Genomic DNA, 475,839 nt, shown 5'->3' on the forward strand with positions numbered 1-475,839 from the left:
TAGATCACTCGACGGTTGGATTAGGAGAGAACAAAAATTGGTGCATAAGATAACTCTAAGCGCACGCCGTGCTATAGCGATCGCGTGGCTTTCTCCAGAAGGCCCGGAATTCTCTGGGGTAATATCTAGGATTAGAGAATGTAGAATAATGGATGAATTGACTGCTAGAGTGCGGGGGACGATAACATAGTTTCAAAAAATTTGGGAACCGTGGGACAGTTTACTGGGCTCGAGCAGTGATTGAGGGGGCCTTTTTTCTTGAAGGACGGGCCCCATATAGAGGGGAGTTCTCCTGGATAGGGACCTGTTCTTGGTCCAATGCCACATGGCTTGCGCCCCCCTCCACCCTCCACCCTCCGTCTCCTCTTTCTTCACATCTTCTCTACTCTCTATCTTTCGGTTACTTCTCCTTTTTTCTCTCTCTTTGTTCTGGATTTCCACTTGTTTTTCGGTCTCATCTTTTTTTGGTTATTATCTTTTTTCCTTTTTTCTCAAAGCCCTTCCTCTGGTTTCTCCTCGGGAGGTGGCATTTATTTTTACTTTTTCTCCAGATACGAAGATACGGTTGGATGAACAATGTCGCATATGGGCAAGTTAGGTATTCAATTAGACTAGGCTAATGGTCTTGCTTTAATGCACGTCATTTTCTACGAAAACTCACATCGGACAGCAAGTACCTTAGGTATATGTCAGGGATAGGCATGTACTATTAATGTATAGATATGCAATATGTTCCTGTGCAATAGTAATCTTGTTATTTTATGGGCTTTTTCCGAAGTCAATGCGCATTTTTTACAAGTTATGGAGCAACATATGTAGCAAGTTTGATACTAATCTTTAACAAAGAAATTGATCATAAGCCTGTCTAGTATGATGTGTTTATACCAACCTACCATTAATCAACAGAATGATATTTTATGTTCTTGTTCTTAAACTTAAAAAAACGTGCTGTATCAACCTGCTACATTCTCACTTTAGTAAATAGCCCTGCATCCCTAACCCTAAGGGATTCCCTCTGCTAATATCAGTAATGAAATCAGTGGAGGGATCTAGAAGTTAAAACAGTAGAGAGTCGGGGGGCGGGGCCTGACTGTCATGGCGGGTAGACGTGCCTTGCTAGAGCTCCTCGTTAATCCTGGCTATTAAGGCATTTACTGACCACAAACAGCTCCAAAATAAGACAACAAAGAGATTTACTGACCCTCAGTCCTCACGGGAAACCGGTGAAGCGGCCCATGAGCGGACAACAGAACGACAGTCAAGCCCGTGAGAGCATGCGGCCTAGCACACGCCGGGCGGGAGAGGCGGCCGATCTCCCAGCCTGGAGATGCCTGGTACCCGTCTGCTGCAAGCGGGCACCCCGCAACCCCCCCCCTTGGACCGGCGGGGGTGATCCCGGTCCACCTATGGGGAACCTCCCTGGCGTGGCGGCAACAACTGGGAAGTTAGCCGGAGAACCAGGAGGCCCACCTAAAATGGCGGAGACCACGCAGACCTCAAACAGCCATGAGGTGAAACACCACTACGTGTCCAACCTGGACCGAATATTCCGTAACTTCTGGCTACAACTCGAGCAAAAACTGCTACAGAGTGCCCCAACACTCCTAGACAGCCACTCACCTCGACAGCTGCCACCCGATCCACAGCACCAGCTTGCAGCCCCTGCGGGGAACAGAGCCGTGAAATGGCGGCGGAGGGACAAGCACCTCTCACCCCCACACATGGCGGCAAAGCGGAGGAAACCACTGCAACCAAACACGGCACACAGACGGCTCCAAGCACGCAAGCGATGGGAGGCAAAGCACAGCATGAAAAAAACCATCTCACCAACTCATCCCCGCTTCCCTGGGAGACGTTCTGGAGGAAGGAGAGTCAATGCTCATAAGCCGCTCTCTGGGATGGTACACTCCTGGCAACCACAGCCACAAGCACGAAGAACACCCAGAGGCAGTGGACGGATTAAGGAACTCAGCTACTTGTCTAACGGCGGGAGGCAGAAGCATGCAGGCATCCGTGGCAGGCGACGACCTCACACACTGAAAAGAGGACTCAAGTTCCCTACTGATAGCAGCCTGCCAATAACGGGCATCGGCTAAGCAGACCTAGGCACAGGTCCATCCATGGCAAAGTCTATCTTAGCTGTGAAAGGCAAGAATTATAATCGCTCACTCCTACTCCTACTTTGTACGAACTAAGGTGGTAGCCATCTTCTGGACATCACTTAATTATTCTTAGCAGCCCACATTATTTTTATAATTTTGGTTTCCACCCATTTAATTGCTGTAATTGTTTATCCTAGGGCTTAGCTTGCATGTCTTTCCATATTAGCTAAGTACATAACCATCTAACATCATGTCAAGTATGCCTCTTATGTCCAAGCCATGATCATTGCGCTCAATCTAATATTGCTCCCCAAAACTGCGATGCCATGCTCTAACAGATCACTAAGTGCGAAGTTAGGTAGTCTGTTCCTTATGACATCTGTTTAAAATACAACTGTATATGATATATGCCTGCTGTGGCAATGTAACCAGATTGGATCGTGCAGGGCCCTTCCTCGGGTGGAACACCACTGAGGTCATACTAGCCTCTCTTACTGGCACCCTCCCCACTGCTGTAAAGCTATCCCGGCGGTGATAGTCAAGATGGTGCAACCATTAATTAATACTCTGCTAGCCTCCCAAGCGCCTACACCGACCATAGCGCCCAGTGGCTCCCATGCCAGGGAATTACCTACTGTTTAGCCTGTTACCTTATTTTGAATTATTATATTTGTATACACCAGTGTCAATCCAAACAAGATGTTTCACACAATCTAACTGTTCTCTTGTTAAGTGACATTACATGTCTCAGCCTGTTTCTTGTTTAAAAAAAAAATGTGCAGTACTATCATATGCCTCAAAAGTCTTACGCTTCTTGAAATGCCTGTGTTTATTGTCGTGGCATAGCAAGCCTGTCTGTTAAACTTTTGCACAATAAAAAATAAAGAATTGAAAAAAAAAAACAGTAGAGAGTCGTCTGTGACTGCCATCTACTGGCTGTTTTCAACATGGCAGGGAGATCTCCCTTTAATGCTGAAGCTCCAGCATGCTGCCTCTGCCCATGACACTGTGATCGGTGCTGGGTAGCTGGTAAATCCCAGCACTGATCACAATAGACAGGGGGTTATGCAGAAATACACTTTTCAGACCCTGAGTGTCTCCCTCGGACTGCGGGTGGCCTGAGCATCACAGCTGCTGAGGACAATTGCTCAGCTGAGTTGATGTAAATTGATAGAAAGCGCTGTATGAAACTCTAATTTATGCATTGCATACAGCTCATCTGTCAGTCTAGGACCACTAAATATGGGCTCAGCTTACAGGAGGAGCCCCAGGTATCGACAGAGATTTAACCCTGGCGACAACAGAACATTAGGACTTGCCCTCACGTACTAATGTTCTAATGGCTGTAAGGACCAAATGATGGAGGTCATACGGCATGTTCTTCCCTGCAGGTTCCTTGTTTAGTAGGTCTGGCTACAGACAGACCCCCTACCTGTAAGAAAAACCTAACTCTAATGACGCTGCTGCATCAATTTGGCCACAGACCTGGGGCTCAGCATCAAGATTTGGCGCATCAGTGTCAAACAAGATTCCTAGATCAAAAAATGACAGCCATGTCGGTTTCATCTCGCCCAGATTCTGACCCAGTTGTGCCTGCACAATCACTGAGAATGAGCACCAGATTACATGGAGACAGAGCTATCTGGTACTCGGCCATGTCAATTTAATTGCATCAATTGCACCAGGTTGCACTCGCAACATTCTGTAAATAACCATACTTAAGTGGCCCGAGCTACGATCTTGGTGCCTTTTCTTACCTTAAAGGACCACTATAGGCACCCAGACCACTTCAGCTTAATGAAGTGGTCTGGGTGCCAGGTCCAGCTAGGGTTAACCCTTTTTTCTATAAACATAGCAGTTTCAGAGAAACTGCTATGTTTACCTGTGGGTTAATCCAGCCTCTAGTGGCTGTCTCATTGACAGCCGCTAGAGGCGCTTCCGCGCTTCTCACTGTGAAAATCACAGTGAGAAGACGCCAGCGTCCATAGGAAAGCATTGTAAATGCTTCCCTATGACACTGGCTGAATGCGCGCGCAGTTCTTGCCGCGCATGCGCATTCAGCCGAGGAGGAGAGGAGGAGGAGAGCTCCCCGCCCGGCACTGGAGAAAGAGGTAAGTTTAACTCCTTCCTCTCCATCCAGCCCGGCGGGAGGGGGACCCTGAGGGTGGGGGCACCCTCAGGGCACTATAGTGCCAGGAAAATGAGTATGTTTTCCAGGCCCTATAGTGGTCCTTTAATTGGATGGCATCCTCCTGGATGCTCTGCGCATGTATCAGTGATGTTGCATTGATGCAAGGGCTTTGTCTATATATATACTTACTTTTTAATGGTCCAGTGCCCTTTACTGGTCTCAGAGCCGTAAGTGCGTTGTTATTGTCCTAGTTCCAGATTGTTGTTATTTGACCTTGCTAGTTTATTAAAGGGTCACTATAGTCACCTGGACAACTTTAGCTTAATGAAGCAGTTTTGGTGTATAGAACATGGCCCTGCAGCCTCACTGCTCAATCCTCTGCCATTTAGGAGTTAAATCCCTTTGTTTATGAACCCTAGTCACACCTCCCTGCATGTGACTTGCACAGCCTTCCATAAACACTTCCTGTAAAGAGAGCCCTATTTAGGCTTTCTTTATTACAAGTTCTGTTTAATAAGATTTTCTTATCCCCTGCTATGTTAATAGCTTGCTAGACCCTGCAAGAGCCTCCTGTATGTGATTAAAGTTAAATTTAGAGATTTAGATACAATTATTTAAGGTAAATTACATCTGTTTGAAAGTGAAACTAGTTTGTTTTTTCATGCAAGCTCTGTCAATCATAGTCAGGGGAGGTGTGGCTAGGGCTGCATAAACAGAAACAAAGTGATTTAACTCCTAAATGACAGTGAATTGAGCAGTGAAATTGCAGGGGAATGATCTATACACTAAAACTGCTTTATTTAGCTAAAGTAATTTAGGTGACTATAGTGTTCCTTTAATATTGCTCTATCCAATGTTTCATGTGTACCAGACTTTGCTACGTTTGACCACGACTATCTTGTTCCTGTAAAGTTTGCTAGACCACGGCTACGTTTAACCTCATTATTCTCTGTACGTGTACCAAATCTGTCTTTTTCCTGACCTCTAGTTTGCAGTGATCCTGTACCAGTGTTTATTCATTATTGCCATTGCTACTAAATTGAATTTTTCTCCTCATGGTCTGAATACAAGTTACATTAGTTCTATTACTTCCTAGTTCCTGCTTTATGTTAAGCCCGGCCAATCTAAGTGTAACGGGTCAGGGGTGACCCGTTCGGTTACCTAAGCCAAGATACTGCGTATACCTGGAATGGAACCGGTTAAAATATGTGGAGACCCATTCTTCCCCCAGTAACTGGAAGGCACACAGTTCCAGGAGGTACAACAACAACTTTATTGGCCACACTCTGCTTTATACATTTCTCCATGCAAGGAGTGGACACCACACAAGGACATTGACCCCTCCCAGGATACTTCCCCTCCCAGGGGTCCCAGCGCGGGATAGGAACTCTGGTCCCTTGTTCCCGCCACCCAAGCACAGGGTTTCCCACTTCCGGTAAAAAAATGGGGGTCTTCTCCCAGGCATAGAAAGCCTGCCACTCAGTGTCTTCCTCCCATGAGCCTCCCTACCGGGGAAGAACAGCGCGGGAAACCCCCTGCCTCTTTGTTGCCCAGGCACGGATAGCCCGCCATTGTCCCCAAAGAATGTCGACACCAATCCCCAGGGACCTCCGTAACGATACCTGCCTCGCACAGCCTCCGTTCACAGGTTCCCCATGTGAAACCAGGCAAGGGAAGCGTATCCTTTCAGGGTACGAATGTTCCCCCTGGAGACACTGAACGTCATTCCTGCAATCTTTGCAAGACTGAACCCAGGAAGTCCCTCTATTGGCTGTCAGAAACACTGCACTAGAGGTGGCCTTAGGCAGCAGTGTTAAAAATGCATTTTCTCAGAAAAGCTGTCACTGATACATTGCTCACCACTGACCATAGCCAAGAGTAATGTGCACAATTGCACTAATTCCAGCTTATGTTTACCATAAAATTGAGACACTGATACAAAGTGATTATTTTTGTAATATTTTGTGCTTTTTACAAACATCATTTTCTCAATGTTTAAGAAGTCTGTCAATCATCCTGCACTTGTGGTACATGTGGTTTTTAAATTGAGATTCTTTAATTTGCTGAGATGTTGCAAGCTGTTAACATGCAGACTACAAAGGGAACATTAAATAAATCTTGGGGGAACTTCACATGAAACTAAGGACAAAAACCACTACTGGCAATGGTGACATGTTGGATTCTGTCTGATACGTTAAGAATAAAACAAGTTCCATTCCTGCCTAAACATGATTTGAAATATTAACAGGAATGTTATGTACAGAGAAAATCCGTTTGAAATAACATTTGAAGATGAATAGTTGATAATATCAGACAGCTGTAATTTTCCCATTGGTTTGTAAAGCACATGGAGTAATAATATGGAATTGTAATTTGTTCTAAGTATCTATCACTTTGAAATGACACTACTGCTGTCATCTTTCAGCATTTGAGGATTTAACCAGGTAGACAACAGAGAAGCACAGAACGAGGATGAATTAGAAGAACTGTTACTGGCTCACTTATAGTGTTCCTTTAACTTGTTTTTCATTAAATGCTGCATTTTATTTTAAACTTATATCGAAGCTTTATCAAATGACAACATAATCTAATTCAGACAATAACATTGCAACTGAAGAGGAGAACTTGGGAAATTTCAGCTCTTCAGACGGGGAGCTGCAGGTTGACTGTTCAAAAGCAATTTGATTCCATACACTAGGAGGTACCAGGGAACTCCTGGCACCATAACCTATATAGCGATCTGTAGTGGTTATGGTGCTTAGAGTGTTCCTCTAAGTGGGTCTGTTACCTTTTCGGGCATTTAACAGTTATTATTATTATTATTATTATTATTATTATTATTATTATTATTATTAATAGTGTTTATATACTAGTATGTATACTTTACATATTTCTCAGTGATTTACAATTGCACAACGTGGACATTTCGAGGTGAAGAAGGCACTTCTCAAACAATCTGTGAAAATTTTAGATTGTTGGGTATATATATTATTAAATGCCTTACCCAGGGTCAATTACTGGTAAGGTGGTCTGACCAGGAATTGAACCTTGATAACAGCTAATGAGTATATTTACTTTGTAATTACAATTATTTATATAGTACCAACATATTCTTCTGCGCTGTCCAATAGCTAAACAATACAAACTGTTAATTCTTAAATTAATTAAAAGTTTGTTTAAATCCTTAATAACCCTCGTTGAAATGATGCAATCTGGAAACTCCTGGAGCTCATTTATCTCACTTGGTTGTTTTCTCCTGGACTTTATTTTTTTTTTTTTAATAAATGCATTATTCTCCTTCATGATCAATACTTCCAAAATAAATAGACATGCAATCTCTTTAAAATAGCAGATGTCATTTGACTTTGCGACCACCAGGCTGCGCTGTTTCTCTATAGTAACTCTTTTGCAGACCCAGGGCGTTTAAAGGTCATGAGCTAAAGAGAGTAACAGTAATTTTCTGATCATCTATCCCAATCACCAGGTAATGGCACTATGCGAGGCCGCAGAACTAGATTACTTTACAATCTAACACCTATTCCCTTCTGAGTTAGCATTTTTCTCACTCCCACATAATTTATACAGCTGTGCAAAATAACAAAGACTAAGTGTCGAGATTTCAGAATGTAGCATATTATTGTTCTAGTAGAAAATGCAGTTCCAGTGTCCGTTTTTTTACCCCAATTTTAACCTTTACTTAATATTGTTTCTCTCGGTATGTTGCCATTTGCTTTGATAATTAAAGTCCCTATGGATTTTATTGTGATTAAAGAGGCAAAGACATGTTTATTATTGTTATGTAAATACATTTTATTATAATCGGTATTACATGTATTCACTATAATATTTGTATTGTTATTTTTGCTGTTTTACTGGTGATGTTACATATTGTCTTTTAGTTTGGATAAATTGGGGGACTGGGTAGCCAAGGGTCATGGTTAAGTATACCCCAACACGCAATGTGTAACCCCACAGTTATCAAAGAACGTATTATCAAACCTTTGGATGGTTGGGCTTAACGTAGGACAGAAAAAGAATAGTCAGAGAATAACCAAATTTATAAGGACGCCCGAAATCAGGAGAGCGATTAAGGAATAGCTGGGTCAGGATAACAGAGAGCAGAAACGTCAAATATCAAGCTAAGTCAAAATACCAAGGAAAACTACACAGACAAACGGTAGCACTAGAGAGAACTTTACAAGAGCCAATATAGGGCACAGTACAAAGCACAAGGTGCCATATATATATATGGGAGCGTCTTTCGCTTTAAGGCCATGTTCCCAAAATGACACAATAAAAAAAGGGAAGTGAATGGCGCTTACACAGTAAAAACCAAAACACAGTACTGGAGTGAGAAAGGTGTTCCCCAACACCATAAAGTCAAAATGTACGAAAGGTATTAGAAGCAACAAGTGCCAAAATACACACAACACTCCCTGTGTATAAAGATATAAAATAATACTTATTCATGTACAGATATATGTGGGGGATGTCCCATGTAGTCAGTACCTACAATAATAAAAAAGGTACATAGTATAGACTGTATATACAAAGAGAGAAATATGGAGGTAATTGGATACACTCACGGATTTCAGAGCCGTGCCAGGCTCTGTATTTAGTGCCCAAGGGTGCCTCAAAAAGGCTTTGCTGCAGAATCCTGGATGATATCCCCCAGAGGTAGAAGGAACAGCAGCAGAGTGATGATAAAAAAAGTATAGATTTATTGTAAATATAAATTAAAATAGTAACTGTGCAGGTCCCATATGGTGACTCACGAAATCACAGTCATGCAGACGCGTTTCAACTCAGTCCGAGTTTTCATCAGTGCATAAAATCATCCAGTTGCTGTTCCGTTTTAAATTCTCCGCTGTTCTGATTGCCGGTCACATAGGCGGAAGTTCGGGTGGCCGGCGTCTGACATCACTTCCGGTATTTCGGCGCTCATTTTCCAGCTTGATTGTGTTTAGTGCATTTGCCCATTCGAGGCTGGAAGCTCCATCTTGTAAATGGGCATCTGGTATAGTTCTTAGCATGCTCGCATAGAAAGGAACTTGCAGTATTGGAAGTGACATAATTGTATATCCTAAATAGCGGTAATAATGCAATGCTATGCATAAAAGAAAGGACATTTATAAATACCTAGTGTACAATATCAGTATGGGATTAATTAGTACATTTGTCCAACTAGGGCAGAAGGGTTTCATATTGAGGATGGACATCTGTCATATCTTAAAGAATGTATACATATAAACAGTAATTACTAAAATACAATGAAATAAAAAGTATAATATAAAATAAAATAGGATAAAAGTAAACAATGTTAAAGCAGCAGCAGCAATATAGTAATATATACAAAAAAAGAGAATGTGTGTATATATTAAACAGCATGTGGGTATATAATACAAAATGATCCCATCTAGGTGGTATAAATATAGACCATATAGAATAAGATTGGTGGGTGAAAAAAGAGCTAGAAAAAGAGTCTCTATAAGGAACTATAAGAAATTATAAAATTTATAAAGTTATAAAAAATGAGCCAACTCGAAATCTAAATTTAGACCGTCGGGGGATAGGGTATTCAATTCAAAAATCCACCTACTTTCAATTTTGCAAAGTTCTTTAAAATTATCTTCACCCCTCCAATCTTTTTTCTTTTGGGCAATGGCAGTGAAATTAACATATGAAGGGTCACTGTTGTGGCATTGTAAAAAATGTGCAGAGACACTGTGTTTGGCATACCCCCTCTGTATGTTGCCCAAGTGTTCCAGTATGCGGGTTTTTAAAGTCCTCGTAGTCATTCCCACATACTGGAGTCCACAAGGGCACCAGAGGAGGTATATCACATTACTAGAATGGCAAGTAAGAATAGAATTAATCTTATACTCCTTTTTAGATATATTGGAGATAAATTTAGTTTGTGTATCTTTCTTAAATTTTGTTCTTTTACAGGCTGTGCACATTTTGTACATGTTCCCAAAATGTTCAGGGCCAGTGAAAATAACGTAAATCCACGTCATCGACGTTATGATGTAGACGCGTATGCGTCGTGTCATAAGAAGGAACGTGACTACAGCATCCGGCATTGGACTTGCCAATCAGCTACAGAGAGGAGTCGGCTTCAGTTACAGCACCACTTTGGCCCACTGGAACGAGGTAAGATATTGTGACACCAAGTGGCAGATGATATTTTTAATGTAGATTAGTGCAAAGGTATACATTTTGGGATGAGGAATCTAAATTGACATGGTAGAGAGGAGAACCGTGCTGATCAGTTTTTTTACCTAAATCCTAGTTCACCAAAGCACTCTAACCTTAATTCTCCTTACACTACTAAACCCCGCAAAAATAATAATATAAAACATAAATAATTCTAAGCTCCCTAACCCTAATACTTTCTGAACTTAAACCTATTACGGTAATTATTATTCATCTAATCCTAAAACCAAATTTCAAAATGTTAAAGCCTGAAAGTGGGCTGTTCATTGAGCATGGCAAAAATAGATGTTGCACCCTTTCTTTTCCTAAAGCTACTACTCTGTAGCATTTTGTAGAAATATTTGAAATTAATAGGACTCAATTCTCTTTTATTCTGGAGCTGGAACATTTAGAACAAGTCTAAAACAACCATTGCAAGCATCGCCCACTAGAATAGCCCAGAAACAAACTAAAAGATGGCTTGTGATAGCACTAGGGAACTTGAGGAAAAAATTAGAAAATTAGACAGTCTGACAGTGGGAATTAGAAGGTTGATATTACAAAGCACCGTGAAGGAAAGACAGTGGATTTATAGCTAGGAAAGAGCCAGAGGTCATAGGGATAACTCTTCTTTACATTTGGTAGAATAAGACAAGATCATGTTACTACAAAAAAATGCAGGCCAGGCTGTTAGAGAGGATGATGGCACAGAATAGAAAAAGGAAGTCTGGACCAGGTTCACAACGTTTGAGGAGAGCTAGAGAAGGGGGAGGTTAACAAGGGCTGAGGAGGGCTGGAGTAGGGTCAGGTTAACGGTCTGAGAAGAGCTGGAGCAGGGTCAAGTTTACAAGGATTAAGGAGTAGAGCTACAGCAGGGTCAGGCTAACAAGGTCTGAAAAGAGCTGGAGAAGGTTGGGGTTAACAAGGTCAGAGGATATCTGGGGCAGGGTCAGCTTAACAGGGTCTAAAAAGAGCTGGAGCAGGACCACGTTTACAAGATCAAAGGAGAGCTGGAGCAGGGTCAGGTTAACAAGATTTGAGGAGAACTGGGGCACGGTCAAGTTAACAAGGTCTAAAAAGAGCTGGAGCAGGGTCAGGTTTACAAGGTCTGAGGAGAGCTTGGTCGGGTTCATTGGTTGTATGCTCAGAGAAGCTAGGATCAGGCATGTAAACAATGGGTCACCTGAACAACTGGGCACAGACTGATGATTAGATTTTTAACATTTTATAGTATCTATGGGCCTTGTGGATGCCAAGCAGCAATTAGTATGCTAAATCACTCAGAAACTGAGAGGACCGTGAATGTATTCCCACCAAGTGAATGCCTTCCTGCCTCAAGCTCCTGAAAAGGTGAAATATAGCAGAAAGTGTGGAATGCGTGTCTTATTGCCTAGGTAGAAGTCCTTCTCAGAGAAGGTACCTGCCTTGCTTACTTAATAAAATAACACTCAAAGCACTGTAACCACTATAGCACGCTGTAGTGGTTATGGTACCAGGAGTGCCCTGATGGCCTACCAGAGTAATATGCCAAACGGTTTAGGAATAGTTCGGCAAACTACCAGGGTGCCTCTGGCCTCCCTGCCTGCTGCTGGATACACCTGCTAGGATAATCTGATTAGTTCCACTGAGTTAAGTGACATCATGTAGCGCTGCTCTTAAAGGAATATTCAGCTTCCCTGCAGGATAACCTGGTAAGTTGTCAAACCGGTATTTATGTTATACGGTTTTCTGTATAAATAAGGCTACCTGGTAATGTTCCTTTAATTCTTTCCTGGGGGCAAGTTACGTTAAACACAATGTGCCTCATGTTTAACAGTGATTATAAAAATAATATTTTTTGACTTTTTGTGTGGGATTTAATGGTAAATCAGTATGTTACAATAGTACGTTACGATAATGAAAGGCTGAATCTGTCAGTGAATGAACAATGTCTTTTGCACTGAGCGCTTTGTACTTTGTAGGCTGTGAGCAAAATGCAGAAGTATCTGGTAAACAATGTGAGTTTGTGGTTAACTACTAACCCGATGTGTGTTTAACCCTTGGTTTGTAAGAATTAGAATTCACGGTTTTATAATTTATCTTCCAATAAAACATATTACTTAAAGTATCCTAAAAATAAATTATTTAAGTTATGGGATGAGAGTTGTTGTAAAGCAGGGTAAAGAGAAGAAAATGTGGTTATCATCTACAAAATAACGGAGGAAATAAGGTTAGACAGAAGACAGGAGGTATAGACGAGAAATGAGGGCTGGTTGATGTCTTGCCACATCAACACGCTATTTATACTGAAAATGTTCCTTTACTGCCATTAGATATTGCATACAACAAGCTGGCTACTTTGAAAAAAAATCACATTGACAATGGCTTCACCTTGCTTCTCACACTGTAAAGAAGCTAGCAACTTGCTGCTACTGGTTCAACGGCTTACGGACTACTATATATAAATATATTTCCCACCAAAAACAAAACATTAAACTATGCATTTTTCATAAGTAGATAACTTTGGTTATTTCATATGGGGTATTTAGCCTGCTGCCATATCACTCTGTAACCAACTGCTGCTACAATAGGATTAACATATTTGGGATACGTTTCTTACATGATTGTAGGTTACAAGCAAGTTCATCACTCAGGGGAGGCCTGAGGGTCTACTGGCCTGAATGCAGCTTTAATTCCTTGGCTGGGTGGATGGATGTGGAGCCCTGAATATTAGTGAATCCAACTGCTCCCCTGCCAGGTTTTTTCATTGAAAAAGACTGTTCTGGACATTTGGGTTCAAATAAATTTGCCTTTTTGTTTTGCCCGAACCTTCTTTTCTTTTGCAAACTGTATCTAGGGGCTTGGAGCTGGTCCCTGGTTCGGTTGCACCCAAGTTTCTCCATATGGTTGAGTGCAGTTCCTGGTTTGGCTCTTGAAAGTTTCTTCATTGAGTCTTGTGTGAAACAAAGATCAGGGTATGCACTAACCTCATTCTTAGGATCCTCACTTAGTGCCATGCAGACAGAGGTGGCAAAGCCTCAAATCAAATATGAAAAATAAAGCATGTCCAGGCACACATGATACATTCAATGCAGACTTTTATATGGAAGCGTAAGGCAACTTTTTGACTAACAAGAGTCTCTATGAAGCAGTTATTGCTCCTCTACAAGGAGACACAACATTCCCTGCTGGTCTGGGCAGAGGTGCTTCTCGCGAGCCCCGGCATTGTGATGCATTAATGCTTTGACAGCCGGGTGCCACAAAGTCTAACCCCAACACGCATAGTCTATCTGTAGCAATAATAAGCTATAATTGGAATACCATGCCTTAGAGTGGCCGGACTTAATGTAATAAATAGAAGAAATTAAGACAAATACAAGCATAGGTCAGGATAACAGAGAGATAGAGAAATCAAGAACAAGTCAAAGTCAGGAACACGTTAAATCAATCAGACAGGAAAGGGTTACAGAGAAACTCAGGGTCAAGAACAAAGTCAAGGTCAATACCAGAAATATCACTATGTATAAAGCGTTTTGAGAACAGAAACCACGTCAGGGCACAGCAAATAGGGCCAGAGAAAATTAAATACTATATGGTGTTTAGTGACTGGTCCACGTCATGCCTGCGACCCCAAAATGTACGTCAGTGGTGGCACTGGACTGACATGGACCAATTAGAACCAAAGTGATTTAACACCCCCATTGCCCCTTTAAAAATATGCTCGGATGTCCACGGCCCACATAGTATTAATACCAAAACCGGGAAAAGACACGACTTACCCAGAACATTACAGACCCATATCGTTGCTCAACCATGATGTAAAACTACTGGCCAAGATATTAGCGGACAGACTATCTCCACACTTAACTAACCTAGTCCACGCAGATCAAGTGGGATTCATCCCCGAACGTCAGCTATTTGAAAACACTAGACGCAACACAGACTTAATATGGACACAGACAACCTCACAAACCCCAACGCTCATCCTCTCTCTCAACGCTGAAAAGGCGTTCGACAGAGTTAAGTGGACATACCTGTTCAAACTCTTACGACATCTCCGATTCCCCGAGCTGTACATCAAAATGATCCAAGCCATGTACACAGATGTCAAGGCACACATACGGATCCCGGGCGCCATGACAACCCCCATCACCCTACACAATGGCACACGTCAGGGCTGCCCACTGTCACCCATCCTGTTCGTACTCACATTAGAACCCCTACTGCAAGCAATCAGATCGAACCGATCCATAGAGGGAATCACAGTGGGCGACCAAACATATAAAGTATCGGGATACGCGGACGACGTCCTTCTCACCCTTACAAACCCAGAGAACTCAATGATGGCCTTAGACAGATAATTAACAGAATATGGAGACCTCTCAGGTTACAAGGTCAACCTGTCCAAATTTGCTGCTCTCCCAATAGCCATGACAGCAAATGACACAACGCACATAAGGAACCAACACCACATACCTATAGCACAAAATGCCATAAAATATCTAGGGATACAATTGACCGCAGACCCCAAAAAGCTATACGGGGCGAACTACACCCCCCTCCTTAGGACCCTTGGTGCCGACCTCGACAGATGGGCAGACAAACCTATATCTTGGATAGGTAGGGTCCACACGATAAAAATGAACATTCTCCCCAGACTTCGCTTCCTCTTCCAAGCCCTCCCCATTCCCATCACTAAAACGGATCTGGCCCCCTTACAGAGGACAATTGGGGATTTTATTTGGCAACACAAACGACACAGAGTGGCGCGCAACATACTGTATAGACCCAAAGACGGAGGAGGGCTAGGTTTACCCCATCTTTATAACTACTATCTAGCGGACCAATTGGCACAAGTGGCCATGTGGCACTCGACACCGGGCGACCGCAGATGGGCGGACCTAGAAACCGGCATAACGGGAGCCGAGCTACCCGAATTCTACATCTGGCTACCCAGGGAACACAGGGCCATCTTACGCACCGATTGTCCAGCCAACCTAAACTCCCTCCGGGTATGGGACGCAGTGGCCCTAAAACATAAACTAACCACGTCACCCTCTCCAATGATGCCCCTATTGAGAAACAGAGCGTTCCTACCGGGAATGAGGGCCCAAGATTTCAAAAATATAGAGGAGGCGGGACTACAGAGGGCGATACACCTATATGAAGGGAACCAAATAGTGCCATTTGAGAAGTTAACGGAAAGGACCAGGCTACGACCCTCAGACTTCTTTAGATATATCCAAATTAGAGATTTTGCACAACACAACCTAGCAAAAACGGCAGCACAAACTACACCAACAGGTTTTGAACAAATGTGCCTCAAAGAAAATCCCCCAAAGGGACTTATCACAAACTTATACGCACACCTGTGCACAAACAGCACTGACTGGGGCGACCTACACTACACCACACAATGGGAAACAGACCTCAAGGAGACCCTAGAGGGCACAGACTGGAGAGAAATATGGGACGCGAACAAAGCTATCTCAGTGTGTGTCACCCAACAAGAGCAGGCCTACAAGACCATGCTGAGATGGTATACAACCCCGGTAAAATTATACCGTATGCAAAAAAAAACAGACGACTTGTGCTGGAGAGGCTGCGGACATAAAGGGACGTACATCCATATGTGGTGGGACTGCCCGAAAGCACAGACCTTCTGGAGGGAAATTGGGAACCTACTTGATAAGGTATTCCACAGGAAAGTAAAAGTAGACCCATGGGTGTTTCTGCTCTCTAGAACACTAGACGACTGGCCGAGGAAGGAACAAAAACTCTTACACAAAATCACGCTCGCGGCCAGACTTACCATGGCACAGGCGTGGCTTAAACCAGCAATCCCCCAGGTAAACACAGTAATCCACAAAATACAAGACATACAGGTTATGGATCACATCACGGTACTAGTGAGAGGCAACATGAAAGCCTATGAAAAAATCTGGGAACTATGGATGGCTGGGGATTGGGGGATCTAAAAGGAGAACACACTAGGGCCACCCCGCAGACCCAATACCCCAAGCTGACACCAAGAGAACCTCCCACCACGGCACTCTGAACTCCACCATGAGGACCCCCCCATCCTACTACCCCCCCTCTTTCCCCCGACACACCCTAACACCGTTGCTGGAGGACAGACCATGTCTATCCATCCACAACCACGAGAGGTCATGGTCCTTACACGTCGGGCCACTCCGCAACGTTCGAAGTTTCCTAATTCAGTAATCTGACTCCAGAGTAAGATTTTAGCCAGCAGACATGACTCTCTTAGTATGTTGTTAATATGTTTTATGTTATTTTTACGAAATGTATAAATAATGACACCAAATAGCAAATGTATGCAACCTGAGTAACTACATGCAAACCGAAGACGCGGTATAGTCAGATGCAAACTGAAACATGATCCGTTTACAAACCAATGTCGACTGATGAATATACCATGTAACATATGCTTTAACACACCAGTATACAATAATGTCATACCAAAAATAATAAAAAAAAAAAAGATATGCTCGGGCAGCATTCATAACAGTTTGGGTGGTACGAATAACTGTAACATTCGGCGAGCACGGCTCCTTGAGGGTTTCCATCCATCTACACCGGGACTTGTTCACAAGAGAGGACCCAGAGGAGGTAAAGGCAAAGAGACTTGTGGACTCCCTTCCTTGCCTTATAAGTCTGTAATGGCCTGGGAACCAATGCCTGTATATATATATATAAATATATACACACACACACACATTTGCAATAGAGATGTTTGGCAAGTACCCTCCTGATTGCAGCGATGCTCAAAGAGTTCAGGCGAGTAGATTTTATTCTTTATTTTATGCATTTAAACTCCCTTTACATAGTAAAGGAACTGTTAGAATTTATGTTTAAAAATAAACATTTTATTACTATTATTGTTTCTAGTTGTTTTTAAATCTCCTTCTCCTCTGATTCTTGGATCAATATATTTCTCTTGTTCTCATTTTTACGGTCTACGGTTTTCCCATTTCTCTGGCTGCAGTGGTACAACTTCAACTCTTGAAATAGCCTTCTTTAATCTCCATTGCTCTTGCGGGTTGGAATGATCCCTGCTCTTATCTAATTATATTTTATTTCTGACTGTATTATTATACTTTCTACAAAACAAGTTAAAAAAAACTAGTAAAAAAACAAGTAAAAAAAAATTTTTGTTCACCATACTAACCCCTCTACAAACTGTACTTTGACTTCTTATGATTCTTTAATGAATCTTCATTAGACCATGAAATGCTATATATCTAGATAACTACCTAATTTGTTTAGAAAGAAAAACCACATACACACACACACACACATATATATATATATATATATATAGCTATACACACATACACACACATACACACACACACACATACACACACACACACACACACACACACACACACACACACATATTTGTTATCTGGGTCTTTTTGTGTGGTTTTCCTTCTGTATATCTTTCCCCCAGAGATTAGCGAGTTCACGTAGATATTGCTAATTAGACCCAGGCATTATGTCATTTACCGTAATGCAATAAGATAACATCTGAATGGCTTTTCTTGGCAGTGTGAATGAGATAAAGATCCATAAGCAATGTGTAAGAAATAGCATTCTAGAAATTGCAATTTTATCCAGAACTTGACTTCGAACGGTCCTTAATAACCATACCATGAAAAAATAACAATAAGGGGAATCTCAATCTTTACTACAGTCTCGGAGGCACAATACTTTACAGACAATTTGACAGTACATTTATGTATTTCACCAAGGCACAATATTATACAAAAAGATGGAACTATTTCCTGCTTAAACCAGACAAAATCTTAAATACTATAAAAAATATATAAAACCAATCCATACTTAGCCGTCAGCCAAAAGTAGAAGCATAGAGATGCCTTGTATCAATAGGAAGTACATTCAACAATGCCTTCTCGACGTGATACATCATTGATCGTGAAACTCAAAGATTATGGAAATGATGATGAAACTTCTGGCTCTTACTAGAAAAGTCACATTGCCGCAATGACATAGCTTTCATAATGTGGTCCTGAACAATTATCAGGAAGGCTGCTGAAACCAAATACACCGGGGACTGACTATCGCATTATATCTCTAATTAGTGCTCCTTGTCATCTGGCTATATATCTAAACTCTGCAAAATGACTACAGCTGGGCCAATCCATAAGAACAGACATAAGAGCTTTTTATTCTTATTCTCTGCTCCACAAAAATAAAGTGTCCACGCACATAGACTGCAACTGTAGCTGTCTACTTTCTGGACTTCAATCTGACTTTTAATCAAAAATTCACCAGCTCTTGCAATATAAACGTATGCAATAATTTTCTGAATTTTGCTCAACATGGGGATTTTTGACAATTTTACAAATGTTTCTAGATCAGTGGAGGCTCATCTTTAGGGGCACTGGGGCAGGGCCACACCAGTTTTTTATGTGGGGAAAAGTATTTGCAGTAGTTTAGAAAAATGTCGATTCTTTTTCTGGAGGGGAAGGTGGTAAGCCAAAGAAATATGGGGAAAATATAATGTCTGTTAATAATAATAATTCTGTAATAGGTTCCCCCCTCCCACCTGTTTCAGCAGGTTTTAAGCATGCCTTGTTTCCTTTAAGACGAAATTTCAGAAATTTCCATTGAGTTGCCATTTGGGCCACAGAGCCAGTTGCCCATGAGTGTAGACATACTATTGACCTCTCTATTTAGGGGGTGGTATTACAGTAAGGTGGGGTTACAACAAGAAGCCATCTTGTAACACAGAGAAAGCAAAGCAATACCTCCTGGACCCTGCCAAATATAGGTTTATAATGTTATCTCTTTCTCTCCCCCAATATCCCTGGTAACTGCCTGATGGTTGATTAAGCAAGGGAATTTACACAAATATATATTCAATGGGTATAATGCCAGGGCAAGCCCACGGGTGACAAGGTGAGGGGGATATTTCTAACTCGGAACACTGTGTTGCCTGTCACTAATAGTTTTAATAATTACTTCTGCACATACCCACCACCCTCTTTAAAGTGATTGGCCACTCTACAGTTGAGACCTGATACACTCATGCTGTTGTAGAGTTACTTACACAGCGATCCGATATTTCTGTGCAGGTTGCACACACTGAACAAGAAAGCCATTCCCGCAGCCCGAATTCCAGAGATGCGAACACTGCACGCATTCGGGCACGTTCTTAAAGGCGCTACATCATTTCTGTTTCTACATGGCCCACACCAATCCGTCGTCCCCTTTCAGTCACATTCTGGGGTCGCAGATGTGATGTGGCCCAATCAAATCACACCTAAAAATATTTACATTTCTTTGGTCCCATTTAATTAGCCCTATTGTGGTTCCTGTTCCTAGTACCTGTTTTGTGTGTGCCTTGTTACTATCTGATTTTTCTGACCTTGGCTAGTTCTTTCTGTAACCCTTACCTGGCTAGTTTGTGTCCTTCTGTAATTCCGTTTTCTTGATTTTGGCTAGTTTTATGATTATTCTGTCTCTCTATTATTCCTGACCTTGCTTCTTATTTGACTACAATTTCTCTCTTTTGTACTTTAAGCCAAGCGACTCTAAGGTCTGGCTTTATCTGGTCAAAAATTGTGATCCTGGACACTGAGTTTTAGGGTATATTCCCATGACATTATGATAGGACCAGTAAATGGGTCCAAAGAACTTTAAATATTGTTAGGTGTGATTTAATTGGTCCACATCACAGCTGCAACCCCAGAACGTACATAAATGGGGAAGCCAGATTGACATGGACCATGTACAAGCGAATATGCAAGCCCTGCTCGCAATTGGATTTCATTCTTTTTTTTTGTAAATCTATTTTTATTGAAGTTTACGGTAACAGAGGTAATAGATAACAAAGAAATTGTTCACATGGGACGCGCAGGTCCTCATCAAAAAGAGAGCACAATCACAAAACTCATGTGGTAAGTATGATCATGATGAGCTTGGTTGTAATTATGCTCCTGGGCTGTGTCGTGGCCCTGAGATTTTCCATCGATCAGCAGATCAGTTACCTTCCTATCGCCTTCCTTTTCCTCCGGTTTTGTGTCAGAGGGTATAGCATTCTGCGTCCTGTCTAATTGTGTATATTCATCTGTGGCTTGTAGCTCAAGGTTTACCACATCTAGACCGGTGGGCTGTGTCGAACCCTATGGCATATGACCCTATTCTGTCTAGTTGGCATATCTGTCCCTATGTTCCGGTGGGGAAAATCAGGTCCTTATCAATTTAGGAAATGTGTGTCGGTGTACTATCGTCAATATGTTTGTGATCAGGGAAGCTGTCCCTCACGGACGACCTTTGCCTCGGTTGCTTCTACTCTGTCAAGTGCTGTTGGTATGTGTGATGTTCTGTTGGTTGTGGTAATGTAGTGTGTGTTGTGTCTCGACCCTCACTGGTGGGTCAGTGTGTGCGCACCTGTGTTGTGCCTTACAGTTTCCATGTCGGGGTTCCTCTCATGTGTCTGGGTAAGGTTAGGGTGGAAGGAAGTGGGGGGGGAATGAGGTGGGGTGGTCCGCACTACGAGGGGCCCGCGCCCGTGTCCGCGCCTGCCTCGGGAGCACCCCCCCTGAGAGTATCGAGCAATGTATAAAAACCACGGGCTCCGGAATTCCGCATGTTTGAGTTTCCTTCCGGTTAGGGAGGCATGGAGTGCCTCCGCGCTCTGTATGTCTTCCACCCGTTGTATCCACTCCGTCTTTGTCGGGATGGCGGTTTGTTTCCAGTAAGCCGGGATGGACGCCTTGGCAGCGTTCAGTAAGTGTCGAAGGATTTATTTTTTATAGCTCGAGAGTGTTTGCTGAGAGATGTGCAATAGGGCTAATTCTGCTGACCAGTCCGGTATATCTCCCAGCACCAGAGTCACCTCTGTTTTCACCATGTCCCAGTACGGGAGTATGTCTCGGCATTCCCACCACAGGTGTATCAGCGTGCCTCTTTCCTCTTGACACCTCCGACAAGTCGGTGGTACCACCGGGAATATTCGGTGGATCACAGTAGGCGTTCTATACCAAGCTGAAATCAATTTGTAGCCGACCTCTTGGTAGTAGGAGCTCATGGAGCTCTTGTGTTGCCATATCAGGGCCTTATCCCATTGTGGCGTGGTGAATGTCTTCTTCAGGGATCCCTCCCATCGCCTCTTGAAGAATTGGATTTCATTCTTGTTTGCCTTTAAGAACGCAATCCAATGGAATTCGGGGCTTGCGAGTGGTTTACCAGTTCGGAATACAGCCCGCATGGGAATATTGGATCACTACTGTGTGACTGTAGCTCTACAACTGTGGCAAGTTTAAAATTTGAAAAGCTTCAAACTGGAGGACTGGGGCTGTGACTCTGAGGACTGATTTGATTCTGAATTAATCTGTAATGATTGTTTATTCTCTTAACCACGTCAGCTACTTTGTGGCTCCATATTACCACTGTAGATTAATTATATAAACAGTTTATCAGAATCCTGCTGCTTCAACCCTGGGTACAGTGTGTGCTAAGAGCTAATAGTGAGTCAGGAGGAGCAGAAATGGATGGAGTCTATCAGTGCCCTGATGCTTTAACCACATGAATACTGTGTGCTGAGAGCTAATGGAGTAGCCAACATGGTTTATAACAACAGCAACATTTAATAAAAAGCTCAAGTTGTTAAAGAAGGAGCATTACTGAAGATGAGGTAATAAGAGGGAGAGCTAAGAGAGGGATAGCAAGATAGAGAGTGCTCAGGCATTATACACAGACACCTTATGTGTAGGTTTCTCTGTATCTGTGTAATCCATCATCGTGATCCTGGCTGTGTGGGATAGTTATGGTATCTTCTTATTCTAGCCAGCTCTGTGTGTTATTTATTGTGTTTTTCTCAGCTCTGCCTGTTGTATAGGTATCTCTGTAGTCTACCTAGCTCTGTGCATTGTATATGTGTCTTTGTGTTGTGCTCAGCTCTGTTTATTGTATGGTTATTTTTGTATTGTGCTTGTTTCTATGTATTTTATAGATATCTTTATGCCCAACTTGTTTTATTGTATGAGCATTTCTGTATTGTGCTCAGCTCTCTGTATTGTATGAGTATCTCTGTACTGTATAAAGAGGAGTAAAATTCTGGGGGAAGAGTCTGGCATCCCACAATCTTAAAACTTCACCAGCTGCCACTGCGGTAGACTAACACCGTCAAGTTCTTTGATGCTTCAAATTTAACACCAAAACGTATTTGATAAACCACAGGAAACATATTTCAGATAATCAACCAATTGCCCTGAAAATGTACAACGTGCTCATGAGCTGAATAGATACCACAAACCTAGGTTGATTATGTATGAAAGCAATGCAACCAAACTTATTCAAACAATTCTATGTTGAAGAGTTACAGAAAGTGAAGTACAAATAAGCACACTTACATCAACATAATGTAGCAAAATCAATTATCACATTAATTTTGCATTATATATATTAACAATGCTCTTACAACAGATCATTAAGATACACTTTAGCTTATTTAGCACTAGCACTATTTAATTTGTCTCCCACGTTGGAATTAGTGTAGGACCCACCGATCAGGGCCGTTTGAAGGAATTTGGGGGCCCCAAGCAAAACGGACATGGAGGCCACCCCAAACTCCAACCCCTCCCCCACCCCCCACATGCACGCTCAAGGTCTGGGCCCCCCGGCGCCTGCACCCGGGTCCTTACCCCCCCCCCCCCGAGTCCGCCCACAGGGATGCAGTGTCTGCAGGGCCGTGCAAGGATTTTTGCCGCCTTAGGCAAAAGTAAAGTTTGCCGCCCCCCATGTGACATCACAGTGCCCCACCCATATGATCTGCCATGTTAACTAACACAGTGCTGCAGTGCCGCCGTGTTTACAATAAAAGGCCTGCAGGGACAGGCTATAGACACCAGAACCACTACATTAAGCTGCAGTGGTTCTGGGGACTATAGTGTCCCTTTAATGTGAGGTAAATTAGAGATAAGTGCCACGAATAATATACTAGATTGCCTACTTACAACCAGATGAGGATGATGATGGGCTTCAGCTGCCGTCTGGCTCCACTGGTCTGGTGTATAACAGGCTCTCTGGAGGCGGTTTGTAACTGTGGTCACAAAAATCAATGTTCTGGGAGAACGGGAAGCAGCTCAATTTTTTGAGGGCCATTTACACAGCTCAAGGTCTGGGTCCCAGGGTCCACCTTCATGTTCCACCAATGAGTTTGTTCACAGGGGTGTGTGTGTGTGTGTGGGGGGGATGTCCTGATGTGTGTAAGGAATGCATTGTGTGAATCTGTGTTTGTATGTGTAAGGGCTGCAAGGTGAGTTTGTGTATGTATGGGATGCAGTGTGTGTGTCTGTAAGGCAGTGTTTCCCAACCCAGTCCTCAAGGCACACCTACCAGTCCAGGATTTAAGGATTACCCAGTTTTGTCTAAGGTGTTTTTAGAAAAAAAAGAAAAAACACCTTAGACACAACTGGGTCACCCCTAAATCCTGGACTGGTAGGTGTGCCTTGAGGACTGGGTTGGGAAACACTGCTGTAAGGGATGCACTGAGTGTGTGGAAGGGGTGCATTGTGTGTTGCTGTGTGTAAGGGATGCATTGCTTGTGTATGTGTGTCTGTGTGTAATGCATTGTGTGTTTTTCTGTGTGCAAGAGGTGCATTGTGTGTGTGTGTGTGTGATGGATGTCACTCTCTCCCCCTACCCCCGTCAATTTCCTTCTTATCCCCCCCCCTCTCCAATTTCCTTCTTCTCCCCCTCCCTCTCATTGCCTTCTCCCCCCTCCAATTTCCTTCTTCTCCCCCTCCCTCTCATTTCCTTCCTTCTCCCCCCTCCAATTTCCTTCCTCCCCCCTCCAATTGCCTTCCTCTCCCCTCCAATTTCCTTCCTCTCCCCTCCAATTTCCTTCCTGTCCCCCCTCCCTCTCCCTCTTCCCCCTCCCTCAAAGGTCCTCCCTTCCTCTCCCCCTCCCTCAAATTTCCTTCCTCTCCCCCTCCCTCAAATTTCCTTCCTCTCCCCCTCCTTCAAATTTCCTTCCTCTCCCCCCTCAAATTTCCTCCCTTCCTCTCCCCCCTCCCTCTCCCTCTTCCCCCTCCCTCAAATGTCCTCCCTTCCTCTCCCCCCTCCCTCAAATTTCCTCCCTTCCTCTCCCCCCTCAAATTCCTACCTCTCCCTCCCCTCCCTCAAATTTCCTTCCTCTCCCCCCTTCAAATTTCCTCCCTTCCTCTCCCCCCTCCCTCTCCCTCTTCCCCCTCCCTCAAATGTCCTCCCTTCCTCTCCCCCCTCCCTCAAATTTCCTCCCTTCCTCTCCCTCCTCAAATTTCCTTCCTCTCCCCCCCTTCAAATTTCCTCCCTTCCTCTCCCCCCCCAAATTTCCTTCCTCCCCCCTTCAAATTCCCTCCCTTCCTCCCCCCCTTCAAATTTCCTCCCTCCCTCTCCCCCCCACTCCCTCAAATTTCCTCCCTCCCTCTCCCCCCCACCCACTCAAATTTCCTCCCTCCCTCTCCCCCCCACTCCCTCAAATTTCCTCCCTCCCTCTCCCCCCCACTCCCTCAAATTTCCTCCCTCCCTCTCCCCCCCACCCACTCAAATTTCCTCCCTCCCTCTCCCCCCCACTCCCTCAAATTTCCTCCCTCCCTCTCCCCCCCACCCACTCAAATTTCCTCCCTCGCCCCCCCACCCACTCAAATTTCCTCCCTCACCCCCCCACCCACTCAAATTTCCTCCCTCCCCCCCACTCAAATTTTCTCCCTCCCCCCACCCACTCAAATTTCCTCCCTCGCCCCCCCACCCACTCAAATTTTCTCCCTCGCCCCCCCACTCACTCAAATTTTCTCCCTCGCCCCCCCCACCCCCTCAAATTTTCTCCCTCCCCCCTCAAATTTTCTCCCTCGCCCCCCCACACACTCAAATTTTCTCCCTCGCCCGCCCACCCACTCAAATTTTCTCCCTCCCTCTCCCCCACCCCCACTCACTTAAATGTCCTCCCTGTCCCTGACACCCGGCGGGCGCGCGAGGGAGCACTCTCCTCTGAGTGCTTCCTCTTCAGCTCCCTCGCGCACCGTATTGATGCCGGAGCCGGAAGATGACGTCGTCTTCCGGCTCCGGCATCAGTACGGTGCGCGAGGGAGCTGAAGAGGAAGCACTCAGAGGAGAGTGCTCCCTCGCGCGCCCGCCTGGTGTCAGCAGGGCCAGCCTCTGGGGGGCCCTGTGGTGACCGGCTGCTGGGACCCCCAGGAGAAGAGGCTGGCCCAGTGGGTACATACCGGGCCCCCTGCGACCCGGTATGTACCCACTGAATGTCCGGTATGTACCCAAAGCAGTCCGGGCCCCCAGGACCGCATGCCCTGATGGCGGCCCTGCCGGCTCTGCTTGGGGCCCCGGGCCAGCTCGGGAGCCCCAAGCAGTTGCTTGGCTTGCCTGTCGGGTAGCGACGGGCCTGCCACCGATATTGGGGTACTGTGAAGTAGTGGTGAACTGAATCGCCCTATCTGTTTGGTGAGATAGGTGATTTGAAGTAGCCATATAAAATGTAGGGCTGTATTTTTATGTGTGTGCTGTTCCTTAGTCTGTATTATAATTGATGATGACTGACTTTAAGTCAGGTTTTAAGTCAATAATTTCTAACTGCAGTAAAAGATTGTAAATGCAAAATAATCTCCCGAAAGCTTGTTACTACAAATTTCTGTTTATCCAATAAAAAAGGTATTACAAGAAACTGCAATACTTTATTATTTTGCATCTACACTGTTGGACTAATACGGCAACTTAAATATCAGTGCTACTTAAAAGATTTTCACATTTTGGATTGGGATCATGTTGAAAACACGCAATATTGTCCACAATTTAGAATTTTTTCCCGAAATACAGGTGCTGGACTGAGATAAACCCATATGTTCCCAAGTGCTCTTTATTGCTCTTGATACGAAAATCATTCTCGGTTTAAAATTCCTTTGTTCACATGTGGTTTTTCCTTGAGAGATTTGCTAGAAATTTGCTCATCTTACACATGCGTAGCAGAGGCTTTACGCACATTTGTTCTCACAACTCCCACAATTTTAGTCTTAATGAACATTCCAGTCACCATAAAAACTTCAAGTAAATGTATTTGTTATGTTGCTAGAAGGCACCCGGAGGAGCCACTGGTTGGCATCAGACCACTCTAGCTGACCACTCGGGCACTTCCTGTAAGTCAGTTTCAAAAGCTGGATGCCACCTTGGGCACCGGGAAATCGGCGTTGGAGGCAACCTTTGGAGTTAAAACATTCAAGAACCGTTTAACCCCTTAAGGTTAAACGTGGGTCTCCTGGAACCATAACAGCTTCATTTACATGTGTTCCTTTAACTTGACTGTCAGATTTAGCAGTGAAGGCAAAGGAAACCGCCTCCATCCACACAGGTAAAGGAAAAAAATACCAAATCTGCCTATATTTAAGTTACACAGCGGCTAGGACATACAGGGGGAAGTGCTAGTACAATGTTAGACTGACGTGTTTTGTGCCCTTACTGGATCTTCATCATATACCACACAATTTTATACCACAGAGAGCACCTGTGCCTTGTTCCGATATGTTCTGTATCTTCTCACATATGTACTGATATCGTTTCCATCACAACAAAGATACTACAATAGTTCAACACACAAGCTTATCACCTTAAGTGCTCTGAGTTTCATAGAGAAAAAAGTGCTATAAAAATCACAAGTTACTATTATTATTGAGTGATTGTGTTTTTCTGGCATTATCACAGTTAACGTGAAAGCACCACGTATGTCTGGCATAACATTTCTGATGCCCACAAAACAAGGAGTGCAGGGAGGCATGTTAACAAACGGTTCCTTGTTTTACTGTGAAGTAGTGGTGGGATTAACACAATATGGCCATGTGGTGGAACTGAATCCCCATATTTGTTTGCGCAGATAGGTGATTTTAAGTAACCTTGTAAAATGTAATACTGTATTTTTGTGAGTACACTGTTCCTTAATCTGTATTTTGAACATACAGTTCCGTGTCTGCATTGGTGAAGGCAGATCCACAGTAGAACATAAATCAGCAACCAAATAATTTAGAGCATAGGCAACCTTCGGCACTGCAGATGTTTTGGACTACACCTCCCATGATGCTTTGCCAGCATTATGGGTGTAAGAGCATTATGGGGGATGTAGTCCACAACATCTGGAGTGCCGAAGGTTGCCTATCCCTGAAGAGACTTTGAATGTCCCTTGTCTGAAAGAAGACAGTGCTCTAGGTAGTCTACTCTCTAAAATAATATGAAAAAGATAATTTAAAATAAATTTTTGGATGGGTGGGGGTGGGGGGGAGATCATCATTATTTGCCATCATGTGATCTGCGACAATCAACTACTATTCACAAAACTACCTTTATGTTAAAGAGGCTATTATGAGACCTAATTATGGCAAATTGTATTAAATGATCCACAGTTTTTGCATAAATTACATTTCTGGCAATTTGTGAGCACTCTAGGCTAACATACATTATTGGATGGCCCTGGACTGTCTCATTCCTAAAAATATGCTTTTTTGCACCTTATTTTGATTCCCTAGTTTATCATTGTATTTTTTTGTCAATAAGAGTCTGTAATTAGATTGTAAGGATGAGTAAGTGAATGAGGTAAGGACATGAAAAGTAAATTTCACAATTTAGGCCAATATAGCTAAATTGCAAAAACAAAATCAAGAAAAACAAAAGTATGTTTTTAATTGGGCCTACAATTTAGAATTCACAAAAGATTCACACCTTTGAGGTTAACTGTATATGGTGGCAACACATCTCTTCATGATTGCTATTCTTGCGCCCATTGCTTCTCTTTTGACGTACTGGATCCCCGTTACGTCACTTTTGACCTCTCGTGTCCACCTCCGATTAATCATGTTGCCGCATCAATTCTTGGCTTAATTTGTGATGCCGGGCCCTCTATACTCACAGCCCTCTATACTCACAGCTTCTACCATGCATCATTTTAATGATGCCAAATTACCTGCTTCGATCCGGTGACACTGTACATGCACTTTCAGGGTGGGCAATGTATTTGTCCAGTCTATCCCATATGTTTAGTCCCATTAACGCATTATACTCAGTTTTGTTTTCCCTGTATCCTGCTCAGCTTTCCTCTAAACTATTCTAACTTCTGGCTTCCTTCTGGCTTTCTCTATTGTCTTATCTCTGGTTCCCCTTGACCTTGGCTTGTTTATGGGTATTCTATTGCTTTTATATGTTAAGTCCGATACCTCTAAGGACCAGTGATATATTCTCTTGTCCTTGTCGGTGTAGGGTGGGTTCATACTCTGCGTGTTGGGCTGTGACAATAACCCTTTGCAGGATTCTCTGTAACCTGACCTATTCCTGGATATAAATAACTAAGCACTTCCTATATGGGTCTTGACCTTGAAGGTTACTGTTCAGTTGATCTTCACATCCTTTCCCTTCTTTTTGCATGAACATTTTTTTTTATCATAATGGCAAATTGGCCTTTGCCAGCCTTGAACATGGATCGAAATTTGTCAACATAAAACTTACAGTTTCAATAGTTTGGGTTGGGTCACAAGTCTTGATGTATTTCCAATTTTTTTGAAGCATTTTGTTACAACATCTACAGGGTTATTCATGAAAATTGCAATGTTATGACAAATTAGCGAAACTTAAAACTGGAAACATTTTTCTAATTAGGCATCAATTCAATTTGACTTTCATTTCACAACAATTTACACGTAAATGAATAAGCCTGTCAGGTATCACTGTAAATGATAAGTTCTGTCAGGAAGCATCATTGAAAAGTGGCAAACCTTTAATTCATTCAGGTCTGTCTCATTTTTAGTGGACCCTGGCAAAGTAGATTCTACGACAGTCAAGTAACTTTGCTCTTCTTCAATCAGGAGACAATAAGTGGCTGCTGAAAAATCATGTTCGTGTGGAATATTTTTCTGAAATTGTGTAATAACAGACTAGAAGCCACCATAGATGTACATACACACTGCAGCTACTGACCTTAACAGTGTGGCTTTGTGTCCATCATGTAAAATTATGATTTTATTGCAAGATTCTAACATAGACTATATTATTAACTATTTACAACTCCTAAAATAATGTTTTAAGGTAGAGCCAGTTCAACTAATCGCTACAGAACTTGTTGGTGCTTTATGAATAATAATAATAATAATAATAATAACAACTTAATGACCCAAGATTAATCATTATATCAGCATTCAGTCACTGTCCCCTAGCCTTTACTCTTCCAGTTTTCCCAATCAATCAACTTTTTTCGACACCACAGGTGTAATCCAGAATCATGAGCAAAACTTGGTAGGACATTGCACGTTTCGATTGGTTTATGATTTGGGTACATTTTGGCTCAGAGTTTGGGAATTCGACTGATCACCCGATTGGCACAAAGTGAGACAAAATGCAGATCAAATGAAGACTGATCTCCAAGTCTACAAGGCACTAATCAATCTTACTCTCTCTCCCCCTCTCTCTCTCAACACATCCAGATCTGTTAGTTTTGTGTGTCATGTTATTGGACACCTGTGTTTAATAATGATATAAATTCTGCTTAAAAACATTTAAATAATTTTGCATATGGGTTACAGGTAGTACAATGTGAAGAAAGAAGGACAGCCCTACAGAAAAATAGTTTACAAATAGATTTACCATCAAACTTTACTGTTTGTTTTATGTTTCTCGTAGACGCATTTAGTACAGAAATGTCAAAATGCTATAGTGGGTAGCAGGGCTTAACTGCTGAGCTAGATGGACACTCAAAACTTTAGCTCCTCTGCTGGAACGTTAAATTTGACTATATTGCTGGCAATCTGTGGCTTCTTTTTGGACTACCTGTGCAGGTTTATGCTCCAACGCGGTAGCTGGTGCCATTTAGAAGCTGACTAATCCTGTGTTCGGCCAGAACACACAGAAACTGCAATTCTGGGGATTGAGGCCTTCTTTGGATTCTGAGCAAGGTGGCCGCTCACTCATACTATGGTGCACCAGTCATCTGAAACACAACTTTTTGGCCACTGCTCCACCCGACCCTTTGGACCGGCAGTGGTTATCCCAGTCCCCACAATGATACCTGCAAGCTACCAAAGTCAATGAACCAAATTAATGTTCACTGTATGTGCAAGGCGGTACACCTGTGATCCTAGCATGTCCAAAAGAAGTCCTCCACAGCGGGGGACACTTCTTAAAAGAGGTGCCATCCTATATCCTATAGCGCAGGGGTTCTCAACCCAGTCCTCAAGGACCGCCTGCCAGTCCAGGATTTAGGGATTACCTGGGTGTGTCTAAGGTGTTTTTTTCTCTTTTTCTAAACACCTTAGACACACCCAGGTAATCCCTAAAACCTGGACTGGTAGGAGGTCCTTGAGGACTGGGTTGAGAACCCCTGCTATAGCGCATTAAGGGTGAAAATGTTTTTTTTTTATTCTGTAGTAAATTAGAGATTCATCATTTGTTTTCAGTTTTAAGGTAGTGGTATTATTGCAGTGTGAGCTATTAAATAGTGTGAATAATGTACATAGGCATTATCCTTCAAATAGCAAGTGTATGCATATGGGGTGAGAGATACCAAAATATTCTAAAGACATTTCTGAGAATCCTGGTTGGAAAAGGGGAACGAACACTTCTCTGGAATTTACACCATTGAATTTACACCAAAAAATTGTGTTTCATGAGATCTGGTTTTCTTTCAAATTTATTGCAAAGATTTAGCAGACTACATTATAACCCAGGTCAATCCAGGCAAACTCTACAAATGAAGAGGAAAAATAGAGACATTGTTTCATTTTTCCTCTTCTTTGTATGTTTTCTCTGTGATGACGGCCAGGTACAAAGGCCAGAGCTTATAACACTGTGACAGGGAGCTAAGATGGAGTTTCCCCAGTTGAATTTCTACATTTAAAGCAGATCTGTCACCATCTGGGGACTGTGCATAATTTGCAAATATCCCTGGCGGTGACATCGCCGCTGGAAATCCGGTGGCCTGCGGAGGGCAAGGAAAGGAGATTTTAACTTACCTGAACCTGCCACCATCTTTTCTAAGGCAGTCCTCTCCTGCGCTTGGGGCTAGAAGTTGACATCACTGCTGTAGTCTTATACACATACCCATGCGCAAGAGTACAGCTTTGAGAACTGTGATGGATCAAGCAGGATCCTCCTTAGACAGAGACAGTTCTCCGAAGACATCCCTAGTGATAACTGACGGTGGTAGCTCCACCCAGTGCCAAGAATCATCATGCAAATTGTCAAGTGTAGTAGTCTCAGCAGTCAGAGATCCCCTTGAGAAAGGCATCTAGCCAAAACATTGGAGGGGGGGTGGGTGATTGTGGTCTCCAACCTCAGGTCAGTTTACCTCTTGGTCTCTTTGTGAGTCTGCACACATATATATGTCCATATGCACTTTAACTTGATATAAGTATTTGGTGTGTAGTTTCTGTATATGTATATAGAGAGAGATTTATACATGTTATAATCTTTATTGGACTCCATTTTGGACTATAAAATATAAAAAATAAAATGTATTTTTGCAGTGAATGGTGTGCTATGGGTTTCTTTCTTTTATTTTATAGCTCTCGTAATGTGGTAATAAGATAACCTCATTTAGTACCATATTAAAACGTTATCTTTTTTTTCTGTTAACCCACAGCATTTGAGCACTTTCTATATATTTGTTTATCAGTCTAGCTTTTGAGTGTGTTGGGATTTCAGTGAAATTCTAGCGCAGTCAATATGAGTATTTAATGAAGATTCGATTTTTATGAATAACTCATTTTTCATTGGTGGGATTGGGTGACAGTGCAGCTTGAATTTTATTTTTCACAGATTGCAAATACATATTATATATATGCGGCTAAGCATTAACAATGTTATAATGTTACAAATCCTGGGAAGAGATAGTTTTCCTTTAATGTTTGAGGGTGTAAATATATTTTTGAGGATTGGGTTCATGGTCTAGTTCGTAAAACCAGAAGAAGTACTGTGAGACCAGAGTGCTCTATCACCAATGAGGTCCACAGTCAGTAGACAGGCCAATCATGCACTTTGTGATTTTATAAAAGCAATAGATGAAATGTTTGTCTTTGTATGGTCTTGACATGATGTGCACAAGGAACATGGCTCCGCCTATTGACATCAGCAATCTGCCTGTGACAGAATAGTGTAAGAGACAGTTTCAATACTCACTCAATTCAGTATTTAAGGACACATGACATGTGTGACATGTCATGATTTCCTTTTATTCCAGATGTTTGGTCCTTAAGGGGTTAAAGAGACACTGTAACAGTTTCAGCTCATTGCACTATCCTTCCATTTTTAAAGTTAAACTAAAGTCTGTGGCAGCCCAGCCCCTCTGTGCTACTATAACTTAAGAGGAAACAATCGCCTGAGCAGCAATGGGTGGCTATGATTGGTTGAATGCATCAGCTGACCACTTTCAGCTTATGACAGTGCCCGTTGCTTGTATGAGTTTGTATGACTAGAAGGAGGTAGCCATACATCCTATATGGGGCACTGTAGTTCCTACAGTGTCGCTTTAAAGCCACTTATGCTCTAAGCTGCAGGCAACCCTTGCTACATTGAGAAAATGCTCCACCAGTCAGACACATCTCATTTTGGTCTCTTATTTTATCACATAAACTTCTACTGATCAGTACGTTACATAGTTCAGGACCTTCCTCAGTTACATATATTGGATGAAATGAATGGAGCTGACAAAAAAAAAATTGTGATCCGTTTTTTTGACAAACCCGTTAAAAGTTTTGTGAAAGAAACACACAAATGCAAATGCATACTGTCGCAGGTAATTATACACTTGTTTAGTATTTACCCACTCAGTGCAATCTAAGGGGAAAAAGTGCTCTCTCATAGTTGCAATGATTTTTGGAAACCACTGCAGTTATAAGCAACTAAATGCAGGGACACAGTCACAGGGTACCTACATCCCAAGGGTAGGCAACAATGGACAATCCAGAGATTGTGGACTACATCTTCCATGATGCTTTGACAACATTATGGCTATAAGCATTCTGGGAGTTATAAAGTATGTCTAGGCCTGACCTATACATTGACCATATTTTTTTTATGGTGTTTTATTTTATTTTAATAAACAATACTATTTAGAATGTACTTATTAATGTGTAGATATTAGTAGATATTAATGTGTTTTTTCTCACCGTGCACTTTTTAATCTTGGCCTTACCTGTGTTTGTATGTACTTTAAAATAGCTTTCCCTTTAATTACTTTTTTTGGTTTGCATGGTGGAAATTCACTCTGAACCAATTGTTACTCAAGTGCAGCAGAGCAAAACCATGTTATTACAGGTTTGCACTATTAGCAGTGGAGGGGAAAAATATAATGATGTATATATATATAATATAATGTATATATATATATATATATATATACACACACACACACACACCTTTTGATAGATTTATTTATATGAATATATATTCTGATAGTAACTGTTATGTACCACCAGCACAGCTAGCTGTTCATATACTTTTAAATGGTACAATAAATGCAATTAATTGAGCAACAGTAAGCATTGGTGCATTGATTCCGAACAGCAAGCAACAAAATATTAACAGTAAAAATGTTCCTCACTGTGAACAATATATTTTTGACCTTAGATTTACCACTTCCATGGTCAGTCAGGACATATTACAATCACAGTGTGATTGTTACTTTGGGGGAGTCCCAGAGCCCAGATTGCTTTCCTTGGAGCCAGTCACCCTCCACTGCTGGTCGGTGAGTGAGCTCCTGGTCACATGTGGTGGGGGGGTCCATCTGTCTCCCAGCTCTCCTGCAGCAGAACAGACTCCGGATTCTTGATACATTGCATATTTGCAGATGTTCCACGGCCTGTGTCTGATCCAGCCAGCAGGATTTATATAGATAATAAAATCTGTCAACCTACCCCGTTCCTAGGTGCTTGAGAGAAAAAAAACCTCCAAAGCCCTCCATGTGTCAGCCCTCTCTCCTGCACACACTCACACACTTCCAGGCACACACACACACACACACACTCTGACGTCTTTTGTGCATTTCCTGCATTACAAGGAGAGGGGAGGAGAGGTGGGGTGTTGCTAATCAGCAGCAGCAACACAAGCTATCCATCGGGAATACACACAGATCTTTGGCTAGTTTTTTTTTTTTAAATTTATCATTATTGCTTCTTGCAGCCCAAAGCTCTGCAGCAGTCGGCCCAGCCCAGGCTCATGTATATTGCATGGTATCAGCAGGCAGAGTGCTCCTCTTCCCTGGGGATGTGAGCAAGATCCATTGCTCCTGCGGATGTGAGCGCCCTGCCTGGCTGTGTGTTTTGTGCTCAGCTCACAGGGAGGGCTGGAGCCTGGGAAAGCAGCAGCACAGCCTCCCATTTGCATGGATTCTCCAAGACGGTAGGTAGAAGAAGTAGCACAGCACCGTCCTCACTGCCGGCCCCTGGATTACATGTGGATTTTAGGAGGACGTCCCCTTGTTTTCCGTTAGCCATCCAGCCACTAATCCATGCATTGAGTGGGTGTCGCAGGATTGAAGGCTGATCCAAGGTAGGAAGAGGAAACATTGTATCCCGCAGCAGCCGGAGAGGACACACTGTATCTCCCCTTGATCTGCCAGGGAGAGAGGGGGCTCCTCACTCACCATGGTTGTTTTCAATGGCTTGCTGAAGATCAGGATCTGTGAGGCTGTGAACCTGAAGCCCACAGCCTGGTCCCTCAGACATGCCGTGGGTCCCAAACCCCAGACCTTCCTGCTGGACCCTTACATAGCTGTGAATGTGGATGACTCCAGAATAGGGCAGACCTCCACCAAGCCCAAGACCAACAGCCCTGCCTGGCACGATGACTTCTCCACTGATGTCTGCAATGGGAGGAAGATAGAGCTGGCTGTTTTTCATGATGCCCCTATTGGGTACGACGATTTTGTGGCCAACTGCACCATCCAATTCGAAGATCTACTGCATAATGGGAGCCGGCATTTCGAGGACTGGGTAAGAGAGTTTCTAGTATTTTGTTATTTTCACACATGGTCATTTATCTGCCTATTGTTTTACTGCTGAAATATAAAGGAAATCCTTTGGCATGGAGTGACAGAGCCAGATATCCCTGTGCTCTTCCTTCTGCACACAGTGTGTGGGGGGTGGGGGCAGGGGGGGGTAGCACTGGCCATACCACTGATTTGGGGATTGGGTAGCAGATATAATGTTTCTGGCTCATATGTCAAACCACCATACCCTCAGATCTGAACACCAACCTAAACCCATTTAATTATTACTGGGGGTCCTAGGCTGATGCAGAACCTCTTGGATGCTAACTACCTACCAGGGCTGTGTCATCTTTCTAGCAAAGATAGAATGCAGAAACCTGATTGACAGATTGACAAAGGGCTGTGTAGCTCCAGTAGAAAGTGGTTTTTTTTTCACTGATCTATATCACTGATCAATATTGGGACCATAACTGTCATATTCTTAAATCACTGCAGCCCAGTCTGTAATCAGACCTTCTAATGTGACAGTAGGTATCCACAGCCTCCTTATCTTGTGCCTGATTTAGGAATGGTGGTAAAACTAACCAAGCAATTTAAGATGTCATCAATTAGTCTGCCATTACACAAATAGGAAATAGATCTGTCAAGCAATATAATTCTGCATGCTCCTCAGCCTTCTACATGCACATTTAAAAAAAAAAAAAAATGCCCCTCACTGTATTAGACAGGGTATTTTGATTGTCCTATTTAAATGATTCCTTGTCCAGGTTCCAAATATAAATATATACAATGTTACTCTCTATCTGTGTGTTATGATTGGCCATTTTGTATTCTGTGGATCTGACATTTTTAACACCCTCCCTGTCTGGATAGTGGGGAGAGATAGAGCCTCAATATCAAGGTTCGTACTTGTAGCAAACCAGTTCCTCTGTAGGTAAAGGCTATTCACATTCTCATATAGAGCATATCTGGAATAGGTGTGAACTGAATTTGTTTTGTAAATACAATGGCTATAATAGGGTGATCACCCTGAGATCACCTGTATATTGCATTTCCTCTTTCTGATAATATATAGGTTTGTGTCATTCTAAAGCTTATTGTTTGGGAGTAGTATGGTGAAAGGCATTAATAGTTCATTTAGTTTTACCCAGTCTGTACACCTTTTTAACCTTTGCAGTGCCAGGGGTTTCATAAATCAATGCATTTTCTTTCAAACAGGGGATTCATATTCAGATGTTGCACAGAGCTCTGGGAGCGAACATTATATAAATTACTTTGATGGAAACCCAAGCTACTTTCATGCAATTATAAGGCGTTTGTAGTGATGTTTTTAATGCAAAATAATATATGCCCTTAAGGAATCTCAGACTAAACCTTCTCATGTCAGGGTAGGGATTCTCAAAGAAAGAGACTTGAAACATTTGCTCCCACACAGGTGTATCATTCTGGGAGACACTACCATGGTTTGAACCTGGCTTCTCTTAAATAAATACAACAGCCAAGCAGTTGCTTGGAAAAAGCATTTTGTTTTTCTTTTTGTTGCCTCATATGGTTTATAACAATTTATCACAATTTTATGCATGAAGTCCCATGCTGTAATGGTGAACAGTTGTGCACATTGTAAATCTTTATTCTTGCAATTCCTAAAATAGTCTAATACAGACTTTTTATGGAGGCCCTGAATGCTGGTTTAAATGTAATTTATAAGCACCCATTGTGTTTGAGGATATATATATATATATATATATATATATATATATATATATATAGCTCAAATTGTTTATGTATCAAAACTGAAATTGTACCCAGAGAATTGGATTCACATTCACAGTGCAGAGACAACTTGTGGAGTGAATCCAACATTACAATAACACATCTGGCCACTGGTAGCCTTGTAGTATGTCAATACAACATTGTAGCTGTTCCTATGAGTTGGGGGGTGGGGGGGGAATTGACAGTATCTGTTTATAATGCAATTACTAAAATAGTTCATCATTTTTGACTTGTTTGTTTTGTAATGTAAATATATCTGACATAAAAAAATACATATAGTTTTTATTGTTACTCTGATTTTTTTTTTTTAACTATTTCAAAAAGGTATTTCTAACAAATCAGGTCCACAAAGGGTTAACCATATTGAGAGGAAATAACAGTTTTATGGAGGAAACAGAAACGTGTTTAAATATTTCCCATTTGTCAAATTTTCACAGCATTGCAGGTATTTGCTAATTATATATTGGAGTATTCTCACATATGCAGATACAATATTTAGGATTATATTTTCATAGGAATCTACTGGTCTTTATTCAGCTGTCATTAAATGAGTGCAGATGTGTACGAGTTGTCCTATAATTGGCTAAAAAAAAAAATCAAATAGATACTGTTGTGTGGTGTAAAAAATATAAAAAAAAATAGTCACCTAATGAAAAATATGATGTTGCCTAGTTATTAATAAATGGTAGAATACCACTGTGCATAGGCAATGCAAGTTTGGGCAAACGCTTTAAAGAATAATATTATGGAACTGGAAAAAGGGTACAAGTGGCTACAAAAAGAAAAGTGACATAAGATAGAAACATTGCTTTTTTTTTTTTTTTTTTTACACTCTAGACAAAATAGACAGAACTGCTGTCCAATGAGCTGTTCGTTAACAGAACTATACAAAGCACAAGCTTGTCTACAGACTTTTGAAGAATGGAGACTTCACCCACAGAGATTTTTTTTTTTTCTATCAGCAAAAACAAGATTAAGAGGATTAGTTAAGATGCACAATAGGTTACATTTGATGGACTTTTTATTTTTTTTCCAACCAGTTTTACAAATCTAACACAAGTATTACTCAGTTTTTATTAAATTATGTCATTATTTAAAACTTCCAAGTGATGGGTTCATTTAAAAAGGAAACCCTAGGCCAGGCATAGGCAACCTTTGGCACTCCAGATGTTTTGGACTACACCTCCCATGATGCTTCGTCAGCATTATGGGTGTAAGAGCATTATGGGGGATGTTGTCCACAACATCTGGAGTGCCAAAGGTTGCCTATCCCTGCCCTAGGCCTTTAGTTAGATTTAATAGCTATTCAACTTATAAATTACTTTGTTTACTGCTTTACAGCTGTGAAGATACCAGCAATAATAATGATTTAATTATAATTGGTCATTACATATATCACGTAAAGGCAGTAACAAAACCAAGGGGTTAATTCATTAAATACAGAACTGTACTGAACAGCAAATTATAGGCAAGGATAGTGGATTTGGGAACATTATTTTCTCGGTATAATTATAGCTTGGCCATTTTACCGTGCATTTTGTGATTATTTTTTTTTTTTTGTATTAACTACAGTTTTGCACGGTAGTGAAATATTGGGAATTCAAAGTAAATGTCAAATTTTAGACTAGAATACCTGAATGGGGAGGGGGGGGGGGGGGGGGGGGGGAGAATCGTCAAGTTAATTTTATTTTCAGTTGAGCTATTTTGACCTAATTTTTTTTTTTAAATGCACTTTGAACTCTTGACAATTAGAGTGAATAACTCTATTGGTGTCTAGTAAATAAACCGGTTAGTTTGACAGACAGGCAGAAACCGATACAGTGAGCCTTTGAGGGGCCTCCCTGCAAGCTCTTAACAGTAGGAGGAAATGGAGAGAAGTAATACAGCACTTGTTACAGATAAGGTGTTTATAAGGCTAATACCACTGGTCAGGAAAATAATGCATCAGCTCAAATGAGGTCTTACTGACTTCTGAATGGTAAGGTTAATACAATGCTTATAACCATTATTGCTTAGGTCCCCCACCCTAATAAAAATGAAAAACAAGGCCTTCCCCATTGTAACTAATAATGCATTACTACGGGGGTTTTAAAAGATGCTGGAGGTCCTAATGCAAAGTGTAAAGATGCCCAGCGTCGTTGCAAAGAGTTAAACTCAGGGAAACAGCAGGGGGCGCCTGTAGTAGCTGTCACTAAGGGCAGTCTTAACCCTACAATGTAAATATTGCAGTTTCTCTAAAACAGCAGTGGTTTACATTGCAGAGCTTAGGGGACAGGGACTCTGCACCCAGACCACGTCAATGAGATGAAGTGGTCTGGGAGGCTATTGCACCACTTTGCCGTCAAAAAAGCCCAAACTGTCAGCTCCAACTGTTTACAATGAAACTTTAGATATTTTTCGATTTAAGTACGATAGCCATGTTTATATAGAAAGAATACTTTTTTTTCTTCGCATACATATTTCATATATAATATACCAATGTGTGTGTGTGTATACAAATTATATACATTAGTAGAAACCCAGGTTTATATTCTGACCAGTAAATGCACATATTTATAATGAACTAATGGTAGCCTCAGGCTATTATTTTTAAACTATTTGATATCTGCTTCATTTTTTTATAATAATGAGCAAAGTGTAAGCATTATTGTCGATTACAGGCAGCCCTCCATCCCTCCTATCAGCAAATTGTGTAAAGTCGAGGAAGGATTAGAGCGGCAAGCCGATATTATTTCATGGCCAAGCTGTCCGTTTGTTAGTGAGCAAGCGTTTTGTTTACTATTGTGCGTTTCTGGAATGCTTATGATCACATGCACATACCAATGACATCACACGCAGATACTAATGACATCCCATGTACAGCCCTTACACTTTTTCACACTGCACTGAACGGCTGGTGATGATGTAATCACAATTTTTGTCAATTCACTGATGTCACTTTTCTGACCTTTGTTAGCAGATTAGTATGATATTACACGCTCGTCTTGGCTCACAGTAAATTGTTGCTGGTTGCATAAAGATAGAAATAGGAATTTTTTTATTAGATAACAATTTCATGATATTATTTTATGTACCTACATGCTCGCATAGACTCGACTTAACAGTTACTGATTATATAAAAATTCTATTATATGAAATATAGTTTAAAGTGGTTTAGCATTTTCTTTTCTCTTCATTGGTAAAGCGAAGCATTGCATGTTACTCTCGTGACGCCTTAGAACACTTTTTCCCAGAACAAAGCTGGCTGCTTAGTTAGTGTATTAATAAATCCGTGTAAATTGTTCTATTAGTAGTCCAGAAAGGGGAGGTTGATTAGATGTGTTTCAGTGAAGCTTGGTCACGTTTTTTGAGATCTCGACAAAACATGCCAGCTTTCTTCTATGTTTATTCTTTCCCGAATAATGAATATTTTTTGAGATTTTATTTGACATTTAATGTGCAGTAAATATAGTGCATGTAAGTACTGATTTCGATAGCAGCCAAAAGCTTTTTTGACAAGCAGTGAGTCAACAGTACCAAATCTTTGTGAACTCATCCTTAACTTTAGTCTGGTATCACCTCCGTTAAAAGGCCATCCCATGTTTTTACAACTTGTTTTGTTAACAAAAAAATATTTCTGCTTATATTTCACTCATTTTAACTTTTCCCTTTGTTTTCCCTACCTTATGTCTGAAGACGATCTCCTGTTTTTACTTGTCTTCAGTAAGATATTTGTTTCCATAATGTCACCCCTTTATTAAAGCCGGCTTTCAGTCTCTCTAGATCTAATACTGCAGGCCTTCTGACCGGAACCATGTCCTGGGAGTGGCGATAGGGGCCTACAGAGATGGGGCTTGCATCTTTTGTGATGGCCATCTTAAAATGGTACAAGTTGTCCCAAAAATGGTCACGTCAACCTTGTGTAAATGCATTTTAAACTGGCCAGCACGCTGACCAGCACTACTGTGGGTAGCACACATGCAAAGCACTCTATTAAAGCGCTCTATAACTGGGCTGAACACCATCAGTGCGCTGTGGGTTGCACAAGCACGTTTAATGATATAATATATATGATTACTCATTCGCCAGATGCAGGACACCACAGGTAAAACCAAGAATAGCAAAACCTAAAATCATATTATTTTACAGTGATGAAGGGATGCACATACAATGGCACTTAACATTATCAATTGTTTGTCATAAATTCCCCACTAATCCGAATAATATTATGATTGCAGAGCTAAATGCAAATAGAACATAAATTAATTGGCAATCATAAACCGTTCACACCATCACAAGTTTATAGTGTTTTTGAAAATTAGTAATGTCTTAAATGGCTGGCTCAGTTACTGTGCCCTGTGTGAGCATCCTTCGAGCTACCTTACATGACACAATGCAGCCCGTTTAGTGTGATTTGTAGCTGCAACATGATAGTATTGGCAGATGACCGTGTGAACTAGTCCACAGAGTACTGTAGTACTCCGACCTGGTTCTTGTGTAGTGTTGGGCTATCATGTTTTGTTTTTTTACTTCCTCGGATAACACAATTATATTTTTGCTGTCTGTGCATATTGAAGTACTTTAAACACTGCATTCAATTTAACCCTCTCAGTGCCTTGATATGGATGCTACTGGATAAAGTGGCAGTATATATTTTTTTTTTATATGTCTCCGGGAGGGAGTTTTGGTGGGGGAGGTGTGAAGCGGCAGCATTGAGGTTAAGGGTCATTCAGATGACTTGCCATTTTTGGGTTAAACATTGTTTTTGTTATTTAAATTTACACCGAGCAATGTAAAGGAACAGAAAGTGCTAGGATGTTATATAACCTTCAGCACTCCAGGTAGTGTGGACTACACTCTCAGCATTATGGGAGATGTAGTCCAGAACCAAATATTGCCTACCCTTGTTCTATTATATTGTAGGGAGAGTAAAAGGTATGGTAAATAAAATATTGAGACAAAGTGCTCATACCCACCACTGTTAACACTTTGGGTGCCAATTTATATTTTACATTAATATTGGTTTTTATGTCTCTCTCTCTCTCTCTCTCTCTCTCTCTCTCTCTCTCTCTCTCTCTCTCTGAACTACTAAGGTGCAAGTTGCACGAGGCCTGCTTATTTAACTGCTAAAGGAAAGGTAAACAGTCTCTACATAAGGAGAAAAATATTAAGGTATCTTAAAAAAATAAAAAAAGGAAAATTAGAACAACCTAAACTAGAGATAAACTATTGTAACATTGTCTTAATTCAATAGAACGAAAAATACCTTTTCAAAGAGCCATTCTGGAGTATGTATATTTTTGATATTGATGGTTTTTCTCGGCTGTAGAATTCACTGGGGTGTGGAGTGCAGCCTGAGAATACGCTTTCAAACAGGGTGATTTACTCAAGTGAGAATTTAAAGTAAATTTCAAATTTAAGGCCAGAGTAGCCAAACCAAAAGCAGACTTAGAGAAGAGAATTTAACCAGTTTGGCTACTTTGACCTGAACTTTTAAATTCACCCTTTGCATATGATACAGATAGAAAAAAAAAAATAGTTTTCATATGGCACAGCCTAAAGCTAACTTTTTGGGAGGTCTGTCCTGGAATATATAAATATAAGCCCAGCGTAGACCAATAGTTCCCGAGCTGTTCTGCACCAGAGCACACTTTATTAAAGCGTGGCACATCTACGATATTCCTTCTTCCCTCCATCCGCAGCCTATAAATGTCACATTTACTCGAAGTCGTGCTAGAAGGCTAGGCATACGTCGAGCTCAAGTGACTTGTTCTAATGAACTGCCAGCAAGAAATCCCAGTTTTAACACTGACACTTTCAAAGGTAGTCATTCAGTTATTACAGCCTTTAAGGCCTTGTTCTTGTTTTACATTTCCAGGTGGCGTAAGGCGCACACACAGGTTAAAACCCGCACATGGATCCAGGAACACGGGAAGCTTACAGTTCCACAACTCCCAGAATACAGTGCAACATTCACTTCTTTAAATTCTCAAGCCCACATTCCCACCTATTATTTTCACAATGATCTTTTTTGATGCCACACAGCTTTTAATATAAATGCATGGGTGCAATCTGATTGATCCAAAGCCTGACTGGTTCATGCTTTTTATTAAGCAGCATGTCTTATTGTTCCCTGTAGCATTTCTAATCTGTTGTATACGTCTATATTATATTATTTCCTGAAATTGTATGTTATAGGCCAGCCCTCGTGCCAACCAGCATTTCAAATGGACCGAGGGACACTTTAACTTTAGGAATGTGACCAGGGGGTAATTAGTAATACTTTATGGAACTAAAATATAATTTAGAACAAGGCCAATCGTCTTGGATCAACAGCAAAAACATATGTGAGAAAGGCTGAACTTGTTGGACACAAGTCTCTTTTCAGCTATGTAACTATGTAACAGTGTATCTTATTTACACAGACTGATTTCTATCCACATTTATTGTCGTTAAAGACACATTACTGGGTGTATTATTATTGTGGAGCTCTGTTATACACTCAGATACTCCAACAATACGGACCTCCTAAAAAAAGTGGGGCCTTGGGATAGAAACAAGGGACTTTGGACCAGAAGATGACTGTCCCTCCTAAATAGGAACACTTGGGAGGTATGCAGGGCTTATAAAGTCTGGAAACCAAATCGGCTAAATTCTACTTTACCACCTAGACTTTGTTGCGTATAATAAAGTATAATTGAAATTGAAGTATAATTGAAATACTTTTGATAGTTCCTGCATATTTATTCAGCTCTCTGGGGCATTGTTTGACAATTATTCTGTCTGGCAAGTAGCACGGTGAGGTTTATACTGATAGAGCGACCAGCAATCTCCCTGTAAGCCCAGTAGAGTATCCCTGCTCCGGGGAAGTGAAGAGCATATTGCATAATGTCATGTGATCCTGTCTGTTCTGCATCATAGGAGGGGGAAACCCACTGCACTGTTCCATCTGCAGATGGTATGGAAATATGAGCATTCTGCTATAACTCCCCCCGCGTATTTTTACTTTTCTTCTTTCATTTTAAGATCTCGCCTGTTTTTAAATTTTGAAAACAGTAAGCATTAATTTTTTTATTTTTTTTTATATATTACTATAAATATTAACCAATGCAATGTGATCTTCTATGTTATATTTATGACCAATAAGAGTTGCATATTAATGTGTTTTTATGGGGGGTGCTGTTTTACTGTGTGAATGGGTGCTGTATTTGTCATGTATAAGTGCTATGTGACATATAAGCCTTCGGAACATTCTCTGTTCCAAAGTTTGTCTTGCTCGGAAAAGCAGTCTTATTTATAAATCTTTATTTATTTTTTTTGCTGTATGTTTTATTTTCTTCTTTTCTTTTATTCTATTTTTCATTTGATTCCAGGGTAATATCCCTAATGTCAAACTATCATTCTGCTAGAATCCCTTGCATTAAAACTTAAATTTCCTTGATATCTGAAATAATATTGAATATTGAGAAGTACAGTCTGGTCCCGTCAGATGTACCCCATACATATATCCGATCACACTTACTGTAACCTAAATAAAGCTATGATTGTATGGCGCTGTATAAATAATAAAATAATAATCAATGAAATGTGGATACATTTTCTTTCAAGGAACACTTCGCAATAAAGTTGCTATGGTGCCATAAGGTACGTACTCTTTTTATGAATGGGGAGCTAACGATTGGCTTAGAAAGCCAGCCGACCGCTATAAGCCAGTCGGCGCCCCCCCTGCCCGGTGGCAGGCTGTGCTCCTTGGATCAGAATCCGAGAAAAAGAATGTGGTTGGTTACAGGGAGGAATATAGAGTTCACTTAGGGAGTAAACCATTTATAAACGGTTTAACCTGTAAAGAGAAAAGAAGCGCTAGTGGGCTCCAGGCACCATAACAACTTTATTTTGATTAAGTTGTTATGGTTCCCGCGTGTGTTTCTTTAATGGATTTGAACCATTTGTCTGCTTCTTAGAAACTTTACTTGATATTGCTTGTAAAAGAGTCCGGTTTGAAATACAGAGGAGTCTTTATTCATAGAAATTAAAAATAATAAAAAATGTAAGATTTGTAGCTATGATTACATATGGTATGCCAGTTTTGAAATTCATGTTTATCGACCGTAATTATGGTCCAGTTATACTGTATGTGTTTTACCTTCCTGAATTGATATTACGGTACATTGTCAGAGGTTGGACATTTTAGAGATAAAATGTATGAAAATATGATACAATACTGCAGCAAAACCACCGCTGCATAATTGCACATATCTACAGTAGAGGTTCTGTAAGGAGAGCTTCCCCACAATTACACAGACAAGGTTATTCACTAGAGCCAGAATTCAAAGTGAATTCATAATGATTTTCAAATTTAAGACCGAAGTAGCCGAACTCGAAGCATAAGACACTTGAGAATGTTTCATGTTCGACTAGTTTGACCTTGAATCCTGAAAGTCAGTCACTAAAATGTGGAATGTTGGGAATTCAAACATTTGTTGGGAATATAATGTTTTAGGCCATAGTAGTCAAACTGAGAGTAGTGGACTTGGATTTTATTTTCCATTTAGCCAATATTGGCTTAATATTTAAAATTTGCCCCACCTCGATAATTCTGGGAGTCCCCTGCTTTTACCAGACTCCGTAGGAGAGCATCGATCTATAGATCCTGTCCAGCTCCCATCATGGCCACACACACATTATTACTATGAAATAAATTCACTAAGCAGCACAAATGGCTATGAGCAGATTTGTATAAACTACTTTTGTTTGGTTTTGTCAATATTTTACTCCATTGCCTAAATGCCTCTTATGTACTTAGCTGTGCTGCAAATCTCACCTCATAAGAAATGATTCAGTCGTGTTTGTTGGGGTGGGTAAAAACTAAACTGTAACCAAAAAAAACAAAAAACATCAGTCCTATCAGTCCTTTAAGTACCATAACCACTACAGTATATCATGGCACCCTTTCCCCTTCTAAAACAGTTTGAATTCCTATCTGGGATTGGCCATCTGTGCAGTGCTGAATTTATTGGCCAATGAACTTCAGGATTAAACTCTGAAGACCTAATGGGAGCTCCTGACCCAGGAGGGTCTCCCTCACGGCTCAGAAGCGGCAGTGAGCATGGCTCAGTGTCCCCTTGGTAAGAAGTCAAAATTTTATTAAACAGTTTGAATACATACATTTGGAGGGGTGCAAAAGCACTCATGGCACCATAACCACTGCAGCACATTGTAGTGATTTTGTTCTTTAAACCTATGTATCTGATCTTTTGGCGAAAGGCTGACAAACCATAGAACAGAATTCAAAATAATGACTCTTGCTAATACCGCTCTTTGGACCAGAAGTTATGTTGCCAATGATTGTTTTAGATTGCGCAGAGGGAAGGTGCAGATTCATCTTCCCTTGCAACACTGATGTTTGATACAGTACGTCTGAATGCGATGTGTGATGCACGTCTCCTGGCACTCATAGCGTTAAGGCTTGTGATGCAGGCTGGCACCATGGTAACGCTGCAGGTATTTTCACAGAGTGCAATTACTAGTCTAATTTCCTTTCATCAATAGGAATGACGAATAACAATCTTTATTTTTTTATTTTTTTAAAAATATGTTGTTGTTTTTTTGTACATAAGAATTCAGTGGCAAATAGCAATAAATCAATGAATGAGTAATAGCATCAAGCTATTTTAACTGTTCTGTTCCCAGATGAACCTCTAGAAGTAGGAAATAAATAAATACAATGTGTTTGTATTATTTTAATGTTTACTGCGTGTTGTAGGCTGCATTTATTATTTGTACATTTTGATTTACACAAATGGTGTGCATTTGTTTGTATATGGTATAAAACACATATTTAGACTGCTTTAATGTAAATCTGGTTTTGTTAAACAAATGTGTGCTTTGAATGTCTTCCTGTTAGAGAAAGATATGTGTAGAATTCATGATATTGTTTTCTCGAGCTCTCCCGTTACCCTACGTGCAGTGCAGTAACTGACGTTTTTGCATATTGTGGTTTGAGGTGGGAACAGCTGGAGAATGGGCAGCCAGTCTACTGAATACAATACCATTTAAAGAAAACCGCTGAATAGGATAACATTTGAAGTAAAAATAAATATATATATATATTAATATTGGAAGTAAGAATTTAAAAGGTGACTCCAAGCACCATGACCACTTCAGTGATTTGAAGTGGTCATGGTGTCTGGCGTATGTACGTGCAGCATCACACTATTAAACACTGCACATAAGGAGTTTAACGCCTCTGATGTTGGAGGTGTAACTTCACCTCCAGCACTATTATTGGGGCGTCATCAGACAGTGCGGAACACTAAGCAATTCTGTCTATATTTTATGTACACATTGTTATTCATTGGCTGAGAACGCCCAGCTGGTGCTCACAGGCAATGAATGGCGGAGCCAGATGACATCATAGCCATCAGGAGAGGATCCTTGGGGGGGTGGTGTGGGAAGGAAAAACAGTTTAGCTCATTACCATTGCCAAGCTTTCAGTGTTGCATATATAAGCCGATGGTCGTTGTCATTTCAACCGACTGTTTTCTATGTTGTAATAAATGTGCAGCTTTTTACTACATTATAATATTAAACCGTGGATCACACGTTGGATCATCATTGCAATTAGGTATCTAAAAGTGACATTTCAGTTCTACAATTAAAGGGATACTAAAGAATTTTAATGTTTTATGCATATAACTCATAAAAATTCAATTGTATTTAAGAAAAACAAAATGCTTGAAAAGTTTCTGCATTACCTGCATATCACCATGATTTAGATTTGACTCTAATCAGATTAAAAAGTGGCAGAAACCTCCTAGCCAGTCCTAGGCCCTTTTATTATTTTCAGTGTTGGTACCCAGTTTAGTGAGGGAATTGTGGTTAATATAGCTCAGCATTCTGAGCAGCATGAATCCTCTGCACTCTATCGGAAAGCTTGATGTGACCATGTGATCATTTTCTCTCATATAAATCTTTGAGGCAGCCCTTCAGAGGTAATGGGGCCTTTTAATGACTGTGTATACCTTGCAAGTACAAACCAGCAAATACTTGTATGGGCAGAATGTAGCATTGCTTCCTTCTTTGCTGTATTAGAGCAGAAAGGTAAACTGTGTACAGTTAGATAGGAACAAGGAGTCACCATCAATGTACCATGCCCACTGCAAGATGCAGTAAGGGGTCCCCATCAAGGTACCATGACCGCTGTAAGATTCAATAAGGGTTACATATTAATGTACCATGACCTCTGCAAGATGCAAAAGGGGTACCCATTAATTACCATGACCTCTGCAAGATACAACAAGGGGTACGAATCAATGTACCATGCCCACTGCAAGATGCAGTAAGGGTCCCCATCAATGTACCATGCCCACTGCAAGATGCAGTAAGGGTCCCCATCAATGTACCATGACCACTGCAAGGTGCAGTAAGGGGTCCCCATCAATGTACCATGACTGCTGTAATATTCAATAAGGGGTACATATTAATGTACCATGACCTCTGCATGATACAACAAGAAGTCCCCATCAATGTACCATGACCACTGCATGGTGTAGTAATAGGAACCCATCAGTGTACCATGACTTCTGCAAGATTCAATAAGGGGTACAAATCAATGTACCATGACCTTTGCATGATACAACAAGGGGTATGAATCAATGTACCATGACCACTGCAAGGTGCAGTAATAGGAACCCATCAATGTACCATGACTACTGCAAGATTCAATAGGGGGAACTCATCAATGTAGCATGTCTTCTGCAAGATGCAATAAGAGGTACCCATCATTGAATCATGACCACTGCAAGATGCAATAAGAGGTACCCATCATTGAATCATGACCTCTGCAAGATGCAATAAGGGGAAACCATCAATGTACCATGACCGCTGCAAGGGGCAATAGAGCTGGCAGCAGTGGCCTCCATATTTCAGAAATGAAAGGTTTTTAAAAGACGTTCCAGTAATGTATTGGCACATTCTAAAATATGAAACAAAATTGTATAGAAAATGTATTAGAAGAGCTCTAAAGCTGCCTGCATATAGCAACAAGTGGCTTCCAACGTAATACTTGAAAACCTCACTCTGTTTTATAAATAAACACTATTATCACCACAATGAAAATAACCTTATAAAGATATTTAACCATTACATAACCCTTTACATTGAATCCTTGCAAGAACAGTTACAACCTTGGTCGGATCTCAGGACAAAAGAATTCAGGGTCAGTCCATGGAAATCTAGGTCTGTGTTTCCTGAACAGGACATAACGATTTAATGTTACATCTGTGTAAATGAGTGCTTGTCTGGCTTCCAGAGAGTTAAATGTACCACCCATGTCTCTTTCACCAAAATGCCTGCAAACCCAACTTCCCGCTATCACAACATGCCTGACACATGATCGTTTTTGCCCTGAAATCACCTTTTCAACAAAAGCATTTTAATAGCTTCTAAGTACTCCATTTTTCCAGTTACAATTACAAAGTGCTGCCGCCTTTATTCTGTCGGCTTTTGTAGGATAGATTTGCTAATGTTCGCAACATTGGGAAACGTCTTTTGTTTACACAGGGAAAAGCCTATATTTTCTTGCTAATTTACTAATATGTGATTAATGCTGATTGGGTTGTAATTTCAAGGCATGTTCTAGACTAGAACATGGGCAGGCCACATCTTATATGACTGTACACAGATTTAAGAGCATTATGGGAGATGTAGTTCACAACAAGGGTTGCCTAGCTCTGTTCTAGAACACTAGCGCGTGTTAATTGGAATGTTCCTGCAAGCTGTCTGGAATGACTTGTAATTTTACTTAGATAAAGACATGGGTACACTCAAAATCAGTATTGTGCAATTATTAATGAAAGGGACACTCCAGACCGGTAAAGCACTGTATCTTGCTGAGGTGTTAACTATATTTCCCTATAACTCCAGTTCATAAAAGTGGGAAGTTCAAGAGAAATTGGATAAACTTTTCACAATGTCAAGAAATCTATCATATAGAAAAAAAAATCTATTAAAATAATATACTTGTAATATTGTTCATAATATTAGATCATTTTAAAAGCTTATCCAAAAATAATAGATTGATTTTTAATTTAAAAACAAACAAACTGACAGCCAGACCATTTTCCTGATCCAGTGAGATGTGAGAGCTTTCACAGGGAAGACTTGGTCGATGCTTCTCTATGGGCAGCACTCTGTTGGGCAATCATCGCAGTTAATTGGCGCTTTAGCGGCGATTGCAATGCATGCGCCAGTTTCTTCCAGACAGGCAGGGAGACCGTCATCACTGATGTGGGCAGTGGCAAAAGAGAACTTGCTGCTGAAGAAAAAGGTGATTATTTTTAAGTTTGGGGTGTGCTTGGCTAAAAGAGCACTCCAAATGTTAAAACCAAATATTTCTGAGCCATAAAGAGCTCTTTAGTAGCCCTTTCCAGCAGGATGCCAGTTTGAAATGTCTCTCTTGTTGTTTTTTTGTCCTTGTTACTGTGCATCACTGGCTGTGTACATTGTATTCGTAATAAGCCTTTTCCCTTGCTCTGCTCCTTTTGTCACAGTTTCACCAATGTTGAAGTGTAATATCACTGCTGTGAGAGTCTATGGGAAATGGCTTCTCTGTAGTCCGGGGTAATGCTGTACATACAGTCATTTCTCATATTTCTGATTATATTGCATTTCTTTCATTCTTGCCGTTTCAATTACCTTAAAAACGTAAAAATCTTCACCATCACCTGTTTTTATTTTATGAACTCGTTAAAATGTAGAATTCACTAATCTGCTATTTTGTTCCTATTTTTAAAGCATTATCTGTATGGATTTAAAAAAATTTCACTTGCAACGTGAAGAGCTCTTTAAAAATAGATGTCCTAACATTCTGGCCTGCGTATTGTGGGAATGGCCCCCTCTTCAATACTATTCTGAATATTCTATAATATATAGCAATAATATATTAAGCAGACAAAGAAAACATGCTTTTTTTGTGAGCTCAATTTAGAATTTTTTTTTTTTTTTTTTTACTAATTTGCTGCTAGTCTAGAGTATTATCTTGAGTGCATATAACACCTCTGGGTTCTCTAGAACTGAAAGGGTTAATTGTCTGTGTCTCAGCAGAGCCCTTATCTTAATCTAATAATCTATCACATGACTTTCTGTAAAATTCCAGGAGCAGTTTGTGATACAAGACAGGTCACAGCAGGTAAATACACTGGGGTCAACAGGGTTAAAACACGTTTGTTTTATCTGTAGTGTCTTAGGAGGAGTTTAGTGCATTGCATCCAATATTTATTTATTCTAAAATCACATCAGCTTCAAAATTAAATGTGTCTCTGAACCACTTTTCTTTATTTTTTTTTCTTTACACCCATATTGGAATCGAAGAAAAGAATTGTGTAAAATGGATGAGCTGATGATAATAATAGTCCTAAGTTTGAGAATTTTTACAATTTGACTACTGTGGCCTAAACATTTTAAGTTAATTGAATTAAACCCTCCGCCTCTTCAGCTCTGCGTCCAAACTGATGTTGCATTAGTCCCATTAGGTGCCACAATTTGGTAGATGTTGAAAATCAATGTCTATTCTTGTATTTCTGCCTCTGTAACATTAGCCATCATTTCACCTTGAGATCTCTGTGTCAGACTTTCCCGTCTGATCTGAGCCGGTGTTGTCTGCCAGCGTCCACAATATCTGCAGTGTCCTAAATGTATTGATCTGAGGACGGAAATTGCAGGAGTTCTCTCCAGTGCAGACGTATTGTATTTTAGGTGTGTAAGTACTTAATAAGCGTTCTGAGTAAATAGATGGTAAAGGATCCAGTAAAGTGGTTACTAGATGTAGTTATTTGATAAGACATTCAGCTGAATTATTCCCGTCTGTTTCTCAAACCTATTGCTTGAACTGCATGCATCTGATGTTTAGTTGCCATTTTGGAACAAGTGTTTTTACCTTTAATATTCCATATGTGATAAACACTATTGCAAATCGATAAATACATAAACATACTTATACAGCAGCGGTAGGCAACCTTCAGCACCCCAGATGTTGTGGACTGCATATCCCATAAGGCTCTTACGGCCATAATGCAGGCAAAGCACCAAAGGGAGATGTAGGCCACAACATCTGGAGTTCGGAAGGTTGCCTACCCCTGGCATACTCCTTTTTTTGTTTTTTTCCTCTGCCCTGTCAAGAGGAAGTGTTAAGATATGTAGTAAGGAAGCATTCCACAATACTGCTCTTCAATGGACTCTCTAAGCAGAAACATCATTTTATCTTAATGCTGTAATAGATGTTGCACTTGCAGATGGAAACAGTGCAGTTTCTGAGAAAGGGTGTACATTTTGCAGTTCACCTGCCATTGAGATGGCCAGCAAGGTCTTTTGGACTAAAAGAGATTCCATAACTCAATCTATTTTGCATTCAGTGTCGGATGTCCGTTGTGCGTCCAGTGCATTTTACTGGTGGACCACAGTGATTCCTGCACATGCGCCATATGTCTGCAAAGCTTTGCTATGAGAGGCGTTTAGTAGACAGAAGTAATTACGTTTCATGATATCCGAAATAGAGGATCGGGCTGCAGTGAGGAGTCTGCAAGCTTTCTTGCCGGACTTTGGTACACGATCTTTACAGCTTGTTCGATTACCATGCCCCTATGACATTGTGACAATATTAGGGGGTTATACCAGCGGCTGTTTACACGATTGATGTGGCATTGTTGTAATAATATTGTTTTATTTTATGACCAAATATTACGTGTGCATTTACTACATATATTTAAAGGAACATTATAGGATAAGGAATACAAATGTTTATTCCTGACTCAAGTGTTAAAAACACTATTTAGGTGGCCGGTCCTTTTGTCCCCCTTAAATAACGTAAAATCTCTATGGGAAAGCATTGGATTGGCTGACACCGTCAATTCTGATGATCTTATCCAAGGAGACGGATCGGGGGCAGAGCCAAACTCCACACTGGCCAATCAGCATCTCTATGGGGAATGTTTAGTGCCTCCATGCAGAGTGACTACCACTGGAGGTATCCCTAGGGAACAATGTAAACCCTGCCTTTTCTCTGAAAAGGCAGTGTTTGCTTAAAAATGCCTGCAGGGACTGACTATACACAACAGGATAACTACATTAAGCTGTAGTTGTTCTGGTGACTATAGTGTCCCTTTAATGTATTTTAGCGGTCACTATCATTTAGAACTCCCCAATCTGTACTTTTTTTTACTTGTAGTAGAAGCCATGCATGCTACCAGACAGCCACTAGAGGGATTTCCGGGTTCTTAGATGACTTTTGGTCATCTAAATGGCGCCAGACGTCCTCACGTTATGCATGAGGACCTGCAGCGTCACCGAAATCCCCATAGGAAGGCATTGAATAATAATGCTTTCCTATGGGGAGATACAAATGCTAACACGGCCATTGCCTAACTTGTGCATTAGGTCTCCACCGTTGGCGGGGGAGGAGCGTGTGAGGAGCCTGCCCCAGCGCTGAGGGACATCGGCCCTGGATTCAGGTAAGTGTCTGATGTGGTTTTAACCCCATCAGCGACATCGGATGGGGGGCGGGAGGGAGGGGGGCGCTCTAGGATTCTACAGTGCCAGGAAAATGGGTTTGTTTTCTTGGCACTAAAGAATCACTTTAATTTATCTTTTTCCTACTTAGAATAGTCTGAACACACATAAGGATATATTCTAAAAAGAGTCATACCTTCCAACTGTCCAGGATATAGCATGACCTTCCTGAAATTAAGACTCCTGTGTAATCTCTCCAGGTGATTTCTCTAATGTCCTGATCTAGTGGAGGGAATTTCTACCCAGATGAGTGTTTTTTTCACTGCACCCTGTCTGGTGACCTGTGTTTATGGAGCCCTGATAAGCAGCTTATCTTTATCATGCCAAACACATGTAATTGTGTTTACTGAAGACCAGAAGTGGAATTTTACAAACCAGTTATCTGTATTTGCTGTAGTGGCATGAGTTTATTGCACTGCTGATAAAGTTGATAAAATCTCATGCATACCTTCCGCATGTAATTACAAGAGCAGCAATAAAGGCATTAGGTGTCTTTCAATTGTGAATTGCTTAGAAAAACAAATGTATTTTTTTTTGGTTTGAAAGGAAATGTATCCTTTTACTACAATATGCAAATAAAAAAAAAAAGTTCCATGACATCACTGGAATATTAAAGTATTTACCCCTATGCTGTGTCGAAGGTGTTCAACGATGAGAATGTGTTACCATGGAAACTGATAACTGTTGGTGCACTGTGATTCCCTAATCCTCTGCCAGCACTGGGGAGCAGCAGGGAAGTGATAGCGCGGCATAGAGTATAGTACGGTAAGTACAGTTTTAGGTACTGGGGTGGGTACAGATGATGAGCGAGGCACGAGATCAGTATAAACTGATAGATACATCTTGTATCCCATAAATCTTCAATACAACTCTAGGTGTGTATACATGCATATACACATGCTACCTTCAATCAGTCAGTCAATCCAGGGTGATACGTCCCTCTTTTTGGGTAGCCTGCCCTCATCCCTTTTGTGTATCTCAAGTGGTCTTAAAGGGGGACTCTGGCCACCATAACAACATCACTTAAATGAAGTTGTTATGGGGCCATGAGGCCCCTGTCCAGCGGCACTCCGTGCTTCCTGAGACTGAGATTTCAGAAGCCAGATGCCGATCATTGTTGGGACTCACTTAGGGGTTAAACTATTCGAGAACAGTTAAAACCCTTAAGGTAAGAGCCATCTGGCACCATAACAGCTTAATTTAGATGAAGTTTTTATGGTGCCTAAACTGTCCTTTTAATACTATTTGTCCCACCCAGTGTTGGGAGATATAAAGCACGTCTCTTGTCTGAGATGGTACCATTGTGATGTGATGTCATGTAAAACCATGACTGGGTTGCACAAAATAACCCACTGTTCCTTATTAACAGCATGAAAATGTACAGGAAAGGAACATTTTGCCACAGACATTTAGAATTCCTCCATTGGTATAGAGACATAGTGAGTTATTTGGAACCTATAGGTTCTATTTTTTCATTTGCTTGTGACCGGGAGTTCTATGTCATTATGGTGGAGGCGATGATGATGAATTTTATAACTGTGTTTATTTCTACGTTTAATATATGTTGCAGCTATGAACAAGGTGATCTCAGTGTCGGCAATGGGTGAACCTATGTGCTCATCTTTATTCTACCTTATATGACTCATGAGACAATAACTACTACTTATTTATTTATTTATTATTGCCATTCTATTTCCATGAATGAATTGGCAGATGATCTTATTTTAGTTCAATTTTTGCTAACATTTTTTGTTAGTCACGTGTCTTCCTAGCTTGTTTTATACAGTGTGGAGGTTCTCCTGTTAATGTGGTAATGTGTGGCTAGTAGCCAAGTACTGAGGTAGCACCAGCCATGTATTTGGATGCTTCTGGCTATGATTGTAGTCCATGTATAGCTAAAGATAGAGTGAAGATGGTTTTTAGAATGTCTGTGTATTGTATCCGGTATAATAACACAGATATCTAATAACCCTAAAATATATAGACCTACTGGATGCAGAAGGATTGTGGAATAATCGGAATTGTTGATAATGATCTTATATTAAGAGAAAAAATGTATTTCTAATCGATAATGTCAAAATCTGGCAAGTTCCCAAGTGCACACTCGGGTATTGATTTTATTATTGCCCACCTTGAAAGTATTCATTGATTGATTTTGGAAGGTTGAGTGGGTGAACTGACCCTGTTGATAAGTGAACCTGCTGTTTCAACAAGTGGTACAGAAAATAATGCAGTATTAAAAAAAAATGTATATATTTTTACTCCTCATTAGTCACATATGCCTGGCATTTGCTACCATGGCAATCACCAACTCCCCACATTGGCACACAGCAGATTAATATCCATCTAACCCTGGGTCTGCCTGAGGCCAATAGTATTTATTGATTCAAGGCTCGATGTCCGAGCTCTAAATCATAAGATTCTGAAATCGTTACGTAATCCCATCCATGCAACCATGGTAGGTTTAAGGTTAAATTAGCTGAAAAATAAGCTTTTAATATTTCTCCATTTGTGTCTTTCCATTTTTCCTCCATCAGCATGTAACGTGCGTTCGCTGCAAGACGTATTTCATATAATAAGCTCACTCCCCCTCAATGTGTTCAGTTTTAGAATTCAAAGACAAACTGTTCCATTAAGTCACAAATGCTCCAACCCATGCCTGCTTCCAGCCACAGCTATTAGTCACGCCGTTATGTGACTCTCAATTATCATTAGAACTTGCAGATCGCATGTGGTGTTCAGGGGCAGATGGTAAACTACATTGTGCCAGATGGAGTCCGCCACAAACACTCTAGGGTAGAGGAATGACATGCCTTTACAGAGAACCGGGCTTCAGGTGTCTGCTAAAAAGCCTTCGGGTGCTAAATAATATTCCTTGCTGCACTAAGTGTTAATCTCCCATATGGAGGCATTGTTTGGTGAGATCGGTACTTGGATCGTAGCCTGGGATAGTATGTGGATGATACTAGCTGCTTTTATAATTATCCTATTCGATTCTACGGGGCGGTGAAGTTATGATTTTTCTATGTACTCTCCGATAAGTCTTATTTTATTTTTTCGTAGGAAAAAAAAAATTATGCAATAATCATGATCGTGGTTTCATTGTGCAGTGTGATTGATATTTTTTCAACCAATTGTTCTTAACTTTTTCTAACAGAAACACAAATTAAGCACTTTGGGCCCTTTTGTTAATTTGTACATTTATCTTGGGGACCCATTCTTAACTGATAATTTAATAAGAGGAAATAAAAAGTATTCTAAAAAAACCTTCTTCAACCCCTTAAGGACCAAACTTCTGGAATAAAAGGGAATCATGACATGTCACACATGTCATGTGTCCTTAAGGGGTTAAATTGTTTTCATTGTGAAGCAGGTCTCTGTTGCACTAATAAAAACCATGATGTTAAGATAAAGAAAAGCACATTATTAGCAGTTATGAGGACTGGTTTGAAGCAACTGGTATTTACTAATAATAGAGATAAAGAGATATTCTCTTTGATGGTTTGTGAGGGAACCTCATACTCCTAGGTTGCGGCCTACCCTTCATTTACCCCAGCTTCTAGTTGACCATTAAGCGCTGATCCAGCAACTGTTTGTCCATTTGGTATTTACTAATATAGCATGGGGACCCAATTTCAACCAAGTGCTATTGACATTCATTAAAAAAAAAAAAATGTTTTGAGGTTTCTAATGTCATTTTTTTTAAAATACATATAATCTAATTTCCTGAAGTAAAAACAGAACTAGATTAACCATTAGGCAACCAAGGCCTAGGCTTAGACAGAGGACCAATGAGGGCCCCTATCTGGGCCTGGAGCTCAGGCTCCGAGCCAGCTCTTGTTGAGCCAGCATGGAGATCAAAAGATATACTTGCATGGTCTTGTGCTCCACCACTTTGTTGAGGGAATGATTTGGTGTAATATCAGGTACAGACCCTTTTAAGAGCACTCTCCTGATCCCCAGGTACTTCTTGATGACTAGATGCCACAGTCGATGCTCTAAGTCAGTGACTGAGTGCCGGAACCGTGAGGGCGCTCTTAAAGTGGCCTGTACGAGATATTGGTACAGAAGATGGAGCTCCCCACTGGACCACCATGGATCCAGCTCACCTTCCTCATAACCACCAGTGAATGTAAGCTGGTGGGGGCACACAGCACACACTCAAACCACTCATCCACACTCGGACTCCTCTACACACACAACTTTCAACCAGCACACACAGATACTCTCAGCCCCCTCATACAGCTACTACACACACTCTCAAAGAAATAGATCCCAGGGCTCTAGGCAGAGGCCCCAATCTGACACCCTGCTTAAGGTTCTTGGTAATCTTTATCTGACTCTGAATATAAATGTAGTACTCATGTATTTTAATGATGTGAAATTAAGTTAATAAACAAAAAACTAAACATTGCTACTCTCTTCTGCTCTTTGATGTAAGAGCTGAATACATGGGTGAATACTGAACCTGCCATGCAGATGAGACATGCCATCTTCATACAAACAACACGGTTTGATAGTACATTGTCTTATCCAAAATGGAACCAGATCTATAGATACCCTTTTATTATTGTTTTAAGGAAAGACCTGAGACTTGCAGGTCTTTGACTGGCATCACTGTAGGGATGACTGATATACCCGACATTGTGGAAGCACAAACATCTGAGTCTTCCCATAATTCCAGTTATTCAGTTTATTCCATGTTTTCTCTCTTTTTTTTTTATTTTTTTTTATATAGATATTCTGTCACAGTCACCAATTTTTACTCCTACTCAAGATTAAAGTGATACTCATCCCTTTTTATATATTTCCTTTTTTCCAGTCCTAATGTCCACTTGGACATCATACTGAAGGTCCCCTTCGTCGTCCCAATAAACCGTTAAATAAATAAGGTAAGACATACCTGAAATTCAGCTGCTTGGAACTCAAGCCTCTGACGTCACCAAAGCCGATGCGTGGTCCAATCAAAGACTTCTCATGCGCGCATTCTGAGTCTGCAAGGGGAGAGAGGCACTGGTGAGCCAGAGAGAGAGGGAGAGTGGTCCTTAATATTTAAAAAAAAAAAAAAAAAGGCACTAACAACGATATGGGGAGAAATGCTCGACACAATGAGCAAGGGGAAACGCTTCCCCTTGCAGGCTCTACCTGCAACAGGGAAGATCAATATGTCCGCTGCCAGTGTGTCCTGCGCAGATGACAGACATATTTTTTGCACTTAACTTACATTTGTCAGTCCGGAACAGAGTTTTTGGGGTTGCCAAAGTCACAGAGTTGGGGGTGTAACTAGCCCCTGGCTCAAAAAGGGCAGCGTTCTCAGGACATGTAGCGTTTCAGAATAACAGAGTGAATAATGTATGGGGAAATTTATCAAGGCAAAAATAGGAGCTATTCTGGGGAAGAGAGATAAATAAAGAACAATCACCATGGAAACCAAAATAAGTATCTGAACGTTTATCTCATGGCAACTGTTTTTCCTAGCTAAATGTCCCCCATATTACATGCCTCAAGACTGGACAAGGGTTATTTTTGTTGAGGGAATTACAGCCGATTAGTTTTCTGAGTAGTTTATAAGGTCTTTAATTTGATTTGAGAGTTATGCAACAATTAAATAGACCATCATAGCTCTTTTCAATATGCAGGTCCTACGATTCAGTGGGTCTGAAAATTTAAAAACATAAAGGAGGCTAAAAAGATACAAGCTTGATCTGAGTCATTTGATATTAAATATCAACACCTCGAAAATGGTCTTCATCATTTTAGAGCATATTCTGAATTAGGAAAACTACTTTTTTTTAACTACCAATTTAAATAATTGAGTGACCACTTTCATTCAACAAGAATAATACGATTAACAAACACTGTAATCTTCATATTTTTTTTTTTTATACGTTTAAACAAGTTGCATAGATTCCATAAAAAGAATCTAAAATGTAAGCAAATAATATAGAAGCAACAGGCGGTTGCATGCTGGGAAGTATTGAGTTCTAAGCGTACAAACTGAGGAAAACAGGATATATCTCTGTGCCGAGTTTTCACCTTATAGTTCTTATATATATCTGATATATAATATATATATATATATATATATATATATATATATATATATAATACCTTTTTATATTTTAAGAGGCAGGGTACTCAGGGATTTTGTATGAGAAAACCAATTGTTAAAATTTATTCACTTTAGTCTGAATGAAATAACGAATTATCTCTCAGGGCTGTCAATAGACCGAGCTTTGGGCAGTGTAAGAGATTCTAATAAAACGCTTGCATCACACTGTATGAGAATTTCAACTGGTGTCCTGGAAGCTGATCACCAGTGAAGGAACTCATGATGGCAAGATTGTCCCTTTGAAAATGGTGGTGGGTACGATTAATAATAATTGTCTTAAACCTTCAAATGTCATTGAAGTTAGGTTTCTTTAATATTCCTGAGAAGGAGGATAACAAAGAGTATCTACTTCTAGTACGTTGGTTAAATCACCATGGAGACTAATATAGTGATCACACGAGAGAATTGAAAAATTATCTAAATCGAGACAAAGGCAAGATCAAAATCGCAACAAGAGGATTTTTAAAAACTTGTCGGACATCCCTGGGTTTGCATACATAGCAGAATTGCTGAGGGCAGGATTATGGGAATTAGAGTCCCCATCTTGGCTTAGTCTACATATGATGGTGATAAAGTTCTAAAAAACATTGTTTCCCAATCCCGCGTGACCTCCTGTACCTCCAGTTGCCTGCCATTACTACTGCAAACCCAATAGCGCTGGACAAGAATGAGGTTTGATTGTAGGCACTGTTTAATTTACTGAAGATAATGCTGCTACTGGTCCTCTGCCTAAGCCATTTTTGTGATTGTCATTGCCGTCTCTGTGATGATGGAGCCCTCATCAGGTGACTCGAACTCCCATAGCATCAATGATCTGCTTGAATCCATTGGTACTTCAAGTCGTAATGTTGCAATTAAGGTGGAAGAAAAAACAAAACATAAAGAAAGACTGCATTCAAAGATCTGAGTAAAAGGGAAGTTTTTATCATGGCAAAAGATTGGTTTAGGAAAAGGTATCTTCCGATTCAATGAGTCACTGGATCCTACTGTGTGATCCTGTAAACGTTGCTCCGTGCCTCTCATTAAAAATCTTCCTGTTAGCCCAGTGCAATATCACACACAATGGCCAATTGTGATGATACTAACATTTGCAAAAGGGTTGATGTTCCAGGAGAGATAAGCCAAATGGCAAATTATTTAGGTAAACTAGAAAAATGGTCAGAGCTGTGGCAACTGACATTTAATGTGGATAAGTGCAAGATAATGCATCTTGGATGTAAAAACCCAAGGGCAGAGTACACAATATTTGATAGAGTCCTAACCTCAACATCTGAGGAAAGGGATTTAGGGGTGATTATTTCTGATGACTTAAAGGTAGACAGACAATGTAATAGAGCAGCAGGAAATGCTAGCAGAATGCTTGGTTGTACAGGGAGAGGTATTAGCAGTAGAAAGAGGGAAGTGCTCATGCCATTGTACAGAACACTGGTGAGACCTCACTTGGAGTACTGTACACAGTACTGGAGACCGTATCTTCAGAAGGATATTGATACCTTAGAGAGAGTTCAGAGAAGGGCTTCTAAACTGGTTCATGGATGGCAGGATAAAACTTACCAGGAAAGGTTAAAGGATCTTAACATGTATAGCTTGGAGGAAAGACGAGACGGGGGGATATGATAGAAACATTTAAATACATAAAGGGAACAACACAGTAAAGGAGGAGATCATATTTAAAAGAAGAAAAACTACCACAACAAGGGGACATAGTCTTAAATTAGAGGGGTAAAGGTTTAAAAATATCAGGAAGATTTATTTTACTGAGCGAGTAGTGGATGCATGGAATAGCCTTTGCACTGAAGTGGTAGAGGTTAACACAGTGAAGGAGTTTAGACATGCCTGGAATAGGCATAAGGCTATCCTAGATATAAAAGACTAATAAGAATATTTAGAAATTGAGCAGACTAGATGGGCCGAATGGCTCTTATCTGCCATCAAATTCTATGTTTATATAAATAGTGTGTGTATATACATATATATATTCTCCATCTTGATCTTTCAGTTTGTTTGAATTCAGCATATCACAAGCCATTGTGTCCCTTTTAAAGCAGTGGAGTGATAAAGGAGTGAATACTATGTACATATCCCAGGCATGTGAGGGGTTAAATCACCAAGCTACTTTGTAACTGATAGCGTATTATGGAGCATGGGCTTGATCTAAAGATAATTAAGTGACAGCCTTCTTTTAAGCCATCTTTATTGTTAAATCAGGCGTTGGAAGCTTATCCGACTGGTCTTAAATTCAGCTCTGATGCTCATTTCATGGTTTTCTTAACTTGTTCTTCTATCTTTCCACTGGATATTGTGTGCATTCTTCCACAATCGTCTGTCTTTTATTATCCGTTTATTATTGCCTTGTAAATTTTAACCCATATATTTTCTTCGTGTTTTTGCATCGATGAATTGCAAAAAAATCCCAGAATTGAACTCCCTTATTCTGTTAATTGAATCTGGTTTTGCCAAAAGCGCTAATCATATTGTAAACACCTTTTATCCAATGAGGTGTGTTATGTATTTGGGCCATGATATCCATTCAATTATGGAAGATTAAAGAAGACACATCTTGCAGGACAGTCATAATTACCATGTAGTAATAGACCGATTTGATACAAATGTGACACATCAAGTAAGCTACTAAAGTGCTACACCCTTGTCTCTGGCGAACATGGATTGGTATCTTTCAATACTACGGTTTTGAATGTTGCATTCTAGAATAATCCTCTAGAATTCCAAAGTTGAAAGGGTGTCGTATAGGGAAGAAAGGTAAACCCCATCTCTCCTTCTCGCCTCATCATTCAACCGTAACCCAGCTCCCAGGCTTCCCTCAGAAGTTGGCTGCCCGGCTGCAGTTCAGACCCGTGATCCAGCATTTCAGAATATACATGGATAGACATTTTGCTAAATTCTATCAAAATTACAGCTTAGGCCCTCAAAGAAAATGTATAGAAAGTGTATCTAGATGTGTGCACCCTCATTGCAGAAATATTTATAACAAAAACTGTGAAATCCTGCTCACACAACTGTGGTAATCATGTGGCAATGCCCACATATTAGGCCGTACTGAAATAACATTTATAATTAATTTCTGAATGTTTCCATATTGATGTAGCCTTAGATGTGGATGTTGTGAATTGATACATTACTGCACCGACAATTTCCAAACATCAACTAACTATAGTCCACAGAACAATATGTTTACTAATGGCTAAACCCTGGAGTTATATTATCCTATCATTGGATCAAATAATACCCAAATTTGGCACACTAAGGTCATGAAAATAATCATCAGAGTACTGACCCACTTACTCTATTGCAGAGCTCCACTTGAACTCTCACATTCACAGTCTCAAAGTCCTGCAGAGGGTGTCTGTCGCTTTAACCCCACTCTCAGAGAAGTTGTAAGATTCCACAAGGCCGTAGGCCTCATTTACACTCTGATGTCAATAGGGCCAAGTTTGGTCAAGTATCTTCATGACACCTGGGCCTCTGTATAATCCCTGGGCCTCAGGTGGCCGCCCAAGGCCGTCTTATGGATTTTCTGGCTATGCCAACTCCCACACTCAATATTTTGCTTATCTTTACTGTTTATAGCTCTATTTTCCATTTCTTTTTAGTTAGTTTTTGGTTTTATTAAGTTTAGTTTTAATTAATAAAAAAACACCACCACAAACAAACGGGGATTGTGTGTGGAAACGTATACTATTGTTAATTGTTTAATGCCTGTTCTTGGCTCATTCCTAATAAAATTATCTTTAAAACCTTTACCCTTTTATATTTTTACATTCCTTTTTTATTTTTTTTAAAATGGTGGCGCTTAATCTTCAGAGAAGGAAAAATAGCAAATAAAAAATACATATGAAAAATGTTAGCAGCATAGCAGGAGCTGTAAAAGCTAACCAGGGCAAATATCAAGTAATTTACTTTTTACATTTTAAGTGCAACATATGCAAAGAAACTACCTTGCAAAGTTTTAATGTGTCAATGTGAATTTGATCTTGTATAACTTCCGCCCCTTTTGATGACTTCACTGAGGAAAAATAAAACATTTTATTCTGAAGCTATTGTTGTTAATTTTCTCCTCTCTTTCTCATTGCCACTGGGCTACATCTCACAGGGCACTTCTTCAGGGAACCAAGAGGTTTATTTTAATTTTTTTAGAACTTTGGGTGCCAGAGTTTTTTTATTGGGCATACCTCTGGCCCTCAAAGGGTTAAGTTGGTGAAAGTTGTGTGCAGTTTCTACAGCTACATGTGATCATAGATTGCAAGCTCTGTAACACACATAGAGCCATTTAAAAACAAAATTAAATAAAAAATACTGCTAGTGGGTGACCTTTATATAGGGAGCGTGTTTATAAAGCCAGTGGACACTATTTACAGTTTATATGTCTATGCACATGTATAGTATGTGCCTTTACACAGGCAGAGTAGAATGTATATAATACTAGAGGCTCAGAATAACTGAAACTTTTCTCTATGGCTGCAACAATTCAAAATGAAAAATGTGTTTCGGCGATGTCAGTTATAGGTAGGTGTAAACATAATAACGAACAGCACTTGAACTTGTCAGAGTAGCATTTTTATGCATTTGTTATTGTATCTAAAAAAAATTGGGGTGATTTTTATTTATTTTTTTCTGAGTTTGCTCAGCACGCTGTCACATTAGTAAATCGATCAGGCTGTGTTATTTAATCATCTTATGTAAGAGAGCCAAATACTTACATTATGGTAAGCATAGTTAGTCAGACTCCCAGATGGCATGTTCTATAAATTAACACTGCATAAGCTGATACTGGCTCATTCATTGTTTTCAGCCTTTTATAAAGATATATTCCAAGGACTCTTTGCTGAAAGTTCAAATGGCAGTGCTCTCGTAGATAATTTTAGTGTACAAAGTAATGAAGAAGAACTGAAAATTCAAATATATAATAATGGATACAGCATTCTCTCTGTATGAGATCAGAACATCTACATAGATTTACTGTTAATGTTTCTCTTCTAGCAGTTGTACTTAATACGTGAGATAATATTCTATTAATATAATGCCTATCCAGGTTATTAACTAAAGCAGTGTTAAAGGGATCCTATAGTGCCAGGAAAACAAACCCGTTTTACTGGCACTATAGACTCTTGGAGTGCCCCCCTCCCTTGGGGCCCCCCTCCCGCAGTGCTGAAGAGGTTAAAACATATTCAGCCACTTACCTGAATACAGTGCCGATGTCCCTCGGCGCTGGGTCAGGCTCCGCCCAGGCTCCTCCCCCGCCATCAGCCAGCGGGGGAGACCTAAAGCACATGCATATTAGACCTCCCCATAGGAAAACATTATTCAATGCATTCATATGGGGAAAATCTGATGCTGGAGGTCCGTGAGGACGTCCAGCGTCAGATAATGGACCAAAAGACCGTTTGGAATCCTGAAGCCCTCTAGTGGCTGTCTGTTAGACAGCCACAGACGGGCAGACTTAGAGCCTCAATGTAAACAAGTGCAAAAGGGTCACAGCACCCAGACCAATGGCGTCTCTAGGATTAATTTTTAGGGGGGGGGGGGCACATGGTGGGCCAGGGACAAAAGTAGGGGGAAACATTCAACCCCGCCCTCGCCACAGTATGACCCCGCCCCTGCCGCATGTTAAGCCCCGTCCCCGACACAATGTGTTGGGTTTTTTTTTTTTTTTTATAATCCCTGGTGGAGGATTCATTATTTTCCACCAGGGATTATTAAAAAAAACAAACACATTTCCTTTGATACAGTGCCATTGTTGCCAACATTTGAAAAAAAAATTCCTAGGTCATTTTGCAGCACAGCTATCAATTACTGTCTGTGTATAATATCCCTGGACAGTCAGTGCTCTCTGTATAATACAGGGTTGTGTGTATAATACATTGGGACAGTCAGTGCTCCCTGTATAGTGCTGCTCTCTGTATAATACATGGCTGTGTGTATAATATCCCAGGACAGTCAGTGCTCCCTGTATAGTGCTGCTCTCTGTATAATACAGGTCTGTTTGTGTATAATATCCCAAGACAGAGAGCAGCACTATACAGGAACACTGACTATCCCGGGATATTATACACACACAGATCTGTATTATACAGAGAACAGCACTATAGTATTATACAGATAGCTGAGCATATACCCCATGTCCCAATCTCTAGACTACTAGTACCTGTCAAAAGCAGCTCCCAGACGCGTGTAACAGGGCTAAAGTGTGCGGCAGCTCACACAGATGATTCAGCTGTAAAGCACACTCGCTGGCAGAGCCAAACTGAGAATCCAAAGCAGCCCTGGAAAAAAATGTATGCCATTTCTACAAGTCAATATGTATATATTGTACAGTAAGCACACAAGCTCACTGACATGCGCAAATATGCTTACTGACAGACAAAACTCTCTGACTCACACACAAGCTTACTACAGACAAACTCACTTGTAAAAACACAAGGCTCACTACAAAGAAGTTCAGGGACACACACAAGCTCACTAAAGACAAGCTCACTGACACACACATGCTCACTAAATAGAAGCTCACTGACACACACAAGCAGTACCATCTTAACAGCGTTAAGGGCCCCCAGGCAAAGCAGTGCACTGGGGCCCTTCATACACAACAACTCACAGGAATACAAATTTTAATTATTGATAGACTGCTCAGTACATACACACAGTACACTGAATACATACATATACACACACACACACACACACAGACACACACACAGACTGCTGAGTCCATACACACACACACACACACACAGAGACTGCTGAGTCCATACACACACACACACACACACAGACTGCTGAGTCCATACACACACACAGACTGCTGAGTCCATACACACACACACACACACACACACAGACTGCTGAGTCCATATACACACACAGACTGCTGAGTCCACACACACACACAGACTGCTGTGTCCATACACACACACAGGCTGCTGAGTCCACACACACACACACAGACACACACACACACAGACTGCTGAGTCCATACACACACACACACACAGACTGCCGAGTCCATACACACACACAGACTGCTGAGTCCACACACACACACACAGACTGCTGAGTCCATACACACACACACACACACACACAGACTGCTGAGTCCATACACACACACAAACTGCTGAGTCCACACACACACACACAGACTGCTGAGTCCACACACACACACAAACTGCTGAGTCCACACACACACAGACTGCTGAGTCCATACACACACAAACTGCTGAGTCCACACACACACACACACACACACACAGACTGCTGAGTCCACACACACACACACACACAGGCTGCTGAGTCCATACACACAGGCTGCTGAGTCCACACACACACAAACTGCTGAGTCCACACACACACACACACACACACACAGACTGCTGAGTCCATACACACACACACACACATACAGACTGCTGAGTCCATACACACACACACACACACACACACACACAGGGACTGCTGAGTCCACACACACACACACACACACACACAGACTGCTGAGTCCATACACACACAGACTGCTGAGTCCATACACACACACACACACACACAGACTGCTGAGTCCATATACACACACAGACTGCTGAGTCCATACACACACACACCCACACCCACACACACAGACTGCTGAGTCCATACACACACACACCCACACACACAGACTGCTGAGTCCATACACACACACACACACACACACACACAGAGACTGCTGAGTCCATACACACACACACACACACACACACACAGACTGCCGAGTCCATACACACACACACACACAGACTGCCGAGTCCATACACACACACACACACAGACTGCTGAGTCCACACACACACACAGACTGCTGTGTCCATACACACACACACAGGCTGCTGAGTCCACACACACACACAGACACCCACACACACAGACTGCTGAGTCCATACACACACACACACACAGACTGCCGAGTCCATACACACACACACACACACACACACACACACACACAGACTGCTGAGTCCATACACACACACACACACACACACACACACACAATCTGCTGAGTCCATACACACACACAAACTGCTGAGTCCACACACACACACACACACACACAGACTGCTGAGTCCACACACACACACACACACACACACACACAGACTGCTGAGTCCATACACACAGGCTGCTGAGTCCACACACACACAGACTGCTGAGTCCACACACACACACACACACAGACTGCTGAGTCCATACACACACACACACACACAGACTGCTGAGTCCACACACACACACAAACTGCTGAGTCCACACACACACACACACAGACTGCTGAGTCCATACACACACACACACACACACAGACTGCTGAGTCCATACACACACACACACACACACACACACACACACACAGACTGCTGAGTCCATACACACACACACACACACACACACACACACACAGACTGCTGAGTCCATACACACACACACACACACACACACACACACACAAACTGCTGAGTCCACACACACACACACACACACAGACTGCTGAGTCCATACACACACACACACACACACACACACACAGACTGCTGAGTCCATACACACACACACACACAAACTGCTGAGTCCACACACACACACACAGACTGCTGAGTCCATACACACACACACACACACACACACAGACTGCTGAGTCCACACACACACACACACACACAGACTGCTGAGTCCACACACACACACACACACAGACTGCTGAGTCCATACACACACACAGGCTGCTGAGTCCATACACACACACACACACACACACACACACACACACACAGACTGCTGAGTCCATACACACACACACACACACAGACTGCTGAGTCCACACACACACACACACACACACAGACTGCTGAGTCCACACACACACACACACACACACAGACTGCTGAGTCCAGACACACACACTCACACACAGACTGCTGAGTCCATACACACACATACACACACACACACACACACACACACACACATCAAGCCTACCTGTTGCTGGGGGTCAGACATCTTCTGGCCTTTGCAGCAGCAGCAGCATGGGCTGCTGCTTAACGGCGGGGGCGGGGCTTATGTGCAGGAGGCGGGGCTTCGTTTGGGGGCGGGGCCTGTGCCGGGGAGCCTGTCAGTGCTCTCTCCGGCCAGACAGCCCCCAGCCTCCAGCTGAGCTGCACTGCCCTGCATTCCCTCGGGCTGTGACTGTCACAGACTGTTACAGCCCGAGGGAATATAATCTAAACACATGGCCAGCAGGTTGCTGGCATTTGGGGGGGCCCAAGGGGGGCACAGCATGATGTAGGGGGGCCATGGCCCCCTTTGCCCCCCTGCCCAACGACGCCACTGACCCAGACTGACCCAGACTACTTTAATTAGCTGAAGTGGTGCCTGGAGTGTCCCTAATTTTGATGGCAAATTTCAATTTAGTTTCAGTCATAGTCTTTTGGCTAAAAAGTAATTTTAGTTTTTGTCGTATTTTAGTCATCTGAATTGTTTTAGTCTAGTTTTAGCTGACTACAACTGTTAGTTCACAAAATTAACACTGCACCAAAGTGAGAGTTAACCAAATGTAAATTTAAGTTGGCTTAGAGAATTCTTTCAGTTTTGGCTATTGTGACCTTAAATTTAAAATTAAATTTTCACTGTAGTGAATAACAGTGTAAGTGTTTGAATCTTCATATTTGTACAGCCTGGGAAGGATTCAAAGTAATATTGAATCTTAAACTAGAAACTCTGCCAGCATGTAACCGTTTGAAATATTTAATATAGATCCTTAAATCATAACTATAGATATATTTGCCCTATACTGTTTACATATGTGCGGAGGTCATAGGGTTAATAGGATTCCTGGGGCCTCTGAACCTATTACATTACTAGTGTTTGCAGTATTATGGACATTTATCTTCTATCACTGGTGAATATTGATTCGTGCTTTCAAAGACCTTTAGATTTGTTGGCACAAGATAAAATATTGATGGCCCAACACTTGTGATTACACTTTTCCGTTATTGCCAATAATTTTAGATCTCTAAATAAGACATCATATAAGCCTGAAATGCGGCTGTCCTTGGGTGTAATCTGTAGCGCTCGTTATAGCAAGTGGTGAGTCAAATTTAAAACGCTTTGTTTCGTCATATCTGGAAAGATTAATAGAAAACTCTTCTGTGGGTTGAAATGTTACTTTTTCTGTGATTTAATGGCGTAAGAGTCCTTAAAAATCCTACCAAGTGTCTAGGGATATTGTTACTATAAACAATATTTGGAAGTAGGGATATTTCCTAAATAGATACAGTTCTGTAGAAAACACGGGACCACAAGTGTCTAAAAATAAAAATGATTCCCTTAAAGTGGAACGGTCACACATCAGGATTTGTAATATTAACTGTATTATATCATTATAATGTGTGTTTGTGAGGTCTCAAAAATACATTCAACATTAAACTGCTGCTCTATCCTGTAACCTCCATCGCCGCTGCCCCAGGTAAGTCACTGAAGGGGTTTTCACCCCTTCAGTAACCGGGGATTGGTGGGTGGGAGGGAGAGGGACCCTCCAGTGCCAGAAAAACGGATCGTTTTTCTGGCACTGGAGTTTCCCTTTAAACTCTGGGTCAGGACATGGAGATGGGTCCCTGTGTCATTTTGGTCCCCCACATCGGTAGGAAACAACACACCATATTCATTCATATCCAGACAACTCCCCTCAATATAGCATGTAGAATATAGAATGAGGTGGCAAAAAAGTGATGGCTCTAGAAGGTGTCAGATCTGCGTCATTATTTAGTCTTGGTGGTTCCTTTCAAACCGTACAGATTTTCCAACTTATTTGTAACATTTCTAAGACCACTGTGAGGCTAATTCTCAGTTTTCCATCTTTGTTACAATGTGTAAGACTTTTTTTGGATTGGCTTTTCGGTAGGCTCTGCCACTGTCACTCATCTCCGCCCCTTTCTTGCACCAGATACTACCAAGGAGCTTGTCCATGCTCTAGTAATTTCCCGCATGGATTATTGTAACCCTCTCCTGATTGGTCTTCCCAATAGCCGTACTGCACCCTTACAGTCCGTAATGAATGCTGCTGCTAGATTGATTTTCCTCTCTAGTCGTTTCTCTCACACCTCACCCCTCTGTCAGTCCTTACATTGGCTTCCTGTATGCTATAGGAGTCAATTCAAGGTACTAACTCACACCTATAAAGCACTGAACAACTCTAGCCCCTCTTATATCTCCTCACAGATCCATAGGTATGTCCCTTCTCGGTCTCTCCGTTCTGCCCGTGACCACCTCCTGTCCGTTGTCCGCACTCGTACGGCCAACTCGCGCTTGCAGGACTTCTCACGGGCGGCTCCCTTCCTATGGAATAGCCTGCCTACCGCCATCAGACTCTCCCCTAGTCTTGCATCTTTTAATAAGTGCCTTAAAACCCATCTCTTTAGGAAAGCTTATGGCCTCCAAGACTAACCCTTACCTCACATACCTGTCCCTTGCCCTCTCCTAAAGGGCAGCCCACCTTATTTGATTGTAAATTCCTGTCCTAATGTGTTTTACACCCCACCTCCTATAGAATGTAAGCTCGTTTAACCTATCGTTCCTGTAAGTTTATTTGTAATTGTCCTATTTATAGTTAAATTCCCCCTCTCATAATATTGTAAAGCGCTACGGAATCTGTTGGCGCTATATAAATGGCAATAATAAATAAATAAATAAAATCTCTTTTTATTGCATCTTACTATAATAATATATCATAGGCTCGCAACTGAACAATGGCCACCGGAGCCAACGTAGGACAATGAGACATAGCATTAAAGGGGGAGTAGTTATGGACATTGACTGGTATATTACTGTATTAAAGGAACACTTTAACACATTTGGCCTTCAAATAGGAAAGCATTGCCTCGGTGCTTTCCTAGGGGGTTTTACTTGATGCTGAATGTCCTGATGTCCTAACCCCACAATGTAATCATGACCATTTCTCTAAAACTGCAATGTTTTACATTACAGAATTAAGTCCGTTTAGTTGGTGGTTTTGTTTTATGGGGGGCCTAGCTTAATAGAGAGCAAATTCTGCAATGGTGGTACCTTAAATTTCCTCCTACCTATTTGCATGAAACCTATTTGAGTTATGTTAAGTTTATCGATCTTACACGGCCCACTCTGAATTCTGATACCATGCAATGAATTGGCCTTACCTAGCCATTTTGTCCCTTTTTATGGTTTTTATTTTTTTTTTAGTAGCAGTTTTGTAATAGAAGGCAGTAATCTGGGTTTTAGGTTCACTATATTTCTCTTTTAGAATGTTTGTTTCTTTTTTAGCCTTAATAATATAACATTGGATTGAATGGGATTTCTTAGTACAATGAGTGCAAATACTCTAAACAAATTAAACAAATATTTTCTACACAGGATAATCCATTTTTATCTGAAATCGTTTTATATCATTAAATGGATGCTTTAAGGGTAATATTGGTAATGCATTTTTCCTGCAAAATACATAACCTTCATTACTTGATTCCAGGGTTTAGTTAAACAATGTCCTCCCCCCCCCCCCCCCCACTCCCCACATTCTCCCCAATAATTCCACTTAAAAACAAAGCATAGTACTGTTTTGTATAAAAGGGCAAATTGAAGAGGGAAAAAACGACACAATTTAGACCGAAGTTAATATAAAATTGTTGTTGTTATGTGTCTTTTTAAACCACTAGCTCAAAAAGCAACCTTTTGAAGGTTTGTTTAATACTGTCAGCAGAGTTAAAAGAACACTATAGTGTCAGTAATACAAGCATGCATTCCTGACACTATAGTCCTGAAGTGGTTGCATAGGTGACCAACGACCAACCCTCCTCCGAGCTCAGTATAAAGGTGATTTTACACACCTTTCCCCCACGCTGTGCCGGTCTCGTCATGGCTGGCCCTCTTCCGTTGCTGAGATCAGCAATTCGGATGATCTTAGTCAATCCAACAATTTTCCCTAGGAAAGCATAGGAAAGCTATTGCGCGGCAAAATGCGGAAGCACCTCTAGTGGCCGTCTGAGTGACTGAACCTGGAAGTGTTACTAGGCAGGAAACACTGCCTCTTTTTCTTAACATCCCACATACTCCGTCTACGAGGCCTAACTGGCACCAAGCTTTCCAGCACTACTGAAGGGAAAAGTCTTATTTTCATGGCTTACACACATACCAATAGTACATGCATATATGTGGTTTGAGAAAGCGGTCATGTATTTATGTTCTACACACTGGAGACACAACGCTGCAGGTCAAATGTGAGCTGTTGACTATGCTCTAAGCGTAAAGTACACTTGTTAGTTAGGTGTATGCTTATAAATATTTTCTACGCACAGGATACGATGTGTAAGCTCCTGCCGAGCAGTAAGGGTTTGGATATATACTAGTAAATATATTCTAAGCACACGAGATAAATGCAAAACAATGTTGTCAGCCAGAAGAAAGTGGTGAGTCAATATTAGAGGAGTGTTTTGTTCACCCCCACCCTCCCTGTGTTACACTGTATTGTCCTTTCCATCTAGATCAATATATATCTGTTTGTACTTGATCCCTTTTAGTTTTTTTTTTTTTATAAATTCTTTATTTATGTCAAGGAAGAACATTACAGGGGGGCGGGGCCGGGCCGCCGAGCCGAGCGGTCGCAGGACAGCTCGGCTCCTGCGAACAGGGTCACAAATAGCCTAAAAATCGAGACCTTATGGCAGAATCCCTGGCAACTTACTGTGACCCTCGAGGTGATCGGGTTACCTGAGCTGGGGAGAGGCTTGCTCCCGAAGTTTTAGTCCCTCGGAGGATGGGGCCTGCTGTAACTGGCGGAACCTATGCTGGCGGTGAGTGAAGCGGACGGCCGCCGCAACACTATCCCGCCCGACGGAGCCCGACACACGGCGACGGCCGGCGGACCCGGTCCTGTTCCCCCCCCACTGGACCGGGGGGGTGATCCCGATCCAAGCCAAGCTAAGCTAAACCAAGCCAGACCAGCCAGACCAAGCAGCTCTCCGAGACATCACCGACATGTGGCCTGAGTCCCACGCGCAAGATGGCGGAGACCAAGAGCACGGAACATGCAACCTCGAACGCAGGTCTGCCGATAGCCATCACTTACCCGGGGTTATACCAGGCAACGACCCACTCAACCGGAGAAGCACCGGGCATCTGCTGCACACCAGTTGCCACACCGGTGGATACCTCTGCCGAGTGGCCTGCTCACCCTTCTTCTGAGCCGGGCGCTCACAGGGAGGAATCACCCCCCCACACAGCCTGCCATACACCCAGGGGGAAACATAGGATCCGGCGGAACCCTGGGCCCACGGACTTGATGACGGGTCCAATGGCGAAGGGCGCGAGCGCCCATACAGGCCTCAGGCCGAAGACAAGCGGCCCTCAGGCGCAGAGGAGACACTGCAGGCAATATGGCGTTGTACCACCCGCCCACAGCAACCGCCAGAGAAACCGAGGCACCGACCATGCCTATCACTTTACCTGTCTTTGCCCCGGAATACCGGCGACCACCCACCTATACTTGCATCACACCAGACCCGCCTCTCTGCTTGCCTCTAAAGCACAGACTCCAGCGACTACCAAACCTGAAACACGAGGCCGCAAACCTGCACACGGACTCAGGACTAGGGAGTCACTCCCGCTTACACCTTTTTTACAGCGAGGCACAGCTTACCAGCGACAGACACGCACAGCAAGCAGACCCGCAAGCGGGCACAGAAACCCGGCATACCAGGAACCGGCATGGGTTGAAGGGGGACTGCCTTATAGACTAACGATACCTTCTACCTTTACCCTTCACAGCAAGGACTCTATTCGGCCCACGCACTGGTTAGCCAGAAAGTGCACTGGTAATGTAGGGGATGCTACACAGAAGCTTAATTCAACTCATGTCTCCCTACATACTGCATGATATGATATAACCTAGGTAGACAGGTCGCAGTTGCTAGCTAGACTAATGTGTTCACATATACTTACAGGTCCTTAACTTACATGTAACCTCATCGTTTTAATTCTACCCAGTCCCCGGCTGCCTGGTATATACAGCCCCTACTTGGTGGCAGCACAGAGAGCATTAGACCAGATACTCGTATAAAGTGATCTTTATTAACCGAACAAGCATTTTTAGACAAGCATTTGATAATAAGCTACTGCCTTCTCATATTTGTAAAGCATAAGCCTTGATTTTTCTGACGTATAACTGTCTTGCCCTATAAGATGATTAGCCTATGGGTCTTCATACTACTATTCTAACTCACAGGACCTCATTTACTACTCAATAGCTATATGCTTTGATCCTGCATAACCCAATGTTAACTTCTCATTCTCTCTTGGGATAGGCATTGCTATTACTTGTAACTATTTTCAAACTGGAGTCTCACTACGCTACACAAAAAAAAAAAAATGTGGCATTGAAAATCTGGAAATGTATTCTAACTATGCATATTGTTATACCGACCCTTTACTGTATATCACTTAAACGTTTCCTCCGATTTCTCTTCTGTAACCCATACTATATGCCTTTAATAAAAATCAGATTGACAAAAAAAAAAAAAAAAAAAAGGAAGAACATTACAATAATTGCATATCAAAACGAGCCGATACCGGATATTGTTACATTATATATGCATGGTTCACATCGTATTTGGAATGACCTTAAACTATCCCTCTTAGTAAACCTTCACTTCACCAACGTATCCTGGAATGCGGCTATCAGCTTTTAACCAGTCCTTCCCAGTTTTTTTTTTTTTAAATTTTTAAACTTATAACATAGATGAGAGATAAGCAAAGGCAGTAATAAGACAAAAACAGAAACCAATAAGGCAGGTCAAACAGCACCATATATGTCATACTAGTATGTTCGCATGTTAAATATGTTTAGGACATGCCCTATTTTCCATCCTGTGTTTCCATGATAATCTAACAACTCGTTTGCTGTTTTATATTTTTTGTCAAACTCTTACAAAGTTCTATCCAATTGCACCAGTAAGCCCATGTCCCAATCCTTTCGTGGTACTAGTTATTTACAGTCTGCCTGGCTTTCGTGAAATAATTAAGAAGATCTCACAAGAGAGAAGGAAAGGAACAGAGAGATGAAAGTAGATATCAGAGTGTGAAAAAAGGAAAAACTAGGGGAAAGAAAAAAAAAAAAAAAAAGGGGGGGGGGGAGGAGGGTGACGTCAGGAGGGTCCGGCCATCCCATGTCGTGTGAGCTAAACTCACGTATTGGCTGCGCTGGCCTCCCAAGGGCCCCAAATTTTTTCAAACTTTTTCGTCGTACCCCTAACTCGAGCTGTGAGGTCATCCATGAGGTAATTATCTTTAATTTTCCTGATCACCATATCAATCCCTGGGGCCTCCTGTTTCAACCATCCCTGTGCCAGAGCTCTCCTAGCTGCCAGAGTCACCTTATTCAATAGGGTTAGTTGCGCTTTGGTCCAGTTATCTATAGGTCTGGCTAACAGGAACACCCATGGGTCTAGTTTAACCTCCCTCTCAAATATGTCTCGTAGCAATTGCGCAATTTGTCGCCAAAACACTTGTGCTATTGGGCATTCCCACCACATGTGGACATATGTGCCCTTGAGACCACATCCTCGCCAGCATAGGTCTGTAGTAATTTGATTCATACGGCTCAACTTTACCGGTGTGGTATACCACCTAAATAGCGTCTTATAGGACTGTTCCTGCAGGGAGACACACATAGAAGCCTGCGCGGCCGCCTCCCACATCTCCTGCCACTCCACTCCCTCTAATGTCTCTCCTAATTCCGCTTCCCATTGGGCTATGTATGTTAGTCCTCCCCATTCTGAAGTGTTGTGGCATAAATGTAAGTAGATAAGTGAAATCATTTTTCCTGGGAATCGTTCTTTTGCGCACATTCTCTCAAAGAACGTCATCTGTGCCTCTGCGGCTTGTTTAACCTGGATGTTACGGGCATAATCCCTGATCTGAAGGTACCTGAAATAGTCAAAGGGTCGCAGAGGTGTTTTATTTTGCAGATTGTCAAAAGTCACGATCGAGCCCCCCTCGTATAGCTGAAATAACCTTTGCAGTCCCGCCCTTTCCATGCCTCTAAACTCCCGGGCCGACATCCCTGGTAAGAATGCTTTGTTCCTCAATAGAGGGGTCATCGGTGAGGGGGAGGACGCCAAGCCATACTTAGGTGCAGCCGTGTCCCATATTTTCAGCGAGTTAGAGATCGCTGGACAAGTCACTGTTATGTTCGGTCTGTGCTCCTTCGGGGTCCACATATAGAACTGAGGCATATCCATCCCCATAAGGGATGCTGATCCCTTTTAGTTTTAATTCTAATTGTTGTATTGTTGTAATTCTGATTGTTGTATTTAGTTGTAAGATCTAGTGGCGATTCTAGTAGGTCATAAAAAAAAAAAAAAAAATGAAGCAGTCAAGTCGGTATGAGATCTTTTTTTATTTTATTTTTTATAATTTTAATTAAGGAATAGTGCTTTTAAAGTAATCTAATTTCAAACATATCTGACCTTCTGTTATGAGATTGTTCATAATAATATTAAAAAATGCACATTACCCAAAAAGAGTGTTTCTAATCAAAGCCTGTTTGCTGACCTCATTGTAAACTACGAAGTCCTGCGCAGTCTGATTGATATCATATGCTCTTTTGTAAACAGGTGCCAAATGGCAGTTATTACTCCAGGCCGAGGGAACCCTAAATAGGATACAGTTGTGGAATAAGCAATCTGACTATTTTGACTAGTGGCAGAGAATATTGGTTAATGGGTAAAATAACAGAAGTAAAAAATATCTAGTCAATTTAAAATTCTAGTTAACTTTTTAAAGGGGCACTCACTGTCACTTCCCAGAATATTTAATATTTACTTATCCCCGATTTTTAAGAAATGTGTGTGTGTGTGTATATATATATATAATGTGCAATATGCAGCAAATATATATTTGTAAGTTATGAATATTAAATGAAATGTTCTTCTTTATCCTGCAAGTTGGCACAATTCTTTATTCTGCAGCTTCTTTGCGTTATTTCGAAAACAGGTTTTTGTCCTGCAACGTTTTGGCGCCACCATCTTGGCTCCCTGTCAGTCATTGTTATAGGCTCTGTCCGTTGTATCTGGCAGTCAGCATATAGAACGTATACAGAGAATAGAAGAAATTAAATCATGTTTCTGTTTCTCTGACTTCACTGCAATGTGTGTCCCGGCTTAGCCTGGAGTTAACTGTCATTTAAAACATCCTTTAAAGGAACACTATAGCAATAGGAATACTAACATGTTTTCCATAGTGTCTCTGACTCACTGTTTAGATGTCATTGTCCCCACATTTTACTCACCTTTCAGTCCACACTGTGTGGCTCTCTTTACTGCCAGTCCCACCTCCTTGGCTGAGATCATCAGTCTTGATGATCTCAGCCAATCCAGTGTGTTCACACAGGGAAGCATTAGGAGGCTAGTGCCCATGTGTAGCAAATTTCCGCACTGCACCAATCAAATGCTACTCTAGGCACAACATCTGATTAAAAACTGAGTTTCACTCGATTCTCAACTCCATTTAGTAGCAGTCAGGAAGACTGCCACTAGCGTTGTGTTAGCCCTGCAATGGAAACATTGCAGTTTCTACAAAACAGCAGAGCTGTATGGTGCAGGGTTAAAATTACAGCAACACTGCACCCAGATCTCCTCATTGAGATGGTCCTTTAATATAAATTTAAAAGACCAAAACCTCCCAGGAAAAAAAAAAAATTATAGGAGGTTATCAGTGTTATATTCAATGGTGTAATTTCTAGCAGAGTGATTGATCCTGTAACGGATCGACGGGCACCCCGACTGGGTACCTTCGTTGATGGGTGCTTCCTGAAGACTCCAAGCACTGCAGCAGACACCACAACCACCGAACCGGAGAAGCATATGAACGCTCTCAAGCATTTGAATGCTGTAGACAGCTAAACAGGAAAAGCATATAATCAGCTTACACTCCTGGTAATCCGCATACAATCCAATTCCCCCAATAATAGAACGACACTTCGTTTTGAGGTCAAGCAGAACTGACTGTACTGGCATATACAGCCTCTTTTATTCACAATCCACAAACACAGAACTGCCCACAGGGTTTTGAAATGCAACCAATCAATCCGTACAATACACACAGACACTCCCACACAAAATCCTCCCCTTTCCTGTGATATGATTACTGAACACAATTGGTAATATAATTATTACAGGCAGAGAAATACAGTTTTATAAAACATATCACAGGGACCCCAAAACATGCAATAACCCCATAAAAAGTATATCCTCGGGGGAACCGGGGGATCTGGGTGAACCACATATCCAAAAATTCACCCAGATCCGTTCAGTAGTTTGGAAGATACGGTTTAATGCAGATTCCGCAAAACATATACAGGCTATATGAAAAATAATTACTGTATAATGTGTCCCCTGTTGTATAGTTTAAAACTACTGCACAATGTCTTTGTGCACCAAATAATGTCGAGATGGCACTGTCTAGAAAAGTCCAAACCGTGTCTGTGACTTAAAATGGCCGCCATCCATTGTTATCACCATGTGCTTCATCCATTGTTCTCACCATGTGCCTGTGATACATGAAATGGTGGCCACCCAGTAACTCCAGTATGTCCCCAGATGGTTCTCAAAGGGCCAGCAGCAGCATAATAAAATACAATATGCCCAAATCTGTTATTTCAAGGGCCAAACCTCCCAGGGACCAATCACATGGCAAGAGGCTGGCAAGCAGTCCTCTCCAGGCACAAGTGGCGGGGCTGGTTCCGCCACAGTTCCCTTTTATCTATATATTATAGTAGAGATGTGACTAAATAACATTAAGTCAAATAGCCGGGGGATGGTCGCATATGAAAAAGCGTGCTTCAATGGTGTATTGGTTTTGAATGCAGTGCAAAGCAACACGTGATATGCCTTACAAAATCTAATGAATAGAATGGTATAAGGTATATGTTATTACTAGTATGGGACCAAACATGATCAAATAGAAAGGTGGATCGGTGGATTATAGACGTAGCAGAAGTTTAAATATAAGACATGATCAGAAATAGTCTGTGGAATTAAAAGGTTTGTAGACAGTCAGTGATACAATTAATTCCAAATTGTCAAAATATTACTCAAAGTCAGTCAAATGTTTTGTTAGAAATATTTTCCGTCCTGTAAGGTTACGGCAGATTTTCCATGCTCGCACAATACATGACTCTGTAGTTGGGTTAATGTGTACTAGTATACCTCCAGTATACATTATTTCTGAGTGTTGGTGACTTTAGTGATAAGAGTTACTATGTACTGCCATCTGGTTATTAAAGGGATCCTATAGTGCCAGTGTGGGGATATTTATGGGCTAATAATAGTAAACAGTTGAGAATTGCCCACTATTTCAATTCTCAGATTCCAACAATCGTTATCGTGTAAGTGAAATGTATTCCATATAAATAAAATCACAATTTGTTAGAAAAATAGATACAATTTATTGTGACAATTTAAATAATAATAATATGTAACATGCATGATAATAATCAATGAATTTTCAGTATACATGAGTATGCAATACAAATGGCAATACATTCCAATGGTTTAACACAGCTTAGAATCTACAACATTAGCTGTCAAGAGAAAATTTATGACGGCTTCACAGAGAAACAAAAGTAAAATGTACACACAGCTTGCAGCATAAGGCCATAAAAACTTTAGCTGACCGTTAGAATAACCCTTTCAATGCTGGCTAGACCTCCTAGGTAATTAAGACCTATTCTCATGTAATTTTAAATAAAATAACATTTAAACCAGCTCATTAGTCATTTCCTGGAACCATCCAATAAGAGAATTCTATCAAATTCTATAAGCAGAATCTTAACTTGCCTAAACAGAAATTTTATCTTATTTTAGAGCAAATCAATACACCTGGATAAATATCACGATATGCTAATATGTGATATGTCACATTAATATATATAATTATTACTTTCCATCTGTAGAATAGAATGCTTAATTATATATTCTTTAGTAACTAAGATTTCTAAATATCGAAATCTGATTGTGATTTATCCAGTCATATATCATGCTATAGAAATGTTTTATTTAATTTAGATTAATTAAATGAAACCAGTATAATTACCAGTTGAGTAGATATTTTCATCAGATTAGTAGGTAGTCTCAGGAACTGAATGGATGTGTGATTGGTGTGTAAGAAATTCTGAGTGCCCTGGAGTGGATATCTGTCATGGATTTCTCTGCATTGCCCCCGACTGCTCACCTCTTTGCTTCTTTGCTTTCTTTGCATCCCCTTGTCTCCTCTCTTCCCCTTGTCTTAACTTTTAAAGGGAAAAATTCACTAGGTGATAGACCAATAGAAAACTGGAGGTGTGGTTACCTTCCAGATAGCAATTTAAGTATTTGGTCTATAGAGGGCAGTCTCGTCCCACTAAACATACCTATCCAGGAAAGAGTTAACTTTTCCTGGTGGCTATTTTGACGTCATTTAGCTTATCTTTATGGTTATTTATAATTTAAGTTTTCTGTCAGTTGAAAGAGTTTCTTTGGGATTTCTTCAGACTATGTCTCTGGCAATTCTGCTATAATTTCTAATATGACAGTTATAACTAAATATGACCCCTAAACTTACAATGGGACGTTATACAATATCGAAAGTAAAATTAAATTATTTAATCTTCTCTGTCACAAATGTCTGGGTTTAGAATTAATTATATTCCATTAGCATCTAGACAGTCTGTCCATCCCCTGTTCTCATTTCTTATCAACAGGTTTGTATATACTAAGCATTCCTTTAGCTCTGGCAAAGTGGTTAGTTTTACAGAAGGGATAGAAATCTTGTGTCTTTTGTTAGCTGAAGATAACAAAATGGAATCTGCTCTGTTCAGAATGATTTAGGCAATATACTAATTATGATATAGGCAATATATTAATTTCTATCAGCGCAAAATGTCTGCCGATATAAATACCCTAACACCAGTAAAACAGAGCTGTTTTCCTGGCACTATAGGGTTCATAGGTCCCCTCCTCCCCCCCCCCCCCCCCACTCCAGTGGGGCTGAAGGGGTTAAAACCTTTTAAGTCACTTACCTGAATCCAGTGCCGATGTCCCTCGGCGCTGGATCAGGTTCCGCCCACGCTCCTCCCCCGCTGACTTTAGCCGGCAGGGGAGACCTAATGCGCTCGTGCATTAGACCTCCTCTTAGGAAAGCATTATTCAATGCTTTCCTGTGAGGAAAATCTGACCCTGGTGTTCCGTGAGGACGTCCAGCGTCCGATAACAGACCAAAAGTCAGTTTGTATTCCGGAAGCGCCCCCATTGGCTGCCTGGTAGACAGCCACTTGGGGCAGACTTAGAGCTGCAATGTAAACAGTGCAGTTTTCTGGAACTGCAATGTTTTACATTGCAGCACTAAGTGCAAAAGGGTCACAGCACCCAGACCACTTCAATAAGCTAATGTGATCTGGGTGCCTACAGTGTCCCTTTAAAGGCTGGCAAATTCAGCGGGTCAGCAGAATCAGGTCTGGTTTTACATAAGGGGTGTGTGGAGTGCCCTCTCCAGGCCCATGCCTTGCAGTTGGTGCCAATTATACTGGCTAACCTGTCAATCGTGTGGCCACCTCCTCCCTCTCCTCCTGATTGAACTAACTTGATAGGTTGATATCAGAATTCCACTCCCAGCACTTCCACACCATTGAGGGGTGCAAAAATGTTTGCTTGCTGCCACTCTCCCCACTCCTATCCCATTTGCATTTTGGGCACTCACTGAGTGCCAGGCTGGAGATGTTCTGCAGGGCTTAGCTTAATAAGAAGGCAAACCGTTTACTTACAATGGGGGGGGGGGGGCACCATAATCACTGCAGCATTTTTAAGTGGTGATGGTGCCTATAGTGTTTCCTTTAAAATGCTGATGTAATTAGGCCAATCAAAACTTTCAGCTTCAGACCCAGGGTCCGGCACTGAGCAGAATTATACCAGCAGAGGTTAATGATGGCAGACACTTGTTATATTGTCTATGGGACTATGTACACACACAACCAATTTTATAAGCTCTTATAGTCTAGTGATAGTTAGCATATTCAAACACCTCTTTTATACCAACATGAGCACCAGAGCAGAAGATGTTTTAGAATTCATGGAAGAAGAAATCCATTTATTGTAAGGAACCGTTGAACTCCCCATTGTGACAAGCAAAGATGAGCACATTTTGTTAAATGGTTGTTTTATTTTAGTGCAAGACACAGAGGGTTTCAGCTTGGAGAACATTTGACTTTGAGATATGTAAATGAGTCTTTGGAAGGGAAGTGATAAGTAAACTGCAGATCTGGAAAGCAAGTAGCACATTATTGATGTAGCTTCCAAAAGTTAAAACAAAGTTGGAAAGAGAAAAGAGAGAACCTTGTGTGACCTGATACTATAGTGAAAAGAGAAATGACATGGTTGAATGACAAATGTATAATATCAAGTTTAAATAGAATAAGTTAACTGAAAACAGGTGTGTCGGGGTGTGTGTATGTGTGTGTGTGTGTGTGTGTGTGTGTGTGTACGTATGTATATATATGTCTCTCTTTGTGTGTGTGTGTGTATGTATGTATATGTGTGTGTGTGTATATCTGTGTCTGTGTATAAATATTTATATATATATATATATATATGAGATTTAAACTTAAAAGAAAAACTATAGGTCTATGGAATATTGGGACTTCTGAATATTGAAGGATTTAAGTAAAATAAATATAAATGTTAGATATATATTAAAATACAATCTTCTGTTCAAATTAGGAGCATTCTGTTTGTGATTTGTTTTTCTTGTTGCTATTGCTGAACGTGAGGGAAATGTAATATAGTTTTTAGCATTCAAGACAAAAAATTGCAGAACGTTAAAATTCTATCTGCATGAAGACCCGAGAGAATCTTAAAACCGTGTACCCGTTGCGTACCCACTGGCATAGTTTGCGGCTTATCTCCTATATACATTTTTATAAATGTGCCCCTCGTTAAAATTGAGATAAAGCAGTCGTACTCTTGTGCACGGTTCTTAGAGGTGGCAGTCTGCCATATTTTTACGTCAAGTGCAAAGTCATAAAGCTGAAGGAATATGGATAGAAAATTAAACAAATCTTTCAGTGCAAAATGAATGCAACACTGACTCAAACAAAGACTTGTAAATGAAAGGTGGGCTTTATCTCTTAATGTTTACACCTTGGTGATCACAGTTCTATTCTGTAAAAAAGCCTGATATACTCAAAGTGAAACTTTCCCATGTGTCGTAGGTAAAGCAATTTGCCTCAAGTTAGCAATTCTCTGTAGAACATACATTTATGTTATTAAAGTAAAATGATTACTTTTTGACTGGAACTCACTAGCAAGTTGTTTCAGTTACAGAGGATTTGCCACCTTGCAGTTGGTGCCAATTATATTTACCTTGAGCCAATGTAACACTGTTGAATTTCATAATGCACTGAGGAATTTTATGGAGGTAAATTAACATATTTAATATTATATAAAATGACAAAACTATGACACACACTTAACTCATAACGCATTTCAGCAAGCTAGAGTACTGTAGGGATCTGGAGTGTCCCTTTAAGTGGCCCAAGTGATATAATTATATATTAATTAATCTGTTGTAAGAGCATTGTAAAAACATATAATGCAAAAGTAACGTGATAAACACAACAAAATAAATGCTCTATCAAAACTTAACTATTAAAGTGATAGTGCCTTGATGTATATACTCACAATGCATATCATATATCTATCTACTTTATATCAAATGAAAAATCCATGTTGGTTAGTGTGGGACCCACCGATATTGGAGTACTGTGGCGTAGTGGTGGGCTTAACATAATATGGCAATATGGTGGAACTTAATCCCCATATTTGTTTCCTGAGGTGGTTTTAAATATCCTTGGTAAAATGTAAACCATTGTTTTTGTGTCCACTGTTCTTTAATCTGTATTTTGTATACAGTTTGGTCTCTGCGGCAGCACGATTGCTGAGAGACATGTTCCGGGTGTGCCTCCAACCCCCCTTTTTCCCTTAAAAAAGTACTGGCTGTCACCCCCCGATGGCGCTCCTGGTTCCAGTACAGAAATGAAAGCCATTTTAAAAGTGCTGTAAGTTTTTATGAGTAAGGGTAGCCAGTTTGTTCATCTATTACTGCTCAGGCGTGTGAGGATTTTTGAACTCTAGAATGACTTTGAGGGTCTGTATTAATTTAAGTAGAAGCAAAGCTATATTTTTTATACATTTTACATTCCATTATCTTTACTTGGTAGTCAATAGTTGCAATAAACAATGTATTCACAATGATGGAATTGCAAATGCTAGCACACCAGCAAATAATGGAATTTAAGGATTCTGGTTATCTCTAGTGTCAAATCAGCTACCATAATAAATGTTCTCCATAGAAATAATCAGAGACGACGTTCAAATTAGGATTCATTTGTAAAGTGCTGATGTGTTTGTAACAAGCAATTATGTGTTTTAATGAAGTAGCAAGAAAATTATAAATATTTTTGCAATGTTATTGTACAACAAATCAAATCTAGTAAAACACCATTTTGTGTGCACTAATTAACTAATCTGCATGTTCTCCCAACACCACTTCCTGTGATGTCACATACGGAATATTCAAATTTTACACACCGTATTCAGGCAGCCATTTAAATTTCCTTCCATAGTGCCAGGATGACAGCATTTCTACCTTCAAGATGATAAAGGGCTATTCCAACCAAATAAATGGCAAAAACCTACCCATAATCTCATGCCCAGGCCATGTTTTTCCAGGAGATTTAATCCTCTTTGTTCGGAGGTGGGGTATGTCCCAGAGTACGGACTGAGTGGAGAACTTTGAGAACTTTGGCAGTATAAGGAAGATGTGCTACTATTGGTTGCCGATACTTGCTTCAGACAAATGTCCAATATGAACAGAACTAACATTAGCCAGCCTGGAACTCTTGTTAGAGGCTGACTAATGACGCTCTAATGACAATGCTAGACTTGAAGTTACACCTCTGTTAGGAAATATCTCTACATGTGTGAAAAACTGCACATACAGACTCCAAACACAATGACCACTTCAAATCACCGAAGTGGTCACGGTGCTCGGAGTAAACCTTTAAGTCAAATAGATCTTATTTTGTTATTTTACGTCCATTAGAAATGTGAACATTCTAGAATTAGGTTTTAGAGCACCAACATTCCGGTGTGGATCATTTGGAATAAGGAGCAAAAATTGCAAGCTGGTCATACAAAATGCATTAAAGCACTCAATGTTTAACAATGTTAAACTGTAGAGAATTAGCATAGTGTGTGTCCGTAGTTGCTGGTATCCCTTCCTTTTCACGTAACATAGTGTACGGTTGAATAGTGCCACATGTTCTGCTAAAAATACATTTAATGTCCAAGGTACACAGATGAGCAACTTAGAGTAAAACAGTAACAGAGGTTGTCAACTGTAGAGTATATTGCATTGGAAACATGTCCTGGTGGTTTATGGAATTGGGGATTTATACAGTAAGATAAATAAATCAATGTATATTTTAGCTTTTTAAATGAAATTATAATAAAAATCTGTATTCATAAATATATGTATGATTTGTATGATTAACTAATCAAACCAAAAAGTAATAAAATAATATGAGAGTAGAGCACATGTGATTAAAATAATTACATACTTAGAAAAATGCTATTCCTTTTTTGTTTGGTTTTATTTTCTTATTTTTATTTTTTTTACTAGTGCTGGTTAAAAAAAAGGATCCTGTAATGAAAAATAGAAAATAAAATAGTCCATCGTGATAAGCTTATAGCGAGTTGTAGTTCCCTCGTGTAGTTTTATATAATTCCTTAAAAGATTAACAATGGCGAAAATGAGAAATAAACATGTATTCCTAATACTATAGTGACCTGCTCTCAATGTTTGGGTGGCCGTCAATCTCTGCTGAATAAATTCTAGCATTTACTTTCCTTTTCTCCCTCGCCACGTTAACGACTGTAGATAATGATTGGATCCATCCCAGACTATCAGTGTACCTTGTATTCTGGTCCCTGGAGCACAGCCTCAAGGAGGTCTGCAGACGTACTGTGGATCCTCTTATGGCTCTTCTTGCTTCATTAGCGTATTAAATGTCAGCCGCTGTTACTCAGCCCCCTTTTATGACTTGGTGCATGAGTGCCATCATGCCGTCAACAATGTCACACAACATCAGTATCGACGTTTTGCACTTTTTGGTGGCATGGTTACTTCATTAAAGAGCAACCCTATAAATAGCTAGCTAGGACTTACTTCTATTCACTGTTGTGGTTCTGTCTTGGTTTCCAATAGCGTGTTGTATATCTCCTATTGTCTCTCTGGTGTTGGTCTTGGCTACTATTGACTATTCTCCTATCTGTACTCTTGGCTGTTGTTCCTCGCTAGTCTTTATTTCTGGTCTTGTCCCTGACCATTCTCTGTCAGCTTTACCTTAAACCTGGCCACTCTAAGGTCCGGTATACCTTTCCTCATACTTATACTAGGTTACACTCAGAGTGTCAGGACTTCCTAATTCCTGACACACACTCAACCTGGCAAATCAACCAATTTGTGAAATTAATTTTTTTTGACACTTTATTTACAAGAATCCATGCTGGAGATGGCCAGTTCGAGGATAGATATATGGATTTCTCTATTTAATTCTATGCTTCAGACCTCACTCAAAATATTTGCTAAATACATGGTAGAAGTATGTATGGGAAATCAAACTTTGAACCAATTAATCATAAAGACATAAAATAGTTTATTTATTTTCAAGAGTAAGAGTTGACTTTCATGGGAACATTGACGTTTGTGCTACTGCATGTCAATTTTGTGAAACCTCTTGTATGATCTTTTGTCAGTACTCCAAAAAGTGTTACCTCTCTGGTTACTCGTAACTGAATTTTGAATGTTTTTTTTGTTATATATATATATATAATGAACATATATAATTATATATAAAAAAAAAGCTGAGCTCACCACACCATCAAATAAAAGAGAGAACCAGGACTGGCTGAATAATTTCAACCACGTTCTCTGCATAAATTGTAAATTTCAAACAGATCAGGGAGGTTCCAATTAATCTGTTATTTATCTGTGTATGCATCATCTCCCTAATGCATTTTTAGGTTTTTAAACAGACGTTACAGTTTTCCCAGTTTTTTTTCTTTCTTTAAGAGATACTTTGAGCACCGTAACCAGTACAACATATCAGTAGCAGTTATGATGTAAGGAGTCTTTGAGTGCAGGCCCTTTAGCTTCTGTCAAACTACTTTTGAGCTGTTTGACATAAAGCAGAGCTGTAGTGGTTATGGTGCTCAGAGAGTGCCTTTCTTGTTTATATTTTTTTTATTTATTTTTTTATATGAAATTAAGTCCAAGATAACAAAAAGAAGCGTCTCAGAAGTCTGCCACGTTCTCCGTTCTCTCGGATTTGCAGCCAAATGAATCATTACAAATGTAATTAATAATATCACCTCTGACAGAACCAGTTATGCAAGATTTGTTTTTTAACAGCAGCAACTTGGAACATTATAAACCATGCCAAATTTAATTTTAACCCATTCTGACTTTTCTTTTTTATTCCTGACTAAGTTTAGGCACTTAAATATCCCCCCCAAAAAATATCAAATGTACTCACTGATTCTATGTAATTAAAATAATTATAATAATCAATATTTTTCAAAAATCCTGAAAAGCCTATACTTCTCACAGACAGTCCTTGTAACTAAAAATCTTCTGGAATCTCTATATCAATTCTATGCTAGGTTTTCCATAATAGAGACTGTGTACTGTGCGTACAACCCATTGATGTCTTAATCTATTAATTCACAAAGAAAGCCCTATATTGTTCAAGGTGATTGGTCATCTCCTTTATAATTAGCTTTAAAAACATACTATATTTCTGTTTAGATTTGAATCTCTTCATTGTACTTGTGGGAGACAAGGGGGGATTGAGCCAGGCTGCTTAAGTATGTTTGAATTCTTCCAGAAACTGGTGCACTTTCTTAGCTAAGTGAAGCACCTGCAGTGTTAATGGTCAATTCTCTGCCATTTAGGAGTTAAAACAGTTGGTTTATGGAGCCCAAGCCACACCTCCACAGATGTGACTCACAGCAGCCTCCAGGAAAAAGAGGTTCAAATTTTACAGCATAGAAATTGTTATCTCCATCTCTGTTAATTGAGTTTTAATCACACCCAAGAAATGTTGTAAGCTAGTCAAGCAGACAATTAACATTCTGAGACATTCTAAATTAAACAAAAGGCAAGGAAAAACAATGTAGGCTCTTCTTCAGGATTTGTGTAGAGTATGTGTAGAGAGGCGGTGTAAGTCACAACTGTGTGTGTCCAGGGCTACATAAACAAAGTGACTTGTTAATCCTTTAACGCCTAATTAGCGAAGAATTGAGCTGCAGGGGCGTGTTCTGTACACCAAAATAGTTTATTGTGCTTCGAGTGTCCTTTTAATGTTAAATGTATATGAATGATAAGTCACACTTCGTTTCAGCTGAATGCAGGCCCGGACTGGCCATCGGGCACACCGGGCAAATGCCCGGTGGGCCGCGATGGCCGTGGGGCCGAGGCCGGCAGGGGAGATCACAGGATCTCCCCGGCCGGCTCCTGCAGGGCCAGCGCTACCCGAGCGCCGGCCCTGCTGTTTGTCTCCATGGGCCCCACCGGCCCAAAGGCACTGAGATGCGGCCGCCTGGGGAGTGTGGGAGGGAGGGAGGTAGGCGAGAGGACCGACCGGCGGAGCTCTAGCCAGCAGCTCCGCCGGATCCTCTCGCGGGATTCTGAGCGTTGCCGCGGTTACCGCGGCAACGCTCAGATCTCGCGAGAGTGAACTCTAGCCTGCAGGGGCTAGAGTTCACTCTCACCACTGGACCACCAGGGAAGGCAGCACCCTCCATTACAGCACGGCCCTCCTCATGGCAGAACGGACCCCCCCACCCTCCCAGCAGGATAAAGGTAAGAAGGGAGGGGGGGTCATATAACTTTTTTTTAAAAATTGTATTAATAAAAAAATATTTTTACATTTAAATAAAAAAAATACACTCACACACACACAGCACCCCCAGACACACACACAGCACCCCCAGACACACACACAGCACCCCCAGACACACACACAGCACCCCAGACACACACACAGCACCCAGACACACACAGCACCCTCAGACACACACAGCACCCTCAGACACACACAGCGCATCCCCAGACACACAGCGCATCCCCAGACACACAGCGCATCCCCAGACACACAGCGCATCCCCAGGCACACAGCGCATCCCCAGGCACACAGCGCATCCCCAGGCACACAGCGCATCCCCAGGCACACAGCGCATCCCCAGGCACACAGCGCATCCCCAGGCACACAGCGCATCCCCAGGCACACAGCGCATCCCCAGACACACACAGCGCATCCCCAGACACACACAGCGCATCCCCAGACACACACAGCGCATCCCCAGACACACACAGCGCATCCCCAGACACACACAGCGCATCCCCAGACACACACAGCGCATCCCCAGACACACACAGCGCATCCCCAGACACACACAGCGCATCCCCAGACACACACAGCGCATCCCCAGACACACACAGCGCATCCCCAGACACACACAGCGCATCCCCAAACACACACAGCGCACCCAAACACACACAGCGCACCCCCAGACACACATCGCAGCACACAGACACACATCGCAGCACACAAACACACATCGCAGCACACAAACACACATCACAGCACATCCTCACTCACACACCACACCCTCACTCACACACCACACCCTCAGACAGACAGCACCCTCGCTCACACACACAGCACACACACACACACACATATACCGTATATACTCGAGTATAAGCCGACCCGAATATAAGCCGAGACCCCTAATTTTACCCCAAAAAACTGGGAAAACGTATTGACTCGAGTATAAGACTAGGGTGAGAAATGCAGCAACTACTGGTAAATTTCTAAATAAAATTAGATCCTAAAAAAAATATATTAATTAAATATTTATTTACAGTGTGTGTATAATGAATGCAGTGTGTGTGTATGAATGCAGTGTGTGTGTATGAATGCAGTGTGTGTGTATGAATGCAGTGTGTGTGTATGAATGCAGTGTGTGTGTATGAATGCAGTGTGAGTGTATGAGTGCAGCGTGTATGAATGCAGTGTGTGTGTATGAATGCAGTGTGTGTGTATGAATGCAGTGTGAGTATGAATACAGTGTGAGTATGAATGCAGTGTGAGTGTATGAGTGCAGCGTGTGTGTATGAATGCAGTGTGAGTGTATGAGTGCAGCGTGTGTGTATGAGTGCAGCGTGTGTGTATGAGTGCAGCATGTGTGTATGAGTGCAGCGAGTGTATGAGTGCAGCGTGTGTATGAGTGCAGTGTGTGTATATGAATGCAGTGTATGAGTGCAGTGTGTATGAATGCAGGGTGTGTGTATGAGTGGTGTGTGTGTGTGTGTGTGTGTTGCAGAGCCTTGGTGGGGGGTGGGCAATTTTGTTTTAATTTTTTTTTTATTATTTTAATTATTTTTTTTATTATTATTTATTATTATTTTTATTTATTTAATTTAATTATTATTATTTTTGGATTATTATTTATTATTTAAGTATTATTTTTTTTTATTATTACTAATTATTTTTTTTTCGTCCCCCCTCCCTGCTTGATACCTGGCAGGGAGGGGGGCTCTCCTTCCCTGGTGGTCCAGTGGCATTGGCAGTTCAGTGGGGGGGAGAGGGGGGCTGGCAGAGCTGTACTTACCTTTCCTGCAGCTCCTGTCAGCTCTCTCCTCCTCCGCGCCGTCCGTGCAGCTCCCTCTGTCAGCTCCCAGTGTAAGTCTCGCGAGAGCCGCGGCTCTCGCGAGACTTACACTGGGAGCTGACCAAGGTGCTGAACGGACGGCGTGGAGGAGGAGAGAGCTGACAGGAGCTGCAGGAAAGGTAAGTACAGCTCTGCCAGCCCCCCTCTCCCCCGGTCTGTATTATGGCAATGCAAATTGCCATAATACAGACTATGACTCGAGTATAAGCCGAGTTGGGTTTTTTTAGCACAAAAAATGTGCTAAAAAACTCGGCTTATACTCGAGTATATACGGTATATATATATATATATATATATATATATATATATTGTATAAAATAACCCTCAGTGAGTTAACAGACAAAGAAAATTAGAAACCTAGAATGTGACGGCAGATAAAAACACCCTCACACACAGCACCCCTCTTACATACACACTACAGCACCCCTCACACTGCACCACTACACACATTACGCTCCAGACACACGCTAGATCCCTTACCCTATATGTTGACGTTTTAGCCGCGAGGCAAATAAGGCATTTGCCTTAGGCGGCATTTTCCAGGGGGCGGCAAAAAAAGCCGCCCCCAAATGCCCAAGGCAAATGTCTTGTTAGCCCTGCGGCTAACAGACATGCCGGCGGGCTGCTGGGTGGTCGGGAGGCGCTGGCGGGCGGCTGGCGAGGGAGCACTTCCTCTGAGCTGTCTGCTCAGCTCCCTTGCGCGCCGCAGAGTGAGGCTGGGAGCCGGAATATGACGTCATATTCCGGCTCCCAGCCTCACTGCGGCGCGCGAGGGAGCTGAGCAGAGTGCTCAGAGGAAGTGCTCCCTCGCCAGCGCCCCCCGACCGCCCATCAGCCACTGGACCACCAGGGAGAAAGATGACCAGAGCTCTTCAGCTGGGCTCTGCGCATCGAACTAACATGCTCACTTTGAGAGGGGGGCGTGCTTGTCATTAGTGATGACAAAACACACCCTCTCTGGCCCAGCCCCCTTCTTAGTGGGCCGCTCTGTTTAAAAAATGCCCGGGCCTAATTTTTTTCCCAGTCCGGCCCTGGCTGAATGTCAATTAAACTCCAACAGAATCAGAAGATACCATTAGACAAAATAGGAGGACTGCTTTTTGGGAAAATATGACAAAAGGCGGAGCTTTAAGCGTCTTCCTTCTTCTGAATTTTGTCATTTCTCATTGCTTTGTTTTTCTTAAAATGCAAAAACAGGGAGAATTTTCACGAAATTTCATATCTTCATAATCTAATCTTTCATATCTTTGTATGCAGCTGTATTTTCCATGTCGTGGTTTATGGATGCTTATTATTCTAATTATTAATAAATATTACTATCACAATTTTTTGTATTTTCTTGAAATAGATTGTAAGAAGAAGGTCTCTCGTGTTAAGTGGCAGGATCCCCATATTACCTGGTCATTCCCTAGTGTTGCTCTTCCTATCAGAAAGTATATTTGCAACATCACATGATTTAAAAGTTCCAGGTGTTTTCTTTTAATTCTCTTTAAATTTGGCAGCAATTTGCAAAACAAAAACCCAACAACTTTATTTCAATACATGACGTTACATAAGCAATAATAAGATAAGGCTGCAATTTTGATAAACTTTTTTTGTTCGTTTTTTTTGTTTTTAGTTTTGCGACTGTCCTAAGCTGGCCCAATAATAACTTACATTCAGCCTTACAGAAAAATAATTGACAAATGTCCGTGGAGGTACTTATAAATGAGAAGAAATATCATTTGCAGATGAGCGCATACTTTCTATGAAGACTCAGTGCCAATTAGAGAGAGTTAGCGTGCTGCTGCATGCCTTGAATGAGGATATACGAATCTGCTTATTGTAATGTCTCCTTTTTATGACATCAGTAACATCTGGATGATATGTATGGAAGGCAAGGGAGCACATACTAAGGACAGAGGTTTACAAGTTTTATCTTGCAGTTTGCTGTAGCGTTTATGAACTGAATCTTATTAGGACTGAAAAGAAAAAAACTTTTTCACGTGATATATTAAATGTATGAGGTCACTTCCGAAGGTGGCAATGGTATATTTAAACCATAAGCCACGTTCTCTGCTTGACATGACACTGAGATATTAAAATATTGTATACGAGTAGCAGAACAGGGAGGCCCGTGCCCACATCTCCATACTGTTTGTCTCCCTTCTTCTCTCCTTGTGAAAATATAGGGGGGAGATAACTTTCATCTCATTGATGTAGTACAAAGTAGCAGAATGTAGACCTCATAGAGAAAGTCATTACTGATAAATCTTTACCAAGTGACAATATAGGGATGGTGACTGATGGCATTGTGTTCTGGTCTCATTCTGTATGACCATCAGTAATGTAATGGGGCCAAATAAAATATAAAAAACTGGGACAAAACTACATCTTAATTTTGCCTTTAATTACAGCAGACCATTGACTTTTTTTTTTCTCAACTCATAGAACAAACACATATGGAAATATATAACATTACAGTCACATTTTAACATTATACATTTTTATTAAACACCTAATCCCCCCCCCCCCCAAAAAAATAATAATCTAAAACTATATATAGCAGTACATCTGTAGATGGAGTATCAGAGCTAACGGGCTTATGGTAGAGGGACTTAACTAGGCACTACTGGTTCATCCTCTTTTCATTACTTTCTCCCTATTCTTTCTCTTTTTTTTTCTTCACCTTCACCCTTTTACCTTGAATTTATCTTGTTTGGACTGTTGTATAGCTTTGTTATACTGAAAATGGCACTGTATAGTTTGTTGCTGTTGATTTTGATTAATAAAGAATTTACAATAATGGAAAATTTACAATTATTAACTCTGAGTGAATTTGACAAAAAAAAAAAACCTTGGTAGATCCATTGGGAGTCAATAGAACCACTTTTTGAATTTTTTGATCATGTTTAAAAAATCAAAAGGGACTATAACGTGTTTTAACTCTCTGTAGTATTATACACAATACATATTAAAGGATGCTGTAGTGGGGGGCGGAGCTTGCCATCGAACCTGTTCACACGCCATTTCTCACGGCTCCATGAGAAATCTTCTAATCTGCTCCATCCCAGCAAAACTAAAGCGGATACAGTTTCACAAACTACCTAGCCTGATTATACCCTGCTAGCTGCATCGATCGATGCCTTTCTTTATCGCCACAAAACAGCCTAAACGGTGGTGCAAATCTGCGGCCTACCTCACACCGCGGCTCTGGGACCACGAGGTATTCCTCGGCGGAACTACTGTGGAAAGAGACGAGGTTGCTTCACCTCTGACACCCACAAAAGACACAGGGCAACCATGGGGTGCCGATCTCAATAGCCCACGGCTGACAGCAGGGACATAGGGGATATGTTGCAGAGGTCTGCACAGCACAAACCAGCACCAGCAACAGACCCACCCGAGCCCGACCCAGCTTCCACAGTGGGTTGCAAGGAGCCGGAGACGGTGCAGGACTCCCTGCTCTCTGCTCAAAACTGAAGTGCAGGCTGTCACTGAAAGGGTAAGGGCCTCGGAAGAGGACATTACCGATATACACACTAACCTGGCCACCCTCAATGACTCAGTGCACCCACTCCAGACCCATCACAGGGCCCTATCAGTTAAATTTACGGCCATGGAAGACCACCAACGCCGCTCTCACATTAAAATACGTGGTGTGCACAATACTATAATGGCGTATTAATTACCACATTATCTTAGATGCCCACTAGCCACCATTATGCCCCACGCAGTGGCGAGGAAATTCACAATTGATGGAATCTATCGCATTCCCAGCACCGTCCATGCAAAGCCAAACATGAACAGAGATGTTATACTCCGATGCATCGCAGTGCAAGACAAGATCCACATCATGACTGCCCTGAAAGGCAAAACACCTCTCACTTTTGAAGATTCTACACTCACCTTTTTACAGGATCTCACCAAAGCCACTCTCCTGTGGCAAAAATCCTACACCCCTGTAATATCTCAATTGCGAGCAGCGGGCATGGCTTACAGATGGGAACTTAACAGCTCTCTGACAGTGACTCACTCTGGGTCGGCACACGTTCTCACTTCGATGGCAGACGCATCATCTTTCCTAACAATATTGGGACTGTCCCTACCAAATACAGCCACGACCGACACGCATCCAGGAACATCTTGGGACCCTGACAGCATCACTTCCTTTGTCCCTAGGACAAGAGGATTACAAGCATCGTTACCATGAACCGGACTGCAATTATTCTCCAGTTATAAAATATTCTAAAATGTATTTTGCCTGCAAATTGAGTGGACTAGGTATATCAAGAACAACAGTCTTTCAGAATATTTGTATGGCTCTAAATTGTGTAAAGCAATTATAGTCATGTGCAGAATGATACTTACTCAACATAAATGTCTAGGAACCATAAAACTGATCGTACTTATTTTAGGTGGTTTTCTGATATGAGCAAAAGGGAATTTCATTGGGGACAAAGAGGATACTTGTTTGCAATGTTCTTCTGCTGTACAACTATTTATCTATTGGACTCTTTCATAAACACTGAGCCTTATGTGCTGAGTTAATTTGGATAAGGCCTATCTGAAATACTCAGTGACCATTTTTCATTTCATTGTCAGTCTAGTTTTTTGTATTGGGCAATTGATAGAAGTATTCAAATAACTTGTTTTTAAAGAAGGCAGATAAACAGGTGGAAAAGACTTCAGCTAACCTCAGATGATATAAGTCTAGGTTACGATTGGTAAATGCCATGTCATGTGTTTGGTATGTTTCGTGTTTTGCATTGGCAGACCAATGGACATGTATGGTTGTTTTGTCCAAAATCAAGAGTTCTTCTTGAAACTGATGTGCAACAAGCTGGTCTTGATTTGGGTAAATATTAACCTCTGGGGTTTTTTTTTTTGGTTTTTTTTTTCCATTATCTTGAGCAAATGACTTCCCTAAAGCTAAAAGCACATCAAGCATATATCATTCTGAGCGTCGGCTAGGCTTTAGCAGAAAATTAGGATTTCCCAGGCATCCCTTCCAGGTTGTAACCTGAGCAACATCAGTTGACATGGAGCTACCCGATATCTTTTATACGATTTATGGGATGCCTTTAGTCAATATCACATATTTACAAGCATTACTTTTTGACCACAGTCTATTCTATGGAATGTTCTTTGAGCAGTGTTATTCGTGTTTTTCTTTGTAGACATTTTTAGCTAATGTCAACTGTCCTCATCTTACTGTCTTTATATTCTATACAAAAAAAAATCTAGATGTCATATGCTACTCCAACCCTGGCATTCTCTGGGCTTGGCTGCTAAATCTTGCTCCGCAGACAAAGCACTAGTAGATAAGTAAACCGTTTGCTCAGATCACATTACAGCAAGTCTTTTTTGGACAGTCTTGTGTTTTCGGGATGCATGTGACCGAGCAAGGATACAGCAAGGATTCAGAAATGAAGGAGAAAATAACTGTGTTTGAAACACATGCCAAAAAATACTGAGGGAAAAACAGGAAAAACAAGCTCTCTTTGTTTTCATTGACTGCGGCAGCTAATCATCTCTTTTTATCAATAATCATTGTGTATCCGAGCAGTTTTTCCTCTGTGTGCAGCAGTTGAAAGAACTATGTAATCAGGATATGTGCGGTCTTTCATATATTACCTTGAATATTTTACCTTTTCACTTTCAGATCTGCTTTTTCTAGTAAAAATTGCGAGAGAGCAGAGTCTAGCTACACAAGACAATTGTGGCTTTAATGTTTGATGCTGAACTTGTTCCAGAACCCCCCGCCTGTACTGAAGGGGTGCAGTCACATGTGCTTTTGGAAAGAGAAAAATAAGACTTTGATCCAAGCCTCAAAAGTCAGACTTCTGTAGTAGCAGAGGGAATTAATTAAAAGCTGGCCCTTTGTTCAATATATTTCCGTGTGCTGATGGAATACAGTTATTTCTTATGCTTCTATTAAGTCTTTCTTGTTAGAAGCCCAGCATCGAGTTTCTTGTGCATTTAGTCAATAGACCAGGTTTCCCCAAACTCTGGCCCTCCAGATGTTGCTGAACTACAACTCCCATGATTCTCAGCCTATCTATTTAATTCATAGAATCATGGGAGTTTTAGTTCAGCAAAATCTGGAGGGCCAGAGGTTGGGGGAGCCTGCAATAGACTGTGTATCCGCTTGACAAATAATACATGATAAGTGCTATAGACTGAAATCCTTGTTTAGACCGGAACACTGTCTTAGACCCCAGCATATTAATTCAATTTTTTTGTTTTTACTTTTTGGTCAGAGGTATTGGCTGCATTTATGCCAGGATTAATTTTGCATATGTGTGTTTAGTCGTTCAGTCGTGTTCTGACTCTCTGTGACCATATGGACCATAGCACACCAGGTACATCTGTAAGTCACTGCCCCTCTGAGCTTCAACAACTTCATGTACGTGGGTTCAGTGACCTCATCTATCCATCTCTGTCTCTGTCATCCCCTTCTTCGTGTGCCTTCAATCTTTCCCAGCATCAGAGTCTTCTCTAGAGAATCATGCCTTTTCATTATATGGCCAAAATATTTGAGCTTCAGCCTCATGATCATAGTGACAGTTCATAGTGACAGTTCATAGTGACAGTTCACAGATCATAGTGACATAGTGACAGTTCCAGTGACAGTTTGTATTGATTTCCTGTAGTACGGATTTATTGGATCTTCTTGCAATCCAAGGGATTCTAAGCAGTTTTCGCCAACACCAAAGTTCAAAGTCATTAATTCTACAACGCTCAGCCTTCTTTATTGTCCAGCTCTCACATCCGTATGTTACTACTGGGAATACCATATTTCTGACTATGCAGACCTTTGTTGATAGTGTAATATCTTTAGTTTTTACTAGCTTGCCATAGCTTTCCTCCCCAGAAGCAAACGTCTTTTAATTTCATGACTGCAGTCACCATCTGAAGAGATCTTGGATCCCAGGAAAAAAAAATCTGTCACTGCCTCCACTTCTTCCCCATCTATTTGCCAGGAACTAAGATTGCTGTTTCCCACAGTCTTAGTCTTTTTAACGTTAAGCAGCAAGCCAGCTTTTGCACTCTCTTCTTTTACCCTCATCAACAGGTCCTTTAGTTCTTCTTTACGTTCAGCCATCAGAGTAGTATCATCCACGTATCTGAGGTTGTTGATATTTCTTTCAGCAATATTGATTCTGGCTTTGGATTCATCCAGCCCAGCCTTACACATTATGTATTTCGCATATAAGTTGAATAAATAAGGTGACCATATACAACCTTGTTGCACTCCTTTCCCAATTTTGAACCATTCTGTTGTCCCATGTTCGGTTCTGACTGTGGCTTTTTGGTCCACATACAGATTCCTCAGGAGGCGGATGAGATGATCTGGTACTCCCATCTCTTTAAGAACTTGCCACATGTTGTTGTGATCCACACAGTCAAAGGCTTTAGAATAGTCTATGAAACAGAAGTAGATGTTTTTCTGGAACTCTCTGGCTTTCTCTATTATCCATCGTACATTGGCAATTTGATCTCTTGTGCCTCATCCTCTGTGGAACCCAGCTTGTACATCTGGTAATTCCCAGTCCATATATTGTTTGAGTTGAGCTTGTAGGATCTTAAGCATTACCTTGCTGGCATGTGAAATTAGTGCAGTTGTTCAATAATTGGAGCACTCTTTGGCATTGCCTTTTTTGGGGATTGGGATATAGACTGACTTTTTCCAGTCTTTTGGCCACTGTTGAGCTTTCCAAATTTGTTGGCATAAGGCCAGCAGAATTTTCACAGCATCATCTTGCAGAATTTTGAATAGTTCAATTGGGATTTCATCAACTCCTGCAGCCTTGTTATCTGAAAGGCATCCTAGGGCCCATCTCACTTTGCTCTCCAAAATTTCTGTATTCCTGCCATCTCTTCTTTATCTGATAATCTTCTGTAAAGTCCCTGCCATTTTTGTCGTTTATCACACCCACTTTGGCATGAAAGGTAACTTTTAGATCCCCAATGTTCTTGAATAGATCTCTTAACTTTCCCATTCTGTTATCTTCTTCTTTCTCTTTACATTGCTCATTGTAGAATGTCTCCTTGTCTCTTCTTGCTATCCTTTGGAATTCTGCATTCAGTTGGACACATTTTTCCTTCTTTCCTGTGCTATTTGTAAAGCCTCATCAGAGAGCCAGTTTGGCTTCTTAGATTTCTTTCTTTTGGGGATATTTTTTCTTGCGATTTCCTGGATAATGTTGCAAACTCCGGTCCAACAACATTGGTATTGCAACATTCTATTGTCCATGTCTAGCCCCTCAAATCTATTCTTTACTTCCACTGCATATTCACAAGGGGTATTAATAATGTTGTATCTGATTGGACGGATGGTTTTCCCTCTTTTCTTCAGTTTAGTTCGGAACTTTGCAAAAAGAAGCCCGTGGTCTGAGTTCTGTGCAAAACCTATGCAAAATCCAGAAGGGGCAATTTTGCATGGGTTTTGCACAAAAATAAAAATTCCAAAGAACTACATCTTAACACTGCGTCCTCGGTCCCTCCTCCCCATTTTCTAAAAGTCATCCTTCTTGCTGGTCACTGTACCTCTGCATTTAATGTCACAGCGTCCTTTCTGTCACTACCTCTAAAACAGCACTTTTGCTCCAATAACACAGTTGTGCATGCCATCAGGAGCACAACAAATGGTTCTTGGTGTACAATATTGGTAACTAAACATCCAGCAACATGTGTTCTGCTCATTAAATCCCTGCTGAACGTAGAAAGTTCCATTGAGTATCCTGATTGGCTGATTACTTTCTTGTCTGGGCAGTGCCAACTGCTGAAAATTTAAAGCCTGAGTCTTTATGTAGGGTAATAACTGCTTGATCCAAGGATAAATCTGACTGCCATTCTGGGGTCAAGAAGGGATTTTTTTCCTAGCTTGTTGCAAAATTGGAAGTGCTTCAAACTGGGTTTTTGCCTTCTTTTGGATCAACAGCAAAAAAACAAATGTGAGGAAAGCTGAACTTGATGGACGCAAGTCTCTTTTCAGCTATGTAACTATGTTTACTTAAACATAGTAACTTCAAACGTGAGTATCTTTATTGATTTAGTTATTTTAGCATTTTTAAAGCACTGTAACCATTAAAGGGCACTGTAGTGGTCATGGTGCAAGGAGTTCCCTGGCACACCACCTACCTACCTACCTAAATATAAGTAGTGAAGCCATACCTACTAGCATTGAGTTGTATGCAATCGGAATGGGTGGGCGGACCCTCAGGTGTGTCAGCCTGGCCTCAAGCACAATAGATTGACTGACAGCCTCCCTGGCCGGCCCCTAAAATTCAAATATCATGCAGAGATTGCTGCAGATGTACTCTCTGCAGGGTCCTAGAGCCACCCAATATGAGCGCATCTAATGTTGGTAGACAGTTAGGAGGCCTGGTCGAAGTGTTAAAGTGTATTATTGCACTGCAGGTGTTCACTGCAGGCTAATGGAAGCCCCTAAGCAGGACCTTCGGTTCTCCAGAAGGCTGAGAAAACTACTATGACTACTTACATACTATTGGTACCATAACCACTACAATGCTCTCTAGTCATTATTATCCTTGGAGTGTTCCTTTAAATGCATTGTCTTTGTGTGTAAATGTGGTTAATTATATATGTGTGCACGAGCGTGTTAAGGTGTGCATTGCTAATTATATTACCTAGCTGCGAGAATCTAGAGGAATGTGACAAACTGAACTACCGGTAGTTCTTTTCTTTCAATTGTCTTCTTTCATGTTCCCTTTTGTATTTCAGCTCAGTCGCTTATTTTTGTAATTTTTTTCCTCTATCGCAGTTGTATGTGAAGCATATACCAAATTATCTCTTAATGTACACATCATTGAATATGTTCTACTATCCACAAGCACTTTATGTTTCTTGGTTCGAGGCCCTAACCCTATCTTTGTGTCTTTCCTGTTCTTTCCATAATTAAAAGCAAGTCAAAACAGACTCATTACCACATTGGTGTGTCAGTCTGTAGTAATTGTTACCTGTAAAATTTAATTAGTTCTGTATTCACCATTAACCCAGTACACTCATCCTGAAGAGGAATTATCCATGTTGTTTACTTCCTTACACTACCTTATTATAGGCACCCAGACCTCGTCAGTGCAATGTCCCTGTCCCCTTAACCCTGCAATGTAAAACACTGCTGTTTTCGAGAAACTACAATGTTTTCACAGAAGTTTAAGACTACCTCTAGTGGCTGTCTGCCATAGGAACCATTAATTGCTGTGGTGGAGATCTTGAGGGGGGAAGCACAAGAACAGGGAGTCCATATACTATTAGGAATGCAGTTTTATACTGGAGAGGGGCTAATCTCCGTATGTGCAGCGTTCAAACCGATTTCAGGTATCATGGCCACTTCAAGTCACTGAAGTGGTCATGTTGCTTGGGGTAACCCTTTAATGTTCTATAGTAGTTGTTAATTATACTAAACCAAAAACCTGTGTACTATACAATATCTATATGTATAGTTAACTGACCTAGGATTTTGGTACCACTGCAGTGGCGATTAAAGTGTAAGCTCATCTGCCAGTTTCAAGGTCCTATGATAATTCACCTTTCATCTAAAAGGCAACCTCTCTAATGATACAGAAGAGGGTATTCTTATGATTCTTAATTAACCTTTCATAGTGGTTATGTTGAATATACTCCCTGCCAGCGAGCAACAATGGTTCCTGAGTTCCATAAGCTAACAGGAGTCAGGATTTGAACAATCCGTGTGTTGCTTGATGACAGGAATGCTTGTGCTGGCTGACAAGAGTATAATTAACAAGTACACGGACTGTTTGTGTTTCTTGTTCTGAGTTTTTGGCCTTCCCACCAAAAGTACATGAAGTCTTCATTGGACTTGCAAACCCCAGCAGCAGACTGCCAGTGCATTTGGAGACTTGTGAGACTTTCACGGTGTGTCCCGTGTAACATTCTAACAGTTTGTTTGTATTGTAACAATGTGATAACGGCCAACACTTGATTAACAGTTTCTGGAACACTTTACTGTAGTGGTGAATCCAGGGTAGATGTGATTTTGTCTATTGGAGTACATTTGTAGACCTGTTTGTGGTGCTCTTGTGATGCATGGATATCACTGTAGATTCTTGTGAGATACAATTTCCAAAGGCAGTCCAAGCATCATGGAAAGTGTATTCCAGAAACATTTAGAGAAATAAGAATTCATTACCAATTAACATTTATTATCGGTAAAATGTAATGTAACCTCAGCACCAAAAAACAAGCAGATCAACATGAAAAACATCCACAGTCACAAAGGAAAATAAAAGTATAAATGCATGTCTAATGTTATGTGCACAGTGCTAGTGTGAATGAATGTGTGTATTTTTTTAAAAAATTACAGGAAAAAAAATAATCTATAAATTTAGAACGGAAACTACCCAGATCACACCAGTCTTTATTTATACCTATTTTTGGAATCGCCAACGTTTAAATAAAATCCTTCTTTAATCCTTTTTGTTTATAGTTTTATGTTTAGAAAGATAATTGTGGGAAAGAACAGGAGAAGGTCATTCCTGGAATTCTAAAGGATGTGTATTGGCTTTAACTGTGATGGTAGAAACGTTGGCTGTTGAGACACAAGATGTGTCTCTTGATCATTCTTATTTTTTTTTATCACTTGCACACCTTGGAGGCGAATAAAAACCTAAACAAAAACCAGCACAAATTGATTATCTGTCTGTTAAGACCTAACCCAACGCCATTAACAGTGGTTAATCGATGATTTACAGTTAATGTACTTTCGGTAGTATGGAGTACTGGGTGCTGTCTTCTGTTTGATAATTAACACATTCTAAAATATGCAGCGTTTTATTTAATCTTTTTGCATTTTAATATTGGCTTTAGTGTTAAGTGGGACATTAACGAAAATTACGACATTAATGTATACAGTGAATTGTGGGGTTGTGTGTGTTTTTACACTAACTATAGTACTCGTGTGCTTTGGCGCGCACACAAGCACTCTACAAGACCCCAGACAGAGTGACACCAGTTTAGGCATTGCATTGCATATAGGACCCCCTGTGGGGAATCCACATTTTAGTGTATAAATATCTCTATGTGATGTTTAATAAAGATGCATTCTACTCCCCTACATTCAGCCTTGACTAATTTGTGTGGAAAAGCTATCTATAATCACTGCTCTACAGGAGAACGGGTCTACAGAGCTATAACCATTGCAGGGAGCTATTACCACTGTGGCCCTATCCAGGGCAGCAGTATCCAGAGACACTAAATACAGATTCGACTACAGGGCCTGAAATTCTCCAGCATCTCCTGCTAGCAGTCAGTGGTGTCACTAGGGGGGCACTCTGTGTGTGTGTGTGTGTGTGTGTGGGTCAGTCTGTTTGCAGGGGGGGGGGCAGTCTGTGTGTGTGGGGGGAGGGTCAGTCTGTCTGTGTGTGTGTGGGAAGGGTCAGTCTGTCTGTGTGTGGGAAGGGTCAGTCTGTGTGTGTGTGTGTGTGGGGGGGGGGGGGATCAGTCTTTGTGTGTGTATGGGTCAGTCTGTCTGTGGGGGTGGGACAGTCTGTGTGTGTATGGGTCAGTCTATGCGGAGGGGACAGTCTGTGTGGGGGGGCAGTCTGTGTGTATTGGTCAGTCAGCGTATGGGTGACTCTTTTTTTTTTTTTTTCTCTTACTAAAGTACACAGTACACCCTCACAGACAGTGAACCCTCCACATACAGTACACTTCCACCCACACAGAGTACACCTTTGCATACACACACAGTGCACCCCTCACACACTTCATCCCACACATCATCTCTTCAACCATATACACACTTCATCCCCACATACATTAACCACACACACACATATACATACTTCACCCCATTACACATCGAATCATACACACCCCATGACATACATACATACACACTACATTCTTGATAAACACACAATGAAACCCCAATACACATACATTCACACTGCAGTCCCTAGATGTACACGCACACATTTTACAGGCCCTCTCAGCGCACACACAAGCTCAAAAACTCCTATACGTGAGCATGTTCTCACACTACAGCCTCTAGTAACACATAGTACACCATAAACAGACTCCTCTATACACATATTTCACCACAGCCCCTTCTAAACACCACAGAAAATTATCTTGCATCTCATGAAAAGGTTTTCCAGTTTCCGTGAAAAGATGCCTTGCCTGTAATAAGGAAGGTGCAGCAGTGGAACAACAGGCACAAGATACGAATGTATCTGTTTTATATATATATATATATATATATATATATATATATACTTATATATATATTGTATTTTTCTATGTTCAGTAATTTTTTTTATCATTATGTCTTAATCTACTATTTTCCTTGGCATTAATGTTTTACTTTTATTTTTTTTATATGATATATTTTTTTAGTTTGATTTAAGCTAGGGTTTTCTTTTTCACTCAGAGTATACTTGTACACAATCATCATCTTCTACAAAAAAATTTTTTTCCACATATATTTTTTCCATATATATATATATATATATATACTCACACACACATATATACACGTTTTATAACTGCCCCCCTACTTTTGACCCTGGCCCCTCATGTGCCCCACCTAAAAATTAATCCTGGATATGCCACTGGCTAGCAGTGAGGAAGCTGACCTAATGGAGGTATGTCAACTGGAGTTAACCATATAATATATACATTGGGGAAAAATATTCTAAAACACACATTTATTTAGCTGACATCAAAGAAGCATCAATGATGGATAATAACATAATATCCTGACTTGTCTTGTATAGTGTAAAAAATGGTGCCAAAAAAATTACAAAAATAAAAAATATATGTGGAAAAAAATTGTTTTTGTAGAAGATGATGATTGTGTACAAGTATACTCTAAGCTTAAATCAAACTAAAAAAATATATCATATAAAAAAAAATAAAAGTAAAACATTAATGCCAAGGAAAATAGTAGATTAAGACATAATGATAAAAAAAATTACTGAACATAGAAAAATACAATATATATATATATAAGTAATTAAAAATGAAATATATAAAGGAAAAATTTGAATATAGAACAAAATACCTAAAAGAAATTGCAGATGAAAATTGTGAATGCAATACTAATGTAACAATAAGAATGGTGTCAAAGGAGCTTGTTGGTTGGTGGTTTAATCCACCTTTAATGTACCTCTGTTTGAGCCAACATCTAGGCACAATTTCCACCCCTCTTTTACGGGGGGATATGATACACAGCAATAAATGTCATTGTAGGCAGTCTATGTTGAAATGCCCAAAAATGTTTGGCCAACTACTTGTCTGTCCTTCTGTCACGGAACGCAGTTTTGATGGCTGATCTATACCGTCTTATTTGATATCTGATGGTGAGTTCCATCTTCCTAATGTATAAAAGTCCTCATGGACAGGTCATCATTATATTAATATTTATTTTACCAGGTGCCAGACTAAGGCAATATAAATAAATAAAAAAAAAAAAAATAGTTCACCTAACTAACATGCTCCAAACTTGATCCTCTTGTCTTTAAAAAATATAAAATTGTGCAATGTTCCTTTATACCCCATTGTTATCTAAGTTTTTGAACTATGCAAGTGGAATGCCTTTGGGGTACCACATGCCTGTCTGTTATCCTCATATGCACTGCAAAAATAAAGAATTAAAAAAAAAAAAAAAAAAAAAATAGTGAGGAGTAGTGTGTATTCATAGATTGTAGTGGCCATAACCTTTATTCCATCATTTCCGAAATGTGTTTTTTTGTAAAAAATTGCGTCAATGTTTCAGTCCCGGTTCGGGACATTCCTCAGGACAAACTCCTCAAGACAATAGTTTTTCCTTATACGGGACTGAAACGCTGACGCAATTTTGTACCAGGAAACCTTGAAAGAAATTTGGAAATGATGGAATAAAGTTTGTCATACATGCATATGTGTAAATGTGTATATACGTAGAAAATGGTCTTTAAACAAAGTTTTCAAGTTTCTTTATTGATGTCCATCAGGTAAAATCCCACTATGCTTAGTGGTAATACATTCAAGCAGGGTCGGTCAAGATTTCCTCAGGACCACTATAAGTATTTGGCTTTTATTATCATGAGCTTGACGTTTCACAGTGTAAGGTGTTGTTTGGCAAAAATATAATAAAAATGGGTTAATATTTAATAAATCACCAATCATGTTCCAGTTTGGACAAATATCGTACAAACCTCCTTTAGTGTACATATTACAGCACTTTTTAGAAAAATATATATTATGTATGTCGTAATACCTTACATGTAATGCTTGTTCTTTGAGAATTTTTGTTATTGTTGTATATGATTGTATATGCCAACAAATTCCACATCGTGGTATATATTCAGAAATGTGTACATTGGCAAGACAGAAAAGAAAAGGTTTTGAATTTCCTTCAAGCCAGCTTAGCAACCTAACTGTCTATTATCTCTAAATGTACAGTTAATACATTGCCAAACACAAATACACACATTAGTCAAGCCATATGACTTGCTTTTCCCACAGAAATCTCACTTTAACAGTGCTATCACTACTGCAGGGGGTTCTGGGTAGGCATATGCAAATGAGCTAAAAAAAACTATTTGCCTCATAATTCCAATTTATACAAGGATTCCTTGGAGTATGTGTCTGCTGTATACAACAGCGTTGAAACCCAAATCTAGAAGAGGAGCTAAGCCAGTAAACCACTCATGGACAGCTGTTTTGTTGTTAATGCAACTCATCAGCATGAGGTTGGTTACTGGCTTGCTATGGAGGTTTGGCGTTACTTGTGAAGTACATACCAAAGAAGTTGTGGTGGGGATAATGTGTGGATGAAAACCCCTTCCACCTGAAGTACGTGGATAGTTAATACATTGCTAAACACAAATACACACACCAGTCAAACCATAAGACTTGCTTTTCCCACAGAAATATCACTTTAACAGTGCTCTCATGGCTGCAAGGGATTCTGGGTATGCAAATACAATTACATAATAAAATTTAACAAATACGTTTTGACAATACCTTGAAAAATGAAGAACTTTATGATGAGTATTCTTACCCTAAATTTTAAGCAGTTTTTTTTTGGTTAAATATTTTATGTAATTTCATATCTTTCTGCAAATTGGCTTGTTTACAAACTCAGATCCCAAGCATTCTCTGTTGTGAATTGGATGTGTCCTGAGGAATGGCAATGCCAAGAGCTTTGCAGTGTTTTAATACAATGCTTGGAGTTCACACGCTGACCTTTTCTTAAAAAGCTAAACCAGCATTCCTCTTCCACAACAGCTCTGGCAATTCCAGGAATCTGTGGAATTTTACATCAGAAACACATGGTATCCATATAGCTTGAAGGAAGGTCCAACGGTTTTATTTTAATTTACATTTTTTTTTTTTGAGGTGCGGAACATGCCTGTGAAAATGGGCACTGGCTCTGTAGTTGTTCTGTCAGGTGCAACCAGCTGTTTCAATTTAACTGACTGTGTGAGCCACAGGAAGGAAAAAAAAAATCTGTTTCTAAACCCACAGTTGCACAGCCTGTGAGTCACTGAGATGAATCACACATGTTCGATGATGTTTTGATGACCCGTTTGGGTGTTTTACTCATGTGCTTCCCACAGATGTAGCCAGAGCTTTCTATGGTGTGTTCTCTCAGTACTACAATGAACGCCTAGAAACTCATGCTTGTTCAGAATTGTCCCGATACTCTGTAGCGCACTACGAATACTTTTCCAAGAACATGGGAGTTAGCCTTACTGTGTGCATGCAGAGCTCAGCAAAGTAATCTGACAAGAAGTGTACACATTGCTTAGCGGATTGTTGAGTATATAATGCATGTGGATTATCTGCACTTGTGTAGACAGGGGTCAAACAGGAGGGTGCAAAAACAGGGCAAATGAAGTAGCCTTCAGATTGTTCGCTGACTGGGGGCTGTTGGCTGACATTTCTAATACTTGTCCTCCTGATGAACTAACGATTCAAACCGGCCAAGTTCTGTCATACAATAGATTATGTGACACAATTTAGTATCTGCTGTTAATTCTTAAAGGTTTACTCCAAGCACCATGACAATTTCAGTGAATTGAAGTGGTCATGGTGCCTCGAGTCTGTGTGTACTCTCTGTACTGCGTAGAGTTTTTAACCCCTTTGAGAGTTTAAAGTGACCCTGTTATGACAGATATAGGTTTGCAGGTTTCAAACCATTGTTTGACTTGTTTTACAATTCATTGTTTCTTCTCTTAATACTATTAAAAGCTCATATTTTAATTTATTTCCATTACCCCTGTCACCTACTGAGAGCATCAATCATGTTACAGTTGGTGTTGCACTTGCTGAAAGACACACCTCTCTTGCATACCCCTATTTGGGAAGCACAGGCTTGCTTTACATAACAGGTTAAAAGTCATCAACACTTTCTTGACTTTGTGAAAATAAAACATATCTATTCTCTTTCTCTCTCTCCATTCTCACATTGCCTGCTCAAAGCTGCTGTTATAAATCTTTCTGGCTGTTCTCTCCTTTTTCTGTGCTGCTGCTAGTGCTGCTCTCACACAGAGCCTGGCCCTACTCCCTACCAGGGGCAGACTGAGCACTCGGGCAAATCGGTCATGGACCTAGGGCCCGAGGCTCTGGGGGGCCCGCCCGGTGCAGTGCAGTAATGGCTGAGCAGGGGAGTTAAACAATCTCCCCAGCCAGCCTGTACTCAGTAAGGGGCTCGCACAGCTTCCGCGGGCCCCTTCTGCTAAAAATATAATCCTCCCGTGCAAGGCACACTGAGAGACAGCAAAGGGGCCTTTCAAAGACCCCACTAGGCTGCCCCTCAGTGTGCCTGCCTCAGTGTGAATTCGGCAGAGGCTCCAGGAGCAGAGCCTCTGCCAGAAGAGGAGCACAGTAACACTGCTCAGGGCAGCTCTGTGTGGCTGGTTCTGCAGGAAGTTAGATCATGCCATGCGGAGCTGCCCTGATCAGTGTTACAGGCAGCATGAGGCACATGAAGCATCCCCCCAGGATAAGGATTTCTCCCTCCCTGGCCAAAGGTAAGACTCAGGGAGGGGGGAATATATATCCTTTTTAAATCTGTTTTTTTCTTAATTAATAATGTTTTTAGCATTTATCCCCCCACTACTGCCCCTTAACAGCTCCTATTCTTCCCCCCTTCATCAACCACAGCCTCACTACCCCTCTACACCCCATGTACCCCTGATCCATCTACAACTCCTATTACCCCCAGGTAACCACTACAACTCCTATTACCCCAGGGCACCCACAACTACTGCTTGCACCCACTACAACACCTACACCCGGCATCCACCACCAGGGGCGGACTGAGAACCCTCAGGGCCCCCGGGCAAAATAAATCAAGGGCCCCCTTACAGGCCCCACCCATACTCTGCAGCAAGCGCCACCCATGTCCCGCCTCCATGCACCGCCTCCAGCCACACCCTACACAATCTTTAGACACAAGGAACAAAAGTGCAATAATCCCTTCAAGGCCCCAGTAGAGACTACAATTGAGGGCTAATGGGCCATGGAGGGGGGTCTTTCTAGCAGAGGCTATCTCAGTGTCCTTTAGAGAGTGTGTTAGAAAGAATCCCCTCCAGGCCCCATTAGAGACTACAATGGAGTCTAATGGGGCCTGGAGGGGGGTCTCTCCAACACTCTGGTTCCTATTCACAATATAGCAACACAACATAGCTCGCTGATACCTAGGCCAAGTTGGCTCCTCTTACCTTAATTACTGTTGTTGGCTGGCAGTCTGTGGGCTTGCTGGAAGGCTGTGGGCTTACTGGCTACTGCCGGCAGGCTGTGGGCTTGCTGGCTGCGGCTAGCAGGCTGTTGGCTTGCTGGCTGTGGCTTGCTGGCTGGCAGGCTGTGGCTTGCTGGCTGCGGTTGGCAGGCTGTGGGCTTGCTGGCTGTAAGCCTAACTGGTGGCTGGCCGGCCTGTGGGCTGGCTGGCTTGCTGGCTACTGGGGCACTTGGAGATTATTTAAAGAAATAATCCATGCACAATAACCACTACTGCTCTGTGTAGTCGTTATGGTGCAAGGAGGGCCGGGCCCCCCTTTCAGAGTAAGTAGTCAAACCGTTTAAGAACAGTTTGACAACTTACCTGGGGTCTGCTGGGATATGAGGCTGTTGTAGGGTATAGGAGCAGTGGTGCAATGTGTAAGGGGTGCAGTGTGTGTGAGGGGGTGTAGTGTGTGAATGTGTAGGGTGTGTGGGGCAATGTGTGTATGAGGGGGCTGTGTATGTGTGTGGCAATGTTAGTATGGGGGGCTGTGTGTGTATGGGTGGGCAGTGTGTGTGTGTGTGTGTGTGTGGCAATGTGTGTAAATGTGTAGGGTGTGTGTGGGGGCAGTGTGTGTGTATGGGGGCAGTGTGTGAATGTGTATGGTGTGTGGGGGTAGTGTGTTTATGGGGCTAGAGTTCACTCTCACCACTGCAACCACCAGGTAACCGCGGCAACGATCTGTGCTCGCGCAAGAAGGACCCAGAGGAGCTGCAGGCTCCCCGCACGGAGCTGCAGGCTCCCTCCCCTGCCGGCTGCCCGCACGGTGCCTGCGGACAGGGGAGGGGGCAATTGCCCTCCTCTTACTCCCCCCCTACCCCTCTTCTTACCCCCCTCCCCCTCTTCTTACTCCCACCTCTTCTTACTCCTCCCTCTTCTTACTCCCCCCTCTTCTTACCCCCTCCCCCTCTTCTTACCCGCTTCTTACTCCTGCCCCCCCCTCTTCTTACCCCCTCCCCCCTCTTCTTACCCCCCTCCCCTCTTCTTACCCCCCTCCCCCCTCTTCTTACCCCCCCTCTTCCCTCCCCTTCTTACTCTTCCCTCCCCCCTCTTCTTACTCCCCCCTTCCCCTCTTCTTACCCCCTTCTTACTCCCCCTCTTCTTATCCCCTTCTTACTCCCCCTCTCTTCTTACTACCCCCCTCTCTCTCTTCTTACCCCCCTCTCTCTCTTCTTGCCCCCCTCTCTCTCTTCTTACCCCCCTCTCTCTCTTCTTACCCCCTCCCTCTCCTTACCCCCCTCTTCTTACCCCCTCCCTCTCTCTTCTTACCCCCTCCCTCTCTCTTCTTACCCCCTCTCTCTTCTTACCCCCTCCCTCTTCTTACTTCCCGCCACTTACCCCCCCTCTCTCTTTTTACCCCCCTTTCTTTTTACCCCCTCCCCTCCCTTTCTCTTTTTGCCCCCCCTCCCTTCCCTTTCTCTTTTTGCCCCCCTCCCCTCCCCTCCCTTTCTCTTTTTGCCCCCCCTCCCCTCCCTTTTCTCTTTTTGCCCCCCCTCCCCTCCCTTTTCTCTTTTTGCCCCCCTCCCCTCCCTTTTCTCTTTTTGCCCCCCCCTCCCCTCCCTTTCTCTTTTTGCCCCCCCTCCCCTCCCTTTCTCTTTTTGCCCCCCCTCCCCTCCCTTTCTCTTTTTGCCCCCCCTCTCCTCCCTTTCTCTTTTTGCCCCCCTCCCTTTCTCTTTTTGCCCCCCTCCCTTTCTCTTTTTGCCCCCCTCCCCTCCCTTTCTCTTTTTGCCCGCGGTGCCCGGCCGGAGTGATAGGAAGGTGCACACCGAGTGTGCACCTTCCTGTCAGTCCGGCCGGGTACAGGAAACAGAAACTCCTGTTCCGCGCGGAACAGGAGTTTCTGTTTCCTGTACCCGGCCGGACTGACAGGAAGGTGCACAGTGTTTGTGCACCTTCCTATCACTCCGGCCGGGCACCGCGGACCGGAGTGCAGCTCGGTCACGCTACAGGGGAGGTGAGAAGCTGCAGCCGCCTGAGGCTCTTAAGAGAGCGCTCAGGCGGCTGCAGCATTTAAAGGGACCATGTCCGAAGTGCCCGACCGGTCAGTCCGCCCCTGTCCACCACAACCCCTGTACCCAATACAGCCCCTTCCACCCTGCACATACTACAGCCAATACCCTCCTTGCCCTCTCTACAGCCCCTAATATCCCATGCCCCCAATACAGCCCCTTATACCCACTACAGCCTCTACACCCATTACAGTCCCTACCACTAGGCACCCTCTAGGTCCCCATACCCCCTGCACCCACTACAGCCATTACCCCACTTGCCTCTTCTACAGACCCTATTATTCCATACCCCCACTAAAGCACCCTGCACCCACTACAACTCCTACCCTCAGACGCCCTATAGATGCTCTATACCCCCTGCACCCACTACAGCCCCTGTACTTATTACATCCCCTTCACCCATTACAGCCCCTACCCCCTGCATCCATTACAGCCCCTACCCCCAAGCACCATCTAGATCCCTATACCCCCTGCACCTGTTACCCCTACCACCCTGCACATACTACAACCAATACCCCCCTTTCCTCCTCTACAGCCCCTATTATCCCATGCTCCCACTACAGCCCACTATACCTATTACTGCCCCTAACTCCAGGCACCCTCTTAATTCTTATACCCCTTGCACCCACTACAGCCCCTACTAACCTGCACATATTACAGCCAATACCTCCTTGCTCCCTGTAAAGCCCCTATTTTCCCATTCCTATACTACATTCCCCTATACCCTCTGCACCCACTACAGCCTCTACCCTCTGCAGCCCATATCCCCCTTACCCGTTAAAGTCATTATTAAACCCTTTCCCCCTCTACAGCCCCTCCCTAGCATCCACTACATCACCTACCGCTCTGCACCCACTACAGCTCCTACCCCCAGGGGTATATACTACATTCCCTATACAACATTCCCCTATACCCTCTGCTACATTCCTATACTACATTCCCCTATACCCTCTGCACCCACTACATCCTCTACCCTCTACAGCCCATATCCCCCTTACCCGTTAAAGTCATTATTAAAGGACCACTCTAGGCACCCAGACCACTTCAGCTTAATGAAGTGGTCTGGGTGCCAGGTCCAGCTAGCTTTTACCCTTTTTTTAATAAACATAGCAGTTTCAGAGAAACTGCTATGTTTATTCTGAGGGTTAAGCCAGCCTCCAGAGCCTCTAGTGGCTGTCTCACTGACAGCCGCTAGAGGCGCTTGCGTGCTTCTCACTGTGAAAATCACAGTGAGAGCACGCAAGCGTCCATAGGAAAGCATTATGAATGCTTTCCTATGCGACCGGCTGAATGCGAGCGCGGCTCCTGCCGCGCATGCGCATTCAGCCGATGACGTCGCGAGGAAGAAGAGGAGGAGGAGTAGAGCTCCCCGCCCGGCGCTGGAGAAAGAGGTAAGTTTAACCCCTTCCTCCCCCCAGAGCCCGGCGGGAGTGGGTCCCTGAGGGTGGGGGCACCCTCAGGGCACTCTAGTGCCAGGAAAACGAGTATGTTTTCCTGGCACTAGAGTGGTCCTTTAAACCCTTTCCCCCTCTACAGCCCCTCCCTAGCATCCACTACATCCCCTATACCCCCTTGCACCCACTACAGCCCCTATTAACCCCTGCACCCACTACAGGTCCTTCCACCAGGCACCCTCTAGATCCCCTATACTCCCTGCACCCACTACAGCCCATACCCACTCTACAGTCCCTATTAACCCCAGCCCCCTATACCCACTACAGCCTTAGTGGTGGTTATTATTATTGTATTAATTCACAATAACCCCTGCATTCAAGCACATTCACTCTCCATACAAATACACCCCTGCATTTACAGACTGTGCACACACATGACCCAGCATTCATAAACATATATCCATATGTTCACGTACTCTGACCCTGCACACATACAAATTATTGATTCAATGCATCTCTATGAGGAGATGCTGATTGGCGCAGCATGGCATTTTGCTGCTCTTGTGCAATTTCCTTCCAATGCTTTCCTATGTGAAAGTATTGGATTGTCTGAGATCTAATTTGATGATCTCAGCCAAGGAGAACACCCAGGCTGCACCTTTTTAACGGGGAGAGAGGGGGGGCTGGGACCTAAACGTCTATTTTTAAACCTATAGTGTCAGGAATACACGTTTCTGTTTTTTGACACTATAGTGTTCCTCGTAACGGTTAACACCTGATTTGTAATTTAAGACACAACATTTGGAGGCCTGCATACCCTTTTATACATATTGCCATGCTACGTAAACACACATAAAAATTACTACCCTATTTAAAAAAATAAAGGAAATTTAACTATACTCTGAAGACTTACACCAGAGCTCACAGTGAATATGCACACAGAAACATTCATTCACTTTACATGCACATACAATCAAATACACGGTACATCTACACCAACATTTATATTGGTCTACAGGGGGCCCAGGTCCTAATTTTGCCCAGGGGCCCTGACCACTGTCAGTCCATCCCTGCTCCGTACTTACCCTTGCAGGCATTGCTTTACCTTAGGCTGAATTCAAGCACCCAAAAAGGGTTTTCTTAATAACAGACTTGCAGCGCACAACCTTCTTATCCCTGTGCTGAATGACACAGGATCATTACAGCCTAAACTGACTGAGATCAAGGGAAAGGCTGTTTTTAAACCTCTGATTTTAGTGGAATCTAGATATTTTCTCGCAGTTCTGTTAGTACAATGCAAAGATTGTATTTGTCATGACAGGTATCCTTTGTCTTCATTAAGGCATCATTAGCCAGCCTTGAACCAAAGTTCTATGCATAGAATGTCATTCATTGGCTGAGAGTGCCAAGCTGCAGAAGCCAGTTGTTGTCACAGCCAATAGGAAAGGAGACCCGGTTACCCGGTTACTGTGGCACAGCGCCAGGGTACACCAGGCATCATAACCACTATAGTGGGCTGTAGTAGTTATGATGATTGGAGTAACTCCATTAAAGGACCACAATACTGCCAGGAAAACAAACTTGTTTTCCTGGCACTATAGGGCCTTTAGGTCCCCCCCACCCTCATGGCCCCCCTCCCACTAGGCTGATGGGGGCTGAAGGGATTAAACACTTACCTTTCTCCAGCGCCGGGCTCCCTCGGCACTGGGAAACTCTCCTCCCTCTCCTGACGTCAGCTCAATGCTTTCCTATGGATGTCAGCATCTTTTCACTGTGATTTTCACAGTGAGAGGTGTGGAAGCGCCTCTAGTGGCTGTCAGTGAGATAGCCACTAGAGGCTGGACTAACCCTATTGTAAACATAGCAGTTTCTCTAAAACTGCCATGTTTTCAGCTGCAGGGTTAAAACTAGATGGACCTGGCACCCAGACCACTTCATTGAGCTGAAGTGGTCTGGGTGCCTATAGTGGTCCTTTAAGTTTTAACTCTTATATCTGGCGCAAACATTGTTGGACACTGAATCAAGGGATTGTGACAAGTAGCCTGTTGACACTATAACCAATAAAATAGACTGCAGTGGTTAGGGTGCATGGACTGCCCCTTTAATGTTAAAATATATACATACCAATTTTAATGTGTAACTGTATTTGTACATGCTCTCTAGGACATTCTTCAAAGCAATAAAAATCTAATTTCCTAGTAAAATAGTTTATTAATAAAAAAAAAAACATGCCTTTTAATTAGAATGGGTATCCCCTCTGTTAAACTTGAACTATCACCTAATAAAAACTTTATTTTAACCGCCAGAGCAATAAGAAATATAAATATGGTTTGAAAATGCTTTTAAACGGAAGTTAACAGAGTAGATGAGAATTTCAGATTAAAATAAACTGTTTGCATCTCAGAATCCATTAGGGTAAAAAAATAACTATAAAACATTTTTGCACCAAAAGTTTAATTGACTTTTGTTATTTTCTGTGATTGGTGTGAGATATTGAAAAATCTTTTATAATACACACGCCGGCCGGGTTATTCTTGAAAGTGTGAAATGTCATCAATTTAAATTGGATTTCAAATAATAGAAAATCTATTTCAGACATACCTCTATTTTGCTTTTATATAATTAATTCTAAACTCGTCATTAGTAACACAAAAACCACACTAGCCCAAATATACACCCTGAGGTTAAGGTAGATGATAGTAAAACATAAAAAGAGATTACTTTCACATGTGAAAGTTATAAATTAGGGACTGTTCCTACAATTAAAAAACTAAATCTGCAAAAACTAAACAGGACAATTAGTGACACATATTGCCTTATTTAGTCAAAAGTTGTTTATACTTAGTATCAAATGTTTGACATCTTTTATATTGCATTAGTAAGGTCATATACACAGAAAAAATGCTGTATAGGGTGTCTACATTATACACATAGCTGACGCAATTAAAGAGAAAACTAATTATATTTGAGTATCAGGCTGGTCCCACCTACTTGGGAAACTACAGACCATTGTTTCATCCTCAAGTTAGTAGATAGTTGAAGTTGTTGCTGTACATCTGATGCACCTCCTGTGTGTAATAGGTAAAGGGACACTCCAGGCACCCAGACCACTTCTGCCCATTAGAGTGGTCTGGGTGCCAACTCCCATCACCCTTAATCCTGCAAGTGTAATTATTGCAGTTTTTATAAACTGGAATAATTACCTTGCAGGGTTAAGTCCTCCTCTAGTGGCTGTCTATTAGACAGCCACTAGAGGGACTTCCGTGTTCTTAAAACAAGAAAAGTGTTTTAAACGACGCTGGACGTCCTCCCGTTGTGCATGAGTACCTCCAGCGTCGCCGAAATCCCCATGGGGAGGTCTAATGCGCGCACGGCAACGTCTGACGTCAGCGGGGGAGGAGCATGGGCGGAGCCTGACCCAGCGCCGAGGGACATCGGAGCTGGATTTAGGTAAGTGACTGAAGGGGTTTTAACCCCTTCAGTAACATGGGGTGGGGGGAAAGAGGGAGGGGGCACTGCAGGGTCCTGCAGTGCCAGGAAAATGGATTTGTTTTCCTGGCACTGGAGAGTCCTTTTAACCTCCCTGGCGGTATGATTATGTCAGGAATTTTGTACCAAAAGCGGTACCATTTTTTTGCATGGAAATTTGGTGTTATGTATTGTAGGCCAGTAATTACTTTCTTAAACCTGACCAAAAGTACTCTCAGATGTGATAAAGTTCGAAACATAAAATCATGAATTATAATCTAATAAATAATATAATTTTATTCAATAATGTAATAAATAATGAAATTTGTCAAACAAAGAAAATTCAGTAAACATCCTGGGTGTGGTAAATTTTGAAACATGGGACTGCACATAGACCGACATCACAATCAGGGCAATGGAATCTGGTTTCCTTTCGGATTTTTTTTCCATTGCTATCTCGCTTTGAGCAGCAAACTACGCACATCCTTGTAGGTGCTGCCTTTTTTGCGGTTGGCGGGATGTAATCCATAAAGTGACGACCAGTCAGGCGTTCTGGGTTGACAACGTCAACAGCACGACGTCCAGATCTGTTCACGGCCACTGATGCTGTTTGGTAGTTCACAAAAATCCGCTCCGCCACCTTCCAGATAAAGTCAGAATGAACAAGAGGCATGTCACTCTTTCCTCTGTGCAGTATATAGGCATTCCAGAGGCATTGTTCCAGTAGATGCCTGAAGATTTTTTTGTAATATTTTTTTTGTTGTTTCCGCATAGCCGGATAAAATGTCTCTATCGACTCCTCCCATGGTGTTGTTGTAGTCAATCACAAGTTGTGGCTTCATGACATCTTTCCCACCTCTTGTGTGGACCATGGCAGTGGAGGTGTTATGCACTGTACTCATTAGGCATACGTCTTTTTTGTCACGCCAACGCATTGCCATCATCTTTCCTTTCTGCCAGGCAACCATTTCTCCTGTTTTCATTTTTTTCTTGGCAAACATAGATGGCAGGTCACGTCGTTTGGCCCTAACGGTTCCATATCCATCAGTCTTGTGTTTTATCAGAAACTCGTACAGCTCAGGCGATGTGTAAAAGTTGTCCGTTGTCACACAATACCCCTGATTCAGCAATGGCTCAAGCAGTGTAAGGACTGATGACGTTGCCATCCCATAGCCGCTGTACCTGGGGTTGAATTGTGTTCCTTTACCGGTGTATATGACGGAATTCCATATATAGCCAGTGGCACACTCGCAGAGCATATAGGATTTTATTCCAAACCGTGCTCTCTTGGATGCGATGTATTGAATCCAGCTGAGGCGTCCCTTGTAAGCCATCAGACTTTCATCAATGCTGATGTCTCTATCTGGCACATAGGCCTGCTGGAAATTTTTTAGGATCATTTGGTATACTTCCCAGATCTTCTTGAGTTTTGGCGCTGGATGTGTGGCTTCGTCAATTCCTCGTTGTTGGTGAAGTGCAAATTCTTCATTATGAGGGAAAATCGGTACTCGGACATGATGGTGCCAAAAAATGGGGTTGCCAGCCATTTATTGGTAGTCCAGTACCATTTCTGCTGGGGTTTCCCCACCACCCCCTGAAGAAGTATTAGCCCCAGAAACTTCCAGATGTCCTCTTTAGTCACCGGTTTCCATTTTCTGTTCCTGGAAAACTTGCTATGCAGAGTAGCTGATTGCTGCTCGTTGTAGCGATTTGTCTCCGTGACAATCTTTTCAATGACGTCATCTGTGAGAAATAATTTTAGGTATGCCAAAGGATCATTGTGCTCAACGTCTACCTTCATCCCAGGTGATCCAGTAAACGGAAATCTTGGCGGCTGTACCTCATCCATACCGCAATCAATAAGGCACCAAGTGCGCACATCACTGAGCTCGGGTGCAGAATCGTCGCTGTCGCCACTACTCTGGTCACTGTCAGAGTCGGATGACGAATCTTGCCACGAATCGCTATCGCCGTCGCTCAATTCTGCGAGGGGCTCTGTGTCGCTGCCGCTGTCACTCATCTGATCCAAACCCGCTTTGGAGATGCTAAAGTGACGCTTTGATGCCATGGTAAAAAAATTATTTTATGGGCAGAAATTACAGCAAAAAGGGCAGGCAGGGCAGTGTAGGATGATCTGAGGTGATACTGTGTCAAATCTGAGGTGATACAATGTAATCTGGCAGGATTTCACTGTATCACCTAACTTTGTGTGTGTGTCACTTTTAAACTTTTATGCATTTGAATTACCCGCCCAGTTCCGCCCCCATGAGCCTCTGCGGCTCACAGAGACGGATCCCGGAGGGCAGATGGAGGCATCCGCCGGGGCTCTCACTGGCAATCACAGCGGGGACATCGCTGGATCGCAAGGAGAAGGTAAGGAGACTCGGAGTTATCTACCCCGAGCGTGACTCGGGGTTACCGCTTCTGGCAGCGAAAATTAACCCCGAGTCACGCTCGGGAATACCGCTAGGGAGGTTAAGGGATCGAAGACTTGATTACAGTCATGATTAGAGGCTGAAATGTTTGTGACTCTATATGTCATGCAGTGGACATCAACCTGATGTTTAGGATATGGTTCTAGACACTTTTTTACTAAAAAAAAAAAAAAAAAGGTGAGAGTGGTTATATTGTAGTGAATTGAGAACCAATTTAAAATGAATTAGAGAAAACATACGGATTTGGAAAAATTCTAATACTATTACTATAGTCGCAATCTGTCCATTTTAGTATAGATTTTACAGCAGTTTGCTGCTTTGAAACCCCCAGAAAAATATGTTCTTTACTTTAAATGCATGCAGGCTTCCCAATTTTGGTAGGACTGTCCAGATTTTGGGGTCCCGTACCATCGTCTAGATCAGGGGTAGGCAACCTATGGCACGTGTGCCATGCACGGCACTCGAGGTGTCTTTGCACGGCACTCGAGGTGTCTTTGCACGGCACTCGAGGTGTCTTTGCACGGCACTCGAGGTGTCTTTGCACGGCACTCGAGGTGTCTTTGCACGGCACTCGAGGTGTCTTTGCCACGGCACTCGAGGTGTCTTTGCCACGGCACTCGAGGTGTCTTTGCCACGGCACTCGAGGTGTCTTTGCACGGCACTCGAGGTGTCTTTGCACGGCACTCGAGGTGTCTTTGCACGGCACTCGAGGTGTCTTTGCACGGCACTCAACGCTGCTAGAGCCAAACAGGCTTCTCTGGCCTATCAGGAGAGCAAGTGAAACTTCAGATATCTGCTAATTTGAAAAGGTGGTGAAAGACAATCCTCAATTTATGCATTGCAGCATGTAGAGTAAGTAATCTCTCCAATAACAATCCACATAGACGCACACAACCTCACAAGCAGGCTCTCACATGCAATACCCCAAGCAGCCTCACACATACACACCCCACCAAAAACACAATGTGACATGTCCATCAACACACTCAATTCCACACGCAGCCCCCCATACACAGCCAAAATTCATACATATAATATACAATACCACAATTTACTCATAAACATATACAATATAACAGCTCATATATGCACAAATACAACAAAAAGCAACTACAGTATAAATAACACAAGCAGATTACGGCAACATAGACACCGCAATTAAAAAAAAATAAAATAAAATAGGACCGTCACACTACGAGATATCACAATCTTATTTTAGCACAGTGCTGTTAAAAGGTTGCCTACCCCTGGTCTAGATTTCCCCCCCGATGTCCCGCATGCTCTAGCAGCACAGCGTGAGCACATCACTAGATATACTCGTGCTGTGAATGGGCCTTGGGACAGAGTGTAGTGTACCATTCCAGGATTTACAGCTCACACTTACTGAATAGGACCAATTTGGACTATATTACTTTTTGTATTAATTCCAGTGCATCTGCTTACATGATGGTGCTTATTATAATGTGCACTATCTGTATATGTTTTAAGACTTTTGGCAAATTGTGTATAATTTTATGTCTGCATCCTACCTTGAATTTATTTCTAGTAAATAAATTCCAGTAGACTAAGAGGTAAGAATTTAGCCAGTGGAAAAATTGTCTGAGGAAATCCATGGAAGGCTATTTTTATGTAAACGTATTAACATAACTAACATTCTTTAGTGGGTGTGTCAAGCACAGATTTTAAACTTTGTGTTGTAGGCCCAAACACAAAGTGTTTTCAATTCGGTAAACTAAATTAAAACCTATTGCATGACCTTGACTTGAGTCTTGTCAAGCAACATTTCAAATTTGAGTTATGTTTGTAGCTTTTAAAACACTTAATGAGTCTGGCAGGCCGGCTTGCAAGAACAGGTTTGATGTTAAGTAAGCATAACATCCTGTTGGATACTTCCCCTAGAGGTGTATAGCTGAATGCATGGATTTTAAATACACTGCCGTATTATACAGGAGAAGCTGGTTTTATCTAAGCATATATTATAATGAGGAAATCAAACTTGCCCATTAAGGGGCAAATATTGGGGGCAATCGCGTGGGGAGCTCTTGTAGTTTTTCGATTTTCTGAACTATTTGTTAGCCGTCAATGGGTTTTAATTTGTAAATGATGAGTTGTATTGAAGAAACAATTCTGATTTGGGGAAAATATCTGTTGTAGATTGTTTTTTAGTTTACTATAATTCGTTGTTTAGAATACACACCTCTAATTTAAAGGGACTACAGATGTTGTGGACTACACCTCGCATAATGCTTTTACAACCGTATTGCTGGCAAAGCATCAGGGGAGATGTAGTCCACAACATCTGGAGTGTCGAATGTTGCCAAATAAATCATAGTAACAAATACATTGCTTCAGTAAAAGGAGTCTCAGACAGGTACAAACATACCCAGTGACGTACCATAGATGCACAGAGCCCCTCTGCATTTCGCCAACCCTTAGATAGATCTTTTTACCTTAGCCCTCATTATGCTGTGCTGTGGATGTGAATCTGATAACAAGTACAATACCTTCAATCATTCATGTATGGGGCGTTGGGAGGTATAACTCAAGGATTTCCTTATTCCTCCAGCCATCCTTTACAACTAAGATGAGAACATGTTAATGCTAGCAACGTCCTTTTGGAACAATTAAACAAGACTGGGGGAAAGGGGCAACCCCCCACCCCCACCTTTTTTTTGCATGTCATAGGTATCGATTCAGTAGTATAACTAATAATATGTTCAAAAGAACTGTAATATTAGCAAGTGATTTGTTTTCAACTGTTAAAAAAAAATCCTCTTTTTTTTTAATAGATAAGTTTTTTAATAAAATTTTAAGCTTGCGCAATCAAGCAAGACAATAAATGTTTTGATGAACTCGATAAGATACAATCCTAAAAGTACATTAAAACAAGATTAAGAGCAGACAAGTACAAACATATCCTAATACCTCTATACATATATAAGAAGTTTAAAATAAAACAAAAAGAGTACAACACATCCACCAAGGAACAAACATAAGCAATAAAAGATACAAGTATTGTAGTACGTTTGAACTAAGTAAGTGTGAGACTCATCCAGCCAACTGGCTTGCACTCACTTCCAAAAATATAAAGACCAAAATAAATAAATGAATCAAAACGTGAGGTGGCAAATAAACAGAATAAAAAAAATAAAGCGTATGGTAGTTCTTTTGTAACAAGAAGGTCATAATGCAGTTCCCGCTGGTTATGTTTCATCATATTCAACTATTTGGAGGAGAATTAGACCGGTTCCCTTGTACATATTGTTATAAAAACGGAACTTCAGTCTCTTCATTTGTGCAAATATTTGGACAGAGGAAACATGCACAGCGTGCTCACCCTGAGCATTGTCATACACAGTGAATATAAAGAATATACAGATAGTACTACATTTTGGACAATTGTTTTATATATATATATTATATCATAATGCAGGGTGCTTTGAGTTCACTTTAGTGACTGATTGCAACTTTAGTTTTTGTAAGTATGTCCCATACTAGAAAATTAAGGTATGGAGATGGAACCATCAATCAATTCTCTTCTGCACCAATTGTGAAACATATACTGCATGCAAGATTACTCCGAAACGTCTACTGGTTTATGTAATACAGTAATGTTGTTTAGCCATATTTATTGTCATTGTGGATATGCTTTGTTTAGCTTATGATAAGTACATATTAAACAAGAGCGGTCCATTAAAATAGCTGGCAAATTATGAGCACAGCTTGTTGTGTGAATTCCATGTTTCTAAAATGAATGTTAATGCTTTGCGAGGGGAAATGGGATCCCTCGGGTGTTTTCAGCACCAAATACTATTTTCATCAAGCAGAGGGCTGAATGGATAAATAAAGATGTACCCCGGTATGGTGTGCAAGATCTTATGGTTAAATCTGTTCTACTGTTAAAATGAAGGGTATGGACATTTTTTTGTGATATTTGTTTAATGATGGTTTTAAGCAACAGAACTCCTAGCATTGGGACAGTCTGAGATTATTTACTTCCAAAGAAAACCAAAACCTATAAAAGATCACTAACTCATGGTTACTTGAACCCCAGATTGTTATCTAGGCCAAAACACTAATCTGGTCATATTCGTTTAAAGGGACACTATAAGCATCAAAACAACTTAATGAAGCAGTTTATGTGTTGAAATCATGCCCCTGCCACAAAGTTACTTCTGTTTATGCATTCCTTGCCACACCTCAAGTGGCTGAGAACTCACAGCCTGCATGAAAAAAAATTGATTAATTTAAGATCAGATGTTGACTTGCATTAGAAGTTTTTATCTCTTGCTCTGTAAATTGAACTTTAATCATACAGTGGAGACTCCTGCAGGGTCTTGAAGGTTATTAACAGACCAGGAGTTAAGAAATTCTAAAGTAAACATAATGTGAAATAAGGTAAGTTTAAACATTAGATCTCTCTTTACAGGAAGCGTTGCAGGGAGGTTTGACAAGGGATGCATACATGGGGCATGAGCTATACACCACAACCATTCCATTAAACTGTGAAAGTGGATCATGAGAACATCACTACTTGTGCTTAGTTTATAAAGATCTAGCTGGTGAGATAACTCTGTAGTAGTTAGTGCTCTTCCTACAGTATCAAGTAACCTGAGTCTCGTTGTGACATTCTTCCCATCTTTACAACAGTCTCACATGCAGGGCCGGACTGGAAACTAAAAGCAGCCCTGGAAAAAAATTCTATACCAGCCCAATAATGCGTCGCGCCAGCATAGTGTGCTGATATAGAGGGTGAAAAAATAACTTGAAATTGAAAACTCTTACTCCAACGAAAGAACGCATATAGGGCTTCAAAATAAACAAAAGAGTGCCTATATTTTAACCCCTTAACACCGCAGCCAAATGTACAAGTTGTGAACGAAACAAAACGTAAACAAAACCTGGCATTTGCGCTATATGTCTGTCCAACCGTAATTCACCTCTTTCATATTAAATGCACCCCCCCTTATTATATATCATTTTATTCAGGGGAAACAGGGCTTTCATTTAATATCAAATATTTAGCTATGAAACATAATTTAATATGAAAAAAATGGGAGAAAATAAGATTTTTTTTTATTTTTTTCGTTCTTCATGACATTTTAACTGTCAATGTCATAATACTGTTTGCTTTTACTGCAATAAAATACACATATTTGTATTCAGCAAAGTCTCACGTGTAAAACAGTACCCCCTATGTACAGGTTTTATGGTGTTTTGGGAAGTTACAGGGTCAAATATAGCGTGTTACATTTGAAATTGAAATTCGCCAGATTGGTTACGTTGCCTTTGAGACTGTATAGTAGCCCAGGAAATAAATTTACACCCATAATGGCATACCATTTGCAATAGTAGACGACCCAAGGTATTGCAAATAAGCGATGTCCAGTCTTTTTTAGTAGCCATTTGGTCACAAACACTGGCCAAAGTTAGCGTTTGTATTTGTTTGTGTGTGAAAAATGCAAAAAATGCCAATTTTGGCCAGTGTTTGTGACTAAGTGGCTACTAAAAAAGACTGGACATACCCCATTTGCAATACCTTTGGTTGTCTACTATTGCAAATGGTATGCCATCATAGGGGTAATTTTCATTCTTGGGCTACCATAGGGTCATAAAGGCAACGTAAGCAATCTGGCGAATTTTAATGTGAAAAAAATTAAACACAAGCCTTATATTTGACGCTGTCATTTTTGAAAACACCATAAAACCTGTACATGAGGGGTACTGTTGTACTCAGGAGACTTCGCTGAACACAAATATTTGTGTTTCAAAACAGTAAAAAGTATTGCAGCAATAATATCGTCCCTGTAAGTGCTGTTTGTGCGTGAAAAATGCAAAAAACGTCACTTTTACTGGCGATATCATGGTTGTAATACATTTTACTGTTTTGAAACACTAATATTTGTGTTCAGCGAAGTCTCCCGAGTAAAACAGTACCCCCCATGTACAGGTTTTATGGTGTCTTGGAAAGTTATAGGGTTAAATATAGTGCTAGCAAATTAAATTCCCTATACTTTCGGCATGGGTGGTCAGGCAGGTCCCGCTAATTGTAATTAATTAGGATACCTAATTATGTAAAATTATTACATAAATATATGTGTAGAATTAATATATGTATATATATACATATGTGTATATATACGTATATATATATATATATATTTTTTTTAAATATTTTTATTTATATATAGGTATATATATAGTGATATATACGTATATATTTATGTATATAGATATATATATTATTTCGTTATAAGTGTATTTTGATATAAATATATATATATTAATATCAGAATACAGTTAGAACGAAATAAAACACATCTATATATTTTTTAATATTTTATTTTTAATTATTTTTTTTATTTTATTTTTTTACGTATTTACATATTAATTTTTTTTATATTATTTATAAATATATATATAACAATAATTATATATATATTTAATCAGTATCAGTCTACGTGTAATTTGATATTAATATATATATATAATTATATATATATTAATATTAAAATACACCTAGACGGTGTATGTGTATGTGTGTATATGTGTATATATATATAATATATATATATGATCTAAGTATATAATTTATTTATTTTTACACTGTTTTAACATTTTTTTATTTGATTTTCAGCCAGCAGGGGGACCAACTGTCATTACAGTTGGTCCCCCTGCTGGCAATGCAGCAGGCAGCTATACCGGCCATGTGATTGTGAGGTCCTCGCAAGGACCTCACTCTCACATGGCCGGGAGGGCTCCTGGAGGGCGGACGTGCCGCGGGGGGCTCCCTGGGAGTCCCCCGAACCGCGATCGCCGGCGTGGGACCGCCAGCGACCGGGTAAGTTACTAAAAACCGGAGGGCGTACTATTACGTCCGGCGGCGTTTAGAGCCGCTTTTAAAAGGACGTAATAGTACGCCCTCCGGTCTTAAGGGGTTAAGTAGACGTACATTTGCATGTAATCAATGTTCCAGTACAACTACTTTGGCCTATTAAGGACATTTTAGTAATGGGACTGAAATGCTGAATGTCTGCAATTGCACAACTAAACAAAAATGAAGTTAGCTTGTTTATTTTGAAGTTCTATGGGTGCGCTCTTCACTTTAAATATGTTATGGTGCATGAGTATGCAACTAGCAACAAGACTGGGCCAATACATGCTCATTACACACACACACACACACACACATATATATATATATATATATATATATATATATATATATATATATATATATATATTAATGACATTTATGTGTGTATTATGCATATATAAATGTATATTACTATATGTGTAAATATTATAGGCATAAATATGTTACTAATACACACATCAATGTATATGTATATATATATATATATATATATGTGTGTGTGTGTGTATTACTGTCAGGATCACATCAATTTACGTCTATTACCTTTACCTCGTTTAGTGTATCTTGTCTCCAATTGTCTCCTTTTTTTCTCTTACAGCGACCCTTGTGTTTCTTTTACTTCATCCCAGTCCCTGTGTGTTTCTTTTTACCCTTCTCCAGCCTCTGTATTACTCTTTCCCTAGCCCCTTTTGTGTTGTTCTTAGCCCCAGCCAACAAACCTTCTGTGTCTCTTTCTTCCCTCTCCTCCCTGTCTCTCTTCCCCCTCTCCTCCCTGAGTCTCTCTTCCCCATCTCCTCCCTGTGTCTCTCTATTACCCCTCTGCCTCTTTGTCCCCCTTCCCTGGTGTGTCTCTATTACCCCTCTGTCTCTGTGTCCCCCCTTCTCCTGTGTCTCTCTATTACCCATCTCTTTGTCCCCCCAACCCCTATGTCTCTCTATTACCCCTCTCTTTATTTCCCCATCCCCTGTCTCTCTATTACCCCTCTGTCTCTTTGTCCCCCCCCCCTTCACTGGTGTCTCTCTATTACCCCTCTCTTTGTCCCCCCATCCCCTGTCTCTCTATTACCCTTCTGTCTCTTTGCCCCCCCCCTTCCCTGGTGTCTCTCTATTACCCCTCTCTTTGTCCCCCCCATCCCCTGTCTCTCTATTACCCCTCAGTCTCTGTGTCCCCCCTTCCCCAGTGTTTCTATTACCCCTCTATTTGTCCCCCTTCCCCTCTTTTTGTCCTCCACTTCCCCTCTATTTGTCCCCCCTTCCCCTCTATTTGTCCCCCCCTTCCCCTCTTTTTGTCCCCTTCCCCTTCCCCTATTTTTCTCTGTACCTGCTGCTGCTACAGGAGGACTGAGGGAGGGGGCGGAGCTAACTACCATGCTCCCTCCCGGTTCCCATAATTCCCAGCATCTACAGATCATAGAGTAATCCCTACTCTATGATCTGTAGATGCTGGGAATTATGGGAACCGCGAGGGAGCTTGGTAGTTAGCTCCGCCCCCTCCCTCAGTCCTCCTGTGCTGACAGCTATGCTGCTGTCAGTATCAGTGAGTGTGCTGCTGCATCGCTTAGGCGGCCGCCCGGCACACTCACTGATACTGACAGCAGCATAGCTGTCAGCACAGGAGATGGGGCTGCCGGCCGCAAGGTGAGTAATCACCTCAGAGTGTGCCGCCGGACCGGCCACCCGGCGGCACTGACATGCGGCCGGCGGCCGCGATTTTATTAGACAGCAGGGCTCCCTCTCACTCTCCAGCCCCCCAGGTGCCGCGGCCCGCCGGGAAATTTCCCGGTATCCCGGTGGGCCAGTCCAGCCCTGCTCACATGACTGTCTCTAGACAAGGGATACCCTTACATTGGCTTCCTGTATCCTCTAGAAGTCAATTCAAAGTGCTAACCCATACATATAAAGCACTGAACAATTCTAGCCCCTCTTATATCTCTTCACAGATCCATAGGTATGCCCCTCCACATTCCCTCTGCTCTGCCCGTGACCACCTCCTGACCGCTGCTCGCACCTGTACGGCCAACTCGCGCTTGCAGAACTTCCTATGGAATAGCCTGCCTACCCCTATCAGACTCTCCCCTAATCTTCAATCATTTAAGAAGTGCCTTAAAATCCATCTCTTTAGGAAAGCTTATGGCCTCCCAGAGTAACCTCTATCTCACATACCTGTCTCTTGCTCTTTTGTAAAAGGCAGCACTTTACTTTCTCCTCCAGCTCTGCTTCACTCCCACCTTATTTGATTGATATTTCCTGTCTTAATGTGTTTTATTCCCCACCTCCTATAGACTGTAAGCTCGTTTGAGCAGGGTCCTCTTCAACCTATCGATCCTGCAAGTTTTCTTGTAATTTTTCTATTTATAGTTACATCCCCCCTCTCATAATATTGTAAAGCACTACGGAATCTGTTGGCGCTATATAAATAGCAATACTACTACTACTACTACTAATAATAATAATAAAAGGTAGATCCCCAGATGTTTTAAAACTACAGCTTCCATGATGCTTTATCTATCGAAAGCATTATAAAGACATGCAAAGTATCATTAAGTTGTAGTTCTACAACATCTGGGCATCTACCTTTCGGGCACCCTTGCTCTAGATCAGTGTTCCCCAACTCAGTCCTGATGGACCACCAACCGTCCAGGATTGATGTATTTCCCTGTTTTATTCCAATGGAGATACTGACAAAACCTGGACTGTTGGTGGTCCATGAGGACTGGGTTGGGAAACACTGCTCTAGACTATAATCTGTCACAGTAAGACCTTCCTTATGGCTTCTCACCCATCTCTACAAGAGTCTCATGTGTGGCCTAGCTCCCTCTAGATCAGTGTTAGGCAACCATCGGCACTACAGATGTTGTGGACTACATCTACTCGATTAATAGGATCATCCATCTGTCTCTACTTTTGTCTCACTGTGGATCTCGACCTCTCATGATTATATGTTCTCAAAGCTGAACCTTCGGTACTTTATTAAAATGGTTATATTTGATCAATAATGAAAAATTGTCAGGTCGCCATACTAAATAAACAGTTGACGGATCTGTTTCTACACAATTAAAATGTGCAAGTGATTAACCTCTTGGACAGGGGTAGGCAACCTTCGGCACTCCAGATGTTATAGTAATTCTCCCTTGATGCCTTGCCAGCGATACGGCTGGCTGTAAGACCATTATGGGAGACGTAGTCAATAACATATCGAGTGCCGAAGGTTGCCTACCCCTGCTCTAGGGGAGACTATATGGATGATTTAATATCTAGAAGACTCCAAAGCCAGGAAAATTGTCTGGTTTTAAATAGACAACATTTCTGTGTATTTTCCTTTTTTCATGGTGGAATCAGAAAAACAAAACATTACTGTCTTTTTAAAAAGAGGAATTTTTGGTACGTACACGTGTCATTTTCCAGACCACTTGACTAAAAAATTGTATACAGTAACTGATTCAAATCAAATAGGCCACATTGAACAATCAAATATTCAGACCGCGCTCAGTCATGCACAGTAATTTCTGTTTATACGCCAAGTTTTCCTAATTAAACCCAGAGATGATGGACTCTTCTGCCATCCATGCATGCTGAAGATGCACAAAGAAGAAGATATAATAAAGCAGGTCTATAATATATTATCTGCACTCTGTTAAATTGTTCGCAAATTGTATCCATTTTATCGTGTAAAAGGGCTGCAGTTAAGTGGTTCTTGCCGAATTTGCAAGTTGTTATAATATTTCACTATACCATTGCATTAAGATCATTGATCGCATATGGAATTCGAAAATGTAGCTTTTATTTGGAATACAGAAAATGATCAAATAGCAAGAGAAAAGCAAAACAAAACAAAAAACAAATGCATTTTATAGGCTTATATAAAGGGAAGTAGAGTATTTTAAATGAAAAGCTGTAATGAAGCTGTAAAAAAAAAAATCAGCACTTCTACCCAACTGTAAATTTTACACATTTTTTAATATGCACATGTCGCAATTACAAAACAGTATAAGTCATGTGGACTCCTGTTATTTTATGATGAAATAAGGGATCTGCCAACCCACTGTTAAATAAATTATAGTACAGGTCCATGTAGACCCATATACTGTAGAGCAGACTTTCTTTCACCATGGTCCCAGCAAAAGTGCCACTGGTAGAGGGTTAACAACTCAACTGAATGGTTGTCTTAATGAAATAATTGAGGGAACTTAAAGGGACATTAGCCTGCAGCGGGGACCTTATGCACATGCACGGCAAGCGCTGTGCTCGCACCCTATGGGGTTTTTGCTGACGCTGAATGCCCTTATTCAGAGTGTGAAGACGTCCAGCGTCAGTTAGTAGACCAAAAGTTCTCTAAGAACTGGGAAGTTCCTCTAGTGGTTGTCTGATAGACAGCCAAAAGAGGTGGAGTAAACCCTGCAAGGTGATTATTGCAGTTTATCAATAACTTAAATAATTACCTGCTCAGGGTTAAGGGGACTGGGATACTGCACCCAGACCACTTTAATGAGCCAAAGTGGTCTGGGTGCATATAGTGTCTCTTTAATACTTTATGATTATTTGGTGGCTTGTGGTTTACCAACTAAAATATTCAGCAGCCAACTGCTGGTCAGCAATTTTCTGGGATTGAGGTATGAATGAATTACAAGAGAGAGGTTAAAGGGACATGACGAAGCTTTAATACAAGCGCAGTGCATGCTCATTAGGTGCCACTATCACTGTGACGTTATGGGAAGAGGAGATCTAGCCAGCATCGAGGGAGCTTCAGCACCGGAAACAGGTAAGTTAAAAAAGTGGTTTTGACCCTTTAATCAACTACTGGGGGGAGGGGACCTAGAAAACTAGGGGAAGGACACCATTGAGTTGAAAATAAAAGTTTGTATTCCTAATGGTACAGTGTTGCTTTAATAATACTGTACTCACTTTATTAATATACCAGGGAATAAATAAATAAATAAATAAAACCATACCAGAGAATGCTCAGTTTTCCTTCTTCCTAATGCTCCCAATAGTGCAAGGGCCCCTATGCTAGATCTCTTAGACATGCCTTTACCATCTTTAAAAATGTTTTTAAAAAATAGGTCAAATTGTGCTTTCCCTAAGCTTTGATAGAACTGCAAATCCTTATTTAGGGACAGCTAAACATCACTGATGTTGTAGTTCTGAAAAAGTCATAGGTACACCTGTAGGTTACCCATACTGTCAAGGAAGATAAAATAATGTACCCACCTAATCCAACAATGTTATCAAATGCTCTCAAAAACCTCATCTTCTATCCTTCACAAGACAGGGGAGAAAGGGCTACTCCAACCATCCATGACCACCAGTGATTTGAAGTGGCTATGGTGGTAAGAGTCAGAATGTGCAGTGTTTTATCTATTCCGATTGTGCCCTACTTCTGTGTCCCCTATCCCCATTGTTAAAACGGATAAAAACCTTTTTAACATTTACCTTAATTCCAGAGCTGAGGTCTCTCTGCACTGGCTCGTTCTCCTCCTCCTGTGACGTCACCCCAATGGAGGACCTAATGTGACAAATGCCATGTGTGCATTAGAACTTCCCTATAGTAAATCATTGAATGAATGCTTTCATGTGCAGGTTTTGAAGAAAGCCACTTGAGGCTATCTTAACCCTGCAATGTAAACATTGCAGTTTCTTTGATGAATTTTTTTTACAATGCCGGGTTAAGGGGACAGGGACACTGCACATGGCTCCTTCAGTGAGATGAAGTGTTCTGGTTGCCTATAGTTACTCTTTAAAATGTGACGTTTCATGCATAACATGCACACCAGTGAAAATGATGAGCTCTACCCTAGGCTACAGCATATTTATATATCTTCAATTTCTTATGGCTATGTTAACAACCCTTTGCTCAGACCTTCACTCTCCCATCTACCAAAGTTTGTCAGACAATTCTGTGTGCCATTATACAAATTTTAGTCTGAGACCAATGGACTGCTATCTTTTTACTTCTGCACAGCCATCACTAGATTAATACAATGTGGCTGGCGAAGCAGAAACGATTGAAATGTATACCCTTGTCCTTGTTTAACGCTGAACATTGTAATAGCGTCATATAGCATGAAGTAAGTGTTTTTCAATGAATGATCTTGTTTGTTCTACGTAAAACCTTGCATATATTCTAAAGCTAAATATTATATCCAACAACCTTAATAATGTGTCGGGGAAGTGATGAATATACTTTGGCTCTCTGTTCCCATGATGCTTGGAAAATAGCCATTTGTTTCAACATCTAGAATGATAAAAATTATCCATGAAAAAAAAAGATATTTATTACAATTAAAAACACACTCGCAAGACTGAAGAGATTGATAGTTCCAAATAAATCTCAAGGGAATGGTTTCTTGGACCACTATCACAAAATATATCCCTGTCCACCTCTTCAGCACATCCTTCTCTGTGCATGTAGAACAATAGACCACTTTATAACGCTGTGTCTCACTAAACCATTGTACTTTGTATTTTATGTAATCACCATCCGTTAATAGTTAATAAAACTGTTAGTTGTAATTATTAGGAATGTGTCTGTTTCACGACTATCATAATGTGCAACAAATTACATTAAAACCACCCAGGCTGTACAAATCATCCAAATAGTGTCTGGGGCATTGCCCTGTGCTTATCGTTAACTGGACAATGAGAATAAAGCGCTATTTGCAGGGTAATACTCCAGTTGAAATTCTCCGTTCCCTTCCTATACTTGCAGAGGGAACCAAGTTCTTTATTCTCATTGTCCAGTTAACGATCAGCACAGGGCAATGCCCCAGACACTATTTGGATGATTTGTACAGCCCTGGGTGGTTTTAATGTATCAGAGAAACAAGTCGAGAATTAGTTTGCATTTGTTTATGCAGCATTTAAATGCCAAGTGATTTGTATATAATCCTGTGGGTCTGCCATCATAGAAAGCAGACATCATTTGGACAGACTGACATGCTGCTGGGATGGGCTGGCTCGTTTACAGACATCACAGCCTCCAATGAGCTGAGTGATTACAATATTATAATTCTGTTTATGTTGAATGTGTGCTGTATAAATCGATTTCGGTTTATCTTTTTTTTTTATTTTTTATTCAAAAAAGAGAATCTTAAAATGCTTTAAAATAAGTGTCCCAGAAGATGCATTAAAAGAAAAAGTTGCAAAAAAACATTATATCAAACATACTGTAATAATCCAAGATGGTTTAAAAGTATAGAGAACCTTTTAAGAATGTGCTCGGAATGAATGACCAAGTGTATTATTTGCTCGTCTCCATAACATTCACCCCATATATTCTCTCCTCAATTTTCATGTTATAAGGCAGTGTTCTCTAAACTCTTGTTCTCCATATGTTGCTGAACTACAATTCGCATGGTTCTCTGGCTATCTCTTTCATTCAGAGAATCATGGGAGTTGTAGTTCAGCAACATCTGGAGGGCCGGAGTTTGGGGAACCCTGTTATAAAGGATTGTATACTCTTTACATAAATTTTTATGTATATTAATTTCCATATATTTTTGTGAAAAATTACTTAATATTATGTATATAGGTTTACTCCTTTGTTATTGCTTATGTCCATTGTAGTTAAATAAATAATATAAATAATAAATATTTCTAGATAATTAGGGTGAGACCCATAATTACATGCTTTGGTTAATTGATCACAGTGTATGATCTCTTTATACTTTTCTAGGAATAGGCATATTATTATTTATTTTTTTTGGTCCTGGTTAGTTTTCTCGTTGTGAGTCTGGCTTATTCTGCAATTTTGCTACTTTCTGGTGGTTTAAACTCGGCTGGCCTCTCAGTTTTAGGTTTGCACAAGTACAGATCCTTTTCTCTTTCCTTCTTTGGATGTATTTAGTCAAATCCAGCCACAATAAGAACTGATCACTCCTGACTATTTTATTGGATATATTTTAAGAGTAGAAATACACAGCAAACCCCAAACTATACTCCTTAAGGGAACACTCTATACACCATCATCACTACAGTGCCAGGAGTGTAGCTTCAGACTGAGTGCCGGGTAGTCATGTGACACCCGGCACTCTCCTGCTGACATACTGTGCGTGCTGTTTCAATATGGAGCCGCACGCTGCCTAAAGATAGTACAGCGCCGGGGCATCACTGGACGCCGCACTATTTTCTCGGAGGGGGCAATTGCTCCGTTGGCCCCCCCGGATCCGCCACTGCTTCCAGCCAACAATGGCCCCGCACTGCAAGGCTTCGCATACGAGAGCTAACAAAAGCTGTTAATCAGGAACTACCAACTCTCTAGCTGGTATAGTAGAAGTGAGGAGCAGAGCCTGCGGACCCAACATAAGAAGTCAAACCATTCTAAAACAGTTTGACTACTTACAATTGGGCGGTGCAAGGGCACTTTTGGCACCATAACCACTACAACATGCTGTTGTGATTAAAGAGCGTATAGCTTTCCATTTGACTTGCATGTCAACTGCATGTACTGTGCTATTTTCTAATAATTAAACTGTGACAAACCGCTTGACTAAACCTGTATTTTTCAAGTGGCTTGTATAATACTGATACACATTCAAATTAGCTGACTAATGCTGATACAAATTTAAATAGGTTTGACTAATACTGCAGTAACTTCAGTGTCAACACATGCTAATAAAAAGGGCAACCGCAGGTTTGCAATATGTAATGCTGTACATTTACATGTTGGAGAAACCAGAGGACTGTATTCACTTTTACAGAGACACATTTCTCTCTCTGTACAAAGAGCACATTATCCCTTCTTCGTAAAAAAAAAAGATTAAAAAAAAAAAAATCTTTTTAATCTTTTTTAAATTGAACAATTATATATGCTGAGATCTGCAATTAAGTATTTTGATAGTATCAATTTTGGTGATCAGTTTTCTTTATCATGTATTTGCCTTAAAAAAACCACACACACACACTACAAGTATGATAAGAGATACAATAGCTCTTTGACTTGTGTCGGAATGCTATGTCTTGAAGCAAGAAGTGAAAAAAATAGGTATGTTTTCTAAATATGACAAACAGAGTGACATGTAGAAAATGAGGAAACCTATAGTGATGTAGACAATAGTTGAATGCGTTACACGTCAACACACGCAGGCTTTATTGAATGGGAAAACTAGACAGGGTGTGATGGGGTGGGGAAGATTCAACTTGTAGTTTTCTTATCCATTTTAAACCCCCTGCTTATCACTAGAAAGAGCAGACCTAGGTTAGATACCTTTGATCTTCACAGTGCTAGATTGTGGACTAAAGGCATAGGCTGTCTCATTCCGTACAATGACACCTCCATCACATCTTGAAGGTAATCTGTATTCTATATTCGCTATGGATGGTGGTTTGCAACAAATGGCAAATAGCTTAGCCTCTGTCCATGACATTCTTGAGAATATAATTAAAGGAACGCTATCGTGCTGGCAATACAAATATGTATTCGTAACGCTGTAGTGCCCTAGTCGCCATTTAGGTGACCCGGACATGGTTTAAAGAGGGGATTCTCTTACCTTTTAGCCCTCACATTGCCGGTCTCCTCCGTGCCGCTCTGTCTCTTTGACTGAGATCATCAATGTTTCCCATAGGAAAGCATTGAGTGGCTAGTGCGCATGCACTGTAAAATGTCACACAGCTCTATTAAGGCCATCTGAGTAAAATTGACTCTGCTATTTTATGGAAGTGCATCTAGTGGCGGTCATATTGATCCTGCAGAACGGCAATGTCTTCAATTGCAGGGTTAAAGGAGGAGCACACAAGCACACTGTCCATTTTATTGAGATGAAGTGGTCAAGGTGTCTATAATATTTATTGAAAACAAGAGGAACAAACAACATAGACTGGCATTGACTTTCATGGATAATTTTAGAAGTAAAGCTACCATGGCTTATCCCATTCACAGATGAGTTCTGAATTGGTCAAATGCTGCTACTCTTACTGGACGTATACCCTCATAACGTATACCCTGTATTCAGTCTTCTTTCCAGAAGTCTGTATTTCCTATTTCTAACTTTTTACTATTAAACGACCGATAATAGCACTTGGAAAACTTCATCTCAATAAAGTGTTGTGGGTGCAGTGGCCCTTTAGTTTTAACCTTGCAGTCTAAAACAGTGGCATTTTGTAGATATGACAATGTTTCCATTGAATAACTAAACACATCTCTAGTAGCTGTCCTCCTGATAGCCACCAGAGATACTTCCTTTGCAACAAACAAGTTTGACTTGGCCATGTGCTGTTCGACATCCATGAGGACTAGGAGAAGCATTTGACTGGGCAAGTGTCATGCTCGCTGCAGAAGTGCTTCTTATCTTTGACGCTACTCTGCATTGGATTGGACAAAAATCTGCCTTGCCTTGTTGTGCTGGTGTTTCACTGCTTGGATGTATGCACATACACTACCACATACATACATACATACAGAGATATTTATTTATATTTTAACACACACATGAATATAAATACACGGACACATACACACACATATATACACACCGACACATACACACGCATAGTTACACACAAACATTGATACATGCACACACTGACACAAAAACACACAACCTGACACACACAAAGATGTGTGCGCACACACAGGCACAGAAGCACACTGACCTATATATACACACACAGATGCACACCCTGGCACACACATACACACTCACACACATACAAACACTCATACACATACACACACTCATGCACACTCATGCACACACACACTCACTCTGATACTGACACTCATACACATAAACACTCATATATACATTCAAACACTCACACGTCCACATACTCATACACTTATACACTCATACACTCATACACATATACACTCATACACATACTCCTACTCACACACAAACACTCATACACACACACTCATACTCACACTAATACACACACTCACGCGTGATTTTTTTTTTCTCCAGCCACCCTCCTGTTAGCTTACCTTATGTGCTGGGAGGGTGGCTTGGAGTCCTGCTGCTGTGGGAGTGAGGGGTCTGGAGCTCTTCATGCTCCTCTCCCCTCACACTGCGGCTGCCTCCTCCCCCTTCCACGCTGTCTACCTGCATGACGCGGGAGGAAGTGACAGGTGCCCCAGGGCACCTCGGCACACAGTTTGGGAACCGCTGCACTATACTGTTTGGAATAGGAATACATGTTGTATTCCCAACATTATAATGTTCCTTTAATTAAAGGGGACACTGAAGTCACCAAAACAAGTTTATCTTAATGAGGCAGTTTGTGTGTATAGATCATGCCTGTAAAATTTCACTGCTCAATTCTCTGCCATTTAGGAGTTAAATAACTTTTGTTTCTGTTTATGCAGCTGCAGCCACACCTCCCCTGGATGTGACTCACACAACCAGCATGAAAACAAAATGGTTTAATTATCAATCAGATGTAACATTGCATACAGGAGGTTCCTGCAGGGCCTAGCAAGCTATTTATAGAGCAGGAGATAAGAAATTCTAAATTAAACAGAATTTGCAATAAAGGAAGTATAAACATTAGATGACCCATTACAGGAAGTGTTTTGCAAGTCATATGCAGGGAGGTGTGACCAAGGCTGCATAAACAGCGAATTGAGCACTGAGGCTGCAGGGACATAATCTATACACCACAAAGTTTCCATTAAGCTAAAGTTCTTTTGGTGACTACAGGGTCCCTTTAAACATCAAATACAAGTATTAATGGGTACGATCGATACTATGTTACCATTTTTATTTAGTGGATTTGAAGCAGCAGTCTGTCTGTTAGTTGACCCCTGATATAAAATGGGAAAATATCTCACCGTAGACTTGCAATGTGTTTAGGAAATTTGACACAGCCCCCAGTGAATGCAAAATATAATTGCTTTATTCACTATGGAACATGACCTCTTATTCAGGACATATCACAGAGGAGCCTTGCACTCTATTCTCTGTAAGGTGTTTGCATGCATTTTTTCTCTTTTAATCTGTATTGCAAATGTATTACTTACATTGGAAACATTGAGTGTTTAATCAGTGTTATAAGGCTGCCCTACACACCATCCTTTGGGGAAGAGAGAACCTGCTTCATGGAATATAATGCAGTCATTTTTGTAACAATTTAAAGAACATTGAGCAGCGTACCATCATCAGAAATACTCGTAATATAGAAAATCTGCTTTACAAGTGTTATTTTTCTCCATTAAATTATATATAACATTAAGATATGCTTTATTCACCAGATTGAAGAAAAATGCCTTTGCAACTTCCATAGACAGGTTCATTTGGGAAGGTAGGAATAAAAAAAAAATGGAATTATATGGAGTCTGCCGGGTGTGGGGGGGGTCTTCTATTACAATACTCTGTATCTCAGAGTTCTCCTAATTTTAATACACTGATCCACACATAGGGGCCCCTCTGCTTCTATTATACTGTCCTACTCTCATAGGGTTCTCTTCTTCTATTACAGTGCCCTGTATCTCAGAGTTCTTCTGATTCTATTACAGTGCAGTGCCCTACAGATGGGATCTACCCCGATTCTATTATTACAGTGCCCTACAGATGGGAGCGCCCCTGATTCTATTACAGTGTCCTACAGATGGGATCTGCCCTGATTCTATTACAGAGCCCTACAGGTGGGAGCTCCCCTGATTCTATTACAGTGTCCTACAGATGGGATCTGCCCTGATTCTATTACAGAGCCCTACAGGTGGGAGCTCCCCTGATTCTATTACAGTGCCCTACAGATGGGATCTGCCCTGATTCGATTACAGTGCCCTACAGATGGGAGCTCCCCTGATTAGATTACAGTGCCCTACAGATGGGAGCTCCCCTGATTCTATTACAGTGCCCTACAGATGGGAGCTCCCCTGATTCTATTACAGTGCCCTACAGATGGGATCTGCCCTGATTCTATTACAGAGCCCTACAGATGGGATCTGCCCTGATTCTATTACAGAGCCCTACAGGTGGGAGCTCCCCTGATTCTATTACAGAGCCCTACAGGTGGGAGCTCCCCTGATTCTATTACAGTGCCCTTCAGATGGGAGCTCCCCTGATTCTATTACAGTGCCCTACAGATGGGATCTGCCCTTCTTCTATTACAGTGCCCTACAGATGGGAGCTCCACTGATTCTATTACAGTGCCCTACAGATGGGATCTGCCATGATTCTATTACACTGCCCTACAGATGGGATCTGCCATGATTCTATTACACTGCCCTACACATAGGAGCTCCCTTGTTTTTATTGCACTTCCCTACACCTGTTGTTCCTCTGTTTCTATTTCTTAATTTTACAGTAGCCCTAGATAAATAGCCTGTTATTACTCACATATAATGACATTTATGCGCAGACGAGGTATATTGTGTGTAGACAGATGCATTGTCTGTTTGTACATGTGGAGGTAGTGTGGGAGCCTGGGAGGATATCACATTAAGCTGCTAGTTTATTGGGCATGGCATCAATCATGAAGTGGGCAAGAGTTATGACTGCATCACATTCTCCCATTTAATGTTCTTATAGTAGATCAATAACTAATAAGGAAAGCATTAGGGATGTGTATTAATTCATTAATCACAAAGATGGCTGTGGGAATGGGTTACAATTTGTGCTGTAGGTAGCTGCCCATCTCTCAGGTGAGCGATAGAATTTTTTCGTATGTCGTTACATATGTTTATTTAAATGTAAAACAGAATTGAGTTACTTAAAGAGCCAGTCTATGCACCATCACCACTAAAGAGCACTGTAGTGTTTATGGTGCCAAAAGTCCCCTGGCGCCATTCAGCAGTATCTAGTCAGATCGGTCCAACCGTCTTCTCTGATATATCGAAAGTGAGAGTACTCCTTCTGCAATAGGGAGAAGACCGGAAAAGGAACATTATCTCTGCTGTCCGTATCAGTGTATTCGCTAAACACCATATTGTAGTGAATTGAAAGCCAAAGTGTAACATTTTATAAATGCTGAATTTGAAAAAAGTCTCCAAATGCGTTAGTCTCTCCTTCATTATTTCAACCCAGATTTGCAGATCAGTTTTCAGTTTTATACAATGTGGCATGTAGTGAATAAACCCTGTGAGACTAAAATTATTCATAGTCACATATGTATTTTAAGGGACACTATATACCGTAATGTAGTGGTTCTGGTGTCTATAGCCTACTCATTTCAGAGAAAAAGCAGTGTTTGCATTGGTGCCTAGTTAAACCTTTAGTGGCAGTCACTCAGAGAGCCACTAGAGGTGCTTCCTAGTCCAGTGCTGCACAGTGAACAGCACTGGCATTCAGCATCTCTGGTGTTCAATGCATCTGTAGGAGGATATGCTGATTGGTGCAGCATATGCAATAGGCTCCCAATGCTTTCCTGTGGGAAAGCATTGGATTGGCTTAGATCATCACTCTCATCACATAACTGCAGTGAGACCAGCATGGCATGGGAGAAAAGGTAAGTTTAAAACCTTTTCAGAGCAATCTGAGGGTAACCAGGGAGCTAACTAGTTTAACATTTTAGTGTTAGGAATACATGCTTGTATTCCTGACACTATAGTGATCCTTTAAGAAGATATGACAAAGCGCTTGAGTCTCTTTCATTAATCCATACACATGTAGGAAACCCGTGGGGGGGGAAATAAATAAAAAAAAACACGCAATGACTTAGTGGTATTATACAGTAATATATAAATTTGCATACATAATGTTATTTCTGATAAGTTAGATATGCAATTTGGTTTTAGAGGAAATAGGGAGTGTACGTATTTGCATTAAGAAGTGGGAGATAGTATGCGGTTAGTGACATGGCTGTGTCTTGCAGGAGTATTGTAGATCGGATTAAGGACAGACAGTTTTTAGTGGGATGTTAAATAGAAGGAGGCTACAATATTCTTGTCAAGACAGGTCGAGTGAGTGGGTTATGACATTGCCTTGGATTGACTCACCAAGGAATTTTCTATAAATGTGTTTCAGAGGTGAAAACAGTGGAGCTATTCGATAGTGTAATAGTTAAAGTTTTACAATGGTGATGTTGGTGGGGCATTTTAATATTTTCACTTAAAGCTACGGTGGAGAACAAGAGACAATAGATAAAAAAGGGGAACTTAATTTCCCCAAATTATACATATGTTGTTTACTTAATACAAATGTATATTTGTAAGGTGTGGGGGGAAAAGGTAAATGTATAAATCCTTACCTCTTCATCCTGTAACTGGGTGCCTCCATCTTGGCTCCCTGTCAATCATTGTTATACAGTCTGTCCTTTGCACATGGCAGTCAACATAACAAAAACATACAGAAAAAGAGGAGAATTGAAACAATGTTTCTATTTCTCCTCGTCCGTAATGTTTTCTCTGGCTTTGCTTTGTTTGTACTGGATCATGGTGTAATCTACTAAGTCTTCAATATTCTTTTTTGTGAGATGCTCTGTTTTCTTTTAAATTGAAAACAAGTTATATGTGGTTTTCAGAGCTTTATTCGATGGCAAAAATTCCAGAATTAAAGGAGAGTTTGAATCCAGGCCCCGGTGGTCGGGCAGGATTCCATGATATACCGTTCTAGATTGCTTTGAAATACTCCATACTCCATTTCAGGTGCGCTGCCTGCATTCACACAGAACCGTCAGGTTTGCCAGTTTGTTTTGAGAAACAATTCTTCTCTGGGCAGCGGAGTGATGTGCAGCAACATAAATGTCCCACCTCCATGTCTCCCTAAATTGCGAACACTCTCCGTTTTGCGTTTAGTAACTAATTCTCCTTTTCCACTCCAGTATCCACTCACCTCTTTAGCCAGGGATTTCTGTTTCTGGTCTATATCCAGGGGAATGTAAAAATAATTCAGAAAAATTAGAGAAGAGTAGGATCAATTAATTTACATCCTTGGCTGTTGCCTAGTATAGGTGGAATATATTGTCTTTCCAAGCAGAATTAAGCCATGCCTACTCATATGGTCTTCAGGTTGAAGGGCTAAGCATAGAACCCTGCTTGGGGCGTTGTGGAGTTTAAATCTCACTTTTATAACACCAGGAAGTTTCAGCTCATCTTATTCAGTTTTGACAGCCTTTCAGTAAGATTTGCATGTTATCAGTGTGAATATGTCTATACACTTCTATTTCTGATATCACTCATGAATGCATTTAAATTTAGCATCTCTACGGTTAGATGAATTTATAAAGTGCATTCACAGTGCTTTTTCCTTAGCCTCAACAGCACAGAGAGGCTGGGACGCTGCTGACTCTATAAAACATGTATTCCTAATGCTATAGTGTCATGCTAACAGTTTACGTGTCCTTCCCTGTGTCAGAAATAAAAATACACTACAGAAGCAGAATTTGATTGAGAAACGAATTTCAATCTGTTCTCACAGGGATTCGCATCTAGTGGTAGTCAGGAAGACAACCACTAGAGGTGCGTTTAACCCTACAACAAGAAATTGCCGTATCTTGGCGATGTGTTACATTGTAGGGTTATGAATAAAGCACCACTTCATTGAGATGAAGTTGTCTGGCTGTTTTTAGTGGTTCTTTAATCCATTAGAAATTGTTTAAAGGGACACTATAGTCACCTGAACAACTTTAGCTTAATGAAGCAGTTTTGGTGTATAGAACATGCCCCTGCAGCCTCACTACTCAATCCTCTGCCATTTAGGAGTTAAATCCCTTTGTTTATGAACCCTAGTCACACCTCCCTGCATGTGACTTGCACAGCCTTCCATAAACACTTCCTGTAAAGAGAGCCCTATTTAGGCTTTCTTTATTGCAAGTCTTTAATTAAGATTTTCTTATCCCCTGCTATGTTAATAGCTTGCTAGACCCTGCAAGAGCCTCCTGTATGCGATTAAAGTTCAATTTAGAGATTGATATACAATTATTTAAGGTAAATTACATCTGTTTGAAAGTGAAACCAGTTTTTTTTTTCTTCATGCAGGCTCTGTCAATCATAGCCAGGGGAGGTGTGGCTAGGGCTGCATAAACAGAAACAAAGTGATTTAACTCCTAAATGACAGTGAATTGAGCTGTGAAATTGCAGGGGAATGATCTATACACTAAAACTGCTTTATTTAGCTAAAGTAATTTAGGTGACTATAGTGTTCCTTTAGTGCTAAATGGAAGGTGTCAAGGGACTCCAGACACTATAACCACTTTAGTAAGATGAAGTGGTTACAGTGCCTACAAATATATAGAGATTTCATACAAATATTTATAATTATGTTAAGAAGATGGGAAATCTACCTTGCATTGTCTGAGGAGTTGAGGAAAAGGTGAAGGCAGTCACATGATGAAAGTAAAGGCGAGTTATGATACGTTTCAAATAAGACATTTTAGCAGACATAGCACACTCCACAATCTGACACAATTCATAGATAAAGTACATTGGAAGCAATTGGTGTATGAGTTAAGATCTGGAAAATTCTTCATCTATCACATGTTTGTGTCTTTGTAAACGGTGTATTGTTATTCTCATTAAATGATGCAATTTAATTGCACGATTATTTGAGTGACCAAAAAAATGTATTCATACAAGAAAATAAAAATGTAAGAGAAAAATAGTAGTGAAGAGAAAAAAAATATATGCATTAGCTGTTGATTAATTTGAGATGTGTGTGTGTATAACTGTTTAGAAGACAGCTCTTTTATTGTCTGTCATTGGCTGCAGTTTAACAGAGCCCACACATGAGGCGAGAGCGAATGTGTCACTGTTTAATATGACGTTTTTGAGTAGAGTTCTGGCTGGTGTTAATGATGGGCTCCTAGCTCCAGTAAAGTGTGTGTATAACTTAACCCAGGCTTCGATTGTCTTGGCAGAGAAATGCAATATATTCTCCTGCCCTCCTGTTCCCGTACAGTTGATTTATCTATTTCTCTTGGAATCAGAGCTAAGATTACCCGTTAGGCGAACAAGGCGACCACCTGGTGCATGGGCTCAATTAGGCTTTGTTTGGGCCTTGGGTTCTGGCTATGAATGGTTTCTCCTCAAGTCAGCAGGGAGATCAAAAGATTTCCCTGCATAACCCTGTGCTCTCTTACTTTTTTGATGGAGCATTGTGGTCTGTACCAGTATCAGATACAGACCACTTTAGGAGGGCCCGCGGGATCCCCCAGTACTACTCAATGACAGGCAGCGCTCTGAGTCATTGGCTGAGTGCCAGAACCGCAAGGACTCTCTTAAAGTGGTCTGTACCTGAAATTGGGGGTAACTCTCCCATTGGACCAGCAGGGAAAGTGTAAACATACACACAACACTCAGCCACACAGATGTGTCCAAACCCCACATACAACTCACAGCCTCTAACACACAAAATACAGCCACTGCACACACTCTCACACAGAACATTCACAGAAACCAAGCCTATCTCCAGGAGAAGGCCCCCAATATGGCAACTTGCATTTGGCCCTTGGCAACTTAGTGCTTAGTGTGCTTGCTAAAACCAGGCCAGGGTTGTCAATCAAATTCTAAAAACTATGTTTTAATATTCAATGTATCAATTATGTGTTTATGAGGTGAAAAAAATAAATGTAGGCATCCACATTTCTTTATCCTGCAACTGGACGCCTCCATCTGAGCTTCCTGCCACCCATTATTATAAGCTCTGTGAGCATAGAGAAGCAGATAGAGAGGGGGATGTAGCCATGTTCATATTTCTCCATTTCATTTGCAATGTTTGGCCTGGCTTTGCCATGACTGAACTGGATTATGATGTAATTCGCTAAAAATGTATTATTATTTTTTAATTCTTTAGTTTATTTTATTTTTGCAAAGAAAATAAACACAGTAAGAGTGAATTTTACCATATCAATGGAATGGTACATCAATTATGGAATTAAACATAAATAAAAAAATTAATTAGTGCAAGCATGAACAACATTCCAAAATTTGGTGTATAGTAGTCGTGTATCTTAGAGCCCCTTGTATAATGTCGCTACTTGAAAATAGTTAGAAGCTGTTCTGTTGAGGTCATGTTGATTAACATAATAAATGTCACATGTATCATGATTTTATTTCAGAATGGAGAAGAGGTCTTGTGATGACATTCTAAAAAAAGTGTCCTAAAAAGATATCAGAGACACTAGTCTTGATTATTGTAGAAAGAATGTTGTATCTTAAAGAGTTAGATTAATATGTGTCGGGGGTACGTTGTGATGTACCAGGACGGTCTAACAAGTATAATTTTTTTTTAAAGAATAATAAGAGAGGAAAGGTAAAAGATTTAATAGAGAGGCTTGTGCATGCGCAATCAGTCTGCTAAATCTTTAATACATATTTAAATGAAAATGGAGGAACTCATGAAAAAATGGCTAATATTAAATACAGGTGCTTTTTAATGTTTTATTCAATAGTTTAAATTATAGGGCGTTAAGGTAAGGTAAGTATAATCTGACAGAACTATCCGTGAGTTATACTATAATTAAACAACAGTTCGCATTTTTACTTCTAAACTATATAGCACTGCAATTATTTTCAAATGACCCCTCATTGTGAGGGTTAAGGGAACAGTAGGCCTTTCTATTCTAAGCAGCATTTTGTTTTAATTTATTTTGCTTTTCTGTAGCCTAACTCTCCTTTGTCCATGCGCAAATTATAAGGATTTATAGAAATGTTATTGGAAGACAAACTGTCATCACACAGTACGATGAGTTCTTCATCAGACCATGCAGCAATTGTATTAATAATTAAGATGTCGAACATCCCACAGAAGCAGACCAGTGTTTGCTGAGCTAAGAAGAGGATCAAAGACTCAGTGGTACATTATACAAAAGCTTTCCTGGTAGTCTTTGATAAGTGGATGTTTTTTTTTTCCCCATGGTAGTGAATGTCAGTGTACTGTAATTACCTGTCATTTACATCACCGAAAAACCTCACTTTTTATCCATTTCTATAGCATAACGCAGCAGACGTTTCCTATTCAAATGAAATCGTTTCACCCACAATACTCTTTTGAACTCAGTAAACCCCCAAAAAAGGAAAAGATGTCCCGACCTTATCTTTAATCTTGCATATGCATCGTTATCATTGTATGTGCTGATATAAACTACCTACCAACCTCTTCGCTGCACAGTGGGCTTTAAAGTATCTGCTAGAACAGAGCATGTGAATGATATCTGTTGATAAATAGCTGAGAAATATGTATAGATGAACCTTTGTGTTCTGCCATAAAATGCCATGTGATTTTTGAACGAGTTCATAAGTTTCCTTTAATTCTTGAACCCAGTTACCATAGAAAAGTAGGAGCAAAAAATGCACATGCATTTCCTCACTGGCCAGGTCCATTCATGAAAACAAGAGACTTTGTGAAGAATGCAAGCGTTCTAAAACAAATACTATACATTTTACATTTACAGATAGTTTTTCCCAATCATTTAACCCCTTAAGGACCAAACTTCTGGAATAAAAGGGAATCATGACATGTCACACATGTCATGTGTCCTTAAGGGGTTAATATACATGTTGTATTGTCTTAAGTTAAATTATATTAAATGTTTCTCAAATTTTTTATTTTTACGAGATTAAGCTTATCGGCATGTTAGACAGTTAACATGCTCTGGTGGTCTGGTCCTACATATTTTTTTAAAATGACTTTATTAATGAGTAATTCATTGTTTAATAAAGTTCACATTAACCTAAAATTTGTGACAACTTGAGAATACAACTCCTTGGTCCACTCCGTGCCTCTGTTCGTGAACTTTTGTTTCTTAATTATCTGCACTTTTCATTTTTATTATTATTAGATTATTTTGTTTTGTTTTTTTACCAGATCATGCAGGACGTTTTGAGAGTTGTTGCAACGAGAGAGACTATTTTACGGAGACTGTCTGTATTATTATATTGCAAACTTCCTTTTTGGTTTCTGTAGGTTCTGGTGCATTGGGTAATATTGTCTGTTACATTTCTCAATATGCTTAGCTGCTTGAATGGCAGGAGTGGGAGATGGCGTGCTTGATACATAATATATATATATATATATATTTTGTTTTTTCTTTTTATCGTATAGTGCTAAAATCTCTAAATCTGCATTAGGCTTGTATAAATGGCACGAATGTGAGGATGTTCGGTTTGTGCGTGGCGAAGACTTTAATAAATCTTTAATAAATGAGACATAAACACTGCTGCTACCGTTAATTACCATAAAGTGATGTAATTATCATTGGTTCTACAGACCTAACATATGATAAATAACATCCATTAAACAGGAACCATTTAAGATTATTAGTTATTAAAGAGTATTAAAAGGAAACTGTCGCTTCTATGGAGTTTGTACCGTTGAGTTTAACTTTTAAAATCATCTGTAGTTTTTTTCAACCTTTGTTTCATGAGAGGCTCTGTTTTTCTTCTAAAACTATAAGGGCCATAGTTGCATTTTTGCGGTTTGGTTTCCAATAGACTACAGTTCTCTAAATAATTGTTTGGTGGCGTGTTCCCAACACAACACAACACAATACATTTTCCTTTACATTTTTCAAAATTCAGACAATGCATTCAATCCTCTTCATTCTAAAATATTTAATTTATTTATTCTTAAAATCGGCCACGGTGTTGGCGTTTTACATGTCGTAAAAAAGCAAAGCCATGAATGGTTACACTCTATCAGATCAGGGCAGATGTGGATTTTCCCAGTAGTACATGTTCTGTAGGAATAACCGCAAACTTTGAGTGCGTCTTTTTTGAAGCAGTAAAAGTGTTTCTGGCTGTTAATGTCTTGCATATCAGTCCAGTGACTGCCTTCTCATCCCTGAAATTATTCCTATATCCCTAGAACACAATACACTGCTTTTGTTCCTCCAGATAAAATATTAATGAACCTAAGATACAATATTGCTGTTGACAGCTGATGAGGAGGCATATCAGAATAATTTAACTCATCTGCTTCTGTAAGGTTTTGGCAGACATAGACAAATAAATACATTGGCTCATGCAAAGTATGCAAGTCGTGCCTCTTGGGAATAGCCACGCATTACATTGATCATGTATTCTAGTTTAGATTTTTGTACAATCGATAAATTGTTTTGCAGGTGGTAGCATCAACTTACATTTTCCATACTTAACCAAAGCCTAATGGCCCAAAATGATCCTTTTATTTACGTATGTAGCTAACATAGATTGAATTAAAGGTAATGGACACCTTTGCTTTTGCTGTTATTACTGAAATTAAATTTATTCATCAAATAGATTTCCATTTATAGTTTAAGGATGGATAAATATAGTTGTCCCCTGACAAGTTATTGACACTGTAAGCAATGTAACCTCTGCGCTTATTGTAGTGGTTATGGTGCCGGGAGTCTTTGGGTGAATCCCTTCCAGTTTAAAGCAGTTTCCATGGCACCCAAATCCCACCCCTCAGATTTGAATGTTCTAATGAGCGTCACTTCCTCCTTATCCTTCCAAGAACTTGTTAAGAGAAGTTTGTAGGTAATGAGAGGATAAAACACTAGAGCAGGGGTGCCCAAAAGGTAGAACCCCAGATGTTGTAGGACTAAAACTTCCATGATGCTTTGCATGCCTTTAGAATGACATCATGGAAGCTGTACTTTTGAAACATCGAGGGATCTACTTTTTGGGCACCCCCGGACTACAGTAATGGACTAATGAGCCGTGCTGGATAGCTGCAACTTGTTCAAATCAACCAAATCCAAATTGAACCTGTTTGCCATTGCCAAACCGACACAGGGTTCCTGCCTTGCCTCGACAGCCCCAAATGGATCTACTTCTATAAAAATTGACTTCCACTATTACAGTGTTAAGAATCTCTCATTGCAGTGCTCTGATATTATTATATTGTTAGATACTGAAAGAGGATTTGGGCTTTGGGTACCCAGAAATCCTTATGGGTTTTGTCAAACCTCCTGTGTCTGAACACATAGTGTCCTAGCAGCAAAACCAATAGAAACAACGGTAGTGGTTGTGGTGTCTAGAGTGTCTCTTTAAATAGTTATATGTAATTTATATATATATTATTTTTTATTTTTTTTTAGCTCTGATTTGACTGTTATATTCTGAGCATCAAGATCTGCATTCAGTAGTTTACATTCTGCACCTTCCTAGTTATCTTAAATTGTGTTTTCTATTTATGCTGCGGCTGCCAATTGCACCATTTGCATCGTAGTGCCGACGCGCTTGCAGTTTGAAAAAAAATATATAATTAAATGTATGCATATGATGTGGCTGTATTTTATTTTAGAATATTCTTGGAGGATTTGTTTTTTTTGTTTTTGTTTTCTGCTTTTTATTTACTCCGGGGAAAAATATATTCATATTGGCTTGCTTTTAATGTTAATGGTTACAGGGTACCTTGTCAGAAGAGCTTCTTTCTAGAGTCCCTGTGCAATACGAGGATACCTGTATCTCGAAAAGGTAGTGCAACATTCTCTCTGCGCCAAGTATACTTTTGACATTTTTTTTATTTTTTAAAGTTGAAATTATTCAAGTAAATCCAGTGTCCTTTATGAGATGTTTCTGTTTGTTTGTTTTCTCTTTCTCTGTGTCTCTCAATGCTTCATTGAACAATGGAGAACTAATGTGTTCTGGTTCCTTTCGGTTTGTTAGTGGCTGCTTCGTAGTTGTGTGGTTGGTTTTCCTCACTATCCTGTGCACTGTTAACAGGTCTGACAGTCAGCACCTGCAGACAGTATTATGGGGAAGCGTATTATCAGGGAGCAGGTAGGTTGGCATGGCATGTGAAATGACTGAGAACAGTAGACAGCCTGTTTTAATGCCTATGGGCCATATTAATGTGGGGTCTGGGTGCAATGTTCCTGTCCCCTTAACCCAGCAATGGTAATTTTACCTTGTGAGATTAAGACTGGCTATAGTGGCTGTCAATCAGACAGAATACCAGCGCCATGGAATATCAGTGTATGGAATTGGGTAAGTATAGTAAGGGTATTTTAACCCCTACATTGTGTGCGTGGGGGGGAGGGGAGTGCACGAAGGAGCTATAGTGCTCGAAATACCGTTTTTTATTCCTAGCACTATAGTATCCCTTTAAAATGTGTTTTGTATGTTTGGTGTTAACATGGCTTCGAATGAACCAGTTATAGACCTATACAATATGCCTCCTCGTAGATGTAATCATATTTTAATTATATTCTATAAATTGTTTCATTTTTATTTGTGTAGCGTTTTATCTTGTGTATTATACAATTCATGTACATTTTGTACCTGGCTCCCATAACAAATAATTGATATGTCTGACCATATTACCTATTTAGAGCAGTGAATGGGTGATTGTAGTGACCCTGTAGGATGCAGGTTTTTTTTGAAGTGCACAGTGTTTTTATAGACCGGAGCACTTTTCACTGGTCACCATGATGATATGAAATTGCATGATGCAACATTGTATCCATGTCAACTGTCTGAATGTGAGAGAGATCCTGGGAAACATGTGGTACTTTCTGACATCATTAAAGTGTGAAACACTGGGATACACAAAACACCATAACCACCACAAACTCCCTGAGACAAAGGGACAGGCTTTGGGTGCAAGTAGAGCCCCTTTCTTGTCACACTACTTGAAAATGGATATGATAGACTGGGTGAAATACACTAAACCCATAGACTCAGCTCTCCAATAAGCTGTAACAGGAACATTGCTAGGTCTCAAAAACACCTGGGCTATGACACCAAAGGAAAACTCTGTGACCCCTACATTACCAGAAAGGTGGGGGTATGTCATGACATATTGTCACTTAGTATGGCATGCCCATGGACAGCGTGTTGCTTGCGCTCTCCAGGCTCTCATTGAATGTATAACTGAAAACAAGCACATTCGGCACATCCAGGTTCCGCAACATGGCCTAACTAATAGAGGGGGTGCAACAAGGTTCCCTTCCCCTAAGTAGCCCGGCTGTGCACTCTCTTTTGATGACAGGAGACTGCATTGAGAAGTGCCTGCCTGATATTAAAAATAATTTTAGAGTAGCCAGCCTCTAGTCACTCTGGGCGGCCTCACAACGTGGTGCGACCCGGACACAACATACCTGCTGCCAGCCCAGCCTGAACCCCACAAGGCTGCAGAGATGGGCAGAAGGTCCAACAAACCGACGGCGGGCAACCCCGGGACGCAGTGCGACATCAGCCAGATGCTGCAATCCCCGGTAACTGCCACAGCAACGAGCTCCCGGGAGCACTCACCCCCACAAGACCCACCACCAACACGATTAGACGGGCGGGTTCAACTACAGAGCCCAGCACGATCTGAAGGAGGGCATCAACGCACACAGGAGGTGATAGCTCCTGCATCAAAGCAAGACATCCAGGATATGCTTGCCAGCCTGCAACGTAACCTCAGGAGCATGTGGGAGGCAGATTTAGGGGTACTCACCACTGAGGTAAAGGCCGTTAAAGCACGCACTCAAGCCAATGAAAAAGAGGTGTCTGACCTTACCTAAAATACCTAAATGCACTGAGAGACCAGGTCCAACACATACAAGCGACCCAAACAGAAACATGCAAACAGATGACCATACTAGACGACAGGGGGAGAAGGAAGAACATTAAGATACGGGGCGTACCAGAATCTATCACCCTAGAAGAATTACCTCACTACATACGGCGACTGGTAGCCTCCCTCCTGACTGCAACACAGGCCAAACGCTTCACCTTTGATGGGGTATACCGAATATCAAAGCCTTCACAAGCACCAGCTGCTGCACCACGCGACATAATACTCCGATGTCAAACAATAACCGACAAGATAAACCTGCTAGCAGCACTGAAGGGACAATCTCCCTACAAATTTGAAAGCAGCCACATATCATTCTTCCAAGACCTATGCCGAGCCACACTGCTGTGGAGAAAATCCATGCAACCCCTGACAAAAATCCTACAGACAGCAGGCCTTACCTACAGATGGGCTACACCGAGGATCCTGTGGATTACCAAGGAGGAGAACTCCTACAAAGCCACAGACCCAGCAGACATACCCGCCCTACTCACAGCACTGGGCCTCTCGCCACAAAGCGCAGCCAACCAAGGGACGCACAGTGCATCCTCAGATACAGCGGCCTCCAGCCTTGCACCTGAGCCCGAAAAAACCAAGAGATCAAAGACCGGACTAGATACTTGAACCGGGTCACTCCAGGCCACGCAGTTTTTTTTTTTTTTACCCTGATGCATTGCTTTGCATAAATGTTGTGCTCTTGTTTCCCTGTCGATGGACTTGGACAATTTGACTTACTTAAGTTTCAATTGTTAACCTATAATTTTTTATAATTTTTTTTTCCCCTCACTCTCGTTAACACCTATGCTTTTTCTTGTCAAACGTGCCGACAAACGAGTAGCAGACCTAACCTAGCTGATACCTCACATAGACAGAATAGATATCTAGAAGGTAATCCGACGGACAGCCAATACCACGACCCCAACCTTACCCCCCCCCCCCCTCCACTGCCCTGGGGATAGAGGGCAAGATACACAGGAGCATTACTAGCTCAAGCACAGGAGAAAACCAACGACACCAAAACGTCAACACTGACCAAACCCTTACTGGACACAGACACTCATGCTCCACACCACCCACCACTATCAAACAGACGAATATAAGCACGCATTACACCATCCACAGAGTCGGGTGGCTTAACAGCGCACACCCTGTACCAGTGAACAACTGCCACTCAGGCGCCAAACCAAGGCGCGACCCGCCACAAACTAAATACCACCACTGGTAGAGACGGTTAACTCAATATAACCAGACAGCCGATTATTCCTAAAAAAAAGGTGCATCAGATGACTCACCCCAATAATAGGACATATGGAAAAGTAAAAGTTATATGTATGTGCTGTTGTGGCACACTATACTATGTTTGTACCTCTGACGCTGCACCGAAAAATAAAGAATTAAAAAAAATATATATATATTTTAAAAAAACACTTATGATCTCCTGCCCCTCTATACAATAAAGAGATCCGGTGTTAAATATCTCCATATCTGGGGCTTCAGCCCCTAAAACCCTGTGTCAGCAAAGCCTTTTAGCTGTAGTGGTTTTGAGCTTGGAAGTGGCCTGTTAAATAGGTCTGTCTTACTGGTGGCCTGTATATGAGATGTTATATGCAGCCTTTAGCAGTGGTGTCTGGTGCAGGACCAAGAGGAATGCCTCATTGATCTGTGTGTCTAAATGGTAAGGCACACAATAAAATAACATTTTTCTTTTGTAATTCTTAAAATACCCACTAGAAGGTCAGTAATTATGCAGAATATGCAACAATTGGCTTTTATTTCTGTGCAGTGAGTGTTTTGAACAAACAGAATGTTAGGAAGAGACTTTACAACCCAGTATTTATGCCTGGCAGCCATTATTTGTGTGGACAGCATTTCTGTACTGGTGGGGCTGTCTGTGCAGCGTGTGTCATGGCTGCTCCTTATATCGGCGCTGTATTATACATCTCAGTCCATCGACATATGATGGTAAATGTCTGAACAGTGCAGAATCCTGGCCGATCAGTATTTATTTCTGAATGGAAAATGTTTTTACGACTCTTTCCATAAATTAGGTGGACAATGAGATAATGTATGCCAAGTTTGAATTAATGTTACACTTTGTAGTATTGCAATGGAGAATAGCTAGGAGAACAATTTTACTATGAAACCGGTGCAGCTCTTTGGTCCAAGGCCAGCAATGAAATCATTTCTCAAATTCAGGCTGGAAAAAAGTATATTAAATGTACTTCGAGGAGGCAGAAAATATGGGTTATGGGTTAAATGTAGACATAGAAGGGATTAAATGAAATGATAAAGTATTGGTAGAAAGAGGTTCTCTAAGTTGAGTGTGTATGTGGGTGGTTGCTGCCCTTGGCCAGGCCTGAGGTAGTACAAATACTAAATATATACCAGTAGTGAGGGATACGGACACGGTTTTCTTACCATCTTAATTACATAGTAAGACCTTCAGACATATTCCTCTATTAGAGAAAGGCTAAGTTGGAAGGCAGGGAGATAGGGGGAGAAGATGTTTCCATTAATATACTAGAATGTTCAGGTTTGCTTGATTTTTGTTTAAGAAATAGGATGTAGGATATATTTTTGCCAGTGACCCTTGAAGTGATAAGGTTAGTAATCAGCCCTGCCATCTAGTGGTGAGTTGAATATCAAAATAGTATTTCAAATGTCAATTCTATTTTATTGCAAACAGATATTTTATTATAAAAGACCACTTCAAATAATAGTGATGATCTTCTGCATTACTGTTCATTTAAGAACTTGCATTAGGCAAGTCTAAAGCTGAACTTTCCAAATGCCAATGTTTTGTGGGTAAATTATACATTTTACAGCAAAACGTATAAAGGAAGAAGAAAAAAAAAATAACGGAAACATGAAGTTGGCCGCACACAGACCGCATTGGCAGACAGTGAAAGTCAGAATTTGGTGATTAAAGGGACACTGTAGGCACCCATATCATTTCAGCTCATTGGGTGCAATGTTCTATGTCACTTAACCCTACAGTGGTAATTATTGCAGTTTCTGAGAAACCTCAATAATTACCTCTGAGGTTTAACTCCTCCTCTAGTGGCGGTCTGCCAGACAGCCACTAGAGGGACTTCCGGAATCCAAACTGACCTTTGGTCCGTTATCTGATGCTGGATGTTCTCGCGCACTGCACGAGGACCTCCAGTGTCAGATTTTTCCTGATAGGAAAGCATTGATGAATGCTATGGGGAAATCCTAATGCGAGCGCCCATTGTTTTTTGTTTTCATTTGAATTTATTTTATAATGATCACAGGAATCATTCTTAAAGGACCACTCTAGGCACCCAGACCACTTCAGCTTAATGAAGAGGTCTGGGTGCCAGGTCCCTCTAGGATTAACCCTTTTTTTTTTTATAAACATAGCAGTTTCAGAGAAACTGCTATGTTTATAAATGGGTTAACCCAGCCTCCAAATCCACTAGTGGCTGTCTCACTGACAGCCGCTAGAGGCGTTTGCGTGATTCTCACTGTGAAAATCACAGTGAGAGCACGCAAGCGTCCATAGGAAAGTAAATGCTTTCCTATGAGACCGGCTGAATGCGCATGCGCATTCAGCCGAGGAGGAGGATCGGAGGCGGAGGAAAGGAAATTGTAAATGCTTTCCTATGAGACCGGCTGAATGCGCATGCGCATTCAGCCGAGGAGGAGGATCGGAGGCGGAGAGGAGGAGGAGAGCTCCCCGCCCGGAGCTGGAATAAAGGTAAGTTTTAACCCTTTTCTCTCCATCCAGCCCGGCAGGAGGGGGTCCTTGAAGGTGGGGGCACCCTCAGGGCACTATAGTGCCAGGAAAACGAGTATGTTTTCCTGGCACTATAGTGGTCCTTTAACTTTTTGTGATTCCTACATGATCTGTTGGGATAGTTGTCTTTCATGCTAATCTGTAGCTGAACTCCGTTATCTATCAATATTTACAAATCAGGGGCCAAGTCCTGGGGAATAAAGTGTGGGAACTCACTCGAGTTCCACCCTCACCCCACCACCAGAAAAAAACAAAACTTGCATGCATATATAAACACGTACACACACACTCAGGTGCACACATACACTCACAGACACACACACACACTCACAGACACACACACAGACTCACAGACACATACACATACCCTCAGACACACACACATACACACTCACATACACTCACAGACACACACTCCCAGACACATACACTCACAGACACACACACACACACACACACACTCCCAGACACATACACACACACTCCCAGACACACACACACACTCCCAGACACATCCACTCCCAGACACATACATAGACACACACACATACACTCAAAGACACACACACACACACACTCACACACACACATCCACTCACACACACACATCCACTCACAGACACACACACACACACATACACTCACAGACACACACACACACTCACAGACACATACACAGACACACACATACACTCACAGACACATACACACTCCCAGACACACAGACACACACACACTCCCAGACACACACACACACACACACTACTAGGGATCATAAATCGTACGGAAGGCTATCTTTAGTTTTGTGAGGTAAACACTGGTAGACTAAACAACTTAGTACACTGCTGAAGATAATACAATAATTTTAAAAATGTGCCATCAAATGGATCTTTTTAGTTCTTAAGCAAAAACTTGATATTCCTCATTGAATGGTTCGTAAAGGTATTCACGTGTCTTTACCTTTAACCTCTGTTTGATATTGCCTAACCCTATTTATTAAGCTACAGACAGACTGCCGAGCAGTTTACGTTACCAGGTCCAGATTTCCGTTTAGCTAGACCAGCCACATGCCCAGGTTGTCACTTTCCAAGGAAGAGCAAGAAACAAGTAGGACATGTGTTGAGACACCACCCATATTTGGACTTATACCGTTGACCATATCTTACATGTTTTTTGTAATTCTCCTTTATTTTTATACACCACACAGAACCCCACCCATCCCAACCCAAAAACTTTCACACACACACACACACACATACACTCACAGACACACACACACACTCCCAGACACATACACAGACACACTCCCAGACACACACACACTCCCAGACACACACACACACACACACACACACACTCCCAAACACATACACAGACACACACTCACAGGCACACACACATACATACATACACTCACAGACACACACACTCACATACACAAAAATTATTTGTATTTATTTTTTAAAATTTAAAAATGTCCACCCAGCCTCCCTACCTGGAGAGCTGGCGTGGACCTGTCCCTGGGGTCCAGTGGGGCTTCAGTGCGGCCGGCTCTTGTCTTGCTGTCAGACGCGGCGAGGGAGCTGTGTCCTCTCTGCTCCCTCTCGCCGCGCGGGCTGTCTGCTGATGCCGGGAGCCGGAAATGACGTCATATTCCGGCTCCCAGCATCAGCAAACGGCGCGCGGTGAGAGGGAGCAGAGAGGACACAGCTCCCTCGCCGCGTCTGACAGCAAGACAAGAGCCGGCCGGGGGGAATCCTTCAGGTGGCCATTAGGCCACCTCTTGGGCCCCCCATGACAGGGGGAACATGGGGACATTTGGGGGCGGCATTTTTTGCCGCCCCCTGAGTGCCTGCAGGACCATAAACGGGAACGGCGTTCCTGCACTAAAAAAAGTGCAGGAACGCCGTTCCCACGGGTTCCTGCAGGACTCGAGCCCTGTTACAAATACTCAGTATACTGATTTTTATGTGATTGGGGTGGAACCTAAAGGTATGGAGGAACATTATTTTAGTATACTGATTTATTGAATAAACTTAAGTCATTGTCCAAATCTAAGAGTATAGATTGACTCTCTGTATGAATTTTGTAATAACTAAGTGTAAAACGATTACAGAATCCTTAGAACCTCCTACTGAGCCAGAATATTCCTCCTTCACCCCACACATATGTGCGAGTAGTTAGTTTCCCTGGGAAGCTATTACATAGTTATAAAGGGAGGAGTACATTTCTGATTCCACCAGTTTGTTTTGGCCTAAATTGTGGGTTTTAGTAGTTGGTTAAATAAAGGGGTCAATGGTCACATTCACTAACCATAGTAGTATTTCGCTCCAGGTATAGAAACAGATGAGAGGGGCAAATGTTGCAGGTTCCTAGCACCTAATCTTTGTATTTCCCAATGAAGCCCCATTATTATTAAACTGAGCATGTATGTACCACACACGCCAAGTGCATTCACATGTAAACCTTAAATGTATATGAGCACTCACTGGAAGGGGGTGTCTTCCCGAACATTTGAGAACACCTGTAAATGTAAGATTAATAATGTTAATCTGTATGTCTAGACGAGTTATAACTTCAATGCGTCTTCTTATTTTTATAATTATTATTATTAGCATTTACAATTATAGAATAGGGATATTTGACAAGTAATTGACATATAGAATGTTATAGAACGGTGACAAGAGATGAAGAAGGACCTGCTCAAACAGGCTTACAATCTATGGATGGAGGTAGTCCCCATATATATATAATAGTCTCTAGTATAAAAACGCATACACTGCAAACAGTAGACCGGGTCCACACAGATGAACGTATGTGTCAAATTTGAATCCACATGCTGCTCAGGGGGAAACACAGTCCCACATGGTGTCACTCTGAGTTCTTAGAGAGATTGTAGTATGCATTCTCCACTCCAAATAAGACAGTTTTGGTTATTCTGTATCTGTTTTTTTTTTTTTTTTTTACCATTACCTGTCCTGAGTTTAACTCTTCTAACTGAGGTTGCCAGCTTTTGCTAGGAAGATGTCCAGCAGTATTTCGAACTTTCATCATATCATAGTTTGGCAGTATACTGCATATCTGCACTGTTTATAAATCATCTAGTTCTATGCAAAGTATGATGTCAGTTTTCGTCTTAACCCTTTTGGAACACGGCAACCATTTTCTTCTTATTTATATTTTTGCTTCATCTTAAACGCCATGAAAGAGAACCATGAGATAATTTACAAGTGGGTGATGCTAGTAATTTATATCTAGTTTTTTTTTTTTTTTTTTAACGTGGAATTTTCACATGGTAGCGCTGTGTACCTTTACCGCAAGGTAAAAAAAAAAAAAAAAATGAAACCATAAATACATAATTTTAAGGAAATAAACTTTCAGACTAAGAGGCAGATGCATTACGGCCAGGCACATTTCCATTAAAATATTATATAACCCAATGTTTTTCTTGGGTAAGTAAATGATTGCTTTAAAATCTTATTGGTTTACTGCCAAGGAATGTTTTGTGAGAAAAGTAAATAGTGTAACGGCTAAGGAACATAAGAAAAGACATACTATACGAGACATGGTTTATCTTTATTAACACATGACCAGCAGTGTTTATGACAACGTAGCGAGCACCTTAGGGACCATAGATATCATATGTTTTTATTCCAATCTAACCCACCCTCACAGTGTTTAAAATAAACTGATCTGACCTTCCCGATGTAACTATAGAGATTACTAATAATAAGCACAGATTATATTTTAATTTAGCGCAGTCACACAGGCTTTTTGAATTCACTATGGATTTCAGGAGTTGCGCTCAACAGTCTTAATGTTGAAATGTGAAGAAAGTGCTGAAATGTGTTGCTTTATTTAAGCGTTTTCTGAATTTGTAAACTGTCGTTATGGTTTTTAAGGTATTTTGTAATACACTATTGGCACGTTTATGTATATTTGTTATAGAACACATTATGAAACCACTTTAAATAAAATCACTGATCATGTCAATATTTGTGTTTCTTCGAGTGTATGATAGTGAGTATTAACCCCTTCATCTCCAAAAACGTCTATAAACATTGTACTTTTGTCTGCTTTGCCTTACAAAAAGAAGCCCTTCTTTACTCCAGGATTTTTTTTTTACCAGCCTGTAGAACACTGTATTTCTCTGCCTGGAATCCACTCCACAAATTTAGTTTCTACAATTAGGATATAAATGACAGCCCCATCCTTGTAGGCAGTAAAATGAACCTTTAAACATCCTACCATTAATGGTATTGGGGTTGTGGGAACCACTAGACAGATTGCCTACACTGCTGCCACCAGCACATGTGGTACAAGGGGCGCAAGCATCTCATTGCAAAGTTGCAAAAGTAATTTGGGATCACATTCTGTCCCCCTGTAGTGATGACCCTCCTTTGTGAGGCAGGCAGCCGGAATCAGTCACACATTATTGGCTAAGACTTGTTTCTGGGCTAGCAGCGAAGGCTGCCTGGGACACAGAGTCTATTTGTTTCTTCCATTACCAACCATGTGCTATGAGTCACAGCAGTTTATGCTTATATTCATTTTCAGCAAAACAACCTAAATCATGAGATAAAATCAAGAGTGTTTGCCCGGTGGTTGTAGAGAAAAGGGCAGTTGAAGATTAAATCAACGGTGTCAGTTATTTTCTATCAAATCCTAATTTTGCTTAATTCCCGTGAATAATAAAGAACTGGCAAAATAAAATATATTATTGGACGCAGCCTACCTGGCACCACAGAATCATACCCTCTGTGCAACCAAGGCGTATGTACATGGTGACTTACCTACTTGACTTTGTTCACTTAACCAATGATGTCAAACTAACAAGGTGGGTGAGTTAACAAGCTTTGTTTATGTGTCAAATGCTTCTCAGTACGAGGGCTGTCACTCAAATTAGGAGATGGATACCTGATGCCGAAAAAAAATAAAAATTAAAAAAGACTTATTTTATTTTGATGCTCTGGGAAGTACGTTCTTGCTAGACTTCTTTGCCTAATGCTGCAAAGTGTGCCTGATTAAAATAGTTCATCCAGTAGCTTGCCCCTGTGTTCGTGGTATTTCGACGGTTAGATGAGGTCATCATACAGTTTAATCATTCCAGCTATCCAAATGTTGCACTGCGACAAACTGCATTCTACGCTTTGGACTGTAATTACCATAATTCACAGCCATAGTTCAATTGCCTAAGTGAGACTGATGGCAGTTACACATTGTGTAGGTGTCACGATTACTATGACCCAACACGCAAAACTATATTAACACAAGCGACGTATACCGGACCTTAGAATAGCCGGACTTAACGTAAAAGAGAACGGCCAAAATAGCAAGCCAAGGTCGGGGATACAGAATGAGACAATATGAATAAACTAGCCAAGGGTCAGGATATCAGAAGTAAGGAAAGTCAAAAACCAAAAATACAATACCAAGAACGCGCTATCTAGCAACCAACAAGTGGAAACCATGACAGGGCACTGAGAAGGCATTACAGGGTTTAAATATGCCTCTCAATGCTGTGTTTGGTTATTACATGGCCCTTGACCCCAAAACGTGTGTTTGCATCGATATCGTTATGTCACACGCACGCCTGCGCCATCTTTAATGCGGGCAGTGCACTCTTTAACATTGAGAACGGGACCGCAGCAGCCGGCGGCCCTTTGAACGCCACACCAGCCGGGACCCATCTTCATTGAGGATCGGGCCGCACTCCGCCGCGATCCAGGTAAGTACTTTTTTTCCCTTTTCGGCACGACCACCCTGCTCATGTGTGGCTGCGCCGATCAGGGACGTACTTTTATTAGAAGTATCGGCGCGGCCGCATCAATCATAGCCCCTTGTGCCATGATAGTAGGGTGCATTTGTAAAGTGCACTGGCAACACTTCTCAGATGCTGTGAATGGTCTTTGTAAAATACCATTGTAACCAATAGCATTCTTCTAATCTAAAGGATGCTGATATAGTTCCAATGGTATGAGGGGCATAACACAAAATGAACTATAATAAATAGAGGAAAGATGATAAGATGTTTAAGTAAGTAACAAAGTCTTCTTTATTGTATAGTGTCAGACTAGAGTGAATATCCCATTTTAATGTAGTATATGTTGTGCTATGCAATACATGGAGTGCATTCAATTTTCAATGCATTATATAATTTGTTAAAAATGTAACAAAATAATGTTTGCTTTTTTGTACCTACTTTGCTGCTGATTCCGTGTATTTGCAGCTTTAGCAGTAAGCTATTACCAGCTCTCGGTCAACGTTGGTGCTTCCATGGCTGTTTGCAGGATCTTTCTGTACATTCCATAAACCCCTGCTTAGCGTGCAGCATAGACGTTTATTTGTAGCAGTTCTGTGAGCACTCTCTAATCCTCCAGGCATAGGTAACCTTCGGCACTCTAGATGTTTTGGACTACAACATTCCATGATGCTTTGCCAGCGTTATGGGTGTGAGAGCATTATGGTGGATGTAGTCCACAACATCTGGAGTGCCAAAGGCTGCCTACCCCAGCCTAATCTATGAGAGAGCCCAAACAGCCACATAATATCTTATCAGATTGTAAGCTCCTCTGAGCCGGGTCCTCATCAACCTATTGTTTCTGTAACATTTTGTAAATGTCTAATTTATTGTTATAATGTTTTAGGGCACAGCAGAATAAGTTGGCGCTATATAAATGCCAATATTGATGCTAATAATAATACAGATATACAGAGCTGGTGCAAAGATGCATTTTTCTGCCCCTTCACCTCCAAAAAAAAAGCATCTTCACTTGAGAGAGGTGATGAGTTGATTACTGACCTTTCCATTTGTAATTCTGTAACATTTTCACCGAAATAGTATTTTTATGAAAAACTATATAACAAACAAGATTTGCATTGTGTGATTATTAGGGTATTTTTTTATAATACTGGAACATATTCAGGTTTTATTTAATTGGCAAGTTATAACCATGCTTAAATCTTGAATTTACAGTTAATTCTTTAGTGGTTAAAACCCTGTAGTGTTCTGATTTTTTAATCTCGGCACTTCTATTATTTGCAAACTACAATTCCCATAATGCCAACGTTGGCTGAGCACATCACTGAGCCATCACTGCCTTAATTTTACTGTCAGTGGCATTTGTGCTATATTTGTGGTCCACTTTGCATATTTATTTAAAGAACCTGTTATAACATAGTTACAGTGATATTATAAAGAGCTAACTTCAGTGCCTGCTTAAAAAAGCAAAACCCTGAATTCTTTATATGCATGGCATTACACTAATGAAAATGTTTATACTTTATATATGCAGTGATTACAGATTTGTAAATTGTCTAAATTCCAAAATGTAAACCCTGTCCTATATAAACCTATTAAAATATAAGCAGAATCAAGGGTTGGGTATCACGTGTCTTCTGTTTATACAAAATAGAAGCACATTCAATTTGAATTATATCCCTGATCAACAACTTAATTCATTTTAGTCAGAGAACTAATCAAAATTTGTCTTAGAAAACGTTATCTATTTTTTTTCTCAAATAAAGAGTATGGAAAAAACTAAATAAAATCGGCGTGCATCATGCTAGGAATGCTGTATTAGAACGATGTAAAGTAAGCTTCATTGTTTTACTGATCCGTATGTTTTTTTGGTTTTTTTTTTTGCGCCATTCTTTTAGTAATAGCGATGTTGTAGTGAGTTAACTTGCTTTGCTTACAACAAGTGGGCACGCAGGGTACATTTTAGTTTGGCAGGACACAAATGTTCTAGCTGGCATGGATACGAGTCTTCCCTCCTGCCTCTGTTTCCGCTGGCATGGACAAATGCTTTCGCTGTCAGAAAAGCAATGATTAACGTGCACGTTGAAGAAAGAAAAATCTAAAAGTGTTTTAAAATCATGGCACTACAAGTAAACTCAGGGGCTGGAGAGAATTGCCATCTGGACCATGTGCCAGTGACGGGTTTTGATGATAAATACGACTGCTCACTACCTACCTTTATTTACCTGACGCTTCTTAATAATATCGCTATTAGAATGTATACGACACAAACATATTCCGCAACACATTACAGTTCTAGAAATGGGATATTTAAAGGTGTCATGATCTGCTAAAACAAGTTTAGAATCTCTCAGTTCTAAGGCAAAGTTACGACTGCTCTAACCAGCCAATATTTCGATGAGATTATATTAATTTGGGCAAATTAGTATCCGCCCGAACAGTCTTTGATTAGATAAATGTTATGATTGAAGAAATTGTGTTTTTTTTTTTTTTGGTATATTTATTCTTACTTCATATAGAACCTGTTATTGTTTGGTCTTAAAAGGAATAGCTCCATAAAATACGTATCAACTTTCCAAAAACAATAAAGAATTTTTAGGATTAAAATACAATTTATTTATTTTTTTTGCGTTTTGCTTACACCGTCTAAGCCTAGGGGTGTTTTGTGTCCTGAAGCAGCATAAGACCATAAATATCATTTGGCCAGGGTGAGAGTAGGTTTGTTCATACAACTTTTTGACAAGCGTGAATGTATTTTCATCTGTAGACGTGTATTGAGAAGGCAGTTGGTTTAGCGGGTGTGAATGTAGATTTACATTGAGAGAGTACCACATTCCAAATGTATCTTTGTCCACAAACACAATATTCAATCATAGACTCACAAATTGTCTTACCCTGTCATCGATTTACATTGCCTTTACTTAGATGAGAATCAAACAAATTATAGAATGTTTGCCAAACATTTGTTTAAACATTCATCACACCAAGAACGTTGAGTGTTTTGATGTCACAATGTGCACCCATATGAAAAATTGCCCCTTTTACAGCATTATTTAAACATCTTGAGCTATTTTACGGTTTCTATTGTGTGTCCTCCAGGGATATTGCAAGGTTTAATTATTACCTGGGGCCAAAGCAAAACTCTATGACCCACCATAGCTCTTCCAAAAGCTCCACAAATTACCCCTGGGTATTCTATTTGACACCTATTGCCCTCCATAATTCAGATTTACTCTCCCTCACTTGAATGCAGTCTTTTGTTTCCATATTGTCCACCATATTCATTCAAGGAACTCCGGCCCTTGTTTTCTCTCCCTCTATTTTCCACAACCCCTTTGTATGCACATACTTGCTCTCTCAATTTTCTTGCTACTTCTTTGCACCTCCTTATCATGTATTGCCTTGCTTCTCACTCTGTGATACACGTACTCCAAGGGAGTACACACAGTTGGCAGCAGGTACATCGAGGTGGCCCCTTACATTTCTATAGGAAGATCAGAAAAATCTCTCCGGCGTCCTGCTCCGGCACGACCCACTAGCCCCAAGACTATTGACTGCAGACCACGTTATTACATCGGTCCGTACCCAGAGGCCAGAGTGTACCGATCCTATCACCGACACCCTACAGTGCCACGACGTGTACCTAGAGAGACAACGACTAACACCCATGGTAACAGTGGCCACGAGATACAGATACACACTGTGCCATTACTGTACCGACTATACTTAACGTAACTTGTCAGCTGCACTATAGACCCACGCAAATGATGCGTTGTGCACACGCAGATACCGTTATAAAGTACTAGTTAACTTCCCGCTACCAATAGCAACTCCTACACGAAAGCTGTTTGTTCTCACATGTCATAAAAGCTATTACTATGTATTCTATTCTATTTTGTTAACTTTGTTAACTAAATGTCTAATTGTACTAATGCGAAAGACAAAAATAAAAATAAAGATTGTCAAAAAAAACCAAAAAATCTCTCCGGTTGGCCTAGTGCTGCCAAACTACATTGACTAAGTATGTGGTCTGTACGTTCGGTGGGTACACACCACCGCCAGCTTCCTCATAATCCGACTCTTCACCGACTTAGAGTGCTTACGTTGGGATATCATGGCAATTCTCTATCTTATTACAGAGTGCCAGCCTAGAGGGAGAGCTTAATGAGAATGGAGTGCAGTATGAGTAGCGTACAAAGACACAGAAAAAACTACAACTGAAATAAGAAAGAATTGAGTAGGCAGACAGAGAAACTAGAAAGGCAATGCTGGAGACCAAAGGGAGATATGAGATACATACGGGACTGTCAAACAGACAATACTTGCACCGGCCCTTGACAAGGGGTACTTGGGATTTTTCAGTTTCAGATATACGAGGGTACTTCACTGAAAAGGTTGCGAAACACTGATGTTTTGGATAATCTGGAAACACACAGTTACCATAATTATAATGAAATAAGAAAAGTAGATTAAAACTAAATTAGTTTAAAAAATATGGATTAATTTATTAAATGAAAGCTTTTTTTATTGGCATTGACAAGATAGAAATGAATGTCAAGCAGATTCGGAATAAGAGGATCTTGTAAAACTTGTTGTTTGAAAGTGAGATTTTGTGAGCTATATATTTTAACAAAATGCATCTGGTCCAGTTACAAGAACATTGCCCCATGTTCCTTCCTGCTATTGATTTTTATTTTGTAGTATTAAGGAGACAGATATGTGCCTTCCTTTCTCTACATCACCTTCTTTCCGTTCTGTCTGAGCGTTTTTTCTTGGAGTTTGTCTTGGTGAAAATCATTCTAAAATAGTTTGACTCTCCCACAGATGTGTTCCAGTGTATCATGGCATCAGAAAATCTTCGCTTTGTTACATAGGATCATAGGAACTGTTTATATCTTGTGCCAATGGTTTTAAATCTTTTCAGCGTTTTTTCTTAAAAAATGTTTTTACATTTTTAAATTAAAGTGGAACTGCCCTTCCCAGTATTTTTATAATTATTTTTTCTTAACCCCAATGTATAGATTTACTCCGAACACCGTATAAAAGGAAAAAAATCGCAGGAACTCACTGTGATGAATTATTGGACATCGCAACATTTTGACTTGCACCCAGGTCTTCATACAGGTCGAAACATTGCAGTGTCCCATGACTCTGCTTGATTCATCAGTGAGTGCCTGAGATTTTTTCCTTTTACATTTGTTCTTATGGAAAATGCTGACCTATGCTCAGCACCCTGTGATTTTTTTGATTGGGTGCAGTCCCTCTTTTTTCTTTTGAAACATACTCTGAGCACCGTGACCAGTGCTTTGTTGTCTGTATGTGCTTGAAGAAAGAAAATGTGCACATACAGAGATAATTAACACCTATTTAGAACACAGTATTTAGGGACACAATATTAGCATGGTACATCCCTCTGATTTTTTTTAGAAAGAGTGTTTGTTATAACATTTTTACTGTTTAATGACAGAAAAATAAGAAAAAACATTTTAACTGTGCCAGCTAAATGTGTATCTGTTTATGTTGCAGTTTTTTTTCAAAGTTATTTTCATCAGTCTAATTCAGTGTTTCCCTATTGGGGTTCTGCGGAACTCTGGGGTTCCGCGAGAACACAAATGGGGTTCCGCCCAAATTTCTAAAAACAAAAAGGCAGCAGGCGGTGAGGGAGCAGTGGGCAGTGATCTCCCTGCTTAGCTCCCTCCCTCGCATGCACTGCAGCGATGCCGGAGCCAGAATATGACGTCACTCTAGCATCACTTTGAGGCGCGCGAGGAAGCTGAGCAGTAGGATCACTTCACTGGACCCCAGGGACCACAGACCAGTCACTCAGCAGCCCCACTGAACCCCAGGGACCGCACGCTCAGCCAAGCAGGCCCACTGGACCACAGGGACATAGAGACTCCATACCAGCACTCCCAAAGGTAGGGGGACTGGGTGGAGTAAAATTTAAAAAAATAATAAATTGTATGTGTGTCTGTTAGGGAGTTTGTATGTGTTTGTGTTTCCGTCAGAGAGTATATGTGTGTTTGTCAGTGAGAGTGAATGTGTTTGTCAGTGAGAATGTATCTGTTCTTTTCAGTGAGAGTGTGTATGTACAACATGAAAAAGAAAGGCTGCGCCAAAAGGAAATAATACAAAATATAAAAATAAATATGAAATAAGTTAAAATAGTCCCAATGAATATCAGAGGTTGAATAGACTTAGTCACTGATTCCGCTGGTAGAGTATCTTCTCTGTTTATAGTAGTTCAAATCGTCTCGTGATATGGAAGACACAAGAAGAGAGGACCAATCGTGCGGAGTGTATAAGGTGAATTTTTAAAATAAATAAAATACAAGTATTTCACTCACATTTAGATGAGCTATGGCCAGCTCAGGTATAACAGGCATACAGTGGAATAATCCCCGCTTATAGGATATGTGGATGCTTGTCCTCCGGAAGGTAATGATGTCCAATTCTCAGGAGAAGAGGAAGATAAAAACAGCAAAGAGTGCTCTCTGATGATATGATGTAACAGTAGATAAAATAAAATAAAATATACTCACAAATGGAGTGCAGACCTCACTGCACTCTGGAAATAGCGTTGGTGGTATAATCCCCACCTCAGGATAAGTTATGGAAGATAAATAAAATGCCAGGAAAAAATGAATAATAAAAATAGTGTGTAAAAAGATAATGGCACAGGAATATAGCCAAAAATAATTTATTATATAAAATACACAATATTATAAAACCATTAACGCGTTTCACCACTGGGGCTTTATCAAAATGGAATAATATTAAAACCTGGTAAAATAGAGAGTATATATAGGTACATTGGTACTTTTATTTTGGCGCCATTTTTAAAGTACCAATGTACCTATATATACTCTCTATTTTGCCAGGTTTTAATATTATTCCATTTTGATAAAGCCTGTAGTCCACAACATCTGCAGCACTGAAAGTTACGTACCCCCATATTAGGTTGTGCTAAAGTAGAGAAAGCGACAATTCATCTTTAACATAGCAGCATTGTGATGGATTGACCCAGTCACTTTAGCAACTGGTACTGGACTACAGACCAACTCCTTCACAAGATAGCTTTTATCATCATGTTTGCACCTCCATGTGGTGCCAGGACATAAGGGAGCCTTGCCTTTGGCCCAGCTAGCCCCCACAGACTTCAAGTGGGTATCACTTGCTCCCTGGACCACTAGCTTTATCGCTATTTGGAGGGGAGGTCAGGGAGGGGATGAGGCATCCAATGACACCAAGGACTTGAAGGAGCTCCCTTCTACAAATCTCTGGGAAGCTATTATTTGCTGAGACAGGGACTTGGTACCAAACAGTCTGGAATTCTGGATCGGAGATGTTCGAAGCCCGGGCAAACATCAACCAGTGATTACCTGGGCTAGACTTCCAAGCAGACTTCTGACTTCCGGTGAAAGCACTTTTTGGACCGCTTGCAACTCTAAACCAGAGAATTCCCTGTTTTGGGGACACTGTTGTAAGGTGCCCTGGTGTCCAGTAGTTTGTTAAATTATCCTGCCTTTGATTGAGTTATGTCTCAGACACCAAGAAATAAAGACTAACCCATTATAATTGTTTTAAACAAGGAGCTATAACAAATCCACTTTAATGTTCTTAGAAAAATGAGGGGGAAAAAGCCACGTTGTGATAAAAAGAGCAGTAATTGAATGAAAAATGCTAGTTTTTAACTCCAATTTTTACTTTGAATTTATCACTCTTAAAATTAGGGTTTTTGTCAAAATAAAACATTCTTTATGGCTCACTAGTGTTGGATAGGAGACATGTTACAATCAAAGATCAACAGAATAGCAATCTTACAGGAAACTTGTGGTGAGCAAGAGTGATCTCAAACAGCTTTAGGCAGCACAGAGCAGATATGTCTACGCATTGTCTAGACCATCAGATATACCGAACATGACATTTTGTATGTGCTTTATAGAAAAGTGACTTGATTTATGCAGCTATTTTTCTTGGTAAAAATTATGATGGAATCAAGGCAGTTTTTCCTAGAATATAAACCCATTACAACCAAAAATGTCAGTATGTGTGGCAGGTTCTGGAATGATCAATGCTGCAGATCATTCTATGTTGAGAAGGAGTGAGGTGACAAAACACAAAAACAAAGCCTTACTTTTTGGCCAAGTTGCAAAATTTAGACAAAAAGTGCTGAAACGTTCTCCATCTTGGGACTCAATTTAAAGCAACTCTAATGCCGTCTCATAATTTGCAAATACCCCCAATGGTGACTGCTCTGGTGGCAGCATGTGGCCTGCTCTGGGTGCATCATGTTTCTATCCATGATTCGATGGGTGATGTGTTCTCAATCTGGTGGGACCGTTTTGATTTGGAAACCAACCATACCCTGCAAGCTCATTTATTTTTCTGCTGTGTCCTCCGTTTGAGGGTACCAGAGAAAGTGACCAGAAACGACGTGTGTTTGTGTTTTGTGTGTGTGTGTGCTTGCATGCGTGCACAATATAGGAAGACGATCACTTCCTAAAAAAAGACTTGGTTTCTTTTAGACACAGGCATGAGCTGCATTCCTTATTTGGGTCAAGCGAAGGTCACTCCGATTAATGATTTAGAAACTGTGATTAAATAAGCTTACGTGTATTTTCCCAGCCTAAAATATATGTCATATTTATTTCTTTCCTATTCATTTAACCCATACGTGTCAGGATGGGATGATGTTTTTAGAGGGAATCACCTAAAACCTGATATGAAATAATAAAACGTTCGTATTTGGTATCGGCAAGACCACATGATTATGCCGAACAATAAAAATACAAAATTATATATGTGGCACGTACGTTGCACTATTTGTGGAACATTCACATTTTGTAACTTTTGAATTTAGTGTTTTTTTTTTCTGTTTACTGATTGTACAGCAATGTTTAATGTATTGTCATTTTTAGCGAATCATCAGATAGACTTTGTCAATTTGAACAGTGTCCTGCCGTGGGACCTGGAAAGGGAAGCCTCTGAACAGGGAAAATGACTCTTTCTGTATAATTTGATATACAATCAACACTTCGATGAATTCTCTAGGAATTTATTTTGTCAACTGTCCGTTAACTAATTAGCATTTTCCCACAGAAACGAACAGGGATTTAGTTACAGTATATAATCATACAGCAGGTATTTACAGTTACAGTATAGGATCATATATTACATGGCCTGTAATATGTTTAGACATGTTTGGCAAATCCTGCTCTATTACCCTAATGCCTGTTTTACATGAGGTATTCATCATGGGGCTCTCTGCAGTTATAAAGTTTACCTAGGGCTTTATACTGAGACACCTGGTGCAGGGAGAGTTTTAGAGTTTGGCCAAGCACAGATATATAAACCAAATGTAAAAACCGGCCCTTTTCCTTAAATGTGTTTGCCTTGGTGCTCCCCAGCTCAGTATATACAAAATGAGTTTAAGAGAGAGGCACACTCTCAGGTCTTTATAACACAATAAAATGCTTTAATTCAATCCATGAAGTTTACATTGAAGTTCAACGGTCCTTTCTCAAGGGATTCAATAGCAATAGCTGCCCAGTTGTTAGTTTTTAATAATTGTACAGCGCTACGGAATGTGATGGTGCTATATAAATAATAATAATAATAATTACAGTGAGCAGACACTGGCTGATTACTGTTTTGTAGACATGCCCCCACCAAAAGTGTGGCAGCGGAGCAATAAGGAAGGCATCATACACCCGTTAAACGAATATGGGGCTCATATTGACCTCCATATGCTTTTTGAAAAAAATATTTGTTTAAATTTTATTTAATCTGAATTGTTTTGTTAGGACGAAATTAGTCTGAACGAAGCGCCACATGGATGAAATTCTGCTCTTTTGCACCAAAATTATCTTTCAGATAAATTGATTCAGATGAACAGAATTTTTATAATTTGCACAAGTCTAATTGCAAGCGATGAAATACTTGTGCTAATCGTCTTGTCTTGTAAACCAGCTGCTGGGGGTTTACAGAATTCTGCCAGAACTCTCATTATGCTTAGGCAGCCACTGGTTCATAGATTCATAATAATGCTGGCAAAAATGTTTAATTGCAAATCTGTTGTGCAGTTGGTCGAGGGTTTTTTTTATGATCCAATCTACCAATATAAATCCCTTAGAATGGTGAATGTCTTGTGTCTTATTTTGCTTTGTTGTTCAGAGAGAGAGTGTAATTTGACCTACGCCAAAGAGAAAACAGATAGACTCCTGGGAAAAAATTTCAATGCAGCATATTTGACTGAGACGCAGCAAGACGATGGATGTTTTCCAAAAATCACACTCTGCCGTATAACACAAGTATTAATGACATCTTCTCTATCCTATAAAGAGCTTTTTTCTCCTGTTAGACTTGGCTGCAGTAACTGCATGCAAGGTCAGTCACTGCTAAATCATTTTCTCCATTTACTTCAGCTTCACAAATTATAGTTGAAAATTTCTGACAAGATCAATTAGGGGGGCTTTGCCAAAAGTCATTCTGATGCATGTGTCAGATCTTCAATAGTTTAGGCAGGGACTGGCTCTGGAAAGGGAGTTGATGTTCACTCCTAATGAGTACTTCATGATGTTTGAAGGAGCAGAAGTAAAAAGGGTTCTGGGCGGTTGCACATTACTTTTGGACAGGATGAATGCTTGGCGTTTTACAGTACTTCCTCTTAAAGGTTTAATCCTCAGAATTTTAAACTTGTCAAAGTTTGAAAGGTTTACCAAGATTCTGAATTGGGTTGAATGTATCAGTGAACACACAGGAAACTTGTAACTTGTGTTTGCTGCTGTCTTTGACTGTATGTATCCAGGCCTACCAACTATTCCGATTTCAGCAGTGCTGATTTTTTTGATTTTCTGTCCCTCCATCCCGACTTTGTTCCTCTGGGGACCTGCTTTTGGGAAGAACAGTCCCCAAATGGCATACTGTGAGCACATCAATAGACGAACTTACGTTGTACTAATGGTGTTCGGACCCTGCAGAGAGCATTGAAACAGTGCTCTCTGCAGGGTTTGGCCCAGATTATAGATAGGTAGCCTGGATGGCATTCACGACAAGCTGACCTTCCAATCCTTCGTTATAATGCAGGCAGCACCTGCCTGGCTACATTTCTCGTAATGGGGCAAATAATTTTGCAACAGTTTGCTGGGTCCAGTTTGCTGGGCGTTAAGTGTCCTCCTCTGGCTTCTGATTTATGCCTTCTGCAGCGCTGAAGAAGCAAGAAGTTGATCCCACCAGCCATTCATTAACACGCAGCGCAGCTCACGGCTGTCAGCCAATAAATGCAGTTCTATGCCCAGGAATATGCCCAGAATTATAGTTCCCGGACTGGAAACAGCCCAATGACACTGCCAGAGGTGGAATAACACCTCTGGCAGCAGAGGGTTTAAACCACTGCACATACCAATTTCAGGAACCATGACCTCTAATGTTGTGCTAATGGCGTAAGGACCCTGCAGTGAGCATTGAAACAGTGCTCTCTGCATGGACTACCCCCTGTGGTCTCACCTAGATGATATACATGTAGCCCGGTGGGCATTCACGACAAGCTGACCTGCAACAGTTTGCAATCTTAACTGTGTCCACACTGGGTGCTGAGTGTCCTCCTCTGGCCTGTGATGATTTATGGCTTCTACAGCACTGCCGAAGCTAGAGGTTGATCCCGCCATCCATTGATTAGCAGACAGCGTAGCTCATGGCTGTCAGCCAATAAATGCAAATATATGCCCAGAATTGGCATTAGCCTGTCCAGAACTCTAGATCCCGGACTTCACAATGACACCCTAATGACACCGCTGGAGGTGGAATAACCTTCAAAGCAAAACACTGCACATACTGACTCCAGGCACTATCACCACTTTAAATCACTGAAGTGGTCATGGTGTTTGGTATAACCTTTTAAAGTTGAAATTAACTTTCAATTCACTTTCAAGTCTCACTTTAGTAAATATCCCTTTTAGAGAGACTCTTCAAAACACAAATGTTCCCATTCCTGTAATGAACATTCGGCATTGCAGCTCAACAGCCATGTAGCTAAATTATATTTTTTTTTATGCCAGTTCTCATGGAAACTTAATAAATGTTCTCATGGAAACTTGGTAGAAATTAAAGAAATCCTTAAAGTCATTTGTATCATGCTTCAAACCCTGTGGACTTTAGGACTTGCCTTTAATCACCCTAAATTTTGACTAATGACCCATAGTCTCACGTGTATTAACGCCAACACTAATTTTATGTTTCGGTTTTCGGCACGGATGGATTTACTAATTTTAGCGCAATATGAGACTTGTGTCTGCTATACTGCCTGTATTATCAATCTTTTAATTTAAGCGTTCCCTCTTTTAAATGATCTTTAATTTCACAAGAGCCAAGATAATATCCTAAAAAGAGATTTCTTGGCAGTATTTTTATAATGATTTTTCCTGCAAAGATTACTGCGGCCTTTGTTGTAAATTACACCTCTCATGTTATCCATTGAACTGAGCACATGGAGAAGATCTGTGCGCAATGTTCTTGTTTGAAATTTATTTACTTAAGGGAAGATCGATAGCATTCCTCGATAAAAAACTACAGGCAGAATATAAAACTGATCCAAATGTATTAGCGTGCAGCAAATAAGGTTTTGCAGGACTAATCGTTTGACAGTAGTTTGCAGTCCATGTTTCGCCACGAACTACGGTTATAGTAAAATTCCTTCCAACTTTCTGTTTTATTTTTATAAATGCATTTGTTACTTTGTTATTAACCAACACAGCTACTAGGGAAATGACATAAATGCATGTAAACAAATGTAAGTCTTTGAGTCCCTGTGGCGTTCTTTGTACTGTCCTTGAGAAGTACCGAGCAGATAAATATAAAGCATACTTACCTCTGAAATGCTTCCATATTCTAGGTTCGGAACGGTAATTTTAATTTTAGAATCTGATTTGAAATGCCATATGCATTGCATGCATGCTTGGGTGTTTGTTCCGTAATGTAGTACTTATGCATGTGCATGCGCATATGGCCCTGTGGAGGTTTAATTAATTTGCAGGCAATGCTCTGGCAGTGTGAAAATAAAAAAAAAATAAAAAAAATAGTGTAATTTACAAATCACTATTAGTCCGCTATATAAATGTGAAAAAAACTTGTAATAGCTTGAAAAAAATTTTTTGTTGGGCAGTGCAGTTAAACACTTAAAGCAAGCTTCTTTTGAATCATTTTTTTTACATAAAATGTATTTTTTAGAGATCTGTATTTTACTGTGATGCTCTGCAGATCTCAGAAAACCCTTCCATCTCTTTGGTAATAATTTGCAGATGCATTGATGTAAATAATGACCTAAATCTAAACAGGTCATGTTACCAGACATACTTTAACAACGGTAAAATATATATGTATAACGCTTTGACTTTTTATGCTGTTAACTCCTTAGCTACAAGAAGAGGGGCAGTTCTCTCCATGTATTAGTGTGTATATACAGACTTGCTTTAATTTAAACTTCTGAGTATAACAGAGCTGCCCAGCACCAATACTCCCAGCAATGTATATTTCATCTGCAATTATTTTTTAGAAATCAGTCTGTGTAAATAAGATACATTGTTATTATTCTAAATTACATTTTAGTTGCATTAATTTTTACTAAAGGGACACTATAGTCACCAGAACAACTACAGTTTAATGTAATTGTTCTGGTGAGTATAATCATTCCCTACAGACATTTTCATGTAAACACTGCCTTTTCAGAGAAAAGGCTGTGTTTACATTGCCCCCTAGGGACACCTCCAGTGGCCACTCCTTAGATGCAGCCCTGCCGTTCAGCATCTCCACCCTCTGCATGGAGAAACTGAACTTTCCTCATAGAGAAGCATTGATTCAATGCATCTCTATGAGGAGGTGCTGATTGGCCAAGCTAGCGTTTGGCCCCGCCTCGTCTCTTTGCTAATTTTAGCCAATCCAATGCTTTCCCTAGGGGATAGCATTAGATTGGCTAAACTCATAAAGACTGATGATGTCAGCAAGGATGCGGATCAGGGGCAGGGTCAGCCCAGACGGTCCCGCGCAATGCTGGAAATCAGGTACATTTTATTACCTGTTAAGGGAGGAAGTGGGGGGGAGAGGGCAAGCCCCTTAAATAGTGATTTTAACACTACATAGTTTGTGTTTCTCAACCCTATAGTGTTCCTTTAATAAGTCTCCTAAAATTTCCCTCACACCCTTAACCCCTTAAGGACCAAACTTCTGGAATAAAAGGGAATCATGACATGTCACACACGTCATGTGTCCTTAAGGGGTTAAAATTAAAGTGTCCATCTTTGTCCTTTGGAATGTTGGAAGGTATGTAAATACTACTGTTAAGGATGTAATGGACAAGGCATACTTGGCAGGCACTCACTCTACAATTCAGTAAGAAAAAAGGAATGGTTTGGTACCTGGTCCAGAAAAGAAATGCTGATCAAGTTATGTGTGAAATCCATTATCCTTACACATACCTGGAGGAACCCTGAACCATTTATTTTTAGTTGAAACCAGTTTGCAGGACCCGAGTTTTTGTATTCTTTACTGCAATTGTTTGGGATTGCCTTCTGTTTGTTTCCCTATAGAAAATCATGACTTGTTGTTTACAGGCTGTGTTATATTTAAATACTGATCGCTGTTTTTTTTTTTTTTTGCATACAATACATGCAATTGTATATTGTGTAAGTGGCATTACAGCCATATTCAAACCCATTTGAAACATTTACAGACCGTGTTGGAAATCTGCATTCTCAATCAATGATGCAGTTTTTTAAAAAATGTTTTTGAAAAAATAAATAGATTTTTCAAAGCGTAATTGCTACTGTATGTTCTAAAATAGGCATGGACTTAAAACATATAATGGCTAATAGTTTATACGTCTCTATTTTAGAAGGTAATTGTAAATTATTATTTTTACGTAAACAATGTACATTTACAAATGCATACTATATTATAAATGCAGGTTTTTTTAAAAACGGTTTGAGCCTCAAAGTAACGCCTTGTTATTGTCACAATCCTAACATTTTATTGGTACTAAATGGGGATATGTGGCTTTAGATTGCATCCTAAATTATATAAATGTGATCATTTTCAGAGCCCAGATTTCTGTATTGTTCTAGGGATCATCATATTTGAAAACTGTATCGCCGTACACAAAGTCTTTACTCCATGTAAATCATAAATGTTCATTTAAAGGTCCCAGGTCTTTGGGAGAAGCAGACTCTGGACTGTTTGTATATAAATTGTGAATCAGATCTGGCTGTTCTTGTCTGTTAATTCTCAACGCTGTCAAAGTTGAAGGAAAAAGAAAATACATTATGCGCTCTTCGTATAGAATATTGGTATCCAACTAAGTTTTTTTTTTTTGTTACAAAGAGAAGCACGGCCCAACAAACATGTCCATTTTTCACCCGTCATGCGACCAACCCTGTTTCCCAGGATTGTGCTGTGTTTGGGTGTTAATGTGTAGTGTTTCCCTGTGCTCTGTGCTGCGTCCAGGTTTTCCCCCTCTATTATTATTATTTTATTATTTATATGGTGCCAGCAAATTCTGTATTAACTGTTATTAACTTATATTACTAAAGTTCTGGCATTTTGTATTCTTGAGCTGAAACTTTAGTGATAAGGCTGGTCTTGGCTCAGAGTTCAGGAAAATGGCACCAAGATGAGAGACTACGGTCAGGTTAGCTGTGGAGGTTGGTCAAAACATGTTACCAGCCACTGCAAACTACAAGACTCTAGTGTAGCAAATCTAAGATTTTTGTCTGTGAGAAATCAGTGAAATATTGTTCAATACATAGTACCCGTCACTGGAGGCTTCGAGACTGGCCCCCAGCAAATCAAGAACAGTACACTAAACACTGCTGTGAGTTTTATTGCTGTGGAGCTCTGTGATAGTCATACACAATGTATATTACTGTGAGATATTGTTTATGTGGGCGATCACCAAGGATTTCTTTAGGCTTATTCTGCTCATTCCCAACCTGTGCCATTTTAACTGGTTTATAAAACAGAGTTCCAATGATTTCAAACAAAGTCTCTTGATCTGCTTATTAACCCCTTAACGACGAGTGACGGACGAGGTCCGTCACTCAGGGGAATGCGTTAATGACGAGTGACGGACCTCGTCCGTCACCCGTTAAAATTAACCCCAGATCGCCGCAATCGCGGCGATCGTGGGGTTAATGGTGCTCCGGTCTGCCTCTGCATTAGAGGCAGACCAGGAGCACCGGATCGGGCTGTCAGAGTACATGTGCCCGCTCTGACAGCATGTCTGAGCGGGCACATGTGCTGTGTATACTCACCTCCGCCTCCCTGCACTTCCTGGTTCTGTGTGAAGTGCAGGGGGACGGATCTTCAGTGATCCTGCCCCCTGGTGGGAAAAAAAAATAGTAAAATTAAAATCCCACCCCCCTTTACCCCCCCTTTACCCATTTTAATAAAAAATTAACCCCTTCCCTGCCAATTGATCACTGACTACAGTGATCAATTGGCAGGGATTACATTTTACTAAGATCTGATTTTTTTTTAACCCCTGAGGGTTAATTCTTTTTTTTTTTTAACCCTCAGGGGTTCAATTTATTTTATTAATTAATTTAAATATTTTAAAATTATAAATTTAGCTAGCTGGGGAGGGTGGAAGTTAGTGGGGAATTTGGGGATTTAGTATTACGCTAACTAGGGGTTAACGTTAAAAAAAGTTTAAAAATAAGCTTTAAAAAGTTAAAAAATTAAGTTAAAAAAAAGTTTTAATAACATTTAAGTAAAAAATGTAAAAAAATAAACCCTTTACCCAGTCCAAATAAAAATTAACCCCTTCCCTGCCAGTCGATCACTGCCTACAGTGATCAAAATACAGATCACAGTATTATACTGTTCTAATTTTTTTTTTTTAACCCCTGACGATTAACTTTTATTTATTTTTTAACCCTCAGGGGTTAAATGTATTTAATTAACTAATTTAAATATTGTATAATTAAATATTTTGCTAGCTGGGGTGGATGGGAGTTATGGGAAAATGGGGAATTTACTGTTAGTGCTGCTTACTGCTAGTTAGGGGTTAACGTAAAAAAAAAAGCTTAGAAAAATGTTAAATCTGTAAAAAAAAGTTTTACGAAAGTTTAGGAAACTTTAAAAAAATGAATAATCAAAACAAAAGTTTAAAAAATAGTTTTAAAAAGTAAAAAAAGTTTTAAAAAGTAAAAAAATACATTTAATAACGCTCATTACCACTACACCTGGTACAAGCTAGCGGAAAAATGATCCCACGCTAAGGTTCAAAATATGCCTTTTGAAATACCCTGGGATGTCTTCTTTAAGAAATGGTATGGCTTTATGGGGTATTTGGTTTATATAGCCTGGTAAAATACTCTAAAATGGGACATGGGCACAGCGTAAAAATGTAAAGTTTGAAAAAAAAATGGAATGGCGGGGTCCCAAATGTGCCCCTCCGATGTCCACATATACCTGGCAAAGGTACATACGGGGGTATTTTTGTACTCAGCAGACATAGCTGAGCAACATATGAAGTATTATACAGTGGTAGTACACATAAGGTTTGCAAAATATACTGTGCAAACTCACTTTGTGTGTCAAAAAGGCAGAAAAAAACGCTTATAACCGCTACACCTGGTACACGCTAGCGGAAAAATGATCCCACGCTAAGGTTCAAAATATGCCTTTTGAAATACCCTGGGGTGTCTACTTTAAGAAATGGTAGGCCTTTGTGGGGTAGTTTGAATTTAAAACCTGCAAAGATGCTTGGAAATTGCACATAGGCCCGGCGTCAAAATTCGAAGTTCGGTCAAAACTGATATGGCTTGGTCTCCTATATGGCACTGTAGCTTCACAAAATAGTGCCATAGACATACAATGGGGGTGTCCTTTTACTCAGAAGACTTAGCTGAGCATAATTTGGGGGGTTTGAACTTAGTGGCACACATGAAATATACAAAATGCCCAGCAAAAATGCAATCCGTATGTAAAATATGCACAAAATTATTTTTTACCACATACTTTGGCATGGAATGGTAAAAAAATGGGGGCATGTTAAGGCACAATATGCACCTTATGAGATACCCTGGAGTGTCTACTTTTACAAATGGTAGGCCTTTGTGGGTTTTTTTTGAACAGTCAAACTACTATAATACCCCAAATGGAAGCATAGGCTCATTAAATCCGTCTCTCAAAATTCTACTGTGAATACTGAAAAGGACAGGTCTCCTATATGGCACTGTAGCTTCACAAAATAGGGCCAAAGACATACAATGGGGGTACCGTTGTACTCAGCAGAAGTAACTGAACACATAATAAAACTTTGTACAGGAATAGCACACACCAACTTTACAAAATACACATGAGAAGTTCTTTGTTATAAGTTTGTGTGCGAAAACCACCAAAAAACACAATTTTACTCCAATATTTAGCAGAGCTTGGCGGTAAAATGGCTACGTAGAAAGTGTCAAAACAACCTTAGGTAAATAGCCTGTGGTGTCTACTTTATATAAATATATACTTTTGTGTGGCAATTTTGTTTTCTTTTATGGCTATAAAGCTTACAAGACAAACATACCAAATTCTAAAATCGCTCCACATAAAAAGTGTATTTTACTCCTTGTGCTTTGTGACCTGTAACTACCAAAAAAAACTGAAAATCCAAGACACATTATATATTCTGTAATTCAGAACAACTAAATGAATTTATTTTTAATTACTTTCCTTAACCTGCACTAATTATGTACACATTATTATTGCAAAAACTGTAAAAAAAACACACAAAAATTATTTTTTTTGCATATTTCTGTATTTTTTTATAATAAATAAGCATTTATATATATATATGTGTTACATCAAATTAAAGCCCTTTCTGTCCTTTAAAAAACGGTATATAATATGTGTCGGTGCAATAAATTAGTAAAATGCAAATTGCAGTTGAACGCAAATAGCAAAAAATGCAAAAAATGCCGTTGTCATTAAATGAAAGACAAGCTTCTGAAGCTCTGTCCTTAAGGGGTTAACTACCTGTAATGGGGGGGGGGGGGGTGTGTGATACCACTCCAGAGACATCTTATTCAACATTTGAAGACTTTTAAAACCTCAAAAGGACATTTTTATCTTTTATTTTGTACCTTTTTTTGATTACTTTTATGGTTTATTTACAGCGTGCACAAAAATCCATGCAGCAATCAATTTGTTCAAAACTGCAGCACAACAGAAAGGAAAATCTACAAACAAAATCCTAGCTCAAATTAGAGCACTAACTAAACATAAAGTAATGTCCCTTACTAAACCAGGGTAATAAACTACACAAATGAACAAAAATAAACATTGGTTTCACCAACCTTTAGCACTTTGTTTGGTGCTGCTCTGCACAGACCTGCTCTCTCTGCAGGTCAGATTGTATCTCTCTCCTTTCTTCTCTGAGACCTGCTAATTAAAGCCTCAGCAGTTGCTAATTGGGCAGGTGAATGAGTACAGCCTATGGAGGATTCTGGGTCCTAGATTACCTTCCTTCTATTACCCTCCCATAGACTCTGTCACAATACCAATAGTAATAATAATCTCCACTTGACATGTGTTCAATGTATCTTCAAAACTTTTGGTCAAATACTTAAATTTTAAAGTACGCAATCTGATCACTCACTAATCTAATAATTTTCTCCAATTATATCTGATGCTTTAACCCCTTAAGGACACATGACATGTGTTTGGTCCTTAAGGGGTTAAAGATGTTTTTTTTTTAATATGTATATTTTATGGTTTGTTCCCTCTTTATATTTTTGTGATGTGCCCCTTAACCTGCATTTGGACTGATCTCTGTCATTCAATCAATTGAGTTGCGAGTCGTGTCCAGACCTTCTCCATTTGTAGAGCACAGAGGAACGTGTGCTAAATCCTCATGACATCCAATACTCTGCCTAACATCAGGAAAATAAATATTCTAATGAACTCACTGAGCGACAAAAAAATAAATCTAAGCCAAAAAGCAAGAAAAAAAAAAGGAAAAACCTTTATTAAAGCACAGTAAGCTGCTTCAGCCATAAATATGTCCTAAATGACAGAACCTATGCGAGCGAATTTAATTTAGAATAAATTAATATTCTAATAAACGTAATGGCAGCCTTGTGTTCTGTGATCTAATCATTTAATCTCTATTTTATTCTTAAATCTGATAATTTAATCTCCTATTTTGTTCACCGTGATGGAAAACCCAATCTGTCACTTGCAGTTTCCACAGAGACGGAAGCGCGTTCTGAGCGGGGAAAGGTAATTCTGGCTTATTTGTTCCTAGGAGGTAGAGATATGAAAGCATTGTTTTTTTCCCCCATAGGATCACATACAAAATAGTATATTTGTTATATTGATGACCTTTTCACCTTAACCAATAATGATCAGCCTTCAGGGTATTCGGAACAGCACCATGTTGTCTATAACTTATTTACTGATGAACATAGACCTTAAATGACTAAGCTAATAAGGACTGCAAATAATGGTTTGAATCAAGAGGTAAAGGGCTTTAAATGTGTTGGCTCTGTCACTTTGGCACGATGGTGCCTCTGCCCACGTAGTCTTTATTAAATGCCAATAAAAATGAATTTATATTGCGTGGTGTAATAAAGTGTCAAAGCATATTCATTTAAATGCATTATGTATCTTGATATTTATATGTACTTGCAATTTTATGGGTACAGTTAAAAAATTGTTTCTGTGCTCTTCAGCAATGTTCCCCTCTAAGATTTTACAAACTACAGAAAGCCATTTCTATCTTAAAGGGACACTAGAGGCACCCAGACCACTTCAGCTCATTGAAGTGATCTGGGTGCAGTGTCCCTATTGCACTTAGTGCTGCAATGTTAAAAATTAGAGAAACTGGGGGCGGAGCCGAGCTAGCGAAGCGACAAGACGCACTCAACATGAGCTCCTGCAGCAATGACTCAATTATGCCGGTAAAACGGGGTAAAGTGACACGACTCACCCTCAACACAGCCCACTGGACTAACGAAGCTCCTATGGACCCGGAGACACCTTACTCGGAACCCGATCTGTCCGGGAACCGCAATAACCGGTTTGGGCCTACTGAGAGAGGCGAGGGAGGGGGAAGGACGGCCGCCTTCCCGCCCGACACTGAAACCCTTACACGAGCAGGTACTGCTCCCCCCCCCCCTGTGGACCGGTGGGGGATATCCCGGTCCCCGCCAAAAGAGGCACCCCACCCTCACTATAACGCGACAGTCCTGGTGCTCCCCTTAAGCAGTATGGGAGCGGGGGCCTCCAACATGGCGGAAAAGCCTGATCCAACCAAAAGTGACACGCGACAGCACCATCATGCACCATCAGGCCCCAGTGGCCATGCTAAAGACCCCATTGCAGATATCTTTGACCGTTTTTGGGCCAAGCTGGCACTGCATTTACAACCGGCGAAGACCCACCGTAATTCAATCACCCGGGACCGGGTGCAAGGCGCTGGGAAATCCGGGACTCCACCTCAGGGCACAACGAAGTCCCTCGCCGCTAGCTCACACATTAAAAGCCCTCTCAGGCTGAGAGCAGTAGGGGACATACCCCGTGGGTGCCGGCCACGTCAGCGGAGAGCGGCTACACGACGACTAGCACCGACCAGCAGGACTCCCCGCATTATCCCGGAAGGGACGACCCTGGCCCATACTGGCTCCCAGGCTCGTGGCAAGATGGCACCGGCTCTGATACAGTCCTGGGGCAAAGGGGGAATCCCATCTGAACAACGCTATGTAACCTCCCTAACGAACAGGGGTAAAAGTGAGAGACGCCAGCCTGGACTAACATCGTCCCTCAGCAGACGCCGAATGCTGGACAGTGAGGTATTGACCCTGCAGCATGACAGAAACTGGAGGGTTACCTCGCGTGGCCTGAACACAGTGAACAAACGGCAACATGACCGCACACCTCCCTACCAACTCCTGCTCACTCACCGGTCCCAAACGGAGATTCAGGGACACCCACAACAGAGCACTGTACAACCCCAACGAGGCATCGGGTGAGCCATCAGAGACACATGGTGAAAAGGGGTCCAGGACGGGGAGACCGAACACGACTCACTGTGCCACATCGCGACCTCTGGATATGGACCCTCCTCCACCCGACCTATCCACAAGGAGACCTCTACCTGGGGGACCCAAGGGGACCTCGCTATGACATTTTGCTTCCACACATGCCACCTCAAACGTATTTTCTCGTGACACCACTAATCCTAGGGCCGACATACAATTAACCTATTCAGGCACATATAGCTACACCACGTATACACATTGTTAGTTTTTGAATCAGCATGACAATTATATGTACAGCGATGTTACCTTATGTTCAGCTAGCATGTTAATCCCACAGGTCACAGGATTAGTCAGTTTACTATACTATTAAACACTGAGGCAGATTTTCATGTAACCATGTCAAGCCATACTGTGTACGTCTTTTACTCCATCATATTTACTCACACGGTAACAGGCTAGGCAGCATGTACCCAGCAACTTTTATATATGCTACTGGTTTGACACATCTTGAGATAACCTGACTAAATTCTCATAAGTTTGTTTCACTACTGTTCACTCTTCCTAAATATAAACAAAAAAGTGCACTGTTTAACCATGCCATACACCTGTGCTTTTACGAATATGGAAACCCTGGCATAAGCTGTTGTGGCATTGCTGGTGTAAATGTATATTGTCTTAATTGTGCACGACAAAATAAAGAATTTAAAAAAAAAAAAAAAAATTAGAGAAACTGCAATGTTTACGTAGCAGCACTAAGTCTGCCTCCAGTGGCTGTCTCCCAGACATCCACTGGTGGCACTTCCTGGATCAAAATGGACGTTTGGTCCGGTATCTGACACTGGACGTTCTCACGCTCTGCATGAGGACATCCAGCGTTGGATTTTTCCCCATAGAAAAGCATTGATTCAATGCTTTCAGATGGGGAGGTCTAATATGTGCACAGCAAATGCTGTGCATGCACATTAGCATCAACGCGTCCCAGGACATCGGAGGGGGTGGAGCCAAGACCCAGTGCCGAGGGACATCGGCCCTGTGAGCAGGTAAGTAAATAACGGGCTTTTAACCCTTTATTCACGGACAGGGGGGGGGAGGGGGGGCGAGGGAGGAAGCTTTTGTATTTCTAGCACTAATAGTATCCCTTTAATGTCATAGTGCTAGGCCACCCATTAAAGGGACACTATAGTTACCAGAACAACTACAGCTTATTGTATTTGTTCTGGTGAGTGTAATAATTACCTTCATGCTTTTTGCAGTAAACACTGTCTCTTCAGAGAAAGTGCAATGTCTTCATTGCACTCTAGGGATACCTCCACTGGCCACTCCTCAAATGGCTACTAGAGGTGCTTCATGGGGCATTCAGTGTCTCCACCCTCTGCATAGAGACACTGAACTTTCCTCATAGAGATGCATTGATTCAATACATCTCTATGAGGAGGTGATGATTGGCCAATGCTGTGTCTGCCCCTGATCTGCCTCCTTGACGGTATCAGCCAATTTGGTGCTTTCCTATGTGAATACCTCTTCTGATGATGTCAGCCAAGAAGGCAGATCAGGGGCTGAGCCAGCAGCAGCAGACTAGGATAAACATGTTTGTGTTCCTGACCCTATAGTGTAGTGGCCATTATGTGTACATTTCAGACATATACTTTTTATGACACCATGTCCTTTTTGACAAAATAGGGACTATTATACAACAAAAATATGTAAAAAAAAATTATAATTATATATATATATTAATAAGACAACTTTCGATATTTTAAAGTAAAACATTACACTGTACTGCAGTTTCTATTTGTGTAGTTAAATCATTATTACTGGCATGAGAGGGAACAGAATATAAACCTCTTATGATTCTGCTATACTATTATCACATTTAAATGCTCTCATGCAGATCGTTTTACTTTCACAAACACGATTTGAAATTAAAAATAACCCATTATGTCACACAACAAGGCAAGACACGAATACTGCGCAATAAACAACATAACATTTTTTTACATCCAGAATGTATCTTTCTTTACAGTTCAGTAAATCTGGAAGGATCAGAGATTCCCTTAAAGGGACACTCTAATTGCCAGAACCACCACATTTTAATGCAGAGGGTTTTGCTGCAAATACTCTGTTTTTGCAGTCTAGCAAATGTAAACATTTCAATTTCTGGTGATGAGCTTTGCCTCTTTTGCAATGTGTATGAAAATGGTTTCTTACTGGAACTTGGTCTAAGCAAAGAAATGTCCCCTCTAAGAATTTTTAAAGGGACACTATAGTCACCAAAACAACCTTCGTTTAATGAAGCAGTTTTGGTGTATAGATCATGCCCCTGTCACACTGCTCAATTCTCTGCCATTTAGGAGTTAAATCAGTTTGTTTATGGAGCCGTAGGCACACCTCCCTGCATCAATGCATCTCTATGAGGAAGATTTAGCGTACCCATGCAGAACTGTGCCAGGAAGCCCCTACAGTGGCCATCTGAGGAGTGGCCACTTGGAGGTTTCCCTAGGGGCAATGTAAACACTGCCTTTTCTCTGATAAGGCAGTGTTTACATGAAAATGCCTGAAGGGAGCTATCATACTCACCAGAACAACTACATTAAGCTGTAGTTGTTCTGGTGACTATAGTGTTGCTTTAATTACCACAAGACAAACCGCTTTGCTTTAAAGGAAGCAGCCACCACAGTGCTTCACTGCATCTGCAGCTCCAATCAGAATTTATTTTCAATTGAAGCCTAGTGTCTGAAAGCAGACAATACTGGTTTGTTATATGTTTTAACCTTGTGACTGGCATTATTTGTCTGGTAAGTGGTGCTGTAAGTATGGCTCCATTTTAATAGGTGCATCAGCCATGTTCTTCCTGCCTAATTGGAGAACAAAGTGGTTATCTGGGAAAAAGTGACATATTACTATACTGTATCATGTGGAAAACACCGCTGACAATTGCAATGTCCCTTTATTTATAACCATATTTTTGATATTCTGGGCATCTCGAAATCTGGTTACATGCACACGAGTAGGGAAAGAGGTAGATGGAAGATTAAAGCGAGACCTATGAGAGGTCTGTAACGGATCACCTGGCACCCCGACTGGGTACCTCCGTTGAAGGATGCTCCTAGCGCTTCTTGAGGACTCCAAGCACTGCAGCAGACACCATAACCACCGTAGACTCCTTCAGAGAGCAAAACAGGAACAAGCTCTTAAAAGAGCTTAGCAGTGAATATAGCAAGAGAGTATGCAGAGCATAGCAATCCCTTGTAGCAGATTCCCCCAATAAGAGACAGCACTTCAAACTGAGGGTGAAGTAGAACTGACTGTACTGGCGCATACAGCCTCTTTTATTCACATTCTACAAACATGGTACTGCCCACATGGTTTTGAAGAACAACCAATCAACACATACAATACACTCAGACACTCCCACACAAAATCCTCCCCTCTGCCTGTGACATAATTACTGATATTTTGAAGGTTGGCATCTCAGCTTTATTAGTAACATACATTTTAGTGGACTCTTATACATTTGTGCAGCATAGATGTAACTAGTTAATTGCATACATTTAAAAATAATGCAAGTTTTTCTATTAAAACTAAACATCTTGGTGAGCAAAACTGTTGTTTATAATGCTCAAATAAATTCTGTAGTCTTGTATAATAGAATGAGCTGCAAGCAAACAGAAATATATGACAGACATTAAAAGGTAATGAGGGTTTTGTTCTCGAGATATCAGTGACTATAGGCTACAAGCTGCTCCAGTTTACATTCAGTCTCTTTTTAAAAATAATTTCTGATAAAGCTGAGATGCCAACCTTCCAAATATTGTATTATGTTTCCATCGCCATAGCAACAGAAGTAAGGGAGGCTGTGATTAATAGGCGTGAATTCGCTGTGTGATATCATCCAGGAACTATTTCTAAAGATCTGTCAGTTTGACTCACTCTGTAATGTACATGCCAGCTTTCAGAACTGGGTTTTACTGACTTTCCTATCATTCATTCACTGCACTGAATCTACCACAGATTACAGTTGTCACTGTATCAAGTATCGTTCATGTAACCTAACAACACCTCTTACCTGCTGGCAGGCCAGCGTATGTAAATGTATGTGAATAGCCTACGCTATACATCGATCAATGACCAGTGGTTAAAGGGACACTATAGTCACCTGAACAACTTTAGCTTAATGACGCAGTTTTGGTGTATAGAACATGCCCCTGCAGCCTCACTGCTCAATCCTCTGCCATTTAGGAGTTAAATCCCTTTGTTTATGAACCCTAGTCACACCTCCCTGCATGTGACTTGCACAGCCTTCCATAAACACTTCCTGTAAAGAGAGCTCTATTTAGGCTTTCTTTATTGCAAGTTCTGTTTAATTAAGATTTTCTTATCTCCTGCTGTGTTAATAGCTTGCTAGACCCTGCAAGAGCCTCCTGTATGCGATTAAAGTTCAATTTAGAGATTGAGATACAATTATTTAAGGTAAATTACATCTGTTTGAAAGTGAAACCAATTTTTTTTTTCATGCAGGCTCTGTCAATCATAGCCAGGGGAGGTGTGGCTAGGGCTACATAAACAGAAACAAAGTGATTTAACTCCTAAATGACAGTGAATTGAGCAGTGAAATTGCAGGGGAATGATCTATACACTAAAACTGCTTTATTTAGCTAAAGTAATTTAGGTGACAGATCAAGGTGTAATCTGGACAGAGCCGACATGACGTACAATATATACAGCAAGCAGACGGTTGAGCTACAGCCTAGGCAGGGCCATATGTTACAATGTTGCCGCCCATCCCCAGTGTTCCCTATTAAGGGTTAATAAGTATGTATGGGGTTTATAAAAATATCGCTGTCTGTCTCATTAGATATTTCTTTGCCTGATGCTGAAGGAAGCAAGGTGACTGCTTAGTGTAGGACCCACCTAAGTGGTTTGCCTTGACGTGGCAGGTGGGCTTACATCTAATAGCCATTGGAGTAACTAAATAACCTCAATTTATGTAAATATGCATAGGGATTTGGAATAGTGTGCAAGAAACCTTTTTTTCTTTGGATTTTACAATATGTAACTTTGGCATTGCTGTTCTTCCGGTATATCTGGGCTTGTTAGTTGGTTAGCTCTCCAATAGAACATCATCAATTGCAAGCATTCGCAATATCAACATAAGAAATCTCTGATATTAAAGGAACGCTCCACACACACAGAGCAGTTCAGCTTGCTGAAGTACTTTGTGTGTCTGGATTCTCATGACTGTTTATAAAAGTGCTGATTTCAATAGAAATCTGCACTTTTATAACTGGGAGCAGAAACACCTCCCTGGCTGTCACTCATCGACCGGGAGGATTTCTTCTGCTTCCATTAGTTCTACAGATAAAAAGGAAGCGGCCGGTGCGCTGTGCTAGACTGACAGCCTTTCCGCTATCTCAATGAGCTGTATTACAACTTATTCAGAAGCATAGGAAAGTCACGATAGTGTTAGTGCGGTTTCATGGCTCCGGCTTAGAGGCTTCTCAATGACAGCCTGTGATTGGAGTATTTCATGGCACACATTGAAAGTCTCTGCTGGAGTAAAAAAAAAAAAAGTGAAAAACTCAAAAAAATGCATTTTTTCGCTGGGAGTGTATCTACTAATTTTTATAATTTTTTTTAAATCAATGCAGTGTATAATCAATGCAGTTTATCTATAAGTAGTTAGAAAACTAGAATCTGTCTTTAGCTTTATTATAAAATATCTCGAGACAGGAGTGTCCATTTAATCTGCTGGATTATTTATTATTAAGGCTAAACCTCCTGGATTTTATTAATCTAAGAAAAAAAGGGGGGATGTCACTAAACCTTCCACTCGTGACTTGCCAGTGGCTGTGGTGCCATAGTCGGACAGCTCTGACACCTATAATAAGATTAAACTAGTGACACATTCTTAGCATTTTGTTGGAGATGATTAGTTCCCTGAGCCTTAGGGGTTAAGAGAGGGAGAATTTTCTGTGTTTTTCTGCACAGTGTTTTCTGAGTGGGCGCACAATTTTTAATAGAACCAAATAGTATCCCAGGTCTATAGGTTCTAGTGCTTGTTGGATATGCTTTGTAGAACAATGCGGGCACAGTTAATCCAATTAATTCCTCCCACATCATCGGCCAGTGCACTCCTTCTCTTTCATTATTTTTGAACTAAACTGCTGCTGCGACCAATTTTATTCAGTGCCGGATATTTCTTTCTTTTCTTATTTTATTCTGCCATTAGTAACTCAACTTCAACTCACAATTTTGGCAGAATATTTCCCACATTATTATGGCTTTAACCTCCTTTATTCATATTTTACATATTAATATATTTGTCAATCCCACTTACCAGTATTGCAACAAAAAAATACAATAAAATTCTGGCTAGATAAATATATATATATATATATATATATATATATTTAGGGGCACCATATATATAGGGGCACCAAAGTATAATATTTAAGTATAGAATATACAATGCAGCAGACAGTGTAAAAATAAAGGTGATAGAGCACCTAGGACCATTCAGGGTCAGTGCACCAAAGTCCTAGTATGCGTGAATATATCACGCTGGTATAGAACCCCTAGTTTAGTAGTCCGGTCCAAACACCGGTATAAGCAGTCTGAATAGAGCATGCTCAATGATGCTCCCAACAAAAGACAGCTCTCCAGCTTGAGCAATAGATTCAACTCACAACTGGTCCACAGTTGGTGGAATGTAACCAGTGTAGATGCTCGTATTCACAGTGAAGTAGCCGGCCACAGCTCGATGATAATTCACCTCTACATGTGATCAACTCCGTACCGATTGTAAAAGCTAAATCCACGTGTTTTGTTTCACTTGAAATCTTTGTAAATATATGCTAATAAAAAGAAGTCAAACCGGTTCTTTTTCACACAACCCAAATCAGGGGTGAGATTAAAAACTGTGTTTCCCAAATTCTTCATAAAGGAACCTCACTATGATTCCTGATAAAAATCGATTAAGAAACAGGACTATACATTGGACACAAGGTCATGAATTTACACTGGAAGAAAGGAGATTTAGTCTAAGGCAAAGGAAAGGTTTTTGTTCAGTAAGAACAAGAAGGATGTGGAATTCTCTGCCTGAAGAAGTGATTTTATCAGCATCTGTACAGATGTTCAAACAGCAACTGAATATTCAGGGATGTAATTTTTAATTCTAAACTTGATGGACACGTGTCTCTTTTCAGCCTAAGTAACTATGTAAAATGTGAATGAAAGAATATAAAATAATTTTGTTATACAATTATTGAAGGAAATAACTTTCCATAATGTTGATAATATTCAGGACCGGCTTGATATTATGTGAAGTAATTTGGTAAAAAAATATTTTGCAACAAACTTTTTTTTTCTAAGCTTTCATTCACATTTTTGTCATAGGGATCCTCATAGTGAGGTCCCTTTAAGAATAATTTTGGAAACCATGTTTTTTCCCTGAGCAGGAATCAGAATTGGCAAAAGAATAAAGCATTTTGTATTACTTTCAGTGATGCTATGTTTTTTTTTTCCTTCTCTTTGCAGATTGACTTGGAGCCAGAAGGCAGAGTATATGTTATCATTGATCTTTCTGGGTCCTCGGGTGAAGGTAAACGCTCTTCCCAATTATTTTCTGATTAATGGGCAATGCAGAAACTATTGTCAATTCTGGATTTCACATACACAATCTAGAATGCCCTCCCAATGCACACACATAGCTAATGTCACATCACACAAAAATGCTTGCACTGAGCCTCATGTTATGAACAAACCGTATTCTAAGCACAAAAATACTGAGTTTGAGAGGTTCATGGAAGTCTGTTTCAGTCAATGTGACACGGATGGAAAGGCAGATTTACCTAATAATTCTGGGTGTGAATGTGGATAGATTTTGAATGGTGATTTTTTTTTTTTTTTAATCTTTATGACTTTTGGCACATCATTTCTCTTGGAAATTTTACAATACATTCTTAACATAAGCAATATTATCTTCGTGTATGAAATAAGGTAAATCTTGGTGATTCTAGCCAATGTTTGGAAAATCAAAAAAGATCTAAATGGCACATAATTCATCACTCGGCTAGAATTAATCGTCACTATGTTTGTGATTCTTCTTTCATCCAGGTGGAATTAGTGCCCTATCTGTCTATTTATAATTTATTGTGAAGCTTTAGCATTGCATGCATGGCAGTTATGATATACAAATGCTGGATCAACTTGTTATCCTGACAGGTTACAAATGCTGTACTGGGATGACAAGATCTGTAGTGTAGTGACAGGGGCTGTATAAAAGTTTCTTCTCCCCTCCCTGAGGCTTACCTTTGGCCTGTGAGGGGGAATCCTGGTCCCTAGTTATCCTGCCGCACCGCAAGCTCCTTCTGGCCAGTGCCAAGAAATGTAACAAAGCATTGTCTTGTTAACCCATGGTGACACTCTGATATTGTAAAGGTGAGGGAAAGCTACCCTCCCTCTATTCAATTGCCAGCCCTGCCTTCAGGAGAATCTCCACTGTCGTCCTCAGCCACACTGGAGGAGAATGGACTGGCCGGTGATGGAGGTCTTTGATCTCCCCACTGGCCATGCTGCCTTGCTCCTGCCTGCCACCCACCCTAAGGAGCTTTGGGTTGGCTCTAAATGTCCTCATACAACCCTGGAGACTGGAATAAATTTGAACATGATGGGCATTACCTCACCAGTTAACCTATTACAGTCACGGGTTGATATGAACACATCAAGCACTTTAGTTGAACAAGAGGAAACCAGACAGGTAAGGAAAACTGGACTCAGGAAGGGAGGGACAAGAGAATGTAGACACAGATTGGTTACTTGGTTTCTGTAGGACTGGCCACAAGTGCTTAAAAGCATTTATATAGTTACATAGCTGAAAAGAGACTTGCGTCCATCAAGTTCAGCCTTCCTCACATTTGTTTTTTGCTGTTGATCCAAAGATTTACCATCATTGGGCTGGTGTTCAGAAGCCAAATCTAAGTATTAAGTATTATTGTTAGTATGTTCTGGCTAGGGAGTTTCCATAGCAACCACTGCACAATGCATTGACTGACAGCTGGGATAAAAATATATTTTAAGTAGGTTTTTCTCCTAATCTATACATTTGCTAGCAACACCTCTAGCACAATGTCGCGATAAAATACTACCCTCAACCTAATGAGCATACGTTGTTTGGGGAATATGGTTGAGGGCTTGAGCATTAATGAACATACAATTAAAAGCTTAAGGTTAGGATTTACAGTAAATTACAGGGTTTTTTGTTTGTTTTTTTTTCCTCTCTCTTTTTTAAAATTTTTAGGTTAGTGTTAAAATAAATCACACAAAAATAAGTTGTTACGAACTCAAATGTTATCATTTTGATTTATAGCTCAGGATAGAGCAATTATGATACCACATATTAATTGTGGACCTTTGCCAAAACATGACATTGACGTTTATGCTTGGAAAAGTCTAACACTTCATTTATTTTTTAAGAAAATGTTTTATATATTTTTTGGGATTTAAAGCAGAATCTTTCCTTCTGGAATTTGATTTTTTAATTCTGCCCCATTAAACTGGCTTAAGATGAAGGGAGTTGAATTGAACAGCAGCAGCTACCTACTTAGAACGGAAGACTTTATTTGTTCTCCGGATATTTCTTCTATGTGCTTCGGATTCCACCTGAAACCTTCCTAGTAATCTAACAGAGGATGCGTATTTAAAGGTTATAGGGATGGATGCAATTTAAGCATCCTATATGTATCATGTAGCTTAAAACAGAAACATGTGGTTTATTGTTTGTTTGAACTGCCTTATTTGATTTTATTTAATTACATCATCATTCAGCTGAAAATAATTCTAAAATGAAAGATGATTTTTAATGAAGACAAGAGGCCCTCATGGCTAAGACACCAATCTTAGATCTGATATAGTTCCATAGAGCCATGTTGTGTACATTTGGCAACGTCTACTTTAACCACGTGTTATTGGGTCTCTTGGTTTTCCCTTCTCGACCAAGAAGGAAACAGCGAATCTAAAAGTTTATGTATATCTGTCATCGAGAAAATGTGATTGATAGCTTCTAAATTATTTAAATACAATATGAATCTATTGTGTTTGTGAAAACCCCAGCAAATGTATCTGCTGAAAGTTACTCTTGTCTCTTCTTTAATTCTCCTTTTTTTTTACACTGAGGGAAAAAAATATTTGATCTCCTGCTGATTTCGAACGTTTGTCCACTGACAAAGAAATGATAAGTCTATAATTTTTTTTTATAAATTGACAATTTTTTCCACCATAAGTCTATAATTTTAATTTAGGTTTATTTTAACAGTGAGAGACAGAATAGCACAATAAAATCCAGAAAAATGCTTGTCAAAAAGTTATACATTGATTTGCATGTCAATGAGGGAAATAAGTATTTGATCCCCTATCAATCAGCAAGATTTCTGTCTCCCAGGTGTCTTTTATACAGGTAACAAACTGAGATTAGGAGCACTCTCCTAAAGGTAGTGGCTCGAAAAGAAGCACATTAAGGTCCTGGAGTGGCCTAGCCAGTCTCCAGACCTTAAAGCCACAGAAAATCTGTGGAGGGAGCTGAAGGTTCAAGTTGCCAAACTTCAGCCTCGAAACCTTAATGACTTGGAGAGGATCTGCAAAGAGGAGAACAAAATCCCTCCAACTACAAGAAACGTCTGATCTCTGTGATTGCCAACAAGGGTTTTGCCAGCAAGTACTAAGTCAAAGGGGTCAAATACTTATTTCACTCATTGAAATACAAATTAATTTATACCTTTTTTGACATGCGTTTTTCTGGATTTTTTTTGTTATTCTGTCTCTCACTATTAAGATACACCTACCATTAAAATTATAGACTGATCATTTCTTTGTCAGTGGGCAAACGTTCAAAATCAGCAAGGGATCAAATACTTTCTTCCCTCACTGTATACCTTTCCAAAATTCTTCTTCTGCCATTTTGGGAACACGCAGTAAGCAGTATCAAATAAACAAAGTAAAGTGTAGTGTGTTTTAGTGTTACAGTGTATGTGTGACATATTGGCAAAGGATTGAAAATGTCGTGTCTGTTTATATCCCTGTTTCTGTGTCACCACACATTTTTTACTGGTTTTAACAAATCAGCGTTTCTCACCTATTTACACTTTTGACTAAGGATCAGAAGAATTTTGACAATCAGAAAACCGTGCTGGCCACCTCTGCTCCAAATTTTTGCTACCTTACACTGCTGTCACACAGTATTTATTGTGACTAGTTTTAATATTGTGAGAAGTGATCAACAACTATTTAATATTAATCCCCACTTGATTGAGTAACTATGTTTCATTTTCTGTAGCTGTCAGTGTTTATAGCCATCTGCCATGCTGCCCATTTTAGCAACTTTGTCCTCATACCGAGCGATTCTGTCTCGTTATAGTGAATAGTGTTAAGCCTCTGTGTGGTTTCATACTTACTGTCCTAAACCACAGCTCTGGAACTTTGGACAAGTTCCAGCGTTGCTGCTTCCTGGTTATAAATAGGAGTCTCTTTCTTGTTGCTACTGAGAAGCTTTAAAAGGTTTCACTTCTACAGATTCAAATGCATGTTCTCCTCGAGCCCTGACACATTTTACTATATATTTTTAATTGTTAATATTAAGCAAATTTTTTCTAAAATACAAAAAAAAATGTGTTGCTATGTAGCACATTTCTAATTTTAGTCAATGTATTTTGAAAAATATTAAAACTGATTTAGAAATTAATCATAGTCCACCACAGATCTCTCCTCAAGTGGGAATAAAAAATAAATAATATTTGTCATACTTCCAACAGGTTCTTTTAAAGTAACAAATGTGTCATAACGAGGTCACATTATGGACACACAGGGATCGCTAGTTCTGATGTCTAACTATTGGGGCATCAATTTAGAATTCTTGGAGTATTTAACTACAATGACATACTACATATCACAAATGTAAGGGATGGTAATTAAAGTGCTTTGTACCTATTAATGACACAGCTAGTCCCATAAGTCACTTTCCTTAGTCTTTTATATTTTACTGCATCAACTAGACACACGCAGGAAAGGCCAGCATTCCCTTTCCTCAGTGTCTAATTGCGATTCAGACATTTTTTCGTAGAGTTCTGTGTGTTGTTGGCTTGTACGTTATTACTCTTTCTCCTGTGTTCTAGATCTGGCTTGATATCTGACCATTATGTCCACTGTTGGCAGCTTGAGCATTGGCTACTCTGAGCTGGTGTCTCTGACCTCGGTTTGTTTAGGATTTTACTACTTCCCCTATTCACAATGTCTTTCTCTCTAAGGTTAAGAATATATTCTTATATCTGTCTGTGTCTGCAGAAAATACGATTTGTAATTGTTAGCACTGTTTTTCAACAGGTCACTCAAACTAAAATGTCTACTCTTTCATGGTGATTTTAGAGCTGGAACTGGCTAATTGGTAGTCTGAAGGTGCTGTGATGAGCCATTTCCACTAATGTGTTGTCCCTTGTGAAGTCTTTAATTAACACTAAGGTATTCAGTAAAAAGAATTTAGCTACAACTCTCTTAGACTTTGTTGGTTAAGCCAGCCTAGCTCAGATTCTATTTGTGCTAAATTGTAAATCAATGAAAAAATGACACAGCTTAGATGAACTCAATAAGAAAGTATAACTACAAAGCTATTCTGGATATCTGACATCCTAAACACCGCGATGGGTACTTCTGACTGTTGAAGAGCTGACAACAGAATTGTAGGTTTGACACTTTTGTGTAATTTACACCTTACTACATAATTCCATTGGCAGTTTGTGGTCTTTGCCATCCTGCAGATTTTAAAGAATCACAGCTATATTTTGCCTCAATGGTCACAATCCCCTCTAGTACGTAAGTTGAATGACCGTCTTGATCTGCACTTTATATAAAAGTATACTGTAACTTGTTAAAAAAAATTTAGTCTTACAGACAGCATTCTCCTTTCCATTTCTCGAGGTTAGTCTTGCTATGTTTATTGTACTGCCTATAGCCCAGAACCTTTATTAATATACTCATTGTACATCCCTCAGAACGATGTTGATGCTTTGTAAAAAGTAGTCTCAATAATAATTCAACTCCTGTGTGTATTAGAAATATTCCAGACTGATTTTGCCTAAAAACTGCAGTTCTTTGTCAATACCCTATAATAATCAGTTTAGGTAATAACCCTCGTACATCACTGAAGACAACATAAAACTCGTATACAAGACATTTTAACCCTCGGGTTAATCTCGAGTGGAACATTTAAAATACTACCCTGGAGGGACTTCCAGAAAATCTTTCTGGAGACTCCCATATAAATTCTTTGATGTGGGTTCTCCTGGCCGGGTTCTGTTTGTAGAAGGAACGTGGTTGGACTAGACAAGACATTTTACTTGTTAGTTTAATAGTGACATACTGGGTGTAAACATGTGCTTTATCCCCAAAAGTGGGCAGAACACTTTGCAAGAAACACAGAGTGGCTTAAGCAATGCTTGCTAACTGGAATACTTGAAAAAGGATAGAGGATGGAGTTATCACAGTACTCCAAATAGGCAGTTAAGTAACAAAGTACAGGTTCTGCTATCCCATCTACAGTGATATATGCAAACAAAATTTAGAAAAATGGAGGGAAATACAACCACAAGTGTGTGCAACAAGTGATACAGCTTTCATTGAAGAACAAGCATCCAAACAAACGTTTCGGGCAAAGCCCTTTCTCAATGCATCTTGTCCTTAAAGTCCTTAAAGAACAAGATGCATTGAGAAAGGGCTTTGCCCATGACGTTTGTATAGATCCTAGTTGGAATACTAAGATTTAGTTTGCCATATTTTTCTGTATCTTTCATTTATTAAGGAAGTGAAACAGCCATTAATTATCAGGGGAATTTGCTCAGTGGTATGGAAAGTACTCAGACAGTAAGACTCAGTGCAGCCACAGACCATCTTTTATCTGACTACCGTTGGTGATCACCTGAATCTGATTGGTTGTGACAGATATCAAGCAGTACTTGCTGCTTTTACATTCTAAAATGTGATGCTATATCTTCATATCTAGAATGTTCACAAATTCTGTAAGATGTAATAGTATTGCCATTAAATATATTCTTTGCACCATAATATAACATTTTTAAAAAAAAATTAAAATTGTTTTATGTTTAATTTTGTTCAGCACATTTTAGTTTTTGTTTGTTTCAAAAAAAAAAAAATGTATTACTGTTTTTCTTTAATATACAAAAAGTTTCCCAAGTAACTTAGAAGCATAGCTGATACAGCGCACAATATTTACCAGCTGTTGAATGAAGGCCACATTTAATTCTATAATAAATCAGTACATTATGGCAAATGTCAGACTGGCCAACGATAATATATTTACATTTTGTTTTTGTTTTTTTTTATAAAATTTCATAATTCATAATTGGATTATACAGTTAACCCAGAGGAGACGGTTTGTCTTTCAGAGGTCTTTTTGTACATATCATAGCCCAGGGGTAAGCAACCTTCGGCACTCCAGATGTTGTGGACTACATCCCCCATAATGCTCTTACACCCATAATGCTGAGGTGTGGGAGGTGTAGTCCAAAACATCTGCAGTGCCAAAGGTAGCCTATGCCTGTCATAGACATATTGTAAAAAGAGCTAACCTTTAACTATAGCTTCAGTAACAATATAACTTGGTTTCCATTTTCCAAATGCACACAAGTCTAGCTGTGAGGCTCCCTTGCTTTGAAAGTCTGGAACCCTTTCACAGTCAACTGTTGCACATTTGGCCTCCAAACAATTTATCTCAGAAGTCACCAGTAAAGTCTGTGGAAATTTTAGTAGATAAATCATTCGGAAAGTATATCTAACAGTGTTGAATCATTTGGAAAGCTTATTAAATTGAGGCATAAATTAGGGAACTGATACTGTAAATAAGGTCCACTGTACCTAGATTCCTACATATTTGGGTAACTGGCTTTTTTTTTTTTTTTTTTAGTGTTTGTAAGTCATTGAAGAAGTTCTAAAATTTAATTTCTTCTTTTAGAAAATACAAGCACATTGAAATTACGCAGCACACATTGTCATAGTGACTTTGTGATCCCCTTACTGTTATCCAATAAAAAGGCAACATTTTGACCCAGAAATAAGGTTGGAAACGTCAAGCATGGCCAATAAAGACCTTCTTTCTGGGTCAAAACATTGACTTTTCATGAGGCTACAATAAAGCGATCACATGCCTCAGAAAACTTGCTGAATATTTTAAATTTACACTTACTTTTGCTACAGAAAAAAAAAAAAACTTTGCACCAAGGTGGCCAAAAGTGGTCGACAACAAGAACTCCCAGTTGCAGTTCCATAAAAGATGGGGTTTTATTTTTGGCCATCCCTGCTTATATTAATTAGGCTTGACCACAGTATATCAAATGAACCCATGTACAGCTATCTTGATATAATTACTTATGACTTGAATTTATAATATATATATATAAATATATATATATATAGTGCATTATTTAATTGCATTATTTAATTGCTTAGATGTGCTCTGCTTATCTCCATTAATTTAGTGTAAATTAATAAATCAAAGTTCTACTTGCCTTTTATCACAGAGTACTGCACACAGACTCCCTCGATGCTGCTCACCTCTCCGCCTCCAGCTACATCATCAAGGAGTCATGTCTTCCTTTACGATGGTCCAATTATAGGGGACCTGATTTAATGCTTTCCTATAGGCTTCTGTGTCACATGAATTTTAATCGGTAAGTGCTGCAAAAGCACATCTAGGGGCAGTCAGGAAGACCGCCAATAGACGTGGATTTAACCCAGCAATGTAATTTCTACGTTGCAGGGTTTAAAGAACAAGGACGCTGCACCCAGACCACTTAATTGAGACAAAGTGGGCTAGGTTACTTTATTGTCCCTTTAAATACGGTAATTTATTATGTTTGAGGAAAGGTTTTAGAGGTTTCTTTTCTTTTCAAGTACATCTGGAACTCACCAACAATTTAATATCGCTACAAGGTGGCACATTTGACAGGTGTTTTTGGTTTGGTTGGAGAAAAAGACCTTCTCAGAGATTGCTGACTTGTGGAACATCTGATCTTTTCTGTTACACAGTTGTTGAGCTCTGAATGAAGATGCAGGCCGACCCACTTCCTTGTTGTAAGTGGGAATTGAGAGTAACGCACTGGAGATGACCTTGGGTTATAGAGTCTGTGTAGAGTCCGACTTGGCTTCGGTAGATGGAGAAGTGGTTGTATAACTCAGACAAGATAAGTCAAAGGCAGGTCTGAATTTAAGTCCTTGCCATTTTTAGTTCTCTTAACATATAACAATTAAGAATATCTTGCAAAGTAAAAACAAATATTATAGACTATTGAATTTGATGGATTTGATGTGTGTGACATAGTTACAGGAGACAACTAAACAACGCGGTGACAATATTTGGATTATAGTTATTTGATATGAATGTCATTGTCCAACACTTGTATTGCTCTACTATATTAATTTCAGCAAATCTCTGTTTATAATTATTAATGAAAATAAGTGGCGTAATGATGGATACTGGTCAGCGTGGGTTGTTGCTGTAACAATTTATATTTAAAAGGTTGGTGACTCACTCAGTCGTTTTCATAGATTGTTTGTTTGTTTTTAAAATGTCTAAAATTCATCTGAACCGTGTCTAGTTCTCTGTAGATTCGCAGACCTGTCTTGGCCTAGTCCCAGGTACCTAATGTAACATCTGGCAAGCACTGTGTTCTCCCAGAAGGCAGAGATCAATGACTCTTGTCAGACAGGTTTTTGATTATTTGAAAGTATGTGTTCATTATACTTTGTTATGTGGAATTAATGTTGCCACCTGGCCAACACATTATTCAAGGTTGTACCTACAGCTGAGTTGTGTTCACTTCTCTTGGTTGTTTGTTGTCTCGCTTTAGTGTATGTTCTCAAAACTTAAATAAAACATTAAAAAAAAAAAACGAAATAAAAAAGTAAATACTAACACACAGGTCTAGTACAATCCTTTGCATTCCCAGGTGGTGGTTGTGGTAATTTGGGCAGAAAAATCTCTGTGCTCACTTGCTTTTAAAAGAAAGACATGCATATAGAAGTTATATCTGATTGAATTATAAACTGTTGGCTGAAATAGCTGTGCTGAAGAAATTTAGGCCAGAATTTGTATTATAACTTTAATTTTGTATTTCACTTGTCAATGTATAACCTTTCACTGTATAATGATTTTATTGAATACATAACAAAATGGCCTAACACATTTTTGTCAATAAAGTTTACTTTAAATTTAGCATGGCTTTCTAAAACTTAAATGCTCTGACTTGTATTTTTGTGTAAAAGTGAATCCACGGTCAGTCCAGATATTGTCAAAATATTTCTTCTTAGACTATCTATCAAGTCGGCCAAAGAGCGACACATTTTTTGTTGTAAAGTTTTGTTGTTTTGTATGTTCATTTTAGGTGAACTTGTGTGCTACTGACTGCCTTTAGCCCCTTAAGGACACATGACATGTGTGACATGTCATGATTCCCTTTTATTCCAGAAGTTTGGTCCTTAAGGGGTTAGTGTAGTTTAAAAATATCGATCAAGACTAAAGTATTTGCACCAACGGTCCCTGTAGCTTAAAGGGACATTCTAGGCACCATAGTCACTACACTGTGCTGTTTTGTTAAACTGTTTGCAAAGGTTTTGATACTTTTGTTGCTTTGTTGACCTGATAAAGCAGGTATTACATCATACATTCACATTTGTATGGATTGTTATAGCAATATGAAATTCCTCTAGACTACAAGGACTACTACTGCCCAGTACAGTGGGGACTCCAATCACTAAAACCACCATAGCAGGTGGTTATGGTACCTGCTATCACTATGGTGAAGTGTCCTTTTTAACCCCTTAAGGACACATGACATGTGTGACATGTCATGATTCCCTTTTATTCCAGAAGTTTGGTCCTTAAGGGGTTAAAGACACATATCTGTGAATCATATCAATGTAGATCTCCTCCAGGTTTCATTCATACACACACAATTATCCCAGTGTTTGTCTGGTATTTATTTAATTTCTAAAGCCACTTTTTGGATTTTAAATTATTTTCACATTAATATAAGATGTATTGCCGCGGAACTGTGTGATTCACTCGTAGACATCAAATGTTCTGAGTCTTTGAAGCGTATGGAGGTGTTGGTCCTGTTTGTATATTGTGAAGGTAAAATAGTGTAATTGTGAAGCTAAAAAGTAATTGCAGTCTAAACAAACAGTACTGTAAGCTGCTTTGTTGTCGAACTCTTCGATTCACATATCAACAGCGAAAGAGTTATTCATCGAACTTCACGCAAGGAAAAATTTATAAAAAATAACAAATATTGCGTATATGGAAAAATTCTCCAGCACCGCTATACTCATCATAAGGACTTTTTGAGACTCGGTTTTGCCATTTAGATTTAATTTGCTAAAATTCAAAGTTTTTTTTTTTTTTAATTCTTTATTTTTATTGTGCACGAGATGATATACAAGCTGACGTTGCCACAACAGCATAATACAAGCCTATCAAAACAAGGTATTTTGCATAAATGGCATTTAGTATTGGCACATTTTGTTTTTATATGAGAATAAACAAGATTGGTATGTACGTCTGGTTGTAAGTCACCAGGGTGACCAGCTGCAACATTTGCATGCATAACATGGTGGGTCTCATGTGAGTATGTTGTAACTTAATGTGGTGTGTGTTCTGACAGCATGGCTAGCCTGGGTAACTCTATACCGGGAAGTAGGGCAGTAAAACAGTCTGAAAACTTGTGAACACCGTTAAGCCTGGAGGGTCTAATAGCAGGTAGGTATCATTGCTAAGGGATGTTAGTGTCAGGGTACCTGAGGTCTCTACCTCTGAGAGAGGTAGAGATTTAGTCGTTTATCCATCTAGACGACCTGTTTCCTCCGTTCCTCGCGGTCCATCCAGTCACTTAAACGCTGGCCGCGAGGGATCTGCTTCCTTTTCTAACATGACGCTCGGTACGTGACGTCATGACGCCTATCCCGAGGTACCTGTCACTCAATTGTCCGATATCTAATCAGGACTCGTTGGAGGCGTGTCTACTCTCCGGAGTCAGGGTATTTAAGCTTGCTTCTTCCTTTAGCTCATTGCCCTGTCGTGGTTCTAGCTTGTCTAGTCACTCAGTGCTCTTGTATTCTAGTATTCTCTTTGGTTCTGACCCGGCTTGTTGTACTATTCTGCTTATCTCTGTTATCCCTCTGACTCGGCTTGTCTCTCGCTTACCTGTCTTCTCGTTCCCTCGACCTCGGCTTGTCTCTGACTATTCTCTGTACGTTAGTCCGGCCATTCTAAGGCCCGGTATACGTACCTTTCTACTGTTAGTACTCTGCGTGTTGGATCCCTGTCCCGATCCTGACATTACGACAGGGCCCATGGATCCTGCAGGTACTAACAGTCAGCTTGGTTCTTCCGACCCCAGGTTTGACGCCATGGAACACAGGATGGATCAGATGGGCCTAGCACTACAGGCGCTTTTGTCTCGTGCTAGTAACCCACCAGAGGAGACACGTACTCCTTCGATCTCTCCTGTAAGTTCAGGTCTAGAAGTAGCTACTGTTGGTGCTTCTTCCCGTATTACTCCACCAGTACGTTATGGCGGTTCTCCTGAGAAGTGTCGTGGCTTTTTGAACCAGATCAGCATCCATTTCGAATTACAACCCCGCTCCTATCCTACAGATAGAGCGAAGGTTGGATTTATTGTTACGTTACTCATTGAGAAGGCTCTGAGATGGGCTAATCCTTTATGGGAGAATGATAACCCGTTAGTCTATAACTATAATGCCTTTGTAGCTGCTTTTAAAAGAACTTTTGACCCCCCTGGTAGGAAGGTCAATGCAGCTAGATTACTGTTGCGCCTTAGACAGGAAAATCGAACACTTGTGGATTATGCACTAGAGTTCAGATCCTTGGCGGCAGAAGTTAAGTGGAACGAACAGGCTTATATAGATGTATTTTTAAATGGGCTATCAGATGTAATCCTTGACGAGGTCGCTACTAGAGAGCTTCCTGAGAGTTTGGAGGATTTAATTTCTTTTATCTCTCGCATTGATGAACGCTTAAGAGAGAGGCAGAACACTCGAGATAGGACTCGTAGACCCTCCTTTAAACTAGCTCCTGCATTTCGAGATTCTGAGATCGAAACCTCACGTTTCCCTGAGCCTATGCAGATAGGTAATACTCACCTCACAGAGGAGGAGAGACAGTACAGGAGAAGGGAGGGTTTATGTATGTATTGTGGAGTCAGAGGTCATTTACGCCTAAATTGTCCCAATCGTTCGGGAAACGCTCGCACCTAAGTTTCTCTAGAGGACAGGCCTTGGGTGTATCTATTTTGTCCTCTGTTCACAATTATAAAGATCACAGGCTTCTGTTACCCGTTTCTTTGACTTGGGAGAAGGGAGTAGTAAAAACCATGGCTTTGATCGATTCTGGAGCCGCTGAGAGCTTTATCGATCAAGTTTTTGTTAACAAGCATACTATCCCATCCCAGTTAAGGGAGACACCCCTGGCCGTTGAGGCCATAGATGGTAGACCTTTACTTGAGCCTGTTATTTTCCGTGAGACCATACCTGTGAATTTAACTGTTGGTATCTTGCATGAGGAAGATCTATCCCTGTTGATCATTTCCTCTCCTTCTATTCCCATAGTCCTGGGGTACTCCTGGTTAAAGAGACATAACCCTATCATTAATTGGGAATTAGGGGAGATAGTTTCATGGGGTCAGAATTGCCAAGAGAAGTGTTTGCGGAGGGTCTCGCCTCTTTGCCTGGCAAACACGTCGGCTAGCTCCTCTAATCCTACAGAGATACAAATACCGCCTCAGTACCTGGATTTAAAGGCAGTATTTGATAAAAAGAGAGCCGATACCTTACCTCCACACAGATCCTTTGATTGCAAGATTAACCTACTCCCTGGTACCATGCCTCCCAGGGGTCACGTATACCCGTTATCTACTAAGGAGAATTCAGTTCTAGAGGAGTATATTCACGAGAATTTAGACAAGGGATTCATTAGGAGATCCTCCTCCCCTGCCGGGGCTGGATTTTTTTTTGTTAAAAAGAAGGATGGTTCACTTAGGCCTTGTATTGATTATCGAGGTTTGAACAAGATAACCATTAGGAATGCTTATCCCATTCCTTTGATTACTGAACTCTTTGATCGTTTAAAGGGTTCTAACATTTTCACTAAGTTAGACCTCAGAGGGGCGTACAACTTGGTGAGAGTCCAGCAGGGACACGAGTGGATGACGGCGTTCAATACTCGTTACGGTCATTATGAATATACTGTAATGCCTTTTGGGTTATGTAATGCACCGGCTGTATTCCAGGATCTGATAAATGAGGTTCTTAGGGAATTCCAGCATGAGTGTGTCATTGTATACCTGGACGATATACTCATTCATTCTAGAGAGATTGAGACTCACCACGAACAAGTCAGAAGGGTTTTGCACAAACTTCTTCAACATGGTCTGTACTGCAAATTGGAGAAATGTAGTTTCGATCAATCCCAAGTAAATTTCCTCGGTTATGTGATCTCTGGGGAGGGATTTAAGATGGATCCGGATAAACTTCAGTCCATTCTAGATTGGCCTCTACCCAAGGGTCTCAAGGCCGTTCAGAGATTTATTGGGTTCTCCAATTATTATAGGCGCTTTATTAAGGGGTATTCTTCTATTATTGCGCCCATCACCAATATGACCAAACAGGGGGCTGATACTAAGAATTGGTCCACGGAAGCTCTCCTTGCTTTCAAAACTCTCAAAGAGCTCTTTGCTTCCGCTCCAATTTTAGTTCACCCTAATACCACTCTTCCTTTCCTACTTGAGGTAGACGCCTCAGAGACTGGCATAGGTGCTATCCTTTCCCAAAGGTTAGGTGTGGATAAACCGTTACATCCATGTGGATTTTTTTCTAAAAAATTATCTGGTGCTGAGAGCAGATATGACATTGGTGACAGAGAACTACTAGCTGTTATCAAGGCTTTAAAAGAATGGAGACATTTATTGGAAGGGACATTACATCCTGTTACTATTTTAACGGACCACAAGAACTTGTCCTATATTGGAGAGGCTAAGCGATTGTCTTCCAGGCAAGCTCGTTGGTCGTTATTCCTCACCCATTTCAATTACGTTCTCACTTATAGGCCTGGTTCGAGGAATTCTAAAGCCGATGCCCTATCTCGCCAATATGAACCTTCTGCTTCATCTGAACCGGTTCTGTCCTCTATTGTACCTAAATGCAATATTATTGCTAACACAAGTCTCAAAATCCATTCTCCGTTGCTTGCTCAGATCATGAAGTCTCAACATCTGGCACCTGGACAGACCCCTGAGGGAAGAGACTTTGTTCTTCCTGAACTCCAACTGGAGCTCTTACAGTGTTTCCACGAAAGTAAGGTGGCTGGTCATCCTGGCATTCGCAAGACATATTCCCTGATCTCCAAGGATTTCTGGTGGCCTTCCTTGCGAAAGGATATTAAGGACTTCATCGGAGCTTGTGAGATTTGTACCAAGACTAAACAGCCTCATACATCGCCATGTGGTCTATTACACCCCTTGGACATTCCAGAGAAACCATGGTCCTGTTTGGCCATGGACTTTATTGTGGATTTACCTGCTTCCAAGAGACAGACTGTTATTCTCACGGTGGTTGATAGGTTCACTAAGATGGCTCATTTTGTGCCGTTACCTAAACTCCCCACGTCTCCTGAATTGGCGGAGATTTTTGCGAGAGAGGTTTTTCGCTTACATGGGATACCTTCTGAAATCGTTTCTGATAGAGGCTCTCAATTTGTCTCACGATTCTGGAGATCCTTCTGTTCTCAATTAGGTATCAAATTGAACTTTTCCTCTGCATATCACCCTCAGTCTAACGGAGCCGCTGAACGTACTAATCAAAAGATTGAACAATATCTGCGCTGCTTTGTTTCCGAACACCAGGATGATTGGGTCGGTTTGATTCCTTGGGCAGAGTTCGCACACAATAATCTCGTTTGTGATTCTACTCGTTCTAGCCCCTTCTTCATGAACTATGGCTTTCATCCTTCCATTTTTCCTTCGGTCTCTTCTTCCCAAGGAGTTCCGTCGGTTGATGATCATGTCGCCAATCTGAAGAAGTTGTGGGATCAGACTCGTCAAATTCTCCTGCATAATTCTATGTTGTTCAAGAAGCACGCTGATAAGCACAGAAGGGCGGCTCCAGTTTTTGTTCCTGGGGATAGAGTATGGCTGAGTACTAAAAACATTCGCTTAAAAGTTCCCTCTATGAAGTTTGCTCCTCGTTACATAGGCCCTTACAGGGTTCTGACTCGGATCAACCCGGTTGCGTATCGCCTAGCTCTGCCATCTGCCTTACGCATCCCCAACTCCTTTCATGTGTCTTTGCTAAAACCGCTAGTTTGCAACAAATTTTCCTCTACGGTTTCCTCACCTCGTTCAGTTCAGGTGGAGGGTCAGGAGGAGTACGAGGTCAACTCCATTATCGATTCCCGAGTCTCCCGGGGGAGGCTACAGTATCTAGTCAACTGGAAGGGATATGGTCCTGAGGAGAGGAGTTGGGTACCTCAGGAGGATGTTCATGCTCCTCGCCTCCGCAGGGCGTTTCACTCCCGCTTTCCATCTCGTCCCGGTTCCTTCCGCCCGGTGGGCGTATCTGAGAGGGGGGGTACTGTCAGGGTACCTGAGGTCTCTACCTCTGAGAGAGGTAGAGACTTAGTCGTTTATCCGTCTAGACGACCTGTTTCCTCCGTTCCTCGCGGTCCATCCAGTCACTTAAACGCTGGCCGCGAGGGATCTGCTTCCTTTTCTAACATGACGCTCGGTACGTGACGTCATGACGCCTATCCCGAGGTACCTGTCACTCAATTGTCCGATATCTAATCAGGACTCGTTGGAGGCGTGTCTACTCTCCGGAGTCAGGGTATTTAAGCTTGCTTCTTCCTTTAGCTCATTGCCCTGTCGTGGTTCTAGCTTGTCTAGTCACTCAGTGCTCTTGTATTCTGTATTCTCTTTGGTTCTGACCCGGCTTGTTGTACTATTCTGCTTATCTCTGTTATCCCTCTGACCCGGCTTGTCTCTCGCTTACCTGTCTTCTCGTTCCCTCGACCTCGGCTTGTCTCTGACTATTCTCTGTACGTTAGTCCGGCCATTCTAAGGCCCGGTATACGTACCTTTCTACTGTTAGTACTCTGCGTGTTGGATCCCTGTCCCGATCCTGACAGCGATGCAGGACAGTAGAAAATGATTAACTTAGAAATAATTTTCTATTAATTAAAAACTTTTTTTTATCTGTATGGGTGTATAATTAGGCATTGTTAACCAAGTAATTAGCCATGTTTACAGCGGGGGGATATTAGAAACACTAAGAGTCAGATTGGAAGAATTTTATTATACCATTATTTGTTTGTATTGAATTTCTGAAAACAATGGTGTAAATAGACTGGAAGGTTGTTAAATAAACAATCTTACCATATTAATTACTAAAATGTCTTCTCTGTATTCATTTTTCCCACTTATTTGTGACTTGGTCAATGTATCCAGGAAGTCCACTAGTCTGAGACCAGCGATAGCAGAACAGGCTGCAAACACAGTAAGGACAATATTTCAAACAGTGGTATACATAGGTACACTAAACTGGCGGGCAAGGTACGCCGAGCCATATCCTAATGCTTTATTCTCTTTTTTGCTCCATATTTGGGTGTCTGGACCAGTGTAATGCTTTGAACGCGTCAGATATTCTCACACTGGACAGTCAACCTGTGCTTCATTCACTGACACATAACATGCTCACATTGTGCATCAGTCGGCGATTATAGAACTGCCTTTTTGTTCCCTAATAAATCTTATAATCCTTCTTAGTGATCCAGAGAACCAGTCTGAAGGCTCTAGAACTCTAAACATAGAAACATAGAATGTGGTGGCAGATAAGAACCATTCGGCCCATCTAGTCTGCCCAATTTTCTAAATACTTTCATTAGTCCCTGGCCTTATCTTAAGTCTAGGATAGCCTTATGCCTATCCCATGCATGCTTAAACTCATTCACTGTGTTAACCTCTACCACTTCAGCTATTCGATGCATCCACTACCCTCCTGTTATTATTTTTAAACCTTTGCCCCTCTAATTTAAGACTATGTCGTCTTGTTGTGGTAGTTTTTCTTCTTTTAAATATAGTCTCCTAATTTACTGTATTGATTCCCTTTATGTATTTAAATGTTTTTATCATATCCCTCCTGTCTCGTCTTTCCTCCAAGCTATACATGTTAAGATCCTTTAAGCTTTCTTGGTAAGTTTTATCCTGTAATCCAAGAACCAGTTTAGTACCCCTTCTCTGAACTCTTTCCTAAAACACAGTGCGCATTATCTCCCAAATTCTGCTATAAACTTTGTTTGCTATAAAGCCTAAACCATCCTAACTGCAAAAATCCACAATAGGACCACATACGTACGTACTCTTATAAGTGGCATAACTGTTACCTTCCATTAAGTCATAGTTGGAGTGGGCCTACACAAGGATAAAGAATAGAGATCTGTGCCGCTACAGACTCTAATATCTCAACTGGGAAGACCGAAAACAGTGAGTACAGGGTGCGCCAAATAAAACAAGATTGTAAAGTATCGAAAAGGTACCCAAAACAAGCAAATAAAGTCTCTAGGTATCAAATGTATTTCTTAAGGAATTCATAAGACGTCTTGAGTCAAATCCTCAGCAGCATATGAAAAAGAGAAAACAGAGGGGACCAATGGTGCAATAACGTAAAGGAGTATGGCCACAAACAACACTAAGGTTAAAAAGTGTCAACTAACATTTGTGAGAGCTATAACCAACTCCAGGTAAAACAGCATACAGTGGTTTTTAAACTCCCCACATGTAGGATATTCTTCTGACGGTATTTTGCAGTGTAGATCACATGAAATAAAATCACAAGAGAAGGCCCATAGTGCTCTCTATAAACAAAAACGCTAGATAAAATAAGAAATGTACTTACAATTTTCAGAGCAGACAAACCGCTCTGTGTACCAAGCCTGGGTGGAACATTCCCCACCTATGGATTCTTTGGGTGATGGTACCGGAACTCCAGATGGTAGGATGTGCCAGGTAAAAAGTAAATGGAAAAATATATAAAATAAAAGGGTGTTTTACACTTGAGAAAGGATATCCGGGCGAAACGCGTTGTTTTTATCTATTGTTTAATAAAAGTATTTCCTTTTGACTACCTATATACCTTGGTTAGTCTCTCTACTTTTATTTTATATATTTTTCCATTTACTTTTTACCTGGCACATGATTTTTGGAGCATTTGAGGGTTACCCTTCCCCCCAGGTGTGCAGCATTTTTCCTTACTGTGATCAGTTCTGTAGCGCAGTTCCATCCCATTTTTCATTTTGTTACTAATTTCTCAACACTTTACCACTGCTAGACCACCTATGATTGAGCAGATTATAATCTCATCTGAACAAGGGCCTCTTAACCTCTTGTATCTGTTGATAATGTTTTGTTTCTAAAAGTCTTGTTACGTAACCCATTGTAGTTGTAGAGCACTGTGATTATGTTGATACTATTAAATTAATAATATTTCGGACTTCACCTCCACCAATAGGCTTCAACGTACCCTGGTTTGGAGTCCAGAAATAGTTTTGATATGAGATCCTTGCATCTTAATTAGGATTGTATGTATGCAGTTAAAAATATGGGTATAGCCACTGAACCCACCCATGTGAATTTGATATGTGATGCATGAACTCGTATTAAATATCTCTAACAAGTAAGTTGAACATATCTTTGGTGGGGGCAAATAAAGTCTTATCTAAAATTTCATTTCTTAATAATTCATAACTTATTAACATTTTGCAGACATTTGCAATGTTTAGATTGATTTCCACTTGTCTCCTGTGCTTTGCTTTGATATATTGTCAGTGCAATTGTGGCTTTGCCTTAGGCTATACATTTGTTCAACTGCCTTTGAAACATTTGTAGATTTGCAAAAACATTATCTCGCACTCTTAATAAGAATAATAGTACATTTTCTAATTAGTTTTTTTTATCAACGCTGACACGTAAAATAACGAGATTTAGTTAATTCATTTTTTTTTTCTTCTAATCTTGATAAATAAATCAAATGACGTTATGAGTGAATCAGGATCTTCTTTCAGCTGCACTCATTTCAAATTTTCGGAATTTGTTACAACTACCACTTCCAACAAGACATGCTCTTTGATGTTCCTACATTGTGTCGGCTCTGTACATTGCACTAATCACATTGAAGCGTTTTAAAGCTTTTGCTTAAAATAAATAAAACGAGAACAAAAAAAAACAGAAACACATTGTGTTTTACAAAGAGCGCTAATGATTTTAGTGCTGAATTTTATTGCTACTTGTAGGTTGTGAATAACATTTCGTTTTTTTATCCAGCTGTGCTTTTCAACTCCAACAAGAGTTAGAAATTGACTATTCTTTACCTCTGACCATAATTTATTTCAATTTCAGTTTCTTTACATATTCTGCTATATTTTTTTTTTTTTTTTTTAAATTCTTTATTTTTTCGTGCACGTGATTAACAACGTTGTTAACTAAGCCACAACAGCTCAGGTTCTCATTTCCAACTTACAATAAGATATGGCAAATATGATAATGCACATTTTTAGGGATTATTATACATCCTTTTCAATGGTATAATACAATAGGAGTTTCACAAGTTTGTTAATCGCTAGCTAAGGATATAGTGTAATGTTGCATTTACATCTAGGCTATAACAAGGTTAACTATTATGATTATCCGAAGATGCGGCTTACGGGATAATAAAATAAAAAACATAAAAAACAAACCAACGATGGGTTACACACTTAAACAATAATAGGTTACACAATTCTTCGCATTATAGTGTGCAAATGTTGACAGTGTACCTGCTCTACCCTGAGAACCGATTAGCCCTGTTTAATCGCATGGTGATGTTTCGCTTGTGGGTAGTGCCTACGGACTCCACGAAAGCGTCGTGTCTGAGGGCTAGTGGGGAGCGTGTGGGAATGTAAACTTTGTGTGGGTATACTGATCTGTAGGAGTGTGTATATGCCCGTGTTGCGCTCGCGTGTATTGTTCCCCAGTGTATATTCTGCTATATTTTAGTTAATGCTTCTGACTAAGAAAACAAATACCTTTTCAAATGGATATATGTAGGAGATTTGCAGGAACATCCACTAAAATAGAATATATTTTTTGATATACTACATCTCTTTATTAAACACTTCTTAAAGGACCACTATAGGCACCCAGACCACTTCAGCTTAATGAAGTGGTCTGGGTGCCAGGTCAAGCTAGGTTTAACACCATTCACCAAGCCACAAGTTAAAGTCCCTAATACGCATCCGCCTGTCGTTCTGAGTGTTATGCACAGGCAGAACTTTTTTTTTTTTTTTTTTTTAGCTGTTTTAGTGTTTAATGAGGTGCATTAAAATCTGGATTACTAAATTTCTATCAAAAGTATTTTTGGGATGAATAATGTAGTCACATAAAATAGGGCATAAAATGTATAGTTCTGCAACACAAACTACAGCAAATACAAGCCCAAAATAATGAAACGATACAAAAAAGCAGTCCAAACCACAAACCTTGAAATAATATATGAACAAAAAATGTTTGACCTACTCCATGCATTCCAGGTAGGGCAGTTTGGCTCATTACTTGATAAAACACAGTGCTGCATTTGGGTAGGGTCACATTTCAATTATGAGGAAATCTGCTTAAATATGAATTTATATTTATTCCATTCATCTTAAATATGTGTTACCTGTGAGGGTGAGGCGTACAAGACTACATGCTTTGGGGTTCTTTTACAAAGACCACTGAAGGTGACTTGCCTTTGACCTTTTTCTACAGCTATCTCTAGCAACAGATTCTAGGAACTGACTTGTCGGAGCTCAAACTTTGTTAAAACCCTACTTTGTCTTATGATAACTACTGTTTGTATTGAAATTTCATTGAAATTCTAAAGCAGTAAATAAGAGTATTTCATAAAGACTTTCTCTATGGAATACTCAGAAGTGACATCGCCACTTTAAAGCACACACATTTTGTGTATGTGTATATATATATATATATATATATAATCTCCAATACTTGCACTCCTGCAGATATAATAAGCGCCCGGTGCTTGTCAGCAAAAATTACAACAGTCTATAGAAAGATCTCCAGGGAATATTGGAACATTTTTATCAATATTGCACATTTATTTAATAATTCAGAATCTGTTAAAATCACACCCTGTGCGTCTCTTACTTAATCACGCTAATGTTTTTGTATCAGCTGCAGGTGTTATTAAGCATTCCAGTTTTTTTTTTTTACACAAACTAGTTATGTGAATCTGCATCAGTTTACACTGGGATAGTCAATAGCGATTCATTTAGAAAGCAATGCGTAGTTGCCATTTGATAGCATATGTTGGGTTTATAGGTGTATTAAGGGTTGCAGTGTTAGGGCAGGGCTATGTTCACGTTGTACAAATCAACTCAAATGTGTGAGTGTGTAAACATCTCTAAAGTCACTAGTAACAGAAAAAAACTCCCAATTACAAAATAGACTCATTTGTTTTGCAAAGCAACTAAAAACCTAACTTATTTGTTATAAGTAATTATGTGCCAATGGTATTTATCCATACTGAATTCTTCCATCCAACAATGATTCTAAAATATCCCCTCACCCCCCAGTCTCATTTCAATAGATGGTATTTGGGGTTTATCAGACTATTTTTGGGTTTTTAGCTGTGTTTTCTGATTTTATCATCGACTCTTTCTAGATATAGTTTGGACTTTTTAACCTATTATATTTTTAAGGAGTCAAGATATCAACTAAAAGCAGTAAATCTGGAGAGTCTACCCTCCAACCCTTTATAATAAGAGTTTGTAAGTCAGTGTAAATATATATTTTTGTTAATCTTGATATAATATATTTAAATTTATACAAAAATACATGGACAGTTTGTATAGCCTCAAAATTTACAGTCATATATAATGCTTTAAACTGTTAACGTTTTTTTTTTTTTTTTGTAGAGATTTAGTTTTTCTGGTACCTACAATAATAGTGCCACCTGGTGGATATTGTATATTCATTTATGTGGTTTTTAAAATGTAGCAGTCACCAAGATATACAATACACACAATCACAATCCGCAGTATGTGAATCCTTGTGTTATTTTGCCTAATAAAAAGAACGATGAGAGACAAAAAAAAGATAAGATTGATACATTATGGCCTCAATTTAATACACTTTCCAAGTGATTCAAAACTGTTCGAAAAACTTCCTAAATTATTTATTTTCCAAAATCACCGTTAATAGCTATGGGATTGGGTATTTTTATGGTAAATCATTTGGAAAATTATGCTAACATTCTTGAAATATTTTTGGAAACCTTAATAAATTGAATTGTTAGCAGACATACAAGCCAATATATAACCCAAGTGAAAGTCTGTTTGTGCAGTGAGACTATACGCAAATGATTCCCCGTTGCAGCCTTTATTTGCATTTATTTTTTATGTGTAATTGTTTGAGAATACACAACTGAGAAATTATGTAAACGTCGAGAAAGCTGTTACATCACATCCGAACTGTTACACTGCTGATATTTGTGATTGCTGGCATTCCTTGGGATTTACTTAATATATAAAATATATCTAAAACATGCACATAGGAAAATCCGCAAAGATCAACTTTATTTTTAAATCACAGTGCTCTAAAAACAGATTTTTTTTTTGCCCCCTGTTCCACATTAAACAGCTTGTGATTATGTACAATGTGGTCAAATCTTAAGGTCAGTAATTCCCTATGTTCGGGGCACACCAGCATTACTCTATTGAGGCATTTCTCAGTTCTGATGAACTAGGTAGCTGGTAATACCTCGACCATCGTTATGTCTCAAGGACTGAGAGCTAGTTTATGTTTTAATCCTGTTGGAGCCAAATCAACCTTAAATCCATCTTTTTCTATCTCACATAGCTTTGTTTTTATATATATATCAACAAAGATATGTGATATATATATATATATTTTTTTTTTGTTATAGCGATCACCCCTCTAGAGATAGTAAACCCATCCCTCAAAAACACCAATGGATCACCTTTGGAACTGGCCAGATCCTGATTTTTCAGCATTAGTTACTGTTTTGAGTACTATTAAACCTTGGGGACTAGACTGTGTGTCTACAAAAACTAAATTCCATCCAGCTGGGCCCATCCCCGGCTTTCGCTAGATTAGACTGTCAAGCATATTAAGCATAGTTGACTTCAACGCTTTTTAAGGTAACAGGCACTCTTCATATGGAGGTGGTGATGAACCAACTGGAGGGGTGGAAATCTCTGACTACTGCCATCATTTCCCATACTACCGTCAGTGACCCATGGCCAAAAGGGTGTCCGTGTTGGTGGAACCAGAAGTCTCTTTGGGGTTATACCATTCTGAGAGTTTGCACTCCACACTCACAAGTGCTTTTGTTTGTACCAACCAGAAGTATTTGATGTAAGGTCACTCATACTCACAACTGAAAATAATCAAGTGGGCGATGTTTAGAAGGATGCGTTTCTCCTAAAAGCAAATGTAGGAAAGTAATACAATTAGAATTGAAATAAAATAGTGGGCTTATCAGACCACCAGAAAACAAATCATAGATTTAAAAGAATTACCATTAAATTACTTATTTAAAATCCATTTTCTGGATTGGTCCAGAAAGCAGATATACAAAAAAACAAAGGCAAATCTGATTGAAATTCAGTAACATCAACCGAATAAGCAAATCTCAATTGTTGCTACCTGCTGCCCGGCTTAAAATCAGTCATTATCATTTAATACTTGAATATAAAATGTAGGATTCAGATATTTACAGAACACTGTACGGATACTATATCTTTGCAAAATTGGTTTATGTGCTTCTGGCAAGCAAATCTTTAAAAATGTGGACTATCTGCCCACTGGCCGCAGGCAAATGGTATTTTAAAAGCCTTGACAGTACACGGGTTAATGAACGTACTGGACAGCCAGCTCCTGGTAACCAGCTCCTACAGTAAAAAGTGGGGTCAATATGACTGTGGGTGTTGGCATGTTTATTAGCTGATTTAGCATGCAGAGATTGCACAACTGTTACCCCACGCTTTGAACAGCTTGTGGTACTCGTTGCTATTTCCCCCGTAACCACCCTTTGTACAGCGCTACGGAATCTGATGGCGCTATATAAATAATAAAATAATAACAATAATAACCAACCCACTTCCCTTTAAACAGTTTAGACAAAATAGTGACAAGACCAACATGGCTGTCCAGTTGTAAAAAGGTTCTATCCCATTTGTGGTGGAATGGAACACGTGATAGAACAAGGGGAGAGGACTGCCAGTTGCATCACAGGGAGTGTAAGCAATTCAATTACCTCTAGCACTAGGGAGAAAAAAAATAAATTTTTCTCACAAAATACAACATTGTTAAATGATGCATTTGCAATCCTAATCATCTGTCTTTGGAAATGGGCATCCATTAAAATAAAAAAAAATTTAAAAAAAAAAAAGCAAAACTCAAAAGCAAAGATAAAGTATCTATCTATATCTATCTTTTTATTACTGTGGGACTCTGAAATTCACTTGTAGAAAATACTATGCAGTATGTCTATATCCATTATACAATACAATGCACTATGTTCATATATATATTATACTATAAAAAATTGGGTTCTAAGACTACACATTATTGTGATCTAAAAATATATATAAAAATGTTTGGCTGTTTACCTTATCCCTCACTTGTGGTGGAAACGGATGTGTCATGTCAGCTGTTTGAGAGGTGAGAAGTTAGGAGGTGAGCTCAGGACAAGTTTCTAAATAATTAATTGAAGAAAAAAAAAAAGATTAAAAGAGAGCTTTAAGGCTGAATTTAAATAGTCCCAAGTTGTAATATGTATTAAAACTTTCCTAGGAAGAATTTAATTAAATAACACTGGGATTCTTCAGCAGAACATTGAATTGAAACTTCATTCCACAACCTGCCTCTCTTGGCAAACTTATTACCTCTTTTGGATTTCACTACCACCTGTACGCTGATGACACCCAGCTATATCTCTCCTCCCCGGACCTCTCCCCTGCCGTCCTGCAACGTGTCACTGCTTGCCTTTCTTCCATCTCTGACTGGATGTCCTCCCGCTTTCTGAAACTCAATCTCTCAAAAACTGAGCTCCTTGTCTTTCCTCCTCCTAATACTGATCCTCATCTTTCGCTCTCCCTCCAAGTTTGTGGTACCAACATTAGTCCATCCTTGCAAGCGCGCTGTCTTGGCGTCATACTTGACTCTGGTCTCACCTTTGAGCCTCACATCCAGCATGTTGCCAAATCCTGTAGATTCCATCTTAAAAACATAGCCCGCATCCGCCCCTTTCTTGCACCAGATACTACCAAGGAGCTTGTCCATGCTCTAGTAATTTCCCGCATGGATTATTGTAACCCTCTCCTGATTGGTCTTCCCAATAGCCGTACTGCACCCTTACAGTCCGTAATGAATGCTGCTGCTAGATTGATTTTCCTCTCTAGTCGTTTCTCTCACACCTCACCCCTCTGCCAGTCCTTACATTGGCTTCCTGTATGCTATAGGAGTCAATTCAAGGTACTAACTCACACCTATAAAGCACTGAACAACTCTAGCCCCTCTTATATCTCCTCACAGATCCATAGGTATGTCCCTTCTCGGTCTCTCCGTTCTGCCCGTGACCACCTGCTGTCCGTTGTCCGCACTCGTACGGCCAACTCGCGCTTGCAGGACTTCTCACGGGCGGCTCCCTTCCTATGGAATAGCCTGCCTACCGCCATCAGACTCTCCCCTAGTCTTGCATCTTTTAAGAAGTGCCTTAAAACCCATCTCTTTAGGAAAGCTTATGGCCTCCAAGACTAACCCTTACCTCACATACCTGTCTCTCTTGCCCTCTCCTAAAGGGCAGCCCACCTTATTTGATTGTAAATTCCTGTCCTAATGTGTTTTACACCCCACCTCCTATAGAATGTAAGCTCGATCGAGCAGGGTCCTCTTCAACCTATTGTTCCTGTAAGTTTATTTGTAATTGTCCTATTTATAGTTAAATCCCCCTCTCATAATATTGTAAAGCGCTACGGAATCTGTTGGCGCTATATAAATGGCAATAATAAATAAATAAATAAACCAATGTATGCTAGTGACCTGGAAGACACTTGCCCTTCTGACCCCCCTTGCCAACCCTCTGGAGATGTCTACAGCATTTCACTACACACAAGCAAGAATATCTGTGTTAGGGTCCTGATCCTCCAAGGGGAAAGACAGTTGTGATATTCCTGATATGTAAGAAGATGGAGAGTCTGAGAAGGGATTTATTGGGGTGAATATATCACCCGCTCACTCATGTGACCGGTCCATCTCAAGTAGTATTGATGAGCCAGGAAGTTGGTAACTGGTTTTACAAAGCTGACGTTAAGAAGAAGCATTACTAGTGAGGAAGATGTGCTAGCCAGCAGCATTTTACATAGATTGAAGTCCAATTACAATAAAAACATTTGGTAGCAGTTGTCATTCTTCCCAAGTGTGTTCCTATTTAGGAGCGACTCTAACCCTTTTCTAGGAACTCCATGTTGTTGTTGTTGTTGTGTCTGAGTGTATAACAGAGCTCTACAGCAATAATACTCCCAGTAATGTGTCTTTAAACAACAATAAATGTGTAAAGAAATCAGTCTGTGTAAATAAGATACATTTTTCCAAAATACATTTTGGACCTTTTAGTCACCAAAAATTTCTCAGAACAGCTTTGCCCCCAGCCAAGCCTACACTCACACCCCTAAAATCAAAGTGCCCCTCTTTGTAATTTTGAAATATTGGAAGCTATGAGTTCTACAAATGTGAGACAATAAGCATGTTCTATGTGTTCAGTTGAGTGAGAAGAATTGGTTTCCACTTTCCAACAATACTGAGACAGCAGGATCAGGTGAGGTCTTGAATACGAGGGGTAAACTAGAGGGCAGAATACAAAATAAGCATCTAGCTTTGTCCTTGTAGTTGGGGTTTTATAATAAAGTCATATAATAAATATGATAAAGTATATGCAATATGTGTAGCGAGTGTGAATATATATATATATATATATATATATATATATATATTAATTTTTTCTGTTTTTTCCATTGTTATGGATGAATTTGTTGCCATTTCTTAGTGTGCAGATATATTTTAAATCCCTCTTAGATATTTGGTTTCTTTGAGTATTTGCAACTCGATACATAATTTATTTTGTGATCTGTACTTTCACCACGGGGAAATGTTAATTATTTATCACTGAAGTCTAATATTCTCAAATGTGCCTGCGATCGTGCTAAAGTGGATGGTAAACTACAAACCGAAGTAGAAAGCTTCTGCAATTTTTTTTTTTTTATTTTTGTTGTGGGAAAAAAAAACAACTAAAAGAAGTGAGCTTTGTGTGTCTTAAATATCTTATAGACCTCTACTTGTAGAATGTAATAATTATAAAGGGTAGACCAAACTATGTTTTTTTTTTTTAAAGCAGGGGGTTTAGCAGATTATTATTTAAGCAATTGGGTTTATTTACAGTACAAATGTGTGCACAGGAAGAGATGTCAATGGAACCTAAATTATGAAATAAGACTTTTTGTTAATTTGGTTCTCCGTACTGCCTTAAATATCTGTCAGTTTTACTCTTCTTTATGTATTCAACAGAGTAGGAGAGTCAAATGGTCAGTGGCAACTCTAGGAGCAGTATATAGGGAGCAAATATGATACCACCATCAAAACGGGGGCGACACTAATAATTTCGACCACTAAATCACAGGGCCGGATTAAGAGCACACTGGGCCTGGTGCTGACAATTATGATGGGCCTAATTACGGAATCTTATCGACCAAAAACACTAAAACAACCATACCTCCCAAGCGTCATGTATCTGATGGAGATGCAGCTATAATAAAACGCATGCTCTATGCTAATCTCTCTCTAATTTATGCTTTCATCTTTCAAGTAAATCCATACCAACTAACAGCAGTGTCCAGTGAAGCAGGAAGTCAATGGGCAGGGTAAAAGGGTGGGCCACTGTTGCGAATCACGTGACCAGACCTGCCAAAAGGGGAGAACAAGCCCAAAAAGGGACATGCCTGTCCAAAGAATTTGAAGGACAGCCTGGCATGAATGCATGTCAGGCTGCCTGCCAATCATGCAGGCTGTCCAACTAAGGGCAAACTATGCAGGCAACACCCTGACCTTGACATAAATGCGTCTAATGATGCGCTCACTCCATGCTTTCTAAGGACTGTCCCCTAGCACTCACTGGTCCACTTGTCTCCTTACCTTCTTACTAGCAGGCAGAAGTTCCTGGTATATAGTCTGAGACAGATAAAGGGTGTATGTAGTGAGTGTAGAAGAATGGGGACATGCCACAGTGTTAGAGAGACCAACGTCTGCATTACCTAAACTAATTTTATTGTAAGTTTTGTTCCCATACATCCCTCTTAAGCTTCCAAACTTAAAGGGACACTATAGTCACCAGAACAACTACAGCCTATTTTATTTGCCCCTGATCTGCCTAGTTGACAGTCTCAGCCAATCCTATGGGGAAGTATTGTAATTTGCTCAGACCAACACTTCTGATGATGTTAGCAGACAGTCAGTTCAGAGGCAGAGCCAGCAGCTGCAGACTTGAATACAAATTCTATTTTACTAGAAGGGGCCAGGGTGGTGTTTTTAACATAATAGGGTCAGAAATACATGATTGTGTTCCTGACCCTATAGTGCTACTTTAAGCAAGAGTATGTGAAGAGTAGTTAGGGTTGCCACCTTTATTGGAAAAAAATACCAGCCTTTATCATTTGTATAATCACAAGGAGTGACATCAGAGAACATTCTGTAAAATCACCAACAAACTACTCACAGTTTGATTCTGCTGTATAGATGGATTGCTCCCAGTGTCTCAGTCTCGCAAGTCACCCAGTGTCTCAGTGTCCCTATGTATCACAGTGTCAGTGTCCCCATGTCGCCCAGTCCCCTAGTCTCCCAGTGTCTCAGTGTCCCCATTTCTCCCACTGTCTCAGTGTGTCCCCATGTCACTAGGATACTGGGGACACTGAGAGACATGGGGACACTGAGACATGGGGACACTGAGACATGGGGACACTGGGAGACATGGGGACACTGAGACATTTAGGGAAACTGGGATGAAATGGGGACACAGACACTAGGGACACACACTGGGAGACATGGGGACATTGAAACATTTGGGGACACTAAGACACTAGGGACACAGAGACATGGGAACACAGACACTGGGAGACTAGGGGCACTGGGGATACTAGCTGGGAGACAGACACTTGGGGACACTGGGAGACATGGGGACACTAGGCACACTGAGACACTAGGGACACAGACACTGGGAGACATGGGGACACTGAAACATTTGGGGACACTAAGACACTAGGGACACAGAGACATGGGAACACAGACACTGGGAGACTAGGGGACACCGAGAGACTAGGGGACACTGGCTGGGAGACAGACACTTGGGGACACTGGGAGACATCGGGACAGTTGTGGACATAGACATGGGGACACTGGGACATATAGGGACACTGGGAGACATGGGGACACTAGGCACACTGAGACACTAGGGACACAGACACTGGGAGACATGGGGACACTGAAACATTTGGGGACACTAAGACACTAGGGACACAGAGACATGGGAACACAGACACTGGGAGACTAGGGGACACCGAGAGACTAGGGGACACTGGCTGGGAGACAGACACTTGGGGACACTGGGAGACATCGGGACAGTTGTGGACATAGACATGGGGACACTGGGACATATAGGGACACTGGGACACATGGGGACACGGGGACACTAGGCACAGTGAGAGACATGGGACACAGACACTGGGAGACTTGGGGAAACTGATACACTAGCGACACTGGATGGGGGACATGGGGACACTCGGAGAAACAGCGTCCCCATGTGTCTCAGCATCCCCATGTGTCCCCAAGTGTCTCAGTGTCCCCAGGTCTCCCAGTGTCTGTGTCCCCATGTGTCCTAGTGTCTTAGTGTCCCCTAGTGTCTGTGTCCCCATGTGTCCCCTAGTGTCTCAGTGTCCCCATATGCTCCCTAGTGTCTCAGTGTCCACATGTGTCCCCTAGAGTCTCAGTGTCCCCATATGCTCCCTAGTGTCTCAGTGTCCCCATGTGTCCCTGCTGCCTTTCCCCCCATCCCTCACTTACATGAGCTGTAGAGCTGCTGTCTGGACTCTGTGCTGTGTTGCTGGTCCCCACGGATCAGTGAGTAGTAGAGAGAGGCAGGGATATGCATAGACATATAATACCTAGACGCCGCATTGACCGCTACATCCTATTGGCGCTGATGAGCCGCGGGGCCACCATCTTGGATCGGTCACAGTGTGATCTGCAGCATAGACATATATAGAATATATATGTCTATGATCTGCAGAGCAAGGTCCTCAAAGTAAACATCGTTAGTCTTAAAATCCACCCGGAGGATGTATAGATCCAGTAGCATGATGTTGAATCCTGGGATATTAAATAAAATTAACTGACATTTGCTGCTTTAAGACCTCTGTGGTTATTTACGTTATCGACTAAGTTTACTCAATACATTGAAATTATTTGAATTTCCAGATTGAAACTATGCGTTGCATTTGGATTTAGGTTTGCTAAAACTATAAGTTTAGTGAACTAACCCCACAATCTATCATCTTAATATACATGTTCTAAAGTGGGACTGGATCTTTGCCTGATTTGTAATGTCTTTACTTTTCACCTATTTTTAACTAATATGGATTTTGGAACTGTGCAAAATAAAATGTAGATATCTACAACTCTTTATTATTGTGAGCTCTGTCTTTTGCACTTTGAAGTCCGCATGGAGATAGCATAAAGAGAATAGGAGAAATCAAACAATCACATCACTATTTACTAAAGTGAGATTTGTCACTAAGGCAAAGTAAATAAAAAAAAAATTAGGGACAGAAGTCCTAATATATAGACATATAATACCACACCGGGTGACCGGCCCAAAATGGCGCCCGCATTTCATGGCCCCCCGAGGTCAATACGGCGTCTAGGTATTATATGTCTATGGGGATATGCTGTAACTTCCTATCCCTGCCTCTCTCCACACACAGTGACCCCTACTGGCCGGTGCTGGTATTGCAGAGTAATCTCCACTTATTCTGAGAAAAATACCTGCATTTGTATTGCCGTTATTACTGCAATACCGGCACGGCCAGGCAGCCTCAAATACCGGCTGTGTCAGTAAAATACTAGTCAGGTGGCAAACCTAAGAGTAGTGTGTGTGTGTAAAAAAAAAAAAAAATTTTTTTTTTTTTTTTTTAAATGGGCCTATGCCATGGGCCTGGGCCTGGAGCTGCAGCTCCATCAGCCCCTATGTTAATCCGGCCCTGCTAAATCATACTGCTTAAAAAAACAAAGTAAATATATACACAAACATATTCAGACGTAGAAAGTGCCATATCTATAGTTTACAAATCAGATTAAAACTGGCACTGTGGGGTTATTCAAAGAGTGTCTGTGTTTGCCGCAGATGCAAACGGTGCCAGAAATCGCAGTTGTTGCAACAGCAACAAGCTTCGCCATTTAAACATCAGAAATTCAGATGATGGCAGGAGAAGTTTAATCGGTAAAATGTCTCTTGCCACTGTTTGTATTTCCCTTTTGTTAAACACTGATGTTTGTCACCATTTCACCAGTATAATCCATTTGTATCAAGTTTAAGGTTTTTTTTATGTACCATAGCAACTTCAGCTTACTAGAGTGATTATACACAAAGTGACATCCCCTCCCCCTCCCCCGTAGTCCATGGAGTCTGTTATCATAGATCAAGAAAATGATGCTTCCTGTGCTTATATATACTTTCATACAAGTATTCGGTGATTACGTTTTAGGGTGCAGCTACCTCCGAGAGAGCAATCCATCTCATTTGGAAGCATTATAATGGTATTTTTATAATTCTGATTAGATGCGCGAGTACGGGAAATATTTGCTTTTATAGCTATATAAAGGATCGCTATGGTCAGATTTTCTGTGTGTTTTACTATATTTACTATGTATGTGCTTGTGGGACATGAGTTAAAAGTGCTGTCCCGCAGTAAGTACAATATTAAAAAATGCAATTGGGAAATATATTCATTAATCTGGGACCAGGGCCTATATTAACGGACTTATTTCCCTCTTGCATTTCATTTCTCTCGTGGCTAATAAAATATTATTGCTATGTTTTAATATAATACACATAGGATTGCAAGCTATATTAATATGCTAACATGGCACATTGCCGACATATATTTCAGTTTGCCCTCATTTTGTTATGCCAACATGATGCCACGGTGCCGACATATATTTCAGTTTGCCTCATTTTTACTATGCCCACATTATCCAACATTCCACACTGCCTACATTTATTTACTGTTGCCTTCATTTTATTATGCTGAGGGGGCAGGGGGTGACAAGAAATAATGTAAGAGGGAAAATTGCCATCCTCTCCCCATTATAGAGATTATTTACTAAACTGACTATTCAAAGAGAATTTGAAGCAAATTTAAAATTTGAGGCCAGAGTAGCCTCAAATAATAATAATAAAAAAAAAGCATAGCTATTTTTCCCTTAAAGGAATGCCATAGCATTAGGGTTCCTAGTGCTATAATGTCCCTGCCCCTATCTACAGACCCTGAAATATTAATAAAATAAAGGTTTCACTGATCTTTTTACATGGCAGAGGCTCCCTCAGTGCTTCTCCCCTCTCCACCTCCTAAATCCTCCATAATCAAGGAGGCGTCCCTTCTTCCACTGATACCGGAGAAACTGACGGAAGCCAAGCACAGAGAGATGGACACAGGTTTCTTCAGGAAGGAAGAGATTCTTTATTGGATCACCGATCGGGACTCAGAGGGACTAGCGTCACCAAAATACAGCAAAGTCTGAGTACTGAATACATAGAGTACATTCCTTATATAGCACTGTAGCTCCTCCCACAATTAACTACACCCACACATACCCTTAACCTATTTAATAAATAGAGTCTAAACTCATCCATCCGGTCTAACCACGTGGCTCATCTGATACAAAGGAGAGGGACGCGTAATTCCAGTTCTTACATTCCTGCACCTGGTCAGTACAGTGATAACAGTATCTTAGCTACGTGTAATTAACTAACTGATACTACAAACACATATACATACATATGCCTTGTGGCAATCTTAGCCTGCTAAACTTGTATTTTACTGGAATTACATCACATTCCCCCCTTTGATGCCTCTGATATTTCACAATTACTTGAGGCATCACTTAACCTTGGTTTGCATATACCTCAGGTTACCATGAACCAGACCAGACTTATCTTATGATGTGAATCTTTTAACACTCATCTTCCTGCATTGGTTCTCCTTGATCTAGAGCCTTATACTTATATATCGCCATTATCTGTGCAGCAGCCTTCCTCTCTGCTATACTTCCTATCAGGCTTTGCACAGACCTAACTACTAAGGGTATAAGACACGGTAGGAGTAGACACAACAGTAAAATCAGTAGGACTCCACCTACCACTGCCTTAAGCCCTCCAAACCACTCATACCAGCTACCAAACCAACTACTTGGATTGTACCCTTTCCATACCTGAGTAGGCACATGCACTAGTTTAACCATATGGCTAGTAAGCTCAGCTATTGCTTGCCCTTCGTCATCTATTTGAAGACAGCAATTGCTCAGGTTAAACTTCCCACATACACCTCCCTCTACTGCCAAAAGGTAATCCAAGGCTAATCTATTTTGGTACACTGCTGTCCTCATCCTGGTATTATGCTTCGCTAGAAGATTGAGTGCTTGTGAGGTCTCATTAGTAATAATCTCAACCACCGCCTGTAATCTTATAATACGGTTGAGCATATAAATTGGGGTTCTATAACCAAAGGTACCATCTTCTGCCCACGTGGCTGGCCCATAATAATCTATGATACGCTGGGGAGGCCATTCATTATCTTCCCAGGTGCCTTTCTCTAAGGGTCCCCTTTTCTTCCTATGATTCACATCATACACTTTAACACCTAAAGTCTCACCTGTTTCAATCGGTAACAAGAAGAAGGATGGTTTGAGCATACCCAACACACATGCCCCTTCCCAGTCCTGTGGCAACTCCGAATAGGCTTTCTTACCACAGATCCAGTACAAATTTGCTGGGGCTCTCCAGGTAGATGTGATGGATAAATCAAACCACACATCCTTTAAACTGGCATATCTAGCAAACGGGTTAGATGGTTCTGAGACATTTGAAGCCGACCACCAAGTTGTATTTTTAGTATCATCATCATAAGCTTTTTGCCCTAGACAAGTTAATTCTCCTACAGAAGTATTATACATTATTCCTTTCCTTGCTATGCAAACATAACCTATGATGGAGGTCTTTAATCTCCACTCAGATTTACCTCTAACACTCAAATGATAATCGGCTTGTGTAGATATTAGTTGGTCAACTGCCTCAGAACCGGACATTACCTCCTTTGCTTCCCAAGGCCATTGGTCTCCCATGTTAGTACCTCCACACACATAGCAGTTGGTAACATTAAGACTACCGGCAATACTTTCAGCTAGGTCAATGAACAGGTTTTTAGCGTTATGGGGGATCTTATTATCTATACTCATCTCTTCATAAAAGGAATGGTATACTTGATGAGTCTGGGAGGATACCGTATCAGTCTCTATTCCTATAAACAATAATGTCCCAGGATCTAAACCCGTCCCGTATATCTGAAACCCAAATAAATTTCCATACTTATCTAGGAACTTGTCGGGGTTATTAATAAGTATATGGACTGGGTTGCATTCCATAGACTTACAATAAGGGCTAGTCGGCAACTTAGTCACTATCATGTCTTTATCTACTGTCTGTCCCCAAGTCGCCCACCCCACACAAGACCAATATGGACAAAAGTTATAGTCTTTATTTGGGCATCTAGGACTCACATATTTATTTTTACTACTGGGACAAATATATTTATCATTAGACCCATACGTCCTCTCCCATCTAAGATCCCCACATACATTCCACGGTTTTCTACCACTTGATATCGCCTTACATGCATCAAATAGCAGAACACCCGAAGAATGTACGGATTCTAACACCGTCTTATTAATTAGGGTCCCCTGAGGATCTCCATTCCTGAGAGTCAACCAAATTGTACGAGGTTGATACTCTGGACTGAAGCACTTAGGTTCTCCTACTCCTAAATGGCACACACTATAGTCTATATTTAGGTATCTACATCTTGATACCTCTCCTTTACATTCGTATTGTGAATGCCAAATTAGGGTTTGGGAAATATGGTTACCTGTTCTCGTAGTCTTAATGCATACCTCACAGCTAGGAGTGTCGGTACCTCTACCTTCCTGAATATAAAAACACATATAAATAAACACAATCAAAAGCACATCTTTCGCCGTCATCCTCAGTCTTCGTCCGTGCGATGGAACCTCAGCTTCCAGGATGTGAGGGCTGCAGGGAATGGAGTTCTGCTCGTCTTCACAGGTGTCCCTTCGAGACTTTCCTGGCTTATACACTATGTGTTGGTAAGCGGACAGGCTTTATTATGGCCTTCTCACTCACACCTGTAACAATAAAATTTGTAATCCACAATAATTCCTCGTTACTCCGACTGAGTAGTGCGTTTCAACCGGATCTTGCAGGGATTCTCTGGATCTGCTGTAATTTGCCAAGAATCGACTGCTGCTGGTTTAACCCTGGAGTGATGTATCCACGGAGTTACTTCGGCTACTTTTATCGCTGTAGGGGTAGACAAAAGAACAACATAAGGACCTCTCCACTTGGGCCCTAACGGTACATTATTCCACTCTTTAATCCACACTTGGTCTCCTGGATGATAACTATGAACAGGGGGATAAATATTCACAGGTAATCTATCTTGTACCCATTTCTGTACCTCCTCCATAGTCTTACCCAACTCTACAACCTGCTGCCGGGTAATTCCTTCTCCCAACTGACTCAAGTCCCCCCTTAAGTTACCAAGTACGGGAGGTGGTCGCCCATACATGATTTCAAAAGGAGAGAGGCCCATCCTTCTGGTAGGGGTACTGCGGATTCGCAATAAAGCTATGGGTAAGAGAACGTTCCACTTAAGTTGGGTTTCCTGACACATTTTAGCCAACTGGTTCTTTATAGTTCTATTCATTCTCTCTACCTTACCAGAACTCTGGGGTCTATATGCAGTATGAAGCCTCCACTTTATACCAAGCATATGAGTCAGTTGTTGTAGGCACTGATGAACAAAAGCTGGACCATTGTCCGATCCTATAGAACAGGGTAGTCCATATCGGGGTATTATTTCTCGTAGCAGGAATCTTACAACTTCTCCTGCTTTCTCTGTACGAGTAGGACATGCTTCTACCCAGCCTGAATAGGTGCACACAATTACCAACAGGTAACGATGTCCACCCGATTTAGGCATTACTGTAAAGTCTATTTGTAGATCGGACATGGGGAGTCCCCCCATAAACTGGACTCCTGGTGGCTTTACTGGTCCTTGTCTTGCATTATTCTTAGCACACGTTACACATCTGCGTACAATGGCCTGAGTCAAGTTGGACAATCTTGGTATGTAGAAATGTTTCCTGAGAGATTCTTCAGTACTGTCTCTCCCAGAATGTGTCCCGTTGTGATAATTTTGGACAATTTCTACCGCTAGTGATGCTGGTATAACTATTCTTCCATCTTCTAGCTGATACCACTTGTTCTCCAAATACTTTCCCGGTTCAGTCTTTAACCACTCCTCTTCTTGAGCTGTATAAACTGGAGTCCATTGGGACAGTGGAGTTGGTATAAGAGCAGCTATATGCCCCACATACTCCTGTCTTCCTGATTCAGCAGCACGCTTAGCTGCACTATCTGCCATCCGATTTCCCTTGGTTACATCACCATCTCCTCTCAGATGCGCTCGACAATGTATGATACCGACTTCTTTCGGCTCCCACACTGCTTCCAATAGTTGTAGGATTTCAGCTGCGTACTTGATTTCTTTGCCTTCTGAATTCAGTAGTCCTCTTTCTTTATACAAAGCTCCGTGGGCATGAGTGGTTAAAAACGCATACTTAGAGTCCGTATAGATATTTACTCTTAAACCTTCAGCCAATTGTAACGCTCGTGTTAGTGCTATTAATTCTGCCTTTTGTGCTGATGTTCCTTTCGCCAGTGGCCGAGCTTCTATCACCTTGTCTATTGTTGTCACTGCATATCCTGCATAGCGGATCCCTTCTTTCACATAACTACTGCCGTCGGTGTAATATTGAACATCGGGGTTCTGGATGGGAAAATCACGAAGATCTGGTCTACTTGAAAATACTTCATCCATTACTTCCAAACAATCATGTTGACTTTCAGTAGGTTGCGGCAAAAGGGTAGCTGGATTTAAGGTGTTTACAGTCTCTAAATGCACTCTTGGGTTTTCACACAACATTGCTTGATACTTGGTCATACGGCTGTTACTAAACCAATGATTTCCTTTGTAATCCAACAACGTCTGTACTGCATGTGGGACTCGTACATAAAGTTCTTGACCCAGAGTGAGTTTATCGGCTTCAGCTACTAGCAGGGCGGCTGCAGCTACGGCTCTTAGACAAGGTGGAAGTCCGCTGGCCACTGCATCCAGTTGCTTAGACATGTAGGCAACAGGTCTTTGCCATGATCCCAAGTACTGTGTCAATACTCCCACAGCCATTCTTCTTTGCTCGTGTACATATAAGTAGAATGGTCGTGTGTGATCAGGTAGACCTAATGCTGGGGCACTCATCAAAGCCTTCTTCACATCTTCAAATGCCGTTTGCTGTTCTTGGGTCCATAAGAAGGGGTCGTGCTCTGTACCTTTGATGGCTGCGTACAGAGGTTTTGCCAGTATCGCATAGCTGGGAATCCATATCCTACAGAAGCCTGCTGCCCCCAAGAATTCTCGCACTTGTCTTCTATTCTTGGGTATTGGTATTTGGCAGACAGCTTCTTTTCTCTCTGGCCCCATAATCCTTTGACCTTCAGAGATATGGAATCCCAGATACTTGACAGTTGGCAAACACAACTGAGCCTTCTTCCTGGACACCTTGTATCCTGCCTTCCAGAGAATATGTAGTAGATCGTGCGTTGCTTGCTGACATTTTTCTTTTGTAACTGCTGCTATCAACAAGTCATCTACATATTGTAACAATACACATTCTCCTGGGATAGACTCGAAATCCAGTAGATCTTGACTTAGAGCTGAACCAAATAGGGTAGGTGAATTTTTAAACCCTTGGGGCAGTCTTGTCCAAGTCATTTGGCGTTTTGAGCCCGTTACAGCGTTCTCCCATTGGAAAGCGAAAATACATTGGCTTTCTGCGGCAATTCGGAGGCAAAAGAAGGCATCTTTGAGATCTAAGACTGTGAAGTAAGTAGCCCCGCCCGGAATTAAAGCAAGCAGGTTATATGGATTGGGTACAACTGGATGTATGCTAACAACCGCATCATTGACTGCTCTTAAGTCCTGTACAGGTCGATACTCATCTGTACCGGGCTTTTGAACAGGCAGCAATGGGGTGTTCCAGGGGGAAGTACAGAATTTTAAGATACCATACCGTATGAATTTATCCAGATAGGATTGGATGTTCTTCTTAGCCTTCTGTGGGATGTGGTATTGTCTTAGGCTTACTGGATAAACCCCAAGTTTTAGTTCAATTTTTATAGGTGGAATATTGCGGGCCAGTCCTGGTGGGTTGTTCTCTGCCCAAACTCCTGGTATGTTAAACAATGTCTCATCACTCCTAGGGTTTTGGCTAGTCAACACTGTATAAAGTCGCCACTCTTCTTCCTTTGGTACGGATAAAGTCATAATACCTGAAGGTCCATTAAACTTTAAAGATGTTGTTCCATTTGGTAGGAACGTAATCTGCGCTTGTAATTTTGATAGCATATCACGTCCCAGCAATTGGACTGGACATTCAGGCATATAAAGGAATTGGTGTTTTACTACGTGGCCTCCCAATGTACAGAGTCGACTTTTAAGAACCGGTTTTTCAGCACTTCTTCCAGTTGCTCCTATCACAGTAATAGTCCTTCCAGATGGAGGAGCAACTAGATTAGTCACCACTGAATGTTCAGCACCAGTGTCGATCATGAACGCACTCCTTTTCCCCCCTATTGATACATCGACCATAGGCTCCGCTCGACCAAGGGGGATGGAGCCCGGTCGGTATCAATAGTCCTCCATGACAGTGTCAGCCAATCCTACAAAGTCCCTACCTTCTCTATCGCGGGACCTTTGCGCTGCTGGAATATACCTGTCTTCCCTAACACTTCCTCTGTTCCCATTACTCCCTCTATAACCATTACTCCCTCCGGGGCCTCCTCTACCTCTCGCTCTACCTCTAAAGTTTCCGTAGCCTGCCCTGGGTTGGTCTCTCTCGTACTGCTCTCTTTGCGGACATTCGTTCCTCCAATGCCCTTCTTCCTTGCAATACGCGCATTGATCCCTACTCAAAGGCTCCCTACTCCATCTATTATTGCCTCTATCTGGGCCCCGTTTATCTACGCCTGCGATCGCTACCGCTAGCATATCAGCCTTTTTACGCATCTTGCGCTCTTCCTCTTTCTTACTTTCTGTATCCCTGTTCATATAGACCTTATTTGCTACCTCCATTAGTTGGGTGATGGACATACCTGCAAACCCTTCTAACTTTTGTAGCTTGCGCTTAATATCTCCGTATGCTTGGCTGACAAAGGCGGAGTTAACCATTCGGGAATTGTCTGCGTCTTCCGGATTAAAGGGGGTATACAAGCGGTATGCCTCCAATAATCGGTCATAAAAGACACTGGGCGCTTCATCGCTTTTCTGGATCACCTCAACTGTCTTCGACATGTTAATGGCTTTCTTTCCTCCGGCTTTCATGCCAGCAATTATAGCGTCTCTATAGGCTCTGAGTTGAACCATATCAGCACCATTTACGTTCCAATCGGGATCGGTGTTGGGATAGTGTGTCGCGGCCCATGCTGCTGGATTGGCTTGGTTCAAAGCACGGGCTCTATCCTCTAATGCTTTAATGGCTGCTTGATTTATTCTTGTCCTTTCCTCATTGTTAAATAAAGTCATTAGTAACTGCTGGCAATCAGCCCATGTCGGATTATGCGTCTGTACTATTGAGGTGAACAGATCAGTCATAGCTTGTGGTTTCTCAGTATACGAGGAATTATGGGTCTTCCAGTTTAAAAGATCGGTTGTGGTAAATGGGACATATACGAAGACTGGGTCAGCGTGTGCCATTTGACCTGCGGCATCGATATAAGCTGACCCGGGATTCAGACGAAGAGGCATCTGATAGTGCTTTAATTGTTGGGCACCAGTCAACTGTCGGGTTTGGATGGGGCTACGTAGAGAGGCGTCAGTCATGGGTTCCGGTCGGGGAGAGATAGGGTATGGGGATGTGGGAGGTCGGTTTTGGGAAAAGGTCGTAAATAAAACACTTCGAGCCGAGCTAGATGAAGCTTGACCGGAAGTCTGAAGTGGCGCCAAATCAGGATATTCGTTTCTAATGGGGGTGGATTCTGGTTCCGGAAGGGGAGATTTAGTACGAGGGGGGGTGGATCCTGTACTGGAGGAGGAAGCGGAAGTGGATGAGGGTAATGAGGGGAGGGGTGCAGGACTTCCTGCGTTTGCGTCACTTCTTCTTAACGGAAAGTAAGGGGGCGGCAAAGGGATCTCGGACTCAGGGGGCGTGTCCAAAATGGGCCTAACACCAGTCCTAGTGGACGAGCAAGTCCTAGCTACCATGAGGCGACACTGCTCCTCGTGGCATGTCTGGAGCCATTTTGGCGAGTCATTTACGGCCTGTCTCCAACAGTCAATATAAGGAAACTGGCCGTAAAGTTCAGGCCTACCCGATACAGCCACGTGTAAGCGCTGTACCAGAGTTGGATCCAAACTGCCACGTGGCGGCCATGCCGCAACCAAAGTAGGCCACTCCCTAGTACACAAAGTGACCAAACGTACAGGAGACATCTTTACCCCAAAATCACAAACTTTGAATCCCTTTTTAAAATTCTTAACCATACATCCTAAGGGATCCGGAATCGTTGACTGCGACGCACCCATACTTAACAATGGAACGTCGTCGACAACGAATACTATACACGCGTACTATTCAACAGTCACACCCGTTTCCTCTGGCAACAGCACCACGTGGTACGGTTACCAAGTGAAACGTACACAATAACAATAAACACTCAGGGAATTCCCGTACACACACAGCTGTTACACCAGTCACTATATAATCAATATTATGCCCTTTGGCGTAACTATACAGTCACCCACGCTATAATTCTCTATATACGAATTACCCGTCTATAACACACCCCAGTAACATCGTCTTTTACAAATAGCGGTTACAGTACGGTTAGCATAGGTCAAAGCACAAGTTAAGGTCACAATACAATTATTAGTGGTTATGGTGTTAAACATGCAATGGACGACAATGATTAGTACTTATTATATAATGTCAGTAAATATACAGGGTTATGGTACCGTGCACTATAATACAGCAACACACTATTAACACTCTCGCTAGACGGCTGAGCTCGCGCTATCTAACAAGATATACACTTTACTAAAACAATCGTTAACACATTTACAATTCCCAACTAAACTATTGGCCAGTACCTTGAATGGACTACCTAAAACTATATACACCCGTTTTGGTTAGCCACACTGCCCAATCACCACATATATAGCGAGCTAGAGAACCGAATTTACACAGGCGCCTCTTAGTCGCACTATCAAAAGTCTAGTGGGTTCCAAATTTACACGCCTTCCCACTTAGCCCAGATAGGATGAGAACTAGCGAACCGAATTTACACAGGCGCCGCTTAGTCTCCCGGTCCCTCCGACCTAGCGAACGTAATATACACCCTAGAACGCTAGTCTAGACAAGACACCGGTGTCCGGCTAGGGCTATTTACACCAGGACCCCGCCTGACTAACCAAATCAAACGGTCTGACTAAATAGCGTTCGATCGAGCGGTGCGCCTTCGCTCCTTCCCTCCGACAGAGGGGGCAGATACACAGATTCAAAACCCCTTTGGGCCTACCGCACAATCGGTATACCCCTAGTGGGTCCTGCCGTCTAAAACAGCAGTTGTCTTACCTCCTCGTTCCTGAACCTGAGTTCACACTCATCGACGGGGACACCCCAGCACTTCTCACGTAGAGGCCGATGATCTCCTGGACAACAGACCAGTGGCGCCGAGACGAAGGGAGGTCCACGCAGAAGTTCAGGGGTGCAGCCGTAGAGAACGTGGGCAAAGATAGACCGTCTCACGCCTCTGCCTCTCAGCTACCGTTGAACGATGAGCTTCCCGGCCAATGCACCAAATGATACCGGAGAAACTGACGGAAGCCAAGTACAGAGAGATGGACACAGGTTTCTTCAGGAAGGAAGAGATTCTTTATTGGATCACCGATCGGGACTCAGAGGGACTAGCGTCACCAAAATACAGCAAAGTCTGAGTACTGAATACATAGAGTACATTCCTTATATAGCACTGTAGCTCCTCCCACAATTAACTACACCCACACATACCCTTAACCTATTTAATAAATAGAGTCTAAACTCATCCATCCGGTCTAACCACGTGGCTCATCTGATACAAAGGAGAGGGACGCGTAATTCCAGTTCTTACATTCCTGCACCTGGTCAGTACAGTGATAACAGTATCTTAGCTACGTGTAATTAACTAACTGATACTACAAACACATATACATACATATGCCTTGTGGCAATCTTAGCCTGCTAAACTTGTATTTTACTGGAATTACATCACACCACCAGTGTTCCAATCCAATGCTTGTCACGGAGCATTCCACGAGTATCATTACTAAGGGTAACACAATGCCTGTCTGGGCTCATTTGCATGTCAAGCTGGGAACTCTGGGAGACTTAAGTCATGATTTCACAAGTTTCCATGCCCAAGGAGCACCCCTCAAAGTCCAACTTGACATATGCAGGTGATGCATAACCATAATCTTTTTTTTTTTTTTTAATTTTCTTTTGTGAAAGAAGCAAAAGTTATAGGGCAATATCAGTCACCTCAAGGGAAAGCCTAGAAGCCTATACAGAGTTATAAAAAATATTGGAAATTGAAAGTATTACCTGCACAATAGTCAACAACGAGCTTTACAGTGATATTAAAACCCTCTTTTATTTAAAACAGTTTTTGCAATGGGACCAGATACCAAGCCAATACCAGTCAATGCTACTGCCTGAGAGTAGTGGGAGTTTTAACGGAGCGTAGCTGTGCATTTTTATTTTAAAATAACAGTGTCCTTAAATGACCAATAATGTAACCATAAAACGTGCAATGTCTTTTCCCATTGCTGTATCCAGAATATACTTTCTAGAATATACAAATTTAAGTGACAGATTTCATTGTGGAAATAGTTCGGTCTTGTAGAATCTTTAGTGCATGCTATATAAAGAGCACTCCAGCTCTGAAGTGTCATTCTACATTTAGAACAAAATCACAAATTCCAATTGTTCTCTTTGGATAGATGCCTTCAAAGGAAGTTTGACTTCCTTCCCTGGTAATCGTGTTGTAGCCATCCATTAAAAAAAGGATACATTCGTTGCTGCAATATTTTTATTTTTGGTTATTAAATCTTCTGGGTGCTTCTTATTAAAGCATCTGTTTTGGAATGTGAACACCTTAAGTAGCAACCATGCATAGGCATTTGGTATAGTTATGTAATGCAGCTATATAATATATGCAGTTATAACTAATATTTAAATACTTATACTTTTGATATGAGCTGTAAGCTTAAAAAATTTGCATTAAAAAAAAAAAATCAAACTTTTACTTAACTTTTTTTGGTGCCAAGGCTTTGGACCGGCTCACCTCTCCACCTCCTGCAACCCCATTGAGGAGCAATAGGTAGCTAGTGCGCATGCGCAGCGTGCGCCGTGTACACATTCAGTGCTTTTTTTTATAGGCCACAAGAGTTAGATTATATTCTGCAACATAAACATCGCAGTTTCTCAATCCTGAGATTTTTAGCAACAAAAAAGCCGATGGAACCTCATAAAAAAATATATATATATTTTTTTTAAAAATGAAGTTTTTCAGGTTGAGCAGTAAGGCAGGGTGACTATGATTGGATCTAATGAAAGAGCGTATGACTTTTTAATGCTGGTGGCTTCACAGTGGGGCCACAAGAAAGCTATTTTAAAAGCGGGTTAATGATATGAGACATTCCATAAACGTAGGTTTTAGTTTTGCAATATTTTTGGGCATTCACAATTTATAAAAAAATTTTTTTATAATGAAGTAAGAACAATGTTGTCATATACAGTACATTCGCTGCCTTAAAACAATATTATGTAAACATTCTATGCAGTTACGATTGTAAAAGTAATCGTTCAAACATCATCCAAATGAAATTGAGACTTGTTGCCAGTACTTCTGCGTATACACAACAGATATCATTGCCCAGATATCATTAGTATAACACAATGTTCTACAGACGCTTACTGTTCAGCCGGATTTTGTTCTAAATAAATTTACAATAGGTATTTAAAGTAAAATTGTCACGTCTGGAAATTACATTGATGAATAAAACATGGAAAAACTCTAAATTTTTTATTATAATTTATTTATTATTCTATTAACTTTTGTTACCATTTTATTATCACGTGTCGTTTTCTATGAAAGGCATATTAAAGATGTAGTAATTGATATCTAAACCCATTAAGGTTCTGGCTCGGCCACGATACACCTCGCACTGAAGGAGAAATCTAAACACTGATATTGTTTATTCTCCAAATCCTTATTATGTTTATCTCCACCTCCATGAAGACACTTAAAGGAAGTTCTATGACTGGCAGGTACATAGGCGAAAAAGGCAGAGCGTGTAAATCTGATTGACTAAAACTAAATTAAAATTTCCCGGCCAAAATTAACACTGGCTCCTTGTCATAGTCTTTTGTTTTAGCCTTTAGTTTTAGCCGTATTTTAGTCATCTGTTTTAGTTTTAGTCGACTAAAGCTAAAGTAGATTTTAGTAGACACAACTAAAAATGGGTTTAGTTAAAGCCTCTATCTATCTATCTTTCATGCCCCTTCCCCAGCCCCTCTGTTTCTCTTTGTGTCCTCCCAGCCCCACCAGGTGTCTCTCCCCCAAGCCCTAGTCTGTCTATTTTGCCCCTTCCACAGTCACTCTGTGCAGTGTTAATTCTGGTGGCAAATTTCAATTTAGTTTTAGTCATAGTCTTTTGGCTAAAAAAACTATTTAGATTTAGTTGTATTTTGTCATCTGAATTGTTTTGGTTTTAGTCTAGTTTTAGTTGGCTAAATTTTAAAAGTTTTAGTTGGCTAAATCTCAAACATTTTAATTGACTAAAAGTTGATTAAAATTGTTAGTCGACAAAAAGAACTGTGCAAGGAGCCGAGATGAAGTCTAGAATTTATGAAAATCAGCCTTGTGTATCTCTACATTAAATTATATTTTTTACACCTCACAAAACCCTATTTGTCAAATATACGTTATACAATTATTTATGTAAGCCGAACATATTTTGCAGCTCTGTACAAATACAAGACAAATAATGAGGGCCCTCAAAAAACAAGTTTGCAAACGTAAAAATATGAAAAATTGTAATATCATTATAATTAAAAACTTAGATTTTTTTTTTCTTAAATTGTCTTGTGAGTGCAAGATTTTGAGAAAATGGATGTTTACTCTTTCTTTATGCACCGTCAGAATACATCAACAATACAACAAAAATAAATACAAATTGCATTTAATATATCCTATGTGATGTAATTATGTGATACTACAAGGCACATCTGTTCTTTTTTTATTATTGTTTTTATTTTGCATTATTCAAATCGTTGTGCTACATTTGGATAACTCTAGCTACTCCTGTGGAATTGTTTTAAAGGTCATAATGAACCTGAGGCTTAATGAGTCCATTAGATGCGGCAATCAATAATGAGCATCTAACTGTTCTGTTTATTGATGAGCTGATTGCTTTGAGACAGTCTTTAGAGAACACAAATCCGTTTTGATACTGGAAAATTGGATGCTTGATGGCCACAGCAGACTAGAATTTAAAGTCAGCTAAAACACATCCTGCAATATTATAGAACGCATTAGTGACATCAGGGGCTTAGACAACATTTACAGGAAAGTTGCAATGGCAAAGATGGCAAAATAGTTAATTGTTATAATTGTTATAATGAGATTGTCATATTATACCAGTCTCGGTCACAACTTTCTATTTTTCTTATGGGGGAAGCTAATGTATTTCACTGTATACGAAAGTTGAAAATTGATGCTTCCTAAAATTTGTATTTACGCAGAAAAAAAATATTTAATCTCACTGACCTTTTGAAGAATAAATGTACATGAATAAAATATAATAGTATGTGTAAATATTTGGAAAATATGTAGGGTTGAAAAATGATATATTTTTTATAGACAGATATAAAAAAAACTATTATATCCGTCTATTATCTGTTAGACGGCTTATTGTTAAGTAGACTTTTTTATCATTATTGAGGTTTAAAATTATATATATAATACCACAAATAATTGCTGCAGCTAAAGGTGTCAATTATTTGAACTAGATAAGCTATCATTTCATGATATTTTGCGCAGTTGCCTAGAATGTCCCTCACAGATGGATAATAGGTGCAGGTTTATTATAACTGGTTTTAATGTCACCAATTCTCAAGTTTAATACCATCTTTAATGCAGCTGAATAACCCATTAGCTTTACCATTTAAGTTAACAATTTGGCATCTTCTACTGACCTCTTATTCTTTTATTCCCTTGCCTTTTCTGAAATTTAAATAATGGTGATCGTAAGGGAAGCACTTTCAAGGTTATTGGTTTTAAATCTTCTTCTAAAAACTAGACTTTCATAGTGTCAACGTTCACTCATGTCTGATGCATCACTTTACTCACTTGAGCCTCGATTTAATATTTTTGGCTAAGCTTTTCAAAAGATTTGTTTTTATTTTTTACTTAGAAAAAATAAATAAATATTAGAATATCTAAAAAAAAAAAATATATAATATAAAAAAAAATCCATAAATAAAAAATATTTAAATATTTTTTGAAATATTAAATCCTTTTTAAAAGTGTATCCAAAAATATTAAATCATACGAAGAGCTTACACCCCAAAAAAATATTAAATCAAGACCTTAGTGTTTCCAATAGACACTCCCACCAGCCAGCCGTAAAGACTCGTCTCTGACTGTGTTCTTGCAGTTCTTGTTATCCTATTGTACAATAGAGATAATCAAGAAAGCCCGGCAATGTGACTGTGGTTCATTGCAGTTCTCTTGAAGTCAGGAGTGACATAGGCAGACTTGAGACAGAGTGCTTAGCGCGATATGGAGGAAGTTCCCATACTTATGGACTTTTTCTACTGCGAGGGCTTATATAATAAAACTACATTGTTTGTTTCAGATTGTGCTTGTACATCCAATATAATTAAAACTCTAATTTTAATAATTATTTACCCACACCTGTCCCTGCATATCCTTCATCAGATACTCTATGTACGGAGCTCCTAGACACAAAGATGAGAAGACATGCTGAGACCCCAACCATCAAAAACTGTGTATGAAGCTCCTTGGCCATGTTATGTTGGTCGCATGTTCCTACAATAAGTCTCCATTAGTAACCAAGTTTCATATTGCTCCGTGTTCTAGAATCCAAGGGTTAAACCAAGAATGTCTACATTTCAGTCTTCAATACTTTCCCTAGACAGGAACAGCTAGGCAGACGTATTGAATTTTCCTTCATTTCTATATCAATGAGTTTTCTACGGTTTGCAGACTGCACTTTACCTCCGGTAATTTGCTTGCTATGATATCTTGCCAGCTTATATATTTTTATATCGGCTTTTTTAAGATAAATTGCATTTAAACTAGTGAAAATGAGGAACAGCAATGGGGTTAAAAAGGCACTTGATTGGACATTTTAAGTCATTAGTAAAAGTGCATTCTATCGTTATTTTTAAATTTGTGAATCTTCTTTATAGAACATGTTATTTAAAGGGATTCTATTTTGAATTAACACCTTTTAAAATGGAAATATCATGATTTCAATTAACCTGACAGCTAAGTAAAAAACAGGGTATTTTGGGGAGGGGTTTAAACTTTTTTTCCACGTTGTATGCCATGCTCTCCTAGCTCAATCAGAACATTGAGAGCCCAGTACATGTATTCTTACATACATTTTCCAAGTATATGACAGTTGAATACATGTGCACGCCCAGAGGATTCTAGGGTGAGTTTTTTTTTTTTCTCTCTCTTTTTTTTTAATTGGCTAATTTTAAAAATTTACCTATTTTAGATTTTTTTTAAACATAATTTATATATACATCTTTATATAGGTGCCACACCCCTGGGTATATTATTATTAGTATTTATTTATAAAGCACGAACAAATTTCATATCACTGTGTAATTGGGGGAAAAAGACAGGACAATATAAAAAAAAAATACCAAAGATGAAGAGTGCCCTGTCGTATTCTTAGATATAGCTTTTAAAGCTCTGTTATACAAAGTACTGTGCTAGATAACCCAGGAGCTTGCAATCTAATATTTAAAATGAGGAGTTGAGACAGGAGGAATTATAATTATTATGTTATTTATATAGCGCCATCAAATTCCGCAGCGCTTTACAATGGGTGGACGTACAGACAAGTAGTTGTAACCAGACAAATTGGATACACAGGAACAGAGGGGTTGAGGGCCCTGCTCAATGAGCTTACATGCTAGAGGGAGTGGGGTAAAATGACACAAAAGGTAAGGATAGCATTAGACTAGTGACAGTTGCAGAAGAGGAATCAGTCAGGAGCTATTAACAGTTTAATTGATACGCTTTTATGAAGAAGTGGGTTTTTAACAATTTTTTTTAAAGGAGTGGAGACTTGGTGGAGCATCTAACGGAGGAGGGAAGCGAGTTCCACAGGAAGAGTGCAGCCCTCGAGAAATCTTGAAGGCGAGCATCAGAGGTGGGAGTACGGACAGAAGATAGACGTAAGTCTTCAGCAGATCGTAAGGGCCCAGACGGGACATACTTGTGTATAAGGGAGGATAGATAGGTGTGAGCAGCATTATGTAGCGATTTGAAAGCAAGAAACAGAATTTTAAATTGAGCTCTATATTTTATAGGAAGCCAATGTAGGGACTGACAGAAGGGTGAGGCATGGGAGGTGCGAGCGGACAGGAAGATGAGCCTCGCCGCCGCATTCATTATGGACTGTAACGGCACAAGTTGGGACCACTGAGAAGCGGATTACAGTAGTCAAGGCGAGAAAGGACAGTGGAATGGACCAACACCTTAGTCGCATCTGGCGTTAAGTAGGGGCAGATGCGCGCAATGTTTTGAGATGGAAATTACAGGATTTGGCAATAGATTGAACATGAGGCTTGAAGGAGAAGTTGGAGTCAAAGAGCGAGCTTGCGTGGTGGAGCTGATGGTAGCACAGTTGACTTGGAGGGAGACAGACACAGGAGTAACAACACTTGAGGGGGGAAAGACCAGAATTTCAGTTTTAGTCAAGTTTAGTTTAAGGAAGTGGGCAGCCATCCAGTTAGAAATAGCAGAGAGGCAGTCAGAGACACTAGTCAAGAGGAACGGGGAGAGAGCACAGTTAGATTTGCGTGTCATCCGCATAGAAATGATATTGGAAGCCAAAGGAGCTAATGAGTTTACCAAGGGAGGCAGTATAGATGGAGAACAGTAGGGGACCAAGGACTGAACCTTGGGGGACACCAACAGAGAGGAGTTGGGAAGAAGAAGCAGAGCCAGAGAAAGAAACACTGAAAGAGCGCTGGGAGAGGTAGGAGGAGCACTAGGAGAGAGCAATATCTTGTAGACCGATATTGCTGATGATGAGAAGAAGCTGTTGATGATCAACAGTGTCAAAAGCCGCAGGCAGGTCAAGGAGAATTAGGATAGAGTAGTGACCACAAGATTTTGCAGCGAGTAGATCATTGGATACTTTGGTCAGTGCCGTTTCCACCGAGTGCTTAGCGCGGAAACCAGACTGAAGCGGGTCTAGCAGAGAGTTGGACTCGAGGAAGTCTGTCAATCTCGTATACACAATTCTTTCAATGATCTTGGATGCAAAAGGCAGTAATCGAGATAGGACGATAGTTGGATGGGGGAGTTAGGGTCAAGATTGATCTTCTTTAGAATTGGGGTTACAGTTGCATGTTAGAAGGGCAATGGAAATATACCAGAGGAGAGAGAGAGATTGAGAATTTTAGTGAGAGGTGGAGAAAGAGAAGAAGACAGAGTACGGATGAGATGCGAGGGAATTGAATATAGGGAGCAGGTGGTGGGGCGGGAGGACTGGAGCAGAGCAGAAACCTCTTCCAATGTAGCGGGTGCGAATGAACATAGAACAGCAGAGGGAGTGAAGTTAGGGGAAGTATTGTAAGGGGAAGAAGAAAGATGAGAGATCTCTTCTCTGATTGTAGAGATCTTGCCAGTGAAGTGAGTTGCAAAGTCTGAGGCGGTCAAGTTAGTAAGTGGAGGAGAAACAGCAGGGCGAAGAAGAGAGTTAAACTTGTGAAATAGTCGTTTGGGTTCGCGGGAGAGTGTGCTTATGAGGGTATTGAAGTAATTTACTTTTGCAGAAGAAAGAGCCAAGCTGTATGAGCTCAGCATAAATTTATAGTGGAGAAAGTCAGATGCACAGTGAGACTTTGTCCAACTGCGTTCAGCAGTTCTGGAGCATTTTTGGAGGTATCGAGTGAGCTTGGTGTGCCAGGGTTGTTGGGGGCGCCTGCAGCGTTTAAGGTACAATTAAAGGCTCTCTTGAGCATGCTTTGCCTAGCGCACTTTGCATGTTCATTAAAGGCATACTTAAAGCACCAAATCAACTTGGTCATGGAAGTAGGAGTCTGGATGCTCAGTATTTCAGCTTGAAACACTGCACAACCAGAGTTAATAGCAATTGTGTACTGGGGGCTAGTGGCCAATTCTGTGCATCTTTTACATCTGTCGTCATTGCACGCTGCCGTCAGATGTAATTGCTTCCCCCTTGCAGAAGGACCTTCACTCACTCCCATACTGATTGTAGCTCTCCCTCCTCTCTCTCTCTCTCTCCTCATCTTTTCCCTCCATCCTTCCCTCTCTTTATTTTCCTGTCCTACTGCTGGCTCAGAGTGCATGCATGCCCTCTGAGATGGTTGAATCGTCCAATCTGTAAAACATAATTTCTTTGTTTCCTCGGGGGACCTATAGAATAATGCTAATAGATCATTACTCTATTATTAACAAAAAATGATTGGAGAAACCCTTTATATTGAAGCAGTTTTGATGTATAGCTAATGCTGTTGCAGGTTCACTGCGCAGTTCTTTGCCATTTAGGAGTTAAATCACTTTTGTTTCTGTTTTTGTAACCTCCCCTGGCTGTGAGTCACATGGCCTACATGTAACAATGGTTCCATTTTCAATCAGTACTAGGGCTGCATGGAGAGAACCAACAGTTATATGACTACTAAATGGCAGAATTAAGAATTATGCAGAGAGACTGCATGGGCATAATCTATACACCAAAACTGCTTCAATAAGCTAAAGTTGTTTTGTTGCTTATAGTGTCCCTTTAATCTGCAAAAAATAATGCTTACTGGTATGCTATCTAGGCTGCACAGATCAATCTATCAAACTTTCAGTCTTTATACCTATTTATTTCTTCAGAGCACAGCACCCAATAGCTTTAAGCGCAATGTGCAATATATATGTGTGGTAGAGACAATTAAATAGCTATGTCATCTCTGCACAGAGAGAGCCTCATGGAACATATAAGAGCCAAGTTCCTCTTCCCTGCTGAAGAGTGATACCTTCCAAAATGCTGAATAAAAGAAATTAAATAATAACCCTAAAAAAAATACTGGGAATAAGAGGGGAAGGAAACAGTGGTTCCGAGCATGGCATCCTGTGAGAAGGTTGTAACGTATGGGAAGATTGACAGCACGGGCCCATTTCCAATCGAGTCATCTCCCAGAACCGGATCTCTCAGGCTCATTGTTCCATTATCTGGTTGGTAGTGTATCTATATATTTATGCCACAGGGACCAATAGTTGTATCTTCGGCCTGTGGGCTCTGAATCGGAGCAGACATGCACTTTTGTTATCTTTCTGCCCCAAAGAAGACATGCAGGCAACTGCTCGCGTTTTCCTTCACGTTTTCTCACGTTTCTTAGAAGGTTAACTGCGAAAACTTGGCTGTAATTAGCTGACATCTAAACATCTCACCTCATTCACTTCCGTCCGAGACTCTCATTTCTAATTAGGATTCTATATCTGTTGGCAGTACATTTTTTGGTAGACAGCTTTGTTATCATGTTTGGTCTAAATATGCATTTTATTAAATTTATTTTTTAATATCTGTGCCCGTAAAGTCTGGGGGTAAAAAACTGTGGATAGAACAACACATGGCTGTGCCAACAAAAGCCAGTCTTTCTTCGTATGCTGACAGGACTAACATGTCATCTATCATGGAGAGAATAAGACATATTACAGAAGGCTGTGATTAATTATGGCTTCTTGGCGAACAGTGCTTGAGTATCTTTTTTTTTCTTGCTGCATGGATCTTGTGCAATCATATAATGCATGTATGTGTATAAGACGCATTGTGCATACATTTATGCAAATTAGATGTGTGATTGCACAGGAGCGCTTTATTTTACAAAACCTGAAGAAATTATTATATTGTGAAAGAATTTGACATCTGAAAGTCAACAAAAGTGTTTTTTTCCCATGTCTTTCACCTCTGCTTGATCATTATATTTAAGGAAAACATGAACTGCAGATGTACCTATTTAAAACTTCATTAGAAGGGACGCGTGCAATTTGTGCCCCAAAGCCTCTGCATCCATTCATACATTACAATGTTTTGAGAGAGATTAGGAAAGCTATAAGATACATGGTGTAAATGACACTCCTATGACATCCCCCAAAATACACCTGAAACTTTTTATTTCATAAATTTACAGTTTGGCTCAACGTCATAAATTTATATGTATGGTAAGACTAGACTTGTGCACTCAGTTAAAATAAATTGGGTTTTGTCCGAATTTTGGAAGTCGGTGAGTCATCCGAATTCATTATTGTCACATGAACAAATCATAAAACCATGGACAAGTCATTTCCTTTGTTTCGGAATTTGGTGATCTGCCTGTGGTGCCAAAAAGAGATGATTGGTTAGGGGACATCCAGTAAATGTTGATTTTATTCACATATCAACAGAGAATTGAGGAGAAAAAAGGTACAGCAGTAAAAAAATTAATCATTTTATATATATTATATCTATTGTATTTTATATTCAATAAATGTATCGTGTTTAAATCTAGATTTCAGTTTCACTCTATCGGTTACTTCTCATTTGATCTGTGAGTCAAATGGATCGTATCAATGCACTGAAAAATATATAAATAATATTTATATTATGCAATCAATTGATTGGCCTATTTTTGCACCATTTTGATTTGCCCGAATAGTTTTTCCCGAAATGATTGCATGGGCAAAATTTGTCTCAACCCGAAACTCCACACGAATGAATCTCGAATCAACCAAAACTATTTTATAATTTTTCTGGATGAATTGATTCAGTCCAACTAAATTTTTTCCGCCGTGAAGTCTAGTCAAGACCAGATATTTTAAACTGATTTACTTTGTTAATTCATAAAACTTGCTTTGAAATCTTATTTCTTCTTCTAAAAAAAAAATGTTGTCTGCATTATGAACCTAACATAGGATTCCGAACTTAACATAGAAAGTTACATCCTACTGTGAATATAAATTAGTTAAGTGTTTGGACGATTGAGCAATAGAATCTTGTCCGTGAAGATTTTTTCATGGTAGAGTCACATCTAATCCAAGAATTAAAATGTATTGTTTTACTGTATTCCAAAAAGCAAGCCAATAGATAAAATATTAATCAGTGCGTTCAACTATTGATTTGTTTAATAATATAAATGCAAGGTTTCTACAGTTAGTTTTAGGCGAGAGACAGCAAGGACACTGAAATACCATGCCCTTTATAAAATCAGTGCGATATTTTTGTCTGTTTTCTATATTTTTTCTTTTTGTTGTATTCATGCAATTTGGTCTTAAAGGGACAGGTTCAGGCCACGTCTTTACAGATATACTACCATGCCTATAAATAGTAGTGTGTTTCAGACAATCGGTGTTAGTTTCATAACTTTCAGGGTTATTTATTAAAGCGGCACGGTCATGCCGAACTTACCTTTCTTTAATCGATTCCTCTTCTCTCCCTCTCTCAGGATCTGTTCTTCATTTCTTCCTGTCTGCTCTAGTTTTCTTTAAGTAGGGACTATTTTGTCCTATGAAGGTTTCCTTTGCCTGACCATCTCTGACCAGCGGAGGAGCAAAGTGTGCTCCGTTTCCTGTGTACCCGAACGTCCTGTCGTTCAGTTTAATAGCCCCCACTCGTGCGGCACGGGTGGGGGCTCAGGAGGAGGTACACTAGGGGGCGCTTTTTTTTTTTTAACAGTGAGCAGCCACTGGCTGCTAACTGTTTAGTAGACATGCCCCTGCTCGCGGCATAGCGAGTAGGGACATTCGTGAGATTTTAATCTCCCTTATGCTATTATGGGGGTATAATACACATTAGCACTATAGTTTCAACAACTTTGTTTTCCTGGCACTGATGTATTAGCTTCTTTACTTCCACTGCATTAAAATCCTGCTCTTACAGCAATAACTCAACACTATGTTATGTAATTTAAAATGCTTTGTATAGCACAAACATATTCTGTAAAAACAACAACAGTAAAACCATTTAATTCAAACAAAACATGCATGACATACGGGTACATTAGAGAGGTGGACATTGTCAAACAGGCTTACAATCTAATTAACTTCAAATATGGGGCATTCAAGTGGCACAGTCACAAATTATATAATTGGAAGTGGTATGCCTCTCTCTCTGTATTACAGGAGACATGGGACTGACAATGAAATGGTGCCAAAATTAGGTTTATGCTTTTCAGGACCCCGTAGGGACTCTACCCACAACCCCAATGTCACTGCGAGGTATTTCCCCCTCTGTTTTCACCACCATTAAGTCCTGATCCAGTCTCTATATCAGCCTTTGTCATAGGCAATATCTGTATATGACGATTGTGTGTGCTTGTACGAAGAGATGTCACTGCGTCTGGTGGGATTTTCTATGAAGCATAAATGTTCGCACCTGTACAGCCAACTCACGCTTGCAGGACTTCTCGCGGGTGGCTTCCTTTCTATGGAATAGCCTGCCTGCCGTCATCAGACTCTCCCCTAGTCTTGCATCTTTTAAGAAGAGCCTTAAAACGCATCTCTTTAGGAAAGCTTATAGCCTCCCAGAGTAACCTCTACCTCACATACCTGTCTCTTGCTCTCTCCTAAAGGGCAGCTCTCTACTCTCTCCTCCACCACTGCCTCACTCCCACCTTATTTGATTGCGAATTCCTGTCCTATTGTGTTTTACACCCCACCTCCTATAGAATGTAAGCTCGTTTGAGCAGGGCCCTCTTCAACCTATTGTTCCTGTAAGTTTTCTTGTAATTGTCCTATTTATAGTTAAAGGACCACTATAGGCACCCAGACCACTTCAGCTTAATGAAGTGGTCTGGGTGCCGGGTCCATCTAGGATTAACCCTTTCTGCTGTAAACATAGCGGTTTCAGAGAAACTGCTATGTTTACCTATGGGTTAATCCAGCCTCTAGTGGCTGTCTCATTGACTTTCACAGTGAGAAGACGCCAGCGTCCATAGGAAAGCATTGAGAATGCTTTCCTATGGACTGGCTGAATGCGCGCGCGGCTCTTGCCGTGCATGCGCATTCAGCCGATGACGGCGAAAAGGAGGAGGTGAGTTCCCCGCGTCGTGGGATCCCGGCGTGGGAAAACAGGTAAGATTTAACCCCTTCCACCCCATAGAGCCCGGCGGGAGGGGGGGCCTTGAGGGTGGGGGGGACCTAGAAACACTATAGTGCCAGCAAAACTAGTATGTTTTCCTGGCACTATAGTGGTCCTTTAAATCCCCCCTCTCATAATATTGTAAAGCGCTACGGAATCTGTTGGCATTATATAAATGGCAATAATAATAATAATAAAGAAACAGTGGTAATTCTGGTATAGAAAACAGCCAGCAGATGCACGTAGCACATAAACTCTTCTCCATGGTAAAGAAATTGAACTTTATTTATTAAATGCATCTCTTTCACCTATAAGGTCAGAGCACACCTGTATACACGCTTCCAAGATGGTGGGGAGCTGATAAGACGTTATCCCCTACCCTGTTTCTGATGCCCTTGTCATGAACCCACTGCTTATAGGAATAAACCTGGCGTCAACCCACAAACTTGCCATCTGTTCTGTAGGCGAAGCGATGGCATTCAAAAATAAATTCTGCACAGTTAAACGCCATTAAACGCCATTTGTTAATTTTGTGTGTTAGCTGGCAATACGATTCTACACCTGGTAGTATTGAAAATTTGCTGTTTTTGTTCATTAACACACAACTTTTCATGATCGCTAATGATCTCGTCTACAATCTATATTGAAACCAAAATAACGTTCTGGAAAAAAAAAACCCTCAAACATTGTCTTGCGTTCTTTCTCCTCTAACGGAGTATTCACATGGGCCATCTGTTCTATTGATTCACGTTGCTCTCTCACAAACACAGCTACACTCCTAGCTCGTAACTTCTTTTCTGAGAAATCTTATTTAAGGTGGAATTTTACATACTGTGATTGGTAACCATAGCAACATTATAATGATCTTTTAGTTGTATAGGAACGGGGGAAAAAAAATCACATACTGTTTGTATTATGGGTGGAAATAAAGAAGCAGAATTTCTATAAATGGAATTTGGGAAATCGTTGGATTGCATTAGTAGCATTTATTTATTTTTATGTGTTTTTTCAATGTGTCCAATGCACTGTAATCTTATTATTTTTTTTTATTTTTTTTTCCATTGTAATAATTCTTTACAAAATCAGGTGCTGCTGTTTTGGTTACACGAGTTCTGAGAATGTTATATATTTTTTAAAGAATTCCAAGGCAATGAGTTTTATTAGCTAAATCGATTAGATAATGGTTATACTCCTTTGGTTCATGTTAAGTGTATTTTTTTTCGTTTTCGTTTATTTTTTTTATTTTAGCCTATGGTGGGGGGGATCCACTGTTAAAAGAAAATCCCCCATGGCAGCTTATCCTTTTACTATATTAACTCTTTGAGAAGCAGGGAGCTAAACATCTCACGAAGTACCATCCAGCTATGTATTTTCTTGTTGCATAAATTATTTTCTGCCAGGAACATCGGTTTTTAAGAGTGTTGAAAATCCATTTATAGGCAAATTTCTGCATCGGACTGGCCCAAGTTCCAAACCATCCTAACTATGTTGGCAGTGTACCCAGATGAATGGATATTTCATGCCAAATGCAAATCGGTCAATTTCAGTGAAAACAATATGAACCTCTCAAATATCTTTTCTGAAAATAAATGATCATGAAAGATGTTCTCTTAGAAGATAGCACGTACAAATCCAACTGGATGTTATTCTCCATCTGTGCTTCTTAGGTTTTCATTTGATAAGGGGTGTGAGATAGATCTGCTTCTACTTTCTCTTATAATAATTTTAGCCACTTGGAGCTAGTGCTTCCTTCTCCACAGCTAAATATCCACAAAGCAATATTTAAAAGTAACACATCGATTCTGAATTCTCCTAACTGTTCATCTAAGTTTCAAACCGTCATGTCCATTAATATTATTATTCTTTAATTGTTTGCCATCCTGTTCTTTTTCTGTAAATCTGGCAAAGTTAAACATTCGATCAATAATTAAATGCAATTACAGGAAGGCATTCGATGCGTTGCACATAGGGCATTCGATGCGTTGCACATAGGGCATGTACTTTAGGGAATATTTTATCAGTAAGTATGTGACATAGATTCGCACAGAAAATAAAGCCTATATTGTTTAGCATAGGAAGATGGTATGGCTGCAAGAGGTGCCCTTGTAATGGTTGTAACTATGTTAAATGAACACTATAGCGTTAGGAATACAAACATCTATTCCTAGGACTATAGAGTCCCTCTCGCTAGCTCTAAATAGTTAACCCCCATTAACTTACCTTTTTTCAGCACCAAGACTCCTTCTGCGCTGTTGACCTCTCCTCTCCGGGTGGTGTCATTGGGAAGGCATGACCTCCTCCAAGGTGATCCAATTCAATGCTCCTCATAAACTTTTCCTTAGAAAAGCAGTGAATCAATGATTTCCAATAGGGTTCCTGCCTCACTCGACCATGTTTTACTCTGCCTGAGCAGCAGAAGCGCCCCTAGTGGCTGTCATACTGACAGACACTAGAGGAGGACTTAACCCTGCAATGTAAAAATTGCACTTTCTCAAATACTGCAGTGTTTTACATTGCAAGATTAAGAGGGTCCGGGAGACTGCACGCAGACCACTTTATGTGATCTTTTAAAAGATGTGTTGTATTCACATGGGATGTGTTTCATATCAGATCTTATATAAATTGTATTAATGACAAATGGGACATGCCTTTGCTTTAATGATAACTGTGGAGACTTCCGTCTAATTCCTGTGTTCCTTCTAGTGCCAGTTTGTAATGGTGTATCGTTAATGGACAGCCACAGAAAGTCTGGGCTGGGTTAGAATGGGAGGGCTTGTCTAGGCTGCAGACCAGAAATCTGCAGCTTTTAAAATTTGGTCTTAGATATACCCCTTATGAAAAAGAAATGCATGATTTAATGCATGTATGGCTTCATATGGAGTATATAAAAAAACAGTGATATTTATTTATTTTGTGTTTGGGCAATGGAGTGTCCCTTTAAGTCTGCATGACAAATCACGTGGTTATCTGTATAGTTTGAGCTCTCCCTTCTCGAACCTTTTTTTCCCTTTATGTGGGATTTCACCCATTAACTAAGATAATAACATAGATAATATCTATGGATATGAGGGTTGTCCATTGTACTCGAAAAACATCAAGTTGATGGTATATCACTGGGTGTATTATGTTTTGCTGCACATTTTTATTAACTTTTATTTTAAATCCTTGGATTTTCCACCATTCATAATTTAACCATAACTGAAACCAGCTGACTATAACATGTAAGGAAATTTCAAGCCATGTGTGGATAAAAAAAAAATACAGCAAAAACCCTGACTTGTTCATATGGTCTAGGCATGCACTAGTGAAATATATTAAAATACAGCTATATTTTAGAAAATATTTGGGCTTATCTAAGGACTAGCAATCTCTCTAATTTATATTCGGTTTTGTCTGTCAGTCTATCTACTTGATATACATACAAGATATACTCTTGATAAAGACCCTAGATCAGGGGTAGGCAATCTATGGCACGTGTGCCATGCACGGCACTCGAGGTGTCTTTGCACGGCACTCAAGGCTGCCTGAGCCAAACAGGCTCTGTCCTATCAGGAGTCCCAGTGAAACTTCAGATATCTGCTAATACGAAAAGGTGGTGAAGGACAATCCTCAATTTATGCATTGCAGCACGTAGAGGAAGTGAGCACAGATCACTTCCTCCCAGCACTTGTAAATGGGAATCCACACTGTAGTAGGGCAGCCTGCAGCTGCTGTTCCAGCAACTGTCCTTGACCTGTACCTGGCCAGCCTGGTCTCCAGTGGACTCCAGGGAAGCCACCCTAACTGCTAGATATACACAGAGCTGCAGAATAACCCTCCTCTCATACAAATAATACAGCCCACACACAAACGTACACACAATCCCCACAAACTCAACACCACTAACAATCCACATACATGCACACAACCCCACATGCAACCTCTCACATGCAATACCCCAAACAGCCCCACACATTCACACACTACCAAACACACAATGTGACATATCCATCCACATACAATTCCACAAGCAGCCCCCATACACAGCCCACATTCATATGTATCATACACGACACCACAAACTACTCCTGAACATATACAATATAATAGCTCATATACTCACAAACAAAACAACACAAAGCTACTGCCGTATAAATAACACAAGCAGAATATGGCAACATCAATTGAAAAAAATAGGACCAGCAAGCTACGGGACATCACAATCTTATTTTGGCACAGTGCTGTGAAAAGGCTGCCTACCCCTGCCCTAGAGGCTGAAACATTGATAATTTTTGTTATAATCACTGTTTGAATATAATTTTTACACAAGATCTACGAGTGCTCTAATTTTTTGCATGTACAGTTATATATTTAGAAATGTGTGTGCTTCTTTTGTTTGGTTGGTAAGATGGTGAATCATTCCGAATCAGAACCTATGTCCACCTGGCTATTTGACCCATTTCATATCCCAATTTTGTCCGAATTGATTTGCATAACAGGAAATGTGTGTCAGGGTACCTGAAGCCTCTACCTCCAAAAGAGGTAGAGACTTAGTAGTTTACTCCTCCAGCAGGTCGGCTTCCTCCATCCCTCGCGGCTCTCCTAGACACTCTCACGCCGGCCGCGAGGGATCCGTCTCATTTTATGACGCCACGCACGCTGCCCGACGTCATGACGTCAGTCCGGACCGATCTGTCACTCAAGTGACTGGAAGCCACTCAGGACTCGTCGGAGGCGGGTATACTCACTGTAACCAGGGTATTTAAACCTGTTTCTCCCATTCACTCATTGCCCTGTCGTGGTTCTAGCCTGTCTAGTCACACAGTGCTCTGGCGATTTCAGTTATTCCTTTGGTTCCGTCCCGGCTAGTTTGACTTACTCTGTTTCCCTCTGGTATCCTTGACCCGGCTTGTTCCTCGCTCACCTGTCCTCTCGTTCCCTCGACCTCGGCTTGTTTCTGACCATTCTCTTTACTCTCCGTACGTTAGTCCGGCCATTCTAAGGTCCGGTATACGTACCCTGTCCTGTTTGTACTTTGCGTGTTGGATCCCTGTCCCGATCCTGACAATGTGCAAGTGCATTGCCTTTTCTCGTTGTATTTACAATTGCTCAATAAGTTGGAACATTCCAGGAGAAATTTATTTTTGACATTTACCGAATATTTTTGAGTCAAGGTCATGTATCACCAGACCCACCAACCAAGATGAACAAAATGCTGGAACATAGTAAAAATAATATGTATATTGTATTGTATGTACTCTTTGGGGAGATATATTTTCTTAATTAGATGCTCAGAGTAAATTGAAAAGTAAGGCAGGTTCTAACGTTCTGCATTTGTTGGAACGTTAATACAATGGCCACGTTCTCTCTCTACTTTTCTCTAAGCGTTCCAATCTGCTAGTGTGTGGAATACTCTGGCATGATGCTTTTGTAAAATCCACAACCGATTAAACCTCACAGTAAATATTTGAAAATGATGGAATATACACAAAGAATGCTTACTCACGCACCACTTTATAGAAAATCTTTAAATATTTATGAAGCTTTTTCTCGAAGCCTCTATAACTACGAGCCATCGCATTTACTGCATCCCCACAGGCCCCTCCGAGCAGAAGTTGGAAACGAACCAAACAAAATTGCTGTGAGAAAGCTGACATCCTGCATAAAGCCTACGTTTTAACATTGCCTTAAAAACCTGCTGTCTTCTGCTACATCTTCACTTAAATATATTCTGACAAAAAAAAAAAAAACAACCCAGAAAAAAAGATTCTAGAACATTTTAGATATAGATTTTTCTTCTAACTTCTACTAAATGAGCTTGATCAGTGTGCTTTTATTATTTGATATTGCCTAGGGATTATTCCAAATATACATGTAGACTAATTAACCCGGCAAGAAAGTACTTAGAATAAAAGAAGAGGTGCTTGAAGGAAAATCCCATGGATTAAAATAACGATGATTTTTGTGCACTAAATATGGAGCACTGTAACATTAAACAAATATATTTCTTATTATATCTTCACTGTGGAACCTGCCATATTTTTCTTCCAGTTTGTCATTTGAGAACTGGCCTTTTGGGAAAGGGAGTTAATAACTGGATTGGAGAATGATATTTAGTAACCTCTATCTCTGCTTCCAAAGCAGTATTCCATTTACATTGTACAGCGCTACGGAATTTGATGGCGCTGTATAAATAATAAAATAATCATTTAAAGGGGCCTCTCGCCATTCCCTTAAAAGCCAATTCCTCTCTTTTAACTGTGTTATATCCCCTTTCCTAACCGCTGCCTGGCAAAATATCCCAGGGTAATTTTTCATTTTCGTTCCTGCTCTTGATCCTTTATTCAGTAGAACATCCCTTTGAGGAAGCAAGAACACCCCCAAAATATTTTAGTTTAGAATACTTTTTGATAGAATAAAGGGTTACTCTGCTAAGAATATTGACATATGGGTCCACAACTGATACTATACATTATTTCCATGTCAAAATCAGCTAGTAGCACCAGCAAGCAAATTCCCATCTCTTAATGTCTAATACACTGGTACTAATGAGTTTCATAGCTGCCAGGCTACAAATGGGATGGTACAGGTAGATTGCATGGCCTCGGCAGGTATACATAAACTCATTGGCCCTGTGTGCAGATGATCTCATTACTGCCCTGTACACTCCCTGCATGATGTACAAATATCGTCATTACTAGCTAGGCTTGTGCATGGCATAAAACTATAATAAAAATAGTTTTGGGCAACTCGGGTTTCGCGCATGTGATGTTTCAATTTGGACGAATTTCGTCAATGCAATAGTTTCTGGAAAAAAGTTTCAGATGAACTGAAAATGATGTCAAAACTGGCCAATCAATGTACTGCAAAATAGATGTATTCTGTGTATATTTTGCACTCAGAGATCAAGCTAGAAGAAGTAAAAATAAGGGACAAGCAGTAACAAATATAATTTTTCTATATATTTATTAAATCTATAATATGGAATTTGTTGTGCTGCTCCTTCTCACCGACGTTGGATGTCCTCATGCAGTGTGTGAGGACTTCTACCATCTGTTCGGTGACCAAAATGTATGTAACAAGCATGCTTTGCCTCTAGTGACTATCTGATTGACATTGCAAGGTTAAGGGGACAGAATACTGCACCCAGATCACTTTAATGAGCTGAACCGGTCTGGGTGCCTATAGTTTCCTTTTAATGCTGTCAAAATGCTACAGAGCACTTAAAATATAGTTAGTCATCCTACCAAACCGGTATACTGCATAAATAGGAAGAAAGAAGGGGGGCATACACAGGCTACTGTTCTGTTACCGTGCTGGCCACGTTTTACCGTATTTTGTATAATATTACATGCTTTATTTCTTATTTGTAATAACCTCCTAAAAACATGCTGGTTTGATTCTTCATCATTTATTTAATACTGTGTCTCTGAGTCACCCAAAGTCACATGTTATTTGCCAGCCGTACCTCGTCTTCTCAGCAATACCATCTCGAAGTGATGTTTTGGATAATTTATGTTTGCTGAACTAAGTGCGGAATTTTTAGAATTCTCTTGAAAAGAATACATACAACATTCATGTCATGCTAGTTAATTTATGCCACATAACTTTTATCTGTAGTCTTAATAGTGTTAGAAGTACTGAACAGCTCTGTCTTAAATATCGAGCAGGTTGCTTTTGTATAAAGGTGCTTAGAGAAGAAAGATATCCGGTTATGGTTACAGAATATTATAGATCTTCCAGATTTTCTCGTTTCATGTTTGGGTGCCCTCTAATGGCCATTTTGCAGAAAACAGACAGGAGCAACATATGAGAACATATACATTGTCTGTGATTTAATTTTAGGTAACATGGATAAAGTACCATTTTAATTTCATTTAATTTAAGATTTTGACAAGGATTACATTTTTACCACAATGTTTTTTCCTTGTGTTTCAGTAGGTGTTCGAGTTAAATACAGTGTGATTTGTGAATGAAACCATTGACTGAGGAAAACTAATGAGATTTGTAAATGTTACAGCAAATTAACCAGCATGTAAAATAAGTGATCAGTTAAAAAAAAATTGGGAAAAAAAAACATTTTAAGGCATTAACTAGGTAAATTACAGAAAGGTTTCATTGACGTAAAAAAAATAATAAAAAAAATTAAAAAAAAACAACGCAGATAAAGTACTGATGTCCTAAAGACAATTACAATGAATTTAACTCCTAATAATAGCTTGCTGCTAAAAAATGACTTTAAAAAGATAACCGGCAGACATTTTTCAGATGTCGTGTTTTGCGGGGTATATTTGCTTTGCGCTTCAATCCAATTCATCCTGAAATAAAATGTTTTGGATATTAGGATGTCCTCAGCAATGTGTCTTTAATTTGCAATAAATGTTTGACAATGGTTTGTGTAAGTGTAATACTTTGTATTTCATTTAAACGACTTACTTTGTTACATAAATTACTATCGGTATAATGTCATCTAATGGTTATAACTACAGGCACTCCTCTCCCCCCAAAAAACACACGCGTCCCCTGTTAGATTAGATATATTGAGAATAGATCGTTCACCTCCATTCCTTGTAACATTAGTTAGACCAACTTCTTACAACTTGTCTAAACCAATAATGTTAGAAGAATCTCTATTAGTATTATTCTGAACCTTTTTTCATTCTTCTTCTTTATTTCCAGTTAATTGCTAGTTTCGCAGACATGTGACTTGACTGAATTTAAGCTCTAAATCCAAGTTTTCTTATAGTCTGCCTGACCTTGTATGGTCCACACATGTGCATTTTCTTCAGTTTATTTGATTATCTAATCTAGGCCACTCTTAAAAATTCATAATTACTTACGAAGTAATTGCATACTGTATTTTACTTATTTTATGCTCTCTACATTACATTAAGGATTAACAAACTTGTGGCAGCGGTGCACATCTGCTTACTTTTGGTTGGCTTGTTACAGCTTCCTCGAAACACAGTGTGCTTGTAAGGAGTATGATAGTTATATTATATTAAAACTCTAAAGTCAGTAGGCCTATTCATACTGCAAGTGAGCTGTTCTAGATTGTGTGTGGTCAATGAGTGACTTGTTTGCGGAGAGTATGCTCATTTGCAAGTTGCAATAGCTAGCTACACCAGAAATAAAAGCCAATGGGAGGGTTCAGTGTTGCAGTTCAAGAATAATTATTGAGTGCCATGGTGTCCTGGTCAGGCTTACCCCTCTAATTATAGTATAATATTACCTTTAATCCAGTCTGCTGCTGCTGGCTCTGCCTGTAATCTGCCTGCTTGGCTGACATCATCAGAAGTGTAATTCAAAGCCAATCACAATGCTTTCACATAGGAAAGCATTGGATTGGCAGAGATAGTCAAGGAGGAAGAGCCAGCACAAGCCAAACACAGCCCTGGCCAATCAGCACCTCCTCATAGAGATACATTGAATCAATGCATCTCTATGAGTAAAGTTCAGTGTCCCCATGCAGAGGGTGGAGACAGTGGCGTACATACCAGGGTCGCAGGGGTCGCGGCTGCGACCGGGCCCGGCCCACCAGGGGGCCCGGCCGCCCTGCGACCCAGGTATGTAGGTCACTGGGCCAGCCTCTTCTGCTGGGGGGCCCAGGAGCCGGCCACCTCCGGGCCCCCCGAGGCTGGCCCTGCTGTCACCTGGCTGGCTGGCTGGCTGGCAGGCGCGCGAGGGAGCACTGTCCCCTGGGTGCTTCCTCTTCAGCTCCCTCGCGCACCGCACTGAAACCGGAGCCGGAAGATGACGTCATCTTCCGGCTCCGGCATCAGTACGTGGCGCGCGAGGGAGCTGAAGAGGGAGCACCCAGGGGACAGTGCTCCCTCGCGCGCCCGCCAGCCAGCCGGGTGACAGCCTGGCCAGCAACACCACTGGACCCCAGGGAATCCCCCCCAGCTCTCCCACAGGTAAGGAGGCTGGGGGGATTAAAAAAAAAAAAGTTTGAGTGTGTTAGTGTTAGTGAGTGTTAGTGTTAGTGAGTGTTAGTGTTAGTGAGTGTTAGTGTTAGTGAGTGTGTTAGTGTTAGTGAGTGTGTGTGTGTGTGTGTGTTAGTGAGTGAGTGTGTTAGTGGTAGTGAGTGTGTGTGTGTTAGTGAGTGTGTGTGTGTTAGTGAGTGTGTTAGTGTTAGGGAGTGTGTTAGTGCTAGTGAGTGTGTGTGTTAGTAAGTGTGTTAGTGTTAGTGAGTGTGTTAGTGTTAGTGAGTGTGTGTTAGTGTGTGTGTTAGTGTTAGTGAGTGTGTGTTAGTGAGTGTGTGTGTTAGTGAGTGTGTGTGTTAGTGTTAGTGAGTGTGTGTTAGAGTGTGTTAGTGTTAGTGAGTGTGTTAGTGTTAGTGTGTGTGTTAGTGTTAGTGAGTGTGTGTGTTAGTGAGTGTGTTAGTGAGTGTGTTAGTGTTAGTGTGTGTGTTAGTGTTAGTGAGTGTGTGTGTTAGTGAGTGTGTTAGTGAGTGTGTGTTAGTGTTAGTGAGTGTGTTAGTGAGTGAGTGTGTTAGTGAGTGAGTGTGTTAGTGAGTGAGTGTGTTAGTGAGTGAGTGTGTTAGTGAGTGAGTGTGTTAGTGAGTGAGTGTGTGTGTTAGTGAGTGTGTGTGTGTGTGTTAGTGAGTGTGTGTGTTAGAGTGTGTTAGTGTTAGTGAGTGTGTGTGTTAGTGTGTGTGTGTGTGTTAGTGAGTGTGTTAGTGAGTGTGTTAGTGTTAGTGAGTGTGTTAGTGTTAGTGAGTGTGTGTGTTAGTGTTAGTGAGTGTGTCTGTTACTGAGTATGTTTGTGTGCGTCTGTCACTGAGTATGTGTCTGTCAGTAAATGTGTGCGTCTGTTCATGAGAGTGTGTGTCTTAAGCACTTACCTTTCTCCAGCGCCGGACTCCCTTAACGCTGGGGATCTCTCCGTCCCCATCCGCCTCTCAGCTCCGAATGCACATGTGTGGCAAGAGCCACGCGCGCATTCAAACCGCCCATAGGAAAGCATTACTCAATGCTTTCCTATGGACGTTCAGCGTCTTCTCACTGTGATTTTCACAGTGAGAATCGCAGAAAATCCTCTAGCGGCTGTCAATGAGACAGCCACTAGAGGCTGGATTAACCCTCAGTGAAACATAGCAGTTTCTCTGAAACTGCTATGTTTTCAGCTGCAGGGTTAAAACTAGAGAGACCAGGCACCCAGACCACTTCATTGAGCTGATGTGATCTGGGTGTCTGTAGTGGTCCTTTAAGTGTATGTGTTTATGCATGCACTGGCATACATACCGCGGTCGCACGGGTCGCAGCCCTGCGACCAGGTGCCCGCCCCATGTGTTGCGGCCCCAGCCTGCGCAGAGTAAGCGCTCGCGCGGGGGGAGAGGGGGCCCCGGATCAGTTTTCGCACCGGGGCCCCATGGGTTGTGTGTACGCCACTGGGTGGAGACACTGAAGAACGGTACTGCACAGTGTGAAGCACTGTCCCAGGAAGCACCTCTAGTAGCCATCTGAGGAGTGGCCAGTGGGGTTATCACTAGGCTGTAATGTAAACACTGCCTTGTCTCTGAAGCAAACAGTGTTTATTGCAAGAACCTGAGGGAATGATTATATTCACCAGAACAAATACATTAAGCTGCAGTTGTTCTGGTGACTATAGTAGTGTTCCTTTAACTTTCTCACCTAACAAAACACGTGGATCATGACACTTCACATTTATACAGTAAAAGCAAGAATAATCATGAAAAAGTTGTCTTCAAGCAGGTGTGCTCAATGTTTGAATGATCCTGTGTGTTTGTATGTGTAGTTATATATATTATACTCTTTTTATTTTATTTTTTCACACAGTGTATAATATACCAATTCACACAAAGATAAACCTTTCCTGAGCTAAATTTGATGATAAAGACCTTGGCAGCATAGAAGCTTATACTCAGAAAATGACTCCTTGCCCTGTCCGTGGATTTATTTTCTCTGAAAGGTTTTGTGCGGTTGACATTTTCATCAAGTAGATGGAGTGCCACAGTCTGATTTGTTCAGCCTGACATTTTTCTTCTCGTTAACGTTCTACTCTGACCTTGGGATCTACTTCACAGCAATTGGTTTTTCTGGCCTGCTGGTTATTGTTGTAAATTATCAATATGCTCAGACATTCACAGACTGCACAGCATGATATACCCCCAGGCGACCTGCTATTGTACATGTACTTAGGTAGCCAGCAGACAGCGCCGTGAATGTGATTCACAGCTATGCTCAAAGGATGTATAACAGTAAATACCATGTTTCAATGGGTGGCAAAGTCATACAAGTATAACCGTATTAAAGGGACCATGTCATGTCAATTATGACAATCATGATTAAAGAATACACAGATGGGGAAAAAATATATTTTTACCAATTTTGTAAATATTTCCCTAATTAAGTTATGAGTTTTTTCATTGGAAGTGTATTTAAAAACTGCTTGCAAAGCTACAAATGTCTTGTCTGCCGCCGTTGCAAGCCCTCTCATTCTTCCTTAACTCAGGCTTTCTGTGGCTGTCCAATCACAGACTTCCCAATACAGCTCAATGGGAAATGTTTGACTCTTGAGTTTAGCTCCACTGTGCCAAACAAACCAGGAAGTAACAGGACGTGTCTGATTGACAGCCAAAGGGGTGTAACAAGGTTAATTTGTAAATTTGCTAATTTTATTGAAATCTTCACTTTATCTAAAAAAAAAAAAAAAAAGGACACGCTCTTCACACATAGCACTTCAGCAAGGTAAAGTGCTTTAGGTGTGCGGAGTGTCCTCCTAATGCCCCAAATAATTTTACACTAGCCTAATTGCCAGCAAATGTACAGAAACAAAATATATTTTTTCATTGTGTTATGCTTGGGGTCACAGATGCATGATTCTAAATGCCAGGGGTAGGCTGTATGAAAAAAAATTAGTAGCCATCACAATGTGTAGATTTTAAATATTTCAAAACAGATATTCTGTAGTGTAAGGTTTCCATCGTCCCAGACAGATGCTTGTTTGAATAAAATTCTGGCCTTGATCACAATCTACCACTTAATAATTATCTACATGTTCATAGCAACCAGCAAGCTGCTAATGATGTCGACACAGTAGCTCCTCTTAAATATTTTTAGACAATATTTTTTGAATTTACAATGTGGGAAGAAAGGGAATTATGCTAAGCAGTTAAGCTTAAATGATCACAATCACTCTAAATTGGTACCTTAACGGAACCATTTTTGTCTTTTGATTCAACAGCCAAAGTTACAAAAAATCACTGACAACGCTTTTCAACAAATTAATGAATACCTCAGAAATAATTATACTTAATAACAGTTATTAAGCACATGAGCAAAACAAACTCTACAAACACATAAAATAGCTTTGTGTAGATGAGGGTTGTGTAGTATCATCCACAGATCCCAAGATACCCGTGTTAGTGATTGACTTTATTTCTGATAACGAACCTGTGATGAAATCACAAAGCTCACAATATCGTCATTTTGCTTGTCATTAAAACCTTCCAATGTCGACATGGTTGTGTGATTACTGATGACGAGTTAAGCCCAACTAATTTTAACAGCAGAAATTTTAGGTTGGCATAGATTTAAACCCAGTTTTGAATAAATTGATAATAGTAATAAGTTTGATGACATTAGCATCAGAAAAAGTTGTGGTTTTTTTTTTTATCAAACAAAACCGAGCATGGTATTGTGGTTGAGAGTTCTGTTAGCTGTATGTTAGCTGTAACATGTTGAGATTATTTTTAATTTTATCCCCACTGGCCAGTAGACATGTGCATATTTTTTTTTTATCCATCTGAATAGCTGATGCAACTGAACCAGACAATGGACGCGCCTGTTCTGTTGTTTGTGATTTGGTTTTGCGTCTGTGACATTCAAATAATTATGATTTATGTTTTGGGAACAGCTGCTAAATTAAACAAATTTAAAAAATAAACAAAAAAAACAATATATTAAACAGGTATCAGATTAACAGAATGCTCAAAGGTAGCTCCAATGGTTACTGTAGTAGAGTCTCTGAAATCTGAAGCTTTCAATTTGTGTAAATTCATTTCAAACAGTTTGATACTTTACTTATATTTCAATTGTTAATTTATCTTTTTTTTTTTTTTCTTTTTATTTCAGCACCCAAAGAAAATGAAGAACGAGTATTCAGGGAGAGGATGCGACCAAGAAAACGTCAGGGTGCTGTACGACGCAGGGTCCACCAAGTTAATGGGCATAAGTTTATGGCAACATACCTTAGACAACCTACATACTGTTCGCACTGCAGAGACTTTATATGGTAAATCATATAATATATTTTCTCCTTCTATAAAACTTGCAGTATACGCTGCTCTATATGGGCACAGACTGGCCTGACGAAGCTGCCCAGCCAAGCAACAAACCAAATGTGAAATGTTTTGCAAGCATTTAATACGAGCCTATTCTCTACTTATATGTCCTTAGAATTTCACAAACAACGTGCCTCCAAATATGGGATTGGTGTGTTTATGTATATATAGGAGTTTTTATATTTTTATATAGGGGTTGTGTTGGCATTGTCTTTGTTCTGATTCTAAGTAGATATTGACACTATTGTAACACTGACTGTAAGCATTTCGTATTCTTGCAGCTGCGTAATATCGTATTCCTGCAGTGGCCAAGGTGATGGCATGATGGCAAACGGCTATTGTGAAATAAACATTTTACCCAAGAGCATAGAGAGTGCGCTGTACCACGTCTTAATCTAGTACACAAATAAGACATATGGTGCATCAGTAGATACACATTCCTCTGTGCAATGCACGTATTTCTTCCTGACTTATAGATTCTTTGAGTCACAAAGGAATTTAAACCATGCAAATAACAGGAAAAGAGGCTTCACCTTGCCGTAATGTAGCATAGTAAGCTACTTCCTGGTAAGAAATGCGGCAAACAAAGGAACGCACAAACAATCCCTGCACGTGATGACTTGACAGTGCGCTCAATACAATAGCAGCGCACAATATCACCGATCACTGATATATCTACTACTAAAAAAGGGAAAACACATACAACCTAAATATCAGACCAATAGTTTATTTTTTTTAAACTTTGCATGGTTCATTACGAAGCCAAAAAAAACAAACATATCAGCAACAGTTTCTGAATATTGTTGAAAGTTTTTTTCAATGTTTCAAAATTCTAGTTGTTCATCAGGATAAAGGTAAAATTGGCAAGATGTGTAATTGCACTTCCGTAGCAATATTTCTTGGCAATGCGGAGGAAACAATGGGTTAATAAGCTTTTAAACATCTTCATGGTGTCCTATTTTCTCTCTTTACTGCATTTTTCTTTTAATAATGTGGAATAGAGTAAATTGCTTATCTCTGAAAAATATGCATTTTGACTTAATTCCCATTAAACCCTGCTACAGAGGGTGGGCAACCTTCAGCACCCCAAATGTTGTGGACTACATATCCCCCTGATGCTTTGCCAGCATTGAAGCTATAAGCGCATTATGGGAGATGTTGCCCACAACATCTGGTGTGCCAAAGGCTGCCCTGCCCTGTCTTCCAATATGTATGTGCTTGGCCATTATGTGGCAGTGCCCTTGTGCCAGAGGCCTATAGTGTGGCTGCTTTGCATTGTGCTGAGCCAGAATGGAATCAAATTACCCACCTACACCCTAACAAGTAAACCACCATTTAAGGTGGCACCGTTCTCATCAATCAATGTAGCATGTAAAGGAGACCTCTTCTGTCCCAGAGGCTGTATACCCACGCAGAGAATCTACCAGCTCACTGTGACATCTTTAGAGTAAAAACTAGAGACTGGTTCTAAGACCGAAACCTCAGAAGATCTCACAGGTACGATCATCTATATCAGACGGAGAGGTGAGACCTCTATAACACTTCAGGGGATAAAGCAATTACGTTCCTTGAATAAGCAGATATAAATATACATTGCTGACCTAGCAAAAAAACTGACTGCTCTCGTGGTCTTTGCAGCTAATGGAATAAACCCGTGCCTTGTATAAACATTGTATGCTATGAATAGTCTTTCACGTTACCATTTCCTTTCATAACCTCGACATATAGGAAAGAAGGGTCACCTCAATCGTCTGTTATTTTACAACTGGTGATTGAAAAATGATGTATAGAAAAATAATTATTCAGGATAAATTCATCAGTTATATGGATTTGTATATAAAAAAATAAATAAAAAAAACGTAAAAAAATAATAGTATTAATAAAACCAGACAAAAAATTAATAATGCAACTTTTCTGTTTGTAAACGATATGAAGACAGCCGTGTTCTTAGTACATCACAATTATTTTTATTTTTTTATTTTTCTGTGTGTTTTAATATGTTACAAAAAAGAACACTGAGAGCACCCATTTTACCTTTGATATTTGTTTTATTTTTTTATTTCTCTGTGTTGGATTTTGATACTCGATGTATTCTTCCCTTATTTTCCTCTATTGTAATCTAGCTGCCGCACATTTTAATTACTTAACTTCATTTTTTTTTTTTTTTTAACATACAGCCATATCTTTGACAATACTAAATATGGCTAAGAAATATAGAAATTAAAATATAAATGAAACAAAGTGTAAATATGTTAAACATAAATATCTTTAAATATGATCTGTGCTATTTCCTCACCACCTGTTATTTTCCTTTCTAATAACTTGTATTTTCTGTATGCTATAGATTTATAGCTGTCTATTTACTTTTTTATCTGAGACTATCTTTTTTTAATGTTTTTGATGTACTTACTTGATACCAGTTTGTGGTTGCCTCCCCCTCGCCCCTTTTTTTCACTAATGAATAACATTGGTCCGTTATCAATTTGTTGAGAATGTAAGTGTGATGTAACCTCAGTACATCACGTGATTCACGGAGAGTGCAACATTATCAGTTGTGGACCTATATCTCTCCAGCTAGTTGGGACTTGGGTTGGGGTATAGGTGATGACATTCCATTGGATCTGAATTATGTAATCAATAAAATTTATTTTTATGTGCTGTGCCTTTCTATGGGGAATCGGAAAATGTAGCTACTCTTCTCCTAATTAACTACTGTCCCCAATGCTGATCCGCCTCAAGCCTATTTTATTTAACTGAAACGTGTCCCTTTAAGATGTTATAACTGAGTATAGGCTGATGGGAGATTAAGGGAGTGATTTACTAACATTCCTAATTTTTAGCATATACAAATCTCACATTAGGCACCATTTCTAATTAATCTTTTCTCATCCACAGGGGGGTCATAGGAAAACAGGGATATCAATGTCAAGGTAAGACAATTCTAAATTCACAATATGAAGGGAACTCGATATAAGGAACTGAGCAATTGGCTATAATTATAATGAATATTAGGGCTAGAAATTTATAGAAAAATATTGCAATAGGTAGTTACATAGTTACATAGCTGAAAAGAGACTTGTGTCCATCAAGTACTGTGTGTATAATATTTTAATTATAATACATGAACCTGAAGGAGTCAGATTATCCCTAACCGTATTATTAGGAAACCTAAAATGGAATTTGATAGCTCGATTGGTTAATACACTAACTGTAGAATCTGTTAAAACCTCAAGATCCCCAGTTACATTCCCTGAAGTCGATTACTGATTCCAATATATAACTGAGAATCCAATTCCCTTCTTGCTAGTTACAGTATAATGATATAGAATGGCTCAGTTAGTTCTTATGATTGTAGAACCTGTTGAAACCTCTGGATCACAGGTTATTATTCCCAGAAGAGTCAACAAATCTTTTCAGCTTTCAAGGCCGATGCTATTGAATTGGGTAATAAACACTGTATTCCAAGATTATATTTATACATCTCGGTGTATCCTTCATTCTAAAATGTATCTATTATTCTCATCCACCTGGGTCATTTTAAAAACGCTCAACTCCCTGAATACCTCACAGATATATGGCACTAAAAGCAGAGTAAACATTATATTGCAGTGATGGGAGAGAGCTTGCCACATATCTGCTCTTAATATGTGTTTAGATTCTTTAAACCTGCTCCGCAGGAAGTGTTGTTTCATCTCTGCTCAGCTGTGCTGGTTTAAGGATGAGAGCCGGGTGGAAAATCTTTATTTCTGCCAGTTTTTATTTCTCAGGCTCCTTATTGGGTATCTTATCTCCACCCTGTCTGCCCTCTTTCTGCCCTTTCATTTTTTTTTATGCATGCGCTTGGTACCCAAAGTTTAGGAGACTCTGCCAACCTAAGACTATATTCTGGCAAAATGTCAGAAAATTTGCTAACCGCAGCACTAATGACTTACTTAACCCTTTGTGCTCATGATGCAGCCTTCCTGAATCCAACAAACAAGCCGTAGAGGTACCAAGCTATAGATAGAGCAAGAAGCCAGCAAATATATATTTAACCCTTTCTACTCCGGTAGCATTTCTGAACCCTGGACCAATCAACGGACTAAATATAAACGAGGACTGCAGCTCTAGAGATGTCTGTTGCTCTATGTGTGCAGAATACATTGCTCAGCTCTCCATGTCCTTGAGACTCCTAGATGCCACTGTGATAGAAGTGCTGAAAATATGCACTAAGCCTATTTAACACCCAGAACGAACCCATGGTGTTCTTCTAGACACATGCCACTTCTCAACAGTGGTCGGTAGCACATGGAAGTGTCCCTTTGTTGTATGTAGAAATTATATGCTGTAGGAGTTTCTGCCATTGGAAATCCTCTTTTCATTAATGCATTGATTCCCTCCCTTGTAGCATATGATACTTCATGAGACCGGGAAGCACTATGTATTCGCCGTCCATCAGCATAAAGGAATGAAATGTGTTTGGGAAGCCATGGTGGATCTGGCGACTCTATAAAATCTTGTAAATAGTGCCCATGTATGAAGGTTATTTATTAAATCAAAAGGACAGTCCACGCACAATAATCACTGCAGAAGACTGTAGTAGGTTTGGTGCAAGGAGTAACCTGTCACCACGAGGTGGTAAGGAATTAAATTGGTATTGAATGGTTTGCCACGTACCTGGATTCCCTGCACTCATGGGCATTCTTGTCATGTGTGATATTGCTGAAGTGGAAGGGGAATTTTTGCTTTAGCGATATCACAGATGACCAGAAGAACTATGGGCACTTAAAGGGACACTATAGAACTATAGGCACCCAGATCACTTCATATAATTGAAGGGGTTTAGGTGCACTGTCCCTGTAATATTAGTTTCAGAGTATCTACAATGTTTACATTGCAGGGATAAGCCTGCCTCTAGTGGCTGCCTATTAGACAGCCACTAGGTGCGCTTGCTGGCCTTTCACGGAGTTTGCTTTGCATGAGGACGTTCAGCATCTTCCAAATTCCTATAGGAAAGCATTGATTCATTGCTTTCCTATGGGAAAAGCCTAACACGCATGTGGTGCTTGCCTAACGTGTGCATTAAGTTCCCCTATCGGCTGACATTGGAGGAGGTGCCTGACCCTGCGCCACGGGACCTCCGCGCTGGAATCCAGTAAGGGAAAAAATGGTTATTTAACCCTTTATTCATGACCAGAAGGGGGTCCCAAGAAGGGGCGGCAGAGGCACACTATAGTGTTGGAAATACAGTTTTGTATGCCCCCATACAGGTATTTCTACATTCCTGCTTGGATGGCAGTGATAGGCTGTGAGCAATGGGGGTAGGTTAGCCCTGGACACATGTCCACAGTTCAATACATGTACACTAATATTCGATACACAGTCTCGATTTGTGTTTCCTGTCCTGCATGATAAGATGGACTTGCACTGCACTCAGGGCACCAGCACCCTGCAGAGAGTATCGAAACAGCCCTCCATACCTGCATGGCCCTCAGTGGACTGTTCTACTTGATTCACAGCTAACCTGGCGTGCATTCATTCCCTTTTATGGGCGATCAGATTAGTGGGCTGCCCTTTTTTATAACCCCCCTATCACAAACATTCCTCTTTTTATGACTCCATTGTTGGGGGTATGGAAACATAATGTGGAAGTTTATCTTCTGCATTATCTGATTGCAGAGGGGCCATGACATATTATCAGATGGCTTGATGGAAATTCTAAGGAATGTCATTTATAATGTGAAGATTTATGGTGGCATGTCCACTACCATGTGCAAGCCCCCTTTACACGAGAGAGTCCTGTCTTAATAAAGAAAGTCACTATCAGGCTTGGCAGAGAGCCAAAATGTTGCCATGTCACCTTTCTGGAGGCAATAATAAAAACATGCTAAAATAATTTGTAGCATTGAAATTCTGTTCTTGTAGAGTTCTGATTTATTCTGAAAACAAATCCTCACCAGATTGCGAAAGAGCTGCAGTGTGATGCACAGTTGCATATGAAACATCTCTGAGGGCATTCAGTACCTGGCTTATGTACATTGCCCGGCATTGAGAGGACAAAATGTACTTGACAACTGCTTGACTATTACAGGAAAGACAGTTCCCACTCTACTACATATAATTTACAGCATTTGAGTCTAGTTCTTGTGCTATCTGTCCACATGCTCACGGTATTCCAATGACATCAATGTATGTTTTCAACCTTCTTTATGAACTGTATGCCAACAGGCAGCCGGGAATGTCCCAGTAATTTAATTTGGTAGAATTATATTAAAATACCAAATAATACCAATAATAATACATTTATATTTTATTACCATGGTATAAGTGTTGCCGTGAAAGGTGCCTGATTTACATAGTAGAGTCAGTTTATGCTTAGTACACGGATCATGGAAAGTCCACCCATGGATGCAGTTTGTCGGGGAATGTAATGGGTTCGTAATGTAAATGCATTGGGTCATTTGGAGCCAAGTCGCCAGGAATCCTCAACCTTTCATCCTTTGTTTACAGTTTGCACTTGCGTAGTTCACAAGAGATGCCACGAGCTTATAATAACGAAGTGTGCTGGCTTAAAGAAACAGGAAGCCCCCGATGAGGTAAATATTTAGATTTAAAACCAGTGTCTTTGTTGAAAAATATATTTCTGTTGCCACACCCTGGCCTTCTGTTGGTTAGCTTCTTTCCTGCCAGAGACGTCTGCAAGATGTTGCTCGGTAGCAGTGATGGCTAATCTTGGCAGCCCAGATGTTTTCTGTGAGAATTATGAGAATTATGGGTAATGCAGTTCAGAAAAATCTGGAGTATCAAAGTTAGCCATCACGGCGCTGGACTGACATATTCCTGCTCAATGTTCATATAGTTTTATCATACAAATTGAAATTGTAATATGATGTTTAATTTGTAAAGTTTATAAAGAAGATCGAGCTGTAGAAGATAATTGTTACAATTCGGTAAGCATAGCAAGGATACGATCCATGACAAGATCGCTGAATAAAAGTTATACGATCAATTAGGAGAGCGGCTGACTTGATGTCTGAGTCAGTGTTTTGAGATGAATCAGGATAGTTCTGCTTCGTTTGCAAGAAATGCTAGATTAGCAACTGAATGATATGTTGAAGGACTGTATGCACTTCTTATCCATTAATTTCTACTAGTCTTATTTCCTGCTCCGTTCTCAACACTTATTTTGGTAACGCCCTTTGGCAGTGAATTATAAATCTGTATTGCTTCCTTTCTTGTAAGTGAAATCTCCTTTCTTCAAGCCAAATCTTAATCACCTGCAAAGAACTATGAAATGCGTTAGCCAAAACCACTTTTATTGCACTCAAGTTGCCACTACGTTCATATGAGTGTTATGCACCTCTTTACAGGACACAGCACAGTTAGATTTACATGATCTGTTATTTACTAAACTTTATTGACTTCTACTACAAATATTTCTGTTCATTGTTATTTGAAGAATTCTGGAAACTGTTTTCTGTACCCCAGATTTCAGACCTGTAACTTCAAAGCATGAGATTCTTATCTCCCTTGAAAACCACACCTGCTTTACACCAATCTCCTTGTCACAATGTCAAAAAATGGGAAAATATGGGAAGGTTTTAGCAGTAATGTACCCAGGACCAAACTTAGGGGGGGTGTTACCTGTACAACCATACAGTGTGCTCTCAGAGTGAGACTCTAGACGACCTTCTTTACCCCTCTGACTGGCCATGGACATTTTATGGGAGTTGTGCCTCCTCCACTCACAGCATTGCACCCCGTCACACTCACTGCTTAGCCACACTACAACGACTGTGGTAGAAGACAGATATACCTGGGATTGATATAAAGGCATACTGAGAGCATGGGAGAGGGAGAGGTAAGTAGGGGTGGAGGTGGGAGGAAACTAAGGGATAGATTGGGGAGGGGCAAAGAAGCAAAAACCATGGAAGGTGGTCTAGGAAGAAATGAAAAAAATGTGAGGGTGGTCAGGAGAGAGTTAACTGGGGTTTAAAGATAACTTGATGCTAGAGATAGATAACTGGGATAGGAAATAACAGACAGCTAAACAGGTGGTAGGGAGACATCTAAAGAAGTTTAAAAAAAATGTAAAATATACAATCCCCGTGGCTCTCAGACAACCCATAAGTCTGGTTGGGAATCATGGGAATTACACTTCACAAAGATCTACAGTTCCTGCAGCATTCGGTTAGCTGTTAAACCTGTCTGAGCATAATGCGAATCGTACTTCACAACTGCACTTTATGCTAGTCATGTGGGCGTCCGACCTAGTTTTGCCTTTATAATGCACACACAGAAATGCGACATACACAGTCACGCACATACAGACATTGCACAGGGATACCGACATACACTAATGCTGATATTGCATATTCACATAGGAACGCTAACATACACACATAAGGTAAAGTAAAAACAACACACACAGTTGAGCACGTACAGGAGTCCTGACACACATCCACTGACACTCTTCACACACAAGCCCTCACATGCACTGATACTGCACAAAATATATTAATATCATAAGTCACTTATGACATAACAGTCAAACGCAGGCAGTCTTAATTTGAAGATTCAGCACTTGAAGGCCAGCCCCGAATCCAGCTGATAATAAACTCATCTCCCTAATTACCTGCTGGTGTACACTCACTGGCCATTATCTACCTTCACTTGACGTAACCATTTTAGGATACTCTTCTGTGTCAGCCAATCATAGCTGTATGTTTTTTTTATGTGTTTTTATAGGTGGGTTCCCAGCGTTTCAGTGTCAACATGCCTCACAAATTCAGTATCCATAACTACAAAGTACCGACATTTTGTGACCACTGTGGTTCATTACTCTGGGGCCTCATGAGGCAAGGTTTACAATGCAAAGGTAAGAGATTAGATATACCAGGCATAGACCTCAATTAAATATTATTGAATAGACTTTTCAAATTATTGTTTTTTTTCTTCCAAAATGTAAAACTATCAAAATATATATCATATGTAAAAATACACCAATAAATAAAAATATTGAAACATTTGAAAAGCATTTTCAGCAATATTTAATGAAGGCCATATTGTTTCTGGAACATGTGGGACTGTTGACATTTTTTTGTATTGTTATTCCTTTGCACCGCACCCTATATTTTTTAGTTTTTGGAGTTTTTTGTTTCAAATTCAAATTTGGCCTTGCACATTTAAATAAAACTAACAGATATATTCCAACAAACATTATCAAACATTATCAAGATGTGTTTTTTTCCGGTCTGCCTTTGCATTTACTATTTGACAACAGTAAAATAATTAGACAAAGACTCATATTCTTGCTTGTATAAAAAACACACTATTATACTTTATGTGAAACCGACTGCATGATCGTTGCATACAATCTAATGTACACAATTACAGTATTTGCAGTCGTATCATAATTTGTGCCAGCAGAGGGCACTACAGGAAAACATTTTTCAGGCAATAGCTAGTGTTTCACAAATCAGATTTTGGTTGCAATCGATTTCAAATGACTAAGGTTAAAAACTGCACAATATTATACTATAAAAAGATAGTAAGAATAGAAAGGAGATGTGTCTGAAGAAATCTACATTTGATATGTCAAAGCATATGCCAATAAATGCTAGGTTACAAGGTTTCTAATGTTTAAAACATAATATGAGCACTGAATAACAAATGATTGAGTTCTATATATTTTATATAACGTTGAAATGGAGATATTCCACGACGAATTAATAACCTGCTGTGTATTTAAACAAAGTTTTGTTATGTATCACTGATCATCGGTTTAGGCACTAAACAAATCCGTTTTTGTCCACATTTCCAGTGTGTAAAATGAACGTGCATAGACGCTGTGAATCTAATGTAGCACCTAACTGTGGAGTGGATTCTAGGGGAATCGCGAAAGTATTAGCTGACCTTGGCGTAACGCCGGATAAGATCACCGCTGCAGGCCAGAGGAGGAAAAAGGTAATGCCATGTTATCAGACACATTGAATGAAGACATTGTATTTGGGCATTTTATCTCACGTTTTGACGTAGCAATGTATAGGGTCATTTCGGACCAACAAGTCTCTTAAATTACGGTTTCTTTTATAGCTGATGATGGGATGTTTCTAGAAAATAGAGGGAAGGCTATTATCGGCCTGTAGAATATCCCAGTGCTTATGGATGGTGTTCTTTATTTTTAAAGTCTCTGTATGATAGGTCATGGGTAGAAATAATTGCCTTTGCTTTATCCGATTTCTCCAAGTGTTTTATAGTCAACCGTTCTCTGGCTCTTTGTTCTGCCGTATTAAGCGTTTGGGGAGCATAGCCTCTATCTAGGAACCGCTGCCGCATCTGTTGCAATTGTAATTCCATTTGTTTATCATCGCTATTATATCTTAGAACCCTTATAAATTGGGAAATTGGAAGAGAATCCTTCAAATGCTGTGGGTGAAAACTTGTAGCAGATAAAATGGTATTCCTGTCTGTTTCTTTCCGGTATAGAGTATAACCTATACCAACTGAGGTTTTGTACAACATCACATCCAGAAATTGGATCTGATTCCTATTCTGACTTAATGTAAGTTTGATAGAAGTAGGCAATGAATTAATTTGTTGGACCATCTTATCCAGTTCTTTAGATGATTTTGTCCACAGGAGAAGGATATCGTTCACAAACCGAAAAATACTTTAGTATTTTACTGCCATATGTAGAAAAAATATATTGTTGCTCAAACAATGACATAAAAATATTCGCATATGAGGGAGCCATAGGCGCCCCCATAGCAGCTCCGGATGTCTGCAAATTAAAATTGCCTTCAAACTTAAAGTAATAACAGGAGAGAGCAAGGAGTAATAGTTCCATTATAAACTCAGAGGACCTTTATACACCTGCAATTTTGAAAGAATTTCTCTGACTGCCTGTATACCTTCCTGCTGGGGAATGGCCGTATACAGGTTTTGTACATCAAGATTAGCAAAAATACATTCTGTCTGGGTGTCAATCTTAAGTTCTCTGAGTTGATAAAGTATGTGTTTTACATACAGTGATCTTGAAAAAGACCCGGCAGGGTCAAAACGTCGATCGATTTCTGTATGTATCTTATTTATTAATAAAGCACAATTTTCACTGATTTGAAGACCTGTGAGTGCATCCTGGATTTGATTTTTTTCTATATTTTGGACGCTATTGGATAGCACCCAGGCAAGATTCCTTATTACTACTGACAAGGAGAGTGCCAAGCATTTATTTTTATTATATATATATATATATATATATATATATATATAAACCTTTAATTTATTAATATATAAATATATATATATATATATATATATATATATATATATATATATATATACACATTCTACATATTTATTTAACTATTAACTACATAATTATTTGATTTTAATAATTATAATTTGAGGGACCTGCCTGACAACCCAGGCAGACAGTCCAGAGAATTTAATTGGCAAGTCCTATATTTAACCCCATAACGTTCCAAAACACAATAAAACCTTTACATGGGGGATATTGTTATACTCTGGAGACTTCGCTGAACACAAATATAAGTTTTTCAAAACAGTAAAACATATCACGACGATGATATCACCAGTAAAAGTGCAGTTTTTGTTTTTAAAAAAAAAATGCAAAAAACAAATAAAAACACTAACTTTGGCCAGCGTTTGTGACTAAGTGGCTACTACAAAAGACTGGAAATAACCCATTTTGAATACCCTGGGTTGTTTACATTTGAAAATGGTATGCAATGATGAGGTTAACTCAAATTCCTGGGCTACCATATGGTCTCAAAAGGCAACATAGACTCAGTAAACCAATCTGGCATACTGAATTAGGCAAGCCCTATATTGACCCTTTAACTTTCCAAAACACCATATAACCTGTACATGCGGGGGTATTGTAATACTCGGGAGACTTTGCTGAACACAAATATGAGTGTTTAACACAGTAAAACTTTTCACGACGATAAAATCACCAGTAAAAGTGAAAAAAAAAATAGAAAAACTGTATATAATTTGTGTAGGTACAGTAAATGAGTAAGAGGAAAATTACAGCTAAACACAAACACTGCAGAAATGTAAAAACAGCCCTGGTCCTTAATGGTAAGAGAATTGAAAAACGGTCTGGTCAGTAAGGGGTTAATGACTCAATTGTCAAGATAATTTGTGGGAATAATATTTTAGATGCCTAGAAAGGTGGGTGCACTTAATTGGGGCTAGGTTAATTCTCAGTGAACAGAAAACCATATTTGTCTCTTTGAAATATTGTTAAAAAAGCAATAAATGGTTAGGGAGGATGTGTTGTTTATATTCCCACAGACCTCTGCCTTCCAAGCGGTCTGTGAGCCGCACTCTAAGCCAAAACGCTGGGCCAATTGCTGCTAACTAAGGGAGTCATGGGACAGTGGTATGACAAGAGGCATTAGATGGGATGGTACACAAAATGACTGCAAATCATAAGGGATAAAAGTCAAAGAGAGGTGACATTTTACTGCACTGTGCAGAGATCATTCAATAGGTTTTAAAGGGACAGTAGCAAATCCTATAAAGCAGTGGTACCCAAACTAGTCATCAAGGTACCCCTACCTGTCCAGAATTTAGGAATTACCCAGTTATGTTTAGGGGGGGGGAGGGGGGGGGGACACCTTAGACACAACTGGGTAAATCCCTAAATCCTGGACAGGTAGGGATGCCTTGAGTACTGGTTTGGGAACCACTGCTATAAAGAGATAGGAGATGTACTCATCTTTCTGTACTTCTCTATATCTCTCAACTACGAGCCCCAAAGGGAAATCATTTTTTAAAAATTAAAATATTGTGTCAGTCTCTGTTTGCACGTAATGAGTGGTATTGATACCGGAGAAACTGACGGAAGCGAAGCACAGAGAGATGGACACAGGTTTCTTCAGGAAGGAAGAGATTCTTTATTGGATCACCGATCGGGACTCAGAGGGACTAACGTCACCAAAATACAGCAAGTTCTGAGCCCCGGACAATAGTGCAGGCTCCTTATATAGGCACATAACTCCTCCCATAATAAGCTCCTCCCACACATTCTCTTAACCAATCAACACAAATAAGAATTAACTTCCTGCTTGACCGCATGGCTTGTCCAGCACAATGGAGGAGGGGAATACTATATCCTGTATTCTTGCACATGCTCCGTACACTACTGATCGTATCTTGCCTCGTGCAACCAACTGATCGATACGTCAGCATATGCACGTACACATGCCACGTGGTAATCTCGGCCTACTAAATTTATTTTTACCGAGATTCCACCACATTCCCCCCTTTGATGCCTCTTGATATTTCACAATTACTTGAGGCATCACTTAACCTTAGTTTGCCTACACCGCAAGTTACCTTGAACCAGACCAGACTTATCTTATGATGTGAATCTTCAACACTCATCTTCCTGCATTGGTTCTCCCTGATCTAGAGCCTCATATTTATAAATTGCCATTATCTGTGCAGCAGCCTTCCTCTCTGCTATATTTTCTATCAGGCTTTGCACAGACCTAACTACTAAGGGTATAAGACACGGCAGGAGTAGACACAACATTAAAATCAGTAGGACTCCACCTACCACTGCCTTAAGCCCTCCAAACCACTCATACCAGCTACCAAACCAACTGCTTGGATTATACCCTTTCCATACCTGAGTAGGCACATGCGCTAGTTTAACCATATGGCTAGTAAGCTCAGCTATTGCTTGCCCTTCGTCATCTATTTGAAGACAGCAATTGCTCAGGTTAAACTTCCCACATACACCTCCCTCTACTGCCAAAAGGTAATCCAAGGCTAATCTATTTTGGTAGACTGCTGTCCTCATCCTGGTATTGTGCTTCGCTAGAAGATTGAGCGCTTGTGATGTCTCGTTAGTAATGATCTCAACCACCGCCTGTAATCTTATAATACGGTTGAGCATATAAATAGGGGTTCTATAACCAAAGGTACCATCTTCTGCCCACGTGGCTGGCCCATAATAATCTATAATACGCTGGGGAGGCCATTCATTATCTTCCCAGGCGCCTATCTCTATGGGTCCCTTTTTCTTCCTATGATTCACATCATACACTTTAACACCTAAAGTCTCACCTGTTTCAATAGGTAACAAGAAGAAGGATGGTTTGAGCATACCCAACACACATGCCCCTTCCCAGTCCTGTGGCAACTCCGAATAGGCTTTCTTACCACAGATCCAGTACAAATTTGCTGGGGCTCTCCAGTTAGATGTGATGGATAGATCAAACCACACATCCTTTAAATTGGCGTATCTAGCAAACGGGTTAGATGGTTCTGAGACATTTGAAGCCGACCACCAAGTTGTATTCTTCGTATCATCATCATAAGCTTTTTGCCCTAGACAAGTTAATTCTCCTACAGAAGTATTATACATCATTCCTTTCCTTGCTATGCAAACATAACCTATGATGGAGGTCTTTAATCTCCACTCAGATTTACCTCTAACACTCATATGATAATCGGCTTGTGTAGATATTAATTGGTCAACTGCCTCAGAACCGGACATTACCTCCTTTGCTTCCCAAGGCCATTGGTCTCCCATGTTAGTACCTCCACACACATAGCAGTTGGTAACATTAAGACTACCGGCAATACTTTCAGCTAAATCAATAAACAGGTTTTTAGCATTATGGGGGATCTTATTATCTATGCTCATCTCTTCATAGAAGGAATGATATACTTGATGAGTTTGGGAGGTTACCGTATCAGTCTCTATCCCTATAAACAATACTGTCCCAGGATCTAAACCCGTCCCATATATTTGAAACCCAAATAAATTACCATATGTATCTAAGAACTTGTCGGGGTTATTTATAAGTATATGGACTGGATTGCATTCCATAGACTTACAATATGGGCTGGTAGGCAACTTAGTCACAATCATGTCCTTGTCTACTGTCTGTCCCCAAGTTGCCCACCCCACACAAGACCAATATGGGCAAAAGTTATAATCTCTATTTGGGCATCTAGGACTCACATATTTATTTTTACTACTGGGACAAATATATTTATCGTTAGACCCATACGTCCTCTCCCATCTAAGATCCCCACATACATTCCACGGCTTTCTACCACTTGATATCGCCTTACATGCAGCTGAGTGACAGGAAACAGAGGGTTGTAGTCAATGGAGTATATTCAAAGCTTGGGCTTGTCACCAGTGGGGTACCTCAGGGATCTGTACTTGGACCCATTCTCTTTAATATTTTTATTAGTGATATTGCAGAAGGTCTTGATGGTAAGGTGTGTCTTTTTGCGGATGATACTAAGATATGTAACAGGGTTGATGTTCCAGGAGGGATAAGCCAAATGGAAAATGATTTAGGTAGACTAGAAAAATGGTCAGAGTTGTGGCAACTGACATTTAATGTGGATAAGTGCAAGATAATGCATCTTGGACGTAAAAACCCAAGGGCAGAGTACAGAATATTTGATAGAGTCCTAACCTCAACATCTGAGGAAAGGGATTTAGGGGTGATTATTTCTGATGACTTAAAGGTAGGCAGACAATGTAATAGAGCAGCAGGAAATGCTAGCAGAATGCTTGGTTGTATAGGGAGAGGTATTAGCAGTAGAAAGAGGGAAGTGCTCATGCCATTGTACAGAACACTGGTGAGACCTCACTTGGAGTACTGTACACAGTACTGGAGACCCTATCTTCAGAAGGATATTGATACCTTAGAGAGAGTTCAAAGAAGGGCTACTAAACTGGTTCATGGATTGCAGGATAAAACTTACCAAGAAAGGTTAAAGGATCTTAACATGTATAGCATGGAGGAAAGACGAGACAGGGGGGATATGATAGAAACATTTAAATACATAAAGGGAATCAACACAGTAAAGGAGGAGACTATATTTAAAAGAAGAAAAACTACCACAACAAGAGGACATAGTCTTAAATTAGAGGGACAAAGGTTTAAAAATAATATCAGGAAGTATTACTTTACTGAGAGGGTAGTGGATGCATGGAATAGCCTTCCAGCTGAAGTGGTAGAGGTTAACACAGTAAAGGAGTTTAAGCATGCGTGGGATAGGCATAAGGCTATCCTAACTATAAGATAAGGCCAGGGACTAATGAAAGTATTTAGAAAACTGGGCAGACTAGATGGGCCGAATGGTTCTTATCTGCCGTCACATTCTATGTTTCTATGTTTCTATGTAAATAGTAGAACACCCGAAGAATGTACGGATTCTAACACCGTCTTGTTAATTAGGGTCCCCTGAGGACCTCCATTCCTGAGAGTCAACCAAATTGTACGAGGTTGATACTCCGGACTGAAGCACTTAGGTTCTCCTACTCCTAAATGGCACACACTATATTCTATATTAAGGTATCTACATCTTGATACATCTCCTTTACACTCGTATTGTGAATGCCAAATTAGGGTTTGGGAAATATGGTTACCTGTTCTTGTAGTCTTAATGCATACCTCACAGCTAGGAGTGTCGGTACCTCCACCTTCCTGAATATAAAAATACACATAAATAAACATTATCATAAACACATCTTTCGTCGTCATCCTCAGTCTTCGTCCGTGCGAAGGCACCTCAGCTTCCAGGATGTAAGGGCTGCAGGGAATGGAGTTCTGCTCGTCTTCACAGGAGTCCCTTCGAGACTTTCCTGGCTTATACACTATACGTCGGTGAGCGGACAGGCTTTATTATGGCCGTCTAAACACTCACTTCACCAAATCTCTGTAACAATAAAATTTGTAATCCACAAAGTTCCTCGTCACTCTGACTGAGTCGTGCGTTTTAACCGGATCTTGCAGGGATTCTCTGGATCTGCTGTAACTTGCCAAGAATCGACTGCTGCTGGTTTAACCCTGGAGTGATGTATCCACGGAGTCACTTCGGCTACTTTTATCGCTGTAGGGGTAGACAAAAGAACAACATAAGGACCTCTCCACTTGGGCCCTAACGGTACATTATTCCACTCTTTAATCCACACTTGATCTCCTGGGTGGTAACTATGAACTGGGGGATAAATATTCACAGGTAATCTATCTTGTACCCATTTCTGTACCTCCTCCATAGTCTTACCCAACTCTACAACCTGCTGCCGGGTAATTCCTTCTCCCAACTGACTCAAATCCCCCCTTAAGTTACCAAGTACGGGAGGTGGTCGCCCATACATGATTTCAAAAGGAGAGAGGCCCATCCTTCTGGTAGGGGTACTGCGGATTCGCAATAGAGCTATGGGTAAGAGAACGTTCCACTTAAGTTGGGTTTCCTGACACATTTTAGCCAACTGATTCTTGATAGTTCTATTCATTCTCTCTACCTTACCAGAACTCTGGGGTCTATATGCCGTATGAAGCCTCCACTTTATACCAAGCATATGAGTCAGTTGTTGTAGGCACTGATGAACAAAAGCTGGACCATTGTCCGATCCTATAGAGCAGGGTAGTCCATATCGGGGTATTATTTCTCGTAGCAGGAATCTCACAACTTCTCCTGCTTTCTCTGTACGAGTAGGACATGCTTCTACCCAGCCTGAATAGGTGCACACAATTACCAACAGGTAACGATGTCCACCCGATTTAGGCATCACTGTATAGTCAATTTGTAGATCGGAGATGGGGAGTCCCCCCATAAACTGGACTCCTGGTGGCTTTACTGGTCCTTGTCTTGCATTATTTTTAGCACACGTTACACATCTTCGTACAATGGCCTGAGTCAAGTTGGACAATCTTGGTATGTAGAAATGTTTTCTGAGAGATTCTTCTGTGCTGTCTCTCCCAGAATGTGTCCCGTTGTGATAGTTTTGGACAATTTCTACCGCTAGTGATGCTGGAATGACTATTCTTCCATCTTCTAACTGATACCATTTGTTCTCCAAATACTTTCCAGGTTCAGTTTTTAACCACTCCTCTTCTTGAGCTGTATAAACTGGAGTCCATTGAGACAGTGGAGTTGGTATAAGAGCAGCTATATGCCCCACATATTCCTGTCTTCCCGATTCAGCGGCACGCTTAGCTGTACTGTCTGCCATCCGATTTCCCTTGGTTACATCACCATCTCCTCTCAGATGCGCTCGACAATGTATGATACCGACTTCTTTCGGCTCCCACACTGCTTCCAATAGTTGTAGGATTTCAGCTGCGTACTTGATTTCTTTGCCTTCTGAATTCAATAGTCCTCTTTCTTTATACAAAGCTCCCTGGGCATGAGTGGTTAAAAACGCATACTTGGAGTCCGTGTAGATGTTCACTCTTAAACCTTCAGCCAATTGTAACGCTCGTGTCAGTGCTATCAATTCTGCCTTTTGTGCTGATGTTCCTTTCGCCAGTGGCCGAGCTTCTATCACCTTGTCTATTGTTGTTACTGCATATCCTGCATAGCGGATCCCTTCTTTCACATAACTACTGCCGTCGGTGTAATATTGAACATCGGGGTTCTGGATGGGAAAATCACGAAGATCTGGTCTACTTGAAAATACTTCATCCATTACTTCCAAACAATCATGTTGACTTTCAGTAGGTTGTGGCAAAAGGGTAGCTGGATTTAAGGTGTTTACAGTCTCTAAATGCACTCTTGGGTTTTCACACAACATTGCTTGATACTTGGTCATACGGCTGTTACTAAACCAATGATTTCCTTTGTAATCCAACAACGTCTGTACTGCATGTGGGACTCGTACATAAAGTTCTTGACCCAGAGTGAGTTTATCGGCTTCAGCTACTAGCAGGGCGGCTGCAGCTACGGCTCTTAGACAAGGTGGAAGTCCGCTGGCCACTGCATCCAGTTGCTTAGACATGTAGGCAACAGGTCTTTGCCATGATCCCAAGTACTGTGTCAATACTCCCACAGCCATTCTTCTTTGCTCATGTACATACAGGTAGAATGGTCATGTGTGATCAGGTAGACCTAATGCTGGGGCACTCATCAAAGCCTTCTTCACATCTTCAAATGCCGTTTGCTGTTCTTGAGTCCATAAGAAGGGGTCGTGCTCTGTACCTTTGATAGCTGCATACAGAGGTTTTGCCAGTATCGCGTAGCTGGGAATCCATATCCTACAGAAGCCTGCTGCCCCCAAGAATTCTCGCACTTGTCTTCTATTCTTGGGTATCGGTATTTGGCACACAGCTTCTTTTCTCTCTGGCCCCATAATTCTTTGACCTTCAGAGATATGGAATCCCAGATATTTGACAGTTGGCAAACACAACTGAGCCTTCTTTCTAGACACCTTGTATCCTGCCTTCCAGAGAATGTGTAGTAGATCGTGCGTTGCTTGCTGACATATTTCTTTTGTAACTGCTGCTATCAACAAGTCATCTACATATTGTAACAATACACACTCTCCTGGGATGGACTCGAAATCCAATAATTCTTGACTTAGAGCTGAACCAAATAGGGTAGGTGAATTTTTAAACCCTTGGGGCAGTCTTGTCCAGGTCATTTGGCGTTTTGAGCCCGTCACAGCGTTTTCCCATTGGAAAGCGAAGATACATTGACTTTCTGCGGCAATTCGGAGGCAAAAGAAGGTATCTTTGAGGTCTAAGACTGTAAAATAAGTAGCCCCGCCCGGAATTAAAGCAAGCAGGTTATATGGATTGGGTACAACTGGATGTATACTAACAACCGCATCATTGACTGCTCTCAAGTCCTGCACAGGTCGATACTCATCTGTACCGGGCTTTTGAACAGGCAGCAATGGGGTGTTCCAGGGGGAAGTACAGAATTTTAGGATACCATACCGTATGAACTTATCCAGATAAGATTGGATGTTCTTCTTAGCCTTCTGCGGGATGTGATATTGTCTTAGGCTTACTGGATAAACCCCAAGTTTTAGTTCGATTTTAATAGGTGGAATATTGCGGGCCAGTCCTGGTGGGTTGTTCTCTGCCCAAACTCCTGGTATGTTGAATAAGGACTCATCACTCCTAGGGTTTTGGCTAGTCAACGCTGTATAAAGTCGCCACTCTTCTTCCTTTGGTACGGATAATGTCATAATACCTGAAGGTCCATTAAACTTTAAGGATGTTGTTCCATTTGGTAGGAACGTAATCTGCGCTTGTAATTTGGATAGCATATCACGTCCCAGCAATTGGACTGGACATTCAGGCATATAAAGGAATTGATGTTTTACTACGTGGCCTCCCAATGTACAGAGTCGACTTTTAAGAACCGGTTTGTCAGCACTTCTTCCAGTTGCTCCTATCACAGTAATAGTCCTTCCAGATGGAGGAGCAACTAGATTAGTCACCACTGAATGTTCAGCACCAGTGTCGATCATGAACGCACTCCTTTTTCCCCCTATTGATACATCGACCATAGGCTTGGCTCGACCAAGGGGGATGGAGCCCGGTCGGTATCAATAGTCCTCCATGACCGTGTCAGCCAATCCTACAAAGTCCCTGCCTTCTCTGTCGCGGGACCTTTGCGCTGCTGGGAAATACCTATCTTCCCTAACACTTCCTCTGTTCCCATTACTCCCTCTATTACCATTACTCCCTCCGGGGCCTCCTCTACCTCTCGCTCTGCCTCTAAAGTTTCCATAACCTGCCCTGGGTTGGTCTCTCTCGTACTGCTCTCTTTGCGGACACTCATTCCTCCAATGCCCTTCTTCCTTGCAATACGCGCACTGATTCCTACTCAAAGGCTCCCTATTCCATCTACTATCGCCTCTATCTGGGCCCCGTCTATCTACGCCTGCGATTGCTACCGCTAGCATATCTGCCTTTCTACGCATCTTGCGCTCTTCCTCTTTCTTACTTTCTGTTTCCCTGTTCATGTATACTTTATTCGCTTCCTCCATTAGTTGGGTGATGGACATACCTGCAAACCCTTCTAACTTTTGTAGCTTGCGCTTAATATCTCCGTAAGCTTGGCTGACAAAGGCGGAGTTCACCATTCGGGAATTATCTGCGTCTTCCGGATTAAAGGGGGTATACAAGCGGTATGCCTCCAATAATCGGTCATAAAAGACACTGGGCGCTTCATCACTTTTCTGAATCACCTCAACTGTCTTCGACATATTAATGGCTTTCTTTCCTCCGGCTTTCATGCCAGCAATTATAGCGTCTCTATAGGCTCTGAGTTGAACCATATCAGCACCATTTACATTCCAGTCGGGATCGGTGTTAGGATAATGTGTTACGGCCCATGCTGCTGGATTGGCTTGATTCAAAGCACGGGCTCTATCCTCTAGCGCTTTAATGGCCGCTTGATTAATCCTTGTCCTTTCCTCATTGTTAAACAAAGTCATTAATAACTGCTGGCAATCAGCCCATGTCGGGTTATGTGTCTGAACTATCGAGGTGAACAGATCGGTCATAGCTTGTGGTTTCTCAGTATACGAGGAATTGTGGGTCTTCCAATTTAAGAGATCGGTAGTCGTAAACCGGACATTTACGAAGACTGGGTCAGCATGTGCCATTTGACCTGCGGCATCGATATAGGCTGACCCGGGATTCAGACGAAGAGGCATCTGATAATGTTTTAATTGTTGGGTACCGGTCAGTTGTCGGGTTAGTATGGGGCTACGTGGAGGGGCGTCAGTTAGAGGTTCCGGTCGGGGGGTAATAAAACATGAGGGTGTGGGAGCTTGGTTTTGGGAAAAGGTAGTAAATAAAACACTTCGAGCCGAGCTAGAAGAAGCTTGACCGGAAGTCTGAAGTGGCGCCAAATCAGGGTATTCAGATCTAATGGGGGTTGGCTCTGGTTCCGGAAGGGGAGATTTAGTACGAGAGGGGGTGGATTCTGTACTGGAGGAGGAAGCGGAAGTGGATGAGGGCAATGAGGGGAGGGGTGCAGGACTTCCTGCATTTGCGTCACTTCCTCTTAAAGGAAAGTAAGGGGGCGGCAAAGGGATCTCGGACTCAGGGGGCGTGTCCAAAATGGGCCTAACACCAGTCCTAGTGGACAAACAAGTCCTAGCCACCATGAGGCGACATTGCTCCTCGTGGCATGTCTGAATCCATTTTGGCGAGTCATTTACGGCCTGTCTCCAACAATCAATATAAGGAAACTGCCCGTAAAGTTCAGGCCTACCTGATACAGCCACGTGTAAGCGCTGTACCAGAGTTGGATCCAAACTGCCACGTGGCGGCCATGCCGCAACCAAAGTAGGCCACTCCCTAGTACACAAAGTGACCAAACGTACAGAAGACATTTTAACCCCAAAATCACAGGTTTTAAATCCCTTTTTAAAATTCTTCACCATACAACCTAAGGGATCCGGAATCGTTGACTCCGACGCGCCCATACTTATCAATGGAACGTCGTTGACAACGAATACTATGCACGCGTACTTTTCAACAGTCACACCCGTTTCCTCTGGCAACAGCACCACGTGGTACGGTTACCAAGTGAAACGTACACAATAACACAATAAACACTCAGGGAATTCCCGTACACACACAGCTGTTACACCAGTCACTAGATAATCAATATTATGCCCTTTGGCGAAACTATACAGTCACCCACGCTATAATTCTCTATATATGAATTACCCGTCTATAACACACCCCAGTAACATCGTCTTTTACAAATAGCGGTTACAGTACGGTTAGCATAGGTCAAAGCACAATTTAAGGTCACAATACAATTATTAGTGGTTATGGTGTTAAACATGCAATGGACGACAATGATTAGTACTTATATACAGTGTCAGTAAATATACAGGGTTATGGTACCGTGCACTATGATACAGCAACACACTATTAACACTCTCGCTAGACGGCTGAGCTCGCGCTATCTAACAAGATATACACTTTACTAACAATTTTTAACACATTTACAATTCCCAACTAAACTATTGGCCAGTACCTTGAATGGACTACCTAAAACTATGTACACCCGTTTTGGTTAGCCACACTGCCCAAGCACCACATATAGCGAGCTAGAGGACCGAATTTACACAGGCGCCTCTTAGTCGATTACTATCAAAAATCTAGTGGGTTCCAAATTTACACGCCTTCCCACTTAGCCAAGATAGGTTGAGAGCTAGCGAACCGAATTTACACAGGCGCCGCTTAGTCTCCCGGTCCCTCCGACCTAGCGAACGTAATATACACCCTAGAACGCTAGTCTAGACAAGACACCGGTGTCCGGCTATTTACACAGGACCCCGCCTGACTAACCAAATCAAACGGTCTGACTAAAGAGCGTTCGATTGAGCGGTGCGCCTTCGCTCCTTCCCTCCGACAGAGGGGGCAGATTCCATACACAATTCAAACCCCTTATGGGCCTACCGCACAATCGGTATACCCCTAGTGGGTCTGCCGTCTAAAACAGCAGTTGTCTTACCTCCTCGTTCCTGAACCTGAGTTCACACTCATCGACGGGGACACCCCAGCACTTCTTACGTAGAGGCCGATGATCTCCTGGACAACAGACCAGTGGCGCCGAGACGAAGGGAGGTCCACGCAGAAGTTCAGGGGTGCAGCCGTAGAGAACGTGGGCAAAGATAGACCGTCTCACGCCTCTGCCTCTCAGCTACCGTTGAACGATGAGTTTCCCGGCCAATGCACCAAATGATACAGGAGAAACTGACGGAAGCGAAGCACAGAGAGATGGACACAGGTTTCTTCAGGAAGGAAGAGATTCTTTATTGGATCACCGATCGGGACTCAGAGGGACTAACGTCACCAAAATACAGCAAGTTCTGAGCCCCGGACAATAGTGCAGGCTCCTTATATAGGCACATAACTCCTCCCATATTAAGCTCCTCCCGCACATTCTCTTAACCAATCAACACAAATAAGAATTAACTTCCTGCTTGACCGCATGGCTTGTCCAGCACAATGGAGGAGGGGAATACTATATCCTGTATTCTTGCACATGCTCCGTACACTACTGATCGTATCTTGCCTCGTGCAACCAACTGATCGATACGTCAGCATATGCACGTACACATGCCACGTGGTAATCTCGGCCTACTAAATTTATTTTTACCGAGATTCCACCACAGTATGGAACAGAAAATAATTTCTGATCTTACAGCTCAATGGAAACACTGACTTTTCCCAGAAAAGGCAGAGTTTACAGTTGTCAGACTGCCGGGACAGTCTCTTTTCACCAGAAGCACTGCATTAAGCTGTAATGTGTCTGCTGCTCTGAGTGTCCTTTAATTCAGTAATATCTTCCCAACCTCCACAATATCATTCTCCTCCAGAATCCTTCTTTTAAGTAAGATTGTTCCTATAAAATATTCCAGTGTCTGACCACGGGTTGATTAGAGCATTTTCGGCTGGCGTTGCTTTTTACTTCCTCAATTGTACTTGTGATATTGTTGCATGCAGCATTCTACGGTAATGACAAAAAAAACCAACATAAACTATAATTACCTACTTTGTCCTCCAACTTTCTGTGGGTTAGTTGGCAGGCAAACCCCAATGCTGCTCCGTAATGGGGAAGTTGAAAATACATTTAGTACACACATTGTTACATTGAGTAGAATGTGGGATGACCAGTCCTGTCCAGATTAAACGGTCATTCATCAAAACCAGTTATGTACAACACTTAATGATCAGGTCAAGGGGAAATGCTGGCCCCTGCAGCCATTTGTGTTATAATAACCAAAACAATTCTGTTTGGACATTCAACTCATTTGTCCACATCCAATAGAAAAAAAAAAAAGTGTAAATGTTTATATATATATATATATATATATATATATATATATATATATATATAAATATGTGTGTGTGTATGTATGTATGTATGTGTATATAAATAATTTAATGTTGTATCTTATTGACAGCCTTTTTTTCCCCATACACACCGTTAATAATCTTTAAAGGGACACTCCAGGCACCCAGACCACTTCTGCTCATTGGAGTGGTCTGGGTGCCAACTCCCACTACCCTTAACCCTGCAACTGTAATTATTGCAGTTTTTCATAAACTGCAATATTTACATTGCAGGGTTAACTCCACCTCTAGTGGCTGTCTATTAGACAGCCACTAGAGGTCACTTCCTTGTTTCTAGCACAGGTTTCCTGTGCTAGAGCGTCGCTGGACGTCCTCACGCTGTGTGAGGACCTCCAGCGTCGCTCAAAACCCCATAGGAAAGCATTGAAATGATTTTTCAATGCTTTCCTATGGGGAGACGTAATGCGCATGCGCGGCATTTCCGCGCATGCGCATTAGGTCTCCTCGGCCGGTGAGCGAGATTAGTCTCGCCCACCGGCCGACGTAATCACTAGGAGGAGCGTCGCGGAGACAGCGGCGAGGGACATCGCCGCTGTCCCAGGTAAGTGACTGAAGGGGTTTTTACCCCTTCAGTAACCGGGGATTGGTGGGTGGGAGGGAGAGGGACCCTCCAGTGCCAGAAAAACGGATCGTTTTTCTGGCACTGGAGTTTCCCTTTAAATCTATGCATTGTTGGACATAGACTATGTCGTTTTATTCAGTGTTCCATTGGAGCCCATGCATTTTGTTTTGTCTTCTCAGCTAATTCCAGGTCCTGAAACACAGCCGCCAGTACCTGGGGGTCCATCTGTTGAAGATGACAGATCAAAATCTGCACCAACGTCTCCATGTGATCAGGGTATTCTTTTTTTTATCTTTATTTTGCCAATATAGAAAATGTTATTTGAGCAGACAGTGTTTTGCTGTAGAGCCTAATAGTACAAAGACCAATGTACGGCGCAGGGACAATAAATAATTACTGTCTTATCACATTGTTCTTGAATCCTAGCTTGTAGCTCCACAGAACTCACATTCCTTGTGAAAAGAGATGGTGGAAAGCAAAGAAAACGTTAGAATGAAGTAGTCGGTCTCAGGAAAAAAAAAAAAAGACGTGAATTGTCCAGATCAAAAGAAAGTAAACCTATATTGAATATATGAAAATGTCTTAAGCAGAAATCCATCTTTCTACCAGAAGCAAAAATCTAATATTTTAAGTGTGTGTAGCTTAGTGTGTCAGGATTTAGAAGCGCAACCTCCAAGACTTGAAATATAATGATGTCTTGAATTCCGATGGTTTATGTAGATCCATGGACCATAATAAAATAACATATACAGAATGCTCGCAAAATCGTCAATTATTTTTACACGTGGATTTGCTTGCCCAGCATATGATCTGATCTTCTTCTAAACTACAGCAATAGGTTTGATTATATAAATAACAAAAACACCATAACACCCAAATACCGTCTTTACACCGACCCAACATTCAATGTCTTTGTTCTTCATTGAAATCAATTGATACGACAGAGTAGAAACTAGCCACACTTCTTGTACCTTCAACCTTTCCCTGTACCTGTTGATCATGTCACTGACATTGAAATATAAAATATGCCGTCTTCAGACCTTCTGCTAGTCATTGATATTGCTTTAGTGTCTTGGATAACTGATTAGTTCAGGTCATCAGACAAATTCTCACTTGGGTTAAGATCAAAAATGCAAACATTTATTCTGCTTCAGCAACTAGATTTACTTGTGGATTCAAGATAATTGCTGTGCGGTTAAGAGTCAGCTCTCTTACAGACTGTCTAACATTTGTCTGTCGAGTTTGTTAGCAAAATTCAGAACTCATTACTGTTTGGCCTTTCAGTACTGATACTGCAAACCTGCCCCAAACCATGATATTACCACCACCAAGAACGTGGTAAAGTTCTTTTGTTAGAACTGATTGTTTTATCCTTTGCCAAGTATAATGTTTCTCATAAATGTCAGATATTTATACTTTCCTCTCATTTGTCCACTGCACCTTCTTCTAATAGCTTCTTGGCCATCTTTAGATGTACGTCTTGCTCCATGTGAGATTTTACTTGGATGGCAGGTGTTGTAAATTATTGCAGTGAAGTCCGATTTGACTCATTCGAGACCACATTTTTTAGCAATGTTTTATAGCATTCTTCAGTTTTATGACTTGAGCACAACCAACCAATGCCTGAAAAATCAATTTTGATTGACTTATGATTCATCTCACAAACCTGGATTGTGCTCCAATGTTGACATTCAACATTTGTGTTTCTTTCAACCTCACTCCTGATTTTCATCTCATTTACAGGAACACCCAGCTCACATCACCCTTTATCATAGAAGTTTACTTCCTTTGTCCAGCAAAGAGAGCGAAGGGTCTGCTCACAAAAGGCTAAATTTGGCCAACTTTATTTAGCTCAACTTACATCAGTTGACCTCATGAGATCCCTCTGAGTTTCGCTGTTGTATTCACAATTGAACATAACTAAACTGCATTGAGTAAAATCAGCCACCACTATTTTCAAATCAATTTAAAGTAAACTGTGAAATTTGTTAGAAAAGCACTTCAGCTAAAGGTCAACTGAACCTCAGCCGTATGTCCCTAGCATGGAAATGAAGACTCCCAAGATGGGAGTAAGGTTAGGGTTATGGTACTGTAACAAAATAGAAGTGAATTGTAGGTAACGTTAGGGTATTAGCTGTTGGTGACCTGGTACAAGGAGCAGCAGATATGTGTCCGTGGTGCCACAATCTCTGTTGTGTTCCACATGTGCACTTTTCCAAATCCCAAATGCACATTTAAATAACTGGAGATTTTTTAATACTTTAAAACCTCTAGTTATTTAAATATGCATAGGGATTTTTAAAGCACAGGTAATTTTTTTTTTTAAACTAGGATTGTCTGCTCCCTCTACATTATCAACTGTGGATGTGGATGTGAAAGTTGGTAGGCTCTGATGCACCATGTTACAAGAGACCTGGTGGCCTTTTCATTTGAGAGTAGAGAAATATGCCATAAGCCATTTTGTTTTTACATTTTGTGTTCCTTAAACGACTCACCAAGTTAGGTATTTTGTTTATTCTTCCAAATTTTCTCCCTACAGAAATTAAAGAACTTGAAAATAACATCAGAAAAGCTTTGTCATTTGATAATCGAGGCGAAGAGCACAAATCAGCAGCAACTACGTCCACTGACAGTCAGCTGACGATTACTGGAGAAAATGGCGAGAACGGCGAGATTAAAATCCATCAGACAAAGCGGATAGGTCTGGAAGATTTCAATTTCATCAAAGTATTAGGAAAAGGCAGCTTTGGGAAGGTTGGTAAAAAAAAATGTTTGCTTTGGTGCTGATGTCTTGATTTGGACTTCTGGGAACAAGCACTCCTCCATCCATTTCTTATTGGGAAAAAGGATAGGATGAGGGTGAGAGCAATGCCAGAACTGATTGAGGACATCACAAACCTTGGCATGTTTTCCACAGAGGGGCACAATTGCATCTAAAGTTGATGGAGTGAAGCTTGTTTGGTGGTGTGACCAGGTGGGGATATGGCAGATCTTTGGGAGGTGCAGATCTTGTTATCAGTGGTACCATGGTAATTGCCTATAAATAAATAAATAAACAGGAATCCAAACCAAACGTTTGAACAGAGCGAAAGAAGAAACAGAACAAACAGTTAAAGCACACATCCTTCCAAGTCGCAGATATATGACACAAGCATACACAGGACAGCATAAAAAAATTCTAGATCTGATAATCGGTTAAGGAGCAGCCAAAGAGTGTTCTCCTCCCCTCGGGAATTCTGAATTGGCATGTGACACCCTCTCCTATAAACAATTTAAGGAGACTGGTCTGGATGCCCACTTTCTAGCTATGAAAGTCTTAGTAGCGATTTGATAAATGAGGCGTAATTGAATTATGGGAATAGCCTTAGGGAGAATAAATAATATGATTATCGCTTCTGTTAGTACTTTATTATTCTCAAGACAATTTTTCATTAACTTTTTTTCAGGTTATGCTCGCGGAGTATAAAGGTAAAGATGAAGTATATGCTGTTAAGGTTCTGAAGAAAGACGTTATATTACAAGACGATGATGTAGATTGCACTATGACAGAAAAGAGAATTTTGGCTCTAGCACGAAAGCATCCGTATCTAACGCAACTTTACTGCTGTTTCCAGACAAAGGTACCCTTCATTATTTAAAAAAAAAAAAAAAAAAAAAATTAAGTGAAGATTTATTGTGGAAATATATATAAAAAAAAAACGTGAAATATTGGTACAGAGTATCTTTAATAATAAAAAAATTGACATAAAAGTTGAAACTTAAATGTTATAACTTTGATTCATTTAAGAAAAGCCACGGTTCACAGCATTAAATGTGGAGATTTTCACTATCCTTCCCAAAATGAGTTAACGTGGTTCCTTTAAGTAATGATATTTATATATGTACTATACATGCCATTATATCCAAAATAAGCAAACACTGAGTGCTACTTTCCTGCGGATAAAAATAGTAAACGAAATTGTTTACTTAAAGGATAATGGATACATGGGAAGGTTCTGAAGTAGAACGAAGAGTGGGAGGTTTATAAGGGAATTTTATTTCCCAAAAAGTCAGTTGTATATCTCAGGGAATTTTTTTACATTTGTTCTTTTTATGGAACTTGTTTTTAAGTAGTTTTTATTTTTATTTTTTTTTTTAAGTTTGTTTCTGGGTCACCTATAATGACATTTTCTGTTGATTATCTGAAACATGAAATGTTGCTTTTATAAACCACCCGTGATTTAAAGTGATGCAAGAAGAGATTGGTTTGCTGGAACTCGAGTAGGAAAATACCAGTGCAGTGTTAAATAAACAGGATTCGAAGAACCTTGAATTACTGACTGCAGAACATGTCTGCTTGTTACAGTGTATTTTTGTAGATCCAGCCATTACTGTTTGATTTACAGGAAATTTTATTAATAGCCTCGAGCGATAAGATCACAGAGCTCAATTGTGAGTAAATCTTCGGTTTGTCCTAGTTTTATCATCAGAGGAATCATTTTAATGCCCATTTTTGTGTGTGCATCTGGGAGTTTGAATAGTTATATTGGTAGGGAAGATAAGTACTTACCTTTTATTGTGCAAGTTACCGTTATAATGATCACCATTAAGATTTTATGTATATTTTTTTACTAGGTTACTTAGCAGCCGGATAAGAATTCTTCAGTTAGTTTTGTTTCCTTCCGAGGTAGTTGGTAGAAACCTACTCAAAGTGTAGGGGAGAAAATTAAGTAAAATATCTTCCATTGTAAGTTTTGTTGTCAGTTGGATGAGCAAAAAAGTACAGAATAGCTGGACATCATCGCTCCTTTCTAAAAAACGAATAAAATGTATTCTGATACATTGACTTGGCTCTTTATCCTCGTGTTTCAAAACCTTCAGCCATACTCCTAAAATCTCATCGCTACACTGCATTAGGGTTCCATTTTTTTCCACACTCGTTTTGACCTTAAAAATGTAGGCGATCCGTCTTTAATAAAATACCCTAACATGAGTCCAATTCTGTGCAGCTCTTCTTCTTCATATCATCATCATTATTTATTTATTACTGGTATTTATAAAGCGCCAACAGATTCCGCAGCGCTGTACAATCATTATTCTTATGATTTTGTATTTATTGATTAGAAAAAAAACATCTGCTAAGAGGAATACATTCTGTGGAGGGAGAAATTAAACTGACATATTGGGCTTTGAGAGCTCAAGCTGCAAGCTTGTCACACCAACAGCAGGATATAAAAAATACCAGCCTCTCACCCACTCTTGTCCCTTATAATAACATCACAAGAGCAGGGATGGCAAAACTTTTAAATTTAAACTGCTTTGCACTACATTTAATGATGTTCTGCATGATAGGAAATGCAGTCCACAACAGACAATAACCTAGTTGTCCTAACTTAGTAGTTCCACTAGGTGGCAGCAAATACACAAGTTTATTTTTGTAACATCCTAAATTATTAGCAGCGGTTTCTAAAAATCTTCAGTGTCACAAACCTGACATTTAAGAAACACTAATCACGTTTTTTTTTTTGTTTTTTTTAGGCAAATCTGATTTGGGGGGAAAGGCTAGGGATTCTAAGGAATTCTAGACATGTTACAATTAAAATAATTTTTTATAATATTTATGACCAGCCACTGTAGGTGCATTGGATGACTGAACTGCATATGGCATGGCGTCTGGCAGAGTGTGAAAGTCCTTGGGTGAAAATACATTCAATGGCTGCTCAGCCTAATGCAGTGTTTTATGAAAACCAAAGGTTACACAAATGTTTGCTGTCTCTTTAAATACCCTAACATGCCTGCACGGTAATTATTGAAACCTGCTAAGGTTAAACTAGACTGACCTTTAATTAAAGAGGATGACATTTAAAATGCACGTCACCTAAAATTCCCCACATTTAGCAGGTGTGAGTTGTTTTTTTCTCAAGGACATGTAAATGGAACACTGTAAGTTACATTAATCACGTTACAAATATTACCTTTTGTTTCTTTTAGGTCCACGTACAGGTAAGGAAATAGGCCATTGGCTAATATAGACATGACAGATGCCATAAAGAGGGACATAAGATATATTTTTTTTTAACGGGTATTTGTATTGGGCCAACAATGAAACTCCCACCCCTTGGCGTGAGAATTACTACGACCTACCCAGGGTGCACATTCCAAATAGTTTTAATTTTGTTAAACGAATTAATGGTTAGGTTTTTTTTTTTGTTTTTGTTTTTTAATAAAGGTAACTTTTAGAAAGGTAAGGGTACTATTAAAAGCTCTAAATGAGACATTATGTTTCAGATTTAAAATGTAGCCAAGTGTTAGAGTTTGGTAACTAAAATTAATGTAACCTTTATATTTGGTATAACGGAGCAACTGTATTAAAACACAGCCACATTTTCCTAGTTTTCTTTAATAAGCATCAAATATTTTATTCTGTGAATTTTAGGAACATCTATTCCGGGAATGAAAATTAGCTACACTAAAAATAGTGGTTGATTTCTCCAGAGATGAGCTACCACATTCTATCCCTGTAAATTTTACCCAGCATGCTTAGTGAGATACAGATCAATGTCACTTTGCATTAACAAACAAACATTTAACAGTTTGAAGCAACAGTGGTACATAGTAACATGAATATAATAATATAATAATCATTTGTTTTCTATTCAGTAACCAGGTTTAGAAGGAAATAAGCCAAATAAAAGACACATGAATGTCTTTAAAATATTTATTACCAGCTATGGCTCAAAAGATCATTTTTTGAATATCAGCATGTATTTAATACGGGAACGTCCATCGATATTTTGTCTTCATCAGACTTATTAGCAAATCCATAGTTTTAAAGGGGAACTATCACTTACCAAGATACTCTGATATTTTTACTCGACCCGCTATATTTAACAAATGTAAATAAACAAATAAACAAGTATGTCTTTGTACAAACAAAGTGTCTCTGGCGCAATCAATAGAACTAAATATAATCACCGTAAAGTTTAGGTGCATAAGAAACTGGGATGTTGTTTACCTTTCAAGATGTCACACATATACACAGCAAGTTACATAGTTACATAGCTGAAAAGAGACTTGAGTCCATCAAGTTCAGCCTTCCTCACATATGCTTTTGCTGTTGATCCAAAAGAAGGCAAAAAACCCAGTCTGAAACGCTTCCAATTTTGCAACAAACTAGGAAAAAATTCCTTCTTGACCCCAAAATAGCAGTCAGATGTCTCCTTGGATCAAGCAGCTATTACCCCACTAATTAGAAATTATATCCCTGTATGTTATGTTTTTGCAAGTATTTATCCAATTGCAATTTAAACATCTGTATAGACTCTGACAAAACCACCTCTTCCGGCAATGAATTCCATATCCTTATTGCTCTTACTGTAAAAAAACCTTTTCTTTGCCTTAGATTAAATCTCCTTTCTTCAAGCCTAAATGTGTGACCTCGTGTCCTATGTATAGCCCTGTTTATGAATAGATTTCCAGATAATGTTTTGTACTGGCCCCGAATATATTTGTATAATGTTATCATATCCCCTCTAAGGCGCCGTTTTTCCAAACTGAAGAGATTTACATTTTTTAACCTTTCTCCATAACTAAAATGCTCCATTCCTTTTATCAATTTTGTAGCTTGTCTCTGCACTTTTTCTAGTGCCATGATATCCTTCTTTAGAACAGGTGCCCAAAATTGCACAGCATATTCAAGGTGTGGTCTTACCAGCGATTTATAAAGAGGCAAAATTATATTTTCATCTCGAGAATTTATGCCCCTATTTATACATGACAAAACCTTACTGGCCATAGCAACGGCAGATTGACATTGCATATTGCTACCTAATTTGTTGTCTATAACAATTCCCAAATCCTTCTCGTGTGTGGTTATCCCTAGTTCACTACCATTTAGGGTGTAAATTGCTTGTGCATTCTTAACCCCGAAGTGCATAACTCTTCCCAATGAATTCCTGAATATTATCCCTTAATAGCCGTTCAAATAATTTCCCAGTCACAGAAGTTAAGCTCACAGGTCTATAATTTCCAGGCAAGGATTTTGAACCCTTTTTAAATATAGGAACAACATCTGCCTTCCTCCAATCCTCCGGTACAATACCTGAAACAAAAGAATCTTGAAAAATTAAATACAGAGGTTCACTTATTTCCCCACTTAGCTCCTTAAGTACTCGTGGGTGGATACCGTCAGGCCCCAGAGCTTTATTTACATTAATATTCTTTAATAGCTGTAGCACCTTGTCTCGAGTTATCCAATCACAAGTTATCTGCAAGTTTGTTGCAGCAATCATATGCATATATCTTGCCATAGGATCCTCATTAATATATACCGAAGAAAAATAGTTATTTAAAATTTCTGCCTTTTCCTGGTCATCATTGACTAACAGACCCAGTACCTTCACTTTCATTTTTTGTTTTTTTAGAATTAATGTACTTGAAAAAATGTTTGGGGTTGGTTTTGCATTCTTTGGCTATCAATTTCTCATTTTCTAGTTTAGCCACTTTAATTGCCTTTTTGCAAGTATTATTGGCTTCCTTATATCTTATATAGGATGCATCTGATTGGTCCGATTTAAATGCTTTAAAAGCCCTTTTCTTATTTTTAATCTCTTGTTTTACTTCTCTACTAAGCCACATTGGTTTTAATGGGTTTCTTTTATATTTATTACCCAATGGTACATACTGTGAAATGTACCTTTCTAATATTTGTTTGAATAGTTTCCATTTTCCCTCAGTGTTTTTATCACTAAGGCGTTTATGCCAGTCGATATGTTGTAGAGCTGCCCTAATCTTATTAAAATTGGCTTTTTTAAAATTATGCGTTTTAATATACCCCACATGCTTTTGCTTTTTTGAGTTTATTTCAAAAGTTACCATATTGTGATCACTATTTCCCAAATGCTCCCCTACTTGAATGTTGGTTAAAAGATTAACATTGTTTGTTATAACGAGATCCAGACAAGCATCCTTTCTAGTTGGTCCTTGTACCAGTTGTGACATAAAGGTGTCATTTAACACATTCAAAAAACGGATTCCCCTAGCTGAAGTACTAGTCCCTCTATCCCAGTTTATGTCCGGGTAATTAAAATCTCCAATAATTAATGTGTTCCCCCGATTTGCAGCTTCACCAATTTGCTCTAACAGCAGTTCTTCCTCATTAATATTTACATTTGGTGGTTTATAATATATCCCAACCAATAACGTATTTCCCTTTGTTTGCCCCAAGCAGATATCTACCCATAAAGCTTCCACATTTTCCTCGTCACACTCCACATGCCTAAGATTTGACTTGAACTCATGGCTGACATACAAACATACCCCACCACCCTTCTTGTTTTTCCTATCCCTCCTAAATAATGTGTACCCATTTAAGGTAACTGCCCAGTCATGTGTCTCATCCCACCATGTTTCTGTTATGCCTATTATATCGTATTGTTTAGTGTATGCTATTGCCTCTAGTTCCCCCATTTTGTTATATAGGCTCCTTGCATTAGTAAGCATACATGTAATATTACCATGAGTCATTTGTACTTTTTGTGAATCAATATTACATACCTCCTCTGTTCTGAGCTTCCCCCTCCCCCCATCTCCACCCCCATTGTTCTGAGCTAAGGCCCATCTCATTTCTATCCTATCTCCATTTTCTAGATTGCTTTGAGCCTCCCCCCCTACTACTAGTTTAAAATCTCCTCCAACCTTCTAGCCATCCTATCCCCCAGCACAGCAGACCCTCTTCCGTTTAGGTGCAATCCATCACGACTATACAGGTTGTACCCAAGCGCAAAATCGGGCCAGTGCTCTAAAAACCCAAAACCCTCTTTCCTGCACCAAGACTTCAGCCACGCATTGACCTCTCTAATCTCCCGCTGCCTTTCTGCTGTAGCGCGCGGCACAGGTAATATTTCTGAAAATATTACCTTGGAGGTCCTTTTATTTAGCTTACTTCCTAGTTCCCTGAACTCACTCTTTAGGACCTTCCATTTTCCTCTGACTTTGTCATTGGTACCAATATGGACCATGACAGCTGGGTCATCCCCAGCCCCTCCCAATAATCTCTCCACTCTGTCGGCAACATGCCGGACCCGAGCACCCGGGAGACAGCAAACTGTCCGGTTGAGTCGATCAGAGTGGCAGATTACCCTATCTACTCTCTTAATAATAGAGTCCCCTACCACCACAACCTGTCTCGTAGTAAATTAAATAAAAGAGATAAAATATATATAGTGTAGCATTTTAATACATAAAAGCATATCAAAATATGATATAAATATAATTGCAAGTGCAAAACACAACAATAAATTGTGCAAAACGCGCAGGTGCCCCAAGACAGGCACATGTGCTTTCCGACAGTCCCGCAGTACACTCCCCTACCAGTCTCCTAGTTTCCTTAATGAAATAGAAACTGAACATCCCTCGGTTTCTGGGTTGAGAGTTTTACTGTGAGAAAGGCTGTACAAGTTACTAAGTATAGAAGGATTCGCATTGACGCTCGATGATTGTCATCTGATTTGGACTTTTTCAAGAGCTGTTCAAATTGAAATCTGCACTTTTTGCAAAATGAAAAAAAATAGGACACATCCTCCACCCATAAAGCATTTCAGCAATCTAAAGTGCTTTAGCGGTCTGGAGTGTCCCTTTAAGGAAGTAGCTATGCGTTTCACAGAGTCTTCTAGCACAAAGAGTACAGAGATACCCAAGACATGTAATGCGTCCCATGCTTTTGTTTGCTTACAGTACCAGAGCGCACATTCGAAAGTTCATCTGTTTGAATCAGCATTTTATTTTTGGCTGTTTAAACAGAAATAAACTTCTTCCCCCTTAAATGCAATTATATTTTCAACAACATTTTCCAAGAGGACGTATCGTTTTGAAGGGTCATGAATAATTAAGCTTAAACAAAAGAAGTTTATAGCTGCTGAACGGATGTTTAAAAAACAGAAATGGCAACTTTATTTATTTAGATTAAAGAAATGAACCAAACAAATAGATTACTTGTAATATAAAATAAGAGATAAGATCCTTGGGAAGACATCTCCCCTCTTATAGAGAAACTCTGGGGGATTGACGGCATGTTTATTGCACATTTTGACCATCACTTGCATTCTGTGATGGTGGGAACCATACAATAACAAGTATTACATATTTATTTATTTCTCTCAACAAAGACTAAGTCAGTGATTGAATTATTTTCTACAAAGAGTGACTAATCACTTATTGTCTCATCATTCACTACAAACTCCGGTTCTTTCTTTAAACCAGAATTGCACATTTTACGCTAAAACGGCTGAATTGAAAAAAATTCAACAGTTCTGCAATTTTATTTTGCCCAACTCAAACCATTTCCAATTCCCTTTTTTATTTCTTCTCAAATCTCACTCTAGTGACGATGTCTCTGTGTTTTCTATGAGTTTTTCACTAAAGAGTGAATTGTGGTTGGTCTGCCTCGTGGTACATTTGTGACCGGTCAGTTGTGGCGGTATGATGGACATAGAATGCTGCCTGTTGTACCGTATCTCGATGTTCATGGATGGAACATTGTTTGTCTTGCTCTGAGTTAATCTGAAAGTATTAATCGGTCACACAGTATGTTTGTGTGTGTCGCTGATGGCTTTGTATGTGGGCAATGTGGGAGGAAGCGACTCTGTTTTAAAGACTCCTATGTTTTATTGTTTGCTTCTTTTGGCTTCTGATTGGACTCGTGTCTATAACCCGTGGTTTCAGCCTGCATTTAGTGTCTTTCTCCCCTAAGAATTTCTGTGTGCCTTTAAATACTCCACAAATGGTTGGTTTTTGTTTTAGCTATAAATGGCAGCATTATTTGCTACAGTTCTCTAGTTATGACTCCAATTAAGAAGCTCTATTAAAACCATAGTTCTCACTTTAGATTCGTAGTAGCTACTTGCTCCTGGTTGGTTATTCCATTAGGCGGGACTTATCTGCCTGCTGCAGTAAGATGGAGCAATGTGGTAGAGCAGGGGTAGGCAACCTACGGCACTAGTGCCATGCATGGCACTCGAGGTGCCTTTGCACGGCACTCAAGGCTGCTAGAGCCAAACAGACTCTGGCCTATCAGGAGTTCCAATAAAACTTAAGATTTCTGCTAATCCGAAAAGGTGGTGAAGGACAATCCTCAATTTATGCATTGCAGCACGTAGAGGAAGTGAGCTCAGATCACTTCCTCCCAGCACTTGTGAATGGGAATCCACACAGTAGTAGAGCAGCACGCAGTTGCTGTTGCAGCTCCTGTCCTTGACATGTACCTGGCCGGCCTGGTCCCCACTGGAACCCAGGGAAGCCACCCACACTGCTAGATATACACAGAAATGCATAATAACCGTTCCCTCATACAAATAATACGGACAGCCCACACACAAACATACACACAATCCGCATAAACGCAACACCACTAACAATCCACATACATGCACACTACTCCACATGCAGCCTCTCACATACAATAATCCAAACAGCCCCACACACTACCAAACACACAATGTGACATATCCATACACACACACACACAATTCCACAAGCAGCCCCCATACACAGCTTACATTCATAAGTATCATACACAATACCATAAACTACTCATGAACATATACAATATAATAGCTCATATACGCAGGGCTGTCTTTAACGCGGGGCAAACGGGGCAGCTGCACCGTGAGCCCCGCTGGCCTCAACTATTTTTCTCACCCCCCGGCCAGTAATCCACACACTAAGGAGGCCCACTGGCTGGCCCGGTGGTCTTCTGTCAGCAGGGGTCTGGTTGCGCGCTGAGGCGCTTTAACAGCGCGAGCGGGCCCCTTGCTTTTCGGCAGCAGGCTGGGAGGAAGGGACGACCGCGCATCACTTCCACCCACAAAGAGAGGAGCGCGCTGGAAAGAAGAGTAGGCAGAGTGGAGGGGGGCTGGCCGAGAGATCCAGACCCCAACTCCCAACACCTTCAGCCACCAGCAGGAAAGGTAGGAAACTGGAGGGTGGGCTTTAAAGTGTAAATTTTGTGTGTGTTAGTATGCTTGTGTGTGTGTGTGTGTCATTATATCTGTGTGTGTCAGTATATCTGTGTGTCAGTATGTCTGTGTGTGTGTGTGTCAGCATGTCTGCGTGTGTCAGTATGTCTGTCTGTGTATGTGTGTCAGTATATGTGTGTCAGTATGTCTGTGTGTGTCAGCATGTCTGTGTGTGTCAGCGTTGGGGTGGAGGACGTGATTGCACGCCTGGGGAGGGGGGACAGGGTCCAGGCGGCCCCAAGCAAATGCTTTGCCCAGGGTCCAGTCAATATTAAAGATGGCCCTGCATATACGCACATATACAACGATACAAAGCAATTACAGTAAAAATAACACAAGCAGAATACGGCAGCATACACACCTCAATTTAAAAAAAATAGGACCGCACGCTACGGGACATCACAATCCAATATCGGCACAGTGCTGCTAAAAGGTTGCCTACCCCTGTGGTAGAGACTTCAAGCAAGTCTTTGGGCTGGTTTGTCGTATTGTCCATTTGTCCCAGGAAATTAAATACTATTTCTTCAGCTGCTTATTCTTCTTCTGTGTTTTCTTCTTCGGTGTTAATTTGTAAATTTGTTCATTCTGTGACTGTTTTAGCAATTGGGTTTCCGTGTTTTTGGTTAGAAAGGTGCCTAACTTTTTGTTTTCATTTATCGACAGATAAGGCACTTGGCTTTTTTTGGGACAATTATGGGACCATTTAGCTGCCCTATTAAAATGAAGTCTAGGACGCTGTGCCTGTTGAGGTACGCAAATAAGATTTGTAGATAAAAGTGCTAGCCATTCAAGTTTCCTTTGCGGAAATTCGTAATTGGGCTTTTATTCCACATTTTGATATAGAGAATGATTAAACAGTGATCAGAGAGAGTAGAACTTTTTACTATAACGACAACAAAAAACTATCGTCAATAGTGCTGCTTTTCTGAGCAGAGTCAAAGGTGGATTAACCAGGAAGAAATCGCATTATCTGTCCATTAGTAATGCAGAGGTCTAAGCTTATACACAGGTCAAGGAGTCTCTTGACATTTGGGCTAGTTACATTGTTATAACTATTCCTGTGTGACAGCGGGCTCTCAGTGTCTGGCGCAAGTTTTGTAAATGTATTTTTGTCCCCTGAGTTCTGATTAAATCTCAGTCTCTTCCTGTTCAGGCCTTCTGGTCTCTGAACAAAAGAAGTTCCTGATCGTTGTGGTGTAGCGGACAAGAGTCCACAGTGTGTATGTAGAAGGCACTGTGATATATTATCAGCATGTTTATCATTATACTGTATATAAACATTTTTTTTTTTAAATCGGTAAAAAAAAATTTGAAAAGAAAAAAATATCAACATGTTTATTATTAGACTGAAACAATTTTAAAAATTCAATGCAAAACATTTGAAAAGAAAAAAAATATTATTAAAATGTTTCTTATACTGAATATAAAGAATTTAAAAAAATTCAATAGAAAAACATTTGAAAAGAGGGCACTGTGATATTTGTCAGGTTGTACACGGAGTTGACATTACAATATGCAGGCGTGAATTAAGAGATGGTAAGCAGTTCTCATATATCTTTTTTTGTAGCATACTATGATGCCCTCAGAATCTTTTTGTGTTTCTACACAGCAAAAACTATACATTTGTGGTCGTCTCTCCCATTTTCAGTCCATACTTAGTACATCATGTCTTAACATACTGTATAAGATTTACATGTGGTAGTTTCTCACCCAATACATGGTTGTTTTAAGCTCTGGAAATGTCAACGTTGACAGTGAATAACTTCATTTCAATATAGACACATAAGCAAATATGCAGAATACAATTACAAATTGTAGACAATAATAATAGATGGAGCTAGACATCTAGATAGATAACAGAAACGAGATGCCTCGGCCAGAAACTGTATGTATGCAGTTTTAAGTAGTTCTAAGTAGTTTGTATAAAATGAATGTTTATACTTTTTTTCTATATAATACTAACTTTGTACTATATAACATGCAGACTGCTCATTGTATCCTATCCTGATATTCCGTTGCAAGACAATGTAGATGCATTTTTGGGCAATTTCCTTGTGTAATATGCTTTCACGTTTTGTATTACTAATTCATTTTTTCTCAAAATAAAATTTTAAAATAAAAACCGCAGTGAATGTGTTCTAAATTATATTTGTCGTAGAAATGTATTCTATAATGGTAGGACAGACATTAATTGTTAAGTCGAATGACTTAGCAAATGTTTATTTCCATCTTTTCTTGTGTAAACATATTAGAATGTTTAGTTTACTTCTCCTTCAAATATAAACAAGGATTTTGTGATCTTTCCTCCCCCCTTCTTAGATTTCTAGCTTAGGAAAACCATTTAATCTCTTGGGAACAAAATATATAAATATATAATGCAGCCAGATGCATTTATTTTCTAATTGAAATGAAATTGCAAGCTCCTCATAGTATCACAATTGCCCACTAAACATCTGTACACATTGTTCCAGGTATCGGTGATGCTGGGAAGCGATCCCAGCCAATAGGAGGCCTTAACAACACTACAGACAGCATCCAGTATGAAACATTGTTGAGGACTGTCTTGTATTTCTAATATTTAGTATAGACGTTGTCCGTTAAAACATATATGTGTCGCTTTCAGATGAGATAAAATATTTGAAGATTCTCATTTTTTTTTTTTTAAACCATATGCCCTTGTAATGTAGCATACTCTAAATACAGTTACTACATTTTAAGTAGTGAATTTACAAGTACACACACATTTTGGTACTCCTTTCCAGTGTAAAATATATATTTTACAATTCATGAACTTAATTGTTGACAAGCTATAAAACATTGAAAAAAATTTAACTATGGTAAATTACATTTTTCAGTTTCCGAGTTCTCCCGAACTACAGAATAGTTAAGACTGATGACGTTAAATGTTAAGTGAAGCAATAGCAAATTATTACATTCAAGAGTTGAAAGTAAAAAAACGGTGCCTTTGGAGATATCCGCTATGCCTCATTGATGATACATTACAAGGCTGAAACGATCGTCTGAGGTTGCTGTGTCTCTCGTGCAGAGGGAACTTGCTGGCATTTCGGATCTGGACTGCCCGTATGGGTGGGACCAGTCTGATATGCTTCAGAGATGTTCTCTCTGTAATGGCACAAGATGAGCTAAAGCCCAGCTAAAACCCACAGAAGGGCAGGCTATTTCAGCTGCTGCCTGTTCTCAGTATACTCTTGCGCCCCGTTTTTTGCTCTCTAAAAAATACAATTGTACTGAAATATAAATAAAGATCAGGCACTCATGTTGTGATCTGAATGTCGGTTTTACCAAAGGAACAAGGGACAAAGCATTGTGGTAAGGGGCTAAATCATAGGTGCCAACATTAAATTAAAGTAACACAGATTTAAACTTTAAGCTGCAGTTACAAATTGAGCTGCAAAAATGCAAATCTAAAAAAATGACAAAAAATGCATTCGACCCCTATTTATCCTGAATGTTTATCTTGGTTTGTTATTAATATTAATTTCAGGTAAATTAGAAAAAAGTTTAACCGGTTAAAAAAATGAAACCACCAGCTTCTCACACAAGTGGTTAAAATGGTCCCATTCGGATCGGGGGCAGGGCCTGGTAGCCGACCGAGGCAGCCGCATGTGGCTAGAGCTCCTCTAAGAAAACCTCTTTCTAAGCCAAATACTGGACATTCTTATTATATCTTTGGCATTACTCCTGATTAATCGACTGTGGATTACTCTGCCATACTCTGAACCTGCTTTAGCCTGAAATTAGAGAACAGAGCCCACGATAGGCTTCTTAACGGCCTGCAAAAATAGGTGGCCGATCCTCAGCCTTGACCTGTAGATCGCTTGTCTGGAGCCCTCCCCCCCCCCCCCCCTTTGGACCGGTGGGGGATATCCCAGTCCCCACTAGTACACTCCTGTGGCCTTCTTTGCGAAGTCCCGACATTGTAGGCGAGTTGGAGGGTTGAGGCCTGCTTATCAAAATGTCTGCCACACCAGGGCCTGCTGCTCCACAAGCCCACCCACAGCCACCTGCCCACATGGACCCACTCCTTCAAGCTTTGGACTGCCTGTTTGCCCGATTTTGGGCGAAGCTCTACACTCGAGCTCTTACTTTAAGTGTCACCCCATGTGCCGTTTCAAAGCCTCCCAGACCCGGGGCTGGGGAGAAAAAGAGACAGTGAGGTGAAAAGGGATATGATGCACTAAAGGAGGTAAGACATTAAAAAAGGGAGTGAAGAGACACAGAGGTGAAGATTAATTTTTGAGTTCGGCAGTTCAAGAAGCAAACATTTATAAATGTGCATCAGGAAGCACGTTTAATAGCCTTTTTTAATGACTTACCCTTTTAGTCAGTAAAAAAAGAATAAAAGCCTATGGGGGTCAATAGAATTTAACAACTCCCTAATTCCCCCCGCAAGCCATGCCACAGATGGGCACATGTCTACTAAACAATGAACAAGCAGTGCCAGCTCAATGTCATAATAAACTAGCAACTGGGCAGCTGTAAATCAAATAATGGGGGGGTGGACACAAATCACAGTACAATCCACTGCCCCCAAACCATGGTAAATTTTCCATATGAAAATATATAGGATTTGGTTTCTAAACTTAAACCAATTGTTATCATTAAGCCTTTAATGGCGATAATGTAATCAATTGTCAATAGTCAACAGTCATTAAAGCGGCACTGTCATGCCGAACTTACCTTTCCTCAATCTCTTCCTCTTCTCCCCCTCTCTCAGGATCTGTTATTCTTTTCTTCCATTCTTCTTTAGTTTTCTTTAAAATTATAAGACAAAGTAGGGACTCTTTGCCTTATGGAGGATTCCTCCGCTTGACCAGCTCTGACCAGCGGAGGAGCAAAGTGTGCTTCATTTCCGCTGGTCAGAGCAATTTTCCCATGATCCCTAGCTTTCCTCCCTGTTCCCACAATGCTTCCTGTCAGTATTGCCGAAAGTCCTGTCACTTAGACAGAACGCTGGCAAAACTGCCGAATTGCTCCTAACAGAATGAGCACTGTTTCTCCATTGGTGTTAGGATGCAATTCGGTACTTTGTTCGTATCGGAATTTCATTCTAATGAATGAAACTCCGATCCTATTCATTGCTGTGGCTGCATCTTGCAGCCGCTTAGTAGATAACTCCCTAATTCCCACGGTATCAGGGAGCTATCTACTAAAAGGCTGAAAGACCTGAATTGGTCTTTCAGCCAAATGTACTAATACTAAGTAAAGATTACTTAGTATTAGTAAATAATATGCCCCTACTCGCTATACCGCGAGTAGGGGCATGTCTAGTAAGCAGTGAGCAGCCTATGGCTGCTCACTGTAAAAAAAAAACAAAAAAACCCCACCTAATAACCCCCCCCCCCCCCGCGCGGGGGTTAAAGATGGGGGGGACCTACTGTCCTCCCCCCTGGCCCCCACCCCTGCGTGGTGGGTGGGGGCCCTAATAAAATAATAAGGGGGGGGACCTACTGTCCTCCCCCCCTGGCCCCCACCCCTGCGCGGTGGGTGGGGGCCCTAATAAAATAATAAGGGGGGGACCTACTGTCCTCCCCCCCTGGCCCCCACCCCTGCGCTGTGGGTGGGGGCCCTAATAAAATAATAAGGGGGGGGACCTACTGTCCTCCCCCCCTGGCCCCCACCCCTGCGCGGTGGGTGGGGGCCCTAATAAAATAATAAGGGGGGGGGAACCTACTGTCCTCCCCCCCTGGCCCCCACCCCTGCGCAGTGGGTGGGGGCCCTAATAAAATAATAAGGGGGGTGGGACCTACTGTCCTCCCCCCCTGGCCCCCACCCCTGCGCGGTGGGTGGGGGCCCTAATAAAATAATAAGGGGGGGGACCTACTGTCCTCCCCCCCTGGCCCCCACCCCTGCGCTGTGGGTGGGGGCCCTAATAAAATAATAAGGGGGGGACCTACTGACCTCCCCCCCCTGGCCCCCACCCCTGCGCGGTGGGTGGGGGCCCTAATAAAATAATAAGGGGGGGGGACCTACTGTCCTCCCCCCCTGGCCCCCCACCCCTGCGCGGTGGGTGGGGGCCCTAAATGACCCCCCCCCATCAAGGTGACTATCCCCTACCTACCCCCCTCCCCCTAAAAATAGTGAGGGGGGAATAAAATAACTAACCTGTAAAAAAATAAAAATAAATAAACTTACCATTTGACGTCTTCTTTTTTCTAAATTCTTCTTTCTTCAGCCCCCAAAAAAGCCAAACAAAAATCCATCATACCCGTCGCACTTTAAAAAAAAAAAAAAAAAAAACGAGCGCAAAAAAAATTAATCCATGTTCACCCATGGGTGAACATGGATTAATTTTTTTTGCGCTCGTTTTTTTTTTTTTTTTTTGTTTAACGTGCGACGGGTATGATGGATTTTTATTTGGCCTTTTGGGGGGCTGAAGAAAGAAGAATTTAGAAAAAAGAAAACGTCAAATGGTAAGTTTATTTATTTTTATTTTTTTACAGGTTAGTTATTTTATTCCCCCCTCACTATTTTTAGGGTGAGGGGGGTAGGTAGGGGTTAGAATGTTTTTGGGGGGGGTGACTAGGGGCTTGGGACCCCTAGTCACCTTGATGGGGGGGGGTGGTCATTTAGGGCCCCCACCCACCGCTCAGGGGTGGGGGCCAGGGGGGGAGGACAGTAGGTCCCCCCCCTATCTTTATTTAGGGCCCCCACCCACCGCTCAGGGGTGGGGGCCAGGGGGGAGGACAGTAGGTCCCCCCCCTTATTATTTTATTAGGGCCCCCACCCACCGCGCAGGGGTGGGGGCCAGGGGGGGAGGTCAGTAGGTCCCCCCCCTTATTATTTTATTAGGGCCCCCACCCACCGCGCAGGGGTGGGGGCCAGGGGGGGAGGACAGTAGGTCCCCCCCCCTTATTGTTTTATTAGGGCCCCCACCCACCGCGCAGGGGTGGGGGCCGGGGGGGAGGACAGTAGGTCCCCCCCCTTATTGTTTTATTAGGGCCCCCACCCACCCACCGCGCAGGGGTGGGGGCCGGGGAGGACAGTAGGTCCCCCCCTTATTGTTTTATTAGGGCCCCCACCCACCGCGCAGGGGTGGGGGCCGGGGGGGAGGACAGTAGGTCCCCCCCCTTATTATTTTATTAGTGCCCCAACCCACCGCACAGGGGTGGGGGCCAGGGGGGAGGACAGTAGGTCCCCCCCCCCCCCTTATTACCATTTATTTTTTCACAGTGAGCAGCCACAGGCTGCTCACTGTTTAGTGGACATGCCCCTACTCGTGGTATAGCGAGTAGGGGCATTGGGGAGATTTTAATCTCCCTTGTGCTATTATGGGGGTCATATTGACCCCCATAGAGTGAGGGGGGGATCTGGGGGGCTTATGAAGTGGTGGGGAGCACAGCTCCCCACCGCTTCTGTCTTTACATATTACAAGGAGGGAGCTGCACGCCGGTAGCTCCCTCCTTGTAATAAACTGAACGAACAAACGAACACTGATACACAGTACACAGTGTTAGTTTGTTCATCTGATTTTTTCTATTCATTCATTCGTCTGTCTGATGAATGAATGAATAGGTGAAATTCCCGTTCGCATGTCCAGGTGTTTCACTGGGCATGTGCGGGAATCTCACAGTCTGTGTAGTGTGGGTAGATGACGTGTCCCACAGGGACTTCACCTACCCACACAAAGATGGCGGCGCCCTGAATAAAGATCGGGGCAGAAAATACAGATTTAAAAATAGGTAATCTGGGGGGCTTAGGGGCATTTGGGGGTGACTAGGGGGTCAATTGGATGTAGTGGAGGCGGGAGGGGGGTTAAAAAAAAAACGGGATTCGGCATGACAGTGCCGCTTTAAACTGCCCTTATGCACGATCGGATGGAAACAATTCAAAGCCATAGTCTTGGGAGTACAAGGTATGTATATTCAGAGATCACAAATTATTTCAGATTTGTAGACTCTGACAAAATGAATTTAAAATCAGTCTCCCTAACTGGTCATTACCATTTTTATGGTTAAGAATATCCTTTTCCCTAAGTCACTCTTTGCCTCTGCATTTTCTTTTAGAAACATTGGACTAACCTTCCATCTTACTGACCTGGTTTTGAGTGACTTTCTGTGCTGTAGATAGTTAACTGAGATTATTAAAGCCAGGATAACTCACTGTAGTTGCATTGTGTTGTGTAATCTCATGATTTTTATGGCAGTGCTGATTATATGTATTTTATTTGTGAATCGGAAGAATTTAAATGTATATAATACTTTCTGCTTATTGACCACAATTTTAAAAACAGGCCATTTGATTTTTTTTAAATAGCATCAGTGTCACCTGTACCAACTAACTTCCTCATGGAATACAAACACACATTAATATTAATATTAAAGATGATCTTGTATTTCTTTTCAGTGTACATTTCAGTCTTTTTAATTTGTACATATTTTAGAAATCCTTATTTTTTTTTAAATAAAAATGTAAAATAAAATTAAGTAATTCCTTCCTTCCTACTTATCTTTTTAGACCCAAGGGAAGATTCATTCAATGTTATGTATAATTTTTCCCCCATCATGTGCTAAATCTCTTTTTTATGGAATGGTTAATGGTTAAACGCTAGACAAATTTCTAAGTTACGACATCTGGAGAACTCAATGTGAACGAGCTTAAAGGACCACTCTAGTGCCAGTAAAACATACTTGTTTTCCTGGCACTAGAGTGCCCTGAGGGTGCCCCCACCCTCAGGGACCCACTCCCGCCGGGCTCTGGGGGGAGGAAGGGGTTAAACTTACCTCTTTCTCCAGCGCCGGGCGGGGAGCTTTCCTCCTCCTCTCCTTCTTCCTTGCGACGTCATCGCGCTCGCATTCAGCCGGTCGCATAGGAAAGCATTTACAATGCTTTCCTATGGACGCTTGCGTGCTCTCACTGTGATTTTCACAGTGAGAAGCATGCAAGCGCCTCTAGCGGCTGTCAATGAGACAGCCACTAGAGGTTTTGGAGGCTGGATTAACCCTCAGTATAAACATAGCAGTTTCCCTGAAACTGCTATGTTTAAAAAAAAAAGGTTAATCCTAGAGGGACATGGCACCCAGACCACCTCATTAAGCTGAGGTGGTCTGGGTGCCTAGGGTCGCCCTTTAACGTAAAATTAGAATTGCAAGACTCTATTCACTAACCAATAACTGCGGTGCATTGGAACCAACTTGGTGTGGGGTTTGAATCTCAAAATTGGCCGAAATGTGTATCTCTTTCCAAATCTGCTCTTGGCTGCATAATGTGCTGATTAGTGTATATAAATATTTTTCTAAACTTATCCTGATCTCGTTCTTCTGATATCAAATTATTTGTTTAGATAGCGTACGTGTGTAGATGCATTATATAATAGAAACATTTTTTTTTTTTTTAAGAATTCTTTATTTTGCATTTTTCATAAGGTAACGGTTTTACAGAAAGAGAGAAGGGTGGGTTAGTGCACGGTGTGCATATAAAAAACTACAGCATTCTGTACATCATTGGTGTTATTGTAAACAGACATCTAGTTGCGTCTAGAGGGCGGTGATCTCCCTTTTGGGGGTACGGTTGCAGGTCTGTGCTACTCGTAACTTTAAAGGACTTCTTTGGTAGGGCAGTCTCGTTCCGTATTTGTCAGGGGCTTTTCTGCGTTAGTGTGGGAGTAGCTGCCTGTCTAGTGTGGTCGTGGCTGTTGTGGTCCAATGGATGGACACTGTCTGGCTGGGGCAGGGCCTTTTGTAGGGTTTGTCCCTCCCTATGGGCCCGTTTTTATCGCCTGCGGTGGGCTGGTAGTATTTCTGCCCCCGGGGTTCTCGCCAGCCCTGGTTGGTTCGATTTGTGCGTATTCAGTCTGTGTTGATTGTGCCATGTGGGAATTGTTCCGAGTAGTTGGTGGGTGAATAGAAACATATTTTAATATATTTATTGGGCTATTCAAGGGCACCAGCTTTGTTAGTTGCTAAAATGTTTCTGATCAAGTTTAATTTTTTGTTATACTGTCTCGCTTGTTTATTCTTTATATAAACAACCACATCACTCACTAAAGAGATTTCAGGTGAATAATGCTGCCTTGAATTTGATTAACGATGGAGCTTTCTTATTATAAACAAACAAATAAAAACAAATATTTGATAGCGCAAGACGCCACGTGAACTTGAGATACCCCAGAAGCACTTATGTTCTGCAAACAATTCCAGCTTTATTGTATGACTGAAGGCTGTGTATTTTTCTTTGTGATCTTTATTTTTATAATCTTTATTTTAATCACCTGTTATTATTAATATTCCTTTTTTTTTTTTTTTTTTTTTTTTAAAGTAACTCTGTGATGCGTGACGGAATTATATTATAATCTGCTGATAATTTCACCATGGTATTGTTCTGGCTGAATTGCTAGCAAATAAAATGATTTCTAAAGAAAAATAGAAGTCTAGTAGAATAAAAATAAATGTTTTCTTAGCATCTGGTTCCAGGTCAGTTTTAAAAGGTTGCCCCATTGATAACCCCTGCGCATTCCGCCCATAATTGTCTCTCATGTTTCGAGAATGCTTTACTCTGAGGACACAGGAAAATATGGTGAGAATCGGACAGATGCTTTTGAAAGCAATGTGTGTATCACTATTTCTTAAGCAAATTAATTAAACACAGCCATGAAAATAAAGCAAAAACCCCCCCAAACTTTTCTTTAAATTTTGTTGAGAGATGATTTTGAGTTTTACACACATGGGATCATCACAATGCAGTTCCCACGTTTGGCGAAACCAGAGTCATGTGTGAACTTACCAGATGGTATTTAATTATTAATCACTCTAAAGGAGGTATTTTGTAATCCAGAGTCCAGTGCAGGTCACGTTTTTGCCACTCAAGATGAAACGTAACATTGTGCATGGTGAATTTAGGTAGGAAGCCCGTTTTGCTAAGGGACAGTTGGGCACATTTTGCACTTAAAAGCAATTCAGAATGGTAGGTTAATTTTACGTTACGTGCATGCGGTTCGGAAACCGCTCATGGTTAAGCTATTGTGTTTAGAAGACGTTTACACTTCACAAAATCATTAGTTACAGTTGACCAGATCAGAGCTGCAAAAAGTACTGCAAGTATTTTATAGATCTATTACTCCCTTCCCATGATTGAACCTGTGAATCCGATGCTTAGGATGTGCCATTGTTGAGAGGATGTAATGCCAAGAATGACTGGTAACCATAAAGTGTGCAAACAAAATATCCTTACGCAATGTGTTTCTGTATAGGTCACAGTTGTGTGTACGACAAAGAACATTCAAATGGAGTTAGAATCCGTTTACAAAAGTGCAGAGAACATATCAAATGACATGTTTGTTGTTCATTTAAGAGAAATAGTCACATGTTATTTACTTGCATTACCTGTTATTTACGAAGATCACTGATTTCGGGAAGGATTAAGGCAGTTGCTGGGTGGTAAGCAGCTGCAGTAATTTGACCAATATTTACATTTCTTCATATTTTTGTGTATACCTCTGCTTATGCAATGAAAAGTAAAGGTAACATTAATCTGTCATTAGAGATGCATTTGGAATCTTGGGGGGTCAATTATTTTTATTGTGCTATTAGTCAACTTTCTCAGCTGTTATTCCCTGTCACTGTCAGTCATTATCTGCCGTTTGCTCATTGATTTGGATAGCTCAATGGTTAATGCTCTTACTGCAGCATTTATAGCACAGCCAGAAACAGTACCATTGTCAGCAAGGTCAGTGCAGCTTTCCATTCTTTTGAGGTTTATAAACTACAAATAATAACATAAACAATACATGTTTGTATTCCTAACACTATAGTCACTGGTGTATTTTGGATTTGTGCTGCCCTTGGCATAATGAAACTCGCCCTAATCTAAGTCAATGGCAATCAAATTAGGCACCCACCCTAATCTAAGTCAATGGAGGGGGCGAGTGGGCTGTAATTTTCCTGCTCGGATCCCTCGTGTGCCACTTAGTGAAGCCGGGAGCCGGAGTGATGTCATTTTCCGGCGCCATCATTGCTGCCCAAGGTAAGTGCCTTGTTAGGCTCACGGTAGATACAGCCCTGGCTACAGTATTCCTTTTACAAACGTTTCACTGAGCTACACTGTGCTGGTTCTGTGTACTCACTTAAATTAAATAGTTATTACTTTTACCCGAGTATCACGGCAGCAAGCAAGATTCAAATACCTCCTATGGGCTTTGATCCTGGCAATATATCTGAGCAATAGACAAGTTATTACAAGGGCCTCGGGTTTCAGAGTCAGATTTTGATCTTTATTTCTTTGTTTGTACCATCTCACCATACAACTGGTTGCAGTCATATGTTCTATGTCCTGTTTGCTTCCACTGCTTATGCTATACATAAAACTTGCCTCCTTTCTGTCCTGCGAGTTGGTATTAGATATTTTATCCTTTCTAACCACAGACTGTCTGGATATGCCTGACTTCCATTCTCTTGTCAAACTCCACTCCGCGTTTTGAAAGATGACATATATGCAGACAGTTTGGAACATATATTTATGTTTATATATGTCATGCCAGCCAACATTAGGAAGAATTTTATTTATTTAACAGTTTATATATATACATAGCACTCTCATCCAGAGCGCTATGCAAAGAAAAGTTACATTTCATCATATGTATTCTTAGAGACAGACGTAGATATATAGTTAGACTTTTGGCACAAAAGTTTGTTCTTTAGTCTAGCGTAGTGCTACATATGACCCGTTGGTGAGCTTACCATCTAAAGGAAAATATCAAATCACACAAAATATAGCAAGGAGTAAATTCAATAGGAGGGGTGAAAAAGAAAAAAAACTATATATATTTTTTTATACATTTTTTTTTTTTTTTTTTAAATACATCAAACTTATCTATAAATTAATGCTGATACTGGCTTCTCATAGCACCCCATCCCTCCTACTGTGTCCAATCAGGCTCAAAAAAGAAACATTGTGACACATCACAAATGTGGCAATTGCTGTAATCCACCAATCAATGCTTCTCTTTGCATTCTGACATGGGAGGAAGGGGGGAGATGCAGCCAGTACAGTCGGGAAAAATGATTTATATGAGGCAATCTTTAGTTTATCTACAAATACAATGTCTTATATACATTTATTCTCTTTGCAACACTGTACATATTATAAAATATTTTAATATGCACATTATAAATCTTTATTGGCGCCTGTACAAGTGTTATTTGTCACTTTTCAGAATTGTTTTTTTTTAGAACTGTTTTTCTTTCTAATGGTCTTAAATACTTTCATTTTTCATACAAGAAAAACAATTTCATATTATTGCATTAAATATTTGTTGGGAGAAAATGGTCGTGTTTGTCCAAAGATCAGCACTCTGCCTACTGCTGGCATTCAGTGTATTTTCTTAATACGTTTATATTGTCACGTCTGTGGTGTGGGAAATGGATATTAATTATTGGGGAAAATAGTCTTGGTAGTGTTCTCATAATTAAATACTAGAACAGTGCTTCCCAACCTGTTTTGGGCCAAGCGTTTCTTGGGACTGTGAGGGTTAGAAAACAAAGTGAATTTCAAATCTAAGGTCAAAAACACTGAACTGGAAACATTCTTTAAGTTAGCTATGCTTTCAGTTGGCTATACTCTGGCTTTAAATTTAGAATCCTCTTCGAATTCTCAAGTTAGTAAGTAACCCTACCTTAGTACTATCTCACACCATTTTCTTCTTTGTTAAAAGGGTTGTTTTACCGTGACAGTGTTTTTTTTTGTTTTGTTTGTTTTTTGCATTGTAAAGCCCAATTACAAGGTGTACTGTTTCAACTTTTCTGAAAACGACTGTATTAAAAATGCTTTATACACGTTGCAATTTTCTATCCCATTGCTATCCTTCTGTCTTTTTCATACAATCTTTTTTCCTTGTTTTTTTGTTTCTCACTTGTTGTGCTCTTTGTTTTTGTTATCCATTCCATTTTCCTCCTAAATCTGTTGATTAATCTGTATTACATACTTATTTCTACACATAGGACACACAGCAATAGATATCTATACAGAGAAACAATACTGGTGGGTAATTGCAGGACTTTCCCTTTAAGAGACTAAACCAATGCATCATCTTCTCTGCACAATGAAAGAATTATACAAACTAGCTGCCCCTCAGCCTATATATATCTCGAATTGTAGAAATGTAAAGTAGCTCTGTCATGCTTTCCTTTCTTTCCTTATGCCTTCTATATCTTATTAAATATATAGCCCGCCCCCTCCCCTAATGTCTCTTGACATTATTTATATTTACTATCTTGTCTTCCTTGTGGCAGATCCCAATATCTGGGTGCCGCCATTCTTTTATCCTCTGTATATGATGTCTGCAGTGTGCTTTTTTATGGGATTCTTTTGACTGATGGGTTTTTGGTAAAATAGCTAAGCAGCTGAAATGAGACTTTGCCTGAGTTTTGCCCGTTACCAAAAATTGCCAAAGCTCACACACACACACACACAGACAGACAGACAGACAGACACACACTAAAATACAGACACACACATTCTTACTGATAATGACACACTCACACATATACACATTCTCTCACACAGACTCACAAATTAATTTGATTTATTGTTGGTTTTTAGTTGTATATTTTTTTTTTAAAGCCCATCCGGCCTTTGGTAGAGCTGATGTGGGTGCTCTCCCTACATTCTTCCCCCTCAGACACTGTATTTCAGGAGAGTAGGAACCTGCCGTCTGGTTAAGTAGGTGCCTATTGTGCCTTAGTGGATGTACACTCCCCTAAAGTGGGCAGCTGGCCACCTCCTGGCCCTCTGTGACAGGCGAACTGCAGAGGGTCCAGTTGCACTCGCGACCTTAGTGAAACCTGTAGTTATACAACTGCCAACACTTAGTACAAAATCACAGTTCAGTACCAGCAGAGTACATGGTTTTCACATCACCCTTGATGTGCAAATAAAGCAGATATCCCCTGCGTCTAAACTGCTAAGGCCAATCACAAAGTGCTCGTGCGCAGTCTTTTATATCCTCCACTTGTGGTTGCTAAGATGCAGACGCCATCTGTTGGGGTGGGCATTAATAGTGACAGGCTGTTTAACCTAGGTCCATCCTGATTTATGTATGACTGTCCTGATTTCAAGGTCTCGTCCTGTCATCCTCACTTTGTGCCCTTGTGTCCTGCATTTGTGGACACCAGGGAACTATCTCAATAAAGTGTAGTGTTAGAGCATCATCAGCACTCTAGGACCCAGCAGAGAACACCGAAACAGTGCTCTCTGCATGTTCTGCCCTTAAAGGACCAGCCTGCTTGAATGGCAGATAGCCTGGCATGCATTCACTCCAGAGTTATCTGCCAGTAAATTGGCGGACCCGCACCCTTTCCGTACAGGTTTGCTTTCCTTTGGGCAGAACCAGTGATGTAATTGTGACACTGGCCACCCATTTTAACTCTCCTTACATTGGAGACCTGTTTTTTGGGATGCCTATGTTGGGGGGTACATAGGCCAGGAAGTTGGAGGCCTGTATTTTTGGGTGACAAATATCTACTTAGGCTGATACTTAATGACACATTGGAAGAAACCCTTAGTTTGTTGTGGATCCTTTTAAGTGTCCTATAGGCAGTTTGACAGTGGTGTAATATGATGCTAACTGTACCTTTCAGGTGGTCCCACTCTGGGGGGCAAGTGAGAGTATGCTGCCACTAACTCAAGAAGTGCACATTGAGTGGTCTGGCACTGGGAACATGGGTCTATGCCAAACACTCCAATAAATGTTGGTGTATCTTTATTTCATAGTATTGTCCTCTATGGTACTGAATTATGTCATAGTTTACTGACCTCCCTTCTTCTACTGTTAAATTAAACACAGATAATGTTTGTAGAGGCCACTGTTTCCAGCAATGGGTCATTTTTGACCGGTTCTGGCAGAGTTAGACAGTGGCATGCCTAAAAACAAAACAAAACATGAGACTGAAGTTTGCTAATGTTCTTGGAATGGTCCATTGAAATGAGTGTTTTGAAAGCGTCTGTTTTGTCAATTAAGGTATGCTTTTATTAAACTGCTCGCATTGTTTAGTTCCATGTGAAAATGATACTTCAAAAATGTTTGTCAGGTCAACTGCATTTTGCAATGTTCAAGCTGTTTCCCAGACGCAACAAGAACATTGTGTCTTTCCAGACTGGGTGGGGATTTGTGATCTTCCAATACAGTAATCTAGACTACGAAAACTGCTTTAACCCAGATCTTATCATTTTATTACAAATTAATTTTACCAGCTACTTAGTGGTTTAATGCCAAATGCTTTTTCGCATGCTCATTATTTAAAGTGCAATTAAAAGAAAAGACTATGCCCACAAATGCATATTCTTAATGTATATAATTTAAAAAGATTTTATAAATAATATGCATTTACCCCCTTATATTATAGTCCAATTATGTTGGTTACAAAAAAAGTAAGCAATGTGATCTAACCCGGACTACTCCTGGGTGGCAGCAATGGCTACAGTACACATCAGCCAAAATAAATAAAATAAAACAAACAAAAGAAATGACTGTGCCCCGATGTGAAAATTGCCCTGCCCCCCCCCCCCAAGTATCTAATCCACTCCCAGCCCCTCCACGTGTTTCATACCCTCTCTTTGCCCCCCCATGTGTCTCATCCCCCCCCACCCCCATGCATCTAATATCCCCCATGTGTGTCATTCCCTCCGTCCCAGCCCCTCCATTTGTGTCATTCCCTCCGTCCCAGCCCCCCCATGTGTGTCATTCCCTCCGTCCCAGCCCCCCCATGTGTGTCATTCCCTCTGTCCCAGCCCCCCATGTGTGTCATTCCCTCCGTCCCAAACCCTTCATATGTGTCATGCTCTCCCCACTACTGTAAGTAAGTAGTGTCTGTTTATGTGTGTGTGCACAGGATGCATTGTGTGTTTAAAGTGTGTTTGTGTGTGTGTAAAGGCTGCATTGTGTGTTTGTGTGTGTGTGTAAGGGATGCATTGTATATGTGTGTGTGTGTAAGGGGTGCATATTGTGTGTGTGTGTGTGTGTGTGTGTGTCTGTGTGTAGGAATGCATTGTGTGTGTGTGTGTGTATGTAGGGATGCATTGTGTGTGTGTATGTAGGGATGCATTGTGTGTGTATATATGTAGGGATACAGTGTGTGTGTGTGTGTGTGGGATGCTGTAGGTGTGTATTGATGCATTGTGTGTGTGTGTGTGTCTAGGGATGCAGTGTGTGTGTGTGTGTGTGTATGGATGCAGTGTGTGTGATCCCTGTGTCCTACCAGCATCCAGGGAGGGGGCAGCATATTCCCTGGTGGTACGGTGGTGCTGCAGAGGCTCTCTGCGTTCACCTCTGCCGGGTGAAGGCTCTTCCCGGCGAGTCCCACGTGGAATTGAGCGTTGTTGTGGTTACCGCAGCAACACTCAAAAAGCCGGAACTCAGCGCAGAGGTGAAGGCAGAGAGCCTCCTCCCTTTCCTGCTGCGCAAACTCAAAAGATCTCCCTGACTGGGACTGTGTACTTGTAAGAGGCCCGGGCTTGCGGGGCCCTCAGGTGGCCTGTGCCCCTTACAACTGAATTGGCTGTACGACTGGCCCGAAGTGACGGTCCCTGTCACAGCTGCAACCCCTGCAACCGTGGTCGGTACGCCACTATCTGCATACTTTCCCAAACCCCTATGCACATTGAAATAGCAGGAGGTATCTACTGCAACCCCAATGGCTGTTTAAGTGCAAGCTCACCTGCCCCGTCAAGTACCCTACTGCCACTTAAAGGGACACTATAGTCATAAAAACAACTTTAGCTTAATGAAGCAGTTTTGGTGTATAGATCATGCTTCTGCAGCTTCACTGCTCAGTTCTCTGCCATTTAGGAGTCAAATCACTTTGTGTGTGCAGACCTTGTCACGCCTCCCTGCTTGGGATTTACACAGCTTTCCTAAACACTTCCCGTAATATGAGACCTAATGTTTACACTTCCTTTATTGCTAATTCTGTTTTATTTAGAATTTCTTATCTCCTGCACCGTTAAGCGCATTCTGTACCCTGCTGGAGCCTCCTTTATATGATTAAAGTTACATTTACTGAGCAGGAGTTAAAAACTTCTAAAGCAGGTTAACATCTAGTGAAAATAAAACCATTTATCTTTTCATGCAGGCCACATGCCAGTCACAGCCAGATAACAAAGGTGACTTAAGTTCTAAATTACAGAAAATTGAACAGTGAAACAGCAGGGGCATGATCTGTACACTAAAACTGACTGATTAAGCTAAAGTTGAAACAAAACACCATAACCACTCCACTACAGTCAGCTTTACTAGTGTTTAGCATGCCCCTTTAAATCTTTGTTAAATGAGCATGATAGGTAAGTTTGGAGGTCCACCAATGTAGGCCCTGTAAAGTGAAAACAAGCTAAATGCAATTTAATCCATCAAAGACAGTCTGTTGTGTGAAAATCCATTACCGTAGTTAAATGCACCGTAAAAAAACAAAATTCCTTAGCGAGAGTGCTGTGATTTTCTTATAAATGGGCTTTCAGTAAAACATTTTGCGATCTGCACTTTAAATAACCCGATGTTGTTTGTCAAGGTGTGTTTCTCATCTGTTCTAGGATCTTTGCCATAACCCTATCGCTCTAATTTGAAGACCCTTAAAATATGCAAAAAATGTTACATAACTCTTGGAATACTTGTTTAGACAGATTATATACATGTTTGGCAGGAAAACCATATTACAGTTCAATGATGGCACAGGAGCAATGTCAGAACCTGTTGAGATTTAGCAAAAAAAAAAGGGTTGTCATGTGCAATTGTTGATACAAAGAAGTAAACGAATACTTACTAAGTAGGTGTTTTATTAGTTACATAATAACCTTTCAGGAAAATACTCTTGATTGTTGAATTTTAACAATCTCCCAGTAAGTATAAATCTACATCCAATGTGTTTTAAAGGACCACTATAGGCACCCAGACCACGTCAGCTCAATGAAGTGGTCTGGGTGCCAGGTCCCCCTAGTTTTAAACCTGCAGCTAAAAACATAGCAGTCACTGCAGGGTTAATCCAGCCTGTAGCGACTGTCTCCCTGACAGCCACTAGAGGCGCTTCAACGATTTACACGGAGTAAATCGCACTTATTTGACGCTGGACGTCCTCACGGATTCCAGTGTCAAAAAAGATCCCCATAGGAAAGCACTGAGTAATCCTTTCCTATGGGCGGGTTTGAATGCATGCGCGCCTCTGGCCGCGCATGCGTATTCAGCTCCACTCGGAAGCTGACATTGATGGAGGAGGGGAGGTAACCAGTGCCGAGGGAGCCCAGCACTGGATTAAGGTAAGCAAATGGTTAATTAACCATTTATTCGCCGCGTAACAGGGCCCTAGTCACCTAAATGGTGACTAGGGCTCTATAGCCTTAGGAATACATATTTGTATAACTAACACTATAGTGTTCCTTTAAGAATTACAAATTAAAAGCGCTCAGTTATTTAAAAAAACTCATCCCGCAGATTATGGCTGGAAAATTAGTGCAAAGTTACATCACAGAATATTTTTATGCAATTTTGTAAACAACATAACTTTAAAAATGGGGAAGAAAATATCAATAGACAAATATACTAACCTGTAGAAATTTTAAAAAACGTTTGGAAAAAAATAAAAATAATTATCATTAATGACCTTTATGTGTCATTTTCTTTACTTGCTCTTAAACCTTCTAAAATCAAGATATAATAAAAAACGAAAGTGCTGGTACGCAAACTTCACAAGAATCACCCTTAGTGTATGTAACACAACCTTTTAAAGTGATATGCACGCTTTACCACTTTGGTGTACACCCAGAATACACCGAAGTGGTAAAGTGTGCATATCACTTTAAGAGGTTGTGTTACATACACTAAAGGTAATTCTTGTGAAGTTTGCACACCAACACTTTCGTTTTTTATTGTATTTTAACCTCATTACCAGGGTTTCACGTTGGTTGCTGCAATTGCACAGAGAACTGCATGATTTTTTAAGTTGTATGCACCATCTTATTTATATATACATATTGTAAAATCAATATTTCCAATTTTTGGGGAACACTCCTGATTTCAGGGTCTTGTCCCGCCATTCTAACATTGTCCCGTTTTTGGCATTAAATGCACTCAAAATATGCTCGCACACTACTACCCTGAAACAGTGCTCCCTATATTGTCCACTGTTAGTGGGCCAGACTCCTTATGTATTTAACCCCTCAAGGACTGAGCCAAATGTACACGTTGTGAACAGAACAAAACGTAAACAAAACCTGGCATTTGCGCTATATGTCTGTCCAACCGTAATTCACCTATTTCATATTAAATGCACCCACACTTATTATATATCATTTTATTCAGGGGAAACCGGGCTTTCATTTAATATCAAATATTTAGCTATGAAACATAATTTAATATGACAAAAATGGGAGAAAATAAGAAATTTTGTTATTTGTTTAGTTCTACATGACATTTTAACTGTCAATGTCATAATACGGTTTGCTTTTACTGCAATAAAATACACATATTTGTATTCAACAAAGTCTCACATGTAAAACAGTACCCCCTATGTACAGGTTTTATGGTGTTTTGGGAAGTTACAGGGTCAAATATAGCGTGTTACATTTGAAATTGAAATTCGCAAGATTGGTTATGTTGCCTTTGAGACTGTATAGTAGCCCAGGAAATAAATGTACACCCATAATGGCATACCATTTGCAATAGTTGACAACCCAAGGTATTGCAAATTAGGTATGTCCAGTCTTTTTTAGTAGCCATTTGGTCACAAACACTGGCCAAAGTTAGCGTTAGTATTTGTTTGTGTGTGAAAAATGCAAAAAACGGCAATTTTGGCCAGTGTTTGTGACTAAGTGGCTACTAAAAAAGACTGGGCATACCCCATTTGCAATACCTTGGGTTGTCTACTATTGCAAATGGTATGCCATCATAGGGGTCATTTTCATTCTTGGGCTACCATAGGGTCACAAAGGCAACGTAAGCAATCTGGCGAATTTTAATGTGAAAAAAATGAAACACAAGCCTTATATTTGACACTGTAACTTTTGAAAACACCATAACACCTGTACATGAGGGGTACTGTTGTACTCAGGAGACTTCGCTGAACACAAATATTTGTGTTTCAAAACAGTAAAAATCACAGCAATAATATCGTCCGTGTAAGTGCTGTTTGTGCATGAAAAATATAGTCGTAATATATTTTAGAGGTTTTGAAACACTAATATTTGTGTTCAGCGAAGTCTCCCGAGTAGAACAGTAGCCCACATGTACAGGTTTTATGGTGTCTTGGAAAGTTATAGGGTTAAATATAGTGCTAGCAAATTAAATTCCCTATACTTTCGGCATGGGTTGTCAGGCAGGTCCCGCTAATTGTAATTAATTAGGATACCTAATTATGTAAAAATATTACATAAATATATGTGTGTGTATATATATATATATATATATATATATATATATATATACATATACATACGTATGTGTATATATATATAATTTTTTTTAAATATTTTTATATATAGGTATATATATATAGTGATATATACGTATAAATGTATGTATATAGATCATGGGTCGTCAACCTGGTCCCTACCGCCCACTAGTGGGCGTTTTAGGATTTCAGGTGGGCGGTAGGGATTTCCAGGTTTTGACGACCTGACGCCCGGGCGGACGGGCGGGCGGGTGCGAGCCGGCGGTACCCCTGCGACTGGGTACCGCCGTGACAAATTGCGGCTCCGGCCCGCGCGGCAAACCGCCGGGGCTGCATATGGAGGGGTCCATCGGGTGGCCCATGCTGTCAGGGCCACCCGATGGATGTGGATTGTGAGGGGGCCCGGTCAGCGCTGGGCGCTTTAACAGCGCGACCGGGTGTCAGGATCGGGACAGGGATCCAACACGCAGAGTACAAAGAGTGGAAAGGTACGTATACCGGGCCTTAGAATGGCCGGACTAACGTACCGAGAGTAAAGAATAGTCAGAGGCAAGCCGAGGTCGAGGGAACGAGAAGACAGATAAGCGAGAGACAAGCCGAGTCAAGGGATAACAGAGAAACAGGGTAGTACAACGAGCCGAGTCAAAACCAAAAGAGCAAACTAGAATACCAGAGCACTGAGTGACTAGACAAGCTAGAACCACGACAGGGCAATGAGCTGAAGTAAGGAGTAAGCTTAAATACCCTGGCTCTGGATGGAAATCACGCCTCTGACAAGTACCGATTGGATATCGGACACTAGAGTGACAGATTGCTCGTGCTAGCGTCATGACGTCACGTATTGAGCGTCCTGCTAGAAAAGGACGTGGATTCCTCGCGGCCGGTGTTTAAGTGACTGGATGAACCGCGAGGAACGGAGGAAACAGCTCGCCTGGACGGATACACCACCAAGTCTCTACCTCCCTTAGAGGTAGAGGCCTCAGGTACCCTGACAGTACCCCCCCTCTCAGATACGCCCACCGGGCGGAATGAACCGGGGCGAGATGGGAAGCGAAGGTGAAATGCTCTGCGAAGGCGAGAAGCATGGACGTCCTCCTGAGGTACCCAACTCCTCTCCTCAGGACCATATCCCCTCCAGTTGACCAGATATTGCAATTTTCCCCTTGAAATTCTGGAGTCAATGATGGAGCTGACCTCGTACTCCTCCCGACCCTCCACCTGAACAGGACGAGGCGAGGAGACCTTAGAGGAGAATTTGTTGCAAATGAGGGGTTTCAACAAGGAGACATGAAAAGAGTTAGGGATGCGTAAGGCAGGTGGCAGAGCAAGGCGATACGCAACCGGATTGATACGAGTGAGAACCCTGTAAGGGCCTATGTAGCGAGGAGCAAATTTCATGGACGGAACTTTCAGGCGAATATTCTTAGTACTCAACCATACCCTATCCCCAGGAACAAAAACAGGAGCCGCTCTTCTATGTTTGTCAGCGTGTTTCTTGAACAGCGAGGAACTATGTAATAGAATTTGTCGAGTCTGATCCCATAGTTTCTTCAGGTTGGCGACATGATCATCAACCGACGGTATCCCCTGAGAAGAGGAAACCGAAGGAAAAATCGAAGGATGAAAGCCATAGTTCATGAAGAAAGGGCTAGAGCGAGTTGAATCGCAAACAAGGTTATTGTGTGCGAACTCCGCCCAAGGAATCAGACCGACCCAATCGTCCTGGTGTTCGGAAACAAAGCAACGCAGATACTGTTCGATCTTTTGATTAGTACGTTCAGCAGCTCCGTTAGACTGAGGGTGATAGGCAGAGGAAAAGTTCAATTTGATGCCCATTTGAGAACAAAAGGATCTCCAGAAACGTGAGACAAATTGAGAACCTCTATCAGAAACAATCTCTGAAGGAATCCCATGTAGGCGAAAAACTTCTCTCGCAAAAATCTCCGCCAATTCAGGAGAAGTCGGAAGTTTAGGTAAAGGCACGAAATGGGCCATCTTAGTAAATCTATCCACCACCGTGAGGATAACAGTCTGTCTTTTGGAAGCAGGCAAATCAACGATAAAGTCAATGGACAAACAGGACCACGGTTTCTCAGGAATGTCCAAGGGATGTAACAGGCCACATGGGGATGCATGAGATAGTTTAGTCTTGGCACAAGTCTCACAAGCTGCGACGAACTCCTCAATATCCTTACGAAGAGAAGGCCACCAGAAATCCTTGGATATCAGAGAGTACGTCTTGCGAATACCAGGATGACCAGCTATTTTACTTTCATGAAAACATTGTAAGAGCTCCAGTTGAAGTTCAGGAGGAACAAAGTTTCTTCCCTCAGGAGTGTTTCCGGGAGCTAGATGTTGTGACTTCAGGATCTGGTCAAGTAGCGGGGAATGAATTTTGAGACTGGTATTAGCAATAATATTGCATTTGGGTACAATGGAAGACAAAAGTGGTTCAACTGAAGCAGAGGGTTCATATTGGCGAGATAGCGCATCGGCTTTAGAATTCTTTGACCCAGGTCTGTAAGTCAGAACGTAATTGAAATGGGTAAGAAACAACGACCAACGAGCCTGCCTGGAGGACAGACGCTTGGCCTCTCCGATATAAGACAAGTTTTTGTGGTCTGTCAGGATGGTAACAGGATGTAATGTACCTTCCAATAAATGTCTCCATTCTTTCAAAGCCTTGATAACCGCTAGTAATTCTCTGTCACCAATGTCATACCTGCTTTCAGTACCGGTCAATTTTTTAGAGAAAAATCCACATGGATGTAATGGTTTATCAACACCCAACCTTTGAGATAGAACAGCACCTAAACCAGTCTCTGATGCGTCTACCTCGAGCAAAAATGGCAGAGAAGTGTCAGGGTGAACTAAAATTGGAGCGGAAGCGAAAAGCTCCTTGAGAGTCTTGAACGCAAGGAGAGCTTCGGTAGTCCAATTCTTAGTGTCAGCCCCCTGTTTGGTCATGTTAGTGATAGGTGCAATAATGGAAGAATAGCCCTTAATAAAGCGCCTATAATAATTGGAAAAACCAATGAATCTCTGTATGGCTTTAAGACCTGTGGGTAAAGGCCACTCAAGAATGGATTGGAGCTTATCCGGATCCATCTTAAATCCCTCCCCAGAGATCACATAGCCGAGAAAGGTTACCTGGGTTTGATCAAAGCTACATTTCTCCAACTTGCAGTACAAGCCATGCTGGAGAAGCTTGTGCAAAACCCTCCTGACTTGTTTGTGATGAATCTCAATGTCACTAGAATGAATGAGTATATCATCTAGGTATACAATGACGCACTCTTGCTGAAATTCCCTAAGAACCTCATTAATCAGATCTTGGAATACTGCTGGTGCATTGCATAACCCAAAAGGCATGACGGTATATTCATAGTGGCCATATCGAGTATTGAATGCCGTCATCCACTCATGTCCCTGCTGGATTCTCACCAAGTTATATGCCCCTCTGAGGTCTAACTTGGTGAAAATTGTAGAGCCCTTCAAACGATCGAAGAGTTCGGTGATCAAGGGAATCGGGTAGGCATTTTTAATGGTTATCTTATTCAGACCTCGATAATCAATACAAGGTCTCAAAGAACCATCTTTCTTTTTAACAAAAAAAAATCCAGCCCCGGCAGGGGAGGAGGACCTCCTGATGAATCCCTTGTCTAAATTCTCGTGAATATATTCCTCTAGGACTGAGTTCTCCTTTATAGATAATGGGTATACATGACCTCTGGGAGGCATGGTACCAGGGAGTAGGTTAATTTTGCAATCAAAGGACCTGTGTGGGGGTAAGGTATCGGCTTTCTTTTTGTCAAATACTGCCTTTAAATCTAGATACTGAGGCGGAATTTGTGTCTCTGTAGGATTGTCAGAGGTATTCGATGTATTAGTTAATCCAAGAGGTAAGACCTTCCGCAAGCATTTTTCTTGACAATTCTCTCCCCATGAAACTATCTCCCCTGATTCCCAATTAATAATAGGGTTGTGTCTCCTCAGCCAGGAGTACCCCAGAACTATGGGAATAGACGGAGAAGAAATGAGCATCAAGGAGATATCCTCTTTATGCAGGATGCCAACAGTCAAGTTAATCGGTATGGTCTCATGAAAAATAACAGGCTCAAGTAACGGTCTACCATCGATGGCCTCAACAGCCAGAGGTGTCTCTTTTAACTGGGATGGAATAGCATGCTTGGCAGCAAAACCCTGATCTATAAAGCTCTCAGCAGCTCCAGAATCGATTAGTGCCATAGTCTTAACTACTCCCTTCTCCCACTTTAAAGAAACGGGTAACACAAGCCTGAGCTCCTTGTAGTTGTGAATAGAGGACAAAGTAGAAACACCCAAGGCCTGTCCTCTAGAGGAACTTAGGTGCGAGCGTTTCCCGAACGATTGGGACAATTTAGGCGTAAATGACCCCTGACTCCACAATACATACATAAACCCTCCCTTCTCCTGTACTGTCTCTCCCTTTCAGTGAGATGAGTACTGCCTATCTGCATAGGTTCAGGAATACGTAAGTCTTCGAACTCAGAGATTTGAAAGGTAGGCGCTAGTTTAAAGGAGGGTCTATGGGTCCTATCTCGAGTGTTCTGCCTCTCTCTTAAGCGTTCATCAATACGAGATATAAAAGAAATTAAATCCTCCAAATTTTCAGGGAGTTCTCTAGTAGCGACCTCGTCAAGAATTACATCTGATAACCCATTCAGAAACACATCTATATAAGCCTGTTCGTTCCACTTAACTTCTGCCGCCAAGGATCTGAACTCTAGTGCATAATCCACAAGTGTTCGATTGTCCTGTTTAAGGCGCAACATTAATCTAGCTGCATTGACCTTTCTGCCAGGAGGGTCAAAAGTTCTTCTAAACGCAGCTACAAAGGCATTATAATTATAGACGAGTGGATTATCATTCTCCCATAAAGGATTGGCCCATCTCAAAGCTTTTTCAATGAGCAGAGTAATAATAAATCCAACCTTTGCTCTATCTGTAGGATAAGAGCGGGGTTGTAGTTCGAAATGGATGCTAATCTGGTTTAGAAAGCCACGACACTTCTCCGGTGACCCGCCATAACGTACTGGTGGGGTAATACGGGAAGAAGCACCTACAGTGGCTACCTCTAGACCTGAGACTGCAGGAGAGATAGAAGGAGTACGTGTCTCCTCAGGTGGATTACTAGCACGAGACAAAAGTGCCTGTAGTGCCAAAGCCATCTGATCCATCCTATGTTCCATGGCGTCAAACCTGGGATCCGAAGAACCAAGCTGACTGTTTGTACCTGCAGGATCCATTGGCCCTGTCGTAATGTCAGGATCGGGACAGGGATCCAACACGCAGAGTACAAAGAGTGGAAAGGTACGTATACCGGGCCTTAGAATGGCCGGACTAACGTACCGAGAGTAAAGAATAGTCAGAGGCAAGCCGAGGTCGAGGGAACGAGAAGACAGATAAGCGAGAGACAAGCCGAGTCAAGGGATAACAGAGAAACAGGGTAGTACAACGAGCCGAGTCAAAACCAAAAGAGCAAACTAGAATACCAGAGCACTGAGTGACTAGACAAGCTAGAACCACGACAGGGCAATGAGCTGAAGTAAGGAGTAAGCTTAAATACCCTGGCTCTGGATGGAAATCACGCCTCTGACAAGTACCGATTGGATATCGGACACTAGAGTGACAGATTGCTCGTGCTAGCGTCATGACGTCACGTATTGAGCGTCCTGCTAGAAAAGGACGTGGATTCCTCGCGGCCGGTGTTTAAGTGACTGGATGAACCGCGAGGAACGGAGGAAACAGCTCGCCTGGACGGATACACCACCAAGTCTCTACCTCCCTTAGAGGTAGAGGCCTCAGGTACCCTGACACCGGGCCCCCTGTGATGACATCGCAGAGCTGGGAGGAAGTGACTGCACATCACTCCTCCCAGCTAACCCTGAGAGCCGCGCGGGAGGAAGACCAGGGAGTCAGAGTGGGAACTCTGACTCCCATCCACCTGAGCCACCACTGGACCCCAGGGAAAGTCACCCTCCTGAATCTAAAAGGTAGGAAACAGGAGGGTGACTTAAATATAATGTGTGTGTGTGTGTGTGTCTTTGTATGTATGTCTTGTGTGTGTCTGTATATATGTGTGTCTTGTGTGTGTGTGTGTGTATGCATGTGTGACTGTCTGTTGGTATGTGTCTTGTGTGTGTCTGTATGTATGTGTCTTGTGTGTATGTGTGTCTGTCTGTGTTCCTGTATGTGTCGTGTGTGTCTTGTGTATGTGTGTGTATGTGTCTGTATGTGTCGTATTTGTGTCTGTATGTGTGTTGTGTGTGTCGTGTGTGTGTATGTATGTATGTGTGTGTGTGTATGTATGTATGTCGTGTGTGTGTGTCGTATGTGTCGTGTATGTATGTGTCGTGTGTGTCTGTATGTGTCATGTGTGTCTGTATGTGTCATGTGTGTCTGTATGTGTCGTGTATGTATGTGTCGTGTGTGTGTGTGTATGTATGTGTCGTGTGTGTGTATGTATGTGTCGTGTGTGTGTATCTATGTGTCTGTATTTGTGTATCTATGTGTCTGTATTTGTGTATCTATGTGTCTGTATTTGTGTATGTGTGTCTGTATGTGTGTTGTGTGTATGTATGTGTGTTGTGTGTGTGTGTGTATGTATGTGTGTTGTGTGTGTGTGTGTATGTATGTGTTGTGTGTGTGTGTGTATGTATGTCGTGTGTGTGTGTGTTGTGTGTGTGTGTGTGTGTTGTGTGTGTGTATGTATGTGTCGTGTGTGTGTATGTATGTGTCGTGTGTGTGTCGTGTATGTGTGTGTATGTGTCGTGTATATGTGTGTGTATGTGTCGTGTGTATTTGTCGTGTGTGTGTGTGTATGTATGTGTCGTGTCTGTGTATGTATGTGTGGTGTGTGTGTCTGTATGTGTGTCATGTGTGGCTTGTACGTGTGTCTTGTACGTGTGTCTTGTACGTGTGTCTGTCTGTTATAGTGGACTATATAGTAAGTGGGCTACCTAGCTCAGCCTTCCTACTGGGCATTGCTACAAGGAAGGTTAAAAAATAGAAAAAAGGGGAAAAAAAGGTGGGGAGAGGAATTGAGGAGGGAGAGGAGATGAGCTGACGCACAAGAAAAATCATAGAGAGATAATATGAGATCATATTATGCGCAAACAGAGAAGTCGTCTGAATATCACTGAAAGAGACCTTCGTTTGTTCCTTACGAAAATCGAACCAGATATCAAATATTTAGTCTCGCAGCATCAACCTCAAGGATCTCATTAATCACTAGTAAAGGTAATTTCAATTTACTTTATTGTTTTCTCATTAAACTTTATAAAGTTAAAAACCTTATAAACCTGCATTAAGTAGAAATAAAAAGATAAATGTACGTACATTTATTTTTTGTAAAACACCCTCCTTTCTAAAAAATATTCCGCATTTGCGCGAAAACTGGTGGGCGGTAAGGAAATTTTTTCAACCAAAAAGTTGCATTAGTGGGCGGTAGGTAAAAAAAGGTTGACTACCACTGATATAGATATATATAGTATTTCGTTCTACGTGTATTTTGATATAAATATATATATATATTAATATCACAATACAGTTAGAACGAAATAACACATCTATATATTTTTTAATTATTTTTTTATTAACACCGACACTAACTGTAGACCGTTACCTACTTACCGTCACCTCTCAAACAAAAAGACCGTGTTTCTCCTATACACCTGACGATCGGCTCCCAGTACAGTTTTCACTGGCATCTACCCGAGCGGGCTCTATAACCCCGCGGGAATATAGACAGTCAAACTAACCGAGCGTGTTGGGAGAGGACATGGTATATATGTTTAACTTGAGGATTTGACACTCCGATATATTTAAATCGGGAAACTAGTTTCATACCGATCTGGGTATTCTAGTCCTATACTGATCTGGGTATTCTTTTAATTTAACCATTTCACAGTGTACATAAGTCTTTTTCACTTACTAACTATTGTGCCGTCTTTTCTGGCACTCTCTTTACTATTACCAGTGCCCACGAAGGCATTATTCCTTTTCTGTGCTTCTCTAAGCATTGATTATCTGGTATTTGAACCAGACCCGTTATTCTAACCACTGTTAAGCTCCTGATAATCCGTGAGCGGAATCAGATGCTACACAGGACTAACAGTGGACTCAAGATTGTCTGTTGTATAACTGGGCACATTTGAGCCAGACCCGTTACTCTAACCACGGTAAGGTTCCTGACAACCCGTGAGCGGAATCAGACGCTATACAGGATTAACGCTGTACTCAATGTGCCTGTTGTACAACCGGGCACTGTCTTTACAGTGTACGATCGGATATATGAAAAATCGGGCCAAACCATATATGCATTTAACACCCTGTAGGTTACAGTTATAACCAAATACGTAATCGCTCTGTGTTTCTGCAATACCTGTGCCTGACCCTCAGACTAACTATCTCTTTGAGAAACGTCCATTACACATTGACTTCATTCTCTATGTTGGTTGTCAAAACAGTATTAGGCTAAGGATCCAAGAGACAGACTTGACACACTTTACCCCAGTCTGTCGGATACCAGGCCATACTTTTACTTGTTTGCACATCCACACCAGATACTACTGTATCAAGGAAGTTAACTCATAGGACCTCAAGCACTGACTTCATTCTTTCGATTCCGGTTGTTAAGACAGTACTAGACTTAGGATCCAAGTGATAGATTTGGCATACTCTACTCCAGTCTGTCGGATACCAGGTCATACCTCTACTAGTCTATTCACCCACATCAGATACTATCGTATTAATGAAGTAAACTTACAGGTCTGAAAGCTAACCCCTGAGCGACCCCTAGCGGTCAACTATTACAGGACGTTATCAGTACACTTGGATAAAACCATGAACCGAGAGTTCACATTACGCATTTACTTCATCCTCTAGGCTGGTTGTTAAAGACAGCATTAGGCTTTAAACTAAAGTGACAGACTTGCCATAGCCCACTTTAGTCCATTGGACACGAGTTCAAGCCTTAACCTGTATAGACACCCTAATAGTTACTATTGTGCCAATGAAGTAATCTCATATTAACTCTCAAGCGACCTCTAGTGGCCACTATCATAATACGCTAATAGTACACCTGAAAATTGAAATGAGTTTTTCTCCTCTAGGCACGGCACACTCTGCTTAACCTAGTCCCGTTTACCCATTTCCCCTCCCCTCCCCCCCCTCCTTTACCCGCCCTTCCCCTCCTATTGCCACTGTCCATTATTTTGGACTGGCCCAAGAACATAGGATAGGGTGGATTTATTTGTTATTTTTGATTGTGTATTGTCAACTCTGTATTTGCTTGGTACTATGTGATTGTAGTATATATTAACATAGTGCCACCCCCTTACCTACACGCCCTATTCTGTCTGAAGCAAGTAAGGCTGGGTGCTAATTATAGGCTAGCCAGCACCTATTGCTACTCAGAACCGGCGTATACTTACCCTATTAAAGATTGATATATATACATAGATTTGTATATATATATTATTATACACTCTTCTACCTATTTCCACAGGATACCAAACCTACTAAATATCTCTCTTTTTGATACCAACATCCTTATATTAGGTTTTTCCTTAAGGACAGCTTCTCTCTCTCTCTTTTTTTACATTAATTTTGAGGGTTACCCCCTCCCTGTCCGGTCACATTTGACAACTTCATGGGCCAACCCACTTCTTTTTCAGATCAAGATCATAGTTAGAAAGTTACAGTTCAGCCTTCCTCACATCTGTTTTTTGCTGTTGATCCAAAAGAAGGCAAAAGAAACCAAACCAGTTTGAAGCTGGGGTCCAGTCACCCCTGATCTTATTACACTGGTGCAGTGTTAAATAAACTAGTTTTTTTTAACCTAATGGGCTTTAACAAAGGCATCTATGTATAAACTCAGTGTCACAACCTTTTCAGTGGATATAGGTTGTTCCTGTCGATGTTATCATTCGCACCCCATTTCTTATATTTAGTAAATGGGAAGTTGCTCAGAGAATTATGTGTTCCAGCTTTCTGCCAACTCTTAACCGTGGAATTTTTCGATTAACGCTTTTTCAAGACACACCTGTTTATTCAATACCCTCCATTGTGAAAGGGTGTATGAGATCAGCTGGCACCGAGCCTTGTGTTTAGAACTTCACAGTGTTTTGTCATGTAACATAGTTCTAAGTAAAGAAGATTTGTTCAATATGGACATCACACGTAAAAGTTTTTTTTTTTTTCTTTTCATTGAATTTTAAGAAATCAAATTACCATACAAATAGAATAAAATTATTGTTGATTTTTAGATTTGTGCTTCAACACACGTTGATAAATAAGGACTTCATTCTGTAGATTAACGTACCCAGACCAGGGATGCATTTACTAAACAGTGACTTTTGCTCAGTTGACAACTGACTTCTAGAGCTGGTTTGAAAATCTCTTTTTTTCAACTCTGATATTTACGTATGCAGTCTGCAAACCACAAGGTGTTGCACTAACATATATGTATGTTATTCTAATATAGTATTGAAGTGACCGGCTTGTAACATTTAGTTGTATCTGGTCTGGTGTTTACACATAACGTTTTTTATTTAATTTTTTTTATTTTTTTTTACTCACTCAATTACTATTTTGATTGTTATTCTAGTATTAAGTTTATTTCTACTCTTTAGCAGTAATATGCCAATATTCCTATTTACATATTTTATTATGTGTTGATCTAAAATATACTTGGATATTTTCAGTAAATATAAAAATGGTGCACACCGCATAAACCAAATTTTTGGGCAGTTATCCAACTTCAATGTCAAAATCTCAGAACCACGGACACTGCCTCTATTTATAACTTGCATCTCACTCATCCTCTGGTTAGCAGAACAACTTGTTTAAAAAGAGTTTAAACACAGGTTACACTTAAAGGGGCATTTCGATAAACGAAAAATCTGTAGACTGAAAGAATTCTATTTTAATTTTTTATATTTTTTTTTTTTTTTTTTTACTATTGTAGTGCATTTTTTAAATGTCACACAAGAGGAAAAATAAAAGTCTTTATCTGCACTACTGTATTGTGGTTATCTGTCAATACCAGCACTGGTATCTAATAAAATGTCTGTATTGATAAAGCCTTGTTTAGAACCTCAGTAATGTTAAGCGCCATCATGTGGTTTAAAAGGTTACTACTCTTCATCCAGTTGCTAAAAGAGAAGGGGTGGTTTAACATTAAGGTTGGGTTGTTTTAGAAGGGAATTGAACTTCAAATAATACTAGCCTCATTGTAAGTAGGTAGATATCATGTTCCTCTGTATAAAATGAGCATTGTTGTTGGTAACCTGCCCGAGTATCCAAATGTATGGGCCGTGGTCTAATGTTACTTTCTATATCAGCAGCAGTATGCGCAAAAAGTTTTTTTTAATTTTTTTTTTTTAATTTACGCTTTTCACCTTTAGCATATTTACTTTATTCATTGTTATTTTTGTATGCTAATTATATTTTCATGTATTAAAAAAATGTTTTTTTTTTGTTTGTTTTTTAAGGATTTTCCTTTTAATATAATTATTGCTCTCTGATCCTTAATTTGACCATCATGGAATGATCTATCCATTATACTGGGTTTATACCTGGGAATAATGGCTATTTTGCAACGGTATATCCCATATCTAATCTTCTCCCACATTCCCAAACTCAAACTGGTCACATAGGGCACACTGGAGGGATATGTGGGCACTTTCTGTCGATGGTGATATCGGCTTCCCTTGTTTTGTCCCTGTCCTCTTAAAGACTGGGTGACAACTTCCTTGTAATTATAAGCTGAAGCCCAACTTCCCCTTATTGGATCTCCGTAAAGTCACTCAATGTTTGTGCGCATATAATATCTGCCTGTGAAATTAGGTCTACGCTAGACCTGATTTCTAGTAATCAAGAACATCATTTAACTTAAATTTGTTTTACAAGTAAAAATGCATTGAAGACAATCTCCTCGCTTTGTCACAGATATAAATACCAGTTACACATTGACTTTTACATACACAACTGCTTGTTGTTTTTTTTTTTGTTTAGTTTTTTTAAAATATTTTTTATTTAGTGTTGTTTTTATTTTCATAAGTATTACAACAAAGGTATCAAGGATACATGCCGTATGACAGAGAAGAGAAACATAAAAAAAGGTATAGAAAATTATACAGGAAGCAAAGTTACAATGTTAAATCATTATGGAACAAGAAGTAAACATATGCATATCGTTGTGCTACAAAGAGTGGTTGATTTTCCATTTTGTATTGATAATGGAGCGTGAACGGCAGGGTTTGGGGTTACAACTGCCACAAATTTTTATGGATATTGTTTTTCATTTCATGGTAAGAGTGACTTGGCAAATATTTAACCATATCCATCTGTTAAAGGTACACTCCAGTGCCAGGAAAACAAACTGTTTTCCTGGCACTGCAGGTCCCCTCTCCCTCCCACCCCCATCCCCGGTTGCTGAAGGGGTGAAAACCGCTTCAGTGACTTACTTGAGACCCCAGACAATGTCCCTCGGCGGTGGTTTCGGGTCCGCCCACGCTCCTTCCCCGATGAAGTCATTCGGCGGGGGAGACCGATTGCGCATGCGCAGCCGCCGACGGGGGAGACCTAATGCGCATGCGTGGCAATGCCGCACGCGCGCATTAGACCTCTCCATAGGAAAGCATTGAAAATGCTTTCAATGCTTTCCTATTGGGAGTTTAGCGATGCTGGAGGTCCTCACACAGCGTAAGGACGTCCAGCGACGCTCTAGCACAGAAAATCTGTGCTATGAAGCAGGAAGTGCCGTCTAGTGGCTTTCTAGTAGACAGCCACTAGAGGTGGAGTTAACCCTGCAAGGTCATTATTACAGTTTATGAAAACTGCAATATGTACAGCTGCAGGGTTAAGGGTAGTGGGAGTTGGCACCCAGACCACTCCAATGGGCCGAAGTGGTCTGGGTGCCTGGAGTGTCCATTTATCCGCTTCCACTGATAACGATATCTAATGAGAAATTAGTTAGGGATTGGAGATTAGTTGCATACTGGGAAATATTATTTTAAGAACTGCTGAACTATTAGAATAAAATGAGCACAGCATTCATGCTGCAACTTAATATATTCTATTACTTTATACTAAAAGTCTTCTAGCTGAGTGGTCTATGTTAATAGACCATATAATTGCTGCATGAATGCTTAGCACCAGATTAAGTTTAATAAGGAAACTGTGCAGTCTCGTGATTTGCCGTCCTATTTATAGCTCACGTAGAAGCAGGATTTATTAAAACAATAAGCGCAATCACTAATATACCTTCTCTACACAGACAATGCCTTCTATATCTAGACGTGATGGGAAATTTGAACATTTCCATTGGGAATTAACATACATTCCATCCAAAGCAAAACTTTGAGGAACTGCCCCATTACTTGTTTTATTTTTACTTTTTATTATATATGCACCCCTAACATTATTGAAGTAAATAAAATATCACATATTACCAACAAGGTGTCTGTGCTTCACCTGCAATGGTGAATGCTCTTTGACAGTGGGGGTCCTAATGTAGAGAGGTCCCTGATCTCACAAGGCATTTATATAACTGTTTTTGTTCTATGCTTAGATTCAACGTGTTCCTATGCTTTGTATCTTTGTGTTGGCAACAAGCTTTAAAGTGCTTTAAAACAGACTATTTATAACTGTAACATTTAAGATAAATCAATGTGGCATTGTTACATTTGATGTTTTATATGCAATATGAATGTATTTACCACTACCAGTCTACGATGTTGGTTTCTATTATAATTCATTATTGGTTCAGCACAGAAGTGTTTGAAATCACTGTGACAGAATTCTTCTTTATGTAGTGGTTATGGTTCATTGAGTTCACATGTCATTTATTTTTATTTAATATGTATTTTTTTTAAAGGCAAGCTCATAAACGTGTAACAACATTTACATCGACCTTTCAAACCAAAATCGAAACTTTTATCAATAAAAGTAAGAATAAAGTATCCTCACCCCCCCCCCCCCCCGAACCAAATGTACCAAGACGAGGGGGGCTGCCCCCCCCCCCCGGTTCACCACATCCACACCCACAAGGCTGACCAACACAACCTCTACTCCAACACCTACAACTCACGCACCCTACTCGGACCCAGTACACCTGTGGCACAACCCCCAGCTACCTCCAGACACCCTGACACGACCCTCAAGCACAGTGTAAGGGGACAATAGTGACACCCACCCTAGCCACACCGAACTTGGACACATGTCCCCACAACTACAAGAAACATACAACAACGCACACCGACCAAACGGCCAAACAGAGGGGGAAGTGCGTCACTTCACAACGGCCATATACCTCAAACACTAAGAATCAAGCCTACCTACACCATATGCTGTAAAACGTATTCACGGAAATGTACTTCTTCGTCTGTATGTATAATATGTGACTCTATAAACAAAATGTAACACTGTGTTCATGCCCTCCCCCTCCCCCCCCCTTTTTATTCTGTAACCCCAACCCCACTTACTGGAATATTCAAAAAGCAAAATAAAGAATTATAAAAAAAAGTAAGAATAAAGTAATTAAAACAGTCTGAATAATATGGAGTATTTATAGTATTTTTTTTTACAGTTCTAGTGTTGTGATCAATGCAGTAGTACCAGTCACAGCCTATATACATTATGCATATGACCAACACCTCAACTACCGTCAGAGGGATATTCTACAAGTGGGTAGTTTAAATACCACTGTATGCTGTTTTACCGAGAGCTGGTTATAGCTCTATAAGACGTGAGTTGGCAATTTTTACCTCAGTGTTGTCTACAGTCCACAGACTTGCAATATTGCACTATTGGTTTCCTATGTTTTCTTTTACATATGCTGCTGATGTTTGAAGTCACACCATAAGACGTCTTTTGAACACTTGAAGACTTTTTATGCAAAAAATAGTTTTTGGTAGCTTTGTGTTTTATTGCATATTTTATATACTTTTAATTGCCATTTTAGTGATTTATTGGTTTTATCTGGTGCTACCTGTATCCACTGTTTCGTTTGTTTAGCTTTCTTTTGAAGGGTTTGAGGGTTACCCTAGTTTCAGGTGTGCAGCCTTTTGTGATCATTTTCTGTAGCGCTGTTCAACACTTTTTTTTTTGTCTATATACAGCCTATTGCGTAGTTTAACCCCTTAAGGACGGAGGACGGTTCAGGACCGTCATCGGCATTTTTGCATTGCCGACCGGTGACGGTCCTTAACCATCCAATGTACTTGTGGGGAGACTGCTCCCGGTGTGGGGAGACTGCCTGCAGCCCAGACAGTCTCCCCATGGCGGTTTAGGACCCCTGTGGCCATGTGATCGCCCAACAGGGCGACCACATGGTCACAATAGGTGTCCTAGTCTCTGCCTGCAGGGGGACTGTCTGTGCTGACAGGCAGTCTCCCTGCAACTGTAAAATCAGTGTAAAATCAAAAAAAATATTTAAAGTTATAGTTAATAAAAAAAATATTATTATATGTGTATATATATGATATATAGACATATATTATACCTATATAATATGTCTATATATCATATATATAATGTCATGCTAAGTGTATTTTTATATTAATATGTACATATATTAATATAAAAATACACTTATAATTAATTTACACACGTATATATATAATATATATAATAACTATATATATTGTATATATATTATTATAAAATACGAATAATAAATAATTTAAGTTAAATTAAAAAAATTAAAAATAATAATAAAAATTAAAAAAAATTATATATCTATACGAAATTTTATTCTAACTGTATTTTGATATTAATATATATATATTTATATCAAAATACACTTAGAATGAAATTGGATATATATCTATGGGTCGTCAACCTGGTCCCTACCGCCCACTAGTGGGCGTTTCAGGATTCCAGGTGGGCGGTAGGGATTTTCAATTTTTTTTTTATAAATTGGGCGGGCGGGCGCGAGCCGGCGGTACCACTGTGACTGGGTACTGCCATCACCACTTGCGGCCCCGGCGGCAAACCGCCGGGGCCGCATATGGAGGGGTCCATCGGGTGGCCCATGCTGTCAGGGCCACCCGATGGATGTGGATTGTGAGGGGGCCCGGTCAGCGCTGGGCGCTTTAACAGCGCGACCGGGCCCCCTGTGATGACATCAAATCTGCTGGGAGGAAGTGATTCCCCGGTCACTCCTCCCAGCATACAGAGAGCCGCGCGGGAGGAAGGAGGAGGAGGGAGTCAGAGTGGGAACTCTGACTCCCATGCACCTGAGCCACCACTGGACCCCAGGGAAAGTCACCCTCCTGCACCTTAAAGGTAGGAAACAGGAGGGTGACTTAAATATAATGTGTGTTTGTTTGTGTATGTGTCTTTGTATGTATGTCTTGTGTGTGTCTGTATGTATGTCTTGTGTGTGTCTTATGTAAGTGTCTTGTGTGTGTATGTCTGTATACATGTGTCTTGTCTTTGTATGTATGTCTTGTGTGTGTCTTATGTGTGTGTGTATGTCTGTATATATGTGTGTCTTGTCTTTGTATGTATGTCTTGTGTGTGTCTTATGTATGTGTCTTGTGTGTATGTCTGTATACATGTGTCTTGTGTTTGTATGTATGTCTTGTGTGTGTGTGTGTCTGTATGTGTGTCTTATGTATGTGTCTTGTGTGTATGTCTGTATACATGTGTCTTGTGTTTGTATGTATGTCTTGTGTGTGTGTCTGTATGTGTGTCTTATGTATGTGTCTTGTGTGTGTGTGTATGTCTGTATACATGTGTCTTGTCTTTGTATGTATGTCTTGTGTGTGTCTTATGTGTGTGTGTGTGTGTATGTCTGTATATATGTGTGTCTTGTCTTTGTATGTATGTCTTGTGTGTGTCTTATGTATGTGTCTTGTGTGTATGTCTGTATACATGTGTCTTGTGTTTGTATGTATGTCTTGTGTGTGTGTCTGTATGTGTGTCTTATGTATGTGTCTTGTGTGTATGTCTGTATACATGTGTCTTGTGTTTGTATGTATGTCTTGTGTGTGTGTCTGTATGTGTGTCTTATGTATGTGTCTTGTGTGTGTATGTCTGTATATATGTGTGTCTTGTCTTTGTATGTATGTCCTGTGTGTGTCTTATGTATGTGTCTTGTGTGTGTGTATGTCTGTATACATGTGTCTTGTCTTTGTATGTATGTCTTGTTTGTGTCTGTGTGTATGTCTGTATATATGTGTGTCTTGTCTTTGTATGTATGTCGTGTGTGTGTCTTTGTATGTATGTCGTGTGTGTGTCTTTGTATGCATGTCTTGTGTGTGTGTTTGTATGTATGTTTTGTGTGTGTGTGTGTGTCTTTGTATGTATGTCTTGTGTGTGTGTGTGTCTTTGTATGTATGTCTTGTGTGTGTGTCTTTGTATGTATGTCTTGTGTGTGTGTGTGTCTTTGTATGTATGTCTTTGTGTGTGTGTCTTTGTATGTATGTCTTTGTGTGTGTGTGTGTGTCTTTGTATGTATGTCTTTGTATGTGTCGTGTGTGTGTGTCTGTCTGTATATATGTGTGTATGTATGTGTCGTGTGTGTGTCTGTCTGTATATATGTGTGTATGTATGTGTGTCTGTTTCTTGTGTCTGTCTGTATGTGTATGTGTCTTTGTATGTATGTCTTTGTGTGTGTGTGTGTGTGCCTGTCTGTCTGTATGTGTGTCTGTATGTCTGTATGTATGTGTGCCAGTCTGTTATAGTGGGATACCTAGCTCAGCCTTCCTACTGGGCATTGCTATAAGGAAGGTTAAAAAAAGGGGGGAAAAAAGGTGGGGAGGGGAATTGAGGAGGGAGAAGAGGGGAGCTGACGCACAGATGAGAAATCATATTATGCGCAAACAGAGAAGTCGTCTGAATATCACCGAAAGAGGAGACCTTCGTTTGTTCCTTACAACCTCAAGGATCTCATTAATCACTAGTAAAGGTAATTTCAATTTACTTTATTGTTTTCTCATTAAACTTTTTATAAAGTTAAAAACATTACAAACATGCATTAATTGCAAATAAAAAGATAAATGTACGTACATTTATTTTTTTTAAAACACCCTCCTTTCGAAAAAAATATTCCGCACTTGCGCGAAAACTGGTGGGCGGTAAGGAAATTTTTTCAACCAAAAAGATGCATTAGTGGGCGGTAGTTAGAAAAAGGTTGACTACCACTGATATAAATAAATAAAAAGAATGCGAACTATTCATATGTCCATATACAAAATTACATAAATAATTATATAAATATACACGTAGACTTCAAATATATAAATATGCATATATATTTAAATTCTACGTGCGTATTTATGTAATATTTTTACATAATTAAGTTATTTTATTGATTGCAATTTAAGGGACCTGCCTGCCAACCCAGGCCGAAAGTACAGAGAATTTAATTTGCTATCACTGTATTTTACCCTGTAACATTCTACGACACCCTAAAACCTGTACATGGGGGGTACTGTTTTACTCGGGAGACTTCGCTGAACACAAATATTAGTGATTCAAAACAGTAAAACATATCACAGCGATGATATTGTCAGTGAAAGTGACTTTTTTTGCATTTTTCACACACAAACAGCACTTTTACTGATGATATAATTGTTGTGATACATTTTCCAGTTTTTAAACACTAATATTTGTGTTCAGCAAAGTCTCCTGAGTAGAACAGGACCCCCCATGTACAGGTTTTATAGTGTTTTTGAAAGTTACAGGGTCAAATATATGGGTCAAATATTTTTACATTGAAAATGGCCAGGTTGGTTACGTTGCCTTTGAGAGCGTATGGTAGCCCAGGAATGAGAATTACCCCCATGATGGCATACCATTTGCAAAAGAAGACAACCCAAGGTATTGCAAATGGGGTATGTCCAGTCTTTTTTAGTAACCACTTAGTCACAAACACTGGCCAAAATTAGCGTTCAATTTAGTTTTTTACTTTTTTCACACACAAACAAATATGAACGCTAACTTTGGCCAGTGTTTGCGACTAAGTGGCTACTAAAAAAGTCTGGACATACCCCATATTGAATACCCTGGGTTGTCTACTTTTAAAAAAAATATGTACATGTGGGGTGTTATTTAGCAATTTATGACAGATAATAGTGTTACAATGTCACTATTGATACATTTTAAAAATGTATGTTTTGAAACCGCAATATCCTACTTGTACTTATAGCCCTATAACATGCAAAAAAATAGCAAAAAGCATATAAACACTGGGTATTTTTGAACTCAGGACAACATTTTGAATCTATTTAGCAGTTTTTTTCATTCGCTTTTGTAGATGAGTAAAAGATTTTTCACATAAAATTCAAAAAACGTGTATTTTTTTCAATTTTCATCATATTTTTTCATTTTTTTAAAATTAAATTACATGAGATTATATAAATAATGGTATGTAAAGAAAGCCCCCTTTGTCCTGAAAAAAACAATATATAATTTGTATGGGAACAGTAAATGAGAGAGCAGAAAAAAAATTACAGCTAAACACAAACACCACAAAAGTGTCAAAACGATGCCTGGTCGCAAATGTACAACATCGCAAAAAAAGTCCGGTCCTTAAGGGGTTAATATTTTCATGTAATGAATGTTGAAAGTAGAAATCAAAGCCTTTATAAATTTAATGAGTTTCCATTCCGTGATTGATTTATCTAATTGTAGGCCGTGCAGGTGTTCTAATCCTCGGTTTCTTAAGCAGGTAGATTTAATTCATGGGCTCTCATGGACCAATTAGACAGACCAGTCATTGTAATCATTGTGCAAGGAACTGCATAAAAATATTTTATTGATTTGAAAGCCCTCAACCTAGGTTTATATTTAGTTTCTATATAATCCATGTTACATCTTCTATTTCATGAGAATTCCCAGGTAGGTGCAGCCGGTTATATATGTGGGAGGTCCAGTAACTTGGATCTTTGTGATTTACTGAGGATGGTCTTTCAAAAGTAGTGTGAGAAACCTATTCATGCAGTACTACTCATTTGAGTAACAAAACTACACTGTGTCTTTGAGAGAAAATATACTAGAGTATCTGTGTAAGAAGGAACTACAATGACTTCCATACCAGGACTCCAGGACCAGAGAGGGCCATTATTTAGAGATTGCTTCGTTTTACTCAACCAGATACCCGTTTTGCACACTCTTGTACATGATATATCTTTATATCTGATGCAGTAAGTAGTTTAGAGCAGAGTTCCTCAGTAGGGATGGCACCCCCAACAGTGTCCTCATCATACTTAAATATATGGAAGTCCAGTGGTAGGTGATCTGCTTCTTGAATGAGGCAGTGGTTGATCATCATTTTTGGGAGCAACCACAAATGTAGACTGGGGTACAAGTCATTTGAGACATTAGAGGAGATTCATCAGGTCTAAATCCACAAACCCTCTTTGTTGCATCAGGGTGGTCATGTCCATGTCTGAAACATACAGCTGGGAGGTCATGCTGGCACAGAAGCAGGGATAAGTGACTGCTGAGACTGTCTCAGACGAATGTAAACCGATAAAGGCAGAAATCTGCAAGCTGAACTATTTTATAAAGGTTTTTTTTTTTAAATTGTGCAAAGATTTGGATGGAAACGGTTGTTCCCATTCCTAATTATAGCAGAAGCACAATAAGCAGCAGATTAATAGCAGGGATTTTGGTTCATGTGGTGTTTTCATTTCATTTCCTGGACTCAAAACAGCAGAACTAATTCTTCATTGTTTTTCAGTCATTTAGCGGATTTGGGTATATGTTTTCATTGGCTGCATTTTGGGAAGTCCACCTGATATGGAATGGAATTTAATGTCTTGAGACATGTTCAGTTCTTTCAGAATCCTAGATTATATCCACATTCCTGAACAAATGTACCCAAAATGTGTCAGTCTGTTAAGGTAAACATTTATAGTTTATTTGACTCCTTGAGGATTTGAGGTGTAGAGGGTATCATGGTTCTGTAGCATCGTTCATACCTCCTTATCGATCAAATTCCAGGAAAATAAAATTCTGTACTGGACAGGCTTTACTGTAAACTCTTTTTTTTTTTTACTGTAAATGTTAAAATTCTTTCTTTGCATCAAGCATTTCAAGCAGTTACCTAGGAGTGCCAAACTATAATTCCACATGCATAAATGATAAATGGAAACGTTCTACTTTGCTTTTTGCGTACACCCACAGAAGAGGTCAGACTTAGGAACAGAGCAGGATTGACTATAAGGTGACCCTAGGTGGCTACCTGTGGGTTAGAAGGGTCCCCTATGCATTTCCTTGTGACAAATGAAGGGGACGGGGGGTATACTGGTGACACGCATAAGGCCCTGGGGGATCAAAATTATTATCTACTCAGGAATAAAAGTGGGCTCAGTAATTCAAAAATGTAAGGTCGCTGGGTTTGACTGGAGAAGAGAACATACAACATTTCACTCAGAGCAGATTCTTTTCACCTGAACGCTAGCTGCCAAAATGAAAAACTGTGAAAACAAGCATGTTCCCAGGTTTATGGATAGGTAGTAATTGTATTTCTCATATTTCACTTCCTACATGACACGATCAGATACCATTTCAAACTTGTACTACAAGAGGCAAGTCTGACGTGATGTGGTATGATGGAGTGACCAAAATATGGCCAGAGTGGCATTTGCTGTGACCGAAACATTGATTTTTTTGAAATGAGGTTTTCATGGGCTTCTACTGACCTAACCATTACGACAAGAATCCATATTCACTCAATTAATATTGTGCTGTGAAAAAATAATAAAATACATTTACATTAGATAAAAAATAAAATAAAAAACACAACTAAGCAATTATTACCATGCTTGTTTAGTTCTACTCAAACCCCTGTCACCATCAGCCAGCAGCTTCCTGATGATAATGAGAGTTACAAGTGCTTACATTGTAATAATGTATGTTAATTGTGTTTAATGTCCCGGGTTCTAGCACAATTACTAGCTACCGGCTGCTTCTTTATTACAGCTGTTTGTGCGTTTGACTTAGAGAACATTTTGTTCAGATACACTGTGAATAATAAAACGTCCTGGCAAGTAGCAGGGGTAATTGACGCTTATATTATCTTGAGTGCATTTCCTGTTCACATTGAAGGAGGCTGAGGCTGGGAGACGCCTCCCTGCGCTGGTTGACCTTTGTCGGCGAGTACATGGGACCATTATCATCCATGACCACAGGGATTCATTGCCTCTAGATAACAGATCCCCATCACAAAGAGTTAACCAGTAAACACGTGCTGCTTTGGATGTTTCTGTCAAATGATTCCCCAAAAAGTTTTGGGAGAACTTGTTTGAAAAGATTAACTATTCTTGTATACGTAACACATCTGACATTCTAACTCTTTATTATTATTATTGTTATTATTATTATTATTGTGTATATAGCGCCAACAAATTCTGCAGCGCTGTACAATGGGTGCACTAACAAACACATTGTCTATAGACTGAGAATTTCAGAAGGCGTTAACCAGTAGAGTGCGATGCATTATACAATTGTGCCATCATTATCTATGTGTTTTTGTATATTTTGCAATCCTTAAAGAGAAACTGACACTCCCCAGGATTTTTAATAATATGTTTACTTATTACTGTATTTAACAAAAAAAATTCTAAATATAGAAATCAAAAAGCGACTTATCCTGCCGCCTTGGCCTTGTCACCTGGCAGTCAGCATAGAGAGGGCAAACAGAGACGAGGAGAAATTAACAATGTTTAAATGTTGCCTATTCATTTACAGTGTTTTCCCTGGCTTTGCCTTGTCTGAACTGGATCATGATGTAATTTGCCAAATCTTTACTATAAATTTGCAACAAGACAGAACTTCTCTGAAACAAAGTTTTACACAAGTAATAGGTGATTTACAATGTTTTATTTGGCGGTGTACATTCCAGAAAAGTGACCGTTCCCCTTTAATTTGGCCTCTCTCCCTCTGGTGATAAGTACAGTATGTCATCATTTATATTAAATTAGCTGATAAGCTTCTGGACAGGTGGCTACTTCTCTCCCCGTCATCTTATATCATTTAAAAAGATTATAGTCTTTTCCTATATGTAATCCTGTTTGTGTGTACCTTTTTAACACCGGCTCTGTTCAAAGTCATTGCTACTCGTGGGAAATTACACAAGATTTGTAAGAGCCAGCAAGGATAGAAATATGGCTGAGAACATTAACTATTGATTATATGCAAGAAGTGCTCGGCTGAAGGTAATTCAAAATGTGTAATACAAAAATCATATGAAGTTAAAACGCCTATCACTTCATTCAGCTTACACTCAGTGGTGTATTTTGGATTTGTGCTGGCCTAGGCGCGACTAAATTTGGGCACCCCCAAAATCTAAATTTGCCCCCCCAATTCGTGTCAAGGCCATTTTTTGGACTGACGGACACATGCCCTCATTGATACATGCACTGATATACACTCACTGACAGATACAGTCATTGGCACACACATACAGTCATAAGTACACACTGTTTAACCAACACACACTTTCACTGACAGACACACACTGACACACCCACTCACTGATAGGCACACACTGTCAGAAACACATAAAATGACATACACCCATTCTCACTGAAAGACACACACACTTTCACTCACAGACACACACTGACAGCTACACTCACAGTAAGGTGGACAGCCCCAGAACACAAGGCCCCGAAAGTGCTGCCCTAGGCAAATGCCTTGTTTGCCTTGTGGTAAATACATCCTTGCTTAAATTACAGACTAAGTATGAATAGATTACATAGTTACATAGGCTAAAAAGAGACACACGTCCATCAAGTACAGCCATTCTCACATCTGTTTTTGCTGTTGATTCAAATGAAGACAAAAACCACAGTTTGAAGCACTTTATAATTTTTCAATAAACCGGGGGAAAATTCCTTCTTGACCCCAGAATGGAAGTTAGATCTCTCATTGGATCAAGAAGCTATTACCCACAAATAAAAAATATTTCCCTGAATATAATGTTTTTGCAAGTATTCATCCAGTTGCTGTTTAACCCCTTAAGGACACATGACATGTCTGACATGTCATGATTCCCTTTTATTCTAGAAGTTTGGTCCTTAAGGGGTTAAACATCTGTACAGACTCTGATAAAACCACCTCTTCAGGCAGAGAATTCCACATCCGTATTCTTCTTACTGTAAAAAACCCTTCAGTTTACCTTCGTATAAATCTCTTTTTCTCTATGTATAGTCCTGTTTATGAGTAGATTTCCAGACACTGGTTTATATTGTGTGCAAAAGGGTAATAAGCGCTCTCTTCTCAAGGGTGAGCAGCAGTTCACCAACAAGGTGTTCCCTCTACCTTGTGATAAATGGATAGATAAAATAGAAAGGTGAACAGCGCTAAAGATCAGAAATTGTACATACGTTTAGTAGAAATACTGGCCAGCGGAGTAACTTAAAAAAAGGAGAAACAAAGATACAAATAATGGTACAGTATGTATGAACGATATAATTCCTCAAGAACAAAGGTGTTATATTCACACTCACACTTTGAGGAGCTATATCAGCTCGGTGTTAAGAGCTTGGACGGAATAATCCCCGTCTATGGATTTCTTGAGGTTCCAGATCGTTGGTGAGTTTATAGGTGTAAGTATTCGTTATATGAAAAACAAGAGTAAAATACGCCACATGGTCTAGTACGTAAATATAAAATATTGTAGTAAGAGTAGATGATCCTACTTACATATACTAGAGCAACGACTTGCTCTAGTTTGGAGAATTTCAGGTGGAATAATCCCCACCTCGGGATATAGTGGACCCAGGTATAGCAGCAAAGCAGTATTAAATAGGAAGGAGGACAAAAAAATGACTGGATGGTTTAAAAATTATATATACTTTAATACAATAAGTAAAAAGTGAATAATACACTATAAAACCAGTCCTGTATAAAAGTCCAAACTTCTTCCTCACTTGACGCGTTTCGCCGAAGCTTTCTCAAAAGTGAATCCTTTTGAGAAAGCTTCGGCGAAACGCGTCAAGTGAGGAAGAATTTTGGACTTTTATACAGGACTGGTTTTATGGTGTATTATTCACTTTTTACTTATTGTATTAAAGTATATATAATTTTTAAACCATCCAGTCATTTTTTTTGGTCCTCCTTCCTATTTAATACTGCTTTGCTGCTATATTGTTAAAGCACCAGTAAAACATAACTGCTGAACAGGGGCCCGGTCGGGTGCCGCGGACCTTTAAGACTGCGACCGGGCCCCTGTAATGTTGGTTGTTTGGGAGAAAGTGACAGCCTGTCACTTCCGCCCAGCTTCGTGCAGAGAGACCATGCAGGAGGGAGAGGGGGCGGCCGCAGCATGAAGGGACAGGAGCTCTTCCAAACCCCTCACTCCCACCAGCCAGCAGGACTCCATGCCATTCTTCTGGACATACAAGGTAACCTAACAGGAGGGTGGCTGAAGATATAAAATATATTGTGTGTGTGTGTATATATATGTCAGTGTGCTTCTGTGTGTTAGTGTATGTGTGTCAGGGTGTGCATCTGTGTGTGTATTTATATCAGTGTGCTTCTGTGTGTGTTAATGTGTGTGTCTATATGAATTTGTGTGTATGTGTCAGTGTATTTATATGTATCTTTGTGTTAATGTGCAAGTATATCTGTGTAAGTATATATGTATGTGGTAGTGTATGTGCATACATCCAAGCAGTCAAACACCAGCAAAACATACAAACACACTCTTGCAATCTAACAAAAATATTACATACAAACACACCCCTTCACTCAAACACAAATACTTCACACAAATGTACATCCACATTTATAGTGAAGATTACATACAAACACACCCCTGTATTAAAACTATATACAAGCACCCCTTCAAACATTAGCACTATAGATTACACTAAAGCGCCAGTAAATGCCGCACAGCTAATTTTGACTTGGGGTGCCTTGAAAAAATATTTACATATTAAGGACGCCTTGGACCTAAAAAGTTTTAGAACCACTGGTCTATAACAATTCCTAAATCCTTCTCGTGTGTTGTTATCCCTAATTCATTACCATTTAGGGTGTAAGTTGCTTGTACATTCTTTACCCCAAAGTGCATAACCTTGCATTTATCTACCTTAAATGTAATCTGCCATTTGAGTGCGCAGTCCACCAATCTATTTTAAATCCCTCTGCAGCTAAGTAATATCCTTCTCACATTGTATTACTTCACAGAGTTTTGTGTAATCTGCAAACACTGAAACAGGAATTTTAAAGGGACACTCCAGGCACCCAGACCACTTCTGCTCATTGGAGTGGTCTGGGTGCCAACTCCCAATACTCTTAACCCTGCAAGTGTAATTATTGCAGTTTTTTATAAACTGCAATAATTACATTGCAGGGTTAACTCCAACTCTAGTGGCTGTCTACTAGACAGCCACTAGAGGTCACTTCCTGATTCATAGCAAAGATTTTCTTTGCTAGAGCGTCGCTGGACGTCCTCACACTGTTTGAGGACCTCCAGCGTCGCTCATTTCCTCATAGGAAAGCATTGAAAATCTTTTTCAATGCTTTCCTATGGGGAGCGCTAATGCGCATGCGCGGCATTGCCGCGCATGCGCATTAGGTCTCCTCGGCTGGTGGGCAGGGTCAGTCACACCCACCGGCTGACGGAGCGCTTCAGTAACCGTGGATTGGGGGGTGGGAGGGAGAGGATACCTCCAGTGCCAGGAAAACGGATTGTTTTCCTAGCACTGGAGTTTTCCTTTAATGCTCATTTCAAGATCATTTATAAATATGTTAAATAGAAGTGATCCCTGAACTGAACCTTGAGGGACACCAATGTTCAGTTTGAAAATGTACCATTAATGACAACTTTCTGTACTCTATCTTCAACCAAATGTTTTAGTATTCCCCATATGCATTTACTTTTTTAGATTTATTTCAAAAGACACCATATTGCGATCATTATTTCCCAAGTGCTCCCTTACTTGAATGTTTGTCAAAAGATCAGCATTGTTTGTTATAATCAGATCCAGACAAGCATCCTTTCTAGTTGGTGCTTGTACCAGTTGTGACATGAAGGTGTCATTTAACAGGTTCAAAAATTCCCCTTGCTGAGCTAGTAATCTGTTGAGTTCCAAAATGCCTCTCTATAAATGGTTTCATATCTGTACATACATTAAAATAAATACTCCCATTCTAAATGATTCACCCAATTATATAAATAGCTTTGGCGTGAGATCATCAAATTGTATTTTTGGTAATGACTTGCCTGCTGTCCCCCACCACCCTCACAAGCTTGCACCTTTATCTGTTTAATTCTTTATAAACCTAATCTAACCCCCCTGGCCACGTTCATTGTATTGATGTATGTAGAGCCTTCCTTTCTGTTAACAAGCTATCGGCTCCCTTGGCCAATTTAATCATCCACAGGAAATGGTCCTTCATAATTGTGGGGTGTATGCCGTTTTGAACATTAAACAAATGCTTTAGCATCCTGTTTGAATAGTATTAAGTAATAGTATGTTATGGTAGTTGGTTGACCATGTCCTTAAGGGTCTGAGGAGTCTGTTTCATAAACTTCAAAAAATGAGAAGAAAAAAAAAGCGGACTATAACAAGCTACACAAGGATACACTTATATTCATGATTTCACTGCTTAAAATAATGGTTCCATTAAAGGAACACTCCATTGAAAATAGTTTTTATCTTGTTACAGTTAAGTAGATATACCTCCAGATAAAATGTGCATTTATTTGTTTCTTCATGTTTTCTTTGAGTTTGCAAAAGCCGCGGAGCTGCTGTAGTCTGTGCAGGATATTTCTCCAAATTAATGCTTGTCATTAAAGGACCACTATAGTGCCAGGAAAACATACTCGTTTTCCTGGCACTATCGGGTCTTTAGGTCCCCCTACCACTGGCCTCTAGGGGGTGGAAGGGGTTAAATCTTACCAGTTTTCCCCGCCTGGCTCCCTCGGCTCGGGGAACTCTCCTCCTCCTTTTTCGACGTCATCGGCTGATTGCGCATGCGCGGCAAGAGCCGCGTGCGCATTCAGCCAGTTCATAGGAAAGCATTCTCAATGCTTTCCTATGGACGCTGGTGTCTTCTCACTGTGAAAATCACAGTGAGAAGCGTGGAAGTGCCTCTAGCGGCTGTCAATAAGACAGCCACTAGAGGCTGGATTAACCCATAGGTAAACATAGCAGTTTCTCTGAAACTGCTATGTTTACAGCAGAAAGGGTTAATCCTAGATGGACTTGGCACCCAGACCACTTCATTAAGCTGAAGTGGTCTGGGTGCCTACAGTGGTCCTTTAAGTAGCCTCTCTGCGCATGCAAACTGTCGCTGATTTCCTATTCTTCTCAATGAACTGTAGTACAGCTCATTAAGAAGGGGTAAGGCAGATATGTTTGAGCTTAGCATGCTTGCTGCTTCTGTTAGCTGTGTGAGTGACAGCCAGGGAGGTGTCTCTCCCCCAATTATTAAAGTGCCGATTTCTACTGAATTCAGCATCTTTATAAACTGTCATATTTATGGCAGACCTCACAGATAAAGTGCTTTATGTGAATGAACTGTTCCTGTAATGCAAGCATGTCAAACTCGCGGCCCACAATGAATATTTTTGCGGCCCAGCCATGAGTTTGACATAATACTAAGGCAGCGTAGGCACCTGCTCTCCCCACATTACAGGTGCCTACTCTGCTAAAATTTACCAGGCCGGGAAAGAGAGGTCGCTGGCGTCAGCGAGGGAGCTCAGTCTTCCTGCTCCTCACTGCTCCCTCGCGTGTGCGCTATGTAGTGATGCCGGGTGCCGGAATATGATGTCATTGCGGCCCAGCGTCACTAATGTGCATGTGTGAGAAACAGGTAGGAGACCTCCCGAGAGAAGATCCCAACCGGAACCCAGCAAGAGGCCCCACACTAGCTCCCAAAGGTAGGGAAGAATAAATTAAATGATGTGTGTGCAAGAATGTGTAAATGTATGTTTGTGTCTGTCAATGAGTGTGTGTGTGTCTCAGTGTTTGTGTGTCTGTCAGTGAGTGTGGCTGTCAGTGTCTGTGTGTGTGTGTGTCTGTCAGTCAGTCAGTGAGTGTGTGTGTGTCTGCCAGAGAGTGAGTGAATGTGTGTGTGTGTGTGTGTCCTGGTATTATGGCTTTGCATGACAAAACTCAGGCGCACACACCCCCACCCGCCCGCCTTCTAAATACACATACACACTCACTAACAGACAGTCACTAGCAGATACACACATTCACTAACAGACACCCATACACTCTCACTAACAGACACACACAAACTAACAGACACACACATAGTAACACACTCCCTAACAGACACACACTCACTAACTAACAGACACACACACTCACTAACAGACACACACATACTCACTAAAAGACACACACACACATTAACACACTAAAATTTATTTTTTATTTAACCCCCCCCCAGCCTTTGGGAATGCTGGGGTGGATTGACACTTTACCTGGGGTCCAGTAGGGCTGCTGGTCGCGCGGCCGGCCGGTGACTGCAGTCGGTGAGGGAGCACTAATCCTCCTGTTCAGCTCCCTCGCGTGCCGCTTAGTGATGCCGGGGTCGGAATGACGTCATATTCCGGCTACGGCATCACTGCCAGGAAAGTGCCGCCACTGCCAGCCTAGGGGGCCCTGACGTGGCCACCCGGCCAGCTCCTGGGCCCCCAAGGACAAGAGGCTAGCAAGGCATTTGCCAGGGTGATTGGGGGGGCAATGTCTTGTGATTGGGGGGGCAACAAATGTCTTGTTTGCCTCGGGGTAAATACACCCCTGTCTGTATGTGAGTGTGTGTTGGTCAGTGTTGCGATGCCAGTGGCTGGACAGTGGAGGACCTGTAGGTGCACAGAGCACGCAACACAACATCACATTCCGACGTGACGTCAACATGCTCCACCTTCACAGGGTTTCAGGGAGGATCAGTTTGGCACAGGGGGCAGATGGCGACATTGTGGGTATACCAGAGGCTGGTCTCTGGAGTTGCATACTGGCAAAGGCAATGTGAGTGGTGCCTGCTTGTCGGCGAATATTGTTTTTTTGTTTTGTTTTTTAAACAAGGGTTGGGATTTAGTAGAGGGGGGTGCTGGGATTTAGTAGAGGGGAGGACTGGGATTTAGTAGATGGGGAGACTGGGATTTAATATAGAGGTGGGGCTGGGGTTTAGTAGAGGGTGATGCTGTTTTTTTTTTTATACTGTACTTTTCAAAACAGACCTACGTTTCTATAAAAAAATTTATTCTTTTTTTTTTTTTTTTGCGGCCCACATAAACTTAAGCCTTGTTTATTTGGCCCATGCTAGCCTTTGAGTTTGACATGCTTGCTGTAATGTATATCAACATTCTTCTACTGAGGAATACACCAGCTTGAGGGACTTGTTTACTGACAGACAGACCAGAGAATCAAACTCAGATACAGCTTATATAATTTGTCTTTTTATCCTTTATATTTATTTTAGAATTTCGACTTCCCTTGTCTCGCGGGACAAATGCATTGGGTCCCTCACTATTTTATGTGTGTGAAATCAACACAGCATTTCACTTAGGGAAACTTGCACAACTTCCAGGGCCACATCTATTCTGCGAACTGAGTGTGCGAGTTGAGTACCATTTAAAATATATGGAATGTGAAGGAGGGTTAACTCACTGAGTTCTGCTTGTGATATTCTCAGAGGACTCAACGTTTGACAAGATACCTCTGAGTTGTAGAGAATTTGGGTTAAACCTATCAGCCTTCCCAAAATACATATTATCGCATCTAGAGTTATTTTAGGTTAGTTGCACTTAACCACCTGTATACTTTAACCCCTTAAGACCGCAGCCAAATGTACAAGTTGTGATCCAAAAAAAACGTAAACAAAACCTGGCATTTGCGCTATATGTCTGTTCAACCGTAATTCACCTCTTTCATATAAAATGCACCCACACTTATTATATATCATTTTATTCAGGGGAAACAGGGCTTTCATTTAACATCAAATATTTAGCTATGGAACATAACTTAATATGAATACAATATAAAAAAATGAGAGAAAATAAGATTTTTTTAAAATTTTCTTAGTTCTATGTGACATTCTAACTGTGAATGTCATAATACTGTTTGCTTTTACTGCAATAAAATACACATATTTGTATTCAGCGATGTCTCACGTGTAAAACAGTACCCCCTATGTACAGGTTTTATGGTGTTTTGGGAAGTTACAGGGTCATATAAAGCATGTTACACTTTTCAGTTTTTTCACATTGAAATTTGCCAGTTTGGTTACGTTGCCTTTGAGACTGTATGGTAGCCCAGGAATGAGAATTACCCCCATGATTGCATACCATTTGCAAAAGTAGACAACCCAAGGTATTGCAAATGGGGTATGTCCAGTCTTTTTTAGTAGCCACTTGGTCACAAACACTAGCCAAAGTTAACGTTAATATTTGTTTGTGTGTGAAAAATGCAAAAAACTAATTTGAAAGCCAATTTTGGCCAGTGTTTGTGACTAAGTGGCTACTAAAAAAGACTGAACATACCCCATTTGCAATACCTTGGGTTGTCTACTTTTGCAAATGGTATGCCATTATGGAGGTAATTCTTATTTCTGGGCTACTATACGGTCTCAAAGCCAACGTAACCAATCTGGCGAATTTCATTGTGAAAAAACTTAAACGCAAGCCTTATGTTTGACTCTGTAACTTTTGAAAACACCCTAAAACCTGTACATGAGGGGTACTGTTATACTCAGGAGACTTTGCTGAACACAAATATTTGTGTTTCAAAACAGTAAAAAGTATTACAGCAAAAATATCGTCAGTGTACGTGCCGTTTGTGTGCGAAAAATGCAATAAATGTCACTTTCCCTGAAGATATCATTGTTGTAATACATTTTACGGTTTTGAAACACAAATATTTGTGTTCAGCGATGTCTCCCGAGTAAAACAGTACCCCCCATGTACAGGTTTTATAGTGTCTTGGAAAGTTATAGGGTTAAATATAGTGCTAGCAAATTAAATTCCCTATACTTTCGGCCTGGGTTGTTAGGCAGGTCCCGCTAATAGTAATTAATTAGGATACCTAATTATGTAAAATTATTACATAAATATATACCGTATTTATCGGCGTATAACACGCACAGGCGTATAACACGCACCTCATTTTTAGAAAGAAATTCCAGGAAATTTCCCCCCTCATCCCATAGTATTCCCCCCCCTCATCCCATAGTATTCCCCCCTCATCCCATAGTGTCCCCCCTTTCCATAGTATTCTCCCCCCTTTCCATAGTATTCTCCCCCCTCCCATAGTATTCTCCCCCCTCCCATAGTATTCCCCCCTCCTCCCATAGTATTCCCCCCCTCCTCCCATAGTATTCTCCCCCCTCCCCTCCCATAGTATTCTCCCCCCCTCCCCTCCCATAGTATATAGTATTCTCCCCCCTCCCCTCCCATAGTATTCTCCCCCCCCTCCCCTCGTATTCTCCCCCCCCTCCCCTCGTATTCTCCCCCCCCTCCCCTCCCATAGTATTCTCCCCCCCTCCCCTCCCATAGTATTCTCCCCCCCTCCCCTCCCATAGTATTCTCCCCTCTCCCCTCCCATAGTATTCTCCCCCCTCCCCTCCCATAGTGTACTTTCCTCCCCCTCCCCTCCCATAGTGTACTTTCCTCCTCCTCCCCTCCCATAGTGTACTTCCCCTCCTCCCCTCCCATAGTGTACTTTCCTCCCCCTCCCCTCCCATAGTGTACTTTCCTCCCCCTCCCCTCCCATAGTGTACTTTCCTCCCCCTCCCCTCCCCTCCCATAGTGTACTTTCCTCCCCTCCCATAATTACTTACCTGTCCTGAAGCGTGGGCCGGCTTCACACCGTGCACCGCGGAACAGGAACTTTAATTTAAGGTTCCGGTTTCCGGCGGGACTGAAAGGAAGTGTGCACACTATTGTGCACACTTCCTTTCAGTCCCGCCGGAAACCGGAACCTTAAATTAAAGTTCCTGTACCGCGGTGCGCGCTGTGAAGCCGGCCCACGCTTCAGGACAGGTAAGTAATTATGGGATATCGGCGTATAACACGCACCCACAATTTTTCCCCTATTTTCAGGGGAAAAAAGTGCGTGTTATACGCCGATAAATACGGTATGTAAAATTATTATATATACACGTGTGTGGATATATATATGTATATATATGTATATAATTTTTTTACAATTATTTTTATTTATATATAGGTATACATATAGTGATGTATACGTATATACTTAGGTATATACATATATATTATTTCGTTCTACGTGTATTTTGATATCAATATATATATATTAATATCAAAATACAGTTAGAACGAAATTACACACATATATATTTTTAATTATTTTTTTTTTATTTTTAATTTTTTTTTTTTAACGTATTTATATATTTTTTATTATAAAATATATATATATAATTATAATTATGTATATATTTAATCAATATCCTTCTACGTGTATTTTGATAATAATATATATATATAATATATATATAAATGATCTATGTATATTTGATGTGTAACTGTAATTTATTTTATTTTGTAACATTAAGGGGTTAAGAGGGGAGCAGAGGGGCAGAGACAGTGTCAGCCAGTGATTTTACATCACTGGCTGACACACAGGATCAGTGATCACAGTGACAGGCTGTCACTGTGATCACCTCCTGCAGATCACGGTAATTGGCCACAGGGGGAGTGCCTGGGTGGCCAGGCATGCCCACAACCGTGATCTGCAGGGGGATCCTGCCTGCAGTTACTATGGGTCAGCCAATAGGCTGACACATAGTAACTCTGATCGCAGTGACAGGCTGTCACTGCGATCAGATCGCAGGGAGAGGCTGTCTCTGCATTCAGATCGCAGTGACAGCCTCTCACTGCGATCAGACTCTGCAGATCGCGGTCACTGACCGCAGGGGGACTGCCTGGGGGGCCAGGCATGTCCCCCGACCGCGATCTGCAGATTGAAAATGCGGCCGGCTCCATGTGTCAGCCGATTTTAAAATCGGCTGACACATGGTAAATACCGATCGCAGTGACAGCCTGTCACTGCGATCGAAAGCTACAGACCGCGGTCCCCAGGCACAAGGGGGCTGCCTGGGGGGCCAGGCATGCCCCCCGACCGCGATCTGCAGCGGCCATGTGCCGCCGGCCACGTGGGGGGTAAGACCGCCCAGGACGTACTATGCCGTCCTGCGGCGTTTAGAGCCGCCCAAATAAGGACGGCATAGTACGTCCTGCGGTCTTAAGGGGTTAATATATCTCTAAGATCCTTACATTAAATGTATCGGTAAATAATTAGATTCAGTTAATTGTGTGTATGTTATGCTGCATCCCATTAGGCATTCAAATAATTTAATGGTTAATAAAGTAAAAATGCCATAATGTGAGTATTATGCAGGACACGGCCTATCTACTGCAGAGGTTAAAACTAGTCACTCGAATGACTAATTATTTAGGTTTTATTGAATAGAAGTGCTAAATCCTGGACGTATGTTTGTGATTTTGCAAATGAGTAAATTTTCTGTGCGAATGTTTATAGTCACGTTAGGATATAACATAATTATTTTAAAACGCTATATATTGAAGTAAGAAAATAAGAAAACTGTTCTTGGCGTTCACTGATAAGGCTTATCACATGCCTTGTTTTACTAAACATTGAGTTTTCCCGGCATTACCAGTGACTGTGGCAGAAATTGATGATTCCAACTTCCATGTTCTGTTCCCCAAATCCTGAAAAGCGGCACGATTACAAATCATAAGTAAAACATTATTTAATGAAAACATAATTATTACATCATGTTCATGCGAGTCTCCTGTTAACGGCAGCGATTTATTTGATGTTTCCATGATATATATAGTGCCCTCGACAATTTTTGGCACCCTTAGTAAATATGAGCAGAGAAGGCTGTGAAAATGGTCTTTCTTGTTTAACCTTTTGATCTTTTGTTAAAAAAAAAATACTTAAAAATACTCTGCTCTCATAGATATTAAACAATTGAAAACACAACACAGGTTTATCCAAAAAATATATTTGTTAAATATATCAATAAATATATTGGCACACCTATGAATTCATATGAGAACAAATATATTTGAGGTATATTCCCATTGATGTTTTACATTTCTTAGTACACCTTTTGTGACTATGAACAGAAACTTGTCTAACCATGACTTTATTTTTGACAGGGGTATAAATATGAGGTAAGACATAGGTCAAATTCCCTTAGTTATTCATCACAATGGGTAGAACCAAGGAATATAACGGTCACATGTTGCAAAGGGTTGTTGAACTTTACAAAATGGGAAATTAGCACAAAAAAAAAAAAAATAGAAAATTGCAATATCATTGAAAATCCCCATTTCCATCAGGGAAATAATTAAGAAGTTCCAGTCAACTGGAAATGGTATGAATCAACCTGGAAAAGAACGTGTCTATATTGTCTCAACGCATTGTGAAGATGATGGTTTGAATGGCCAAAAACCTCCAAGGATTACAGCTGGAAAATTGCAGAAAGTCTTCAAAACTACAAAAGATACAATAGATTATAAAAGCAAGATATCATTTTTTTTAGCAATAAACACCAGAGGTGGGTTTGGTGCACACAGAGAGGTAGCCATATGGAAAAGTACATAATGCCCACAGTTAAATATGGTGGTTGTTTTTCTGCCAGGTGACATGGACAATTTGTTAAGATATTATTTTGTATGAGTTAGCGCACCACATTGAATGAATATACTGAATGAGATCAGAGTGTTTATAGTTTTTGTAAAGTATTTATACTCCCAGTCCAAAAAGTATTTTCTGCCTATGGAAAAGGATTGGATTGGCTGAAATCATATTTCATAAATTCATAAATTCTGATGGTTTTATTACCCTTTAAGGTGGTTAAGGGGGGGCAACACATCTAAATCGTTGTTTTCACACTATATTGTCAGGAATACATGTTTGTCTTCCTGTCCCTACAGTGTTCCAGCAGGCAGGCAACTATTCTCCCAACACCCATTTATCAAGGCCGCAATGGTTGTATGGCACACCCCAAGCCCCAAATAGGGCCTCTCCTTATTCCCTTCCTCCCACCACTCTGTGGGGCATAACTCAGAATTTGTGCAAGACATTGAACTGGAGGCCTTGAAATGTCTCCTACCCCAAGCAATCCCACAGATATGACATGTAGTGTCGGATGAGAAAATCATGTCCCTTGAAAGGATAGAGGTCCCGAACACATATATAGACAGATTTGTCGAGTGCAGTGTTGAGATGTAGTATACTCTTTGAGAAAAATAGATATATCAAGATGTTCAGCAATAGGCCTTCGCCGTTTTCCCCGGCTCCTTCCTCCACCACCACAAGAAAACTCAGTCATCCAAATACAACAATTCCATTACAATCTGCATTCTAAATATGGCAAAATAAATAATCTTATGTTTCTGGCTGCAGACTATAGTGCCTGTCCAGTCACTATGGTTCTCCAAAATGGAGGAGTTGAGGTTACTGGAGGAGCTGTGATTTGTCTCTCAGGGCAGAACAATTGCCATCATCTGGATAGTTATATCCTGCACCAACAACTTTCTTTAACAATTCCTCTAATTAAAGGCCCTCAGACCTATAAGATTCCAGGTTGCCAGGTGCCACTTACTTGAAGCATCCCGTAGAACACTTCATACAAGCCCATACTCAGAAAAGAGCTTCTAGAAAATGGTTGTTCATTCTCCCTCACTTTTTTTTTCCCTCAACTCCCCTTTCCCTCCCTATTGGCAATAACTACCGAATCTCAACATCTTTTGGTGAATCAAAAAGATTTCCTACCTTTCTGTTTTTATTGTCTTTATTGACATGACGTTGACACAAAATCGCACTATGTTTATGTGAGTTTACAATTACTGTTTTCTTTTCTGCATAAAACTTGATATACAGTTAATTACAATCGACTTCATATGTGAGACCTGCGAGTCTCGTCTGCTACACAAACAAAATGCTGGGTCCTACCAGTCCCTTTTTCATTTCTTTCTGTATGAAAAAATGTTGAAAAAATCTAAATAAAATTTATATTTACTAAAAAATTTAAAAATAAAATAAAGTGCCAAACAACATTCAACATTTCTTTTAAGGTACCTATGAGTAATGTCCTCTAATCATAACTGTAAAGTTAATCATTATAAAGTAGGTAATTATTATAAAAGAACCCAGTATTAAAGCAAAAACACACTTACATCCAATACATTTTTTAACAGATAGTGACAGTAAAACAGGAGAATGCAAATATTTTGGTTCTAGAATAAGCTGACCATTGTATATATTGGCCTGTGTTTTCCTTTCTGTCTCAATCTTTTTCTTTTTTTCCCCCTCTTTCTTTTTCTTCATCACGCTGTTTTTAACGCGTACATATAATTGTAGGAGTAATCTATGCTTTGTCTGTTTTCTGCAAACCTCTCATCTGTTTTTTTTTTGTGGTCATGCTGGAGTCACACATGTTTCTGTGTGTACATAAAAATATATTTATTTGTTATTTACACCTCAGCGCTTTAGGTAGGTACCCCACACGTGATTGTTCCTGACTTCGCTATGAATGTAGGGAATCCTGATTAATCTGAGTGTTTCATCAACATTGTTCGGAACAAAACATCAAAGCCGTTCTTTGAAATCCGTTTATTTATCAACAATGATGTCCTTCTGCATATAAACAAAACGTACATATCATGTTCATCATAACAGATCAGGCTGGCAGAACACTGCGTCCTACCATGGTCAAGATCTCTCATCAATCATCAATCTCAACAAAGTATTTTGTGCCAGATTCTTCAATTTACAAATCGAATGTTATCGTTTGTGCAGTATTAGCGTCCAATTTCTACAACAATGTTTCAGAGGGGGGCAGGGAGAGAGATATCCCCAAAAAATGAACATTATCTATTGAAAATCTTAATGTTATGTTCTACCGTCAAAATGTAAATCAGTTGGAAAGCTGATCATTGGTTTACATTCCTGTGTGTGTGGTTTTTGTTTCATGTTTATTTACACTCAAACTACAGAAAATAGAGGGGGAAGTTTTTTTTTGTTTTTTTTTATATATTTAACAATTAAATGCTTGGATAAAAAATGGGAAAACTTGATAATTGTATATTGTTTTTTTTTTTTAAAGTATTGGTAATAATTGGTTCTGCCTTTACAAGATCTACTCCCATGAAAGGTATATGTGAGTTTCACGTAAAGTACAATGTATAGCTTAGGTTTGTATACTTGATGCAAACTAGCGATCACTTTAACCTTTAATATATATTTATAGATTGGTGTTATTCTAATCTTTAAATCCATTAAAAAAAATATATAACCAACCAATACTTTTTTTTTATATATCTTTTTTTGTTTATGTTAATTACGGTATTGTTGCTTTTGTGGTTACAAAATAGATAACTTAACATCAAAGGTCTAGGGAACAAAGTGAGATATTTTTGCATTAATAGTTTTCAAATGTTGGCATCCTTCTCTAATTTTACGCAATTACATGAGATTTTCAAGCCATGGGAACTTTTGCTTGCTTTGAACTTCTGTGTCTGAGTGTTTACTTGTTGAGGACATTGTGGCTCGAGAGAATAAATACACATGTGAGAGTTGCACATCGAATATCCAATCTGTTGCCAATTTCCTTTTACATTTTTCCAAAATAAAATTGTATAATCTAGTGGCATATCAAGAGATATATGTTACAGGTACAAACATGCATTAAAAAAAAAAAAAAAAAAAATCTTATTTTGAGTTTATAGAAGGGTGCTCGAGATACAGTAAGCATAGAATTAGGGCATATGAGGTCCTGTGATCTTACAAAGCTATTGGCTAGCCGGAGCGAGTGTATGTAAGGAAGCATATCAAGTATATCGGGAGATGTTCTGATTGAGATGCAAAGGTGGGGAATCTGTTTAGTAATAGAGTTAAGGAGGGGGATAATGGAGGCAGACGAAAAGGTAAATAGGAGGGCAATATATCAAGCATTCTAAATGTGACCTATGCATTTCACGGAATTCCTGGATTCGTTATTAATTTTTAATGCATTAAAGATATGGAATGCTGTTATTCTCTATTTTGTATCACGCTGTTTTTGCAATTGGTGTTTGTAAAATCTGAACTTGACTAAACCTGATACTTGTGTGTTTTTTTTAGTTGTTTCAACTTATTTTTCAGACTTTCCAATTGAAGCATTATAATCTTAGTGTCTTTAATCTGGGTTCACAATCTCCCAATAAAGTATTAATTAATCTTAACAACAGTGGTTCTAGTAGTTGTGTGTAAGGTTATAATTTCTTAGACCTAAAGGAACACAAATAACTACTCTTTGTACCTATAAGCTGCGCTATGTAGTATTATTTGTGTTCCTTTAGGTCTAAGAAATTATAACCTTACACACAACTACTATAACCACTGATTTTAAGGTAATTTTTTGTATTTGAAGCGCAACACTTTTAAACTTTTTTGTTATCTTGTTGGTGTTTGTGGAGAAGTCACATGTCTTTGTGTTAGCTGCTATTAATATATACAACGTAGAGATTTACTCATAAATATTTAGTATTTTAATATAAGCGCTAGTACCCTTCATCCTTTTTACTATTAATTAATCTTAATTTGTAAACAAAGTTGATAAATGATTATATTGTGTTCTGTTTATTTCTGTAGGATCGTCTATTTTTTGTCATGGAGTATGTAAATGGAGGAGACCTAATGTTTCAGATTCAACGCTCACGGAAATTTGATGAACCTCGATCGCGATTTTATGCGGCAGAAGTGACCTCAGCTCTCATGTTTCTTCATCAACATGGTGTTATATACAGGTAGGGGGATATGCATACTTTTTCATTTATTGAATCTTAAATACTTTATTTTTCAGTCTCTCGGTTAGTCTGCTTAGGACCATCATGTTACCTGCCAATCCTGTTCCATCCCGGCCCCAGCATGGCACACACTGTGATGGCATGGTCATTCTGGCATCATGTTTGATGCAGACCACTCCGACTACATCATGACTCACTGACTGCCTCCATTTTATCTCCTTGTCCGTCATTGTTATTGGCTCTGCCTTAAGCACCTAGCAGCCAGCATAGAGGGAAAACAAGCAAAGAAATTGGAGGAGAAAGAGAAACCTCTTCTCATTCAATGCAACGTTCCAGGACTTAGCCCCTGGTTGTCCAGCAGAGGATTATGGGATAAGTAGTTTATCCCCAAGTGTAGTTCCATAGATAGTACAAGAGAAACTGCTCTGTAAACTGGTAGCAGCCAAATAACTCCTGCTATCCGTTTACACGCAGCATCCTGCTCATTTTTGTCATATGGCTTTCTGCAGTGATTGACAAGCCCTCTGACAATCGTGTGACTACAGCTCAGGCTCCCGTTATGTAGTAGAGACATTTTGAATGTGGCGTTCGCAAGTTACGTTGCAGTGAAATTAACACTGCAATGGAGGAGTGCAAACTAGTGTAGGTTGGCTATTTGTATGCTGCGTGCAGGCGAGCTATTAGAAAGAAAATGGACAGCATAATACACCACTGGAATTAATGAATTTCAATACACATTAACAAACTGTTTCAACATATTTTTTTCCAAGTGATATAACTTTATAAATAGCATTATGTCTTTAAAGCACATTTCATAAATTAAATATCAGAGGTTTAACCTACATAGATTGTATCCTGACAAATCCAGTACATTGTCTCCACCAAATTTCTAAAAACGCCTAATGCGTGCTTTTTTTTTTTTTTTTGCTGACCCCTATATGGTTTTGAGCACAGGACTAATTGGAAGAGTATACTGATACTAAAATTGTGGAGTGTTCTAAAAGTGGAGCTATCACCATGGAAAGCAATGTAATTGGCAGGAACATCCATTGGTTTCCATCTTTATCATTCGTGACGTTCATTAATTTAGATGTAGGTAGATTATTTCTCATTTTGTAATTAGTGCAAACGGGTCTATTATCAGCGAATTAACTTTATTTCCATATTTCAGTAATTCTGAAGACTTTAACATCTGTTTGTGCTTGCACGTAACCACGTTTATAACCATGGTATGAAGTGCTGTGTTCCCAGCACATTCCTCCTAAATATAAAATAAATACATGTAATACATAATTCAGAATTAAAGTACATTATGGGTCAGTGAAAGAGAAATGTAAGACTAGAAAATTCAGATTTAAATGTATCTTTACACTTTTGAACTAAGTAGTATGAAAGGAAATTCAAAACCATGCGAATCTTCTGACTCAGAAAACTTTCAATTACAGTTTTGTAGACTATTTTATGTTGTCTGCCTTAAAATGTTTTTGTTTGAGCTTCTTGGTTTGGCGGCTTGTTTGTCTGTGAAGTATCTTGCAAATTTGTTTAATACATTTTTCTTACATAAATATCTGATTACCTCGACTGTCTCAGTTAGGGTGAGGGTTAACATGACACATCCGCCTCTTCCACTGCAGTGATTAAAATAAAATATATATGTACGCAATAATATAGTAACTTTATGGTAATATTTATGAATCACCAACAAACTCTGTCGTTATACCGTAAAAGAGAGGTTTCCATTCCAGGGTGTAGTGAAAAGATAAGTCGAAAAACTCACTCCAGAGACGGCTTATGGGGACCTTCAAATAATCCACAAATAAAAAAGGATAATTGAAGCGGAGACAAGTCACAGACTGGCTGCACTCATTGTGTGGTAATTCTAGTAGACTGGATTCGGAAAAATAAGATAAACTTTATCATTTCATCTTTAAAAAAATGACCTAAGTACACGATGACCGAGAAGAGAAAAAACAGGATAAAACAGAGTCTGTTACCTAACACTTTTTAACCAAAGTGTAAAGTATGCAATGGTCCATAACCACTACCACCTATTGAAGTGGTTAGGGTGTGCATAGTTTTTGGGTGCCGTCCTTCTGTTTGTTTGTTTTAATTTTTTTGTCAAACCTCTTGAAAATGGGATACTCTTCCAGTACCAAAAGCCCCAGTCCCTCGCCTGCCATTAAGATGGTACAGTTTTGATATTCTACAGGCCGGCATCAGTGCTTGGTTGATAACGCTTTTTAGCTTTGTGACGGAATTGCTGCACAGTTATCAAAATGATACCAATGCAACATTCACTGACCATTTTAATTCTGTATGGTAATTGTACTGGAACTCCACTGAGGTCAGAAAATGTTACCCATAAAAAACCTTACCAAATATATGTCTTAAAAAAAAATGGTTAGTTTGCAGGCTTTTCAGTAAGGCTCATTGATAGCAAGGAGTGCTATTAACCTATTGCGTTTCCTTAAATAGTTTACAATGAATATTTCAGTTATTTTGCACATGAGTATTGATGTTATCTGTTTTATTTTATTATAATGTAGTTACAGATCTTATTTGTTCTTTAATTGTCAAGTCAAGGTGTTTGTGGTGTTGTTCCTGCGTGTGCAAAAAACACTTGGTGCATTGTTTAAGTGGCACTTCAAGTAATTTTATTGGTGTTGAAATTGATAAATGTCTGACAGTTCCTTTAATGTGTTGATAACTTCAGAAGATGTGTGACTGACAAAATTGCATATAAAAAAATAAAGTGCTTATCAAAAGGCATAGGACCCCTTTCTACCAATCTGATAATGGTAAAATTGTTGTTAAATTTTTCGACATTGTTTTGACATTGTTAATCAATCATTGGCAACTGCTTAAGCCATGAGTGGCCTGGCACCCTCCCAGAGTAAGTAGTCAAACTATTTAAGAGCAGTTTGTTAACTTATCTGTTCCCCCCAGGCTCCTGAACAGAACCTGGGTTTCTCTCTGAGCTACAAATAGCAAAGGTCTGTCTTTATTAGCTCAGAGCACTTGGCTGATGATCTCAGCCAATAAGAATGGCTGTCAGGGTTTCTTTGCTGTTTTAAACAGCAACCCTTTTCTGTTTCAGTGATTGAGTTTCAGCTGCAATCACTATGAGCTCCTTCTGCTTGTTGCCACGGTTACTCACCTGTGAGTAGTAATCAACCCTGCTGCTAATCAGTTCTGCCTATTTAAGCAGCTAAGCCCAGAACCTCCTTGCCCTTGCGTGGTTTCCTGTTCCCCAGAAGTCTCCTTGTTCCTGTGTTTCCTGTTTGCTCCTGGTTCCTGACTCCGCTGCTCTCCGTGCTCCTGATCCTGGCTTGTCTGACTACCCGCTCTGGTGACTGACCCCTGCTTGATTCCTGGACTTTGCTTTTGTTATTTATTTGTTATTTATTAATAAAGGTGTGTTTGCATCTACTTCTGTCTCTGTCTGGTTCCTGGTCCCTGACATTACGCAAGGGCCATGAATACAGATGGTACAGGCAAGACACCTATACCTAACCTATTTACCCGGTGGGACCAGCAGAACCACCATTTGGACCAGTATGCCCATCTGGATCCAGTACCCGGCCAGCCTGCGATTGCGGCCGCCTCTGCCTCACTTCCTGTTCTAGAACCGGTTGTAGCCTCCAAACCTGTAGCGGCTAGAGAAATGACTGGGTCTGTCCCGCTCCCTCAGTATTTTGGGGGCAACCCAGCACAGTGCAGAGAATTTATAAATCAGGTTAAAGGATACCTTGAAACCCTGCCCCAGGCATTTCCTACAGACAGTGACAAAGTTCACTTCATGATTTCTTTGCTGTCTGAAAAGGCCCTAGCTTGGGCAAAACCTCTCTGGGAGGCAGAGAAGCCTATTATTTACAATTACCCTGAATTTGTTGCATCCTTCAAAAGGGTTTTTGATATTCCAGCTCGCTCCACCCCTACTGCCGAACTACTCATGTCTAATGCTCAGGGCACAAAAACTATTGTCGAGTATGCCAGTGAATTCCGTACCATGGCAGCAGAAGGTGGCTGGAACAACGAGACTCTCGTGGCTGCCTTTGCACAGGGTCTCTCCGATGTGTTTAAAAATGAGATTGCAGCCAGAGAATTACCTAAAGATCTCGAGGAACTGATATCATTTGTCACCCTCATTGACATCAGACTCCGAGAGAGATCCTCATCCAAGGAGCGCCTGCGGAGGCCTCTTGTAAATTTGGCACCGAGCTTTTCTTGCCCACCCTCACCTCCCTCACCTCCCATGCCTCCTGGTCCTGAGTCCTCTGTCTGTGTGGAGCCAAGGCGGTTAGGCTTCTCACGCCTCTCGGTCGAGGAGAGAGCCTTTAGGAGGAGGGAGGGCCTGTGCCTATACTGCGGACACCACGGTCACATGTTAAAGTTTTGCCCGATCCGTCCGGCAAAGGGTCCGCACCCAAGATACTGTCAGGGGCAGATCTTGGGTGGTCTTTCTGCAGACCCAGAGATATGTGTGGGCAAACCCTTGGTGCCTATTATCCTCTCCTGGCCTGATTCATCCATTGAAACCCGGGCATTTCTTGATTCTGGGGCCGCAGGCTTGTTTATAGATTGTGCATTTGCAGCAAAGCACTCTATACCCTTACAGTCTCGCAACTTCCCACTAGCCTTCGAAGCCATCGATGGCAGACCAATACAGCCAACCCACGTGACCCAAGAAACCGTGCCCATATCTCTGGCTGTAGGGGCTCTACATCATGAGACGATCCAATTCCAGGTCATTTCCTCTCCATATTACCAGGTTGTTTTGGGATACCCTTGGTTACAGAAGCATAACCCCACAATTGATTGGCGCAAAGCTGAGATATTATCATGGTCCCAGCAATGCACATTGTCCTGTCTCCAGAAACCGGTCAAAGTTTTGGGCGCATGTTCTGCCTCTTCCTTACCCGCTGAGTACCAAGAATTCCAAGATGTATTTGACAAAGGTCAAGCCAGCGTTCTGCCACCACACCATCCGTATGACTGTGGTATCGAACTCCAACCGGGTACCAATCCTCCCCGGGGCCGGATTTACCCACTGTCTGTAGCAGAGAATCGAGCCATGGAGGAGTATGTTACCGATGCACTGTCTAAGGGTTTTATTCGGAAGTCATCTTCTCCTGCCGGGGCCGGCTTTTTCTTTGTAAAGAAAAAAGATGGCGAGTTGAGACCCTGTATCGACTATAGGGGTCTCAATCGCATTACTATTAAGAATGCCTACCCCATTCCATTAATCACGGAGTTATTTGACCGCCTCAAGGGAGCAACGGTCTTCACCAAACTTGATCTGAGAGGGGCATATAATCTCGTCCGGATAAAAGAGGACCACGAATGGAAAACCGCATTTAACACCAGGAGCGGCCATTACGAATACCTTGTAATGCCCTTTGGTCTTTGCAATGCTCCGGCGGTTTTCCAAGAATTTATAAATGACGTCCTGCGAGATATGCTGCAGCAATGTGTGGTGGTTTATCTTGATGATATTCTGATCCATTCCACATCTCTCGAGAACCATCACGCAGACGTTTCTCGTGTTCTACAGAGACTTAGAGAAAATAATCTGTTCTGCAAATTGGAGAAATGTGAGTTTCACTGCAAACAGGTCACATTCTTGGGATATGTTATCTCAGATGCTGGATTCTCTATGGATCCGGAGAAACTTTCGGCTGTACTAAAATGGCCTCGACCTACGGGTCTTCGCTCTATACAACGTTTTCTGGGCTTCGCCAATTATTATCGGAAGTTCATACGCAACTTTTCTTCCTTGGTTAAACCTCTCACGGACATGACCAGGAGAGATGCTGATCCACAGCATTGGTCACAGGAAGCCATTACTGCCTTTGAGTCTCTCAAAGTCGCCTTTGCTGCTGCTCCTTTACTGGCACACCCTAACCCTGCCTTACCATTCATTCTTGAGGTCGATGCGTCTGAGACAGGAGTAGGCGCCCTCCTGTCTCAACGTCCTAACCCAGAGAGCTCCAGGCATCCGTGCGGGTATTTCTCGAGGAAATTGAACCCGGCGGAATGCAATTACCAGATTGGTGATAGAGAACTTCTAGCCATAATTTTAGCTCTCAAAGAATGGAGGCACCTTCTTGAGGGTACTTCAGTGCCAATCCTCATACTCACAGACCACAAGAATCTAACATATCTTTCTGAAGCTAAGCGACTTTCCCCCCGGCAAGCTAGATGGGCTCTCTTCCTATCAAGATTCAATTATGTGGTTTCTTACTTGCCCGGTACTAAAAACATTCGGGCTGATGCCTTGTCTCGACAGTTCTCCCCTCCATCTAGAGAGGAGATAACCCCTACTCCTGTGATTCCTCCGGACCATATACTGGCAACCATCCGTACTAACCTCACCTCACCCCTAGGCGAGGAGATTCTGGCTGCACAAAGTAATGCTCCTCCAGAGAAACCTAATGGCCGTTGTTTTGTACCTATTAACCTCCGTACGAAACTATTGAGTACATACCACGACCCCAAAGCAGCTGGACATCCAGGCAAAAACCAGTTCATCTGGTCCGTCTCCCGGCAATTTTGGTGGCCTAGTCTCCGTTCGGATGTCACCGCTTTTGTAGCTGCCTGTCCTGTGTGCGCTCAAAATAAAACCCCACGACGCCCTCCAGTGGGTCTCCTGCAAACCATACCTAATGGTGAACGACCCTGGACCCACTTGTCCATGGATTTTATCGTAGATCTTCCGGTCTCCCGTGGCAATACAGTCGTTCTCATGGTTGTTGACCGATTCTCGAAGATGTCGCATTGCATTCCCTTGAAAAAACTACCAACTTCCCAGGAACTTGCAACAATTTTTGCTCGGGAGATCTTTCGTCTGCATGGGTTACCCAAAGTGATAGTCTCAGATAGGGGTAGCCAGTTCGTGTCCAGATTTTGAGCTTTTTGTACGCAAATGGGAATTCAGCTTTCCTTCTCCTCGGCCTACCACCCGCAATCCAATGGTGCAGCGGAACGAGCTAACCAAACACTGGAACAGTTTCTGCGTTGCTACATTTCTGACCACCAGAACAACTGGTCTGATCTGCTACCCTGGGCGGAGTTTGCCCACAATAGTGCGATTAATGCCTCCTCCCGGCTATCCCCATTCCTGGCAAACTATGGGTTTCAACCGTCCATGTTACCTGATACGTTCTTGCCACAGGGGATACCGGCATTGGAGGAACATCTCAGGGAACTCCGTTCCACTTGGGTGCAGGTTCAGAATTCTTTGCAACGCGCAATGCAGAACTACAAACTCCAGGCCGACCGCAGACGCCTTCCTGCACCTACCTATCAGGTCGGAGAGAGGGTCTGGCTGTCTTCCAGCAACCTACGCCTCCGTGCCTCCGTGTTCCCTCACAAAAACTGGCACCCCGATACGTTGGGCCATTTCGTATACTTCGAAGGGTCAACCCTGTAGCTTACGCACTTGACCTTCCTGCTAACATGCGCATCTCAAATGTTTTCCATGTTTCCCTCTTGAAACCATTGGTTTGTAATCGTTACACCACCTCAGTGCCACGTCCACGTCCTGTCTTGATTGACAATCATGAGGAATATGAAATACGCAGCATCATTGACTCACGGGTCTTCAGAGGACAGATCCAATACTTGGTGTACTGGAAAGTATACGGTCCAGAGGAACGCTCCTGGGTTCCAGCCTCTGATGTCCATGCACCATCCCTCCTTCGTTCCTATCACGCCCGCTTCCCCATGAAGCCCGGACCCACCAACAGAGATGGGGGGAGTCGTTGAGGGGGAGGTACTGTCAGGGTTTCTTTGCTGTTTTAAACAGCAACCCTTTTCTGTTTCAGTGATTGAGTTTCAGCTGCAATCACTATGAGCTCCTTCTGCTTGTTGCCACGGTTACTCACCTGTGAGTAGTAATCAACCCTGCTGCTAATCAGTTCTGCCTATTTAAGCAGCTAAGCCCAGAACCTCCTTGCCCTTGCGTGGTTTCCTGTTCCCCAGAAGTCTCCTTGTTCCTGTGTTTCCTGTTTGCTCCTGGTTCCTGACTCCGGCCTTGTTCCTGACTCCGCTGCTCTCCGTGCTCCTGATCCTGGCTTGTCTGACTACCCGCTCTGGTGACTGACCCCTGCTTGATTCCTGGACTTTGCTTTTGTTTATTATTTGTTATTTATTAATAAAGGTGTGTTTGCATCTACTTCTGTCTCTGTCTGGTTCCTGGTCCCTGACAATGGCCCTGTGTGGATCTGCTTAACTCAATGGAGCTAACTGGATTCTCCTTGCAGGAATCTGGAAACATTGCTCTGGCTGCAGGTAATCAGGGGGACCTAGGTAAATTGTCAATTCTTAAACAGCTTGACTAGTTACTTTGGTAGAGTGCCAGGGTACTCATGACTTGATGGATATCAAATGTTAGGTGGGAATGTACCTATATCGGTCAAATAATGTTTAATCATTGACAGCAATCCTAGACTGCAATAACTGGGGACAGGATAGCCCAGCTCTTACAGCCTATCTTTGCTATCCAAGGTTGTATGGATTTGTACAGACAAGGCAGAAGGGATACTTCTTCATATTTTAAGCAGCAGCCTATGGGGCAGTCCTTTTTCAAATAGTTTTTATTGAAAGTTTTACAATTTTACAATAAAATGAACATTCTATATGAGATAAGTAAAATATTGATACAACAAACAAACCGTGGTATAATGTAATAAATAATTATCTGGAAGTAGTAAATTATTAATAAATCAAATGTAGAATAATATGGTACAAAATATCACAATGTATACATAACATTTTGGTCAGGTGGGGTCAAAAATTAAAGTTGTACTTCTGTCTGATGACTTTTTCTTTGATAACCTTCTTAGATTTGAATGGGATAAGTGTATGGGTCATTAACCTAAGCACAGTTTCACATCCAATATTTTCAAACTATTGGTTAATAACTTCCTTAATATATGGAACTATAGGAGACTTCGTGACGTTGAAGAGCCATAGTGGCTGCAATGAGAATATGAATAAGCAGATGGGGCACCTAATGTGTTGGCTGAGGTCTATTTTCTTTCTCAAGCTTCTTGACAATGGTTTGACAGAAACCAGTAGGACTACACCCAATGACTCTTGGCAGCATAACATCTATAAAAAGCTGAGGTGGCTCTTCTCGATTAAAGTTATTTTTCTTTTAACTACAATTATCATTTTAATTTACTAGTATTTATTATATTCATTAATATGATTGTAGCCTGCCAAGATCCCATCTTTTTAAAGTGAATCTGTCACAACAAATTAAATTTAAATTATAATATCTCCTCAAGCAATGAATACATAGTTTTATAGTTGATGAATGACATTGCTTAAATAGACATTTATAAAATATTTGCCACCTCTCCAGCATTGCCACACACCTCCAGCATGCAAACTCCATCATTGTTAAATGATGAATAGCTATATAGTCAAAAAATACCAATATTATAAAGGAAGTCAGCATTTGAAATTCAGTGGAAAATCACATGGAGTCAATGGGCAGAGGTGCGAAAAAAAAGCTTAAAAGACAACTGTCACCTCAAAACTTTTTTTTAAATAAAATAATATTTCCATCAAGTTTTGGAAGAAAATATATTTTTTATAATGAAGTATAAGTAGAGAATGTGAAAAACCCATCCCTACCTTTAGTATAGGACAGAATCTTTTAGCCATATACATACACCTTGGGTAGAGAGTGTAAGAAAACAGACAGTCTCTATGATCTTCCCTGCTTCACTTACTGCATTGAAGCAGGGAAGACCATAGAGACTACCTGTCGGTTTTCAAACACTGTCTGACCTAAGGTGCATGTATATGGCGGAAGGATCCTGTCCTATTCTAAAGGAAGGGATGAGTTTTTCTTAATTATTATTTATGCTTCATTTTTAAAAAAAAAAAAATCCTTTCAAAACTTGATAAAAAGGAAATTACATAATAAAAAACCCCAAAAACTGTTCTGATGTGAACGTTGTCATTTAAACATTCTGGTCAGAGTGTGCATTTTTTTTTTTTTTTATAAAATCAGAATTACAAAAAAATTATTCAATATAAAACCTAAAAAGCACCATCTTTGTGAGGTGTAGAAAAAATAATGAATGCAGAAATCCACGCCTCTTTCTCCTGTATCTGGGTGCCTCCATCTTAATTCCCTGTCAATCATTGTTATAATTTCTGTCCTTTGCACCTGCCAGTCAGCACAGAGAAGAGCAGAAATGAAACAATGTTTTAATTCCATGTCCTCATTTGCAATGTGTGCCTTGGCTGTGCCTGGACTGAACTGGCTTATGATGTCATTTGCTATTTTAAAAATATATATATATATACATTTAAAATACATCTGAGCATCTCATGATAAGTTTAACGAATGTTATAGATGATTTTCAATTTTATTCAATAGTCCAAATACCAGACATGTGACGTTTTCCCTTTAAGATGACAAGGATGCATTTTGTTTAATCCTTCGTTTCCACCGTGAGGTACTGAACTGCAGAGAACACTGAATTGGATGTAGTTTTACCTTTCTGCCAATACAGCATTTCTTTCATTGCCAATCTTCTCAAAGACACCCAATACATTTCATTAAACTTCTCCAATGTTCCAAAATTGCTATAAATGGACGCCTCTCTCCTGCATGTAACATTGTTATGTCATCGTGTTGCAGAAAATATATTTAAATGTCACATTACTTGAAAGGGAAAACCCATCTCCTTGTTTGTAGAAAGACATCCTGCTCCACAGACATAATTTATATTATTCTAGCTGGCACAATAGAATTTCCTGCCTCATTCCAAGTATTTTAAAGCCACCTTCATGATTAGAAGAGAGAGCCGTGTTAATTTAGTTGCATAACCGGATTTCTGTTTTTTCAGAAAATGCTTTCTTCTTTCATTATGCAAGCATATACAAAGTATTATTCATAGCAGAAGATTACGGTAAATGTATCCCTAAAATGAATTCGTTTAGAAGGATAAAACACTTTATTTTAAAGTTACAGTTACAAAGCTCCTTGCAGAATAGCTGTTTTACGTAATATTACCAAACCCACTTTTCTTTATTATTTTCAACAAATATGAAGAGGGTACAGTACAGGTGCAGGAATTAGCCTCGTTCAGCACTTAGGGAGCAGATGAATATAGATGTAGTGCAAGGATTATGCCAGGAACGGTCTTAGCTGTGAGGTTAAGTTTAGGAAAACATAATGGAAGGTGTACACATGGCCTGTGAATCACAGAATCCATATTGTATTCACTGGGTAGTATTCCAGAGGATATACGTATTTCAGTAATACTAGGTGCTATGTCTTCTATGCCTCAATACGGAGTATCGACAATTTTCCAAAAGTGTGGCTAAAAGCTGAAAAAAGCTGAAAATCCACAGCCTGCCTTTGGGCTTCTTCTTCCCAGCTTCATTGCCCATTCTGTTGTCACATCTCATGATTCCTAAAGTCTTTCTTATGGAACTTAAAGGGACACTATAGGCACCAAAACAATTTTAGCTGAAGGAAGCAGTTTTGGTGTATAGATCATTCCCCATGCAGTCTCGCTGCTCAATTCTCTACTATTTAAGAGTTAAATCACTTTGTTTATACAGCTCTAGTCACACCTACCCTGCATGTGACTTGCACAGATTTCCTAAATACGCCCTGAAAAGAAACCTAGATATTCTAGGTTCCTTTATTGCACAGTCTGTGTAATCTAGAGTTCCTTATCTCCTGCTATGTTAGCATGTAGGAGCTTCTTCTGTGTGATTCAAGTTACATTTACAGAGAATATAAAAACGTCTAAAGCAAGTTAACACCTGAGTACTGTGTGGGTCACGTCAAAGGGTGGCTAGGGCTGCATAAACAGAAACAAAAGTGATTTAACTCCTACATTGCAGATAACTGAGCGTTGAGACTGCAGGGGCATGATCTTTACACCCAAACTGCTTCATTAAGCTTTTTGTTTTTGATGTCTATAGTATCCCAGTGACCAGCAAGACCATGATTTATATACTGATGTTATTTACTCAGGTGATATATGATTGTGCATGTTAGGAAATACTAGCACTGCCTACTGGGCCAAGGGTATACAGGATTATGTGTCCATCCCTTTCCCAGCAAAAATAAATCTGATTTACCCAAGTTCTAAGAGTCTGAATAAAACCGCGCAAGAGATCTATTATGCGGATTGATCTAAATTTTACTTTTTTTGCACCAGTTGGTCTATTTTTGACCTGATGCTCATGAGCCAACATTTTCTTATCAAGAACATTTCAGTTATAATTACAAATAAAATGTACTTACCCTGATACTTATGTAACATATTAAAGATCAGGTACAAAGCAAAGTTTACACCTGAATGTCAAAGTAGAATATTTAACTTAGATGAACTTCTAAACTGTATGATCTGCCTGAGGGAATATTACATCATAAACAGCGTGTTGACATTTTTCAAGCATTCAACCATTAAGACTTGATCTGACTAGAAAACACTAAATGACATTGGCACCTTCCTTAACCCAGTGTTTTCGTCTAATATAATTTTTTTCAAATTATTTTGTTTAAGTGGATTAAGAAAACACACAGAAGGTCCTTTCTGATTCATAGTTCATTGGAGCTTCTGAAAAGAAAAACGTGTTATTATTTTGCAATGCTAAGTTAACGTATTATTTTCTTTTCATACTTGTAATATTTGAGCTGTAACCGTGTGGGATAAGGTATCATGTAGGTTCAAGCCTGATAAGGTACTCAAATGACCAGCATAAACTCTGAACATAATACTAGGTGGGCTACAGTTGTAAGCATATGCTCTTCAAGGCACGTACATACTTAACCCGTTTTCAGTAAATAGGGTCGGATTTAAACGTTACAGTATTCTGGAGACCTCAGACTAGGATTAATCAATTTAAAATATAGGAGATAGGAGTATTATAAACATAAAAACTCGTGGTCTCCAAGACCATGAGTCAACATAGTATTAAAATCGGTAGGTTATTGGGCAACATTTTATGGACTACCTCCAACATTATCAATGACTGACATAATCAGGGTAAGTCCTGTTTATTTGAAATCTGATGTATTCCATTCCATTAACTATATATTTTTTCATGTTTTTTTGTTTTTTTTTTAGTTTGCATTTGTATTTTTTTAGTTTGCATTTTTTTGTTGGTGTATCATATTTACCTTATTTTTCTGCCTTCATCCTATAATTTTTGCATCAACACCACTTGGGACTACAGATATATCCAGGAAATACAGCGCATTTCAAACAATGTTTGTATTAGAGTCAATGTATTATTTCTCTTCCTTGTAAAGCCATAAGATAAACCAGTACAATATTACCACGATAGCTCTTTAAAATTAGTCAGTCTTACACATTTGTTGTTTCTTTTGGTAATTTATTTTTATTTACTCAATGCTTTCCTATGGACGTCAGCGTGTCCTCGATGCGATTTTCGCATTGAGGATCGCAGAAGCGTCTCTAGTGGCTGTCAGGGACACAGCCACTAGAGGCTAGATTAACCCTCAATGTAAGCATAGCAGTTTCTCTGAAACTGCTATGTTTACAGCTGCTGGGTTAAAACTAGGGGGACCTGGCACCCAGACCACTTCATAGAGCTGAAGTGGTGTGGGTGCCTATAGTGGTCCTTTAAAGTAAAAAACAATCTTGAAGAGCATGAACATTCCCTTTGATGGGCTGCTATATTCATTTATCCAATCCTAATAACTATCCCACTCTTAATTGACCCATTGCTGTGCCTTTTTTTCCCATTGTCAAACACTAGTAATTAGTTATCTTTATCTCGAAGATCCAACTAAATCCATATGAACATGTATTCAACAATTGTAATCACATTTACTTTCAAGCTTTAGCCGTGTTTCTTTTATACCCTCAGAATTAATAAATAATCTTGGTAGTTGAACGTGTTTATTATGATGTCAGATGGCTTTCCTTTAATCTACTCAATGGAAAGGCTACTGATCAAATCAGTTAGCAGAGTCTGACAATAGCTTTTCTCATTTATTGATCAGAACTCTCAGTATTGAATCCTCTGATGTCTTTAAATAGTGCTGGATGTTTAGGCAGATCCAGATGGTCCCGACTTTGTATTCCTGGGTAAAAAGAATAGATGTCTTTTGAGCTGAAGCATAAGCAAATTGTGGATCGAAGGTTCTAGAACAGAGTCAGAAATCACGTGGTAACCAGTGCTAGTCAGTAGAACTCAAAGGATGATATATTAGGAAATCCTGCAAAACAAATCCAAACACTTTAAATAAATATAGAAATAAATAATAATAACGTGACACAGGGGTGAGTGATGTATTTGGAGCTGGAAAGACCTTTAGGGCACAGAAGATCCAATGCTGATATTAAACATGCTAAAGACTGTAAATAAACCTTTTCTAATTATTCATCAATATAACACAAATAGAAGCCTGTTCACAAAATATTATTACTACAGTTGATGGATATCCATTGAACTGATCTTGTTTCATTACCATCTCTAATTTTTAATTGAGTGAAAAGGCTCATAGTCTTCAGCTTGATTGATTATCCCTCCAGGTGTCCTTGGTAAATACACTATCCACCTGCGTCGTGTGAAGGTAGAGTGTTGCATTTCATCTCAATTAAAGAGGCAAATATGTCTCATCATTTTTTCATTTACTAGGCACACAAAAGTTAAAAGCGATTGCCAGGATGCCAACGTTAGTCATGCCAAGCAAAACAAGGCACAACATTAGGCACTAATGAAAGCTTCAATATGGAGACATAATTTCAAGTAAACGGGAACTGTGCAATTCCTTCCCATACTATGTATATATTTGTTTTTACGCATGTACATTGAGCTGATTTATGTGTTTAGTTTCTTCAATTTTTATTAAGGTAGTTATTTTAGAGACAGCTACAGTTTGTAAAGATAAATATTTACTGGCGTGCTACAGATTTCTGCTCCAATGTTAAAGAAAGTGTCAATTTCCACACTGTTCCTCTGGGTTCTCGTATTGATGGCACAGGTCATTCTGGAATTTATTTTGACGATGGTCACTGATCTCTCTCTCTTTTTTTTTTTTTCTATGGTACCACCTTGCATCACTTTTAGGAGACAGTCTCGCCAGTGATGCCCGTACCTTTTTGTGTCGTAGAAATGAAGCTGACCAATAGTGTTTAATGTTCACTTATATATTCACACTCTTCTGTTTTGTCTGTGCCTTGTGGTGGTTCTTGTTAAAGAAGGGTGCGTTGACCAAGGCTTGCCTAGGTGGCAAAGTGTCTGCCATGCCAGTATTGTAAAAATAATAACAAATAATTGATTTACACATTGGGAGATTACTTAATGTTTCTAGAATTCTTTGTAATGATAGACATCAAGAGAAATCCAATGTGATTTTACCTAACTTTGGGGGATTGCTAAGTTATAGAAAGACCTAATGCTTGACACCAGAGAAAAACTGACCCCTACACTGACAGAGAGGTGGGAATGTCATGATGTAGTATCACCACCTTATGTTATGTCCTCTCTACCCATGAACAGTGTGCTGGTGATGTTCTCCGGGATATCAATTAAATCTCACCCAGAAACAAGTACATGCTGCCCAGCCATGTATTCAGTATGATGCTGTCATGGTACCCAAGTGATAGAAGGGTGTGCAGTAAAGTTCTGTTCCCTAGCACACACTTCCAACAGTCACCTGGTGGGGCACCAGCCCTACCGTTAAAGGGACACTGTAGTCACCCAGACCACTTCAGCTCATTGAAGTGGTCTGGGTGCAATGTCCCTGCCCCACTTAGTCCTGCAATGTAAATGTGCAGGACCGTCTCCGCCAATTGTTGCTGCTAGTGCTCACCGAGTACTCCAAGCACTCCACCAGACACCATGAGCACAGTAGTCCCCACTTCCAGTGTTACAGATTGGTTCTGGTCTTGCTGTGTTCCACCCACTCTGGATCCAAGACCAGGATCCAGCTTCCAGTAGGTAGACTACTCCTCCAAGAGGGTGTAGCAGTATGCTCTTAAAAGAGCAAGTGCCAGGGCAGTATATTGATATAGCAATCCCCAGGGTAGATACAGCCATTTCCCCCACACATAAGATGAGACTCTATGTTGAGGGTAAGAAGGAACTCATTTAATGGTAGCCATAGCTGGCCTTATTTGCAGCTCCCCATGCAAGGTGCACTCCCCCCTGGACCTGAGAATAAATCACAGTAGAAACAAATACACAATTACATTGGTTCTCAGATCCAGGACACTCCCATACGTAATAAGATAATCCCTCCACTGTGCCTGGGAGATAATTGAGTCCCCCACTGTAGTAAACTCGATTATTTCCAGGCACAGAAAACATACATTTTTACAAAACCCTTAAAATACATTTAAACACACAAACCCCCCACAAAAGTTACACCCCCTGATAGCCACAATCTGGGTGACCAACATATCCAAAAATCACCCAGATCGGTTCTGAGGTTTCAGGAATTTCATGGAAGTCATAGTTTGACCGACTTCACGCATGGTCCCATGCCCAAAACAGTTCCAGAGAATCGGGGCTTGCGATCGGTCTCGTTCAAGTTAATCCAGTCGAACGTACGAAGAGATGGAAGTCCCAGCGAGTATGTTGGGCTAAGTCATAGCGTTCCTATAACTTCATGATTTTCTTACATCTGAAATCATTTGCTTTTAATGGTTACTTTGATGTTAAACAGGTTGGCAACTTTAACTAAAAAAAGTTTCTTGTAAATAGTCATTCCATTCGGTAGAAAGTGTCCTGCTGAGTATGTTGCTGCTAATTTCTTACTGTATCTGTTTTGTGGCATAGTCTGAAACCCCTATCATAAAGTCTTACTTCCTATCATAAAGTCTTACTATCCAATATACAATTCCAAGACATATTACCAAATTTCATGTGTAAGCTGCTTGGATATCTTACCCAGGTTAGCAAGGGACAATTATTTGTTTTGGTTCTTTTATAACACAAATTGTAAATTGCAAATTGTCGTTGTATACTTTCCTTTGTCACATGCTAAGTTTTGCAGGCGCAGTAAACTTGAGGAATCTTCTATTTTTATCTAAAATTTCAAGACAATCTGTTTTGTATTTAACTGATGGAGGAGACCTGATATGATTGTGGTATACGGGCCTTTACTCCGCTACCCACATATTTGTTGTGGATACAGTGAGATGATCTGTTCTGTGCTTATTCTTCATTGACACATGTTAGGGTGAGAAAAACACGTTGCACAATATAGAGAAAATACCTTTATAGTGATAACTATCAGAAAAACAGCTTTCAGATTAAGTTTAGGAATGATAATGTCATCAATGTATGTCTTTTTCAGGACAATAGTCTTTATAAAAGCTAGACTTCCATATGCAGGTGTGTTTAGATCACATTATTTATAGCTAAAAATAGGATGCAACGATAAATCTTTTCAAAGAATGCCTGATACGAAGGCGTTTTTATGAAAATGGAATATCTCAATACCAGCAGCCCTTCTGAACACACATCTGTTTCCATTAAATTATTCTGTATTTTGGTTAAAGGGCTTGGTGTGACCCCATCCCATATAGAGGTAATGCGTTAACAAATGTGCAAACATTAAAGTTTAAAAAAGATTTCTCACCTTGAACGTTTTTGTTGCCACCAAGCTGAAAAGAGCAGTCCACGGCTACTTCTCAGACAAGGAAGTGATCCATCAATTGTGGACCTCTCATTATGGTGTTTAGGGCGGTTATGAGATATGTAGGTCAGCCACCAGCTGCAGTTCCACTTATTATATGTGATGCTGCTATCCGTTTACTCACAGTCCACTATTGTGGGGCAGCGTTTGTCCAAGAGATGGACATTTCGTGGGAAGGGTTCACTTCCTATTTGCCCACTAAGAAGCCTCTGACACAGGAAGTACATTACAGGTAAGCAGGGACAGAACTGAGTGATGCACTCTGTATAACAGCTCATGCAAATCTGTTATCAATCATAGGAGCGTGAGTACGTTGCAAATAACCCTTCAATCTCCACATACCGTTACCCTAAACACCTCTTTTCTTATTCCTAAATTAAACCCCTCTCAAAATCTAAACAAACTATTTCCTGGGTTCCACATTTAAATAGTCAAAACCTTAAACTAAACCCTTTACCTTTATCATAGATTTAACTACTCTTAAACCCCAAATACCCCATGTACCGCAATGCTAAATGTAACCTTTTTAACCTTGCATTTACACATTTGCACTGCGTACGCTCACTATACTCACAGATTCAAACACAATACATAGCAAGTAGAAATATTCACATACATGTATACATATCAAAATGTAATGTATGTTTTATAGATATTTTTATGCCTGAAATGTCCAGTTAATAAATGTATTAAACTCACTTTATTTGCCTTTCTGAGGCTAAAGGGAAGCCATTTTTTTTTATTAGAAATCTTGCCTACAGTCACCTGATAGGTAAATCCAGCCCTGAACATCACTCAGTGCTGTCCCTGGTCCTCCTGCAAGGCATTTCCTGTGTGAGAGCTTGTTGGTGGACAGATGGGAAGTGATCCATTCTACTTCCTGCCTAGCCTCACACACACACACTGGAGGAGTTGGGACAGCACTTACACACTCTGTAACTGTTCCTGCTACTCTAGTAACGAATATAGAAGTCTGACTGGACTATAGGGGGCACTGGCTAAGGCTCCTGGTACTGATCTCTCCTTATCAAACAGTCCACCTAAGCTCAAAAAGTAAGTGCTGAAAACACGTACCCCATATAGGATCAGTGCCTGTAGACAGGTGCCCACTCAGGGAAATCCAGCCCTGGCTTCGATTATTTATAAGTTTTATTTGAAGGTCAATGAATTAATATGGATCATATATAATATATATAACTAATATATCACTCTTGGGATATTACTGATTAGCCTTTCTACTCTTTACAGCAATGCCGTTAATTGGGTCGGGTTTGTACTGGAGGCTTCATGTCTGGAAGTTCATTAATCTCCAGCTTGGGAGACTGGTGCCACTGCATACTTCCTGACAGACCATCTTAGCCACCAGATTTTGGGTGGCCTTATCCTCTCCCACCAGTGCGGCAAACACTCCTAAGGCTTTCTCCTTATTGCCGTCAGGGAATAGGAAGGGTGGGAAGCTCTATGCAAAGACTATTAAGAAACATTAAAGCATGTAGGTACGATTCTGATGGGTTTCTTCAGGATGAAATAGAAATCTAAAGAGAAACAATTTGTGGGGGGAAAAAATAGAAATAGGTACTTTGAGGGGGGTGGGGGCAGGAATCTATATTGGTCTTGAAATTGGAATGTATACTATAATTTAAGCCGTGCTTAATTTTAAATTGTTTAATAAAAAAAAAAAAGGTAACAAATATTACATAGATCTCAGATTGTCCAACGCATGTTGTTTCTGTTTAAATGTTCGTTTGATTCTTAATATATTAGGATCCTAGTGTGATTCTGTAGTGATGCACCAGCACCAATCAGACATAGAATGGCCCCAGATTTAAATAAGTGGTTGGGCCTATTTCATTCTATTTGCCCCATGGATTGCCTTGGTCTGAAACCCATTTAACTCTATCGGGTGATGCATTGTAATTCAGTTGGACAATTGATAGTTACCAGAACTAAGTGGAGGAATTTCTCTACGATGCTCATACTTCCTGTTAGGCCAAGTTATTTATCTTGCTATTTAAGAGTATGCAGTCCACATGCTGCCCAGAAAGGAAGCGGCAATTACATGTGACCTTTAGGTCTGTAGCCACATCTCTAAGTAGATCTTAAGTATACACGTGACATTGTTAGTATGCAATGGATCTTATCTAAAGGAGTCCATATGCCCTGCAAAGTAAATGCTAGAAAAATGCCTTAATCTAAATAGAATGAGGAAAATAATGTGCACTTTAGACAACAGGAATAACTACGGTAATTGGAAAAGTGTTTTTATCCAAATAGGAGCAGATTTAATGAATAAATACCTATGTTTGTATAACATAAATGTATGTTGCTTGTGATAGTACATGGATAACGTGGTGTATGATAGAATTATTTCAATTTATGTTTCCAAAAGAAAAGCAGGTCATGCAATGGAAACTGTAATTGGGAAGTACTGAGAGCCAATATGCAATATCTATTCCCAGAACTGAACTTGGATTTAAGAGATTAGATTTAATTGAAAGGTTGGCCACTCTTTTAAATGGGTCAGTAAAATAATCATTAGAGTTCTCATTTGGAAACCCAAAATAAATAGTGTTTAAATAATAAACATCTTCATTGTGGTTTTTATGGTTTAGAACTGGATGGGGGGAGGGGGGGGAGGAGAATAAGTACAAAATATGAATTAATTGCTAGTCCTACGCCTAATACTTAGTAGTGGGTACCCAACTGTGGTCTCAAATGTGAGGAAGTGTTTGATAACATCATATAAGCAATGAGTAGCTTGAGGGGGCGTTTGGCCTGTTGCCAGGTAAATACTTTTCGACACACACACACAAACACTGAACCATAAACACACACACAGACTGCCCCATACAAACACATCTATATAAACACACACAGACTGAGCCATACAAACACACACACACTGCCCCATACAGAGTGCACACTGACTAGCAACTGTTTCAATAACCCCATGTTCTGTGCAAAACTGAGCCTCATTCTCACTGCCCCATTTACCTGCACTGCTCTCTGTGACCAAGGTGGGAATGAAGTGTAATAATTTTCTCCCAGGATAGTGCCCCCCTATGGCCACATGGGGGAGCAGCTATCTAGGAGCCAGGTAGCTTGAGTTTGCATTAGAGTAGATTTCTATTTCTCTGGACTTCTCATGTAGTTAAATACCTGGGAATAACATCCCATCAATATTAACTCAACTTCCCTCCACTACTAGCAACACTGACTAAGGACTTAACCACCTGGAACCTGCAACATTTTAACCTTTTAGGGAGGATACCCATTCTAAAAAAGAATGCTCTTCCACAATTACTATACTTGGTCCACACTTTACCAGTTCAGATCCCACAGACGTTGGGAGAATGCACCCCTGGAGGCTGTTAGTCCTCTTGCACATACCTCTATTGCTCCATCTCTCACACTCTGGAGAAAGCACAGGATTGGCCAACTTTAAAAACCTTCCGTAAGGAATGGATAGATAAAGCAGAGTCTATATGGCCGATGGAGGAGATAATACATAATATGAGAAACTCTTCTAATACTCACGTTATCACTTGTTCTCCATGGGTGCATGTCCTATGCTTGTCTCCAGTATGGAGGAAAAGCCAGCAGATGTAAGATACATCGAATCGAAATCCACATTAGCTCATCATGCCACTTCAGACAATTAGCACTTAACTTTTACTTTTACTATGCATTTTTTCCCCCCTAGTTCATTGGAGCCACTCATGGGTCAGCACAATGCTCATACATTTGTATGCCATATCGACAACCAGCTGCAGTTGCTGATCATTATTTATTTTCTGTTTTGTTTTGTTACTTCTTATTATTTTTTCTTATTATTACTATTTTTTTAATTTTTTATTTTACACAGTAGAATTATTATACTGTGACAATTTATCACGTGATAGGTGACTTATGTTACTGTTATAAATGTGCACTGATGGGAAGAATGTAATTTGTTTCATTATAAAACCAAATAAACATTTATAAAAAAAAAAAGAAAGAAAGAAAGAAAAAAAATGATAGTAAAAGGGGCATTTATATAAAACACTTTTTAAATCATCTGATTCAAAAAGTACTAGAATGTGAAAATGACCTTTTATAATAGGAGACTGTCTACCATACTAATAGTATTATATTTGGTTTTCTTTTGTTTTTTTTGCTATTTTTTGTCTTTGATTTAAATGAAGCAGACTTATTTAATATTATATTTATTTTCTAGGGACCTTAAACTGGACAACATACTTCTGGATGCAGAAGGTCATTGCAAACTAGCTGACTTTGGGATGTGTAAAGAAGGCATTTTAAATGGTGTCACTACGACAACATTCTGTGGTACACCGGATTATATTGCTCCCGAGGTAAGCTTTGTTCTCTGTGTTCTGAATAATTTCTGTGAATTATAAAGTTATAAAGTAGCAATGCAGAGTCCCCACTATTGTCTTAATTTAATATTTCTGGAAAAAAAATTCAAATGGTTTAATATATTTGGATAAACGTTAAAAGTGACAATGTTTTATAAAATATTTTATCATTTAAATTTTTTACATTTTATTTTTAGATATTGCTATATTTTTTTTTACATTATATATTTTTGATATTTTAATATGTTGAAAAAAAAAATGAAAAGCCTATCCAAATATATTAAATTATTTTAAAAACGTATCCAAAAATATAGGCACTATAACAACTAAATCTAATTGAAGTTGTTATATTACTTTCAGTCCTACTCTCCCCGCCCCCCCCCCCCCCCACCCTACTGACCAAAATGTAATATTTTAATAATTAGAAGGCTTGGGAGCGTGGCTTCAATAGCTGCAACTGTCACTACCTGGCTCTCATACCCTAACATACCATGACATCACACACATATGCAGTGCCATCACAGTCTGCCATATAGAATCATTTTACTCATTGATTCTCTACGGCAGAATCAATCATATGCATCTTGCGCGTACTGTGCATGTTCTTACAGTCCCTAATGCTCCTCTATGAGAAACATTAGATTGGACTGTCATTCTGAAGTCCTGTCTCCAGGATGACATCAGCCAAGGAAAAAAAGCCAAATTAGTGTGGAAGGAGACCTGGCACTGGAGAGAAATTAAAGTCATTAATTTTATTTTGTTTTTTTTAAAGTTTTGTTTGTTTTGGGGGGAGGTGGCTAACACTACCGTATCCTTTTAAGGACTCAAATTAATATTTATGGATAAGCGTTTTAAATGTAATATTACATTTAATATAAATAATTTTTGGATAAACTTTAACAATTACTTTTTCAAACTATTAAAAATATATGTTATAGGGGGGCGGAGCCTGGCAGCCGAGCTGAATGGCCGCACACACTGTGAGCTCCTTGCAAACTGCCTCCTAAACAAGCAATTATTACAAAATTGCGACTCAAAACCTGGATCCCTGGACACCACGGTGTCGGGAGAAATCCCCAGCTCTCAAACCAGCTGAGTTTCTGACCGTGAGCGGCAGGTAACCCCGGAGAGAACTTCAAGGCCTACAAGAGGCCTACGGGCAGCGCACAAGAGAGAGGCGGCCGATCCCTCAGCCTGCTATCAAGCACTCAACCGGGACGACTAGCATGCGACCTCTCTCCGCCTCCCCCCCCCCAGCCGGTGGGGGTTATCCCGCAACTTCCAACGAAGTATCACTGGTAAAGCTTCAGCCACTATGCATTGGGGACGACCCACCTGCCATGGCCAAGATGGTGGACACCATGTGCGACTTATCGGCACTAACCCTGCAGGAGAAGCTAGACTCCCCGCTCGCAAATTTCTGGGCCACACTAGCCGCACGCTGTCACAAGCCGGCTGAAACCCAGCCAAAGCCAACCGTTCCGTGCATATTTGAGCAGCCAGCGACTCATGGGCAACGACATGGCACAGCAAAGCCACTAAAGACAAAGCGGATGCCGTGTAAACAAACCCGGAGCCGGAGAACCCGCCCAGCAACCACCCTAAACCTCGGTCCCAACCGGAAAAACCTCCAGGACGCAACCCACCACCTCGGAAGACCAACATCGTCCACAACTGCATGCCGACCTACACGGGTCCTCGAGGTCAATCCACAGCCCCAAACGGGATTAATGAGACTGGCGATATGGGAAATGTCGGGGCACGCAGCGGGTGGAACACTGAGGCACGGGACTGGAACGCTTCTACTAGCCGGGACAGTGCCCATCCTATGACAGGAGTGGGCTAAACATCAGGGGGTCATACCCCCTCTCCTTTTGCACCCTGCCATACTAACGGCAGATTCCCTTTTTTTTTTTTTTTTTTTTGTTAGTCACTGTTACACAGTTCTTTCTTTGCATTACTCCAGTATGAACCACAACACGCTACAACATACGTCCATACACGGCTAACACACGCCGCCTAATCTTCCGAGCACAACACAGGTGTAACGACATCCAGCACCCAGTGAACACACCTAGCCTCCACAGTCTGTCAAGCAGGCTCTTTATAATGTCTCATTGTTTAAAAGTATGTTATACACCAATGTACATGTAATGCCCGAGAACACACTGAAACACGTAACCATACCTACCATAGACACCTGGCTGCGGCCCGTACATGGCAAAGGGTAAGGGCACCGGGTCGGAGGTCCTGTCAAACCAACCCCAGAAATGTAATCTCAATCCTCTGTATGACTTCACTCTCAGTGATATTTTGTTTTAGTTCATCTTGTTTTAGCTTAATTGTTTTATATTCTCTTGTAAGCTCTCGCATGCTAATACTCATGGGCATAATGCCCTTAATCTAATTCAGTTTATTCAACCAGTGCTTTTACCTCACGTCTATCCTGTTAATCCTGTTAACCCTCTAAAATCAAGCACTAGCACTGTGTCTCCCAAGCTTGAATAATTAATATGAAATGTGCAGACTAAGCTCCACTGTGTTGTTCTCTCACAAGATGTTGATAACGATTTCTGTCGCTTAACGGTACTAAATGCTGACATGTACCATCCATGCACAACAAAAACAAAGAATTCAAAAAATATATATCAATATATGAAAAGATATCAATGGATGACACATTTTTTCTAAATATTTTCTCATTTACTACATATATTAAAACAAGGACTAAATTGGAGACCTTGGATTGGTTAGGGGCTGAATAGATTGTCACTGGTGGAGAATCCGGAATCAGTTCTTGAGATTTTTTTTTAATTACTTTTATTTATTTATTTATTTATTTATTTTAATTCTTTATTTTGGGGGTGCATAGCAAATACATGGTTGGTACATGGCAATTTTGTAAGATGCAGATATACAGAGTGGTTTTACAATAGCATTGCCGTGTTATGGCACCTTTTGTATTTTTTCTCCATAATGCAATGTGGTTCAAGTTTCGGGATATGTCTGAGAGGGGCTTGGGTATGGGGGTTGCTGTGTGAGTGAGAGCACTCAGATGTTCCCGTGCTTTGGGTGTTAATATGCTCGGGAGTCTGTATCTAGTGGGCTGGAGTGGGGTCAGCATATTTTCTCTCACAGAGGTTGGTAGGTGTTCTCCCTGGGCTCATTCTAAGGATTGTCTGGTGATCTTAAATCGGGTATATGAGGTGTACAGCAGTAGTGCTATATCACCCCCGGTGTGGGGGTTGTACCACTGTTTCTATGAAGTACCCCTGACCTATGGGGCGGCGGGGGAGAAGTCAGGAGATTTCAAGCCATGGGCCAGTTCGGGATTAGTCGTCTCCAGTTGCTATACATTCTACACAAACATGGTAGATGTAAAAGAATAGAAGAGAGGTAAGAGGGAAAACAAATTTAAACTATATCTCAACAGGGTTAGTAAACTTTCTTGTAGACAGTTCTCCATTTCTAGACTCGGGTGCGTTCAGGTGTTAGTAGCTTGCGCGTTGCCGTGCCTTGAGATAAAGGGAGTGATGTGGTCTGGGTCCCAGGTTTCGGTGTTGGTGTCAGATTGCAGTCCCCTGTTCTGCCCTATCAGTCCCAGTGCTTTCAGGAGGGCTGGTGCCTCTTCGACAGAGGTGAGGGTGTGATTAGTTCCGTTGTGGGGTACTACCAAGGTCCCCGGGGCTCCCCAGCGGTAAGTGATGTCTGCGTTTCTCAGTTGTGAGGTGACAGTTCCGACTGACTTGCGCCAAAGTAGTGTGCAAACATGGTAGATGTAAAAGAATAGAAGAGAGGTAAGAGGGAAAACAAATTTAAACTATATCTCAACAGGGTTAGTAAACTTTCTTGTAGACAGTTCTCCATTTCTAGACTCGGGTGCGTTCAGGTGTTAGTAGCTTGCGCGTTGCCGTGCCTTGAGATAAAGGGAGTGATGTGGTCTGGGTCCCAGGTTTCGGTGTTGGTGTCAGATTGCAGTCCCCTGTTCTGCCCTATCAGTCCCAGTGCTTTCAGGAGGGCTGGTGCCTCTTCGACAGAGGTGAGGGTGTGATTAGTTCCGTTGTGGGGTACTACCAAGGTCCCCGGGGCTCCCCAGCGGTAAGTGATGTCTGCGTTTCTCAGTTGTGAGGTGACAGTTCCGACTGACTTGCGCCAAAGTAGTGTGCTTTTGGTGAGGTCTTGAAAAAAAGACAAGGAGGAGCCCTCAAAGGCCAAAGGTGTTTTGTTCCTCAGGACTGTCATGATTCGGGATTTGTCTTGGAAGGTTAGGCATCTGAGGGTAACGTCCCTTGTCACTCCAGGTGTCAGCTTGGCAGAGCTATTGATGCGATGTACCCCGTCTATTATTATTGTTTTGGCGGTGGCGTGGGGTAATATGGTGGTTAGTAACCTGCGGAGATAGTGTGGGAGCTCCTCGGCTGTAACTTCCTCAGGGATTCCGTGTATTTTAATATGGTTTCGGCGCTGTTTGTCTTCTAAGGCCGTGAGTTGCTAAGAGAAGTGTGAGTGATGTGCTTGGAGCTGGTGCACTGTCTCTTTAAGGGTTTTGATATCTGATCTGGTGTCAAGGATGTCCTCCTCTGCGGCTTGCACCCTGTCTGTGATGGTTTGTATGTCATTTCTCAGTAGTTTTAGGTCTGCTGCCCATAATTTATGTATATCTGCAAGCGGGATTTTCAAATCATTTTTGGTAGTAGGGGCAGACCCGTCAGGGGTCTCAAGGGATTGTATGAGACATGCCTGTGTGAGTAGCGTGGTTTTTTTCTCCCTCTGCGCCTGGTTACTCGCACCTTGGTCCTCTGTACTGAGTGTTCTGGGCTGTGCAGGCTGCCTTAGCATGTCCCTGCTCTCTGCTGTGGAGTTCGGTTTTTGGGACTGGCGTCCCCTTTCAGGCATGAAGTGTTGGGTGTTCTGTGTGGCTTGAGGCACGATGTCTGGCGGGCTCTGTGTGTAGCTGCCGCATAGGAAAGCCAGGCCCTGGATCGTCGGCGCGTAGTAGGCCGCGGTCCTGCGCCGCGGCTTGGAGTGTTTCGCCGTGTACAAAAACGGCATCTATCGGTGCGGTGCCAATCAGGTAGGTCAGCTGGAGTGTTTTTAATGTCGGATGGGGCTTTATTGGGGAGATATTTGATGGATTCAGGCTGTATCTGGAGGAGCTTTCAGGAATGGCGTCTGTTCTAGTCGGTTGGCAAGTCCCGCCCCCCTACTTTTATTTATCAACACACGTTTAATGTATTATCTATATAAATACATAAATAAATGTATATACACAGTGTGGGCCAAAATTCAAAGTAGGATTTGACAGGTAAATAACTTATTTGTTACTAGTTCAATTTATTTGTTGCAGGTACATATTATAACTGAGTCATGGAAAATTAATCATAGGTAATTTCTTGAAGAAACAACGACTAAAAATAGTGGAATTATTTTTTCGAAACTGAGACAACTGTTTGGCAAGTGGATAATCTCAAGAAATTCCCAGATTAATTGGCTGCCATGTTCATCCGACCTTTCAGCTCTGGGATACTTTCTGTGGGGATATCTGATGGCGCGGGTGTATGTGGAAAAAAAACAAGTACAATTGAGCAGTTTAAGAAGAATAACTGTGCAGAAATGTGACCACTGGAGCCTCAAATATTAACTAATGCTATGAACAATGCAATTAGAAGAGCCTGACTTTGCAAGGCGGCAAATGGAGATTATTTAACAGATGTCATCTACCGTACCTAGTCAAACAAATCTCCATATGTAGAGCATTCATTGTATGTAATATCTTTGAAGTTGGTTTATTAATTTAAAAAAAAAAAAAGTTATTGACTCCTCAAAACCTACTCTGAATTTTGGCCCACCCTAGAAATGTGTGTGTGTGTATATATATAATATATATAAAACCAATAGGGCTGCACTCACCTGAACCTGCATACATTAAACGCGTGCCAATTACGACAAACAAGATCCAGCACATGTTCTATAAATTGGCCCAAGCAGTGCCCTTATAATGTATGCATGTTTAGGTATATGCAGCCGTATCGGTTTCATATGTAAAAATATTTGGGAGTCCAGGCCCACACCCTTGGTTTTGCACCATCCACCCATCCACTTGTCGCAGGTGCCCCATTCCAGGGCCATAAATAACCTTCCACTGAGGAGAGCACCGTGAGTAGGGGTTTTCCAGGTAAATGGTTAATCTCACAAGGGCAGGCATTGGATTGCTTACAGGACCTGCCACAAATGGGGAACATAATTAACAAAATGATGATGGATAATAATGAACCCTGTTTCATCTTTTTTTTTTTTTTTTTTTTTTTTTTTTTTTTTTAGAATTGATTGAAAAACATTAAATAAAGATTGACTAATAAAAAAAAATGAATGCAATGCCAATGTATTATCTTCGTGACAGATCCTGCAAGAGTTAGAGTATGGACCCTCAGTCGATTGGTGGGCCCTTGGCGTCCTGATGTATGAGATGATGGCAGGACAACCTCCGTTTGAAGCGGACAATGAAGATGACCTCTTCGAATCTATCCTTCATGATGATGTCCTTTACCCAGTTTGGCTCAGTAAAGAAGCTGTCAGCATTTTGAAATCCGTAAGTCTTCCTCGTTTTCTCCCTGTTTCTTTAAAAACAATTTAAAAAAAACAATTAAAAAAAAACAACCACCATATTTGACTAATACAGATCAGCCACCCCAGTGGGAGTTCAGACACAGTTCATAGTGCCACTGCTAGCATAATGGGGCCTGGAATAAATTACACTTCTTGTGGGAAAGAACATAGTGTTTGTGTTTTTTCCCTTTTTGTACGCTCTATAAACCTGAGCTATACGGAATTGCGTTATATGATAAAAAACAAACAAAAAAACACGCACAACAAAGCAGATCCTGTTATCTCTGTGACAGTTTACAGTCCACTCTGTCTGCCAGTCGGAGAAACACAATTAAACCTCATGATTCATATTTAATAGATTATTATTTTATTAGTCACTCCTCAGTCCCTTGTCGACTTTCCAAGAGTTCTTGAAATCCTTTTTTAAAGCAGACCTGTCGTCTTTAAATATGTGACTGATAATATTTCCCTTAGACAGGCAGAATCTATTTTAATGGCCTGTAAATGCAAAAATAATTATTTTGATTTTACTTGAAGTTATTGTCCTACAGTTGCATGCGCATATATGAGAACACATATTGTCTTCAGCTCATTTTCTGGGTTCACAAATTTAGCAATCCAGTCCAGCATATTATGGAATGGACTCAATCCAGCTTGAGTCCATTCCATCAGCATAGTATATACCTCTAGGTCAGCGAGGCCTCTTATACTGCACGTTATAGGTAATACACAATTTATACATGTCTGTATGTGACTACATGTATGATTGTATGTCTGTATGTATGTATGTATGCATGTGACTGTGTATATATGGGGGTAGAAAAGGGTCAAATGTACAATACATTAGGGGGGGATTGAGAGGTACACAAGAAGTAATTTGGGTAAACATACACACTAGGTGGAAAGGAAGGATTAGGAGAAACACACAAGAGTCGGAAGATAAAAGGGATGAGTGAATGCGGAGCAATACAGAAAAGTTTACAATTCGAGGAAGGGGTGCCAACATACACATCTGCCCTGATGCCAATTGGGGAATTGAGCGACGCTGGAGGTCCTCACACAGCGTGAGGATGTCCAGCGATGCTCTAGCACAGAAAGTCTGTGCTGTGGACACAGAAGTGCCCTCTAGTGGCTGTCTAGTAGACAGCCACTAGGGGAGGACTTAACCCTGCAAGGCAATTATTGCAGTTTATAAAAAACTGCAATAATTACAGTTGCAGGGTTAAGGGTAGTGGGAGTTGACACCCAGACCACTATAATGGGCAGAAGTGGTCTGGGTCCTTGGAGTGTCCCTTTAAAGGGAGAATGTAGGCTCTTTAACAGGTTAATCTTATTGAAGTTGTTATAGTGCCTACTGTCTTGCCCTTACTGTCCTAGCCCCCAAAATTTAATATTAAGCTATTTGTAGGTGTAGGAATTGTAGGCGCGCCACTCTATAAGGAGCATTGTATTGGTCTGTCATTGTGAAGGCATGCCTCCAGGATTACGGAGACTCTGTCCTGGAGAAAAGGTATATATATAATGGACTAACATATGTTATACAGATGGGGGACCTAAACTATCCAGGGAAATTAGAGCTGTTGTTTTAGGAATATATGTTTATATGTATTCTTCAGGCTACAGTGTTTCCTTAATTCCTTATGGTAAATTCTGCTAGTCCTAACCTGGAACCCAGAATATGCTAAATATGACCATAAACCGCTAGCTAAATCGGAACCTCAGTGGCATCATCTCATTAATAGCAACTCCCCAGATCATTTATTAGGCTACATAAGAGATTGGACAGCCTAGTATGAGTATGCTTTTTACCTGTTAAGGATTCTCGGTGATGAAATTGTGCCAGGTTTTGGGTTTTTTCTTTTCGGTTTCTTTTTCTATGGTTCATTTTATTGCCGGTTACTATTTGCTACTGCTTTAGGCACTCTCTGTATTATGGAAGTGTACACAATCTGAAAACCCATTATAGACAGACATTGTTTCCTTTGAGGTCATTATTTGGAGTTGTCATTGTCCGTAAAATTTGATAAATATATATACCGTGTTACAAAAAACATTTGCAGCTTGTTTACAGGCAGTCTTCATATTGGATAGAAGCCACACGATGCTCTGATCCCTTGCAAGGCGATGCAATAAGATAAAATACTTTGTAATACTTAATTGGGCCAGCGATGTCTCAGTGCTGGCGTCTTCTGTCATCAGAATAACTCTGAAGGTTCTGGATTTTCAGGAGAAAACGTGAATGTCAACAAACTGCTGAGGTTCTAATTGAGTGGGCAATGTACCTGTAGTAGGTGGTAGGCTGCAACAGTGTGGCAATCGAAAAGACGAAATGCTTCAATAATAATCATTTTTCATGAACTTAATTTGTTGCAAATTGACACTGTAATATCTGGAAATTGAACCATTGGTTCTGGGGATTCTAGCTTCATGAATGTCCACGAACCTATTTTTCTTTCCATTTTTAATCCTTCTTTAATTATTTAAGGTGTGTGTAATTTGTATAATGAATTCAATTGTGTGTGTTCTAGCGTAGGAATACTGTAATTAATCCAAATTATACTGAACACAGATGGAAAAACAAACGCTCCAAAATAAACAGAAAACAAAAGCAACCGGCCTAGTTATGTGGGTCATGTGGAACACTTAGTGAAAGAGAGTATTCTGTCCAAGTTCTGTACTGAAATGAACCAGTGTAGACTAGCCTAATCTCTGGAAGGCTGATTGGCAGATTTAGTGTAAAAATACAATCGTCCAAACATGGGAGCTTAATATCAAAAGCTGCTCAAAAGCAAATGGGTTATTTGGAAGAATCCTTGTATGCGATGAGTGCTAGATTGTTGCCTTTATATATTGTAACTCTAGCAATGCCTCTAGTGCCCTTTTCTCTTTTTCAGGCTTTCTAAGGATAGTGCAGGCCTTTTCTTTTAGATTTGTTTACGGCCAGATAATTCGGCTAGGCCAAAGCATTTTTTCCAAAAATATATTTCTGAGGGGAGAATGCTGAATTTCGGCAATATGTTTGTTCGATTCTCAGAATTTTGACACCAATTTGGGAACCGAATTAGGCAAAGCAAAAGGGGACAAAAATTGGCCGATCCGTGTACTACAAAATATATACATAATATAATACAGAATATAGTTTGCATATATTTTACAGTATACTGATAGGAATGTTTTCCCATCATTTGGTTCACAGATCAAGTGAGAAAAAGTAGGACGAGCAGGGGAAAAAAAAAAATCTTTATTTATATAGTACATATTTATTAACTTTATTAAAATAAATATATATGACTGGCCCCTAGCCATCAATCGTCTTTTTTTCCCCCATCAGTCATCTCTTATTTTGGCACCATGGGCAGAATCCAGAAACACAAATCAAAACGAACATGCTCGGTCTTTGCACGTTTCAGTCGTTTCCTAGCAGCTCGGTATATTTTGAGGCTGAGTTTGGGAATTCGAACAATTACCTGTTGGGCAAAAATTCAGACAAATTGGGATTGGGATGGAAACTAATCTCCAAGTCTATTCCCTTTCATTTGTATCAGACTGCCTTTGAGTTCAAGTTTGGCACTGCATCAATTGCTCGACAAAAAAGTCTTCGGGATGGTGGGAGGGTTTCCCAGCTACGTGCTGTAGAGTGAACTACAACCAGCACGGCTCTTATCAAAGGACTACATAACGGATGTAACCTCACACTGGCCAGTAGTCATTAGCCACCAGGCTCTATCTTAGTATTGTTTGATGTATTTGCTTCTGTTGCAGTTAGTACATCTTGCCTTGCAAAGAGTAACTTCTCTGAATGTCTAGAAAGAAAGAATTCCCTAACCTAATCATTTAGACATGATAATTATTTAAATTACATATGTCTATTGTGTTTAATAAATCTATATATATCTATTATAGACCCAGCTACCTGGGCAAGAGTATACCTTTGTAGAATAGGGTGTTCACATGAATACAATATAATTCCTCCCATTAGGGAAGTTACCATTATACAGTTGTAGGTATTGAACCCTGGTGCCCCATTTTAGGAATTTGCATATGCTAACCCCATAATTACTACATTTCATTGGCACACAAAGTGCCTAAATATTGTTTATGTTCGCAGATGTACAGAAATCAGAACCCTCATTAGAAGAACACACACAATCAGCTTGCTCTATAATCTGTGCCAAGGCTGCATACATTATTAAGGACGGCTCATTATCGTCCACAATAAGTTAATTATTATTGGCCCCTGGGATATTTATGAGCTGCAATAATTTTAGGTCGGAAAAGCCTAGCTGGTAAATAGCAGAGTTTGAATGGTTCTCCAATTTGACTTTACTGACCTAAAATTAGCAATTTCGCTTTTTTCGACAATTCCTATACATCGTAAATCAGAAGATTCATGAAAAGTCATTAATGTACTTTATTTGTGTAGTAAATACAATAATAGCTCCCACGTATTCCATATCAAAATTATTCTACTGAATTGGCACATAACTATTCCAACGTTTCGCTTACCTTCGTTAACCTTTATCAGGGAAGTTTAAATGAGGAAAATAAGATATGACTGACTTAAATGTGCTAAATCAGGATATGACCGCTTTTTATGCAGCTTTTCTTCTCTTTAATTTATGAATCATGAATTGCTATTCTCTTACTGAAATTGAGTTAAATAAGGACAATATATGCTTAAAAAAAAAATGTTATTAAAAAAAATTATTAATAGATATATAGCTTTCGCTGCTGTGATCTTAGTCACATACCCAAGCTGTGTTGTTCTGTTCTCCAGGAAAGGGAGAGGATGTGATGAGGCGTCTGTGCAGTTTACTGTATAATACTAACAAGGGATTAGGCTCGGAACACTTAATTTCCTTACATTGTGCTAGCAGACACAAGACTTCATGCCTTAGTTACTTAAGCCAATGACAGGTTCTTTAGGGCAAGTTTTCATCAATTTACGTCGCTTTAGGTGTGAAGGATTCTCCTTAACGTACATTCTAGAAAATGGCTTGCCTTCTGTTTTACAATTTAGACATTTAAATAGTTCACTCTCTCTATCCATCCATTGTTTGTAACATATATCATATGTATTTACAAATTCTGCCTAGATAGTTATGGAGTTATAGAATTATTCTTTGGGAACGTTCAACATTTGAGCCTTCATCTGTCCAAGGGCATTGAACCTCTTTTTTTTTGTTTTTTGTGTATGATTTACACATGGACTTTTTACTTATTTAATCCTATAAAGGACCTCGAGGACTTGTTTATTTAAGGGGAGCTGGAAGAGAAATTTGATATGGTGTAGCACATATTAAAATGCGCTACTTTGCAAAATTGTAAAATTCGAGTGGCTGAATGGCTACGGTCTATAAAAACAAATTTCTAATGGCAAGTATCCATTTAGGTTAAACAACCTGATATTGATGCTGTGTTCCCTGAATATTCTACGGTTAGCAGTTGTCCTATTTAAATATTTGATGCACTGGAAGCAGTCTGATATACACTGCTTAGAGGAGGGTGGGTGATGATTTTGTGGTAGTTTTGTGTATCATTTTCTGACAAATGTTTTTCAGTGCATCTCCCAGCTGACCCTTGCTCCAGATCGGAAGCCATATTTAGTCCTCTCTGTTGGCAGCACTACATATAAGTTAAGACCATGCATAATTTGAAATACTGAAACTATTCCAGTGTGCATTTTTGAGATGCGTGGCATTTGCGCACAGTGTCAGGGTTTGTACCTGAACACTAGCTTTGAATATAAGTATTGTCATTGGCTGGTTACACTGTGCTTCCAACGAAGAAGATTTAAAGATGGCCACCGCCATGTAACAGGTGTAAGCCAGAAGATGCACTAAATAGAGGTATTTACTTACCAGGACCAATTTAGACAGTGTATGCACCATAACAACTTCATCTTTATTTAGTGAAGTTATTATGGTAGGGCACACTCTTACCTTCAGAGGTTAAACCATTCTCAACCAGTTTAACACCAAAGTTGCCTCAAGTGCCGAGCTCAACTCCCCCCAGGCAGCATCCGTCATCTGAACCTCAGTTTCAGGACACGCTAGTAACAGCAGAGCGTCAGCTTCCAAAAAACTGAGATTTCGGAAATCGGATTCTACCTGGGTTAATTGAGAACAGCGCTGGAGGCAACTTTGGGATTAAACCTTTCGAGAATGATTTAACCCCTGATGGTAAGAGTGCACCCGTGGGCCTTCAGGCACTATAAGAATTGTATTTAGATGATGTTGTTATGGTGCGTGGAGTGCCCCTTTTAAAGGTATGCATTACAAAATAATATGAATTGACACTTTGTAACATTTTATTCTAAATAATAATAAAAATGATGACATTTTTCCTTTAATATTGCTAAAATGTAAAAGCAATTACATAATTTTCCCGTTAATTTATAAAACTCTAGAATATTATTTAACCCAGTACAATTAATAAACACATTACAGTAGCTGTGACATTGCACGGATATAAATACACTGAGACAAACAGTGTATACTGCCTGCGTGCATGCACAGAGTGGTGGTACTTTTCTTGCTTATACAGACTGGAAGTGGTGGACTGTGTGGAGGCAAGCGGTGACAGGATATTGATTTCAAAAACAGCTCAAAAGCCTGCTCTCTGGTACACATCTTTGTCATTAGTGGTGGAAATGTAGGGGTCGCTGAGGTTGCGAGCGCGACTGGGCCTTTTGCATTCTGCGTGTCACAGGTGGCCCAGGAGGTGGTCAGCTGGCCACCTTAAGGTCCCCCGAGGCAGACGGTTATCCACTAAGGGAGAGTAGGCTTATCAGGACAGCAGGTGCCTACTCTGCTGATATATATTGTGTCCAGAGGGGAGAAAGGGGCAAGCAGCGAGGGAGCACTTATCCTCCTACTCCTTTAGCTCTGCTCCCTTGTGCGCTCAGCGGTGATACCGGTGCTGAGATATGACATCATTCCAGCCCCAGCACCACTAAATACAGAGACCCAGCTCTCATAAGGTAGGGAGGCTGGATGGGACTCAAAAAACAACAACAAACCCCCTCCTCCCACAATAAATAAAATTAATTTATGTGTGTGAGAGAATGTGTATCCATGTAAGTGTTTCAAATCAGTGAGTGTGTGTGTCTTTGAGTGTGTGTATTTAAGAGTGTGTGTCAGTGAGAATGTGAGTGTCTGTCAGTGAAAGTGTGTGTTGGTTAAACAGTGTGTGTTCCAATGACTATGCATGTTTGCGAGTGTATGTGTGTGTGTGTGTGTGTGTGTGTCAGTCAGTAAGGGCATTTGTCAGTGACAGTGTGTGTTGGTTAAACAATATGTTCCAATGACTGTGTGTCATGTCAGTGGGTGTATGTTGGTGTATGAGTATCAGATAGAGCATAAGGGGAGGGGGGGGTGCTATTTCTGATTCTTGCACGAGGACTCTGTGATTCCTAGTTATGCACCTGTTTGTCATGTTCTAATATGAATTCCCATCCTTTACTTCTCATCAAATAGAACTTTTTGAAGATTTGTTTCTCTACCAGAAGAGTTTATAGACATGCAAAATAGCTTTTAAAAGCATATACTTTAATAAGAAAATCAACTTGGAATTTTAGTTATCAATCTTATGGAATTTTATCTTTCCACAGTTTATGACAAAGAATCCAAACAAGCGGTTAGGATGCGTCCCATCCCAGGGACTCGAAGATGCCATCAAACAGCACCCGTTTTTCAAAGAGATTGATTGGGTACTCTTGGAGCAAAGGAAAATCAAGCCTCCATTCAAGCCTCGAATTGTAAGTCATATATTATTTTCCAATGTTAAAAGTTTCATTTTAATTTATCTCAATTCTAGTTTGCATGCTTGTTTTTTTTTTTTTCTTACTACTCCCAGGAAGCCATATGTCAGACTAGAATTTTAGTTTCACATATGGCTTCCTGGGAGTAATAACAATCCTACAGGAACAAATTAAAAGGGTAAAAGCTTGTTTATTTGAAAATGCAGTTTTACAGTGACTTCTCCCTTACACCGAATTAGTGACGATGAGCAGTAAAGCAGCTGATTGGCTGGTGACAAACTTGTATTGCTACAACCTTAATTGTATGAAAAATATTGACACTCAAACATGGAGACTTCCAGGCGAGGGATACAAAAGCGGTTTCATAAGAAATGCTTGCCATGTCTTGCCGTACTTCTTGTTCTGTAGAAAAAGCAAAAGTTATATTTAAAGAGAAGATTTAAGGCTGTATAAGAATTCCAAGATATTGTAAAAAGACAAAAAAACTAAACAGTGCAATCATCATATAATGTAATGTACGAAAAACATGATAATGTAGAGAAAAAAACTTTAATTTTTCATTATTATTTAAAAAGAAAGTTAGTATCACTTTTCAGTTCATATCTTGGCTAACACTAGCACTATGTAGGCAGCCATCTGACCCAACCGTGCAGATAATCAAGAGCCAGTATGCATTCACAAATCATATGGCAAGTGCAAGCTAAAAGAATCTCAAAAGTGCATTCTGAGATGGCTTCAGACCTTCAAATAGTGCATGGTCTTAGAAAATAAGTAGTGTTTCTGAATAGAAAAGACTACATATAGTAGATTGAAAATTTTATATTTTAAACTTTAGATTATAAAATTAACAGATTTTTCTCTAAAAAAAAAAAGTGTAATAATAAAATGTGGGCATATATTTTTATAAGAACCTCAATGTAATTGGAAAAATCAAGATTTGGCAAGGAGCTCTTCTCATGCCTGTTCAGTATGACTGTCTAGCTCCGCTCTAAATGTATATATAAATGCTAAAATGAAATATTTATTGCTACTTTAAATACAACATTCACTGACAGCATCAATCACTAAAGTGTGAATTACTGTCAGGCCTATTCATTAAGTGAGAATTGTTAGGAATACAGAGTGAATTTCACATTTAAAGGAACACTATAGGGTCAGGAACATAAACATGTATTCCTGTCCTTTTAGTGTAAAAAACACTATCTATCCCCCTGCCCCTCCTTGCCATCCTAAATATAGTAAAATCTCACCTTTATTCCAGTCTGCTGGTGGTGGCTCTGCCCCTGATCTGCCTCTTTGACTGACATCATCAGAAGTGGTGATATCAGCCAATCACAATGCTTTCCCATAGGACAGCATTGGTTTGCCTGAGACTGTCAAGGAGGCAGATCAGGAGCAGAGCCAGCGCAAGCCAAACACAGCCCTGGCGAATCAGCATCTCCTCATAGAGATGCATTGAATCAATGCATCTTTATGAGGAAAGTTCAGTGTCTGCATGCAGAGGGTAGAGACACTGTATGGCAGTGGTGCACACTGTGCAGCACTGCCCCAGGAAGCACCGCTAGTAGCCATCTGAGGAGTGGCCAATAGAGGAATCCCTAGGCTGTAATGTAAACACTACATTTTCTCTGAAAATAGAGTGTTTACTGCAAAAAAGCCTTAAGGGAATGAATATACTCACCATAATAAGTACAATAAGCTTTAGTTGTTCTGGCAACTGTAGTGTCCCTTTAAGAACAAAATAGCTGAACTGGAAATATTCTCTAAGTCTGCTATGCCTCGAGTTTTGCTACTTTAGCTTTAAATTTGAACACTCAATACATCTCACTTTAGCAAATAACCATGTGTGAATAAAAACATAATTCAGAGTCAATATCAAATTTTAGATCCGAATGGCTGAATAGTAAAAATGGGGAAAAAAACATTTTTTTCGGTTCGTCTATTTGGCCTAAAATTTTACATTTCCTTTGACTTAATTTTCAAATCCCAACAATTAAAAAAAAAACCCTGATAGTGTCACCTTACATCGGGACTAAAATTCTAGTTTTGCATGGAATAACCCGAGATAACATCTTGTTTTGCTAACTTACCTGTACTGTGTACGGAGGTCATAAATATTCTTAGAATATAAATGGAATTCCGAGTATTACACAAAATGTTCGTGAAATAACTGTACACTTACCTCAGGGGACAATTAATAACAGTGTTGTGAGGCGAGGCGATGCATGATTTTCAAAATGTTGTCGAAAATTAGCTGAATTTATGAAAATTTACAGTTTCTTGACATATTTTTCCCAACATAGCTATTTGGATCTGAATGTTGCAAAACGACTAAACCGTGATTTGAAAAATTGCAAATTGTCACTGTAGATGATTTGTAGAATTTGTCCACATTTTGGACAATAATTAGCAATTTAGTTTTCATATCTCTACATTTCACTGTTATTTGAATAAACCCTTTTCACTAAAGAGTAACCCATGGTGAATTGAAAGCTAAATGACAAAATTTCGGCCAAAAAAAAACCCAGTTTTTATATATCAATATTTCTCTAATTCTGTTATTTTCCCAATATTTTTTGGCTTCATTTTGTTTTTCAGTTCACAAACATGAGGGTTTTGTGTACTGAGTTCATAGTTTTAAAGAGACACTCCAGGCAGCATAACAACTTAATCAGAATGAGGTTGTTATGGTGCGAGGAGGTCACAGTCGCCGGCTTACTTGTAGGGGGTTAAACTGTAAATTAACTGTTTAATGCCGGAGTCTTCTAGCCTTCAGGGACAGAGCGGTCAGGTGCCAACTTGAAGTCTTTGGGGCTTAACGGTGTGTTGGGGTTAAACTGATTAAGTTGTTATGGTGCCAAGAGTCTTTTAAGGTGTGGACATTGCTTTCTGCACACAGGGCACAGAGGCAGAGTGAACTCAGTGTGAGGTCAGGCAAACAGAAATAATTGTGTACAGTCAGTGAGAGATGGCAGTGCAGACTGCGTTTAGTCACAAGCTGCGGAACAGCCTTTTATATGTGAAATATAGAATAATGCTCCGACTGGTTTGACTGGAGAGCAGTGGTAACTAACCTTGGCATGGTGGAGATGTACAAATATCTTTTAACCTTTAAAGCTGTCTGTCCATTGTGGGAAATTAAAAAAAATAACTTTCAGTGCTAAACTTAGCCATTGCTTTCCTAGAATTATATAATGTTGTAATCCCTCGCAGGGTCCGTTAATCTAAATATAGAACAGCGACATTCATGTACCAGGTCCAAAGTGTTCAGAAAAGTGTTGCAATATATTAAAGCAATGTTAAAAAAAAAACTTCCAAATGTTCACACCTCAAATGTTCTTGTTTCATTTTGATATTCCAAGAAGTAATATAAAACTAAAAATTCTTTGGATTCATATCTGTATGGCAATAAAAATAGTGATGGCTAGAAACTGGAGAAATATGGGTGCGTTAAACTGGCAGGATATATGCACACAGATTGATTACCAATGTAACATGGAAGCCGGGATAGCTAAAATTTCAAAAGAAAAATATAAGGAAATCTGGGCCCCTTGGGTTAGATTTACTAACGAACTACTAACCCCCCCCCCCCCGGCCCCCCTCACAGAGATAGCTTTGCGTAGACAGTAGAGAGAATGGGAAGTATGTTTGGTCAGGATGCATTGTATGTATGGTATTTTTGTATGGCTGTAGATACAGTAGAACACTAGAGGCCTATTAGAGGCATGGTCCGTTTGTTATTTACAATCATCACCATTAATTTGATTACTATTATTAGTATCACTATGGTATTGTATTATTGTATTTTGTATTATTTTCAAAGTATCTTTTTGTACCATGCTAAATATAATATGTATATAAGCTGTATCTGTATTTGAATGAACTTTAAAAAAAAAAAAAAAAAAGGGGGAAATTAAAATAAAGATTTATATATATAAAAAAAAAAAAAAAACTTCCAAATGTTTAGTGACCGGAAAATTCCACCACTTCTCTATGAAAAATTCACAAAACCATTGTATCAGCGAAGAAATGGGAAATATTCAAAAATCAAGATTTAGACGTAAAAGAAATGTGACACTGATACATCTCTAAGGCCAGAGTAGCCAAACTGGAAGCATAACTGACTTTTTCCCCCAGCTCGGCTATTTTTTACCCTAATTTTGGAATTCAGTTTGAATTCTCACTTTACTGAATAACCCTGAACATGTTTTGGTATTTTGTTGGAGTTAACACCGCGGACGTTTCCTGATAGGTTCTCATTTTTCCGAGAACCAGGCCTGACCAGCCTTGAACATTTACCAATCTGTTTTCTACTAGCTACCCGTGAGCTACACATTTGTAACATGTTTGCCCAAATATACAGAATTTTTTTTTATTCCTGTTTCTGAACACATTCTATACCAGCGTACATTCACTGCTTATTAATAATGACTTTGCATTTAGAGTCATACAAAATTTGTTATATCCATATCTTTGACAAAGCCCCCAAGCTTTTAGTGAGTGAACCACTTGATCAGATCGAGTATAACTGGATTCCTGTTTGTCAGATGAATGTGAGAAGCTGATGTCATGTTCAGCCCTGGAATGCTATTCAGTGACTTGTTTGAGGGAATCTGCAATGCATAACATATATTCAGCCTGTCCCATGTGTTTTAAGGGAGATAAATTCCCACATAACTATTTTTTCTCTCCCAGGAAGCCAAAAATATGTTTTTAATTATCCTCTTGTGACAAATTAGAAGATGCATCAATTTCTTCTGAATTTAGCCAAATGGAAGGACATTAATCTGGTTTTACATTGCAGAGAGAGCCCTGGGCTTTTCAGTGTGTGTGTAGCCAACATACATGTTAGTGTAACAAAAACGCTAAAGAGTCATCTAAACATTGTTTGCCATTTGAGCCTCTGTACATTGTTATAAATGCATTCGTTTATTTTTTTTTACAAGGGATTTTAAGTATAAGGGATTAATCAGAAATAACATATTCATTTAAAAATAACCTTTTTGGTATCGATTTGACACTCCTGCTAACATTGTGCTTAGCTATTTTTTCCATTTAAAATGTTTCAAAAGATAAATCAAATACAAAATACAGTAAGTGAAGCATAGATATGCAATAACAAACAATAAGGGCAAGGATGTGCCACTTATAAGTACCACTAAATATCTGATATAGGAAAGCTAACTTTTAATATATTAATGAATGAAACTGGTAAAACTAAGATTACAATAAAACATGCTTGGAAAGGGGGACGGGAAGACTAGGGATAAAGGAAATGTCCTGGAGAAAAGGAGGTGGGGGGAGGAGGTAAGAGGGGAAAAATTAAATAAAGGCCTGGGTTTAAAATTAAAGGGAAAGCAAGCATGAAGTAACTAGCACAACAGGTAGCTGGTAGTGATGTAGCGAACATAAAATTTTCTGTTTGCAAACGGTGAACGGGAACTTCCGCAAATGTTCGCGAACGGGCGAACCACCATAGACTTCATTGGGCAGGAGAATTTTAAAACCCACAATAGTGATGGAAAAGTTGTTTCAAGGGGACTAACACCTGGACTGTGGCATGCCGGAGGGGGATCCATGGCAAAACTCCCATGGAAAATTACATAGTTGATGCAGAGTCTGGTTTTAATCCATAAAGGGCATAAATCACCTAACATTCCTAAATTGTTTGGAATAACCTGCTTTAAAACATCAGGTATGATGTTGTATTGATCAGGTAGTGTAAGGGTTACGCCCGCTTCACAGTGACAGACCAAACTCCCTGTTTAACGCACCACAAACAACCGCAAACAGTCCATTTGCACAACCGCAAACTCCCCATTTGCACAAGGTTGGATACCAAGCTAGCCATGTCCCGTTCCTTGTCCTCACTGATGTCATTGAAGGTCTCTTCCTCCACCCAGCCACGTACAACACCAATGGTCCCCGAAAGGTGACAACAAGCCCCCTGTATTTTTTTTTAAAATGTACACTACTGTTACACCAGATATGAGTTGCACTGGTGTGACACTGTGCCCTGGCAGGCCCTGAAACGCACACGTGTGAAGGAAACTGACTGCTATTATATTACAGTCAAAAAAGTTTTTGTTTTTTTAAATGCAAGCTATTGTGACACCAGATATGAATGGTGGCACTGGGCAAGTGGGCACAGTATACGCTGTGAGCCTGACACACACGCTGGCAGACAGGCAACTGCAATAAGATTACACAGAAGAAAAAAAAAAGCAGACTAATGTTCTAGCCCTAAAAAGGGCTTTTTGGGGTGCTGTCCTTACAGCAGAGATCAGATGAGTCCTTCAGGACTGTAGTGGACACTGAATACACTAGCCTAGCTATCGATTTCCCTATTAAATCAGCAGCAGCTACACTGTCCCTCCTCTCACTAAGAATGCAGCTTCCGGGGGGCGGGGCCTAGCTGTCATGGAGGAAAGACGCACTTTGTGTTAGCTCCCTCAATATCTCACTTTAAGCAGCTATCAACAAGCGAATGTTTCTCCTACCTGACTGACCCGGCATGCTTAATAGCGGTCAGCAACTCGACAGTCTTACTTACCTCCGCGTGGCAAGTGTGGCCTGGTGCTCACCAGGCGGGAGAGGCGGACGATCTCCCGATCCTGGGATGCCCAGGAGCAGCTACTTCCCGGCAGGAGCTCCGTTACCCCCCCTCGGACCGGTGGGGGTTATCCCGGTCCACCCCTGAGAGGCTGTCTGGAGCTAATGGACGCACAGAGCACAGCCGCGTGTCCTCCTGGTACCAGCAAAGCATACCAGGATATTGAGTCTAAGCTGGACAGACTCTTTAATCAATTTTGGAAGCAAATAACAAGCAGGAAGCCCCAACAAGCTCCACCACAGCCCCAACAAGCTCCACCACAGCTAAGCGAAGCAGTCCCCATTAAAATCCACCAAAAAGCGTCGAAGACGGGACCGGAGGCACGAACAGAAATGCAGAGCCTGCCCCACGTCAAGCACTCGCCTCCACCTTAAGCCACCACAATCCCGCACCGGACGTGAAGCACCACCGGGACAGATCCGACCACCCGACAAAACAAGCTTCCACCACCTCAAGCCGCGAACCCAGCACTCAGCCAGAGACTTGCCTTTGTAGTTCCAGGTATCAGGGACTCCCAGGGTCTGCACCTGGCGCCCAGAAGGGATTGGATGAGCACAAGCAGTAAACAGCAGCCTGCCAAGCATGTCCCACTATAGCCGATCCTCCACACCATGCCTTTGATCACATGAACTGCTCTCTGCACATTAACTAATCGTAAAGTAGCAAGCGTTTAAACATGTCATTATTTCACCTCCTAAAGAGTTTATTGTCGTAGTTCCTTACATGCCTTTACCTTAACCGTTCATGTATTATGTTATTCACTAGTCTCATCTCATGGGGCGACTCACACTTGATTTATAACTAGTGGTGGAGCTGCTGATATAAATACACAGTTGATAACGTGCAAGCTAGACCCTAAACATGACAGCCATCTTTCACAACAACAATGTACTGCTATATACTCATACCCTCAGTGCAACTAGCCATGATATACGCACGTTCAGCCTAGCATGCTCAAATATAACACACTTCTGTCTAAAAAAATACAAAAAATTAAAGTAAAAAGAATGCAGCTTCCGAATGAATCTAAAATGGATGCTGTCCAGGAGGTGGGAGGGTCTGGGAGGGAGGGTCTGCTGCTGATTGGCTGGAATGTGTCTGCTGACTGTGAGGTACAGGGTCAAAGTTAACTCAATGATGACGAATAGGGGGCGGACCAAACATTGCATATGTTCGCCGTCCGTGGCGATGCGAACAAGCTATGTTCGCCGGGAACTATTCGCCAGCGAACCGTTCGGGACATCTCTAGTAGCTGGTTATCCACAATTGCTATTTTATCGAGTGTCAATATCATTTTGGATGCTGTGATCCCAGTTCTTTCCTGGTTCTCTTTTATAGCAATTTATCTGGAATATACGTTTGTTCGAGGGAAAGTACTGTTATTGTTAAGTTAACATGAATAGTACTCTAGCATAAATAAATATATTCATCGTGACCGCCTGTATTATATGATTTTATGATCCATTTCATTGTTTTAGCGATAATTGCTTTAACAAGTATGTTTTAACTTGGAGTATGGCCAAACCCTGCATAGTGACTTTTCTGCCCCATATTTTCCTGCGTTCCCTCAATATATTTTCATTGGTCCACTGAATCATTCAGGGTAATTCACTAACGTGAGGATTTAAAATTTAAGGCCAAACTAGCTGAGTTTGAAAGTTCATTCAAATTGGAAAAGTAAAGTCGTGCTACCAGTTCAGTTGCTTTGGCCTACAAATTAAAATTCACTTCAGATTTTCACTTTAGTGAATAATCATTTTCTATATTGTTTGGAAGCATCTTCAAGTTTTTAAATGACTATTTTAACCCCTTAAGGACCAAACTTCTGGAATAAAAAGGAATCATGACATGTCACACATGTTATGTGTCCTTAAGGGGTTAAAGAAGTCGCTGTTTTGCCTTATGACCATTCTCCCTGAAGGTAGTATGAAGCTCAGTTGACATGGTGACATCCAGTTAATAAACCTTCTGTTTTTTTCATTGTTAACTCAAAGATTCACAGCATGCAGAGTGCAGGCAACAAACATGCCCATATTTCCCACATCGTAGCCAGAATCATGTACCCACAAAACTGAAAGTAACTTAATATTAATTGCAGAGCAGTCATTTTAAAATGAGACACATTTTGCCTTAAAACTAAAAAAATATATATATTTTTTTGCGACTGTCAACTTATTTAATTTCCAAACTACATTGAACTAGAATTGCTATTAGTTATAATTTTGAAGAAAAAAAAAAGATTCCCACTGCATGATTTTCTAAAACCTTTCGTTCTTAAAATAGTTTTCATAGCCTTAACTTACATAGATAAATAAAGGTTTTAAGGAATTAATTCAAAGAGGATCATAAAAATCCTGTTATTATCCGACTAATTGCATGATTTAATTTTTATTCCTGTACTTAAATGACCCAAGGGATTACAGCAAGTTTCAATGGGGCCTTCTAAAGTCCTATAAAAAAATAATTGCTCAGATGTCTGATGGTAGCCATGTGAGACTATGGATTAAGGGTTTATTCACTAAACGGTGATTTGCTCGTTAAATGGAAGATCTGACAATTACGTTTCAAAATAATCAAGAACAAAAGGCTTTTTGTCCGGTTCTTTTGTTTTTTTAAATGCAAGCTATTGTGACACCAGATATGAGTGGTGGCACTGGGCAAGTGGGCACAGTATACGCTGTGAGCCTGACACACACGCTGGCAGGCAGGCAGGCAACTGCAATTAGATTACACAGAAGAAAAAAAAAAAAGCAGACTGATGTTCTAGCCCTAAAAAGGGCTTTTTGGGGTGCTGTCCTTACAGCAGAGATCAGATGAGTCCTTCAGGACTGTAGTGGACACTGAATACACTAGCCTAGCTATCGATTTCCCTATTAAATCAGCAGCAGCTACACTGTCCCTCCTCTCACTAAGAATGCAGCTTCCGGGGGGCGGTGTCAGGGTACCTGTTGTCTCTACCTCAGAGGAGGTGAGATACTGAGAATTCCGTCCTCTCAGAGGAACTGACTCACTCGTTCCTCGCGGTCATTTCGGCCGTTTACACGCCGGACGCCTCTGATCCGCCTCCTTTTATGACGCGGCTCTAGTAGCCGACGTCATGACGATTTGCCGTTCCGACCTGTCAATCAGTCCTGAGCTCGAATCAGGATTCGTCGGGGGCGTGATCATAAATCTGGAACCAGGGTATATAAGGAGGTTTTGTGTATTGGTTCATTGCCCTGTCGTGGTTCTAGCTAGTCTAGTCACTCAGCGCTCTTACCTCTGTTTTACTCTTTGGTTCTGATCCGGGTTGTTTATTCTACTCTGCTTACCTCTGTTACCCTTTTGACCCGGCTTGTCTCTCGTTTACCTGCTCTCTCGTTCCCTCGACCTCGGCTTGTCTCTAGACCATTCTTTGCTTACTCCTTACGTTAGTCCGGCCATTCTAAGGTCCGGTATACGTACCTACTACCTGTTTGTACTCTGCGTGTTGGATCCCTGTCCCGATCCTGACATTACGACAGGGCCATGGATCCTGCAGGTACAAACTCTCAGGTCGGTTCTCCTGACTCTAGATTTGAGGCTATGGATCATAGAATGGACCAGATGGCTCTAGCATTGCAAGCCTTACTATCTCGTTCTAGTAACCAATCAGAAGAGATGCGTACTGCTTCCGTCTCTCCTGTAAGTTCAGGCCTAGAGGTAGCCACAGTAGGTGCTTCATCTCGTATAACTCCTCCTGTACGTTATGGTGGCTCTCCGGATACGTGTCGAGGTTTTTTAAACCAGATAGGTATTCATTTCGAATTACAACCTCGCTCCTACCCTACAGATAGGGTGAAAGTTGGATTTATAATCACACTACTCATTGATAAAGCTTTGAGATGGGCTAACCCTTTGTGGGAGAATGATAATCCGTTAGTCTATAATTATAATGCCTTTGTTACTGCTTTTAGAAGGACTTTTGATCCTCCAGGTAGAAAGGTTAATGCTGCTAGACTACTGTTACGTCTTAGACAACATAACCAAACCCTTGTTGATTATGCCTTAGAGTTCAGATCCCTGGCAGCAGAAGTCAGGTGGAATGAACAGGCTTACATGGACGTATTTCTAAACGGACTATCAGACCAAATTCTAGATGAGGTTGCCACAAGAGAGCTTCCTGAAAATTTTGAGGATTTAATTTCTTTTATTTCACGAATTGATGAAAGGTTAAGACAGAGACAGAACACTCGAGATAGAACCCGTAGACCTTCCTTTAGACTAGCTCCCACATTTCAAAATCCTGAATCTACAACTTTAGCGATTACAGAACCTATGCAGATAGGCAATACTCGTCTCTCAGAAGAGGAGAGACAGTACAGGAGAAGGGAGGGGTTGTGCATGTATTGTGGAGCAAGAGGTCACCTACGCCTAAATTGTCCTAACCGCCCGGGAAACGCTCGCACCTAAGTTCCTCCAGAGGACAGGCCTTGGGTGTTTCTATCTTGTCCTCTATACATGAGTATAAAGATCATAGGCTTCTACTACCTGTTTCTTTAGTTTGGGAGAAGGGAGTACTTAATACCATGGCGTTGATAGACTCCGGAGCTGCTGAAAGCTTCATTGACCGAACCTTCGTCACTAAACACTCTATCCCATTCCAGCTAAGGGACACACCCTTGGCCGTTGAGGCCATAGATGGTAGACCATTATCTGAACCTGTTATTTCTCATGAGACCTTACCTCTTAACTTAACTGTTGGTATCCTACACGAGGAGGGTATATGCTCATTTCATCCCCTTCTGTTCCTATAGTCTTAGGGTATCCTTGGCTTAAGAAACATAACCCCATTATCGATTGGGAATTGGGTGAAATAATCTCTTGGGGCCAGGGTTGCCGAGACAGGTGCTTACAGAAGGTCTCACCGGTTTGCGTAGCTGACACACTGGTTAATTCTACCCAGTCTTCTGACTTACAAATACCACCCCTATACCTGGATTTAAGGGCAGTCTTTGACAAGAAGAATGCTGACACTCTACCTTCACACAGGCCTTTTGACTGCAAGATCAGACTCTTGCCCGGTACCATGCCTCCGAGGGGCACGGTATATCCTTTATCTACTAAGGAGAACCTAGTCTTAGAGGAGTATATTCGTGAGAACCTGGATAAGGGATTCATTAGGAGATCCTCCTCCCCTGCCGGGGCCGGGTTATTTTTTGTGAATAAGAAAGATGGTACATTAAGGCCTTGTATTGATTATCGGGGATTGAATAAAATAACTATCAGAAATGCCTATCCGATCCCTTTGATTACTGAGCTCTTTGATCGTTTAAAGGGCTCCAAAATTTTCACCAAGTTAGATCTCAGAGGGGCGTATAACTTGGTGAGAATCCAACAGGGAGACGAGTGGAAAACAGCTTTCAATACCCGTTACGGGCACTATGAGTACACGGTAATGCCTTTTGGTCTCTGTAATGCACCAGCAGTATTTCAGGATCTGATTAATGAGGTTCTTAGGGAGTTTCAACATGATTGCGTTATCGTATACCTAGATGATATACTTATACATTCTAGCGAGATTGAGACTCATCACAGACAAGTCAGAAGGGTATTGCGCAAACTTCTACAACATGGATTATACTGCAAATTGGAGAAGTGTAGTTTTGACCAGTCTCAGATAAACTTCCTTGGGTACGTTATTTCTGGGGACGGGTTTAAGATGGATCCGGTTAAACTCCAGTCTATTTTAGATTGGCCTTTGCCCAGGGGACTCAAGGCCATTCAGAGGTTTATTGGTTTCTCTAATTATTATAGGCGCTTCATTAAAGGTTACTCGTCTATTATTGCACCTATTACCAATATGACCAGACAGGGGGCTGACACTAAGACTTGGTCTACTGAAGCTCTCGTTGCTTTCAAAACACTCAAGGATCGTTTCTCTTCAGCACCGATTTTGGTTCACCCTGACACGTCTTTGCCTTTTCTACTCGAGGTAGACGCCTCGGAGACGGGTATAGGTGCTATCTTGTCTCAAAGATTAGGTGTGGATAAACCATTACATCCATGTGGTTTTTTTTCCAAAAAATTGTCTGGGCCTGAAAGCAGATATGACATTGGTGACAGGGAACTATTAGCGGTTATTATGGCCTTAAAGGAGTGGAGACATTTATTGGAAGGGACCTTGCACCCTGTTACTATTCTAACGGATCACAAAAACTTGTCTTATATTGGGGAAGCCAAGCGCTTATCCGCCAGGCAAGCTCGTTGGTCCTTATTTCTCACTCATTTCAATTATGTGCTCACCTATAGACCTGGTTCTAAGAACTCTAAGGCCGATGCTTTGTCTCGCCAACATGAACCTTCTACTGTATCTGCGGTGGTTTTGTCATCTGTAGTTCCCAAGGGCAATATTATCGCCAACACAAATCTCAGGATACACTCTCCGTTGCTTGCCGAGATCATGAAAGTGCAGCATCTGGCTCCCAGACAGGTTCCCGGGGCAAGGCACTTCGTTCCTCCTGAACTTCAACCGGAACTGTTGCAATGCTTTCACAACAGCAAAGTGGCTGGGCATCCTGGCATACGCAAGACGTGTTCCTTGATTTCTAAAAATTTCTGGTGGCCTTCGTTACGTAAGGATATTAAGGATTTCGTCGGGGCATGTGAGGTCTGTATGAAGACTAAACAACCTCATACGCTTCCTTGTGGGCTCTTGCACCCCTTGGAGATCCCCGAGAGACCATGGTCTTGTCTGGCTATGGATTTCATTGTCGATTTACCTATTTCTAAAAAACAGACTGTTATTCTCACGGTGGTTGACAGGTTTACTAAGATGGCTCATTTCGTACCATTACCTAAACTTCCGTCTTCTCCCGAATTGGCTGAGATATTCGCAAAAGAGATTTTTCGTTTACATGGTATACCCTCCGAAATTGTCTCTGATAGAGGTTCCCAATTTGTTTCCCGTTTTTGGAAGTCCTTTTGTTCTCAATTGGGTATCAAACTGAATTTCTCTACTGCATATCATCCCCAGTCTAACGGAGCTGCTGAACGCACCAACCAAAAGATTGTTTCCGAACACCAGGATGATTGGGTCGGTCTGATTCCTTGGGCGGAGTTTGCACACAACAATCTCGTTTCTGACTCTACTCGTTCTAGCCCCTTCTTCATGAACTATGGCTTTCATCCTCCTATTCTTCCCTCGGTTTCCCCTTCCCAAGGGGTACCGTCGGTTGATATCCATGTTGCCAATTTGAAGAAGTTGTGGGATCAGACTCGACATATTCTCCTTCATAATTCCACGTTGTTCAAACGACACGCAGACAAGCGTAGAAGGGCGGCCCCGGTTTTTATTCCAGGGGATAGGGTGTGGTTGAGTACCAGAAATATTCGCTTGAAGGTTCCCTCTATGAAATTTGCGCCTCGTTTCATTGGTCCTTACAAGGTTCTGACTCAAATTAATCCCGTTGCGTATCGCCTTGCTCTTCCACCTGGCTTGCGCATCCCCAACTCCTTTCATGTTTCCTTGTTGAAGCCTCTAGTTTGTAACAGGTTTTCCTCCGCTGTACCCTCTCCTTGCTCTGTTCCGGTTGAGGGCCAGGAGGAGTATGAGATCAACTCCATCCTCGATTCTCGTATTTCTCGGGGGAGGTTACAATATCTTGTGGACTGGAAAGGATATGGTCCGGAAGAGAGGTCCTGGGTGGTCCAGGAGGAGGTGCATGCTCCTCGCCTCCGCAGGGCTTTTAATTCCCGGTTTCCATCTCGTCCCGGTTCCTTCCGCCCGGTGGGCGTTTCTGAGAGGGGGGGTACTGTCAGGGTACCTGTTGTCTCTACCTCAGAGGAGGTGAGATACTGAGAATTCCGTCCTCTCAGAGGAACTGACTCACTCGTTCCTCACGGTCATTTCGGCCGTTTACACGCCGGACGCCTCTGATCCGCCTCCTTTTATGACGCGGCTCTAGTAGCTGACGTCATGACGATTTGCCGTTCCGACCTGTCAATCAGTCCTGAGCTCGAATCCGGATTCGTCGGGGGCGTGATCATCTCTCTGGAACCAGGGTATATAAGGAGGTTTTGTGTATTGGTTCATTGCCCTGTCGTGGTTCTAGCTAGTCTAGTCACTCAGCGCTCTTACCTCTGTTTTACTCTTTGGTTCTGATCCGGCTTGTTTATTCTACTCTGCTTACCTCTGTTACCCTTTTGACCCGGCTTGTCTCTCGTTTACCTGCTCTCTCGTTCCCTCGACCTCGGCTTGTCTCTAGACCATTCTTTGCTTACTCCTTACGTTAGTCCGGCCATTCTAAGGTCCAGTATACGTACCTACTACCTGTTTGTACTCTGCGTGTTGGATCCCTGTCCCGATCCTGACAGGCGGGGCCTAGCTGTCATGGAGGAAAGACGCACTTCGTGTTAGCTCCCTCAATATCTCACTTTAAGCAGCTATCAACAAGCGAATGTTGCTCCTACCTGACCGACCCGACATGCTTAATAGCGGTCAGCAACTCGACAGTCTTACTTACCTCCGCGTGGCAAGTGTGGCCTGGTGCTCACCAGGCGGGAGAGGCGGCCGATCTCCCGATCCTGGGATGCCCAGGAGCAGCTACTTCCCGGCAGGAGCTCCGTTACCCCCCCTCGGACCGGTGGGGGTTATCCCGGTCCACCCCTGAGAGGCTGTTTGGAGCTAATGGACGCACAGAGCACAGACCCCCTCTGTATCTCAGACTTAAGTAGATGGGCTGGTGGGACTCCACTATGCCTTGATATAACTATTCCTTTTACATAATGTATGTTATACAAGCGTGCTACTGTATTATTGGCTGGCACTTTTTCAACGATAAATTATAAAATTACGGAATACTAGAATAGAGATTTACAGTGTGTTCGAGTTATGAGATGTAAAAGTCTACAATAATTAGGACTATACTGGCCTACCGAACGGTCTACTGCAAGTTAATTCACCTTACACGTCATAATGTTGACACTTCCCTCCTATGCTTGTAAAGTCAGACACCATGTTGTACACGGTTCTTGCTTTTCTACCATGAGGTTTGCATTGATTGCCTAGCACTGAAAAATTAAAAACCTACAATAAAGATTGTCAAAAAAAATAAAAGAAAAACGTTCTTACTCTATTCTGGTATTGAAGTGGTTAAGAACAATATATCATGCCAACATCTTAATCTGTTGTTCCATATTTACTCAAGCAAACTTCATTTCATTTTTGTTTATGGGCAACAACAGACAGACTTTTTAAATAATTAGCTTTGCATTAGACAGTACCCCATACTGTCTTGTTAATGTCTGCAATGAAACTCCGGACACTGAGACCATTGTCCCACTGCTGTTGTCCACCCACGATTGAATAAAGTTTGTTAAAATACAAGCTGGCCAGCGTATCTCCCACTGGTTGGTATTGTTTAGGATGTGATTGATTCATTTGACATATTAGAAAGGTTGTATAACCTGGAGATCTAACAGGAAGATGTATGACAATCAGAGCTTATGTGCAGAAAAATTGGCCAAAGAGATAAGGAAGTAGGGAGGGAAAGCAAACGCCAAGACCGGTGTTATATTTCTTATCAATAAAGACTTTCTACATTGACAATGTGACGTTACAGACATCAGTTAAAGAGCCAGGGATTGTCTACATACTTTGTATCCAAGCATGAATCGAATCTCATCTTTTCAAAAAGTTCATCATGTTACCGTGTCATGTTACTTATGTTTTTGCCAGTTAGTTTGCAGAATCATGTGAAACTTATCCACAGCTTCTGTAAATTGATTTATGATTATCTTTAGTAAAACAAATTGTTCTTTAAGCTGCAAATTTCCACACATTAAACCTGAATGGGAAAATGAGGTAAGAATGCTCAAGCCATGACTACGGCCTAGTTGGATCATTTTTCCAGACCAGCTGTTTTTCCCTTGTTGGTTGGAGTTTAGTGAGTAAAGTTGTACCAAAAGACATGGAGTACAAGTTGTATGTTTTAGGCTTGCTTGAATAACTTCTTAGTTTGGAAAAACATATTTATTTTTTTAACAAGCAAACATTCAGAGAGAGTTCTAGAAGGAGATAAGGGTATGCACAACTGGAGAGAGAGAAGCTCCCACCAAATTTGTAGTGGTTGTGGGGTAATACAGGGCCTAACCCAGAGAAAAGAGATAATTGAGAGGGCTTAAAACAGGTCTGCCAAGAGGCACACACGATTCCAGTCCTATTACCCTAATGGAAATTACTGAGTAAAGGTAATTGGCATATAGTGCCTAATATACATATGCATAGAAAATAAAAAAAAACTTTATTGTCCAATAGTGGATAAACACATCTAAATATCCCAGTAACCAAAAAAAAGGTGAAAAAATTATAATAATGAAAAGAAGGAGATGATGGTAAGTATAAAAATAGGACCAACTGCTGGAGCTGATGTGTACAAAGTGTACTAATTACGAAATAGCCAGATAGTGATACTGATGAAGTGGAAACAGTATCTAAGGGGAGATATACAGTGTATATATAGGTAGATACAATAAGGTAACCCTAGTCGTACAGTGTGTGTGTGTGTGTGTGCTTGTACCTACGCATTTCACTCGGATATGTTACCTACTCTTCACATCTCGTCTATTCCTTCTTTTTCTCTCTCTTTTTTTTAATATGAATGTAATTGCTTAATTGACCAATTTTTTGCTTTCTCTTTGCAGAAAACCAAACGTGACGTAAACAACTTTGACCAGGATTTCACGCGAGAGGAACCTGTTCTAACACTGGTGGATGAAGCCATAGTAAAGCAAATCAATCAAGATGAATTTAAAGGATTTTCTTATTTTGGCGCGGAACCTGAAGCCTAATATGGATCTTGTACTGGCCGGTCCTTCAAGCAGTAGTCCTACGGAGACAAACATGTGACTGAGATTCAGTGGATCCTCACAATCTTGTTCTTTTAATGAGCCTGCTCATGTAAAGATGCTATTTATTGTTTGTTATTTTTATTCCCTGAACTGAAGGCACTCCTAATTTCTGTTTTACAGAGCAATGCAAAATCTTGTTTTGTTTCAGAAACTGTAATTGTAACACACTGCCGTGTCTGTGACCACAGTATACTAGACAATCTTCACGAGGAAAGAAAATAGAATGGTATATATATTTTTTTATTTTGTTAATTTTACCATAAATCTCGGACAGAAAAAAAAATCTGGGCTGGCCAGAATACTGACCGTGTCATGTAACCTTTCCTAGATTTCACTTGAAGCCACTTTCACAGATTTGCAATGCCGCAAAGAGAGTATTTGTGTACAGTCAGTCAAATACCCACCACAGATCTGTGAGACTTGTGAAATTAATGGAAATAAAGTATTTGCTTACAGTAGATACAGTCAAAATGTGAAATAACACAACCCTTTTTTATTTTAATTTTTTTTTTTCACAAGCCACACATACTCACAAAAAAGCAGTAGAATAGCTAAAAAAAAAAAAAAGAGTTTAGTTGGAATGATTATAAAAAGGAATTGACCCCTCACTGTCGAAATGAATTACACTTTATTCTAGTGCAGTGCACTACAACCTGTTACCGTTTCATGGTGGCACACCTGGGGTATGAACAAAGCCATCATACATTTTTTTAGGCAGCTTTGTAAGGGCTAAGTATTTTAGCAGTAGAAAAGACAAAAATTTGAAAAAGAGATTCCTCCTTTTTCATTTTGTAGTTTTTTTTTCTTTTATGTAGTACTAATATATTTCCAATGACCTATTACTTTTTAAGTTACATTCCTTAACTCTTGACAGTGCAGAGTGACAGGGTCTTAAACATACAGCCGTTCTGTTGCAAGATCTTCCAGAGAAGATTGCAATAGAATGCATTGCAGTTGGCTTAAAACTGCCTAGTTTTGCTTCAGAGGAGCCTGCAGAAGCCATAAAGTGCATTGCCGGCTCTCTGAAGACAAACGAGTTAAAGCTTCAGGGGACACAAATGGAAAAAAAGACAAACCAGTATTTAAAAATCACTATTTATGCCGCATGAGTTTTGTTCAGTGGAAACATTCCCCTAAATCTTTACCTTCAGAGTGCAGCAAGAGTGACCAGCGCGTTTTACATTACTGCAAAATGCGTTGCTTAACCCTGTAAGGGTTACACAGTTGCAGTGCATAGTATTCTTTTTGCACATTATAAGTACAACATAGCACTACTGTGTGTTTCTTTTTTAAATTTAGTTTTATTTTTCTTGTCTAACGTGACAATGTGATATATATATATAGAATGAAAATGAAAAATAAGTAAATATTAAATCACACTTATGGAAAAGTGTGCGGATGATCAAATATTCATAACTGACATTCTGAGGATATGTACATTTGATTCTTTGTTGTGTGTATGAATTTGGTAACTCTGTCAGGAATTCTTGCTAAGGCAACGTTACCTGTTAGAGACGCTAGCAGTGTTATGTAAGTAAATTTTTTTGCAGGAGTAACCTGTGTTTGTGTGTACATGTATTGCATTTTATGATGTATTTTACTGGACTGATGTTGAGCAGTTTCTGGGATTCATTAGAAATGGATTTACGTCAGGTTTGGGTGACCTGGAGCTTCCTTGTGCTGGCTGTGGCTGATGGGCATTAGAGTCCTGATACAGCGGAAGGGCTTTGCGCATCCACCCCTGACTCAACATGAATCTCCTGCTTCTTGAAAAAATAAAAAATAAAAATACATGTGAGTGGCAAAGTGGCACTAAATAAGCTTTTTTTGCCTTTTGTACAGGTGAGATTTTGTAAATAGTGTTTGCTGCAAAGCCTGTGGAGTTTAATTCATAAGAGATATCAACTGCTGCATGTTCAGGCAAATTCTAAGATAGTCCATGGGAAACATTAATTATACTAAAGTCAATGTGCAATACTCTGTATGTGTATTGGTTCAACTTTCTGTGAGAGATTATTAGTTTTATTTGTTTTAAAAGATGTAAACTTATATTATGCTATACCAGATCTCTTGTATAGTAATTCTGAAATTTATATTGTCAATAATAGGAAAGAATCGGACAATGTACTAGCTTGAAGCAACAGTGCTAGCACAATCAACCATTTTTTTTATTTTTTTAGCTTTTTATTGTTTTATCTTTTACTTTAAATGTAAGCTTTGTATTGTTTTACATTAAGGACTACCTACTTTAGTTTTTTTGTAATATTTCCTCTTTAGATATATAAAAAAATCTTCTCACTGGCACCTGGAGGGATAGAGATACGTGAGCTTACATCATCTGCATTGGATGATGCTCCTATAACCTATGACTTAGAACTGTAACCTATGACTTAGAACTGTATTTGAAAGCAGAGATCAAAATAAGTGAGACCAGGATATTATTGATAGGAAGCTTATGATTGCACATAAATGGTACAAGATACACAGGTTTACTGTGTGATAACTGTCGGCTAGCACTGATGCTCTTTCTACAGGACATTGGCTTCTTGAGGCGTTCACGGGCCTCTGCAAATTGTTCAGTTTGTGTCTGTTGGGCATATGGCTGCTCGCAGCCTGCGTTAAAGATAATGACATACAGTTCCATTTTTTTTTTTAATGAGCTCAGGTGTAACTATATATTTCTTCTACGGAATTTCAATTGTATGCTAATTATATCAACATTTGTTAAGTGGAAGTGGTTTATAATTGATCAGAACAATTTTATTGTATTTTATCAAAAGTAGCTCTGTGTACTGGGAGAGGAAGCAATGTTTCTGAAATCACGTGCAAGCACGGAAACATCTTTCTGTCTGTATCATCTCATTTATAGGGGATATGGTAAATGATAAAAAAAAAATCACAATGTATCACTACTGGTTCTGTGTGGTTTGTTTGTTGTTTTTAAAAAAAAAAAAAAATTCTGGACATCCTGACAACTAACTGATAAAAGGCAAAGTGCACTTTCCCGCAAATCAGGCATGTTTAAAAGGTAGACTCTTAGCACATTCTACTACATCTAGGGATCTTCCTTTTGGCCGCCCCTTTAATATATTGTCAGGCATAAAACAAGTATTGCATGGGGATGTATCCCACACATTGATGGCTCAGAAGACATTAGCATTGCATGGTGCACTATTCTCTGCAGAGAGCTTTATACAGAAGATACTAGTAATTAATCTACTTAATCTTTTTGTTTATGGGACAAGGGTAGGTGTCCTTTTAATCCTAGCTAGTTTATGTTTGCAAGCTGCTAAGCCTGCCCTATGTATCGCGTGAATAGGTCAAATCTGGACCACCCCATAGCTGCATCACTAATTGTAGGACTGATGTGCGCTGTATAGGAGACAGTAGTTTTGGATGAAAATATGCTGTTCTCTACTGGATTTCCAGGATCCTTTTTTCCCCCATTTGTGAGGCGTGTTTCAGACCCCCGTGGTAGTTTTTACTTAAAGTTATTTTAATAAATGTATCCTATTGTGTAAAAGACTGAACCATTCTATAGATTGCCAAATATTTATGAGCGCCACACGAAACAAGTTGGCATGGATAAAACATAGCCACATCTGGTGCCCACCATGCCATAATCGCTGTATAACTTTTTATGGAGGTGGTAGGGAAGGGTGAAATAAGTGCCTAGACGCACCTTGGGATTGCACAGATTCACAGCACTTCAAGTGGTGCTGTCATGCCGAACTTACCTTTCTCTTTTGTTTCCTCCTCTTTTCCTCTCTCAGAATCTGTTCTTATTTTCTTCCTATCTGATCTAGTTTTCTTTAAAACATAACATAAATTAGAGACTACTTTGTCTTATGTATTTTTCCTACACTTGACTTTCTTTGACCAAAGGAGGAGCTTAAGTCCGCTCCATTTCCTGTGTTAAGGAAAAGGGTGACTTCTTTCTCTGACACAGGAAATGGAGCTGACTTAGGCTCCTCCTTTGGTCAAAGAAAGTCAAGTGTAGGAAAAATACATAAGACAAAGTAGTCCCTACTTTGTTTTATGTTTTAAAGGAAACTAAATCAGAAATAAAGAAAAGAAGAACAGATTCTGGGAGAGGGAGATAAGATTAAACAATAGGAGAAAGGTAAGTTTGGCATGACCGCGCCACTTTAAATCTGCAAATCAGGATTTTGGAAATTTAAAGTAATACAACCCATTGAGGTTTGTACCAGTCTTCAGTGTCTTACACGTGTATTACATGGATTAGTAAATTGGGGGGCGGGAATATGTTTTCAGAGCAATTCTGATGAAAATTGCTAGTTGTGTTGGAATCTTCAGAGCATTCCAATTGGTCTCCACGGTGATGGCTTCACGGTTAAGAATACTTCCGCAGGAAAATATGGAAATTTCCCCAGACATTAGAACTAAACAGGCCCCAACCTGTTCCCTATCGTTTGTTAACCCCTATAGCTAGAAGGGCCAGTGATAATGGATGCGCTGTTACATTTCTGACTGATCGACAATTTAGTTTCTGACATTTATTTATTTTGTTGTGTTTTGTATTGTGCACAATGCCAAAAAAAATCTATATTGGCTGATCACTGCTGTTTTATGTTTTTTTTTTTTTTGTTTTTTTTTTACTATTTCCTTTTAGAATTCTAAAATGGAACCCATTGCCATGTTAAACAGGTTCTTTCCAAAAGTTAAAAAGAAGATGAAAGCTGAAAATTACCTCTTTTAAATTATGTGCAAATAGTTCTGGCTATATATAAATATATAAATATAAAACGTATTCCGTTTTTGTAATGTGTTGCTTTATTGTACAGGACATTTTTTTCTTATTGGATGTGTTTTAAATCTATTGCCATTCATTTGTGTTACTTCATCTTAAACGTTATTACTGTGCCAAATGTACTGTATTCAAAAGGATGTGAATGTGTGTTTGTTTCAGAACCCAATAAATACAACAATGTTGAATTGATCTCTCTCTGATTATTTCACTTAGAATGGAAAATAGACTTGTATCCCTTCATTTCTATTGAGTTTACCATTCCTTACAAGCTCTGTGGTTTTTTTTCACTGAGAGGAACTCCTAGCACGATGAGTAATTTTAGCTCAGTAGAACTCTGCCTCGTTCGTTTGAGGCAAAATTCTGCATAACATTCGTTCATTTTTCCTGAGCTCAATGGCTTTGTTCTTAAACATCCAACCAAAGTTTTTACAATGAATTATTATTGAGGCTTCTATATTTAACATCTTGACAATGCATCACAAGCCGGATCATTCGCAAGAAACCTTTTTTTGTTGTACAAATATTTTATAATATTAAATGGGAAAAAGGAAGCAAGAAACCATTTTTTATGACTGTCTGTGGCCTAAAAATGTTTTTTCTGAGCCGAGTAAGGATTTACTGAACCACTATTCAGTAAGGAGACTAACTCGTACTCTTCTACTATGATGCAAGATACCAAGATAAGCACATCTGCATTTACTTAACAGGGACAATAGAGCATTGATAAGGGAATTGCACAATTTTTGCCAAATCTAGAGTTAGAATTTTTTCCAGTTCACTAAACTGAGAATTGTAGAGAAATGCAAGGGAATTGCAGATCGTTAGTGGAAGATAGGCTGCTGAACAGCATACACAAGGAAGATCAAAAGTAATTGATGATGTAAAGTATAGCTGGTAACGCTAGGTATGTGATCTGTAACGCATACAATGTACATCTGTAAACTGCAACCAGAACTGTATACCTTGCTGGCCTGCCAAGACCAATGACTTGTCAAGACCAAAAATATACTGGTGTTCAATAATAAAATACAGATAGAATAATAAAAAATAAAGTAATTGATGACCCCTGAACGCCTATTAAAACTGTGAAAAAAGGGTCTCTGTCAATCATAGAGAAGGGTACACTCCAATTTCACTATCCTGCGTTACATAGAAACCAATGCATTTCATATTTTGCTGCATCAATTCATTCGTTTCCACTTCAGGAAATGGCCATGATTTGTAACTGTGCACTAGGGATGAATATTGTCGATCCATTAATGTACACATTTTTGGATTACAAAGCTGGTGTTTAACACTTCTGTCATTAGAAGTAAAACAAGTCTGGACAAGAAAAATAACAAAAACAAAAGACAAAAGGACGAGGGTCACCAGGCCACTGCCCGCAGTACAGTTGTGACTCTACCATGGATGGATACAATACTTTGAGTGATATATGGTGATGGGAAGAACTATTATTTCTCCTCCACAAATCATGGGTAATGTGACAAAATTCTAGGTGTCTAGGTGACCTTTGGCCCACAAAATGTGAATTACACACAGATAAGATTTTTTTTTTCTTTTTTGTGGTATCTAAATAAACAAGAATATCAGTAAGTTCTGATTTAAAGCCAAATATGATATCAATGGCCCACAGGACTCTTTGAGACAAACACTTGATGATACCTTGTAACAAGGTTATAAAATTACTGTATGTCTTCCGGTCTTGAGCCCTAAAGAATTAAGTTAGAAGGAGAAGGCGGTTATATAGGAAACAATTTCAAAGCGGAAGCAGTTATGACAGTTTTGCTAAATTCTATCTTACATGTATTTTGTCAATCTTTCTTTTATTGAGGCATATGGGTATGGTGGTACAGAATAAAGAGAGGGAGACTTGCAGGGGTTACACATGCTAATATCATCACAACAAATTACAAAATCTCCTAGAGTTATCCGCCTCATTTTATATTTTTTATAACATGAAGAAACACAGCGTTTCAGTTGAAGGTAAGTGTCGCAAAGTAAGACAACAGGGTTGACTGCTAGCCTACAATGATGCATACGTTGAATTACAGGCTTTAGACATACACTTCTAGAAACGATATATACATTAACTTTGATAGCAGGCAATTAGTGAGTAACAGTATGATTAACAGTTAGGCGTAATTTTGCGTATAGGACATGTATGGTGTACTGTATTAGTCGAACTATTAACTCAGGCCTATCTTACATGTATTTAAAGCATTATTGTAACCGGAAAAGATAAAAATCAACTCTTTGCCACTAAACAGGACACTTCAGGTTATTTGTAAAATATAATCTGTAATTTCATTTTGTTGAACTTTTTTGTGGTTTTAAATTTCATGTGAAAGAATCTACATTTCTATATATGTAACACCAGATACCAACACAGACTGAATCACAATAAATAGACTTTCCATATAATGGTCCTTAGAATGGCCGGACCAAGGGACAGGCAGAGTCAGAGAGAATAGCCACGGTCAAAGGAAAACGGTAAACAAGCCGAGGTCAAAGGATCACAGAAGACAGGAACAACGATAAAACAGAACTAGAATAAATACCGAAAAAGTATACAGGATGCCCTGTTGTGGCTAATAAACACCACAACAGGGCAACAAGGAGTGGGAGAGGTAAGTATATATAAGCATGTCTTAACTCTCATTGGTACAGGTCAGTTTGGAATTGCGTATGATTAGTGGATGGTAATTGACCCCTCTTGTGTGACCTCTGATGTCATATTTGTGCGCCGAAATTGGTTAGGCGAATGCTGAATTTGGTATCACATTCGGTCGCACGTAAATGCTCTCTTCGCAAGCGTACTCTGCCGGAGGCAGCAGGGAGGCGGGCAGCTGACCAGAGAGGTAAGCAGGGGCGGCAAGCCTGACACTAAAATACCCCTACCCAAAATAAAAATATCTTAATACCACAATGTATTGACAGCTTAAAGGATTACTTCAAGTATCATAACCATTACAGTTGTTATGATGTAAGGAGCACCCTGGTCCCTTTCCCAGTTAATGGTGGTGCAACAGTTTGCCTTCTTATCTGGATCTTGCTGGACGAGTGTTCTCAAATAGTCAGTGACGTGCATCCAGCTTCTGCAGAGCTGAAGATGGAGGGGTGTCAATCCATTTGAAAAATGCAGAGAATAGACTTATAACGAGCCCAGAACTCTTGCTTTAAATGACATAGAAAAAAAAAGTGGCGTCCCCTAGGACCTAAATATTACTGACCAGGGCCCTACGAGATGCCCCTATCTCATCCTTCAACCCATTGGCAGTCCTTTCAAACTAACTTAATGATGTGTCAAACTGGAAAGGAAAGGGCAGGTTATAAAGTGAACTAATTACTGAATACAAGCAAGAGTTATTTGTTGTAAATTCCAGTCCGTCTCAATGATAGAGTGAATTAAGAAAGTACTTCACGAGACTGGAGTTATTAGAAAGTATGAAGGAATCGATGGTTTAATAATTCTTCCACTAATCTAAATATAAAAAGCCTCAATAACTTCTAAACCATACAGCAGTTCACTCCAAGGTGCAGATCATGAACTCCCCCCCTCAAGGAAAAATGTATCCACCAGGAGGACCCTTCTTGTATTTCCTCCACATTATATCATTCTGGCAGCTATGAATAACCTTCTTAGACTATGTAGCTTTTGTCAGTGTAAGTATAAACACATATATACAGTTATTCAATCCCCATTGAAACGTAGGTTTATTGTCAAAATTTACAGACTTTAAGCTGTTTGCAATGAACAAACAGGGCCGGACTGGCCCACCGGGATACCGGGAAATTACCCGATGGGCCATCGGCACCTGGGGCCGGGGAGACATGTGGGTGTCCTGCGGCCGCATGGAGAGCTTGGATGGCGGCCGCAGGGGAAGCTCTTTTGGCGGCCGCTGGGGGAGCAGGCTGTTCTGTCTCTGCTCCCCCTCCCTCGCGTGCAGCTTAATGAGACCGGGGCCGGAATATGATGTCATATTCCGGCCCCGGTCTATTTCTAGCGCGCGAGCAGAGACAGAACAGCCTGCTCCCCCAGCGACCACCAGAAGAGCTTCCCCTGCGGCCGCCATCCAAGCTCTCCATGCGGCCGCAGGACACCTATCAGTCTGCCCACCCACACAGGTAGCAACAAGTGTCTGTGTCATGCTGTGTGTGTGTGTCATGCTGTATGTGTGTGTGTCTGTCTGTGTCATGGTGTGTGTGTCTGTCTGTGTGATGGTGTGTGTGTGTGTCTGTCTGTCTGTGTCATGGTGTGTGTCTGTCTGTCTGTGTCATGGTGTGTGTCTGTGTCATAGTGTGTGTGTCTGTGTCATGGTGTGTGTGTGTGTCTGTCTGTCTGTGTCAGGGTGTGTGTCATGTGTGTGTGTGTGTCTGTGTCACGGTGTGTCTGTATCATGGTGTGTGTGTGTCTGTCTGTGTCACGGTGTGTGTGTGTGTGTGTCTGTCATGGTGTGTGTGTGTCTGTCTGTGTCATGGTCTGTGTCATGGTGTGTCTGTCATGGTGTGTGTGTGTGTCAGTTGTGGTGTCTGTGTGTGTTTTTAGAAATAGTGTTTTACTCACCTTTTTTTTTTTTCCAACGTCGTGCTGGTCTCTGCCTCTATGACTGAGATCATCAAGTTCTGAAATTTGGAAGCATCTGAATGTCCGAAATTCATCAGAATTTGCATTCGGAACGAAATTAATTGCACATGTCTAATGCACACTGAGCAGCACGGTCCCAGGAAGCAACTCTAGTAGCCACCTTAGGAGTAGCGTTATCCCTAGGCTGTAATGTAAACACTGCATTTTCTCTGCAAAGATTGTGTTTACTGCAAAAACCCTGAAGGGAATGATTCTACTCACCAGAAATAATACAATAGGCTGTAGTTGTTCTGGTGACTATAGTGTGCCTTTAATAATGTCACCAAATTCTACTCTAAAATATAAGCTTCTAGACTTGTTCAAATTCTTCCCATATTATTGATAAAGACCAGGTGGGCTTTGTCTTAAGCCATCAGGCCCCAGATAGTATGAGGCAATATATAAATTTGATCCATTAAATTAAATTGCATGCCTTCTTTGCTCCTATTTTTGGTTTCGAAGAAGCATTTGAAAGGATTCATTGAGGCTTTTTATGGGAGGACTCACTATGAGCTGTAGTTGTTCTGGTGACTACAGTGTCCCTTTCAGGTCCAGTACTGGAGAGACTTGCACTTGACAGGTACAGAATCCATGGCCTAGAGATGCTGGCCTACAAACATATCCTGGGGTGGGAGGAGCATCCTTCCTCAACCCAGTTCCACATGCCTCCAGTGTTTCCCGACTCTGATAATCGGCTGACTGGGAATAGGTCCGATGCCTGATGCATACCATTCTCCTAATTCTTGATGGACGTCATCTTGCTCTTAATCACTTACAGTGAACATGTTCTTTTTTTATGGTTTACTTTTTATTTTTTTTATTGAAGGGAACCAAGATGAGGCAGTGATATAAGCCCCAGTGGTTATTTCTCTCACATTTAACTTGCATGTTTTTCGTCTAGCATGTTGTTTTATGACGCCTATAGCAGTATCAGGGCATATTATATACATTGCAAGTATTACCTTGTTCAATACTATTCACATGTACGCAGAGGCGTAACTACAAGCCACGGGCCCCGGTGCAAAAATAGGTCTACCCCCCCGATACGTTTACTCTCCCTCCCCATAATTCTACTTCTCCCCTCCCCATACGTCCACCTCCCACACACACATGCAGACAAACACATATACACACACAGACATACACACACACAGAGACACATACAGACACACATGCACACACACAGAGAAACATACATACAGACAGACACACGTACAGAAACACACACACATATATACAGACACACATACAGAGACACACATTCACTAACACACACACAAATGCAAAATGTTTGTCACCCTCCTGTTTCCTACCTTTCAGGTGCAGGAGGGTGACTTTCCCTGGGGTCCAGTGGTGGCTAAGGCTGATGGGAGTCGGCGCTCCCACTCTGACTCCCTCTCCTTCTTCCCACGCGGCTCCCTCTGATAGCTGGGATAAGTCTGGCGTCATCACAGGGGGCCCGGTCGCACTGTTAAAGCGCAGCAGCGCTGACCGGGGCCCCCTGGATATTCATTGCCATCAGGTGGCCCTAACAACATGGACCACCTGATGGACCACTTCAATGCGGCCCAGGTGGTTACACAGCGTGGGCCGGGGCCGCAACACATGGCGGCGGGCACCCAGTCGAAGGGTTCCGCAGGGCGGCTGGGCCCCCTGGAGCGACGGGCCTGGTCGCACCTGCGACCCCAGTAGTTCCGCCAGTGCATGAATGGCTAGTCTTTGCCTGTTTTATTTTTATTTTAAACTTTAAAATGAGGCTATGCTCTCTAGGATTTAGTTCTCACATGTCTGTTTACATCGAAACTCCATGTTTATCTATATGTTACGCACAGCTGTGTCTACGAACACACCTGATATAACTCCTTAATGCTTATTCTTTATTTTTTAATCTGCCTCTGTATAAGAAAAGTTTAGCCAAAAATATTAAATCTTTTGAAAAGCGTATCCAAGAATATGAAATCAAGGCCATAATGTTACAAAACCGTCACTGATATGGAGGTTGGCACGAAGGTAGGATGCTGCCTTTAAAAACCTGGAGAAAAGTGGTGATGGTGGGAAGACCAAATAAATAAAACTATAATTATTATAGATTCTGCAGTAACATCTCCCGAAATAGACCAAAATATACCTGCCGGAACTCTGTTTCATCTGGACAAGTTTTATTGAATTCCATCTAATACATTCTGTTACAACAAAATATATTAGGAATTATTCTTTACGAAATAAGCTATTCACTCCACCGGCCCACGCATGAAAGAAAGCACCCATCTGCAGGTTGTTTACTTCGTTGCTCAGCTGTAAGTACTGGAAGAACAGGTTGCTTTCTGTTCTTCTTACGAGGTTCACATGGGATGTGATCTGAAGTTTCTGGGAAGTTGCTGTTGACCTAACAGATTATGGAAAACCAAAATAGTCAAATTAACACCTGGGGAGGGCGGAACAGAAGAATGCTTTATTGCTTATTGTGGCCAAATAGTGTGAAGATCATGGGAGTACTGGGTTATAAGCAGGAATGTGGGGCAGCATCTATTCCCCCAAATTACTTCATTAAGTTGAAGTGTATTGGGTTTTTAGACTGTACCTTTAAAGGACCACTCCACACAAAAAAAAACAAAAGAGTTTATTAGATATACCCACAATGAATACATGCATGCACACTTTTATGTATGTATTTATTGGGGCTATAGTCTAAAACAGCTTGCAGCAAAAGCTGCAGTTATTATGACTGCAGCCTTTGTAAGCCATCCCCTTTTTTACAGCAAGTGATTTTCAGTCATTTCACAAAGAATTCTCCAATCAGAGGCTTCTCATAGAAAAGCCCGTCTCCTCCATGTGTCACTGTTCCCACTCCCCTCTACGTGACACAGTACCTCCTCTCCTCCATGTGTCACTGTTCCCACTCCCCTCCGTGTGACACAGTACCTCCTCTCCTCCATGTGTCACTGTCCCCACTCCCCTCCACGTGACACAGTACCTCCTCTCCTCCATGTGTCACTGTCCCCACTCCCCTCCACGTGACACAGTACCTCCTCTCCTCCATGTGTCACTGTCCCCACTCCCCTTCACGTGACACAGTACCTCCTCTCCTCCATGTGTCACTGTTCCCACTCCCCTCCGTGTGACACAGTACCTCCTCTCCTCCATGTGTCACTGTCCCCACTCCCCTCCACGTGACACAGTACCTCCTCTCCTCCATGTGTCACTGTCCCAACTCCCCTCCACGTGACACAGTACCTCCTCTCCTCCATGTGTCACTGTCCCCACTCCCCTCCACGTGACACAGTACCTCCTCTCCTCCATGTGTCACTGTCCCAACTCCCCTCCATGTGACACAGTACCACCTCTCCTCCATGTGTCACTGTTCCCACTCCCCTCCATGTGACACAGTACCTCCTCTCCTCCATGTGTCACTGTTCCCACTCCCCTCCATGTGACACAGTACCTCCTCTTCTCCATGTGTCACTGTTCCCACTCCCCTCCATGTGACACAGTACCTCCTCTCCTCCATGTGTCACTGTTCCCACTCCCCTCCACATGACAAAGTACCTCCTCTCCTCCATGTGTCACTGTTCCCACTCCCCTCCATGTGACACAGTACCTCCTCTCCTCCATGTGTCACTGTTCCCACTCCCCTCCATGTGACACAGTACCTCCTCTCCTCCATGTGTCACTGTCCCAACTCCCCTCCACGTGATACAGTACCTCCTCTCCTCCATGTGTCACTGTCCCCACTCCCCTCCACGTGACACAGTACCACCTCTCCTCCATGTGTCACTGTCCCCACTCCCCTCCACGTGACACAGTACCACCTCTCCTCCATGTGTCACTGTTCACACTCCCCTCCACGTGACACAGTACCTCCTCTCCTCCATGTGTCACTGTCCCCACTCCCCTCCACGCGACACAGTACCTCCTCTCCTCCATGTGTCACTGTTCCCACTCCCCTCCACGTGACACAGTACCACCTCTCCTCCATGTGTCACTGTCCCCACTCCCCTCCACGTGACACAGTACCTCCTCTCCTCCATGTGTCACTGTCCCCACTCCCCTCCACGTGACACAGTACCTCCTCTCCTCCATGTGTCACTGTTCCCACTCCCCTCCACGTGACACAGTACCTCCTCTCCTCCATGTGTCACTGTTCCCACTCCCCTCCATGTGACACAGTACCTCCTCTCCTCCATGTGTCACTGTTCCCACTCCCCTCCATGTGACACAGTACCTCCTCTCCTCCATGTGTCACTGTTCCCACTCCCCTCCACGTGACACAGTACCTCCTCTCCTCCATGTGTCACTGTTCCCACTCCCCTCCACGTGACACAGTACCACCTCTCCTCCATGTGTCACTGTCCCCACTCCCCTCCACGTGATACAGTACCTCCTCTCCTCCATGTGTCACTGTCCCCACTCCCCTCCACGTGACACAGTACCTCCTCTCCTCCATGTGTCACTGTTCCCACTCCCCTCCACGTGACACAGTACCTCCTCTCCTCCATGTGTCACTGTTCCCACTCCCCTCCACGTGACACAGTACCTCCTCTCCTCCATGTGTCACTGTTCCCACTCCCCTCCATGTGACACAGTACCTCCTCTCCTCCATGTGTCACTGTCCCCACTCCCCTCCACGTGACACAGTACCACCTCTCCTCCATGTGTCACTGTTCCCACTCCCCTCCACGTGACACAGTACCTCCTCTCCTCCATGTGTCACTGTCCCCACTCCCCTCCACGTGACACAGTACCTCCTCTCCTCCATGTGTCACTGTCCCCACTCCCCTCCACGTGACACAGTACCTCCTCTCCTCCATGTGTCACTGTCCCAACTCCCCTCCACGTGACACAGTACCTCCTCTCCTCCATGTGTCACTGTCCCCACTCCCCTCCACGTGACACAGTACCACCTCTCCTCCATGTGTCACTGTCCCCACTCCCCTCCACGTGACACAGTACCTCCTCTCCTCCATGTGTCACTGTCCCCACTCCTCTCCATGTGACACAGTACCTCCTCTCCTCCATGTGTCACTGTTCCCACTCCCCTCCACGTGACACAGTACCTCCTCTCCTCCATGTGTCACTGTTCCCACTCCCCTCCCTGTGACACAGTACCTCCTCTCCTCCATGTGTCATTGTCCCCACTCCCCTCCACGTGACACAGTACCTCCTCTCCTCCATGTGTCACTGTTCCCACTCCCCTCCACGTGACACAGTACCTCCTCTCCTCCATGTGTCACTGTTCCCACTCCCCTCCATGTGACACAGTACCTCCTCTCCTCCATGTGTCACTGTTCCCACTCCCCTCCCTGTGACACAGTACCTCCTCTCCTCCATGTGTCATTGTCCCCACTCCCCTCCACGTGACACAGTACCTCCTCTCCTCCATGTGTCACTGTTCCCACTCCCCTCCACGTGACACAGTACCTCCTCTCCTCCATGTGTCACTGTTCCCACTCCCCTCCATGTGACACAGTACCTCCTCTCCTCCATGTGTCACTGTTCCCACTCCCCTCCACGTGACACAGTACCACCTCTCCTCCATGTGTCACTGTCCCCACTCCCCTCCACGTGACACAGTACCTCCTCTCCTCCATGTGTCACTGTCCCCACTCCCCTCCACGTGACACAGTACCTCCTCTCCTCATGTGTCACTGTTCCCACTCCCCTCCATGTGACACAGTACCTCCTCTCCTCCATGTGTCACTGTCCCAACTCCCCTCCACGTGACACAGTACCTCCTCTCCTCCATGTGTCACTGTCCCCACTCCCCTCCACGTGACACAGTACCACCTCTCCTCCATGTGTCACTGTCCCCACTCCCCTCCACGTGACACAGTACCTCCTCTCCTCCATGTGTCACTGTCCCCACTCCCCTCCATGTGACACAGTACCTCCTCTCCTCCATGTGTCACTGTTCCCACTCCCCTCCACGTGACAAAGTACCTCCTCTCCTCCATGTGTCACTGTTCCTACTCCCCTCCATGTGACACAGTACCTCCTCTCCTCCATGTGTCACTGTCCCCACTCCCCTCCACGTGACACAGTACCTCCTCTCCTCCATGTGTCATTGTCCCCACTCCCCCTCCACGTGACACAGTACCACCTCTCCTCCATGTGTGACTGTCCCCACTCCCCTCCACGTGACACAGTACCACCTCTCCTCCATGTGTCACTGTCCCCACTCCCCTCCACGTGACACAGTACCTCCTCTCCTCCATGTGTCACTGTCCCCACTCCCCTCCACGTGACACATTACCACCTCTCCTCCATGTGTCACTGTTCCCACTCCCCTCCACGTGACACAGTACCTCCTCTCCTCCATGTGTCACTGTTCCCACTCCCCTCCACGTGACACAGTACCACCTCTCCTCCATGTGTCACTGTCCCCACTCCCCTCCACGTGACACAGTACCTCCTCTCCTCCATGTGTCACTGTTCCCACTCCCCTCCACGTGACACAGTACCACCTCTCCTCCATGTGTCACTGTCCCCACTCCCCTCCACGTGACACAGTACCTCCTCTCCTCCATGTGTCACTGTCCCCACTCCCCTCCACGTGACACAGTACCTCCTCTCCTCCATGTGTCACTGTTCCCACTCCCCTCCACGTGACATAGTACCTCCTCTCCTCCATGTGTCACTGTTCCCACTCCCCTCCACGTGACACAGTACCTCCTCTCCTCCATGTGTCACTGTTCCCACTCCCCTCCAGGTGACACAGTACCTCCTCTCCTCCATGTGTCACTGTTCCCACTCCCCTCCACGTGACACAGTACCACCTCTCCTCCATGTGTCACTGTTCCCACTCCCCTCCACGTGACACAGTACCTCCTCTCCTCCATGTGTCACTGTTCCCACTCCCCTCCACGTGACACAGTACCTCCTCTCCTCCATGTGTCACTGTTCCCACTCCCCTCCACGTGACACAGTACCTCCTCTCCTCCATGTGTCACTGTTCCCACTCCCCTCCATGTGACACAGTACTTCCTCTCCTCCATGTGTCACTGTCCCCACTCCCCTCCACGTGACACAGTACCTCCTCTCCTCCATGTGTCACTGTCCCCACTCCCCTCCACGTGACACAGTACCACCTCTCCTCCATGTGTCACTGTTCCCACTCCCCTCCACGTGACACAGTACCTCCTCTCCTCCATGTGTCACTGTCCCCACTCCCCTCCACGTGACACAGTACCTCCTCTCCTCCATGTGTCACTGTCCCCACTCCCCTCCACGTGACACAGTACCTCCTCTCCTCCATGTGTCACTGTCCCAACTCCCCTCCACGTGACACAGTACCTCCTCTCCTCCATGTGTCACTGTCCCCACTCCCCTCCACGTGACACAGTACCACCTCTCCTCCATGTGTCACTGTCCCCACTCCCCTCCACGTGACACAGTACCTCCTCTCCTCCATGTGTCACTGTCCCCACTCCCCTCCATGTGACACAGTACCTCCTCTCCTCCATGTGTCACTGTTCCCACTCCCCTCCACGTGACACAGTACCTCCTCTCCTCCATGTGTCACTGTTCCCACTCCCCTCCCTGTGACACAGTACCTCCTCTCCTCCATGTGTCATTGTCCCCACTCCCCTCCACGTGACACAGTACCTCCTCTCCTCCATGTGTCACTGTTCCCACTCCCCTCCACGTGACACAGTACCTCCTCTCCTCCATGTGTCACTGTTCCCACTCCCCTCCATGTGACACAGTACCTCCTCTCCTCCATGTGTCACTGTTCCCACTCCCCCCCACGTGACACAGTACCACCTCTCCTCCATGTGTCACTGTCCCCACTCCCCTCCACGTGACACAGTACCTCCTCTCCTCCATGTGTCACTGTCCCCACTCCCCTCCACGTGACACAGTACCTCCTCTCCTCATGTGTCACTGTTCCCACTCCCCTCCATGTGACACAGTACCTCCTCTCCTCCATGTGTCACTGTCCCAACTCCCCTCCACGTGACACAGTACCTCCTCTCCTCCATGTGTCACTGTCCCCATTCCCCTCCACGTGACACAGTACCACCTCTCCTCCATGTGTCACTGTCCCCACTCCCCTCCACGTGACACAGTACCTCCTCTCCTCCATGTGTCACTGTCCCCACTCCCCTCAACGTGACACAGTACCTCCTCTCCTCCATGTGTCACTGTTCCCACTCCCCTCCACGTGACACAGTACCTCCTCTCCTCCCTGTGTCACTGTTCCCACTCCCCTCCATGTGACACAGTACCTCCTCTCCTCCATGTGTCACTGTCCCCACTCCCCTCCACGTGACACAGTACCTCCTCTCCTCCATGTGTCACTGTCCCCACTCCCCTCCATGTGACACAGTACCTCCTCTCATCCATGTGTCACTGTCCCCACTCCCCGACAAGTGACACAGTACCACCTCTCCTCCATGTGTCACTGTTCCCACTCCCCTCCACGTGACACAGTACCACTTCTCCTCCATGTGTCACTGTTCCCACTCCCCTCCACGTGACACAGTACCTCCTCTCCTCCATGTGTCACTGTTCCCACTCCCCTCCACGTGACACAGTACCTCCTCTCCTCCATGTGTCACTGTTCCCACTCCCCTCCACGTGACACAGTACCACCTCTCCTCCATGTGTCACTGTTCCCACTCCCCTTCACGTGACACAGTACCTCCTCTCCTCCATGTGTCACTGTCCCAACTCCCCTCCATGTGACACAGTACCTCCTCTCCTCCGTGTGTCACTGTTCCCACTCCCCTCCACGTGACACAGTACCTCCTCTCCTCCATGTGTCACTGTTCCCACTCCACTCCATGTGACACAGTACCTCCTCTCCTCCATGTGTCACTGTTCCCACTCCCCTCCACGTGACACAGTATCTCCTCTCCTCCGTGTGTCACTGTCCCCACTCCCCTCCATGTGACACAGTACCTCCTCTCCTCCATGTGTCACTTTTCCCACTCCCCTCCATGTGTATCATCCCCACACCTCCCACTTTACCTCCTCTCCTCCATGTGTCACTGTTCCCACTCCTCTCCATGTGACACAGTACCGCCTCTCCTCCATTTGTCTCTCCCCACTCCTGTGCCTGCCGGCCTTGTAGTGTGCCGATCCGCGAGTTGTCAACACTTCCTGTCAGACTGGGTAGAGGAAATGGAAGATCTTCTACCCACAGAACCCCGGGCAGTTCTTGCAGCTAATATTGTAAGGCTGGCGTGCTCTATTATAACGCGCCTCTACTTCTGTTGGCTCAGTGGAGCTAGCTGAAGTAGGAAGTGAATCAACCAAGCTGTTTGATTGACAGCTGTGGAGGCGTTCCTATTTTGAATTATAAAAGTGCTAATTTCACAATGAAGGGATACTCCACAGCCATACAGCATTTCAGTAAGCTGGGGTGCTCTATGGGTGTGGAGTGCTCCTTTAACCCCTTAAGGACACAGGCCATGTGTGACATGTCATGATTCCCTTTTATTCCAAAAGTTTGGTCCTTAAGGGGTTAAAGGGACACTATAGTCACCAGAACAACTACAGCTAAATGTAATTGTTCCGGTGAGTAGAATCATTATCTTCAGACTTTTTGCAGTAAACACTGTCTTTCTAGAGAAAAGTCACTGTTTACATTACAGCCTAGTGATAACTCCACTGGCCACTCCTCAGATGGCTACTAGAGGTGCTTCTTGGGGTGGTGCTATACACTGTGCCGCACTGCCATTCAGTGTCTCCACCCTCTGCATGCAGACACTGAACTTTTTCTCATGGAGATGCATTGATACAATGCATCGCCATGAGGAAATGATGCTGATCTACCATGACTGTGTTTGGTTTGTGCTGGCTCTGCCCCTGATCTACCTCCTTGACATTATCAGCCAATCCAATGTTTTCCTTTGGTAAAGCATTGTGATAGGCTGAGATTACCACTTCTGATGATTTTTTAAAACACGCTGGAAACTCAAAAAGGGATTAGAATGCTCGCTGAGAAATTATCAGGATAAGATCCTGGCACCCTCGGTGCGATGTCTAAGGTCTACGAACTACTTGAATCTGCTAAAATCCACCCTCAATTTTGATATAGCCATTGGCTGGGTGCAGAGGGCGTTATGCCTGCTACGCAATGTCTTTCAGATAAGCATTCACATGTCATACTTTCAAGTTTTATTCTCGGCAGAGTCTACGTGTTCCACCTACAACTTGAGGGATTGTCCTGTGGACAAGTGTGTAACTAGGTAGAAGATTACAGGAGCTTCAGTCCAAAATTTCCTTCCCTATCCACCTTATATTTGTTTACCATTCAAAACAGTGCCTCATTTATTAAATAAATGTATTATTACATAACTTAATGATTAGTGGAGGGTGTTACTGGGAAATTAAGCAGTTGATTGTAATTTTTTTTTTTTTGTATTGTTATTACAAATTGTAAGATTGAGAGAGAAAAGACACCTCCAATTGCAGATTTTCAGCAGACTCAGATTAAACAATACGATTGTACTAAAATATGACCCATGGCTTCTCAGGAGCACACTTCAGGCTCTAGTCAAATCAGCATACCCCCCCAGCATCCTCCCCCCCCCCCCCCCCCCTAGTTGCAGTGTGTCTGCCTGTGATACAAATGGAGTAATCATTGCTGAATCCTAGATGGTGTTCTTTAACATTTTTGGTGGAGTTGATGCATATCCCAGAGAGGGACCAAGAGGGAATTTGCTTCATATGTCAGATATTTGTAATTCAGAGCTGCCATTCAGTATGATTAAAGGAACACTATAGGGTCAGGAACACAAACATGTGTTAAAACCACCATCTTTCCCCCCTGACCTCTGTTGCCCCCCGCCCCCTGAAAAATAGAAAAATCTTACCTTTACTTCAGTCTGCTGCTGCTGATTTTTGCCCCTGATCTGCCTCCTTGGCTTACATCATCAGAAGTGGTGTTTTGAGCCAATCACAATGCTTTCCCATAAGAAACCATTGGATTGATTGAGACTGTCAATGAGGCAGATCAGTGGCAGAGCCAGCACAAGCCTAACACAGTTCTGAATCAATGCATCTCTATGAAGAAAATTTCAGTGCCTATGCAAAAGGTGGAAAAAACTAAATGGTAGTGGTGCACAGTGTGCAGCACTGCCCCAGGAGGCACCCCTAGAAGCCATCTGAGGAGTGGCCAGTGGAGTTATCGCTTGACTGTAATCTAAACACTGCCTTTTTTTCTAAAAACACAGTGTTTACTGCAAAAAGCCTGAAGAAAATGAATTTACTCACCAGAACAAATACAATAAGCTGTAGTTGTTCTGGTTAATATAGTGTCCTTTTAAGGAACATGAGGTGATCACGTTGCCTTAGGATGAAGGAATATTGCCATGACAGTGTATTTCTGCAGAGACCTGAACAAAATGTGAGGTATTGGCCTTCAAACATTTAAGGGGGTCTTTTCCTTTTTACATTGCAGCTTTAAGTCAGCCTCTAGTGGCTGTCTTTCAGACAGCCACTGTGGGTGCTTCCGAAATCCAAACAGACCTTTGGTCCGTTATCTGACGCTGGACGTCCCCACGCTCTGCATGAGGACCTCCACCATCAGATTTTCCCCATAGGAAAGAATTGAATAATTGGCATTGTCCAATAGGTCTTACCTGTCGACTGACATCGGCGTGGGTGGAGCCTGACCCAGCGCCGAGGGACATCAGCGCTAGATTCAGGTAAGTGGCTGAAGGGCTATTAACCCCTTCAGCCCCAAGGAAGGGGGGACCTATTAAACCTATAGTGCCAGGAAAACATGCTTGTTTTCCTGGCACTATATGATCCATTTAATAAACAAACAAAATACAACCTTGACTGGAACGTAATAATCAGATTGGTTGTGGGAGTAGTAAGGCTTTTAGAAGCCTTGAGGAGTCTGGGCATTACATTAAGCTGGATGGCTTTTGTTGGTTTAGTTGAAAATAGTTAGCCAGTTTGCCTCCTCTGGTCTTCTAGATCATTTAAATAGTGAACCATCACCTGCTGTTCCCTTTGTTTGTCCATAATCACATTTTTTTAGACTAGTTACCTTCTTAACCTTGCAGGTTTGTATTCTTTTCTATTACCTTCTTTCATCCTGCAAAACCAGTTATTTCACCTAACCTCAAAACATCGACAGCATTATTTTTCAGAGATTCACCAGGAGGCCTTTTAATACAGCTATTGTCTAACATGTAAGGAGTCCTCTTTGTCTGGATCTTTAACATGTCAAGAAATGCCAACAGGGACGAAGTTGAATCAGCAGCACCGAAACACACGTAGGGCTATTTGCCTCTCATGCATTTTGCACTTGTACTCTTTGTGTACTGTAAGCCCTAAGTTCTTTCTAGGCAGCCTGGAACCGCTAGTAATGCGGCCCAGTTGCCGTCCAGGCTGCTGGGCTGCAAGGGAGGTAGGGATTCCTTTACATACTGTGCTCCTCCTGCACAGCTTCCTCGTGAGCAGCATCCGGAATATGACGTCATCCCAGCATCGACATCACTACTGGGCATGCGAGGGAGCTGTGCAGAAAGAGCACAGAGATCCCAGAGCCTACCTTTTAAGTACTAAATGTGTATGAACGGTAGTGATTGTGTGTGTGTGGGTCTGTGTTTGCGTATATGTGTGTAGCTCTGCGATTATTTGTGGGTCTGTGATTTTGGGTATGTGTATATATGTGCTTATGTGCGCTCAGGACTTCATAGGGCGGCATGAATGGAAGCGTCTGATTGCTCCCTGCTCGCGCCCCCCTATTTCGTCATTTTGACGAAATAGGGGGCGCGGCTTCACGAGGCTCCCGGCACTGGAACGAGGGGAGTAAAAAGGGCTGCCTGGAGTGTCCCGTTTACTATAACGTAGTAGCTTTCTCACAAGTGATGTATTAAGACAGGTTAAACCACTTAGGCAACTTTTTATTAAGCTTGATCGTGGTCCACCTTTTGCTGCATAGTAACATCTCTTAAGGCTACTGAGTCTGTCAATTTACGCATGATTTTGGTAACACTTAAGATTCAATCAAGTCATTCTATAATTCATAGCACTTTAGCCTAATAATGTTTTGCAAAATGAAGGGAATATTACATCACCAGGTAGGATTATCCCTTTTTTTTTTTTTATAAATTCTTTATTGTGGTGGTGCACAGCAAGGACATGGTATTACATTACAGTTTAGCCGTAATAGGTGTGCATTAGTAGTTCTATGACAAGGCACCTTTTTTATAGATATAATAACAAGATTGAACAGTAGGTTTGGGTTAAGTATAGAATATTAAAACAAGCAGTAGAAGCATGTCAGTGGTGCGGAATGGGAAGCGGTTTCCTAATAGGTTACTCAGACTGACTTTATGAGTGATCGTAATAAGGGATATTATTACTCTTAAAAAACTAGTGACTTGCTGTCATGTTAGGTTACGCTAAACTTGATTAAAGTACTGCATAGCATGCTAATCCTAGTACACGTGCTTTCAATAACATAAAGATAAGGCATATACTAAACAGGCTAGTCTAACAACTTACTGCGGCATATCATGCTATGTATTTACAAGAATGTAAAGATCAACGTTTATAGTAAATTTTAGGCAGATTATACGTTTAACCCCTTAAGGACACATGACGGAAATATTCTGTCACAATTCCCTTTTATTACAGAATTTGTGTCCTTAAGGGGTTAACATTTATATATGAGCAGGTTTAGATAGTTCAGCGCTTATAGTGCATGCTAGGCAGATTAGAAGGGTAACGTTGATATATGAACAGGCTAAGACATATTTTAATGTCATTTCTTAAGGTGATATTGCACTATTATTTAAAGTGAGTTAATGACACTTGCTTACTGAGTATGGCTTGAGCTTAATGGCAGACAAGTTAACGAAAGCGATGCAAGAAACAAAGTAATAATGGTAATTTAGTCCAAATGTACGTATTTAGTATTCTGTAAAGGAAAGAAGAATGAATCATTAAATTGCCTGTGAATGCCAGAAAGACACCATATGATGTGGTTACTGTTATGGTACTTTTTAGCAGTAAACCAAAATGTTTAAATGTCTATCTGTTCCTGTCCAAATTGAGAAAATTAGATTGCGTATATACGCTGAAGTAATTCAGTCTGACACACAGAGTTCAGGTTAAAATAACTTCGAGGAAATTTATTGGCAAGTGAAGCAAGAGCGGGCTCGCAGGCCCTTTTAAGAGGCATTTTACGTCATCATTGAATATCAGATAATAACAAATAAACATCATTAATTGGATTAATTGTTAAGTGTCTGGATTAGTGTCCACCTATAAATGTGATTAATTGGCTCAAAAACTAAGTGGTTAGCTAGGTGTCCACCCACCAATAGGTGGTATTGTTCTGGACACGGGTGGGGACAGGGGGGCTCAAGCGCCATCTTTCCTAGCATAAGGCTTACTCGGTGGAAAGGGGGGCTTGAGCGTCATTTTACACAGTCAGTGATGTCAAGTCAGGTACAAGGTCCTCTTATGAATAGAACATTTCATTAGTACAGTGTTCTCATGGCCTTGGTTATACTTTGTTGCATGTTACAGGAGATTCAATAATTCCGGAGTCAGCTATGTCTTTATAGAAAATACAGTCTCTGTTCATTGTATTAAATGTACTGGGAAATTCTGTCATGTAATGTAGTTTTAAAATGGAGAAGTCAGGTCATGAGGACAAAATGGAGGATCTGTCACTGTGTGGGGTTAAAAATGGGGTTAGTGCAATAATTCAATACAAGTTCAATAAAGATTTTTAATAATTCTACATCAGTCCCCCCTATGAAATGTTAGATTCTAAGAGATAAAACTTTATTAGTTAGTACCGGAAGACGTGTTAACCCAAAGGCACAGAAACCCCGTGGCCGCTAGCTAGGTGTTAGTGCAAAGTGCAAGTCTGTCCCTAAATCTGACCCTAATAGGCTAACTCATCTTCAGTATGGCTCTCGAACACTTTACTCCCATGGGTGGCCCATGGTGGCTAGCCCACCACTTCTCCACACGGGGCCTTTACCATTCACTGACAGATGCTATCCCTAATCTGGTCCCTTCCTAGAATTCTCGCACTTTATCAACATAAGGGATAGTTTGCAGCGGTAAACAGGGTGAGTTGAGATCTTGGAAATCTTGGTCATCAACTTCGAGGTGTGTGAAGGTGGGTGCCGCTTGGTCAACAGTCTTCATGAGGGATTTTCTTAGACAAGGGAGGATACAACAAAAGAGAAGAGCAAAGATAAAAAGAAAAATTAGTATTGCCATACCAATATACATTAAAGCCTTTTGCCATCCTGTCATCCAACCAAACCATCTTTCCCAGGGATCTTTTATCCCAGAATTCCTTTTTAACTCTTCAGAAAGTTCATTTAATTTTTCTATGGCTAATGTAACTTTACCATTAGGGCCTGTGTTTTCTGGGATGTAGGTACAACATGTCATGGTGTCGGGCAAGATTTTACATACTCCTCCTTTTTCGGCTAGAATCATGTCTAAGGCCATTCTATTCTGGAAGGCCATTTGGGATGTGGCCTGCAACTGTTCGGCCAATCCCTGGAGGGCATCTCTGGTATAATTGACAAAGCGCTGTTGGTTATAATATATATAATTTATCCAATTTTAATTCTTGTTTGTGGTAACTATGGCAAAAAGTGATTCAAATCCTGCAGCAACTTCATCTCTTGCTTTAAATTCATTGGGCACCCCCCTAGGCACCCCAATGGCATCAATATAAACATGAGGATCAAAGCTTCCTTTCACTGGGGCTTCGCGCTTAACCTTAGTGTGCCTGGACTCATGGGTGTTGAGGTGTGTGTCAGAGATGATGTGTATGGGCATAATGGCTTTAGCCAGAGCACACTCCCCCCACCATTCTTTGTCCATTCTGGATCTTAGCTGTAAATCCCCGCACAACCAGTAAATATCCCCTAATGATCTAGTATGAAACTGCAACAAGTTCATGGAGACATTTCTGTAGGTAGCGCAATACCCTTTAGAGAAGTTACCCAAGAATTTACCAATTCCATCATAATTAGCATAACAAGTGTAATTACCTTTATATACTGTAATACCATCTGGGGGTTTGACATCCTTGGTTAGAAGAGGATACTCTACTGTCCATGCTTTACATATGGACCTGTTGAAATCGTAGTGATAGGCAAAAAGACTCAAAACACATTCTTCTATATCTACTGGCAGGGTTAGAGGCACAGTGCCCAGGTGAGGCCGGGCACCGCCACACACATAGCATGCGGTCTTGTTATGCTTATTAGCATTATATTTCATCCATTCTAACCATAAATTAACATCATTAAAACCTGTTTCGGCGGCCATGGTATCTTCAAAGGTGGGGTTAGCAATGGCCATCATGTCTTGAAAGGTCTGGATGTGTGGTTTTAATGGATTGGGGACCATATGGGTGGCCCCTTGCCACTCAGAAGAGTTGCACATATCTTTGAGGTAGAAATGCCCTAACTTGTTATAGGAACCCTTTTTCCAATACATTCCCATTACATATTGGTCTGCATCTGTTGGACTTGGATGCTCAATATTGAGGATTAATTTCATTGGTGTACCTCCCCCCCCCCCCCCAGGCTTTCTCAAAGTCATTCTTTGGAGAAGGGATCTACCATGATCATCTACTTTAGATAAGGCACTTTTTGGTTTGTAACCCCAGGCAGGCCCGGCATTCCATCCCGCCGCCCCCCAATGGTCACAATTGTGCCCCCATTGTTTGTCCACTACACAAACATATGGGTCTTTTGAATGAGGGATATCTCTATAGATATTCTAAATTTGTGATGTAGGGAACGGGCATTCTACAATATCACAATAATCAAAGGTATAGGTAGCCACATGGGTACATGATGAATTATACCAGAAGGTGTACCCACTAACATCCTTAGTAATGGCTACCTGTTGGGCCTTAATTTAACTAATTAAGGAGATTATGTACCAGAGGTACATGCTTGTGCGGTATCTGCTTCCTCTGGGGCAGGAGACTTCTTGCAGTGGGAAGCGTGGATCCAATTTGGCCTGCCGGCCACTTTGACGGAGGTTGCGGTGATCAGGAGAACTTGGAATGGACCGTCAAATCTTGGTTCCAGGGTATTTTTCCGCACAAATTTCTTAACCAGAACCCAATCTCCGGGAAGCAGGCTGTGGGTACCTGTATCCAAATCGGGATCTGGAATTGAAGAGAAAACTTGGGCATGTATTTTGTTTAAGGCACTTGCAAGTTCAGTTACATAGTCTACTAAAACATCTGATTGGAGCTGTAACTGTTGCGGATAATAACAACCTAGTCTGGGTGCTGTCCCAAATAGAATCTCATATGGAGATAATGAGTGCTTCCCTCTAGGTGTGTGCCTAACGCTAAATAAAGCTATTGACAGGCTTTCTGGCCAGGGCATCTTTGTTTCTTGTGACATTTTTAACATTCTGGCTTTTAAAGTGCCGTTCATGCGCTCTACTTTACCACTACTTTGTGGGTGGTAAGGGGTGTGAAAGGCTAGGGTCACCCCCAGAGCAGTCCAAATTTCTTTAGTCACTGCTGCTGTAAAAGCTGGGCCCTGATCACTTTCAATGACTTCTGGGAGTCCAAATCTACATACAATGTCTGTAAGTAGGCGTCTTGCGGTTGTTTTTGCAGTGATATTGGCCACTGGGTAGGCTTCTGGCCAGCCTGAGAACATATCCACTATCACTAGTGCATATTCATGAGGCCCACTCTTGGGCATTTGTATATGGTCAATTTGAATTCTCTGGAATGGGTACATGGGTTTTGCCAGGTGTTTTGAAGGCACCTTGATTGGTTTCCCTGGATTGCATTTTGCACAAATGACACAGGCCCTACAGAAGCTGTTGATCAATGTTGTGATTCCAGGTGCTTCATAATACTTTTGTATGAGGGCGGCCATTAGGTCTTTTGACAAATGTGCAGGTCCATGTGCCCATTGGACAACTGCTGGATATAAATTTTTTGGAAGGCAGAATTTGAAGTTGTTGTAGTATATCCCATCCTTTAGGATAGCTCCTTTATTCTTCCATTTCTGGATTTCTTCAGGGGTAATTGCAGCTTGCTGTTCTCGCAGAATTCTTAAATCAGTAGGAAGAGTTTGCAGAGCAAAAATAGGAACTTCTTCTTCTTGTCCGGACACCTCTTCATCCACTTCCTGCAGATCTCTGGCTGCTTGCTTAGCAGCCTGGTCAGCCAAATGGTTGCCCTTGGCTTCATCTGTATCCAACTTCCCATGTGCCTTCACTTTCAGAACGGCCACTTCTTCAGGGAGTAGGAGGGCATCCATTAGTTCCTTGATTGCAGAGCTGTGTTTGACTGGTGTACCGGCAGTGGTAAGAAATCCTCTTGTCTTCCAAATGAGGCCGAAGTCATGTGCCACACCCAGAGCATATCTTGAATCTGTATAGATGTTGGCACGTTTTCCTTCGGCAATTTTGCATGCTGAAGTCAGGGCTTGTAGTTCAGCTTCTTGCGCAGACATTGCTGGCGGTAAAGGTGATGATTTGATAACTTCATCTGTTGTGGTTACGGCATACCCTGTATGGTATCTTCCTTCTTCATCAGCATACCTTGATCCGTCCACAAACAGGGTAAAATCTGGATCTGGTAATGGATTCTCATGCACAGTTGGTAAGTGCACTGTCTCCATTTTCATCTGTTCAAAACAGTCATGAGGTGTTTCTGGGTCATAATCATTCACTATGACCAGATCTTGAAATTCCTCTTCCAGGAAATGGCGTGGCCATGCTTCAAGAAGATCAGTTGTTGGGTATTTGACAATACCATTTTCCTGTAGCTGTGATTCATCCATGGTGGCCCATAATTTTGCCATGGGCCCAAGATCATTCCATGACCTTGTTTTTAACTTGTAACGGGGACATGTGGGATAGCAGTATCCCAATGACGGTACAGGTAATTGAGTTCTGGAGGTAGTTGGATCAGGACCATGCTATTGCCTTCAGAGTCACAATAGAAGTCTTGAGCGGTGAGCTTCACCTTTATCCAGTGATAAAGCTCATCTTCATAGCAAGGTTCAGGAGTAATGTTTGGCTTGTACCACATGGTACAGAAGGCGTAATCCGGGCCTTCACAAAGAGGTGTATCTTCTTCATGAAATGTTAAGTCTGGATGCATTCTCTTGATGCACCCACAGAGAAGGTAGATGTAGGTTTCATCCATGATAAATCCATAGTAGATACCCCCCTCAGGGAGTGGAAGAAGAGTGGATGGATTAAGAACTTGACATCTTTGTATGGAAATGTTGTCAGGCAGAAGAAGATGGCATTGTAGGCGCAGGTGTCTGGCAGGAGACACGTGCTTGAGCTGGACTTGGTTGATAATGGCAGAGATGTCATGAGGGGCCAAAACAACCAGAGGGTGGCCAAGGACTAGGTCTGCAGTTCTTTCAATAAGCTCTCTTGCAGCAAAAACAGCCCTAAGGCAGGAAGGGGTCCCTCTGGCCACAATGTCCAGTTGGCATGAGAAATATCCGATAGGCCTCTGGCGGCCTCTTAAGTCATTAGTTTGGGTAAGAACTCCTGTAGCATGGCCTTGTCTTTCAGAGACAAATAATTTGAAAGGTTTGGAGTAGTTTGGTAGGCCCAATGCAGGAGCAGATGCAATAGCACGTTTTAGGGTGTGGAAATTGTCCAGAGCTTCATTGGTCAGGCCAAATGGATCTGACTTGAGTGCATCATAAAGAGGTTGCATAAGCAGAGAGGCCTCTGGGATCCATGCTCTGCAGTAGGAAATGAGACCTAAGAAGGCATGAAGAGATTTTGAAGTCCTTGGAGGTGGAATATCCAATACTGCTCTCACTCGGTCCCGAGTGAGATGCCTGGTGCCTTGAGATAGGCAATGACCAAGGAAAATTACTGAAGGTTGACAGAACTGCAGCTTGAGAAGTGAAGCTTTGCATCCTTGTTCTGCCAAATAGCAAAGGAGACTGAGTGAACACTTTTCAGTAGTGGGAATATCATCTCCACAGAGCAGTAAATCATCCACATACTGGAGTAAAACAACTTCTGGGTGTTCAGCTTGCCATGGGTCAAGGATGGTGCACATGGCTTTTGCAAATTGGCTTGGAGAATTTTGGGCCCCTTGGGGCATGACAGTCCAGGTATACTGTTGCATTTCATGGGTGAAAGCAAACAGGTATTGACAGGATGGGTCCAGTGGAACACTGAAAAAGGCATTAGCCAAATCAATGACTGTGAAATACTTTGCAGATGGTGGGACTCCAGAGAGCAGAGTGTGAGGGTTTGGTACAAGACGGGTGTCCAGGACAGTTGCTTCATTGACGGCACGGAGATCCTGAACCATCCTGTACTTCTCTGGCTCACCTTTTGGAGTTTTCTTCTTTACAGGAAATAATGGAGTATTACACTCTGATTTACATTTCACTAGAGCACCCTTCTCCAAGAGTGCTTTGATTTGGATAGAAATAGCTGCAGCCTGTGCTGGTTTTAAAGGATATTGTGGTTTTCTTGGTAACTTAGCTCCTGGAATAAGCTTTACCACCACAGGTGGGACATTTAGGTGACCTATGTCCTCTGGGCCTGAGGACCATAAGTGAGCAGGCACCTGGGTTTTTAATACTTCTGGGAAATTGGACCTCTGTTCTGCTGCTTCCCCATGGGGTTCTTCTAACTGCAGCATCAGAGGTATGGAGCACAAGGCTGAGGTATCTGATTCAGATAGAGGTGTAGACATTTCTACTTGTCCATCCGGAGTGAAGGTGATAGATGCCTGCAGGCGTGAGAGAACATCAGCGCCTAACAGGTTAATTGGGCAAGTGGAGGATACCACAAAACGAGCAAGCAGGCTAGTGCCAACTCGTAGTGGAGTTGTTAAAGGGCTGTGTCTTGGCTGGCCATCTGTCAGGGTCTTACCTGAGTTGGGAGTCTGTAGCGCAGATATGTCGCTCACCCTTGCAGATAGCCACAGGCCGAGGTGGTCAGGTAAGAATTCACCTGGCCTGTGGGTCTGTGCACGGGGGCTGTGCAGGATGCAGTACCAAATTCGCAGGACAGGCAAGGGCAGAACCAGCAGGATAGTCGAGGGATAGCCGAGGTCAAAGGATGCCAGAGGTAGAATAAACGTAGTCACAAGCCGAGGTCAAATACACGAAGCAGAATAAACAGGAACACTGGTACGACACAGGAACAAAGATCAAAGACTTGACAATGAGTGCAGGGCGAGGCTGGGTTTAAATACCCTGCTAATGGAGATCAGAGTCAGGTGAGAAGCAGGCAAGTCATGGTGCAGCCCCCGGTGTAGTAGCCAAGCCAGAATGAACAAGGCCGGAATCAGAAGTCTCAGGTAAAGCCGCTGTGGCTCAGAGGTAGAGAGCAGGACTGGGATAGACAAGTACCCCGGTTCAAGTCCCCTGTTGGGAATTCCAGGAGCGACCACGTCTTGCCGTCTGTCTCACAGGTGAGTACCCTGACAGTACCTCCCCCTTCAAAAACGACCTCTGGGCGTAAGCAGGCTCCTCATCGAAGTAATCCGTCTCTCCAGAGTCACTCTCAGAATCCGTCGAGTCCCCATAGTGAAAGTCCTCAGTATGGGATCCCTGATTAGCTCGGGATTTCCCAGTACCAGTTTCTGGTACAGCGGACGATCGGTCTAGGTTCCGGGTAGGGGTGACAAAAACTTCCACAACTTCGGGAGGGACAGTGCTCGCAGCTAGCAGTGCTTTTTCGAACACTTCCAAGTCTTTTTTACAGACCGTAGTGCCATTAGAAGAAATGACACAATCCTTAGGTAAATCCTTTTCAAGTGGGTAGGAAGTAGTGGTGGTAATACAGGAAGCAACTTTGGTAGTAAAGGCAGACGACTCTGGAGCAGGAGGTCTAGGAGGGCGAACAGGACAAAGCGTGATGAAGTGTCCACCTTCTCCACAGTAAAAGCACAGACCATGGCTTCTCCTTCGGTCCCTCTCTCCCGGTGTGACTTTGCAGTGGACACGTCCAATTTGCATAGGCTCCTCAGGATCAAGTTGAACACAGGATACCTCTGGAGTTCTCCTGGGAACTGGATCATAAGAGGGTATCACTGGGGTGTGGTGACGTAGACTCCGCGATTTTTTAGTAGTTGGAGCTGGCTTGGGCTTAGTGATCCTGCACTGTGAGTCCAAAGCAATAATAAAGGACTCCCAGCTGACAAGGACAGGACTCTTCCTCTGCAACATTTGGTAAGACCAAGCTTTAATGCGTCCAGACAACAGGTTGATAGCCGCTCTGACCCTGATGAAATCCGTGGCGTAAGTTCGAGGCTTTAAAGAGAACAATACCTCGCAATCCATCCTGAATGACTGGAAGGACGTGTAGTTACCATCAAATCTGTCGGGCATGATGACAAAGGGTTCCGGAGCTGGATGTACTGCGCCTTTAAGAGATAAAAGTTCCTGCTGCAACTCCGAAACAATCTGGGCCAGGCTGGACACTTGCTGGAGTGAGGGTGAGCACATTTCTGCGGACTCCATATTGGTCAAGTCTTTTGTCAGGGTCTTACCTGAGTTGGGAGTCTGTAGCGCAGATATGTCGCTCACCCTTGCAGATAGCCACAGGCCGAGGTGGTCAGGTAAGAATTCACCTGGCCTGTGGGTCTGTGCACGGGGGCTGTGCAGGATGCAGTACCAAATTCGCAGGACAGGCAAGGGCAGAACCAGCAGGATAGTCGAGGGATAGCCGAGGTCAAAGGATGCCAGAGGTAGAATAAACGTAGTCACAAGCCGAGGTCAAATACACGAAGCAGAATAAACAGGAACACTGGTACGACACAGGAACAAAGATCAAAGACTTGACAATGAGTGCAGGGCGAGGCTGGGTTTAAATACCCTGCTAATGGAGATCAGAGTCAGGTGAGAAGCAGGCAAGTCATGGTGCAGCCCCCGGTGTAGTAGCCAAGCCAGAATGAACAAGGCCGGAATCAGAAGTCTCAGGTAAAGCCGCTGTGGCTCAGAGGTAGAGAGCAGGACTGGGATAGACAAGTACCCCGGTTCAAGTCCCCTGTTGGGAATTCCAGGAGCGACCACGTCTTGCCGTCTGTCTCACAGGTGAGTACCCTGACACCATCCACTCCAACACAAGAGACATCAATATTTGACAGAAAAGATGGGTCTGGCAGGTCTTGTTCTCGCAGAACACTTCGGGCTGCACCTGTGTCAACAAGAAAAGTGGTTGGTTGGCCCTCAATGGGTAAAGTCACTGTAGCAAGTGGCCCCCCCTTGTCCCCTGTAGACACTGCCATGACAGGGGTTAATGACACAGGCTTGCCAATTTCCTAATCATCAGGTTCCTCAACTATTGGACCTGGTTTAGTGGCTTTGGGAGCCGGGGCAGGCTTGGGCAGCCTCTTGAGTTCTTTCTTGGGTTCAGGGCAATCACTTCTAAAGTGTCCCTTTGCTCCGCAATTAAAGCAATGTCCATCCTCAGGTTTGTTGCCTTTTGACACAGGGGTGGAGCGGGACACCATGAGAGGAGCTGAGGTGGGCCTTCTCGGGGTCTGGGCAGATTCCAGACCTCTGGCAACTAAAAGTGAAGTATCCAGAGGAACAACCTTATATTCAGGGCGTGCAGCAATGATTCCCTTACGTATGGAATCTTTAACACCTTGGACAAATGCACCAGACAGCATTTGTGAATGGATCTTATCAGTAAGATCAAACCCCAAATCATGAAACCTTTCCACCGATTCTCCTTTATCTTGTATAACATCAGTAAGGCCAGCAGCCTGATCTGCAAGTTTGTCCTTAGCCCATTCTCTCAATTGGTTGCAAAAAGTTACTCCGGAGGGGTAATCAACATCACTGGAGAGCAGATCTGTACTGAGGTGGCGGGCCATGCTGGGCCAATATGCATCCCCTGCTTTAATAGCACAAATGCTCAGTAAATCACGCCATGCGGCGGAATAAGTCTTTTGAATTTGAACTATCCCTCGGTAAAAAGGCATGGGCTGCTTTTCTGGGTCAGGGAGTGATTTCATTAAAGCACTAGCTTGAGTGGGGTTAAAGGCAACATATTTAGGAGGGGCCCGTTCTCCCCGACCCTTGTGTCCAAAGGGATCATCGATAGAACGATGAGCTGAGGCTCCCGCAGCCTCCAATGAGTCCTGGGATACCCTGTCATCCTCTTCCTCCTCTATTTCTACGATCTGGGCCCTTCTACGGGAGGGACCCGCTTGAGGTGACAGAACCGGGGGATGGGAGGGAGTCCCAGATGCGGGGGTGGCTTGGGGGTCATAATCTTGGGATAAGTAGTCACCGGGAAGTACCGGCATCAGGGGTGCTGAATGACTGGGGGCCGCCATATTGGGGGCGTGAAAGGAAGCAGCATTGGGGTTAAGGGAAGAAGTGGCGGCCATGTTGGACGTGGGCACATCCGGGATAGACTGTGCCGTACTGGGCATGACCGGAACCTGGGGAGTGGCTTGGGGAAGGGGGTATGGGTAGTTTGGATAGGGCAGGGCCATGGGATATGGGAAAGGGTATGGCCAGGCTGGGGAGGGCAAGAGAGTTGGGTGGGGATTTGGGAAGGAGGTGGGATTTTGGACCGGGGCGGAGGCGGGTACGGGAGAGGACGGAGAAGGATTGGTAGGGGTGGGTGTAGAAGGAGGAGCCGGGGCAAGGGAGGAGGAGGTAGTTAGTTGGGCGGATGCAGAGGGGAGGGTAGAGTTGTTAACGGAGAGGGAGTGTAGAGAAGAAATGGCAGATGAAATGTTAGGATTTGGTACAGAAGGTAGTGTAGGGATGGATGAGGATGATGGGAATGTTAGAGACGGGAAAGGGGAAAAGAAAGATCCATCAGAATTCAGGACCGGGCAGACAGGGGAGGTGATGGGATGGGCATCGGGAGGATTGGGAGTGGGGAACATAGTCAGCTGGCTATCACCTATTGCTGACTGAACCTTGGGGATAGACATCCCCTGGGCGCCATTTTGGGGCGCTGGCCGAGGGAATGCCCCAGCAACGCAGTTATTATGATACACAAACAATTTCACACCTTTGTGATTTATTTCTTCCTCAACCCAACCTTCCTGTTGAATAGCCTTCGCTACTCTGTACCATGCTTCAGCAGTCTTTAATAAATCGTTATCTGTAAGCTTGCCTTTCTTCTCTGTCAGTAATCTACGCCAGCTTTCTGGTTGCAATCTACCACATGAAGCCACAGCAATTTTACACACTTTAGCAATTCTTTCAACACCTTTAACCATTTCCTCTCCCTCTCTGTCTTCAACTAAATCACATGCGAGCCAGCCCCTACCGGGCTTACTCAATTCCTGCCCCATATTCCCCCTCCCCCCTATACCAGCGTCCTAGATATAGGGATAGAAAAGGAAAAAGGAACAAGAGCGTCTACAATGCTCGACTGCCACTCGAGGAGAAGGGTGGGTCACCCCCCTCAAGTGCGTCTTCCCAAAACGTAGACTAGTCACTGAATCCGCCTACCCGAGGTGGTAGACACGGATTGGAGCGAGGTGAGAAGTGTGTGACCAATCACTTCTCTGTCAAGAGGAATAGGAGTGGATAGAATAATAATATAGGGAGTATAGAAAAGGGAAAAGGCAAGGAAAAATCCTTAGAGACAGACACAGGAGTTTGAATAACTCCTAATTACACAAACAAGACAACAGTACAATTGAAATACAGTGCATGCATCACAGTTCAAATAAAATCAACAGTAAACCTTTCCTTTACTCGTGTGACCTAAGTCACCTGCCTCAACCTCGTAGTGTCCCCGCTCGGAGAACGACTTCCTCAAGTCTCACTACCAGCGGCCACAGGAAACAGCAATCCTCTCCGACCCGAATCCTGTCTAGCCTCCCTCGTTACAGCAGCCCACTAGCAGTGGCCACCGCTATCCTCACTCCCATAGTGCCCCTATGAAACCCACTCACAAGTCTCACTACTACGTGGTGCTGGAGACAAGCAATGCCTGCTTGAATCCGCCCGCCACAAATAAAAGAAAATTGGAATTCCACCAGCCTCAGCGCTCGAAGCTGTGGGTTACCACCTCTATGCAAGCAGAGTTACGTGCACAATGGAGCTAGCTAGGCTGTCAAAGTGACACAAGAAGGATCACAGGAAATTATGAGTCTACACAAAATCCACAGTTCCAACACTCCTCTTTTTCCATACAGCCACAGCCACGAGGCTCCTAAAAGAGGTAAACAGGCAAAGAAGACCCCCAGGAAAACTTCCACAGGTCAACCCCCCTTTTTCCTTACAGCCACAGCCACGTGGCTCCTAAAAGGAGTAAAACAGGCAACAGGACTCCAGGCAAATCCCCCGGGTCCACCCCCCCCCCTTATCCCAAAAAGGGGTAAACAAACAAACACTCAAACAGAAGACCCAGGCAAATCCCCTCAGGTCCACCCCCCTTTATCCCAAAAAGGGGAAAACAGGCAAAACAGAGAACCCCAGGCAAAACCCCCGCAGGTCCACCCCCCTTTATCTCAAAAAGGGGAAAAACAGGCAAAACAGAGAACCCCAGGCAAAACCCCCGCAGGTCCACCCCCCTTTATCTCAAAAAGGGGAAAAACAGTTCAAACATACCCAGGCAACAGATAGACTAAATGCAGGTAAACAAGTGAGTAACGAGACTCCAGGCAAGATATTACCTGTCTTTGATGTCCTCCCGGGAAGCAGTCACAGACACGAGGACGGGTCAATCAAAGGGGCCGGAACATACCGGTGGCTCTGCAGAAGTCTCTACCGTGTACCTGGAGGTGATCAGTCTCCTTTCCTTCCCCCCCGATTCCTCCGTCCAACAGCGTCTTCCTTAGGACGGCTCACCGGCCAGACATAGCCCGGAGCCCCACGTTGGGCGCCAAAGTTGTTATGGTACTTTTTAGCAGTAAACCAAAATGTTTAAATGTCTATCTGTTCCTGTCCAAATTGAGAAAATTAGATTGCGTATATACGCTGAAGTAATTCAGTCTGACACACAGAGTTCAGGTTAAAATAACTTCGAGGAAATTTATTGGCAAGTGAAGCAAGAGCGGGCTCGCAGGCCCTTTTAAGAGGCATTTTACGTCATCATTGAATATCAGATAATAACAAATAAACATCATTAATTGGATTAATTGTTAAGTGTCTGGATTAGTGTCCACCTATAAATGTGATTAATTGGCTCAAAAACTAAGTGGTTAGCTAGGTGTCCACCCACCAATAGGTGGTATTGTTCTGGACACGGGTGGGGACAGGGGGGCTCAAGCGCCATCTTTCCTAGCATAAGGCTTACTCGGTGGAAAGGGGGGCTTGAGCGTCATTTTACACAGTCAGTGACTTCAAGTCAGGTACAAGGTCCTCTTATGAATAGAACATTTCATTAGTACAGTGTTCTCATGGCCTTGGTTATACTTTGTTGCATGTTACAGGAGATTCAATAATTCCAGAGTCAGCTATGTCTTTATAGAAAATACAGTCTCTGTTCATTGTATTAAATGTACTGGGAAATTCTGTCATGTAATGTAGTTTTAAAATGGAGAAGTCAGGTCATGAGGACAAAATGGAGGATCTGTCACTGTGTGGGGTTAAAAATGGGGTTAGTGCAATAATTCAATACAAGTTCAATAAAGATTTTTAATAATTCTACATCAGTTACCGCAAGCGTTGCATGAGTGTCCCTGTGGGCTGCTTAGCCGATGCCACGCTATGGGAGGCTGCAGAGACGTAATTGCCAGAATCTAGCTAACTGTATGTGAGGGACCCTCCAGTACTGGGTTCTCGGTGTCGGGTCTGCACATCCGCTACGACGGAGGTCAGCTAGTAGAGAATGGGATAGTGCTGCGGTAATTGAGGTCTGCTAAATTATCCCGGATGGTTGCTGGGTGTGTGGAGGGTTCACAACACTCTGCATCCTTGCTCTGGTGCGTGATATCCCCTCGTGTGGTTGCTTGTAAGCGGGAGGTATTTCCTTCTGCGGCGCCATCTTGGAGCACTGTTAGGTTAAGGAGTAACTCGTTTGCGGCGGAGTTGCTTGGGTTTCTTGCTACGTGAGCATGCGCTAGCTTTGCCCAGAAGGCTTCAAAGATGGCATCTAGACTGGTCGACTGACATTCAGTTTCTCTGCTACCCCGGTGTGGGATCGGAGAGAGCGGCCGCCTCTCCCCAACTCTATCCCCCGTGGGCCACAAAGTGCCTTCTCGAAGTCATGGTCGCTAAAGATGTTCCTGTCTGTTATCAGACGATTCGCCAGGTCGCTCCCTTCTTGGGTAGTGTACCCCAGCATGGTTTCAGACTTTGGTTGGAGTCTTATTGCTATTTTTGTAGGATGTGTGGCAGGAGCTCTCTCAATATGCGACCGTTCAGTTTGCCGTTAAGGCGCCGCCCCCCTTCATGCAACCATTTTACCACCAATATACTGCACACATGTCCTGCAGTTCTGTCTCTTGTTTAAATGGCTCAGGATTATCCAATTTTTTAGATAATCTCTGAACTATTTTCTTTCAGCAAGTTTTGTTTTAAATAGATCTATGGTTAAGCCCTTTTTGACAGCCCTGATCTGTCACTCTGGTACTTAGGCACTTACTTATTTTAGAGCCTTTTTTTTTCTTTTTATTTTGTCAGTTTGGTTTGAAAAGTTTATTTAAACCTTTACATTTATCAAATACAATGTTGAACAAACTGAACAAAACAAAACAAAAATGTCAAAAACAAAAAAACTTTGAGTCAGATTCTGCAATGTATAAAGCTCTGAATTAAACAATATATATATATTATTTCAGCTCAGAGAACTGCATATAATTAACTTACATTCTTTGACATCCTTTTCCTATTTAATCGATTTAAATAACATTCACCTTAACCAAAATTCTGGCGGCTATGAGCAGATCGTCATAGCTGACGGTCACCTTCTTCCTTTTATTCAGTCAGCCCCGAGCGTCCACTTACTAGGAGGTTATAAGATCTATGGAAGCTCTACAACTTTAAATGTAGGCTAAAATCGGAATGAAGGTATGTATCAACCCGATAAGGACCAATAATCTATAGGAGAACATTTATAGATCTATTATAAAATTTAAAATCCCCATACAAATTAATTTAATAGATCTGTATAGTTATTTTGGTGCTAATTAAATGGACTTAGGTATGTAGGGACCAGATTGTGATGATGACATACAATATAATGTATTACGAGGTGGTTAAATGCGCTTTTCTATATTCATTTGAAGAGGGGTGCTCATTATCCCTTGTGTCAGCTCCTCAATAATGGCAGTAAATCTTACTTGCTAAAATACAGTATGCACATAGAGGCATTGCTTTCAGACATTGTTAAGCTATATGGTTTTCGAATCCAAGCCCGCCTCCAAACCCCACTCACAGGAATACACACACACAGACACAAACACACGCAGTGATACAAAAAGGACACACATACACACACACACACACAAAGATACACACATACTGACACACACATACATACTAACAGACACACATTCTTACATACATACACACATAGCTAATATTTCTTACCTTTTTTTGCAGGAGGGTGGCTGGGGCTGATGGGAGTCGGCGTGGCTCTTCTGTCCTCGCGGCCTTTCTCTCTCCCCTCCCACGTGGAGGTAGCTGGGAGGAAGTGACCAGCTGTCACTTCCTCCCGGCACTCCTTTGTGGCTGTAATTTTTTTTTAAAGGGGCCCAGTCGCACTATTGCAGGACTGCAGAGCTGACTATGCCCCTGAAGATATAGGGCCTTCGGGTGACCCTAAATGCCTGGGCCAACCGGTGGGCCCTATCAGCATGCGAGGCCCGGGGAAGCTGCACTGGCGGCAGTTCTGCTGCCACACGTTGGGCCTGGGCAGCCGAGCCCCCCGCAGGGCCGCTGGGCCTGTGACAGCCGTCATGGTTGTCACCCCCTGATGGCGGCCCTGCCTATGTCATGTCTGACTGCTTTTCCTAAGCCAATCTTACTCTACAATTTAACAATATTGCAATATTACATACACATATGTATAACTAATACAAAAAGATATATTTAAACTTCATAAAATCATAAACTGATTGCATCAGCGTGATTGTATTTGATCATTCTATTTCATCATTATAAAAGCATAACAAACTAGAATTACGGAAGAAGGAACATTATGTAAGACTCATTAACTCAATTAGAATAAACCAGCTCTAGCTAGTTTCACATTTCATTTTAACCAAGTATCATAAAATAGAAACAAAATAAACATAATTAGAACAACGTAATAGTTACTTATACTCTAATTGGTTCTGCAAATTAATATAATTTTGCCTAAGGAAAACATTCATTGTTTTCGTTTCTCTCAAATTAGGAGAGGCTCTTCATTTGTTTGGTTTTCATATAAGGGTGCGAAATCCAAAAACATAAATTAACATAACCTAAATTTAATTTGTCATCTGTGAGAGGCTCAGAACAAGGGGAATGAATATGATGTATCATTAGCTCATCAGAGTCCAGCTCTGCAACTCTTCATTATTTTGTGGTGGTGGTATTTTCAAATATTCATCTAGAAAAATCTGTTGATAATGTCTTGCTCATAACACATAGATGATTAAGTCATATCTCCCAGTAGACCTGGTTTAGCAGGACAGTCCCAAGTTTTGGTCCCTGGCTAACTGTCCTGGTTTGCTCTCAGGTGTACTAATTCCAGGGACGTCATAAACAAAGTTGCAGCAGAAGAGCATCATTATACGTGCTTACACCAAGCAAACTAACCTTAGGGAATTGAGACCATGCAAGAGAGGTTCACTGTGGTTCTGTGCCTGTGCATCTCTGAGTGGGGCTGACCAGTGCAGCTACCATTCAGCCTAGTACGTACGCACGCCAAGTTGAAATGCCTACGTTTAACATAGACCTCCTTACACAACTCCTTTCCTGGAAGGTACGTAAAGATTTAAATTGTTGATATGACAGCTATAGCATATTCTTCTCCATATTCTCATAATGCAAGAGTTGTACCACACAATGCCCAGCACTCCCTTATAGCGAGCCTTTAAAATACATCGAAAAGTGCTATTGGCTGGGATTGGGGCATATATATTCAATTATTGTACCTTTAATGAACTGACAAAACCCGATTAGGACTTAAGCAATGTCTGAAAAATGTAGATCATGAGGATTCTTAGCTCTAATTATGCAGACTCATTAATAGAAAAAATATTATTAATGGAACCATCAGATACCTTAATAGGATTCAATGTGTTTATAATTCACCTACTCATAAAAATAGCTGATGACTATAAACATAATTAATAGTTTGTGATTCAAATTATGTGGGAGAGGAATTACACAATAGAAGTATCCTAGTTTTAGAAAGCACATGTTTATACCGAAGAATAAGTATTTTTCTAGAAAAAAAAACAGATGGTATTGGGGAAAAAGGGAGCATCAGTAAAACTCAAAAACAATTACAACAGATTCTTTAAGCCCTTAAGGACCGGACTTTTTTTGCGATGTTGTACATTTGCGACCAGGCATCTTTTTGACACTTTTGTGGTGTTTGTGTTTAGCTGTAATTTTCCGCTCTCTCATTTACTGTTCCCATACAAATTATATATTGTTTTTTTCAGGACAAAGGGGGCTTTCTTTACATACCATTATTTATATAATCTCATGTAATTTAATTTTAAAAAAAATGAAAAAATATGATGAAAAATTGAAAAAAATACACATTTTTTGAATTTTATGTGAAAAATCTTTTACTCATCTACAAAAGCGAATGAAAAAAACTGCTAAATAGATTCAAAATGTTGTCCTGAGTTCAAAAATACCCAGTGTTTACGTGCTTTTTGCTATTTTTTTGCATGTTATAGGGCTATAAGTACAAGTAGGATATTGCGGTTTCAAAACATACATTTTTAAAACGTATCAATAGTGACATTGTAACACTATTATCTGTCATAAATTGCTAAATAACACCCCACATGTACATATTTTTTTAAAAGTAGACAACCCAGGGTATTCAATATGGGGTATGTCCAGACTTTTTTAGTAGCCACTTAGTCGCAAACACTGGCCAAAGTTAGCGTTCATATTTGTTTGTGTGTGAAAAAAGTAAAAAAACTAAATTGAACGCTAATTTTGGCCAGTGTTTGTGACTAAGTGGTTACTAAAAAAGACTGGACATACCCCATTTGCAATACCTTGGGTTGTCTTCTTTTGCAAATGGTATGCCATCATGGGGGTAATTCTCATTCCTGGGCTACCATACGCTCTCAAAGGCAACGTAACCAACCTGGCCATTTTCAATGTAAAAATATTTGACCCATATATTTGACCCTGTAACTTTCAAACACGCTATAAAACCTGTACATGGGGGGTCCTGTTCTACTCAGGAGACTTTGCTGAACACCAATATTAGTGTTTCAAAACTGGAAAATGTATCACAACAATTATATCATCAGTAAAAGTGCTGTTTGTGTGTGAAAAATGCAAAAAAAGTCACTTTCATTGACAATATCATCGCTGTGATATGTTTTACTGTTTTGAATCACTAATATTTGTGTTCAGCGAAGTCTCCCGAGTAAAACAGTACCCCCCATGTACAGGTTTTAGGGTGTCGTAGAATGTTACAGGGTAAAATACAGTGATAGCAAATTAAATTCTCTGGACTTTCGGCCTGGGTTGGCAGGCAGGTCCCTTAAATTGCAATCAATAAAATAACTTAATTATGTAAAAATATTACATAAATACGCACGTAGAATTTAAATATATATGCATATTTATATATTTGAAGTCTACGTGTATATTTATATAATTATTTATGTAATTTTGTATATGGACATATGAATAGTTTGCATTCTTTTTATTTATTTATATATACATAGATATATATACAATTTCATTCTAAGTGTATTTTGATATAAATATATATATATTAATATCAAAATACAGTTAGAATAAAATTTCGTATAGATATATAATTTTTTTTAAATTTTTATGATTATTTTTAATTTTTTTAATTTAATTTAAATTATTTATTATTCGTATTTTATAATAATATATATATACAATATATATAGTTATTATATATATTATATATATACGTGTGTAAATTAATTATAAGTGTATTTTTATATTAATATATGTACATATTAATATAAAAATACACTTAGCATGACATTATATATATGATATATAGACATATATTATATAGGTATAATATATGTCTATATATCATATATATACACATATATAATAATATATATTTTTTTTATTAACTTTCACTTTTAATTTTTTTTATGATTTTACACATGCAGGGAGACTGCCTGTCAGCACAGACAGTCCCCCTGCAGGCAGAGACTAGGACACCTATTGTGACCATGTGGTCGCCCTGTTGGGCGATCACATGGTCACAGGGGTCCTAAACCGCCATGGGGAGACTGTCTGGGCTGCAGGCAGTCTCCCCACACCGGGAGCACCGCCGATCGCCGCCGGGGGAACGACGGCGATCGGGTAAGTACATTGGACGGTTAGGACGGTTCAGGACCGTCACCGGTCGGCAACGCAAAAATGCCGATGACGGTCCTGAACCGTCCTCCGTCCTTAAGGGGTTAAACACGCTTTAGCTTGTTTAGCACTATTTAATTTTCTCCCAATTTGGAATTAGTGTAGGACTCGCAGATATTGGAGTACGGTGGCTTAACACAAAATGGCCAAATGGTGGACCTGAATCCCCATATTTGTTTCCTAAGATAGGAAAAATTGTAAATTTGTAAAATGTGGTTTATGTGTGCTCTGCTTCTTAATCTGTATTATGTAAACACAACGGGTGACGTCAACAGATTAAGTGGAGCCAAAAGCAGACAGATTCTAAATACAATGCTCATAAAGGGCATATAATAAAAGATTCACTACCATGTCCGGTGTGTCTGTGGTCTGGGTTGTTTATTTAATTGATACCTTGGTAAATTTAATTAATAAATTATGGCTGTTAAAGTTTTAACACTGGATTTTAGACTGCAACCTCTATTTTACTAATCATAACACATAGACATGGCTAGCATTTTGGTAGAAAAACACTGATTTTTAAAACAAACATAACATATATACATGATATTATATAATATATCAGTACACTGATAGGACCATTTTACTGCCATTGGTTAACAGATCAAGTGATAAAAAGTAACCAATAGAAGAACAGGAACAGCAGTAAAAAAAAAAATATTTACATTATATATACATATATATAGTTAGTTAATACAATGTTAATAAAAAATCTGCACACCAGTCAAGCCATAAGACTTGCTTTTCCCACAGAAATCACAAATTTGCAGTCATGTTACTACCGCAAAGGATTCTGGGTGGGCATATGCAAATTAGTTTAACAAAGAATCACATTATTGCCTCATTCCAATTTAAACATGGATTCCTTTTAATCTGTGTTTGCTGTATACAACAGCTTTGAAACACAATTTAGGAAAAGATGCAAAACCAGTGAACCACTCATGGACAGCTGTTTCGTTGTTAATGCAACTCGTCAGCATGAGGTTGGTCACTGGTTTGCTTATTGAGGCTTGGTAGTGCTTGGGAAGCATATATATATAATGTATTTTGTTATATGTATGTATGTGTGTGTGTGTGTGTGTATGTAAAAAAAATATAGATTTTATTTTCAATGTGTTTTCTTTTCCCCCTCTACCGCTCACTTGCTCTAAACCAGTGTTTCCTAACTCAGTCCTCATGGACCATCAACAGTTCAGGTTTTGTCAGTATCTCCATTGGAATAAAACAGGGAAATACATAAATCCTGGACTGTTGGTGGTCCACAAGGACTGGGTTGGGGAACACTGCTCTAAACTATTTAGCACATTTGCATAAGCCATTGATGAACTTATTTTGGGGGAGGGTGGGAACCATGGTATTCAGATTTACAAGTCAAAACTACATGTTCAGTCATTGCGTGTTTTGTTTGGTTCGTGATTCAGCTCCAAATTGGCTCAGAGTTAGGGAATTTGAATGATCACTTGATCAGCCCAAATTCAGACAAATTTCCGCACGGAAAGAAACAAATCTCCAAGTCTAGTAAAATCCATTTGATAGTAACTTAATGACAACTCCTCCAGACCTGTGTAATGTTACATTGGCAATATCTTTATGTTATAGTCAAGGTATATTGTAACCTCCCAACCAGCCGTTTGGAATATTCTTCCCAGGTATTGTGCCTAACCTACTAATGTACTGAAATACACCTTGTCACTTTTATATGCAACGCCATGAAAGATCATTCTGGCACAGTGCATCCTTTCTTCTTTCTCTGTGTCACGGCTCTCTGCTCTTCTGTCGGCATGGCTGCACATAAACTAGGCAGCCACAGCGGCAGAAAGGTTTCTTTCCAACTTACCTTGGTCACAGCAGGCAGCAGCCCGGTCTCCCTTCATTCCGGTCCCCAGTGGGTGCGACGTTCTTAGGAACGCCTACCGCTGCGGATCAGGATTTTATAATAAACTTACCTTCGGCCACATTATAGATGGCGCCAACGTGCGTGCAACGTCACGTCATAGACGTGCACGCATGTTTTGGGGTCAGAGGTCAGAGACAGACAATTACAGCCTAAAGAGGGTTATTTAAACCCAAATTACCTTTTTGCCAGTGCCTTGACGTGGTTTCCACTAGCTGGTTATCCGAGAGTATGTTCCTGATCGTGTTTTTTCTGGTATTTGACTTTGGCTTTGTTTTGGCTTCCCTGATTTCTGGTATCCCTGACTTCTGTCTTTCCTCATCGTTGCGTCTCATTCTTTGTCCCTGACCTCGGCAAGTATTTTTACTATTCTCTGGTACGTTAAGTCTGGCCATTCTAAGGTCCAGTTAGACATTATCCTTAGTCTGTAGGTGTGATACAATTCTGCGTGCTGGATCAACTATAATTCTGACACTCTTCTCCTGTTCACCTTGTTAATGAGAAAATATTAAATATTTAACTCAGAGTGCTTGGGGTTCTCCTTACACAAATAACTACTCATGGTAAATATTTTGGTATGTTAAAGGGTCGATGGCTATGTAGAGGTAAGGACTGGGTGAATATGTGATAGAATTTGTGAATACCAGGATATACGGTACTTGAAAACATTGAGAGAAATCTCAATGTATCTTTCCTGGTAAAATATTTTATAAAAAATAATATGTGTGGTTGGGTGGATGGTTGGGGTTAACTGTGATTGTGTGTCTGTGTGTCTGTGTGTCAATATGTCTATGTTACAGTTGGTATCTGTGAAAATATAACGTATCCCACAAGTGCTGAGTGAGCACTTAAAAAATTGGGATTTGGTGTTAATCACTCACCAGAACTTCATGGCTACAGCTTTTATGCACACTGAGTCAGGGCCGGCGCGTCCATAAGGCGGCACAGGCGGCCGCCTTAGGGCGCACCGGCTCTGGGGGCGCAAAATTCCAGTGACCGGCAGGAGGGAAGTGCTCCCTCCTGCCTGGTCACCTCCTGGATCCCCGGAGCGGCGCGGCGTGCGGCTGAAGTTGATTAGGAGGCGGCGAGGGAGCTCTGATCTCTCTGACCGGCTCCCTTGCGCGCCTTTTGCTGATGCCGCGGGAGCCATATTCCGGCTCCCGCGGCATCAGCAAACAGCCTGCGAGGGAGCCGGTCAGAGAGATCAGAGCTCCCTCGCCGCCTCCTAATCAATTTCAGCCGCACGCCTCCCAGCAGCCTCACTGGACCACCAATGAGAGACCCACGCCAGGTAGGGAGGCTGGGTGGGACATTTAAATGTGATTTTTTATTAATTACTGTGTGTGTGCATGTGAGTGTGAGTGTGTATGTCAGTGTGTATGTGTGTGAGTGAGTGTGTGTGTGTCTGTCAGTGTGTTTGTAAGTGTGTCTATGAGTTTGTGTGTGAGTGAGTGTGTCTGTCGGTGTGTGTGAGTGTGTATGTCAGGGTGTATGTTTGTCTGTGAGTTTGTGTGTGTCTGTCAGTGTGTGTGTCTGTCAGTGTGTGTGTCTGTCAGTGTGTGCGTGAGTGTGTGTGTGTCTGTCAGTATGTGTGTCTGTCAGTGTGTGTGTCTGTCAGTGTGTGTGTGTGTGTGTCTGTCAGTATGTGTGTCTGTCAGTGTGTGTGTGTGTAAGTGTGTCTATGAGTTTGTGTGTGAGTGAGTGTGTCTGTCGGTGTGTGTGAGTATGTCAGTGTGTGTGTGCGCATGTGAGTATGTGTGTCTGTCAGTGTGTGTGTGTTCGAGTATGTGTCTGTGAGTTTGTGTGTGTGTGTGTGTGAGTATGTATTTTTCTGTATGCCTGTCTGTATGTATGTATCTGTATGACGGTATGCCTCTGTATGTATGTATGTGTCCGTATGCCTGTATGTCTTGTACGTATGTTTCTGTATGTCTCTGTATGCATGTATGTAACTGTATGCCTTTATGTCTCTGTATGTACGTATGTGTGTGTCTGTGTGTCTCTGTATGCCTGTATGTCTTTGTATGCATGTTTCTGTATGTATGTATGTGTCTGTATGACGGTATGCCTCTGTATGTATGTATGTGTCTGTATGACGGTATGCCTATGAATGTATGTGTCTGTATGCCTGTCTATATGTATGTGTCTGTATGACGTTATGTCTCTGTATGCATGCATGTATCTGTATGTGTGTATGTCTTTGTATGCCTGTATGCATGTATGTATGTGTCTGCATGCCTGTATGTCTCTGTATGTATTTATTTTATTTATTATTGCCATTTATATAGCGCCAACAGATTCCGTAGCGCTTTACAATATTATGAGAGGGGGATTTAACTATGAATAGGACAATTACAAATAAACTTACAGGAACAATAGGTTGAAGAGGACCCTGCTCAAACGAGCTTACATTCTATAGGAGGTGGGGTGTAAAACACATTAGGACAAGAATTTGCAATCAAATAAGGTGGGCTGCCCTTTAGGAGAGGGCAAGAGACAGGTATGTGAGGTAAGGGTTAGTCTTGGAGGCCATAATGACTATCTTCATTATAGATTCATGTTGCTTTCGTACAGCGCAGCCCTTGCCCTCGCCAAACAGTCCTACTTTTCCTCTCTCATTAGTTCATGCTCCCGCAATCCCAGACGTCTCTTTGACACTTTTAATTCCCTTCTCCGCCCTGCTGTGGCCACCCCCCAAACTAACCTTACAGCTGATAGCTTTGCATATTACTTTACTGACAAGATTGAACAGCTAAGGAAACAATTCTCCCCTCCTTGCCGTTCTCTTTCTCAACCACACATAAATCATGCTTTCCCTACCCTTCAGACTTTCTCCCCAGCTACTGAACAAGAGGTGGCTGCACTTCTCCATTCCTCTCGCCCCACCACTTGCCCACTTGATCCTGTCCCATCTCACCTCATCAGATCTCTCTCCCCTTGTCTTGTGCCTATCCTAACACACATCTTTAACTGCTCTCTCTCTTCTGGCACTGTTCCTGCTGACCTTAAACATGCCACTGTAATACCTATCCTGAAAAAACCATCTCTTGACCCGTCCTCCCCCTCTAACTATCGTCCCATATCCCTGCTCCCTTACTCATCAAAGCTTTTGGAAAGACTTGTCTTTACCCGTGTGTCTCACTTCCTTAATTCCAACTCTCTCCTTGACCCTCTTCAGTCTGGCTTCCGCCCTCTCCACTCTACTGAGACCGCTCTTATCAAAGTGACTAATGACCTAATCTCCGCTAAATCCAAAGGTCACTACTCCATATTAATTCTCCTTGACCTCTCTGCTGCCTTTGACACAGTTGATCATTCTCTCCTCCTTCAAACTCTTCAATCACTCGGTCTCTGTGACTCTGTCCTCTCTTGGTTTTCCTCCTATCTCTCCCAACGCTCATTTAGTGTCTCCTTTTCCAAGGATACCTCCTCCCCTCGCCCTGTCTCGGTTGGAGTTCCCCAAGGCTCTGTCCTTGGTCCCCTTCTATTTTCTCTTTATACTGCCTCTCTTGGAAAACTTGTTGCCTCTTTTGGATTCAACTACCACCTGTACGCTGATGACACTCAGATATACCTCTCCTCACCGGACCTCTCCCCGGCCGTCCTGCAACGTGTCACTGCTTGCCTCTCTTCCATCTCTGACTGGATGTCGTCACGCTTTCTCAAACTTAACCTCTCTAAAACTGAACTCCTTGTCTTTCCTCCTCCTAATACTGATCCTCCTCTCTCACTCTCCCTTCAAGTCAGTGATATCCACATAAGTCCATCCCTACAAGCACGCTGTCTTGGCGTCATACTTGACTCTGGTCTCACCTTTGAGTCTCACATCCAGTTTGTTGCCAAGTCCTGTAGGTTCCAACTCAAAAACATAGCCCGCATCCGCCCCTTTCTTACGCAAGATGCTACCAAGGAGCTTGTCCATGCTCTAGTAATTTCCCTCATGGATTACTGTAACCCTCTCCTGATTGGTCTCCCCAAAAGCCGTACTGCCCCGCTACAGTCTGTAATGAATGCTGCAGCTAGACTGATTTTCCTATCCAGTCGGTCCTCTCACACCTCGCCCCTCTGCCAGTCCTTACATTGGCTCCCTGTATCCTATAGGAGTCAATTCAAAGTGCGTACCCATACATTTAAAGCACTGAACAATTCCAGCCCCTCTTATATCTCTTCACTGATCCAGAGGTATGCCCCTCCTCGTACCCTCCGCTCTGCCCGCGACCACCTCCTGACCGCTGCTCGCACCCGTACGGCCAACTCACGCTTGCAGGACTTCTCACGGGCGGCTCCTCTCCTATGGAATAACTTGCCTACTGCCATCAGACTCTCCCCTAGTCTTCAATCATTTAAGAAGGGCCTTAAATCCCATCTCTTCAGGAAAGCGTATGGCCTCCCAGAGTAATCTCTCCCTTACATACCTGTCCCTATGGGATAGTGCTTTGCTCTCTCCTCCAGCTCTGCTTCACTCCTACTTGATATTTCCTATCCTAATGTTTCTAATACCCCACCTCCTATAGACTGTAAGCTCATTTGAGCAGGGTCCTCTTCAACCTATTATTCCTGTAAGTTTTCTTGTAATTGTCTTATTTATTGTTACATCCCCCCCTCTCAAAATATTGTAAAGCGCTACGGAATCTGTTGGCGCTATATAAATGGCAATAATAATAATAATAATAATAATAATAAGCTTTCCTAAAGAGATGGGTTTTAAGGCACTTCTTAAAAGATGCAAGACTAGGGGAGAGTCTGATGGTGGTAGGCAGGCTATTCCATAGGAAGGGAGCCGCCCGTGAGAAGTCCTGCAAGCGCGAGTTGGCCGTACGAGTGCGGACAACGGACAGCAGGTGGCCACGGGCAGAACGGAGAGACCGAGAAGGGACATACCTATGGATCTGTGAGGAGATATAAGAGGGGCTAGAGTTGTTCAGTGCTTTATAGGTGTGAGTTAGTACCTTGAATTGACTCCTATAGCATACAGGAAGCCAATGTAAGGACTGGCAGAGGGGTGAGGTGTAAGAGAAACGACTAGAGAGGAAAATCAATCTAGCAGCAGCATTCATTATGGACTGTAAGGGTGCAGTACGGCTATTGGGAAGACCAATCAGGAGAGGGTTACAATAATCCATGCGGGAAATTACTAGAGCATGGACAAGCTCCTTGGTAGTATCTGGTGCAAGAAAGGGGCGGATGCGGGCTATGTTTTTAAGATGGAATCTACAGGATTTGGCAACATGCTGGATGTGAGGCTCAAAGGTGAGACCAGAGTCAAGTATGACGCCAAGACAGCGTGCTTGCAAGGATGGACTAATGTTGGTACCACAAACTTGGAGGGAGAGCGAAAGATGAGGATCAGTATTAGGAGGAGGAAAGACAAGGAGCTCAGTTTTTGAGAGATTGAGTTTCAGAAAGCGGGAGGACATCCAGTCAGAGATGGAAGAAAGGCAAGCAGTGACACGTTGCAGGACGGCAGGGGAGAGGTCCGGGGAGGAGAGATATAGCTGGGTGTCATCAGCGTACAGGTGGTAGTGAAATCCAAAAGAGGTAATAAGTTTGCCAAGAGAGGCAGTATAAAGAGAAAATAGAAGGGGACCAAGGACGGAGCCTTGGGGAACGCCAACTGAGACAGGGCAAGGGGAGGAGGTATTCTTGGAAAAGGAGACACTGAATGAGCGTTGGGAGAGATAAGAGGAAAACCATGAGAGGACAGAGTCACAGAGACCAAGCGATTGAAGAGTTTGAAGAAGGAGAGCATGATCAACGGTGTCAAAGGCCGCTGAGAGGTCAAGAAGAATTAGTATAGAGTAGTGGCCTTTGGATTTAGCTGCGATTAGGTCGTTAGTAACTTTGATAAGGGCAGTCTCTGTAGAGTGGAGAGGGCGGAAGCCAGATTGAAGGGGGTCAAGGAGAGAGTTGGAATTGAGGAAATGAGACACACGGGTAAAGACAAGTCTTTCCAGAAGCTTTGAGGAAAAAGGGAGCAGGGATATGGGACGGTAGTTAGAGGGGGTGGATGGGTCGAGGGATGTTTTTTTTAGTATAGGTACTACAGTGGCATGTTTAAGGTCAGCAGGGACGATGCCAGAAGAGAGCGAGCAGTTGAAGATGTGTGTTAGAGAAGGCACAAGACAAGTGGAGAGAGATCTAATAAGGTGAGATGGGACAGGATCGAGCGGGCAAGTGGTGGGGTGAGAGGAGCAAAGAAGAGCAGCCACCTCTTGGTCAGTAGCTGGGTATGTTTCTTTATGCCTGTATGTTTGTATGTATGTGCCTGAATGTATTTGTATGTATGTTTCTGTATGCCTGTCTGTATGTATGTGTCTGTATGATGGTATGCCTCTGTATGCATGCATGTCTCTGCTTGTATGTCTCTGACTGTATGTGTCTGTATGTCTCTGTATGATTATTGCTGTCTTTGTATGACAGTGTACCTGTATGACTTTGACTGTGTGACTGAAAAATGATGCCTGTGTGCCTGTGGCTTGGGAGGAAAGACACACAGGTGAAGATGCATTTTTTTTTTTTAATGAGGGTTGGGGGCGCCAAAATGTATCTTCGCCTGTGTAACTAAAAATCCTAGCACCGGCCCTGCACTGAGTGTTTTTCAGTGAAGCCACCCCTGCTGCTTACAAGCAAGTTGGGTGGGCACCTGTACTTAGAATTGGCAGGACAGTATACATTGTCAATCCTCTTCTCCTGGTGAAGCACCATGTGCACTGCCTTAGCTCGTACTTGTGTAGTGAGCTGCAATAATATGACAATTCATCATCAACTTCAGGCCTCGTATGTTCTGCACTGCTTTATCATCAAGTGTTACATAGCTGAAAAGAGAATTGTGTCCATCAAGTGCAGCCTTCCTCACATTAGTTTTTTGCGGTTGATCCAAAAGAAGGCAAAAAAAAAAATTCATTCTTGACCCCAGAATGGCAGTCAGATTTATCCCTGGATCAAGCAGTTATTACCCTACATTGAAAAATGATATCCTTGAATATTACATGTTACATGTTATCACTGGTGGGTCAATTAGCCTGTCCTTCATTTTCAAGACCTCTATACATCATCCATCAGCCACATTTTGCACCAACACTTATAGGCCAGCAGAACCTCATCAAGAACTCTGTCCATGAAAGATGATAAATTGCAGGAGGTAACAAGATTATCAAAACATAGCTTGCAGAGTCCTTTATACTACTCACATGCCATGGCTAATAAATTAGCATTTATTTTACCACATAGACTGGATTTGGTAATACATGTTTAAGATATTCAAATAAATTCCTTCTATGAGTTTTTTTGTATTCTAAACTGAGCAGTACTGTAATTACTTTGTTGTGGAAGACGTGTCTGAACAGGTCCTTCAATGTCGCCTCCTTGGTGCTTAAAGCATGTCAACTGTTCCCAAATCTTCCACGTTTGACAACTAAAGAGATGTCAAAGGTTACAGTTCTTTGCAATAAAGACAAGAACTGCAACGACATACCAAAAAGTCATCACATGCAAGAAAGTCATGATTTTGGATCTCTTTCTTGCCATCTCCAAAATTAAAAGAAAGAACATTAATACCACCATGTTTTGGTGGACATGTAACATGAAAGGCTTGATAAGTACTGATAATATTCAAAGGTCTTGATCTTTTACTAATCACAGAGGCCACAGAATCCCATTGTGGATGAAGGGGTGTCCTCTTGATACCGGAGAAACTGACGGAAGCCAAGCACAGAGAAGTGGACACAGGTTTCTTCAGGAAGGAAGAGATTCTTTATTCGATTCACCGACCGGGGCTCAGAGGGACTAATGTCACCAAAAAACAGCAAAGTCTGAGCCCAGAACTGACTGTGTAAATGCATGATATAGACATATAGCTCCTCCTATAGTTAACTCTACCCACATATACTCTTTACCCAATCAGCTGAACAAAGCCTAACTTCCCTTACCTGTTAGACCACATGGCTCACCCAGAACAATGGAGGAGGGGAAGTGTTTTCAGTTCCTGCATTCCTGCACTTGCTCAGTACACTGTTGATTGTATCTTAGCTATGTGTAACTGACTAACTGATACACCAACATACACATATGCCACGTGGAAATCTCGGCCTACTAAATTTAATTTCTACCGAGCTTCCACCACACTCTCTCTTGTATAAAATGTTTTGTTAAAATTTTGCCTGATGAAAGCACAACAAGCCATCATACAACACTAGTCATCACAGCTTGTATTTGTATGTATTATTAGAGATACAATACTTACAAAAGGAAATATAAGACCTATTGATCAATAAGATAAAGAAGAATACCGCCCCCTAGATGGAATGCAGGGCCTATCAGCCAGACTATAAAATGCCTGAACAACCTTTTAAGGAACACTTTAGTGTTAGGAATACAAAGGTGCATTTCTAACATGACAGTGTCCCATTGCCCCTGCAGTCTCCGCCATCGCCCTCACCCCCATTTACCCCCTTCACCCCCACCGCAATAAAAGTGTTCAAATCTTTTTAATCACACACCTGCTTCCAGCTCCAAAGTCCCTCAGCACTGGCATTGTCTCCGCCTCCACCGACATCAGCGCAAGTGGGAACCTAATGCGTATACTTGCCAAATCAATGCGTTCCTACGGGGATTTCCAAGACAGCCGCTAAAGGCAATCTTAACCCCGCAGTGTAAGTATTGCAGTTTCTCTTAAGCTTTGAGATGAAGTGGTAAGGGTGCCTATAGTGTCCCTTTAAGGTTTTGGTAATTGCATGGCTTTGGACTACACGTTTAGAAGTAGTGAGTTCTTGCTTTAATTTTTTTTTATGTATGTGTGTTTCATGACACAAACTGCCTTGATAAAAGTGTTTTCATAAAATGTTTTTTTTTTTTTTGCAAAAGCAGGGACATAGTTTGGAAATGCTGGGCGCAAGTAGAAGAAGAATCAGAGAAAGGCCCTTGTGACCTTGTTCTCACTTGACCTGAGTGAGATGTATTTGGATGCTGTGTGCCACTGTGCAGGGATTGGCTAAGTGTGAGTGTGTGTATGTGTATGTGTGGGACTGTCTGAATGTGACAAGGTGAGGGGTTGCTTGAGTGTGTTTGTATTTGCAGTTTGTGTGTGTAATATTAATAATATTAATATAGAATTATAATTGTAAAAAAAAACACACACAGGCAGGCATAAATAGACAGGATAACACAGGCATGCAGAGAATAGCATAAACATGCATTCGCAAAGACACAGACACACACCCAGAGACAGAATAGACTAACACAGAGAAGCACACACAGACACAGGTATATAAACATACAACCATACACACAGGCAGAAATAGATAGGCAGATAGACATACATAGACACAGGCATACACAAACAGGCACATAATGAACATACACAGGCTTAGTTTGTAAATTCCCTGACTACAAAGCCTGTTCAAAAATGCAAGCTCACAGGTTCAAACCCCGGCAGGGTCAGCTCAGCCCTACATCCTTCAGAGGTCGATAAAATGAGTACCATCATTTGGGTAATGAATGCTTGGTTGTATGGGGAGAGGCATTAGCAGTAGAAAGAGAGAGGTGCTCATGCCATTGTACAAAACACTGGTGAGACCTCACTTGGAGTATTGTAAGCAGTACTGGAGACTGTATCTCCAGAAGGATATTGATACCTTAGAGAGAGTTCAGAGAAGGGCTACTAAACTGGTTCATGGATTGCAGGATAAAACTTACCAGGAAAGGTTAAAGGATCTTAACATGTATAGCTTGGAGGAAAGACGAGACAAGGGGGATATGATAGAAACATTTAAATACATAAAGGGAATCAACACAGTAAAGGAGGAGACTATATTTAAAGGAAGAAAAACTATCACAACAAGAGGACATAGTCTTAAATTAGAGGAGCAAAGGTTTAAAAATAATATCAGGAAGTATTACTTTACTGAGAGGGTAGTGGATGCATGGAATAGCCTTCCAGCTGAAGTGGTAGATGTTAACACGGTGAGGGAGTTTAAGCATGTGTGGGATAGGCATAAGGATATCCTAGACTTAAGATAAGGCCAGGGACTAATTAAAAGTATTTCAAAATTGGGCAGAATGGTTCTTATCTGCCGTCACATTCTATGTTTCATACACGCACACACACAAAGCGCACCAACAGACATACACATACAGCCACACTATAAAAATAAACTGTTTGTTCTCCTTTTGCTGTTTGCAGAATTGAATTGTTATGTAGTACAGTTGTGTTCAAAAGTTTGCAAACCCTGGCAGAAATTGTGAAATTTTGGCATTGATTTTGAAAATATGACTGATCATGCAAAAAAATAAAAAAAAATATTTTATTGAAGGATAGTGATAATTTATTTTCACATAGTTGTTTTGCTCTTTTTTAAATCATAATGATAACAGAAATCACTCAAATGGCCCTGATCAAAAGTTTACATACCCTTGAATGTTTGGCCTTGTTACAGACACATAAGGTGGCACACACAGGTTAAAATGACAATTAAAGGTTAATATCCCACGCCTGTGGCTTTTTAAATTGCAGTTAGTGTCTGAGTGAGTTTGTTAGCTCTCACATGGATGCACTGAGCAGGCTAGATCAATGGGGAGCAGGAAAGAACTGCCAAAAGACCTGCGTAACAAGGTATTGGAACTTTATAAATATGGAAAAGGGATATAAACAGATATACAAAGCCTTGAAAATGCCAGTCAGTACTGTTTAATCAATCATTAAGAAGTGGAAAATTCAGGGATCTCTTGTTACCAAGCCAAGGTCACGTAGACCAAGAAAGATTTCAGCAACAACTGCCGGGAGAATTGTTCAGGATACAAAGAAAAACCCACAGGTAACCTCAGGACAAATACAGGCTGCTCTGGAAAAAGACGGTTTGGTTGTTCCAAGCAGCACAATACAGCGATACTTGAAGAAAAATTAGCTGCATGGTCAAGTTGGAAGAAAGAAGCCTTTACTGCGCCAATCCACAAAAAAGCCCGGTTTTAATATCTCCCACAACACTTTAACACGCCTCACAGCTTCTGGCACACTGTAAATTAGAGTGACGAGACCAAAATAGAGCTTTTTGGTCACAACCATAATCACTCTGTTTAGAGAAGGGTCAACAAGGCCTATAGTGAAAAGAATACCATTCCCACTGTGAAGAATGGTGGTGGTTTACTGATGTTTTGGTGGGGGGGGGGGGTGATCTCTAAAGGCACTGCGAATGTTGTGAGCATTGATGGCAAGATGAATGCAGCATGTTATCAGAAAATACTGGCAGACAATTTGCAAACACACAACATCACACACCTATACCACATATTCCAGGGACCGATGTTAAAAAGTTTTGCCGACATACAGACACAATACAGGGTACCCGTCACCGCACACTTCTCATATGCACAAATCGTGTCATGGTTCAAAAAGCAACAAATTGCCTCATATAACATTGTAAATGGTCTACAGCTGTTGGAGGTGGAGCAAATATGTCTCAAATTACGACCCATCAAAAAATTGATCTCCATCCTATACGCTAAATACGATGCAGCAGTGATATCTCAGACCCCCACCTTCACTAAGGCATGGGAGCGTGATGTGGGCACCTCTATCTCCGAAACCCAATGGGCCCAAATATTTAGGGCGCACAAGAATCTATCTCTATGCACCTCCCACGTGGAGATCACATGTAAACTAATGTATCAATGGTACATGGTACCAGTGCAGCTGAAACGGGGGAACCCGACTCTGCCAGACGTATGCTGGCACTGCCTAGCTGATAAGGGATCGACGCTGCACATTTGGTGCCCGAAACTAACGCAATACTGGTCAGACATAGCAAAAATCATACGTGACTGCATGGGTATATGCCTATCCCAAAGCCCGGAAATCTATTTATTACAACTATTCCCACAAGGTCTCGCCAAAGCTAACCTATACCTTATATATCATATTATTGTAGCAGCCCTCAAACAATCAGTAGACTTTGGCGTAACGTGGAGGTGCCGAAACAGGCCCACTGCATCAAAGCACTAACACTGACCAAGAACTATGAAATAATGGCAAGATGGAACTCACCTTCAAAACCATTCATAACCACAGCATGGTCGATATGGGAGTCGCACCTCTCCAGCATGTCAGGTGATCACTCCCCACAAAAGCAATGACGCATATAGCTCATTAAACCTCCTCGAGGGAGATACTAGACAACATGAAAAACAATAAGATTGTGATGCCCTTGAGTTCCTAGGCTGCCTAAACTGCTCCGACAGCTGTGGCCATGTGTGTGGCCATAATCTTGCCAATATATATGTACAATGTAAATGTTATTACAGAAAATATCAATAAGGACATGCATGTTCTCTCCACCCCCCTCCAACCTCCCCTACCAACCCTATTCCCCAATCAAATGATTGATTACATAAAAAGACCCGATGCGCAGTGCATATGGAAATTAATTAAGAAACTCGAAACGCTTTTATGCTGTAATTTCTGCCATTATGTATTACTTGCCTTCTATGTTATGTAGCGTTGTGCATTGGACTTATAAAAATGCCAATAAAATAAAAAATTAAAAAAAATTATTCTAGAAAACCAATGCATGCTCATGAAATATATAAATCCCAGGGAATCAGTTATGATGTTATAATATTTAAAACACCGATTGTAAACTTTTTTATTCTTTTCATTTCTTTCCCCTCCTTTATTTCCTTTCTTCGATTAAACACACATGCTCAATTGAAAAAAAATAAATAAATACATTTTTAAATATATTACCAATTCTCCAAGGGTATGCAAACTTTTTAGCACAACTGTATATTGCCAAATCGACAATATGCTAAATAACGGTTTTGCAAAAGGAGGCCCCAGCCTTGCCATTACTCCTACATCCACCATTTTTTTATATTTATAAATATAAGACGATAAAAATTTAAAATAGTGTAATCTTAATTATATAATATATAAAGTGCACATAAGTATATAAAGTGTCTTTGTGCATAAATCCTTAATACTGTGCAAAACCTTTGCCAAAGTGCATATATTGAAAATAAAGCACTTACAATATTATGTTGCTTAGAAATGTAGACAGCTTTGTTTCCTCTAGTTGAACATAACGACAAAAACACAGAAACAAAACATAGTGTGATCCAATATATAAATAGTATTTAGACTAAAATGCGAAGAAACACTCACAAGTGGAGAGCTGATGGGCCTTCTCTAACTTCTCAGTGTGTGTAAATCTCTTTTATGGGTCAACAATGCAGGAGAGGACACCAGCAAAAGATACAATCTCAATTCTTTCTTGAAATAAAACCTTTAAAAGACGTTCCCACACCACCTACTTCTTCTGAATTTGTCGTGCACTGAGTCCTTAGACCAGGCTTCGCCAAACTCCGGCCCTCCAGATGATGCTGAACTACAACTCCCATGATTCTCAGCCTATTTCATTCATAGAATCGTGGGAGTTGTAGTTCAGCAACATCTGAAGTTTGGGGAAGCCTGCCTTAGACCTTCCATGTCTTTGGGCTCTCCAAAACTTTGCACAAACACTTCCAGTAGGCGGGGTTAATGTCTAGTCCACGTGAGGACATGGCGTGTGCGTTATGACGCGTTTCGCCTGTCGGCTTTCTAAGATCACTTCCTCATCTACTGCCAATCCATATTTAAAGTCCGCCCAATTGGGTGGGTTCTTACTTAAAATCAACAGTCATTGGACATTGCTTAAACACCCTTCTTGAATATATAACTTAGTCCCATATGGTAAGTCTCCTCTCGGTTCCACTTGTTGAAAACATAGCACAAAACCTTACTACTGACTGTAGCACTCTTATTTATCAAAAGGTTTAGCAACCAAGCATTCTATATACATTTACATCATACATGCAAAAAAATAAATAAATAGGAAATTATACAGGGATAGAAGAATAAACCCAAAGAGAGATGTATGAATGCTGCTGCATTATGATTCAACCTTAAGAAATCGACACATCGTGCTGCTAGATTTACATCCTTAGGTATGGTAAAATAAAAATAGTTAAAGGAACACTATAGCGTTAGGAATACAAATATCTATTCCTAACACTATAGAGCCCTAGTCACTTAATCGGTGACTAGGGCCCCGTTCCGCAACCAATAAAGGCTTAATTAACCATTTATTTGCTTACCTTAATCCAGCGCCGGGCTCCCTCAACACTGGTGACCTCTCCTCCTCCATCAACGTCAGCTCCCGAGTGGAGCCAAATGCGCGGCTGAATGCGCGGCCAGAGGCGCACGTGCATCCAAACACACCCATAGGAAAGCATTACTCAATGCGTTCCTATGAGGATCTTTACTGATTGTAAACTGCGGAAGCGCCTCTAGTGGCTGTCAGGGAGACAGCCACTAGAGGCTGGATTAACCCTCAGTGTCAACATAGCAGTTTCTCAGAAACTGCTATGTTTTTAGCTGCAGAGTTAAAACTAGGGGGACCTGGCACCCAGACCACATTTTTTGAGCATCGAAGCCGCAGGAAGAGGGTGGACTGCCCTTACTGCAATCATGAGACACATTTGGACAGTTAGAGGAAAGTTAGGGTAAATGAATCCGGTAAGATCAGAGGACAAGAAACAGTTAAGAGAAAGAGGACTGAAGGAGAAGGAAAAATAAGACCATTCTCTGTTTCTGGAGTTTGCTGAACTGAATATCCAGATATATTTTTCTGTACCAACATGCAATACGATCAATGAGACTAAATAGCTATTCAGCTGGCTCAGATTAAGTAGAGCTGCCTAAAATGAATCCTGATTAGTGCACCTTAACCTTTTACATGGAACACACAGGGAATGTGTATACATAGTTATGCAGAAAAAAGGTTTATAGAATTACCGTATATACTCGAGTATAAGCCGACCCGAATATAAGCCGAGGCCCCTAATTTAATCCCAAAAAACTGGGAAAACTTATTGACTCCAGTATAAGACTGGGGTGGGAAATGCAGCAGCTACTGGTAAATTTCTAAATAAAATTAGATCCTAAAAAAAATATATTAATTGAATATTTATTTACAGTGTGTGTATAATGAATGCAGTGTGTGCGTATGTGTGTGTGTATGAGTGCAGCGTGTGTGTATGAATGCAGTGTGTGCATGAATGCAGTGTGTGTGTGCATGAATGCAGTGTGTGTGTGCATGAATGCAGTGTGTGTGTGCATGAATGCAGTGTGTGAATGCAGTGTGTGCAGGGCCGGTGCAAGGATATTTGCCGCCGTAGGCAAAAAAATTTTTGCCGCCCCCTCCCCCCCCATATGTCCTGACTTCCCTTCCTCCTCCCTCAGTGGTCCTTACCTCCCCACCCCCGTGTTCCTTCACTCCCCCCCCTAGTGGTCCTGACTCACGCCTCCCCTAGTGGTCCTTACCCTCCCCTCCCCTAGTGGTCCTTACTTCCCCCTCCCCTCCCATAGTGGTCCTTATCCCACCCCCTCCCTCTCATAGTGGTCCTTATCCCCCTTCTCCCTCCCATAGTGTTCCTTATCCCCCCCATCCCTCCCATAGTGGTCCATATACCCCCCCCCTCCCATAATGGTCCTTATACCCCCCCTCCCTCCCATAGTGGTCCTTATCCCACCCCCTCCCATAGTGGTCCTTATACCCCCCCTCCCTCCCATAGTGGTCCTTATACCCCCCTCCCTCCAATAGTGGTCCTTATCCCCCCCCTCCCTCCCATAGTGGTCCTTATCCCCCCTCCCTCCCATAGTGGTCCTTATACCCCCCTCCCTCCCATAGTGGTCCTTATCCCCCCCTCCCTCCCATAGTGGTCCTTATACCCCCCTCCCTCCCATAGTGGTCCTTATACCCCCCCTCCCTCCCATAGTGGTCCTTATCCCCCCCTCCCTCCCATAGTGGTCCTTACCCCCCCCCTCCCTCCCATAGTGGTCCTTACCCCCCCCCCCCTCCCT

General features: G+C 41.0%; 1 protein-coding gene across 1 annotated transcript; it reads left to right on the forward strand.

The window, feature by feature from the left end:
• Window positions 1-34,468: 34,468 nt before the first annotated feature.
• PRKCE (protein kinase C epsilon) lies at window positions 34,469-420,166 on the forward strand. The gene is made up of 15 exons (XM_063443914.1): window positions 34,469-35,411; window positions 191,101-191,164; window positions 261,706-261,865; window positions 264,810-264,844; window positions 268,404-268,489; window positions 270,642-270,771; window positions 271,717-271,859; window positions 287,327-287,423; window positions 289,687-289,901; window positions 290,594-290,767; window positions 361,185-361,339; window positions 383,215-383,353; window positions 389,757-389,945; window positions 397,575-397,721; window positions 415,000-420,166. The coding sequence occupies exons 1-15, from the start codon at window positions 35,064-35,066 to the stop codon at window positions 415,144-415,146; spliced, it is 2,229 nt and encodes a 742-aa protein (XP_063299984.1). The 5' UTR covers window positions 34,469-35,063; the 3' UTR covers window positions 415,147-420,166.
• The last annotated feature ends 55,673 nt before the right edge of the window (window positions 420,167-475,839 follow it).

The sequence above is a fragment of the Pelobates fuscus genome, chromosome 2, assembly GCF_036172605.1.
Source record: "Pelobates fuscus isolate aPelFus1 chromosome 2, aPelFus1.pri, whole genome shotgun sequence".
NCBI lineage: Eukaryota > Metazoa > Chordata > Amphibia > Anura > Pelobatidae > Pelobates > Pelobates fuscus.

Excerpts from the sequence above, each read along its gene's own strand:
- PRKCE (XM_063443914.1), top strand. The coding sequence starts at position 35,064 with ATGGTTGTTTTCAATGGCTTGCTGAAGATCAGGATCTGTGAGGCTGTG. Across the intron at positions 361,340-383,214 it reads CAACATGGTGTTATATACAG|GGACCTTAAACTGGACAACA; the intron begins GTAGGGGGATAT and ends TTTATTTTCTAG. Across the intron at positions 389,946-397,574 it reads CTGTCAGCATTTTGAAATCC|TTTATGACAAAGAATCCAAA; the intron begins GTAAGTCTTCCT and ends ATCTTTCCACAG.